Source organism: Hyperoodon ampullatus, assembly GCF_949752795.1.
Source record: "Hyperoodon ampullatus genome assembly, chromosome: 2".
Lineage (NCBI taxonomy): Eukaryota > Metazoa > Chordata > Mammalia > Artiodactyla > Ziphiidae > Hyperoodon > Hyperoodon ampullatus.
In genome coordinates this window covers 66,256,944-66,805,285 of record NC_136915.1, presented here as the reverse complement: position 1 = coordinate 66,805,285, position 548,342 = coordinate 66,256,944, and the positions used below count along the sequence as shown (strand labels likewise).

The 548,342-nt window shown below is 37.9% G+C and overlaps 3 protein-coding genes across 4 annotated transcripts in view; 1 reads left to right on the top strand and 2 right to left on the bottom strand.

Moving 5' to 3' along the window:
- Nucleotides 1-7,007: 7,007 nt before the first annotated feature.
- ACADM (acyl-CoA dehydrogenase medium chain) lies at nucleotides 7,008-56,259 on the bottom strand (the record flags this gene model as incomplete). The annotated part of the gene is given in 15 exon segments (XM_079727699.1): nucleotides 7,008-7,286; nucleotides 8,576-8,824; nucleotides 25,901-25,996; nucleotides 26,558-26,698; nucleotides 30,540-30,648; nucleotides 32,793-32,923; nucleotides 42,071-42,151; nucleotides 43,135-43,235; nucleotides 43,639-43,675; nucleotides 43,677-43,709; nucleotides 43,711-43,739; nucleotides 43,869-43,938; nucleotides 44,055-44,152; nucleotides 46,333-46,420; nucleotides 56,230-56,259. Coding segments are annotated over 15 exon segments (1,365 nt in total). The 3' UTR covers nucleotides 7,008-7,214.
- A 45,838-nt stretch (nucleotides 56,260-102,097) lies between these two features.
- On the top strand, nucleotides 102,098-476,026 carry SLC44A5 (solute carrier family 44 member 5; the record flags this gene model as incomplete). Its single annotated transcript, XM_079696573.1, has 22 exons — nucleotides 102,098-102,131; nucleotides 317,190-317,238; nucleotides 385,004-385,077; nucleotides 406,417-406,501; nucleotides 423,840-423,924; nucleotides 430,271-430,399; nucleotides 431,224-431,284; nucleotides 434,576-434,699; nucleotides 436,166-436,249; nucleotides 437,825-437,937; nucleotides 446,350-446,481; nucleotides 450,000-450,099; nucleotides 452,139-452,231; nucleotides 452,958-453,045; nucleotides 453,542-453,804; nucleotides 454,320-454,414; nucleotides 469,039-469,142; nucleotides 470,213-470,286; nucleotides 470,891-470,961; nucleotides 471,097-471,185; nucleotides 472,523-472,607; nucleotides 475,914-476,026. The coding sequence occupies 22 exons, from the start codon at nucleotides 102,098-102,100 to the stop codon at nucleotides 476,024-476,026; spliced, it is 2,145 nt and encodes a 714-aa protein (XP_079552699.1).
- Nucleotides 476,027-533,238: 57,212 nt separating this feature from the next.
- LHX8 (LIM homeobox 8) overlaps nucleotides 533,239-548,342 on the bottom strand; it is a gene marked incomplete at both ends in the record, with an annotated part of 26,223 nt that continues 11,119 nt past the window's right edge. Inside the window, 3 exons of one of the 2 annotated variants that reach the window (XM_079697065.1) lie at nucleotides 533,239-533,315; nucleotides 538,530-538,713; nucleotides 545,205-545,300. In XM_079697065.1, the coding sequence (XP_079553191.1) occupies nucleotides 533,239-533,315; nucleotides 538,530-538,713; nucleotides 545,205-545,300 (357 nt within the window). The remainder of the gene's footprint in view (nucleotides 533,316-538,529; nucleotides 538,714-545,204; nucleotides 545,301-548,342) is intronic. The other variant, XM_079697066.1, reaches the window with a different exon arrangement.

The window sequence follows — 548,342 nt, the reverse complement described above, 5'->3', positions numbered from 1 at the left end:
AATCCCCAGTGTGATGGTATTAGTAAGTGGGACCTTTAGGAGGTAATTAGGTCATAAGGGTACAGTCCTTATGAATGGGATTAGTGCCCTTATAAAAGGGACCCCAGAGAGCTCTCTCACCCTATTTCTGCCATGTTAGTGCAAAAGACGTTAGAAGTCTGCAACACAGAAGAGGGCAGGCATCTTGATCTTAGACTTCCTAGCCTCTAGAACCGTGAGAAATACATTGTTGTTTAAACCACTCAGTCTATGGTGTCAACTGAAAAAAAATGTACAACAGAAAAACTGTGAGTTGTGTTTATTCAGTGTCTTACTGAGGACTATAGCCCAGGAGACAGACTTTCAAATAGCTCTGAGAAACTGTTCTGAAGAGGTAACGGGGGAGGTCAGTATACATGTGGTTGTGGTGAAGGGGGTATATGCAACCCAGCACACATCTCTTTAGAAGGTTGCTGCTAGACATGAAGAACAGATATCTTAGTTAATGGTTTTAGTGCTTTTCTAAGTATGGGAAGATGCAAGAATCCAGGTTCATAAAAAATTTCTCCTGAAAGTACCTATTTTTCCTGAAGGTCTGTTCTGTCAGTTTTCCCAGAGCATAGAATGCCTCATTCTGCCCTGAATTCCTTTCAGGCTGTGTTGAAGGTCAGTGACTGCAGGGGCTAAGAGCTTAATTCTTAACAGAACTGGATGGTAAGTAATATTCTTTAGTTGGCAATGGTATTGTTGTAGCAGCCTAAACTAAAACGGTTATCTACAGATAGTTTCTCTTTTACTCTGATGCTAGCTTGAGGGCTCTGTCTATAGATGTACAGGCCAAAGTTTGTACATTCAGGAACGGACAGTCTCAGAGCCTCATGGGAAGAATCAGGTGCTTTGAACTGTCAATAGAGACATCAAAGAATAGTTTTGTGGGTACACATTTCCAAACTGACATAGCTTAGACAAATTTCACACCATACCAGTGGACTGAGTCAGGATTTCTAGAACTCTTTTGTCTAGAAGCAGACCTTTTTTTTTTTTGAATCAATTTTGATTCATCTTTTTATTATTTTATTTATTTACTTTTAAATTTTATTTAAATTTATTTTTTTTTGGCTGCGTTGGGTCTTTGTTGCTGTGCATGGGCTTCCTCTAGTTGCGGCCAGTGGGGGCTACTCTTCATTGCAGTGCGCGGGCTTCTCACTGCGGTAGCTTCTCTTGTTGTGGAGCACAGGCTCTAGGCACGTGGGCTTCAGTAGTTGTGGCATGCCGGCTCTAGAGCACAGGCTTAGTAGTTGTGGTGCATGGGCTTAGTTGCTCCATGGCATGTGGGATCTTCCCGGACCAGGGCTCGAACCTGTGTCCCTTGCATTGGCAGGCGGATTCTTAACCACTGGAAGCAGACAGCTTCTTGAAAGTAGTTTACTGATCCAAGATCCAATAGAGCAATTACAGAGAACTGAAGGGACCAATGAGGGAAATTTAATCATGGTTACTTGTTTAGAATACTGTTTATGCAGTTGTTATGTTCTATTTTTATGGGTATCTAAGGAAGCCCTTTTTAATTCTTAGGCTATCTCTAGTTTTCAATTTAGTAGATTCTGCTTTTGTAAACTGGAATTTTAAAATGGTATCTGATTCTGTGTCCCCAGAATTTAGAAACATTTACTGAGTCTCTTTACATTTCATGGCAATATCAAAAGGAATCTTTACTCCTGTTTACCAGGATATAATTGAACAAATTGATTGTGTAACCAAAGCCATACCTGGAGTGTCATAATTGAGACCAATTCACATTTACTCATGTATGACAAACCCATTATTAAAAAAACAAGTTGACTTTATATGTAGAGTCAATGCCTACAAAGCTGCCCCAGTAAAACTGGAATGGTACCTGGCTTACAAGTTCCCAGTCTTACAGATGGTAAGGAAGGTCCCTTCTCTAGTAAATTTTAGAGATGCTGAGGAAGAATTTTACCTAAAGTCTTAGGTAAATTTCTAGGTAAATTTCTTAGGTAAATTTCTTAGGTAAATTTCTACTGGAGAAATCTGGTAGATAGTTTCTTGAGCTTGGTTTCAGAGGCTTTTAGAAGTCCAATTTCAGTGGCCTTATGAAAACTTTCATACAGAGGTTAATCCTGCAGCTTTAATAATTGTTCAATATTGCACATCTCTGGATTTGCAAAGTAAATCTGAGGAGGCCTACAGAGTTAACACCCTTACTGTAGAAAGGTAATCAAGCCAAACCTAATGAAACCTGTCTTTTTGTATCAAGAGTAATCTTGGCAGATTATTTATGCTCACATGAAAAGAGACTGTCAAAACACATTGTCAAAGACCTGGAAATGTATAAAAGAAATTAATTGAGTGTCCTTTTAGTGGACTGCTAGATATTATCTCATGGATCCTCTGAAGAGGTATATACCTGTGATTGTCTACTGGCTGGGTAAACTGTTTTACAACTCTGTTAAAAGTTAAATTATAGAAAATGGAGAGCGATGAAAATGAGCCATGAACTACAAGTGGTTTCTCCTGTATAGAAAAGATGACCCCTGGGACTTCCCAGGCTGTCCAGTGGTTAAGACTCTGTGCTCCCAATGCAGAGGGCACGGGTTCGGTCCCTGGTCAGGGAAATAAGATCCTGCATGCCACACAGTGTGTCCTAAAAAAAAAAGAGAAGATGACCCCCTCTTTAGGTTTTTCGCCCTACCAGTTTTACATCTATTAGCAAATTCTTTTAAGCATTTCTAACTGCCGATATGTCTGTTCTTCAAATTCTCCCTTATACTAGTTTTAACATCTTGTTAGTTCTCTCATTCATTAATTAATTATATGAAACCTTTAAAAAAAAAAAAACCTGTTGCCTATAGAGTTCAATCTCCAAAGAACTTTTGTATTATCTGGTTACAGGGTATATATTCAAATCAATGGGTGTCATTCTAGAAGCCATGTAAACAGCCTTTTTTTTTTTTTTTTTTAATTCAGAGGAGTCTTGGAATAAACTCTTCTCCCTCTGTGCAAATTGATGACTCTGGTAGGTTCCTTAAACATTCAATAAATTTGCCATAAACATACCAGATCTTTTATAAAATTATGTATTTTCCAGGAACCATCAAGTCACAGATGTAGGCAACTAACAATCATGTTTGTAGTCTGACTCTACCTATCCTCCTGGCTGTAATGGCCCTCTCCAGTCAGCTTTTGTAAGTGGCAGGAAATCTAATATATAAGTATTAGGTCTTATTCTATCATGGGATCAAAGAAGCAGAGGAAGAAGCTATGCTATAGAACAAGAAAGAATGAAACATGACAGGGAAAGCAGAGTTGAGAGATAGAAATGTACTATTTCATGGGTTCCTAAAGACTATTTGGGTTCTAGATCCTTCCTAAAACTGACTCTGTTCCAGCCTTCAGATCCATGAGGCACTTCAATATACTTAAAATATATTTGTCCATATTTAGCTTAAGTAGCTTAAGTTCATTTGTGTTACTTGTGACTAAAAGCTCTTAATTGATAGTTATATAATTGCTTAATGCTTATCAAAGGTGCTTTAATATTCTCATTATGTGGCTTTGGAATACAGTTACATGTCTAGAAGCTTTATATTTACAATATGTAGGTGAATTTTTGAACTTGTGTAAATTCAAATTTGCATTTGGAATGTATGTATTCCTTTTAACTTGTAATTTCTATGTAATATCCAATTTATTTAGAAATCTTCTACCAATCTTGAGCTGTACCATTAAAACACAGTTTCATAATTGAGCATGAAAAAGCCATTTAAACTTTCTTGGTAAAAGATTAGATTTTTATTTTCATAATTTAGTGAGGTGTAAGAGGAAATGGATTTGGTTTTTGTCCCCAGTCCCTGGGTGAGCCTGTAAGTGAAAGTGGGGTCCAGCTGCTCGCCACTCAAAAGCTAATAAAGAGGCAAGGTTGGTGGAAAAGAAAGTTTGTTTTATTCTGGATGCCCGCAACGGGGGGCGGGGCCGGGGGAGGAAGGACAGATGCCTGTCCAAAGGCTGACTCCCCGTCAGCCTGACAGGAGGCAAGAGCTTTTATACAGAGGGAGGGGGCTACATGCAGAAATGGCATAGTCAGCTCTGACAGTCATCTTGAAATTGGTCATGTAGTGATCTGACCAGCATCATCCTGATTGTTTTAAGTACAGTTAATCTTCAGTTCCAGGGTCAGTTTGTTCCCATTTCCTTGAGGCCAGTTCTCAGAATTGTAGCAGCTTATGTCATGGCTAGTCTGGTCATAATGTAGTTAACTTCTTCCACCTGGTGGGGCTTTCAGTGTCTATAAGACAGCTCACACGATATGGCTCAGAATATTATCTATAGCCCTTGAGGAGGAGCTAAAGGTCCTTGACTTTGCTTCCTGACTAAACTATTATTGTTTTGTCCTGTTTGACTTTTCTTTGCTTCTGCATTTTCTCACTTCTCTGATTAAACTTATTCTTTGGCTAAAGTTTTTCCACAGACAAAAGGCAGGTGAAGGACATGGGGTTGGGGGAGAAGGACCGTAGGGTCCTGCTCCGTTTCACGCTCATCAAGTCCTTGGAATTTCCTGAGCAACAGGAGTATCTTTTATTATTTTTAAAAAATAAATTTTAGGGACTTCCCTAGTGGTGCAGTGGTTAAGAATCCACCTGCCAACGCAGGGGACACAGGTTCGAGCCCTGGTCCGGGAAGATCCCACATGCCGTGGAGCAACTAAGCCCATGCACCATAACTACTGAGCCTGCGCTCTAGAGCCTGCAAGCCACAACTACTGAGCCCATGCGCCACAACTGCTGAAGCCTGCGCACCTAGAAGCCCGTGCTCCACAACAAGACAGTACAATAAGAAGCCGGCACACCACAACAAAGAGTAGCCCCCGCTCGCCACAACGAGAGAAAGCCTGCACACAGCAACAAAGACCCAACACAGCCAAAAAATAAATGAATGAATGAATAAATAAATAAATTAATTAAAAAAAATTATTTACTTATTTGGCTGCACCAGGTCTTAGTTGCAGCACACAGGATCTTCATTGCAGCATGCACGATCTTTAGTTGCAGCATGCGGGATTTTTTTTGTGGCATGTGGGATCAAGTTCCCTGACCAGGGATCGAACCCAGGCCTGCACTGGGAGCGTGGAGTCTTAACTGCTGGACAACCAGGGAAGTCCCTCTTTTATTATTCATAATGAGCCCCTTTCAAAAGATCATAGTAGAGTTTGTGCTAATGAGGTGACTTAGGGTGGAGCCCCTAAAGAGGCTCAGGATGGGGCCAATCACCAGAAAGACCAAGTAATTAGAGGGTAGTGTTGTGGTCTAAACTGCCCCCCCCACCCTTGCCCCAAATTCATGTCGAAGCCCTAACCATTCCCATGTGACCATGTTTGAAGACAGGGACTTAAGTAATTGAATTAAATGAGGTCATAAGGGTATGGCTCTAATCTAATAAAACTGGTGTCTTCGTAAGAAGAAGAGACACCAGAGCTCACTCTCTCACTATGCATGTGCACAGACAAGAGGCCATGTGAGAACACAGTGAGAATGTAGCTGTCTAGGAGCCAGGATGAGAGGCCTCAACAGAAACCAACCCAGATGGTACCTTGATCTTGGACTTCTAGCCTCCAGAACTATGAAAAAATAAATTTCTGTTGTTTAAGCCACCCAGTTTGTGGCATTTTGTTATGGCAACCTTAGCCAACTAATGCAGGTGGGAACTTCAACCCCACGCTTGACATCTGGGGAGGAGAGGGAGACTGTAAATTCTCTACAGAAACTTGAACGATGAGATTCAGGAGTTTTCAGATTAGTGAACACACTGAGGTACTGGGAGGGTGGTACATTGGGAGAAGTTATGAAAGCTCGGTGTCTCTCCTTGTACCTTGCCCTTTGCATTTCCTCCTTTGTAATAAACCAGTAAATGTATTTTACCTGAGTTCTGTGACCCATTCTAGCAAATTATCAAACCCAAGGGCAAGGTCATGGGAATACCCGAATTTGTAGCCAAAGTGGTCAGAAGTGTGGGTAGCCTGGGGATCCAGGACTTATAGTGGTGTTTCTGAAGTGAGATACCACTTCAGATGGAGTGGGCGGAGCCCTTACACCTGTGGAGTCTGATGCTAACTATTCTGAGTTACTGTCAGAATAGGATTGAACTATGGATTCCCAGTTGGTATCAGAATTGAAAAATCATAAGTGATGTCAGAAGCACCATTTAGTATAACATATTTTAGCAGTATTTGATGTTTAGGATTACCAAGAAATAGTAAATTCACATTTGGTTCTTTCATTATTTCATACTGATATTTTCTGAAGTATCTAATAATGCAATCTAATGAACAAATGGACAGGTAACTATGCAGTTCAAAATCAAAACATGAATTTTTTTCTATCACAGTAAATAAATCAAGTACACACTATTGCATGAAGTAGTAAGACGTCTTGAAAAGAATACAGATACACAAATTGAACAGATACACAACACTGAACAATTTTAGTTAAGTTTATTTTTAGAATGTATATGCACGGAATGAGACTGTACAGTAGACCAAAGGTTAACCAGAGACCAATAGAGTCATATAAAAATAATTTAAGGGAAATTTTATTGATTTATTTTAAATAAGGCAAGTGAAGTGTGGGCTCAGAATTAAACAAGATTTTCAAGTAACTTTTAGTCATTGTATAAAGGGAGAATATGAACATCAAATTTTTGGTTATTACTGTACAAAATGGAAAACAAATGCTTTTCAAATTGCAGTAAAATTAACTCCTCTAACACAAATACCACTAAGTCTACAAAGTCACTGGCAAGTTATTTAAATCCTAGAATACTTTCTCAATGTAAATTCTGGAACATTCTGAATACTTTTATAAACCCTCCTTCCTGTCACTGGAAAAACACTGAAATTCCAAGAAATTTCTGTTACTTTAATTATAAGAGGTCAAAACAACAAGCCAAATGTATCTTTCTAGGTTAATGTGATTCAGGTACAGTGGAACTAAAGGACAACACATAATTTTAATAAAACCAAATTTATTATAGAAAAGGCAAGTCATAAAGCTAAACAAAAATAGAATACTATTAGCATCAGTTGCATAGGTTTAGTATAAGAGTACTTATTTTAAAATTTTTACTGGAAAAAACCTTAAAGCCCGCTCTTTCTCTTTCCTGGAGTTTTAAGTAGTAGATCATGTTCTAATTACTCAACAATTACTAACATGGTGATCTGGTTAATTTTTATACCTGCCAATGTGTTCACGGGCTATAATAATCCTTTGAATTTGTGCTGTACCTTCATAAATCTGCAAAAAATAAGAAAATACATGTAGGTTAAATATCTTCCGTATGTAAACACCCAGTATTTCGGACAGTACTCTAAGCTCCACTGCAATACCAAACTGAATCAAACCATATATAAGGTCTGTAGTCTACAGTGATTCTGAAACTTGATTTTCTGAAACCCAGGAAAATACATAAATTCTCTAAAGATCAGTTAAAATTATTATAAAAACTCATTTACCAAAATTTTGGAGGACAGTCTTAAAACATCAAAGAAAAGGATATTAACATTTCAAAAAGTGTTTGGGAAATCTAAAGTTCAATGTTGCTAAAATATTTAACCAACTTTTTTGAACTGTTTTTAGCTAGTTGTCGCCTTCAGTCATTTTCTGTTCTGCTCTTAAACCTGATTTTTATCTCTTGTTGCCTAAGGAACACAGTTGCTAAAGAAAAAGATGCTGGAAGGATTTGTTTTTGTTCATTTAGGTAGCCCTAGTAGCCAGCCCTCACTTCCAGTTTAAACTTCTAACCATTTATTAATTCAGATGGCAGAGAAAAGCTAAAACGTAATAATTACAAGCTCCAGGGAAGGGAGAGTATTGCCAGATAAACCCATAACTTTGGATAAGGCACAAATTCTGGTTCTCAGTTTTTTCAAGTCTAAATTGAGGGGCTGCACTGTCTAAATTTCTTTCTCTAACATTCTATGATTCTACCTCTGGATTTCAAATGACTGGATTTGTCAAATAATTTGCTGGGGGTTGAGGAAAGCAAGGGAAGAGATATTGAGAATCATGGCTTATAATTACTTAAACTACATGTGGACATGAGCATTTATTTCACTAAATTACTCCTATCTCTAAGTTTTTCTAACCATGAATTTAATTTATAAGACAGAGTCATCTATATCACTTTCTCCTCATGTTGTTTTTTTATCTCCCAAATATGACTTCAAGAGTTGTCAGGTGAGATTCAAAATAAAATAATTTAATTAATTTAAATGATACACATACTTTTAGGAGAGCAAAGAGTGGGTTACAATTAGCTGGGATGTTAAGAATCAAAGAAGGCTGATCCAGACATCCTGTACATGTCTGCACCATTTACTTTGTTAGCCTATTCTCTCTCAAGGAATACACTTCAATGTAACATTCTTCCTTGTGTTAATTAGTTCCAAAAATTTAGGCTCACAGCCATTTATTACAATGATTTATTATTACCTGTGACATAAAAATCTATAAACAATCAGAAATCTACTATGTCATTTATATTATGTTCCTTAAAAATCAATAAAAATCATTTTTAACATTACCTGATAGATCTTGGCATCCCTCATTAGTTTTTCTACAGGATATTCTGTATTATATCCGTTGCCTCCGAAAATCTGAACAGCATCAGTAGCTACCTGATTTGCAATATCTCCAGCAAATGCCTTTGCAATAGAAGCAAAATAGGTATTTCGGCGACCAGAATCAACCTCCCAAGCTGCTCTCTGGTAACTCAATCTAGCTAGTTCAACTTTCATTGCCATGTCAGCCAGCAAAAATGATATTCCTTGGTGCTAGAATTAAACAGAAAAAAGTTTAAGGATATTTATTGACTAAAAGTTTTTTCCCTGGAACTTTTTTTTTAACTTTTAAAACTAATTTTAGACTTAAAAAGTTACACTCTGCTTCCTCCAGTGGTAACATATTACAAAACCATAGTATAATAAACATTGGTAAAATGTTATCAGCTAAACTATATACTTTATTCAAATTTGGCCACGTTTTCCACCAATGTCCTTTTTCTGTTGAAAGATCCCATCCAGGATTACAACTGAATTAAGTTGCTATTTCTTCCTAGTCTTTCCTTCTCTTTCATGACCATGGTGCACTTTTGAATAATACTGATTGGTTATTTTTTTGTAGACTGTCCCTCAATTTGGGTTTGCCTGATGTTTTCTCAGGAGTGGAATGAGGTTATAATTTTTGACAAAAATACCACAAAAATTATATGGATCCTTCAGAGTATCTTCTGGGACTTTTAAAAGAAAATTGCCATAGGTAGTGAAAAATAATGTGGCACTGTATCAGGTGCTGATGGGAAAGTGACAAAGACAAATAAAAGATGTTTCTTATCCTTTACAGGTTCATAATTAAATAGGAGACTTAGACAAATACTTTCAAGAGGAGACAGTAAGTTTTCTATGAGTTATATGGCCAAGATATGTTATAAGATGGAAATATGTTCACCATTCCTTGATATGTGAAAATTTCAAAAATGTAGTATGCTTACAGTGTTGGAAAAATATATTCATGACCCCAAAAGAGCAGAACACACATTCTGTTAAACAGCACATGGAACATTCTGCAGGATAGATAACGTGAGGCCACAAAAGAAGTCTCAATAAATGTAACAGGGTTGAAATCATGTCAAACATCTTTTTTGACCACAATGGTAGAGACTATAAATCAACTACAAAAACAAAAAAAAATCCTGGAAAAAACACAAACGTGGAATCTAAACAACATGCTACTAAAAAACCCAATGGTTCACTGAAGAAATCAAAGAGGAAATTTAAAAATACCTGGAGACAAATGAAAATGGAAACACAATGTTCTAAAATCTATGGGACATAACAAAGGCAGTTCTAAGAAGTTTACAGCAATACAGGCCTTCCTCAAGAAACAAGAAAAATCTCAAATAGACAATTAACCTTACACATAAAGAGACTAGAAAAAGAAAAGCAAATAAGTCCAAAGTTAATAGAACAAAGGAAATAATACAGCTCAGAGTGGAAATAAATGAAATCAAGACAAAAAAATACAAAAGAGATCAATGAAACTAAGAGCTGATTCTTTGAAAAGATAAACAAAATTGATAAATCTTTAGCCAGACTCATCAAAAAAAGACAGGACCCAAACAAATAAAATCAGAAACAAAAGAGGACAAGATGCAACCAATATCACAGACACACAAAATATCATGAGATTACTACAAAAATTACATGCCAACAAATCAGACAACCTGGAAGAAATGGGTAAATTCATTTAGACATATAACCTAAGAAGACTAAATAAGGAAGAAAAATTTGAACAGACCAATTACTAGTAATGAAATTGAATCAGTAATGAAAAACTCCCAAGAAACCAAAGTCCAGGACCAGACAGCTTCACAGGTGAATTCTACCAGACATTTAACAAAGACTTAACACCTATCCTTCTCAAACTATTCCAAAAAATTGAGAAAGGAATGCTCCCAAACTCACTCTACAAAGACAGCATTACTCTGATACCAAAAGCAAATCACTACCAAAAACAAAAAGTAAAAATACATAAAAATTATAGGCCAATATCCCAGATGAACATAGATGCTAAAATCCTCAACAAATAATAGCAAACCAAATTCATTAATATCTTAAAAAGATCATATACCATGAGATCAAGAGGGATTTATTCCAGGGATGCAACAATGGTTCAATAGCCGCAAGTCAGTCAAAGTGATAAACCACGTTAACGAAATGAAGGATAAAAACCATATAAACATTTCAATAGATGCAGAAAAAGCTTTTGACAAAATTCAACACCCATTTATGATAAAAACACTCAACCAAGTGTGTGTAGAGGGAACATACCTCAACATAATTAAGGACATAAATGACAAAAACCACAGCTAACATCATACTCTGGCAAAAAGCTGAAAGCATTTCCTCTAAGATCAGGAACAAGACAAGGATGCCCACTCCCACCACTTTTATTCAACACAGAATTGGAAGTCCTATCCACAACAATCAGACAAGAAAAAGAGGTAAAAAGCATCCACACTAGAAAGAAAGGAGTAAAACTGTCACTGTTTGCAGATGATGATATAGAAAACCCTATAGACTCCACAAAAAAACTATTAGAATGCTGTAGCATTTTTATACACTAATAATGATCTGTCAGAAAGAGAAAAGAAAATGATTCCATTTACAATTGCATCAAAAAGAATAGCTAGGAATAAAAGTAATCAAGGAGGTAAAAGACCTGTACTCTGAAAACTGTGAGGCATTGATGAAAGAAACATAGATGATACAAATAGAAAGAGAGTCCATGCTAATGGATTGGAAGAATTAATATTGTTAAAATACCCATATTATCCAAAGCAATCTACAGATTCATAACAATATGAATATCAAAATACCAACAGAATTTTTCACAGAACTAGAATAATCCTATAATTTGTATGGAACCAAAAAGACCCTGAAAAACCAAAGCAATCTTGAGAAAGAACAAAGCTGGAGGTATCATGCTTCCTGATTTCAAATTATACTACAAAGCTATAGAAATCAAAACAGTATGACACTGGCACAAAAAGAGACACATAGATCAATGGAACAGAATAGAAAGCCCAGAAATAAATGAACACTTATATGATCAATTAATCTTCAACAAAGAAGGTAAGAATATACAATGGGGAAAAGACAGCCAGTTTAAAAAATGGTCAGCTACATGCAAAAAACAAAACTGGACCATTTCTTTACACCATATACAAAAATAAACTCAAAATGGATTAAAGAATTAAAAGTAAGACCAGAAACCATAGAACTCCTAGAAGAAAACAGAGGCAGTATGCTTTTTTACATTGGTCTTATCAATATTTTTTGGATCTGTCTCCTCAGGCTAGGGCAACAAAAGCAAAAATAAACAAATGGAAGTAGATAAAAGTAAAAACTAAAAAGCTTTTGTACAGTGAAGGAAATCATCAACAAAATGAAAAAGCAACCTACTGAATGGGAGAAGATATTTGCAAATGATATATTTGATAAGGGTTAATATCCAAATTACATTAAAAATGCAACTTATCAAAAAAAGAAATCCAATAAAAAATGGGCAGAGGACCTGATTGGATATTTTTCCAAAAACACAAAGAGGGCCAACAGACACATGAAAAGATGCTCAAAGTCACTAATCATCAGGAAAATGCAAATCAAAACCACAATGAAATATTGCCTCACACCTGTCAGAAAGGCTATTATCAAAAAGACAACCAATAACAAGTGTTGGCGACAATGTGGAGAAAATGAAACCCTCGTGTACGGCTGGTGGGAATGTAAATTGGTGCAGCCACTATGGAAAACAGTATATAGGTTCCTCAAAAAATTAAAAATAGTACTATCATATGATCCAGCAATTCCACTTCTGGGTTTACCTGAAGAAAAGAAAAACACTAATTCAAAAAGATATATGCACTCCCATGTTATATAAATAAATAAGTCATAGGGATGTTATATACAGCATAAGGAATATAGTCAATAATACTACAGTAATTTAGTATGTTGAAAGATGGTTACTAGACTTATAGTGGTGATCATTTCTTAATGTGTTTGCCTGTCAAATCACTATGTTGTACACCTGAAACCAATATAATATTGTATGTCAACTATACATCAATTAAGAAAACCACAAACACATGTACTATATATATATATATTTTTTTTTTTTTGGAAAAAGGGAATATAGAGCAAAATGAAAAAATTTACAGTAATTTTCTCTGGACAACGGGATTATGAATAACTTTTTTTACTTAATTTTACTTATATTGTATCACATAAATTATTCTACAATGGACATGGAATGGAACATATCCTTTAATATACATTCAAAGAAGTCCTAAAGGCATTCAGAAACAAGAATACTAAGATTATTAGAAAGGTGCTTTGTGTAGTATGCAACACCAAAATGGGTTTTGAAGACCAATAGGTTATAAAAAAGACCACACACATTCTATGACTGTGTACAAACTAATAGGAACTAAAGGTCACAGAAAATAAAACAAAAAACTGAGGTGTTCAATTTCATATATTTACTCTGTTTAGTACTTTAGAACATGACAAGTTGCTTGAGACCGGTGTGGTAATTAAGTCTTAGAGGAGGCATTATTAACCAATGTGAATAATTCCTATGTAGGATAAGGAAAGTAATATCTTCCCTTATTACTATCTGCCTGAATTGTGTCCATTCTTCTAAGTCAATGATTCTTTCAGTTTTTTGTTTTTGGTTTCATTTTTGAATAGGTAATACAACCACCAGTTGAAAGTTCAAATTTTCTTCCTACTTGTATCATCCCTGCCCTTCCCCACCCCATTTAATTCCCCCTCCTGGAGGTAATCAGGTTAACAGTTTGTTTTTCATTTTCTCAGAGATATTATATACACACGTAAGCAAATACATCTATTGTCTATCCCTCATTTTTTTCCCGCCCCCCCCATTGTCTCTCCCTTTTTTATACATATGGTAGCCTACCATTTTGATGGGTTTTCATTTTGCTTTTCTTACTTATCAATAAATCTAAGCACTCTATATATCAATACATAGAGAACTTCCTTATTCTTTTTTAGAACTGCAGGGTATTCCACTGTATTGATGATCAAAATCTTGGCTGTTTATAGTATTAGGCTGTTTCCACACAATGCTGAAATAAACAACCTATAAATATGTCATGTTGCACATAATGGGAGTATATCTGAAAGATAAATATTATATGAAATATAGCTGTAGGATAACCATTGCAATGTGGGCCTAAAGGTAGGTACTTTAGATATATATTGCCAAAATGTGGTTCATAAAAGTTACACCAATTTATATTCCCATTGGCATTAGGCAGAATCACTTATTTCACTACAGCCTCAGCAACCTGGTATAACATGCCCATGCTTCTCTTGAAAGATTTTGATTTAAAAATCTAGGGTGGTACCCAGTTTATGTTTTTAATTAATACTCCCAAAGAGTCTCATTCAGTTCCATTTCACCCCATGCTTTGAGAAACTCTTTTCTAAATCCAGCTCAGAATCCCTGTAACGCGTCTAGCCCAAGACAGTCTCTCTCCTTTTGGTTCTGTAACCCTGTATGTAGATCTCATTTGGGGACTTAATGTTATATTGCTCTATATTATTTCTTAATATTTCTTTTCTGATATGTATCTTATCTCCAAAGTCAATGGCTCCTGAAGGCAGAGGCTATATCAAACTTCTTTTATATCTCTGGAAATAGCACATGTAGAGTGTGCAAAGAGGACAGACTCTTTAATAAGTGACTACTTGGGTTCAAATCTTTTTTTCTTTTTTTAAATATTGTTATTGGAATATAATTGCTTCACAATGGTGTGTTAGTTTCTGCTTTATAACAAAGTGTGCCAGTTATACACATACATATGTCCCCATATCTCCTCCCTCTTGCATCTCCCTCCCCCCCACCCCCTAGGTGGTCAAAAAGCAACAAGCTGATCTCCCTGTGCTATGCAGCTGCTTCCCACTAGCTATCAATTTTACATTTGGTAGTATATATTAGTGATGCCACTCTCTCACTTCCTCCCAGCTCACCCTTCCCCCCATCCCGTGTCCTCAAGTCCATTCTCTACACCTGCGTCTTTATTCCTGTCCTGCCTCTAGGTTCTTCAAAACCATTATTTTTATATATTCCATATATATGTGTTAGCATACGGTATTTGTTTTTCTCTTTCTGATTTACTTCACTCTGCATGACAGACTCTAGGTCCATCCACCTCACCACGAATAACTCAAGTTCATTTCTTCTTAGGGATGAGTAATATTCCACTGTATATATGCGCCACATCTTCTTTATCCATTCATCTGTCGATGGACATTTAGGTTGCTTCCATGTCCTGCCTATTGTACATAAAGCTGCAATGAACATTGTGGTACATGACTCCTTTTGAATTATGGTTCTCTCAGTGTATATGCCCAGTAGTGGCATTGCTGGGTTGTATGGTAGTTCTATTTGTAGTTTTTTAAGGAACCTCCATACTGCTCTCCATAGTGGCTGTATCAATTTACATTCCCACCAACAGTGCAAGAGTGTTCCCTTTTCACCAAACGCTCTCCAGCATTTACTGTCTGTAGATTTTTTGATGAGGGCCATTCTGACTGGTGTGAGGTGACACCTCATTGTAGTTTTGATTTGCATTTCTCTAATGATTAGTGATGTTGAGCATCCTTTCAGGTGCTTGTTGGCAATCTGTATATTTTTTTTGGAGAAATATCTATTTAGATCTTCTGTCCATTTATGGATTGGGTTATTTACTTTTTTGATATTGAGCTGAATGAGCTGCTTGTATATTTTGGTGATTGATCCTTTGTCAGTTGCATCGATTGCAAATATTTTCTCCCATTCTGAGGGTTGTCTTTTCATCTTTTTTATGGTTTCCTTTGCTGTGCAAACGCATTTAAGTTCCATTAGGTCCCATTTGCTTATTTTTCTTTTTATTTCCATTTCTCTAGGAGGTGGGTAAAAAGGGATCTTGCTGTGATTTATGTCATAGAGTGTTCTGCCTGTGTTTTCCGCTAAGGGTTTTATAGTGTCTGGCTTTACATTTAGGTCTTTAACACATTTTGAGTTTATTGTTGTGTACGGTGTTAGGCAGTGTTCTAATTTCATTCTTTTACATGTAGCTGTACAGTTCACCCAGCACCACGTATTCAAACGGCTATCTTTTCTCCACTGTATATTCTTGCCTCCTTTATCAAAGATAACATGACCATATGTGCGTGGGTTTACCTCTGGGCATTCTATCCTGTTCCACTGATCTATATTTCCATTTTTGTGCCAGTATCACAGTGTCTTGATTACTGTAGCTTTGTAGTATAGTCTGAAGTCAGGGAGCCTGATTCGTCCAGCTTCGTTTTTCTTTCTCGAGATTGCTTTGGCCATTCGGGGTCTTTTGTGTCTCCATACAAATTTTAAGATGTTTTGTTCTAGTTCTGTAAAAAATGCCACTGGTACTTTGTTAGGGATTGAACTGAATCTGTAGATTGCTTTGCGTAGTAGAGTCATTTTCACAATGTTGATTCTTCCAATCCAAGAACATAGTATATCTCTCCATATGTTTGTATCATCTTTAATTTCTTTCATCAGTGTCTTATAATTTTCTGCATACAGGTCTTTTGTCTCCTTAGGTAGGTTTATTCCTGGGTATTTTATTCTTTTTGTTGCAATGGTAAATGGGAGTGTTTCCTTAATTTCTCTTTCACATTTTGCATCATTAGTGTATAAGAATACAAGAGATTTCTGTGCATTAATTTGTATCCCGCTACTTTACCAAATTCACTGATTAGCTCTAGTAGTTTTCTGGTAGCATCTTTACTATTCTCTATGTATAGTATCATGTCATCTGCAAACAGTGACAGCTTTACTTCTTCTTTTCCAATTTGGATTCCTTTTATTTCCTTTTCTTCTCTGACTGGTGTGGATATAACTTCCAATACTATATTGAATAATAGTGGTGAGAGTGAGCAACCTTGTCTTCTTCCTGATCTTAGTGGAAATTGTTTGTTTTTTACCATTGAGAACAATGTTGGCTGTGGGTTTGTCATATATGGCCTTTGTTATGTCGAGGTAATTTCCCTCTATGCCTACTTTCTGGAGGGTTTTTAACATAAATGGGTGTTGAATTTTGTCAAAAGCTTTTTCTGCATCTATTGAGATGATCATATACTTTTTCTCCTTCAATTTGTTAATATGGTGTATCACATTGATTGATTTGCATATATTGAAGAATCCTTGCATTCCTGGGTTAAACCCCACTTGATCATGGTGTATGATCCTTTTAGTTTGCTGTTGGATTCTGTTTGCTAGTATTTTGTTGAGGATTTTTGCACGTATGTTCATCAGTGATATTGGCCTGTAGTTTTCTTTCTTTGTGACATCTTTGTCTGGTTTTGGTATCAGGATGATGGTGGTCTCGTAGAATGGGTTTGGGAGTGTTCCTCCCTCTGCTATATTTTGGAAGAGTTTGAGAAGGATAGGTGTTAGCTCTTCTCTAAATGTTTGACAGAATTCGCCTGTGAATCCATCTGGTCCTGGGCTTTGGTTGTTGGAAGGTTTTTAATCACCGTTTCAATTTTACTGCTTGTGATTGGTCTGTTCATATTTCCTATTTCTTCCTGGTCAGGCTCAGAAGGTTGTGCTTTTCTAAGAATTTGTCCATTTCTTCCAGGTTGTCCATTTTATTGGCATATAGCTGTAGTAATCTCTCATGATCCTTTGTATTTCTGCAGTGTCAGTAGTTACTTCTCCTTTTTCATTTCTAATTCTATTGATTTGAGTCTTCCCCTTTTTTTTCTTGTTGATTCTAGCTAATGGCTTATCAATTTTGTTTATCTTCTCCAAGAACCAGCTTTTAGTTTTACTGATCTTTGCTACTGTTTCCTTCATTTATTTTTCATTTATTTCTGATCTGATCTTTATGAGTTCTTTCCTTCTACAAACTTAGGGGTTTTTTTATTCTTCTTTCTCTAATTGCTTTAGGTGTAAGGTTAGGTTGTTTATTTGCGATGTTTCTTGTTTCTTGAGGTTGGAGTGTATTGCTATAAACTTCCCTCTTAGAACTGCTTTTGCTGCTTCCCATAGGTTTTGGGTAGTCGTGTTTTATTGTCATCTGTCTCTAGGTATTTTTTGATTTCTTATTTGATTTCTTCACTTATCTCTTGGTTATTAATTAGTGTATTGTTTAGCCTCCATGTATTTGTATTTTTTACAGATTTTTTCCCATGATTGATATCTAGTCTCATAGCGTTGTGGTAGGAAAAGATACCTGATATGATTTCAATTTTGTTAAATTTACCAAGGCTTGATTTGTGACCCAGGATATGATCTATCCTGGAGAATGTTCCATGAGCACGTGAGAAGAAAGTGTATTCTGTTGTTTTTGGATGGAATGTCTTATAAATATCAGTTAAGTCCATCTTGTTAAATGTATCATTTAAAGCTTGTGTTTCCTTATTTATTTTCATTTTGGATGATCTGTCCATTGGTTAAAGTGGCGTGTTCAAGTCCCTTACTATTATTGTGTTACTGTCAATTTCCCCTTTTATGGCTGTTAGCATTTGCCTTATGTATTGAGATGCTTCTATGTTGGGTACATAAATATTTTCAATTGTTATATCTTCTTCTTGGATCGATTCCTTGATCATTATGTAGTGTCTTTCTTTGTCTCTTGTAATAGTCTTTATTTTAAAGTCTATTTGGTCTGATATGAGAATTGCTACTCCAGCTTTCTTTTGATTTCCATTTGCATGGAATATCTTTTTTCCATCCCCTCACTTTCAGTCCATATGTATCCCTAGGTCTGAATTGGGTCTCTTGTACACAGCATATATATGGGTCTTGTTTTTGTATCCATTCAGCCAGTCTGTGTCTTTTGGTTGGAGCATTTAATCCATTTACATTTAAGGTAATTATTGCTATGTATGTTCTTATTACCATTTTCTTAATTGTTTTGGGTTTGTTAGTGTAGGTCTTTTCCTTCTCTTGTGTTTCCTGCCTAGAGAAGTTCCTTTAGTATTTGTTGTAAAGCTTGTTTGGTGGTGCTGAATTCTCTTAGCTCTTGCTTATCTATAAAGTTTTTAATTTCTCCATCAAATCTGAATGAGATCCTTTCTGGGTAGAGTAATCTTGGTTGTAGGTTTTTCCCTTTCATCACTTTAAATATGTCCTGCCACTCCTTTCTGGCTTGCAGAGTTTCTGCTGAAAGATCAGCTGTTAACCTTATGGGGATTCCCTTGTATTTTATTTGTTGCTTTTCCCTTGTGGCTTTTAATATTTTTTCTTTGTATTTGATTTTTGATAGTTTGATTAATATGTGTCTTGGTGTGTTTCTCCTTGGATTTTCCTGTATGGGACTCTCTATGTTTCCTGAACTTGATTATCTTTCCTTTCCCATATTCGGGAAGTTTTCAAGTATAATCTCTTGAAATATTTTCTCAGTCCTGTTCTTTTTCTCTTCTTTTTCTGGGACCCCTATAATTCAAATGTTGGTGCATTTAATGTTGTCCCAGATGTCTCTAAGATGCTCCTCAATTCTTTTCATTCTTTTTTCTTTATTCTGCTCTGCAGTAGTTATTTCCACTATTTTATCTTCCAGGTCACTTATCCGTTCTTCTGCCTCAATTATTCTGCTCTTGATTCCTTCTAGAGAACTTTTAATTTCATTTATTGTGTTGTTCATCATTGTTTGTTTGCTCTTTAGTTCTTCTAAGTCCTTGTTAAACGTTTCTTGTATTTTCTCCATTCTATTTCCAAGATTTTGGATCATCTTTACTATTATTACTCTGAATTCTTTTTCAGGTAGACTGCCTATTTCCTCATTTGTTAGGTCTGGTGGGTTTTTACCTTGCTCCTTCATCTGCTGTGTGTTTCTCTGTCTTCTCATTTTGCTTAACTTACTCTGTTTGGGGTCTCCTTTTCGCAGGCTGCAGGTTTGTAGTTCCTGTTGTTTGTGGTGTCTCCCCCCAGTGGCTAAGTCTGGTTCAGTAGGTTGTGTAGGCTTCCTTGTGGAGGAGACTGGTGCCTGTGTTCTGGACGATGAGGCTGGATCTTGTCTTTCTGGTGGGCAGGACAGTGTCCAGTGTGTGTTTTGGGGTGTCTGTGACTTTATTATGATTTTAGGCAGCATCTCTGCTAATGGGTGGGGTTGTGTTCCTGTCTTGCTAGTTGTTTGGCATAGGGTGTCCAGCACTGCAGCTTGCTGGTTGTTGAGTGGAGCTGGGTTGTAGCGTTGAGATGGAGATCTCTGGGAGAGCTTTCACCATTTAACATTACGTGGAGCCGAGAGATCTCTGGTGAACCAATATCCTGAACTCGGCTCTCCCACCTCAGAGGCACAGTTCTGACACCCAGCCAGAGCACCAAGACCCTGTCAGCCACACGGCTCAGAATAAAAGGGGGAAAGAAAGAAAGAAAGAAAGAAAAGAATAAAATAAAGTTATTAAAATAAAAAATTATTTAAAATTAAAAAGTGAGGGCTTCCCTGGTGGCGCAGTGGTTGGGAGTCTGCCTGCCGATACAGAGAACGCGGGTTCGTGCCCCAGTCCGGGAAGATCCCACATGCCGCGGAGCGGCTGGGCCCGTGAGCCATGGCCGCTGAGCCTGCGCGTCCGGAGCCTGTGCTCCGCAACGGGAGAGGCCACAACAGTGAGAGGCCCACGTACCACAAAAAAAAAAAAGAAAAAAAGAAAAAAAGAAACGAGAGCAACCAAACCAAAAAACAAATCCACTAATGATAACAGGTGCTAAAAACTATACTTTAAAAAAAAAAACAAAAAACCAGACAGACAGAACCCTAGGACAAATGGTAAAAGCAAAGCTATACAGACAAAATCACACAAAGAAGCATACACATGCACACTCACAAAAAGAGAAAAAGTAAAAAAATATATAGCGTTGCTCCCAAAGTCTACCGCCTCAATTTTGGGATGATTCGTTGTCTATTCAGGTATTCCACAGATGCAGGGTACATCAAGTTGATTGTGGAGATTTAATCTGCTGCTCCAGAGGCTACTGGAAGAGATTTCCCTTTCTCTTCTTTGTTCACACAGCTCCTGGGGTTCAGCTTTGTATTTGGTCCCACCTCCGCATGTAGGTCACCTGAGCTCATCTGTTCTTCGCTCAGAAAGGAGGAGGTTAGAGTAGCAGCTGATTAGGGGGCTCTGGCTCACTCAGGCCGGGGGGGAGGGGTACAGAATGAGGGGCGAGCCTGCATTGACAGAAGCCAGCATGACATTGCAACAGCGTGAGGCATGCCATGTGTTCTCCTGGGGAAGTTGTCCCTGGATCACGGGACCCTGGCAGTGGCGGGCTGCACAGGCTCCCAGGAGGGGAGGTGTGAATACTGACCTGTGCTTGCACATAGGCTTCTTGGTGGCTGCAGCAGCAGTCTTAGCGTTTCATGCCCGTCTTGGTGTCTGCGCTAATAGCCGTGGCTCATGCCCATCTCTGTAGCTCATTTAAGCAGTGCTCTGAATGAATCCCCTCTCCTCGTGCAACCCGCAACAATGGTCTCTTGCTTCTTAGGCAGGTCCAGACTTTTGCCCGGACTCCCTCCTGGCTAGCTGTGGTGCACTAGCCCCCTTCAGGCTGTGTTCATGCAGCCGACCCCAGTCCTCTCCCTGGGATCCGACTGAAGCCCGAGCCTCAGCTCCCAGCCCCCGCCTGCCCCAGCGGGTGAGAAGACAAGCCTCTCTGGCTCGTGGGTGCTGGTCAGCACCGATCCTCTGTGCGGGAATCTCCCTGCTTTGTCCTCTGCACCCCTGTTGCTGCGCTCTCCTCCATGGCTCCGAAGCTTCCCCCCCACCCCGCCACTCCCGTCTCCACCAGTGAAGAGGCTTCCTAGTGTATGGAAACCTTTCCTCCTTCACAGCTCCCTCCCAGAGGTGCAGGTCCCATCCCTATTCTTTTGTCTCCGTTTTTTCTTTTTTCTTTTGCCCCACCCAGGTATGTGGAGAGTTTCTTGCCTTTTGGAAAGTCTGAGGTCTTCTGCAAGAATTCAGGAGGTGTTCTGCAGGAGTTGTTCCACATGTAGATGTATTTCTGATGTACATGTGGGGAGGAAGGCAATCTTCACGTCTCACTTCTCCACCATCTTGAAGGTCCTCCCTGGGTTCAAATCTTGATTTCATCATTTACTGATGTTCTTACATACAATAAATAAGACTACCAGTACTTACTCTATAGTATTTTGTGGGTTAAATGAACTAATACATGTAGAGCACTTAGGATAGTGCCTAGAACAAAGAAAGCAGCTATTTATTAATATTTTAATATAGTAGTAGTTCAATTACTACTATTTGTTGAGAAGCTCACTGCAAAACATATTGTAAGTGCTAGAAGTTTCCAAAACAGAAATTTACTACTTTTATGGATATTACATTCTAGTGAGGGAGTAAAGAAAGACAATAAACAAACACATACATGGTATAATGTTGGGCAGTGCTAAGACAAAGAAAAAAAGTGGGAATACTATATAGAATGTTGGAGGTGTTATTTTACACAGGGTAATCAAGGGTACATTCTTTAGTGAAATGAATGAGCAAGTGGATATCTAGGGGGAAGAGTATAGTTAAAAACAACAACAAAAGGTCACTGTGGCTGACAGATGACCATTTTAAGGACTCTGGATTTTAATCTGAGTGTGATGAGAAGATATGAAAGAATTTTGAGCATAAAATGGTTAAGTAACAAGGAGATATAAGTATATTTCTTTCTAAGTATATCTTATTTCAGTCTTAAGTCCCAAATAACATTTCCCCTCATCCATTTTCCCCTCAAGAAAAGTTACTGTTAACTAGCAATAATAATCAATACAAACGGAAGTTATTCTCAACAGATTTTTTCATATCATCCCAAACCACTCCAACTTCACCTGGATGGAGGGTTTTGACTAGACAAAGGAGTAGGCAGTTATTGCCATTAAGAGATTCTACCATCCCGTAATTTGTTATCAATGTTTCTAGTTGTACTCATTGGTTAAAAAAAGTACCATTCTCTGTTTTTGGCAGCTTTCTTTAGCCACATCAAGTTAAGCACTGTGAGGATAAATAGTGACATAGTGTTCTCTTAAAGAAAGAAGTGATAATAACAACAATAATAAACATGGTAGTGAATAGGAGAGCTGTGATTAGAGTACTACACTCCATAGTGTCTCTTGAAACAGAACCAAAAAAAATCTATTCTTTCTTTATGGAAATAACAGACCAAAGCTATATATAAATCAGCCCTTTAGTGTTACTTTTGTTTAGCCTAGAAAAGTAGTAAGCTAAAACAAAGACTTTTCTACACTTAACAGTAAGAGCCATGAGGAAAAAATATCAACTTCAGAGTCTGTAAGAGGCGGAACATAAAAGATTCCATATTGAGTTGAAAATAGCCAGAAGAGTTATCATCAGATACTTGGTGGGGAGGACCTGGAAAGTATGTTATCTGTTTACAATTAAACTAAACCAATATTTAGTAATAAATATACATTCCACTAATCTGTATACATATAGTTCTGGTAACATAAATGAGCTAATGTAGAGTCTCTTTTTGTTGACAAACACAAAGAAATACTTGATTTAAAAACAGCTCTTAGAATGCTGAAACCTCTGGACTACCTGATAAAAGTACAAAAACCAATTCCCCTGGATGTTTCCACAATGCACTGAAGGAAAATAATACCTGCTGCAGATAAACTTACAAGCAAAAATTAAGAGAGGAAATAACTTGTCATGACAGAGAGAACACATGCAACAGACCAAAAAAATAATCACCCTAATAACTTGAGATAACAGAAAAAAAATCAGAAAGTGACTATAACTTAAGTATTTTATAACTAAGGAGATAAAAGGAGAATGAGAAGCTATGTTAAAAAAAAACCATAAACAAGACCAAAAGACAACCCTCAGAATGGGAGAAAATATTTGCAAATGAAGCAACTGACAAAGGATTAATCTCCAACATTTATAAGCAGCTCATGCAGCTCAATAACAAAAAAACAACCCAATCCAAAAATGGGCAGAAGACCTAAATAGACATTTCTCCACAGAAGATATACAGACTGCCAACAAACACATGAAAGGATGCTCAACATCTTTACTCATTAGAGAAATGCAAATCAAAACTACAATGAGATATCATCTCACACCAGTCAGAATGGCCATCATCAAAAAATCTAGAAACAATAAATGCTGGAGAGGGTGTGGAAAAAAGGGAACACTCTTGCACTACTGGTGGGAATGTGAATTGGTACAGCCACTATGGAGAACGGTATGGAGGTTCCTTAAAAAACTACAAATAGGACTACCATATGACCCAGCAATCCCACTACTGGGCATATACCCTGAGAAAACCATAATTCAAAAAGAGACATGTACCAAAATGTTCATAGCAGCCCTATTTACAATAGCCCAGAGATGGAAACAACCTAAGTGTCCATCATCGGATGAATGGGTAAAGAAGATGTGGCACATATATACAATGGAATATTACTCAGCCATAAAAAGAAATGAAATTGAGCTATTTGTAATGAGGTGGATGGACCTAGAGTCTGTCATACAGAGTGAAGTAAGTCAGAAAGAGAAAGACAAATACTGTATGCTGACACATATATATGGAATTTAAGAAAAAAAAATGTCATGAAGAACACAGGCTTAAGACAGGAATAAAGACACAGACCTACTTGAGAATGGACTTGAGGATATGGGGAGGGGGAAGGGTAAGCTGTGACAAAGCAAAAGAGAGGCATGGACATATATACACTACCAAACGTAAGGTAGATAGATAGTGGGAAGCAGCCGCAGAGCACAGGGAGATCAGCTGGGTGCTTTGTGACTGCCTGGAGGGGTGGGATGGGGAGGGTGCGAGGGAGGGAGATGCATGAGGGAAGGGATGTGGGAACAGATGTATATGTATGACTGATTCACTTTGTTATAAAGCAGAAACTAATTAAAAAAAAAAACAAAAAAAAAACCAGGCTACCATAAAAGAAAGGGTGGAGATGAAAAAGAACCAAATATAAATTCTAGAAATGAAAAAAGTCATTAAATGGATTAAGTAGCAGATTAGACACAGGGTAAGAAAAACTGAAAAGCAAATCTGAGAAAATTATCTAGAATACAGCAAAGATAAATTACAAAATTGAGGTTAAGAGATACAGAGCAGTACTAATCCAAGTTTGATCTGTGGATAACCGCCAGTCCACAAATTGTTACTGGACTAGTTCATGATACAGAAAGTGAGAGTAAGCATTTGCAACAATTTGATATTATTGTGACATTCTTATATTTTACAAGAATAATGGTTCACAATTGATTGGAAATTAAAAACAATCTTTCACCACAGATAGTTTGAGAACCAGTGACACACAGAGGTAGAAACAGGGAGTGTTCACTGTACAACCTATAGTTAACAGGAGTTATAGGAGAGAATATAGACAATGGGGGAACATCAACATTTGAAAAAATAAGATTAAAAATTTCCTGGGAATTCCCTGACGGTCCAGTGGTTAGGACTCTGAGCTTTCACTGCCCCAAGGGCCCAAGTTCAATCCCTGGTTGGGGAACTAAGATCCTGTAGGCCGTGTGGTGCAGCCAAAAAAAAAAAAAAATAGAAAAATAATAAATAGTACTAAAATTACTTGATACTCAAGAAGACATGAGAAGTAACATGAATTAAGAGCATGAAATCGAATCCTGGACCGATGACTTCTAAATTGTGTATCCTTGGACAAATTATTTATTCTCTCTGAGTTGCAGTCTCCTGATCTTTAATGGAAATTATAGTACTACCAAAACAAGAGTGTAATGGAGGAAATACATAATATATTTTAAATGTGTAGCACAGTGTCAGGTACACCAAAGGCACTCAAATATTAGCTGTTCTTTTTCTTCTTAATTAACAGAATCCCCAAAGTGGACAATAGTTAGTAGCAGAGTCTAAAGAAAATCTATTCTTAAAACCCACCCTGGGGACTTCCCTGGTGGCACAGTGGTTAATACTCCATGCTCCCAATACAGGGGGCCTGGGTTGAATCCCTGGTCTGGGAACTGGATCCCACATGCACACCACAACTAAGAGTTCGCATGCCACAACTAAGGAGCCCACCTGCCGCGACTAAGGAGCCCGCCTGCCAGAATGAAGACCCTGCGCAGCCAAATAAATAAATAAATAAATATTTAAAATAAATAAACAAATAAATAAACTAAAACTCACCCTGACAGTTCACATTATCTTCTTACTACCAAAGCACAAATAAATTATTTTGTACTTAAAAGATAATTTTCAAATATTTAGATGAAAATGAATGTCTTTACATTTGAACAAAGCAAGTACAGTATTAAAATTACCTCTACAAGCAGCTTTCCAAAAGTTTTCCTCTCCAGGGCATACTTGGTAGCTTCATCCAAAGCTCTTTGTGCTAGTCCCACAGCACCAGCTGCTACCTAGTATTTTAACATTTTACAAAGCAAAAGTTCATGTTGTCTTTAAAACACATGTATAATGGCTATTTGCCTAAAATCTAAGTTAAGGATTACACAAAGAGAAGCTGACCTATACCTTAAGGCAATAAAGGGTGGGGGAGATAACAAGCATTTAAATTTATATTATTTATGAATTAAAGGTTAATGGAAGGCATTTGTAAGGCACAGGATCATAGCCTAGAGACAAGTCATTCTTTCTGTTTAACAAGGGAAAGCTTCTCGGGGGAAATACTCCTAATGAGTGAGGGAAGAGGAATGAGTACACATCAGCAGGAATGATTAAGTGTGAAATGCTTCTTTGTAAATCGAACAGCTATAGTAATTCTGTATTTACTAAAATAACTTCTGTAACAGCAAGAGTGTTGAAGAATTCTAAAACAAACAAAAAACAATATCCCTCCATCCTTATAAAAGAAGCAGATATTAAAAAAGAAATACAGACCAAGAATACAGTGTTAAAATAAAACTACTCAATGTAATAAATGAAAAATCCTATAAAGGTTATTAAGTCACATTACTTACTAGAGGTCTGGTTTTATCAAAAGCTCCCATTGCAATTTTGAAACCAGCTCCCTCACCAATTAAAACATTTTCCTTAGGTACTCTCACATCTTCAAAGACAATTCCTCTTGTATCTGAACATCGCTGGCCCATATTTAATTCCTAATAAGGAAAACAAGATATATTAAGGAACATTTTTTGAGCTAGCATGTATTCTTGCTTTAACCACTGTTTTATGACTTTTCTGCAATTGTCTGAAACAGAGGTGGACAAACTATGGCCTGCAATGCCTGTTTTGTAAAGATAACTTTATTGGACTACAGTTGTTACTGAGTCCAAGCTCACTCTGCTCACCACAAGACAGGCCAGTGAATCAAAGGCAAGATGTTGGTGGGAATGTAAATTGTTGCAGCCACTATAGAAAACAGTATGGAGGTTCCTCAAAAAACAAAAAATAGAGTTACCATATGATCCAGCAATTCCACTCCTGGGTATATACCCAGACAAAACTATAATTCGAAAAGATACATGCACCCCTATGTTAATAGCAGCACTATTCACAATAGCCAAGACATGGAAACAACCTAAATGTCCATTGACAGATGAACGGATAAAGATGTGTGTGTGTGTGTATTAATATATATATATGTATTATATATATATATATATAAAACACACACACACAATGGAATATTACTCAGCCATAAAAAGAATGAAATAATGCCATTTTCAGTAACATGGATGGACCTAGAGATTATCATACTAAGTGAAGTAAGTCAGAAACAGAAAGGCAAATACAATATGATATCACCTATATGTGGAATCTGAAATATATGACAAATGAACATATCTATGAAACAGAAACAGATTCACAGACATAGAGAACATACCTGTGGTTGCCAAGGAGGGGGTGGAGGTGTGGGAGGGAAGGATTGGGAGTTTGGGATTAGTAGATACAAACTCATATATATACATACATATATATATATATATGATGGATAAACAACAAGGTCCTACTGTATAGCACAGGGAACTATATTCAATATCCTGTGATAAAACATAATGGAAAAGAATATGAAAAAGAATATATATATGTATAACTGAATCACCTTTCTGTACAGCAGAAATTAACACATTATAAATCAACTACACTTCAATAAAATATATATATGAAAAAAGAAGTTGCCAAGGTAGCTATATCCCCTCAACATTTCATTAAAAAAAATTTTCAAACCAACAGAAGAACTGCAAGAGTAGTAAAATGAATACCTCATCTTTACCTAGAGTTGCCAATTTTGGCACATTTCCTTTATTTCTGTGTTTTGTGGGTGTGTATAACAATTAGCATTATTTGCTGAATTATTTGAGAGGAAGTTGCAGATATCATGACCCATCTTAACAATTTAATCTCATTTTTAATAAGCAGCGTGAGAAGCAGGGGCAATGGGAACATAGACCTGTAAACAAATTCTTTAATTTACTTGATTTAATACTAATAATCTGCTTCCAGGCTTGAAAAATAGTGACACTAACATATAGTTTGACTGAGAAAAAACCCAACATCTCTTTGTCTTTATAAGTTGATAAACTCTAGTACCTTTAGACCCTCACTCAGACATAATGAGAAAACACTGTTTACGAAAACAGTTTTACTCTATCCTGTTTCCCAGACTCATCCCAAACACCAGAACATTTAAAACCAAAATGCTTCCTGGACTCATCTCAAGTCATATAATTTCTAAAACACAAAACATTTTGAAAAACATCAGATTTCACAAATTTGTAAAATTCTGATAATTTCAAAAAAGACTTAAGGAGATTTAAATATATACAATATAACTATCTATCTCTCTCACTAGAAAATTAGATCCTCAAGGGCAGGATCTAATTTTTTCTGTTTTGATCCATACAGTATCCTCAATACCTTGAATAATGCCTAGCATACAGTATGAACTCAATAATAAATATTTATTGAATTAGAGATTTTTTTTAAAGTTAGAATATGGGAAAAAGGAAAGTGAGACTAGACATAGCAAGATAAAATCAGAAGTCGATTTACTAGGTAATAAAATATAATCTGTCAGGACCTTTACGTTTTCTAGAGACAGCCATAAATTTGGCCCTGAGTTTTCTAGCAACCATCCCTAAAAAGGAAAAATGAATAAAACATAAATAAAAACAAACCAATTGCTTGGAAGAAGCACAACCATTCTTAGTACTTCTATTTTGTTATATACAATAATCTCATTATAGTTTTATTTGTGAAGTGCAGTCTACCTTTAATATCTATCTTAAAAGAAAGTATAGAATAATACAGTGTAGGAAACTGCACTAGGCAAGTTTCTAGGACACGTTAGCACTGATCTCAACTCTGCCTCTTAAGTATGTAACCTTGAGTAAATCATTTCACTTGGATTTCAGTTTCAGTGTTCAGCAAACAGACCATAAAAAATGTGTAGGGTATCTTCCACTTTTAACATTCTACGGCCTAAAAGGGAAAGTACCCCTCTTACATACATTAGCAACATGCTTCCATTTTGAAGAGGCTTTGGTACAAAAGAGAGATTCTCATGGCTTTTAATAAAACATACAAATACATATGATTGGTTTAGAAGTTTGCATAACTTAGTCAACTCAAAGTAGCCTTTCCAGTTCAGGTTATGCCACCCTTAGTCTAATATCTGACAAGATAATCTGAACCTTTACCCATTTGGAAGAAAATTCATGTAACTCTTAATTAACTTCCATAATCCTTAGATATAGACATCATTTAGTCATTAATAGGTTTTAATAGGTTTTCTTTTTTACAAATTCACTTTAAAAAAAAGAGTTTTACATTTGTAAAACTGCATCTCCTCTTCCTTTTCTCAGAGTTATAATCTTAAATCATGCTTCCTTAGCTCTCACTAGGACTACTTTAATGACTTCATTTCTTTCCTTCTTTGATTTACTAAATTTTAAACTCTTTTCTCTTTAATCTACTTTAAATGCTACTGCTAAATTATATCCAAGCATTCAGATTACTGTGCTTTTGTTTCTTTTTTTTTAATATATTATTTTTATTTTTGGCTGTGTTGGGTCTTCATTGCTGCATGCAGACTTTCTCTAGTTGTAGCAAGCAGGGGCTACTCTTCGTTGCGGTGCATAGGCTTCTCATTGCAGTGGCTTCTCTTGTTGCACAGCACGGGCTCTAGGCACACCGGCTTCAGTAGGTGCAGCACATGGGTTCAGTAGTTGCGGCACGTGGGCCCTAGAGCATGTGGGCTCAGTAGTTCCAGCACGTGGGCTCTAGAGCGCAGGCTCAGTAGTTGTGGTACACGGGCTTAGCTGCTCCATGGCACATGGGATCTTCCCGGACCAGAGATCGAACCCGTGTCTCCTGCATTGGCAGGCGGATTCTTAAGCACTGCGCCACCAGGGAAGTTCCCCATATTACTATCCTTTTCAAATATGTTAAATTACCTTTTCTTGTTCAAATAAAATTTTTCTTGCCTTCCCACATTCAAGGCTCTTTGCCATTTCTACACTTTCTCAGGAACAGATTTTTCTCTTAGTGTTGTATGAACTTGGGTAATCAACTTATGTCACATTGTTTTAATCCATAAAATGGGCATAATGCCACTTATCCTACATGAAATGTTGCTGTGAGCAAAGAAAAAGAATGGGGAAGTGTTTTGAAATATCTAAAACTCTATTACTGGGCAGGCCATACAAATGATAGTTTGATTTCTGCTTCATTATCCCTCACAGCTGTTATTGGCATTCTCCATAGACTGGCACCAAGAATGGCTACTCTTTCAAATAATTACTTGACATGACTATTCTCAACTTAAAAATCTTTAGCAAGGACTATTTCACCCAATAATATCAAAAACAGATTTATTTTTATTGCAACTTAATACAACCAAAATGTTTTCAATAAAGGAAACTGAAATTAGTAATTTTGAAATTTATAGTTAAAATAATATTGGAGGCCTTAATCACTGATAAATACACACTTTACCTTTCTTCCAATCTGTACTCCTGGGGTGTCTGCTTCCACAATAAATCCAGTAAAGGCTTTACTAGCAGGAGCCTTAGGATCCAGATCAGAACGAGCCAATAAAAAATACCTAATACACATATACATACATGATGATAGATAATGGTATCAGCAGATAACATATGGTGACTCCCATCTCAGTTAATCCTCCCAACAATCCCAATTATTATTACCCCCATTTTATAGATGAAGAAATGAAGAATCAGAGAGGTTTAAAAGCTCACCCAGGTCACATACTTACAACATGGCAGAGCTAGTATTTCACCCCACATTTACTTCTTAACTAATATGATATCTAGCTTTTTTTTTTTTGTAGTTTGATTGACAAGTAAAAATTCCTTGTATCAAGATGACATAAAATAAAGTATGTGTGTGTTGGAACTGTCACTTTTTCTTTCCCAAAACTAGTTTAAGTATTTAAGGGACAAGTTATCTAGAAAAGGAGGGTAAATGGGGCTGCCTGTGAAAAGAAATGAGACAGTGACCCCTATGTTCTGACTACTGTCCTCTTCATGCAGCAAAATCAGAGTTTGTGTTACAGCTGAATTATTATGAATATCTCCTGGGTTTTCTCTCCAGAAGAATTCTTCCCAGGAAGATTTAAAAATAAAACATGAGGAAAAAAGGCAAAACATCCAAATATCCAGGTAACCCATGTTCTAAATAGCCTGGTATAGGAGAATTTTTTTTTTTTTCTTAAACAACTAATTTATTTTCTATGCTTAAAACTAATAAACTATCATCTACTCTACAGTTTTACTTAATAGTTTTAAAAATAGTAAAAATTGTTTTCTAGTTTCATATGTTACCAAATTTGTCTTACTACATGATGCGCTGTACTTAATCAATTCTCAAAATTGTGAAAGCTTCTACTTGCATTGTTGGATTTCCCTCAACTTGTTACATTTTAATCGTTTCTTCACTTTTTTATTACTTGCTGATATTATGATAACTTAATTAAAGATAATGATATAGCACCCCATATTACTGGACACTTATAAAGTGATTGACATATTTAAAATAAACAGTAAACTCACTCTCAGGAGTAATGCTTTTCTTGCCAAAAAATAGCACCAAAGAGCACACATATATAGTGAATCAGAATTTTTGCAGACAAGGAAAGATAACCCATTTTTAGTTCATTATACCAATCACCAGAAGGTCCTTCTTCTATAAGTTTCTATTTATATACTTGTAGTGATGAGTAAATACATTTTTCCCATGACCACTTAACACACACTAGATAGAACTGTTGTTGAAATTCTTGCCTTTATGTTGAGCTATACTCTACATTTTTCTCACTTTCACACATTTATTCTAAACTGACTTTCTGAAGCAAACATACAAGCCTACTCTTCCATGTACGAGACATTATTTAAAATTTTTAAAAATTCTTCCTACACAACCAAATCTAATTCCTTTACTCTTCATAGGACATGTTTTCTGTGCTCACCCTAATGAAGGACATTTACTTGCTTCTGAATTTATTTCATTTTGTCAATGCATGTCTTAAAAGTGTTGCCCAGAACTGTTACCATTTTTTTTCCTGCTTGTTTGATGCTATACTTCTATTACTTCAGCAGAAAATTACATTCGCTTCTTAAAGGCAGATACATCACACTGTTGATTCCTATAGAACTTTCTTCATCTTTTTTCCACAAATAATGCTATCAAATATGTTTTCCTTCAACATTTTATATTAATACAAGGGATTTTATGACCCTTTGTTGAACTTCATGTCGTTATTTTTGGACCTATATATTTGGACCTTTTAGATTTTATTAAAGTAAAAGTCTGTCCTCTCTAAACTTATTGCTCAGAAGCAGAGAAATGTGCTATACAAATGGCTTTCCTTTTTCCTCAGAGTCTTGGGGGAATGGTTCCAAGGAGGTCCCGGTAGGGGCTAGGGAGAGTGAGGATAGTAAGCCAAGTAGAGGGAACTCTAGCTTTCCTAATCAGATTCAACCAGAGCAGGTATTTTTGTTTTATTTTATTTTACAAATTAAACTTCTGATACAATTTGAAGAAATAGTTCAGGACTTAAGAATAGTTTGTGAAAATCACTGAACTATTTATAATCCTTTATGGACCCTCCAGTTCCATGAATAAAACTTGTCTTAACTGTGGTGGTTTAATAATAAAGGAAGGAGAGAGGGGGAGATTCTGAATATAAAGCATTTAAGAATCAATATAGAGAGGTTTTAAACAATATACCAATTAGCTTTTCCTCCATTGGTTATCCACATCTTCTGACCATTAATAATATACTCATCTCCTTTTTTTTCTGCTTTGGTCTTTATAGCAGCTACATCAGAGCCTGCTCCAGGTTCTGTTACACAGTAGGCCTTGAATATATGGAAACAAGAGAAAATAATTATATGTTAATTATTAAATTATGAACATTTAGAACCAGGAGGGTATTTTTTTAAGTCAGTATTTTAAATACTTTAAAATACTTAACAATAAAATGTTCTTACAGAATCAAACTGCTCAAATGTAAAAACATTTAATATGTAATTTAAAACTAGATGTAGGATACCAATAAACCATATCAAAAATTACAATGTTAGGTATCTTCAACCAAGTTAAATAAATTTCACACGAACTCATTCATCCAAACATTTATTGAGTAGTATCTACCATTTACCAGGTTATGAAGGAGGAGATGGAAAAGCCAGAGATGAAAGACATCCTGTCTTCAAGATTTTTACAATGTAGCAGTGGAGATGAATATTATATTGTAATTATATATCTAAGTATTAAAGTCACACACAATGGGCTTAAGAAACTATCTTAGCTTTAGAGTGTCAGAAAGCTTCCCAGAGGTGATGCTTAAATTAAGTCTCAAAAAGGAAAAGGAATTCTTAGGGGGTAAGGAAAAGGGGGAATGTGTATTCCAGGAAATAATACATATGCAATGATACCGAGATAAGAAGCAGGGTTACCCAGTGTTTGTGATATAAAAGTACCAGATTCTATAACATCTATACTCTGTGCATGTAAGGGAATGGTAGAAATTAGTCTGGAAAGAAAAGAAGGGAACAGATGACAAAGAACACTTTATACTACACTAAGAAGTTAAAATTTTATCTGGTGGGAAAAAGGGAGCCTCTTAAGGCTCTTCAACAGATGTGTGACAAGATGTAAGCAGAATGGATAAAGGGAGTGGTGGAAGGCAAGCAACAGGTAGCTGAAGTTCATTCAAGTTTACTGAGTGACAGGTACTGGGAATACAAGGCCTAAAGACACAAGTTCCTTACCCTTAAGGTACTTATAGTCCAAAGAGAGAAACCTTAACAGTTAATTTTAATTCAAAGTAGTAAGGGTACATAGGGACATTAGAAATGACTACTTAGACCTGTAGGGGGTGGGAGGTGGAGTGGTAAGGAAGATGAAAAGAAGAATAAGTAATACTCGTTGAAGGAGATAGGTCCTGAATGACAAATAAGTGAGGCAAGCTGATCTAGGCATGGAAGAATGAAACAGCAGTTGTACAAGGCAAAGTACTAGCAGTTCAGTACTGGAATGTAAAGTATGAAACTGAAAGCCATGAAAACAGGCTAAAAAGGCAGGCAGGGACCTGGTCCTGGAGGCTGAGGTGTATGCCATGCTAAGGAGAGCAGACTTTTATGCATTCAACAAAAGTTTATCAAACACTTGCTATTGTGCCACAGAACCTGGGCTTCAGGGAAATCCAGAGCAGCCTAGTGTGCAAAAGTGAGGAATATACATGCATTTTTCTGAGGATGTCAGATTCTAAAACGGGTTCACAAACTAAAAAAAATATATTAGATACCACTGCTATTGATGAAATGGAAACACAATGTTTTTGTAAATGCAGGAAAGTGACAGATTTACATTTTAGATAGTTTATTATTACAGAAGTATAAAGGACAGATTTAAGGGGAGATAATAATAATAACTTTTTACTATCATCCAGGTGCTGTTCTAAGTACTTGACTTATTTAAACCTCACAATAATCCTTATGACACAGGTACTAGGTATCTACATTTTATAAATAAGGAAACTGAGACAGTGAGGTTAAGTAATTTTCCCAAGTTCACAGATCTAGTAAGTGGCATAAATACCTACATAAGACTGGAGTTAGGGACACAAATTATGCAAGAAAGAAAGCTTAAACTAAGAAGCAAGATAAGGCAAGAAGATAAGATGAAGTTTAGAATTGTGGTGTGAAATCCACAGGACACAATGACTGAATAGGATGTTGGGGAGCTAAAGAGGATGTTATGATGACTCAATTTTTTAGTTTAGGAAGCTTCCAATTAGGGATAATCTCGAAGAGAAGCAGTACTATAGAGTGGGAAGAAAATAATTTGGTTTGGGACACATTTCGCTTAAGATATTTGAGTCTAGGTCTTCCCTGGTGGCTCAGTGATTGAGAATCTGCCTGCCAATGCAGGGGACGCGGGTTCGAGCCCTGGTCTGGGAAGATCCCACATGCCGCGGAGCAACTAGGCCTGTGAGCCACACTACTGAGCCTGCGCGTCTGGAGCTTGTGCTCCGCAACAAGAGAGGCCACGACAGTGAGAGGCCCGCGCACCGCGATGAAGAGTGGCCCCCACTCACCACAACTAGAGAAAGCCCTCGCATAGAAACGAAGACCCAACACAGCCAAAAATAAATAAATAAAATAAATAAATAAAAATACAATTTGGAAAAAAAAGAGATATTTGAGTCTAGCTAGGAAGAAATGTCTAATAGGTAAGTTCATATAGGAGGGTAAAGGTCAGGGGAGAGATAAGGCCTGGAACTGGAGACTTAATAGACTACTCAGTGAATATACCAAAACTTAACACGAGACAGGGAGACTGATTTGACAACTTAAGTCAAGAGTAAGCTTTATGTAAATCAGCAGTGCTAATGCTATAAGCTATATTTACAAAAGAATAGTATCTACCTCTTCCTATCTTTGTGCTCTTTACACAATTCTTAGATGACACCTTTGGTCCAGAAGACCTTAATTAAGAAGAAAATACAGATTTATGGGAAAGAGACCTGGAAAATCTCAGAGACACATCTTTATTGCAACCCTCTGGATCTGTGAGAGAGAACAGTGCCCAGAAGGATCAGCTCTGGACTTGCTCCAACTCGAGGCTTTCAGTAACTCCCTTCTCTTCAAGCTCCCCACTCAGCTCAACATTTTAATCTTTCAGTCTTTCTCCCTCCTTCATCGTCCTCTGTTTATTCACCTTTTCCATTCCCTTGTCTCATTTTCTCATTCTTTCTGATTGCCCTGCTCTCTCACACTCACATCCGCTCACAGATCATCTTTCTGTTGGAGACTATACTGATGGCCTATTTCCAAGAGCAGCAGGTTTGAATCAGCTCCAGTTTAAAATGAAGGTGGGGGGTGGGGGCAAGGCCAGGAGGGGATATTAAAAAAAAAATAAAAGTATCTAAAATAAGAGTGATGGAACCATGCTACTCTGTACTCATCAGACCATACTAGAGTACTATATTTAGCTCTATAATAATATTTTTGAGTCAGTGATTACTAAGAAGGCGGTGGGACTTTACTGTGTTGTATGAAGAAAAGATGAAAAAATTGCGGCTAATTTGCTTAGAAAAAAGTAAGATCCACAGGACAGCCATATTAAAATACCTGAAGGGCTATACAGCCAAGGGAGAGGATTTGAATTGATAGGAGAAAACTAGTGTGAAATTATTCAAATTTATTGAACACCTATTATGGTATCAGGTGGTGACATTACAAAAGGAAATGACACAATCCTTTCCCTCAGGAGCATGCAATCTAGAAGAGCTTTCTAACAGTCAGGGACACTCCCAAATGGAGCTGCTTCAGGAAGTTGAGACTCCTAGACATGAAAACATGAGCTAGATGGCCTTTTCACAGGTGAGCTATAGAGGAGATTCAGGTGTCATGTAGGTTAACTGCATTACTCTTCTACCTAGATGTTCAAATCTGTTTTCAACATCACAACAAAGAAGTGTTATACAAATGAACTCTCCAGAAAAGATAACTCTTTCAAATACCAAAATTTTATTTTAAGTAACTTTGGGAATTTCTTTTCCTCTGAAATATGCTATTTGACATTCCTCTACTTTATAATAAGGCATAGTTTTTATTTTTTAAAACTTTTTCATAAATTTCTTTTATTCTTACTTATTTTTGGCTGTATTGTATCTTTGTTGCTGCACGCGGGCTTTCTCTAGTTGTGGCAGGCGGGGGCTACTCTTCGATGCAGTGCACGGGCTTCTCATTGCGGTGGCTTTTCTTGTTGCGGAGAATGGGCTCTAGGCACAAGGGCTTCAGTAGTTGTGGCTCGCAGGCTCGAGAGCGCAGGCTCATTAGTTGCGGCACACAGGCTTAATTGTTCCACGGCATGTGGGATCTTCCCAGACCACGGCTCAAACTCCGGTCCCCTGCGTTGGCAGGTGGATTCTTAACCAATGTGCCACCAGTGAAGCCCAAGGCATAGTTTTTAGAACTTATGAAGTGTATGAGTTTGTGTGTTTCTATGCAAAATGGCTGGTTCTTCAGAGTTGTTCTTGTCTTATTTGATTGTTTCCTAGTAAGTAAAATTAATTTTATAATGCTCTTTCAGCAGAAGCCATTTTTGTTTCCAGTGCAACTTGTTCTCTTAAGTCAAGCAAATTAGTAACATTCTTTTATGCATAATTATTTATTTATGAAGAATTTATTATTTACTTAATTTGCATAATTCTATGAATTCTATAATACTATGAATACATTTTGGGTAAGGATCTAAGGGTCTACCAGATTGTTAACTTATGAGCCGGAACCCAGTTTTGGTGGGGTTTTTATTTATTTATTTTTGGGGGGGGGGCTGCTTTGGGTCTTCACTGCTGTGCACGGGCTTTCTCCAGTTGCGGCGAGCGGGGGCTACTCTTTGTTGCAGTGGGCGGGCTTCTCATTGCAGTGGCTTCTCTTTCTTGTGGAGCACAGGCCCTAGGCACATGGGCTGCAGTAGTTGTGTCATGCGGGCTCAGTAGTTGTGGCTCGCCGGCTCTAGAGCGCAGGCTCAGTAGTTGTGGCACACAGGCTTAGCTGCTCCGCAGCATGCGGGAGCTTCCCGGACCAGGGCTCGAACCTGTGTCCCCTGCATTGGCAGGGGTATTCTTAACCACTGTGCTACCAGGGAAGTCCCAAGAGCCCAGTTTTATTCACTGTTTTATTCCAAGTCCACTTGGTACACAGTATTCAAATATTTAAAAGAATGAGTAGAACATTATACTTTTCTTTATTAGTGATGATACCACCAACTTATCTTTGTATAGTTTACTAAACAATTTTGCATTCATTCTCTACTAATTTTTTCTTTTTTGCCTTACACTCTAAAGTGACTGGAGGTTGTTCATATAATGCATGCTTTTTAAAAAATCAGGAATGAAGTGAAAATAAAGATAAACCGGAAAGAATAATATACTACAACACATGCTTCGAGGTTCAAATAATTACTAATGGAGGACTATAAAATTGCCTCTGTGCTTCCTACTTACCAAAACAAAAAATATACTATACTGTAGTTACAAGTGTAAACTGCCTATAAGCTGAAGTCTGGCATATAGCCGGGAATTCAGATATTGAGTAAATGAATGGCAGTTAAAGAAAAACAAAGTATCCCCTGGCCATTAGGTATGAAAGAAATTACTATATTTTTGCAAAAGGGACACTATGTGAAGATATTCTTATAAAAACATAAGCATTTTGTTTTATCTTTACTATATCCTTTTTAGATGTTATACAACCAAAATAGGTGTGTATAACAATACAGAAGAAAATACAGAAGAGACTTTGAAGCTAAGTATCTATATAAGATCATATTGCTATTATATGGCTTGAAGCCAGGTCTTGGGACCCCAAGTTCAGTGTTCAGTTACATTTCAGCTACTTCTCAGTTCCACTGGAAATGCATGGTTTTATGACAAGAGTTTTCTTTACCACTGTTATGCTTTTTCAAACACTTGTGAGTTCTTAGACCATGTTTGGACAAGTAAGTTTACTGAATGTCTTGCCAATAACAAGCTTGTCCTAGTAGTCTAATACTTGTTTCCAGTTGTCTAATACTGCATATATTTTAGGTATATACTTTTTAAAACATATACTATATTTTAGGTATATACTTTTTAAAAGATTAATCCAATCTTTGAAAAAGAAATATGGTTTCTAACTTATTATTGATATTTTAATACTATATATGTAATATATATGCAATAATACAATTAGTTTTGATTTTTAGAAAATGTTTTTACACTAAGTGGTATTAAAAAATAATTATAGTATCACCCTGATTTATTTCTGTACTCACTTTCCTCGGCAAGAGTATAACTGATCACATGATCTGGTAAGAGATTAAGTCTTACGAACATGCATTAACACTGTAACTGTAAATTAAATCCAAAAACTTATCTTTTTCTGTATCAGTTTTTACCATGACATTATTATTATTATTATTATTTTTTTATTGGCTGCTTCAGGTCTTAGTTGTGGTATGTGGGATCTTCGTTGAGGCATGCAGGATCTTTCATTATGGCACACGGGCTTCTCTCTTGTGGCGTGCAGGTTTTCTCTTCTCTAGTTGTGGAGCACAGGCCCCAGGATGTCTGGGCTCTGTCATTGAGGCATGTGGGTTCCAGAGCACATGGGCTCTGTAGTTTGCAGCACGCAGGCTCTCTAGTTGAGGCACACGAGCTCAGTAGTTATGTCGCACGGGCTCAGTTGCCCTGCAGCACGTGGGATCTTAGTTCCCTGACAGGGGATCAAACCCACGTCCCCTGCTTTATAAGATAGATTCTTTATCACTGGACCACCAGGGAAGTCCCCTACCATGACATTATTATTTTTTTTTAAATAAATTTATTTATTTATTTTTGGCTGCATTGGGTCTTCATTGCTACATGTGGGCTTTTCTCTAGTTGCGTCAAGGAGGGGCTACTCTCCATTGCGGTGCATGGGCTTCTCATCGCAGTGGCTTCTCTTGCTGAGAAGCACGGGCTCTAGGCACATGGGCTTCAGCAGTTGTGGTGCACGGGCTTAGTAGTTGGCTCATGGACTCTAGAGCACAGGTTCAGTAGTTGTGGCACATGGGCTTAGTTGTACTGCGGCATGTGGAATTTTCCTGGACCAGGGCTCGAACCCATGTCCCCTGCATTGGCAGGTGGATTCCTAACCACTGCACCACCAGGGAGGTCCAACATTATTATTATTTTTTTTTCTTCCGGTACGCGGGCCTCTCACTGTTGTGGCCTCTCCCTTTGCGGAGCACAGGCTACAGATGTACAGGCTCAGCAGCCATGGCTCACAGGCCCAGCCACTGCACGGCATGTGGGATCTTCCCAGACCGGGGCACGAACCCGTGTCCCCTGCATCAGCAGGCGCACTCTCAATCACTGTGCCACCAGGGAAGCCCCTGACATTATCTTTAAAAGCAAAAATCTAAGGAATTTAAATATTCAACAATAGGGAATAGTGAAATAATTTATAGTACATCAATTAGATAGCATATTATGTAGTCATAAATATCACAGTATTTAAAAAGAAGTAGAGCATAAGAAAATGCTCGTTATGTTAAAAAGGATGTAATACTGCATATATAATATGACCTTGATTGTGAAAAATACATCTATATGTATTAAAAAATCTAATAGAGTATACAGTAAGACAGTTATACCAGTTAACTTCATATCTGAGGGATTACAGATGTTTTTGTTCTTCTTCATACCTTTCTAAATCTTCTATACTATTTTTACAACCTGAAAGTTTTTTAAATATTAATTCTAAAAAGTTTAAATAAAACACATTATATGTAGTATAATTTTATAAATATTATTAAGAGTTAACTGACTCTCAGTAGAAATTAATCAATATTTTTCATTAATATACCTATTGACTATTTTCATTTTCACCCTTGGCTTCATATTTTGAGTATATAAATTGCACTAGATACATATTTGAATAATATTATGCACTAGAAGGGGGAAAATGTACAGTAAACCTTTATTAATTCAGAAGTTAGAATAATTTAGGGACTAGAGTGAATGTATTTTTACATATACTGAAGATATTAATAACAAAACTGCCAAAGAAATGTTTAAAATACTTGAACTACTTTTAAAGACTCTAATATTTTAGAAATACCTATTTATAAACAGTAAGATAATTACAAATATTCATATCAGTGTATAAGTTAGGTTCTCCAAAGCATCTCTATGCTACAATTTTTTAGCCTGTTTCTAATATTATATACATTACAAGAAAAGAATCTGGATGTTTCACACAATTCTTAGACAATATTGAGAATTAGCCTACTAGGTAACTCTCACCTGTTGAAACAAATTGACAACTAAGTAGGAAATACATATAAATGTCTTCATAAGTATACCTGAAATTTAGGTACCTAAAATAAATAAAAAACATTTATTTTCTTTTTTTTTTTTTTTTTTTTTTTGCGGTACGCGGGCCTCTCACTGTTGTGGCCTCTCCAGTTGCGGAGCACAGGCTCCAGACGCGGAGGCTCAGTGGCCATGGCTCACAGGCCCAGCCGCTCCACGGCATGTGGGATTTTCCCCGACCGGGGCACGAACCCGCGTGCCCTGCATCGGCAGGCGGACTCTCAACCACTGTGCCACCAGGGAAGCCCAAAACATTTATTTTCAAATACTACTTTCTACTCTTTCAGACCAATTCTCACAGTTAGCTCAAAATGATAGCAATTTACTATATTTTGGTATCACAATCACACCCTAGACTGAAATCTGTTTGACTAATAACCAAAAGAAAGAAATATCCTATGTAAAGTCACTTGCAGAATAGAACTGCAGCATGCATGTGTGTAAAATGCATAAGAATATCTTTCATAAAAAAGCCAATTTAGGGACTTCCCTGGTAGTCCAGTGGTTAAGACTCTGCGCTTCCACTGCAAGGGGCACAGATTTGATCCCTGGTTGGGGAACTAAGATCCCGCATGCTGCACGGCACGGCCAAAATAAATTCCAATTTAAAAATTTGTTGAGTAGTTCTCAGAAAATTAAATAAAACCTATAAATATCCTCCTGAAGTCACTCAGTCATTCAACAAACAAACTGTTATCTTTTCAGTCATATTAATTTCTTATTAGTTCAAAAAACTACTAGTTCAAACACCTACTGTCATGTATTCCATCTGAAATTCCTGACACAAACGCTCAGTTCTAGAGCTCTAGAGTGCTCCATTAAGTAGCTATTACTCTCCTGGAAATAAGCTAGAGGATTGTTATGATACTTTTCTGGCATCCCAGAAACATTATAAGTAGGTATCTTTCTTCTGGAAATAAGCAAGAGGATTATTTTATGACACTTTCTGGCACCCCAGAAACATCATTGTACCTAAATATGTTGCTTTTGCCTTAATGTGCTGTAGCCCAGTGTATACATACAGACTGAAAAGGAAGAAGAGCACACTTATTCACTTCTTTAAATATGAAATAAAGCAGCAGCTACACATACTCACACACATCAGTGGCTCCTCAGTCAGTCTCCCCAAATATTTCTTTTGTTGTTCATCATTTCCAGCAATAATAACAGGCATTTGCTATCAACCAAAGAAAAGTGATATTAAGAAAGCAAGATATTTTAAAATTAGGTATGTAAATTGAAATACTTAATTCAAAACATGAGAACTATTTTCCCCCAAGGGTAAGTCCAAAGAATTGGCCTTTATTCTGCCTCTAAGTTAGAGAGCTAAAGCCATGAGGATATAAATCTATTAATCCAAGTATTTTCATAAAACAAAGTTATATAGGACTTGATGGTAATATAATATATAAAAATCTACTGTAGTAAGATGCACAAGTAGAGAATTAAATTTACGGACTTCCCTGGTGGCACAGTGGTTAAGAATCTGCCTGCCAATGCAGGGGACACAGGTTCGAGCCCTGGTCCGGGAAGATCCGACATGCCACAGAGCAACTAAGCCCATGTGCCACAACTACTGACCCTGTGCTCTAGAGCCTGCGAGTCACAACTACTGAGCCCGTGCACCACAACTACTGAAGCCCACGTGCCTAGAGCCCGTGCTCCGCAACAAGAGAAGCCACGCAATGAGAAGCCTGCGCACTGCAATGAAGAGTAGCCCCCACTCGCCGCAACTAGAGAAAGCCTGCACGCAGCAACGAAGACCCAATGCAGCCAAAAATAAACAAACAAACAAAAAAGAATTAAATTTACAATAAATGACATGGTATATATGATCAGGTGTCCTAAGAATTACTCACTAAATTTCAGCATTGCCAGCAGTGGCAGCAAGCCATCCCAATCCTTCTCCTCAATGCCCTTACCTAAGAATTGCCACTGAAGCCACAGCCAAAGTGTACAGTTTCCCACAGAGACAGCTAGGACTCCGAGTACTAAAGACAACAGCCAGAATGATCAACTCATGGAAAAGAACTCCAGGCTTCACTACAGAATCTTGTGTTCCTTTTTAAAGAAAACTGTGTTCCACCAGCTAACCTAACTTAGCAGTGCTGTTTCATTAACAACAGCTCAGTTAAGCAATTCATTTTCTAGGTAACTTACCCCCAGAGAATTTCCTTCAATAGCAGTCTGAACCCCTGTACATCCATAAGCCATTTCTTCAGTAATTAGACAGCTATCAAAAGTTCCAAGTCCAAGACCTCCTACAGTATCAAAATGTTTTAAGAGCCCATTATAATATATAGCATACCTCAACAGAAATAAGGGTGAACTATTTAAATTACTTCCGATATAACCTAATTGATTTTAATAGCAAATTTGCAAATACAGTATCTATAACACTAGAAACTAAAAGTTTTCTGGCTAGTACAGTAACAAAGTATACTTCTCTAAAATAAGTTTTAAAATTTCAAAAAATTCTCTTACTATTTGTAATCTGGACCTGTCTTCCTGTTTCAGCTTGATTTTGTAAAAACTTGATTCAACTCTGCTAAAATTTTAACCTTTTGACTGACGAAAGGAGTGAAAGGAAAGTCTCAATAAAATGTAAAATCAAAGGTAGAATTAAAATGCAACAAATCAACTAACTGTAGAGAGAGAAGTTACCAAGGATAAGGATCAAGTTAACATCAGAACCAGTTATAAAGAAGGAAGAATGCCTCTAAGTGTTGAGTACAAGGCTTCTAAAAGCTGACAAATACTGAAGTCTGAACACAGGGGCACAAAAGTAGAAAGCCATTTAATGGCAACAAATATCTGAAAGAATGACTGAATAGAATTTCAAAATTCTTCTTGTACATAGGCATTCTAGAATTAAAAATGTAAAGAAAGCTTACCACAACTTTCTGGAATGTGTGTATTCAATAAACCAAGTTCCCAGGCTCTTTTAATTAGTGGGACAGGGTACTGAAAGAAAAAAATAATAATAAAGATAAAAGCCAGTTATATTTAAAATCTATTTATATTTAAAATCTTGTAAAATATGTCAAAGACTTTTCTCTCCTTAAAATGCATAAACCTACCTCGCCAGTCTTATCATATTCTGCAGCAACTGGGATTATTTCCTCCCTGGCAAATTTACGAGCAGTAGCTTGAAATTCTTTCTGCTGTTCAGTGAACGCTAAAGGAAAGTTATTTAGAAAACATTAAAATAGGACAATGAGTTGAGGGAAATGAAGTATGTGGAAATATATATTTATAATGGAGACTTTAAACCTTGATAACAAGAAAGTCAGACTACAGTGTGCCTTCAGACTAATCAAGATTTCACTGTGCTATATGAATAAATCTATATCAATACTCATGCCAAAAACCTAGGTAAGATTTCTAGCTTTTACAAATAAATAACAGATATAAACTTGAGTTTTCCTCTTCCAAGTGTTAAGGTAAAAACAATTTTTCTTACTTATTATTAGTTCCAAAGCAGACTCATCAAACTTTGACTAACACTGAAATAAAACTAATACATATGACAATGCCCTGATCTCAAGAATCAATCTAATTAGGGAGATAAGACATGACCAGTGACCATAAACCAATAAAACTTGTTCCAAAATATCATATAATACTAATATAATTTCAATTTTACTCCTCCTTTAAACTCAGATAATTTAAGTTTATAAATTAGCACAAAGCAACTGGCAAAAGTGGTGGGAAAGCTTCTCAAATTAATGAAGTGAATAGGGTGACTGGACCAAGGACAGAAGCCAATTACCACCATACTTTTTAAAATCCATACTATCAAAGGATAGGTAAAGTTTTTAAAAGATATAGGGTATTTCAGGCAAGAAGAATGAGAAAAAAGGCAGAAAGGCAAGAATAAGCAAGAATGTTTAGGAGTATAGTAATCATTTCTATAGGGATTATGAAATAAAATGTAAAAGACATTAGAAATTCGGTGTTGAATCTCTCATTGTATAAGTAAGGAAACAAAAGCCCAGACTGAGGAAACGATAGCCCCAGAGTCTTACAATGAATTAGCAATAAAAGTATACTTAGCGTTTCAGTCTAGTGTTCTCTACATCACAACTTTACTTCTAAAACTGGGGCCAAGTCGTATCAAAATTGTGAGTGGTTAAAGGGGAGGGAAGGCAAGGATCTATTATGTATTATTTGAGAATCTACTTTGATCCAGTTACTATGTGCTAGGACTTCACATATGTCATATAATTTAATCTTCAAATAAATCCTGTGTTGTAGATATTATCCCCATTTTATAGCTAAACAACCAGGTGCAACTGGTCATAGGTGTTATCCCTATTCCTTTTCTTGAGCTCCACAATCTCCCTCCTAAACACTTATATCTATCTCATCTTCTGTCAGTCAGCGAACCACCATAGATTTCTCCTGCTAGTCTCTTACTATTGAGTATGAATCTGTACCTGACAAACTGAAACTAAAGAGCAACCATACCAAACCTATGCTAACATCTCAATAAGAAAATAAGATCCAGTCTCCCAAACTGCTATCCTCATGCTGTTTCAAAATTTTCACTTAATTCTGTTAAAAAAAAAAAAACTTTTAAAGATGCTAACAATCTTAAAAAATAAAATAAAAACCAAAAATGATAACCCTAGGGAGTTTTGAGTTTGTTATTTCTACCTCGGTGTGAGTTAATTATCTCAGCTGCCTTTTAACTATTTTCTGAGACCAAGTGAACTGAAAAAATGGGTTTTCAACTAGAGGAAAGGTAATAATTTTGAAGCAAGAAGCACTTTAGGGGGCAAAGGATGCTGAAGAAAGGGATTATTTTTCAAATTTTTTGCCTTGGTGGGGCTCTTCATTTTAGAGAGAAAAGGGAAGCAAAATCTTATTCCTTTGCCCTCTGACACCACATGGCTCCCTGATCCCAAAACTGAGAACCATATGTACTAGCACCAAACTGCAGTTCAGATATAGTATGGAAAAACCAGGCTCTGGCTTATTAGCAGGCACCTAGCACTTTGTAACTAATAAGTGTTTAAGAAGTATTTGTTGCATTCATTTCTAAGTTGAAGACTAGTCATATATAGCAGTGAATTTGTTATTTATTTGGGGATATATACTTAAGAAAAATGGCAGAAATATATATGTATGCTGCTAATACAGATTTATGTATAGGGTATTATGATGGAGAAGAAAAAAAGATCAGGAAGAATGGGTATGGCTAACTGTGAACAATCTGTGGATGGCGATTGGTTCCATTCACTTACAGACATTACTAAGTTTGTTTACAACCATGTTCCTAATAAATACATATAAAAAGCTGCATACATACCACAAACAAAAGATTAAAATCAAAACACAGAACAAAGCATATACCAAAACTAAATCCTGATCCAGGTTCACGGTGTTGGGCAGCTTTCGTATGTTGTGATCTCCAGTCAAAGTGAGAAAGACTTCTCAGTACCTGCAAAGAACAATTTTATTACAATAAATTTGATAAACTAAACATGAGTCAAATAGAATACTGACAACACAAGTGAGTAGAACAGCTTCTTTGACCATATTCAAGAAAACAGTTTAAGTCAGTATTTAAATGCCCTCAACCACAATTTGACTTCTGTATTAAGCCAATTATCAGATATTTGAACACCTATCATAAAGGAAATTCTTTTTAAAAAAAATGCAATGTGGAGAGATTGGTTCAAGATGGCAGAGTAGAAGGATGTGTGCTTACTCCCTCTTGTGAGAGCACCAGAATCACAACTGCTGAACAATCATCAACAGGAAGACACTGGAACTCACCAAAAAAGATACTCCACTACCAAAGACAAAGGAGAAGCCACAAAAAGATGGGACGAGGGGTGCAAGCACAATAAAATCAAATCCCATAACCACTGGGTGGGTGACTCACAAACTGGAGAACAATTATACCACAGAAGTCCACCCACTGGAGTGAAGGTTTTGAGCCCCACGTCAGGCTTCTCAACCTGGGGGTCCAGCAACAAGAGGAGGAATTCCCAGAGAATCAGACTTTGAAGCCTAGTGGGATTTGATTGCAGGATTTCAACAGGACTGGGTGAAACAGAGACTCCACTCTTGGAGGGCACAAAGTAGTGTGCACATCAGGACCCGGTGAAGGAGCAGTGACCCTGTAGAAGACTGAACCAGACCTACCTGCTAGTGTTGGAGGGTCTCCTGCAGAGGTGGGGGGTGGCTGTGGTTCACCACGGGGACAAGGACACTGGCAGCAGTTCTGGGAAGTACACCTTGGTGTCAGCCCTCCTGGAGTCGCCATTAGCCCCACCAAAGAGCCAGGGAGGTGCAAGTGCTGAGTCGCCTCAGGCCAAACACCCAACAGGAAGGGAACTCGGCCAAACCCATCAGCAGACAAGTGGATTACAGTTTTACTGAGCTCTGCGCACCAGAGCAACAGCCAGCTCTACCCACCACCAGTCCCTCCCATCAGAAAGCTGGCACAAGCCTCTTAGATAGCCTCATCCACCAGAAGGCAGAGAGCAGAAGCAAGAAAAACTACAATTCTGTAGCCTGTAGAACGAAAACCACATTCGCAGAAAGACAGACAAAATGAAAAGGCAGAAGACTATGTACCAGATGAAGGAAGAAGGCAAAACCCCAGAAAAACAACTAAATGAAGTGGAGATAGGCAACGTTCCAGAAAAAGAATTCAGAATAATGATAGTGAAGATGATCTAGGACCTCAGAAAAAGAATGGCAGCAAAGATAAAGAAGATGCAAGAAATGTTTAACAAAGACCTAGAAGAATAAAGAACAAAGACCTAGAAGAATTAAAGAACAAACAAACAGAGATGAACAATACAATAACTGAAATGAAAACTACACTAGAAGGAATCAATATTAGAATAACTGAGACAGAAGAACGGATAAGTGACCTGGAAGACAGAATGGTGGAATTCACTGCAGTGGAAAGAATTTAAAAAAAGAATGAAAAGAAGTGAAGACAGCCTTAGAGACCTCTGGGACAATATTAAATGCAACAACATTCACATATAGGGATCCCAGAAGAAGAGAGAGAGAAAGGACCTGAGAAAATATGTGAATAGATTATAGTCGAAAACTTCCCTAACATGGGAAAGGAAATAGCCACCCAAGTCCAAGAAGCCACCCAAGTCCAGGAAATAGCCACCCAAGTCCAGGAAGCACCCAAGTCCCAGGCAGGATAAACCAAAGGAGAAACACGCCAAGACACACAGTAATCAAACTGACAAAAATTAAAGACAAAGAAAAATTATTAAAAGGAGTAAGGGAAAAATGACAAACAATATACAAGGGAACTCCCATAAGCTTAACAGCTGATTTCTTAGCAGAAACTCTACAAGCCAAAAGGGAGTGGCATGATATATTTAAAGTGATGAAAGGGAAGCACCTATAACAAAGATTACTCTACCCAGCAAGGATCTCATTCAGATTCAACAGAGAAATCAAAAGCTTTACAGACAAGCAAAAGCTAACAGAATTCAGCAGCACCAAACCAGCTCTAAAACAAATGCTAAAGGAACTTCTCTAAGTGGGAAACACAGAAAAGAAAAGGTCCTAAAAAACAAACTCAAAACAATTAAGAAAATGGTAATAGGAACATACATTTCAATAATCACCTTAAATGTGAATGGATTTAATGCTCCAACCAAAAGACACAGGCTTGTTGAATGGATACAAAAACAAGGCCCACGTATATGCTGTCTGCAAGAGACCCAGTTCAGAACTAGGGATGCACACAGACTGAAAGTGAGGGGATGGAAGAAGATATCCCATGCAAATGGAAATCAAAAGAAAGCTGGAGTAGCAATACTCATATCAAATAAAATAGACTTTAAAACAAAGAACGCTACAAGAGACAAGGAAGGACACTACATAATGATCAAGGGATCAATCCAAGAAGAAGATATAACAATTATAAATATATATGCACCCAACATAGGAGCACCTCGACACACAAGGTAAATGCTAACAGCTATAAAAGCGGAAATCCACAGTAACACAATAATAGTGGGGGACTTTAACACCTCACTTACACCAATGGACAGATCATCCAGAAAATTAATAAGGAAACACAAGATTTAAAAGACACAATAGACCAGATAGATTTAATTGATAATTATAGGACCATCTGAAAAGAGCAGATTACATTTCATTCTCAAGTGCACATGGAACATTTTCCAGGACAGATCACATCTTGGATCACAAATCAAGTCTCGGTAAATTTAAGAAAACTGAAATCATATCAAGCATCTTTTCCGACCACAACGCTATGAGATTAGAAATAAATTACAGGGAAAAAAAAGTAAAAAACACAAACACATGGAGGCTAAACAACACATTACTAAATAACCAAGAGATCACTGAAGAAATCAAACAGGAAATCAAAAAATACCTAGGGACAAATGACAATGAACACATGATGAACCAAAACCTATGGGATGCAGCAAAAGCAGTTCTAAGAGGGAAGTAATCCTACCTCAAGAAACAAGAAAAATTTCAAATAAACAATCTAACCTTACACCTAAAGAAACTAGAGAAGAACAAACAAAACCCAAAGTTAGTAGAAGGAAAGAAATCATAAAGATCAGAGCAGAAATAAATGAAATAGAAACAAAGAAAACAATACCAAAGATCAATAAAACTAAAAGCTGGTTCTTTGAGAAGATAAACAAAATTGATAGACCTTTAGCCAGACTCATCAAGAAAAAGAGCGAGAGGACTCAAATCAATAAAATTAGAAATGAAAAAGGAGAAGTTAAAACAGACACAGCAGAAATACAAAGCAACATAAGAGACTACTACAAGAAACTCTATGCCAATAAAATGGACAACCTGGAAGAAATGGACAAATTGTTAGAAAGGAACACTCCCAAACTCATTCTACGAGGCCACCATCACCCTGATACCAAAACCAGACAAAGATACTACAAAAAAAGAAAATTGCAGACCAATATCACTGATGAATATAGATGCAAAAATCCTCAACAAAATACTAGCAAACAGAGTCCAAAAACACATTAAAAGAGTCATACACCATGATCAAGTGGGATTTTTCCCAGAGATGCAAAGATTCTTCAATATATGCAAATCAATCAATGTGATACACCATATTAACAAACTGAAGAATAAAAACCATATGATCATCTCCATAGACACAGAACAGGCTTTTGAGGGCTTCCCTGGCGGCGCAGTGGTTGAGAGTCCACCTGCCAATGCAGGGGACATGGCTTCGTGCCCCAATCTGGGAGGATCCCACATGCCGTGGAGCGGCTGGACCCACAGGTCCAGCCATGGCTGCTGAGCCTGCGCATCTGGAGCCTGTGCTCCGCAATGGGAGAGGCCACAACAGTGAGAGGCCCGCGTACGGCAAAAAAAAAAAAAAAAAAAAAGCTTTTGACAAAATTCAACACACATTTATGACAAAAACTCTCCAGAAAGTGGGCACAGAGGGAAAGTACCTCAACATAATAAAGGCCATATATGACAAACCCACAGCAAAAATCATTCTCAATGGTGAAAAACTGAAAGCATTTCCTTTAAGATCAGGAACAAGACAAGGATGTCCACTCTCTCCACTCTTTTTTTTTTTTTTTTTTTTTTGCGGTACGCGGGCCTCTCACTGTTGCGGCCTCTCCCGTTGCGGAGCACAGGCTCCGGACACGCAGGCTCAGCGGCCATGGCTCACGGGCCCAGCCGCTCCGCGGCATGTGGGATCTTCCCAGACCGGAGCACGAACCCGTGTCCCCTGCATCGGCAGGCGGACTCTCAACCACTGCGCCACCAGGGAAGCCCTCTCCACTCTTATTCAACATAGTTTTGGAAGTCCTAGCCACAGCAATCAGAGGAGAAAAAGAAATAAAAGGAATACAAATCAGAAAAGAAGAAGTAAAACTGTCACTGTTTGCAGATGACATGATACTATAAATAGATAATCCTAAAAATGCCACCAGAAAACTACTAGAGCTAATCAATGAATTCAGTAAAGTTGCAAAATTAATGCACAGAAATCTCTTGTGTTCCTATATACTAACAACGAAAGATCAGAAAGAGAAATTAAGGAAAGAATCCCATTAAACATGGCAACAAAAAGAATAAAATACCTAAGAATAAACCTACCTAAGAAGGCAAAAGACCTGTACTTGGAAAACTACAAGACACTGATGAAAGAAATCAAAGATGACACAAACAGATGGAGAGATATACCATGTTCTTAGATTAGAAGAATCAATATTGCGAAAATAACTCTAATACCCAAAGGAATCTACAGATTCAATGCAATCCCTATCAAATTGCCAATGGCATTTTTTACTAGAACTAGAACAAAAATCTTAAAATTTGTATGGAGAAACAAAAGTCCCCAAATAGCCAAAGTATATTTTTTCTTGAGGGAAAAAAAAATGGAGCTGGAGGAATCAGACTCCCTGACTTTAGACTATACTACAAAGCTCCAGTAATCAAGACAATATGGTACTGGCACAAAAACAGAAATACAGATCAATGGAACAGGATAGAAAGCCCAGAGATAGACACACAAATATGGTCAACTAATCTATGACAATGGAGGCAAGGATATACAATGGAGAAAAGACAGTCTCTTCAGTAAGTGGTGCTGGGAAAACTGGACAGCTACATGTAACAGAATGAAATTAGAACAGTCCCTAACACCATACATAAAAATAAACTCAAAATGGATTAAAGACCTAAATGTAAGACCGGACACTATAAAACTCTTAGAGGAAAACATAGGAAGAACACTCTGACATAAATCACAGCAAGATGTTTTTTGACCCTCCTCCTAGAGTAATGGAAATAAAAACAAAAATCAACAAATGGGACCTAATGAAACTTAAAAGCTTTTGCACAGCAAAGGAAACTATAAACAAGACAAAAAGACAACCCTCAGAATGGGAGAAAATATTTGCAAATGAATCAATAGGCAAAGGATTAATCTCCAAAATATATAAACAGCTCATACAGCTCAATATTAAAAAAACCAACAACCCAATCCAAAAATGGGCAGAAGACCTAAATAGACATCTCTCCAAAGAAGACATACAGATGGCCAAGAAGCACATGAAAAGCAGCTCAACATCACTAATTATTAGAGAAATGCAAATCAAAACTACAATGAGGTATCACCTCACACCCGTTAGAATGGGCATCATTAGAAAATCTACAAACAACAAATGCTGGAGAGGGTGTGGAGAAAAGGGAACCCTCTTGCACTGCTGGTGGGAATGCAAATTGATACAGCCACTATGGACAGCAGTATGGAGGTTCCTTAAAAAAACTAAAAATAGGGCTTCCCTGGTGGCGCAGTGGTTGAGAGTCCACTTGCCGATGCAGCGGACACGGGTTCGTGTCCAGGAGGATCCCACATGCCACGGAGCAGCTAGGCCCGTGAGCCATGGCCGCTGAGCTTGTGCGTCCGGAGCCTGTGCTCTGCAACGGGAGAGGCCACGACAGTGAGAGGCCCGTGTACCGCAAAAAAAAACCCCAAAAACTAAAAATAGATTTACCATATGACCCAGCAATCCCACTGCTGGGCACACAGCCAGAGAAAACAGTAATTCAAAAAGACACATGCACCCCAATGTTCACTGCAGCACTATTTACAATAGCCAGGTCATGGAAGCAACCTAAATGCTCACTGACAGACGAATGGATAAAGAAGATGTGGTACATATATACAATGGAATATTACTCGGCCATAAAAAGGAACAAAATTGGGTCATTTGTAGAGACATGGATGGACCTAGAGACTGTCATACAGAGTGAAGTAAGTCAGAAAGAGAAAAACAAATATAGTATATTAACACATATATGGAGAACTTAGAATAATGGTACAGATGAACCGTTTGCAAGGCAGAAATAGAGACACAGACATAGAGAACAAACGTATGGACACCAAGGGGGGAACGTTGTGGGGGGGGATGAATTGGGAGATTGCGATTGACATGTATACAATAATATGTATGAAATAGATAACTAATAAGAACCTGCTGTATAAAAAATAAATAAATTTTTTAGAAAATGCAATGCAACTAAAACTGATCAGTGGTATTTGCACTACTAACATGGAGTGTTTCCAAGACAAATACCAATCAGGGGTATTGGTAGACTTAGAACCACTATTCGAGAAATCTCACCTACAAGTTCTAGAACATTTGTGATTGGGGAGTTGGAACGGGGCGGGGGGGCAACAATAGGATGGTACCATATATTCAAGCGTTGCCTAGTCCATCAACTTTGATACCCTGTCTCTGGAGAGCCTCCCAGGAATGCCTCTGGGAATCTTCCCCTTGGAGGATCCCATTTTCTACGATACCTCACTTTATTTAACAAAACAAATTAGCCTAAAACAATTTTCTATATTTTCTGCTGTTGTCTGTAAGTATTCTTAGAATATTCTAAGCCAAGGGTAAGTACACTATGGTACCCACCAGTTTTGTAAATAAAATTCTGTTGGAACACAGCCATACCATATTGTCTATTGCTGCTTTCACAGCAGAGTTGTGAAACCATATGGTCCACAAAGCCAAAAATATTTACTGTCTCTTTACAGTTTGTCAACCCTATTCTAAACCATTAATATACTACTTGTCTTAATACCTGAAATACATGCATATTTCTTCAGAAAGATATATAAAAAATATAGGCAGATATTATTCCTTTGCAATCCATTTTTATACTCACAACAGTTCAATGTACACAAAAAGTAAACACTCGCATTTATTAAAGTTATCAAACTGGAAATCATACTGGAACTCCTAAGTAAATGTTTAAGGACAGCCAAAATTACACAATTTACACTTCAAGGAATTTGATGGAACTAAATTCTAGTAAGCTAGATATTGAAAGAAAAGAGAAACTCAACAATATACTAAAAGATCAAGAACTGAACTTGCTTATGTTTTTCAAAATCTGTGAAAAGAAAGTATCCACTTTGTAGATGACAACTTGAACTTGTAAACAGAATTATCTACATTTAAAGTGACAATGAAGACTGTCAAATATCTTAATTTAAATAACCCTTTCAAAGTGATAACACACTTTATACTACAATTTTGAAAAAAATAGGGTACAAAAATTCACATCTGTTTTGCAATTTTCATTAATTTTATTTTGGAAGTAAAACATGGTTTCTCTGATACTCATTGTCCAGTCATCATAGACCAAACGTATTCTTCTTTAGTCACATTCCAAGTATTAATGCACTGAATCTTTCGGTCAACCCTAAGATTAAGGAACTATTTTTATTCTTATTTTGCATATGTAGAAACTGAGGCTCAGAAAAGTCAAGTAAAATTGGCCAAAGTCATTCTACTTGCTATTAGGAACCAGGATTATTATTCTAACATTTACTATCATGAACTCATGCCATCAACCACCTTGCTATACTGCTCTTTCAATTTAAGTATCCTAATTGGTTATTAGATTCCATTAAAAAAAAAAAAAAACACCCCACAAAAATCAGACCAAAAAACTTGACCCTTCTAAATGTGTGTTTTGACAGCATTGCACAAAATTAGACCTCACAATACAGGTAAAATGGTCTGCTGAGAGACTTTAAATAGGGAATTATTAATGTATCTAAAATAATTTACAAAAAGTTTACATACGATTTTTCAGGAAAACATGTTGTGTAAAACAAAGTACAAAGGTAGCTACAGCCAGGGAACAATGTCCAAAGCCCTGTTAATTAACTTTTCAAACCTGGAAAATGAGGCTAATCTTACTGGGTAATTGCGGAGATGATTAAAATAAGATAATATCTTGGAAGCGTAATGCTATATAAATATTGGTTACTACTTTGAGCTCTCTGATCAGAACAATGGAATTCCAAACCTCCAAAAGGCAGCAACTTTAATCAAGCATTAACTCTGCAATAACAGCACAAATATAATTAAAGACTTTTGCATATTTCTTAGGAATTAGTCTTAGTTTTATGGGAGTGTCAAAGAAGAGATACTATAGGGGTATAAGTTTTCTGGATCAGGTTTTTCTATTTCCTTTTTTTGCGAGATTGAGAAATCCCTCTTTTTTTCTGGTGTCAGAGTTTAAAATCATTTTTTAAATCCCCCAATCTCTGCCTTCAGAGTCCATTAACCTGCATAACAATGACAAATATTGGGCAAAAATCCATCAGAATTACCCTAAATTCTAAATCAGCTACTATTTTGGTACAGGGCATAACGTTCTTAATTATAAATGATATTTAAATGGCAGTCTTGTGTGACTATATAAATAATAAAGCTAGCAAAATATATCTAGTGACTGAGACAATTTAAAATCTGTGAGACAACACTAGAATATACAAACAAGCTTCAAAGAAAAGTGTGCCGTATGATTTACTTTCCTCTTTTTTTTTTACGTACACAACGTGGAGGCGTCTCCCTCCATATTACGAAACCAAAAGCATATTAAACTTATTATCCTAATGAGCAGCGGCTCCGTTTTCCTTTTCCCCCTAACTTGGCAGGCTGCACTTTGTAGTACAGGGGTCCCCAACCCCCGGGGCCGCAGGATACCGGGCCGCGGCCTGTTAGGAACCAGGACGCACAACAGGAGGTGCGTGGTGGGCTAGCGAGCGAATCTTCACCTGGGCTCCGCATCGCTCGCATTACCGCCTGAACCATCCCCCCACCCCCATGGAAAAAATTCGTCTTCCATGAAACCGGTCCCTTGTGCAAAAAAAGGTTGGGGACCGCTGTTGTAGTATACATCAATTGCAGAATGAAATTTACTTTATGACCTTCTTAGGCTGGGGATAGAAAGCCAGTAGAGACTTTCCCCAAGACATACTAGTTCAGCAAAAACTAGTTAGTTAGTTAGTTCAGGGTTGTAATTCTGAGGCACCGGCCAATTCAGAGATGGGTTTACTTCGAGATAGGATGGGATTCCTCCGGAAAACCTCTGGAAGGGTCTCGGGCCAGAGAAAGAAAAGCGATATTCTGAAAAGTGGACGCCGCCTATATCGGGGGCAGCTGCCGAGGGGATAGAGGAAAGTGAAAACGCAGGAAGCATTCCGTCCCACAACGAGAGGAGGGTGTGGGCGTGAAAGTCAGGGCCCGGAATCCAGGCTATTGCCAGAGGTGGGGTAAGGAGGGCTAAGGCGCCCCGAAGCGGACTCCTTCCTTATCACCGCTTCCCACACCGCCCCCCCCGGCCACACCAATTTCCGGTCTAGGTCCCCCTCGCCAACCACCACAAGCTCCATTTCCCACCCGCGCCGAGCCCTGCTCTTCCTCTCACCCGGCAGCTTCGCCTAAACAGCGCTGCCATGTTGACTCTCCGTCCGGCTACTCAGTCTCTAACCTAGCAGCTTGTGCCAAGAACGCTGACGCGGTTCTGGCCCCGCCCATGTTCTGGCACCGACCACCCTCCAGGGTGTGGGCGGGGCCCAGGGGGCTGGGCCTCCGAAGTAGGGCACTGGAAGTGAAATGAAAGGCGGAAGCGGGGCTCCTTGTGCGGAAAGCTCGCTCGCTAGGTGACCTCGCCTGCGCCTTCTGCGCCATCTTGGCGGCCTTGGTGCCTGAAGAGTCGCGAGGGGTGGTCCCTGAAAAGGCTTCGCTTCCCGCTGGTCCTTTGAGTTTAGACGATGCGCCCTCTTGGGGGGAAGCTAAGGCTGACAGCGGTGCGGAGAAGGAACCGGGAGGGCGGCAACGGCGAGGGAGGCAGGAACTGGGCGGGCTGCTGGCGCCAAGCGGGGAACTGGCGGGGCACCGGGCTGGCGGAGAATCTGGGTGAGAGGGCGCGGTGAGGAGCCTGGCGAAAAGACGTCTCCCTGGCTTTCGACCTTGACTTTTAACCCGGAGAAACCTATCAAACCCAAATCATTTCTGCCTTGACGATTCAAAGTATACTTTACTCTCAAACGCTGGACACAAAGCTAAAGGATGTTCTGTGTTGAAGAAAATTTAAACAAAGGGAATTTAATCAACGAAGTAAATTTGATCTTCCTGCGTATTCCCAAGGCTACTTATTACTGTACACGTGTGTAGAAATAAGGGTGCAAGGTGAGCCTGTCTAAAGCTTCTGGCTCAGCGAATGAATGTTGGAAGTCAATGTCTGCCTGAAGAATTATATTTAAAGTCACCCTTCCCAGTTAGACCCTGAGTTCTGAGATAACTGTGGTGTTTCAAAGCCGGGGGATTTGTAAAGCTGTCGAGGTTTGGTGGCTCTTTGTGAAAGCTAGTAAAATCCCAGTTCAAGTCGGGAGTATAAATGTTTCCCGTAATTCCCAGGACTTTTCATTTTTATTGTACCATCCTAATTTAGGCCCTCAGCACTCACCCCTAAATCTTGTTACTAGCTTAACTTTTCTTGCCTGGTAGAGGCTGACCATAATCTAATTCTAAGTCAATTGTTTACCTTCTATATCCTGTTATTGTACTCCCCTACAAGAACCTTCCACTTTGTCTTCTGGAAATTTATGATGTATTTATTGCAGACTGAGTACAAGACAGAACGTTAATTAAGAGCTAAATTAAAAGTACCAGGGAGGGCTTCCCTGGTGGCGCAGTGGTTGAGAGTCTGCCTGCCGATGCAGGGGACGCGGGTTTGTGCCCCGGTCTGGGAAGATCCCACATGCCGCGGAGTGACTAGGCCTGTGAGCCATGGCCTGTGAGCCATGGCCGCTGAGCCTGCGCGTCCCGAGCCTGTGTTCCGCAACGGGAGAGGCCACAACAGTGGGAGGCCCGCGTACCGAAAAAAAAAAAAAAGTAGCAGGAAAATTCAGTAAAGGCAGAACGCAGTTTGTCCTGGAATCAGCAAGGAAGCTCTTGAAGAGGTAGGTAAAACACAAAATGGACTGTTAAAGATGGGTAGGATTTGACTTCTTTTTTCCAATTTCTTATTGTGAGCATTTTAAACACAGAAAAGATGAACAAAAAATACAAAATCACACATATGCCCATCACTAAATTTTAAAATTGTTACTATATGTCACGTTTTATTTATATGTTTGTATGTACATATATGTGTGTGTGTGTTTGTGTTTGCTGGTTGTTTTTGTTTTTGTGAGAACCATAAGCTGTTGACATTAAGGCACTTCACCTCTGAATATTTTTGCTATATATCTCCTATGAGGACATTGTCCTACATAACTACAAAACTTTATCACGTGGAAGAAAATTAATGGTTATTCTCTAAGTTAATATCCAGTTAATATTTAGATTTCCCTGGTTGTCTGCAAAATGACTCTTGTATGCTGTTCGGTTTTGAACTAAGATCATATCAATGATTGCCTGTTGCAGTTAGGTTTTAACTTTCTTTGATTTCTTTTAACCAAAAACTTGTAATCCAGTAATTTTGATTTTTTCCTTAAGAAACCAACCAGTTGTCTTGAAGAATGGTCTAATTCTGAGTTGTCTGATTGTATTTATTTTTGCTTCTAGACCTTGTATTTCCTATAAACTGCTAGTTATGAGAGGCTCGAGTAGTTAAGATTAAACATATTTGGTAAGGATACTTTTTGTCATACTGTGTAATTCATGTTGTATCACATTAGGAGGTGTTTAATGTCAGGTTTGTCCCATTATTTGTGATGGTAAGTTTGATTGATTAACGTGCTTACCAATTAAGGTCATTTCTTTCAATGGTAAAGGTATATTTTTCCCTTTGTAATTAAGAAGCAATCTATAGGGTGATGTTATTGAACCCAAGTTCATGTGCCCAAGACACAGTGAGGCCAAACAAACCAAAATGTCATCATAGTTTGGAACAGAGAAATGTTCATTGCAGGGCTGAGCAAGGAAAATGGGTGGCTTGTGCTCAAAAGGCCTGAACTCCCCAATGGTTTTTGGGGAAGAGTTTTTATAGGCAAAGTTTGAGGGGAGGTCTGCACTATGTGTGATCTTCCTCTGATTGGTTGGTGGTGAGGTAACAGGGTGGTGTTCCGGGAATCTCAATCATCAGCCTTTTGGTTTCAGCCAGTCTGGGTTCCATGTGCTTGTGCTAAGCATGAGGTTACCATCTTCCACCTGGGCAAGGGCACTTAGTTCCCCTAGAAGAATTCAGAGTTTGTATCAGATTGCTATGTATATCCCTTGAGCAGGAACCAGGACCCTGCTCCATCTCTGCAGTGTTTCTTGACTGATTTTCTTTTGTTTCTGCATTCTCTCACTCTTCTAATTAGTAACTGTTTGAATCTGCCCTTTGGAATACAGGGAAGGGCTAGGAGCTGAAACCTTTTTCCTTACAGACAAGAAATGGGGGACATGGAAAGGCTTTTGTATCAGAGTCCTGCTCAGTTTCAGTGATACGTGGCATTATGCTAAACAATCTTTCTACTAAATTTTGCCCCTTGGTAGACGTGGAATTGAAACAGGAGGGAAAGGGCAGGGCACAACCTTTAAAAGAATGGCATAGCCCGAGGACATGACATAAACTGATTAGAACCAAATAGGTCCAAGATGGCAGACTAGTCAACTTCCACTAGACCTTGAGCCTCAGTATAACACATCAGCAAGCTAAATGACACACCCACAGGCACCATGAGAGTTCCAAGGCCAACTATAAAAGTCAAAAAGTGGACAGTGGCCCAGTTCCTGGAAATCCCCACCCCTTCCCCAAAATAGCTGGAATACTCCTCCCACTCATTAGCCTATGAAACTACCCACCCCTATAAAAACTGACAACCCCATACCCTGAGGCCCACTCTCGCCTTCTGAGATGGCCAACACTCTGTGGAGTGTGGTTCTCTAGATAAATCCACTTCTTGCTTATCACTTTGTCTGTCACTGAATTCCTCTCTGTGATGAGACATCAAGAACCTGAGCTTCGGGCTTCCCTGGTGGCACAGTGGTTGAGAGTCTGCCTGCCGATGCAGGGGACACGGGTTCGTGCCCCGGTCTGGGAAGATCCCACATGCCGTGGAGTGGCTGGGCCCGTGAGCCAGCACGTCTGTAGCCTGTGCTCTGCAATGGGAGAGGCCACAACAGTGAGAGGCCCGCGTACGGCAAAAAAAAAAAAAAAGAGAACCTGAGCTTCATTAAGTCCTGAGACCACATGTGTGATCTCAAAGAAAAGACTGTGGGTTCAAGTCCCAATCTGGGTTTTGGCTGGGTTTAAGTCCTGGCACATGGGTTCAAGTCCCATTCTGGGTTTTGGCTGGGTTCGAGTCGCAGCACGTGGGTTCAAGTCCCAATCTGGGTTGCATGGTTCCAGAATCAGCTCTTAATAAATACCTTTATATTAATTGGGCACCGTTCCACAAACCTTTTACTACATTTTTACATACAACAGTTCAAATATCTCTCCCCAATGTTCTTTTGTTCCCTGCCATCCCCCTAACTCATGGGAATATGACATAAATGACAGGCCATTCTTTAGGTTAGTGGTTCTTAACCTGGGGCCCTTGAATAAGCTGAATGTAGACCGGAAATTCCTTTGGAGTTGAGGGAAAAATTTTTATATTCCTTCATACGTTTCTGAGGAAAAGATACACAGGTAAGAAAGTAAGAGTATGTAAGTTCAGGTGCTGATAATTTGGTAGATGTGATGGAGGGAACAGTTGGAGATTTTCTGCTGATTGTTTCTATTTCCCAATGAAATGGGAAGTAAGATTATTAACAGAGAGTGAGGGAATATTGGAAATTTGAGAAAAGAATGAAAAATTATTTTGTAAGTATGTTACCCCAAAACTGCGTTCGCCTTTTGGTAGGTGTTGAGCCAAAAGACACAACCAAGCCAAAGCTCAGGAGAAGGAAGGATTTATTACCTGCAGCAAGTAAGGGAACACCAGCGATCTTTCCCAAAGCAGTGTCTCCCCAAACAGCAATATTGGGGAATTTTTAAGCTAAGAGTACATGCATATACATGAAGGGGATTGGGTGGTCGACAGAGTCCAAGCTCTTATTGGTTAAAGTCACAGGAGTCAGAAAAGGTCAACATCATCATCCCTTAGGTTCCAGTTGATCTGTTGTTGAGCTCTTCAGGCTAATCTTTACCACTGAAACAGAACTGGGAGTCTTTACAACTGATATATTATCTTTTCTGTGGTTACTCCTCTTGCCCAATAAGTCATTTGCTTCTGCATTCTTTTGTTCCCTTAAGATCATTAATTACTGAGATCTGTTCAAGGATAAGTATTGTAATCAGGCTTAGGTCACAAAATGGCTTAGGCCAAAAATGGCTTCTCTTATGTCAAGAAAGCCATGCCTGGTTCTCTTTCTCCAGGGATCCCCTACCCTATCTCTTACAAGTATAGACTATTTTCTTTCTTTCCTTCTTTTTTAATATTTGTTTATTTATTTGGTCTTAGTTGCGGCAGGCAGGCTCCTTAGTTGTGGCATGCGAACTCTTAGTTGTGACATGCATGTGGGATCTAGTTCCCTGACCAGGGATCGAACCCAGGCCCCCTGTGTTGGGAGCATGGAGTCTTAACCACTGTTCCACCAGGGAAGAACCTAGACTATTTTCTTTTTTCTCAAACGTCCTGGGAGTGAGATTGTGAGGGTATGAGGGACCCTGCAGAGGTACTAGTTCCAATGTGTTGGCATATCTAGTGAGTTTGAAAAATTAATGGAACTAGAATATTGGAAAGAATGAGCCAAAAAGAGAGTAGTAGTCAGGTGGAAGAATGCAGGAAAATAAAGACAACCTCTAGGGCACCATTGTGGGAATAAGCACTTGAAGCAGAGTGGAGAACAATATTATTGTGGGGAAGGAAGTCAAAGACTGAGAGGCCAGGTTAATGGAAGGATCATTTCTGTGGATATTGAAGTTACTAAGAATCATGACCATAGTTTGAGATAAAGTGACTTTGAGTCAAGTTCAAAACTCTTGGTAGCATCCATATTTTCCTCTCAGTTAAATAGGGGGAAAAATGATGATAGAATTGTAATTATAAGCTGATAAGTTTGGTACAAAACAACAACATTAACCTTTTTGGTACCTGATTTTCTTTTTCTTCCTTTTTCAAATAGTACTCTAGTTCTGTCTTCTCTAGCATTAGTAATAGAGCCAGGAATGCTACATTACATTATTATGAAAAATGATTCATAGAAAATGAATTTATGAAACCTAAATTTACACCTCAAGGGGAGGGAAAAAGAACAAATGAAGCCCAAAATCAATAGAAGGAAGGAAATAACAAAAATGAGTGGAGAAATAAATGAAAGGAAGACTAAAAAGACAACAGAAGAGGTCAGTAAAACTCAGAACTGGTTATCTGAAAAGATAAACAAGATTGGCACATCTTTAGCTAGACTTACCAAGAAAAAAACAGGACTCAACTAAATAAAATCATAAATGAAAGAACCATAAACAAGACGAAAAGACAGCCCTCAGAATGGGAGAAAATATTTGCAAATGAAGCAACTGACAAAGGATTAATCTCCAAAATATACAAGCAGCTCATTCAGCTCAAAATCAAAAAAACAACCCAATTCAAAAACGGGCAGAAGACCTAAATAGACATTTCTCCAAAGAAGATATACAGATTGCCAACAAACACATGAAAAATGCTCAACATCACTAATCATTAGAGAAATGCAAATCAAAACTGCAATGAGGTATCACCTCATACCAGTCAGAATAGCCATCATCAAAAAATCTACAAACAGTCCCACTACTGGGCATATACCCTGAGAAAACCATAATTCAAAAAAGAGTCATGTACCGCAATGTTCATTGCAGCACTATTTACAATAGCCAGGACATGGAAGCAACCTAAGTGTCGATCAACAGATGAATAGATCTTAAAGAAGATGTGGCACATATATACAATGGAATATTACTCGGCCATAAAGAGGAACGAAATTGAGTTATTTGTAGTGAGGTGGATGGACCTAGAGTCTGTCATACAGAGTGAAGTAAGTCAGAGAAAAGCAAATACCATATGCTAACACATATGTATGGAATCTAAAAAAAGGTTCCGAAGAACCTAGGTGCAGGACAGGAATAAAGACACAGACGTAGAGAATGGACTTGCAGACATGGGGAGGGGGAAGGGTAAGCTGAGACGAAGTGAGAGAGTGGCATTGATGTTTATACACTACCAAATGTAAAATAGATAGCTAGTGGGAAGCAGCCACATAGCTCAGGGAGATCAGCTCCGTGCTTTGTGACCACCTAGAAGGGTGGATACGGAGGGTGGGAGGGAGACACAAGAGGGAGGGGATATGGGGATATATGTATACGTATAGCTGATTCACGTTGTTATACATCAGAAGCTAACACAACACTGTAAAGCAATTATACTCCCATAAAGATGTTAAAAAAAAATAAGACCACACTATATGCTGCCTACAAGGGGCTCACTTCAGCTTTAAGGACACATGTACATTGAAAGTGAAGGGATGGAATAAGATATTCTATGCAAATGGAACCAAAAGAAAGCAGGGATAGCTATACATACATCAGACAAAATAATTTTAAACCAAAGACTGTAATGAGACAAATAAGGTCATTGTATAATGATAAAGTGGTCAATTCATCAAGAGGATATATCATTTGTAAATATTTATGCGTAAGACATAGGAGCACCCAAAGATATAAAGCAAATAAAACTTCTGAATGGAGAAATAGACAGCAATGTAATAATAGCTGGATAATTCAATACTCCACTTTCAACAATGGGTAGATCATCCAGGCAGAAAATCAGTAAGAAAGCATTCAACTTAAACTACATGTTAGATCAGATGGAATTAACAGACTTAATAGACTTTTACAGAACATTACATACAACAGCAAGAATATACATTCTTCTCAAGTGCGCATGGTACATTCTCCAGGGTTGATCACATACTGGGCCGCAAAAGTATTGATAAATTTAAGAAAATTAAAATATCAAGCATCTTTTCCAACTATTACAATGGTATAAAACTAGAAATTAATCACAAGAAGAAAACTGGAAAGTTCACAAATATGTGGATATTAAATAGCATGCTACTGAACAACCAATGGGTCAAAGAAGAAATCAAAAGTGAAAAAAATATCTTGATATAAATGACAATGGAAACACAACATACCAAAACTTATGGAATGCAACATAAGCAGTTGTAAGAGGGAAGTTCCGAGCAATAAATATCTACATTAAGAAAAAATGAAGATCTCAACCTGACTTTACACCTCAAGGGAAAGAAAATGAAAAACCTAAGCCTGAAGTCAGAAAAGGAAAGAAAAAAACCAAGACCAGAGTGAAAATAAATGAAATATATACTAAAAAGACAATTTTCAAAACTGAGAGAGAGGACTCAAATAAAATTATAAATGAAAGAAGAGATATTACAACCAATACCACAGAAATTCATGGGATCATAGGAAATAACTGTGAACAATTATTTGCCAATAATTTGGACAACCTAGAAGAAATGGGTACTTTTCTAGAAACGTGCAACCTGCAAGACTGAATCATGAAGACATAGAAAATCTGAACATGCCAATTACTTGTAAGGAGACTGCATCAGTATCAAAAGCCTCCTAAAAAAATTCCAAGACCAGATGGCTTCACTGGTGAATTCTAAAAAACATTTAAAAGAGAATTAATACCTATTTTTCTCAAACTCTCCCAAAAGATAAAGAGGAGGGGACACTTCCATGATCATTTTACAAATCCAGCATTACCTTGATACCAAAACCAGGCAAGGAGTCTGCAAGAAGAGAAAATTACAGGCCAATATCCCTGATTAACATAGGTGCAAAAATCCTTAACAAAATATTAGCAAACTGAATTCGACAGTATGCTAAAAGGCTCATGTACTGTGATCAAGCAGGATTTATCCCTGATATGTATGAATGGTTCACCATCTGTAAATCAATCAATGTAATATACCACATAGCAAAACGAAAGATAAAAATCGTGATTATTTCAATAGGTGCAGAAAACGCATTTGACTAAATTCAACATCCTTTCATGATAAAATCTCTCAGCAAACTGTATAGAGAGAATGTACCTCATCATAAAGGCCTTGTTTACCTTTCTAAAATGAAAATCTGATTATATCTCATTTTAACACATTCCCTGGCTTGTTATTTATAGGATAAAGTTAAAACTTCATTGCATAATAGAAAAGAACTTTTACTTCCTTGCCCCGTGCAATTTCTCCACCTCATTTCCCTCATATTTTTCTGCTATGCTATGCTTTTTCACATGAACTGATCCCTTAGCACATAATACCCTGCATCTTGGATCTCCATCTGATTTTTATTTGTCCTATGAGAGGCAGCTCAAATGTCACCTTTGGTGAAATTCCTGAAGCTATCTGTCAAATCAAGTAATTTCTCTTGTGTGTTCTTTGTACAAACCTCTTTTATAATATAATGTTAATAAAGGGTTAGGCCCTACATGGCCCAATCTCTACAGAGTTGTATACACATAGTATAAAAATAAAAGTATGAAATAAAAGGAATTGTAATCTTTTACTATCCCTCCAGGGAAACTGTAGACATTCAGTTTATAATCCATGGTTGTGGTCTATTAAATCCCTTTCTCTTTGTTCTATTGATTTATTATCTTCCATTCCAAAACCATAACCAAATCTCTCTCTATCCCTTCCTTTATTCTTCATTTCTTATTGAGGAGAAAACCCACAACAGCAGCTCTTGCTTTTCTCATTTTTTCATCTTCTTTCCTCTCCTCTTTTCGACACTACCTTCCTCTCTTCCATTCCCTTTCTTCCCCTATGCTTCTCTCTCTCTCTTTTTTTTTTCTTTGTGGCTTCACTGAGATATAATTCATACACGTTAAAATTCACACTTTTAAAGTGCACAGTGTAATGGTTTTCTAGTATACTTAGAGGATTATGTGACGGTCACAACCACCTAATGTTAAAGCATTTCAACATCCCCGAAAGAAACCCCATACCCATTAGCAGTCATTCCACATTCCCACCTTCTCCCATTTACTTTCTGTTTCCAAAGATTTCCCTGATCTAGAGATTTCATATAAATGGAATCAGGGAATACGTGGTCTTTTGTGACTGGTTTCTTTCACTTAGCATCATGTTTTCAAGGTTTATCCACATTGCATGTGTCAGTACTTCATTGCTCTTTACGGCTGAATAATATTCCATTGTGTGGATGTATATCACATTTTACTTATGCATTCATCAGTTGATGGACATTTGGGTTTTTTCCACTTTTTTGGCTATTAGGAATAATGCTGCTATGAACATTTATGTACACATTTATGTACATGTGGATGTATGTGTTTATTTCTCTTGGGTATATACCTAGGAGTGGAATTGTTGGATCATATGGTAACTATGTTTAGCATCTGAGGAGCTGTCAAACTGTTGTCCAAAGAAGCTGCATCATTTTACATTCCCACCAGCAACATATGAAGGTTCCAATTTCTTTATATCATCCTCAACATTTATTATCTGTCCTTTTGATTACAGCCATTCTAGGGGATGTGAAATGGTATTTCACTGTGGTTTTGATTTGCATTTCCCCAGTGACTAAGGTTATCCACCACCTGTTCATGTGCTTACTGATCATTTGTATATCTTCTTTGGAGAAATGGCAACTCAAATCCTTTGCTCAGTTTAAAATGTGGTTATCTTTTTATTATTGATCTGAAAGAATTTCTTTATATATAAGTCCCACATTAGATATATTATTTACAAATATTTTCTCCCATTCTGTGGGCTATTTTTTCTCTTTTTTGATGGGGGTCTTTTTTTGTGTGTATGTGTGTGTTACGTGGGCCTCTCACTGTTGTGGCCTCTCCCACTGCGGAGCACAGGCTCCAGACATGCAGGCTCAGCGGCCATGGCTCACGGGCCCAGCCGCTCCACAGCATGTGGGATCCTTCCGGACCGGGACACGAACCCGTGTCCCCTGCATCGGCAGGTGGACTCTCAACCACTGGACCACCAGGGAAGCCCAGATGGGTGTCTTTTGAATAAAAATGTTTTTAATTTTGGTGAAGTCCAACTTCTCTGTTTTTCTTTTGTCACTTGTGTTTTTGTTATATCTAAGAAGATTTTGCCTAACCCAAGGTCATGAAAGTTTAATCTAATGTTTTCTTCTAAGAGTTTTATAGTTTCATTTCTCACATTTAGGTCTATGACCCATTTTGAGTTAATTTTTGTGTACAGTGTGGAATAGGAGTCCAACTTCATTCTTTTGCATGTGGATTTCCAGTTGTAACTGTCTCATATTGCATATCTAATCTAAAGCCAAGGAAAAGTGTTTGCAATTTTTAAACATTTGAATCTATGGTATTTGATATTGTTTGAAAGGTCTTGCATTTTGGAAACAGTTGTTTGGTGGCTTAATTGAAGATCTTTTACTTTTTCTGACATTTCATTTTCATTTTTAGTCTTTTTCTCAAAACTTTCCAATTTCCATGACTAAAATAATTATTCTTTTATCATCTCTCCACATAAATTTTATTTGCGTATGAGCAAAAATCCAAGCTAATTTATGACCAGCCAAAGTTACAAGCTCAGATCCTGTTATAAATCTTTAAAACCATATTTGTTGCACACTTGATTCTAAGTAGTTGATTTCATAGATTTTTTTTCTTGAGAGGAAATTTTTTTTCCAAATTCTTTATGTAATTACTGAAATTATGCCCTAAAATGGTCTACTTTATTATTTATAGATTTTCTTATACAAAGAACAGCTTTTAAATTTTGCTCTGCTGCAGCAAATTTCAATTGCCAGTTATGGTGATATTTGCAATATACCTTCTTCCAGTCTGTTTTTTCTTTACCATTCCAGTAATATTACTAGTTTCTTTATCTCTATTTGATTCTACATTGTATTATGCCTTCGTACAAAATTTAAAATATTTCCATTCTTATGTTTTTAAATTATAAAGTAACTTAATTACAGTATAATTTCAAAATTATAAGTATTTCAATTATTTACCAATTATGATTTATTTAGGTATCACTATAACTTGTGCTGTCTGCATAATATAATCAGATAGACACATTATGGTGTTATGTTGGCACCTAGAAAAAACTTATTGAACCAAATCAATCCATTGATACTGACTAAATGGGTAGTCTATGTATATTATATATATATTATATATATATATTATATATATATAATATATATATCTCATAAATATGGAGAGAGGGAGAGAGACTGATTCAGTCTGAGGAATTGGCTCATTTGATTATGGAGGCTGTTAAGTACCAAGATCTGCAGTTTGCAAGCTGGAGACCCAGGAGAGCTGATGGTATAGTTCCAGTCCAAGTTGAAAGCCCTGAGAACCAGGAGAGTTGATGGTGTAAATTCCAATCTAAGTCTGAGGCCAATGTCCCAGCTTAAACAGTCAGGTAAAAGGAATTTTATTCAACCTTTTTGATCTAGTCAGGTTTTTAGTGGGTTGGATAAAGCCCACATTCAGGAGGGCAATCTGTTTTACTTAATTTACCAATTCAAATGTTATTCTCATCTAGAAACCCTCACAGACATAACCAGAATAATGTTTCACCAAATGTTTGGTCCATGGCCCACTCAAGTTGATACATAAAATTAACCATCACAATTGGTGATATATTTATATATGAAACTGAGCAGAACCCTATGGGGCTCCTGGGCACAAGAGCTTTTCTGTATCCCCTTCCCTGAGTTCCAAAGGGCAGGTTCAAACAGTTACTAGTCAGGGAAGGGAGGGGATGTGGAAACAAAGGAGGAACAGTCAAGAAGCAATAGTGTGGCCTTGGGGCAGGGTCCTGGTTCCTCCTCAAGAGTTATACATAATATCTTTGAGCTCTTCTGCGAACTAAAACCCCCACCAAATGGAAGGTGATCCAGAAAGAAGGTCACAGTTCAATAACCTCAAGAGCCACAGATCATGGGACCACCTGACACTAGAAGATCTCTAGATTGAAGGAATGCAGGCCCTGCACACACACTGATCCTTATCAGCAACCCACCCCTGGACGATAAGACTCTTCACAGGGTTCCCTGGGTTAGGACATACAGTTTTGAGGGCATTAGCCCTCTGTGGCCCCTTTGCCTGGCAAAGCAATAAAGCTGTTCTTTTATACTTCACCCAAAACTCTGTCTTTGAGATTTAATTCAGTGTTGGGGTACAGAGGCCAGATTCGGCATCATGTATAATACTAGAAATTATACATGTGCTTGGTCCACATACTATCATACAGCAATAACATCATACACAATGTAGCAAAAACTGGATTTTGGATTTTGCAGAATCCAAACCCCCTTGAGCACTCAACCACCAGACTAAATAGTGACTAAGAAAAGATGATTTTGACCTTGGCTCACCCTCGTGACTTCTGTTCACTAGAGCCTGCCAATGTTTGCCCCAATTGTATGCTGAATTCTCCTTTGCATAAGCTCCTTCACATGCACCCTTAGCTTAAAACTTCCCCAATTTTGCTGTTCCTGGAGACACGGCTTTGGGAACTATCCCTGGTGTTCTCCTTACTTGTTGCAAGTGATGCTGACAACTCGGGCAGTGTGCACCAGTGCCGAATTGAATCTCAGAGACAGAGTTTTGGGTAAAGTAGAAAAAGAATAGCTTTATTGCTTTGCCAGGCAAAGCGGGACACAACAGGCTAATGCCTCTCAAAACTGTGTGTCCCAACCAGGGAGGATTTGGTGAAGGGTTTTATAGCAATGGTTCAAGGGCAGAGTTGCTGATAAGGATCAGAGTGTGTGCAGGGCCTGCACTCCTTTAATCTGGCTTCAGGTGGTCTCCTAATGAGCTTCTCTGGTTCCTTTGATCTTGCCTTAAGTGGTCTCCTCATGAGTTTCTCGAGGTTATCAAACTGTGACCTCCGGAATGAAGAACGCTAACATCTTCCATTTGGTGTGGGTTTTAGTTCTGCAGAAGAGCTTAAAGATATAGTTATGTGTATCCCTTCAGGTGGAACTAAAGCAGGAGGTAGATGGGCCCCCACAGGGTAAGCAATTAGAAATTCATTCCCTGTAGACAGATACTCCAAGATGAGAATAGCAGGACAATTGAGAGAGGAGGCTGGGCCCTGCCCAGATAGAGTATAAGAGACCACATATTTCTCATTCTCAAAGTCAAGGAGACCTTCCCAACTAGAAAGCTCCTTGGAAGTCAAAAGGGGAGTGATGCCAAGCTACCCATAGGCCTCTTTGTTGGAATCCATCTTGACTGAGAGATATGTGCACACACATGGGAGGATCCTGAGATATACCAAATATGGACTCTGAACCAGTCAAATCTAAATGATTGGCCAAAGGAAACCCAGAAGAAATGCCCCATATAAGTGATTTAAACTACTATGAGGGCACAACTCTCTCTCTGAGTCCACCTGTGTGCCTAGCCATACATACTGTACTCTTTTTCCTCCTAATAAACACTTTACTTGTTTCACTACTCTCTGTCTTTGTGGGAATTCTTTTCTGCAAAGCTGAAGGGCCAGAGCCTTGTCACTGACCACTGGTCTAGTGGCTAGGATTTGGTGCTCTCACTGCCATGACCCAACCTCAATCTCTAGCTGGGAACCGAAATCCTGCTTCAAGCCACTGCAGGCCAAGGCCACCGTAGATCAGAACCAGGACCCTGCCCCAAGGCTGCACTATTGTTTCTTTTTTCTTCTTAATTTTTTTTTTTTTTTTTTTTTTTTGCAGTACGCGGGCCCCTCACTGTTGTGGCCTCTCCCGTTGTGGAGCACAGGCTCTGGATGCACAGGCTCAGCAGCCATGGCTCACGGGTCCAGCCACTCCGCAGCATGTGGGATCTTCCTGGACCGGAGCACGAACCCATGTCCCCTGCATCGGCAGGCGGACTCTCAACCACTGCGCCACCAGGGAAGCCCTTTCTTCTTAATTTAAAAAAAAAAATTTATTTGTTTTTTTATTTTTGGCTATGTTGGGTCTTCGCTGCTGCACGCAGGCTTTCTCTAGTTGCAGCGAGCAGGGGCTACTCTTCATTGTGGTGCTCAGGCTTCTCATTGCAGTGAGTTCTATTGTTGTGGAGCACAGGCTCTAGGCTCACATGCTCAGTAGTTGTGGTGTGCAGGCTCAGTAGCTGTGGCTCATGGGCTCTAGAGTGCAGGCTCAGTAGTTGTAGTGCACAGGCTTAGTTGCTCCACAGCACGTGGGATCTTCCCAGACCAGGGCTCGAACCCGTGTCCCCTGCATTGGCAGGTGGTTTCTTAACTACTGTGCCACCAGGGAAGCCTGCACTATTGTTTCTTGACTGCTCCTCCCTAGTCTTTGTATCCCCTTCCTTCCCCAATTAGCAACTGTTTGAATCTGCCCTTTGGAACTCAAGGAAGGTCATGGAGGCTGGGGTCTATTCCCTACAAACAAGAAATGGGGGACACACAGAAAGACTTCTGTGCCCAGGAGCCCCACAGGGTCCTGCTAGGTTTCACAAGTAATAAATCCTTCCTTCTCCTGATCTTTGGCTTGGTTGTGTCTTTGGCTCAACACCCACCAACAGGCAAACCCAGTTTTCGGGTGACACGACCAATTGTGCTTCTCTCTACTGCTTAAATAAGCCTTGTGTTTACTGCTGTTGTGCTTTTGTTCACCTTTCCTTGTGTGATAATTCTTTTTGCCTTGAGTATCCACCTATTTCCTATTTTTTCCTTATGGAAATTTTATTTTCTTAGGCAGGAAGAAATTTTCCTCTATGCTTTTAGGTTCTTCTGACTAGTCTAAGAACCAAATTCACATGAGGCAGATTAACAGGAGAAAATCAAATGAAGCTTAATAACATGTATACATGAAGACTTTCCTGGTGGCACAGTGGTTAAGAATCTGCCTGCCAATGCTCAAACCTCAACACAGGTTTGAGCCCTGGTCTGGGAAGATCCCACATGCCACAGAGCAACTAAGCCAGTGCGCCACAACTACTGAGCCTGCGCTCTAGAGCCCATGTGCCACAACTACTGAGCCCATGTGCCACAACTACTGAGTTCATGTGCCACAGCTACTGAAGCCCACATGCCTACAGCCTGTGCTCCACAGCAAGAGAAGCCACCACAATGAGAAGCTCGTGCACCGCAACGAAGAGTAGCCCCCTCTTGCCGCAACTAGAGAAAGCCCGCGTGCAGAAATGAAGACCCAACTCAGCCAAAAATAAATAAATAAATAAAAATTAAAAAGTATACATGAGAGAGACCCAGAAAACTAATTCACTCTCCAAAATGTCTGATGTCCTCACCTTAAATACCATCCTCAGCACAAGACAAAAGAGGATGCTGAGTGAGGGGTTAGTCAGTTTTGGGAGATTACCAGGGAAAGCACAGTAAACAAGGATGATTGTGATGCAGAGTTACATCCTTGCCTTCTCCACTGATACAAGTTTCTAGAGATTTGGCCATCCTCCTCTTACAGGTACTGGGAGGGAGATACCCTTACAAATGGAGATTTCCTTTGCAAATGTAAGTGTTTCTTACAAAAAGGCAACTCCTACTTGGTTTTCAGGTTCCTTCCCCTGTCTGCTGTTACTCAGAAAATAACCAGCTTAAAACAGTTAATATGCCAAAGAGACATATTTTAGGGTGGCAAATTCTGCTCCCCTACAATCTCTTTCAGGAAATTTTATTGCTGTAGCCCACATTGATCTCTTCTACTCAAATCATCAAAGCATTTGTTACCAAACCAAACTTCAGTCTGCTCGCCTGCCAATCAGAAAAGCCAATTTACTGACACTGGGTTGTGATGAAGGAAATTACGGCATTTATTGAAGGGCCCAGCAAGGAGTACAGTACAACTCATGCTCAGAAGACTTGAACTCCCAGATGGTTGGTTGGTGGTGATATAACAAGGTGGTCTTCCAGGAATCTTGTGCTCAGCCTGAAGTTAGCAACTTCCACCTGTGTGGGGCCTTAGTTCCTATAGAAGAACTCAAAGATACATTGTTGTGTATCTCCCTTGAGGAGTAACTAGGACTCTGCTTTACTGCTGCACTATCCTTTCTTGACTGCTTTTTCTGTTTCTGCATCCCCTCCCTTCCTTGATTAGTAATTATTTGAATCTGCCTTTTGGAATTCAGGAAAGGTCTAGGAGGTTGAAGACTTTCTCTACAAATAGAAACAGGGGACAAGGAAGGGCTTTTGTACCCAGCAGGGCTCTGGAGGGCCCTGCTTGCTTTCACGTTTGTTAACTTTTAATTTCTACTACATTTACTTTGCATATAGTTATTTAAATATACATACTTCTTAGTTTCTTATCTAGATTTTAAATTCCTTAGTGTCAAAGATATTAATAATAGAAACAAGAACTATATCAGCAAAAGAAAGCAAGCCATTTATTATATGATTTCAATGCCTCAGGCACAGTGTAAGTCATTTTACCCACTCCATTTCATTTAATCCTTACAACCAACCTAGGAAAGGAGGTAATATCTGAATTCTAGATCAGGACATAGGCCTTAGAAGCTAAGTAATGTGTTCAAGACCATATTTCTAATGAATCAGAATTCAAAGTCGGGTCTGTCAAATGCTCTTACGTGTCTGCTTATATTACTTTATGAACAAAACTGTCGACTAAAAAAAAAAGCACAACCTAACAATGAGAATTATGTTTTATTCAGGGCGTTACTGAGGATTATAGCCCGGAAACAGCCTCACAGCTCTGAGGAACTGTTTCGAAGAGGTAAAGGAAGAGCCAGGATATACAGGAGTTTTTGCACAAAAAACAAACAAACAAAACAACAGGTGGGCTTCCCTGGTGGCGCAGTGGTTAAGAATCTGCCTGCTAATTCAGGGAAGACGGGTTTGAGCCCTGGTCTGGGAGGATCCCACATGCCGCGGAGCAACTAGGCCCATGAGCCACAACTACTGAGCCTGCATGTCTGGAGCCTGTGCTCTGCAACAAGAGAGGCTGCGATAGTGAGAGGCCCACGCACCATGATGAAGAGTGGCTCCCACTTGGCACAACTAGAGAAAGCCCTCGCACAGAAACGAAGACACAACACAGCAAAAATAAATTAATTAATTAATAAACTCCTACCCCCAACATCTTAAACCCCCCCCCAAAAAAAACCAAAAAAAACCCACAAAAAAACACAACAGGTAGTTGAATATCAAAAGATTACTGCTAATTACAGAAAAAAAAAACAACCCAGACATCTCAAGTTAATGACTTTTGTGCTTTTCTATGTATGGGAAGATGAAAGAGTCTGGGCTTATTGAAATGATTCCTTTGATATGCACTTTAACTTTCTAGGACCAATATGGTGTTTTTCCATCCTGAATCTCCTCAGGGTGCACCAGGAGGGCTGCAGTGCCTGGCAGCTTTATGACTGCAACATTCTTTGGTTACTGAAATGGCAGGTGACATTCTTTGTGCACATTACTTTGGGAAACCTTTACAAATAGTATTATCTAACATTTATGGATTATTTACAGTGTGTCAGAGCTTAACGTGTTTTCCGTGAATACAATAATTTAATTCTTGCAACCGTCTTATGAAGAAGGAGCTGTAATCACCATCATTTTGTGTATGTGATAATAGTACAGAAAGTTAAGTCTCAACTGGCAGAGCTAGAATTTGAACTCAAGTAGTCTGAGTCCAAATGATCTCGAGTGACCTCGGCCTGCAGCAGCTTGAAGCAGGATTTCAGTTCCTGGCCAGAGATTGAGGTTGGGTCGTGGCAGTGAGAGCACCAAATCCTAGCCACCAGACCAATGGTCAGTGACAAGGCCCTGGCCCTTTGGCTTTGCAGAAAAGAATTCGCACAAAGACGGAAAGTAGTGAAACAAGTGAAGTGTTTATTAGGAGAAAAATAATAATATGTGTGGCTAGACACACAGGGGAACTCAGAGAGAGAGAGTCGTGCCCTCATGGTAGTTTAAATCACTTATATGAGGCATTTCTTCCAGGTTTGCTTTGGCCAATCATTTTGATTTGCCTGGTTCAGAGTCTGTATTTGGTATATCTCAGGATCCTCCTGTGTGTGCACATGCATCTCTCAGCCAAGGTGGATTCCACCGAAGAGGCCTAAGGGTAGTTGGCATCACTTACTATGGGGTGGCGCCCCTTCCCTTTTTGACCTCCAAGGAGCTGATAGTCGGGAAGTTCTCCTTGACTTTGAGAATGACTAATATGTGGTCTCTTATCTTCTATCTGGGCAGGACCCAGCCTCCTCTCTCAATTGTCCTGCTATTCTTGTCTTGGAATATCAGTCCACAGGGAACGAATCTCCAATCGCTTACTCTGTGGGGGGGAGGGGCTCATCTACCTCCTGCCTCACAAAGCCTGTATTCTTAATATTCATATTATTTATACATTGCATTTAACAAACATTTGCTGAGTGATTACTATGTGCCAAGAATAGTGCTAGGGATTTAAAGATAGAGAAGTGTGTGTGTCTTTTTTAGGAACTCAGTGTACTAGAATAAACAAATAAGAAACTTTTGTCTTTGGCATGAAAGTTATTAAACACAACTACCACCACTACAAAACAATAAGAATAATGAGAACTTGTTTTTTCCCAGGTATTGTTCTAAGTATTTTGCTGGCATTAATTCGCTTAGCCTCACAACAATCTTGCAAGGTTATTCTTCTTCTTCTCATTTATTTATTTATTTACTTATTTAATTTTTGGCTGCATTGAGTCTTCATTGCTGCGTGTGGGCTTTCTCTAGTTGCAGTGAGTGGGGGCTACTCTTTGTTGCAGTGCACAGGCTTTTCATTGCGGTGGCTTCTCTTGTTGTGGAGCACGGGCTCTAGGCACGAGGGTTTCAGTAGTTGTGGCTCGTGGGCTCTAGAGCTCAGGCTCAGTAGTTGTGGCGCACTGGCTTAGTTGCTCCATGACATGTGGGATCTTCCTGGACGAGGGCTGGAACCCATGTCCCCTGCACTGGCAGGAGGATTCTTAACCACTGTGCCACCAGGGATGTTCTCTTCTCATTTTTTTAGATCAGGAAACTGGGACCAGAGATTTTAGGATGTTAAATCCAATCAATGAAGTGGAAGAACTGACTTATGAACACAGGCAATCTGGCTCCAGAACTGAAGTGACTAAATGAATATTCCCTATGAGTAATAGAATTTCAATTTTTCTGGAGTATAAACAAGTGGCATTATATATAGTAGAATTAAAAACTGGCTTTAGACAATTTCAGGAACTTAGAGAAATGACGGTTAGTCTGAAATGAGATTCAGGAAAGTGCAGTTACTAGAATGGTCAGCAGAGGGGGAAGGGAGGCAGCTTCTGTAATGTACTGTTACATTACAACAGGGTACACTGTGCAGAACTGGGACTCTGAAGTCCCTCTTGCTCTAACATTCTCTGATGATACTTGTCTGAATTTCATTAGATCAGTGCAATGTAAAACACAAGCAAAAAAAGGAGTGGTCTCTTCTCAAATATATGTAGGGAAGATGATATTTATCTGATTTAACATGGTATTTATTTGAATATTTGTTAAGTGTTAGTTAAGACCTTCTCTAAAGAAATAAGTGTCAGATGATCCATATCCTTGAGGAGCTCAGGGTATCACTGAAGAAGTAAGATAAACAAAAATTTGAATGGTGATATCAAACATCATATTAACAAAGTTTTAGAGGAGTTCAGAGACAAGGAGAAATTAATGGGACTGAAATGGAACTGAACTACTTCATGGAAAAAGTAGTCTTGTTCCTGTACTGAAAGGTGATTTGTATGTGCATAGGTAGAAAGGAGGAAGGGAGAAATTTTTTAATTCCTTAAAATTAAATTCAATCTCTCAAGCATTTATGAGCTGTCTTCAGTGAGCGAGACACCATTCCTAGGCACTGCAGAGAAAGTAAGAATGGGTGATACAGTCTCTGTCTGAAGGAAATCACGAATACACCATCAGTAATAATGTAAGTCAGGATAATGTAGACAAATAACAGGCTGTGGTAGACAAATAACAAGATGCTCTATTGGAGGCCCCCAAAGCTGACAACAAAATGATATATGCCTCTCATTTTAAAGATAGGCACCAGACCATTCATGTAGAACATTCTAAGTGTATGGTCCTAAACTAGTTCTGCCAGTTTTAGCTGTTTACTCACCTCCAGCCTATGTATAAAGCTGAGGTTGTATAACAGGGAAGAACAAAATCTGACTCCATGTTGGATCTGTTACTTTTACTTTAAACTTTGCTCTCTCTTGCTTTTTATTACTATAATCACTAAAACAATGTTGTCTATAGCTATTGGCATACATAATGGCCTCCCTTGGGGAACCCTGCCCCTCTGCCTAAATGTTATACTAAAATGCCTTTGTTCAGCTCACAGGGAAACATTCTGACCCTGCCCACCTGTGAATGGCTGCAAGAAAGAAGAAATTAACACAACCCCTCCCTGAGGCTGGCCAAACCAGGAGATGTTTTGCAAGACTTATGGCCTTTGTACTTTACTTCCTCACCTCCTTCCCCCTCTGTCCTATAAAAGAAACTAGCATCCAGACCCCTATAAGATGGTACTCTAGGATGCTAGTCTGCCATCTTCTTGGATGCCTGGCTTCCCCAATAAAGTCACTATTCCTTGCCTCAACACCTCATCTCCCGATTTATTGGCCTGTTGTGCAGCAAGCAGAGAGATCTTGGACTCGGTAACAGCTGAAGAGAAAGAGATTTCTTTGGAGAGGAGGTGACAGAGTACTTTGCATTTCACTCACCTTACTACTCTCTTCTGAAGGGGAAGGAGAAGAATGTGTTCCTCTAAGGTAGAAATCCCCTAAATAGACACAAATGGAAACTTCTAGGCACTGCAGAGCTTGCTCAGAGAAGAGGAGTTTGCCCAGCACTGGTACAGCAAGAATTTCAGAGCCTGGAGGATATGGCTGCCTGCACAGCAGAGTTATTGCCTTCTGTTGGTGTTCTAAGTTGTTTCTGGGTGTTAATGTAGCTGGTATGAAGTCCATATCCTTCTCTGACCTGGAAAATTGGCAGGCTGCCACTTCCAATGAACTGTGGAATGGCTTCTGTGGAATGTACTTAAAGCATGGGGAGCTGTATCCACTGACCTCTTCTTATTTTTTTTTTCTATGTTTTTATCCTTTTATTTCCATATTGAACATATATTTTTATTATTATTTTTATATTTACTTTTACACAAAATCAGAGCCACTACCAGCCTAAAAGAGGTATTGTAAATATAAAGTAAGTATCAACTATAGGCAAAAACACATTTTAATACATGTACCATATGACTTGGTATAATAGAATTTAGAGATGAAGAAATCCCAAGGGATTTTTTGACCCAACCATTTATTTCATTATAAAATTTCCTCTGCTTAGAACACTATTCCTGATGGATGATCACTTTCCCATTGCATGAATAATTCTAATGAATTATTTTCTTGTAAGGCAGCTCTTTCTACCTCTAAAGAGCACTGTTTGAAAGTCTTTCCTAACATAAACTTAGATCTACTTCATCGTAATTTCTAGTGACTAGTTCCTGCAACTTCTTCCCCATGAGCTTCTCCTAATAATTTGAATTTCTTGATCACATAATCACCCTTCAAGTATTTAAGGATAATTCACATTCCTAGATAAAGCAAAGGAATTATCATGAAATGAAACAAGGAGGTATTTTATTAATTGGTGGAAAGAGACAAAGGCACGAATTGACTGAACCAAAGGAAAAGAAGGGAATGAGACTCAGAGCAAGAATAAAGGCAGGCAGAAGTTACCCTAATGCACTGGAACCAAAGAATACGTGAGAGTCCTTAAATTCAGAGAATGACACTTGACCTTCAGGAAGAGAAGCAGTATGAAGCTCTGCAGACCTAATTGGGATGTCTAAGGGAAAGCAAAATCATTCTTGGTGGTGGTGGTGACCAGGGAAGAATGACCATATACAGGGTGAGAGGCTTTGTCAATGAAAGGTAGATTTGTCCAACAGGAAGAGGTATGCCATGATTCTTTCGCTTTGTCACAGCTTACCCTTCCCCCTCCCCATATCCTGAAGTCCATTCTCTAGTAGGTCTGTGTCTTTATTCCTGTCTTACCCCTATGTTCTTCATGACAATTTTTTTTCTTAAATTCCATATATATGTGTCAGCATACAGTATTTGTCTTTCTCTTTCTGACTTACTTCACTCTGTATGACAGACTCTAGGTCCATCCACCTCATTACAAATAGCTCAATTTCATTTCTTTTTATGGCTGAGTAATATTCCATTGTATATATGTGCCACATCTTCTTTACCCATTCATCCGATGATGGACACTTAGGTTGTTTCCATCTCCGGGCTATTGTAAATAGGGCTGCTATGAACATTTTGGTACATGTCTCTTTTTGAATTATGGTTTTCTCAGGGTATATGCCCAGTAGTGGGATTGCTGGGTCATATGGTAGTCCTATTTGTAGTTTTTTAAGAAACCTCCATACCGTTCTCCATAGTGGCTGTACCAATTCACATTCCCACCAGCAGTGCAAGAGCGTTCCCTTTTTTCCACACCCTCTCCAGCATTTATCGTTTCTAGATTTTTTGATGATGGCCATTCTGACTGGTGTGAGATGATATCTCATTGTAGTTTTGATTTGCATTTCTCTAATGAGTAAAGATGTTGAGCATCCTTTCATGTGTTTGTTGGCAGTCTGTATATCTTCTGTGGAGAAATGTCTATTTAGGTCTTCTGCCCATTTTTGGATTGGGTTGTTTGTTTTTTTGTTATTTAGCTGCATGAGCTGCTTATAAATGTTGGAGATTAATCCTTTGTCAGTTGCTTCATTTGCAAATATTTTCTCCCATTCTGAGGGTTGTCTGTTGGTCTTGTTTATGGTTTCCTTTGCTGTGCAAAAGCTTTTAAGTTTCATTAGGTCCCATGTGTTTATTTTTGTCTTTATTTCCATTTCTCTAGGAGGTGGGTCAAAAAGGATCTTGCTGTGATTTATGTCATAGTGTTCTGCCTATGTTTTCCTCTAAGAGTTTGATAGTGTCTGGCCTTACATTTAGGTCTTTAATCCATTTTGAGCTTATTTTTGTGTATGGTGTTAGGGAGTGATCTAATCTCATACTTTTACATGTCCCTATCCAGTTTTCCCAGCACCACTTATTGAAGAGACTGTCCTTTCTCCACTGTACATTCCTGCCTCCTTTATCAAAGATAAGGTGACCATATGTCCGTGGGTTTATCTCTGGGCTTTCTATCCTGTTCCATTGATCTATCTTTCTGCTTTTGTGCCAGTACCATACTGTCTTGATTACTGTAGCTTTGTAGTATAGTCTGAAGTCAGGGAGACTGATTCCTCCAGCTCCATTTTTCGTTCTCAAGATTGCTTTGGCTATTCGGGGTCTTTTGTGTTTCCATACAAATTGTGAAATTTTTTGCTCTAGTTCTGTGAAAAATGCCAGTGGTAGTTTGATAGGGATTGCATTGAATCTGTAGATTGCTTTGGGTAGTAGAGTCATTTTCACAATGTTGATTCTTCCAATCCAAGAACATGGTACATCTCTCCATCTATTTGTATCATCTTTAATTTCTTTCATCACTGTCTTATAATTTTCTGCATACAGGTCTTTTGTCTCCTTAGGTAGGTTTATTCCTAGATATTTTGTTCTTTTTGTTGCAATGGTAAATGGGAGTGTTTCCTTGATTTCACTTTCAGATTTTTCATCATTAGTATATAGGAATGCCAGAGATTTCTGTGCATTAATTTTGTATCCTGCTACTTTACCAAATTCATTGATTAGCTCTAGTAGTTTTCTGGTAGCATCTTTAGGATTCTCTATGTATAGTATCATGTCATCTGCAAACAGTGACAGCTTTACTTCTTCTTTTCCGATTTGGATTCCTTTTATTTCCTTTTCTTCTCTGAATGCTGTGGCTAAAACTTCCAAAACTAGGTTGAATAAGAGTCGTGAGAGTGGGCAACCTTGTCTTGTTCCTGATCTTAGTGGAAATGGTTTCAGTTTTTCACCATTGAGGACGATGCTGGCTGTGGGTTTGTCATATATGGCCTTTATTATGTTGAGGAAAGTTCCCTCTATGCCTACTTTCTGCAGGGTTTTTATCATAAATGGGTGTTGAATTTTGTCGAAAGCTTTCTCTGCATCTACTGAGATGATCATATGGTTTTTCTCCTTCAATTTGTTAATATGGTGTATCACGTTGATTGATTTGCATATATTGAAGAATCCTTGCATTCCTGGAATAAACCCCACTTGATCATGATGTATGATCTTTTTAATGTGCTGTTGGATTCTGTTTGCTAGTATTTTGTTGAGGATTTTTGCATCTATGTTCATCAGTGATATTGGCCTGTAGTTTTCTTTCTTTGTGACATCCTTGTCTGGTTTTGGTATCAAGGTGATGGTGGCCTCGTAGAATGAGTTTGGGAGTGTTCCTCCCTCTGCTATATTTTGGAAGAGTTTGAGAAGGATGGGTGTTAGCTCTTCTCTAAATGTTTGATAGAATTCGCCTGTGAAGCCATCTGGTCCTGGGCTTTTGTTTGTTGGAAGATTTTTTATCACAGTTTCAATTTCAGTGCTTGTGATTGGTCTGTTCATATTTTCTATTTCTTCCTGATTCTGTCTGGGCAGGTTGTGCATTTCTAAGAATTTGTCCATTTCTTCCAGGTTGTCCATTTTATTGCCATAGAGTTGCTTATAGTAATCTCTCATGATCTTTTGTATTTCTGCAGTGTCAGTTGTTACTTCTCCTTTTTCATTTCTAATTCTATTGATTTGAGTCTTCTCCCTTTTTTTCTTGATGAGTCTGGCTAATGGTTTGTCAATTTTGTTTATCTTCTCAAAGAACCAGCTTTTAGTTTTATTGATCTTTGCTATCGTTTCCTTCATTTCTTTTTCATTTATTTCTGATCTGATTTTTATGATTTCTTTCCTTCTGCTAACTTTGGGATGTTTTTGTTCTTCTTTCTCTAATTGCTTTAGGTGCAAGGTTAGGTTGTTTATTCGAGATGTTTCCTGTTTCTTAAGGTGGGATTGTATTGCTATAAACTTCCCCCTTAGAACTGCTTTTGCTGCATCCCATAGGTTTTGGGTCGTCGTGTCTCCATTGCATTTGTTTCTAGGTATTTTTTAATTTCCTCTTTGATTTCTTCAGTGATCACTTCGTTATTAAGTAGTGTATTGTTTAGCCTCCATGTGTTTGTGTTTTTTACAGCTCTTTTCCTGTAATTGATATCTAGTCTCATAGCATTGTGGTCGGAAAAGATACTTGATACAATTTCAATTTTCTTAAATTTACCAAGGCTTGATTTGTGACCCAAGATATGATCTATCCTGGAGAATGTTCCATGAGCACTTGAGAAAAATGTGTATTATGTTGTTTTTGGATGGAATGTCCTATAAATATCAATTAAGTCCATCTTGTTTAATGTATCATTTAAAGCTTGTGTTTCCTTATTTATTTTCATTTTGGATGATCTGTCCATTGGTGAAAGTGGGGTGTTAAAGTCCCCTACTATGATTGTGTTACTGTCGATTTCCCCTTTTATGGCTGTTAGTATTCGCCTTATGTATTGAGGTGCTCCTATGTTTGGTGCATAAATATTTACAATTGTTATATCTTCTTCTTGGATCGATCCCTTGATCATTATGTAGTGTCCTTCTTTGTCTCTTCTAGTAGTCTTTATTTTAAAGTCTATTTTGTCTGATATGAGAATTGCTACTCCAGCTTTCTTTTGGTTTCCATTTGCATGGAATATCTTTTTCCATCCCCTTACTTTCAGTCTGTATGTGTCTCTAGGTCTGAAGTGGGTCTCCTGTAGACAGCATATTTATGGGTCTTGTTTTTGTATCCATTCAGCCAATCTGTGTCTTTTGGTGGGAGCATTTAGTCCATTTACATTTAAGGTAATTATTGATATGTATGTTCCTATTCCCATTTTCTTAATTGTTTTGGGTTTGTTATTGTAGGTCTTTTCCTTCTGTTGTGTTTCTTGCCTAGAGAAGTTCCTTTAGCATTTGTTGTAAAGCTGGTTTGGTGGTGCTGAACTCTCTCAGCTTTTGCTTGTCTGTAAACGTTTTAATTTCTCCATCAAATCTGAATGAGATCCTTGCTGGGTAGAGTAATCTTGCTTGCAGGTTTTTCTCCTTCATCACTTCAATTATGTCCTGCCACTCCCTTCTGGCTTGTAGAGTTTCTGCTGAGAGATCAGCTGTTATCCTGATGGGGATTCCCTTGTGTGTTATTTGTTGTTTTTGCCTTGCTGCTTTTAATATGATTTCTTTGTGTTTAATTTTTGACAGTTTGATTAATATGTGTCTTGGCGTATTTCTCCTTGGATTGATTCTGTATGGGACTCTCTGTGCCTCCTGGACTTGATTAACTATTTCCTTTCCCATATTAGGGAAGTTTTCAACTATAATCTCTTCAAATATTTTCTCAGTCCCTTTCTTTTTCTCTTCTTCTTCTGGAACCCCTATAATTCGAATGTTGGTGCGTTTAATGTTGTCCCAGAGGTCTCTGAGACTGTCCTCTGTTCTTTTCATTCTTTTTTCTTTATTTTGCTCTGCAGCAGTTATTTCCTCTATTTTATCTTCCACCTCACTTATCCGTTCTTCTGCCTCAGTTATTCTGCTATTGATCCCATCTAGAGTATTTTTTATTTCATTTATTGTGTTTTTAATCGATGCTTGATTCATCTTTAGTTCTTCTAGGTCCTTGTTAACTGTTTCTTGCATTTTGTCTATTCTATTTCCAAGATTTTGGATCTTGGAAATAGAATCTTGGATCATCTTTACCATCATTATTCTGAATTCTTTTTCAGGTAGACTGCCTATTCCTCTTCATTTGTTAGGTCTGGTGGGTTTTTATCTTGCTCCTTCTCCTGCTGTGTGTTTTTCTGTCTTCTCATTTTGCTTATGTTACTGTGTTTGGGGTCTCCTGTTTGCAGGCTGCAGATTCGTAGTTCCCGTTGTTTCTGGTGTCTGTCCCCAGTGGCTAAGGTTGGTTTAGTGGGTTGTGTAGGCTTCCTGGTGGAGGGGACTAGTGCCTGTCTTCTGGTGGATGAGGCTGGATCTTGTCTTTCTGTTGGGCAGGTCCACGTGTGGTGGTGTGTTTTGGGGTGTCTGCGGACTTTTTATGATTTTAGGCCACCTCTCTGCTAATGGGTGGCGTTGTGTTCCTGTCTTGCTAGTTGTTTGGCATAGGGTGTCCAGCACTGTAGCTTGCTGGTCGTTGAGTGAAGCTGGGTGCTGGTGTTGAGATGGAGATCTCTGCAAGATTTTCGCCGTTTGATATTATGTGGAGCTGGGAGGTCTCTTGTGGACCAGTGTCCTGAACTTGGCTCTCCCACCTCAGAGGCACAGCACTGACTCCTGGCTCCTCAATTTGGGATGATTTGTTGTCTATTCATGTATTCCACAGATGCAGGGTACATCAAGTTGATTGTGGAGCTTTAATCCGCTGCTTCTGAGGCTGCTGGGAGAGGTTTCCCTTTCTCTTCTTTGTTCTCACAGCTCCTGGGTCTCAGCTTTGGATTTGGCCCCGCCTCTGCGTGTAGGTCGCCGGAGGGCGTCTGTTCTTCACTCAGACAGGACAGGGTTAAAGGAGCAGCCTCGTCGGGGGCTCTGGCTCACTCAGGCTGGGCCGGAGGGAGGGGCACGGAGTGCGGGGCGAGCCTGCAGCCGCAGAGGTCGGCGTGACGTTACACCAGCCCGAGGCGCGCCGTGCGTTCTCCCAGGGAAGCCGCCCCTGGATCCCGGGACCCCGGCAGTGGTGGGCTGCACAGGCTCTCGGAAGGGCGGTGTGGACAGTGACCTGCGCTCACACACAGGCCTCTTGGCGGCGGCAGCAGCAGCCCCAGCGTCCCACGCCCGTTACTGGGCTCCGCGCTTTCAGTCGTGACTCGCGCCCGTCTGTGGAGCCCCTTTAAGCAGCGCTCTTAATCCCCTCTCCTCGCGCACCAGGGAACCAAGAGGGAAGAAAAAGTCTCTTGCCTCTTCGGCAGCTCCAGAGTTTTCCCGGACTCCCTCCCGGCTAGCTGTGGCACATAAGTCCCCTTCAGGCTGAGTTCTCGCCGCCAGCCCCGGTCCTCTCCCTGCGCTCTGACCGAAGCCCGAGCCTCAGCTTCCAGCACCGCCCGCCCCGGCGGGCGAGTAGACAAGCCTCTCGGGCTGGTGAGTGCCGCTCGGCACCGATCCTCTGTGCGGGAATCTCTCCGCTTTGCCCTACCCAGGTATGTGGGGAGTTTCTTGCCTTTTGGGAGGTCTGGGGTCTTCTGCCAGCGTTCGGTAGGTGTTCTGTAAGAATTGTTCCACGTGTAGCTGTATTTCTGGTGTATCCGTGGGGAGGAAGGTGATCTCCGCGTCTTACTCTTCCGCCATCTTACCCGGAACCAAGACCTCTTCTTATTTTTATCAACGGCAGTGTATTTACTGCTTTGGGAGTAAACAGAAGTAAAAGAAACCTTTAATAACAAAAAAGAAAGAAACCTTGAATAGAGGTCAAGCTGTCTTTTCACCTGTCCTTGAACTTGGACCCGACAAACTGCCCAGTATGATTGCTGCTGCTGTTGCTGCTACTACTACTACTATTAAAAGGTATAGAATAGGGGCTTCCCTGGTGACGCAGTGGTTGGGAGTCCGCCTGCCGACGCAGGGGACACAGGTTCGTGCCCCGGTCCGGGAGGATCCCACATGCCGCAGAGCGGCTGGGCCCGTGAGTCATGGCCGCTGGGCCTGTGCATCTGGAGCCTGTGCTCCACAATGGGAGAGGCCACGACCGTGAGAGGCCCACGTGCTGCAAAAAAAAAAAAAAACCCAAAAAGGTACAGAATATGATAGTACCTCCTCTTCTCAAGTCAAGGTGAGGTTTCTCCTGGGGGCTACTTGGAGAGCTTTATGCATGTCTCTAGGAACATGAGGGTCTTACCAATGACTATTCTAAAAGTGAGATGCTGTGGCTGGAACTGCCCCATCTGGTGGCTGAACACACATGTGGCTACTTTGAGACTGGGCTGTCCTTCCTCCTATGCCAGGGTAAAGGTGCATGTTTTTGAGGCTTGATAAGGACCCTGTGGAAATAATCTTAACCAGATGTGCTGCCTGAGGAGCAGATACAGAGGGTGGATCCCAGAAATCCAGGAGCCAGACAGAAAAAATGCAGACCAGCCAACCATGGTATTCATGAGGAACCCACGGAGGTACCCCATAAAGTCAGCAATTGACTACTGCCACCTAGAGGGCCCTGCCGGTGGATTACAACTGTACCTGCCACAAAAACTGTACCCCACTTGCCTAATACCTACCCTCCTACCCTCCAGATATTAGAAACAGTGACTAGCAAATTGGGGAGATGGAGCCAGGAAAGAAGATAAGCTAATTTTGGCCCCCTACTCCACATAGGTTAGAGGATAGAAGGAATTTAAATTAGAATGGTTTTGGAGTTAGAAATTACATTCAATAGAGCTATTTCTATGCTTTCTAATTTTTTAGTTCTAAAATAGTGTTGTATGGTTCTCAGAATGAAAAAGAGAGAAGAAAGCCTGCGTAATCTATGGGACATCACTAAATGTACAAATGTACATTTGTACATAAATGTACAAATATTAGAATAATTAAAGTTCCAGTTGGAGAAGAGAGGAGAAAGGGGCAGAAAGTCTATTTAAAGAAAAAAATAGCTGAGAATTTCCCAAGCCTGGGGAGAGACTTAGACATACAAGTTCACAAAGCGAATAGATTACTCCATTATCTCAATGCAAAAAGACCTTCTCCAGGACACATTATAAAGAAACTGTCAAAAATCAAACACAAGTAGAATCCTAAAAGCAGCAAGACAAAAAATTATTGTAACCTCCAAAGGAACCCCCATTAGGCTATCAGTGAATTTCCCAGCAGAAACCCTATAGGCCAGGAGAAAGTGGAGTGATATATTCAAAGTTTTAAAAGAAAAAAAAATGACAGCCAAGAATACTTTATCCAGCAAAGATATCCTTCAGACATGAAAGAGAAAAATAACTTTTCCAGACAAAAAAATGCTGAGAGAATTTATCATCATTAGACCTGCCTTGCAAGAAATTCTGAAAGGAGTTCTTCAAGCAGAAATGAAAAGATTTTAATTAGTAACATGAAAACATACAAAAATACATAGCATACTGGTGCATAAGTATACAGTCAGATTTAGAAGACTAATTCTGTAATATGAGGGTGTGTTAACCACTTAACTATAGTATAAATGTTAAACACAAGTATTAAAAATAACTATAGTGGGCTTCCCTGGTGGCGCAGTTGTTGAGAGTCCGCCTGCCAATGCAGGGGACAAGGGTTCGTGCCCCGGTCCGGGAAGATCCCACATGCCGCAGAGCAGCTGGGTCCGTGAGCCATGGCCGCTGGGCCTGCGCTCCGCAACGGGAGAGGCCACAACAGTGAGAGGCCCGCGTACCGCAAAAAAAAAATAAATAAATAAAATAACTATAGCAACTGTAACTTAACAAATACACAATATAAAAAGAGGTAAGTTGTGACATCAAAATCATAAAAGTGAGGAAGTAAAAGAGTGGAGTTTCTCTATGCAATCAAAGTTAAGTTGCTCTTAGGTTAAAAATGGTTTGTTTTATCTATAGAATGTTTTGGGTAAGCCGCATGGTAAACAAAAGGGAAAAACCTATAGTAAATTCATACAAGATAGAGAGAGGAGAATTAGACATACCGCCATGGAAAATCACCAAATCACAAAGGTAGGGAGAAAAAAAAAAAGAGGAAATACAAAATAGTCAGAAAGTGGCCTCTTGCCTTCTGAGATGGCCCACACTCTGTCTGTGGAGTGTGTTTCTCCCAGGGCTGATCTCATTTTCTGAGATGGACCTCATTCTGTCTATGGAATGTGTATCTCTCTGAATAAACCCGCCTTCACTTTACTGTGGCTCACTCTTGAATTCTTTCCTGCGTGAAGCCAAGAACCCACACTCGGTGGCCTTCCCAGGGACTCGCCTGAGACCTGGGATATGAACATCCTCTCACACCCCACTCTTTTCTGCAACACTTCCATCTGTTTTTCTGTTTGTTTGTTTGTTTGTAACTTCCTTTCTTATCTCTGGAGCCTTTAACTTAAAGATTTATGTTCACTCCAGCTAAAGCTGGGGGTTAACAGGTTTTGATCAAAGACCTGGAGCAGCACTGGCAACACATGCTTTGTCCTTAGCATCTCACCTCCCTGGTACAACACAATGTTTGTGGGGTTGTGAATGAAAAATGTTGCTGCTTTATCAGTAAACAGGGGATGTTGTGGCCATCCAGCCACTGCAGCCACCCAGAAGGTAAGGCCTGAGGGGACCCAGGATGGAGACAAATGGGCTGCAGCCACCCACAACAGTGCACCCAGAGGGGGACTCAGGATGAGAAAATACAGGATACTGGCCCCAGATAGCTGAGGTGCATATCAAAGGAATGATTTCAGTGAGTTCAGACTCTTACATTTTCCCATACATAGAAAAGCGCTAAATTCCTTAACTTGAGATGTCTGGTTTTCTTTAACTGACAGTAAACTTTTGATGTTCCTACTGCCTGGTTTTTGTTGCAAAAACTCCTATATATCCTGGCTCCTACCTTACCTCTTAGGAGCAGTCTCTCAGAGCTATCTGAGAGGCTGTGTCCTGGGCTTGAGCCCTTAGCAAGTCTGCCCTGTAAAACATAATTCTCAGTCCATTTATCTCCATCCTGAGTTCCCTCAGGGCTCACTGTAGGGGCATAGGGGAGGCTTTAGTGGTTGGATGGCTGTAACATCCTTTGAAAAAAAAAAACAAAAAACAAAAACGAAGAAACAAAATAGTGAGAAAGCAATTAATAAGACAATATGAGTGAGTCCTTAAATATCAATAATTACTCTAAAAGTAAATGGATTGAACTCACCAATCAAAAAGCACAGACCAGGGACGTCCCTAGTGGTCCAGTGGCTAAGACTCCATGCTCCTGATGTAGGGGGCCCAGGTTCGATCCCTGGTCAGGGAGCTGGATCCCACACGCTGTAACTAAGAGTTTGCATGCTGCAACTAAAGATTCCGCATGCTGCAACAAGGGTCCCATGTGCCGCAATGAAGACCTGGTACAGCTAAATAAATAAATATATTAAAAAAAAAAAAAAAGCACAGAGTGGCTGGATGCTAAAAAAACCCCAAGACCCAAATATATGCTGCCTACAAGAGATTCACTTAAGCTTTAAGGACAGACATGGGCTCAAAGTAGAGGGATGCAAAAAGATTCTCCAGGTAAGTGGAAACCAAAAAAAGGTGAGAGTAGCTATACTTATATCACACAAAATAGACTTTAAGCCAAAAATGGTAATAAGAGACAAAGAAGATCATTGTGTAATGGTAAAGGGGTCAATTCATCAAGAAGATGTAACAATCATAAATATATACACATCTAACCTATTTGCAGGGCAGGAATAGAGATGCAGACATAGAGAACAGATGTGTGGACATGGGGGGGTGAGGGGGGTGGGATGAATTGGGAGATTAGGATTGACATATATGCACTACCATGTGTAAAACAGATAGCTAGTGGGAACCTGCTGTACAGCGCAGGGAGCTCAGTTCAGTGCTCTGTGGTGACCTAGATGGGTGGGATGGGGGGTGGGTGGGAGGAAGGTCCAAGGGGGAGGGGATATATGTGTACATACCACTGATTCATTTCGTTGTACAGCAGAAATTAACACATTTTAAAGCAACTATACCCCAATAAAAATATATATACTTACACGTCTTACATTTGTGCACCTATATTGCTAGATATATTAAGCAAATACTAACACATCTGAAGGGAGAAATAGATAACAATACAACAATAATAGGGGACTTCAATATGGATAGATCATCCAGTAAGAAAATAAACAATGAAACGTTGGACTTGAACCATACCTTAACAAGTGGACCTAGCAGACATATACTGGACATTCTGTTGAACAGCAGTGGAATACACATTCTCCTCAAGTGCACATAGAATATTCTCCAGGGTAGATCATATGAAAGCCCACAAGATAAGTCTCATCAAATTTAAGAAGATTGAAGTCATATCAAGTATCTTTTCCAACCACAATTAGTATGAAACTAAAAACAAGAGGAAAGCTGGAAAATCTACAATCAGGCAGAAATTACACACACTCCCAAAAAACCAGTGGGTCAAAAAAGAATCAAAAGGGAAATAAAAAATCTTGATATATAAAAATGGAAACAACACATCAAAACCTATGAGACACTGCAAAAGTATTTGTGAGAAAGAAGTTCATAGTAATAATTGAGTATGTTAACAAAATATATCTCAAATAAACAACATAATTTTACACCTCAAGGAACTAGAAAAAACCAATCTAAACCTAAAGTTAACAGAAGGAAGGAAACAACAAAGATCAGAGTGGAAATAAATGAAATAGAGATCATTAAAAAAATAGAAAAGGTCAAAAAGAGTAAGAGCTGGGTTTTTTTTTGAAAAGATAAAGAAAATTGACAAATCATTAGCTAAACTAAGAAAAAAAGTGAAGAATCAAAATCAGAAATGAAAAAGGAGACATTACAACTGATACCACACAGGTACACAGGATCGTAAGAGACTACTAGAAAATTATAAGCCAACAAATTAGATAACCTAGAATAAATGGATAAATTCCTAGAAACATAAAACCTACTAAGACTGAATCATGAAGAAACAGAAAATCTGAACAGAACAATTAGTAGTAAGGAGATTGAATCAATAATCAAAAACCTCCCAATACAGAATACCCAGGACCAGAAGGCTTCACTGGTGAATTCTACCAAACATATAAACAAGGCTTAATACCAACTCTTCTCAAACTCTTCCAAAATACTGAATAGGAGGGAACACTCCCAAACTCATTTTATGATGCCAGCATTACCCTGATACCAAAGCCAGATAAGGACACTACAAGAAAAGAAAACTATAGACCAATATCCCTGATGAAATTCTCAACAAAATAGTAGCAATCCAAATTCGGCAACACATTGAAATCATCATACAACATGATCAAGTGGGATTTATCCCTGGGCTGCATAGATGGTTCAACATGTGCAAATCAGTGAATCACATTAATAAAATGAAAGATAAAAATCATATAATCTCCTAAATAGATGGAGGAGATTAAAAAACCACTTGACAAAGTACAACATTGTTTCATGAAAAAAACCCTCAACAGATTTGGTATAGAAGGAACATACCTCAACATAATAAAGGCCATATATGACAAACCCACAGTTAACATCATACTCAATGGTCAAAGGCTGAAAGCTTTTCCTCTAAGATCAGGAACAAGACAAGTTTGCTCACTCTCACCACTCTTTTTCAACATAGTAGACACTCAAGAAAAATTGAATGAATGAATGATATTCTAAAGAATAAATGAAAACTTTCCTTTTCTGTGCAAATGGGAAAACCTGATAGAATCTGTCAAATGAAAAGGAAGTTAGGTGGGTTATTAACAATCCTTCAATTAAAAAGCATTTATTAAATGTCTATTATATGCTAATGTCCTTTCTTCTTCATAAGTGTCTTCAGGGTCTCCCTATTCTAGTTCCAAAGTACCCTGTCTTGCAGTCTTATCCTTTACTGCTCTAGCCAAGGAGTTACTTATCAATAGACTAGGAGCTAAGCTCCCATTACAACAGCTAAGACAAAAGTCTCCACCCTAAGGGACCATCCAGTTTAATGGAGAGACAGACATCTGCACAGTTTACCAAGATATAAGGAAAATAAAATTAATATTAATGATAAGGCACAAAAAACATGCTATGTAATGCACAAAAGGAACAGTTACTTCTCAGCAGGAGATTGGACTGAATACCATACATGCTAGGCCTTAAGGGATAAATAGGACTTTAAAAGGTGAAAATGGGAAGTAAAGAAGAGTATTCAATGTAGAAGAAACAGTGTGAGCAAAAATATGAACATACATGACATATTTAAGGAATTGTGAAAAGGGCAGTTTGACTACAACATAAAGTGTTGAGGGCAAAGTGTAGAAGAGAGGGGGCTGGAAAGGTAAGCTGAGGCCATATACTAGAGAATTTTGCATGACCTAGGGAGCTTGTACTTTATTATATAAGCTTTTGGAGTAGAAGAATAATATGCTTTGCTCTGTGTAAGAGGAAGATAACCAAGGCATTTGTGAATGTGCAGATGAATTAGAGAGATGAGAGAATGGAGGCAGAGAGACCAATTAAGCTTCGAGAAGAAGAAAAGAAAAGAAGAAAAATTAGCTCTGTTGTTAGTAACAGAGAAAAAGGGCCTGGTTAATGAAAAATAAGCTTACAGAAGCCAAAAAGATTTGACTATAAAGCCAGGCAGGGAGGATGCACATGGGAAAGGGGATAAAATTCATTGAAAAGTATACACTTGGATTACTTTCTTCTGGCCCACTTTGTGTAGGGCTTCAGTGTAGAGAGCAAAGGGAAGAGCGACACCAGAGGAGGCTGGAAATGGTCATGGGTCAGATCATTCCCATGTAGGCATGTTGAGGATTTGGGATGTTTTTCTATAAGCAGTGGAAGCCCATTGCAAGGATTTTAGCAGGAGAGTCAGATGACCAGCCTCCTCCCTTCATCCTATCCATCGCTATTCTGGCTAGATTCCATAATACATTACTTTCTCTTCAACTTGTTATCCTTCTCTCAAATCCTTCCTACAAAGCTTACACTATCTGGTCCTATGCACTGACTGAGTAAAATAAAGTAATTACCAGCTTGATTCTCCTATAAATCCATTGTCTTCAACACCACCTTGCTGTAACAATGCTCAGGATTCTTTCAGTGTTTTCTTTGTTGTCTCTTTCTCTTATTCTCCACAATGCGTATGTCAAATTATTCTGTTCTTCTCAGATGTTCTTCCTCACAATTTACTCCTTCAAACTAAGCAGATAACTTTATCTCTTACTTCAAAGAGAAAAATAGAAGCCGTTAGACAGAAACTTTCTCAACTTTCTGCCACCACTATCTATAAACTTACCTGCACCCACACCAACTTGTATCAGTTAAGAAACTGCAAATGCCAGAAAGCACAGCAGCAGTTTAAACTATAAGAGTTTGTATTTTCTCACATAAAAAGCTTGGGGCCAGAGACTAGAGGTGAATAATGAGGATTCAGTATAGTAATTGGGAGGCTGGGACAGGAGTACAAAAAATAAATAAATAAAAGCTTCACTGGCCATCATAACAGGAGCTCAGTAGTTGCTGCTGCTATTATTATTATTATTATTATTTTATCATCGGAGTAGTCCAGAGTCATAAAGTATCAGTAAACAAGTTGTGACTAGAACTCAGATTTCCTGATCTAATATGCTTTGACAACCCTAATGAGGATAATGTTTTTGGCTTAGGAAACCAGTGAATATTTAATTCCTCATAAACCATTTTCCCTGTGGCTCCTTGCACATTGAATCAGTGGCAATCATTGCTTCTGGGAAGGCATAATCGACCTAGAGAAAAGGATCTTCGCTCAGTTTGGAATCTCATAGTGAACTTTCTTGAGTCCCTTGTAAGACGATTGTCTTGAAATTCAGGCTTTTTGAAAGGGAAAGGAGTAATCTAAATGTCAAAAGTGGGGACTTCCCTGGTGGTCCAATGCAGGAGAGGCAGGTTCCATCCCTGGTCAGGGAATGGACAATGCCCAATGCCCTGGTCAGGCATCCTACATGCCACGGGGCAGCTAATCCTGCATGCCACAACTACTGAGCTTGCGTGCCTCAACTAGAGCCCACGTGCTGCAAACTACAGAACCCACGCGCCCTGGAGCCTGTGCACCACAACTAGAGAGAGAAAATCCTCATGCCACAGCTAGAGAGAAGCCCGTGCACCACAACAAAGAGCCCACCCGCTGCAATGAGAGATCCCGCGTGCCAAAACTAACACCCGACACAGACAAAAAAAAAAAAAAAAAATCTTAAAAAAAAAGTTTCAAAAGTGTCCCTTTATAAACCAAGGGGAAATTTTAGTTATTTGAAAATAAAGTTAATCCTCTATTTAAAAAGGAACATAATGGAGAAAGGATGGAGGATATGATCCAAGAGAAGTCCCATTGTATGAAAAGTAGAAAGTGCTGGGGAAAGAGTTGAGGGGTATGTGTGAGAGACAAGTGAGCAAGAGATGAGACAGTGTCATTTACTCACAGCGCAACTCTGTGGCTTGATAGTTTGGGAGAAATTTGGGAACTTCACTGGCCAAGAGGTTGAAAGCCTCTGAGAAAAACCCTGTGCTAACAGGGGGTGGCCACAGAAGCATAAAAATTGTGTCATGGTGTTTTAGGCAGAATAGTAGCTTGTGCATATGGCAGAAGAGATATAGAAGTTCCTGAGCAACTCTGAGGAGATGAAAGGGTAATTTGGAGATAAGCATTAATATATTGATACTTGCCAGGAAGTCACAGTGGAGGAGATCTCAGTAGAGCTCTCTGTTCAAAGGAACATAATAGTGGTAGCTGTGAGTGGGCAACTCCAAGTCAAGATCCAAATGGAGGATATTGCTAAAGTTCAGAGGATTTGCAGCATCAGTGAAAATCAGTGTAGGTAGCCTGGTCAGCAGAAGGAGATGGCTGAGCTTCTTGAGAGCCATCAGCCTGCATTGCCCGTGCCAAGAGATCAGACAAAAAATACCAGTTTTAGCAGTGATCACAGTAAACATATGGACCAATGTCCAGTGCTCAGGTGAGGCAAGCTATGAGTCAACCACACATTATATGGGTGCCAGAAAAGAAGGACAATGTGTAGACCAGACGATACCCCCACTGTGCTATTGCTGAGATATTATATAAACTTCTGTGCCCAGATCTCGAAAGATGAGAGGGGAAGAGAAAGAATAAGAGGAGAAAAACCTTGAAAAATTGAGCGTTAATCTCCCAAGAGACTGGGTTTATCTTAAACTGTTTTACCATTAATTGGGAAAACCTGAGTTTTTCACTTCCCCTCCCTTTTTCTATTTTGTATTTTGAAAAATCTCAAACCAGCAAAGAGGTTGAAAAATTTTTACAATGAATATTCCTATTCTTTCACCAACATTCATCAATTTTTAACATTTTGTCTTAATTGATTGATCTAACTATGTACCTACATACTTATCTATTATGTATTAATTTTTTTGCCTAAGCATTTGAAAGCAAGTTGCACACATCATGGTGTTCATATCTAAATATTAGGTTTAACCTTATGAAATTCCTAATACTTAGTCATTTTTGTATTTTCAACTTAATACTTCAGTATGCATCTCCTAAGAATAAGGACGTTCTCCTATATAACAACACTACCAACACACATAAGCAAATCACATTAATGCAGTAATATGTAATATACAGTCCATATTTAGCTTTTTTAGTTGTCCAAAATGTCTATTATAGGTGATTCACTTTCCCCACCCTGATCCATGATCCAGTTGCATTTGGTATTTATGCCTCTTTAGTCCCCTTGTCTTTTCATGACATTGACTTTTATATTAAAAAAAAAAAAAGTCCAGGATAGTGTCTTATAGAATTGCACATTTTGGTTTTATCTGACTTGTTTCCTTATGATTAGATTTAGGTTAAACATTTTTTACAAGAAAACTACATAGGTGATGTTGTGTACTTCTTATTGAGTCCCATCAGGAGGCACATGACACATAATTCAACTATGTGATGCTAAGTTTGATTATTTCGTTGATTAATGTGGTGACCACACAAACTCTCCATTATAAAGATACATTTTCCCCTTTTCAATCAATAACTAATATACAGGATAATATATAAGAATATCATGTTCCCAACAAACTTTTATCCAAAGGCTTTAGCATCCATCGATGATCCTTAGTTATTATATGGGAAGTTTGCCAAATGATGATTTTCTAATTCTATCATTTCTTCTACACTCACTAGGTCAATTCTTCTGGAAAAAAAAAAAGCTAAAATTCTCTCTCTTTTGGATATCACTATGGATTCCTAAATTTTATTCTATTTCATTCAATGTATTATAATCCATTATCATCCTTATATATATATATTTTGAAGCTCAAATTTTCACGTATTTAAGTAGTAGGCAACCACTTCAAGCTGGCTCATTTGTCCTTTTGTCATGACCTCACTGGTCTTTGAGCACTTCCTTGCTTTCTGGCACATCAAGATGTTCCAGGTTCACCTAGTACTTTGTCTGCTACAGACCTGGAGTTGCTTCTCCAAAGATCTCTGTCTCTGTCTTGTGGACAATGGTATTTAGAAACCAAGATCTGGGTGACAATTGTGTTCATTGCTATAGAGTGCACTGCTTCTAGGCCCCATAAGGAGTTCCAGAGGAGTTCCAGATCATGTCTGAGTGTTGGTGTGAAAATTTAACTTTCACCCAACCCAATAGCCATATAATTAACTTATTAGCCTTATTCCAATTACCCACACAGGAATAAGAGTGTTACTTTAAAAGGTAAATTAGATCATATTTTCCCTGGCTTAAATTAATCTTCCTTTAGTTCCTCTAATGCAGTAGTGTCTGGAGGTGATCAAGATGGGCCATTTTCAAAAATCTTACCCTTTAAAACAAAATTTTGTGTATATTTTATAATGTATATATGTATTATTACAATAGTACACACAATGTAAATATAGTCCAATAAATATGGTTGGAGGTGGGTGAGCAATTTTTTTTTAAATCAATAATTGATGAGATGCCTATCAGTTTGGAATTTGGGAACCACTGCTGTAATCCAGAATTTCCTACTGGCATCTTTGGATGTGCTATTTCCATGAGGAATTTACAGGTTAATTCTGCCTCCTCTGTAAAACTGTAAATACCATGAATGCATGGAACATGGAATGCATGTTGTTTTATTTCTCCATTGTATACCCAATCACCTAGAACATGACTGGCACATAATATTACTCAATACATATACAAATGTCAGAGAGAATAAACAGAAATAGAAAAGAATGGAAAATACAATTTGGTTCATTGTCAAAAATCTCTCTAAAATATTTATTTATTTTGTATGCCATTTATTTTGCATGCAAACTGCTCACTTGGAATCCGTTGGTTGACTGGTAGACTCAGTAAAGGAAAAATGTTATAAACAGAATTATAATGGAGGGGGTTACTGCAGACAACTTGAGAACATTTTTGGGGTAAAGTGATTACTTGGAAGCTAGCAGAGGTCAAACTGAACATTCTGTCCTTGAACAGACCAACTGGAGTATCAAAGAAAACAATTTTAGTTGTTTATATATATTCCATAAAATCTTGAGAGTTTGAGTGTGGATCATACATAGTAGACTATCTCTATGTCATGTCTGACTATCCTGCCATCCATGCACTGCTTTACTCAGGCCAGGTCTGTGCCATTTCCCCCAGAGGAACTTCTGGGTAATTTGGGCAGAGACCTAGCTTTAGGATTTCTTAGCCTTCCCAAATGCCTTCTTTTGTTTCTTGTTTTCTGTGGGGTTGAACTCTCTTAAGTGTACACTTCATTGTGGGTACAATAAAGCTCCCTGTTAATTAACTCCCTTTCAGAAGGACATAGTTCTAGAGGTTAGGTGACAACTGGGAAATTGAACTTAGCAAAATTAAATTTTCTTCTGCATAGATATAGCATGATATCTTCAATTGCTAGTAGTGACAACAGTATCATGGGTAAGGCAGGTATCTCTGTCGGACAGGTTTGGTCTGAAAGTAGTAAAGTGTTAAGGGATCTTTTTGAGAAGGTTTTGTCTGAGAAGCCTAGAATTTACATTTAAGTGCCTAAATGATGTCTCTGAGTTTCATGCCTTTATGTGCAATTCAAACATGCATAAGTGAAATCACATTTCTTAAGGTCAGGGTCATCAGCGGAAGAATTAGAATGAGGTAAAGGGACAAAGATTCTATAAACTCTCACTCCAGGACTCTCCATCTAAATTCAGGTGAAATTTTATTTAATGAATATCTATATATCTATTATATATATAGTGAATATCATATATATCTATTATAATGAACAGAGAGAAAGGGAAGAAGTGTTATTTAATGCCTCACGTATCCATAATGGTGTGTGAGATGGGGTAGGAAGCCAGCCTCAGTTTTCCCACTCCTTCACATGTTGATTTTGAGTATATAAGCGCTATAGGAATTGTTTTTAGTGCACCAGTTGGACTATCCCCCTCTCTTCCCACCATCTTTTCTCTTTTTACCTTTCTTTAGCTCTAGTCACGTAATGGCAGTTTCCCTTAAAACCTCAGCTGAGGTGAGTATTATGATTCTTTTTTGGTATGTAAAATTTTAAAATACTAGTTTTTTTTTTCAATAATGGGGCGAGTTTGGATTCTTTTGATATTCTTTGGCGTTAACATGATTAAAACCCATGGGGCTTTTGTTTCTCCTTTTCATTTTCCCTAAACTACAGTAGTTAATTTATGGATAGGCATTCAGTATAAAATATTTCAGCCAAAAATACTCTTCTGAGGGTTATAATTTCAACCTTTTTACTGCAATTGCAGTAACACACAATTAATGACAATCATACTTTTGTAGTATGAATTATATTTTCACTTTGGTCTTTAGTATAATTTGTATGACAAGTTCATTTTCCCTGTTGAGCTCACTTGATACTTCCACACAAGGAACATGTATTCCTTGCCTCCATTCTGATTATCTTATGCTATTAGCAGTCTAGACAGGGCTGGAACAATCTAAGAAGAATGATTATACTACATATAACTAAAGTTACCATTTTAGCACCATGACTAATTTTTGAAAGGATTCATTCAAAACCTTCCTATAAAGGGAAATAGAGTTTAGGCCAGTTTTGTCCTTGTCACCATCATCATCATCAATACTTTGTCATCATCATCAAATAAAATGTATAAATTTCCTCATGCCCAGCAGAATCACATGTGACTTAAAAATTATTTGATTTGCTGTGGTCATTCTCATTGATGGCTCTAAGGACAGCCAGAAATTTAGAAACACCAATCTCTGCAATCTATCTTTAGAAATCATGATTAAGTGGACGAAAAGCCTTGATAACCTCTAATTCTAAGGGTATGTAGACACCAACAGAATCAGATTAGATCCAAGGATTCGGTTTAGTACCTGTTCTTTGGTGATATAAGTCAGTTGATGGGATGTGAAAACAGATACACAGCCCATAAGCTGTATATTACTGGCAGTTTTGTTCTGTTAAGCCTGCCTTGTTTTGCTTTGTTTTATGTTAACCAATATCAAAAAGGATATTTTACCTGGGAATATGGATTCCTGACTCCTCTTAAAAAAATCAGAATCCTTATAACCTGAGGTTTCCATTCCCACAAGGCAACCTGCAGCTCTCATGTGCTCTCAACTCCCTGAAGTCCCTACCCCTCACTCAATAAAGCCTACATATTTATACTGCTTGTGTGATGTATTTTGTCTTACTGATCCCTACAGGCATTCTATTTGAACCCTTAAACAAAAGCATGCACTGTGGGCTAACCAGGGCCTGAGTAGTTGTGACTGCAGTGTCTCTGGGTCTGTTTCCTCATCTGTTCCGTTGGGCTCAATAAATCTCTTTTGACGGTCTTCTGTGATAGTTGTGACCTTCAATTAAGAAAATGCACATAAAAATACTTTGAAGTTCTACAAGTTAATCATATCCATGTACAAAAAATAGACATAGTTTGTCAACTAAAATTTTGAGTTCCCTCTGCTGAGAATAGCATTGGCATCATGGAAGGAATAAATAGAAGAAAGGAAACTATCTCTGGTCTGAGGCAGAAATATTCTATTTCATAGGCAGCTGGTGTCATGGGATGAGGCTGGTGTTGAGTTAGAAGAGCTGCACAGAAGTCCTAGAAGCTGTGCACAAATAATTGCACCTCCAGGAACCTCATGTCCCCATCTATAAAACGTGGAAGACAGGACCTGCCCTCTGAAATCACAGGTTTGTGGTCAGGATCAAATGAAATAAAGTATGTGAAAGTAATGAATAAACTGTAAGACATTATCTTAATATAGGCAATAATTAGTACTTAGTGATAAAATATGAACGCATAAAATAAACTAAGAATGTTTACAAGCCTACTATTTACACATCTTACGAGTTTGAAAAGGTTTTGAATTAAATCAGAGACAGCTTTTCAGAAGAGGAAATTTTGATTGAGTCTTATTTCTAGCTATGCAACTGAGAATGGGCCTATTTTGCTAATTAAAATAAGTTTGCTACTTGCACACCTTTGTTGTAAGAGGAATTGGGTATTTCACATTTTCTTCAGATTACTTACTTCAATATAATACATTGTATAAAGTTAAATTTAGAAAGAGTGCAAAAAATAACGTGATGATTTTGTGACTAAAAAATCTCAGGATATTTATTAAAGCTGGAAGGAATCTTTGAGATGATATTTTACAAATCAGGAAGCAGACGAACAGAGGGATTAAATGACTTGTGTAAGTTCTCAGAGCTATGAAGATGCAGGGCTAGAACTCAAACCCAGGGGTTTGGACTCCAGTGTGCTTACTGGGGCACCGCATCAACGTGGGGGTAATTTCTGGCTAATGGTACTGAATTGAATCACTGGATGTTTAGATAATCAGATTAGGCTGGGAACGTAGGAGGAGGAAAGGAGACATGTTGATAAGATCACTGTGAATTAGAAAGCGGGTTTTGGGGAAACCTCAGCTCCTGTAAAGAAAAAAATCAATTGGCACCTTCCCGCATACATACTGGTAACCTCCTCCCCACACTACCCCTTCCGCCATTCTTTTAAAGCCCGGTTACTACCTTTACACTCTCAGACGGTCAAACTTTTGCATGACCTTGCTGTCCCGGGACACTGGTGAGATTCCTTCTCTGATCAGCACGCTAGAGGAGGACAGCTCCTCCCGGATACTGAAAACTTTCCAAACTCACAATCAGAGCGAGAAAGAACGCGGCCACTGGAACAAACGTTTCTACTGGAGGCCAAGAAATCACTCCTCCCCCTCCTCATTCCTCCGACTTGAACTTTCTTTCCTGTTTTTCCACAGCCCCAAGGGACCTGTCCTGAGTCTTCTCTATTAAGAGGTTTAGGGCCTGGGACTTCCCTGGTGCACAGTGGTTAAGAGTCCGCCTGCCAGTGCAGGGGACACGCGTTCGATCCCTAGTCTGGGAGGATCCCACATGCCACGGAGCAACTAAGCCCCAGCGCCACAGCTTACTGAGCCTGCGCTCTGGAGCCCGCGAGCCACAACTACTGAAGCCCTCGCGCCCTAGGGCCTGTGCTTGACAACAAGAGAAGCCACCGCAATGGGAAGCGCGAGCACCGCAGCCAAGAGTGCCCCCCCCCCCCAATCGCCACAACCAGAGAAAGCCCACGTGCAGCAACCAAGACCCAATTGCAGCCACAAATAAATTAAGTAAATAAATAAACAAATAAAAAAGAGGTTTAGGGCCTGAACTAGGTCATTCTTCCAGGTGACTATCGCTGGGCTGCCTGTGGAACTTAATTTCTCTCCTCTCTACCAGTATCCAGTTTCCCTCTTCCCTTCTCGGTTCCGGAGGGGTAGAGGCATCGGCGCGTCCCTGGGCTTATCGCCCGCTTGGAATTCGGGCTCGGTGCCCGAGACCGGCTTTGAGAGGAGGACGGCGCTGGGGCCGGGTCGCGAGTCCGGGCGCCGGCACTCCTGCAGTTGGCCTGAGTTCTTGTTGGCTTATGGAGACCGGTGTCTTTCGCTGGCCCACTCCGCCGCCCACAGCGCGCCCTGCAGCCTGAGGTGGAGGTGGGGGTGGGGGTGGGGGCGGGGGCGGGGGCGGGGGCTTCAGAGGCCTGGAGGCAGGCAGAATGCGGGCGCCGTTAGAGTCGGGCTGCCTGGCTTTCTCCTCCCGGACCGCAGATGGCTGCGGGCCCCCCACTTCCTCCAGCAGCCCCCCGCAGCCGCCACCGCCGCCTTCCCCAGCGGCTGCCGGATGACAGCGCCGTCACTGGTTGGATTGGAGCTGGCGGCTCAGACGGGACACCCGGGGTAGGGAGTGGGGGAGGGAGGGTGCAGGAAAGAGGGAGGTCGGCGCTGGGCGGGCACTCGGGGAGCCCAGCGCTGCCCCCCTCCAGCAGCAGGAGCAGCACAGCAGCATCCACAGCCGCCGCCGCCGCCGCCACAGCGGACCCAGCAGCGCGAGCGCGAGCCTCGCAGCGCGGCGCGGCAGAGAGCAGAGGGGCGGCGGCGCTGGCCCCAGCCGAGCCGAGCCGAGCCGAGAGCGCAGCCGGGCCGCCGCCGCCGCCGCCGCCGCCTCGCAGATGCCATCACAGCAACAAAGAGCTTGCTGAGCTGAGAGCCGCGGCGAGAGCTCGCCTGGAAGCCACGGCGCCGGCTCCCGGAGCTGGGCGGCAGCGGGAGGAAACGCTCCGGGGGAGGGGAGGGGGCAGAAGATGGCCAAGAAGAGAAAGCCCCCCAGCATCAAGGGTGAGTTCTGCTCCATCCTCGCCTCGCCCCATCCCACCTCCCACCCGAGGTCCGCTCCTCTGGCTGGCCTGTTTACACTCGGGCTCGGCCAAGTGAAAAGCTGCCTGCTGGGGAAGAGTTTTCCTTCTCCGGGAGGTGGGGAGACCGCAACACTGCTGCACCTCCCTTTGCCTCCGGGGAGACTCCGATAGGAGTTTGCCCCCTTTCTGTAACCCGGGGAAACCTGAAGACTCTCTCACCCCACTGCTTTCCTACTCCACAAGCTTGGGTATCTGTTGCACCTTACTCCCTCAGGGCAGTGGGGAGAGAGGCGACTCTCGGCTCCTAGGGTCTTAACCTTTTCGGAATCTGGCCGTGTGTGTGTGTGTGTGTGTGTGTGTGTGTGTGTGTGTGTGTGTATAGAGAGAGAGTTAGTTTTTCATGGTCTCTGCTATTCCTTCCTTCCAACCTCCCTCCTCCCTCCGTCCTTTCATCCCAGGGTGACAAGTTCTGCATCCATTTTCCCAACCTCCATCCTCAGGAGGAGAGAGGAGCTGTCTGGCTCTCCTTTTCCCCGATGGTCAAGGGGACTCGCTACGGGCCGGTTCCCCGCAGGCTATTTCCCCCTTCCCGACCTGTCGAGGCGGGCAGTGACTCATGCTGAGCAGGTCCCCTGTTGCTCCTTTGGAACCAGGGCTTCTAAAGTTGGAAAGTTCCTGGGTGGGGGGGGGGGGGCGGGAGAGGCGCTGGCAGGGAGAACGAGGAAGAGCTTGTTGCTGGGGTGACTTAAGGCATCGCGGCGTTGTCGGGAGCTGGACTCGGGAGGGAGCCTCTTGGGCGGCGTCGGGCGGGGGGCGGGGGGTGCTGCTGTCCCCAGGACTCGCATAGCGCAGCGCGGCGCGCGGGGAGCAGGTGCAGCGGCCGCCGGCGGTCGCAGCGCGGACTCGCAGAGGTCGACGCTCGCCGGCTTCCTAGCGCTTCGGCTCTCCAGCTGGGGAGCCAGCAGTGGCCGAGAGGCTGTTTGCAGCACTGCAGAGAGGTGGAAGCCAGCTCGACACCATGCACGGTGAGAAAGGCTGTGCCGGGGAACTGGACCTGAGCTTGGTGGGGAGGAGGAATGAGCGGCGTTTGAAGTTGGATTTCGACCCAATGGGCCTCATGGCCCAGAGGCGGAGATTTATTGCGCCTTGGGGTTATATAAAATAGGACCACACTCTGAGATGCGAGGGGGTGTACTATTGAAAATATCGTCTTGGTTTACAGAGCGCGCCAGGCTTTGGCTTGCTTCTTGCTTTTTTCCCGAAGTCTTGCTTGTGGGAGCTTAGCTCCACTCTAGAGGTCACTAGGGGGACACAACTTTATCTTGGTGCTTCAGCTTGCTTTTTAATTGCCCCGGAGTACTCAGATCACTTATTGGAAAGGGTTTCAAACCATGATCCTCAATCTTTTGGAAGATGTTACTACGAAACACCCGGGATTTTCTGCTAGAAACTATATGTATAATAATTTTATTACAGTGTATTTCCTTAAAAATAATACATCTCCTGTAAAATAGAAGAGGCCTCAAACCTGATTTTTTTCTCTCCCAATGAATTAGTACATGTTTATAGTGGTAAACGATTAAAGAAAGAATGAGAGAATATATTCATCTACCAACAGTTTCCTTATCATAATATCAAAGAATTAGTGTGAATCCAGATTGACAGGGTGCATTAGCTGCACTTTTGGTTCGCTCCTTTTTTATGGAACCATATGGCACCATGAATGAAACAGGGGGATTGGTTTTCAGCACTGCTGATGTGGCTGTCCATTGGCAGAAATACATTACATACCCACCCCAAACCTTGCAGATTGTAAATGGTCCGTGAAGAGTGGAAAAAATTTTCCAGTTTTACAGTACATGCTACCTGAGACAATCTTACCCTGAGATTAATCTTGGTAGAAGTGCAAAAAGATACAAACGAGACCAAATTAATGAGACGTGAACTAATATAACAGTTTGATGAAACATATCTTATTACTAACCACACCACCCCCCCAAAAAAAACACTAAGAAGTTTTTGATTTGTAAGCTAAGACAGGATTGTGTGTATTTTCTTAAACTTAACTTGACAGTGAAATAATTGAAGAACAGCAATTAATAGAGTTTTGTCATTTAAGTGTTAAGAGTTCTTCTGGAGGAGTTAATAACCAAGCTTTCCTAGGAAATGGGGTCTTGAGAAATTTTATTGTAGTTCTTTAAAAATAAAGTTTTCTCATACTACGTGTTTTACTTAAAAGTAATGTTATTTGGTTCTTATTGACTTATGTTTTTTTCTCTCTCGACTAATGTTGAGTTTCTTTCTTTTTTTAACCAGATTACTTAATATTTCTTAGACGGAAAGATACCTTTAAAAAAATCCTTGGAGTTTCCCTTTAGCAAAGCACAATTAACTGTGATATTTTATAGATAACAAAAGCAAGCCCAGGAAGTTGGAAGCCATTAACTTGTCTCAATTTTACCTTTTAAGAGGAGAGCTCTGCAAAAGCATCCAACTGCAGCCTTGCTGAACTGCTCTCAGATGCCTGCTTCTAAGCTACAACCAACTAATCTGGGGCTGCCTGGTAGAAAACAAAATTGCTAAATGTTTGGGGTTTTTTGTTTGTTTGTTTTGTTTTTCTTTGGCGGGCTGGGGTGAACTTTGCTCTATAATAAACTATAGGTTTAGCAACATTCCAGCCTGTGTTGGCTATCCTTTTATGAGAGCTGTTTCTCTGCTTAGCTACATTGCATGCGGAGAGAGATCATTTGTTAGACCCCGTGACAGGCAAGTTGCTCATTGGCTTCTGAAATCCTAACAATAGATCCTACATATCTAGAACAGCTAGAAATTGGCCAAAGGGAAATGCAGTTTCTTAACATTGAAAGAAGAATAAGATGAGTTGGCAGTATTTCTCAAGGGATACTAGCTTTCATTTGTGACACCTCATTAAAGGACAGCTTTTCAAAAAGGCAAATAGAATATTTATCAATCCAATATTTATAATGTTTTAATGAAACGAAATGCTGTAGTCCATTATCAATAAATGTCATGGAAACACAAGTTAGTTACATTGGTTATAGTGCTATTAACAGCCACCCTCCTGACTTCCAGTATTAGTCCAACAAGGATCTCTCACTCAATTACTTAAGTTTAAAGGTTAAGTTATGCTTGGATTCATCTATTCATGCATTCATTCAGCAATATTTATTGGCCACTGAATATGTACTAGGTTCTGTGCAAAACATTAGGGATGCAGTGATGAACATGATAGACAATGAAGGGTACATTGAAAGAGGGGGCTGGAAAGACCAGGTAAACAAATACATAAATAAGAAAATTTCACAGTGCTTAATGTCATGAGTAAAATAAAACAGGATGATATGCTAGAAAGTGTGAAGTTACTTTAGGTTGTCTGAAGAGATGACATTTTAGTTGGGATCCAAATGATGAAGAGTAATTTGCATGCCAAGAACTGGAAGATAGCACTGCAGGCCTTAAGGCAGGAATGAGATTGCAGCTTGGCATGTTCAAATACAGAAGGATGGCCAGTTAGTCTGGAGTGTAGTGGGTGAGGTAGAGACGGGTAGGGAGAGGCCGGGGTTTTTTCTGACCCTAAACAGGAGTGTAGATTTTAAGTTCAGTGAGAAGCCAATTGGATACTCATTAGATGTTTAGGGTTACATTCCTATCCCTGAGGGTGATTTCAGGGAGAGCAGCTTTCCTATATCAACACCCTAGACCAAGTAAAGCTACCTAATGGACTTCATTTTTCTAAAAGGTCTAGTTATACTGAAGCATTCCCTCATATTATTCACCAAAATGCCTACAATATTTTGGGCTGGGATGTTGATAGCATTTCTAGGAATCTCCGCTTAAGAAAACAATTCTAAAGAGAATGAGGACTAATTCAATATTTTAGTAAAGATTATTAGGGTAGTCATCCTCCCCATTCCCCCTGCCAGCAAGCCTCTCAAAGCAAGCAAATCTTGGGAAAAACATATTGTAATGGTAGAAGGGAGGAGTATAAAGAGTCTGGAACTTTACTGTGCAGTAGGCGGAATGTGGAAGGCAGCATGAGGGGCTCCTAGGTAACGGAAAGGGGTCCATGAAAGAGGAGTGATGCTGGGAAAGGGGATGTGAGAAAGGCTCTAAGACAACATCAGCCAATTCATGATTTTGCCAAGAGAGGCGGAAGCCTGATGTGAGAGTGTTCTAAGAGAAACACTCTCATTCAAACACAAAGGAAGTTCAAGTCAGGGTACCTTTATGCTTTTGACTGATTTTTACTTGTGAAGCATTTATAACAATAAAAGCACACAGGCTTTTAAAAGATCTCTTTGATTTTACTTATTCATTATTAAGTTGTTCTTATGGATTATAAACCTCACAGATGAAAACACATGAAAAAAATTAATGATAAAAACTGCCATTTGTTGGAGGTAGCTGCTTGACATCTAGTTAGCAGGCAAATTACACTCTTGAGTTTCTACCTTGCTGTGGAGATGTTGGGAGGGGGCGAAATGGGGTCTGTGGGTTGATTTTCTGCCCCCTAAGCATTTGTGCCTAGAAGGTGCCATGATATTTAGGGGAGATGTAAATAATAATTTTAAAGCCCTCCACTGCCTCTCCCACCTCCAAACTGTCTACTTCTTTGCCAGTGATTAATAATTAAAAATATATTAAGAAGTTTTGTAGCTTCAGGACTTTGTGTAGTACCCTCTCCCTCTTTCTTTGTACTCCAAGGGACTCTGTTGAGCCTAGCAAGAATGGTAGTACTTCAGGGATTATGTGACTAAAAATGGTTCTGGTCCTTAGTGATACTGTAACACAATGTGTTTATGACATCAGAGTTTTTTCATAGCACTGAGAGTCATAGTATGTTAGAAGGAAGGCTCAATGTTTATAGAGTTTGTGGAGCAATGCTATAGGAAGAGGTGAGTGATGCTGTGAAATATGAATAGTCTATATCTAAGGAATTTGGTCAAGTTTATTATTTGTAAATATATATTATACATAAGTCAAGATATGTCTATATATATATAGACATATATGTAGAGAGAGACATGTATATAGACATATCTTGATATATATTTAAACTAGAGCTCAGTTCCCAATTTATATTCAGATTTCACTATACATGTGAGTGTGATCATATTCACATCTTACATATAAGGAAACTGAGACACAAAGACATTAGGTACTTTCTTGAGGTCTAAGAATAAATTATGTACTGTGGATAAAGGCATAACCAAGCCCCATGACTGTCTCCCCTTTGCCTACATTCAGCATTTTAATATCTGTTCACTTTCCTCAAGGTCTATGAAGTCTAACGTGGAAAGGTAGATAAACTTTTTTTTCCTGCTGAATCAAGAGGATGAAATACTTTCCTCAGAAGTGTCACAACTTTATTGTTTGTGATCCACTTTTAAAATTAGAAATACGTTGCTAACAAAAAGTAGGCTAGCTGCTCACAGATGCTAAGGTGATATTGTACAGAGGTTTTAGGGCTCTCTAGAGATGGGGAGGCAAGACAAGGTGAGCAAATGTTCTCATTTTTTGAAGTGGGAAAAGATGCATCTGGGTCACCTCTGAGGTAGATTCAAATTATTTTGCCGTTCACATGGTAAGCCATTTGACTGCTGTGGTAGCCTGCCTTTAAGATGGCTTCAATGTCCTTTGCCTACTCGTGTTCACACCCTTACATACTCCCCTCCCACACTGAACTGGGGCTGACCTGTGTGACCTGTAGAGTATGGTGGAAGGCTATGTTGTATGTAAAGGCATTGTGGCTTCTGCCTTGCTCTTGTATATCTGGTGCTCTCCTATATTGCTTACTTTTGGGAAAACACTCAAGCGTTCCCATGGAGAGGCCCATGTGGGAAGGAACTGAGGCCTCCCGCTAAGAGCCAGCTCCAGCTTGCCAGCCTTGTGTGTGATCTACCTTAGAAACAGACCTCTAGCCCAGCTAAGCCTTCAGGTTGCTGAAGACCTTGACAAGGGCAGTTGGAATAGTTTAAAGAGAGAATGGGAGGAGGAGAATTAGAGACAGCAGAGTCAACTCTTTTGAGGGTTTTTTTTCCAAAGGGAGCAAAGTGATGGTGCTGTGGCTGCAAGCAGGTGTAGTCATTGAAAAAAAAAGTTTTTTTTAAGATGGGAAAAATAATGGCAGTTTTTGTTCCTTGTTTTTGGTCACCATTTGTTTCGTGAGGTGGTCTTTAACCTCTCTTTCACTCTTTTAGATTTTGGCTGCTTTCTAGAACAGTTTCCTGGGGAGGTAAGGAGAAATTAGTGTACAATGATTTTATGTCACTTAGTTATAAGGATGTTTCTTTTTTGTCTTTATTTTATTTCTCTAAATATATTCTCTTTAATGGATTTCCTGACAAAATATTTAATAAAATATACCACAATAGGAGAAAGTTCCCACGAGAGGAAATTTTGCCAGTCATCATGTTGCTGACTATAGCAGTCCATTCTGTCAGCTAGAAAGCTCGGAAGGGACTAAAGAAAAGTTTAAAATATTTTGTGTAGGGGCTGGCCTAGTGGTTCTTGACCAGAGGCAATTTTGCAGTGTCTGAAGACATTTTTGATTGTCATTACTGGGGTGATGCTATTGGTTTCTAGAGGGTGCTGCTAAACATTCTATAGTGTCCAGGATGGCCCACACAACAAAGAATTATCTGGTTCAAATTGTCAGTAGTGCCAAGGTTGAAAAATTCTGGGCTAGCCCCATCATTTTTTTATTCTTCCAGAGAGAAGCTAGGAAGCTACTTCTGAAAAAGGAACCCAAAAGAGGCTGCTTATCTATCCCATTGTTCTATGTTTAGATGAGGCACGCTTTCTAACAAATAATTAGGGTTCAAAATAAAGACAGTTCATTTGCCTTTGCTTTCTCTCCCCACTCCCTTTTCCTCCCTTCTATTGGTTCCCATCGTATGTTCCTGTGTTTATAAACTTGGGTTGTTTCCCATGAGGGCAACATGACATTAGAGGGACATTAAAGTCATGGTAAAAAATCCCTAGTTCAATTGGAGAACCACAATGTCACTTTGCTGATTCCTATTCTGCATCTGTCTGACAATTTTGTGAAAGAAAAGACCAAGAATAGGATGATTTGTTATGCTCTAGCTCTTTAATGAGAAAGGATGGGTGGTCTCCCAGCCATCTTTGCTGTGGCTTCTCTTGGCCATTAGGACTTCAGAGCAGAGCTGCACACTTAATAGCTCTACTGTCAAGGTGTGTGTTACCTGACAAGGAAGACTCCGAACAAAGTCAGGAATGGTCCTAAGTACTTGTTGAGTGACAATTTTTCTGTAGGGTGAAAAATTTTAAATCCAGTTTTATAAAAAGCAACTCAAAATTTATGTATTTAAAAAACTTGAAGGACAGGTTCTTTATGTACATTTTGTAGTTCACTGGATTGTGTTTCACTGTCCAAATCCAGAGACAAAAATAAGATTTTTAAATTGACATTAAAATTTTATAAAAAATGTATTATCACTCTAGGTTTGCCTTACAAAAAAATTCAAAAGTCATTTTCAAATTAGCCTATGATAATATACATTTTGTAAGTATTGGTTTAAAAATATCGAGTTATAGAATGAGAAAAAACTGCAAAGGCTACTCAATAGACATTCATACTTAACAAATTCTGGTATTAACAGTATCTTTCACTTTGAGTTAAGCTCTTTTTTTCTTTTTAGCCACTGTTCTCATCCTCTTATTCACACTTATTTTGTTTGGCTGCACAAAAATGTCATCACATTCTTTTCCCATGGCAGTGACGTTGATTCTGCTGATTTAACACCTTTACTGTAGTGAAAGGATATCTGTGACTCAACAAGAACCATTATGTTGTTTAAAAGAATCTTTGGTCATAAATAAATGTGTCCAGGGATATCTTAGCTATGTGAGGTAGGACAGACTTGAAGTTATAAAGAATAGCATTGGAATCCATCCCTTCCCTTATTCTTGTTAACCATTAAGAAAGTCTTACATTAAAAGGTATACTTTGTAAAACTTTATGGTAATTCTGCATTGAATAATTATCACACTTCTCACACATAAACTTTATTTAGTAATCTATAGAAACAACACAAAGACAAAAAGACAGGCTTCACATGCCTAATTCTAAGGTCAAGACTGGTTATTTTTTTTTTTTTTTTTTTTTTTTTTGGGGGGGGGGTGCGTACGCGGGCCTCTCACTGTTGTGGCCTCTCACTGTTGTGGCCTCTCCCGTTGCAGAGCACAGGCTCCGGATGCGCAGGCTCAGCGGCCATGGCTCACGGGCCCAGCCGCTCCACAGCATGTGGGATCTTCCCGGACCGGGGCACGAACCCGCGTCCCCTGCATCGGCAGGCGGACTCTCAACCACTGCGCCACCAGGGAAGCCCAAAATTTTATTTATTTATTTGGTTGCGCCGGGTCTTAGTTACAGCTTGCAGGCTCCCTAGTTGTGGCATGCATGTGGGATCTGGTTCCATGACCAGGGATAGAACCCAGGTCCTCTGCATTGGGAGCACGGAGTCTTTTCCACTGCGCCACCAGGAAAGTCCCTAAGACTGGTTATGTTTTAACCTCTGTAAATTCTCACTGCCTGATTCTGAATCAATGCCTTAAATATCATGAAGAATAAGCAAATTAATAGATTATACATAAGTTTATATGGGTCAAGAGAGGCATGTAACCTATTTAAACTATTTGGTAAACAAACCATTTTCAAGTTTTTGGCAGCATTAAATGGTAGAAAAGTATATTAATTAGAAATAACTTACTAAAACAAGCCTTTGAGGAATTCTAATGGTAATATTTTTAGCTCATTGCTTATATTGTATTAAAGGACTGGAATATCTTTTGAATATTTAGAACATTCATGAATCTAGACTTCCTTTCATTCAGTTGGTCCTATTTAGTGTTGTTTTAGACTGCATCTTGTATCTCTGAAAACTGGGTTTTTGTCTGTATTGAGGCTGAAGAACCTTGAGAACTGCCACTGGCAAACCCGCGGCTCAGTAATCATCAAGAAGACCATTGGGGTGGGAAGGAGGTTAGATTGTGTCCTTGAGTAACTTTAGGGGGGGTGCTCTTTATGAGGGATTTCCTGAATAAACACATAGTCTTTTCATTCCTTTAGATATGCTAGAATTTTTCTTATAATCAAGAAAAAGCTATCTTGAGATAGCTCTTTATCTATGTCGTTATTTTGGCCACATAGAAGTGCTTTTGCTGATTTGTGTTTGGCTGTCTAACGCTGACTGGCATTGAGAAACTTGACATCATATTAAGTTCAAGGTTGTTATTTCTCATGCTGATCACTATTTTATGACGTATCTGCATTATGAGTACCTGATGAAGATGTTTCTCTGAAATGTCACTAGCTAACAATAGACAAAGTAAGTCATGAAATTCATTGAGTTTCCCATATGGGTAGACAGTTAGGAAGCTAAAAATTGGAATGAGCCCACTTCTTGCATAAGACTATGGGATCATAAATTATGCATCTGTGGATTAAATTTGTTTTTCATATCCTTATTCTTCTTTCCTCTCATTGTCTCTATACACTTTGTTTTGTTGAATTGTATGTAGTTTTATAAACTACTTTAAATCTTCTTTGAAACAAGATGAATTGTAAACAAATTAGTATTGTCTAAGACTAAATTTATAGAAATTAAATAATCTACTCAAAGTTATAAACTAGTAATTTGCAGAGCGTGCATTTAAACCTAGATGTAGCCCCAATCGTTCTTTTTTTTTTTTAACGTACAATAGAACATTGAAGCAAAGGATCCTATTTTCCTAACCCAGCTTCTCATTTGCAGGTTACCACTAGTTTTTGTTCATATATAATTTTCCATAGTTGAGATTTTATTTAACATCATCTTTATCCACCTGTTGCACAAGTGGAGAATCTGGAGTTATCCTTGACTCTCTTTTATAGGCCTTTGCTCAACCCTGAATAAGTCGGTCATTACTATTGATCCTAATCTTTACCTCCACTGCCACAGATATAATTCAGTGCTCATCATGTCTAGTATGGATTAGAACCACCTATACACTAAAGGGTCTCTTTGCATTAGGCCTAAATCACCTCTAATTTATTTTTCACACTGTTGCAAATATGATACTCTCGACAGGCAAATCTGATCATTTCACAATCCTAAAATAAAGTAATGGCTCTCCATGAACTCTACCCAAGATAAAACTGAAAATTCCATAGCAAGGTATACCAGACTCTCTAGGATCTGACCCATGGTTACCCTTCCTGCTTTATCTCTCACCCCTTCTCACATCCATCCTAAACTTAATGACCCTACCATTCTGATACTGGGGACCACACACATTCTTTTATGCTCCTCTGCCTTTCTGATGCTGTGTGTGTGTGTGTGTGTGTGTGTGTGTAGTGCTGAAAATTCCTTTTTATCCTTCAAATCTCAGCACAAATGTCCCTACTTTCTTTTTCAAACTTTCATCACCATCTTCCCCTCTGACACTCCCTACGAGCACAGTTAAGTTCTTCCTCTTTGATGCTCCCGTTACATCTTCCACATACATCTATTAGTGCCCCTATGTTGATTTAAAATGTTGAGTTTACTTGTCCATCTAGTTTCTCAGTCCTCCTGTGGGTCTTAGTCCTACCACCGCCCTGAAGCAAAAGGAGCGAAAAGCCTGACAGGAAATCAGTCAGTGGCTTAACATCCCAGGGTCAAAGTATCACTGTAGTTTACTCCGCCTCCCATTGTTCTGGTGAATTATAGTTCAGCTTTAGGACAGCCAGTCTATGCTTCTTGCCTGAGAGAACGGTGCCCTATGCCCAAGTCAGTCTGCTAGAAACTTTCTGTTTTTTCCTAGGACTGCTTCCAATCTTTCTGCATCCTGGATTAATTTTCCTGGATCAAACCTGGCTCTGTGTAGGTTGTCATGTGTCTGGAGTTGGACCTGAGTTTTATGGGATTGAGGCAAGAGGGGGTTTGCCATGTGCCTATTTGTTGTCCTCTCCTGTAGGTCTCTTCATAGATACCTACCACTAGGCTATGAGCGCCTTAAGGGTCCTGATTGTGTGAATATTTATCCTTTAATCCAAAATGTCTAGTATAAATGAATATATTATTGAATGAATCAAGCATATATATTTCTCTATATTTTTATTCATTCTCTATAATTTTAATGTTTGATAATATTTAATTGCATTGCTTTAATATAACTAGAATAATTGACTGAATTTTCTAGGTTTTCTTTGCAAATATAATGGTCTAATGAGCATTTGTGTGTATATGTTTACTGTGTTGAACTATCTATGTTAAAGAGCCTCAGTAGCATCTGAGTCTAAAAGTTAAGTGTGGCCCATGAAAGAGAAAGTAAATTTGTTATTAGTATATCCAGGGACTTGTACTGATTGGATATTAGAAGATTTGAGGTTAGCTCTAACTCAAAATAGTACTGTCTTGTAATAATATTATAAATTCTCAGAAAGTTAGCTATAAAGTTAAATCTCGGGTCAGATATGTAATAATTGCTCGAGTTCTAAGAAAACAGGTACCGAAGTGATACTAAATTATCTTCCCTTAACTGGAAATCCTAAGGTCTATATTTCAAGTATTCATTTTTCTGTTCTATTCTTTTTTATTGATGGTACATTTTCACATGAATATGAAATTAAGCTGTAAACATCTTGAAAGTAGAGACTACTAAATCTTTCTCTTGGTGCCTAGCACTTAGTAATTGTTCAATAATAATTTGTCGAATGAATATATGGGTGAAATTTAAGATGCAGTTCTTCTAAAATTATGCACATGAGTAGAAGAGAGTACTGGTGCGCCCCCCTGAACTGAAACCCATAAACCCATAGATACAGCTTAGAGCAGGTATTGCTTCTTCCTGTAGTAGGAAGAATTCCCAGACCATATCTTAGTAATCTATAACATGAATATATTTCTGGATAATCAGGAATTGACTATTACTGTTTGTCTTACTTCAAAATTTCAAGTAGGGAAAGGCTCAACTCATTGAATGTTTTTTATTATAGAAAAAAGTTGGTTCCATGATCCACAGGGAATAAGTAACTTATGGGTCAGAGCCTTTGAGATGCTTTTGAAATATTGACATCTGGTATGCTTGGACAGGAAAATTCTGATTGAAAAATATAGACAATGGGATGGATGGTGAATAAAGTTTGAAAGGCTGCCCTTAGGCAGGGTCTTTTCCAGAGGATACATCACTTTCACCTAGAAATAGTCTTCAGTTAGTTCCTAATAAATGACTTTTCTACATTCAGAATCTTTAGATCTCATTACTCTAGAATTATATACCTGGAAAGATATTTTCTCTTTCCTCCCTCCCTTCTTCCCTCCCTCCCTTCCTTCCTTTGTTATAAGTGTTTTCTGATTTTGGGTGAGTCTTGTTTAACAAAAAGTAATTTATTAAAGATGATTTTATTAAAAACTGCTGATATTTAATATCAAATATAATTGTAAGGATTGGCAAATGAATTTATATATTTGTGTTCACTTTATATGTTTCACTGAAATTTGGGGCAAAATATTATACCTTGAAAAACCAACTTGTTAGGTTATTATTAAAATTGTGAGTTTAATAATCTTTTTTACTAAAATGATTTAAAAGAAAAAGGTACCATAGTCCCTCTACCTGTTTCTGTTGCATTACAACTTTCATCCAAGGTATAAAACCTTTATACTTGTTAACTCAGTAATCTTCAAGAGGTAGGGAGGGTTTGCAGATGTAATTTTTCTCATTTCTAAAGATGAGGAAGCATAGAGTCTTTGTTGCTTACTGTCAATTTACATATCACTTGATCATTTCATTATAATTTTTTGGCTGCGCTGAGCAGCTTGCGGGATCTCAGTTCCCCCACCAGGGATTGAACCCAGACCAGGGCAGTAAAAGTGCCGGATCCTAACCACTAGGCCACCAGGGAACTCCCATTTCATTATAATTTTGAATGTCATGTTACATTTGACATATGGACACTTTTAAAAGATTGACCTGTGAATGAAATACTATTAAGACTGAAATTCAGCTTTTCTAACCTTTAGTCCTATTATTTTTCTACCCTGGGCAGTCAGGTATTATGCTACAAGATGAGAAAAATTCTATCTTTTAACATTTCTTTTTGTTTGGAGACACTAATGACATTTGGATATGGTTTAGAAGACTCTAATGCTGTATTTAAACATGTTCTTTTTTTCCCCTTTTGGAACTTTATTTTATTTCAATTTCTCAAAAGCTGATATATTTCCATCTATGATGTCAGTTTTTCTTACCTTTCACATTGATTGTGAAATTTGTGCAACTGGGGTTCAGTTTAAAAAAATAATAATGTAACTTGAAATAGTCATCCTTATAAAAGTCTAAAATGATGAGATATTGAATAGTTTCCAACTAATTTCTGATTAGCAAGCTGTGATATGTAGTTAGAAGTCATTAGAATTAAAACTATGAGTTAAAGCTCTATGTTATATATGTTAAAAGTGGGAGAGACTTTAGAAATGGTTTAGCTTAATTCCTTTTGCAGATGAGTAAACTTAGGCTCAGGGAGGTTAAATTACTTTTCCACAGTTACACAGCCAGAAATTGGGCAAGCTTGGATTGAAATTCGGATCTGGCTTTTAGTCCGATGTTGCTTTTCAACACATGCTCTGAAATTGGCTCTATTGTCTACAGATGGCATGGCAGATGGAGCAACAGAGGTCTTCCATTTATGACCTGGAATTAGAGTATTGTTTTGAGTGTGAGTGGTGTATGTGTGTGCGCACATGTGCAGTTCCTTCAAACTTAGTGTTAATAGAAGAAAGTGCTTTAATTTTTCTTACTTATGCTTTGAGTCTCAACTTGAAACTGTGTCTGACAGTCCTCCTTGTCAGTACTTACATGTTCTTATACCTCCTTGGGGTTTCACTTGTTATAGCATTTATCAAACTATATTTTAATTGCACGTATATTTGTCTTTCTTCCCCACTAGACAGTAAATATCATGCCTTGTTCACAGGTGTACCTTTGATGGCGATTAGCACAGTGCCTTGCTCGCAGTTAGTGCTCCACAATTATTTGTTGAGGAAGTTAATGAATAAATATTTTTAAAAAAGGAAACATTATGGAGTAGGTATAGGGATTGGATATCCTACTGTAGAAAGTACAACCTCATATCTCAATTCAGTTTCCTATCATACCTGGTCACATGCCTGGTCATTTTTCTACCCCCTTTCTTTTTTTCTGGACTTTGAGGCCAGAAATCTGTGTTCAAATCCCAGCTCTGTGATCTTGGGCAGGTTACTTAACCTTTTTGAACTTCACTTTCCTTATCTGAAAAACAGAGACAATATCTTACCTTATAAGTAAGTACCTTACAGGACTACTCTGAGGATTAAATAACATAACAAATGGCAAAGTATATAGCATCATGTTTGTGTAGTAGTTATTGAATAAATGCTCATTTCATTCCCCATTTCCTTTTCCTTCTTCACACTCTCCTTCCTTCTTCTCTCCCTCCTTCCCTCCGTCCCTTCCTTCTTTCTCCTACTTCCCCTTTTCTGGAAATGAGAACTATAGAAAGTTAGAAGCATAGTCAAAGCTACCTTTTTCTTACAGCAAAGGTGCTCTACCCAGTAAATTACCCTCAGCCTCAAGCTTGCCTCCAGGTCAGTCTCTGTTTTCTCATGCTTCTTTTTCTCTGCCGCATTTGTACCTACAGCTGACCAGGTTTACCTTCTGTTTCCCACGTTGGCATGCCCGAAATCAATTATTCTGCCATATTGGTCAACATGCATTTGGTAGCAAGGTAGCAGAAAAGAGAGTGGGTGTGGACAGGCAAATCTGGGAGTGCCTGAGGCAATAAAAACACCAAGAGTTTGTGCTGATTGCAGATGGTTGTTCCAGGAGCAGAGTCTTTGGAATGACATTCAGGTCTCGTTTAAAAAGAAGGGCAAGGTCACAGCTGTTTGTTTTTCTTGCTCCTGTTAAGGATGCTGCTTCATTATCTTCCCATCAGGTTATTCTGCAAAATATTTCTAACCAAGATTAGAATTAATATTTAAACAGGCCTAGTCTGAAAAAGAAGAGCTGAGCCACATAACTGAATGAAGGAAAATGATAAAAATAAGTTAAATTATTATAAAAACAATATCTGAAGGAAAGAGTTCTCCTGACACAGGCAATCTTGTGTCGGCACAGAAAGTGAGTTATCAGGAGCAATCAGTGGTTGAATAGCTACTGGTGAGGTTCAGATTAGATAATGGATCAGCTGGCCCAGAGTCAAGAAGGTCTTCAAGAGTGTTTGGTTCAGAGTGAGACTGTATGTTATTTCTAATCTCACTAAGTAGCTGAGTGACCTTGAACCCTAGGTTGCAAAATGCTGTCTGTAAAACAGTTATCTCCTTGTAAATTGTTGCTATGGATATTCTTTCTTTGGTTTAAGGCCAAACTTTTGTTGAGGAGCATGGTGGGAGAATTTAGGACCCCTGCTTAATCAGCTTACTTGGATTTCTCTAATGCTGAGTTTCTCAATGTAGTCACTTTTGACATTTTGGGCTGGATAATTCTTTGTTATGGAGGCTGTCCTGAGCACTGTAGGATGTTTAGCAGCATCCTGAACCCTACCCACTGAAGGATAGTAGGATCTTCTCCAGTTGTGATAGACAAAAATGTCTCCTAACATAGCCAAATGTCTTCTGGAGGTACTTCCTCCCCCTTTTTGAGAACCACTGCTCTGATGAAAGAGAGGTGAAAAGGAGATGGTTGTCTATATACCTCTAGACTTTCCCATGAAAGTCCATGGAATTACCATGAGAGTTAAAAAAAATAAATAAAATTTATTCCAAACTGAGTTTTTGACCATTTTGTTGAATGTCTGCCAGCACTGTGCTAGGCTCTGTGGGTACATAGATAAGTAAGACTTGATCTCTAACTTCGTGGAGCTTGCTTTCTACTAAAGGGAGGAAGTAATGCCTTACCAGTTCATTTCCATACAAAACTGTTAAAGTGCAGTGAGATACATCTCAACTGGATATAAGGTGCAATGGGACTATACCTTCCCATCCCCCCTGCCACCCTCCTCCCAGGGGAAAGTTGTCAGTTAAGGCTTCATTGAGAAAGTAGTAACCATATGAGACTATATTTCAAGTCATCCAACAAAATCAATCTCACTGACATCTAAACTATAAAATTTTGACACTGTATTTTCTGCCTATTGTTTCTTTTTATTTTATATGTACATCATTCTTAAGATATGATTAATGTTTCTCTAATGCCGTGTTTCCTGGAGTTTTATCCTTGGACCAGCATCATCAGCATCACCTAGGAATTTGCTAGAAATGCAAATTCTTGGGCTCTGCCTCAGACCTACTGAATCAGAAATTCTGGGGATAGGGCCCGACGATCTGTTTTTACAAGTTTTCCACCCCTCATTAAAATCATGCTGAAGTTTGAGAACCACCACTTTAATGATTCACTGATTATTATTATTGTTATTTTTTTGGCTGCGCCATGTGGCTTGCGGAATCATAGTTCTCTGACCAGGGATTGAACCTGGGGCCCGGTAGTGAAAGTGCCAAGTCCTAAACACTGGCCTGCCAGGGAATTCCCCATTGATTATTTCTTAAACGTGTCTTATAAAATAACTTTTATAAATATATATAAGATAATATTTTAAACAAGCAGGATATAATCTACATACTTATATGAATTAAGCATGTACTCAGTACCTTTATACATGATCTCATTTAATCCCAATAACAGCCCTAAGAGGGAGCTTAGTATATAGTTCTCAGACCTGGGGTAGTTTCCAAATACCTGTGAAGCTTAAATGCATTTGTTCAGGTCTTGTCTCAGACCTACTGAATCAGAAATTACTGTACAGGGTTTCTAATATGTACTGCGATTGAGAAGCACTGAAGTATTTGTATATTTTACATACATGACTGGGGGTTCTGACGTAGGAAGAGGCTGAACAAATATTTCATTATTTGCTCAGCAAATACATATTGACATTTAATGATTTCTGAGACTGTCTGACTTCAAGGACTGTGCTCCTAATCATTCAGGTAAATTCTATTTATGGGATCTATCAGAAAAAAATGCTTTTTTAAAGAGAGAGAAAGCTAATATTTGCAAGGTGACTTACAGTTCTTTTATTAAGCATACAACTTTGCTATGTTATTATCATTGCTGTTCTACAAATTAGGAAACAAAGGCTGAGTAAGATTAAGCGATTTGCCAAAAATTACTCAGCCAGCAAGACCTAGGGCCAAGAGTGTGGATCTAGGTTTTTCGACTCTGAACGTTAACTTTTCTCATGATTACTTAACTGTATATTTATGAATAGAATTAGAAAATGGAAGCTAGTTATGTGACATTGTAGGATTAATTACCTTACTGATAATTAAATTTACTTAGAAATTGTAAAAAAAAAAACAAAGCTAACATAGTATCTATGGTTGGATCTCATTTTCCTAAAACTTAAAGGAAGTGTCAATGAATTATCCATCTTCTAAATATGAGGACTCTAGCTTTTCTAATTAATAGATATACTGATAGTGTCCTAATTCATTCCTAATTCAGAATACATTTACCAATTTTACTATGATATGGGTTTTATATTCTAGTGTAATCTGGTACCTGGACTAGTTTGCTAGCGTGGCAACTGAAGCAGATAGATTTATTTAGACCAGGAAGAATGCAATTAGGATAATATGCTGCTCTTGCTGTCATAACCCTTTTAATTACCTTTGCTTATGCCCTTTCCACCTAGGCTGGACCACAGGTGAAGCTCAGTAAGAGAACAGTTTCATTCTAAGGGAACAGAGCCATTAGGGTGAGGGCCTTCGGCTCTTTATTTTGGATTTCTCCTTTGGGGTAGTTGGATGGCAATACAGAAAGACAAATTCTCATTAAAAGAGCTTTATTCAAAAGTCACCTTACATCTGTAACAACATATGGAATGGAAGATGTCCTGTTGTCTTAAAATCTGAGACCTCAAAGCTTAGGACATTAGGTGACAATTACTTCTACACTTCAAAGAGAGGTGCTAGACACAGCCCCACAGGAATTACTGAAAAGTTGGTCAGATCACCAGTACTGTCCTCTGCCTCTGGTCTATTTAGGGGAGGTGAGATTCGATTAAGATTCTTTGAAAGGAATTCATAGGGGTAGAAAGCAATGTGGCATTTCTTTGTCTTCTTTTACAGGGAAGGAAGAGAGATGCTTCTCTCACCCTTAACTCAATTGTTGGGGAGCCCACAAGTACTGCTTATAAAAGTTAGAGTTGTCTATGAAATGGTGAATTTGCATCTCAGCCACGGGCCAGTTGGTTTTGCAAAATGTCAGAATCTAGCAGGCTTTTCCCATGCCTCTCCGGAAGCAGAGTGTAAGCATTTTCTTGAGAGAACCTGATGTGTGGACCCCCATAATTTGGAGCAAAGTGTGATAAGAACCCGTCCCCTCTGCTCCTCTGGGGAAGATAAAAAAGAAGAAGCTAAGTGGAGCTGCCCTTGACAGCAGGGCAAGGAGGAAGGGGTCAGCAGTTTGTCAAGCTGCACTTCCATTGTAATTCCTGGGAACCACGTGGACCCTATGAAAAAGGGCTGCCTACTAGAGCCTGAGAGCCAGTAATGATGATTACGCCTGGTTAGTTGAAGCATTTACTGTCTATTGCAGGAAACACGTAGGTCATAGGACTTTGCTGAAGGGCTCCCCCAGATCCACAGATATGTCTTGTGAGGTCCAATATTTGGAAGCCCACCATGCAGAGTGCATTTAATAGTCAAATGAGAATTATAAAGAAGACTTCCTCTTTTTTTTATTTGTGGTACGCAGGCCTCTCACTGTTGGGGCCCCTCCCGTTGCGGAGCACAGGCTCCGGACGCGCAGGCCCAGCGGCCATGGCTCACAGGCCCAGCCGCTCCGCAACATGTGGGATCTTCCCGGACCAGGGCACGAACCCGTGTCCCCTGCATCGGCAGGCGGACTCTCAACCACTGCGCCACCAGGGAAGCCCAAGACTTCCGTTTTTTGATCCCTGCCATTTCCCAGGATCCAGAAATGCGAAGGGCAAATGTGGGGGTGGGGAGGGAAGAAAGGAGCATAAAAGAACAAAGCAGAGCCCTCCTCTGTATCTTGCTATTGCTTCTCCTCTTCCCACACACAAGGAGTCATTCCTGAACTGGCGGGGCTGGGTGGGGGGAGCTCTAAATCGAATGTAAGATTTATGCTTTGATTTAGACGAGACTGAACGTTTTAATACCTGATGGCAAAACTGTTTTGAGAAGAAATCTGAAAGAGATGCTGTCAATGATAGAGGAGGGGAGACCTGACAGAATTTTTAATGAAGTGATAGGAGAAAAATGAAGCTCTTTCCTGATTGTCACTGAGTCCAGTTCAAGCAATAATGAATAATAAAGGTTCCAGTTTCTTTTAACAGATAAATTGTGAGGAAAAGTAAAAGATGGAAGCAGATTCTGCTTTCTGAATTATAAACGATTTAGAATACTGTACAGGAATGCTTTTTTATATAAACAAGGCTAAATTATATCATTTTTATGATACCTTCAAACTTTAAAAATCTATACCTTTTGGGGGGGTTGTGTGCCTTTTTAGTAAGCTGTGGCCAAGAATAATTTGTCAGCTCTCAATATGCTTTTGTACATAACTGGGGCTCAAATATTATTTTTGGAATACTGTCTAAATTTCCCACACCACCATATCCATATATATCATTTTTATGAGTTTATGATAGGAGAGTTTTCATTATAATTCTGAAATTACAGTCTTCACTGCTGACAGTGCAGCTTTTAAATCGTTGGTCCTAATAGTGGTATTAACTAGCTGGCATTTTTATTATTTTATGCCAGTAGATCAAGCCTTTTGAATGTAGGCCAGTTCAGTTAGCTAGCTCCATCATTTCTTTAAAGCCAAGATACAATGTGGAACAATTTTAACAGGTAGACTCCATGATCAGTTTTTAGACATTGAGCTTTAGTTTTTTATAAAGCTTGATTATATATTGTAATATAAGTGCTAGATCTTCCACCTTTTCTATTTATTTATAAAAATTTTAATTTTTTATTGGAGTATAGTTGATTTACAATGTTGTATTAGTTTCAGGTGTACAGCAAAGTGATTTCTCCCGCCATTTAAAAAAAGCCTTTGTCTACTAAGGCTAATGGTCCTTGACTCTCTATAGGTAATGAAAGAATTATATCACTGGAGTCATTATGTGATGAATTTGGCTGTTTTCATCAGCCTTCAGGGGCTGGCCTGTATGCGTTTTTTAAAGATTTTTTTTCAAAATTTTATTTATTTATTTATTTATTTTTGGCTGCGTTGCATCTTCATTGCCGCGCGTGGGCTTTCTCTAGTTGCGGCGAGCGGGGGCTACTCTTTGTTGCAGTGCGTGGGCTTCTCATTGCGGTGGTTCTTCTTGTTGTGGAGCACGGGCTCTAGGCGTGCGGGCTTCAGTAGTTGTGGCACGCGGGGTCAGTAGTTGTGGCTCGTGGGCTCTAGAGCACAGGCTCAGTAGTTATGGCGCGCAGGCTTAGTTGCTCTGCAGCACGTGAGATCTTCCCAGACCAGGACTCGAACCTGTGTCCCCTACATCAGCAGGCAGATTCTCAACCACTGTGCCACCAGGGAAGCCACTGGCCTGTATGGGTTTTAAATGGACAAAATTGAATAATGCCATTTGTTTAAAAAACTTTCATTGCCTTAGGCTATTTCTAACTTTTTGACAAGTACTTGGGCATGATGGACATCATGGATAGTAGGTATCTAAGAAAGATTCTTTCCTCTCCACAGGCACTAATCCTATCTTGCAGGTTTTGATTTAAAAAAATTCTTTGTGCAATATTCTAAATGTGCTGGTCCTAACTCATTATTCTCTCTAGGTCCTACAAACCCTTTAGCAGAACTAACTTTAGTGTCATGGCCCTTTCTGATTATAAGCCTGGTTATCTAGTGCTTAGTCTATTTCCTCTTCATGAACAAAAGACTATGCACCGTGTGGTTGAGACAACATAAGAAAACACAAATATTTGCATATGACCCTCAAATCACAAGTTTTAGAGCTAATCATAAGAGAAGCTCACCCTTTCTGTTTTAGAGGGTGGCAATTCACTATTCAGGATGCTGCAAATTTTGCTTCTTACTGCCTAGGCTCATAGATCCTACAACTGTCCGTAAATATTCTTCAAAGCTTAACTTAGGATTTCACCTTTTTATTTTATTTTTTGCTTCTTATAATATTTGTAGCTGGGGCATAGATTTGCATCTTTTGACCCTAGAAATGTTGTCTTTTTTTTTTTTTTTTTTTTTTGCGGTACGCGGGCCTCTCACTGTCATGGCCTCTCCCATTGCGGAGCACAGGCTCCGGACGCGCAGGCCCAGCGGCCATGGCTCACAGGCACAGCCGCTCCGCGGCATGTGGGATCCTCCCGGACCAGTGCACAAACCCATATCCCCTGCATCGGCAGGCTGACTCTCAACCACTGCGCCACCAGGGAAGCCCGAAATGTTGTCTTTTTACTTCATGCTATAGATGGTTTTGTTTGTTTGTTTGTTTGTTTTGGGAAGTGTCTGAATAAGAGACTCGCTGCTTTTAATGTTTTACTGATAGATGCTTACATAATGTGAGTACAACCATAGAGACATGCTCAATAGATTGTTTTCAATGTTCAACAAATAAAAAATTGTTTTGTTTTTTAAAATTTTTTTAATATTTATTTTTTATTCAAAAGTTCAATGGTAATATAAGAAAAAGTAAAGATTTTGGGAAATATATTCCACCTGGCTATGTTTGGCAGTAGAGTATTGTTTATCTACTATTTTTTTTAATTGAAGTATAGTTGATTTGCATTGTTTTAGGTGTACAGCAAAGTGATTCAGTTATATATATACATATATAATTATATTACATATGTATACATATTCTTTTTCAGATTCTTTTACATTATAGTTCAACCAATATAGACATGCAAAAATATACATGCTATACTCACCCCTTACAGGGTGAAATATTAAAACATATTGTACAGGGGGCTTCCCTAGTGGTGCAGTGGTTAAGAATCCACCTGCCAATGCAGGGCACACGGGTTCGAGCCCTGGTCTGGGAAGATCCCACATGCCACGGAGCAACTGGGCCCGTGCGCCGCAACTATTGAGCCTGCGCTCTAGAGCCCGCATGCCACAACTACTGAAGCCTGCGCGCCTAGAGCCCGTGCTCCGCAACAAGAGAAGCCACCGCAATGAGAAGCCCGGGCACTGCAACAAAGAGTAGCCCCTGCTCACTGCAACTAGAGAAAGCCTGCTAGCAGCAACAAAGACCCAAAGCAGCCAAAAATAAATGAATAAAAAAACCATATTGTAGAAAAGCTTGAGCTGAGATCTTAAAAGCTAGCCTTTTGTGTAATCTCCCTGAATTCCTCCCTTTTTTTCCCCTATTGGTTGGCAGATTGAGATAGATTGACTACTCTGTTTTTTTTTTTTAGTGTAGGTAATTGAATTTTGGCTTTTCAAAATTTTCTTTCTTTGTTAAAGGAAAGTCTATAGAGTCAATTCAGATTTTTTCCTCATATATTCTGCCTCCACCAAACGCTATCTACTGAGAAAACTATTTTCATCTTGTCATTTCAAAAGTATTTCTAGGTCTTAACCCGCTATTTATGACTCTTGACAAGAAGTGTAATTAGTAGGAAACATCTCTTAAATGTGTTGGGTCAATGAAAAAAGGGTATCTATTTAGAATTCATGATGAAGAGGAATATATTAGTGTAGGGAAGTGAGTGAAGGAGATTCTTTTAAAAGTTTTGTTTAGGGACCTAGAATTTATTCTTATCCTATAGCCTCTGACTTAAATTTATGTATTCTGGCCAAATCCAGCTGATTATTCGAGGCATTTTCCTTTATTCCGATTTGGCTTCAGTAGTCATCTAAATGTTTAACACTTTCCTGATTACAACCAACTGGTAAATTAATGGTCATAATTCAGAGTCCGTTTCATTTCCTGACTGAAACCCCTGCCTTCAGGAAATTTAACTGGGTGTTTTAATTCTTTGGTTTATAATGAACATTTGAAGCCCAAAGATCCCAGTTTTTAATCAATACTACTATTATCGGTTAGAATATTTATAATAATATGTACCATTTTAGTTCATATGATAGATTTTGTATGCTAATATTTTTATATTTTAAATGCTGAAATTTGGCAGCATAGATGATTTTCTTTTTCTTGGAAACCTAAAGTACTGTACAAAAACATGTGTGGCACAATATACCTACATTATTGGTTAGGTAGAAGAATGAGGCATTTGGTAAATAAAATATTTGTGTTAATTGAAGATTATTACATATACATTGTAAATTAATAACTGATTTAGCAAAGATTATAATACAATAAGATGCCTACAACTCTAAAACTATGCAAAACAATTAAGGCTTTCTAACAGTAAGTCAGAATAATTACTATGAACATTTGTTATCATTGTGCCATAGATATAGAGAAGTGCTAATTAAGAAGAGCCCTACTTGTGTTGGATTCCAGAGAGCCACCTGAGTACTGCTCATTTTTTTGACTTATGATCCGATTATGTGTGGAATTTAAAAAGAGGTAAAGAGAATGGTAGAGGAAACTCATGGTATGTTAGACTTTTTTCTTTGCCATTTGAGTAATTTATTAGATTGAGTAAAATTGTTTTAATTAATTGTTTAAACTCATTTAGCTTTATAACCTTTAAGAAATCATAGAAAATGAATAGATAAATATATACAAATTATATATCACTAGGAATTTTATAATTCTCCTCACTTAAAATGCACTTAGGGAAAATGTATTAGGGACTCTTTAAAGAGTATAAAAATATGTATTTAAAGGCTATTGAAAACTAGTTTTTAACAGATCATCCTTGTAGAGAATGTCTTTGGAGCTTTATGATCATGAGTTTTTAATGTTAGATTTACTGAATATTGAAGACAAAACAAAGGCAAAAAATTAAGAAACTATGAACTATTTTGAAGCTAATATGATCTATGATCAAAGACTGAGAAGACTTAAAAACTAGAAGTGACTACATAGGCTAATACCCTGAGTAAACAATAGTTAACACTTATTGTACACTTAGTATGTGTCAGACACATTTTAAAATGTTTTATATTTACTAAAATGTTTTATATTTATTGAATTCAATTACTTAATAAATATTTATTGTGTACCTAGTCAGTGACAGGTATTAGTTTAGGCTCTGTGGGATATATAACTGGACAATAAACAGAAAAAACCTCTGCCCTTAGGCAATTTATATTCTAGTGGGAGAACACCCATGATAATCAAAATTAATGAGTAAAACATAGTGTGTTTGGGCTTCCCTGGTGGCGCAGTGGTTGAGCGTCCGCCTGCCGATGCAGGGGATGCGGGTTCGTGCCCCGGTCTGGGAGGATCCCACATGCCGCGGAGCGGCTGGGCCCGTGAGCCATGGCCGCTGAGCCTGCGCGTCCGGAGCCTGTGCTCCGCAACGGGAGGGGCCACAACACTGAGAGGCCCATGTACCGCAAAAAAAAAAAAAAAAAAAAAAAAATAGTGTGTTTTATGGTGGTAAGTTTTATGATGAAAAATAAAGGAGCAAAGGAAGTAAGGGTGTGTGGGGTTCTTTTTTTCTTTTTTTTTTTTTTTTTGCGGTACGCAGGCCTCTCACTGTTGTGACCTCTCCCGTTGCGGAGCACAGGCTCTGGACACGCAGGCTCAGCGGCCATGGCTCACGGGCCCAGCCGCTCCGTGGCATGTGGGATCTTGCCAGACCAGGGCACGAACCCGTGTGCCCTGCATCGGTTGGCAGACTCTCAACCACTGCGTCACCAGGGAAGCCCAATGTGGGGTTCTTTAATTTCAAAATGGTTAGTCAGGGAAGCCCTCATTAAGACTGTGACATTCGAGCAAAGACCTGAAGTAGATGCTAAAGACATCTGGACATCTAGAAGAAGAAAGCCCCAGAAAGGGGCAACATGTGCAAAGGCCCTGAGGTGGGAGCAACTGCACACCATTCTAGGTGCGACAGAGAAGCCCATGCGGTAGGAACCAGCAAGTGAGGAGGAGAATAGCAGGAGAAGATGAGGTCAAGGAGGTGATGAGGGACCTGATCATGTAGGCCTGGGCTTTTATTCTGAGGCAATGCAAAGCCAATGAAGGGTTTGAGCAGAGAATTGACACAATCAGACTTACATTCTAACAGGATTCTTTGAACTGCTCTTCTGAGAATAGACTGGGGGGTGGGGTGGGGGCAAGGATTGGAAGAGGAGATCAATCAGGAAGCTACTGGAATAGTCCAAGCAGAGACTATGGTTCTTGCAGCAGGGTTGTGTAGTGGTGGAGCGTAGTGAGAAGTGGTTGCATTCTGTTTGTGTTTGGAACGTATGACCAATAGGTAGAGGAAGAGCAGAATCAATTATGACTCAAGGCTTTTGCCCTGGGCAATGGAAAGAGGAAATTACGATGGAGGTGTGAAGACCGTGAAAAGAATAGGTTTGGAAGGGGAAGATCAGCAATTCGGTTTTGGACATTTTGCACTTGAGATGCTTGTTAGGTAGTAGAGATGAATCCTCGCTACAACTCTCTGAGGTAGTTACTATTATTGTCCCTCTTGAGCAGACAAAGTATGAGTAGAGAAAGGTTAATTTCTCTTTATTCACTCAGGAAGTAACAGAGGCAAGATTCAAACCCAGGCACTCTGACACCACAGCTTCTGATTTTAGATACTGAGGGGTCTACATCTAAGGAATTTAGAAATGAGCGTGGTCATATTGAGTCATGTAGAATTATAACATGGAAAAGTCCTACCAACTGTAAGATCTAGGACACCTGGCAGCTTAGTTTAAAATGGCTCTTTTAAAAGGACCATATATAAAAATTTAAGTGGTTAGCACTATGTCCATGTCCATCATTATCTCTGTGTCTGTTTCTCTCCCTCCTCACCTTTACCCTAGAGACCTACTTCTCCATACCTGCCTGGCTGGAGTGGGAAAGAGTTTTCCATACTACATTGCTCTATGTAGCTGTGGAAACAGTTCCTTTTTTTTTTTTTTTTTTTTTCGGTACGCGGGCCTCTCACTGTTGTGGCCTCTCCCGTTGTGGAGCACAGGCTCCGGATGCGCAGGCTCAGCGGCCATGGCTCACGGGCCCAGCCGCTCCGTGGCATGTGGGATCTTCCTGGACTGGGACACGAACCCGTGTCCCCTGCATCAGCCGGCGGACTCTCAACCACTGCGCCACCAGGGAAGCCCCAGTTCCTGTTTTGATCACTACAAATTTCTGCCACTGTTAGTCTCAAGTGCTCCAGTATCTTAGGTTCAAAGAAGCTCTTGTGCTTCCTGATTACTTCCTGAATGTTGGACCAACATCCTTGTTTCCTAGGAATCCATAGGTTATGGCACTCTTCAGGGTTAGTATATCTTTACAGTTCCATTTGGCTCAGTGTACTTATAATTTAACTTACCACATGGCAGCTGTTTAGGTGTTCTTTGTCAATTAATCTCCACATAGAAGCCCAGCCCAGATAACTTGTGTTGCATTGTACAGTATATAACTTAGCAAAACAAATTATTGCAATTTAAATATACACTATCTGTATTAGGTAGGATAGCATTAATGTGGACTCCTTTATATAGTTCATCCAAACAGTTGTGGAGTTAAAAAATTTATTTTTTAAAGAATTACTTATGATCTGAGCTAAGTTTCCTACTAGTTCATAGAAAATGTTTTATATCTTGGCATGACATCCCTAGAAATATGTATTTGTAAATGAATGGCTGACATACCATTAACTATTCAGCAATACATTCACCAAATCAATACAAATGTAGTGCACTGTCAATAATATGATTCATTTGTCAGTTGGTGGTTGTTCCCATCAGAGTAAGTACGATATTATAAAAGCTAAATTTTTTCCTTCCTATATTGTATGCTGTGTTGCTGCATGATTAAACCAAATTGTTAAAGTCTGAACTCATTATATTTCATACTTACAAATAATAATACAGGTGGCTGGAAGCAATTAGTGAAAGAATATAATTTGTTGAGGGAATTTAATCTTAGGGCGCATTGAAACAATGAATGACTTGGAGTTAAGAAGCTTGATTAACTATTCAAAATGTGGAGGATGTAGAAATTAAGTACTTTTAGGAAAAGAAAATGATTTTTGGATTTCTACTTGTGTAAACTTTAATAAGCATTTTAATGTGTTATAAGTGTTCTTTGGAAAATAGGAGTGATAATACCCCTCTTCCCTGGACTATGCTTTTCGGAGTACCTGTCCCTAAGACTTCCTCATTCTTCATTGTCCTTTTTTATGACCCTGAAGGAATGTGTAGAGCTACCATTCACTTAAAGACCCAACAGGCTCTCTTGTGTTGACTCCTATTAGTTCTTAAGCATGTGGCATATAACTATTCATAAATGCATAATCAAATTTTTTCCTTTTGTGTCTTTCATTGTTTAAATAATTTTCATGCATTACTTATTCCTCCAGTATGGGCTTACGGCTTCTACTAATGACTGAACCTAGGAGAGAACAGAGCCACATCTAGGAGGGCTGTGCTTTGTAAGGTAAATAGCATTGCACTGATCTTGAAGGGTGCAGGTGTTGGATTATGGGGTGCTTACTGTAGGAGTGAAGCTCCAATAGAGGTGGGTCACTGAAGGTTACTTGCTCCACAGTTTTGCCTAAGAGCCAGGTCTGCTTCTGCTCTTACATTATTAAGCAATTTGCTTTATCAGCACTGCTGGGTTACAGTTTAGTACCAGGAATATTTATTATTTTAAATAGTTCATCAAGATTTATCTGTTATTTAAAACTGCAAAAATTTCAGCTGACACAGAAGAAGAAAAGGTCTCAAGCTTAGTGACAGATAATAATTTACTATTAGGGTATTCTTGCTTAAGTCAGATAGACTGAAGCCAAGTAGCACTATTTAGATCATTTACTAAACAATATCAATGTATATTTTCTGGGCAGACTTCCTTGAGATTAGATTGCTGCAATGTAGTCTATATGGAAAAACTTTTGAAAATGCAACTTAGAAAATGAGAGAGGCCTGATAAACCACAGGGAGAACATTTTTTTTTTGTCCTCTAGTTCCACAGTTTACTCCCAGGTGCAATTCAAGGTATTGGCTTTGATGTATTCTGCTTTCTTGGCATGTTCTCTTTTTCCAAATGCTTCTCATGAAGCTTATTCAGCTGAGACTGAAATGAGTTGAAACTTTTGCTGACAGTCTCTAGCCATATTTGCTGATGAACTGGGTGTACCAGTGCATGGGGTGCATAATTATCTTTACCATAAATATTAGAACTAGGTAGAAGATGCAAGCCCTATATTTGAACCTCAGTATGATGAAAACATTGTACGTATTTCTCAAAGCAGCAAACACTCTCATAGGAAGAGGAAGGAAACATTTTTTCTGGCTTCATTACTTGAATTATACTCCATTTAATTCTTGTACTTATTTACATGATATTTATTAGAGCAGCTTCTATTTGTTTCATAAAATAAACCTACATCATTTTTGGTGGCAGCAGGGCCTATTTGGGGTGGAGTCACTTCACTTATGTATGATCACTGCCACCTTTACGAGTCAGAATCACATTCAGCAACATTTAAGCACATTCATTTCACATTACCTGTGATGGGGACACGCTAAGAAATATTTTCATTTATCCATGCATTGATGAACATTAAATTTTATTGAAATAATAAATTCACTGGTTAAAAAAGTCTAGCAATACAGAACAATTTATAATAAAAGCTACTATGTCTTAGAGATACAGCAGTAACTAATAGAAGAATCAAAACAGAAACTGTTAAAAGTTGGCCACCTCTGGGGGTAGGAAAGGGTGTGGCTGGATGTTGTGCCTATATATACACATACCACTATACCTTGATTTATTTAATTTTTAAAAGTTTAATTTTCTTCTTGATATGTTAGATTAGGACTGAATTTATTTGCACCACTGTTCATGTTCCCATTCCCCTTTATCTACATATAATTAATTGTATCAGTACAGTCTGCCCTCTGTATCCACAGTTTCCAAATCTGCAGATTCAGAGGGCAGACTGTACTACACCATTGTCCATAAGGGACTTGAGTATCCGTGGATGTTGGTATCCAGGGAGTCCTGGGACCAATCCCCTGTGGATACCGAGGGACAACTGTAGTCTGTTTCCATACAGATTACCTTTGGTACTTGAAAAACATAATTAAATCTTCATTTCTTATTCCATTAACCATGGACAGTACTCTTAACTACCCACTTTGTAAGATGAACACATTATAACTCTAATTATTTCTTCCATTTCTTTTCATCTTCTACTTCCCAATCTTCCAAGTCAATAAAACAACATTTACATTAATATTTACTGCAAAGCCATATATAGTGTGTTGGTATTACACTTCCTTCTCTATGGATCTAATGTTAGGACTTCTCTGTTACTCAGTAGAGAATGTTCCTAGCATCAAATTGCAATGGATTATCTATTTAAACATTCCACCAATAGCCTTTATCATATCCTTACCTCTTTCAGAGTTCTCAATCCATTCAGTCACCCTGCCGCCTTTTCCTCCTGGGGACCTCCCTCCTGGGGCACTGCATCCCCTGAGTCCAGTCTGTAGTGGCTCCTCTCTAGGGCCTTTCCAAAGCTGTCCTCCTGAGACTTAACTTTCGCTCTCTTGAACAGCACTCTCTGTTTTTTGGATCTTATGTTCTTTTCTAGCTTACATCCTCAAGTTAACTTCCTAAGGAAGGATGCACAGGAGGAAAACATCTTGTAAACCAGAAATGTCTTTATTCTCCTTTCATGCTTAATTGCCCTGTTCATTTAGCTGGAAATAGAATCCTTGGTTGAAAATCATTTGCTTTCAGAACTTTGAAGGTATTGCTTCACTGTTTTCTAGCACTTTGTTTTGTGGATGAAAAAAAATCTGATGTCAGACTAATATTATTTGTTGATTTCCTGTTTTTTTCTCTCTGGAATTTTTTAGGACCTTTTCTTTATCCTTTGTGTTTCAATCAAACAATTTATATATGTATGTATTTACTTTAGCTTTAAGATATTTTCTTATATTATTTCTTTGATAACCTTCTCCCTTCTATGTACTGTCTCCCTTTTTCTCCAAAATTTATTAGTGGGTATTGAATATTCTGGATTTATCCTCTTTTTTTCTTTATTCCATATTTTGTGTTTCTTTGTCCTACTGTTCTATGTCCTGGGAGATTTCCCTGGTTTTATCTTCTAATACTTCTCTTGAATTATATTATTCATCTAAAGCACTTTTCTTGTTTACTTTTTAAAATAGTATCTTCTTCCTGTTTGTTTTCTGGAATCTGAGAATAATATTTTGACGTTTTAAAAAGTTGTCTTAGGGCTTCCCTGGTGGCGCAGTGGTTGAGAGTCCGCCTGCCGATGCAGGGGACGCGGGTTCGTGCCCCGGTCCGCGAGGATCCCACGTGCCGCGAAGCTGCTGGGCCCGTGAGCCACGGCCGCTGGGCCTGCGCGTCCGGAGCCTGTGCTCCGCAACGGGAGGGGCCACAACAGTGAAAGGCCCGCGTACTGCAAAAAAAAAAAAAAAAGTTCTCTTAAATCCCCTGGATTATCATTGCTTCTCGTAGGGTCATTTTTTCCTCTTTACCTTTCTTCTTCTTTTTTTTTTTTTTTCCAGTACGCGGGCCTTTCACTGCTGTGGCCTCTCCCATTGGAGAGCACAGGCTCTAGACGCGCAGGCTCCGTGGCCATGGCTCACGTGCGCTCCGCGATATTGTGGGATCTTCCCGGGCCGGGGCACGAACCCGCGTCCCCTGCATCGGCAGGCGGACTCTCAACCACTGCACCACCAGGGAAGCCCTATTTTTCTTCTTTAACATTACAGGCTTTACTCAAATGTCTGGTGATTTTGGTGGACTGTTTATATGGAAGAATGAAACTGACTGGGGGCTCTGGGTACATGAGATGGTTTTCTGACTGGCATCCTCTGCTTTTTGGTTCGTGGCTGGGGTACCAGCCATTAAGCTTGGGAATCCCTAATGACCAGGCCAAGGGGAAGGCTTTACTCAGCCCTCTAACACTTAGACTTGCTGCCTTACTTCTTAGTATGATCAGAGAAGATAGCTCAGATCTTTGTGCTGGGTTACCTGCCTGGCCTCGGGCAGTCTTACTTCCTGGGATGTGGGAGGGGCTTTCCTGGGATGGGGAGGGGCTTGTACAGCTTAACTCTTCTCTAAACCAAGGATCAGTAAATGTTTTCTGTAAAGGGGCGATACTAGTATTTAGGATTTGTGGGCCACATACAGTTTCTGTCTTTTTAAAACAATGCTTTAAAATGTAAAAGCCATCTTTAGCTAACTGGCTGTAAAAAATAGGTGGTGGCCTGCAGTTTGCCAACTCTTGCAAAACAGACCTGCTGTTAATCCCTGTTTTCTGCCCTATGTTTCACTCTCAATTTCTGAGTCTCAATCCTGTCTGGGACTGGGATTTTATAAAGCAGTTTGAGCTCTCCTGCATCCCGCCCCCTCCCACCCACCTCCTGATCTTCAGCCTTTCTCCCTTTGCATTCTGGGCTGTTTCTTTCTTCTCTGATTTCTTGGTCAGTAGCCTTCCATTTACTTTCTATCTTCCAAGAATCTGTTGAAAATTCGTGTCCACTAATGGCTCCCTCCCTGTTGTGTTTTGCTATTGTGGTAGATGCAGTTGGTACCTGTATCCTCTCACCACCTCCAGTTTCCCAGTACCCATCCCATCTTTCAGTTACCAGCACCTGCAGCTCTTAGCGTGAGGGTGCCATCTGGCTGTAGGAGCTTGCTCTGCCTGCCCGTGCAGGCCGGCTAGAAGAGCCAGGGTATGTCCCCTCCCACCAGCCCTCAACCAATGGCTTTCAGGAATTGGTGGGTAAATACCCCAGCTTCCTTGCTCCTCTGTTGGAGTATCTCTGAGGTGTGAGTTCGCCACAGGCTCCAGAGATGCTGAACAGGATTGAGCCCCAGGTGCTTACAGTATCTTGTTTGATAATGAACCCTTTATTGGCTCTCCCTTGTTCCGTGACTCACGTGACTCACGCTCTCCCTCCTCTACTGAAGGTTCCTGGATTCCTTCTCACATAAATTGGTTGAATTCGAATGCTTATCAAGAGCCTGCTGCTGAGGAACCAAAAGGGAGATATCATAGGTTAGTTTTTTTTTCCCCTTTATTATAATTTTAATTAAATCTCAGGTAGAGGGAACAGATACTTTGAGTACTTTTATTATACTGAATCTGAATCTGATTAATCAATATTATATTGAGTATTTACCATGGGCCAGGCATTATCTGTGGGGGATAGACTCATGAATTAGCCTTGAATTCTAACCTGCAAGGAGCTTGTGTTCTACAGGGTAGATAATCCACGCAGTAGAATGTTTGAAGTGTTCTTAAGAGAGGCTGAGATGTATGTGTCGTGGGGCTTAGCAGGCATGAGAAGTTATTTGCAGATGGGTGATCAGGGATGGCTTCAGGAGGGGAGTGAGATGAGAGCTGGGTAAAGGAGAAATGAATTTGAAAACAGAATGATGGGGCTGGGCATTCCTAGGGGAGAAAATGGAATGAACACAAACCTTCCTCAAGAGGCATGTGAGGAGCACTGGTTGACTCGAGAGAAGCCTTCTATTCCTGAGAGAGGACAAAATGCTATAAAACAAGCATGAGTACATATAAATACACAGATGTGTGTGTGTGTGTGTTCATTAATTCAAACTGTAAGGAGATGTTCACATGAATAGTGATGGAGGTTGCTGATAACTGATTTATATAATTAGGAGTTTGGATTTGATGTGGGAAACAAACGGGAGCCATCAGATTCCTCTGAATCCTGAAGGGAAATTAAAAACTTATTTAAGGGAGAATGTTGTGACTTAGGATGTTTTATTTTTGTGAGGGATAGATGGAATGGAGATGAGGAAGAAGCTGTTGCAGGTGAGTGTGATTTTTCAGTCTGCATCATTGTGGGAGACTGTGGGATTAGGAGTCTAAGGGCTAATTTGAAAAATATGGAGGAAAAAGCTGAACTGCTAAAGGAGGAAAAAGCAGATAGAAGTATGGAGAAGGGGGAAGCAAGGAAAAATTCTAAGAAAGAGGTCAAGCTCTTAGGAATCTCTCCAAGTAGGAAAGATACTAGAGAGAGTAAAAAGGAGAAAGGCCTGCATCTGGACCAGTTAGAATTGAGAAGGTGAGCTAGATAGGTTATTGGGAAGAACTCTGCCTTATCATCTACTTATCTGTCACTATTTCTGATCATTTGTGTTCTTCAGAAGAGTTGGTGAGGAACTGTGTAAACCTATTGAAGGTTAAGCTTTGGGTTCATTTTGGAAAAAAAAAAGTTTTTTTTTTTTTTGGTTCTAGTCCTTAAAGAGGTTTCAATGGGAATAATTTAAAAAAATAGAAAGTAATACACCCTTCATTGATAATAAAGTCTTGAGTTTAAGTGAGACTCTTAGAGCTTTCAAATTGTACATTAGAATTTCTATTTAAACTGATTTACTGCTGTAGCCACAACAGTTGATCTGCTGACTTCCTTGTGAAGGCTTCCTGTATGGAGAAAAAGTATGAAACAGAATTTAATCGTTTCCCACAATGTCAATTTCTTAGCTACCAAGCCACAGATTAGCATTATTAGTGGGGAAGGGCACCCTGTGTCTAGCTAGGTGTATTTAACTATATGCTGAAGAGACTGTGCTCATTACTGCAACTGTAAGGTAGCTGTAGCCACACATTAATAAGTTATGAGCTACTATCTCAGAGAAATTACTCTACCAATAGTAAGTAGCCTATGTTCTATTTTTCTTCTCCCTTGGATATCTGTATGGAATAAAATTAATTCAGAAAACAACAATCTTCGAGAAGTGGGAAAGCTTCAATTACTTCATAACTGGCCTTTGCCTCCCTTCCCCACCCTTATTAAACAGCATTTATTGATAGAATTATTCTAGCATGTTAGTTGCTCTTTCAGACCCTAAATCTTAAGCCTTTTTTTTTAATTTCACACATCCCTTCAAGGTCACCTCCCACTGTCTTTTCTGTTAGCAACTGCTATAAATGGTATCACATTATTCTAGTTTTCTACATTTTTACCTATTACTCATTTACCCTGAAGATTCTTTTCCTTTCTTTTGACATCCAACAATATGGAAGCAGGCTACTCTGTAGGAATTCTGCTCTCTTAGGATTTTGGAGCAAACAATTCCTCAAAAGCCCCCAGGTATCTTAAGAACACCATTTTTTCGGATCTCACCCATTCTTTTTAAAAAATACATCATTGCGTATAATCTACAATAATATTATTAGAATATTGCTGCTTGGTTACTGTCAGATATTTCTGCTTAGCAAATTATATGGAAAGTTCTAATGCCAGGACAGGGGGTACATCTTCTGGGGGGAACTTCTGAGGTTATTATATATGGGGTAGAGCTGAACTTAAGAAGGTAGCACATTTTCCTTCCACATCTAGCTTTGGAAAAAAGTGCAGCATCCTGAAGAAACCAGTGATACCTGAATACCTGCAGAAATTGTATGACTTTGTCTAAATTTATCCACTTCCGAGATCATATAATCATTAGGCTTAGGAGCCTGAAAGAGACTGTAGAGATTGAGTATCCACCTTTGCATCCATTCAACATTCCCATCCAGTACTTGACCAGTAAAAATATGAGGTAGAAATGGAGTAACTTAACATAGTAGCTAAAAGTGTGGGCTGTGGAGTCAGACATTGAAATCTAGACTTTCCACTTATAATTATGAATTGTAATCCAATTTTGGATAGGTTAATTAACTTCTTTTGCTTTACTCCTCTCAACAGTAAACTAGGGGTATTAATACCTATACCATGGAATCACTGCGATTAAGTTATGTCCTGGACTATCTTAAATATTAAATAAATGTAAGCTGTTGTTATTTGTTACTTTCAGAATATGTAAGGACCATTTCTTTAAGTTTGTGCTAAAATCTTTTATTGACTCTAGTCAAAGAAATGCATTGTCTGTCCAGCTTTTTGAATGAAATCTTTTCTGTTGTATTCTGCATTGCATCAAACTAAATTAGTAACATAGTTTACACATCATTCACATCTATACACATGTTTAAGTTATTTAAAAAATCTAGCTACAATTTCAGAAGGTTTTAATAAAAAAGGTTGTTAGAGATCATAAAAATATTTACCTTTTAGCAGGATGGTTTATTTTCATGCTGATGTTGGAGCTTTGGGACAGTGCTATTTTGCATGACTGTTTAAAATTACAATAAGAAAGACAACATATTCTGCTTTAACTGTAGCTGGAATTGACTTTTTTTTTTTTTTTTTTAAATAGACTCAGTCTCAGACCTTTGAAAAATAAAGGCATTTTTATTGCTAATTTGATTCTATCAAAATGACTTCTGAATCTTATAGAAGAATTTGTTGTTACAAGTAGACTTGAGGTGACAATTACATGTATTTTTATCATAATAGAACAGTACTGGGATAAACTTCTGCCACTTTTAATTTTATATGAATTGGTACTCTAATTATCGGGCACTGAGTCTCAATAACTTCTGGTGCTGTGGCATTCTGTTTTCTCCCAGTTCTCACAGGCTTCAAACACTGACTTCAGAAGTGCCTCATTACTGCATAATGTTCCTGGTTCATTGTCATGAACAGATAGCCTGAAGTAGAATGTATGCTATTTAAAGACAGCAAAGTTTTTTTCTTTTTAGTTTTTTTTTTTTTTTACATTTGAATAATACATTAGTGTGAAAAATAGCACCTTCAATATTAAGTTTTGGAAGCCAAATTGAAGTGCACAAAATTTCAAAAGTTTGTGTCTCAAATGTTACTTTACTACTTATAAAACTCTATCTATACCAGATGGGGAGAGCATCTCATATTTATTTAGTAGCTTTCCAGTACCAGGCACTTCAGATACATTGTATCTGTAATTTAAATTCTCGTAATTGTTCCTAGAGGTAGGAATTATTACCCTCATTTTATAGAGGAGGAAACTGAGAGTCAAAGAAGTAAAATGATTTGCAAAACTAATAAGTGCAAAGCAAGGACTTACTTGAATTTGGACCTGACACTAAAGACTGTCTGCCTTTCCACTCTACTGCCTGGAGCGAAGGAGAAAGGAATATGTGTAGTGAAGTATGGAAATGAATAGCGCCATCTGGAAGGGCAGTTCTGCCAAGTTCTAATATGAAGAGTGCTGGACCTCATTATAGCAAACATTAACGTAAAGTTGAATCCCTTTACTGAATGATCCCACTCTTACAAAACACTCTGAAATACATTTTAGTTCTGAGTTTCCATCCATGAGGGTACAGCATCGGCCATAATTGCTGCTGCTGTAACTTTGTACATTAATGGCAATTTTGTGAAGCTAGGTGAATTTTCCTATTTAAGCTAGAGCTTGATTGTTCTCTCTAGACTTCCCTTAATTTCCTGCTGAGATCTTATTAAACATTTTGAGGATGAACTAATCAGTGTTTTGCATCCTTTTAATAATGTGAATGCTTTTTCTTCAGTTTAATTTAATGTGAGACTATTCAGATGGAAATAGATCGAAAGACTCCCTCACCAGTCACGGTCTCTGAAAATGGGCTCGCTTAGTGATGCTGATGGGTAGGCAACCTCATTAAGGTTTAATATGAGGTAGAAACTTCAGATAAACGTTTGTAAATGGGCAAAAATTTATAAATAACTTTTAGTCATTTATTCTTTCATTCTCAAAATTAATGGTTCCAGGTCACTTGTACATACTGAAATTCCTTCTGGGGGTATTATGAGAGGAAGGTGATCCATTCAAATCTTCATAGCCAAATTGATAAGCTTTTGATGCTTATGCTTTAATGCCTATTGATTGATGCTCAAAAATCAAATTTGCTCTTCCCTCACCCTAGTGGATCACTTCAGCATAAAATTAGAATGCTTAATTTGAAACAAATTCTCCCAAAAGGAGAAACAGCTCTAATTTTCCTGTAGATGCTATCAGTACTGCTTCTTTGGGTTTAGTGTTAGATTACATTAGTCCTTGGGTCAAGATAGTTCATTGGCATATTATAACTTTTAACAAGAAGCCAGAGTATATTGGGTAGTATGCTGTTGTATGAGGTGAAAATATGTTTTGATGACTTTGATGGCAAGAATCTTTTAATATAGTTTCACATCATTTAAGTGTGTAGAGACATGGGAAATAAACCAGTCTTTTTTTTTTTTTTTTCTGTATGCTACAGGGTACAGATTTTAAATTTTAGCAGCAGAATTCAGATTTTTGCCTTATGTACTGTATTACTAATCTGAATATTTTCCAGTCAAACTTTTTGAAGAAAGTTCTTGTGATTTGGTTTGAAGCAGAGTTGGAAATCATAAGCTGCTTGTGTAATTTTCAGACACCTTTATGAAAACTGAAACAGTCAAATGCTTCCATATCTAATGTAATGGAACAATTGTGTTATTTTCAGTTATTATATGGTTTAGGATGATGAGCTCACACAAATATAACCATTTCTCTTACATTTCATACCAAGACCATGACCCTGGCTTGTCTTATGGAGAATGAAAGCATATTTTAAGTTATTTGTATATATATATGTATATATATGGTTTATCTTACAGTATTGGTTCAACTAATCCTTTTGGCTATCATTTATTATATAAAAATAATTTTTTCCAAATACCACTAAAGAACGTATCTGAGTGGGATGATAAGATAGAAAATTTCAAGATTCTGGAGTTCAGAGTAGGTACAATAGATAAACTACTTTTACAGAATGGTTTCTGAATAAGGCCCTTTCTTATTCAGGTGTGCCATTAAAATACACATGAGTATTTAAAAAATACTCACGCAACGCTTATCATCATCTTATACTTTTCTTCAGTGTTAGTGACTTGGTAAGGAAATTGGTCATAAACTGTTAACCTCAACAATTGCTTAACTTAGTTTTACATCTCCCACAAAAACTATCCCTGAGATTTTACTGTGAAACTCTACTTACATCCAAAATCCTTTTATTTCCCCACCAAAGCAGGGACTCTTTTATTTGCATACTTTTTTCTTCCAGTTGTACTGAGGTATAATTGACGTACAGCACTGTGTAAGTTTAAGGTATACAGCATAATGATTTTACTTACGTACACTGTGAAATGATGACCACAGTTCTAGTGAATATCCATCATCTCATAGAGATCCAAAAGGAAGGAAAAGAAAAAGAAATTTTTCCTTGATGAGAACTCTTAGGATTTACTCTTAACAACTTTCATATATAACATACAGCAGTGTTAATTACATTTTTTTAAATAAATAAATAAATAAATAAATAAATAAATAAATAAATTTATTTTTGGCTGTGTTGGGTCTTTGTTGCTGCGCATAGGCTTTCTCTAGTTGGAGCGAGAGGGGGCTACTCTTCGTTGTGGTGCATGGGCTTCTCATTGCGGTGGCTTCTCTGGTGGCTTCTCTTCTTGCGCAGCATGGGCTCTAGGTGTGTGGGCTTCAGGAGCTGAGGCTCGCAGGCTCTAGGGCGCAGGCTCAGTAGTTGTGGCGTATGGGCTTAGTTGCTCCGCAGCATGTGGGATCTTCCTGGACCAGGGCTTGAACCCGTGTCCTCTGCATTGGCAGGCGGATTCTTAACCACTGCGCCACCAGAGAAGCCTATTAATTACGTTATTATTGACTGTATTCCCTACACTGTACATTTCATCCCCCGACTTACTTATTTTGTAACTGGAAGTTTATACCCTTAATTTCCCTCATCTGTTTCACTCATTCTCCCACCCTCTGCCCCTCTGGCAATCACCTGTTCGTTCTCTGTATCTATGACTGTTTCTGTTTTGTTATATTTATTTTTTATTTTTTAGATTCTACATATGAATGAAATCATATGGTATTTGTCCTTGTTTGACTTATTTCACTTAACATAATACCTCTAGGTCCATCCACGTTGTTGTAAATGGCAAGATTTCATTCTTTTTAATGGCTGTGTAATGTTCGTGTGTGTGTGTATGTGTGTGTACCTGCCACATCTTCTTTATCTATTTATCCATCGATGAGCACTTAGATTGCTTCCATATCTTGCTATTGTGAATAATGATATTTTCATACTTTTATGTAATGGTCTTGTATAAAACTATATTATGTTTAACTATACTATCTTAATGATATTAATATATGTGTAACCTATATTTAAAATTCCACAGAATCTAATTATTGTCTGTCAAAGAGAAAAAAATAACATATAGAAGTTTCAGTAGTTGAAAGGAACTCTAAACAATCTCAAAGCAGACAAAATTTTTGAAATATAATATACAAATATATCTGGATAAACTTCACATGTTTTCCTGTGAGCTGTTTCTTGAGTTGTTTCACATATTGAGGCTTACTGTGGTGTCATGATAGTTAGAAGAAATCGTAGGAGCAAAAAATCTTAGCTAAGAAAAGTGGGTGATGTCACTCATTTGATAGAGAAAGAGATTGTGGGAGGATATAGATTCTGAGCTGGCTGAAGGTAAAGATTAAGGGAAATTTTCATAAGGATGAGAAAAATAAAAGTTACAGTATTATCTTAGCAATTACTTTCAAATACTGTCATAAAATAATAAAGAAAATTATGTGAGAATGGTGATACAATTTTTGGAATTATTTCTAAAAAAGATGTTTAAGGGTGATGATGGGGGTGGGGCAAAGGAGAAAGAAAACGTTAATAATAAAAAATGGGAAATATTAGAACCTAACATGACTATCTACTAGGAGAGTATTTATCAAAATTTTATTGAAAGATCCTAACGTTGTATTTGTTATAATGAAAAATATTACATTAACATGGCTCTTGATAAGATGTAACCCGTATCTCCAAATAAAATTTTCACATTTCCCTTATTCCAGTGCAAATCAGATTATAGCCATCACTTCATGGTAAATTATAAAAATAATCAATAAATTAAAAGTAACCATAATATGACAGTAAATGATAACCTCAAACATTTTTGATCACTGTGTTTGTTGAAAATGTCAGATCTTCTGCCTGCAGTAGATCAGGGAACCTCAGGAAATTGGAGGGATTTTGTGATATAAAATAGTTAAAATTTAAAGCATTTGATTTTCTGTTTTTAATTTTATTCAGCCAAGGATTATAAGACTCTCTCAATGCCTCCTAAGTGACAAATTCATTAAGTATTTATTGATCATTTATAATATTGGAATATTAAGCCCTGCAGTATTAGATGTTATGGGTACTAGAGATATGTAGTGAAAAATACCAAGGTCAGTGTTCTCATAGCATTCACATTCTCTGGGAGAAGAAGGACAATAAAAAGAAATGACAAATGCATGTAAAGTATACCAATTTGCATTAACTACTATCAGGAAAAAATTAAGAATGGTAAGAGTAATTTTTTTTTAGGGTAAGAGTAATTTTTTTTAGGGTAAGAGTAATTTGAAAAAATTACCCTAGCCTAGCTTCATTGTAATAAAATATTTCTATTCTTGTCCTTTCTATTGTCAAGGAATTTGCTAATAATAAACTCTGATAGTACAGTGAGAAGCCATGACTAATTACACATAACTGGTTTCTTCACTTTTTCACATATTACAGAGAGCAGATTATGATTCCAGTAAATTTGGATCATGCATAGAAAAGATTTCAGGTAAAAGTGATCCATGGAAATAGACACTGACATCTTGTTTGCTGCCAGAAGCCACAAATAAATGGCTAGCAGAGTGTAGAATTAGCCCATGGACAGATGTATGGGAGTCTTGGAGCAAAATAGTTTTAATCAGGGGTGATTTTTACATTAGATGTATCTAAATTGGATTGAGTACCTAATTTATTATCAACCTGGTTTAGGTTTTGGTCACTGAAAGCATACATCTAAAATGTAACTGTTAGAAATCTCAGTAAGGTGTAAGCCCATTTGTCAGTAGAGTAGGTGATTCATAGTAGGTGATAAATAAATATTTTTTGAGGGACTAGCTTGTTCTGAGGAACTGAGCAGAAACTGAGGTTACTGCATCCCTGAAGGCTTTTGCTCAATCTTAGGGCACAGGAAGGTAGAGGACCCAATCCACTATAGAAAAAACTTTTTTGGGAAAAATATAAACCTGCCAAAATTTTTAAAACTTCTTGTGAAATATTCTTTTTCAAGATTTAATTCACATACCAGACCATTTACCCATTTAAAGTGTCCAGATTTTTTTGTATATTTACAGGATGTGCAACCATCATCACAATCCAACATTAGAACATTTTGTCCCCCATTAAAGAAACTCCAATCCCATTAGCAGTCACTCCTCATTCATCCAAACCCCTCAAATCCTAGGCAGCCACTTACTTAGATTCCATATCTATAGATTTGCCTATCCTGGACATTTCATTCAGATTTGTTATGGCTAAATAAAATTCAATTGTTTAGAAATGTTTGCCATATTTTGTTTATCCATTCATCAGTTGATGGACATTTGAGTTTCCACTTTCTGACTATTATGAATAATGCTTCTATAAGCATATGTGTACAAGTTTATCCGTGGAACTGTATTTTTATTTTTCTTGGGAATATACCTAGGAGTGGAATTGCTGGGTCATATGGTAACTCCGCATTTACTTTCTTAAGGAACTGTCAAACTTTTCCAAAATGGCTGTACCATTTTACATTCCTATCAGCAATTTATAAGGGTTCTAATTTTTCCATATTATCACCAACACTTGTTATTGTCTTTTTATCATAGCTATCCCTGTGGACTTGAAGTGGTATCTCATTATGGTTTTGATTTGCATTTCCCTAATGACTAAGGATGTCAAACATCTTTTAATGTGCTTATTGGTCATATGTATATCTTATTTAGAGAAATATCTCTTCAGATCTCTTTGTCCATTTTTTTTTTTTTTTTTTTTTTTTTCGCGGTACGCGGGCCTCTCACTGACGTGGCCTCTCCCGTTGCGGAGCACAGGCTCCGGACGCGCAGGCTCAGCGGGCATGGCTCACGGGCTCAGCCACTCCGCAGCATGTGGGATCTTCCCAGACCGGGGCACGAACCCGTCTCCCCTGCATCGGCAGGCGGACTCTCAACAACTGCGCCACCAGGGAAGCCCTGTCCATTTTTTAATTGGGCTATATGTCATTTCACTGTAGAGTTGTAAAATCCTTTATATTTTCTAGATACAAGTCCTTTATCAGATATATGGTTTGCAAATATTTTCTCCCATTCTGTGAGTCCAGGGATTGGCAACTTTTCTGAAGTTACATCATAAACCATCATGAATAATTTCATTATATTTGAGAGGATGTTTTGTGGTAAAGGGATAAATGTTCATGAAACTACTGTAATTTTAAGGACCCTGATCAAGACACTCAGAAGTATGGATGGAAATGCAATGAGGTAGTATTTTTTAGAAGGACTAGGAAGATTTCCTTCCTCTTCTTCCCACCCACCACTTAAACTCATAAAGAGTTTTTTGGTTTTTAAAAAATGAGAACTTCTCTGTAAGGGTGTGAGGGTGAGGTTTAACACTGGCCCTGGATGTGCCATTCAATCATTTATGTGTCATAAATTCCTTCATTTAGTTTTCATAAGATCCCACTTGAACTCCCATCAACTCTTCCAATTCCTCACTCCTGTGAATGTTTCCTCTACCATTTCCCTGCTGTTTCAGAAAACTGATTCTTCCAAAGAACCCTTTCCCATGGAGCCTCCTGGAGTGGGTGCTGCTCACTCTCTCTTGCTCTGTGTATCATAGATCTCCCAAATCTCATGTGTGTTGCATGCTATCTGGAAATCATCCCTATCCCTTCTCTTTACTGTAATTCACTGACATCTTGGCCACTCTCTCACATCCATCAAGGCTTTAGTATCTTTCCCCTCAAACTTGAGGCTTATTATTATTTATTATTATGCACTATTTATTATTATTCTAGGTGTCTTCATCCGTGTATTGACTGCTCATTTCTTCTTTACTACATCCAATAATTCCCTACTGTCCACTAGATCAGATTCAGACTTTTCAAAGTAGTACTCAGCGCCTCTAACTTAATTGTCCAACATTTTCATACCCAGTGCTTGATGCTAACTGACCATGAAAACCAGAGCTGTCCTTTTTGTGACCCAGCCAACTCCTACAACCTGTGTGTGTTTCTAGCTCTGTGCTTTTGCCTCTGTGATTCCTAGTATTTAGACTGTGCTTTTGCCTGCGTGATTCCTAGTATTTAGACTCTGCTTTTCTTATTCATATTCTGTCCATCATTTAAAACCCTATTTCAGTTCTGCTTTCTTTTCCCTGACTGCTCATCATGATTTCCTATTACACTTGTTTGAGCCAGACAGTGATTACTTATTAAGAACTGGTTATTTACTACAGTTTCTGTACAGTTCAATTTAACACTTTAAGAGCACTCTGATTTTTCATGGTTTTGTGCTTGTAAGAATTTTCTTATCAATTGATAATAGACTTCTTGTGAGCAAGTAAATGTCTGCACATCTACCACAGTGCCTGAAAAGTGGCACATGGTCAGTAAGCACTGGTGTTTGTACACTGACTCCCTGATACCTTTGGGAATTCTTCAGTCGCTATCATTGAGATTATCTGAGTTTTGTTTAATAATAATAATAACCTATTATGTTATGTTGATTTGGGGGGGAAATGTGTGACTGAGATCACTCTGCACTTTCCTTCTCCTTGGTTGAGTCTGATTCCACATGAATGTGTTTTTTACACATTCATGATTAGACAGTGTTGGTTTTAGGACAGTGCCTCAATGTTGAGGTCTCAGGGCCTACATCAAAATACCGCAAAATCATTGATGATAGGAGAAAAGTATACACAGTTCATGTCCTGTAGTTCTACATGAAAGCTTGGGGATTCTCTGAATATGATCTTTAAATTTTTTTCTTTTTAAAAAGCAGCTAACCAACACTATTAAGGCACTATTTATATTTGAGTGTTTCCTTTTCTCTGAGTGGAACAGCAAATCAACAGTGTGCAGCCTTCATGCTCATAGATAACAGAGGGCAGTTAATTGTGCTTACTTTGAATAACCACTTCTGTTGGTTTTAGTACAATGCAATATCTGTGCTAATTTCTAGGCAGCAGTCTGAAATCTGCAACAGAAAATAACTGATATGTCTGCATAAGCAACACACTTAATCTTTGGTAAAGTAATTTGAAAATTTGTGTTACATTTTATCAAGTGATAAAAAATTTTAGATAGTATGTTTCTAAAACCTCTCAGGTGTAAAGTCTACAGTGCTCTTGCTATTACTTGAACATCTTGCTCAACTATCTTGCTGTTATTTCTAAAGAAATAATAAAAATGAAAAATGTGAAGGAAACAAATCAGAATTGGAGGGACATTTGTGGTGCCAATTATATACATTTACCATAGCACTTATCAAATTGTCATCATTAGATTTTTTTTTTTTTTAAGGGCAGAGGCTATGCTTTATTTCACTTCTGAACCTAGCACAATGCATGGTTCATAGGTGCTCAATAGATGGCTGCTGAATTTATGTTTTTGGAGTGGGCTAATATATAATGAAGCTTTAATAATTTAGACTGAAAAAGTAGATTCTTAATGTTTGACTCACTGACCACAAATTATATATTAATATATTCATAAATAACAATTAATACTCATATCATATTTAATACTTGAAAAAATGCTTTTTCACAACTACTGAATTCTTGAGCAAGTGAATGACATCCAGTCCAATTGACCAGGATACTTGCACATACTATGTACATAATGTGTATGGGCTTGATCTCATAGCTGGAAGTTACGAATAGAGTGTGGTTTGGATTTTAGTCATTGTGGAAACATTTAAGCCTTATAAATGTGAACCATGTCCTTTTTCTTTCCTTGTTTTAAAATTCTATTTTCCTAGAGATGATATTCTGCCTATCTTGCCTCTTCTTCACAGTCAGGTAATACTTGTCAAATGTGAAAATTGTCTTGACAGAACACCAGAGAACTTTCTAGATATGAGATACTCAGAAACCGGTGTTAAATCACAGGGTACTACAAGAGGTAAAGCTGATGATTAGATAGAAAAAATGCAAAGTTAAGCTATAGGTCACCATGTCCCACTCCTCCCTTCCACATATTCCTTCCACTTTAAGGAAAAGCAGAAAAGCTTTTTCCTTAATTATGCTTGCTCTCTCAAAGTATAAGAAACTAATGTGTCTCTTACCAAATACCTACATGCTTCCTGTATTCCATACTCTGTCAAGTCCATGTTCCTCAGGATGTTTTTCTGAGGGGGATGAGTCTGGCTTCTTTTACCCAACATAATTATTTGGAGATTCATCTATGTTTTTGCATGTTCAATAGTTTGGTTCTTTTTCTTGTTGAAATAGTATGCTATGGTATGGATATACAAACATTTGTTTTTACCAATTGATGAGGAATTTTGAGTATTTTAAATTATTTTAATTTAATTATTTAATTTAATTTAATTATTTTAATAATTGTTAATTATTTTGAGTATTTTTAATTATTATAAGTATCTCTCTCCCAGAACACTTTGTTCATAACTCTAATGGAACATTTCTCATAGTATGTTAAACTAGGTTGTTTTCATACGTCCTCCATTAGACTATCCTGACACTTCAAGATAGGGGAACTGTATCTTTTTCATCCTTGCTCTCCCAGCCCCTAGCATACTGCTGTAGTTTCGAATTGGTACTCCATGTAAACAACCCTCTTAGGTGAAGCCAAAACTTTTTCTTGATCCTGTACTGTCTCCATCATCACCACTTATTGATTCATTCAAATCAGAGACTTGAGAGATGTTTGTTTGCTTTTTTTTGAAAATCTACCTTGTTTAGGTATAATTCATACACAATAAAAGTTACACATTCTTTTTTTCTAAATTTAAAAATTTTAATACAATTTCTAAAGATTATACTCCATATCTACCTATATTGGCTATATTCTCTGTGTTGTGTAATACATCCTTGTAGCCTATCTTACATACAGTAATTTGTACCTCCCATTCCCTCACCCCTGTCCTGCCTCCCCACCCCACCCCCGCCACCGGTAACCACTAGTTTGTTCTCTGTCTGTGAGTCTGCTTCTTTTTCTTATGGTGACTAGTTTGTTGTATTTTTTAGATTCCACATATAAGTGATATCATAGAGTATTTGTCTTTCTCTGTCTGACTTATTTCATTTAGCATCATGCCCTCCAAGTCCACCTGTGTTGCTGCAAATGGCAAAATTTCATTCTCTTTTATGGCTGAGTAGTATGCCATCATGTATGTATGATATATGTGTGTGTGTGTGTGTATATATATACATATATATATGTATAGTGTGTGTATAAATATATATATAAATATGTAAAAATACAAATAAATATATATATATGCATGCCACATCCTCCTTATCCATTCATCTGTTAATGGACACTTAAGTTGCTTCCTTATCTTGGTGATTGTAAATAATGCTGCTATGAACATTGGGGTGCATGTATCATTTCAAATTAGTGTTTTTGTTTTTCTCAGATATATACCAGGAGTGGAATTGCTGGATCATGTGGTAATTCTATTTTTAGTTTTCTGAGAATCCTCCATACTGTTTTCCACAGTGGCTGTATCAATTTACATTCCCACCGTCAGTATATGAAGGTTCCCTTTTCTCCACATCCTTGCCAATGTTTGTTATTTGTGTTCTTTTTGATGATAGCCATTCTGACAGGTGTGAGATGATATCTCACTGTGATTTTGATTTACATTTCCCTGATGATTATCGATGTTGGGCATCTTTTCATGTGCCTTTTGGCTATCTGCTTTCCTCTTTGGAAAAATGTTTATTCAGTTCTTCTGTCCCCCTTTTTTTTTTTTTTGCCATGTGACATAGCTTGTGGGATCTTAGTTCCCTGACCAGGGATTGAACCTGGACCCCAGCAGTGAAAGTGCCGAGTCCTAACCACTGGACCACAAGGGAATTCCCTGCCTATATTTTAATTTTTTTTTATGTTCAGTTGTATGAACTGTTTATGTATGTTGAATATTAATCCCTTATTGGTCATATCATTTGCAAATATTTTCTCCCATTTAGTAGGTTGTCTTTTTGTTTTGTTTATGGTTTCCTTTGCTGTGTAAAAGGCATTTGTTTAATTAGGTCCCATTTGTTTATTTTTTCCTTTATTTCCTTTACTTTAGGAGATGGATCCATAAAATATTGCTGCAATTTATGTCAAAGAGCATTCTGCCTATGTTTTCCTCTAGAAGTTTTATACTACAAAGCTACAGTAATCAAAACAGTATGGTACTGGCACAAAAACAGACACATAGATCAATGGACAGGATAGAGAGCCCAGTAATAAACCCACACATTTATGATCAATTAATCTACAATAAAGGAGGCAAGAATAGACAATGGGGAAAAGACAGTCTCTTCAGTAAGTGGTGTGGGAAAACTTGATAGCTATGTTAAAAGAATGAAATTAGAACATTCTCTAGCACCATCTACAAAAATAAACTCAAAATGGATTAAAGACCTAAATGTAAGACCAGATACTATAAAACTCACACATTCTAAGTAGCTAGATCAATGACTTTGAAAAGTGTATAGAGCTGTATAAACCATCAAACCAATTAAGATATAGAACATTTTAATCTCTCACCAAATTTCACTCTTGTACCTTGACAGTTTCAAACTGTCAGTCTCTTGCAACCCTCTGTCCCAGGCAATTACTCATCTGATTTCTATCAATATAAAGGGGTTTTGTCTGACTTAAAATTTCATATAAATTAAATTATTCAGTATGTACTCTTTTTTATTTCCAGTTTCTTTCAATTTGCATAATATCTGTAAGGTTCAACCATATTGCATTGATTTGTCCTTTTAATCCATTTACATTTAGTATAATCATTGAAATATCTGGGTTTAAGTGTACCATCTACTTTTTTTTTTCCATTTTGTCACCTCTACTTTTTCATCTGTTGCTCATTTGTTGACTTCTTTTAGGTTTATTGAATTTTTTTTTGCATGTGTGTTTCATTTTATTTCCTCTGTTGACTCCTTAGCTATACCCTTTATTATTATTTTTAGTGGTTACTCTAGGGCTTACAATATATATCCTAACATAGCATAGTCTACGTAAAAGTAACACTCTACCTTTTCATGTTTCCTACATCCTTTACAAACATCCCACTTCTCATTTCACAAATATAATAATGTTAATCAGTATTATTCCATTTACACCTTTTCTCAAATTCACTTTTTCATTTAAAATCACTCAAATGACTTTCCCTTTTTTTCTGGTACTAAGTTAACTCCTAACATGGCTTATAAAATTCATTATGTTTTGAGTCTTGTCCGCATCTCTAACTTTATCTGCTACTGCTTCAATTCCAGGAATACTGATTTTCTTACAATTCTTCAAATACATCTGGTTGTTTCAAACCTCTGTGTCTTATATAAATTGTTTCTCTGTCTGGAATACCCATTCTCTTTTGCCTTTTTTCTGAGGGATTATATGTCTGTGAAACTTTTCCTGACTCTTCTCCCTCCAGGCAGAGTTAATTATTCTCTACTCTGTTCTGCTTCTGTGCCTTCTGTATACTTGTATCAGATACTTCTTGCACCATTTCAAATTTACTTGGCCTTACCTCTTATTCCAGCTACAACTGCGTTGACCATTTCTGTGAAGATGCTGTCCATCTTCATGCAGATACAACTTGACAGTGCCCTGCCTCAGTTTAACCTCTCACTCCCCCACTCTAACCTTCATGGATTCTTTATTTGATGGTGAAATAGCATGGGACATCCCTGGGATTTTGCCCAGCACTCAAGCATGTGCAGCACAAGAAATGATGGGGAGTTATTGCCCAGGGGGACACCCTTGACCAATGAAGAGCAGAGTGATGAGTAAATGCTTCCTGCTTTCTTCCCCTGGGAGGTTATTAGGTGTCCTATAAGGCTGAGTATCCAACCATCTGTAGGGGTGGCCAGTCAATTCAATAACAAATCATTTTTTTGACTTTCCTTCCTTCCCGCCTTTGCTCCATCTTCCCTAAATCTGGTTCCCTGAATCATACTTCTTTGTCTTAGGCTCTGTGTTCTGAGGAAACCAGGCTGAGAAAATACAATTATTACCTGTACAACATTGTCTTTAAATGTGTTGCTTCCTCCAGACCAGTGATTTTTCAAACCTCTTAAACCAGTAATATGTTAAGCCCCAAAATATACAACTGGTAAAAGTAGAGCAATTCTGATTGGAATGAGAATGAAGCCAGAGGTTTTGTAAAACAAAAACCAATATACTAATTAAGCTATGAACTTCATGAGAGTTAGAATATATGTCTTATTAACCTTTGACTCCTAAGAACCTGGTATAATGGCTGGCTCCCAGCAGGTAGTCAGTAAGATTTATTAAACTGAACTAAATTTAATTGAGGGAAACTAAAGGGTATAAAATATAAATAATTTCATTTAGTCTACAGTGATTATGGATAAAAGAAGAAACAAAACAAATATAGTCCTAATACTTTTTCTGGAAGCATGAGGTTTGTTAGAAAAGGCAATAAAACTTTTTCTGTAAGCTCCAGTTTTTCTATTCTTGACTTTGTATATTAATTTTCAGATGGTTGTCCAGGCTTCTGCTTTATGTCATCAGTAATAAATTGAAATTGAATTTTTAAAAATCCCCCACATTTTTGAAATTGTTTATTAATAAAGGTGAAAAGGGTGGGAAAGTTATTATTTACAATTATTTTATGGTCATCAATGTGGAATGGGTGACATAAAAAGCTAAAGATAACATCTAGAAAATAAATATGCCACTACAGAATCAAAGAGCCACAAATGGAAGCTCCTCTTATGTACTGTAATGATAGTCAGTATTAAAGGGTGTCATCATTCCTTTTTCTTTTTCTTTTTTTTTGTCGAAATTTCTTAAACATGACAAAAACTCCAGAGGGATAGACTTCTTGAATTAGTTATTGTGAACAAGGTTTTCTGAGCATTCAGAAGTGGGGAAAACAATGAAAAAAAAAAACTGGCTTGGAAATTTATGCTCTTAAAAAATTTATCAGGGTATATTTTGGTATGAATAAGGTATTTTATCAGTTGGTCCATCAATTCACCTACTCACTCACCCACCCATTATAATGGTGTTAAGATTGGCATTTAAAAAAGCCTACGTGAGAATCTGTTCTTTACCATCAGTCAATGAATTTTTTTCAATCATGTTTCTTTAAATAAGAACTTTAAACTTTTATGGATAGCAAGTTAATGACTGATTTCCATTTTCTTTATTGTAAAAATTGGGCTTGTTTATGAGAGTTGTGAGAAAAATATAGTCTTAAAATACATCTATCCAGTCATTCAACATATATGTCAATAACACATACTTTGTGCTGAGTGCTAGGATTCAGTGGTGAATATAGTTAGTAGATTTTAGAGATGGAAGGAACACCATGATATGTTATAGGATGGGCTGGCAAGGCATAGTTACTGACTAATGAGGCACAGACATGGAGAACTGTTGTGACTTGCCCAACATCAGAGCTTGTAAATTATTCCTCAGAATATATGTTTATTTTTAGATATCATTTTGATTTGCATTAATCTTCTAAGCATTACTGAATGATAAACTACAAAGATAGCCAATGGTAAAATGTCATTGCACAAATGAGAAACCATTAAAAAGGAAACTCTTTAGAAGAGGGAGGGTTAGGGATAGATTAGGATGGAGTGGGGGAAAAAATTTAGGATCATTTCAGTTCATCTGGAAATTTTTCAAACTTGAGTCTTTTCCCCTGTTGATTTGCATATGGCTTAAAGAGTTGAAAAATAAACTAATGTTTATTGAGAATCTAATATATGCTAGGCACTTTAATGTATATTAACTCATTTAATATTCACAACGACTCTGTAAATTATTGTATTGTTAAGTCTGAATGGCAGTTTCAGCTTAGTGTTAGTGTGTGTGTGTCGTTCCTTAACGGTTGTCATTGTCCAGAGTCTGACACACAACTCTCGTATTCAGTAACTGGACTATTATGTGGTCAACCAGGGGTTAACGGGCCCAGGCAAATTGGTCCCTTCTAACCAAACTCATAAGAGTCTGGTTATAAATCAGAGCATCAATTTACAAGTCTCTATGAGGAAATTAACTGCCAAGTAGACCAAATATTCATGTCAGCTTGTCAGAACATTTTCTTCCCTGAGGAGAAGAACGCTTGGGAAATAAAGGACAGGAGAATGCCAAGGAAGTATAAAATTAGAAGAAAGTAAGTTGAATGCTCTTAATTAGGAGAGTGTCATGCAGTTACTGGAGCCCCATGTGCCTTCTCCACATAGGAATATATCTGCCTGGCTAAGGGATCTGAATACTATTTTTACCGAGTCAGGTCCCTCTGTCAATATTGTTTAAGATCATGGCCAGTTGTGGACTCAGCTGCAGTAAGAGAGAATAGATTGGGAGAGTCTGAAACTTTGTTCAAAACAAGTCCTCTAGTTTGGGCCAAGCATCTGCAGATGCTAGAAGAAGGAACAGAGAGGCAGTTTATGGAATCAATATAGTAATCGGGTTAGAGATTATGACAATAATCATCTCTAACAGTGACTCAAGATTTATTATGTGTTAGAAATTGTGCTAAGAACTTTACATCAGTTACCTAACTTAATTTGCACAGCAACCATCTCTGATAAACGCTGTTAATATTCCTATTTTATAGATGAGAAAACTGAAGTTTAGAAAAGTTGAAGAAATATACTGGAAAGTGGAATATTAACATAGGATAGTCCAAACTGGATTGGGGGCATCTCAAGGTTACTGTGTGCAAAGTTGAACTCTTCATTTCTTCTTAAAACACACTCCTCCTCCAGGTCTGAAGCCTCTGGGTACTAGATCACTCCTTCTCTCCCTCCCTCCTTCCTTCCTTCTCTCTCTCCCTACTTCTATCCTTCCTTCCTTCCCTGCTTCACTCCCTCCACTCTCAGTTCCTGACATCAGAAAATCCAGTAAAATTTACCTCCAAAATACATAGTGGATCTTTCCCCTTTTCTCCAGCTCTGCAGTCACCACTCTAGCCCAGTTATGGACCACCTCCTGCAGCTGTTAAACCCCCTCCCCTACAAACCAATCACTGTCCAAAGAGTGGTATTTTTCTTTATTGAGGTAAAAGTCATGTAACATAAAATTAGTCATTTTAATCATTTAAAAAGTATACAATTGAGTAGTTTTTAGTACATTCACAATGTTTTGCAACCATCACTACTATCTAATTCTAGGACATTTTCAAAAAGAACCCCTCATCTGTTAAGCACTTTCCATTCTTCTTCCCCTGGAAACCATTAATCTACTTTGTGCCTTCATGAATTTTCCTGTTCTGGACATTTCATGTAAATGCAATCATACATTTGTGGCCTTTTGTGTCTGACTTCTTTCATGAGAAATAATGTTTTCAAGGTTCATCCATGATGGAACATGTATCAGTACTTAATTCCTTTTTATGGCTGAATAATATTTTATTATATTGATATATCATATTTTGTTTATCCATTCATCAGTTGATAGACATTTGGGTTGTTTCCACTTTTTGGCTATTATGAATAATGCTGCTGTGGACATGTTTTTGTTTCTGATTTTTAAAATTTTTATTTTTTTATTGGAATATAATTGCTTTAGAGTGTTGTGTTAGTTTCTGCTGTACAGTGAAGCGAATCAGCTATATGTATACATATATCCCCTCCCTCTTGGACCTCCCCCCACCCCTCATCCCACCCATCTAGGTCATCACAGAGCACTGAGCTGAGCTTTCTGTGCTTTGTAGCAGGTTCCCACTAGCTATCTATTTTACACATGGTGGTGTATATATGTCAATCCTAATCTCCCAATTCATCCCAGCCTCCCCTTCCCCCTCTGTGTCCCCATGTCCATTCTCTATGTCTGTGTCTCTATTCCTGCCCTGGAAATAGGTTCATCTGTATCATTTTTCTAGATTCCACATATATACATTAATATAGGATATTTGTTTTTCTCTTTCTGACTTATTTCAGTTTGTATGACAGACTCTAGGTCCATCCACATCTCTACAAATGACCCAAGTTTGTTCTTTTTTATGGCTGAGTAATATTTCATTGTATATATGTACCACATCTTCTTTATCCACACATCTGTTGTTGGACATTTAGTTTGTTTCCATGTCCTGGCACTATAAAACTTAGTGGAAAGCATAGGAAAAACACTCTGACATAAACCACAGCAAGATCTTTTTTGACCCACCTCCTAGAGAAATGGAAATAAAAACAAAAATAAACAAATGGGATGTAATTAAACTTAAAAGCTTTTTTTTTTTTTTTTTTTTTTTTGCGGTATGCGGGCCTCTCACTGTTGTGGCCTCTCCCGTTGTGGAGCACAAGCTCCAGACACGCAGGCTCCAGACACGCAGGCTCAGCGGCCATGGCTCACGGACCCAGCCGCTCCGCGGCATGTGGGATCTTCCCGGACCGGGGCACGAACCTGTGTCCCCTGCATCGGCAGGCAGACTCTCAACCACTGCGCCACCAGGGAAGCCCCAAACTTAAAAGCTTTTGCATAACAAAGGAAATCATAAACAAAACAAAAAGACAACCCTCAGTATGGGAGAAAATATTTGCAAATGAAGCAACTGACAAAGGATTAATCTCCAAAATATACAAACAGCTCATGGAGATAAATATCAAAAACAAAACAAAACAAAACAACCCAACTGAAAAATGGGCTAAAGACCTAAATAGACATCTCTCCAAAGAAGACATACAGACAGCCAACAGGAACATGAAAAGATGCTCAACATCACTAATTATTAGAGAAATGCAAATCAAAGCTACAATCAGGTATCATCTCACACTGGTCAGAATGGCCATCATCAAAAAATCTACAAACAACAAATTCTGGAGAGGTTTTAGATAAAAGGGAACCCTCTTGCACTGTTGGTGGGAATGTAAACGGATACAGCCACTGTGGAGAACAGTATGGAGGTTTCTTAGAAAACTAAAAATAGAACTACCATATGACCTAGCAATACCACACCTGGGCATATGCCCTGAAAAAACCATAATTCAAAAGGACACATGTACCCCATGTTTTTGTTTTAACACCTATTTTCAACTCACTAGTGTAATCTTTTAAAAATGAAAGTGATGTGGTTTCCCTATTTAAAAGCCTTCAATGTCTTCTCATTACAATCATATTATAATCCAGATACCTTCCTTTGCCCCATAAGGGTTTGCATGCTCTGCCTCTCCTTTCTCATTTAAGCATCTTTCCTCTTCCCTCAATATGTTCCAGCCACACTTGCCTCCATTTAGTTCCTCCAACTTCCCAAGCCTTTTTAAGAGTATGTACACCTGCTGTTTTCTGGCCTGAAATGCTCTTTCCATTACTTCACGTGGCTAGTTCATTTCATCCTTCAAATCTTCATCCTTAATGTTACCTTCCCTGAGAGGTTTTTCCCCGACTACGTTATTTCCTATTTCCTTCCTAATACTTTTCCCACCTTGTAATTACATGGTTGTTTCTACTGTCTGTCACCCTCACAAGAATGTAAGTTCCTTAAGGTCAGGAATTAAAGTATACCCTTTTTCATCATTACTATCTGCACCTGTGCTTAGCACAATACTTGCCATAGAAGAGTTATTCCATAAGTGTTTGTTGAATAAATAAATAAATGAGAAAGATCACAGGTGTTGGATGTGAGATGGAGTAATTCAACATGTAGTTACAGAGGTATACTAACAAAAAGGAAGAACAAGACAGTGGGGAATCTTCAGTTATGCTAACATTTGAAAATCTAGGCAGGTGAGTGGTCAACAGAACAAGTCAGTCATTGGTTCAAGATGGGAGTTTGGTCAAGGAGTCAGAGCAAAACCTCTGCATATAAAGTCAGAGCTATGGAAAAAAGAGCATGGTTAATTTGATGTCAGCTCCAGAGAAGCTGGCTAAATTTTCTTAAATATCACCTTTCTAAAATGAGGATTGCATCTAGAAACCAGGCTGGGACTAAGGTTACAGCCATAGCTTTTGGGAGAGGAAGGACACAAAAGATGAGGAACTAGGCAGGGATGACAAACCCAGAACTGTGTTAAAGAAACACTAATAGACTTATGCCCTTCAGATCATCAGTCTCCTTTTCACATTTTTAATTAACACTTCATCCTTATCTACTTGATGTGAGTAGATTGTGGCCAAATCACATAATGTTCCCTTGCCTCCTGGATAATGACCGCCGAGGTCCTTTCTAGCTCTGAAAATCTGTGATCCTCCATGCCACAGTTTCCAAGTTTCAAATGATATTTCACCGAACAAAATTGATCTTGGCTCTTTCTTGATGATTTCATTGGTAAACAGTCTTCATGGACATAAGAAGCATTATATGTGTCTGTGGGTCCTTGTGGGTCCTTTCAGACAGAGTGGCACTTCTAGACTTGACTGCTTGACTCAGAAAAACAGCATATTTTGGAACCCGTAGCCCTTAATCTACTGACTAGAGATAGAACTTCACAAATAAAGAATTTGAGTAATATTTAGTAGCAAAATTGCCTAAATTATTGCTTAATATAGTGGTTGATTAATGGTAAACACATATGTTTAAAAAATCATTAAATTTTAGAAAGTTAACATCCAAAGTATTTTTTTCACTGAAGTTATTGGATCAGTCCTTTCTCTGAGGATTTCATTTTGATTCTTTCTGAACACAAAATTAAACTAGTAGAATAGAATGTTACTGGTACCTAAATTACAGGATTAGACTAAATCTTTCTTATTCTTCACTGTGCAATGAAACATGATAAAAATGAGAATTAGTCTGTACAAACCAGAGATGTGTTAACAACATTCTTAGACAAGTGTTACACATTTTCCATGACTGATTAGGTAGCACTGTAATGAGACAGAGCTAGTCTTGGATTACAACTAGAAGTTTGAAGCAAGACTTTGAAGTTTTAAACAAATTTTATGGAGTACAAAAATGGTTAAGTGGCGCAATATGAAATGTCAGCTCTGGGCTTCTTAACAAGTAGCACTGAAAATGTAAAGTTAAAGAAAAATGTGATAACATTTAAAGATAAATCTAAAAGTAACTTTTGAAAAAGTCTTGAATTTGGACTTACTTATAAGGAATAAAAACACGAATCAAGGAGAAGATATTTAAGGAAAAGAATGGTTACATAAGCAAATGTAGAAGGACTAATGGAAGTAGAAAATCACCATTTTGCAACCACTATGGAAACAGTGGATTCAGAAGAATAATCAGTAGATGCCAAAAGTTTGAGGAGGAATGGGATATTTATGTGTTATCAGAGTATCTCCTTAGAGATTATTTATTAATTACAAAGCGAGAAATGGTAACTTTACAGTGGGGAAACTTGACTGCCACTACTTTACTGAGTGATCAAAGTTAACATCACCAGTGATGGGATAAACTAAGATTTGATTCCTAACGTGATACACTGAGAAAGTCACAACATCGTTTCTGTAGTATTCCTGCCAAAATTGCATAAGTCAAATCTAATCATGTGGAAACATCAGACAGACCCAAAAAGACATTCTTCAAAAGTACCTTGGTACTTTTGAAAAATTTCAATGTCATGAAAAAAGTGTGAAGAACTGTTTCCAGTAAAGGAGACTGACAAGACATGCCAAAAACATGTGATTTGTGATCTTTGATCTGTATCAGAGAAAAAAAAATTCTGTAAAGGACATTATTGAGACAATTGGAGAAAAAGAAATAAAGACCATAAATTAGGTAAAGGTGTTATATAAATGTTATATTCCTGGATTTGATATATGTGCTGTGGTCACATAAGAGAATAACCTTGTTTTAGGAAATGAAGAATATCCTTGTACTTAGGGATAAAAAGACATGATTCTTCAAATAACTCTCAAATGGTTCAGGAAGAATATTTTGTGGTGTGTGTATGTGTTTGTGTGTGTGGGTAGAAAGGAGAAATATGGACAAGTGGTAACAGTTGGTGAATTTGGTTGAAGGGTATACAGTGGTTCTTTGTTCTATTCTTCAAACTCTTCTGTAAGTTTCAAATTATTTCAACATAAAAAGTTAAAGAAAAAAATGAGTCATTTTTAATCATTTACCTGAGGAAAGGTGTTCTTTTCTGCTTGAGTCACTGTCACTGAATAGAAAACATTTGACAGTGCCAAACTGAAAGTGTGGGCCCCATGAGGCAGAACTGATAGCAGAGTTGGTAGATGAACTTGCAGTATTATTTATCAGTATAATTCAGAAAACAAGCTCGAGTTTCTTATAACTCTCTCTCTGAAGATTGTTACCTTATGTGGATAATTCAGTTCATTTTATAAATATTAAAAGGGCTCCTATTATATGTCAAAAACTTTGCTAGGCACTGGGGCTACAGTAATGACTGAGTCCCTTGTTCTCAGGTTATTGACAGTTGGGGAGGGGGGGACAGCTATAAAACTAAATTTAATATGAGATAGTAAAAGTAAACATAGAAAACCAGACCCAATAATTAAGATGGTATCGGAGAGGAGGGTTTGGTGTGGTTGAGGGGAATGACAGGGAGGCCCAGGAGTTTTCCATTTGGTAGGGGTGGAGGGATGGAGTAGTAGTGATTCCTGGCAAAGGGAGCAGTAAGGGCAGAGGCAGGAGATGTAAGAAAGCTTGGATTGTTTTGGGGGACTTTTAGCAATTTGGTATTGTTGAAGTGTAACATAGCTTTCTGATTTTCAGTTTGTAATAATAAAAAATTAGTTTTTAGTTTAGTTATAGTTATGAATATTGATAAGACACTAAAATAGTATAAAATAATTAACACTAGAGAACTTACAATACAAACTGATCCTTTCATAAGCTGTTCTTATTTTGTATAATGTGGCATTTAAAAAAATAACTTGGGACTCCTCCTATTTGACCTTTGTACCTTTTGCAGCTTTTGTCAAATTTGAATAATATATGGACTCTTTTTTTTAAGGAAAGAAATTACCATAATTCTCAACAGGTACATCTTCAGATGCTTAGTGGCTGGCGGATCTCAGTTTGAGAGTAAAAATGCCTTTTAATTACAAATTACTACTATAAAAGAGATATTTTGTTTTCAATTGGCAAAAGTGTTTTGGATTATCAAAATGAAAATAAAACAAATAAAACACAATCATCAAACAATGAAAAATATTTACAGTCCTTGAGTCAAAAGCTTAATATTCATATGCAAGCTTTACACAAATCTGTAAATAATACATTCAGACACCCATAAGTACATGGGCAAACAACCTGATAAATAATTTACAAAAGATGAAATAAAAATGACTAGTAAGCATTTAAAATGTCCACCTTCATAATAATTTAAAAAGTAATTTATAATGAGAGACCATTTTTGACCTGTAAAATTAGTAGATAGTTTTAAAAAGCATAACTTGGGTTGATGAGAATTTTTTTTTTTTTTTGCGATACGCGGGCCTCTCACTGTTGTGACCTCTCCCGTTGCGGAGCACAGGCTCTGGACGCGCAGGCTCAGTGGCCATGGCTCATGGGCCCAGCCGCTCCGCGCGGCATGTGGGATCTTCCCGGACCGGGGCACGAACCCGTGTCCCTTGCATCGGCAAGCGGACTCTCAACCACTGCGCCACCAGGGAAGCGCCGAGAATTTTTAATAATAGAAAGAAATTGCAAGCAATCTAGTCATCCAACAGTGTGGAAATAGTTAAATATGCATTGATGATATTACCTGGACATTAAAATGTTGGTTTTGAAAATTTTAAAATAGAAATGCCTATGCTTCTTATAAATTAAATGTAAGAAGCAGTGAACAAAAAGTGTGATTTCCCCTTGTCAAAATTTACATAGAGGATTTTGATAAGTATACTATGGTAATAGAAGATGTTATCAGTAGGAGAAACTGGGTGAAGAGTATACAGGAACTCTCAGTACTATTTTTGTAGCTTCTCTAAGTCTAAAATTATTTCAAAATAAAAAGTTAAAAAACATACATAGAAAAAGGACCAATAGGAAAAACAACCAAATCTTAGTAGTAATTTCTACGTGGTAAAATCAAGTAGTTTTCCCCTTTCATTTAAAAGATGCTTTTCTGTAACAAATTTTTACAAGTTATATATTGTATCATCATCATCACATTCATATACAACTCCTCTCCCTAAAATTAGAACAACAACAAAAAAAGCTAAACTTGAAAGAAATATGCCATCTACCACAATCAGTTCGTTGATCAGTGTGGCAGCTAAATATAAAAACATGAATGTGATTGCTGAAAAAGCGTCCATATGGGTGGAGGATAATACAGAGATATCAACTGTGTAGGGATGCATTTTACAGGTGGATGTGAAGTGTGAGAGTAGATAATAAAAATAAGGCCAGAGATAGATTTAGGAGACTGTGGCACTGAGAATTTTAGTAAAGAAGAACAGGAAGTTGTCTCAAAAGAGAGTAGATACCTGCAGTATTTTATGTTAGAAGAGAATTAAGCTAATTCTCTGGGTTTCTAGGGAGCGTAAATCATAGTAGATTGTGGGAGTATTCCCCAAAGGTTTGTTTTTAATAAGTTAAAATTATTTCCTTTAAATAACTATCTTCAAACTTGTTTTTATCACAGACTCCTTTCTAAGCAGCTCAACTCTGCAGTGGTTCAGGTCTTCTAAAGAGACAGCCTCTTAATGAGTGACAAAGGTAATCATCTACTCGAATTAAGTCCTTCTTGATGTAGACTTTTGTGTAAAATATTACTTGTTCAATATTAAATAAGGACAAATAGAAAAATGAATATATACTATGATGTCACTAGGAGCCATACTTGAAAAACTGCAGGATATTAAACACTGTGTTTCTCAGTCTTTTCTTATCTCAAGACCTCTGAGATGCATGGCATTCTCCCTTCTATGCCTGGGGGCTCCCTATAGCAGCGATTCTGGGGAAGGTGTCGTGAACAGGGGCTATGTGGTTTGTAAAAGCACATCACCATGCATACTCAAGTCAATTCTGAAACTGCTCCCTTTCTCCTGCATTGCCCCCTCCACCTTAAGAGTTATTGCTAAAATAAATAAATAAATAAAAAGAGTTATTGCTAGAATCAGAATTCTTCACATTTTTCTTAAAGGATTATTATTTTCAGCCCCCTTTCTCATTTTTCTCATTGGGAAGCCAGAGCTTGCTCTTCAGTGAAGCAAAATGGTATCAGAAGTTGTTCCTTCGAGAGGGACCTAGAGGCTCCACTTTAAATTCTGACCCTGATTCCTACTGTCTTCATAATTAGGTTTTAAGCCCCTGGCAGGGAAAGATCAGGTCTTAACCACCTTTTTACTTTCTTCAGTGTTAACCTTTAACTTTCTTTTTTTAATTTTTAATTTTTTTGAATTTTATTTTTTTTACACAGCAGGTTCTTATTAGTTATCTATTTTATACATATTAGTGTATACATGTCAACCCCAGTCTCCCAATTCAGCACACCACCACCCCCCATCCCCGCTGCTTTCCCCCCTTGGTGTCCATACATTTGTTCTCTACATCTGTGTCTCTATTTCTGCCTTGCAAACCGGTTCATCTGTACCATTTTTCTAGATTCCACATATATGCGTTAATATCCTTTAACTTTCAAAAAGGTAGTTACGTAGTAAATGTTTACTGAAAATGAATACTATTTTCCTTAAGGGCAAACTTTATTCCTTCATGAAGGAAAATCTATTCCTTGCTGTGAAAAAAACAGTAAATGTTGCATAAGTACAAATTAAAATGGAAGATACAGAGTGTGTAGCTTAAAGCTGAGCAGCAGCTTTGATCTTTGGCTGAGTATTTTAAAAAGATTATAAGGGTTATTAAAAATAGGATCTAAAGGTCTAACAAGACTTTAGAAAGGGCCCAAGAATGTGTCTAAATCTGCATAGGCTCCTGAAGGCTGCAAGCACATTGCAGTATTTTGATCATCACTGACAGGGACCTCTGCTCCAATGAATGTGTTACAGGGGAATCTGTGTCCAGAGCCTCTGCCCTCTGAGTGTGGATTGCAATTTTTCCTCAAGTATGAAAACTGGGGAATAACAGATTTAAAAGACATTTTATTTTATGCAAATATACAGTATTATTAACATTCTCATGCCTGGGGCAGATTACTTCAGTTGTTTAGGCCTGTGTGCTCCTTTGTAAAAGAGAGTAAAAATAATCACCTCATAGACCAAGGTAAGGATCAGATTGGCACAATGTCTGAGGAATAGTATGGATATGATGAATAAACAGTGGTTTTTATTTTATTCACAAATTGAAATTCAGAAGTATGTTACAAATGTTTAATTATATTTGAAATAGAATTACTGGGGTCATATTATACCTCAGCTCCATTGTAGTTTAGATTGGCTTATGTGAACAGAGAGCAGGGCATTGCTACCATGTCTAACAATGCTTTAAGGGAAGACAGTTTCTCAAAACCACATAACTGGCATGCTTCCAGAGTTGTGGAACCATGATGCACTCGTAGGTTGAGTGGTACCCAGCTCTTTTCCCTGTTGCTCATTTGATATTTATCTCTCTTTCCTGAATATTGGCTATTAGATAATCTAGAAGAGATATCACAACTTTCACCATAAGAAAAAAACCATTTCTTTCACAGGTAATATCTACTTTTAAAACTTCTACTAATGGATGCTTCTCTTGGCCTTCATTTAAGGTCAAGTAGCTTGCAGGCCTCTGACCTTAAATTAATGAATGACTTTCTCTTTGCCATTTTTAAGTTAGACTCCTTGGGCATGAGTCATTACTCAACTCACTTTGTAAGGACACTTACTTTTCTTTTTTTAAAAAATTTATTAATTTATTATTTTTGGCTGCATTGGGTCTTCCTTGCTATGCACAGGCTTTCTGTAGTTGCGGCGAGTAGGGGCTACTCTTCATTGTGGTGCACGGGCTTTTCAATGTGGTGGCTTCTCTTGTTGAGGAGCATGGGCTCTAGGCACATGGGCTTCAGTAGTTGTGGCATGCAGGCTCAGAAGTGGTGGCACACGGGCTCTAGAGTGAAGGCTCAGTAGTTGTGGCGCATGGGCTTAGTTGCTCCGCGGCATGTGGGATCTTCCCGGACCAGGGCTCGAACCCATATCCATTGCATTGGCAGGCAGATTCTTAACCACTGCGCCACGAGGGAAGTCCACTTTTCATTTTTTAATCAATTTTTTTTGCAATTTTTTCATGTGCAATAGATGAAAAACTATGATGATTAGAAAAATCATAGAAAAGAGTATAGATCTTGGCAAAAACTTGACCATCTGTAGGACAACACTTGTATACTTGTTAGAGTGGAACACAGAAGCTGCAGCATCACCAGTGCTACCACTATCAATAGAAAATATTCAGTAAACATAAAATTACCTGTGAAGTTGTGCTAGGTGTCATAATAAGAGAATCACATTGAGAACAGTGACCAGGAATTACTTATATAAAATTGACAGATGGACAGAATAAAAACAGTAAGCAGATATCTATGTATGGTCACTGTGGTTTTCATCACATATAAGTTACAACCTAAATTTTGGCATGTGGATAAGGTTGATTATGTGACTGAAATAGCAATTAGAAATAAAGTTTAGGACTTTCATGTCTTGTCAAACTGATGCATATAATAGTAACGTGAACAGGAGCTCTTGAGTTTGTCAGGGGTTAAGGCATTTCAGTTTTGGCAGCTACCAGTGCAGGACAGCAGGACAGTGGCAGGGAGAGTGATGGCTGTTATTCTTTGGAGTGCCTTCTTCAAGACTGACCTAGACTCTGGTTGGGCCTGGTGCTAGTGCCTGAGGCAAGATAATGGCTAGTGCTACTTTTCAGAACGTGCCATTGGCTCCCATGACTGTGGGAGGGGTCAGAGAGGGGAACACCAGTATTTTTATGCATGTAGCTCCAGGGCAATGTATGGTTTCAGGGACAAGAAAGAGGAACACCAGTGCTAGAGAGATAACCAAGATGAGACTTGGGGAAATGATTTAGCACCGAAAATTGCCTCAGAGATGAATAATGAACTTAATCTGAAACTTGTAAATTTTGTTTCCAAGTGCACATGTGAGCAACAAAGCCAGTAGACATTTAAATGGGATTTTCAAGCTGACAGTTTATCCACACTTTAGCCTTTAGCTTAAATGGGAGTGCTGCAAGTCACTTCTTACTCATTTCTGCAATTGAAAGGGAGCCTTTATAGTAAATTCTTAAAGCCACTGAGGATTTATTTGTATTAACATCTTAATTTTGCTAAATGCCAATAAAGGCTATGCCTTATATTCACTTTTCTGTTAGGCAATTGCCTGAAAGAAAAATATGTCATTGTAAAATTTAAGAAATATGTCATAACTAGTATTTCCAGAAGCCAAGAAACTATTTCTATATCTATATATCTGTATCTATACCTACATCCATATCTGTATTGTCCAATGGTTATACTCTCAAACATACTGATATTATAGAAAATAGAAACTGATATGTTTAGATAGTGTTCATAAGATTAAAAATCATATAAAAATTAAACACACACCTATACTTAAAAAAAAAAGACTGTAAGAAATGAAGGTAAAGGCAATAATACTTCTCTTACGTCGTAAGATAAACATCATTGATCAAGACCCGTCTGTTCAGTCTTAGATTTTCTATTCTACTTCTGTGGTCAGCCTCACTCCTGTGGCACATATAACAACACTAAAATACTGCAAAGAAGATTAGTATAGCCCCCCTGTGCGAAGATGACTTACAAATTTGTAAAGTTGCCATATTTTTGCATAGTTAATGATTTCTTTCTTTGGGTTCTCATGGCACATTGTATATACATTAGCTGTCATCTTACTGTATTATAATTATTTGTTTACTTCTCTGTCCATCAAGAGAATTACTAAAAAAAATGAAATTATTCTTTGTATCCATAGTGGCTTACACATTGCCTGGCTTCTAAAAAGCACCCAGAAAATGTTTAATGAATGAATAAAAGCTTTATAGTCTATGAGTAAGAAACCTGCAGCAACTCTTTGTATATATCCTGCTAACCCAGAAATTGATTCAGAAACAGTTAATCCTTTTCTTACCTTCTCACCTTGTCTTACGGATGACAGAATTTCTATTTTAGTGTGATGCCCACATGGCCACCTCCTGTTGATAACTAGTGGGCACAACTCAGTTTGATGACGGACAGATGGACAAGCCTGCTGTTGTTCTTGGCCGTAAGACTGTTCCTGTATATTCTCTTATTTGCATCAAACGTGCCTTCCTTCCCCTCTTTTTTTGCCAGACTGTACATATTTGTTCCTTACACTGTCTTGCAGTATTAAAGGCTATAAGCAGGCTTTGGAAGACAGATAAGAAGAATTATTTTGAGAGATGCATGGTATCTAACACAAAAGAAAAGGACTTGATGGAAAAAAGGCCATAAAATATTGCTATTATTCAACTGAAGAGGTGTTGGTTTTCTCTCTTTTCTACCATAGTGGGATTGAAATAAAGCTGCAATATATTTCTGGTAAAAGAGATTCAGATTATGGTACCAGTTATAATTAATTCAAATTTTATGTATAATCACATACGTAAATAGTAGTTGCTTCAAATTAGCAATATAAACTAGAGTTACATAGATAAGACATTGACATGTTAATTATTTAAACAACATGCAACATTCAAAACATTTTAATACATATATTTTCTTTACTAGAAAAAAGGAAAGGGGGGAAGGAAATGAATATTTATTTAGTTTCTATCATGGGTCAGGCATTTTTGTGCTTTTTCCTATATTTTTCATGTAATCCTCAGAACTACATTGTAAAATAAATTTTATTGTGATTATTTTATAAAAGAGAAAACTTGAGCTTAAAGGCAATAAGTAATTTGCTCATGGTCACAGATCTAGGAAGTGACAATACTGATTCCAAATCGAGTCTTTCCAACTCTTGAATGTATTCTCTACCTACTATGTTTGATTAGCTGGCATACAGTCAGTTTTTAAGGAATTTGGGTTTTTATTATAAATAGTAGTGTTTTAAAGGATTTTCCATAATTGTGAACGGTGTCTTGAATGCCACCTAATGTTTCTGCTACATTAGATGGAATTCTTTTTTTAAAATTAATTAATTAATTAATTAATTAATTATTTTGGCTGTGCTGGGTCTTGGTTGCTGCACGCGGGCTTTCTCTAGTTGCGGCGAGTGGGGGCTACTCTTCGTTACGGTGCGTGGGCTTCTCATTGTGGTGGCTTCTCTTGTGGAGCACAGGCTCTAGGTGTGCGGGCTTCAGTAGTTGGGGCACGCAGGCTCAGTAGTTGTGGCTCGCGGGCTCTAGAGCTCAGGCTCGGTAATTGTGGTGCATGGCCTTAGTTGCTCTATGGCATGTGGGATCTTCCTGGACCAGGGCTCGAACCCATGTCCCCTGCACTGGCAGGTGGATTCTTAACCAGTGCGTCACCAGGGAAGTCTGAGATGGGATTCTTGTCCCCTTTTCTAGATGAGTAAGTGGGTTGATTGAAAAATGATTCAATAATGTGGTACAGGGAAGGTGATCTCTGAATTTTTGGAATGACTAGGCTGGAAGCAGAGTGCTCAGTGTTTCACAAACATTCTTAAGGAACTCCTGGTTCATTGTTAGATGTCAGGATTTGCCTTGGCTGTCCTTTTTGCCTAAAGGGTCTGTGCTGGGCTACGATGATGGGGTCTGACCTCAGCTCTTGGTTTCATTCTTGTTTTTGACCTGATTCATGAAGCACCAGTGTCTTGACTGATAAAGGGGGTTGAGGGAAGAATCACTCCAGCCTTCTGGGGCTCTCTTAGCAAGCATCAGTTTGTGGCTAGATTTTTTTTCTGAGGCCCATTGAGATTGTTCCTGTGTATATCCAGACCCTAGGAGAACCCTTGAACTGATTGCATTATTTTTTGTGGAGCAGGGGCCATGCAGATCCTGAACTTCCTCTGGCTGTTTTAGCACCACTGCTACTACCTCCCTCCGCTTTGGCATGGTAGCAGAGGGCTTACTAAAGACAAGAGATTCTGTGTGTTTGCTACTTTCCTCATCCTACCCTGAAACAAGTTAGGCTCACCTTCTTCCTGTGAAAGGACAGGTTATAGGACCAACTGCTGGTGCCTTGTAACCAAGTAACATAGTTGCTAAATGGGATTAACTCTGTGAAGTAACAGACCTGCCAGCTGTCATCCTGGTTTCCTTTAGTAATGCAGACAGTGCCAGAGGCAATTTCTAACTGTGTTAATGATGATTACCTGCCCCCACCCCCAACAAACAGCCTTCAATTATAGTATGTCTAAAAATGAGAGTTAATCAAGACAGAATGATCAATTGGCTAGGTAAAATTTAACAAGTGAGTTTCATTCCAACTGAGTTACAAAGGTGATTGTAATGTTTGGAAACTCTTTTAGAGAGAGGCTCTGGAAAAATTATAATTCTGAAATGCTGGCATAATTTCCATGGTGAGGAAATGGTCATTATGTTAAAATACATGTCTCTCTCCCTCATCTCTTTTTCATATTTCTTTAAAGATATGTGTTTTCCTATAATGTAAATTTAATGATTAAACTATATTTAAACTAATGCTTTGCCATTAATGAGAGAAAGGTCACCTTTAAAAAGTTGATTCAGTAGTGTAAGTTATTTCAGGACTGGAGTTGAGCCCAGTTCCTCTTAATGAAGACTATTTCCCTTTTCTTTTTCTAGGAGAGTGGAATTAAAATAATCAGTTCTGTCTCTTTCCAGTCATGATGCATTCTAGGCTTAGGTAAATAAACCCAACTGAAAAATAACAGACTAGCCAGCCCTGTCTGTCACTCGGCTCGAAGCTGTCATTTTTCGTTTCAACGTTATATTCATGAGCATTAATATGAAAAGCCTCTGTCAAACGTTTGCTTCATGTGTTTTGATTGCTTTAGAATGGAAATTTAAATACTGAATTTCAGAAATGAATTAGGAGGGGAGTGGAGAGAGAGCCCTGCATAAAGTCAGGCAGCTGGTTCTGGTCTTGCTCTGCTACCATGTATGTGCCTGGATAAATCACTTTAAATTTCTCAGCATGCTTCCTTTGCTTTTAGAACCAAGATGGTTCGACTAGGTTGGAATGGCACATAGGTGTCCGCTTGTCTGCCAGCTCTGATCAGTTGGTCATACCTGCCTACGGGGCTGCACTGGGGATGAAGGTGAGCCTTTTCCAGGTGACAGGAACACTGGGAGCGAGAGAGCCACTTATTTGCCAATACCCGAACTCAGCTATCAATACTTCTTGGGTCATTTTCTGCTTCTATTATGACTTTCATGATTTTTTTTTTTTGACCGAGCCACATGACTTGTAGGGTCTTAGTTCCCTAACTAGGGATTGAACATGTGCTCTCAGCACTGAAAGCATGGAGTCCTAACCACTGGACCGCCAGGGAATTCCCACGACTTTCATGATTTATTCTTAATTTTTAACCACAAGAAATGTTCTCTCTATCCTTGAAGGTAATTTGAAAATTTAAGAGCAAGGAGAGATAGTCTTTGAGATCATCTAGTCAAAACTAGGCTGATGTGTATAAAAACGCTTTGTAAAATGTTGAGCACTATTTTAGATATTTGAGGACAGCATGGCTAACTAATGGTAAGCTTTCCCATTGTTTTTTGGGGGGACCCCCTTCCTCCCTAATTTTTGTGAAACGCTTGCTAGAGAAATGATGCAGGCTTTTAAAAGTGAATTTCTTAGAAGTTATTCCACTGCCATTAAATTAAGAAAATTAAGTGTTAAGTTGTACCATATAGGCTGTAAACACTGTAGATATTCCAAGAACTAGAGAGCTAGAGTCATCAGGGGATATTGAAAGAAGAGGTAGAACTTGAACAAGACCTAAAATGGGCAGATGTTAGAAGGGCATTTTTAAGTACGGGACAGAATTTGGATAAAGCATGGAATAAGAACAAAGCACAATTTGGGACAATAAACAGGAAGTATAAACTGTTAGGTTTCAATAAGGAAAAATTTCAATTGCTAATAATATTAATATTGATAGTTAACATTTATTCATTCATCTTCCCACCAATATTTTTTGAGTCTTTCCAATGTGTCAGACCCTGTTCTAGATACTGGGGGGTATAGTTTTAGTAAAATAGACAGAAATCATTGATTTTTAGAGCTTACATCCTAGTGGGAGAAGACAGATAATAAACAAAGCAATACGTGAAATATGTAATATGTTAGAGAGTAATAACTACAAAGGAGAAAAATAAACCAGGGGAGGAGACAATGGAATGGTAGGGGTGAACTGCAGTTTTAGATACAGTGGCCAGGGAAATACTCAATAGGTGGGTAATGAATACCACATTTTAGGCACTCTGCTAAGTGAGTTATAGATACGAAATCATTTAATTTTCATAGCAACTTTGTGAGAGTAGGTACTATTATTATTCTCATTTTATAGATGAGGACCTGAAACACAGACAACCAAAGTCATCAAGAGTGCACAGCAATTAACTGTAAGAGCTGGGATTTAAATCCAGGAAGTCTAGTTCCAGAGCTTATAATTTTACTCTGCAAATCTGGATAATAAAAGTCCTTGAAAAGGCTGTCAGAGGTCACAGTATTGATAGCATTTTAGAGCTAGAGGGAAATTTACTTATTTTCTAATCCAGTGGTTTTCAAAATGTATTAGAGCCACCTGCAGAGCTGGTTAAAACCTAGATTTCTGGATCCTGTCCCCAATTTTTTGATCCAGTAGGTCTGGGGTGAGGTCTGGGAATTTGCATTCTAACAGGTTTCCAGGTGATGCTGGTGTTGATGGTTTGGGCAGCATTTGGGAATCACTGGTTAGTCTAGTGGTTGGCAAACTCGGCTGCACATTAGAATCACCTGGGGAGCTTGTAAGACCAGCCCATGCCTTAATGCAGGAGGTACTGAGTACGCATAATTGGCCTGGGCTGAGACTCTGGTGGTATTAGTGACTACAGTGAACACGGGATTAAATACCACTGGTCTAGCTTAACCTTCATTTTACAGATGAGGAAACTGAGGTCTGAAGAAATACCTATTACCTTCTTGTTTTGGCTCCTAGCATTCTGCACATTGTTTCTTGCTCACCCACTCAGTTCTTGATTGTATAAGGTCAGGGGCTCTGTTAATCTATTTGCCACACAGTAAAAGTTCAATAAACCTCTGTTGTTGAGTTATGAATGTAGCTGGGAATAGGGAACCACTGAAAGTTTCTGACCAGCAAAGTGACATAAGGGAAGTATTTTAGGAGGATTCATTATTAGAAAGGGTAGGGTAAAGAAATTAGAGCTGTGATGATCTTCCTTTTGCAATGTTCCTGTAGAGTCTTGCTACTCAAAATGTGACAGAGACCACCAGCAGCAGTAGTATCACCTGGAGCTTTGTTAGACATGCAACTCTCAGGCCCCACGTCAGACCTACTGAATTAGAACCTACATTTTACAATATTCCCAGTGATTTGTATGCACATGGAAGTTTAAGAAACACTGCCTAAAACATCATATGACCAATACCTGGGCTTATAGGGTTGCCCTAGAGGAGATTGAGAAGCAGCAGCGGGCTTCCCTGGTGGTGCAGTGGTTGAGAGTCCACCTGCCGATGTAGGGGACACGGGTTCGTGCCCCGGTCCGGGAAGATCCCACATGCCGTGGAGCGGCTGGGCCCGTGAGCCATGGCCACTGAGCCTGCGCATCCAGAGCCTGTGCTCCGCAGCGGGAGAGGCCACAACAGTGAGAGGCCCGCGTACCGCAAAAAAAAAAAAAAAAAAAAAGCAACAGCAAACATAAATGGCTGAGCAGGTAGGTCAGCTTTTCCTTAAGGCTATTCCTTGATATCTTTCTTTCCTCCTCCAGGATCTTAATAGGTATTCAGTGGTCAGAAAGGTTTGGCAAATACCAGGTTAAACAAAGTTAACATGTTTCTTTATGACCAGACTTTTTATCTTTTAATATGCTAATGCACTTTCTGAATCTCTAAGATAAAAGTCAAAGCAGCTACACAGTAGTTTTTATTGATCATGGAAGTTAGTCTGGGAGGCATCTTCACATATTACTATTTTGTGGAGCACATCTTGGTAAAGATGTAATAGGCCCTTTGTGATTATTAAGGTTCCAGACTTGTAAGATATTCTAGCCCCTGGTTATCTTAGACTTCCTACATTTAATATCCGTTACTTATCTGTCCAAGTGCCCAGCCTTTCCATCACTGGTTCAGGTATATGACTTTACTTCTGACTTACTTTCATTGGCTGAGCCCTATTTGGAAAGAATCATAGGATAGGTCTGTGGGTTCTGTCAGTGCTGGTCTGGGAAAAACATTCAAGAGTTAGTTGCTGGTTATGGTGTCTGATGAAAATGAGGAGGAGATATTGGAGAATGTTAGGGTCACTGGTAATGTACCAAAGTTTAGATTGTGGTAGGAATAAAATCAGGAGGTATGACTGAGAGCAATTACTGAGCATATAGAGAAAAAACATGGAAGTTTGATTGACTATTATGAGACACAACATCTGTCAGCAAATTTATAGTCAAAAATAAAAAGCGAATGAACAGATACATTGGGGAACTAGGGTAGGGTGGTCCAAAATGGCTTTTCTGCAGTTTATTTCCATTGATGGCCTTTTTGAAAAATCATGGCCCATTTTATCCTTGACGGGTTGATTTATCCCATATTCTATGACTCAGAACATATTTGATTTTAAATTATGTTCTCCAATAAATTACCAATATTTTGGATATAATTCATATTACGGACATAAAGTTTTTACTTTATTTTTGGTAGCAGAATACCTACTCTACTCTTAGCCCTAAGAGGAATGAAAATACTTGCTCAATAATACCCTTACTTTGGGCAGTAAGCATATCATTTTTAATTTTTATCTTTTCTGTTAATAAACCAATGGAAAGTATTTTTGATTTAGACCTGTCCCTCAAATGCTCAAAGGCTTTATTTTTTATCCCCTTTCCTGGCACTTAAAAAATGTCATTTCTTGAAAAATCAAGGGAGTACTGTTCTTTCTATCTATGGCATCAATATAACTTTTCTTAGGAATTTTTCTCTTGAAAAATGTAATATTACTTTACTGGGTAAACTTGGATACATAAATGTTTCAAATCTGATTCAATTTGTTTCACTTAACTGGACCCTTAGTTAACAGAATTTCTTGTACCTTCAGGAGAAATTTTGAAGAGAAGGGAAAAAAATTTAAAAATCAAGAATGTATTGAATTAAATAGTCTTTGATTTCAGAAACTTCTGGAGGGGATTAGTGAAGTTTAAACCCACTTTTCTCCATCTCTAAAAATCTACAGTTCTCAGAACACTATGACTAGAATGATGATCCAGAGATCTTATAAGCTGCTAAGTCAACCCAAAGAAATTCAATTTTTCTTATTTTACTAGATAAGGCAGAAAAGTAGACTGATTGTTTACACAATATATAGAGGATGGCAGTCTCTAGAAGGAGTGCTAAGATGCTTGTTGTGTCCTATTGTCAGGCTAAAAATGGTGGGACATGCAGTTTAGTAGGAAATGCTGACTCTTCAGTGGAGGGGGGGGCATGGGAGATTGTGGTAGCTGAGTGACTACCTCTGAACAGGCAAAGAGGACTAGGTGGGTGCTATGAGCATCAGCTGCTGAATTTGCACAGCGCGGGTAGCTTGTGCCAATTCTACAGCTTATGGTCATAGGGAAGGGATAATAGAGGCAGGAATTGTCCCACATGCCAAAGGTAAATTACTAATGAGCCTTACATACATGCTACGGGTTGCCACTATTCTAGAAAGATTTTCAACAAGGAAATTCAAATTAAGCCTTGGGTTACTAGACAGTACCATCAGCTAAATACTTGTACAACATCCATCCAACAAAGTTTTTATCAAACATCATCAGGTGCCAGGTTCTGTGCTGGCTGCTGGAGTACCAGGGCAAAAAAGGTAAACATTGTCATTGCCATTGTATTGCTTGCCAACTAGAATGGGATACACATAAGTAAACAAAATAGTATAACATAGTATATTATGTGCTATGATAGGAGAAATACAGTGAACCATGGTAACATAGAGAAGAGGGGTGCTTAACTTTTAGTTAATGAGTCAGGTAAGAAAGGCATCTACAGGAAGGATGAATAAGCATTGAAAGGACTGAGAGGAGCTGGGGCAGGAAAGAGAATTCTGGGCAAGGGCCAAAAAAGCATGTACAAATGGCTGGAGAAAGAGGATAAAGTATGTTCTGTTTAGAACATGCAGATCTTGGGAAGAAGGAGAAGTGGCTAGAAATGAGGCTAGAAAAGTAAACACAGTCTAGACATGGGGTTTTGTAAACTTTTAGGTTTATTCTAGATGAAAGGGAGAGCCATTGAAAAGTTTTCTAGCAGAGAAATGATTAAGCATGTGTTTTAAGATAACGACTCTGGCAGCATTCTGGAGTCTGAGGTGGAGGGAGATAGTACTGGAGACAGTGAGACCAGTGGGGACACTGTTGCAGAAGTTTACATAAGAGAAGATGGTAGCCTGTATTTGACAAAAGATTTCATTCTTAATGGCTGGTATTTTTGTATCTGGCACACTAGACATTAAAGTGATTTACTCTTACAAGATTCAAGTTTTTATGTCATTCTTTAACTTAATATTCCCCATTTTATAATTCTTCAAGAAACCATTCTTATTTCCTCGCTCTCGTATCTTTGTAAATGATAATGTTTTTGTTGCTTCCTGAATATTCTCTTGCCAATGTCTTTTTTGCTCTTGACACATATCTCTTTTCCACCTTTTGTCATTGTGGTTTCTTTTTCAAACTTGAGTAAGGAGAATTAATGTTGAGAGAGAAATAATTATGATTCTAGTGAATAGGTCTCAGTTGTCACAATTATGGAGAAGCTGAGGTTTCCTGGAAAGGACTAGTAGAAAAAAATTCAGTGGTTCTCAGCATTGGAAGGAAAGAAGATAGTTTAAAGACAGACAGTGCTTGTAGAGGAAAGGCTTGCTGTACAGCAATCAATATACTAGGATTAGGAAAGACCAACATGGATCAACCCCAAAGTGGGAAAAGTAATTAAGGGCACAAAAGGCACATAATGCATGTCAAGTTCAAAGGAGAAGCTGAAAAATTACACAGTGGAGTTCAGAGTTTAAAAATGACAGAAAGAGCAAAGGCAGAAAATGACAAAAGCATTTCATGTAAGACTAACTAAAAGTGCTGAGATATTACAGTGATAGTACATGGGACACAAAAGGTCAGTGAACAGCCTGGAAAGGTGTCTAATGGATGGAAAGGGTAATCCATTGATTGAGGGGGGCTTGTAGACATTGATTTAAAAAAAGTAGAATTAAATGAATTCTTTGCCTCAGTGCTCTCAAAAAACACAATCTTGCTAAAAAGAGAAATCAGTTTAAAATGAAAGAAATAAAATTGTTCCTTGGAAATGTTACCAATCAATAGGTGGTAAAGAAATTTAGAAATTTGAATTCTCAAATAGAACTAGATATGCTTTCTTCCAGAATTAGTGGTGTCAAAAGCCAATACGTCATTCTTAGGTTTAGAAACCCTTTTAAAAATGTATTATGTCACTTTTGTGTATTTTGTTCCCAAGTCACTCAATGTAGGCCATTTTTATTTTTTATTCTTTTTTACATCTTTATTGGAGTATAATTGCTTTACAATATTTTACTTTCTGCTGTATAACAAAGTGAGTCAGGTATATGCATATGTATATCCCCATATCCCCTCCCTCTTGTGTCTCCCTCCCACCCTCCCTATCCCCTCCCCTCTAGGTGGTCACAAAGCACCGAGCTGATCTCCCTGTGCTATGCGGCTGCTTCCCACTAGCTATCGATTTTACATTTGGTAGTATATATATGTCAATGCTGTTCTCTCACTTCATCCCAGCTTACCCTTCCCCCTCCTCCGTCCTCAAGTCCATTCTCTACGTCTGTGTCTTCATTCCTTTCCGGCCTCTAGGTTCTTCAGAACCATTTTTTTCTTTGAGATTCTATATATATGTGTTAACATACGGTATTTATTTTTCTCTTTCTGACTTACTTCACTCTGTATAACAGACTCTAGGTCCATCCACCTGACTACAAATAACTCAATTTCATTTGTTTTTATGGCTGAGTAATATTCCATTGTATATATGTGCCACGTCTTCTTTACCCATTCATCTGTTGATGCACACTTAGGTTGCTTCCAGGTCCTGGCTATTGTAGATAGTGCTGCAGTACACATTGTGGTACATAACTCTTTTTGAATATGGTTGTCTCAGGTGTCTCAGGGTATATGCCCAGTAGTGGGATTGCTGTGTCATATGGTAGTTCTATTTGTAGTTTTTTAAGGAACCTCCATACTGTTGTCCATAGTGGCTGTATCAATTTACATTCCCACCAACAGAGCAAGAGGGTTCCTTGTTCTCCACACCCTCTCCAGCATTTATTGTTTGTAGATTTTTTGATGATGGCCATTCTGACCGGTGTGAGGTGATACCTCATTGTAGTTTGGGTTTGCATTTCTCTAATAATTAATGATGTTGAGCATCCTTTCATGTGTTTGTTGGCAATCTGTATATTTTCTTTGTAGAAATGTGTATTTAGGTCGTCTGCCCATTTCTGGATTGGGTTGTTTGTTTTTTTGATATTGAGCTGCATGAGCTGCTTGTAAATTTTGGAGATTAATCCTTTGTCAGTTGCTTCATTTGCAAATATTTCTCCCATTCTGAGGGTTGTCTTTTCATCTTGTTTATGATTTCCATTGCTGCGCAAAAGTTTTAAGTTCCATTAAGTCCCATTTGTTTATTTTTGTTTTTATTTCTATTTCTCTAGGAGGTGGGTCAAAAAGAATCTTGATGTGATTTATATCATAGAGTGTTCTGCCTATGTTTTCCTCTAAGAGTTTTATAGTGTCTGGCCTTACATTTAGGTCTTTAATCCATTTTGAGTTTATTTTTGTGTTAGGGAGTGTTCTAATTTCATTCTTTTACATGTAGCTGTCCAGTTTTCCCAGCACTACTTATTGAAGGGGCTGTCTTTTCTCCATTGTATATTCCTGCATCCTTTATCAAAGATAAGTTGACCATATGTGCATGGGTTTATCTCTGGGTTTTCTATCCTGTTCCATTGATCTATATTTCTGTTTTTGTGCCAGTACCATACTGTGTTGATTAGTGTAGCTTTGTAGTATAGTCTGAAGTCAGGGAGCCTGCTTCCTCCAGCTCCATTTTTCTTTCTCAAGATTGCTTTAGCTATTCAGGGTCACTTGTGTTTCCATACAAATTGTGAAATTTTTTGTTCTACTTCTGTGAAAAATGTCATTGGTTGTTTGATAGGGATTGCATTGAATCTTAGATTGCTTTGGGTAGTGTACTCATTTTCACAATGTTGATTCTTCCAATCCAAAAACATGGTATATATCTCCATCTGTTTGTATCATCTTTAATTTCTTTCATCAGTGTCTTATAATTTTCTGCATACAGGTCTTTTGTCCCTTTAGGTAGGTTTATCCCTACGTATTTTATTTTTTTGTTGCAGTGGTAAATGGGAGTGTTTCCTTAATTTCTCTTTGAGGTTTTTCATCTTTAGTGTATAGGAATGCAAGAGATTTCTGTGCATTAATTTTGTATCCTGCTACTCTACCAAATTCATTGATTAGCTCTAGTAGTTTTCTGTTAGCATCTTTAGGATTCTCTATGTATAGTATCATGTCATCTGCAAACAGTGACACCTTTACTTCTTCTTTTCCGATTTGTATTCCTTTTATTTCTTTTTCTTCTCTGATTTCTGTGGCTAAAACTTCCATGTTGAATAATAGTGGTGAGAGTGGGCCACCTTGTCTTGTTCCAGATCTTAGTGGAAATGGTTTCAGTTTTTCACCATTGTGAATGATGTTGGTTGTGAGTTTGTCATATATTGCCTTTATTATGTTGAGGAAAGTTCCCTCTATGCCTACTTCCTGGAGGGTTTTTATCATAAATGGGTGTTGAATTTTGTCAAAAGCTTTCTCTGCACCTATTGAGATGATCATATGGTTTTTCCCCTTCAGTTTGTTAATATGGTCTATCACGTTGGTTGATTTACATATATTGAAGAAGTCTTGCATTCCTGGGATAAACCCCACTTGATCACAGTGTATGATCCTTTTAATGTGCTGTTGGATTCTATTTGCTAGTATTTTTTGAGGATTTTTGCATCTATGTTCATCAGTGATATTGTCCTGTAGTTTTCTTTCTCTGTGACATCTTTGTCTGGTTTTGGTATCAGGGTAACAGTGGCCTGGTAGAATAAGTTTGGGAGTGTTCCTCCCTCTGCTGTATTTTGGAAGATTTTGAGAAGGATAGGTGTTAGCTCTTCTCTAAATGTTTGAAAGAATTTGCCTGCGAAGCCATCTGGTCCTGGCTTTTGTTGTTGGAAGACTTTTAATCACATTTTCAATTTCAGTGCTTCTGATTGGTTTGTTTTTATTTTCTATTTCTTTCTGGTTCAGTCTCAGGTTTGTTTTTCTAAGAATTTGTCCATTTCCTCCAGGTAGTCCATTTTATTGGCATATAGTTGCTTGTAGCAATGTCTCATGATCCTTTGTATTTCTTCAGTGTCAGTTGTTACTGCTCCTTTTCATTTCTGATTCTGTTGATTTGAGTCTTCTCCTTTTTTTTCTTGATGAGTCTGGCTAATGGTTTATCAATTTTGTTTATCTTCTCAAAGAACCATCTTTTACTTTTATTGATCTTTGCTATTGTTTCCTTCATTTCTTTTTATTTCTTCTTTTTTTTTTTAAAGATGATGTTGGGGGTAGGAGTTTATTAATTAATTAATTAATTTTTGCTGTGTTGTGTCTTCATTTCTACGTGAGGGTTTTCTCTAGTTGTGGCAAGCGGGGGCCACTCTTCATCATGGTGTGCGGGCCTCTCACTATCGCGGCCTCTCTTGTTGTGGAGCACAGGCTCCAGACACACAGGCTCCATAGTTGTGGCTCACGGGCCTGGTTGCTCCGCAGCATGTGGGATCCTCCCAAACCAGGGCTCGAACCTGTGTCCCCTGCACTAGCAGGCAGATTCTCAACCACTGAATCACCAGGGAAGCCCATGTTTTTATTTATTTCTTATCTGATCTTTATGATTTCTTTCCTTCTGCTAACTTTGAGTTTTTTTGTTCTTCTTTCTCTAATTGCTTTAGGTGTAAGGCTATGTTGTTTATTTGAGATTTTTCTTCTTTCTTGAGGTAGGATTGTATTGCTGTAAAATTCCCTCTTAGAACTGCTTTTTCTGCATCCCATAGGTTTTGGGTCATTGTGTTTTCATTGTCATTTGTTTCTAGGTATTTTTTTTTGTTTCTTCTTTGATTTCTTCAGTGATCTCTTGGTTATTTTGTAGCGTATTGTTTAGCCTCCATGTGTTTGTATTTTTTACAATTTTTCCTGTAATTGACATCTAGTATTATAGTGTTGTGGTCGGAAAAGATGCTTGATACAATTTCAGTTTTCTTAAATTTACCAAGGCTTGATTTATGACCCAAGATATGGTCTATCCTGGAGAATGTTCCATGAGCACTTGAGAGTAAGTGTATTCTGTTGGTTTTGGATGGAATGTCCTATAAATATCAATTAAGTCCATCTTGTTTAATGTGTCATTTAAAGCTTGTGTTTCCTTATTTATTTTCTGTCTGGATCATCTGTCTCTTAGTGTAAGTGGGGTGTTAAAGTCCCCTACTATTATTGTGTTACTGTTGATTTCCCCTCTTATGGCTGTTAGCATTTGCCTTATGTATTGAGGTGCTCCTATGTTGGGTGCATAACTATTTATAATTGTTATGTTTTCTTCTTGGATTGATCCCTTGATCATAATGTAGTGTCCCTCCTTATCTCTTGTACCAGTCTTTATTTTAAAGTCTATTTTGTCTGATATGAGAATTGCTAGTCCAGCTTTCTTTTGATTTCCATTTGCATGGAGTATCTTTTTCCATCCCCTTACTTTCAGTCTGTATGTGTCCCTAGGTCTGAAGTGGGTCTCTTGTTGACAGCATATGTATGTATCTTGTTTTTGTACCCATTCAGTCAGTCTGTGTCTTTTGGTTGGAGCACTTAATCGATTTACATTTAAGGTAATTATCAATATGTATGTTCCTATTACCATTTTCTTAATTGTTTTGGGGGTTTTTTGTAGGTCTTTTCCTTCTGTTGTGTTTCTTGCATAGAGAATTTCCTTTAGCATTTGTTGTAAAGTTGTTTTGGTGGTGTTGAATTCTCTTAGCTTTTGCTTGTCTGTAAAGGTTTTAATTTCTCCTTCAAATCTGAATGGGATCCTTGGGTAGAGTATATTTTTATTTAGTTTTAAATTTTTATTTCCTTTTTTTTTTTTTTTTACCATCTTAACCATTTATTTCAGTAGTATTAAGTATATTTACATTGCTGTGCAAACTCCAGAACCGTTCTCATCTTGTAAAACCCTGTCTCTTTACGCATTAAAGAATATGTCCCCATGTCTCCCTTCCCCCAGCTTATTTTTTTATTGTTAAAAATCTATGTATTTATTTATTTTTGGATGCATCGGGTCCTCGTTGCTGCAAGTAGGCTTTCTCTAGTTGCGGTGATCAGGGGCTGCTGTTCATTGCAGTGCGCGCTTCTCATTGCAGTGGTTTCTCTTGTTGTGGAGCACGGGCTCTTGGCACGTGGGCTTCAGTAGTTGTGGTACACAGGCTCAGTAATTGCAGCTCGCAGTCTCTTGAGTGCAGCCTCAGTGGTTGTGGTGCACGAGCTTAGTTGCTCCGCAATACATGGGGTCTTCCTGGACCAGGGCTCGAACCCGTGTCCCTTGCATTGGCAGGCGGATTCTTAAACACTGCACCACCAGGCAAGTCCCTATAGGCCATTTTCAATGTTTTCTTCCCTTTCTGTCTATGTTTTAGAGTATGACACATACCCTTATCTGGTGAAGCGAAAGAAAACATCAAGAGCCTGTGTAGATGTCCCAGTAGAAGAACTTCCCAACCTAATAAACTTTTTGTGTTTGTTTGTTTGTTTTTGTTGTATTTTGTTTTTTGAGGAAATGTGCTTGTTGTTCTGTAGCGATTTGGAAGAATGGGTATTGCTCAGTGTGGAAATCCTTGTCTTAATTGGTTTGGGGAGCTGTAACAAAAATACCATCTAGTTGAGGAACAAACATTTATTGCTCACAGTTCTGGAGGCTGGGAAGTCCGAGAGTGGACAGCATACTGTTTCCTGCCTTCTTGTGGATATCTGCCTTCTATTTGTAAGAGAGAGAGGAAGAGAGAGGGAGAGAGAAGGAGAGAGAGAGAAGCTGAGACTAATCTCATCATGTGGCCTCCACTTTTAATCTCATTACCTCTCAAAGTCTCCATCTCCAAATATCATCACATTGGGGGTTAGAGTTTCCACATGAATTTTGGGGGATACAACATATGGTCCATAAGATCTTTAGTGATACAGATTTTCCAAAATGACAACAGTTGCTCTTTCTTAATTGCATGATAAAGACAGGATTGGAAGGATGGGTATGCCTGATGCAAAAACAGTGTTTTCCTGTTACCCTCTCAGAAAGGATTCAGAAACAATTGCATATGAAAGTGTTTTCTAAGTCAGAAACAACTGAATATTGGCAAGTTCATATAGTTCAACCTAATATACATAGATGAGGGACCACTAGATTAAAATTGGTATCATGTTTCTACATTTGTTCAATTTTCTCATTTTCCCAAGCCTGTTTCTCCACTGTAATTAGAAATTAACCCCAAAACAGACAAATGATAAAAGATTTTCCTTGTGCATATTTTCAAGGACAGAAAAACAAAGGGAGCCTCAGTCACCTTGAGTGCATAATGGTAATTATCACTAGGAGGAGAAAGTTGGCTGTGGGTCTGGCCGCAGCTGCAAGGAAACAAGGGCAAGTCTGGGCCTGAAAAATGGTACCCTGAGACTCTGCTTAAAGGGAGCAGATGGGGTTCCCCAGTTCCCTATATTTTCCTGAGAATAATTAACCATGGGAGGTAGCATAGGTTAGTTGTTAAGAGCTTGGCCTCTAGAATCAGATAAGCACTCAGTGTGGGTCCTGCCCCAGTAAGGAAGTGAGTTGATGTTTGATCTATGCTCTACTCCCATTATGCTTGGGGAGACAAGGACCACAAAAGATGGAGTAGGTAGAGAAGGTAGCAGTCCCTGAGGGTGGACCAGAGGGCAATTGAAATACATCACAGGAACTGAGGGAATCAATGGAAGTGGGCCACGAAGAGCTGGTCTGAAGCAATGTGGAGGATTCTAAACCCTCAGGAGGCTTTTGTGGGTTCTCCAATTCCACATAACTTGTTATTATATCTGGTCCTGGTGCATTGTCTTTACAGTGATCAATCTGGGATTACTAATTATGTTACGTTAAATGTAATTATGTTACTTCAAATATAATTATATTACCTCAAATATAACCTGTTTTTTCCTTCACTTTATATTTAAATATTTTTCAAATATACAGAAAAGTTGAAAGAATAATACAATATAAACACTTTATACTCATTACCTTGATTCATCAGTTGTTCATATTTTGCCATAGTTGATGTAATTATGTACACTTTTTCTGAATGCCTTGAAAATAAGTTGTAGATATCATGATATTCACTATAAATACCTTAACATTTTTTAATTAAAAATTTTTGAGGGACTTCCCTGGTAGTGGTTTTAAGTGGCATAGTGGTTTTAAGAATCGCCTGCCAATGCAGGGGACATGGGTTCGAGCCCTGGTCCGGGAAGATCCCACATGCCGCGGAGCAACTAAGCCCGTACGCCACAACTACTGAGCCTGAGCTCTATAGCCTGCGAGTCACAACTACTGAAGCCTGCACACGTAGAGTCAGGGCTCCATAACAAGAGAAGCCACTGCAATGAGAAGGCCGTGCACCCCAACGAAGAGTAACCCCTGCTCACCACAACTAGAGAGGGCCCACGCGCAGCCGTGAGGACCCAATGCAGCCAAAAATAAATAAATAAATTTATTAAAAATAAACCTTATGTCATTCCTATAGCAACTATGATGTAAAACAGAAATATTAAAAAAGAAGTTTAATTGAGGTAACATTGGTTTATAACATTATATAAGTTCTATGTGTAAAACATTTTATTTCTACTTCTATATACACTATGGTGTGCTCACCACCTAAATTTAGTTTCCATCCCTCCCCTCATCATACAGTTGATCCCCTTTACCAATTTTGTCCTTCCCCCCACCCCTTCCCCTCTGTATTAGTCACTGTAAATATTTTGTATAACCACAATACCATCATCACATCTAAGACAATTAAATATCCTAATAAATTTTCCTAACTGGGACTTAACTGTATTTCTCCCTAAAGAAGTGGATACATTCATAATTTTTAAAATTACTATAGCAATTTTGAATATAGAGAAAAACATAAACATCAGCTGTAATCTTAATAGCCAGGAAATTAATGTTAAAAATTTAGTATATTTCTTTCCATTCATCTTTTAAAGCCTATAGGATATATATTACAAAGTTTGATACAAAAAAAATTTTACATCCAGCCTTATACAGTTAATATATCATTATCACTTTACTGTGTTAAATGTTTAAAATGTTTTTGTTGACTATGTACCATTTCATAAGGATCTGGCGTACTTTATTTCCCTATTCCCTTATAACTGGGAGACCATGCATTCTGGTTTGTCCAGGGCAGTCCTTTTGTATGACTGTTGTCCTGGCAGAATTATTAAAACACCCCCCTTTACTCCCAGAATTATCCCAGTTTGGAAGCAAACTATATAGTTACCTTTCCTGTAAACACCCTACCAACAACTGACCATTTGCAATTTTTAATTTTCTAATCTATTTACTCTTACATAAATTTTTTGGTACATTTCCTATTATATCATGAAGGTATATTCCTAAAAGTAAAGTGACTAGATCAAAGAGTATGAACATTTTTAAGGTTTTGTCTACATATTGCCCTGCTTGTATTTCTGTTAAATATGCAAAATTCGGTACTGTTAAAGTGGACTCACAAAATTTATCTGCTTTCAACTATGAAAATTTTATACCCTTGAGGAGGGTTTCTCAATACCTGCACAATTAACATTTTGGCCCAGATAATCCTTTTTGTAGAGGACCATAGTATGCGCATTGTAGTATGATTTAGCAGCACCCCTGGCCTTTACCTCCTAGATGCCAGTAGCATCCCTACCCCAGTCATAACAATCAACATTGTCTTCAGATATTGCCAGATGTCCCCTGGGGGCAAAATAACCCTCAGTTGAGAGTCACTGGCTCAGGAAAATGTATAGGAATAATAACAGCAGCATCTTCCTTATCTAGCTCATTTGTCTCTCTTTTTTTTTTTTTTTTTTTTTTTTGCGGTACGCGGGCCTCTCACTGCTGTGGTTTCTCCCGTTGCGGAGCACAGGCTCCGGACGCGCAGGCTCAGCGGCCATGGCTCATGGGCCCAGCTGCTCCACGGCATGTGGGATCCTCCCGGACCAGAGCATGAACTCGTGTCCCCTGCATCGGCAGGCGGACTCTCAACCACTGCGCCACCAGAGAAGCCCCTTTCTCATTTTTTTGTCTCATTTGTTTTTGATAAAAGAAATGCTGATTTAGCATACTGGAAATGGTAGAAGTTACTTGTTCAAGATTACATGACCCAAAGTGGCCAAGTAGGAATTTGAACCCAGGTCTGTCTGTCTTCAAAGTCTTATCCATGAGTCCGGCTGCCTGAAGGGCTCATGTAAGTATTGCTGTCATGCACTCACCATTGCTGAACAGCAAACAATGGGAAAAGAAATATTTTCTCTCCAGTGAATTTCTGGCAATAATTTGGGATCTGTTTGATTGTTACCAAGGTAGTTCTTACTTATTTTTATTATCTGTACATGGGATTGGCTGTGTGAATAGAAGGTGCCCAATATGTACTAGTTTCCACTTATACTTGCATAGGGTTATCATAACCATCTGCTAATGAGTCTGCAGGAGTTAAAGGGGAAACCAAATGAAAGGGGACTGATTACCTTTTCCTCTTTTGGCCTTTAAAAGCTGTTCTCTCTGCTTTCCTCAGTGTTGATGACTTGTACATTGAAGAAGGGAACAGGAGACAAACAGACTCCAGGTCATTGACAGATGAAGGGAGTACAGTGTAAGTCCCAGAAAGAAATGTTGATCCTTCTTTTTATCTTCTGTCTTCAAAGCTGTTCAGAATAAGAAAGCCATCTTCAATCTCTGAAAGTAAAACCTTGCATATGTAGTTTAGTTCCAGATTGTTTGGGGACAGGTTCTAAGACATAAATGTAGGACTGGTGAGCGGAGAGAGGATCAGACTGGAGAGACCATTTTGGGTACATTTTTGTGGTAAAGTCAGTCCACCAGTACTGCCAGTGAATGCCTGAGTGGTGATGGGGTGGTAGGAGGAATTTGGTGGGTATCCTAACATTGGAGGAGGATGTTTGGCTTAAGTTTAGCAGCTAAACTCAATTTAGAACTTTAAATATGGTAATCTCAGGAAGCATGGCTGGACTAAAACTAGTTTTATCTAGGTTTTTCTCAATCTAAATAGTGGACATTGCTGATTGTAGAGGCTCTTGAAAGGAAAAGCAGAGAAGTATGACAGAATCGCCTTTCCCCTAGAAGATACTAGGTCAGGAGAGAAAAAAGAGACCTGGATCTGAAATACAGGGAGTTCTCTTTTATTCTTGAACTATTCTTAACTTCAAAATATGCCACTTTATGTTTTGTAGTACTCTGTGGTTTTTAAAACATTTTCACAAATGTTAGATCTTTGACCACCTTAAGAGGCAAGTCAGGCAAACATCCACATTTCAGAAGAAGAAATGAAACATGGAGAAGTTGTATTTTTTTCCAGCTTTATAGAATTAGGAGTGACAGAGTATCCTTGATGCCTGTACATCAGTGTTGTCTGTAGTCTACACCAATGCTTATGTAGTTCCAGAGGTTACACAATTTCTCTGTTCTTAGACTTTTTGTTGTTTTGTTGGAATTTTAAACTAGTCCATCTGTGAATAGTATTTAAAATAATGATTATTATGTGGTTGCCTTCCCCCAAATTCAACACAAGACTTCAGAGTATGCCCACTGTGTTCTCTGAAATTTGACTGCTACCCCTACTCTCTTGTTTTTATGTTTTCCTCTTTTCTGTCCTTGTGTAAGGCTGAGCAGAGTTTATTGCTGTACATATATCACATTTTGAGTTTATGGTAGCTTTTCTGTTAGTGGGTTGGATATTATTGTGTTTGAACCCCTGTGACCCTGTGTCAGGACAACTCGGCTCTGGGATATATTGTTGAGTCGTAATTTAAAAACCCTTAGCTCTTCTCCCTGTCAAGCAACCTTCAACATATAACAGTGTTGTCTTAAATAGGACAGAATTAGGATTTATTTTTTGGTAAATGATGGATATTTGAAAAACAGTGTCTGCTTAAAATAGCTCTCTCTTTGTCTCTTCTCTACTGTCTTTAGATTCTTGCTCACAATGTGTTAAAGCATAATATAAGGTGGTAAAACTATCTTCCCCACTTTATCATGGGGCTATTTTAACTTATACCTTTCAACTACTTCATTTTATGAGTCTTTTTGACCCAAATTATTTTCTGTCCTGAACAGCTTTCTTGTAGCTGATCATTGCCAGTTGAAATTCTCAGTATTTTCTCTTTTCTCTCCATCCTTGCCTCCTTTTTCTCACTCCCCCTTTCTGTTATTTTCTATCCTTCATCCACCCACTGATCAATTCACCCATTCATCCATCCATTTCTATCTCTTAGTAATAGGAAGCTCATATTTAGCCTGCATAGTAGCCAAAGCTGTACAATTTCAGAATTTAAAGTTCGAAAGTATTCTTAAATTGGGCAAGTTTAAAGTGAATTTGGAATTGATCTGCCCACCCCATTTTTGAGAGTGTTTTATAATATTATTATGTTTTAAGTATGATTATATAACCAAGTGCTCATAATTTATGGACTTTATGTGGCATAAAAACTAAGAAGTCTTTCCTTAAGAGATTGAAATTTAAAGTCAATTTAGGGTATAGATAAAAATGGCTTTCTGTGTCTATCCAGGTATATTTCAGTAATTGATCTTTATGATTTCAGTGGCTGTGCTGTTTCAGTATCTCCCCCCTCAACTTCTCCCCCCCAAGGATGGAGCCAGCCCTGCTAGCATTATAACCCTCAATCTTTGGTACTCTCATCAACTGCCTCAAGATTATCTCACATTCTAGTCTCTGAAGGAATATGACAGGTGGCCAGGGAACTTTCTTTTAGCAATTCAGTCTGACTTCCTAAGAGAAAACTCTACCTCCCCATTTCCATCTTACAAAAGGCATCATGGAATTTAGAAAACTCAGAGCTGAGTGACTGGTGAGTTACTGCATAATAAAGATATATTATTTAGGAGATGATGGTCAGAGACATGTAAACTAAATGAAGAAGGAAGAAATAATAGCTTCAGTCTCTATTTTTTGTGGAATAGTGCATATTTTCCAATATGTAGTAGGTTTTCCTGTTTTTTAGTATTGAGAATTTTGTGTGTGTATTGGGGGAGGGTACAAATAATAATGTAGTAAATCCAGAAGGATTTCGACTTAAAGTAACCTAGTTTATGAGCCAAGAAATGTATCTTATGTGGGTGGTCTCACACTTTGTGCTAAATTTGTCTTTATTGTCTTTGTTGAAATGTTATGAGAAAAGAAAAAAAAATTAGGGATATGTATATCCAGAGCTACAACCCTGAAGGCTTGTTTATGGGTTCAAATTTTTTAAAAAAGCTTGTAATGAAATAATTTTTACTAATATTCAAAATATCTAAAATATCTTAAACAGCTTTATTGAGATATACTTTAAATTTAATATAATTCTCTTTAAAGTGTGCAGTTCAGTGGTTTTTAGCATATTTGTGATGTTGTGTGACCATTACTATAATCTAATTTTAGAACATTTTTACCATGCCAACAAGGAATCTCTTTAGCGTTCACTCCCTGCCCCCCAGCCCTAGACAACCATTAATCTGTCTTTTCTATTGACTTGCCTATTTTGGACGTCTCATATAAATGGAAACATACAATATGTGCTCTTTGGAGATTGACCTTTACTAATAACCTTTGGTGATTATACAAGAAAATTGTTTTAGAATTACTTAACATAAAATTTTTTTTTTTTTTTTTTTTAGAGCATGACGTTTTCCTCTTAATTGCTTATTCCTACGTTCTGTTGATGTAACAAAATCACAAATGAGCTTGTCAAGCAAAAACTAGTCAGCAACATAGGGAACCTATATGATGAGTTGATCAAGAAGCCCATATTGGGCTAAATTTTCAAAAGATATGTACCAGAAGATATCAAAGACAAGTGAAAAGAAAGGATTTAAACTAAATTATGTGTGGATGAACTCAGAAAAATATGGGAGTTAGAAAAGACAAAGAAGTAAATGAACAAAACAGGCTCAAAACACTGTATTATTTCATTATTTGAGCTTAGACCTAGGAAAACCACTTAATTTATCTCCTGCTTCATTCCTTACTGTTAAGAAATACTATATTCAAACTAGGAAAGGTAGAATAAGATGAAACATCTATAATAAAAATAATAATAATTTTAAAAAACATGTTAAGAAGGAATAAAATAGGTTAAAATCACAGTTAACTGCTTACAATTAGTTCAAGATTCCAGATACAAATTAGTGACATTTCAGTGCACTGAAAATAATTGCAGATAACACCTTACTCATTTGTGCCTGGAATCTTGAACTATTTTGAGTGGTTAGGTGGTACATTTTTTTTTAAATTTTTCTTTATTTTTTATTTTTATTTTTGCTTTATAACAAATTTAATCAGTTATACATATACATATGTTCCCATATCCCCTCCCTTTTGCGTCTCCCTCCCACCCTCCCTATCCCACCCCTCCAGGCGGTCACAAAGCACGGAGCTGATCTCCCTGTGCTATGCGGCTGCTTCCCACTAGCTATCTACCTTACGTTTGGTAGTGTATATATGTCCATGCCGCTCTTTCACTTTGTCACAGCTTACCCTTCCCCCTCCCCATATCCTCAAGTCCATTCTCTAGTAGGTCTGTGTCTTTATTCCTGTCTTACCCCTATGTTCTTCATGACATTTTTTTCCCTTAAATTCCATATATATGTGTCAGCATACAGTATTTGTCTTTCTCTTTCTGACTTACTTCACTCTGTATGACAGACTCTAGGTCCATCCACCTCATTACAAATAGCTCAATTTCGTTTCTTTTTATGGCTGAGTAATATTCCATTGTATATATGTGCCACATCTTCTTTACCCATTCATCCGATGATGGACACTTAGGTTGTTTCCATCTCCGCGCTATTGTAAATAGGGCTGCTATGAACATTTTGGTACATGACTCTTTTTGAATTATGGTTTTCTCAGAGTATATGCCCAGTAGTGGGATTGCTGGGTCATATGGTAGTTCTATTTGTAGTTTTTTAAGGAACCTCCATACCGTTCTCCATAGTGGCTGTACCAATTCACATTCCCACCAGCAGTGCAAGAGTGTTCCCTTTTTTCCACACCCTCTCCAGCATTTATTGTTTCTAGATTTTTTGATGATGGCCATTCTGACTGGTGTGAGATGATATCTCATTGTAGTTTTGATTTGCATTTCTCTAATGAGTAAAGATGTTGAGCATCTCTTCATGTGTTTGTTGGCAGTCTGTATATCTTCTGTGGAGAAATGTCTATTTAGGTCTTCTGCCCATTTTTGGATTGGGTTGTTTGTTTTTTTGTTATTGAGCTGCATGAGCTGCTTATAAACTTTGGAGATTAATCCTTTGTCAGTTGCTTCATTTGCAAATATTTTCTCCCATTCTGAGGGTTGTCTTTTGGTCTTGTTTATGGTTTCCTTTGCTGTGCAAAAGCTTTTAAGTTTCATTAGGTCCCATGTGTTTATTTTTGTCTTTATTTCCATTTCTCTAGGAAGTGGGTCCAAAAGGATCTTGCTGTGATTTATGTCATAGAGCGTTCTGCCTATGTTTTCCTCTAAGAGTTTGATAGTGTCTGGCCTTACATTTAGGTCTTTAATCCATTTTGAGCTTATTTTTGTGTATGGTGTTAGGGAGTGATCTAATCTCATACTTTTACATGTCCCTATCCAGTTTTCCCAGCAGCACTTATTGAAGAGACTGTCCTTTCTCCACTGTACATTCCTGCCTCCTTTATCAAAGATAAGGTGACCATATGTCCATGGGTTTATCTCTGGGCTTTCTATCCTGTTCCATCGATCTATCTTTCTGTTTCTGTGCCAATACCATACTGTCTTGATTACTGTAGCTTTGTAGTATAGTCTGAAGTCAGGGAGCCTAATTCCTCCAGTTCCATTTTTCGTTCTCAAGATTGCTTTGGCTATTCGGGGTCTTTTGTGTTTCCATACAAATTGTGAAATTTTTTGTTCTAGTTCTGTGAAAAATGCCAGTGGTAGTTTGATAGGGATTGCATTGAATCTGTAGATTGCTTTGGGTAGTAGAGTCATTTTCACAATGTTGATTCTTCCAATCCAAGAACATGGTACATCTCTCCATCTATTTGTATCATCTTTAATTTCTTTCATCACTGTCTTATAATTTTCTGCATACAGGTCTTTTGTCTCCTTAGGTAGGTTTATTCCTAGATATTTTGTTCTTTTTGTTACAATGGTAAATGGGAGTGTTTCCTTGATTTCACTTTCAGATTTTTCATCATTAGTATATAGGAATGCCAGAGATTTCTGTGCATTAATTTTGTATCCTGCAACTTTACCAGATTCATTGATTAGCTCTAGTAGTTTTCTGGTAGCATCTTTAGGATTCTCTATGTATAGTATCATGTCATCTGCAAACAGTGACAGCTTTACTTCTTCTTTTCCGATTTGGATTCCTTTTATTTCTTTTTCTTCTCTGACTGCTGTAGCTAAAACTTCCATGTTGAATGCAAGTGGTGAGAGTGGGCAACCTTGTCTTGTTCCTGATCTCAGTGGAAATGGTTTCAGTTTTTCACCATTGAGGACGATGCTGGCTGTGGGTTTGTCATATATGGCCTTTATTATGTTGAGGAAAGTTCCCTCTATGCCTACTTCCTGGAGAGTTTTTATCGTAAATGGGTGTTGAATTTTATGGAAAGCTTTCTCTGCATCTATTGAGATGATCATATTGTTTTTCTTCTTCAGTTTGTTAATATGGTGTATCACATTGATTGATTTGCATATATTGAAGAAGTCTTGCATTCCTGGGGTAAACCCCACTTTATCACGGTGTATGATCCTTTTAATGTGCTGTTGGATCCTGTTTGCTAGTATTTTGTTGAGGATTTTTGTAACTATGTTCATCAGTGTTATTGGCCGGTAGTTTTCTTTCTTTGTGACATCTTTGTCTGGTTTTGGCATCAGGGTGATCGTGGCCTCGAAGAATGTGTTTGGGAGTGTTCTTCCTTCTGCCAAATTTTGGAAGAATTTGAGAAGGATAGGTGTTAACTCTTCTCTAAATGTTTGATAGAATTCACCTGTGAAGCCATCTGGTTCTGGCTTTTGTTTGTTGGAAGGTTATATAAGTATTTTAAATAATTTGGATCATATGACACACAAAGTTTAGTAGCTCTTTTTCTTAAAAATTTGTAATGAATAACTTCCTATTTCTTTAAATATTCTTTGAGAATGCTATTTTCAATGACTTCATAATATTCTACTGGATGAATATATCAACTTCATTGGAAATTTGAACATTGCCTGGAATTTAAACTCACAGTGGCATTCATCTGAGGTTTAAAGTGACAGAAACTTATGTGTGAATGCATATGAATTTCTAAGACCTGCCAGTTAATTCCTTTTAATGTATGTCTGCCCTGTACCTTTTGCTTCAAGATCCTTCTAGAGTCAGGAGTTAGGATTTATGGCTCCTGGAGATAAAAAGGTGGTTACAGCACCTTTTGCTTTAATAGACACTCTCACTGTCACTGCTATAAGATATTTGGGAAATCTCAGAGAAATCCAGTGTAAAAGGTCGCAAAAAAACCTGCTAAGCTTTCATGGGATCCTCTGGACTCCAAGTTGAGAGTTCTTTCTGGGCTTACTTTAGATTCTAGGATGATTGTTGGGAAGTTAGGGGCAGGAAAAGATATTGTTGAAAATCAACTTTTAAAAGAAATGGTGACTCTACAATCATTGATTTTTGGGAAGTACTCTCTTTTTTATTTATGAGTTTATTTGCTTTTTATTTTTCCTTTTTCATTTTGGTTTCTCCTCATTTTAGTCTGTTTTTGTGTGCTCCCACCTTGTTTATTTATTTTATTTATTTATTTTTGGCTGCATTGGGTCTTTGTTGTTGTGTGTGGGCTTTCTCTAGTTGTGGCAAGTGGGGGTTATACTCTTCGTTACAGTGTGTGGGCTTCTCATTGCGGTGGCTTTTTGTATTGTGGAGCGCGGGCTCTAGGTGTGCAGGCTTCAGTAATTGTAGCACACAGGCTCAGTAGTTGTGGTGCACGGACTTAGTTGCTCCGTGACACATGGGATCTTCCTGGACCAGGGCTCGAACCTGTGTCCTCTGCATTGGCAGGCGGATTCTTGATCACTGTGCCACCAGGGAAGTCCCTGCCACCGTGTTTAAATGTGCCCTCTATTTATCTCTATTTTTTTCCTGTGCACATCAGACATATTGTCAGCTACTTCTCTGGGGTCAAAGTCATCTGTAAATCCTCTTCTGTTGGTCTCTTGCTTTTCTTCCACCCCTGCGTGTTGCCATTTTCTTCCCCACTTTTGTGTTCCATTTTGTTTTCTTGGGCTGTTAGCTCTACTCGTATTCTTTCTTGGGGGGTTATAAGGTCCTTTTTTCATTTAGCGGTATAACTTCTCCTCTTCATTCTGTTGTGCTTTGGTATCTGTGATGCTTCTCTCTCTCTTTATTAATATGTGTTTCACCTTGGCTCTGTTCATTTCTGTTCCTGAATTTCTTCAGTAGCTTCTCACACATCCTATGTAGACTCATAGAGGGTAGAGAAATTGGAAGGAAAGGGAAAGGACAGCTGTTGTAGTCACTGATGGAACAGCAGCTCCTAATGTAGATTTACTTAGAAATGGGACTAACTGAAAAATGGAATTTCCCTGACATGCTGCTCCTATTAAGAAGTTTCCTGGCTTAAGTCCAGAGATTCATTGTTGTTTTTAAAGAAGACCCTTAAAAATAGGCTGGTCCTCCAAGTATGATTATTTATAGAGCCACAGCCGATTCTCCCCATGAGCACAATTGACTGTTTTAGAGGCTTGTAATAGGGGAGATATTCTAGGAGGCAGCTGCCTAGAGTCACTTTGAAATAGGTTTTAAAAATTTCACACACAGGATGTGCTTCAGTACTCCATATGACAGAAATGGTTGTTTAAGAGCTCTTACCCCAGCTTGCAAGAAGAGAGGGTCAAAGAGTCAATTTGACAAAACTTATTGTAGGGCTGCTATGTGCCGTATACTGAGCTGGATGCTGGGAAGTTATAGGTGAGTGGGTGTAGATAGTACCTACCCTGGTCATAGTCTAACAAGGAACTTGCCTTCATCCATCAGTTCATTCATTTATTTATGCAACATGAATGAACAAACTCTTAGACCTTGAACTCAAGTAGTTCACAGCCAAACTGTTGCTTACTGTTCATGGGAAGTCATGTTTTAGAAAAGGGGTTGGGGAACTAACACTTTACATACAGAAAGAATGGTATGTAAAACCATTTCATACCATGGTATGTAAGATATCAGTTTGATAAATTTTAGATTTCAAATTGATACAAAATTTCTGAAATAACCAAGAGCTTTTCATAGTGGTCCTAATTAATATAATTGGAAAGTTGGAATGGATGATTTCTAAGGCCGTTTTCAATTATTAAAAAAGATTGTTTTCTAATTTTATTCATGTCTATTTTATCAATTGCTCTCTATCCATAAGAGTCATATACCTGAAAGACATTTACCTAACTCACAGAGATAAAATTTTAATTTCTGTAGCCAAACATCACATTTTATTTTCGTTTATAACAGGTGCCCCCGGATAGTACTGGACATATGGTCTGGGTTTGTCCTAATAGATCAGTGTAATTTTTTGACCCTGAGTAATTATATCAAAATAACTTACCTTTATTCATAATTGGATATTTAGATCAGAAGCCTGTCATTACCCTTGCATAGTCTGAAATAAACTGCTTCGTTGGTGCAATCAGTATGTTTTCTGGTGATGTGTAAATGTTTGAAAATACTAATTACCTAACTAAGTACCAAAAAATAACCCTGTTCCAAATCAAATTTATGTTGGTAAAGGAGAGAGATTAAAATGATTATCTCAGATTAAAGGGGAAGGAGTTTGAAAAGAAAAGAAGCTCCTTTAGTCAGTGTCTGTGTCTCATTTTTTACTTGGACACCAGTCAGCATTTCCTTCACAGGAAGAGTATCTGAGTACTTCACATGATGGCTATGCTGACTTACCTGGAAATATAATGCATTTGTGCAATTGCTGTCACCCCAGAATCTTTGAGTACCAGACGAAAGTTGGCTGAAAGGCAAGTGTGGAAAAATGTGGACCAGATTTGAATAGTTCCCAGGTTAGACTAAAAGAAGTATAGAGCTATCATCAAGTTTTAGCTAGTGATATTTGGGTCTAGTAAATGTAGCAGAAGAGATAGTAAACAAGAGCCATCCAGGATAAATAGATTTTTCTATGTTAATAGTGATAAGGTATAATTTAAATAGGAAATGATAGTCTAGTGGTCCCTTCTATGGTATTGATTTAAAAATTAGAGCAGATTCAGTATACTCATCATGCAATAAAGAGAAGAGGCAATAAGAAAAGTATAATTTTCCCTTCAAAGTCTCTCTTTTGTATGTTGGATTGGAACTCCTCCTGTATCTCTAGTTATGTACTGATCAGTATTGTTGAATAGTATCCATTTTCAAGAGAGTAGTTGGCAATTTTTAACTAGGAACTTAAATATAATTACAATTGTTTTAGATGTGTATAAGAAAACATATATTTTTGCTAGTATATGCCATTTAAAATAAGCTTTAAATTTACTATTGCACTCTTATGTTTCTTTTATAAATGCAGCATATTTTATTTTAAGCTTCTATGATATGGAGTGGTTTATGTCATCTATTATCTAGTAAAAATAAAGTTCTGGACAAAGATACACTGTACAACATCCTTAGACTATGAGCTCTATGAGTAGAAAATCTAACAATAATTTGAATTTGAGAAGCCAAATGATTGGATTCTGATAAACACTATTCCTCTATGAAAATCAGATATATTGGCAATTGCATTTGGGAAATATGTTATGCCAATTCATCTAATTCAGGCATCAAGATTAGTTTTGCATCAAAATGATAAATATTGGCCACCTACATAGTTGCAATATAGAACTGCCTCTGTTTAATGTTTACTGTGTAGTTCAGATCTGAGCCTCTCTCTAATAGCACCTGACTTGGAGCCAGAAGATCTAGGTTCCAATTCTGGCTTCCTCACTGACCCTGTGACATAGAGCAAGATGAAACTCAGGCTCAAGCTTCTCCTATGTGAAATGAGCCTAACAGTATCATCGTACCAAATTGATATTTGTGGTGAGGATCAAATAGCATTAGATAAGAGAATGGAAAAAAAAAAGCTCTGAATACTGTAATCACCCCAAGTAGGTTAATAATAAATATAAGGTAGCAATGTTGTCAAATGCATTTTCATAGAAAAATTTCTTTATTTTTCCAACAACACAAAGTGAAATTACTGGCATAAAGTACATGTGGCAAACATAACTATGGAATATGAGCTTGTAGGTGTTCATTTTCTTCCTTACCTACTTTGCTTAGGGAGCCTTACCTCAGTCTTGCTCAGGAGCATCTTAGCTGAAGGCTTCCTCCTCCCCTCCTACCCCATTACAATGGGTAATTATGTGCCACCTCCCTTATACAATCTAGTGCTTGCTAGCATTCCTCTATGTAGCTCATGTCACCCTTTGTAATGGTTACTTGTGTGCATATTTGATTGTCTCTCTCGTTAAGTTCTGAACTCCATGAGGGTAGGCTCTTGTTTGTTTTGCTTACATACCTGATCACCAACACAACATGTAGCACCAAATCATCACTGAATGATTGATTGTTAGGTAAAAGTTTCAGCTGTTAGTATGTTTATCTAAATCAATTTGAGTCACTAACCAAAAATTGGATTCTGGACTGCTCAAAAACTCAACACTGTAATCCACAGAGATGAAGGAATAGTCAGTCATTCGACTTGAACTCGGATTAATTATGTTTGCTCTAAACGCAGGTGCAAATTGCCACCTTTGGGGCCCTAGGTTCAAAGTAGATTCAATGCTTTTAATATTACATGAAAAGGATTTCTGGTTTTAGTACTGTTTACTGCAGTCAGTCGTCTCGGATGTTGCAAACCTTCTGGGTGTAAATAAATTTTGAGTCAATTTTTCATTATTCATTTATAAAATAGTTCCTTAAAGTAAGATTATATTTTCAGAGAGAAATCCATATCTTAAGGCTTTTACTTTTTTTACTTGAGCTGTGCTTATTTACCTGAGCACATTCTCAGATTTATTGAGGCCAAACCATCATAGCACGTCAACAAGATTGCACAGGACCCAGAGGCTTATGAGTTCCTGTCACAGCTCTGCACATAACTTCTCTGTGGCCTTGTGCCAGTCATTAAGCACTTATGGACTTTAATGTCCCAGTCATGTAATTGGGATTATAATGTGTGTTTCTTCCCTGCCTCACTTGAATTGTGAGAGGATTAATGAAGAGACTGACTTGACCCTACCAGTGAGAAAGGAATAAATCACTTGCTTTTTAAGAGTTTCATTAACTGTTTGAGGCTAGTAGCTATTTAGTGCTTGGAAAAGATAATTTACTAAATGACCCCAGGTTAGCCTCAAAGATGTAATGCACCTCCCCAAAGTGAGAAATTGTTCACTTCTTACTGGCAAGAGCAGGCATTCAACCTTGTGTACCACTTTGCAGGAGTAGGTTTCATACACTTGCATATTAGTCACATCACTCTGTTAATACCTTGTAAAAATAATGCTGGTGAGACTGTATTGAGAATATATTCAAATGGATTTTACAGTTAATATTTGTTCAAATAAGAAACATTCTGCTGTACTTGATATTTATGTTATTTTGCATCCTAATTATTTTGGGGGAAAAATGTTCAAGCAAGTTCTAGAAACACATTTGCTTTTATCATAGCAGTGTTGGTGTAGTCATGTCCCCCCACAAGCTTTATGTCTTTTTTAAATTAACTGATATAGCTACCATGTAAATGTCTGTAAAACATGTTTTACGATAAAAAAAGAAGTCCCCATACCTGAAAAGTTTAGAAAAAACTGTCCAGTAACAAATCAGACTATATTTAGAGTACAAATCTGGGTATATTTAGCATTTCTGTTCCTGACTATATAACAAGATCTAAGACACCATTTTGGATTTTCCCCGTTGTTTCTACCACTTCTGTCTCACTGACTAATTTTCTGATCTTTGTTGTTGATCACAATTGGGTTCAGAAAGCATGTACCTTTATTCTTCCTTCTAACTTATCAAACAGGGGCTGTTATCATGCACACCAAGAATTTATCAGATATACTGATTTTATCAAATAGGCTTCTTTGAGATGCCTAACAATTTGAAGTCTGCCATAATTACATATCTTGAGACAGTGTATGTGAATGTGTTTAGCACAGTGTCTAGTAGGTACACAGTAGATGTTCAGTAAATCTAAGTCTTTTTGCCTTTAAAATGGCTGCATCAGGAATGTGACATTTACATCCTTCAATTGGCCAAAGGGCCTGTGGTATATGCCCTGAATGGTCTCAGGTCTCTTTCTTTCTCCTTTTATCCTCTTCCAAGTTTTCTACCAACCACACTGCTCTTTCTCCAACCTGGACTTCTTTTCATTGAACTAATACATTTTCATCACTGAAATCTAGTTGCAAAGTTATACTATCAAGTTTGGGAAATACATTACAGTCGCCCCTAGGTATTCATGGGCGGCTGGTTCCAAGACCCCTGCAGATACCAAAATCTGCAGGTGCTTAAGTCTCTTTAATACAATGGTATAGTATTTGCATATAATCTATGCACATCCTCCCATATACTTTAGAACATCTCTAGATTATTTATAATACCGAATAAAATGTAAATGCTATGTAAATAGCTGCTGATTTTGTTTTTTGGAACTTTCTGGAATTTTTTTGGAATATTTTTGATCTGTAGTAGGTTGAATCTGTGTGTGCAGAACCTGTGGATACAAAGGGCCAACTGCACTGTCTTTGCTTAGAACACCCCTGCTCTTTCTGCTCTTTTGGACTCTGTTTAAGAACCACCTACTCTAGCAAGCTTTCCCTACCCTCTGGTTTGAGTTAGATGTCCCTCATCTCTTATTTCATAGAAATCCATATGTATCTCTATTAGTATTTAAAATACGATAACTGTTAGTCCACTAAGCCACCTCACCCACTAGATTGTAGGTCGCAGCCACTGAGGTTCTCAGGCACTGTATTTCATCGCCGTATGTACATAATCAGCATTCAGTAAATATTTACTGATCTGATAAATAAAATTGTATTTATTTCCTTGTGTTAGTATCTCAAATTTATTAGGCATTATGCTTTGGAGTGTAGACATCTCAGATCATAACTCTTTTATTTCTGTCTCTCCTTTACAAGTGGGTTTCTCATGTAAATTATTGAGCATCTCCTCCATTGTGAGTTTTCTTCCAATATCATTTATGTCCTCCAAAGTAACCATTCTATTTTTATAGTTTTACCTGAGCATTTTCACCACACCACTTTCATTTCCCATTTAAAGACTTTCTGATCAAAGCTGTAAATTTCTGAGCAAACATATTGAGTCTTCCATTTCTTGCAAGATGAGTGTTTTGTCCCAACTAATTTTCATCATTTTGATCTTTTTTAAAACTTTTCATTTTATATGGAAGTATAGTTGGTTAATAATGTTGTTAATTTCAGGTGTACAGCAAAGTGATTCAGTTATACATATACATGTATCTATTCTTTTTCAAATTCTTTTCCCATTTAGGTTGTTACATAATATTGACCAGAGTTCTCTGTGCCACACAGTAGGTCCTTGTTGCTTATCCTTTTTTTTTTTTTTTTTATCCATTTGAAATATAGCAGTGTGTACATGTCAATCCCAAACTCCCTAACTTTCCCTCTCCCCAACCCTTGCCCCCTGGTAACCATAAGTTCATTCTCTAAGTCTGTGAGTCTATTTTGTAAATGAGTTCATTTGTATCAATTTTTTTTAGATTTCGCATATAAGCAATATCATACGACATTTCTCTTTCTCTGTCTGACTTACTTCCCTCAGTATGACAATCTCTAGGTCCATGCATGTTGCTGCAACTGGCATTATTTTATTCTTTCTAATGGCTGAGTAATATTCCATTGTATATATGTACCACATCTTCTTTATCCATTCCTCTGTCAACATTTTGATATCTTAAACAATCTTAGAAGTCCAAATCACATTCTGTATTCTCATAACCATCCATTGCTTCTACTCTCTTCTCTTTCCCAAATCAAACTTTTCAGTTTGAGTTAAAAATACATCCCGGAGGGGCTTCCGTGGTGGCGCAGTGGTTGAGAGTCCACCTGCCGATGCAGGGGACACGGGTTCGTGCTCCGGTCCAGGAAGATCCCACATGCCGCGGAGCGGCTAGGCCCGTGAGCCATGGCCGCTGAGCCTGCGCGTCCGAAGCCTGTGCTCCGCAACGGGAGAGGCCACAACAGTGAGAGGCCCGCGTACCGCAAAAAAAAAAAAAAAAAAAAAAAAAAAATCCCTGGTTCCCAAAGTCTCAAGTTTCCTCTTGGCATAGATACTTTCTAGATTTGTCTACAGTGTTTTTCATCTCACTATGAAACACCAGGAGTGAGACATTTTGTTGTTGTGTCCCAGAAAAATCAACAGCTTCTGAGTGTCTGTGTCAGTCGATCCAAGTCACTTCTATACCCCATACCAAATACTACCCCACCACTCCCTCCAGCCCCCAGCTTTGTCATTGAGATTATGGCATATATTTCCTTCTAATTCTTCAAGGATGATTTAGTTAGGCTTCTTCAAAGTATCCAGAAAAACCCACTGTGGGTCCAAATCTCAAAGGTGTGGCATAGCTCAAGTGCTTTAGCATTTTTTCCCCTTCTTGCCTAATTCTTTTTATTTTTTTAATGTGTTCCGTAGTTTTCTTAAAAAATATTTATTTATTTATTTATTTGGCTGTGTTGGGTCTACGTGGCGGTATGCGGGCTCTTTGTTGTGGCACGCGGGCTTCTCTCTAGTTGTGGTGTGCACGTTTTCTCTTCTGTAGTTGTGGCGCGGGTTCCAGAGCTCGTGGGATCTGTAGTTTGCCGCACATGGGCTCTCTAGTTGAGGCACGCAAGCTCAGTAGCCGTAGCGTGTGGGCTTAGTTGCCCCGCGGCATGTGGGATCTTAGTTCCTCGGCCAGGGATCAAACTCGCATCCCCTGCATTGGGAGGCAGATTCTTTACCAGTGGAGCACCAGGGAAGTCCCTAATTCTTTTTATTAACCCTCTCTCAACAATGATTATGATTCTCAGAATACTTTATTTCCTTCCTATTTGTAGTCTTTTCTTTATCTGAAGAAGAAAGTAATCATTTTCTCTGACAAGCTGGGTGATATGGAGGTATTTTTCTATAGAAAATTTATGTGTATTTCTATATGAGGCAGGGAAGATAATGCTTTAGCACTAACATAGAACCTTTATAACCAGTTTCCACATTGATTTTACAGGTACTGATTTCAAATTAGTTTACAGTATTGATATACTTTACTTTGTGCCTTATATAAAAGATTTTGTGGTTTTTTTTGTTTGTTTTCCGTTTGTTTTTTTGTTTTTTAGTCAAAACAAAAAGAAAACATATACTTCTGTGGCTTCTACATTTTATGTATAAAACTTTGGAGGGCTTCCCTGGTGGTGCAGTGGTTGAGAGTCTGCCTGCCGATGCAGGGGACACGGGTTCGTGCCCCTGTCTGGGAAGGTCCCACATGCCGCGGAGTGGCTGGGCCCGTGAGCCATGGTTGCTGAGCCTGTGCGTCTGGAGCCTGTGCTCCGCAACAGAAGAGGCCACAGCAGTGAGAGGCACACATACTGCAAAAAAAAAAAACAAAAAACAAAACTTTGGAAATGTTATAGATATGCAGTTAGGATAGTGATTGCATAACCAATTTTCAGTATTGCTATGTTCTGTGCTATTTATTTTATTTATTTATTTAAAAAAATTTTATTGGAGTATAGTTGATTTACAGTGTTGTGTTAGTTTCTGCTGTACAACAGAGTGAATCAGTTTCACATATAAAAATATCCACTCTTTTTTAGATTATTTTCCCATATAGGCCATTACAGTATATTGAGCATTCCCTGTGCTATACAGTTGGTCCTTATTAGTTATCTATTTTACATACAGTAGTGTGTATATATCAATCCCAATCTCCCAATTATCCCTCCCCCCTTACCCCCTGGTAACCATAAGTTTCTTTTCTACATGTGTAACTCTATTTCTGTTTTGTAGGTAAGTTCATTTGTACCCTTTTAAAAAATTATTTTATTTATTTTTTTAAGATTTTTTTGATTTGGACCATTTTCATAGTCTTTATTAAATTTGTTATAACACTGCTTCTGTTTCACGTCTTGGATTTTTTTTGGCCACAAGGCATGTGGGATCCTAGCTCCCCAACCAGGGATCGAACCCGTACCCTGTGCACTGGAAGGTGAAGTCCCAACCACTGGACCACCAGGGAAGTCCCTGTACCCTTTTTTTAGATTCCACATATAAGCGATATCGTATGATATTTGTCTTCTCTGCCTGACTTACTTCACTCAGTATGACGATCTCTAGGTCCATCCATGTTGATGCACATGGCATTATTTTGTTCTTTTTTATGACTGAGTAATATTCCATGGTTTATATGTACCACATCTTCTTTATCCATTCCTCTGTTGATGGACATTTAGGTTGCTTCCATGTCCTGGCTCTTGTAAATAGTGCTACAGTGAACATTGGGGTGCATGTATCTTTTCGAATTATGGCTTTCTCAGGGTATATGCCCAGGTGTGGGATTGCTGAGTCATATGGTAGCTCTATTTTTAGTTTTTTAAGGAACTCCATACTGTTCTCCATAGTGGCTGTACCAGTTTACATTCCCACCAACAGTGAAGGAGGGCTCCCTGTTCTCCACATTGTCTCCAGCATTTATTATTTGTAGATTTTTTTAATGATGGCCATTCTGACCCATATGAGGTGGTACCTCACTGTAGTTTTGATTTTCATTTCTCTAATAATTAGTGATGTTGAGCATCTTTTCATGTGCTTTTTAGCCATCTTTTTTCACATCTGCAGCCTAGTCATGTGGACATATTAGAGATCCTTTTCAGCTCTTAACTTTGGTGACTCAGGGTGCTGCTCTTGGTGGATTAGCCTGGCAGAACAATATTGTTGGAGTAGTTCTATGGCTATTCATGTAGACAGTCTTTCTCTTTCACTTCAACCTAAATATTATGGCAGGCCAATTGTTGTGTCAACATGTGAGAACTTGTTTTTACAAATGAAGTTTCAACAGAACATTTATTACTTCAGAGGTTTATAAGGTTAATACATTTTTGAAAAGAATGTGATTCAAGTATGATATTTTGACAAATATAAATTATTAATATATATTAACATTATTAAGGAGAAGAATTAATTGACCTTACTTGAGAGGAGATGTTGAGAAAGGGTTGAGATGCCCATATGTTTTTGTAACTATTCCTGTAGCTGTGAGTGTTGTGGGAATCAAACATAGTGGCAGTGATACCTTTCGTTCACGTCACACTTCTAACTTTAACATAGTACTTTAATCTCATTTAATTCCCAGAATAACCATGTAAGATAGGCAAGAAGGGTATGAGCCAGATAAGAAAGTTAGGGCTCAGGAGAGGTTGAGTGATTTGAGGACCAGCTAAGCCAAGACTGGAGCTCTCCTCCTGAGCTCCCAGTGCCAGGCTTGTTCCATCACAGTGCTCGGACTTGTTCAAAGAACATGCTAAAGTTCCATTTGAGCCACTTTTGAAATAGTAATTCTTTCCAAGTCCGAGTATACAGGCCAAAACAAATTAAATTTCTATTTTAAAAAGTAGGGATCTTAACATTTATCTTTGTCGTCTTCATGCACTAATATTAACTGAGGGTCCACAGGGTGGTTGGCACTGTAATTGACTAATTTCATGTGAGTTCAGGCTTCCCATAAGGCAATGATAAAGCAAAATGCTGCTGGCTAAAAACATGCTGTCAGATACACAGGCAAAAATATTTTTCTGTCCTTTGATCAGTGTTGTTTAGTGTTATTAAGCTAAATTTTTACCTCCCTCTGAAGCCAAGCAAAACATAGCAGATGCAGAGGTACCACTGATTTTTGAAAAAAGCTCTGTACTCAGAGAAGCTGCAGGGGTGTGTGTTTGTGTGTATGTCTGTGGGTGTAATAATGGCATTTTTCCATTTAGTGGTGCATCAAAATTGCTGCCTTTCCTCTGCTGCTTTTGTTAGTGCAAACTATTGTTGGCACTTCACTGGGTACCATATGCTGATTTTCACCCTTGCTTTTAGGACTTGAATCTATCTTATGCATTGTTTCATCACAACGGACTTTAGTAATTTTATTCTCATTGTATCTGAATGATCAACTTTGTATGTATGACTTCGGCTTGTTATATCCATTTTTAGCACATGTGTGCCTAGAGAAAAAGCAGGTTTTAAAAAAGAGAACAATAGAAGTTAATTATTTTGCTGTATAATGCTGTTTTATTAAGCATTTGGCTTTGGCATTATTCATTGGCATCTGTCATTTCTCTATGCCTGAGGCTTTTAACTCAGATAACAATTCATCAGAGAAGCACAATTATTCAACAAAAATCCTCTGTGTAAGAACCTGAAGTGTAAACTATTTCAGCTGTCTTTTTTGGGGGTGATGTGGCAGCTTACTGACGACTATCAATACCACCATAATGTCTCCTTGGCTCATGAAATTCATGACTGGAAGGTTTTCCTTCTTGTAAGTATTACTTGATCATGTTCCTTTCATTATAATGAGAAAATGGATGTGAAAGTGCTTTGAACTTTATTGAATGCTTAGCAAACATTAAAGTATCGTTATTATCATCAGTTATGCCTACCAGAATGCTCAACTTAATAATGTGAGATTAGCTTGAAAAGGGAGCAAGATCTGGTATCTTTAGTTTTGTGCAAGTTGAGGGAATGTAGGAATAAAATCTCAGCTGACAAAGAAATATCTGATCCATTATCTATTTTGTTACTGCCTTACAGGATTTCAGTGCTTGGCAAAGAAGGATGAGATTAAGGAGGGGCAGAGGGATGGAGAGTTAAGAGGGAAATAATTTCTCAAGAGACTTTCACTAAGATGTGGTGGGAAGACTGGCTCTTTGTCTCTCCCTCACCCTATTAATTTGTACTTGTGTTTTTTAGTTTTCATTAGAGTCAGTGATTGACGGTTTTCACTAAAATTAAGTTTTCTTGAGAGTTACCTTATATAACAATACAATTTTCTAAGTTTCCTAAATACCCTGAAATTACTATAGGATAAGGAGAGAGAATCAATTTGGCACTTTACTTAATGTCTAACTTTGCCTAAAGCATGCTGTATGTGTTATAACGTTGTTATAACAACCCTATGAAATAGAGTAGGTTTTTTCCATTTTATATGTGAGAACAAGGAGGGTCCAAGATGATAAATCTATATGTTCAAGGCTATACAACTAGTAAATGGTAGAGCTGGAATTCAAGACTAGGTTTCTCAGAACCCTGTGCCAGGGCTTTTAACCTTGTACCCAGCGTACTGACTTTAAAATGACATGCTTATGCATTTGATATTTTCAAGGTTCTTTCACGAAGGTAATTTTCTCTGACTTTACCAAGAATTGTGGTGATGAGCAGAAATGATTTGCTTCATTTTTACAAATGGGCTTCAGAGTGTTTTATCAGTTAAGGTATCTGCTGTAACACAAAGTCTAAAAATGTGCAATGTTCTAATATGGTACAAGTTTATTTCTCTTCCATATAAAGTAAAAAACCCCCCAAAACCCTCATGTTTATAATTGGTGGAGTTGGCTGTTTTCCAAGTAGTAACTCAGACACCTAGTTGCCATCCATTTGGTGGAGCCTTCATCTTAAACATATGGTTTACAAGATTATACTGGTAGAAAGAACATGAAGAGGGAGAAAGTGATGGCAAAGATCATGTCTCTTCCTGTTCTAGGGAGAGCTAGCTACCCCATGACCCTACTTAATTGCAAGAGGGACTGGGAAGTGTAGTCTCTGGCTGGGCAGAGCTGAAGGTTCAGTGGGCACATGACTGATCTTGTGAGTTTTTGCAGGTGATAGTTTTACCAAATGTTTTGCCACTGTGTACCAAGATCCTCCATCTTTCTAGTCTCTGGCATTAATTCCTTATTATCCACTGCCTGGCCACAAAGCCAATCATGTATATTTTAGGTTTTTCTTACAGCAGTACCCCATTTTAAGGAATGATTTTTTTTTTTGATATTGATTGCAACAGACTAACTGCTGTACCAAATAAACCTTAGAATTGTCATGGTTTACCACAGTAGAAGTTTATTTCTTGCTCACATCATAGCAATGTGGGTCCACAATGGTATACTTGTGTGTTGGGGGTGGGAGAAATCAGGGTTAGGGGAACTATGATCTATACAGTTTTTTGCACATCTTGATGTCCACTTTGTCACCTTTAACAGGTGGCTTCCAAGATCACATGGGCATCGACACCTTGATAGTGAATGGGAGTGTTTTATGGGTGGGTCTAATAGTGGTGTCTATCACTTCTGCTCACATTCCATTAGTCAGAAGTAGGTCATATGGCCACACCTAACTGCAAGGGAGGCTGGGAAGTGTTGTATAGCTATGTGCTTAGGAAGAAGGGGCAATGGTTTGGTGAATAGCTAGCTATTGTGTTCCATAAGGAATAATGATTTTCTAAGCAGATTTACATTGGCCACATCTATACATTTGACAAGGACTGCATATGTTCACATGACTTAAAAAATATTCCTGCCATTATATAAGCAGAAAGAGAGGTGGAACAGCAAAAAGCTACCTAGCTGCAGCTGAAAGCTCCTGTTTCACATTTGAGTATATAAAATATACTGACAAATATGCAAAGCACTAGGCAAACCTGTTTTGATTATATTTGCTGATAGTAAAAATTTGACTTTCAGTGTACTGTATACAATTTTGTCATATGAGAGAGGAAGTATATTTCTAGACCTATGAATGAGTTCTCTCATCTTGAAAATAATCCATATTGGTAACTAGATTAAATTCATTTTATGGAAAATTTATATTCTTGCTGATTTAAAGAGTGTGATTTTGATAATATGTACTTTCTAACACTAAGCGTGTCTGACTTTAATTGCTTTGTGTAACAAAACATAGACTGATTACATAGCTTTCATTGTATTATTAAAATAAAATAAAATATTATAAATAAAATATTTTTGAAGACTAAAGTAAAAATAACTGTATTGGCATGCAAATGTTAGCATCAAACCTGAAAATTGCTATTATTTTAAGGAAAACAGATTTAAAATGAATGAATAGAATAGAATGAATGCTATATTTTCTTATGCCTATCTTAAAAATACAATGTAAGGTTCAAATTTATAAAGAGGAAATTATGATTAAATTAACTGAAACAACATCAGATTTTAGGAATATGGTGCTGCTATTCCAGTGGTTTTATTATGAGAATTTATTGTTGGTTTCTTGGCTTAGACATGTGGAAAAGGGAAGGTTCACACTGAGCATGTGCAATGTACATGGTTGATTATATCTGACCAATTGAAAACATGGGCCAAAAATTAGCTTTTAAGAAATATTTGTTGAATGAATAGATGGCATATTTTTGGGTTATTTGGTCCAGCATATTGTCAGAAATAGAAATCTTAATTTATACATAATCTTGATTTTTTTCTAACAGTTTAAAAGTTTAGATTGTATTCTTTTTTTTTTTTTGTGGTACATGGGCCTCTCACTGTTGTGGCCTCTCCCGTTGCGGAGCACAGGCTCCAGATGCTCAGGCTCAGTGGCCATGGCTCACGGGCCCAGCCGCTCCGCGGCATGTGGGATCTTCCCGGACTGGAGCACAAACCCGTGTCCCCTGCATCGGCAGGCTGACTCTCAACTACTGTGCCACCAGGGAAGCCCTAGATTGTATTCTTATCCAACCTCCCAAACATGACAAGAACCTTACCTGCTTTACATACCCATTAACATCCTTCTTCTCATGCTTCTCTCTTGTTTTTATTGTCCAGAATTTTAGTTTTTCATTCATATAAAATAAGTTACTTTTTTGGTAGTCATTAATTAAATATAGTAATAGCCAAAAAAATAAATTTCTGTGGTTATCATTGTTTCTTGTGAACCCCACCTTTCCTCTGGGTTTACTTTTCTTCTAGATAAAGTATATTCTCAAATAATTATTTTACTTATGGATGGTTTGCTTTATAGTCTGTTAGTCATTATCTATCTGAAAATGTCAGTATTTTATCTTTATTCATAGATGGCAGTTTAGCTTGGTATAAATTTTTGGATTAAAAACTGTTTCCCTCAGGATTTTGAAGATGCTATTACATTGTTTTTTGTTTGTTTGGTTTTCTTTTTTTTGGTCTCTCTTGTGGCTGATGATTCTGTTGTAAGTCTAATTTCTCTTGTGGTTAATGTGTGTTTATTCTCTGATAGCTTTTCTCTTTGTTGCTGATTTATCATTTATTCTTACAATTCTGCCAATTGTTACATAATGTATTTTGAGGCTATGTTGTTAGGTGCATATTTGTTGATAGTGCATACAGGCTAATTGGTATATAATTATACCTTTGTCCATTTTGACAGCTGGTTTGGATGCGTAAAGATTAAATGCCATCCAGGTTTAATTCTGGGGGAAAATATTATCAGACACAGCCAAGGGCTTGATATCCTCTGGTATTGTCTATGTATTATTCTTTCAGTTTCAAAAATTGGAAATCTAATGCAAAGTAGCTTAAACAAAAAAAGGGACTTCATTAGCTCAAGTAATTGTAAGGGGCAAGGTTGAAGCTGAATGTGTATAGAATCAGGAACCTAAATGCTTCCATAACACTTCTTCCATTTCTCGCACTTTGTCTTTATATGCTAGGGTCATGATCTTTGGCACCTTGGGGCTTATATATGAAGAACATTACAACCATATAATAAAGGATACTACTTTGCCAGCTCCAGGTAGAAAAGCCCTAGGGAAGGGTTTTGATCTTTCCAACTCTGTTCGTTTGCCCATCCCTTGTCCAATCAACTGTGCCCAGATGGATGGGTGGCATGAATGACCTGTTCTGTTTAATATGCTGATACTGTGGTCAGGAAAGGTGGAGGTGGGAATTGTTACCAAAAGCAGGAATAGGTGCTGAGTAGATAAAAACAATAGTTACTGCACCTTTTTCCCCCTACTTTCCCAGATTAGGAACATGACCCTTCCTTAATTCTAATCCTGTTCTAACAATATATCTCTATTATTGCCTTTATGACTGAGCCTTCCTTAGCCTTAGCTATGTGCATTTAATAACTTATTTATATGCTTTCTTAGCATTTGTATTTCCTTTGCAGAATTTATCACATCACCTTATAGTTACATCTCTGTGTGTCTCCCTTATTAGACTGTAATCTATGATAAGGGGCTGTTTCCTTTTTGTTTTTATAGTCTTCATTTATTCATTCATTCATTCAACTTTTATTTATTGAGTGTCTTTGTGCCAGATACTGTGATAGATCCTGGGAAAATAGTGAACACTCAATAAATGCCTTTGGGAATAAAGCTTCCTGTACATTCTGAGAAAATATTTGTTATGCTATTAAGATTTTCACAGGCTAGATTCTTTCATTTCATTTTCCTGTTGTTGTAATTTAAAAGCCTAGACATTCTAGAGAATGACCTTTGAAATGTTACACATGATGGGCATTTCAAGGGAAAGTTTGGCTTGGCACACTGACCTTCTTACTGTGTTTTGAATTGTGATACCTCAGGGAGGAGAGCAAAGAGGCCAAAAATATTCACGGAGAGATGAGCTGCAGGGCCTTGTGTATTCCTGTTTTCACTAAAACAGGTAACATACCCATGGGTTTAGTCAGTTACAGGCTATCTCAAGATTCTTTTAAACACTCTGAAGTACTAAAATAAACTTCAGTCCTTCTCAGGGTAGAACCAAATAAAACAAAGGGTAGAATAAAATGGAAGAAATGGAAAAAAAAAACCCCACATTCTACCTTCTGACTACCACTTGTCGTAATCATAAAAAACATAGTAGAGCTGCTTCAGTTTCTAAGACAAATCACTTTTTAAAGAAATAAGCAGCTGATATTCCCACACAGCCTATTTTCCGCAGACCCTATAATGTTACCAAAAATTGAATTAATATCGTGTGTGTTTATGCACACACGTGTATGTATTTGTTAAACTCTTTGACACATCTGAAACTGTACACATATTCTAATGACAGTTATGTATGATTTGGGGGATAATAAAGCATTGTAGAGTCAAGAAGTTCCTTAAAGAGAAAACGTACTTATTCATCCAGTTTTATCCAATAGAGGTGTTCTTTCTCACTTTTTTGACTTTGCACATCTTGTTTCTTATAACTGTATTGTTCCTCTCCTTCCATGTATCAAATTCATACTAATCCTGCAATTGCAAGTAACAGGAATCTTCCAACTCACATGATTTAATAAGAAAATGTATTAGGGAACCTGGAGTTTCCCAGGTTGGTTAATTAAAATCTCATTGACATCATTGAGAACCCAGGTTCTTGCCATTTTAAAACTCTTTGATCCTTAGTGTATCCTTTTTGACCTCAGGCTAATTTATTTTGTGGTTGCAAAATAGCAACACAACCAGTGCAACAATGTCCTGCTGAAAAAGATACATCTTTTCCCATGTGTCTTTTTCAGAGTGTGGAAATCTTCTCCTTAAGCCCCAGCAGACTTCCCCTCACAGCTCACTTGCCAGCATTGAGCCACATGACCCTGACTAAACCCACCCCAGGAAGAATGGGATTACTCTGTTTGCCTTGGATTAACAGTATTTGCTTCTGAGGAATAAGGGGGGAAGCTTAGATACTGGACAAAATCAGACAAAATCAGGGTAGATACTGGACAAAATCAAGGAAGAAAGGGGAATTGGATACCAGGTAGATTACCCTTGGTGTTGTCTATGCTCACCTAGAGTGTGGCTCTCTGACCACTCCAGGTAGAACTAATCTTTCTTCTCTCTGCTCCCAGCACAAACTTGAAGGGGCATTTTGCTTCTGTTATTTGCACTTAGAAGAAATAACTGTTAATGTTTCATTTTTGTTTAAAACAATTGCATTGTAATTCGTTATAGATACACTCTGTGTCAATAACAAATACTTTCTTTGTTGTTTTTGAAAATACACCTCTTAAGATCTCAAGATTAGACGTTATTCCATCCTGTCTCTCTGGCCTCTGCCTTCTGCCTGTTGTGAACACATACTAGAATAATAGAGTGGACATGCTCAGGAGTGTTGAAGGGCGGGTAGAAAATCATGGAAACTGAGAGGGAGAAAAGGTTGTATCTAACATGTGGGAACACATAGCTTAGTTCTGGGAGAGAACAAAACCCTAACATTTTAAAGCGGCTCTTACAAATAGTTCTCTCTTCAATGAGCAATAGTGGTAAGATTAGATAGAAAACGACAGTGTGAATGAAGCAGGATTTGAGTAACTAGGCTGAATAATTATCCTTCAGATGTTGACCTGCAGTACAACATGAAACAGTTTGGAGAAAAATGCTCTTTTCAATAGGTAGTAAACATTATTTCTATAAAGAGAGCAGTCCTATTGACAGAAAAAAATGCCTCTATCTCAATGTGTTTTTTATCGAAAGCCCAGAAAAAATGAAGTCATTTGTAGACAAAGAACACAAGTAACCATGTAATTCACAAAGATACCCCAAATGCCTTCACTAAAGACTTAACTCATTTTAAATGAACAAACACATTAATATCAGTGGTTAAATGTAACATTCTGTTTACTTAAGTCAGTAATTACTATAAATGATAATGATTCCTCATATTCTTAGATAGCTAATACATTATTCATTCCTCCTTTGGCAGATAATATGAGAAAAATCAGAGTGATTATAGGTTTTTATGTAGTGATTTATAGAAAAAATAGATTATTCATTAAGATAATAGATGAATATTAAATGGAGGCATTGTTGCCTCACTGTTTACTTTTCCAGATGGTTTATTAATTTTCTTTACTGTTCTTAAAAAAAAACACTTTACAACTTAATGTCTTCATGCAGAGTTGAGGGTCTAATGAGTATGAATTTTAGTATCCTTAATGGATATCAAATACCCTAAGTGGGGATTCAGCACATAATTTATGTGACCTCTTGTTCTTTTCTTAACTTTTCATATGGGTTAGTGCATAATGAAGCTAAGTAAAGAATTAATATTCCTTCTTTAGAAGTTACAAATGTTTTGCTTATTAAAATTGAGTAAGTCTACTGTTAAAAAATTTGGAGACTTAAGTTACTGGTTCCTAAATATCTTTCCTTGAATATGTTTTTTATATAAATTTATTTATTTATTTATTTTGGCTACATTGGGTCTTCGTTGCTGCATGCGGGCTTTTCTCTAGTTGCAGCAAGAGGGGCCTACCTTTCATTGTGGTGCGTGGTCCTCTCATTGCAGTGGCTTCTCTTGTTGCGGAGCATGGGCTCTAGGCACTCGGGCTTCAGTAGTTGTGGCGCATGGGCTTAGTTGTTCTGTGGCATGTGGGATCTTCCCGGACCAGGGATTGAACCCGTGTCCCCTGCACAGGCAGGTAGATTCTTAACCACTGTGCTACCAGGGAAGTCCCCTTTCCTTGAATATTAAAATCTACTTATTTTATGTCAGCTTCTTTGACAAATGTTTTCTGTTATCTTTTGTTTTCTTGACTTGCCAGTGAGCTCCATTCATTCATTCACTCAGTCCACCACAAAAGGATGTGTGATCAAGACTATTAACACAGATAAACCATTCAGTTTGAAGCTTCTACCTGCCAAAACATAAAGGACCCTCTAATGCTGCTTCAGATATTTCAGGGGCTTAAACCCGAAGAAGCCTTGTCTTTAAAACAAACAAACAAACAAACAACCTAGCTGTAGATACTGTATTCTATAGTCTACGGACATGTAGTGTGTACAAATGATGACAGAGCATCTGGTTGCTGGCTGGCTGTTTCTCTTTTCCATCCAACCGTTTTGGTTGTAAACACATTTTAGTCAGTAAGGCAAAAGTTATGAAGCAGAAATCTTTAGACTCTTTACTTTCAGGCCACTAAAGCTCTCTGACCTTTCTCCTCCTCAAACACATGACTTTATTGTCTGTTATGCCTACTCTCCGAATTCACAGAATAAATTCCAGGCTTGTTTTCAATGATGAAGGCTACTTTAATTTTGGGTTGGAGAATAGCTATCATACCTTTAGAGTTGGTCTCAGTCAGCTATCATAGACATTCAACTTAATTATACACATTTTAAAAAAGTTGTATATATGTCGTCAGATCATTTCACCACAGAACATAAATTAGTGCTGTAATTACAGGGAAATGTCACATACATCTCATTATAACATAGTAGTATTTGCCTTAGAGAAATAACTAATTTCATTTAAAGAAAAGAATAAAAGTTCAAGTATTTCTGGGTATTGCCAATACCTTAATGAATAATTGAATAAGAATGAATCTGGAGGATTAAATATGAGAGATGAGAGTGATTTTTAAAAAATAGATTACTTGAACAGTCCTTTCCAAATTCAGATGGAAATTTCTCAGCACTTTGTTACTTTTATTCAGACTTGGCCCCAAATCAGTAGTGTACCTTACCCTGAGGACCTCATAGAAGTATCACAGTCCAGTGAGATCTGAATCGACTCAGCAGAGAGCTCATGTGGATTATTTCTTGAGGCCTTGGATAAATGTATTAGTCTCAGACAAGACATTCCTTTCTATGCAGTATGTGTGATTGACACTTTTCTTCTTCAAATTCTTCGCGAGTGCCCAAATTCCATCTTGCCTTATGGCCACTGCACATGTGTTTTCTCCTGCCTGGAGCTGTTTTTCTTGCCCTATTTGCATGGCTGATTCCATTCTCATACTTCAAGTTTCAGCCAAGTATCATCGCTTCTAAAGGGCCATTTTTGGACCACTCCATCAAAATCCCTTTTACTGTTATGTACTCTTATTATGCACTATCTTTTCATTCATTTTACTTTTATAGTTTATAGTTGTGGATTTATTTGGTCTTTATCTTTTCCCTAGCCCCACTTCTTGGGGACTGAGGACTCCATAGGTACAGGGGCACATAGTAGGTGTTTATTAAAATTTGCTGACTGACGAATGATCCTGGTATTAGGGCTGGAATCGAATCCTAGATCTCCAGAATACTACTGTTGTTGTACTTTAGCCATTGCATGCTTTTACCATACAATATATTGAATTATTTTCTGTCTTCTCTCCATATATAAAATAAGTCTCCACATGGCCTAATTCAAGCAATGACTTATTTCCATGTTATATTTGGGGGGCATAAAAGAAGCAAGTAATTACGGCCTCCCTAGGTATAGTATTGATTGTAATACAAAATCAAGAATAGTAGGATTCTGAACAGAAAATGACAGTTTCTTTTGACAGTTAAAAGGCTTTTGCTTTTCAAAAAGACTGATTGACTCTCAGGTCAAAAACTACTTTCTTCAAAGATAAATTGTTTATTTGTGTTTCTTTCCTCTGAATTTCAGTAAATTAATAAGAAAAGGTAAAAATAGGGTTTCTTTCTATGGAATTAAGCCTTGTTAAGCTTTACATCCATTAAAAACTCTAAACACTGATTATTCCATATCACACCTTCTACACGTGAGCATGCATACACAGACACACATACAGCCTCATTCTGCATTTTTTTTCAAGCACAAATTATCTTGGAGACTTACTTGATTGACTTAGGTGTGAAATAATTTTCTTGTCCAAATCAGGGACAGATATGTCAAACCTTCTCAGATTCTCTTAGCAGCAGGCTTTCATTTGCTGGCTTGTGTAGAGCCTTTTAAAGTTTTCTTTGTGGAGAAAATACCGTATTTGAAGATGTACCAGCATTTTCATATTACTATTTTATTACTAGAAGCAATTTATATGATTTTAGAATTAGGAGGTTCCTTAGAGATAATCTAGTCCAGTAATATCATTTCTTAGTTATTATTTTTTATGGTAACAAAATTAACTTGTATTTACATAATGCTTTTTTTGAAATGTATTTGAAGTAAAAGATTGTAAGTAAGAACCTTTAAATAAAGAATAATTTTTAATTTTCTTTCCTCATAAAAAAGAGAGGGGGAATCTAGTCCCCTGAATGTTTTAGCAACTTTTTGATTCTAAGACCTTATTTTTATCCCCTTTTGGATGTTTCTTATCATAATTTATAGATCTTGGCTAGAATATTTTTGTTTCATCTTGTTTCAGTTTATAAGGACTTTTAAATAAATTATCCTATGTGCTATTAGATAATTTGTGAGTTTAGGGAACAAGGTATCGTTAAGCTTCTTTTGAGGTTTAGGATGTTGATAATAATAATAGTAGTGGTAGTTATAAATGATATATTGATTTTGGGACCAAAGCTTACTCGTTTTTAAAATTACACCCAAGGACCCTCTTTTACCTCATAATTTCAGATTGATTAATCTCCCTCTGAAGTAGCACTACTCTTTTCCTCAGGCTCTCTGGCCAATGCAGTTTTCCCTCTGTCCTGAGGTGACAAGCCATTCATCTCATCCTTCCTTTCCCTTCTTCTAACTGTTTATATTAAAGACTTTTCTAATTTATTTTTATGCCCAGCAAATAGTAGATACTCAGTAAATATTTGTTGACTATGAATAAAAATATAATTTATTATATTTACACCATATGTTATTTATTCAGTTTTCAAATTTATCTAGCTGGTAAATTTAACACATTCATGTGACTTAATATTATTTCATAATATATCATATCATTTATTCTATAAATGGATTTTCCTGAAAATCTGATCAATTAATATAGGAAGAAAAGAATATATATCTCAGGGAAAAATTGAAATTTATCTTTACTCTTTAAAACAAAAGATTTTATGATTCTTAAGGGCAGAGACTATGCCATGTGTTTGTTTTATGGTTTTCCATGTCCAACAAGTTAAAGAGTAGATTGCTACTAAAGTCTTAGAGTTTTTAAAAAAGGATTTGTATTAGACTTAAACTCTTGATGTTTTAGAACTAGGAGGAATTTTAGAGATGATCAAATCTAATCTTTTCATTTTTCAGACAAGGAAATGGAAACACGAGAGATTGTTGCCATTAACATAGTATATGTACATATATAGGGACCAATAATAATAGCCAACATGTATTCAATGGTTGGGCTACTGGGTGTGATTCTAAACGCTTTTCATGTATTACCTTGTTAATCCTGATATCCCCCTTCTGAGCTATGTATTAATTTTATCCCCATTTTGTCCATGAGAAAAAGAAGGCCAGACAGGTTAAAATAACTCCTCATCCTCACAAAGCTAGTAGGTGGTAAAGTTGGGATTTGGATCCACATATTTCACCTCTCTAAGCTCTCACTCTTAATTCATAAGCTATATTGCCTCTCTGATTAGAGCCAAGATGTTCTGAGCCCTGATTCCTAATCCTCTGTTTCCATATGTCTACTCTGAAAAGCTTAGAGATGGCTGAGTGTTCTAAGTGAGAAATAGATATTAGGGTGGCAATGAAGATAGTAATGCAGTGAAGCTGGTGAGATGAGAATAAGATTCAGGGGATATCTTAGGAGAAGAAATGGTGTTGTGGAACTCTGGATGGACAAGTAATCCTAAAATATTGGAAGAAAATAGATCTTTCTGAGTAGCCCATGAAATGATATTTGTTCAGAGGAGTTTAAACTAATCAGGGGTGGTCCTTCCCAAAGGAGTAGCAAAGCAAGAGGTAATTTCAGAGCTCATCTACAGAAATCTCTATTAGACCTTCCTCTTTGTGGCTTTCCCTCTTCTGAAATAAGTTTGCTATTGTGATTGTTATTTGTCTTTTGAAAGGATCCCTCAAATGACACTGGAAGGACACCTAGACAGAGGACATAAGTCCACTTTCTTCTTTTGGCTTCTTGCTGAGGTGTGAATCTTTATGAGGTGTAAAATCCTCATTATTGATGTTATTTTGCCTTATGAGGACTTCTTTCATAAATGACACAGAGGGCAAGTAGGAAAGGACACAGAACTCAGTCTCCTTATTTAGTTTCCTGCTGATGTGTGAATAATTCAGGGGTGATGCACAGCGTTTTAATTTTATGCCATTTGGCATTTCATGCAGGCAGTTGAATTGCTGGACATCTCTTACGAGAAGTCTTAGTAGGACCATCTTAGCAGAGTGGCACTTTGGAAGAATTCAGAATTATCTGAAAATTCCAGTTACTAAGGGGTGTTTTACAAGCCAAGGAGCAGTTATATTGTTTACCACAAGGTTAGTGCAAAGCAGAAGTTTCTGAACTTTTTTTAAAAAGGAAGCCCAGAAAGATCATGGATTAAACATGTATTTAAATAAGAGAAATGCAGGGTATAACATTCTACTGATTATGGCTCTCTCGTATTGACATTTTGAAAATGTCCTTGAGCCACATAATCCTAGGTCCCAGGAAGCAAACTTACTACATGAACTTGGTCTACCAAATGGCAATAACAAAATAAAACATTCTAGTCGAATGTTATACATAAATGTCTTACTATCAAGATTAGCCAATGGCCTATATCTTAATTTTATGAATGGCAGTAAATCCAGTTTGCTAATTATCAATCCAGGAAGTGTTAAGACTGTTAGTATTTAGGCATCTATTTGCAAAGATTAGAATTATAAGATTGAAAATAATGTGTTCCTATAAGTGAATGTAAATATACATAAAGATAATTATCCTGGGACACATTTAATTTAGCAGTGTTAAATGAATTATTTAATAATAAAGCACAAAATGAATCTAGTAGGCCTAGGTTGGACAAATTTACTATCGACAATAAGTGCCTAGGAAATGGTGGAAAATGGAGAATATATGATAATGAAATTTTAAAAATGTTGTTAGTGGCTTTGTCTTTTCTAGTCATCAGATTGTTGCCATTTTCCTCCCTCTGGATTTTAGAATAAAATCTGCTATTGACAGTGAACTGATTTAATGAAGGAGTGTTAAATATTCAGTGAAGCAGCAAATCTGTTCATGTTTTTATTAGCATATAGTTTTGAAGAAACAAGGCAAGTCCAAGGAAAGACTTAGAGTCTAAGATACAGGCGTTAAAACAAAGTCATGTCTATAAGTCATGTATATACTGAATCAGGATGAAAATATTTGGCCTCTCTGATTTTCTGTGACAGAACCACATTGCAGAGCCATTGAGCTTGTATTTAAAAGACTGGTTACATTACTCAGTACAAAATATTCCGCTGACAGCTGGGCTAGCCATATTGCCATTGGACAAAGTCTAAAAAGCCTACTGCCTTCCAGAGGGAAAGGTCTTCTTATTAAAAAGGAAGGTAATTTATAAAACTATGGGAAGCACATAAGAAAAAAATAAGGCTAGGACCAAGAGAAAGAGCTTATAAAATAGGATGTTGATTACGTGCTAGAATCAGAGAAGCTGAATAGAATGGCAAAAGTCATCTGTAAAATTATTGTCTTTTGAAAGTAAGCATAGAGATGTTTCTAAACCAAGGCAGAGAGGATAATGAAACATCTCTGAGTGAATGGATTCTAATTGAGGCATATAGGTAAGTCTTTTTAGCAAAGAACAGCACAAAACAAGCCCTCCTCACTCAATAAATAAGCAAAACCCCATTCTCCTTTCTACCTTACTCAAAACTGTCTGACACAGTCTAAATCCATGTCATCCATTTAGGAATTTTGCTTTGGAAGTCAGCCAGTGAAACTGAATTGTATCTTTAGATATTATCTTTTCCTCTTTGGAAAACTACAAATACATTTTTATTTTATGAGCTGTTTGTTTTAATTGCTTTTCAAATTCTTTTTAAAAAAATTTAATTTTTTATTGAAGTACAGTTGATTTACAATGTTGTGTTAAATTCTGCTGTACAGTAAAGTGATTTAGTTATAGATAGATGTATACGTATGTGTGTGTGTGTGTGTGTGTGTGTGTGTATACACATTCTTTTTAAAAATATTCTTTTCCATTGTGGTTATCACAGGATATTGAATATGGTTCCCTGTGCTATACAGTAGGACATTGTCTGTTAATTTTTAACCACCATTAAACAGTTGTATCTACTTCGTGGCTTTTGAACGTCCCTGAAGAAGTTTTTGAAGGATTATACAAAGTGTTGCTCCCCTTTGGAGCTTCCCTGTAGGCCCTGGAGATGTTGGGAAGTACTTGTGAGTAATTTTCATGCAGAAAAAAGGACACCCAGCAGAATTCACTAGACTGTAATTCAGTCAGGAAGATCTGGTGGCATTCTAAAACTGGAAGGTACAGTTTGAATGCTTTATGAATAATACCACATTGCCAACATTGAATTACAGCTAGTATTTTTACTCGAGGACTAAGAATACTAGGAACATAAAACAATTTTATAGCCAGTTACCTTTGAGGTTGAGGGAGATGACAATTCATCACACCAGAGGTCTTTAGTGCATGCCACAAAGAAAGATTATAAGGCTTGCCACTTGTTAGTCTATGAGGAGAAGGATTTGAATATAGAGGACATAGTGGTCTGTGAAGCATTACAGGACTTGTGATATGAGGACAGGATTACAATGCTTTTGAGGACACCCAGGTTGCCAGGGACACGAAACCTAGTCCTCATACATACCACATTTATACTTTAATGGGAAAAATTCTATCGAGACTAACCTTTCAGCAAGGGAATATTATCTAGACAGAACACAGTCCTTTTGACAGATGAAAAACTTACACTTCATGAGCCTAGAAAGAAGTGAGTTGAATGTTATCGTAAGATAACACATGGTCTGGGGGCACTCTGGGGTGCTGATATCTCTCATCCCAGCACAGGCTCAAAAACCCTTAGCCTGCTTGATAATTGTCAGAGATATTTTAATTTGAGCCATGACCAATTATTTATGTAAAAATATACTGTAAAGATGGTAGCTGGAGAGCAAGAACATGAAAATGTATATTTTTTCAGACTTGTGGAGATTAATGAACCCTCAAAATGTTATTAACTGCAGAATGAGTGCCAAGTCTAAACAACTCTGCATTTAAAAATGCCTTGACTTTCTTCTTCGAAGAATGAATGAAGTTGATACACATGGCTGGGTCAGAAATGTGCTACAGACAGGTGCTCTGCACGCTTCTCCCTGCATGGTTCACCCTAAAGATACCTTAATTTTGCCATGAAGACTTTTTATTCTAGTTCTGCTCCTTTGTCTTGTTTGAGAGCTCTGTTCCCAGAGGCATAGGAGCAGGAAGAATCAATGCCCAGCGAGCCTCATTATTCAGTTCCCTTTGGCATCATGTTGTTTCACTGTTTTTTTAAACTCAGGGATAGTTGTTCTCCCCATTATCCCAAAGAGCCAGAGCCCTACTAGAATATGGTGTCTAATCTTCCCCAATCCTGCTTTGTGGGTATATGAAGAACCTGAGTGGACTTACCAGGACATGCCACAAAAGAGATTCAGGGCTGGAAACTAAGAATGATTAGGAAATGGCATTACAAATACAAAACAGGGAAGAAAAGGCTTAGTGACGCCTTGGCTATGGTTCTTAGGACTGTGCAGAATTTATGGACAGAGGGTGTTAACTAGCTTTTTTGGATCTTTCCTGAGGATAGAATAAGAGTAAATGGACTTAAGCAATGATGCGAAGAGTTTAGAGACTGAGCTGAGCAGAAGCTGCCAGTCTAAGACAGTAAGCAGAAGAAAATTAATAAGACATAAAGGGTACTGGAACAAATTAGAAAAGAAATCAAACCAAACCAACCGAACAAACAAACAGAAGACCAGTATCTGAAAGAGAGGCATTAGCTATGTCTGCAGCCTCTCAAGAGGATGACTGATTGAGGGATTATACTCTCCTGGCCCTCAGTGGGAGACAAAGGATTTGGTGAGAATGATTCTGAGAGCTGCCTATGCCATTTCTCCAGCCCTTCCTTTTGCCCTTTATTCATGTGTGTGTATGTGTGCACATAGTAGCTGGAGAGAGGGGTCTGAAACAACATTCGCTCGTTGAAAGGAAGGCCTCAAATAGAACAATATTCCGTATCTCAGAAAGATTTCTATCCTGGGGATCCCCTTTAAGGCAGGGATTCAAGCAATGATGAGAAAGGTGCCCTAGACTTGCCCTGTAATGAGATGTTACAAGCCATTAATTTTATGAAACTCTAAAGAAACCGCAGCCAGGCCATAAAAAAAGGAAGAAAATAGATCTAGGAATCACTGAGAAAATACTAGCTTTCCAGGTTCAGGGAATGAATTTGAGCCTTTTTTTGTTCCCTTTTTCTATTGTATTTGAAGCTATGGTGCTTAATTAGTTGTTGGTGCTTTTCCCCTGAAGCCCTTGTAGAATGCTTTAGTTCTAGGGTTTTCAAGGAATTAGAGAGCTAGAAAGCCTCGAAAGGTGGGAGGTCAAAGCAAAAGCAGTCACTCAGAAGCTCTCCATCTCTGTGAAGATCAAGTTCACACTCCTTAGTTTACAAGAGGCTGCAGGATTACATCCCTTACTCACTCGCCAGTCTCTTGTCTCCACCTGGCTTCCTTATTTCTCTCGGTTCTTTTTTTCTTTTTTTTTTTTTTTTAACATCTTTATTGGAGTATAATTGCTTTACAATGGTGTGTTAGTTTCTGCTTTATAACAAAGTGAATCAGTTATACGTATACATGTCCCCATACCTCTTCCCTCTTGCATCTCCCTCCCTCCCGCCTCCCCATCCCACAAATCTAGGTGGTCACAAAGCACCGAGCTGATCTCCCTGTGCTATGCGGCTGCTTCCCACTAGTTATCTATTTTACGTTTGGTAGTATATATATGTGCATGCAAATCTCTCACTTTGTCCCAGCTTACCCTTCCCCCTCCCTGTATCTTCAAGTCCATTCTCTAGTAGGTCTGCATCTTTATTCCTGTCTTGCCCCTAGGTTCTTCATGACCATTTTTTAATTTTTTTAGATTCCATATATATGTGTTAGCATACGGTATTTGTTTTTCTCTTTCTGACTTACTTCACTCTGTATGACAGTCTCTAGGTCCATCCACCTCACTACAAGTAACTCAGTTTCGTTTCTTTTTATGGCTGAATAATATTCCATTGTATACATGTGCCACATCTTCTTTATCCATTCATCTGTTGATGGACACTTTGGTTGCTTCCATGTCCTAGCTATTGTAAATAGAGCTGCAATGAACATTGTGGTACATGACTCTTTTTGAATGATGGTTTTCTCAGGGTATATGCCCAGTAGTGGGATTGCTGGGTCGTATGGTAGTTCTATTTTTAGACTTTTAAGAAACCTCCATACTGTTCTCCATAGTGGCTGTATCAATTTACATTCCCACTAACAGAGCAAGAGGGTTCCCTTTTCTCCACACCGTCTCCAGCATTTATTGTTTGTAGATTTTTTGATGATGGCCATTCTGACCAGTGTGCGATGATATCTCATTGTAGTTTTGATTTGCATTTCTCTAATGATTAATGATGTTGAGCATTCTTTCATGTGTATGTTGGCAATCTGTATATCTTCTTTGGAGAAATGTCTATTTAGGTCTTCTGCCAATTTTTGGATTGGGTTTTTTGCTTTTTTAATATGGAGCTGCATGAGCTGCTTGTAAATTTTGGAGATTAATCCTTTGTTAGTTGCTTTGTTTGCAAATATTTTCTCCCATTCTGAATATTGTCTTTTCATGTCATTTATGGATTCCTTTGCTGTGCAAAACCTTTAAGCTTCATTAGGTCCCATTTGTTTATTTTTATTTCCATTTCTCTAGGAGGTGGGTCCAAAAGGATCTTGCTGTGATTTATGTCATAGAGTGTTCTGCCTATGTTTTCCTCTAAGAGTTTGATGGTGTCTGGCCTTACATTTAGGTCTTTAATCCATTTTGAGTTTATTTTTGTGTATGTTGTTAGGGAGTGTTCTAATTTCATTCTTTTACATGTAGCTGTGCAGTTTCCCCGGCACCACTTATTGAAGAGGCTGTCTTTTCTCCACTGTATATTCTTGCCTCCTTTATCAAAGATAAGGTGACCATATGTGCATGGGCTTAACTCTGCGCTTTCTATCCTGTTCCACTGATCTATATTTTTGTTTCTATGCCAGTACCATACTCTCTTGATTACTATAGCTTTGTAGTATAGTCTGAAGTCAGGCAGCCTGCTTCCTCCAGCTCCGTTTTTCTTTCTCAAGATTGCTTTGGCTATTCGGGGTCTTTTGTGTTTCCATACAAATTGTGAAATTTTTTGTTCTAGTTCTGTGAAAAATGCCAGTGGTAGTGATAGGGATTGCATTGAATCTGTAGATTGCTTTGGGTAGTAGAGTCATTTTCACAATGTTGATTCTTCCAATCCAGGAGCATGGTATATCTCTCCATCTATTTGTATCATCTTTAATTTCTTTCATCAGTGTCTTATAATTTTCTGCATACAGGTCTTTTGTCTCCTTAGGTAGGTTTATTCCTAGATATTTTATTCTTTTTGTTGCAATGGTAAATGGGAATGTTTCCATAATTTCACTTTCAGATTTTTCATCATTAGTGTATAGGAATGCAAGAGATTTCTGTGCATTAATTTTGTATCTTGCTACTTTACCAAATTCATTGATTAGCTCTAGTAGTTTTCTGGTAGCATCTTTAGGATTCTCTATGTATAGTATCATGTCATCTGCAAACAGTGACAGCTTTACTTCTTCTTTTCCAATTTGGATTCATTTTATTTCTTTTTCTTCTCTGATTCCTGTGGCTAAAACTTCCAAAACTATGTTGAATAACAGTGGTGAGAGTGGGCAACCTTGTCTTGTTCCTGATCTTAGTGGAAATGGTTTCAGTTTTTCACCATTGAGGATTCTGTTGACTGTGGGTTTATCATACATGGCTTTCATTATGTTGAGGAAAGTTCCCTCTATGCCTACTTTCTGCAGGGTTTTTTATCATAAATAGGTGTTGAATTTTGTCAAAAGCTTTCTCTGCATCTATTGAGATGATCGTATGGTTTTTCTCCTTCATTTTGTTGATATGGTGTATCATGTGGAGTGATTTGCATATATTGAAGAAGTCTTGCATTCCTGGGATAAACCCCACTTGATCATAGTGTATGATCCTTTTAATGTGCTGTTGGATTCTGTTTGCTAGTATTTTGTTGAGGATTTTTGCATCTATGTTCATTAGTGATATTGGCCTGTAGTTTTCTTTCTTGGTGTTATCTTTGTCTGGTTTTGGTGTCAGAGTGATGGTGGCCTCGTAGAAGGAGTTTGGGAGTGTTCCTCCCTCTGCTATATTTCGGAAGAGTTTGAGAAGGATAGGTGTTAGCTCTTCTCTAAATGTTTGATAGAATTCGCCTGTGAAGCCATCTGGTCTGGGCTTTTGTTTGTTGGAAGATTTTTAATCACAGTTTCAATTTCAGTACTTCTGATTGGTCTGTTCATATTTTCTATTTCTTCCTGGTTCAGTCTCGGAAGGTTGTGCATTTCTAAGAATTTGTCCATTTTTTCCAAGGTGTCCATTTCATTGGCATATAGTTGCTTGTAGTAATCTCTTATGATCCTTGTATTTCTTCAGTGTCAGTTGTTACTTCTCCTTTTCATTTCTAATTCTTATTGAGTCTTCAGAATTGATGATTCTGATTAGAGTCTTCTCCCTTTTTTTCTTGGTAAGTCTGGCTAATGGTTTATCAATTTTGTTTATCTTGTCAAAGAACTAGCTTTTAGTTTTATTGATCTTTGCTATCATTTCCTTCATTTCTTTTTCATTTGTTTCTGATCTGATCTTCATTTCTTTCCTTCTACTAACTTTGTGGTTTTCTTGTTCTTCTTTCTCTAATTGCTTTAGGTGTAAGGGTTGGTTGTTTATTTGAGATGTTTCTTGTTTCTTAAGATAGGATTGTATTGCTGTAAACTTCCCTCTTAGAACTGCTTTTGCTTCATCCCGTAGGTTTTGGGTCATTGTGTTTTCACTGTCATTTGTTTTTAGTTTTTTTTTATATTCCTCTTTGATTTCTTCAGTGATCTCTTGGTTATTAAGTAATGTGTTGTTTAGCCTCCGTGTGTTTGTATTTCTTACAGATTTTTTCCTGTAATTGATCTCTAGTCTCATAGCGTTGTGGTCAGAAAAGATAATTGATATGATTTCAGTTTTCTTAAATTTACCAAGGCTTGATTTGTGACCCAAGATATGATCCATCCTGGAGGATGTTCCATGAGCACTTGAGAAAAATGTGTATTCTGTTGTTTTTGGATGGAATGTCCTATAAATATCAGTTAAGTCCATCTTTTTTAATGTATCTTTTAAAGCTTGTGTTTCCTTATTTATTTTCATTTTGGATGATCTGTCCATTGGTGAAAGTGGGGTGTTAAAGTCACCTACTATTATTGGGTTACTGTCGATTTCCCTTTTTATGGCTGTTAGTATTTGCCTTATGTATTGAGGTGCTCCTATGTTGGTGCATAAATATTTACAATTGTTATGTCTTCTTCTTGGATTGATCCCTTGATCATTATGTAGTGTCCTTCTTTGTCTCTTGTAATAGTCTTTATTTTAAAGTCTATTTTGTCTGATATGAGAATTGCTACTCCAGCTTTCTTTTGATTTCCATTTGCATGGAATATCTTTTTCCACCCCCTCACTTTCAGTCTGTATGTGTCCGTAGGTCTGAAGTGGGTCTTTTGTAGACAGCATATATACAGGTCTTGTTTTTGTATCCATTAAGCCAATCTGTGTCTTTTGTTTGGAGCATTTAGTCCATTTACATTTAAATAGTTATTGATATGTATGTTCCTATTACCATTTTCTTAATTGTTTTGGGTTTATTATTGTAGGTCTTTTCCTTCTCTTGTGTTTCCTGCCTCGAGAAGTTCCTTTAGCATTTGTTGTAAAGCTGGTTTGGTGGTGCTGAATTCTCTTAGCTTTTGCTTGTCTATAAAGGTCTTAATTTCTCCATCAAAGCTGAATGAGATCCTTGCTATGTAGAGCAATCTTGGTTGTATGTTTTTCTCCTTTATCACTTTAAATATGTCCTGCCACTCCCTTCTGGCTTGCAGACTTTCTGCTGAAAGATCAGCTTTTAACCTTATGGGGATTCCCTTATGTGTTATTTGTTGTTTTTCCCATGTGGCTTTTAATATTTGTTGTTTGTATTTAATTTTTGATAGTTTGATTAATATGTGTCTTGGCGTGTTTCTCGTAGGATTTATCCTGTATGGGACTCTCTGTGCTTCCTGGACTTAACTATTTACTTTCCCATATTAGGGACGTTTTCAACTATAATCTCTTCAAATATTTTCTCAATCCCTTCCTTTTTCTCTTCTTCTGAGAACCCTATAATTCGAATGTTGGTGCCTTTAATGTTGTCCCAGAGGTCTCTGAGACTGTCCTCAATCCTTTTCATTTTTTTTCTTTATTCTGCTCTGCAGTAGTTATTTCCACTATTTTATCTGCCAGGTCACTTATCCATTCTTCTGCCTCAGTTTTTCTGCTATTGATCCCTTCTAGAGAATTTTTAATTTCATTAATTTTGTTGTTCATCACTGTTTGTTTGCTCCTTAGTTCTTCTAGGTCCTTGTGAAATGTTTCTTGTATTTTCTCCATTCTATTTCCAAGATTTTGGATCATCTTTACTATCATTATTCTGAATTCTTTTTCAGGTAGACTGCCTATTTCCTGTTCATTTGTTAGGTCTGGTGCGTTTTTGCCTTGCTCCTTCATCTGCTGTGTGTTTCTCTGTCTTCTCATTTTGCTTAACTTACTGTGTTTGGTTTCTCCTTTTCACAGGCTGCAGGTTCGTAGTTCCCGTTGTTTTTGGTGTCTGTCCCCAGTGGGTAAGGATGGTTCAGTGGGTTGTGTAGGCTTCTTGGTGGAGGGGACTACTGCCTGTGTTCTGGTGGATGAGGCTGGATCTTGTCTTTCTGGTGGGCAGGTCCACATCTGGTGGTGTGTTTTGGGGTGTCTGTGGCCTTATTATGATTTTAGGCAGCTTCTCTGCTAATGGATTGGGTTGTGTTCCCATCTTGCTAGTAGTTTGGCATAAGGTGCTCAGCATAGTAGTTTGGCATAAGGTGCTCAGCACTGTAGCTTGCTGGTCGTTGAGTGGAGCTGGATCTTGGCGTTGAGATGGAGATCTCTTGGAGATTTTCGCCATTTGGTATTATGAGGAGCTGGGAGGTCTCTTGTTAACCAGGGTCCTGAACTTGGCTCTCCCACCTCAGAGGCACAGCCCTGACCGCTGGGTGGAGCACCAAGAGCCTGTCCTCCACATGGCTCAGAATAAAAGGGTGGAAAAAATGAAAGAAAGAAAGAAGAAGATAAAATAAATAAAATAAAGTAAAGTAAAATAAAATAGTTATTAAAATAAAGAATAATTATTAACATAAAAAATTTTTAAGTAAGAAAAAAAAAAAACAAAACCAAAAAAGGACAGACAGAACCCAAGGACAAATGGTAAAAGCAAAGCTATACAGACTAAATCACACACAGAAGCATACACATACACACTCACAAAAAGAGAAAAAGGGAAAAAAATATATACATATCGTTGCTACCAAAGTTCACCTCCTCAGTTTGGGATGATTCGTTGCCTATTCAGGTATTCCACAGATGCAGGGTACATCAAGTTGATTGTGGAGATTTAATCCGCTTCTCCTGAGGCTGCTGGGAGAGATTTCCCTTTCTCTTCTTTGTTCGCACAGCCCTCGGGGTTCAGCTTTGGACTTGGCCCCACCTCTGTGTGTAGGTCGCCTGAGGGCATCTGTTCTTTGCTCAGACAGGAGGGGGTTAAAGGAGCCGCTGATTCGGGGGCTCTGGCTCACTCAGGCCGTGGGGAGGGAGGGGTACGGATGCGGGGCGAGCCTGCGGCGGCAGAGGCCAGCATGACGTTGCACCAGTCTGAGGTGCGCCGTGCGCTCTCCCGGGGAAGTTGTCCCTGGATCACTGGACCCTAGCAGTGGCGGGCTGCAGAGGCTCCCGGGAGGGCAGGTGTGGATAGTGACCTGTGCTTGCTCACAGGCTTTTTGGTGGCTGCAGCAGCAGCCTTAGCGTCTCATGCCCGTCTCTGGGGTCCGCGCTGATAGCCGCGGCTTGCGCACGTCTCTGGAGCTCCTTTAAGCAGCGCTGTGAATCCCCTCTCCTCGCGCACCAGGAAACAAAGAGGCAAGAAAACGTCTCTTGCCTCTTCAGCAAGTTAAGACTTTCTCCTGGACTCCCTCCCGGCTAGCCATGACGCACTGGCCCCCTTCAGGCTGAGTTCACCCCGCCAGTCCTCTCCCTGCGCTCCGACCGAAGCCCGAGCCTCAGCTCCCAGCCCCGCCTGGCCCGGCGGGTGAGCAGACAAGAATCTCGGGCTGGTGAGTGCTGGTTGGCTCCGATCCTCTGTGTAGGAGTCTCTCTGCTTTGCCTTCTGCACCCTCTTGCTGTGCTCTCCTCTGTGGCTCCTAAGCTCCCCACCTCCGGCACCTGCAGTCTCCGCCCGCGAAGGGCCTTCTAGTTTGTGGAAACCTTTCCTCCTTCACAGCTCCCTCCCACCGGTGCAGGTCCCGCCCCTATTCTTTTGTCTCTGTTTTTTCTTTTTTCTTTTGCCCTACCCAGGTACGTGGGGAGTTTCTTGCCTTTTGGGAGGTGTGAGGTCTTCTGCCAACGTTCAGTAGGTGTTCTGTAGGAGTTGTTCCACATGTAGATGTATTTCTGATGTATTTGTGGGGAGGAAGGTGATCTCTGCGTCTTACTCTTCTGCCATCTTGAAGCTCCTCTCTTCTCTCTGTTCTTTGACATGCCATGTTTCTCCCACCCCTGGACTTGGAACATTCTGTTTCCTCTGCTTCAAACACCTTTCACCAGGCTAATACCTACCCATGGAATAGGTTTAGTTCGGGCTTTACTTTTTCCAGGAAGCTGATCGCAATCACACACCCTCCCCAACATGTCTGGGTGATGGCCCCACCTATGTGTTTCCACCACACCTCCCCTATTTTGGCAGTCATCACACTATATAATAATTTAGATGCCAACTTACTTGGTCATCGTTGTTCGCAGTAGGTCATAAATTCCATTTCATGTTCCAGAAGAGTTCTTAAACAACATGAACTAGCTTTTGCAGAAGGATTACCTCAAACTTGGAGGCCTAATTTTAGCTGTGGTAGTGGGTGAGGAACATTTATAAGGGGGCAAAACTCTACATTTGCTTTCTCTTGTGTGCCCGTTCTCTTCCATCTTTGGGTATTAAAAAAAAATGTTGTTGTAAAGTATAACCCTGGGATTTTTGAAAAAGATTTTGTTTCACCCATGGACCTCATTCACTTTTCTTTAGAAGTCTTGTCCTGAGGATTGATTTGTAAGCTTGGTTATTATCAAAAGCCCTTATCTTTCCAGGGTCATTCCTTAGTTGCTCTTGCAGAAACAGCTAAACTGTGGGAACCCCTTTAACGTGATGTGAAATGATGTGGTGGTGATAAATACCTGCCTCTAAAGAACGTTTTTGGTGCTTAGGAAATATGCAAGTCATCCTTGAAGGCCCCCTCCCTTTGAACTGCGATGTTTCATTGTGATAGACTGGATACACTGACTACTTTTTATTTGTCTCATAACCAGGACATGCTACCCCAATGGCATAACATTTTTATTCCATTGTAGTCCATAACATTTTTTAGTTTTTTCACTAAGTTACACACATATTGGTTTCAGAATAATATCACAAAAAGAAAATGGAAAATATCATTATGCTTTCAGTTGGGAATGGTAATAAAATCTACTTTTGAATTACATAAATGATATTATTGTCTTAAATGGCACATAGTGTTACAGATTAATGCTTATTATGTTGCAATATACCTTACACAAGTATTTTCAACATTCTGTCATCAATCACTCAGTCTTCAGCTGTGCTGTCCAAGACGGAAGCTCCTAGCCATGTGTGGCTACTGAGCACCTCAAATGTGGTGAATCTGAATTGAGATGAGCTATAAATGTAAAACACAGGGTAGACTTCAAAGACTTAGTAAAAAAATAGACTTAAAAGTATTTCATTAGTAATTTTAATATTGATTACAACTTGAAATTATGATATTTGGGACATACCAGGTTAAATTGAAGATATTAAAATCAATTTCATCTATTTCTTTTTACTTTTTTAATGCATTTACTAGAAAACTTAAAATTACATACATGGCTTTCATGTGTGCCATGCACTATATTTCAATTGGACAGTGCTGATCTAGAATTTCCTTTTGCTAGAAAAGGAGGTATTTAGTCAGTGTAGCAAGTAGTACTTTGTGACTGGTTGACTTGTAGCAGTGGGATCCTTAAAGGGCAATTAAATATACCTAATGTCTCAGGGTAAACCACTCATAATAATATTAATAATAATAACTACCCTAGTGAGCTAATAATATTATTTACCTTTTTGGATTTTTAAAGGATTCAATAAAATAATATGCGTGAAGGAGCTTACCTAAATAGTATTGTCTCATGGATAGAAGGGTGCAGGTGCAAACTGTCAGAGATGAAAACTATCAGGGAACAATTTAAAAACTGTTTTCAAACATGATATATAGTAGTGATGTACTCTATTCTCTGTGGATTCAATTAAAACCCCAGAGAATGGACTTTTTTTGGTTTATGTGAAGACTTGTTATACCAGCAGCATTTTTCATGTAGCTATATAATCTGTGTAACTATGTTTCTAAATGGTGCGTGATATTGTATTTAATCAATATATCAGCCTTTATGTAATCATTCCCTTATTCTTGGGCTGCTTCTAGTTTTTTTCTCTATTATTGATGTTGTGTTGATAAATATCTGTAAAACTTTTCCCATATTTTACGTAATTTTCCAAGGATGTCAGACTGATTTTAAAGGAGATAATGAGGTATGTAAGGATGGAAAAATCATTCAAATTCCTGGCTGATACTGAACGAGTTATCCAACAAGGAGAGAGTTGAATACAAGCTGTTTCTTCACCTGTCTTACATTTCTAGGGTAGGAAAGTGAAGTGGGTCAAAGATTTACTAAATGTTGACATGAGGTTGCTCCTATTGTAAGAACATTGGCAATAAAAGAAAAAAGTAATAAAACTAACAGATTTTAGATATTTCTATTTCAGTATCTAGACCTTGTTATAACTGAAATCTTGAATGCAGAGTTTTAGTCCCATTGAAAAATTGTGTCTAAAGCAGTCCAAAGGACTCTGAGTGCCCTGCAACTGTATACAGACTCAGATAATTAACCAATAGCACATGTGAATTAGCTTAAATCTGCACGTTGTGTTTGGGAAGAGACCACTATTTGTATTTCTGACCTTTCAGTTCCATAAAAAAAAGTCTTGGAAGAAAGGTTTCATTTTGCCCACGACTGTGTGTTTGTAAAAGTTTTATTTTCAGAGCAGATGTTTAAAGCCCCAAAGGCTGCGTTTACATTTTGTGAATATATTTATTGTCTTAATCACATAGAGCTTCTGTTACTGGTCGTAGGTTAGAAATTGCAACTCATTCCAAATAAAGTTGGGCGGAAATAGGAAGGCAACTCCAAATTAAGGCAGAGCACTTTAATAATGATCTCTTTTAAAATACGGCTTCTCATTATCATAACGTTACAAACCCTGTTTGTAGCTAGCATTCCAGAGTTTAAGAGCACATGTTCAGAGCTGCTGCTGCAGTGCTCATTCAAATGGAGAGAAGAGCTCAGAGAATTTATATTTGGTAAGGCCGATTTGTATAGTTTATGTTCTGTGCATATAGAGCTGTTAATTTTAATACAGCTACCCTTACTCTCAATAACACCTGCTACCTGAACAATCCAGTTATAAAATCAACTCTCCCAAGAATTATTTCGTACTTATATGGCTTGGGTTTAAGACTAATGCTCGAGCACTACTTGTGTATAAGAAGAATGTTTTAAAGTTACAATAACTGTGATATTGGTTGAACATTTAAAAGGTTCTAGGCACCTTAAAGACCATGACTGTTGCCCCTGCATTGTGCATTGAAAGTTCTAATGATAGTGTGGTGATATTCTGGAATAACAATAGCAACAACAATAATAATAGTAATGGAAAGGTATTCCATTTATAATCAAAGCACCTGGGCTATGTTACTTCGGTGCTGGCTGCTATGTCACTTGGGCAAGTCACATAACTTCTGAAAACTGCTGAATTTCCTGGTTGAGAAAGTGAATGCAGAGTGGATGGTCCTTACAATTCTTGGATCTTGATTTGCATGATTTGTTCACCTTTCCTTATCCTTGGGTCAAATAAAATGAAGCTTTTATTTAAGTGAACCCCCCAGGGGACTATCCTTTGCCAATATCTCCTCTCACTTTGTAAGCTCATCCATTCCCACAGGTTCACCTATTCAGATGACATCTAATTTTCTATCTTTCTCTTGGGCCTCTTTCCTGAGCTCTAAACCTACATTATTTTCAACTGGAAATTTCTACTTGGAAATTTCACAGATATCTTCAAGATCATTATGTTCAATACCAAACTCATCATTTCCACCAGCCCTTTGCTTTTTCTCATTAATTCCACATATATTTTTTGAGTGCATACTTTATGCAGGCATTGGCCTAGGCACTGGAAATGCAGTGGTAAATAACATAGTCCCTTTCTTCACTATGATTACAGACTATTATAAGTAAATATAATTTAAACAAGTTCAACATGTAATAGGCATTTCCTTCCTTAATTTTTGGAAAACTAGTTGTCATCCTTGATTTCTTTTCCCTCATATTTTCATATTTCTAATCAATAAACTCTTCTTATTTCACCTCCCCATCTGTTAAGTTTATTTCCATCTCTCTATCCATCTATAATGTAACTACCTTAGTTCAAGCCCTCAGAACCTCTTTATTGGACTACTGCAATAGCTTTCTTATTGTTCTCCAAGCCTCTGGACTCCCTTAAATCCTTTATCAATGCTATAAATTATATATCAATGCTATAATTATAGGCTGATCACTCTGATAATCAGAGTGATCAGCCTATAATTGTATGTTTCTCCCAGATCAAAACTCTTCAGTAGTTCTGTGTCACCTATAGCATAAAGCTTAAGGTTCTTAGCAGGACATTAATTCCTCTTTCTTTTCCCTCCAGTCTCAAGGCTAAACGTTTGTTTCATGGTTTGTGCCCCAGAAACACTGAACTACTTATGTTTGCTTGGCATCCTACACAACATGACATTTATCACCCCAAGCCTGCACTTATTTTTTCTTCTGCCAGAAATACTTTTTCTTTTTCTAACTCCTATGGCACCATTCTTTGGTTATCTCTTTCCCATTTTTTTAAGACTTGGCTAAGGTGAGTATTTTCTTAACTCTCCTAGGGTGAGTTAAGTGCCCTTCTCTATGATTTCACTTATCACATAATGTTGAAATTCCCTGTTTATGTGTTGGATTTCATTCACCAGATTATAAACTTATTGAGAGTAGGGACTGTATCTTAGTCTTTGTATTTTCAGTGCTCAGTACATGGTAGGTGCTCAATAAATGTTTGTTGAATTGAATCAAAGGAAATTGTCCCTGATTCTTCTCCAACTTCATTTCGTGCCGTTTTCTTCCCACTCTGTTGTGCCATCTCACTGAACTTAGAGTTCTTTGAATATTCCGTGGTCTAGTCTCTAGGCTGTTTATAGGAATGTTGCTGTTCCGTTCCTGGGAATACTTTAGCTCCTGATTCTCTGTGTGGTTTGTAACTATTTGTTCTGTAAGTCTGACAGTATGACTTGGGCATCTCCTGCTCTAGGAAGCCCCCATTCCTCCTCCTTGACCTTCCCATTTTATGACAGATTAGAAGGTCTACTTTTGTTTTCTTAAAGCATCCTCTGCTATCACAGTACTGTTTGTACTGATTGTCCTTTTGGGTTTACTGGTCTTTCTTCCCCACTAGACTGGGACCTCTGGTATCTCTCACCATGCCTAGCATTTGGTGGGTACTTAATAAAGCTTTCTTTACAAACTTTTTTTTCCTTCTTGAATGAAAAGGAGAAGAAAAAATTAACATTTTGAGAACCTAATATGTGCCTGTCACGATGCCAGGTGTTTATACAGTTTTTGGAGAAAAGCAATTGGAGGCAAGAGCCTTGGTAAACAGGCAGCATTCACAGTTCCATAATCTTAGGCCTGTGCTTATTCATAGGCTTGAGGATCTATATTGTTTCCCCCATGTGTGCTCTAAAAGGTGGTTTCTCTCATTAGAAAATGTGTGTGCCTATTGGTGAAGCCACAGATAATTAGTGTATTTTGTGATATTCTCTACTTTGTTGGGGAGAAATTCTTTTTTAATAGCCTGTAAGGTGCTTCTTAAACTAGGACAAGCATTCTCCTGGAGTATGAAGCCACAGAATAAACAGACACATCTTCCACATGTTAACATTTACTCATAGCTACAGACACTTCTACTTAAAGATGGTGGAGTAAAGCCATTTGAATGCTACTTTCCTCCCTGAAACTCATAAAAACAATAAAACAAACTAACCCTCCTCTAAATCCCCAAAGAATAAAAATCAGGGAAGAAAATACTATGATCAAGTGAAAATAAGAAAGATAAACAATTATGAAGAATATCAGCCAAATATAGTGAAATTTAGATCAAATATGAGAAAAAGAGTCAAATATGTGGGACTTTAGAGTTCTTGTTAATGATTCCTAAGAGCAATGGGAAGCAATTGAAAGATTTTAATCATAGTTATGACATGATTAAATTTGCATTTTAAAATGATCCCTTGGACTGTAATGAAGACAATTGATTTGGGAGCAAAGGTTAGTGTGAATGCAGGGAGACCAGTTAAGAGGCTATTGCAGTAAAACAGGTGAGATGTGATGATATCTCAGACAAGGGCTGTGGCAGTAAAGATGGAGATAAATGGGCAAATGGGTGTTTTTGTGAAATATATAGGAGGCAAACAGACTTAATTTGATGACAGATTGCATTTTGGGGCGTGCAAGGCAGAAACCATTCATTGTTCCCTGTATCCATTTTCCCTTCATTCCTTCTAGATATGGTACCACCCATCCCACCCTGAGTTTGAGCCATACACATGACAACCCAGCTAGAGTCTTTGTCAGGCTCTCTTTCAGTTACATGTGACCATGGACTAAATTTGGGCCAACAACCAAGTCCCTTCCTAAAAGTCAAGGCTGCTTGCCCTGGACTCTAAGCCCTGTTCATGGGCTGGAACATAGATGTGGTACTGATGATCCAGTTTCCATCCATGGAGACTTGAGCATCAACTTAAGGGCTGGCAGAAGAAACCCAGGTTCTTGAACGACCTTGAGGAGCAGAGCCTTCCCACTGGCTTTATTCTACTCACTTTTGCATTTTTATGCATTATGAAGATCATTTCCTATCTTCGTTGAGCCACTGTGCTTTAGGATGGATTTGTTTCAGCAATTTAGCTTAACTATTCCAGGTGATGAGAGGGGACTGAATTGGATGAACGGTGATGTCCTTCACTAGATGAGAAACATTTATTATCTCTTTCAGCTTTGAATCGTTTACATATTTGATTAAATATTATTGTTATATCTTAACTTGAATAATTAATTAAAATGTTTCAAAACTATTTCCCTCTCCCTGAGTTATCACAGATTTATTCTTTTTATGAGATTAAACTTTGCCAGTTATAATTTTATCTAATTGTGCTATCACCCAGCTCATATTTCTGAAACTATTAAGGTATAATGAAAAGCAAAACTGACTTGCTGAACCCTAGGTATATTTATTTCCGTAGCCTTGAGCTGACTTATCCATCTGCTTAGACAACAAAGAACAAACAGATAAAGAGGAGGAGAGAAAAGAAAGAAAATGAGGTTAACTTAGAATGAGTTTAGGGACTTCCCTGGTGGTGCAGTGGATAAGACTCCAAGCTCCCAATGCAGAGGGCCTAGGTTCAATCCCTGGTCAGGGAAATAGATCCCACATGCATGCTGCAACCAAGAGTTCATATGCCACAACTAAGGAGCCTGCCTGCCGCAACTAAGACCTAGAGGAACCAAATAAATAAATATATATTTTTTAAAGATATCTTTAAAAAAAAAAAACAAAAGAATGAGTTTATTTTTTAGTTTACCTATGAGGGTCTCTAGAAATCATCACTTTCATTTTTAAGAAGGGTTTATATGCTCTGCACTTAATAATCCACTTAATAATTTTGTTTGGAATATAAACTATACTCAATATTCAGAAACCATCCTCTTTCCTTTTGAAAATCGGGGCAGCCACCCACATGCAGATTTTAGCATCTCTTATTTTCTATGCTGCCTCAAAGATAACTAAAAGATATTTCTGTCAATACACTTCCTATATTATTTATACAGAGACATAATTATTTTCAAAATAGTAGAAGCTAAAACTAGGTAAAAAAGTGGTTTATTGCTATGAGAATTATTCCTACCTTACAAAATCTATATTAAACTCACTTGGAATTTTATGAACTTTTCCTATAAACTCAAAAAGATAGAAATCAACAAAGGATCTCAATAATTTCTGTAATAATCTTGATAAAAAGAATATTTTACAGCTTCTATTTCAACAATTCTACTCCTTCATGCTTATCCGTAGAAAATTCTTTGGAAGTATATTAGGGCATATCTGTTCCTACTTAACAGATGAGGCAATGGAATTAAGCAACAGAAGCTTTTCTAGGTTTATATACTAATCAGGGACTAAATAAGCTGTCTACTCTGAATGTTTTAATTTCTAGTCCAGGGTACCTTTCACAGAACTATGCTTTCTTATGGTAAATGGAAGTTCATTATCAAATAAGGTAGTACTATAATCTATTTGAAATGATGGCAATGAATGAGCTAATTGCATCTAAATGGTGATTTCTGTAGGTACTTTACTTCCAAATCTTTCAGTGAGTGTTATTTTACACATTGGAAAGTCAATTTAAGAAATGATTATTCTTCTACTAGAAGCAAGCTGACCTTAGAGTGTGCAACAATCCATAAATCCATAAACTTGATGCAAACAAAATTACTTAAAAGATAGGTTTACCAATTAGAAAGAGAATTTAATTGTGATTTCCAAAGCTATTTGAAATGAGCTTGAACTTATTCAACCAACAAAATGTTTTTGCTGGCCACTATTCACAGTTAACAATGGCAAACAAGGCAGTCTCTGCCTTCATAGAACTTTAGTTCTAGTGGGAGAGACACACAAAAAGTATATAAAACAGAATGTCATTCATGCAATCTAGAAAAAATAAAGGAGATTAAAGAGATGAAGAGGGTAGGGCTCTTTTGGATTAAAAAAAACAGCTTCAAGAGGTGATATTTAACTGGGATTCTAATTAAAAGAATGAATAACCTAAACATTTCTGAGGCACCACTGAAAGTTGATGCAAAGACCCTGAAGTAGAGATGAACTTGACACCTGCTAGAAATGCTAAGAGCTCTGATGTGGCTGAAGCAAAGTTAGAGGTGGGGGAGTGATGGAGAGATGTAGTTAAGGAGCTAGCCAAGACCAGATCATGTAGGGCCAGCTAAACAGAGTGAGGACTTTGGATTTTGTACTGAATGCAATAGATAACCTGGGAAGATTTAAGCATGAGGGTATGTGATCTGATTTATGCTTTTACTATTTTTTAAATTTTTATTGGAGTATAGGTGATTTACAATGTGTTAGTTTCTGCTGTACAGCAAAATGAATCAGTTATACATATACATATACATATATCCACTCTTTTTAAAATTCTTTTCCCATGTAGGTCATTACAGAGTACTGAGTAGAGTTCCCTGTGCTGTACAGTAGGTCATTTTTAGTTATCTATTTTATATACAGTAGTGTGTATATGTCAATCCCAATCTCCCAACTTATCCCTCCCCCACTGTAACCATAAGTTTTTACATCTGTGACTCTATTTCTGTTTTGTAAATAAGTTCATTTGTACCATTTTTTTTAGATTCCACACATAAGCAATATCACATGATATTTGTCTTTCTCTTTCTGACTTGCTTCACTCAGTATGACAATCTCTAGGTCCATCCATGTTGCTGCAAATGGCATTACTTCATTCTTTTTTATGGTTGAGTAATAGTCCATTGTCCATATGTACCACATGTCCTTTATCCATTCTTCTGTTGATAGACATTTAGATTGATTTATGCTTTTAAAAGATCACTCTGGCTGCATGTGGAAAATGGACTGAGGGTGGGAGTAGAGCTACTTTCGAGGCAGGGAAGCTATTGCAATGATGTGGAGAAGAGATGATAGTGCCTTACAGCAGGGTAGTAGTGGTGAGAAGGATTAGATTTGGGATTTGAGAAGGATTATATTTTATAGGTAGAACTACTATAAGTTGCTGATGGATTGGGTGTGAGGTATGAGAAGAAGATAAATCAAGGAAAAAACTAGGTTTCTGCTCTGGTCAACTAGATGAGTAGTTGGTACCATCTACTGAGCTGTAGAAGAATGAGTAGAAAGAGGAATGGGCAGAAAAATAAAAACTTTGTTTTGGACATGTTGAACATGCCTTTTGGACATCCAAGTGTAAACATCACATGAGCAGTTGGATATACAAGTCTGGAGCTCCTGGAAGAGCTTAGGAGCTGCAGATAGCAATTTGTGAGTCTTTAGCATGTGGATGATATTTAAAGCCATGGGACTAGGTGAGCTCACATAGAAACATAGTGGAGAGAATGTATCTGAGGACTGAGCTCAGGCACTCCAATATTTAGAGGTCAGGAAGAGGATAAAAATCTAGCAAAAGAGAATGATAAGGAGTGCTCAGTGAGGTAGGGGAAAATCAATAGAATGTGCATCAAGGAGGAGGATGTCCCATTACATTTCCTTGTTCAATTTGCTCTCCTTCTCTTAAAGTTAATTTCTCATCTTCTGTCTTCTCAAAACTCCAGTGCTCCCTGCTTCACTCCACCCCAATCACTATCAGAATAACTGTGCTGCATATTTTACAGAGAAAATAGAACTACTCAGAAGAGAACTTCATCATCTTTCCATCAACAGGTATATTAACTGTATCTACTCTGCCTTCCCATCTATTAAAACAAGTGAACTTTCTCTGCTGTATTGTAAGATGGACCCCTCCACTTACGTGCTGGATCAGATTTCCTTTTTCCTATCCAAGGACTCTGCTCTTGTAATTATCCTCTTTTTCTCTTTTGCATCATCAGTCATTCCCATGTTGCTTGTATCATTTCTACTCATTGCTGTATTTTCTCCCATATTAAAAAATAAAACCAAAAAGTTGAATTCTTTCTTATTCCCATGTCCCCTTCTGCCTTTAACCCTTTCAGTTCTTCTCTTTATAGTAAAACTCTAGGTAAGATGTCTGCATTTGCTATTTGCCTGTTCTCACCTCCTTTTCTCTCTCTTTTAAAAATATCTTTATAATGTAATATTTGATATATACAAAAGATTGTTTTAACATATGTAAGACATAAATCATGATATAAACAACTGAGCAACTAGAACCCAATTTAAGAACTAAAATGGAGGGGGTGGAGTCAAGATGGCAGACTGGGAGGATGCAGGACTCACATCTCCACACAACTAGGACACCTACCAGGCACCAATGGGAGACCACAGACACCTAAGGGGATAGGAGGAACCCCCAGCGACCGGTTGTTTCAATTATATTTTTATTTTTCCTAATATATTTTTTATCCTTCTAATTTTATTTTATTTTTTATTCTTTGTTATTGTACTGCTCCTTTTTTTCTTTTCTTTTGCCACACCACACGGCTTGTGGGATCTTGGTTCCCAGGCCAGGTGTTGGGCCTGAGGTCTTGTGGTCGCAGCTCTGAGTCCAAACCGCTGGACTAACAGAGAACCTCAGACCCCAGGGAATATTAATTGGAGTGAAGCCTCCCAGAGGTCCTCATCTCAGCACCAAGACCTGGCTCTACCCAACTGCCTGCAAACTCCAGTGCTGGATGCCTCAAAAAAATATGTTACAGATGAAGGAGCAAGGTAAAAACCTACAAGACCAAATAAATGAAGACAAAATAGTCAACCTACCTGAAAAATAATTCAGAGTAATGGTTGTAAAGATGAGCCAAAATCTCAGAAACGGAATGGAAAAAATACAAGAAACGTTTAAAAAAGAGCTAGAAGAACTAAAGAGCAAACAAACAGTGATGAACAACACAATAACTGAAATTAAAAATACTCTAGAAGGAATCAATAGCAGAATAACAGATAAGTGATCTGGAAGATAAAATGGTGGAAGTAACTGCCGGGGAGCAGAATAAAGAAAAAAGAATGAAAAGAATTGAGGACAGACTCAGAGACATCTGGGACACCACTAAATGCACAAACGTTCGAATTATAAGGGTCCCAGAAGACCAAGAGAAAGAGAAAGGGTCTGAGAAAATATTTGAAGAGATTATAGTTGAAAACTTCACTAACATGGGAAGGGAAACAGCCACTCAAGTTCAGGAAGCACAGAGAGTCCCATACAGGATAAACCCTAGGAGAAAGACAACAAGACACATATTAATCAAACTAACAAAAATTAAATTCAAAGAAAAAATATTAAAATCAGCAAGAGAAGAGCAAAAAATAACATACAGGGGAATCCCCATACAGGCCAGAAGGGAGAGGGAGGATATATTTAAAGTGATGAAAGGGAATAACCTACAAACAAGATTACTCTACCCAGTAAGGATCTTATTCAGATCTGACAGAGAAATCAAAAGCTTTACAGACAAGCAAAAGCTATGAAAATTTAGCAACACCAAACCAGCTTTACAACAAATGCTACAGGAACTTCTCTAAGCGGGAAACACAAGAGAAGAAAAAGATCCACAAAAACAAACCTAAATCAAGAAAATGGTAATAGGAACATACATGTCAATAATCACCTTGAATGTAAATGGATTAAATCCTCCAACCAAAAGACACAGACTTGCTGAATGGATACAAAAAACAAGACCCTTATATATGCTGTCTACAAGAAACCCACTTCAGACCTAGGGACACATACAGACGTAAAGTGAGGGGATGGAAAAAGATATTCCATGCAAATGGAAATCCCAAGAAAGATGGAGTAGCAATACTCATATCAGATAAAATAGACTTTAAAATAAAGACTGTTACAGAGATAAGGAGGGACACTACATGATGATCAAGGGATCAATCCAAAAAAAACATAACAATTATAAATAGTCATGCACCCAACATAGGAGCACCTCAATACATAAGGCAAATGCTAACAGCTATAAAAGGGGAAATCAACAGTAACACAATAATAGTGGGGGACTTTAACACCCCATTTGCACCAATAGATCATCCAGACAGAAAATAAGGAAACAGAAGCTTTGAATGACACAATAGACCAGATAGACTTAATTGATATTTTTATGAAATTCCATGCAAAAGCGGAAGAATACACTTTCTGCTCAAGTGCACACAGAACGTTCTCCAGAATAGGTCACATCTTGGGTCACAAATCAAGCCTTGGAAAATTTAAGAAAATTGAAATCATATCAAGCATCTTTTCCAACCACAATGCTATGAAATTATAAATCTATTAGAGGAAAAAAACTGTAAAAAACACAAATACCTGGAGGCTAAACAGTCCTCTGCTAAATAACCAAGAGATCACTGAAGAAATCAAAGAAGGAATAAAAAAAATACTTAGAAACAAATGACAATGAAAACACGATGACCAAAACCTATGGGATGCAGCAAAAGCAATTCTAAGAGGGAAGTTTGTAGCAATTCAAGCTCAACTCAAGAAACAAGAAAAATCTCAAATGATCTAACCTTACACCAAAAGCAACTAGAAAAAGAAGAACAAAGAAAAGCTAAAGTTAGTAGAAGGAAAGAAATCATAAAGATCAGACCAGAAATAAATGAAATAGAAATGAAAAAAACAATAGCAAAGATCAATAAAACTAAAAGTTGGTTCTTTGAGAAGTTAAACAAAATTGATAAACCTTTAGCCAGACTCATCAAGAAAAAAAGGGAGAGGACTCAAATCAATAAAATTAGAAATGAAAAAGGAGAGATTACAACCGACACCGCAGAAATACAAAAGATCATAAGAGACAAGCAACTATATATCCAATAAAATGGACAACCTGGAAGAAATGGACAACTTCTTGGAAAGGTACAACTTTCTAAGATCGAACCAGGAAGAATTAGAAAATATAAACAGAACAAACACAGGCAATGAAATTGAAACTTTAATTAAAATTCTTCCAACAAACAAAAGTCCAGGACAAGATGGCTTCACAGGCAAATTCTATCAAACATTTAGAGAAGAGTTAACTCCTATCCTTCTCAAACTCTCCCAAAAAATTGTAGAGAGAGGAACACTCCCAAACTCATTCTACAAGGCCACTATCACCATGAGAGCAAAACCAGACAAAGATACCACACAGAAAAGAAAATTACAGACCAATATCACTGATGAACATAGATGCAAAAGTCCTCAACAAAGTACTAGCAAACAGAATCCAACAGCACATTAAAAGGACCATACACCATGATCAAGTGGGGTTTATCTCAGGAATGAAAGGATTTTTCAGTACACGCAAAACAATCAACGTGATACACCATATTAACAAATTAAAAATAAAAACCATATGATCATCTCAATAGATGCATAAAAAGCTTTTGACAAAATTCTACCCCCTTTTATGATAAAAACTCTCCATAGAGGGAACCTACCTCAACATAATAAAGGCCATATATGACAAACCCACAGCAAACATCATTCTCAATGGTGAAAAATTGAAAGCATTTCCTCTAAGATCAGGAACAAATCAAGGATGTCCACTCTCGCCACTATTATTCACCATAGTATTGGAAGTCCTAGCCACGGCAATCAGAGAAGAAAAGAAATAAAAGGAATACAAATTGGAAAAGAAGAAGTGAAACTATCACTCTTTGCCAATGACATGATACTATACATGGATAATCCTAAAGATGCCACCAGAAAACTATTAGAGTTAATCAATGAATTTGGTAAGGCTGCAGGATACAAAATTAATTCACAGGAGTCTCTTGCATTCCTATACACTAACAACAAAAAATCAGAAAGAGAAATTAAGGAAACACTCCCATTTACCACTGCAACGAAATGAATAGAATACCTAGGAATAAACCTACCTAAGGAGGTAAAAACCTGTACTCAGAAAACTACAAGACACTGATGAAAGAAATCAAAGATGATATAAACAGATGGAGAGATATACCATGTTCCTGGATTGGAAGAATCAACATTGTGAAAATGACTATACTACCCAAAGCAATCTGCAGATTGAATGCAATTCCTATCAAACTACCAATGGCATTTTTCACAGAACTAGAACAAGAAATTTTACAATTTGTATGGAAACACAAAAGACCGTTAATAGCCAAAGTAATCTTGAGAAAGAAAAACGGAGCTGGAGGAAGCAGGCTCCCTGACTTCAGACTATACTACGAAGCTACAGTAATCAAGACAGTATGGTACTGGCAAAAAACAGAAATATAGATCAGTGGAACAGGATAGAAAGCCCAGAGATAAACCCACGCACATATGATCATCTTATCTCTGACAAAGGAGGCAAGAATATGCAATGGAGAAAAGGCAGCCCCTTCAGTAAGTGGTGCTGGGAAAACTGGACAGCTACATGTAAAAGAATGAAATTAGAACACTCCCTAACACCATACACAAAAATAAACTCAAAATAGATTAAAGACCTAAATGTAAGGCCAGACACTATCAAACTCTTAGAGGAAAACATAGGCAGAACACTCTATGACATAAATCACAGCAAGATCCTTTTTGGCCCACCTCCTAGAGAAATGGAAATAAAAACAAAAATAAAGAAATGGGACCTCATGAAACTTAAAAGCTTTTGCACAGGAAAGGAAACCATAAACAAGACGAAAAGACAACCCTCAGAATGGGAGAAAATATTTGCAAATGAAGCAACTGACAAAGGATTAATCTGCAAAATATACAAGCAGTTCATGCTGATCAGTATCAGTTAGTGATACTGAGCATCTTTTCATGGGCTTTCTGGCCATCTGTATGTCTTAAAGTAATTTAAGATCTTAAAACCCTCCTTAACAATTCAAGGATCCTAGAGCATTAACTCTAATTAACTTTCTTGTGTCATATGTGCTCTTGTCCAGAATTTTAGTTCTGCTGTTTTAAATTTTGAACTCCAGATACTATGCATTATTATCATTATTTTATACTTGTTTACAGTAAAATTTCCGAGTATCATCACTTGCCGTTCCTTCTTAAATCTCAGTGTTTCCTTAAGAGATTATTTCTTTGCTCCCTGAAATTCCTTTAATGAAGGACTATTTCTGATAAATTCAAGTTGCCCATTATCTGAAAATGTCTTTGTTTGTTCCTAATCCTTGAAAGATAGTTTTCCTTAAAGCAACTTCTTTAACTTGCTTTCAGGAAACCATATTCTCCTTATTTTCCTCCTGCCTAACCCACTGCTCTAACACAATCTCCAATGTTTATGGTTGTGGATCCCTCTAACCTCTTAATGTTGGAGTGTCCTAGGGTTTTGTCTTTGAATCTTGTCTAATTTCATGACTTTCTATACTATTAACTTACTTCTGACTCCCAAATTTATGTCTCCATTCCAAACCTTATGAATGAACTCCAAACTCCTGTATCCACTCTGATATCTCCATGTGAGTAATACATATTTCAAACTTAGCATGTTTTAAACTGACCTCCTGATCTTCCCTCCAAGCTTGTTCTACTCAGTTTGGCTCTTTAGAGTGAATAGCAACTGCATCCTTCCAGTTATCCATCTAAAACTCCCCTATGTTATAAATCATTTTTAAACTGCACCAAATCCTTTTGACTCGCCTTCAAATCTGACCACTGCTCACCATCTGCCTTGCTACTACCTTTGTACATGCCACCATGCTCTTTCACCTAGATCACTGCTGTAGCTTCCCAACTTGGTTTTCTGGATTTTCCCCTTGCCTTCCTATAATCTTTTCTCATTCAAGTCCCCCTTTAAAAATGTAAATCAGATCATGAGATGACTATGCTCAGAACTCTCTAATAGCTTTCTGTTTGATTTGGAGTAAAGGCCCAAGTTCTAACAGTCAATCTGGAAGGTTCCAGGTGATATGCCTTCCCCTAGCTCTATCTCTCCAACCTCATTTCTTGGCATTCTATCTCTCCCATTGCTGTAGCCACATTGGCATCCTTGCTGTTCTTTAAACATGTCTTTGAGCTACTACATGGCCTTTCAACTTGCCATCTCTCCCTGTAATGCTTTCTTCATAGCTATCTATTTAGCTCCTCCACCCCAGCCCTGACCTTACTCTTCTCAGGTCTTTGCTCAAATATCACTTTTTCAGTGAAACCTTCCCAACACTTCATATTAAAAATTGCAAATTCTTCCTTCCCTGCTACCACCATCCCCTTTCCTGCTTTATTTTTCTTCATAACAATTGACATATTTAATTATATCACTTATATCTGTCCCCACTACTATAATGTAAGTTCCATGAAGGCAGTGTTTTTTGTCTGTTCCTGACACATAGTAGCTGCTAAACAAATATGAATAAATGAATGGGTTCATAATTCTTTGTTGACTTTTTTTTCCGGCGTTTTTTTTTTCTTGCATGTGTGATCTTAGTTCCCCGACCAGGGATTGAACCTGCGCCCCCTGCAGTGGAAGCACGGAGTCTTAACCACTGGGCCGCAAGAGAAGTCCCTTTTCAGTGCTTTTTTGAATACATTTCCCCCCTCTCTCCTTGGCTTCAGTTTTTCTGATCAGAAGCTTGTTGTCAAGCCTCAGGTAACATCTTTGTTCTTTTGGACTGCCCTAAGATTATCTCCTTGTTTTCACTTTTTCAATTTCCACTAGTATAGTGTATCTTAGTATGGACGTTTTTCTTTTGTCCTGCTTGGTTGACGTTCTGCTTCCTGTACCTGTGGATTCAAGTGTTTTATCAGTTTTGGAATATTCTCTGTCATTACTCTAATACCAGTATTGCTTTTTCTTTATTTTCTCATTCTTTCCTTCTGGACTTTAGAGGATTATTAGCTCTTTTTACTCCATGTTTTATTTCTTTTATATCTTTCTTTAATATTATACATCTTGCTTTTCTGTGCTGCATTCTGGATAATCTATTCATTTTTGTCTTCTAGTCACTGATTCTCTCCAACTTTGCTGTTACCCTATCCACTGAATTTCTAATATCAACAATAATGTTTTTAATTTCTGAAAGTTGTGTTAGTTATTCTTCCAATCTGCTTTGTCTTTTTTTTTTTTTTTTTTTTTTTGCAGTACACGGGCCTCTCACTGCTGTGGCCTCTCCCGTTGCGGAGCACAGGCTCTGGACGCGCAGGCTCAGCGGCCATGGCTCACGGGCCTAGCCGCTCCGCGGCACGTGGGATCCTTCCAGATTGGGGCACGAACCCACGTCCCCTGCATCGGCAGGCGGACTCCCAACCACTGCACCACCAGGGAAGCCCTGCTTTGTCATTTTTATGACCTCTTACTGCCTGTTTATTTTATGCTTTTATCTATTATGTCTTTGTTTTTTTATATAGTCTTTTCCCTATTTTTTAACTACTGATTTCAATATCTGAGATCTTTGAAGAGTCTGAATCTAATATTTATTGTTTTTGTTGGTTCTTGCTCTTGGTGTTTGATAATATTTAAATTTTTATTTAATTGTAAGCTCATATTTGTTTGATCTTAATTTGTGGGTGTACTGTGAGCATAAATTGGGGGTGCTCTTTTCCAGAAAGGATTAGTATTTGCTTCTGCTCAGAGCCCAGGGTACTCTTCACCTGGGACCACTTTAGTCCCTTCGAGATGTTTGGGTTGATGTTCAGGTCTGAAGCTAGGCTGCTATGTCTTGCAGTTGGCCCAAGGCTTGGTCTTAGTTAGTTGGTATCTGCATTTGTTTACCTTCAACATAACCCATTCCCTCTTTTTATTTGGTATTGCACAGTGCTGCCTACTTAAGTTTCAGCTCTTGGAGTTTTTTCATTTTGTTTTATTTTATGTTTTGGTTACTCTGGTAGAGACGCTTGGATTTTTTTTTTTAGTTTCTGCAAACCCAGCAGTTCTTTAAAACACTATGTATTATTCATGATCTACTTGGTTTGTAGCAAAATTGCTCTTTTAGAAAATCTGGTTTACTATTATTTGGAAGCCATCATTTTGTCTTGAAGCCACTCCAATCAGGCTTTCTTCCCCGTTATTTCAGTAAAACTACACAGTCAAGATCACAGTGACTTCCGGATTGCTGAATCCAATGATGAGTTCTTATTTCTTTCTATCTCTTAGCAGCACACTTGAACGACAACTTAAATGTTTTTTTTTAACATAACCTGTTGAACAGCTTGGCTTTGAATTGCTTGATTTTCTGAGATACTTCTTTTGTATTAGAGTGAATAAAAAGATGGCTAAATAGATCTTCAGTAGTGGCCCATCCTGGGGGCTAATCTTACTCAGGATCACTGCAGCATACAGCTCAGAAATTCAAAGGAACAAATATAGTACCAACAGTAAATCAGAAGAAACATGCATTAATAAAAAGCCGTTACACGCATACACAGTTCATCTTTCCTCTTAGTGAGCACAGTCTTTTGACAAGGACTATGATGCTCTTTTGACAGTCTTCCCTCAGAAGTACTGGAGTCAAAGAAAAAAAAATTATTGCTCCTTCGCAGTGGTTCTGGTAAAATTTCAGAACCTAACAGAAGTATTGCCCACCTATCAATACTAGCAGATGGTAATGGAAGCTAATTGTTCTGGTGTTTTTGTACCACCCTACTTTATCATTGCTATGATTCCCAAGAGGCCCTTTGGCACCTTGGACCCTATTACATCATTGATAGAGACTGAAGCCACCTTGATGAAACTTTACAGTTCTCAGCAAAGACAAGCTCTTTCAGTAAATATTATCAAAGACTGATGTGTACAGAATTCAGAATAAAAATTTGCTTGTCCTGTCAATCCACTATGGATGGATGCAGATTTCGAGATTAGATCGTGTCCTTGGCTCATTCATTGTATGAGAGGTGGGGAATTACATATATTTGTGTACCTCTTAGTTTCTGATGCTATTTATCAAATTTGTTTAAATTAGCCACATCACTTTTTTATCCCATAAATGAAATGATGTAATATCAAGCCCCAAACCTGATTGCTTTATAAATAGATTATTTCAGTTCTCAAGTAGTAGTCTTGTGTGCCTACTGTAGGTTTGGAACTTGCTAGGATCTGAAGATACAAATGTGAATGAGAGTATCCAGATGATTCACTCTCTCATAGATCCAACTTTATTCCTTAATACAAATTGAAAAGAAACAAAGGTCCTATTTCTTTGAGCCAATATCAAATTCAAATATCCACTATAATAAAAAAGCTTTTGGAGCTTGCATGTATCTGAGTGAATTATTTGGTTTGGATTGGAAAAATCTGTAGCACAGCTGATTAAGGTTCTTTCGGGAGGAAGAAAACTTTAAGTAATCAGTGACAGAAAAAGAGTACGATAATGGTGACATGTTAGAAGCTGTGAAAACTAAAATAGCTCATGTGTAATACAGAAGGCAGCCACATTTGTTTCATCACTTATAGTCCTTGTGCGAATTAATATCACCCGTCACGCTCTTTCAACTAAGCAAACTGAGAGGTTTTTATAATTAGATGATTCTTTATGGCAAAGATGGATACGTTTACATGTTAAAAAAGCCCAACTTACAACTTACCATTTTATCATGATAATTAGATATTTTATAGTCAGAAAATAAGAAATTTGTTAACGCTCAGTGTCATGTTCAAATATAATTTTCTAAACTGTAGTGTAACTCTGTTTATGTTTTTTAATTCCTCTAAGATTATGATGCAAAGTAAGAACTAATGTAGGATGAATTGGGAGATTGGGATTGACATATATACACTAATATGCGTAAAATAGATAACTAATAAGAACTTGCTGTATTAAAAAATAAATAAATAAATGATAAAAAATTTTTAATGTAGGAAATTCACACTTTACTTCTTATAGAACACAAATAATAGATAACCTAAAGATGCTATAATGCATTTAATTTTAAAAGGCAACTCTTATTTGTGATTATAATTTTGCATTTAACCTCCTTGCATTTAAAAGGTGAAATTCTTTGAGGTTAAGCCCAAATCAGGTTGTAGTAGTTCTATAAGAGAGAGAGAGAGAGAGAGGGAGAGAGAGAGGGAGACAGGGAGGAAGGGAGGGAGAGAGAGGGAGAGAGGGAGAGAGAGTGTTTGTGTGTGTGTGTGGGGTGGGTTGAGAGGGAAAGAGAAAATGTGTTTTAAAGGCCTCTTTGAAAGAATGCTGAGTAACATTGCTAATTACTTTGTCATATTTTGTCAGTGTTATAGAATCCAGTTATTCCAGTGTTGGGTTTGAGACTTAAGTTTTCATAAACCAGTGAAGGGAAATCACCTGTGATTTTACTCCGACAGGAATGAGCCACCTTTACCGGACATAGAGGAGTGAAAGAGGTCTATTTTTCTACAGCTCCATGTGGGGATGTGAAGCCTAACATAGTTTGTAGGGCAAATCTACAATGCAGATGAGTCACCTCGAGTTGTGGCCTATCTTACTTATCCACAGGTCCCCTTTGGGGTGAGACTATAGGTATTGTAGTTAGGTACTGATATAGAGATAAGCAGATATACACTACCAAATGTAAAATAGATAGCTAGTGGGAAGCAGCGCATAGCACAGAGAGATCAGCTTGGTGCTTTGTGACCACCTAGAGGGGTGGAATAGGGAGGGTGGGAGGGAGGGAGATGCAAGAGGAAAGAGATATGAGGACATATGTATATGTATAACTGATTCACTTGTTATAAAGCAGAAACTGACACACCATTGTAAAGCAATTATACTCTAATAAAGATGTTTAAAAAAAAAAGATAAGCAGAGATGAAAGAGTAGAATTTAGAGAGCATAGTTTCCCAATTTTCTTGCTTAGCAAACACTCTTTGTTGTACATAGAGAAGTCATTAAAGAAGTGTCAACAGCCACTACTGTGGTATCCTTTTAGTGTATCTGGAATCAGGGATCATGGCAGGGACCTTGGAATGTGTGACCTTAGAAAAGGAGGCTGCTTTTCTTTCCAAAGGCCAGAGTGATGCTGATGTAAAAGACTAATGCTTCAAAAACAGATTTCTTGACAAGATTATTAATTTCCATGTTAAAACCACATACGTGTCATTCGCTTTACATAGATATTTTAATTAATATATTAAAATATTTTCATTAATTGACATATGTATTTCAGTGAACTAAAACCCTAGCACCTTGTACTAGCAGTGCTTTTTTGGGATGGAGTTAGCATAAGGTAGATGAGATACATTTAAATATTTTGGACCAAATGTGTCAGTAGCAGGGAGGATAGTACTAAAATTATTAAACTGGGCTCTTGTAAAATGAAGTGATGCAAGAGTTACTGAGTCACTTCAGTAATCCTTTTATTGAATCCTTTCTATTGTGAGGCAGTGGCATAAGCATATAGTGGGGGATTCATCCTGTCCTTGAGCAGCTTGCTTTAGTCTAGTTGAGGAAACCTTCATGTCCACACCTGTAATGCAGGGTACAGAACACTGTGTGCAATAAGGAGGTATAAACTGCTAGGGTACACAGAGGGGGAAGCAGTTCTTCCTTACAGGAAGAATTGGAGAAAACTTCATTGAGGAGGTGGAATTTTATTTTGACCTTAAAAGTTAAATAGGATTTCAGTAGGCAGAGATATAAAACAGACATCCCAAACCATGGATGTAAGTAATACAGAGTGGATTCTAGAAATATAGGTAGAAAGAGTAAATAGTGTGTGTGTCTGGAGTGGTAAGTAGATGGTGGGAGATCAGACGTAGTCACAGGTTCAGAGCAGTCCACAGAGGACTCTGAATGTCATGCTAACGAGTTTTTTCTCTTATTCTGTGGTAAGAGTCACTGAAGATTTGGGGCCAGTGAATTTACAGGATCAGACGTCTGTTTTAGGAAGATAATTGCTGGCAGTGGGAGTTCAGTTCCACAAATATGTATTGAGTGATGGCGCAGGGGAATACAAAGTTGACAAAGACATTCCTACTCCAGAGGATTTAGTCTGTTGGTATGAAAAAAAATGGATTGGAGAAGGGTGAAGTTGGCAGCACAGAGATCAATTAATAGGCTTTTGTCATGGTCTCATTAAGAGACTATAAAAATTTAAACTAGGACAGTAGCAAGGGGAATAGAAAGTATGGGGCAGAATCAAGAGACATTTCAGAAACAGTATCAACAGGGCTTGATGCTGAGTGGAAGTTGCAGGTAAGGGGGATGCTCACCTCAAAAAGCACTTTAAAATTTCTAACTACGGGACCCGGAGGATGGTGCTGCTATTCATTAAGGTGGGGACACAGAGGAAGAAAGGCAGACTTAGGGATGGAGGGAGGGAAGATTGAGTCTATTTTAGTTCTACTGAGTTTGAGGTGCCAACATGACATCTATGAGGAGAGGTTCAAAGGGCATTTAGAAGGGCAAGTCTGAGAGGTCGAAGAAAAATGAGAACTAGAATTATGTTTGGATGATGCTGACAGAGAAGGTATTTGAAACTGTGTCAGTGGTTGAGATCTCCTATTGGAAGAGTATAGAGGAAAAAAGAGGAGAGGGTTAGAAAACGTGTTATCAACGAGTTTTGGGAGGATTGGCCATATCAGAGGAGCCTTAGTATATTGCAAGGAAACTTGAGAGAAAGTATTAATAATAAGGGCCGGTTAGCAATGTCAGGTGCTGTGTAGAGGTCAAGTAGAATGAAGGGGAAGGAGAACTCATGGATTTTTTTAAATTAGAAAGTTACTGGCCACCTCTGGAGACCAGTTTTAGTAGAGGAGTGGGCTGAGTAGTTTCATTAGTTTGCAGTGGAATGAGGAATACATGTGAGATGAAGCAATAGGGAAATAGATTTCTTTTCACCCATTTAATCCATAAATATTTATTGAACATTTGCCTCTCATTTGTGAAGTGAGGGCAAGAGGAGAGGTGGGATAGTTATTTAAAGGGGAAATCAGGGTCAGAGAGAGATTATTTTTGGATGGGAAAGCAGTGCAGAGGGAGAGATTGAGGCTAAAAGAAGAAATAATAGAACGAAGAGCCCAGGGAAGGAGTGCAAGCTCATAAGCCCAGGTGGAGAGGTTTACTTTGGCCTAACAGTGTTCACGTGGGTGGGGAAAAGGGTGAGGCTGAACCAGAGCTCCACACACAGAGCTCTTTAAATTCACACTAACAATTGCTTTCTTTATCACGTTACTGTTTGTGACGATGTTTGCAAAATGGCATAATAGTACTTTTGGTGTGGGAGGGGTGGATCTTCACATTTTTCAGGTGAACAGAGCTCTCTGAACACCATTTGGAATATTAATGTGGGTGCAGTGTTGTCAGGAGTCCACCTAGTCATTTAAGACAACATTACGAAGTGGAGTTGGGATAATCCCAGTAGTGCAGTCACACAGAAATGGCGTCTCCCAAGCACGAATTTCACCTGCTTGCAGAGAATAATGGCTGTTCTCTGGAAGTGACTCCTCTTGGAGTCAATTGGTGATCATGTGAAGTAATAGCAATGTCTGCTTGTGGATGCGTAATACAAGGTATGTGACATTTAAACATTTTGGAGAGCTGAAGGAGCTATGTTTTTATTCATATACAAGAGAGAGTGTGAATCAGCTGATTCAACAAAGTGAGCCAGCTATACATATACATATATTCCCATATCTCCTCCCTCTTGCGTCTCCCTTCCACCCTCCCTATCCCACCCCTCTAGGTGGTCACAAAGCACTGAGCTGATCTCCCTGTGCTGTGCGGCTTTTTCCCACTAGCTATCTTACGCTTAGTAGTGTATATATGTCAATGCCACTCTCTCACTTTGTCCCAGCTTACCCTTACCCTTCCCTGTGTCCTCAAGTCCATTCTCTACGTCTGCATCTTTATTCCTGTCCTGCCCCTAGGTTCTTCAGAACCTTTTTTTTTTTTAAGATTCCATATATATGTGTTAGCATATGATATTTGTTTTTCTCTTTCTGACTTACTTCACTCTGTGTGACAGACTCTAGGTCCATCCACCTCACTACAAATAACTCAATTTTGTTTCTTTTTACGGCTGAGTAATATTTCATTGTATATATGTGCCACATCTTCCTTATCCATTCATCTGTCGATGGACACTTAGGTTGCTTCCATGTCCTGGCTATTGTAAATAGAGCTGCAGTGAACATTGTGGTGCATGACTCTTTTTGAATTATGGTTTTCTCAGGTTATATGCCCAGTAGTGGGATTGCTGGGTCGTATGGTAGTTCTATTTTTAGTTTTTTTTTTTTTTTTTTTTTTTTGCGGTACGCGGGCTTATCACTGTTGTGACCTCTCCCGTTGCAGAGCACAGGCTCCGGACACGCAGGCTCAGCGGCCATGGCTCACAGGCCCAGCCGCTCCGTGGCATGTGGGATCTTCCCAGACCAGGGCACGAACCCGTGTCCCCTGCATCGGCAGGCGGACTGTCAACCACTGCACCACGAGGGAAGCCCTATTTTTAGTTTTTTTAAGGAACCTCCATACTGTTCTCCATAGTGGCTGTGTCAATTTACATTCCCACCCACAGTGCAATAGGGTTCCCTTTTCTCCACACCCTCTCCAGAAGCTGGGTTTATTATAAAGAATATTCTCACTGCCATAACATTTGTATTGAAACAGCTTTTGCTGCTAAGATGTTTAATAAAGCATCATTTCAGGAAGGTTCACCAAACAGTATGGGAAAGGGATTCCTGAAAGGGTTTAGAGCAACTGAGGGAAGATCAGAATTGACAAGAAAACTTAACCTTGATTTAATGCTTTATAAAAATTGCTCACTAAAATGAATGGGGAGGGGTCAAGAGGGAATTCTATTTTTATTATTGACAAGAACTGGCTTGATATTCACATACCCTAAATGGCATTGTCTACACTTAGGCAGGAATAAAATGAAGGCAGGAATGCTCTAAAAATTCTATGTTGTGAAATAATTTTCCAAAAAAAGGAATGAAATTTGAAACAGAGACATTCCTCTTTGACTAATAGGAAATAAACAAGCTATACTTTTTTTTTTTTTTTTTTTTTTTTTGTGGTATGCGGGCCTCCCACTGCTGTGGCCTCTCCCGCCGCGGAGCACAGGCTCCGGACGCGCAGGCTCAGCAGTCACGGCCCACGGGCCCAGCCACTCCGTGGAATGTGGGATTTTCCCAGACCGGGGCACGAACCCGTGTCCCCTGCATCGGCAGGCGGACTCTCAACCACTGCGCCACCAGGGAAGCCCCTAAACAAGCTATACTTTTGACCATTTACTTGAATTATATGTTTTCACCTAAAGGTCTGACCTATTCCTCCCCTTTCCTTCAGATGATTGTCTTTAGTTTTTGCTACATCATCAAAAATCTTGTATATTTCTCATTGGACATGAATTAATACTGCTTTACCTGCAACACAAAGAACTATTAAAGTGATAAAAAAGACAATGAGTGTATTTTAGCTCTCCAATAAAAAATAAACATCTACTCATTTTCTTCCCCACTAGACTATTAAATGCTGAAAAATCCACAGCCTTTCTGCAAAGAGGGTCACCTTACACATCTTTTAGATAAATAAGTTAATTAAACCTTGACATTATAAAACAATTCTGAAACGTTCTAATTAATTTTTAAGCAATATTGAAATAATGACTTGGTACCTCACATTAAAAAAAAAATATTGTAACCCAATCAATTCCACCTACAGTATGCCACAGTAGACTGCTGATTTTCTAATGGTTAGGAACACAGTTCATTGGTCTGAATAGTAATCAAGATCGCTTGGGGAAGAAAACCACTGAGGGTTTATAGAAGCGACCAGAATTTTTAATGGCTTTATTGAGTCTCCAAGTATTTGTTTTGTTTCTTCCTTGATAGTATGATAAGGCACAGAAACTATTGTATTCAACTGAAATCTTTTAATTTAAGTCAGTGTTTACCTAAGGTTGTTGGATTGACTCTTTTCACTGGAGAGATTTTCCAACCCAATAAAATAGGTCTGGATTTTTTCCCATGGAATTCTCCAATTATGCTCCAGTCCCCCTGTGACTTGACTGCAGTGTAGACAAAACCACTTCTTAATCACTGGAGGATTCATCTAATTTCTTTGTTGTTTTTTTTCCTGCTGCTGCTGCTGTTGGCATGAGTTCTGGGTGTTTGAAGGGAATGCTGGACTTGAGCAAGAGTTATAGGGGAGTTGGTGGGGAATGGTAGAGAGGGAGCTGAATCTGGCTGGAGCCCCGAGGCCTGAGCTCAGGACCTGTGATCTTTCTGAAATGTGTAGCTGCTCTTGAGACTATCTTGCTTCATCGGCAGCAGAGTTTCTCACCACCTGTTTGAGATTTCCTGACATGATTGTTAAAAAGCCATCTCCAAGGGCTCCATTCCAGCCTACTGAATCAGATTCTCTGGGGATGGTGTCTGAAAATTTGCATTTTTAACAAGCTTTAGGACTTCATACTTTAAAGTCTGAGAACCTGACCTATGAGATAAAGTTTAAGTTTCTTGGCATACACAGCAAAGATTGTCCTCCCTGAGATGCTGTCTCACTATTCATTCCCAGACACTACAGTTATCAGTGGGGAAATGCATGCATTTCTGTTCATATCATGCTGTTTCAGGATCCCCTGTCTTTGTATATGGCTTGGCCCAGAATTGCTCACCTGACAATTTCTATAGATCCCTTTATATCAGAGAGTTCTGCAGACAATAAGCTCTATGAGGGCCATGACCCTGTGTGTTTTCACAGTTATATCCTTAGTGCCTTGTACAGTGCCAGCACATAGTAGGTGCTCAATAAATACTTTGAAAGCATCAGTGCTTAGACATCATATCCCTCCTTTGCCCAGGAAAGATGTAATCATCTCTGCTCTTACTTTTGGTCATAGTTTTGATATAAAGCCAGTTCATGATTGTCAGGACCCAGGTCTACTGACCCTGGAGTCTGTTCCTTAATTTCTTAGAATATGTTTCTCTAACGAGAACCCTTGCTAACAACAACAAAAATTCTGGATATTCTTTTAGAAGCAGTTATTTTTGAAATATTAGAAATGATTATTGCTGAAATTGACAGGGAATCCAGCTGCACCAAACCCAAGCTCCACTATTAGAATCCCTAAGGATGAGGTCCAGTCATGCGTCCTCTTTAAAAGCTACAGGATTCTGACATTCAGCCAGAGTTGAATCACTGCTTATGCTGCATGTGGATAATGTCTTTACTGACCAACTATTTAAGTATGTGTTCTGTAAACTATTTGGTACCATGGGAAGACTGGAAAGCTGAGTCTTACCTCTGGCACTAACTAGCTTTGTGCTTGAGGCCAGTTACTTATTGCTCCTGGGCCTCAGTTATGCTGTCTTTAAAATGGGGTATTAGGTAGCTAATCTCTCAGATACTTGACAACCCTACTCTTCTATACTCTTCTGATTGTAAGCCAAAGTAAAATCAGACACTGGAATGGCAGAGTTGCACAGGTGGTATATATATCTTGTGGCAGCCGTCATTTATTTTTTCCTAAGTAAATCATTCTAAATTGGTGCTTGCACTGGGAATGCCTGTCAGGTTTAGTTTATTATGCTAAATAGTACCCTCTTAGATAAAGCTAATTTCGCTTCCAAAGTCACATTGACTAGCAACTTCCATGATGAGAACATCTGATCAGACCACATTTTGCACTCTGAAGTTTAATTTGGGTTAGCAAACATTTCTTGAGTTCCAACTGGTATATCATACACTGTGCTAAATTCTGAGATACAAAGATTAATAAGATATAGTCCCTGTCCTTGAGTTGCTAACAAGGATAATGCACAAATAGGGAAGTTTAAGCAGGGTGATTGCCCATAATGGAAAACTGATGAGGTCACTGTATTTCTAGGCCTTTCCTCCAGCTACAGCCAGATCTTACCATAATCCAGGGTTAAGAGTCTGAAGAATAGAGACCACATAGGTCAGCTTGTTTATCAAGGAATATTAGACATTGAGAGAGTGGCTATAACTAGAAGTGGGTTTTAAAGTAAAAAAAGAAAAGAAAGATTTCAAAGCATATGCATTTCATTTCATCTTATGGTTTGGAATCATAGAGATGTAGGTACTAGGACACCTGAGAGGGTATTCAGGAAACAAGATTGGAAGGAGCTTTCTGAAGTATGTGTTGACACAGTTTATGCAGAATGGATAACAGTACGTTTTCTAGACTCATCAAAAACGTGTTAAGGTACTCCTCTGCCCAGCTCAAGTCCAATCCTCAATTTTCAGAGAAGAGTATGAGGTTAACTAGACAGAAGGTTTAAAGATCTAGCAACTGCTTAGGCAAGCGACTGATATTTTAACTTGGCATTCCAACAGAATTATAAAATGCCTGGAAACTTGCTCGCCTTGACTTGGAAGATCATCCATGATGAATTTTCACACAGTTTTAGAAGCAGCGCAACCAGTGCTTTTTTGGGGTCCTCTGGCAAAAAGGCCCCATTAGAGCTGAAAATGAGATGATGAGAATCATGACAGCGCCTAACACTTAGTGTGGGCCTGCTTTTGCTAGGCCCTGGGCTAAGCACCTGACATTCATTGTTTTACTTATTTCTAACAGTGACTCCTTTTATAACTTTACACAGAAGAAACCTAAGGCACAAAGATGTTAGCTCTTGCCCAAATTCAAATAGCTAGAAAGTAGTGGGTCTAGGAATCAAGCACATAGGTTAGTTAGGACCCTCCTGATGGTAAGTAAAAGAAATATACCTAAGCCCACTTAAACAAAAGAAAGGATATAGGGCTCTATGATGTAACCCATTGATAAAGATGCAGTTCGACCTTTGGAAGGGATTGATTCTCCACCTTTCTGGTCTTCATTTCGTCTCCTTTCTTTATGTCTGCTTTGTTGCCTCTTTCTCTTCAACCATTCTTGACCCCTTGCCTTCAAACTGACAAAGTAACAGCAGGGTATAGTGGTTAAAGTCCTGCTACGGGAGTCAGACAGGAACTTTGCAATGACTTATCCAGTGGCCTCGAGCATGTCATTGAGGCTGTATGTACAGTAGTTCCTGTAGTTGGCTGGGTCGGTCTTAATATAAAGTGAGCATGGATCTCAGATAATTATTTCCATAATTAAACAGCCTCCATGATTTCCCCCGTACACATAATTCTCTTCTGAATTATAAATCAGGAAGACTTTCCAAGTTTATCTTCCAACACAACTCTCATGCTGCCCTGATTCTTCCTGGAAATGGATTGGATAAACACATTCACTTGAATGTATAAAGATTTGCTGATTTATGTATCACTTATCCCAGGGTTTTATGCCTTATTTAAAGGGACAACTTGAGAGTGCTTTCCAAAAATCTTCAGAATGAAATGTCAGACCCCAAAGAAAAGGCTGAGACAAGGCAGATATTTGGGGACATCACGGACCTGGGCAGCATTCTTCAAATTACTCTTTATTGGTATTATTCCACTCTAGATATTCCTGAGGATGTCATTCACTTGAATATAAAATGATATTTCATTGAAATATCCAGATAATTGCCTCGCTTTCTGCATTACTCAGGATAGTCAAGGTTATGCTTTGGAACAAGCAATCCCCAAAATGCCAGTGGCTTGAAACTACAAAGGCTTATCTTTTGCTCATGTGACATATCCATCTCAGAGCAGCAAAGAGGCTCTGTTTGTTTTAATTACCCTAGTCCTCCAGGCTCCACCATATCAAACACTCCTAGTTGCCATGCCAGAGGGAAAAGATGCTCTGAAGAATCTCATACTCCCATTTAAATACTCTAATTCACTTGACTTGTTCATTGGCCAGATAGAAACATGGCCCCACCCAACCACAAGGGAGGTAGGGGGTACCATATGCTAGAAGGAATGAAGATTTTATTTGATTAGTAGCACAAATAACTGTCCTGCATTCTAATAATTTTCCTCTATAGGACGTTACCAGAATATAATAAAAGCAGACATTTCAGTGGTATTTACTAAGAGCCAGGTACTATTATAACCATTTTATGTGTATCATATCTCATTTAATCTTCATGAAAACCCTTTTATTATTCCCATTTTAAAGATAAGAAAACTGAGGCATAAGGGATTTAACAGTAGTTTGTCTAAGATCTCACAGCAGCCTGGGATTTGATGCCAGGCATTGGAATCAATGCTTTTAACCATAAAACCATGTCCTATATCTGGATTATTTATAAATAATGATGGTTTTCTTGAGACATGATTAATTATTGACACATTTGCTAGGGAAATTCTGAGTTTATAGGCATATCAGAGGTGTAAAATCTAACTGTTGCTACAAAAATAGAAGTAGCCCAATTTTGAGAGCATTTATTACAGGAGGCATTTTTCTATTTTGGTATGTTTTGGAATTTCAGTGCATGACTGGTATCCCAGTGGCAAGCTCTAATTTAGACTGATTTGTTTGGGAGAAATAAATGATAACTTATTTATAGAGATTAACTTGCAATCTGACTTTATAACATGTTTACCTAAAAATTAATGAAGGTAGCATGTAGGGCTATTAACTTTTAATGATGAGAAATAATGAGGATGCACACACAGCTGAGAAAATCTTGCTGTGGTGGAGGAGGGTCCCCCACCAATGTTGCAAGCCTGCTGCATCAGTCCAGGGTGAGGGGTGATGAGCAGCAGGACCTGACCCTGGTTGACTTAAGCAGGAGATGGATTTATTGACTGGCATCTGTGCAGCTGACAGAGCTGCTGGAAATGCTGGAGAACCTGCCCCAGAAAAGAGGCAGAACAAAGTGTAGATGGGCTCCAAGAAATTCAGCCAGTATCATGAGCACCAGTCCTGTGAGGGCATCACGGCCACCAATGTTGAGCATTGGATGCTGCGGCTTGTCCTGCTGGCACTGATGCCACTTCTACATCTGGAAACTATGCATCGCTGCTACCGTCAGAGCCACCAGAATGGATTCTCCTCTCTCTCTGCTTCTTTGTGCCACTAGTAACTCATTCTAAGCCCCAAGTGGCTTCAGCTGTTTGGCCATATCGAGGTCAGGTGCCATGTTCTAGTTGCCAGAGAGACTGGGAAAGTGTGTCCCCTTTAAGTTTTATAGGGGGCGGTGGGTTCTTTCTTCTTCATATGTGAGGCATTTTCCAAACATAGGAAGGGAGTGCTGAGCAGCCAGTAGAAAAAAAAAAAAAGACAAATGTCCTCTATAACTGGTTGGGTATTGTTTAAATGATTAATCAGGAAAATGTATCTTTGTTTCTTTGTCTATTTTGTTGTTTTCTTTCACAGAGATTTGTATCCAAAAGACTTTTACTTTATTCATTTATTTATTTAGCTAAAAATAATTTCCTATAACATGTGAAACCTTATTCTAGGTGCTGAGAGAGTTACAAAAACAAAAAAGATACAGACCTACGTTTCCATTGCTCAGGTTGAGTTGGGGAGGGGTAAGGAAGTGAAATGTAATTCAGAAGATGGAGAGAGAGTTCATAGAAGCAGACAAGGAAAGACTTCGAGGGCAAAGGGCATTTAAGCTGAAAATCAGACATGCAGAGGTGGGAGGATAAACATTTCACATGGAGGAAAAGATAAGAAAAGAGATAGTGTGGCTATATTTGGGGAACAATAAGTTATTTGACTGCTGGTCTTAGAGGTAAGGCGGGAAAGGTAAATCAGGTCTCGATCATGGATGTTTTTGAATGATTGGCTAGGGATTTTGAGTTTTAGTTCATAAGTACTAGGGAGGTATTAAGTGATTTTGAGCAGAGTGACAGAAATCTAACTGTGATTTAGGAAAATCAACTATCAATAATATATAGGATAGACCATAAAGGAAACCAGAGTCAGAGAAGTTATTTAAGAAATTGAATAACCCAGGACAAAGATATGAAGGCCCTAAAAGAAGATGATAGCATTGAGAATAAAGAGAAGGGAATGGATGTAAGAAATATTACACATATTGTAGTTAAGGAAATGATTTTTTTATATGTAGTCACTGTAATGAGAAAGAGATTCCTATTAAAGACCAATCACAGCCAGTCAGAGGGAGAGAGGAGAGAGAGGGGGAGGGAGAGGGAGAGGAGGAGAGGGGGAGAGGGGGAGGAGCAAACTGGACCAAGCCTTTCCTGAGCACCACTCTAGGATGCTACCATCACCTTTTTGGACCTTGCTATCCTGGCCTTACTATAAAAGTGGCTTGTTTCGTTAGTTCTTCTGAAGTAAGATTGGGATTCATTTTTTTAAAAAAAACGTTAACACACTCTACCATTTTTGACAGTCGATCATATGCCAAACATTTTTCATGCTTCATTCCCAATCTTCATCACAACCTTAAGAGGCAAGTACTGGTATCACTTTAAGTATGAATAAACTGGGGATTAAAGAAGTAATCGGGGCTTCCCTGGTGGCGCAGTGGTGGAGAGTCCGCCTGCGGATGCAGGGGACACGGGTTCATGCCCCGGTCTGGGAAGATCCCACATGCCGCGGAGCGGCTGGGCCCGTGAGCCATGGCCGCTGAGCCTGCACGTCCGGAGCCTGTGCTCCGCAGCGGGAGAGGCCGCAACGGTGAGAGGCCTGCGTACCGCCAAAAAAAAAAAAAAAAAAAAGAAGTAATCGGCAGAACTAACATTCAAACTCAAGTCTTCTCACCAATGGCCTATGATTTTTCTGCTCTCTCTTTTTTTTTTTTTTTTGGCTGTGCAAGAAGTGACTGAAGTTTATATATATATATTTCTTTTTTTTTTCCTTTTTTTTTTTGCAGTACGCGGGCCTCTCACTGCTGTGGCCTCTCCCGTTGCGGAGCACAGGCTCCGGACACGCAGGCTCAGCGGCCATGGCTCACGGGCCCAGCCGCTCCGCAGCATGTGGGATCTTCCCGGACCGGGGCACGAACTCGTGTCCCCTGCATCAGCAGGTGGACTCTCAACCACTGTGCCACCAGCGAAGCCCTCAAGTTTATATTTTTATCTTAAAGTTCTCTACAACTGAGTAATCCTGTTCTTTTTTCCTGCTCTTTATGCTGCCTTTCAATGAACTTAAAAAAGAAAAAAATAAATATATAAGAGAAAAACTTAGGAGAAAAGGAAGCAAAATAAGAAACGCACACATAGATGACTTTCAGAATCCAGATTTGTCCACCCTAAATTAACAAAACTCTGCTACAGTTTAGCTTAGCTGCTAAATGAGCTTATCAGAAAGAACTTACCTTATTACTCTCCTCCTCAGTGTAACCATGTCTAGACCACCTGATTCTTACAATCATTCATTGTTCTTCTTTGAACATTCCTCCTTTCTGGCAAGGTGTGGTCAGTAGGAAATTCAGTATATTGACCGTCCCTGGCCAATAAACCAGTGAAACCTCAGACACCTTCCCTTGGGAACAGTCAAGGGACATTTCTTAGAGACTAATAAAATCAAATGGAGGTAAAAGCATGAGAAAACCCCCCTGAAGGAAACAGAGAAGGGACACTGAAATGGGGGTGGAGTGGGGGAATGGGGGCTGATGCTGGCTGGGTCTTTAGAGATCTAGCAGTGAGACCTGTCCTAGAGCCTTCTTGCCCTAATAGTTTCTGTCCAAGGTGCTGCTGCTAATGTAGGTAGTATCGATACACTGTAGTACAGTGTGGGTAGAACCATGAGATCCGAGACAGGAGGACAGTAGTGAGCGTGGCATGTTCAGATCATTCAGGATATAGCACTGTTAGTACTGGTGGGATCCATGCAGGGGCTGCTACTACCATGGTCTTTACTCTCCAGGAGAGTGGCTAGGAGAGACTTTGCAGATCTAAAACAAGTTTCTTAATTAAGTTTGTCTATTTGACAGCCTTTGGGTTCCTGAGAAGATAATCATCTGTGCCGCTTCTGTCTCTTCTACTAGGTCTCAGCCCCTTGGTTGCTGACAGTGTGCAAGTTTACAGACTTCAGGGCTCCACAACTTTACCCACCATCTGCCACTTTCACACAATTAGTTTTGCCCTTTCTCTCTGATTTTAATCATTCCAGTTTACAAAGTTCTTTACTACTCATGCCTTTTATTATTCAATCAACCAACCACCAAATGCTTACTAACGTTCCTAGTGTGCCTAACACAGTGTGCTGGACGCCTGCAGGGAACATGCAAAAAACCCACGGTGGCTCTTTTCCAGGTTAGGCTGCCCTTTGCCTCCTTTTTGCCATGGCTTTCTTGTCACCTTCCACCTGGTTAGTACATTTAGAGTTACTATCTTGTCTCAACTTTTGGACAAGTTGTGTTTAAAGTGTTACAGGATAATAAAGATAAAAGTTTTAACAACTTGGAAAGGAAGCTAAAATGGAAAAAAATGAACTGAACAGCTGGAACAGTGCTGTTATTTTTAATGCTTCCTACCATTGAATGGCTTCTTTTGTTGAGAAATGTATTAAGTATTTCTTGGGTTGCTTGTACTTTTCACGTGAATCATTTATGTTTTTTTTTGCTGAGTTGAGGGGTACAGTTGGCTTACTAAATTCTTCATGTTGCATCTTCTTTACAAGAAAGAAACTATACTGAGATACTGTAACTTAAAATCACATTCCCTGCAATTTGATGCAGAGAATGCATTATTTGAAATGAAATGAAACAAAATTCCAATTTTTTGACATCTTAATATTTCATGTTTCTTCTTAGATGTTCAAACCCAAAGTAAACCTTACAAAACCAGAAACCTTTTTTCTACTGACTTGTCATTTTCACTATCAATAGAACTAGAGTCTTATTATTACAGAGGACTTTGCTATTAAAAAGTATGATGATGTATCAAATATTTAACACTACCTTAGGGAAAATTTCAAAAACACAGAGTGGGGGTCTCTTTGTTAATCTATTAATGTAGAGCTATAGACTACAGTCAGTATTATAATCTTTAGAAACAAAACAAGCCCCTGCATAGCAGAGAGCAAAGTAAATTATTCAGAATCTTTACACAACGAGGTGTGTTAAAAATCCTTCTGTATTCTGGGAGGTGGTCCTAAACATTTGCAATGCCTGATTACTTCCAGAAGTGGAAAGAAAGTGACACACACCAAAACTAAGTTCAAATTCTCCAGGGACATATGGGCTTCCAGCAAAGCAATACCTTTTCTAACCACTTTATGGTGTCTTTGTGGCTTATACCCTGAGCAACAAACCATAGGAAACTAATGGTGTTTTAAATGGAAAACAGCAGTTCATTAGGACTGGTTAATAGGTTCTTGGCAAAATTTCAACTTGATGGGTATGCAAGTGTATCTGTGTGTGCTCAGCAAGGCCTGTCCGGAGCTTTCTAATGGTGTCACTCAGTACTATAAATTTACTTTGACAGCTAGTAAACAGATAAGTGTGTCCTGGGAACAGGGAATGTGGAGCCTGCAGCAGTTTCCAAAAGAGGCAGGGCAAATAGAACCAGGCACATACTAACACAGCAAACACTGATCTTTTCTGCTTCTCCATTCTTTAATGGAATGTTAGTAACATAGCAAAACATGATGCAAACCCTTCATTTTTAAAAATCCTTAACTGATAGACTCTAGTTAGGAATTTAGGATTAGAACTAAATTATTAAAATGTACATTTCAAGGGAAATAACCAATGGCCAAGCAATATTTCAAGGATATTAGCTTCGTTGCTCTGTGTTAGATCAATATTTCTGTTGGCTACAGCTGACTTGGTAGAAGATCCATATAACAAGCAGACAACCATCTAATTTAATTCTACCAGCCTTAGGAAACTGCAGTAGGAGATGTTTGTATTTCATTGTTTGCTGAGGAAGCTTGACCTTACTAAGCAAATTGCTAAGTATTGTTTTATGGTGTGTTTATGAAATTGCTGTACATGTGGGAAATTACTATAGGTGTTTATCCCATAGAGAATACTGTAGCTTTCTGCTTTCTTTTGGGCAGTCAGAATAATATGGCTCACACCAGAGAATATTTTTTTTTCTAATCCTTGCAAAAGGTGCATTTGAAGAAAGAACCAGGTTTTAATGTCAATGAGTGGAAGTAGCTTGAGCCTTGAAAATCTTTGGAGCAGAGAAAATGGAAGGAAGTTTTTATTTTTTAGTTAGAAACATTTTTTAATTAATTAATTTATTTTTAGCACAGAAAAGCAGCAGGAAGGGAAGAGAGTTGGTTTCTGTTTAGTCCAAGTCTATAGCAGAAAGCTCTTTCCAATGGAAAGAGCACTAGACCTAGAGTCAAAATGTAGGACCAAGTTCCAGTTTGGTCGTTTGATCATCTTGCTTCATGGTGAGATCCATATCACCCTTGCCAGCAAATGGAGCAAATAAGGCCTCCCTCACATGCTCAAGGTGGTATACAACTGCTAAGTGTTCTAATAGCTTCATAACATATAAAACTTGCTGCACACTCAAAATCTCTGTTTCCAACTCTCCTATTTCTGTTACTGACATCAACATCCATCCCCCTCCATCTCCTGCCCCAAAGCAGCTCTAATCACTACTGCTGTGTGTAGTATCAGTTGATTTGGGATACTGATTCTTTGACTAAACTAAAGTTTCCTTTCTAAGTTTTTATCTACACAAATATTTTGACATGAAACAAAGTGAGCTTTTCAAAAGGTAACTTGTTCACTTGTTTGTTGCACACCTATTCAGTAAAGACCTACTAAGTGCAAAACAATGTGCTCTGCACTCTGGGCAGCTGACTGGGGACATGAATAAGGCTCTCTTCTGGCCCTCAGTGAGCTGACAGCCTAGTGAACGTTCAGATGTGTCCATACCTAACCCTGATACAAAGCATAGCTCTTAGAACCGTTGGGTCACTCTAACATGGAAACAACTTATAGCAGTATCCTCCAGAAAGGGCATTCACTTTGCCACTTGTTGAAATTTTACATCACATCACTCTGGGTAAAGAGCCCAGCCCCCTATTTAACACACACACACACACACGTTAAATTCTTTTTTGCCAAATATTTCTTGAGGTTAGTATTTTTATTGAATACCTGAGAAGGTCATAGAATATGACCATGCTGTACAGTCACATCTTCTTGATCATATCTTCTTGAATAAGCAGTTCCGTGACAATCCTTAATGTATGCACCCCACTTCAAATGGCCCACCAAAATGCTTTTTTTTTCCCCCAAAACAAATAACACTGTTCTTCTGAAGAGGAATTCTGGCACATAAAATTTTCGCCTTCTTACCCCACAAGATTTTATGAGTTGTAGACAAAGTTTGCCTAACAAAAGCTTTTTCATACCTATACATTTTTCTTTTCCCTATTATGTTTTGACCACTCTTAGCAAGGCAGCAATGAACTAATGACATATATGAAATGAATAGCCAGCAATTGGCCCTTCAAAAGCTATATGCAAAATGATGATCTTAATGAAAGTAGAGGAAGGCCTTAGTAAATTTCTCAGACCACTAGGGCACCATTGAGAACAATAGTGAAACATTGTCTCTGTGCAGTGAGCAAAATGAACCACAGCACACTACAGTGCTGTGGCTTCCTGTTGAAAGAAAAATTAAAATGAGAGAAATGACTGGGCTGTCATCTGTTAATCTTTTGCACATATGGCTAATGGCCTACATTAAAATCTCTAACCAATCTGTATACTTCTATATATAAAGAAGCAGCTCCTTTACTTCCTCCTCAAGTTTGCTCTCCGTGGGCCAAATAAGATATCTTAAAGATGATGGTGGATGCGTTAAGCACCTATAGGGTCATTAGTCCTAAATTGGCTGTACATATTATTCTGTCTGTGCTAATTAAAATGATATAGAATGATTTTGTAATACATAGGTATATTTTTATACTAATAGCATATGGTTTCCATTTTAAAACTATTTCATGGTAAGTAATTGCTGTGTTTGGAAAGGATGATATTTGAAGTGCACCATACTATATTTGAAAACAGTCCTGCAAGTAAAATAAAACAGTTTCCCTTCTAAAACAGTAAAATTCTATTAAGTTCCAAAGAGATCATTTCCCAGATGTCCAAATGCTTGCTCATCTCATTTTTGTGAAATCCACAAATTTAATCTGTAGCCATTATCAAGTATGGCTTACAATATGCAAGTGTCGGGTAAGAAACTCCTAAGGCTATGGTGTTTGGATACTCCAACTATGGGCTGAGTCTTCCACTTCACAGAGCGTGATAAATGAAAGCAAAGCATGAGAATAGAAATGTTAACCTTGAATATGCTTGCATTTTGTAGATTCCTTTATAAACTGTACAATTATCAAGATATAGTTATTATTGAGAAAACAATGTGTTTAATTTATCAAAAAAAAGTATTTCCTTTGATTGAGTGAAGAAAACTGTACACACCTCAATAATCTGAAAACCTAGAAGCTCTAATCAGAGCACTCAAAGTCTAAGAAGTTGAGGAACCTATAGTGAAAAACTAGTCAATCCCAGGATTTATATTTCTGTGGACAGCAGGTAGTTGTCTTGTGCTTTCTTATTTATCTAACACGACAATTTCTTTCAATAGAGTTGCTGTTCATTTTTATTTGTGTCATCTGTTCTGTGTTCCATTTTCTTTTTTTCCTTCTCTCTTTTTCTTTATTTTTAATTTTTAAATTGAAATATAGTTGATTTACAATGTGTAAGTTTCAGGTGTACAGCAAAGTGATTTGTAAATAAGTTCTTTTGTATCATTTTTTTAGGTTCCACATATAAGTGGTATCATGTATTTGTCTTTCTCTGTCTGACTTACTTCACTTAGTATGATAATCTCCAAGTCCATTCATATTGCTGCAAATGGCATTATTTCATTCTCTTTTATGGCTGAGTAATATTCCATTGTATATATATATACTACATCTTCTTTATTCATCTGTCAATGGACATTTAGGTTGCTTCCATGTCTTGGCTATTGTAAATAGTGTTTCTATGAACATTGGGATGCATATATCTGTTTGAATTAGAGTTTTCATCTTTTCCAGCTATATGCCTAGGCGTGGGATTGCTGGATCATATGGTAACTCTTTTTTAGTTTTTTAAGGAACCTCCATGCTGTTCTCCATAGTGGCTGCACCAATTTACATTCCCACCAACAGTGTAGGAGGGTTCCCTTTTCTCCACACCCTCTCCAGCATTTATTATTTGTAGACTTTTTAATGATGACCATTCTGACTGGTGTGAGGTGATACTTCACTGTAGTTTTGATTTGCATTTCTCTAATAATTAGTGATGTTGATCATTTTTTAATGTGCCTGTTGGTCATCTGTATGTCTTCTTTGGAGAAGTGTCTATTTAGGTCTTCTGCCCATTTTTGATTGGGTTGTGTGTTTTTTTGTTGTTGAGCTATGGAAGCTGTTTGTATATTTTGGAAATTAAGCCCCTGTTGGTCGCATCATTTGCAAATATTTTCTCCCATTCCGTAGGTTGTTTTTTTGTTTTGTTTATGGTTTCCTTTGTTGTGCAAAAGCTTTTAAGTTTAATTAGTTCCCATTTGTGTATTTTTGCTTTTATTTCCATTACTCTAGGAGACAGATTCAAAAAAATATTGCTGCAATTTATATCAAAGAGTGTTCTGCCTATGTTTTCCTCTAGGAGTTTTATAGTATCTAATCTTACACTTACGTCTTTGATCCATTTTGAGTTTATTTTTGTATACGGTGTTAGAGAATGTTCTAATTTCATTCTTTTACATGTAGCTGTCCAGTTTTTTCAACACCACTTATTGAAGAGTCTTTCCTTCTTTTGACTGAGTATTTTTTTGTTATCCCATTTCATCTCTACCAATGATTTAACACCCCTGATGTCTGCACCTTCTCCCCTCCCATGCCCTGTTGTGGGCCAGCACTCTAGTATATTTGCTATAGGTCCTCAAATACACACGTGTGCAACCTTGTAAATGAGTTTTGCATGCTTGTATTTTTACATTATGCAAATGACATGCTATAAAAATATTTTAATATGTTATATACTTTAATATACTTAAAGTATATTTTTAAATACTTTAATATACTTAAGGTATATTTTTAAATACTTTAATATACTCCATTGTTTTATTTTTTAGTGGTTGTGCTAGCGTTTACAGTATACTTATGACAGTGTACCTTGAAATAATATTATACCACTTCCTGTATGATATAAGAATCTTATAGCAGTATGCTTCCATCACTCTCCTCCTGTCATTGGTATAATTATTGTCACTAATTTAAATTCCTTATGTGTTATAAATCTCACAATACACTGCTGTTATTTTTGCTTTAAAAAGTCTATGATCAGCTGAAAAGATTAAAAATGATAAAAATATTTGTATATTTACCTATATATACACATTTCTGTTGCTGTTCATTTCTTTGTGTAGATTCATCTTTTTATCTGACATAATTTTACTTCTGCCTTCTCTAGAACTTCCTCTAACATAACACACAGATCTGATAATGAACTCTTTCACCTTTTCCTTGTCTGAAACAAGTATTTCAGCCTCATTTTGAAAGCTTTTCTTCTGGATCTATAATTTCATGTTAACAGTACTGTTTTCCCCTTCAGCACTTTAAAGATGCCATTCATTGTCTTAGATCTCTGATGAAAAGTCTACTGCCATTCATTCTCATCTTTCTTCCTGTGTACATATATTATCTTTCTCTGGCTGCTTTTAAGATTTTATTTTCTATTTTGTTGTTTCTCATCAATTTGATTATGATATTCCCTGGTGTGGTTTTCTTCATGTTTATTCTGCTTGTGGTTTGTTGAGATTCTGGCTCCGTGGGTTTATAATTTTCATCAAATTTGGAAAAATTTCATCCATTATCTCTTTAAGTATTTTTCTGTTCCTTTCCACCTTTATGGAACTCTAATTATGTATGTATCAGACTGCTTGATATTTTGATATTTTTAATATTCTGCCCACAAATGTTAGGCCTCTCTGCCTTTTCACACTCTGATCTCAGTGAAATCACTGGGCTCTGTTTAGGTGTCCTTCTCTGAGCTGTGGCCTGAACCTGCTTCCAGGTGGTAATCAGGGGCAACCAAAAGCCTCACCTCGTTTATTTCCCCTCCCTCAGAGATCACAGTCCCATACTCTGAAAACTGTTGTTTTATGACTTTTTGTTTTGTTTTCCTACTTATATATGGCACAAAGGCGATTCACACAGCAGTTAATCCTTCACGAGCAAAAGTTCCCCCGCTTTACTTTTAATCAATTCATAAAATTCTTTTAAATAACTGATCTTTTCATAATATGAATTAGAATATATGAATATCATGAAAATATGTATTGCATTTAGGATCAAATCCTGAATGCTTTCTCTGGCTTAGAGGCCTTGCAGGCTCTGGCCCCTTTTTTCCATTGTAGGTACTGCTCTTACTACTCTTTCCTCCATTCAAACCCTCCAGTGATACTGGTTAAATTCTTTTATTCCTCAGATCTACCATGCATGCTCTTGTCTCTGCCTGGCAGGCTTCTCCCAATCATTTCTTGAGTACCTTTTTGTCATCTTTTATGCGTAGGTTTGAATGCCACTTACGATTCTTTACCCAATCCCTCATCACCCATGAGGGTGAAAAAATTAGGTTTTCTTGTTATATTGTGTCATAGCATCTTCTTGTTTTCCTTCACAGCACTGAACATAATTTGTAGTTATATTTTTATTTGTATGCTTATTTTTAATTGTCTATCTGCATGGTAGACTGTAAGCTCCAAGAGGGCAATGACTGGCTATTTTGTACACCCTGGATCCTAGGCTCTGGGATATAGTAGGTTCTCAAAAAATACTTCTTAACTGGCTGTTGTGCAACATGTACAGTGAATTCTGCACCTTTTAGGCCATGGGATGATGAATAGGCATCATTGTTGGGAAAATGTCACTTCCAAGAAGGTACTTAAATGTCACAGCTCCACTACTTTACTGTTATTTTAGTGTCAAGAAAATGGGTGTGAGGGGTTAAAGCAAAGGGAAATGTCACTTTTTGGTATTTCTGTGCTTTTGTATTTATCATTATTAGTTGCTGTAATCCTATGGTTTTAAAAGTATAGCACAGAAAATCTGCCATGAATATTCTGAAACACTTTCTCTCTTTCAAATAATGACTATTGCTTTTAGTTATTATAAGACATTCTAATTTTAGAAAATTTGGAGAGTAAAGAAAAGTTTCTATCAGTTTCCTTGTTATCTCTTAGTCTCCTTTATTGGCTTATCACCCTCTTCCCATCCTTTTTGGTGTAGGCTGAAGGTTTTAGCCTTGGCTTTCTTCCCTTCTCATTGGGATTCTTTCCTTAGCCCTTATTATCCTTGCATGTAGCTTCTCTTTCAAATGTATATATATATATTTTTTTTTTGGATTTATTTTATTTTATTTATTTATTTTTGTCTGCATTGGGTCTTCGTTGCTGCACATGGGCTTTCTCTAGTGGCGGCGAGCGGGGGCTACTCTTCGTTGCGGTGTGCGGGCTTCTCATCGCAGTGGCTTCTCTTGTTGCGGAGCACGGGCTCTAGGCACGAGGGCTTCAGTAGTTGTGGCACACAGGCTTAGTAGTTGTGGCTCGTGGGCTCCAGAGCACAGGCTCAGCAGTTGTGGCGCACAGGCTTAGTTGCTCCACGGCATGTGGGATCTTCCCGCCCCAGGGCTCAAACCTGTGTCCCCTGCATTGGCAGGTGGATTCTTAACCACTGCACCACCAGGGAAGTCCCTCAAATGTATATTTTTAATCCCAGTGTTTGTTCTGGGCTCCAGCCCCATGTATCCAATGCCAACATGACACCTCCATTTAGAGATCTGACCCATGTCCAGAAACAAATGCATCATCAGTCTTCTAGACTCATTCCATGTCTATCCTAGTGTCTGGTACAACCATCTACCTAGCTGTCCAATCCAGAAACCTGTACATTATCATGAGCTCCTCTTTCCCCTTCCTTATAACCCTGATCAAATTCTATCACTTTAACCAATCAAATGATTTTGTGTCAGTCTATTTCTCTCCATCTCCAATGGCATTTTTTTTTATGCGGTATGCGGGCCTCTCACTGTTGTGGCCTCTCCTGTTGCGGAGCACAGGCTCCGGACGCGCAGGCTCAGCAGCCATGGCTCATGGGCCCAGCCGCTCTGTGGCATGTGGGATCTTCCCGTACCAGGGCATGAACCCGTGTCCCCTGCATCGGCAGGCGGACTCTCAACCACTGTGCCACCAGGGAAGCCCCACTGGCATTTTTTAGACTGAGCTATAGCTCTCTCTCACCTAGAATACTACTCCAGTCTCCTGACTGGTCTCCTTCATCATTCTTATTTCCTTCCTTTCATTCTGCACACTGCAGCCAGACTAATCTTTGAAAAATACACATTTTCCCCTGCCTAGATCTCTTCAATGGTTTCCCACTGATGTCACAGTAAATATAAAAAATCCTAGTCTGCTAGGCCCTACATAAAGCCTTCCACCTATTGCTCCCATGTTTTCTCTTTTGCTCTTTTTCTTCTTTGCAATTATGCTAGACTTTTTAAAAATTAATTCTTATTGGAGTGTATTTGATTTACAGTGTTGTGTTAGTTTCTGCTGTACAGTACAGTGAATCAGTTATACATATACATATATCCACTCTTTTTTAGATTCTGTTCCCATATAGGTCATTACAGCATATTGAGTAGAGTTCCCTGTGCTATACAGTAGGTCCTCATTAGTTATCTATTTTATATATAGTAGTGTGTATATGTCAATCCCAATCTCCCAATTATCCCTCCCACCCCCTTTCTCCCTTGGTAACTATAAGTTTGCTTTCTACATCTGTGACTCTGTTTCTGTTTTGTAAATAGGTTCATCTGTACCACATTTTTAGATTCCACATACAAGAGATATCATATGATATTTGTCTTTCTCTGTCTGACTTACTTCACTCAGTATGACAATCTCTAGGTCCATCCATGGTGCTGCAAATGGCATTATTTCATTCCTTTTTATGGCTGAGTAATATTCCATTGTATGTATGTACCACATCTTCTTTATCCATTCCTCCATCAATGTACATTTAGGTTGCTACCATGTCCTGGGTATTATAAATAGTGTTGCAGTGAACATTGGGGCACATGTATCTAGACTTTTATCAGGTCTTATAATGTGCGTGCTCTCTCTTTCCTTATAGGCTTTGTATGTGCTGTTCCCTCAGCCTTAAACACTCATCCTCCTAAACTTTGGTCTATTTAATTCCTGCCTATATTTTAACACTTAACACAAGGCTTCCTTGACTCTCAAACAGGTTTCCTTGTTTTGTGCTTTTATATCACCTCATACCTCTTTTTTATGGCACCTCAACACAATTGTAAATTGATTATTAATTTTAAGTTAGTTGGTTATGTCCTTCTCTTACTAGAACGTGAGCTTCCTGAGAGCAAGGCTTGTGCCTATCTTATTCTTTGTTAGCTCTGGTGCCTAACACAGTGTTCCGAACAAAGTAGGTACTCGGTAAATAGTTTTGGATGGAAAGATCCTTTGAAAAAATTGCTGACGAAAGAATCAGGGTTCCCTTCTGATCGCTGGGCTCTGTTATCCATATTTAAAATGGATGGCAATAGAGATTGAGCACAAAGGATACACTAAACAACAGACAAGGGAAGAAAAGCAAGACTGGCCACATACAGTAGAAAGTTTAGGAGAGTATAACTTTCAGGTTAGGTAGGATGTCTGGGATTCTGTTTATCCCTAGCCATGTATGGCTTTTTGGCATGGGGTAACAGAGTATTCCCTGAATAAACCTGCCAACTTGATAATGGAAAAGAAATTAATAAAAAAATACCACTGGACATGAGTCACATTAACCCAGAGACCTGGCTAAGAGTAAAATTTGTAATTTGTGAGCAGTAGATTTTATTGTGGGCTATTCTGCAGGGTTCAGGACAGGAAGAAACTGTCCCAGATAACCCACGCTTTGCAGGTTAAGTGTCTACAGTAGGGAGAAAGGAAGTTGAAGGACCTGAAAATTTTATAACCCAGTTGATCAATAAATACTTGTTGAATATCTTATATGTGCCAGGTACTAGTGATTCCATGGTGATCTAGACAGACATTAAATAAATATACAAGATCTTGGATAACAGAAAAATTGATGTCAAATTTTATAACTATTATAATAGCCTAAGTACCAAATTAATTTTACTTATAATAAGAATATCAACAAAAGCTGTCTTGTGCTGCATCTCTGGTCTGCTCAAGATTTATGGATGTACATAATATTATAAAAGGGGAAGAAGAAGACAGAATAATGTACTCTAAAACGTATATGTTTGTGGATATGATGATTATCAGAATTGTTCATTTCTATGTTGATACCAGAGGAGAAACTCTGAAAAAACATTTCCTGCTTATAGCTTGCCTGATGGAAACTTCTATTTCAGGGATAGGAATAGATTTCACTCTAAATGCCAACTTTGATAATAGACTGTAGCTGCCTGGAATCCTGTGCTGAGAAGGATTCTGAGGCTGTGTCTAGGCTTAAGATGTAGAACCCTGTGATTGGAATCTTTGACATAAGCTGAAGGTATAGTTATGGAAGCTCTCATGTCATAAATTGGTTCTCCTTTTTCCCATATGGTAGCAGAACTTACCTTTTTTCTCCTCAGTAATTGAAATTGATTATTTATTCAACAGACATTTGTTGAATGCTTAGATATGCGTGGCACTGTGCTACGGACTGGAACTACACGGATAAAAGGACATAACCCTTGCACTTAGAAGAACTTACAGTCAAATAAAACAAAATTACAATGTTATTACATTAAAAAATGTCATGTCTCTACGTTTGAGCAGTATTGTGAAGTGCTACATTTTCTATTTTTTTCCTCCTCAAATCCTACTGAATAAAATCTGCTCAATTTATTTAAATACTGAAGGTAGGCTGAAAACTGTCATTCTCAACTCATTTGGAGTTCAAGATGAGAAATCTTGCACAATTCACAAATCACAGTCAATTGTCATCCAACAGAGAATATTTTCATCAAAGGATATAGGCTGCCCTGAACTAACAGTTGTATTTTGGCACAAATTCTAAACCTCCATGGCAACAACAACAAGAATAAAGTATATCATTGTGGTGTGGCAGCTGTTCAGAATAAATATGGAAAAATATCACAGAAAAAAAGTCCTATTATAGTGTATCTGTGCATATATAATAACCTCTCTCTACTTCTTTGTCTTTAGTTTCCTTTTCCTCTCCTTCCCCCCCATTGTCGTCCCTGCTAGGTCATACCTAAGTTTTCTTGTTTTTCATTGAGGATCATCATTCTTTTCCCTTTGTATGTGGTGATTGGATTCTGTTATGGGTCAATGACTGTGAAAGAGACAAGCCCTCACGTTCTCCTTTTGTGACAGTTTAATTGTTTTCTTATAATCAATCATCACATACTTCGTAGCTCATGCTTATTCAACTTGCACCCCTTTTCTTCGCTTTGTCCACTACTTGCACTGAAGTACTGCAATTGTCTTGCTTCTGACCTTTTTGGGGGGCGGGGGGTGGATATAATTGCACAGTCTCCAAAGGCAGATGAATCTATGTGAAGTGATCTTTAGACTAACCTTCAAATGTCTCTTGAAGGTTGGGAAATTGACTAGTATCATGGCACCAGAAGCATTTTCCTAACCTACTTTATGAGCCATATTTAACTCTAACTGCTTCATTACACTTGAGATCCCCTTCCTCTTCAACTCTTTCTAATAAAGATGCTTAAGGTAATGGAATGGAATGAGTTAGGATTGTTGAACACCATTTCTTTATCTAATTTGCTGTCTTGTCTCATGGACCTGGGTAAAACTCTGACATTGACTATCCTTCTGGCTTTCAAAAATGGGATACACCATTATGCTAGTAGTCCAGTTTGGATCCCCAAAGTTGCTAACTTCTGTACTCTGTACTTCAAACATCTCACTTCCCCATGTCTTTTTATTTTTAATTTAATTAAAAAAATTTTTTATTTTTGGCTACGTTGGGTCTTCTTTGCTGTGCGCGGGCTTTCTCTAGCTGCAGTGAGCAGGAGCTACTCTTTGTTGCGGTGCGTGGGCTTCTCATCGCGGTGACTTCTCTTGTTGCAGAGCGTAGGCTCTAGGTGCACGGCCTTCAGTAGTTGTAGCACACGGGCTCAGTAGCTGCAGTGCGTGGGCTCTAGGGCACACAGGCTTCAGTAGTTGTGGTGCACGGGCTCAGTAGTTGTGGTGCACGGGCTTAGTTACTCCGTGGCATGTGGGATCCTCCCAGACTAGGGATCGAACCCGTGTCCGCTACATTGGCAGGTGGACTCTTAACCACTGCACCACCAGGGAAGTCCCCCCATGTCTTATAATGGTAACACCCTCATGTCCTGTCACTGCCTCAAGAATATGGTAAAATTCTCATTCTTGCTGGACTGCAAACTATTCAGGGGGTGGAGAAAGGGCCTTGCTATTTCTTTGTGACAGTAATGACACACTACTAGCACAGAGCAGGTGCTCAAGAAATTTTGATTGAATGAATAAAAACAATACAAAGCTATTTTAATTTAAAATAGTATAAATGTAACAAGCAACATTTCTACAACCTCCCTCTCCCAAAACACAGTGCAGAAATTTGCAAAATCCATGCTGTTTCTCAAGTTTGTGAGAATCATTTTCAAGTTTGTGATTCTACATGCTGTTGTTAGATTCTGTCTTCTACCCAATTTCTACTTTTCCTTCTCTTACCTGCCCCATCACACAGCATTATGACATGTTATACAGGCTGATATGAAAAGAGATTGCACCTTTCCTCATTCAAAGGATAGTGCTGATCTGGACGAAGGAGGTGAATCCTAGAAACGTGGATTTACTTAGGATGACATTGCTTGAGATGATATCACATAGATCTTTTTCATTCAATGAACCCTTGTTTTTTCGGGGTGGGGCACAAAGGGCTTTTTTTTTTTTTAAATTACAGATGAAAAGAGACAATAGCATAAGTTGGGAAACATGACTTGCCTTGTAAATAGGCAATTAATTGCATAAAGAATTCAGAAATGGCATCATTACTGCCAAACCTATTCTTTTATTTACCTCCCCTTGTCTGTGTGCATCACCTGGATGCCACAATTTCTGCAAGGAACTTGTGCTTTATGTTTCTCTTTTTGGGGATTTCTTTTAAAATGTAGTTAGTATAAATATGGGTAGGGCTTCCCTGGTGGCGCAGTGGTTGAGAGTCCGCCTGCCGATGCAGGGGACACCGTTTTGTGCCCTGGTCCGGGAAGATCCCACAAGCCGCGGAGCGGCTGGGCCCGTGGGCCATGGCCGCTGAGCCTGCGCGTCTGGAGCCTGTGCTCTGCAATGGGAGAGTCCACAGCAGTGAGAGGCCTGCGTACCGCAAAAAAAAAAAAAAAAAAAAAAAAAAAGTAAATATGGGTAGATCACCCAGTTTCTTTCTAAGACATGTAGCATAACACTAATTCATGCTACAGCATTAAAGACATCTGTTAAGAGAGGGTTTTAAAGTGGGACACATTATATCTGAATATCTGGAATAAGGATGGGTTAATTGAGAGCACTGAGAGAGAGGAACAGGTGGAAAAAAATGAGTTCAAGAGTCCTGGAAAATGTCTGCATGTATTTATATGGAGAAGGATGTTCATCATAGTGGCAAAAGCTGGGAGAGAATCAAGTGGGTAAACACTGAAACAGCCTTGGGCCAAAGCTGTCTGGAGAATGATTATTAAAGGAGTGTTTGGAGACTCCTGCTATACATGAATATCAGTGATCTTCTATTGTGCTCTTGGGGATTGGGAAGGGATACCAGTGGGTATATTCTGAGGTGCACATATTTTCCTCATAGTTCATGCTATTTCAAAAAATACCAGTGATTTAAAAATTAATCTTTTCTTTATCAGTTGTCTCTTCTTTTCATCCACCTATTTTATTTTCATGTGGCAGCATCTGTCAGAGCTCCTGTGTTCTAGGAGGAAGGGTGTGAACATTCATTCACCGAGTATCTATTATATGACAGACACTGTGGTGAGCATTTTAGTATCATGTCACCTACTCCTGGCAACAACCCTGTGATGGAGCTCCCTCCCATTTTACAGATAAAGCAGACACAGCATACTTGCCCCATGACATAGAGGAAGTGGGGGGCAGTGCCGGGCCAGGTCTCTCTTGACCCCATCGTGCCATGCAGAAAGCAGAACTTGATCTCATCTGTTTAAAATGTATTTTTGGGGGGGCTATGAATTTGCAAACCTTCTACATTCCATAAAAACACCATTTCTAATTTCTAAAATGTAGTGTTCATCTTTCTATTCCCTTGCAACCATTCTGTAGCCTTTGATTTCATAGACTTGGGTCATCTCTCTTTCATCTTTTTTTCTCTCTGTGTGAAGCTTTTTATGTATGGACCACATTTTCTGGCCTTTTTTTTTTTTTTTTTTTACTTTCTCTGGGCTTTCCCTAACTCCATTACGTTTTTCTCTAAATTATGGCTACTAGAACTGTAAAAAAAAGGTTACTGGTGTATGGGATGATGATTTTTGTTTTGTTCCAGTACCTGACCTTGATGCCCAGAATACTGTTACCTTTTTGGACTCAGCAGCAGTTCTTCCTCTGAAAAACATAAAAGGTTACAGATGATACCCAGCAACCTCAGGTCCATCTCAGACCTCAGTTGCTTGAGCATATATTTCTACAAAGCCCTCTAGGTGGGGAACAGTCACGTGTGTCCATTTGCCCTCCCTTACTGCTTGTCCAGCCCCAGCTCCTATCACTCAGCTCCTCACCCAGTGTCCTCCAGCCATGCTGGCCTTGTTTTAGTTCCTCACAGTTGCCAAGTTCCTGCCTATCATAGGCTCTTTGCCCACGCTGTGCCCTTTGCCAAGACTGCCAACCATCATGCCAGCTTACTCATCTTTTAAATTTTCAATTAGATATTGTTCTCACACCTTGTACTTCTCCTTCATAACATCTCTGATATCACATTTGCAAGTAAATAATTATTGGTGGGTTTATTTGGTTAAGGTCTATCATCCTGAAGCATTATTCACAACTCTAAGGGGGCAGGGATTCCCTTGGTCACCTATGTAGCCTCAGTGCCCAGTATAGTATTTGATACCCAGTAAGAGGTCAATAAATGCTTGCTAGTAAATGAATGAATTAAGGAAGGAAGAAATTAATAAGCCTGTGGATGTAGTTGTGCCCAGACCTTGGGTCCTGTTCTCTCCTTCAGCAAGGAGTTTATAACCAGCCTCTTTTTCAGATGATGTAGGCTTAGCATCACATCTGGGGCTTGCAGACTGCCAGGTCTTTATAGCAGGGTTCAGTGAAGGCAGGAGAGAATGAAATTGGCTACAGAGGCTGGCTCCACCTGGGCAGCTGCCTGTTCCCTTGCAGTATACCGGGCGTGCTATGCTCAGGCACCGTTTGGGTGAGCAATAGCAGCCAGAGCATGTCCAATTTGGCAGGCAGGGCACAGCAGTGGCAATTCCAGCCACCAGAAGCTGTTGGAATTTCAGATAAATGGCAGCATTGTGGCTCTGAGTGTTCCCTCTGTTCAGACATATCCAAGCCGGGGAGTTGGAGTACTGTGAACAAGATTCAGTCTTTGGGGCTGGCAGGAGTGAAGCAGGGCCTCAGGGTCAAAGCCAGGAGGTGAGCTCAAGAAACAAAATGGAGCTCTGGGCAAAGCAACTAAGGCAGAAGCCCGGGCTTTCCCACTGATGGGCCCATCATGGTGGGCGAGCACAGGCAGCTAACAGGAATGCTAACACAGATCAAAGGTTTCATGAGTGCTGGGACTCATCCCTGGCACCTGGAGCCCAAGGGGTGGACAGACGTTAGGTTCCTACTGAAAAATGTCAACCATTGTGTTTAATTCCTGAGTATTCTACTAACGAGTTGTGTATTATGGGTACTGAAAAATGGGCTTTGTGGGAAGGACCATGCACTTCTATTTCAATAGCTCACTCTTTTAATTAAAATAATTTTTATTACTATAAAAACAGTTTTATTCACATTGTAGAAAGTTTAGAAAATACATCAAAGTAAAATTTAACTACATAAAGCACCATATTCTAATCACCATATTGTAATCACAAACTTTATCATGTGTCCTTCCAGATCTGTACTTTTTTACAAGAGTGAGATTTTGCTTTATATGCTTTTTGCTACCTGCTTTTTTCAATTAACAATTTTCACTTTTTCAGTTCAACAAATGTTAATTTTATCTAGTATTCATTCTACATTCAGATTTCCCCAGCTATTCCCCCCCAAAACGTCTTTACAGCATTCTGTCCAAATCAGGATCTAATCCAGGGCCAGGCCTTGCATCTGGTGGTTTATGTCCCTCAAGTCTCTTCTAATTGACACAGTTCCCTTTTCTCCTAATACTGACCTGTTGTCCTGCGGAATATCTCACTTTCTGGATTTGTTTGGCTCCTTCCCAAGAATATAACTTACATTGTTTCTTTATCTCCTGTATTTCCCATAAAGTATAGGTTAGGTTAAATCTAAATGATTGGTGGATTCCTATTAAACATTTTTGGGCTAGAATACATCCTAGGTATTCTGCATCACATCAGGAGAAACATAATATCTGGTTGACCCACCATTAGCGATGCTGAGCTTGAGTCTGGGATTAGGGTCCTGGTTCTTTTTAATAAGAGTCTAGCAAGAACATGACTCTCTCACCAGTTTCCAACCTGGCTCCACTCATTGCTCCTCCCTCCTCCACCCCTGTCTCCAACCAATCCTCATCCCCCTAAACACCTTTCAAGCAAGAAAGACAAAAGTGAATAAAGGTAGTAAAAGGCACAGCAACCAGACTAGAAAGTAGAGTCCACTGGCTCCTGTCTCCAACCTCATACTGATCCTACTGCACTGGATACAAGTCGGCAGGCTGCATATCTGGGTGATTATCTCACTCTAGATGCCAGTCTTCCCAGCTGTTGCCAGGGTCAGAATAACTTGGCTTCGGTGTCTATACACACCACAAGGCAATCTGCATAAGATATGAATGTTCACACAAACAGCTTTTGAAAAAGACATAAGCTCGCACAGAAAGCTGGCTCAACCATCTTGTAAATTGATCACACCAAAAGAAGAACTTGGATTTTTTTACTCATTGTGCAAAATCTGGGAAGAAGGAGTCAAAATTATATTGTACAATATTCAGACTAGGAAATAGGAGACCTGCTTTATTTGTTTATTTTGTTTTTTTTAAACAATAAGACTATGCAAACTTGGTCAAGTACTTTTAACGCTCTGAGTTGCCATATTCCTCATCTCTAAAATGCAGATAATAACACTTATAGTGTATAGTTGTGAGGATTTAACTATGTCTATAAGAGCACCCATATTACAGTGAGTACCCAGTTTCCTCCACCGCATCTGCTAGGGCTGAGATTGCTGATCTGCTTCCTGCCATGCCCAGCTGTGATCCTGGAGGGGCCTGGGCCTGCAGGTGGAGTTCATGAGTCATATTAGTATATTAGTCCATTAGGTGGGAGAGCTGGGGAAGATCAGAGTAGAAGACTCAAGGCATGGGCTGACCACTGTTATTGTATGAGCTAGCATTTGATTAGAATGGTACACTGGTGAGCTTTTCAGAAAAACCATTGTGACATGTGATTTTTTTAATCAAACCTCAAATTTTGTCGCTTTTTAGTATATTGGGGTATTAAAGATTAGTCTTGTCACTTAGGGCCTAGGAACAGGAATGAAGCAGCTAGTATTGGATCTTGACATCTTATTCTCTCTCTCATGCACTAAGCCTTGCACATATATGCTATAGTCTAATAAAACCAGTGGGAGATGGCCATTCTCATGATATTTGGAAGCTTTATTTGGTTTTACAAATGGTAAATCTGAAACCTATATGTCGAATGAAAAAGCTGGGAAGTCAGATAATGCTTATCATCCTGATGAATGAGGTCCAGCATTGCTATTTTTGAAGTGGGAACGGGGAGAGGAATGTCATAAAAAAATTTTATGAATAATCTTTAATCTTGTGGTAAATTTGATAGTACTAGAGGCTAGTAGTTGTGCTGGTTATGAGTGGATTCTGGAGCCACACAGACCTAAGTTTGAATTCCAGATCCCCCACTTGCTAGCTGTGTGACTCTAAGCAAAGATTAGACCCTAAGGTTCACATTGCCTCTGGGAGCCTCAACTTTTCATTTTTTCAGAAGCGAACTGGTTATTGTGACTATAGCAAGGGTTCTTGTGAGTCTTAAATTAGGTAATGTTCATGAAGCATGGCTTCGTGCCTAGTAAGTACTCAAAAATCGGTTGCTATTTTAATTATCCTTGTTATTATCTTTTCCAAGTGAACACAGTTTGTACATATTCACTTTCCCTGGACTCTTTATCACAACTCTGACTCTCAATGATTTATTATTGTTAGTCAAAGCTTAGACCAAGTGTTTTTATTTCTGCCCATCATGCCTATAGTGGGAATGTTTTTCAATAGCTTTCACTAATGGGTGGCAAGTCTGATAAAGCACCAGAGAATGGGGTATTCATAGAAAGTATTAATATTTTTGTTGAACATATGTATGGATTATTTGAACCTTAAAGCCTTAGGGTGCTATCATTGTTCACTATGGAGCTTGCTTCCTTTATTTTCTTTCCTCCAAGTAACCCTGAATTTTACCTTCCAAATTGAATGGGCTGTGCTAATAGCTATCATGTGGAGCTTCTGTTAAAGCAAAAGGCCACACATAATGTGGTTAAAGTGTGGCTGCTGAATTTGAATTACATCTCTTTTCTCTAGTCTACAATGGCTATTCTGCATGTAGTTAAAGGTATTTAATGCATATTAAGTTTCTCGAGACCAATGTGCCTTCTGAGGTCTAAGTAGTAACATAAAGTGAAAGTAAACAAAGTGCCTCATTTTTTGATGCCGAATTTTGCAAGACTGTGCATATATCATCTATTACATTGTACAAGGCATGGACAAAAATGGAAGAGTTAACTACTTTATTCCCCTACCCCCAAACTCTTACCTCCAGCATTTTCGTACAGTCTTTAAACAAAATTTTTTATTGAAATATAGATTTACAATGTTGTGTTAGTTTCAGGTGTACAGAAAAGTGATTCTGTTAAATATATATATGTATATATCTATATTGTATATATATATGTTCTTCAGATTCTTTTCCATTATAGGTTATTATAAGCATGCAGGTTTTTTTTTTTACATTCAAATGTTACCATTTATGATGCTTTATAGTAATGATTTTAAATTATTACCTATTTTATTTTATATCTAGTAGTTTGTACCTCTTAATTCCCTTCCTGCTACCCCTATCACCTCTGGTAACTGCTAGTATGTTCTCTGTATCTGTGAGTCTGTTTCTGTTTTGTCATATTCATTTGTTTTGTTTTTTGTGAAAACATACAGTATGTATCTTTCTCTGCATGCAGTTTTTTATTTTTAATTTAAGATTAAGTGTTCATTATCAGTGAATTCAGGTATTCACCAGTCCAACTGACTTTGTTATTCTGTGCATTAAAGTTTAAGGACTAGGATTTTTAGGGCAGGGAGAAATGGGTATTGAGCTCCAGAGTCACCAACTCCTACAAATAAAGATTTGTTTGCCCTTTGTGCTTTTTCCTATGAGAACTACCAGCCACTGACTTAGAGAGCAAGAACTATAGTAAGTCATAGTCTGAGCGTTAAGTACTAAGTTAGTCTAAGAATGCTTTATGACAGTCTATTGATAACAAATACACGATTCTTTCAAGCTCTAGGAACACCTAAGTATTTGGTTGATAAAGACTAATTGCTGATGAAGACTTTTTGGGTTCTTTCAAGTGGCTGATTTCTACCTCCTGAAGAGGTTCCCTTTCTTTAGAGTTCTAAAAGAATCCCCCAGGAAGAACATCATATAGCTACTGACGTTTCATGACCCCACTTCATCGTATACATGTTGTTTTCTTCTGGTCCTTCCATCCCAGTTTGTGACTGACACATGTGTCTTCTTTAAATCTCTTTTTCTGATAAAGATCTCCACCATCAGGCTTCTTGGATGTTTCGTGACACTCTGAATATCTTACTCAGTCCTCTTTGTTTGGTGTCACCTGCCTTGCTCCTCAGTTAGCCCCTGATAGTTGAGTCTTGCTACTCCAAGTGTGGTCTGTGGACCAGCAGCCTAGGTATCACCTGGGAGCTTGCTAGAAATGCAGACTCTCAGGCCCTGCCCCAGACTTACTGAACTAGAATCTGCATTTTCACAAGATTCCCAAGTGATTCAGGCAAATGAAAGTTTGAGCAACATTGGCTTCAAGAACTGTTCTTCCTTTATACATTCTCATTGCCCCTGAGATCTACAAATAAGTACTTTTCTGCTGTGACTTCCTACATTACTTGGGTTCCAAATCCTCAACTAAAAAAATTATCATGTATGTACTTTCCTACCTCTGTTCTCAAAGCCACATTTTGGACTCTTATGTACTTTAATTTTACCTATGTAGATTCTATTGTTTATTACACTTACATAGCATTTTATAGTTTTCAAAGTTCCTTCACACAGATTTTGTTAGTTGATCACATATGATCCTATAAAGATGAAAGGTAGGTAATATAACCTTTTGAAGAGGCTATTTTATAAATTTCCAGTTGTGATTTTTTTTTTAACCTTAGGGGTGAAAAATGTATCAGCAGATTTTTTTTTTTCTCCTACCTTAACAAAAAAGCAGAAGCCAAGCCTTTTGGGGCTATCAGAAGTCAGTGAGTTGTTCTCATTCAAAATGTATCATGATTCAAAACCATGTTTTACTGCTCAGTATGATGAAAGTTATATTTTCATTCATAAGTCTTGCCTTCTTAATTAGGATAAAGTAATTAGGTCTATAATAAAATCTTCATCTTTCTGATAAGAATTTTGAGATAAATGAGCCAATGAAGAATAAGCCCTCCACTTCTGGTATCATAGCCTAAGGTGAGAGGGACCACTGAGTACTGCTTCTCCTTGAATGGACACGAGTCAAAGAAAAGGAAAAAGTCCAGCATAAGATATTGAGACCTTGAGACCCTATGCAACTTTCATTCTCCCAGAGAAAATATATATGGGGGAACTCCCTGCTGAATCATGGCCTGGGAAGAACTATTGGGTTTACATCTCCTGAAAGTGCATCTATACTGGGGGAAACACTCCCAGATCCTAAGAGTGTTACACCCAGAAGTTAGGGGTGAATGGGTAAATAGGCATTGCAAGCAGATTAGGCAAGTGGTGCCATTTTTGTTTTTTCTCTTTTGTCCATTCACTCAACATGTACACTCATTCCTAACCTTATGTTTAAGAAAGTGTAACTGTGATTGACAATGTGAGTGAGCTTGGAAGAATTGGAGTGTTGTTGAGGTTAGCCCATAGAAAATATTCTTCAACAGCATCCTGTTTCAAAGAAATTGAGACCTAGAGAAACCCATGACTTGCGCCCATGTGCTCCATCCCCTCTGCTGTTAAAAAGAAGGGACATCTTCACCCTCTCTGAGGTTAGTCCCTCCTCAAGGACCTTGCTATGAAATCCTCCCAGCTCCCTTCTGCACCATTCCCATCTAGAAACAAACATGCCTTAATATCGGCCACCTGAAGTTTTAAAAAAGCCTCCACTGACCCCCCTCATCATCTTCCAACTACCTCCCCATTTCTTTGCTTTCCCTCACAGAAAGCTCCTCAAAAGCATTGGCTAGAGGCACTGACTCCACTTTCCTCCCTCCGAGCCTCTCATTAACCTTCACCAACTGGAATTATCTCTACACTACTTCATAAAACAGCTTTTTACCCAAGTTTCCAAAAACTGCTATCTTGTTCCTCTAATGAAAAATTATCCTTTCTCACCTTATTCTCCTTTAGCAGCATTTAACACATGCAGCTACTCTCTCTCTCTCTTTTTTTTTTTTTTAAAGAAGATGTTAATAAAAAAATAAATAAATAAATAAAGAAGATGTTGGGGGTAGGAGTTTTTATTAATTAATTTATTTATTTTTGCTGTGTTGCATCTTCGTTTCTGTGCGAGGGCTTTCTCTAGTTGTGGCAAGCGGGGGCCACTCTTCATCACAGTGCGCGGGCCTCTCACTATCGCGGCCTCTCTTGTTGTGGAGCACAGGCTCCAGACGCGCAGGCTCAGTAGTCGTGGCTCACGGGTCTAGTAGCTCCGCGGCATGTGGGATCCTCCCAGACCAGGGCTCGAACCCGTGTCCCCCGCATTAGCAGGCAGATTCTCAACCACTGCGCCACCAGGGAAGCCCCTACTCTCTCTTTTGAAATACTTTCTTCTTCTTCCATGATGCCACACTCTCCTGATTCCTCCTGTCCCCTGATATCTCCTCCTCCTCTGCCCATTTACTATCTGTTTATTGGAGGGCCCCCAGGACACATTTTTCTTTCTGTACTCTCCTAGGTGAGTTCATTGGGTCCCATAGTTCTAAAGCCCATGAATATGCTGTTAACTCCTACATTTTTATCTCTGATCCTGAATGCTTTGTCTTGCTCCAGACTTGTTGGTTCAACTTTACATCCCACCAAACCTGCTCTTGTCTCCCTATCTTCCCATCTCTAAGAAGGGCTGTAAACTCACCATCTCCAGTGCATCACTTCATTCAAGCCACTGTCTGTTATTTACATACTTACAATAGCCTCCCAACTAGTTTTTAAGCCATTGCCCTACTCTTGTCCATTCTCCACCGAAGAATATAACTACAATTTCTGTTCCTAGAATCGAGTAGTGAACTGAGCAAATAACCAACTGCTATTTAAAATTTCAAAGCACAAATGCTGATGATTTAATATTACTTTTCTCTAAAAGGTTAATTTTTGCAGTTTTAAGGGTTACTAACAATATTTGATTCTTCAACCCATTTTTTAATTAAAAAGGAAAAGGGAAAAAAACCCTTTACTATATATAGATATATCTATATCTGTATGTATATCTCTATCTATCTATATACATACATATATATAATATATCTTTAGCATTGTTAGTTTTATTTTTCCTGATAATTTCTACCTAATCTAATTTTACTTGGGTCAATTTGTATTTTCTGTTAAATGTCCACAGTGTCAAAATGCCTGGGTTAAAATATTCTGCTGTACTTTTAATTGCTTCTTATTATTTTCTCAGTCAGGATATCAATGTTAGCTAGAGCTGTAGCAATGGAAAATTATTGCTAAAACAGGTCTGACTTCAAATAGAAATTCCAGAAAGCCTAGAGACATCTTGGGGGGAACAAATGTAAATTTAAGGGAAAAGGACACATTTCTTCTTCAGGCAAAACATGTTATATAAAGGTGACTTCTGATTCCCTGGGAAAGAGCTCTTCCTTACCTTGGAACTTTTATTTCCCCTGGCAATCCAAGCTGGCTTCCTCTCTCTCCATAGCACTGAGTGCCTCTTGGCACAAACTATTGCCATCAAGTATTCCACATCTATGTGAACAAGAGCCTTTGGAAGCAGGAACTGATTAAAATATATAATTTCCTTACAGTATTAAATACGACACCCTTTATTATAGTTTTTGATACTTTGGTTTAAGTAATTGCAATGTATATATCTCTCATTATTAATTTTTGAAATGGTTTGGACTTTGCCTGCCTACTCTTCCAAATTACATAGATAAAGTTGGCTTTTCTAGAATGACGTTCATTTTATTTCCCAAATGTTTTTCTATTTTTGGATTTTCTTGAGGATCAGGAAGGTCAAATGCTATGCACTGTTGAAAGCTATCTGAGTCTTTGGGGGTGTTGATGTGACAACAACAGCAATAAAATATTTTCATAGCACAGTAAGTGTGTGTTGGACACTATTCTAATCGCTTTACGTATGGGAATTTACTTAATCTACCCAACTACTCTTTGAGGTTGGTTTTATTTTCCCCATTTTAAAGGTGAGAAAACTGAAGCATAGAGAGGATAAGTAACTTGCATAAACACGCACAGTAAAGATCTGACACAAACTGCATAAAGTTTTCTATTTTAAAAAAGACTTTGTATCTTGCTTTTAACTAAAAACAAACTTTTGATTTCCCCACCTTAGGAAATGAAGTGAGCCTGTAATTTCCCACTGACTTATCCTTGCATAGAGAATGAAGTCTGAAATATTTGCTAATAGTGGATTGATTCCTCCACTTGTTTGGTAGCTACCAAATCCAACAGAAAACTGAAGTGATTTCTCCACATCAGACTGAGACCACAGTTCTGATTCTCTTTCCTGACAGACTTCTTAGTTTAGGTCTTCCCTGTAGCACATGCATGTTATTCCTATAACCAACAAAACTGGTCATTATTATCAAGGAGTTTGTGAGGACAAAGTGCATTCAGTCGAGATTTATTAAATGCTCAATCTCTTATTACTTAAACAGGAAAGTTACATTTTCCCTCCCATTCCTGCTTTTCTCTGTCTGACAGCACTGATTCCTCTCAATAGTCTCCCTCATTCCCACCCAGATCCCACATCAAAGATTCTCTTTTGGGTGGTGCTCAGCTTCCTGTATCATTGCTGCAGAAAACCAACATTCTGAATTTTGGTTGAATGTTCTGTGTACAACCTGTATATCATAATCCCTAGTAGGCTTGCCCTGGTTTGAATTTTATTCCTTCTGTTCCCTCTCTGCAGTTTATGAGACTGACTCTGGTTTCCTGGTGCTTCTCCATTCTCTCCACTTTGAACCAAAGCAGTCTGGGTAGGCTGTATTCTGTACTTTCTATCTCTTGATTTTTGGCGGTTGTAGGCATTTTTATTCAACAAGCATTTATTCAGGATCTATCATATGCCAGGTGTTTAGAGCCTGAAGGAACCTTGAGGATCATCTTCAATCCCTTCCTTTTATAGGTGAAGGGTTGAAGTTCAGAGGTTTTAAAGTAGTTGCCCCAGATAGTTAGTGCTGGCCCAGTATTAGACCCAGATCTTAGAATCTGTGCTCTTTCAACACCATGCTTTTCTGCCCTTACACTTTTTAAAAATGTTTGTTTGCTTGTTTGTTTGTTTGTTTATTTATTTATTTATTGCTGCATTGGGTCTTCGTAGCTGCTCACGAGCTTCCTCTACTTGTGGCGAGCGGGGGCTACTGTTTGTTGTGATGCGTGGGCTTCTCATCGCAGTGGCTTCTCTTGTTGTGGAACACGGGCTCTAGGTGCGTGGGCTCAGCAGTTGTGGCTTGCAGGCTCTAGAGCACAGGCTTAGTAGTTGTGGCACACGGGCTTAGTTGCTCTGCGGCATATGGAGTCTTCCCAGACCAGGGCTCGAACCCGTGTCCCCTGCATTGGGAGGCGGATTCTTAACCACTGCACCACCAGGGAAGTCCTGCTCTTACACTTTTAATTGGAGGATTTTGATTGTATGTAGACTTCCATAATATTCTTAAATTTCCCCTAAAAACTTAAAAATGTTAACAAGTGTCCCCTAGCTTTTGTAACCAGAGAGCAAGTATGCCTTATTATGCAAAATGGGTCCAGATTCCTACCTTATGTTTCCAGAGATTCATAATACATGTTTGCATATTAACAAGAGTTCCCACCTATTTATTTCTCTACTTCTGTAGATACATATTTGCATTTTATCCCAGTTTGATTTACTCTTGTAAGATAAGGTGAGAGCAGAGCACTTTAGCACAGGGACAAGAGGTAAGGAGTACTTACTCTGTATAAATTGCATGGTCAGGGCATCTTTAGGCATTTGTAAGGACATACCCTTGACCATTTTTTGTAATGCTTGAGAATATTCTGACAAATATGCTACCTGAGCCTGAGTCAGTTCCAGTAGCTGGAGAGATGAAAGGAGTTATAAAAGAATGGAACTATTTTAAGTGCAAGAAATTCCAATCAACAAATCCTTAAAGTTATACTCTTCTTTCTAAAATAATAGTTTCAGCTGTAGATAGGTATAAGTATATATTATAGCCTAGGAATACAAAGAGCCCAGAAATTCCTTCTTTCCTCCTGCAACTAAAGGAAATCCTATAATGTTAATTTTTGAGCTTGACATTCTTTTCCAGGTAACCAGGCCTGTCTTAATGCCAGAGGGTGGAACATTGAGGAATATAATTTTTCTCTTCATTGAAGAAAGCTCTTCAGTTAGAGCCACCCTTAGCAGAAAAAAAGCTAAGCCACTCAATTTTACTTTTAAACATAGATAAATAGTAGCTTAGCAGCTCAGAACGTGCTGAGAAAACTGGATTGCTTAAATGGGAAAGTGCAGTTGGGGTTTGAGAGCATGAGCTGGAAGCAGGGACATGAGTAAGCAACTGGAAAACTTCAGCTGGAAACCTGGTAATTGGTTAACGCGGTTCACCTTTATTTTTCATTCTTTTGGTGAACCTTTACTTTTCCTTTCTTTACAGACTTAGCTAACTTCTTCAGTTATTGAAAAAGACAGCTGTTTGTTTTTTTATACTGATGAAACAGCAGAACTACATTTAATTGGAAATGTGAAAAAAGAAAGAATAAATTCTTATTTTTATTTTAAATAATAATTGTGTGCCGAAATTATTATTATGAAATTAAAAATCAACCTCTGATTTAAAGAGACCAATTTAAATTGTTTTCAAAAATGAAATAATAATATACCTTCAAAATAGAAAGTTCTATCATGGCAGATTTGTTCTATGAATCAATGTTATCATCTCAATTTTAATCATTGCATGGAAAAGAACAAGTAATTATTTCATACCAGTTCTTTCCTTTCCTTATCTCAGGAACTCCTGAAAGTTTTGATCATCCTTAAAGCCAAAAATACAAAAAATAGTATTATTTTAAAATATTTCTGATGTAATACTTAGCAGGTTATTTATTCTATACCAAAATATACAAGTAGTAAGAAGAAAAGAATCACTCTTGCTTTCTTTGGATGTCTTCCATAAAACCATAAGAATAAGAGAGATGTGTGCCTGCAAGGAAAATTTCCATTGGACTGTAGTTTAGCACTGCTGACAAATTTTAATGTGCATTTAACTGGTTGGTATACTTAATGTTCCATACATAAACGTCCAGTGTTCTAGGATAGATTGTGGCAGAGTGTGGAAACAGTAAACATAGGGAACGTTCTCATAGTTACATATCCCTCAGGAAGCAGAATTCCTTTTAACAATAATAGACATTAATAAACAATAATAATGAATTTCTTGGAATACATTTTCAGGATGTTTGATTTTGAGCATTCAAAATACTAATTTGTCCTGAATTTGTGGGTGTCCCGTGTGTGTGTGCGTGCATGTGAGAGAGGGGGAGCCAAAGTCCATTTTGTTATGATATCAAGGTACGCACTTAAAGTAGATTTTACAGACACATTTTCCAGAAAAACTGAGTTGATGCTGCCAAAGTCAGAGCTCCTTGGGATCTACAGAACAAATAATTACTCAAGTCAGTGATTGTGATAAGAACCTTGACCTGATTGGTCAGATGGTCTGTTAAATGTGATACTTAGCAGGGAACTTTTTCTTTTTCTTGGTTACTCTGTCAAATAATTCTGGCTAAAGCAACATGTCCTGATAATATTGACATTTTACTCCAATACCTGACTTAGTGATATACCAGCCTAAATAAATATTCACAAAAAATTGTTAGTTATTTGTTAGACTGTTATAAACCTAGTTAAATGCTCTTCTGCAAATATACAAACCAATGTATTCCTTAAGCATAGGGAACATGATGTAAAAGTGCAATACAAAAAAATTGGCTTTTTATGTAATGAACATATGAGACTGAGTCATTGGCATAACAATATCGATACTTTAAATATACTAAATATGGCATGCATGCTTATGAAACTTCTGTAACTCATACCAGTTTCCCCGTGCTTCATATATTCACTGCATCTTTTCGGGGGGCTTTAAAAAATTATTTTATTGAAGTATAGTTGATTTACAATGTGATGTTGATTTCTGCTGTACAGCAAAGTGATTCCGTTATATACGTATATATACATTCTTCTTCATATTCTTGTCCATTATGGTTTGTCACAGAATACTGAATATAGTTCCCTGTGTTATACAGTAGGACCTTGTTGTTTATCCATCCTCTATATACTAGTTTGCGTCTGCTAACTCCAGCCTCCCACTCTATCGCTCCCTTAACCCCTTCCCCTTGGCAACCACAAGTCTGTTCTCTATTTCTATGTTCACTGCATCTTGATTTACATCATTTCAAGCATTTTTCCTCCTAAAGAATCTGCTGGAGAACCTTGACTGTGCAAACTCTTATCTGTTTTCTGTTCTATTCTTTTTGTATGTTTACTAAGTACTTAAACTATGAAACAGGTATAGTTTCTAGTATGAAATAAAGTAGCTCACAGAATAAAAAGCTTTCCTAAGCAATAGTCTAGAATTGTGTGTGTGCATGTGTGTATGTGTGTGAGTGTTTAAGAAGCACAGAACTAAAAACAGATTAGGGTAAAAGCCATATTAAATTTTAAAGGCAACTTGTTTTCAAAAATTTCTGAAGTTCTGGAGTAGGTTTTCTGGAAGCAATGTGCAACATTACTTATTGAATCATATTTGTTGTTTTCTAATGAGATTTGAGAACAGGGTTAAATTCAAATTAGTAAGAAAGATAAAACTAGCTGATCTGAATAAGACTTTAAGCTAGCTCTGACCGTATTTACACATCTTCTTCCTGTGTGATTCACTATTTTCTTGACACACTGAATTTCTCCATCTCAGGTTTTCCTTTCTTTACCCACTGGGCCCAGGCTCTCACCAAGTCTAGCTCATATGATACCTCCTTAGTTTGAAGGCTTTCTTGGTGTCTTCAACTGAATGTGAACTGTCCTTCCATCACATTACCTGAGGTCTTTGTACTCTCCTTCGAGAACTCTTGGAGTTCTTGCTGAGTTACAGCATTGGTGTGTTCCCACTTCTACACTGCAATTTCCTTCTCAAGAGGAGCACTGTTTCTTATTTGTCTTGAGCCTCACAGTGTAAGTGCTCAGTGAAATAAAATCAATTCTGTTCAGTATTCAGAGAAAACTGTTCAGAAGTCGAAATCAACTTAAAGGGAAGTTTTCGGTCAGGACATGTATTTTAAGGTCTCTTTGTCAGTATTCCAGGTTGCCTGAGCCTCTAAGTTCAGGAACTCTTGGAGGTGAGATTTGTCAAGGCACTTTTGGTCATTTTGGTGGCTGGAAAGGCACCAGAAGCTAAAGACGAGAGGATGATGTAAAGGTGATCCTTTCCTTTCTCTAAATTCTCACTGGTAAGATAAAGGAAGACAGAGTGAGTGGCATGGGTGTGGGAATTAAAATTGAACTGCGTTTTTAGGAAATCAGTAGGGAAGGAGAAGGGAAGTTTTTTATTGAGGACCTGTGATGTGTCAGACATTTTACATATGATATTTAAAGTAAAACTGTAATAATCATAATGATAATACTTTCTCATGTTCATGGAAATATCTCATAATCTCATACTTTTTTTTTTTTTGGTGGTACGCGGGCCTCTCACTGTTGTGGCCTCTCCCGTTGTGGAGCACAGGCTCCGGACGCGCAGGCTCAGCGGCCATGGCTCACGGACCCAGCCGCTCCGCGGCATGTGGGATCTTCCCGTACCAGGGCACTAACCTGCGTCCCTGCATCGGCAGGCGGACTCCCAACCACTGTGCCACCAGGGAAGCCCTCATACTTTTTATAAATGATTTCACATCATGATCTCATTTGATTTTTCAAGCCGTGACTTAGGTGGTGTATCGATTATATCCTTCAACAGAAACTAAGATATAAAAAGGCAAAATTTATTCAGAGTTACATATTGAGTCAAAGACATAAGACTTGAATATAAACTTTCTGTTTCTTGTTTAACTCTCTTTCTACTACATCTTTATATGTTATAAAACCCAACAATGTAGTTTATGAGTGTTTTATACAGTTGTCTTTTAAATCAGTTAAGGGACTTTTATTTTTTCATGTGCATCAACACTGGTTTTCTTTTGGGAAATATTTTATTGTGGGAAATTTTTGTTTATTAAACATAGAGAATACTGTAATTTAAAAGTTTTGACTAAATATATATTGCTAAATAAATAGACACATCTTACTAACCTCTCACTTCTGACTCTAACTGATAACAGAGTGGGGAAAAATGGACATTAGGAAGTAGATATACTTGTAATAACCTATAATGGAAAAGACTCTGAAAAAGAATATATATGTATATATATATGTATATATGTGTGTGTGTATGTGTGTGTGTGTGTGTGTGTGTGTGTGTGTATATATATATATATATAAAACTGAATCACTTTGCTGTACACCTGAAACTAATACAACATTGTAAATCAACTATACTTCAATAAAAAAAGAAGTAGGTATAGATTTCAGAGGTAATGGGGAAATGTTTCTCAGTCATCTGCTGATTTAAGTGTTGGCCTAAGTGGAGGATGGTAGCAAACTGTCCTTGGATTGGTGTCATCTTGGCATAGAAAAGATGTTCCAAACTCCATTTTACTTGAGTACACAGGGTTACCTAATAGACCTGAATCAAAAATAAATGTCTTAGAAATTCTGAAGAGTTCCTAGAAGAAAGAGAAGACCTAGGAGGTTTTAGTTAAGAGCTCGAGTTGGTTGGACCACTGGCTGATCATTGGATTTTGAAAGCTCTTCTAGCTACCTTAAATCAGGTATCATCCCATTCATCAGGAAACCTTGGGAATGATTAGGTTGGGGCTGTAACCTGAGTTATCTTCAAAATGCCTAAAGTACCCACCTGTGCACAGCTGTGTAGACATCTGCATAAAGCTGCTCTAAAGGATGCTATCTCCATCCTCTAAGAGCCTTTTCCTGTCGCCCTGGGATGATCAGGGGAATTTATGGCCAAAGTAACAGACAGCTGTAGTGATTCTACAGGTAGAATCTATATGTGTTCTTTAGAGGTAGAAACTGCTCTAAAATCCCTCTAAAATATTTCACTTATTTACAAAAAACAGTAGTGGGAGGAAACATCATATTTTAATTTACAGGCCTTTGGGGTGAATAAAATGTGAAGGAAGAATCATCCTTAGAAAAGTGTAGCAAATCTTGCTGTATATTATTTCTTCTTTATGAACATAAGGCTAGAGGTGGCACCCATCCTTGGCTGTCTCAGCAGTAGGAAACGACTATTGGCAGGATCATCACTGAAATAACCCAAGTGACTAGGAAGCGCTTGAGAAGTGTACACATTCCTTCTGGCTGTGACTTCATCTTCATTGTCTCCTTTGCGGAAAGCAGGTTTGACATCTGGCATTGAAATCTGGCGGGCAGTCAGGCTTTTAAAATGTGAAAGCAATCCCAGCCTCCCAATTCCTCCCACCCGACCCCTTTCCCCTTGGGATTGACACATATACATTACTGATACTATGTATAAAATAGCCAACTGATGGGAACATATTGTATAGCACAGGGAACTCTGCCTAATGCACTGTGATAACCTAAATGGGAGGGAAGTTCAAAAGGGAGGGGATATCTATATGTGTATGGCTGATTCATTTTGTTGTGCAGTGGAGGCTAACACAACATTGTAAAGCAACCAATTAAAATTAATTTTAAAAAATGTGCAAGCAGGGCACTTAAGTCAATTTTATGATGCGTTCTGGCCAATAGTTGCCTGTGCAGCATTATGAAAAGCCTAACTGGCATCAGTCTGTGTTAGAGAGTGAATAAAAAGTAGCAGCACAAATAACTTTTAAAAGACAGATCTAGGAGACAATCCATTATTTGTTCATAACAAATATTTAATCAGCAGCTACTGTGACTCAGAACCACTGTTCAGAGTGGTGGGGCATACAGCAGTGGACAAAACAAAGCCCCTGCCTCCTTAGAGCTTATATTTTAATGGAGAAGACAGACAGCAAATAAAATAACTGTATGATGACTAATGTAGTCAAAATATTACTATATTTTGAGTCAGAGAAGTGACTTGCTGAGATAACACAGATTTTGCAGCTGTAATCAAGGTCATAGCTGGTTTCTTGGTTTATTCACTAAATGGACTATTTGAGTCTTTGGATTTGAACTACTAGAGTCTCTGAAGTAATATGGGTATCCTCTGTGGAACTTTTTCTTTGGAAAAAGTAGAATTTTATTTTCCATGTTTGTGAGTTTGGGTGTGTGCCTGAGAAAGAGCATATGTACAGCTGTATGGATTTCATAAACATAATGATAAGGGGAAAAGACAACCCCCCCTCCCATTCCATTTATGTAAAGCCAAAAATAACCAAAACTAAATTATATTATTTAGGAATACATAAGAGATGATAAACTACAAGAAAAACAAGGAAATGATTATCATAAAACTAAGGACAATGATCACCTCTAGCAAGGAGGTAACTGCTTAGTATTTCATGTATGACTACCGTAATTTATTTATCTTCTCTACTTTTGATGGACGTTGAGTTGTCTTAAATTTTTGGCTATTAGAGATGTTGCTGCCATGAATATTATTGTACATGTATCTTTATACATACAGGCAGTAGTTTGGGATATCTATACTTAGGAGTAAAATTGCTTGGTCATAGGGTCAGATCATGCCAAACTTTTCCAAAAGTGGCTCTACCAATGTTCATTCTCACTGACAGTGTATGAGATCCTATTACTCTACATCTTTGTCAACATCATCGTATCAAGCTTTTTACTTTTTGCAAGTGTTTTGGGGTTATATAGTTATTTCTTTTTTGTGGTTTTCATTTATATTTGCTTAATTATTAACAAGATGGAATATTACTTTATTATTTATTGGCCATTTGGATTTCCTCCTCTGAAGTTCCTACCCAAGTCCTTTGCTCACTTTTCCATTAAGCTTTCAGCTGGTCTTTTTCTCTTTAACAGTAGGAGTTCATTATATACTCTGGGTATTAGTAATTCAATGTTATAGGTGTGATTAGTACCCTCTGTGAATGTCTTATCCCTCTTTTTAGTGAGTCTTTTGATAAACAGAATTTCTTATTTTTGTTGCAGTTAAATTTATCATTTATTTCCTTTATGACTAGTACTTTTTGTGCTATTGCTTAGTAAATCCTCTCTCTGAGGCTTTATGATTTTATCTTTCACTTTAAGTTTTTCTGGAATCAATTTTTGTGTCTGATGTGAGGTAGGGGTTCAAGTTTATTATTTTTTTCTTTGTGCATATCCATTGTCCTATCATATTTACTGAAAAAAAACGTACACAGAAAAGGGTTTTTTTTGCTCTGTTTTATCATAGTATTTGAAATACTGAGAAACTATGTCAAAATCTTCTACTATGATTGTGGATTTGTCTATTTTTCCTTGCAATTCTACACATGTACACTTAAAATTTTATTAATTGCCTGTATTACATCTTCCTGGTTAATTGGGCCTTTTATCATTATGAAGTGACCCTTTTTATTGCTAGTAATGCTTTTTACTATAATCTCTGTTTTCAGAGATTACGTACAACTCCTTTCTTTTGGTTATTATTTATATGCTGTATCTTTTTCCATCTTTTTGCCTCAACTTTTTTCTATCCTTATTTTTTGGATATACATATCGCACATAGTTGGATTTTTAAAATCTAGTATGATAATTTTTATTTCTCACAGGCACATCTAGTCCATTTATATTTAATGTAATTGTCATTATATTTGAGTTTATGTATGTCTTAGTCTGCTACAACAAAATACCATAGACTGGGTGGCTTAAACAACAGATATTTATTTCTCACAATTCTGGTGGCTGGGAAGTCCAAGATCAAGGTGCTGGCTGATTTGGTTACTGGTGAGAGCCCTCTTTCTGGCTTGAAGATGTCTGCCTTCTCACTATGTCCTCACATGGCAGAGAGAGCTGGCTCTGGTCTCCCTTCCTCTTCTTATAAGGACACTAATACCATTGTGGGGGTCCCACCCTCATGACCTCATCTAAACCTAATTATCTCCCAAAGACCCTTCCTCCAAATGCCATCGTATTCAGTGTTGGGACTTCAACATATGAGTTTGGGGAGGACACAAACATTCAGTCCATAACAATATACATCACTTTATATACGTACGTATCCCCTTCTTTTCAAAAGTTCACTTCACGTCACTTTGTTTTTATGAAAGACCTAAAACAGGTACTAAAACATTAGTACCTGTTTTCATTAACTGAAAGAAATTGGAAGAGGATTTTCACTTTTACAAAAATGGTGAAAAGTGAAAATAGCATTCAGCATTTGTTTTGCAGCGCAGCCTGTGTAGAGGCAGCACACATTCCAGGGGGCAAGTGTGGCACTGCCAAGCTCCTTCCCCAGGAACTATACTCAGTCTCAGCATCAAGCTGCCATAGCTTTGTATCTGTAACCATCTGTGCTTCATCTCAATTTATTTTGTGCATCTGTTAGCAAGATGTGTCCTAAAGTGATTGCTTCTTTGCTTTACCCCATTTTGGCTTATGGAAGGTTTCATAGAAATGCTCTGCTTTTGGATAGTGGGGGAAACCTGTATTGTGCTTTCTCATTGCCCTGTCCTTTTTTTTTTTTTTTTAATAAATTTATTTATTTACTTGTTTATTTTTTTGGCTGTGTTAGGTCTTCATTGCCTCATGTGGGCTTTTCTAGTTGCAGCAAGCAGGGGCTTCTCATTGTGGTGGCTTCTCTTGTTGTAGAGCATGGGCTCTATCTAGGTGCATGGGCTTCATTAGCTGTGGCACGTGTGCTCAGTTCCTCCATGGCATGTGGGATCTTCCCGGACCAGGGTTCGAACCCGTGTCCCCTGCACTGGCAAGTGGATTCTTAACCACTGCGCCACCAGGGAAGCCCGCCCTGTCTGATCTATAATGATTTTTTTCTCTTTCTTATCTGATTTTGGATTGGCTAATTTTTCTTATCCTGTTTTCTTCCTATACTATTTTCAAAGTAATATATACTGATTCTGTTTTTTAAAAATTATAGCATGCATACATATTAAAGTTTAAAATTCATTAATATTTTACCTGCTATTTATACAAGAAGCTTACAATACTTCAACTCTTGGATTACATTCTATTATTGTTGTAATTTTCTTTTGTTTTATTTAACCCCACAGACTTTATTATCATTGCTTTCTATAACCACTGATTGTTCTCTTCCTTCCTTCATAGGTCTTCACACTACATTTCTTCTTTCATCAAAGACCTTCCCTCTGGCTCACTGTTACTTCTCTCAGAAATACATAATATATTTTAGTGAGATGCTGCTGATGGCAAACTTTCTTGTTTTGTTTTTTTTTTTTTTCCTAAAAGTCTCTCTATTTCACTTTTTTTGGGGGAACATGTTTTCTCTAGATATAGGGATACTAGATATTGAATTCTATGTTAGCAATTATTTTCTTTCATTGCCCCTCTCCATCATCTCTATTCTCTCTTTCTGGAAATCTGATTTGACATATATTAAAACTTCTCACTCTGTACTTAGTGTATCAACTATTCTTTAATATTTTTCATTCTTAGTTTCTCTGTGCTGCATTCTGAATAATTTATTTTGATTTACTTTCTAGTTTGCCAATTGCCTCTTCAGCTATGTCTAACCTGATGTCAAACTTATTCACTAAGTTTTACATTTCATTTACTGTATTTTTCACTTCCAGATTCAATTTGATTCATTTTCAAATCTGCTGGGTAATTTTGCATTTTGTATTTCTAGCACGGCAGATTAGGCAAATCCTTGTCCTGAGTGCTAGTTTTTCACTAGCACTTCCCTAGTTTTTCACTCCCTCCTCTAAATCTGCACAGAATGTATAAGAAATAAGCCCCCAAACTTGTCTTTTGACATTGAGCTCACAATATGTTCAGTCTCTTTGTGAAAAATCCATTTTGTGAGCAAAAAAAATTGATGAGCATTTCTGTCTCACATACACTCCATAGAATTTACAAGTATAAAACCCGGGCTATTTTATCTTTGACTTGATTCAAGGAGACAGGACTCCAGGAAGGAGTGAGATAAGCCCCCAGGCATCCATTCCAAGTGATTATCTTGTTCTGTAACACACCCCCACCGACTACACTGAGAAAGAAGAAAGAATATCAATCTCTCTTTTGTTCTCTCTCTGAATAGAGGTAACAGTTTAGAATGGGTCATGAAGTAGGTTGTATACCCCTGCTGTCTGCTATTCCCCTGATGGTCATTATAAGTGACTAGTTTGACTGAATGGTGAAAGACCATAGTTTACCACAATTTTCCCTCAATTATCCTATAAGTAGAGGCATCCACATGATACAGATTCTAATAGTGTACTCCACCTGCAGTTTTTATTAGTTGGATTGTGATGCCTTGTGGGTAGAAAAAAACAGGTTTTCTTTCCTACATTTCAGGCCCACGAATAGGGATGTTTTTCTAGTGATTATGATCTTCCATCTTCTTGAGTTGTGGCAAAAGTCAGAGTTGATAAGCAGTTTAATTTTGTTCTCATCAATAACCTGTGGACGATACGAGAAAGTAGGAGAGATGTTATCACCAGCTACCAAACTGCTTTATGCAATTGTGATAAATTGACCACTTCTTGCTATTTTCTTTAGTGTTTATTCTTAAGTTCAATAGAAAGTCTTGTACTCAACTATAACTTTAAAGATAATTTTCTCCTTTTTTTTTTTAACAAAAGTTAATGTTTGTATTTATATAATGATGAAAACTATCATTTTCCCTAACCTTTATTCATTTACTGTGTTATTGCCTGAACTCTGTAGATGGAAAGGCAAGATGAAGTCATTTATTTTTATTTTTAGGGTGAGTAAATATGCTCTTCATTTCCTATCTCTGGTTGTGAAATTGTTCTTATAATTTTTAGGAGGTAGAGGAATAGGGACTGGCATGATAATGAAATGTATAACCTATGAAACTGGAAGAAAATAAGGAGTTGCTTCAGTGTAATTAGAGTATGTCATGGGTCTTTTTTTTTTTTTTTTGAGTGCCACATGTTGAGCAATAAAATACAAATATGGCTAGAAAGAAATATTAGAAAACCCAAGCTGAATAACCTCCAAACTCAATTCATGTTCTTGTTTGCTTCCAGACTCTTTTTAAATCAATATTGATTCAGAATTTTATTTATTCTGAGAAGATGTGTGATTATCCAATAATTCATGGCTGTTCTATAGCACAAATTCACTGCTTTGTCACAGTAGTCAAGAAAAATCATTTTTTCAGAAGTGCATTTCCAATGCCCCCAGACGTGCATCTTTCAGCACTGCCTATAAAATCAGTCTATTAAGATGCAGCCTGAGTGCTTTATGTATGTTTTCTTTTACCTGCTCAGTGGAAATGAGGTTGCTTCTTTTAGGTATTACTTCTAAGGTTGACATTCTAACTAAATGTTAACAGTTTGTGTTCATATAGGGCAGACTGTTTCAAATGATGATGCAAACTATTTAGAAACCAGCACTGTGATTAGAAAAACCTTTCTTAATGTAGGAGATTTGACATTCTGGTGTAACATAGGGTGATTTATCATCCATATGTTTAGGAGGTTACTCAGACTGGGAGAAAAACCACCATTATAAGGTCATGATACCATGGTATTGTTTGGTTTGAATCAGTGCTGAAAGAGTCTCATTTCCATTTCCATTAATCTTGCCATGTCCAGTGTGGGGTCATGTTTCTGCTCAAGATAAGTTTCTGGAATGCACATCATTTTCTGCATGAAACATTGCCATCACTATGTGATGAAGCATGGTACCATGCCCTTTCTTTCACCCCCACCAAATGCATTCCTCTGCAGTGCTTCTGGAATTGCCACATCCTCTCTCACTGCTACAGCCTCAGTCAGACATCTACCATCTTATGTCTGAAATATGATAGCAATCTTCATGTTGGTGCCTCTGCCTTAACTTTTCTATTTCCTCTGCATCTAACAGAAACAAAAACACATGACGGTTGTGTTACTTTCTCAGGAGACTTGAGGGGCTTTGTACATCCTCCTCCAACTCCCGATGATATACATCATTCCCCTAACTGTTCTCCTCCCCCAGACATAGCTCTTTGCTATGGCTCAGTATGTGCTGTTACCCAGCTTTCCCATGTGCCACAAAATTCTGTCCTTTAAGCAGGCTCAAAATTCCTCTCCTCCAAAAAGTGATTCCGTAAATGTCACACCCATCTTAGTCATTGAAACCATTTTGAATTATTGGTGTCACTTATAGCCAATGTGACAATTCAGCCAAAGTTGAGTTGCATCGATTCTGCGCAGATCAACTTTGGTTATAAAGGTGATTTACATATCCTTTACTATTTTCCAGTTAGATGGTCACCCCGAAGGCAGAAATTGTTTCCTTCTTTTTTCATTTTTTACTTTTTGCTACTATTATTCTATAAATGACAAAATGGAAGTTCAGAGAGAAAAAAGCAATTCTCTCAAGATCATACAGCTTGTAGGTAGCAGAGATGACATTTGATACCAGGTAATTTGATACCAATTTAAAAAAAATCTCATTAATAGGTTTTTAATATGATTTTTAAAAATTAATTTATTTTATTTATTTTTGGCTGCGTTGGGTCTTCCTTGCTGCGTGTGTGCTTTCTCTAGTCGCGGAGAGCGGGGGCTACTCTTTGTTGCAGTGTGTGGCCTTCTCATTGCGGTGGCTTCGCTTGTTGCGGATCACGGGCTCTAGGCATGCGGGCTTCTGTAGTTGTGGCTCATGGGCTCCAGAGCGCAGGCTCAGTAGTTGTGGCGCATGGGCTTCATTGCTCCGCGGCGTGTGGGAACTTCAGGACCAGGGCTTTAACCCTTGTCCCCTGCATTGGCAGGCAGATTCTTAACCATGCGCCACCAGGGAAGCCCAGATACCAATTTTTATTCACCGGTATGAGAATCTGTCTCCCTTATTTCCTTTGTTAACTCCTACTGATCTTGACATTACAAATTGTATGGTAAATTAGTGTTAGTGATAGAGGGAGTAATTTTTTTTACATAAGTGCATTTTAAGGAGTCTATTAACTTGCTTTTAATCCAAGTTGAAATCTATCTAAAATAATTAGCTGATGATTGTCAATATTGATCTCCTATTTGTATTTTTATAACCTAAATTAAGGATATGAGAGTTCAAAATTACATTGACATTCTTTTTAAACTTACTCTATAAACATTTATTGAGTGCCTGTTATGTATATATTGATACCAGGCACCAAAGTAGGTAATAGCAATAGAGCAATAACCAAGGTCTAGTTTCTGCCCTGCAGGAGCTATCAATCCAACAGGAGGATAGTCATGTGTATTAGCTTCCTCTGCTGCTGTAATGAATTACCACAAATGAGGTGGCTTAAAAATCACACAAATGTATCTTATAATTCTGGAGATCAGAAGTCCAAAATAGGTCGCAGTGGGCTAAAATCAGGGTGTCGGCAGGACTGCTTTTTTTTCTAGAGACTCTATGGGAGAAGCAGTCTTCTTACATTTCCAGCTTCTAGAAGTTGCCACATTCTTTGGCTCATCACCCGCTTCTGTCATCAAAGCCAGCAATGTCCAGTCAAGTTTTTCTCACCTTGCATCACTCTGACCTTGTTTCCATTGTTGCATCTCCTTCTTTGACTCTTCTTTCTCCCTTTCCCCACTTAAGGACTCTTATGATTATATTGGGCTCACCTAGATTATCCAGGATAATCTCCACATCTCATGGTTCTCAACTTAATTAAATCTGCAAAGTCCCTTTTGCCATGTAAGGTAACATTCACAAATTTTGGAATTAGGACGTGGGCATCTGTCTACCACTGCATGTAAACAAACACCTGTTGGTACAGTGTATCAAGGGCAACAATGCAAATAATAGAAGTATGTATGTCTCAGAGATGGATGGAATTAGTTACCGTGGGGTGGGGTTATATGAAAGTTTTCAACATTGGTCTCCAGTCAAAGTGAGCTCCACTTCCTGGCACAGTGGCTAGTAGAATGTCTTTAGTCCTTGTTCTCCTTGACAATGAGTGGGAAGTTTGTAAGGGGAACTTTAGGCTTCCTTTAACCATTGCCAAGGGAACAAATAGGGGAAAGTCATATTATTCAAAGGGCAGTATGCAAAATACCTGATTTTGGAGGGGAACCATAGCAGTACAGATTGGCTAAAAGATCAAGTTAAAGTGAAGAGTGGTAGGAGATGAGGCTGGTGAGATGGGCCAGGTGGAGAAAGGCCAGATGTGCTGGGCTGAGAAGTCAGAACATCATCTTGTAAGAAATAGCAAAGAACATGGCTCCTTATCCTTTGTTGAGACTTAGAGGAAAGAGAACCCTTTCCTTGTAAGAAATGACAGGCCCTTATTTACGGACACAGCATCTTAAATATGTTTGAAAAATAAAGTAAAACAAGTATTTAATTATTCACAATTTTCAACTGAATGTTGTTGAATATTAAAGCAAGACAATTTTGTACAACGCTATTTTCCCATGCTTGTTGGAAAGTTATCTGATGTGCTTGCTCATAATAGTTCTAAGTTCTAGGATACTTGTTTACCCCACCTTAGTTCTCCCTTCGCTAAGTCACATTAGATCCTCTGAAGGAGACTACCTGAAGGAATAAAACTAAATGTCTCAGAATTTTGCTTTTAATAACTGATCAATGGTAGTTATATTGTAATTTAAACAGATTGCATTTAAGAAAGAAAATAGTCTTTCTAAGCATGACTGGCTGCTTTATCTTGACATTTTCATTCGACAGAGTCACGTGCAATCAGCACCCATGAACTGAATTAATTACCTGGACTGTTTTTCATAATATTCATGAATTATTTCTAGTAAGAAAGAATTGCATTGTATGCATGAAGTATAAACTGTTAGCTACAATAACAAATGTGCAACTGTCTGTAATGAATATTTTTTAGTGATTGTATTGTCATAATACTTTTGGTGATCAGAGAGTCATAAGAACTGAAAAAGCTTTTAAAATGATCACCTAATCTTAATTTCTTTTTCTTTAAGTGAGAAATATGAATTGCATTTAATTAGCTAAGCTATGTGATAGTGAAGCATTGTAGCTCTTTTTACTTAGCTGGCCCCTCAGTCTATTTATTCCAGAGATGCAATTAGAGCACATGAGAGCCTCAAAAAAAGCTATGCTCTGTATAGATTCCAGGAAATAAAAATTTGCATGACAATACAAATTCTGTCAGCACATGGGGCAGGCTGAAGTCATCACTTTCCAGCTGCCATTACTATATGAAATCAGCTAAATCTTATCATTTGACTGTGGTCTTAGTGTATTTGCAGCTGAAATATAAGGCAGCCAGAATTTACAATCAAAAAGTGTCAGCTTTTCAGATTTGACAATAGCATTTCATTTATACTACAATCCACTTTTTCACTTTGTGAGGTGCAAACCACACCAAAATTAGAAGCCAGACTAGACACTTTTAAACCAATTTTCCCCATTTTTATGTAAAAAGCAAATAATTACAGGATCAATTTAAGTTTTTAACCTCTTTCAATATATCTCCTCTCTCCACTCATCTATAGAATTTCTCTAAGATCACTATTGAGAAATTCACTGCCAGGTAGCTCAACACAGGCTTTGGGATCAGACCATCTGCCTTTGAATGCCATCTCCATCTCTTATTAGCTGAGTGAGCTAGGGCAAATTAGCTTATCCTCTGTGACTCAACTTCCTCATCTATAAAATTGAAGGATAACGATGGCATACATCACAGAATTATTGGTAGCATTAAATGATATAATAAATATACCAGTGCTATTGTATTGCACAGCTCAAGGGGGTACAATTCACACTGTGTTCTATGTGGAACTGTGAAAATGACATATCTCTGTGTAAATCATTTAAAAGCAGCTCCTGGTACAAATAAGCATTCATTTAATAATCATTTTTCTGTGGAATTTATAATCCTTCTTTCTTGAAATTCTTGAGCTTTCTTGAATATGAATTTTCTGCTTCTCTTTCTATAACTCTTATCTCTTACCCTTAATTGTGGTGTTTCCCAAAGCTCATACACATGAGACGACCTACTTTTTCTTACTCCATCAGGTTTGGTCTGTTATGTACATCTAGAATTAAGGACTGTGCATGAACGGAGACAGAGGTTAAGAATGAAATTCAGAATAAAATCAAGTGGCCTAGTGGTCTCCAAATCTGATTGTGCATCAGAATTATCTGATGGGACATTAAAAATTACACATTCTAGGTCCACCCCAGACCTACAGAATTGTAGTACTTTGTGTGGAGGGGCTGGAAATTGTACCACACACCCCCCAAAGTTTTTGAGATATTTTAGCTGTTCAGCCAGTTTGGGGATGGAAATCTGGAACCAGCAAGAATATTGGCACTAGTGTTCCACATCAGAGTGGAAGATCCAAGTCAAAAAGCACAGGGGCCAGAGAGCTGGTGAGAAGTAGAGCCCAAGTTCAGAGTCAGTCAAGAGCAGGAGAGACCTATCCATTCATGACCCCCTCTGCGCTCCACAGCACCCTCTGCATGTCTCTATCATGGCTCTTAACACCAGTGTTGATATTATAGTCTTGAGCTTATATTTCTTACTCAACTGTGAGATTTGTGAAAGCAGACTTAGTCTCCAGAATTCATCCTTGAATCCACACCACATTTTTATTGCAACGATATAATAATGTTGTTAAAATGAGTTATTGAAACCCTAAGTCAGGTCAAGAGAGTGAGTGTATTAGTGCGACTCCTTGGTTGCCTCCACCTAGCACAAAGCAAGAAAAAGGACTTCAGTATAAGGATACAATGTATCTCACGAAACTCAACCCCAGGTCTCAGGTAGGGACTGGAACAGGAAGCTGAAGTCTATCAGGATTTCCATCTTTGCTTCTCCTTGTACATCTGCTTCAGTAATTTCTTTCTGAAAGCTCGCTTTCTCTGCTTCTCTGGTCTTCAAGCTTTATATTTTGCAGTTCTGATCTCCTGATGACTAACTCACTGTCTATTCTAATTCTAATTCCTGGGATAGAGTGGCCAGAAATGACTGGCCTAGTTTGGGTCTAGTGTCCAAACCAGATCTAGTCACTGATTGCCAAGGAGCAGGCACATGGGAGAAACTTGGCAGCCAGCGACCATGCCTGTGGATTACAGAGGAAGTCAGTTCCCAGAGAAGGGGTGACTAGATACCCTGAAATGTATTTGTCGCCATGAGGCAGAGCCAGACAAGCAGTCAGAAAGGAAGCTGACAGTGTGTCAGAGAACTGAAGGATATACAGACTGTCTCAAACAGGAAGCATTTTACTCACTTCCCCCAGAGTAGGAACCGATGCTGGCTTTGCAGGGTATGACCAACAGGGGTCTGTTCTGCTGCAACGAGACAGGGACGAGTGTGGCTCCCAGGTGCATTACTTACCACCTGGGTGATGGTGGGTACAGTCCTTAGCCTCTCTATGCCTGTTTTTTTGCATATGTAAAGTGAGGCTAATAATGGTTTCCAGTCTACCTACTCAATAAGGTTATTTTTTCAAAGTAAACAAAATAATGCATAAAAGCACTTAGTACAGTGCTGAAAACGTATTAAACACTTAATGCTAAAAACATATTAAATGTTACTGTTATTGTCATTATAACAAGAGATCCTGATATTCTTTATGGAAAATTTATCACTTTTCATGTGGTAACGTTATGACTTCCAAATATTTACCTCAATATTTCACCCAAGACTTCAGTTTCTTTTTAAAAATTTTTAAAATTGAAACAGAGTTGATTTACAATGTTGTGCCAGTGTCTGCTGTACAGCAAGGTGACTCAGTTATACACATATACACATTCTTTTTTAAATTAATTTAACATCTTTATTGGAGTATAATTGCTTTACAATGGTGTGTTAGTTTCTGCTGTACAACAGAGTGAATCAACTATACATATACATATATTGCCATATCTCCTCCCTGTTGGGTCTCCCTCCCACTCTACCTATCCCGCCACTCTAGGTGGACACAAAGCACCAAGCTGATCTCCCTGTGCTATGCGGCAGCTTCCCACTAGCTATCTATTTTATGTTTGGTAGTGTATATATGTCAATGCTACTCTCTCACTTCATCCCAGCTTACCCTTCCCCCTCCCCATGTCCTCGAGTCCATTCTCTACATCTGCAACTTTATTCCTGTCCTGCCCCTAGGTTCACCAGAACGATTTCTTTTAGCTTCCATATATGTGTTAGCATATGGTATTTGTTTTTCTCTTCCTGACTTACTTCACTCTGTATGACAGACTCTAGGTCCATCCACCTTACTAAAAATAACTTAATTTCATTTCTTTTATGGCTGAGTAATATTCCATTATATATATCTGCCACATCTTCTTTATCAACTCATCTGTCGATGGACACTTAGGTTGCTTCCATGTCCTGGCTATTGTAAATAGAGCTGCAGTGAACATTGGGATACATGACTCTTTTTGAATTATGGTTTTCTCAGGTTATATGCCCAGCAGTGGGATTGCTGGGTCGTATGGTAGTTCTATTTTTAGTTTTTTAAGGAATCTCCATACTGTTCTCCAGAGTGGCTGTATCAATTTACATTCCTACCAACAGTGCCAGAGGGTTTCCTTTTCTCCACACCCTCTCCAGCATTTGTTGTTCATAGATTTTTTGATGATGGCCATTCTGACTGGTGTGAGATGATATCTCATTATAGTTTTGATTTGCATTTCTCTAATGATTAATGATGTTGAGCATTCTTTCATGTGTTTGTTGGCAATCTGTATATCTTCTTTGGAGAAATGTCTGTTAGGGTCTTCTGCCCATTTTTGGATTGGGTTGTTTGTTTTTTTGATATTGAACTGCATGAGCTGCTTGTAAATTTTGGAGATTAATCCTTTGTCAGTTGCTTCATTTGCAAATATTTTCTCCCATCTGAGTGCTTTCTTAATGTCTTGTTTATTGTTTCCTTTGCTGTGCAAAAGCTTTTAAGTTTCATTAGGTCCCAGTTGTTTATTTTTGTTTTTATTTCCATTTGTCTAGGAGGTGGGTCCAAAAGGATCTTGCTGTGATTTATGTCACAGAGTGTTCTGCCTATGTTTTCCTCTAAGAGTTTGATAGTGTCTGGCCTTACATTTAGGTCTTTAATCCATTTTGAGTTTATTTTTGTGTATGGTGTTAGGGAGTGTTCTAATTTCATTCTTTTAGATGTAGCTGTGCAGTTTCCCTGTCACCATTTATTGAAGAGGCTGTCTTTTCTCCATTGTATATTCTTTCCTCCTTTATCAAAGATAAGTTGACCATATGTGTGTGGGTTTATCTCTGGGCTTTCTATCCTGTTCTATTGTTCTATATTTCTGTTTTTGTGCCAGTGCCATACTGTCTTGATTACTGTAGCTTTGTAGTATAGTCTGGATTCTGAGAACCTGATTTCTCCAGCTCCATTTTTCTTTCTCAAGATTGCTTTGGCTATTCGGGGTCTTTTGTGTTTCCATACAAATTTTGAAATTTTTTGTTCTAGTTCTGTGAAAAATGCCAGTGGTAGTTTGATAGGGATTGCATTGAATTTGTAGATTGCTTTGGTTAGTATAGTCGTTTTCACAATGTTGATTCTTCCAACTCAAGGACATGGTATATCTCTCCATCTATTTGTATCATCTTTAATTTCTTTCATCAGTGTCTTATAATTTTCCACATACCGGTTTTTTGTTTCCTTAGGTAGTTTTATTCCTAGGTATTTTATTCTTTTTGTTACAATGGTAAATGGGAGTGTTTTCTTAATTTCACTTTCAGATTTTTCATTATTAGTATATAGGAATGTAAGAGATTTCTGAGCATTAATTTTGTGTCCTGCTACTTTACCAAATTCATTGATTAGCTCTAGTAGTTTTCTGGTAGCATCTTTAGGATTCTCTATGTATAGTGTCATGTCATCTGCAAACAGTGACAGCTTTACTTCTTCTTTTCTGGTTTGGATTCCTTTTATTTCTTTTTCTTCTCTGATTGTTGTAGCTAAAACCTTCCTGTTGAATAATAGCGGTGAGAGTGGGCAACCTTGTCTTGTTCGTGATTTTAGTGGAAATGGTTTCAGTTCTTCACCATTGATGACGATGTTGGCTGTGGGTTAGTCATATATGGCCTTTATTATGTTGAGGAAAGTTCCCTCTATGCCTACTTTCTGCAGGGTTTTTATCATAAATGGGTGTTGAATTTTATTGAAAGCTTTCTCTGCATCTATTGAGATGATCATATGGTTTTTCTCCTTCTGTTTGTTAATATGGTGTATCATATTTATTGATTTGCATATATTGAAGAATCCTTGCATTCTTGGGATAAACCCCACTTGATCATGGTGTATGATCCTTTTAATGTGTTGTTGGATTCTGTTTGCTAGTATTTTGTTGAGGATTTTTGCATATATGTTCATCAGTGATATTGGCCTGTAGTTTTCTTTCATTGTGACTTCTTTGTCTGGTTTTGGTATCAGGATGATGGTGGCCTCGTAGAATGAGTTTGGGCGTGTTCGTCCTTCTGCTATGTTTTGGAAGAGTTTGAGACAGATAGGTGTGAGCTCTTCTCTAAATCTTTGATAGAATTCGCCTGTGAAGCCATCTGGTCCTGGGCTTTTGTTTGTTGGAGATTTTTAATCACAGTTTCAATTTCAGTGCTTGTGATTGGTCTGTTCATATTTTCTATTTCTTTCTGGTTCAGTTTTTGAAGGTTGTGTATTTCTAAGAATTTGTCCATTTTTTCCAATTTGTCCATTTCATTGGCATAGAGTTGCTTGTAGTAATCTCTCATGATCCTTTGTATTTCTTCAGTGTCAGTTGTTACTTCTCCTTTTCATTTCTAATTCTATTGAGTTGAGTCTTCTCCCTTTTTTTCTTGATGAGTCTGGCTAATGGTTTATCAATTTTGTTTATCTTCTCAAAGAACCAGCTTTTAGTTTTATTGATTTTTGCTATCATTTACTTCTTTTTCATTTATTTCTGATCTAATCTTTATGATTTCTTTCCTTCTGCTAACTTTGGGGTTTTCTTGTTCTTCTTTCTCTAATTGCTTTAGGTGTAAGGGTAGGTTGTTTATTTGAGATGTTTCTTGTTTCTTAAGGTATGATTGTATTGCTGTAAACTTCCCCCTTAGAACTGCTTTTGCTGCATCCCGTAGGTTTTGGGTTGCCGTGTTTTCATTGACATTTGTTTCTAGGTGTTTTTTGATTTCCTCTTTGATTTCTTCAGTGATCTCTTGGTTATTTAGTAGTGTATTGTTTAGCCTCCATGTGTTTGTATTTCTTACAGATTTTTTCCTCTAATTGATATCTAGTCTCATAGCATTGTGGTCGGAAAAGATACTTGATACAAGTTCAGTTTTCTTAAATTTGCCAAGGCTTGATTTGTCACCCAAGATATGATCTATCCTGGAGAATGTTCCATGAGCGCTTGAGAAGAAAGTATATTCTGTTGTTTTTGGATGTAATCACTTATAAATATCAATTAAGTCCATCTTGTTTAATGTATCATTTAAAGCTTGTGTTTCCTTATTTATTTTCATTTTGGATGATCTGTCCATTGGTGAAAGTTGGGTGTTTAAATCCCCTACACTGATTGTGTTACTGTCAGTTTCCCCTTTTATGGCTATTAGTATTTTCCTTATGTACTGAGGTGCTCCTATGTTGGGTGCATAAACATTTACAATTGTTATATCTTCTTCCTGGATTGTTCCCTTGATCATTATGTAGTGTCCTCCTTTGACTCTTGTAATAGTCTTTATTTTAAAGTCTATTTTGTCTGATATGAGAATTGCTATGCCAGCTTTCTTTTTATTTCCATTTGCATGGAATATCTTTTTCCATCCCCTCATTTTCAGTCTGCATTTGTCCCTAGATCTGAAGTCGGTCTCTTGTAGACAGCATATATACAGGTCTTGTTTTTTTTTATCCATTCAGCCAGTCTATGGCTTTTGGTGGGAGCATTTATTCTATTTACATGTAAGGTAATTATCGATATGTATGTTTCTATTACCATATTCTTAATTGTTTTACATTTGTTATTGTAGGTCTTTTCCTTCTCATGTGTTTCCTGCCCAGAGAAGTTCCTTTAGCATTTGTTGTAAAGCTGGTTTGGTGGTGCTGAATTCTCTTAGCTTTTGCTTGTCTATAAAGGTCTTAATTTCTCCATCAAATCTGAATGAGATCTTTGCTGGGTAATCTTGGTTGTAGGTTTTTCTCTTTTATCACTGTAAATATGTCCTGCCACTCCCTTCTGGCTTGCACAGTTTCTGCTGAAAGGGCAGTTGTTAACCTTATGGGGATTCCCTTGTATGTTATTTGTTGTTTTTCTCTTGCTGCTTTTAATATCTTTTCTTTGTATTGAATTTTTGATAGTTTGATTAATATGTGTCTTGGCGTGTTTCTCCCTGGATTTTTTCCTCTATGGGACTCTGTGCTTCCTAGACTTGATTAACTGTTTCCTTTCCCATATCAGGGAAGTTTTGCACTATAATCTCTTCAAATATTCTCTCAGTCCGTTTCTTTTTCTCTTCTTCTTCTGGGACCCCTATAATTTGAATGCTGGTTCATTTGATGTTGTCCCAGAGGTCTCTGAGACTGTCCTCAATGCTTTTCATCTTTTTTCTTTATTCTGCTCTGCCATAGTTATTTCCACTATTTTATCTTCTCGGTCACTTATCTGTTGTTCTGCCTCAGCCATTCTGCTATTGATCCCTTCTAGAGAATTTTTAATTTCATTTATTGTGTTGTTCAGCATTGTTTGTTTGCTCTTTAGTTCTTCTAGGTCCTTGTTAAACGTTTCTTGTTTTTTCTCCATTCTATTTCCAAGATTTTGGATCATCTTTACTATCATTATTCTGAATTCCTTTTCAGGTAGACTGCCTATTTCCTCTTCATTTGTTAGGTCTGGTGGGTTTTTACCTTGCTCCTTCATCTGCTGTGTGTTTCTCTGTCTTCTCATTTTGCTTAACTTACTGTGTTTGGGGTCTCCTTTTTGCAGGCTGCAGGTTCGTAGTTCCTGTTGTTTTTGGTGTCTGCCCTCAGTGGGTAAGGTTGGTTCAGTGGGTTGTGTAGGCTTCCTGGTGGAGGGCACTAGTGCCTGTGTTCTGGTGGATGAGGCTAGATCTTGTCCTTCAGCTGGGCAGGTCCACGTCTGGTGGTGTGTTTTGGGGTGTCTATGACCTTATTATGATTTTAGGCAGCCTCTCTGCTAATGGGTGGGGTTATGTTCCTGTTTTGCTAGTAGTTTGGCATAGGGTGCCCAGCACTGTAGCTTGCTGGTCATTGAGTGGAGCTGGGCCTTGGCATTGAGATGGAGATCTCTGGGAGATTTTCACCATTTGATATTACATGGAGCTGGGAGGTCTCTTGTGGACCAGTGTCCTGAAGTTGGCTCTCCCACCTCAGAGGCACAGCCCTGACCCCTGGGTGGAGCACCAAGAGCCTGTTGTCCATACGGCTCAGAATAAAAGGGAGAAAAAATGAAAGAAAGAATGAAAAAGATAAAGTAAAATAAAATAAAATAATTTGAAATGAAATAAAATGAAATACAATAAAGTTATTAAAATAAAAAATAATTGTTAAAAAATTTTTAAGGTAATAAAAAGAAAAGGAAAGAAAGAAAGAAGAGAGTAACCAAACCAAAAAACAAATCCACCAATGATAACAAGAGCTAAAAACTGTACTAAAAAAAAGAGAAAAACAAACAAACAAACAAAAAAACGGACAGAGAGAACCCTAGGACAAATGGTAAAAGTAAAGCTATACAGACAAATTCACACACAGAAGCATACACATACACACCCACAAAAAGAGAAGAAGGGGAAAAATATACATATCGTTGCTCCCAAAGTCCACGTCCTCAATTTGGGATGATTCGTTATCTATTCAGGTATTCCACAGATGCAGGGTACATCATGTTGATTGTGGGATTTAATCCACTGCTCCTGAGGCTGCTGGGAGAGATTTCCCTTTCTCTTCTTTGTTCGCACAGCTCCCGGGGTTCAGCTTTGGATATGGCCCCGCCTCTGAATGTAGGTCGCCTGAGGGCGTCTGTTTTTCACTCAGACACGACGGGGTTAAAGGAGCAGCTGATTCGGGGGCTCTGGCTCACTCAGGCCCGGGGGAGGGAGGGGTACGGAATGAGGGGTTGAGCCTGTGTTGGGAGAGGCCGGTGTGATGTTTCAACCGCCTGAGGCGCCGTTTGTTCTCCCGGGGAAGTTGTCCCTGGATCAGGAGACCCTGGCAGTGGCGCGCTGCACAGGCTCCCGGGAGGGCAGGTGTGGACAGTGACCTGTGCTTGCACACAGGCTTCTTGGTGGCGGCAGCAGCAGCAGCCTTAGCGTCTTATGCCCGTCTCTGGGGTCTGCACTGATAGCTGCGGCTCGTGCCCGGCTCTGGAGCTCCTTTAAGCTGCTCTTTTAATCCCCTCTCCTCGTGCACCAGGATACAAAGAGGCAAGAAAAAGTCTCTTGCCTCTTTGGCAGCTCCAGACTTTTCCCAGACTCCCTCCTGGCTATCTGTGGCGCACTAGCCCCCTTCAGGCTGTGTTTACGCCGCCAACCCCAGTCCTCTCCCTGCGCTCCGACCGAAGCCCGAGCCTCAGCTCCCAGCCCCGCCCGACCCGGCGGGTGAGCAGACAAGCCTCTCGGGCTGGTGAGTGCCGCTCGGCACCGATCCTCTATCCTGGAGTCTCTCTGCTTTGCCCTCCGCACCTCTGTTGCTGCGCTCTCCTCCGTGGCTCCGAAGCTCCCCCCTCTGCCACCCGCAGTCTCCGCCTGCGAAGGGCCTTCCTAGTGTGTGGAAACCTTTCCTCCTTCACAGCTCCCTGTCAGAGGTGCAGGTCCCGTCCCTATTCTTTGGTCTCTGTTTTTTCTTTTTTCTTTTGCCCTAACCAGGTATGTGGGGAGTTTCTTGCCTTTTGGGAGGTCTGAGGTCTTCTGCCAGCGTTCAGTAGGTGTTCTGTAGGAGTTGTTCCACATGTAGATGTATTTCTGGTGTATCTGTGGGGAGGAAAGTGATCTCCACGTCTTACTCTTCAGCCATCTTGAAGCTCCTCCCCTAGACATTCTTTTTTTTTTTTTAATATTCTTTTCCATTATTGTTTATCCCGGGAGATTAGATATAGTTCCCTGTGCTATACAGTAGGGTATTGGTGTTTATCCATTCTAAATGTAATAGTTTACATCTACCAATCCCAAATTCACAGTCCATCCCTCTCCCTCCCCACAAGACTTCAGTTTCTGAACTCCAGTTGAACACTGGACTTTCAATTAGCTGTCACTTCAGATTCAAAAAGAGCCACATCAACCTCATGCTCTTTTTCTTATAACAACTGTATAACCTCTTCCACCTGCTAACATTCCCATCTGTTTTAATAGCATCAACATTTCCTTAAACTGAGATAAAGACCAGAAGTGACTGAGAATCACAATTTCTAGGTCTGAAATCTCTTTGTTTGGCACCTTTTTTGACTTCTCTCTTTTACACCCTAAGTCTTACCATTCATCAAGTGCTTTTTATCTTTTTCATGTAATTCTATGACTAAGAATGAACATTCATTGGGGGCTTACTAAGTGCCAGCCACTGTTTTAAGCACTTTTACAGGTATGTATTCATGTAATCCTCATAATATCTTTCTGGCTTAGGTACTATTATCATCCCCATATACAAATATGGAAACTGAGACTCAGAGAAGTGATATGATCTGTCTAGGGTCACTGCTAGTAAGTGATAGAGAGCAGGCAGTCTGACTCCAGAGCCATTGCTCCTAACCCGTAAGCCACACGACTGCTCTGTGATGAACCTTGAATCTCTCTTTCCGTTACTTCTACCACCATTTGGGTCGTGGCTCACATGACTTTACCTCTATTACTGCAATAGACTCCTGGTTGGTCCCCTTGACTTTCCACTTTGTGATACAACTTATAAATGGCCACCAGATTGCTCTTCCTTAATTAAGCCCTGCTTCTACCTTGTCCTTCCTTTGTTCCAGATCCTTCTATGACTCCCTGTGGTCTAGGATATATAAAAAAACTTCCATCCCTGGGTTTTTTGGCTTTCTGTAGTCTGGTTCCACAGTATCTATTCAGCTTTATGTTTTCTTCCTTCTGTTCCATTATCTGTGACTCCAATCAGGCTGATCTTTTCACCATTCCTGCAAACATGCTGTTCTTTCCTAACTCTGTGACTTCATACATCTCTAAATTTTCTTTGTCTATCTCAAGATATTCTGGCTCTAGGAAACCTTCCTTACTAATCTCAACTGAATGTGACCTTTCCTTCCTTAGAACGTTCCTAACGCTTTCCTTGTACCCCCTCTTACGATATTACATTCTGCCTTATTTGATAGCGACTTGTGTTCTTTTCTTATTTCTCTCCCTGCTTCACCACTTTGTTAGCCTGTTGAAGGCAGAGACTGTGTTTCACTAAATCTTGTGTCCGCTGCAGTGCTTCTTCTAATGCAGAGCACATAACAGGCAATCAATACATAGTTACTGAATTTAACAGAATTCTAGTTTCACTCACTCAGAATGTTTCTCTTTTCCCTTTTGTTTTGTTCCAGTCTTTCACAAAAATCTCACTTCTTGAATGAAACCCCCTTGACTGCTCTAGTCCTTGATGGAACCTACTTTCTCAGAACTCTTGTAACACTTCAGGCTGATACATATAATTTAGTACTTGATTAATCATTTTATATGGTATATTCATTGTTCATGTATTACAACACAGGGCCTGATATATAAAGATTCTCAACAAATATTTGTTGAATGAATCAATATGTCGATCTTGCCCCACCGACCGTAAGGTCTCGAAGACAGGGACCATGCTTTATAGATCTTCCGTATCCCCCCAGAGCTCTCAGCATGTAATAGGTGCTTTTTTTGCTGACTGACTGGCTCTTGTATTTCTGTTGCAAGTCTGTCCTTACCTTCCCGTCGTTCTGCCCTCAGCCTGTGATTACACTGAAGAGGTTTCTGAGTCCTCAGGTCTGATTTCCCCACTGAGAACAGGCTGAGTCAGGTTGCTGACACACAGGCCTCTTTTTGCCGGTACCTTTTTTTTTTTTTTTGCGGTACACAGGCCTCTCACTCTCCTGCTGCGGAGCACAGGCTCCAGACACGCAGGCCCAGCGGCCATGGCTCACGGGCCCAGCCGCTCCGCGGCACGCGGGATCCTCCTGGACTGGGGCATGAACCCATGTCCCCCACATCGGCAGGCGGACCCCCAACCACTGCGCTACCAGGGAAGGCCTGCCAGTACCTTTTGGTTCTGTCTTTAAATCAGAACTAGGCCTTCTTACAGGGACAAATCCCTAGAGGAAGAGAGCAGGAGTCCTTAGGCTGGGGAAGAAGAGTCAGGGATTGAGAATTGCAAAGCATAAACCTTTGGCCAGAAGTAATTCTACAGAACTTGTTACTGGGCCTACCCAGTACATGTGAGGGAAAGACCATTCTGTGTCTACTTTATACTGTTTAAAGACAAGGGAAGTATATGGCAATCATGATGCAAGAGTAAATGACTAGGGCCCATCTTCAGATGGCATGAAGTCTGCCAGTAGATCTAAAAAAAACAAAAACAAAAATAACATTTGTATAATATAATAATGATTTGTATATACCATATAGCCAATGCGGCAGAGACAAACAGTGACTAGTATTCCAACTTCTCAAAGGAAAGTCTCATCTACTGAGAGGAAAGGGAGAACTGGGATAAGCAGACATCTCTATTATACTGTGCACCTCACAAATACACAGCAATACTTGGGAATGGCAGATGGTAGAATGTGCTTTTGCAGACTGGAAAGGCTTCAAGTTTTGCTGTCCTGGCTGCAATCTATAATGTTGCTGCTCAGAACTGTGGGAGATATGTACACAGTGTGTATAAGAATTATGGTCCTTAACAACTCTTCCCAGACTTGCTTCTAGCTGGAGAGAGGGAAAGTGATTGACAGCTGTATCCAAGGCATACTGATGTTTCACTGGACCAAAGAATGAGTTCAACACTGCACTGAGCAGTGGACTAGCTAAGATATAAATTTTTCCTTTATTAATATTTTATATGTATTTATTTGCCATTTCATTGGCTTATATGCTTAGCAAGTTCTTTGTTTTAAATGCAGGTGATCCAAGGATACATGACCCACATTTCAAGGGGCCCATTGTCAACAGGTAAGCAATTATTTTCTCTGGAATGTATTTTTTAACAAACACAGAAAGCTTATTTTTTGGTATCATTTTCCAGTCAATGGAGAATTGTGTCTACTGTGAGGGGGAAATGACTTATTTTTAGCCTAAATGTCACCTTATTTATACAGGATACAGGTAATATATCTTTCCATGAGTCATAAATATCCTCTCCTGTTTAGCAAATGAACTGCTTCAATTTATGACTGAAGAGTTTGTATTTCTGATAAAGAGAAGCCAAAAATGCTTTATAAGATTTAACCCCTTTGTGGAGAAGTAAACACATTCCAGTAGCTGTCTTACGCACCCGTTTACTCTGATTCACCACTGCAAGTGTAGAGTTGCTATGCCAACTTCTTCCACACAGGGTATTTGTGCTAGTCAGCCTCCCAAAGCAGAGAGCTTTCTGAGAGACAAACATACACCAATGCATCATGTATGCTTTAGGATATTTTAAAATGCTCTAGGTAAGTGTGTACTTGTCTTAACTGGTGCTTCTCCTGCAAGGTTGCATAGCGTTTAAAAATTATCCAATAATTCATAGGCCTCTTCTATTATTATATTTTACCCTCTATTCCCAGACTTCCTGCTAATCAAAAAGGGGGTTTGCAGGGTAGAATGGCTAAAAATGAGGAGAAGATTATGCTGTGCATAGCTGTTTTTCCACTTAGCGTTTACTTTAATTTCTGGCAGTTGCATGTCATAATAAACTGTGATGTGAAATAATGATCGACATGCTTATTTGCACTTGCCAGCCATCAGCATGTATATTAGCATTACTGTTATGTCTCTACACTATCCCAGCTTTAAACAAATGTGTATCTAGTTTATTCTAATTCTGTAAGAAGCCAAGTCATTTGTTTGGGTTACTCTTTCAAAGGTGTACCTATGCCCTCTTTAGAGTAAGTCTGAAGTCTCTCTCATTCTCTCCATGGTAACACCATGAATACATTTTGTTGTCCAGTGTACAAATAGCCTCATCTGATATGGAGGTTACTTTTATTGTACTTGCATTCATTTTATAATAACTAATTTGTATGAATGGAATCTAGGTTATTGGCCTCAAGGGACCTCTAGATATAACCTGGATTCAATAGTAGTAACAACAACAATGATAATAAGTGAACTGCCACATTTGGACAGATGAAATATAGATTACAGATATGCCTTTTCTAGCCATAGAGAAGAAAGCAGAGCTCAGTCTGGCTGGCTGTAGGTGTGGGCAGGGAGGTGAAATCTCTTGTCTTCAGTTATTTAGAATTTAGTGATGGAACCACGCAGTCCAGGCAAAGTCTAAACAACTGTGATAAAGAGAATAATTTATTTTTACTAAGGACCTTTTGTGATGTCCTAGGTACCACAAAGGCCTTCAAGGGTGAAATGGTCATTGTGTATACATACCCCTCCCCGCCAAATCTTCAATCCAAGAATGGAGAGAAGTATTGTAAAACCACAGGGGCTTAACTATAAGAAGACACAGTTTGGCCCATTGGTAACTTCTCAGGCTGCAGGGGTCTATAATGCCTTTCCTGGGAAAATAATTGGGGTGTTTAAGGAGCAAGTAAGAAACCCCACCTTCTTCACATTACCTCTTGCTTACTATAACATTTTTTGCTTACATAATGTCACTTTGCTTTTGAGAGATCCAAAGTCTTATCAGATATTCAGGCACACCCTCACAGCACTGTCTGCTCATCATCCACCATGTTCTGTACACCTCTCTCAGTTTACAAGGACATCGTTTTGTGCCTAGTGATCACCCAACTGCAGTTCTTTCCAGGAGAGGTGAAGGAATGATGGTAATGCCACAGGAGAGATTTACTCCGTTTCTCATTTGTCCCCATCTACTAAGATAAGAATTGGACGTATGGAAGCTATTGCCCCGTAGTGTTGACCACAAATAAACAAACAAACAGCGATTTTTTTTTTTTCGGTATGCGGGTCTCTCACTGTTGTGGCCCCTCCCATTGTGGAGCACAGGCTCCGGACGCGCAGGTTCAGCGGCCATGGCTCACGGGCCCAGCCGCTCCGCGGCATGTGGGATCTTCCCGGACCAGGGCACGAACCCGTGTCCCCTGCATCGGCAGGCGGACTCTCAACCACTGTGCCACCAGGGAAGCCCCAAACAGCGATTTTGATAGCCCCTTTTGAAAGAGCAGTTATCCAGTGCCTATGCTTTGTCCCCTATATTCAACAGAATTTTAGCGTTGGATTGACGTGAGATTTGTAAAAGTTTAGCACTGTTCTTGGCGGTACATTAGAGGGCAAAAATGAATGCACATAGAAAACTAAAAAATAAATCTATTTTACAAGGTTCTACATGAGAAATTCTCTTATAATTTTAGAACTAAGAAAAATTTTCATTTAATGGAGAGTTAATATACTTTCTCCTGTTAGACAAGGAGAACTGAAATCCACTGTTTCTCCTTTTGTTTTGACTTGTAGAAAGCCCACTGATACATTTAATTTTAATGCCAGCAACTACATTAGCCTTTGAGTTAAGCATTTCTTTTCAGGACTTTGAATTTCTATTTCTATTTTATAATGCTATTGCATCCAGTTTTAAGTCATTTCATTTATATTCATTCTGAAAAGAGGCAGCATATAGGTAGACAGGTAAATGAAAACCTTGGATGTTCCATAATTGACTTTTTTCCCTTCTCTACACACAAAGTAGGTGAAGGACATATGACTCAGACTAATCAAATTGGTAGGTTTCACAATGCTGAAAACAACTATTATTATAGAAGGTGGAAAATCTGTCTGGAATGTAATAAGATGCATTTATTTTTACCTGAGGCATCAGGGAGAGGTTAAACTCACTATCATGAAGGGATTCAAGAAGAGAATGAAGAGGTGTTATCAGGGATGTTGTAGAGGGGATTCATTCATATAAAGGAGTTAGACTAAATGAGCTCTGAGTTCTTTCCAATCCTGAAATTCTATGACTCTGTGATTCAGCATTTTTTATTGTTATAATTAACATACAATATTATATTACTTTCAGGTATACAACATAGTGATTTGATATTTTTTATTCATTATGAAATGGTCACAGTAAGTCTAGTTACCATCCATCACCATACAAAGTTAAAATATTATTAACTATATTCCCTATGTATATATTTATATCCCTGTGACTTTTTTATAACCTGAGGTTTGTGCCCCATAATGCCCATCACCTATTTTGTTCTGTCCTCCCACGCCCCTCCCCTCTGGCAACTATCAGTTTGTTCTCTGTATTTATGAGTCTGTTTCTGTTTTGTTTGTTCCTTTGTTTCTTAGATTCCACATATAAGTGAAATCATATGGTATTTGTTTTTCTCTGTCTAACTTATTTCACTTAGCATAGTACGTTCTAGGTCTATCAATATTGCCACAAATGGCAAGATTTCACTCTTTTATGGCGGACTAATATTCCATTACACACACAGACACCACACCACACCACATCTTCTTTATCCATTCATATATTGAGGGACATTTAGGTTGCTTCTGTGTTTTGGCTATTGTAAATAGTGCTGCAAAGAACATAGGGGTGGATATCTTTTTGAATTAGTGTTTTCATTTTCCTCAGTTAAATACCTTGAAGTGGAATTGCTGGATCATATGGTAGTTCTATTTTTAGTTTTTAAAGGAACCTCCATACTGTTTTCCATAGTGGCTGCACTAATTTACAGTTCCACCAATAATTCACCAGGGTTCCCTTTTCTCCACATCCTTGCCAACACTTGTTTCTTGTCTTTTTGATCATAGCCATTCTGACAGGTGTGAGGTGGTATCTCACTGAGGTTTTGATTTGCATTTTCCTGTTGATTAGTGATGTTGAATACCTTTTCATGTGCTTGTTGGCCATCTGTCTTCTTTGGAGAAACGTCTATTCAGGTTTTCTGCCCATTTTTAAGTCAGGTTGTTTATTTTTTTGATATTGAATTGTATGAGTTGTTTATATATTTATATATCAACCCCTTATCACAAGTATTGTTTGCAAATATCTTCTCCAATTTAGTAGGTTGCATTTTCATTTTGTTGGTGGTTTCCTTCACTGTGCAAAAACTTTTTAGTTTGTTTTAGTCGCATTAATTTATTTTTGCTTTTGTTGCCATTGGATATTTGGAGACGTATCCAAAAAGATATTGCTAAGACCAATGTCAGAGAGCTTACTGCTTATGTTTTCTTCTAGGAGTTTTATGGTTTCAGATCTTTCATTTAACTTTTTAATCCATTTTGATGTTATTTTGTATATGGTATGAAAAAGTTGTCTAGTTGGATTCTTTCACAATTAGCTGTCCAGTTTTCCCAACATCATTTATTGAAGAGACTGCTTCTCTTCATTGTACATACTTGCACCCTTTATTGTAGATTAACTGACCATATAAGAGTGGGTTTACTTCTGAGCTCTCTATTCTGTTCCATTCATCTATATGTCTGCTTTTGTGCTGGTATCATGCTGTTCTAATTACTGTAGCTTTGTAGTATAGTTTGAAATCAGGTAACATGATACTTCCAGCTTGGTTCTTCTTTCTCAAGATTGCTTTGGCTATTTGGGGTCTTTTGTGGTTCCATACAAATTTTAGAATTATTTGTTCTAGTTCTGTGGAAAATGCCATAGGTAATTTGAAAGAGGTTGTATTGAATCTGTGGATTGCTTTGGGTAATATGGACATTTTAACGGTATTAATCCTTACAATCCATGAGCACAGAGTATCTTTCTGTTTATTTGTGTCATCTTCAATTTCTTTTATCAATGTCTTATAGTTTTCAGAGTAAAGGTCTTTTACTTCCTTTGTTAAATTTATTCCTAGATATTTTATTTGTTGAAGTAACAGTAAGTGGGATTGTTTTCTTCATTTCTAATGGTTCATTATTAGTGTATAGAAAAGAAACAGATTTCTGTTTATTAAATTTGTATCCTGCAACTTTACTGAACTCTTTTATTAGTTTCAATAGTGTTTTGGTGAAGTCTTTAGGGTGTTCTATATGTAGTTATGTTGTCTGCAGATAATAACAGTTTTATTTCTTCCCTTACAGTTTGAACACCTTTTATTCCTTTTTCTTGTCTGGTTACCATGACTAGGACTTCCAATACCATGTTGATTAAAAGTGGTAAGCGTGGGCATCCTTGTCTTGTTCTTAATCTTAGAGGAAAATCTTTCACCTTTTTACTGTTGAGTACAGCGTTGGATGTGGATTTGTCATATATGGCCTCTATTATGTTGAGGTATGTTCCCTCTATACCCACTTTGTTGAGACTGTGTATCATAAAGGGATGTTGAATTTTGTCAAATGCTTTTTTTCTGCATCTACTGAGATGATCATATGATTTCTTACATTTGTTTCATTAATGTGATGTATCACATTGATTGATTTGCAGCTACTGAACCATCCTTCAATCCCTGGAATAAATAAATCCCACTTGATCATGGTATATGATCATTTTAATGTATTGTTTTATTCAGTTTGCTGATTTTTTTTGAAGATTTTTGCATCTATGTTCATCAGAGATATTGGCCTGTAATTTTCTGTGTGTGTGTGTGTGTGTGTGTGTCTTTGTCTGGTTTTGGTATCAGGGTAATGCGGGCCTCATAGAATGAGTTTAGAAGTACTACCTCCTGTTCAATTTTCTGGGATAGCTTGAGAAGAATTGATAACTCTTCTTCAAATGTTTCATAGAATTCCCCTGTGAAGCCATCTGGTCCTAGAATTTTGTTTGTTGAGAGTTTTTTTTTTTATTATTAATGTTTCAATATCATTACTAGTGATTCATCTGTTCAGATTTTCTATTTCTCCCTGAAAATAGAGTCTTGGAAGTCTTGGAAGGTTGTATGTTTCTAGGAATGTATCCATTTCTTCTAGGTTGTCCAATTTGATGGCATATAACTGTTCATAGTGTTTCCCTATTGATTTTCTGTCTGGATGATTTATCTATTGATGTAAATAGGGTATATAACTCCCCTACTGTTATTGTATTACTATGTCTTTCTTTATGTCTGTTTATATTTTGCTTTACATATTCAGGTGCTCCTTTGTTGGGTGCATAAATGCCATGATATGTTATATTCTCTTGTACTGACCCCTTTATCATTATGTAAGGCCCTTCTTTGTCTTTAGTTACAATCTTTTTTAAAAGTCTGTTTCGTCTGATATGAGTATGGCTACCCCAGCTTTCTTTCTGTTTCCATTTGCATGGAATATCTTTTTCAATCCCTTCACTTTCACTCTATGTGTGTCTTTAGAGCTGAGGTGAGTCCCCTGTAGCAACATATTAGGTGGGTCTTTTTTTTTTTTTAAGCTGCCCTATGTCTTTTGATTGAAGAATTTAATCCATTTGCATTTAAAGTGATTATTGATAGGTATGTACTTATTGCCATTTTATTAATTGTTTTCTGGTTGTTTTTGTAGTTCTTCTCTGTTCTTGTCTTCTTCTGTTGGTTACTTCTCTATGGTTTGATGGATTCCTTTAGTGTTATGTCTGGATTCCTTTCTCTTTATTTTTTTTTGTGTATCTATTTTAAGTTTTTGGTTTGGTCATGAGGTTCATATACACCAACCTGTATACATGGCCATGTATTTTAAACTGATAGTCTTAAGTTTGAAGGCATCTAAAAGCACTGCATTTTTACTCCCCCCTCACATTTTATATTTTTGAGATCATTATTTTACATCTTTTTATTTTGTGTATCTTTTAACTACTCATTGTGGTTATAGTTGACTGTACTACTCTTGTCTTTTAACTTTCAGGCTAGCTTTTTAAGTAGCTGATCTAACACATTTACTATATATTTGCCTTTACCAGTGAGGTTTTTTTCTTTTATGTATTTTAAAATTTCTATTCTGAAATAGAATAGAAATTTTCTATTCTGTTCTATTCTTTTCTTTTCCACTTAAAGAAGATCCTTTAAGATTTCTTGTAAGGTGGGTTTAGTGGTGATGAACTCCTTTATTTCAGCTTGTCTGGGAAACTCTTTAACTCTTTTAATTCTGAATTCTATAACCTTGCCAGATAGATTATTCTGGGTTGTAATTCTTTTTCTTTCAACACTTTAAATATATCCTGCCACTCTCTCTGGCCTTGTAAAGTTTCTGCTGGAAAATCAGCTGATAGCCTTATGGGGTTTTCCTTTTATGGGATTAGTTGTTTTTCTCTTGCTGCCTTTGAGATTCTCTCTTTAACTGTTGCCACTTTAATTATAATATATCTTGTGTTGATTACTTTGGGTTCATCTTGTTTGGGACTCTCTAGGCTTCCTGTACCTGGATGTTGTTTTCCTTCCCCAGGACAGGGAAGTTTTCACCCATTATGTCTTCAAATAAGTTTTCTGTTCCTTTCTCTCTCTCTTCTTTTTCTGGGACCCCTATAATGCAAATGTTAGTATGCTTGATGTTTCCCTAGAAGTCCCTTAAACTCTCTTCATTTAAAGAAATTCTTTCTTCTCTTTGCTGTTCTGTTTGGGTGATTTCCACTACTCTTTCTCCAGATAGCTGATCTACTGTTTTATATTATATAATCTGCTACTGATTCCCTCTTTCAGTTATTGTATTCTTCAGCTCTGATTGGCTCTGTCTTATATTTTCTATGTCTTTGTTGAAGATCTCACTGTATTTCTCCATTCTTCTCCTAAGTATAGTGAGCATCCTTCTGACCATCTCTATGTACTCTATGTCAGGTAAATTACTTATCTCAGTTTCATTAGGATTTTTCCTAGGGTTTTACTTTGTTCTTTCATTTAGAACATATTCCTCTGTCTCCTCATTTTGTTTGACTCTTGGTGTGTGTTTCTATGAATTAGGCAGAACAGCTACCTCTCCTAGTCCTGAAGGAGTACCCTTGTGTGGGACTGTCTACTCTGTAGACTATTTGTAGCTGGTAGCTTTGGCAGGCTAACTGGAGCTGGAGCAGGTTTGAGTTGGGTGAAGTCTCAGGGTGCATTGTGCCAAGGCTGCCTTGGCAGGTTGACAGGAGTTAGAGTGGGCATGGGTTGGGGACAGTCCTGAAGCCACCTTGGTGGGGCCACTAGAACAGGAGCAGTCTCTGGCTCAGGGCAGTCCCTGGGTGTGCCATGTTGAGGCCACCTTGGTGGGATGGCTGGAGCTGGGGTGGGTGTGGACCAGAGGGAGTTCTGGGGTGATTCAAACAATGGCACTTGCCAGTGCCCCTTACATCAAAGAGAGTTCCTGCAATTCTCTGCCAGTTTGGCAGAGGCTCTAAGGTTAGTAAATGGATTTCTTTTCCACATAATCTAGGTGCCTTTAAACTAGTGTGTTTTTTGGTTTGTTTGGGTTTTGTTTTTTGCTGTGTCTCAGGATGGGTGAGTCTGTGCTCAAGTCCCTCAGTAATGTCTGTCCCTGTTGCAGGTTGTGGGGTCAAGGGTGAGGTTTCTGTGGATATTGTTTCTCTGTCTTTCCTACAAATTTCTACGTGGTCTTTCCATTTGTAGAGCTGTTCAATCAGCCCTCATGAGGAATTGCTCTCTAGGTAGGTATAGATTCGGTGTGTTCGTGGGAGGAGGTGATTTGAGCATCTCTCTATCACACCATCTGGAATCTCTTTCTGTCTCTGTGATTCAACTTTTAATGCCAAGGCAGAGAAGGAAGAGTTCAGCTTCTGCCTATGTGATGCACACATACAGCTCTATATTGATGCTCACCACAAAATTTTGTAATTTCTAAAGTGCCATTATTAAGTAGACATCTCAAATTATTATGACAACATTATGCTGTCTCCTAAATTTATGCAGTTCTCATGAACTTTTTGTTCATTTTGAAATAATTGGTATGCTTCTTGTCACTGTAGATGGAACTGGAATGTCTAAAGGTGGGGTCCATCATCATGGAAAAATGTGAGGAAAAGTTTATTGAAAAAAGTACACAAAGGTTAATAAAAAAATGTAGATCCCATGTTGTAAAAATGTCTGGAAGAGGTTAAAAATCATTTTGACTTGTAAAATAGTTTGAAATAAAAGGCCTATATCCATAATGCTCCTTCGAAAACTTTTAAATAATCTCAAAATGTGGAAGGAAATAAAAATAAATAATTTCCCTGAACGGCTAATTCTTCACAATGCAAATGTGAGTTGAAGATGTGCTCTAAACCTGACATTTATTTGCCTCATTCTGAATGGAGCAAATGGCTTAATGTGATCAATTATTTATCAGTGTGACTCTTTACTACAGGAAGATGTGGACTAACACATGTCTTTAAAATTCATAGCCTATCCCTTGTATTCCTCAGTATGTGAGCTTGTTCTTTTTTTATGTTTTTGCACTTTAAAGAGTCACCACCTACAAATTATTCCTAATGATGAAAATAATCGACCTAAACATACTGTTAAACATTGCAAGCACCTTTAAATCAAAAGATTTAAGGAACGTATTCATTAACTATGTGCTTGTTATGCATCTGGCAATGTGCTAGGTGCTAGAAATACAAAGATGAACTGAGCAATGTTCCTGTTCAACAGAGCTTGCAGTGTAGTAGGAAGAGCAGATGATAAAATGATTAATGTGGTAAGTACAAAAACAGAGTTATTTACATGGGCTCTGGAAGCAAAGAAGAGTGTGCATTAGGAGTAAGGGAAAGGGGAATCTGGAAAAACCTCAGAGTAGAGGTGACCCTTGAGCTGGTTCTTGAAAACATTCCAAGCAAAGCCAGCAGCACACATCAAAGTACAGAAGACTGAGAAAAATTGTCCTAGAAATGGTTTGGTGTACACCCAGCGTGTGCATGTATGGGTGGTGGAGGCATGAAGGTCAGGTTGAGGTGGAGAGCAAGGATGCTGAAGAGGTAACAATGAGCAAAATCACCAAGGACTTATTCAACATACCAGAGTGTTTGGCATTTTATTCTATAGACTCAGAGGAGACATTGAAGAATTTTAAGTAAAAAATCGACAGAATGCAATTTGCACTGTAGAAGCTTTTGTTTAGCAAGGACTTGAGAACACTACTCTGTACAAGATCTCTGGTGAGCACTGGGGACACACACCTCCTAGAAATGATCCCAAGCTTCACAATTTGTCTTTGTTCTGTTGTGTGTGTTTGTGTTAGAGAAGTGGGGGAGAGGAGTGCTGTGGTCAAATCGAAAACTGCAATGTAGTGAGGTAAACACTACGTAGAGGTGCAGGTTGCAACAGAAGCCCTAGGGAGAGAGCAAATCATGTGGCGGGAGTGGCACTGCTTGCCTGATGTGGTCATTCCTGAGGGGGATTGAAGGACCTGTAAAGGTTTTGCTTCATGTAGGGAAGAGCAAGGTGTAACTCAGAGAGAGCCAGATGTGTGAAGGAAGAGACCTTGCATGATTCATGTTAGAGTGTTGTAAGTACTTACAGTAGTAGGAGGGAGAGTATGGTTGGGAGATTAAGTTGCATAGGTAGCAAGAGCCCAGATAGCGAAGGGCATTGTATATCCTAAGGCAAGGAATTTGAACTTTATTCTAAAGTGCATGAGATGAATAGCAAGCCTCTTATTGCTCTTAATCAGTGGCGTTGCAAGGTTAAATTTGCTTTAGTTGTCTCTACTTGGCATTTCTCCTTTCTCCCCTTCTCTCCAGTAGAGATTTACTCCCCACTCTCCTCAAACTGATTTTGAAAATGTCACCAGTGACTTTCATCTTGCCAAGTGTAGTGGGGCGACGTCTTTTATTTTAACTTCACAGCAGCATTTGACAAAGGTGACCACTCTCTCCTTTTTGAAACACTTTTCTCTTGGCTTCTGTGACATCATACTCACCTGATGCTTCCTCCACCTCATTGGCACCTCCTTTATAGTCTTCTTCTCTGGCTCCTCAACCCCTGCTTGATCTCCAAACGTGGGAGTGCCTTGGTCCTCATCCTTCACTCTTCTCTTTCTCTAGTCTACTTTTAGACTAAGCCAGTGACTTTAAATACTATCTATATGTCGATGACACACAAGCTTTATATCTCTAGCAATTAATCTTCCATTGACCTCCATATTTCTTTATTCAACTGCCTTCTTGACTTCTCTATTTGAATTCATAGTATTCACACTTAATTTGACCAAACAGAACTCTTGCTTCCTGTTCCCACTCCAAAGCTCTAAAACCTCCTCCCCCAGTCTTTTCCATTTCAGAAAATGACACATATCCCCACCCTGTTTTACTCAAATTATAGGTCCTTGGCTTCCTCTTTTTCTCCCCTCATCTCTCACATTCAATTCTTCAGCAAGTCTTATTGGCTTTAGCTCCAAAATACTTGTATATCCCCAAGCCACCTACTTCTCCATCTTTCCTACTTTCACCCTCATCCGTGGCACTGTATATCCTGTCTATACTTTAGCACTGGACTATAGAATGGTCTTCCTTCTCTCCTTGTTTTTCTATAATCCATTCTACATGCAAAACTCTGAGTGAGTTTTCAAATCATGAACTAATCATAGCTCTTCTCCTTAATACATTTTCAATAGCTTTCCATACCATTTAAATTAAACTCAAACTCGTGTCCTACATGAGTGCCCTCTGTGTGACTCACATCATCCCCTACCACTGTCTCTTATCCTCTTATTTTAGCCATGCTTGCCTTCTTCTCATTTCTTGAAGATTTTAAACTTGCATGCATCCTGGGGGCTTTGTATTTGTTATTCCTCTGCCTGAAATACTTGGACCCCAGACCTTTGCATGACTGGCTCTCTCTTGTCATCTAGCTCTTAACTGCCATTGACTGAGAGCCCTTCCTGACAACCCAGTCTTCCGATCACTATCTACCACATCATTTAATTGTATTTTCTTTATAATATTTATCACTATTGAAAGTTTCTTTACTCATTTTTTTCTTACACAATTAATATCCTGTCTAAAATATCAGGTCTGTGAGAAGCAAGAACCTTGTCTGTTTCATTCATCAGTGTGTCCCATGGGGTTAGAAAAGCCCCTGACACATAATATATACCTGTTGAATGACTAAATGAACTACTATCCTAGCTTTAAAACCAAGGATATCCTGCAGAGTATAGAAACTAGTTGAAATGAAGGCAGGACACCATTTAGAAGATTATTTCAGTAATCTAGCTGACAAGTGATTAAAACCTAGACTAAGGCAGTGGCTCTAAGAGAGGAGAAATCTAAGACGTAATAAGAAGGCAGAAATCTACAAGGCTTTAGGACTGATTGTATTCAATATGCTGGGGGTGAAAGAGAGAATCTAGCGAATCTAGCATGACTGTGCCTAATAACTAGCTGGATTGCAGTTACATTCACCAAGGTAGGGAACACACGAGGAGGAGCAGGAATGGTTATGAAGGGCAGAGAAAATCATGAGTTTAGGTTTGAAATGTTGAGTTTGAAATGCCTATGGACTATCCAGGGAAGAATATATATATATTTTTATTATAACTTTATTTTTTTTATTAGTTTCTGCTTTATAACAAAGTGAATCAGTCATACATATACATCTGTTCCCACATCCCTTCCCTCATGCATCTCCCTCCCTCCCACCCTCCCCATCCCACACGTCCAGGCGGTCACAAAGCACCGAGCTGATCTCCCTGTGCTCTGCGGCTGCTTCCCACTATCTATCTACCTTATGTTTGGTAGTGTATATATGTCCATGCCTCACTTTCGCTTTGTCACAGCTTACCCTTCCCCCTCCCCATATCCTCAAGTCCATTCACAAGTAGGTCTGTGTCTTTATTCCCGTTTTACCCCTAGGTTCTTCATGACATTTTTTTTTTAAATTCCATATATATGTGTTAGCATACAGTATTTGTCTTTCTCTTTCTGACTTACTTCACTCTGTATGACAGACTCTAGGTCTATCCACTTCACTACAAATAGCTCAGTTTCGTTTCTTTTTATGGCTGAGTAATATTCCATTGTATATATGTGCCACATCTTCTTTTTTTTTTTTTTATTTGTTTCTGCTTTATAACAAAGTGAATCAGTCATACATATACATCCGTTCCCACATCCCTTCCCTCATGCATCTCCCTCCCTCCCACCCTCCCATCCCACCCCTCCAGGCGGTCACAAAGCACCGAGCTGATCTCCCTGTGCTCTGCGGCTGCTTCTCACTATCTATCTACCTTACGTTTGGTAGTGTATATATGTCCATGCCTCTCTTTCGCTTTGTCACAGCTTACCCTTCTCCCTCCCCATATCCTCAAGTAGGTCTGTGTCTTTATTACAGTTTTACCCCTAGGTTCTTCATGACATTTTTTTTTTAAATTCCATATATATGTGTTAGCATATGGTATTTGTCTTTCTCTTTCTGACTTACTTCACTCTGTATGACAGACTCTAGGTTTATCCACCTCATTACAAATAGCTCAGTTTCGTTTCCTTTTATGGCTGAGTAATATTCCATTGTATATATGTGCCACATCTTCTTTATCCATTCATCCGATGATGGACACTTAGGTTGTTTCCAGCTCTGGGCTATTGTGAATAGAGCTGCAATGAACATTTTGGTACATGTATTTTTGAATTATGGTTTTCTCAGGGTATATGCCTAGCAGTGGGATTGCTGGGTCATATGGTAGTTCTATTTTTAGTTTTTTAAGGAACCTCCATACTGTTCTCCATAGTGGCTGTACCAATTCACATTCCCACCAGCAGTGCAAGAGTGTTCCCTTTTCTCCACACCATCTCCAGCATTTATTGTTTCTAGATTTCTTGATGATGGCCATTCTGACTGGTGTGAGATGATATCTCATTGTAGTTTTGATTTGCATTTCTCTAATGATTAATGATGTTGAGCATTCTTTCATGTGTTTGTTGGCAGTCTGTATATCTTCTTTGAAGAAATGCCTATTTAAGTCTTCTGCCCATTTTTGGATGGGGTTGTTTGTTTTTTTGCTATTGAGCTGCATGAGCTGTTTATAAATTTTGGAGATTAATCCTTTGTCAGTTGCTTCATTTGAAAATATTTTCTCCCATTCTGAGGGTTGTCTTTTCATCTTGTTTATGGTTTCCTTTGCTGTGCAAAAGCTTTGAAGTTTCATTAGGTCCCATTTGTTTATCTTTGTTTTTATTTCCATTTCTCTAGGAGGTGGGTCCAAAAGGATCTTGCTGTGATTTATGTCATAGAGTGTTCTGCCTATGTTTTCCTCTAAGAGTTTGATAGTTTCTGGCCTTACATTTAGGTCTTTAATCCATTTTGAGCTTATTTTTGTGTATGGTGTTAGGGAATGATCTAATCTCATACTTTTACATGTCCCTGTCCCGTTTCCCCAGCACCACTTATTGAAGAGGCTGGCCTTTCTCCACTGTACATTCCTGCCTCCTTTATCAAAGATAAGTTGACCATATGTGCGTGGGTTTATCTCTGGGCTTTCTATCCTGTTCCATTGATCTATCTTTCTGTTTTTGTGCCAGTACCACACTGTCTTGATTACTGTAGCTTTGTAGTATAGTCTGAAGTCAGGGAGCCTGATTCCTCCAGCTCCGTTTTTCGTTCTCAAGATTGCTTTGGCTATTCGGTGTCTTGTGTGTTTCCAAACAAATTTTGAAATTTTTTGTTCTAGTTCTGTGAAAAATGCCAGTGGTAGTTTGATAGGGATTGCATTGAATCTGTAGATTGCTTTGGGTAGTAGAGTCATTTTCACAATATTGATTCTTCCAATCCAGGAGCATGGTACATCTCTCCATCTATTTGTATCATCTTTAATTTCTTTCATCAGTGTCTTATAATTTTCTGCATACAGGTCTTTTGTCTCCTTAGGTAGGTTTATTCCTAGATATTTTATTCTTTTGTTGCAATGGTAAATGGGAGTGTTTTCTTGATTTCATTTTCAGATTTTTCATCATTAGTGTACAGAAATGCCAGAGATTTCTGTGCATTAATTTTGTATCCTGCTACTTTACCAAATTCATTGATTAGCTCGAGTAGTTTTCTGGTAGCATCTTTAGGATTCTCTATGTATAGTATCATGTCATCTGCAAACAGTGACAGCTTTACTTCTTCTTTTCCAATTTGGATTCCTTTTATTTCCTTTTCTTCTCTGATTGCTGTGGCTAAAACTTCCAAAACTAAGTTGAATAAGAGTGGTGAGAGTGGGCAGCCTTGTCTTGTGCCTGATCTTAGTGGAAATGGTTTCAGTTTTTCACCATTGAGGACAATGTTGGCTGTGGGTTTGTCATATATGGCCTTTATTATGTTGAGGAAAGTTCCCTCTATGCCTACTTTCTGCAGGGTTTTTATCATAAATGGGTGTTGAATTTTGTCGAAAGCTTTCTCTGCATCTATTGAGATGATCATATGGTTTTTCTCCTTCAACTTGTTAATATAGTGTATCACATTGATTGATTTGCGTATATTGAAGAATCCTTGCATTCCTGGAATAAACCCCACTTGATCATGGTGTATGATCGTTTTAATGTGCTGTTGGATTCTGTTTGCTAGTATTTTGTTGAGGATTTTTGCATCTATTTTCATCAGTGATATTGGCCTGTAGTTTTCTTTCTTTGTGACATCCTTGCCTGGTTTTGGTATCAAGGTGATGGTGGCCTCATAGAATGAGTTTGGGAGTGTTCCTTCCTCTGAAATTGTTTGGAAGAGTTTGAGAAGGATGGGTGTTAGCTCTTCTCTAAATGTTTGATAGAATTCGCCCGTGAAGCCATCTGGTCCTGGGCTTTTGTTTGTTGGAAGATTTTTAATCACAGTTTCAATTTCAGTGATTGTGATTGGTCTATTCATATTTTCTATTTCTTCCTGATTCAGTCTTGGCAGGTTGTGCATTTCTAAGAATTTGTCCATTTCTTCCAGGTTGTCCATTTTATTGGCACAGAGTTGCTTGTAGTAATCTCTCATGATCTTTTGTATTTCTGCAGTGTCAGTTGTTACTTCTCCTTTTCATTCCTAATTCTATTGAGTTGAGTCTTCTCCCTTTTTTCCTTGATGAGTCTGCCTAATGGTTTGTCTATTTTGTTTATCTTCTCAAAGAAGCAGCTTTTAGTTTTATTGATCTTTGCTATCGTTTCCTTCATTTCTTTTTCATTTATTTCTGATCTGATCTTTATGATTTCTTTCCTTCTGTTAGCTTTGGGGGTTTTTTGTTCTTCTTTTTCCAATTGCTTTAGGTGCAGGGTCAGGTTGTTTGCTCGAGATGTTTCCTGTTTCTTAAGGTGGGATTGTATTGCTATAAACTTTCCCCTTAGAACTGCTTTTGCTGCGTCCCATAGGTTTTGGGTCGTCGTGTGTCCATTGTCATTTGTTTCTAGGTATTTTTAAATTTCCTCTTTGATTTCTTCAGTGATCACTTCGTTATTAGGTAGTGTATTGTTTAGCCTCCATGTGTTTGTATTTTTTACAGATCTTTTCCTGTAATTGATGTCTAGTCTCATAGCATTGTGGTCGGAAAAGATACTTGATACAATTTCAGTTTTCTTAAATTTACCAAGGCTTGATTTGTGACCCAAGATATGATCTATCCTGGAGAATATTCCATGAGCACTTGAGAAAAATGTGTCTTCTGTTGTTTTTGGATGGAATGTCCTATAAATATCAATTAAGTCCATCTTGTTTAATGTATCATTTAAAGCTTGTGTTTCCTTATTTATTTTCATTTTGGATGATCTGTCCATTGGTGAAAGTGGGGTGTTAAAGTCCCCTACTATGATTGTGTTACTGTCGATTTCCCCTTTTATGGCTGTTAGTATTTGCCTTATATATTGAGGTGCTCCTATGTTGGGTGCATAAATATTTACAATTGTTATATCTTCTTCTTGGATCGATCCCTTGATCATTATGTAGTGTCCTTCTTTGTCTCTTCTAATAGTCTTTATTTTAAAGTCTATTTTATCTGATATGAGTATTGCTAGTGCAGCTTTCTTTTGATTTCCATTTGCATGGAATATCTTTTTCCATCCCCTTACTTTCAATCTGTATGTGTCTCTAGGTCTGAAGTGGGTCTCTTGTAGACAGCAAATATATGGGTCTTATTTTTGTATCCATTCAGCCAATCTGTGTCTTTTGGTGGGAGCATTTAGTCCATTTACATTTAAGGTAATTATTGATATGTATGTTCCTATTCCCATTTCCTTAATTGCTTTGGGTTCGTTATTGTAGGTATATTCCTTCTGTTGTGTTTCTTGCCTAGAGAAGTTCCTTTAGCATTTGTTGTAAAGCTGGTTTGGTGGTGCTGAACTCTCTCAGCTTTTGCTTGTCTGTAAAGGTTTTAATTTCTCCATCAAATCTGAATGAGATCCTTGCTGGGTAGAGTAATCTTGGTTGCAGGTTTCTCTCCTTCATCACTTTAATTATGTCCTGCCACTCCCTTCTGGCTTGTAGAGTTTCTGCTGAGAGATCAGCTGTTAACCTGATGGGGATTCCCTTGTGTGTTATTTGTTTTTTTTTCCCTTGCTGCTTTTAATATGATTTCTTTGTGTTTAATTTTTGACAGTTTGATTAATATGTGTCTTGGCATATTTCTCCTTGGATTTATTCTGTATGGGACTCTCTGTGCCTCCTGGACTTGATTAACTATTTCCTTTCCCATATTAGGGAAGTTTTCAACTATAATCTCTTCAAATATTTTCTCAGTCCCTTTCTTTTTCTCTTCATCTTCTCGAACCCCTACAATTCGAATGTTGGTGCATTTAATGTTGTGCCAGAGGTCTCTGAGACTGTCCTCTGTTCTTTTCATTCTTTTTTCTTTATTTTGCTCTGCCTCAGTTATTTCCACTATTTTATCTTCCACCTAACTTATCCGTTCTTCTGCCTCAGTTATTCTGCTATTGATCCCATCTAGAGTATTTTTCATTTCATTTATTGTGTTTTTAATCGATGCTTGATTCATCTTTAGTTCTTCTAGGTCCTTGTTAACTGCTTCTTGCATTTTGTCTATTCTATTTCCAAGATTATGGATCTTGGCAATAGAATCTTGGATCAGCTTTACTATCATTATTCTGAATTCTTTTTCAGGTAGACTGCCTATTACCTCTTCATTTGTTAGGTCTGGTAGGTTTTTATCTTGCTCCTTCACCTGCTGTGTGTTTTTCTGTCTTCTCATTTTGCTTATGTTACTCTGTTTGGGGTCTCCTTTTTGCAGGCTGCAGATTCGTAGTTCCCGTTGTTTTTGGTGTCTGTCCCCAGTGGCTAAGGTTGTTTCAGTAGGTTGTTTAGGCTTCCTGGTCGGGGGTGACTAGAGCCTGTGTTCTGGTGGTTGAGGCTCGATCTTGTCTTTCTGGTGGACAGGTCCACGTCTGGTGGTGTGTTTTGGGGTGCCTGTGGCCTTATTATGTTTTTAGGCAGCCTCTCTGTTAATGGGTGGCGTTGTGTTCCTGTCTTGCTAGTTGCTTGGCATAGGGTGACCAGCACTGTAGTTTGCTGGTCGTTGACTGAAGCTGGGTGCTGGTGTTGAGATGGAGATCTCTCGGAGATTTTCGCTGCTTGATATTATGTGGGGCTGGGAGGTCTCTTGTGGACCCGCGTCCTGAAGTTGGCTCTCCCACTTCAGAGGCACAGCACTGACTCCTGGCTGCAGCACCAAGAGCCTTTCATCTACCCGGCTCAGAATAAAAGGGAGAAAAAGTAGAAAGAAAGAATTAGTGGAAGAAAGAAAGAGAGAGAGAAAGAAAGGAAGGAAGGAAGAAAGAAAGAAAGGAGGGAGGGAGGGAGGAATGAAAGGAAAAGGAAGAGTGAATTGAAGAAGGGAGGGAGGGAGGAAGGAAAGAAAGAGAGAAAGACGGGAGGGAGGGAGGGAGGAAGGAAAGAAAAAGAAAGTGAAAGGAAGAGGGGTGGGAGGGAGGGAGGAAGGAAAGAAAGACAGGAGGGAGGGAGGGAGGAAGGAAAGGAAAAGAAAGAGTGAAAGGAAGAAGGGAGGGATGGAGGGAGGAAGGAAAGAAAGAGAAAGAAGGAAAGGAGGGGCGGAGGGAGGGAGGGAGGAAGGGAAGGTAGGAAAAAAAGAAAGACCAGGTAAAGTAAAATAGAATAAATTATGAAATATAGTAGCGTTATTAAAATTAAAAAGTAACTATTGAAAAAAAAAAAAAAAGGACCGATAGTACCCTGGGACATATGGTGGAAGCAAAGCTATACAGAGAGAATCTTACACAGAAGAATACACATACACATTCACAAAAAGAAAGCGGGGGGAAAATCAAAAATCTTGCTCTCCAAGTCCACCTCCTCAATTTGGGATACTTCGTTGTAAAAGGAGGAAAAGGGCGAGAAGTCTGAAATCTTGCTAAGTCCACCTGCTTAATTTGGGATAATTCGTTGTAAAAAGAGGAAAAGGGGGGAAAGACTTAAATCTTGTCCTCAAAGTCCACTTCCTCAATTTGGGATGATTCGCTGTCTATTCATGCACTCCACAGACGCAGGGCACATCAAGTGGACCGTGGAGCTTTAATCCGCTGCCTCCGAGGCTGCACAGAGAGATTTCCCTGTCTCTTCTCTGCTCTCACAGCTCCCCGGTCTCAGACTTGGACCTGGCCCCGCCTCTGCGCGTAGGTCGCCGGAGGGTGTCCGTTCTTCGCTCAGACAGGACGGGTTTAAAGGAGCCGCTGATGCGGGGGCTCTGGCTCACTCAGGCAGAGGGGAGGGAGGGGCGCGCAGAGTGGGGCGGGCCTGCTGCGGCAGAGTCCGGCGTGACGTTGCACCAGACCGAGGCGCTCCGTGCGCTTTCCCGGGAAAGCCGTCCCCGGGTTCCGGGACCCCGGCAGTGGCGGGGTGCACAGGCCCCCCGGAAGGCGGGGCGGACAGTGACCCGCGCTCGCACACAGGCCCCACGGCGGCGGCAGCAGCAGCAGCCCCAGCGTCCCACGCCCGTCTCCGGGGTCCGCGCCTTTAGCCGCGGCTCGCGCCCGTCTCCGGCGCTTCAGGGAAGAATATTTAGTAGAGAGTCAGAAATATACTTATGAATCTCTTTGAAATATTGATATATTTCTTTTAACTAAAATAAGTATCTAAATAAAAGGGAAAATTTGAAAGAATGTTAAAATCTAATGGAAAAATGTGTAAGTTTTCTCTTCTGAGAAATGCTTCCTGATCATCCCTAGACTGAACTTCAGTACCTTCCTTGGTGCTCTCAGAGTACTCCGTGTGCTTATAATACTGTGTTGTAATTAGTTATTTGCTTGGATGGATGGGATGGGGGGTCGTGGGAAGGATGTCCAAGAGGGAAGGGATATATATATACATATAGCTGATTCACTTCATTGTACAACAGAAACTAGCACAACATTGTACAGCAGCTTTCCCCCAATTAAAAAAACACAAAAACATGAGTTCTCCCAAGTAGAGCTGCACATAACAGACTTGTAAATAACAGTTTCGATCATGTTATACCCCCTATTCAAATTTCATCAATGAGTTCCTGCTGCCTAAAAGTTAACTCCAAATGCTTTAACATGACATTAAAATCGCAACACAAATTTGTCTTAACATATCTGCCTAAACTACACTCTCTGGGGTTTCTAAACCCTTGAGCTCCCTGTTGAGCCAAACCAGTTGTGTTCATTTCTGCAAGGTCTGAAAATTGATTTTGTCCGTGTCCTAGAATTACTCTAATTCAGGTATGATGACTGGCACTAACAAAGCTCACAGGAGACTGATATATAAAGCCAGAATGTTAATGCAGTCATTTACATTGAGAAATTTAATTGCTGAGAAGACCTGATGTTCCTTTTGGCCTGACCAGCACATTGTTCCCTTTAGGCAAACTATACAAGAAACCTAATTATCAAAATGTTGCTGGCTGAATGTATAGTCAGAACAAGGAAATTACATGAGTGGAATGGCTAATGACATCAGGCTCTGCTAGCCTGTGCTGTCTATCAGCAGAGCAGGATCATTCTCACATTGGATCCTCATATCAATCCTTCATAACCTGGAGGGTACTCAGATGGGCAGAGCTGTTTGGTCATCATTTGCACTTCTCTTTAGATTTGTTAATAAATTCAAGAAGTTTGAAATCAAGCCTTGCTGGACTGGGAGGCTTAGTCTCATTGAGGTGACTGTGTACATTAATTATATGTTGAGTCATAGTTTAACTCTCAAAAGCAGTATTATTTTCTATACTCTCACATTTTGGGGAAGCATCTTATTGTCACCTCAACTGATAGTCTTCCTTGCTCCATGGCCCTGCTCAGGATCCACCTCCTCCGCCCCCAGCTTCAGAGTGCCTTCCCTCCAATGAAATCCTGCAGCTTTTGCTGTTGATGATATACAGCACATAATATTTGTGATTGCTCTTTAGCTTTTGGTATTCATGTATTGTCTTGTCATCTGCTTTGTAATTCCCTTGGAGGACAGAGATCATCATGCAGTGTGTGTGTAAGTAATTATTGATGAGCCTGTCTTTTTTTTTCTCTTCTCAATGTAGCACTAGTTAGAGCACCTACTCCTTGGATGGCATTCTGTTGTAAGGAACGGGGTTATTTCTCCCATGGCTGTGCTTAAAAATGTCAAGATTCTTTTCATTTGCATCCTCTTTCAGATGAGTTTTCTGTTAAAAAAATAAACAAACAAATCCGATCTCCATGTCCTGAGAAGACAGGGCATGACCTTTATTACAGGGTGCCAATTGTAGCAGTTTGGACTTTATTTTTCCAGACTCGGATCACAGGTGAAGCAAGTGGTCATAACATTTTAATGAATTTTCTCTGACACAAAAAGAATGAGATAAACAGAATAAGCTGACTTTTTGCATTGGCACCTGTAAATCTTTGACCTGTTTTGACACAGCATATTCAAATCCACACTGTGTACAATGTCATGACCTCTGTGGATGCTTCATAAAAACTAATTGAATTGAAAAATAGTCTGAGGTGTATTTCATAAGTTCTAGTAACGCAAATAGCTCAGAGAACTCTGACACTACTTTTCTATTACCTGATCATCTCATTTAGGAATTCGAACTCCCATATCATACCAGTGTCATCTGAAAATTGTGTAGGATTTGGATAGCTTCTAATAGGCAAGAGTGTTAATAATGACTTTAAAGTCTTGAAATTCAAATCTATAAGCGAAGCTTCACTTATATGTGATGACTGTTTTGCCTCTAATGTGACTGTGCTATGGTCATTATCCAGCTTCTTTTGAGGGTTGCCTTTGTATTCATCCATAGGTTCTATGTCACACTGCTTCCTCCCTAACCTTGTTTTCTTTCATTCCTTAAACAAATAGTTGTAGTACATCTTACTCTATGATAATAATTATGCTAGTTGCTAATAATACAAAGATAGGATGTCCTTGTCCTCAAGGAATTAGTAAATAGTAGAAGAGGTAGGCAATGGAAAAGACTTTACCGTTCAACGTGGGAAGTACCGCTGTGGAAGAGAGAACAAAGGACGTGGCTCTCGGTGGTAGATGCCTTATATGGCTGCTATTCCAAAGATTAATATTCATTTATTCTCACTCAACAAATATTTACTGATCATCTATTATGTGCCCTGTCTCCTCTAGGCATTAGAGATAGTGATGAGCAAGATAGGCAAAGAGCCTGTTCTCCTGGAAGAGGGAAGAGCCGGGGCAGATAACATCTGAGAAATGAACATGACAGTTTCATAAGATGATAAATATGAAAAAGAAAATAAAACAGGGTGATGTGATAGTACCTAGCTGGGGTGTGTGTGGGAGCATTAATTTAGATTTGGTGATCAAGGAAGACCTCTCTATGGAGGTGACAACTGAAATGAGACTTGAATGATAAGGAGCAGCCAGCCATGCAAAGATTAAGAACAGTGCATTTCAGGTAGAGCAAAAACAAAATGTAAAATCCCTAAGGCAGGGATTTTAAGCTTCATGTGCTCAAGGAGCCAAAAAAGGCCGGTGTAAGGGCAGGATGGCGGATGGGGGCAGGGGAGTGGGGAATGGGTTGGTAGGAGATCCCTGAAAGCACATTCTAGTAAGTGCAATGGAAAAGCCATTGGAGAAGGTTTTAGTAGGAGAGTAAGTTAATCTAATATATTTTAAAAACTTATTCTGACTGCTGTGTGGAGGATGGATTTTAAGAGTCCAAATGCAGGAGCAGGGAGATCAATAGGAAGCTTTTGCAGTCATCTAAGTGAAGGAGTCATTGACTTGGCATAGGGTGGCAGTAGTGAAGATGGAGGGACGTGAATAGATTCAAGATATGTTCTGGTGTCAGTGCTTATTGATATGAAAGGTGAGGGAAAGAAAGAAGTCAAGGATAACTGCTAGATTTGTGAAATGAGCAATTAGGGGTATGACGATCCCCTATCATAAGAATGGAAAGATTAGGGGAAGTGCAGGTGTGCTGATTCAGAAATCAAGACTTCTGTTTGGCTGTATTAAGTTTGAGAGGCAGAGTAGATATCCATGTGATGATGCTTTATGTGAGCCTGGAGGTCAGTGGAGAATAAAGCAATGGAAGGAGGTTGAGAGTTGAGGGTCACTGGCATTTAGATAATATTTAAAGCCAAGGATCTGGGTGAGATCACTTAGGAGGGTAGAGAAGAGGCCCAAGGATAAAACTCCAGATTTGACAACATTTGGAGGTCAAGCAGAGGTGGAGGAGCCAGCAAAGGAGCCCTCAGTGAGTTAGGAAAAGCCAAAAGAATGCAATGTTGTAGAAACTAAAAGAAGCGTCATAAGAAGAGTTTGGTTTTTATTTGTTTATTTGTAAAGTTGCCAACTGTGTTGACAGCTTTGAGAAGTCAAGCAAGATGAAGACTGAGAAGTGACCACTGGATTTGGTACCATGAAAGTCATCGGTGACCTCATCACAAATAGGGCTACTAGAGACAACTCTTTCAATAAGGTTTATTGGAGGATGAGGGGAATCTGGGATCAAAGTAGAGTTTTATGGAAGATGGAAGATACTAGAACATGATAGTGTTTGGTGCTGGAGATGATCCAGGACACTGATGATACAAGGGAAAGGGGAACTATGGACATGAAGTACAGAAGATAGACTCCAAAACACAATTGGAGAGTCTGGCCTTTGGTAGGAACAGGGATTTCTAGTCCATAGTGTAAGATGGTAATCAGGGAATAGATGAGAGATATTGAGTGTCAGTAGTTTTGGTGATGAAAAGAAGAGAGATTCTTACTGCTTGCTTTTGACTTCTCAATGAACTATGGGGTAAGGTTATCAGGCAGGGATGGGCTGGTGGTGGTGGCAGCGGCAGGCCCAGGTGTATGAGGATTGAGAGGAGAAAGGATGAGCAATCATTTTGGAGAGTGGGGCAATAAACATACATATATGATTAATGTAGAGTATATACATATATACTGCATTTCCCATACAGAGAATATTATTCTAGTCTTAGACTTAACCTAAAAGTTGACCACTGTTCTGATGGAACGTAAAAAGTTTTAGACACATATTAGATACCAGAGGATCCTGAAGTAGCTGGACTTGAGAGACAGTATCCTGGGGTGCTTCACAAAGAAGGAGGGTCTGGGAGAATATTTTGAAGGAACATGCTATCAGAGGAGACTGGAAAAGGATGTACCATGCAAAGCAGATTTGCTTAGCTAGATTGGAAAGCAGAAGCTAATATAACATATAGCTGAGAAAAAGAGGGGGCCGGGCCTATGTATGAAATATTGTTAGGATTTCATTTCAGTTATAATAGAGAAGGGAAAAAAGAAGAGGTTTAGGCATATTCCAGATCATACATTAATTTATGCCTTCATTCATAACTCTTATCTGTTATGCACTGTGGGGCATACAGAAATGAATGACACAGACTATGCTCTCAGTAAACTTGAAATTTAAACTCTTAGCTTTAATATAAAAAACTAATGACCTGCTCAATAGAGGTATAAGCACAATTCAGGGGGACAAAGTAAAATGGGTAACATGAATAATTATTCCTGATTGGAAGGATCAAGAAATGTTTCTTGAGGGTATGATTTAAGCTGGACCTTGCAGGAAGAGAATCAGATAGAGAATGAAGGAGAATCAGACTCATGGAGGCATGTGTTGCAGATTGGGTTCTCGACAAGCAGATGCTGAGATGGAGTTTGGGGTGCAAGCTCTCTGATAAGGATCAACACCTGTGAAAAGAAGGGGAAGGAAGTGGGATTACACAGAGGGAAATATCAGCCTGTTACCAGATCCCACAAAACCTCAGCCCACATTTCAGGGAGCTCTGGACTACTGCCCTGCCCAGGGATCTGGAGTAACTTTGAAATGGCTGCATCTTTATGAGCCCACCTGACTCAGTCCCTGATTTGTCAGCTTCCCTGGAGGGGTGAAGTGGTGGAAGTGGACCCTGAAGATGCTGGAAGCTAGAAGCTGTCTGCAGCCACACCCACCATAGCCAGGCAGCAAGTTCTTCCTTGAAAGGGAGCCTGGGTGGCACGCATCTTGGTGTGGACTGTAGAGTGTGAGTGCATGGCATGTCCCATTATTCTCCAGAGGGATTGGAACAGAGACTAGGGCAAAAGACACTTGGGGAATAAAACTGGACAGATCGTTTGGGATTATGGTTTGAAAAGCATGTATGAGGATTGGGACTTTTTTTTTCCCTATGGGGATCTTAAGGGAATTAAAAAGGGCTACATAATGATCGAGTGCTCTGCTTTCAGGAAAGAACCCCAGGTAATGAACCTAGGGCAGCAGAGCCTCTTAGAAATAATAGTTGCCATAGAACACAGCTGCCTCATGAATTTGGTAGTGGGGGCAAAGGGCGGGGAAGACCACACACTGTGTCCACTGTCATTTGGATCCCTTGTTCTTGGATAACGGTGTCCTTGATGGTTCATTCAGAACAGACATCTAACCCTTCACCTTTACTCTGATCACAACTAAAATGTTTCTAGGGGACCCATATTCCCTCTTTTTGGAGAAGCTAATTTATTACCATATATAATACTTGTATCAGAAAAACATACCTGTGTCAGAAGCATATATTAGCATATATTCTTCGAATATCGTTGCGCCTAGGCTGTTTTGCCATTGAATGGATTTGTTTTCCATTTGCTCTTAGTCCATCATTATATATATTTTAAAATGTGAATTCTTTTGGCAGGGGGAATGGGAAGAGAGACCATTTTTCTATTTAAAAATTAGAGGTAGTTTGTGTCCAGCCAGAGCAGGAGACCAGTGAATGGACACAGTCGGGAAGCCAGCAGGGGTGGGAAGCAGCAGGCAGCTTGCAAGGGCTTGGGCCCTGGGGTGTGGCGCCCACTTGTGACTGGGCTGTAGAATGTGAAATGAGGGCCCTTGAGGCAATGCTAGTAGCAGCATCCCATTATTGAATTTCTAAGTCATTCAGAAACCAGCAGTGTGGAACAAGGTTACCAAGTCAAAATAGAAGCACAGAGGACTCGAGAGTATAAAGATAATATCAGGAAGCAGAAAGGCCAGGCCTGCAAGAATTCCCTTCATTCACTAGCATGCCACTTTAATTGCATCTTAATGTAATGACCGTGCAGGGCTTCGCAGCCAAGGTTATTTTCTAGTTAGACCTGTGAGGAAAAATTACTGAAGAAATAATATCAAATTTTATCTGGGTATTGGTATTTAATTTAAATCTTTTCCAAATTATGTATTAGTTTTCAAATGATTATTTTGCTTGGTTAGTTAAATAAGGAGTTATATAAATAGTGTATGCAACTATCAGTTAAATGTTGCTTGAGTTGCTTTCCTAATTTGGTCATGAAGCCATCACTCAGGCACGACCCTTCACTCAATATGAGCTTGCCCAAATTCCACATATAGTGTCTGACAGAAAAGGAAGGAACAACTTTTTTTTTTTTAGGAATAACTTTTTATTATTAGCCTTATAAATCCAAATGAATAAAGTGACAACAAACCTCACAGTACATTTTTAAAGTATGGGCATGATAAAACTTCCTAACACATATCATTCTGTCATTTAGTTTTCATTTATTTGTTAAAAATTTATCCAAGATGTCATTGTGTTTCATGACTTTTGATCATAGACATCACTTTTCATGCTTTGGACTTTTGAATTCGGATCATCATGAGTTTATTTCAAACTAGAAGTCAATTTATTTGGTGAATGTCTTTAAGAACCAATTTCTTCATGTTGGAAAAGTTGTGGCCCTGCAAATTATAATTTATCTTATGTTTTGGTAATTTGATGTCTATTCTTCACAGGATGCTTTCTGTCAGACATAGTAAAAAAAAATAAAGCTGAAAATCAATGCTAAAAATTAAAAGAAAATAAGTAATATTTGCTAAAAATTTAAGCAAAAATAATCTACACCAGAGTTGATGGTCTCTATGTGTTATATTTCTTAATGTTTCCTTCCTGAAAGCACTCTATTGTAATGTGCATTAACATTTTATAGGTCCCTCTTACATAGAAGGGAAAGTTTGCTGCCTGCAATAAGTGGCGAATGTACTGTTATTTTACAGTTGTGCTTTTGGTACCACAATTTGTTTTTCCAAATTTCAGGTTTCACAGTTACAACCACATAAACCATCTCCATATGCATTATCCATAATTTAATTTTGTCCTGTTCAATAAAAAAGGGACTGAAACTCTGTCTCCCCCTTCCTGCAGAAGGTTTGATTCCCTATCCCACTGCCATCCATTCCTTCCTAAAACCCTCATTTTGATGTTTGTATATAACATTTGTACTGAGTTTATGAATTTATTCAATGCTCTTGGTTTCCCTAAACTAGCTATGATAGTGTTGATATACTGTTTATTGATTCTGTGATCTATTTTGGGTTAGTAAACTGTGTTTAAACTTCTATGCCATCTGTATCATTTGCTATTCAATTGGGGAGTTAATACTAACACACATAAACTTTAGAGAGTTGTTTAGTGCTTAACCATGATGGTGATTGTAAGACCAATGAGATCTCCAGTTATAGAAGAGAAAGCTCAGTCAAATGCTAAAAATCAGATTTAATGTGGGAGAGAGCTTTTGAAGTGAGCCGGGAAAGATGGGTAAGATGAGAATTTTTAAAGAAAAGGGCAAAGTATTCCAAGTTAAGAAATATCCAGAATAAAGGCAAGGAGTCTTCATTCAGCATGTGGAATACTGTCCTAAGCACAGGGCTTCAGCTCATCTAACTTTCCTGAATGAATACATATCTATCTATCTGGATATATATATATATATATATATATATATATATATATATATATATATATATATATATATATATATATATATATATATATAATATATGAATATATATGCATGTTTGAGTTCAATTTGCATTAGAAGCTGGCCCAAGTATTGATGAAACAACTTGTTTGACTGAGTTTGTACCCCTTTTGAACTGGCCTAGTTCTTTCATTGGATTGATCATATTGAATAATTGTCTTGATATTGAGTAGATATAGTCTCAGCATCCTTAATGAGGAACACAGTAATTTTCTCTCACTATTCCTGATTAACTTTTGTTGCCCGAGTGTGCCAAAATGAGAGAAGTCCTTTGGCCACAATCCTTGGTCTGAGACTTACTTTTTAATTCCCTTAAAAATCAGAAGCCAGTATGACATATGCTGAATGGTTTTTACATCACTGGGAATGTTTGGAGTAAAATAAAAATATGTTATTTACTAGTTAGAATAGCCATAGAAAGTGTTTTGTTTTAACAGATTTATTCATTTATTTATTATACATGGGGTGTGGGTAAATGATTCAAACAGCCCAGAAAAGGTGTAGATTCCCTAGTACCTCAGAATCCTGCCTCAGAGATGGCAAGCATTATCAATGCCTTGTGTATCCTTTCAAATAAATGTATGCATTTAAAAGTATATATTTGTGTCTATATACATACATACATATATATATATATATGTATCTGTATATCCCTTTCTTTATATAAGTAAAAGCATGCTATAATAGCATTCTATGCACACAATATATTTGGGAAATCAATTCATCAGTATATACAGAGCAGTCATAGGAATTTGAAGAGAGGTCTTGAAGAAAATATTTGACTCTTAAAATTTTATTATTATTCATACAATTCAAAGAAATATGTCTTCAATACCTGTCTCTGTCTTCTACTCACATATAAAGGTCAAGTCCACACGTTCCCTTTCTAACTCTTAGCCCTAGTTGTTCTCTGGCAGAATCCATTGCTCTCTTGTCTGTGTTCTCTAAATAATTTATATATGATACATACTCTGTTTGTGACCCTGATCATACTGAAGATTTTTTGTTTTCTTGTTTATCTGTTTTTATCCATGCATAGATTGTGAGTTCCCTTAAACTTTTCTTTCTCTGGATCCTCATTCCCTAGTACAGAGTCTGGTATATAATAGGTACTCAATAAATATTTGCCTGATTTAAAAAAAAAGTGTGAGGTCCTTACCTTTCACTGCTCATAGAATCCATATTTTTTCCTCGTTGTTGTTATTCTTTGGTATTTGACTTGAATACTTATCTCCCCAGTGATAACTTTTTTAAACCATGGAGAAGGAAAAGAATTAAGGTGAAAAATAAAACAAATATGTCACCTGGAAATATTTATGCAATGCAACTTTTATGAACTTATATGAGGAAAATAAATGATCCTTTCCATTTGTGTTAAGAATTGCTGAAGAAAGGCTGATAATGGCCAAAATAAATCTGCAACCTTCAGCCTTGAGCAATTGCCTGTAGATGTGTTTGCATATACACTTCTTGAACCTACTGCATGATGTATGCACGCATTTGTGTAATGCTCACAAAGATGCTTCATGTCATTACTTCTAAAATCTTCATGTTTGGTTTAGTCAAGCAGACTTCTCTGATAGCATCATGGATTTTGTTGCCATGCTATAAGACTACAGTGCTATATTTTCATCTGTCTATGCTCTGTTCATTTATATCATCTTCCCTTGCTTGCAATATTTAATAGACCTTTTGGTGTAAATGCTAATAGTTGAAAGAATTATTTTTTATTTGTTCATATTACAGAGCTTGTGGTTCTGTTTTAAACATCCTTACCCAAAGCATGAGCATTTTTCTTCATTTTGCTTTGAAGATCATTTAAGACATCTTTAAACTGCCTCATTATGTCTTTCAGAAATACAGTTCTCGTATAACAACTAATCAGGAAATTCAAAGTTTTTGAAATATGTTAGGAAAAACAGATGTTTGCTATTTAAAGTACTGCAGATGATTATTTCTTTTTCTAGTCAAAAGACGTTCATATCCACTAAATAAATGTATTGTCTTTAAGTGTGCACCCTTCTGTGTCACAGTGGTGGGAAGTCTTTACTGCTAGAGTTAGAAATGAAACTGTTCTGCTAATGTTCTGCTTAGCTTTTCATTTTGCACAGTAGGAAAGCTTGGGTTGGGAAAACATCAGTGAATTTCACTCTTCTCAGCCTAACATGAAAAATAAACAATGGAAATAGCAGTTGTTGGCTCGTTGCTATGAAATATTAGCATACTGAATGAGTTCAATAGCTTTTTCTTTTTTTAAACCCAAAATAAGCTTAGCTGATTTTGTAGAAAACTAAACCTTACAGATAAATGTAGATGTTAACAGTTAAGCAACTGAGCTAATGAAGCCAAATCTAAGGAAGTAGAAGTAGGAAGAATTGTTCAAACATGTATTATAATTATGCATTGAATTCAACTACAGAATTTAAAAGGTTTAGTATCATTTAATACTTTCGTTGAAACAATCATAATAATTTCCCATTTACCTTTAAAAGAACTTTAGAGTTTATTTGGTTCAGCATTCTGTTTTGGGATTGCAGGCCTGGATAGGTGGAAAAGCTTAACCAAGATTACCTGATGACTCAGTGGCAAAGCTGGGGTTTGAATCTGGGTCTCCAGGTTATGAGTCTAGGGTTCTCCTGTATTTCTTCAACATACAGGAAATATGCCACTTTTAATTTCTTGGCAGTATTTTGTTTTTCTTTTTGGCGGGTGGGGAAGCAAGCTGAGAGTGAGAGGAAAACCATATTTATGCAATGGACGGAGGAAGAAGATAAAAGGTGAGACTGGTTAGAAGATGAGAGGAACTTTGGGAGCACAAAAATATCCATTAGAGAATATACTCGTGCTTCTGGCATATGGTGTACAGTGCGTGTCCTCTTCTCTGCCTCCCCCATGAACACGTCAGCAAACATTTGTTCCTCAACTCCATTGTAGAGTTGGATCACTTTTGATGGACATGACTAAAATGCTGAGGATAACCTCTGAGTGGATGGGGTCAAGAGCCCAGACTGTCATGTGAAAGACTGTCACATGTATTTATTTGTGGGATTATTTGAATAAGTCTCTTCTCTAAACTATGAGCTCTACAAGAATAAGCCATGGGTCTCATGTTCACCATTGTATCTTTAATACCGTGTATATTGCCTGGCATGTAATATATGCATAATACATTTTTTGAAATCTGTTAGGACACAAATATAAGATGACTACTTCTTTGCAAAGGATATGTATCAGGCACTTGATCTTCAGGGTGGTTTAATCTCAGGACAACTCTACAAGGTGTTTATTTCTAACTGCCAATATAGATTAGGGAGCTGAAACTTGGGGATAGCAAATCACTATACAAGGGCACACACCTCATTAATGGCAAAGCTGGTATACAGAAAGAATGCTAGGGCTATGTGACTTCATATGTCATAGCCGGGGGACAGTTCAAAATGACAGCATAGGAAGACCCTGAGGTCACTCCTCCCATAGAAACACTGAATCTGCACCTACATATAGAGCAGTTCCTCCTGAAGAAGAACTGAGGACTGATTGAACAGCTTCTGTACAACAATAGAGGGACCACATAGAGATGGATAGGAAAGACAGAGACGTGGTATTGACAGGAACCCCACCCCTGATTCAGTGATCTGCAGTAGAGAAGGGTAACACTGAAGGGCTCATGTTCAGACTTATGCACTCTGGGGCATAGTGAAAAAACAATGATTTAAAGGGCACCTAGACCATACATGAAGGAAATCCATTTACTAAACCTAGACTGTCTGCCAACTGGGCAGGGAATGGCATGAACTCTCTCCAGGGCTGGAAATCCTGGAAAGTGGCATTTTTTTGTGTTCTTCCTCCACCTTGATGATAGGACCGGAACATAGTCTAGGCTCTCTGGCTACCTGCCAAAACTGCCCTAGCATGCATTAGGCCCCTAGCCCACATCAGCTCCAGCCCCCCCGCCAGGTGTCCCCTGCCTCATGCTTGTTCTTGCCCCAGCTCTAACCTTCCTGCTAGAGCAGCCCTGGTGTAGAGCACCCTGAAACAGCCCCAGCCTGTACCTACTCTAGCTCCAGCCAGCCTGCCAAAGCTGACTGGCACATCCAGTCTACACAGCAGATGCCTTTACACAAGACCACACCATTAAAACCAGGAGAGGTTCCTGTTTTGCCTAAATCATAGAAACAATCACTGAGAGTCAAACAACATGAGGAGTCAGAGGAATATGTTCTAAACAAAAGAACTAGAAAAAACCTAAGGAAAGAGAGACAAGTAATTTACCTGATAAAGAGTTCAAAGTAGTAGTCTTAAAATGCTCATCGAACTCAGGAGAATGGAGGAACACAGTGAGACCTTCAACAGAGAGATGGAAAATGTAAGAAAGAGCTGAAGAATAAAATAAAAACTACACTAGATGGAATCAACAGCAGATTAGATGACACAGAAGAGTGGATCAGCAATCTAGAGGACACAACAGTGGAAATCACCCAATCAGGACAGCAAAAAGAAAAAAGAATTTTAAGATGAGGATAGTTTAAGGGACTTCTGTGACAACATCAAGCATACTAACATTCACATGAATGGGGTCCCAGAAGAAGAAGAAGAAGAAGAGAGAAAGGGACAGAAAACTTATTTGGAGAAATAATGGCTTAAAACTTCCCTAATCTGGGGAAGGAAACAGATATCCAAGTCCAGGAAGCACAGAGTCCAAAACAAGATGAACCCAAAGAGATCCAGAACAAGACATATCATAATTAAAATGTGAAAACTTAAAGAGAGAATTTTAAAGATGACAAAAGAAAAACAACCAATTACATCAGCTGATATTTCAGGAGAAATTCTATGGGCCCAAAAGACAGTGGTATAATATATTCAAGGTGCTGAGAGGAAAAAACTTGCAACCTAGAATACTCTATCCAGCAAGGCTATTATTTAGAATTGAAAGAGAGATAAAGAGTTTCCCAGACAAGCAAAATTTAAGAGTCTGTCACCACTAAAGAGGACTTACAAGAAATGTTGAAGGTTCTTATTTAACTGGAGAAGGCCATAACCAGAAATAAGCAAATATATGAAAGAAAAAAATGTCTATGGTAAAGGCAATGTATATAGTTAAGGCAGTGGATCAGCAACTTATAAAGCTATTATGAAGGTTAAAAGGCAGAAGTAGTACAACCAATTATAGCTACAATAAGTAGTTAAGGGATACACAAAATAAAATGTAATTATGATGTAAAAAACATAAAATGTGTGAGGGGTTAGTAAAAATGTAGTGCTTTAAGAATTTATTCAAAATTCAGTGACTATAGGCTTAAAATAAACTGCTGTATATAAGTCAATGTGTAGTAACCTCATGGTAACTACAAACCAAAAATATACAATAGATACACAGAAAAATAAAGAGAAAGAAACCCAAACATAACCTTAAGGAAAATAATCAAACTACAGGGAAAGAGATGAAGAGAAGAAGAAAGTAATAGAGAAGAACTATCAAAAAAAATCCAGAAAACAACGCACAAAATGACAATATATACATACCTATCAATAATCACTTTAAATGTAAATGGATTAAATTCTCCAATCAAAAGACATAGGGTGGCTGAATGGATAAAAAACAAGACCCACCCCTATGCTGCCTACAACGGACTCGCCTCAGTTCTAAAGGTACAAATAGAGTGAAAGTGAAGGGATAGAAAAAGATACTCCATGCAAATGGAAACAAAAAGAAAGCTGGGGTAGCAATACTCATATTAGACAAAATAGACTTTTTAAAAAGACTGTAACTAAAGACAAAGAAGGGCATTACATAATGATAAAGGGGTTGGTACAACAAGAGAATATAACATGTAATGGCATTTATACACTCAACAAAGGAGCACGTGAATATGTAAAGCAAAATAAAAACAAACAAAGAAAGACATAGGCAGCAATACGATGACAGTAGGGGAATTAAATACCCTACTTACATCAATGGATAAATCATCCAGATAGAAAATCAATAGGGAAATACTATGAACATTTATATGTCATCAAATTGGATAACCTAGAAGAAATGGTATATTCCTAGAAACATACAGTCTTCCAAGTCTTCTGAAACTCTATGTCCAGGAAGAAATAGAAAATCTGAACAGACCAATCACTAGTAATAATATTGAATCAGTAATAAAAACAACAACAACAAAACTCCCAACAAACAAAAGTCCCAGGACCAGATGGCTTCATAGGGAAATTCTATGAAATACTTGAAGAAGAGTTAATATCTATTCTTTTCAAACTATTCCAGAATATTGAAGAGGAGGGGACAATTCTAAACTCATTCTACATGGCCAGCATTACCTCGATACCAGAACCAGACAAAGACACACACACACACACATACACATAAAAAGAAAATTACAGGCCAATATCCCTCATGAACACAGATGCAAAAATCCTCAAAAAATATTAGAAAAGTGAATACAACAGTACATTAAAAGATCATACATTATGAAGTGGAATTTATTACAGAGATTCAAGGATGGTTCAATAGCCACAGATCAATCAGTATGATAAACCACATTAACAAAACAAATGATAAAAATCATATGATCATCTCAATAGATGCAGAAAAAAAGCATTTGACAAAATTCAACATCCGTTTGTGATAAACACTCTCAACAAAGTGAGTGCAGAGGGAACATACCTCAACACAATAAAGGCCATATATGACAAATCCACATCCAACATTATACTCAATAGTGAAAAAATGAAATTTTCCTCTAAGATCAAGAACAAGACAAGGACACTCACTCTCACCACTTTTATCAACATGGTATTGAAAGTTCTAGCCATGGTAGCCAGACTAGAAAAAGGAATAAAAGGCATTCAGATTGGAAGGGAAGAAGTAAGACTGTTACTGTTTGCAAAAAACATGACTATATCCAGAATGCCCTAAAGATTCCACCAAAACACTATCAACACTAATAAAAGAGTTCAGTAAAGTTGCAGGATATAAAATTAATGTACAGAAATCCTTTGCATTTCTACACAGTAATAGTGAACTATTAGAAATGAAAAAAAACAATGCCATTTACTATTGTGTCAACAAATAAAATATCTAGGAACAAATTTAATGAAAGAGGTAAAAGACCTGTACTCTGAAAACTGTAAGACATTAAAAAAAGTAGTTGAAGATGACACAGATAAGTGGAAAGATACTCTGCTCATAGATTGTAAGAATTAAAATTGTTAAAATATCCATATCACCCAAAGCAATCCTCAGATTCAGTGCAGTGCCTTTCAGTATACCCAAGCCATTTTCCACAGAACTAGAACAAATAATTCTAAAATTTGTATGGAACTACAAAAAACCTCAAATAGCCAAAGCAATCTTGAGAAAGAAGAACCAACCTGGGGGATCATGCTCCCTGATTTCAAACTATACTACAAAATTAGAGTAATCAAACAGTATGGTACTGGCACAAAAACAGACACATAGATTGGTGGAACAGGATAGAAATCCCAGAAATAAACTCAACTTTATATGGTCAATCAATCTATGACAAAGACTGCCAGAATATACAATGGAGAAAGACATCTCTTCAATAAATGGTGCCTGGAAAACTGCACAGCTACATGCAAAAGAATAAAACTAGACAACTTTATCACACCATATACAAAAGAAAACTCAAAACTGAGTAAATACTTGAATATAAGACCTGAAACCATAAAACTCTTAGAAGAAAACATAGGGAAAACAGTAATCTTAGCAATATTTTTTTGGAGCTCTCTCAATGAAAAAATGGATAGGACCTGAACAGACATTTCTGCAGAGGAGACAAACAGATCACCAAAATGTACCTGAAAAGGTGCTCAACATGACTAATCATCAGGGTAATGCAAATCAAAATGACAAGATATCATCTCATATCTGCCAGAATGGCTGTTGTCAAAAAGACAATAAATAAGTGTTAGCAAAGGTTTGGAGAAAAGGGAACCCTCATGTTCTGTTGGTGGGACTATAAATTGGTGCAGCCACTATGGAAAACAGTGTGAAGGTTCCCCCAAAGATTAAATTAGAACTACCATGCAATCTAGCAATTCCATAGCTGGGTATTTATCCAAAGAAAACAAAAACACTAACTCAAAAAGATATATACACCCCATTACTCACTGCAGTATTATTTACAATAGACAAGGTATGAAATCAACCTGAATGCCCACTAATAGATGATAAAGAAGATGAAGGGTGAGTGTATACATTTTTATATATATATATATATATATATATATATATATATATATATATATATATATATATATGTGTGTGTGTGTGTGTAGTGGATATTAACCATAAAAAGAATGAAACCTTGCCATCTGCGATAATATGTATGGACCTAGAGGGTGTTATGCTAAATGAATAAGTCATACAGAGAAAGATAAATACTGTATGATTTCATTTATATGTGGAATCTAAAAAATAAAACAAATGAGCAAATGTAACAAAACAGAAACAAAGTCATAGATATAGAAAACAAACTGATGGTTGCCAGAGGTGAGAAGGGTGGGGGAATGGGTGAAATAGGTGAAGGGGATTAAAAGCTACAAACTTCCAGTTACAAAATAAGTAAGTCTTGGGGAGGTAATACACAGTATAGAGAATATAGTCAATAATATTGTAACAACTTTGTTTGGTGACACATGGTAACTAGACTTATAGTGATGATCATTTTGTAAAGTATAAAAATATCTAATCACTATGTTGTGCACCTGGAACTAATATAAATTGTAAGTCAATTATACTTCAATAAAAAATAATTTTTTTCATGAAATTTAAAAGAAAAAATCACTAATTCCAAATAAATATATCATTTATATTTATATAACATGATTTTACAAATGCATGTGTAAATAAACATATAAGTCAAATATATAAGTAGATCTTTGATTATTCAATCCAGTTAAATATATCTTGCTTGAACCCTGCTCCACCCCGCCCCCTTTTTTAATCTTCTCACTGGGGAGATAGGAACTTGTCATACATCTGGGGTTGTAATGCTAGGTATATAATATTGTTTCTGGCTTTTTCCCTTTAAATAATCCAATTATCAAATTAATATGTGTAGAAAGATAAGATTTGTTAGTTCTCAAGATGATGAAATGGAAAAGGGTAAACGTTTAGAATGGAGTATGTATTCACTAGAAAGGAAATGCCAATAAATAAAGGCAAGTGAACTTTCTCTGTTAAAACTGAGTATCTGTAATTATTTATAAAGATTTTTGAGAAATAAATGCTTTATTTAATATCATAAAGGTATACATAAGCATCTTTTTATGATACTGAGTTCTAATTTTCATTTTCTCCTATATATTTATGATAAATATATTCATATTTCTTTGTCTTTTGCCTTACTGTAGCAATCCAACAATGATAAATAAGCATACTTGCTTAGAATTCCAGCCTGATTTTCTGAAACAAGGTCATGTTTCACTAGCTTATTTGTGCTGCCCCAACCTTTTACTAGAAGACTCTTATGGGGTTTGTGAATTAAATCTTTGAGTGCATTTGAAAAGCTTGCCTGGTAATTGGACAGAAAGAGACCCTTAAGTACAAGGTCACCTAACCAAAACCATTATTTAGGTCACATACCTCTTTAATATTAAGCAGTTAGGAAGACACACATATAATTAAATGATCCATAGTATCTAATGAATATCTATTTGTCATTCAAAATACTGTTCCCATTAGGGAAAGGTGACAACTATTAGTAAACAGCCCTTTGAGCTATAACTTAAAGGTGAACTTTTATCCTTAGGCACATAGAATGGTTTTGACCTTCCTCAGCTTACAAGAAAAAATATGTACATATCTTTGGCTTTTTCTTTGGTTATGTTGTCTTTCGGAGCACAGAACGTGGTTATTTCTTTCCATACAAATTAATGTCATTGTATTCAGTCTCTAAAGACTTATCACAGAATTTTGATATTTGCTACAGGGCAAATGAATTATAAAATCATGTTTTTAAAATACCTTTCATTTCTAGGTTTTGCGTGAAGAATTCCCTTGTCATTTATCATTCATTTTTCTTTCTATGAATTTCTTGATTGCTCTTATGGATTTTATTTTGCTAGTCAGATACAGCTTGATAGCATTCTCTTATTATTTTTTTCAAGAATCATTTCTTTTTGAGGCTGCTAGTGGATAGCTTTTACTAAATTTAAATATAAGCTTCTATATAAACCCTATTACACTTGAGACTTAGATGCCATACATTCTTGACTTTCCAGCATATTTGAATTCCAAATAGTGAATTTTTGTTTTCTTTTTATAAGTAATGATCTCTTCCTTAGTCTAGAAGGGTCTAAAACTTTTGAAAAAGATCAGAGAAAAAAATGGTAGAGGGGAGGGGATTTGGGAAGTGGAGGAGAATAGGTTTTCCAACCCAGGTGCAAAAGCCAAGTAAGTAAGTATTTAACACAGTTACTAGGAAGATGAAATGAGAAAACTTCAAAGTTTTTTCTACATTTAAGTAATTTATTTTATCTTCTGCTTCCTTTATTTAAAGACAATATTCTTTCTTTTTTTAAGATACATTATTATTTTGCCTGTTATATTTTGAAGCCTTCCTCTGAGCTTCTCATGATTTGTAATCATTATACCTTCTGTTCCCTGTGACCCATTCTAATATAAGAAAGTTAGGACATGCATGATCCATGACAGTTCCAGACTGAACCCTTTATTAAATACACACACCTTTGTCTCTCTTTGCCAGAAGGATGAGAGCAGGGAGGCAGGAGTACACTGGCGGCTTACTTCTATTGGGGTCTATAGAATCAATCCAGAAGAATAAAGGGTCGATTTTAGGCCTTGAGCCTAAGATCCTTTTCTTTCATTGCTTTAAGAAGAATTGGTAATGATTTAAATAAATCAATAATAAAAATATTTTAATAAAGTTAAGAATTTTCTTTACCTCTTAGTATCACGTCTGAGAAAGTAGATAGGTATTATTGAAGTCCATGCTGCAAATAAAATCAAACTAAAAAAGTTTAATAACAAATTTTAAGAACCTGATGAGTCTGGGATGGTGTTTATAAATTTTTCTCATTTGAGTTGATATGCCATCTAGGACAAATGCTATTTCCTGTCTGCTGCTTATATATTCAGAGAGGATGTATTTGCCTAAGGATTGGGGGTAGAGAGGGGAAGGAAATATTACATTCTGTTTCGTACAAATATTAATGCATCCCAAAGCACATAGAAGTCTCTATGGAATCATGTGGAGCTAAATAAAAATCAACATAATGCACTGTTTACCAACCTAGCATCTAAATGTCAGCCTGGCTGGATTTTTATGGGGCCCTTCTTATTTGATAGTCTCGATGTGCTTTTGTTCAACTAAGCACACATCTCTGAAGATTTTCAGATCCAGAAAGGCCTTGAAAATATGGGACGGAGAGATGTGTGTTGGGGGTTGAGATTTGGACTGGATATTTGGAATGAATAATGCTAAACCAACTTTGGATACTGGAGCTGGAGAATAAGAAGCAGGCTTTTGTCCTTTACTTTATTCTGGTGTTCACCTCTCCATCTAAGACAGCTGCCAAGAATACCAAGGAGACAGTGCAACAGGGGAGCCACAAAGACTGATGCTGGCCAAAAAAACCCCTCTGGACCAAAAATGAAGCTTAGAGTAGAATATTCAAGAGGTAGCCAAGGGTGATACTTCTGCATCGAAATCTAGAGGACAGTGTAGTTAACCTGGCATTTGTGTCTGGCATTCTTTTGTCTCTTCCAGGGTTTTATTTATCTTGAGATCCAAGGACATGAAGCCTCAGGTCACTATATGAAACCCATATGTGCCTGTCATAGAACCCCATTTTGGTCTGACTTGTTTATCTGTGCTTTTGGATAAAACAAACCAGATCATCTTGCTTCAAATTAAATATATACTCACAAAAGTCAAATGTTTAAGCATATATTTTACTTTTAGTCTATGTGGCAGATTTAAATGACTTCCATCAGCTATGTTTTTAGAAAGAGGTTTATGTATAAAAAGGGCTACCGCACCCAAACTGGAATAGGTTCTATCCTGGCACTGCACTATGAGAAATGCCACTTACCTGATGTTATGGACTGAACATTTGTGTTCCCCCGACATGCATATGATGAGCACAACCTCCACAGTGATATTTGGAGATGTGGAGCCTTTGCAGGTAATCAGGTTCAGAGGAGGTTATTAGGGTAGATTCCTCATAATGTAATTAGTGCCCATATAAGAAGAGAACAGACCCCTCTCTCTCTGCCATGTGAGCATACAGCAAGAAGGCAGCTATCCGCAAGTCAGGAAGAGATCACCAGAACCTGACCATGCCGGAAGTATGATCTCAGGTTTTCCAACCTCCAGAATGAGAAATAAATGCCTGTTGCTTAAGTCACCTTGTCTATGTTATTTTGTTACAGCATCCCAAGCTGACTAAGACACCTGGGATGCTCACTTTGTCCACCAGGATAACATTTTTAAATGATGGATGCCTCTCCCTTGTTTAAGACTCTATTCTTAATCGTGTGTGAAAGGCATTTTATGACAACTACAGAAATATTGAGAATAAGTGATTGAACACAACTATGTGTGTTACTTAGTGTATAATTTTCCAACAACTTTTGATCAGTTGCAGCAACCAGTAATATTTAGGCATCAAGCACTATGATTCTGGTATTAATTCACAGTTGGTTTTGCTAATAGGTGGGGGAAATGGTTTGGTGAAGAGTCTGTCCTAGTTCTGGTTTGAGTCCTTCCAATGTCTAAGCCCTGCTGTGGTCTTGGTCCTTCCTGGGTCTCTCAGTGATCTGCTTGTGATATGCATATCCTGTCTGTGCCTAGATTAATCCAAGCTAAGTAGACATCTTCCTGTTATCAGAGATGATTGAAAAATTGGAGCGTGCACAGTCTCTCAGTCTAAAATCATACTTTTTGAATATCTAATATTCTAGTCATATATAAAATCCAGCCTTTAAAATAACAGGCTTCATCTCTTCTATTTCTATTGCTCTTGGGATTTTCTTAATCACTAACTCTGCAAATTTATAAAATTCTGGAACTGCAGCTTCTTTCAACATAAATAAGCTCTGCAAAAATATCTGCTATAAAATGCCTCCTGTACATTTTGCAGTTTCTATGAATGTCCTCCATGCATTTTCAGGGAGGGGTTTTGTTGATCCCCACGTTTATTGGTGGGTAGAAAAAATTTTGGTTTTAATGTTACCAGAAACCATCTTAGGATTTGCTTAGGAAATCTTTACCTTGTGGCTGATACCTGTCTGCTTGCCGCCTCCTGGAGGTTTGCTGATTGGACGTTACATGTGGGTTACATGTGCATAGCAGAGCTCATGGTGACCATATGCTCTGGTAGCATATAATCATATCTTTCATAGCTGTATTAAATCCATCTGGTGTGGAGAAAAGGGAACCCTTCTGCATTGCTGGTGGGAATGTAAATTGATACAGCCACTATGGAGAACAGTATGGAGGTTCCTTAAAAAGCTAAAAGTAGAACTACCATACGACCCAGCAATCCCACTACTGTGCATATACCCTGAGAAAACCATAATTCAAAAGGAGTCATGTACCACAATGTTCATTGGAGCTCTATTTACAATAGCCAGGACATGGAAGCAACCTAAGTGTCCACTGACAGATGAATGGATAAAGAAGATGTGGCATGGGCTTCCCTAGTGGCACAGTGGTTGAGAGTCTGCCTGTCGATGCAGGGGACACGGGTTTGTGCCCCGGTCCAGGAAGATCCCACATGCCGCGGAGCGGCTGGGCCCGTGAGCCATGGCCGCTGAGCCTGCGTGTCCGGAGCCTGTGCTCTGCAATGGGAGAGGCCACAACAGTGAGAGGCACGCGTACCTAAAAAAAAACACAAAAAAAAAAAAAAAAAAAAGAAGAGTGGCACGTATATACAATGGAATATTACTCAGCCATAAAGAGAAACGAAATTGAGTTATTTGTAGTGAGGTGGATGGACCTACAGTCTGTCGTACAGAGTGAAGTAAGTCAGAAAGAGAAAAACAAATACTGTATGTTAACACTTATATATGGAATCTAAAAAAAAAAAAAAAAGGTTCTGGTGAACCTAGGAGCAGGACAGGAATAAAGATGCAGGCGTAGAGAATGGATTTGAGGACACGGGGGGAAGGGGAGGCTGGGATAAAGTGAGAGAGTGGCATGGACATATATATACTACCAAATGTAAAACAGCTAGTGGGAAGCAGCTGCATAGCACAGGGAGATCAGCTTGGTGCTTTATGACCACCTAGAGGGGTGGGATAGGGAGCGTGAGAGGGAGACACAAGAGGGAGGGGATATGGAAATATATGTATACATATAGCTGATTCACTTTGTTATACAGCAGCACCTAACACAACAGCGTAAAGCAATTATTCCTCAATAAAGATGTTAAAAAAAAAAACAAAACAAATACATAGCTAGTAAGAAGCAAAAGGGGGAAGGTGATATAAAAAGATGAAAGATACAGTGATACAGTGTATTAAAGCATAATACTAACCCACCTCTCATTTTTAACCAAAAAATATATCAGCTCCTTTGTATAGCAAGTTCAGAAGGAAATTTAATCTTTCATTCAACAAATATTTATTAACTCCTAGTTAGACATTGTACTAGAAGTAAAGATACAGAGGTAATTACGTCCTTCGTTCTACCTACCCTCAAGTTTCCTGTATTCCAGTGGCAGAGACAAGTATGTACAAATAATGAAAACACAGTGCTGTGACAGAGATATGACAAAGTGGCTAGGGAGCACAGAGGAGGGACCAGTTCTTTAGCCTAGTGTGGTCAGTGATTACTTCCCAAAGGAGGCAACAGTTAAGATGAGTCTTGATGTTTTGACAGGTAGTAAGAGTGAAAGAGCATTCTAGCCAGAGACAAAAGGCATTATTAGTTGAGCCATACGAAATCGCCATTTTTATGTCAAAATCATTTAAATATCAGCAATTTCATATGGTTCAGCCAAATATAAAGCCACTAAGATTTGAGAGAGCAGGGGTTATTTGTGAGAGTGGATAGAGGATGGAAAGTAATTTTGAGCAGCTTAGTAGGGGCCAGATTAAGGAGTCTAGATTTTATTTTGTAAGCAATTGAGAATCTTAAAAGGTTTTGCCGTTGGATTTATATGTCAAGTTCTGTATTTTATAAAGTGTGGTTGATGGGTCCGCGAGAGCAAGATGCTGTTTGGAGACTGTGGTATCAGTCCAGATAAGAGATAATGAGGCTTCCGCATAGACAGTGGCAGTGAGATTGGAGAGAAAGAAACAGAATATTGTAGGATGGAGAATTTTAGGACTTGTCAATCAAGCAGATGTGGAGGATGAGAGAGGAGTTGAGAATGGCAGGATTTGTAGTTTGAGTGAAAGAGTGGGTGATAGATAGAAATAGATAAGGAAAAGAGCAAATACTTAGACCTCTGGGAGCAATAGATAGTAAATTCAATTTTGGACATTTGAATTTAAAAATAAGGGGCTAGCACTCAGGAGAAAGGTTAAGGCTCTTCATGGCTGAAGCCTTGCAAACGATGATACAGATGAGATCCCCTTAGATAAGCAAATAGAATTGAAAGATGAGCTGGATCACAAGAGAACACTGAGATTATGCCAACACTAAGATGAAGGCAGACAAAGAAGAGACCATGAAGAAGACTGAGAAGGAGCAGAAGAGTTGAAAGAGGTATGCATGTGAAAGAGTTTTTCTGGAAGACCAAGTGAGAGAGGATTTTAAGGATGGAGCCATTAATAATTATGGTTTCCTGGGAATTTCATGTTTGGGGGTACACTGAAAGTATATCATGTATTGTAGTGTTCTGCTTAGTAAAATGAGAACCAATATTAAATATTATTGGGAGAGTTCAGACTCTAGATACTAGGAAAACGAAGATATTTTAGACTGGTATAAACTCTTTCCAGTCCCAAGCCTTATTTTTTTTTTTAATTTAAGTTCTGCATATGGATTTATATATAATGGTGGTAATAATTTATAGTTCATTTATGTCAAAGTTCCAGTGTTCTGCTTCTCCTTGTGCCTTTCTAAACATACATTGACAGAACACACTCCAAACTCACCCTTTTCTATGGGGAGTTCTACATGCTTTACAAATGTTGCATAGAGACTTCGCTGGTGGTCCACTGGTTAAGACTCTGTGTTTCCATTGCAGGGGGCACAGGTTCCATCCCTGGTCAGGGAACTAAGAGCCCATATGCTGTGTGGCGTGGCCAAAAACCCCTACAAATCCTCTAACAAATGTTGCATAATTCATCTTCTACACTCAGTGCTGTGTTGTGGATAGAAATAATAACTTTGTGCTGGAAACTAAGTTAAAGGGGTTGTTAAGAGTCTTGCCAGATAGACAACTTTAGATAGAACCTAAATTCCCAGACTGTGATTCTGTTTGCAGCATGATGAAGCAGGGAAGAATGACTAAAAGCTGCAGTTCAGCTACTTTATTCTTCTAGAAAAGCTCTTTGTGAACACAAACTAAGATGAAGCAATAATAGTAATTTGCTGTCTAAATTTAAGATCAATTTGATGGATCAAAATTCAGAAAAGCTACCATTGAGCTCAACAGAAGTGATGATCAGGAATCCGGGATGGTTCAGAGTTACTTGATGATTGCTAAGACAGTCTTAGGATTCCCAGTTATCGTCCCAAATATTTGCATTAGTTTAGGTAAAGTCAAGCCTTTTTTGTCCCCAGCATATTTCATTTTGGCCTTCGTAAGTCTTTAGGGAGTATCTCAGCTGCTGTTATTGCTGCCACTGCAACCCTAGAGTGGATTAAAATCTAAAGACAGGCTGCTTCTCCACACACTCTGGCACATGTATCCAGGAACTAAAAGATAAAGTAAGGGTGAAAGTCTGAAAATCTTCCAGCCTTTGAAACAAAGAACTACTGAACACACACAGCTTTCCCAGAGAAGTATCAACGATAATGCTGGCATGTTTCCTGTTATCCAGTGTTAATTAGCATTAGATTGGAGGTTGTCCTAACTGTGACCCTTCTGGGACTAGCCTGCACAGACATGAAGTTTTGGTAGGCTTGCCAAGTGTATTAATAAGAGAGACAGAAAGAAACATATTAGGTTTGTTGAGTGGCTTGTAGGTAACTGACAGATAATAGTTGTATTAGAAAGGAATTATCTATAAGTGTTTAAAAAGGAGGAGAACAATAGATACAAAGAACAAATGTCCTTAAACTTTTCTCTGGTGTACAACCTTTATTATTTGACTGTTAGAATTACTTAAACTAAAAAGTAAAAGTAGAGAAATTAAATTTCAGGTTATTTAATAACCATCACCCACCTCATTACCTCCTTTCACAGAATATGAAATACTAATTTTATAATTGGATGTGTGTATCTGCTTTTAGATTTTCTTCAAACTCAAACAGATTTCAGTAAACTTTCTCATGTATGACCTTTGTATACTTTCTTTTCCTTTTCTTATACCATAACGGTTCTTTCTCTACATTTTTCTTGATCCTGTTTCTCTGATTTTTTTCTCTTTTGCCTTTTTCCTTTTCAACCTTTACCTTGATTCTTCTGATTTTAATCAGGAGCCTACTCCTTCCTCTCATTTTTTTCTTCCTTAAATCTCTTTCCAGCTTATTTTTCTCTTGGTTTTTTCTTGCCTTCAGTTGTCACTTTTCTCTTTGCATCCTTGTCCTTTACCCTGTCTTTGCCCGCTTACATGCAATTGACAAGAGCTAGAGACAACACAGTTCAATAACTTGTCACATAGGTTGTTAATAATGGACATCCACACCTAGGAGTGTTCAAGGCCAGCTCTCTTTTGATGTGGCCCTTGGGGATTAAAACCAACAATAGAGCAACCCTTTATGTCTGTTACAGAAAAGACAGATGTTACCTAACCACATTCACAGTAGAAAACTGAAAAATAAGATCTTTGATCTCCCATAGCTCAGAGAAAATATACTTTTATCAAGTTGATATAATAAAAAAGTGGAACAGAGTGCTTTGAAGACCATAGGAGAGATAAATATAAGATTTGTTGCTCAAAGATTTGTGAGCATCCCTTCCTCCTTCTGTGTTAGAAACCATTAGGGAGAAATTCATTCACATCTTTTCCAGTCTATGAAGAGTCTTTGTGGAGTCCTAAACTCTCTCCATGCTGTGGCATTTATCTTCACAGTATCCTGGTGACCCAGGAAAACATGTTCGTGGGAGACCAGTGATACTGATGAAGCAGAACTGGCCCTATTTCATTCTCTCCTGTCTTGCCACCATCCTATTTCAGCCCTCATTTCCCTAACTCATCCTTCTGCACTTACCACATACTTCATTCCAATTTGTTCTCCATTATGATGCCAAATATATCTAGCTAAAATACTGCTTTTGGTATATTACTACTCTATTTAAGAACTTTCAGTAGAAAATAAACTGAAATTGTAGTCAGTAGTTACCTAATTTGTAAAATGATGTGTCAGTAACAGCTCTGTGTCGACTTTATAGAGTTGTTGTAACAATCCAAATGAGATAATATACGTCAAAATGAGTCATGAACTGTCAAGTCCTTAAACATATAAAATACTGTAACTGTGGATTCCCTTGATGAACAAGTTCAAACTGAGGACTAGTCAGTCATTCTGCTGTACCACCCTCCTCTTGTACTGCTATCTCCCTTTCTCCTGTTTTTTTTTTATTTTAATAGCTTTATTGGAATATAATTGCTTTACAATGTTAGTTTCTGCTGTATAACAAAGTGAATCAGCTATACGTATATATATCCCCTTATCCCCTCCCTCTTGCGTCTCCCTCCCACCCTCCCTATCCCACCCCTCTAGGTGGACACAATCTCCTCTATGTTTTGTTCATATTGACCATCTGTCAGTTCCCAGGGCAATCCTGGTCTCACCTGCCCTCAGGGCCTTTGCATTTGTTGTTTCTTCTGCCTAAAACACAACACCCACCACCTCTTTATTTTTTCAATCCAGCTTTATTGAGATATAATTGGGGCCTTCCCTGGTGGTGCAGTGGTTAGGAATCTGCCCACCAATTCAGGGGATGTGGGTTCGAGCCCTGGTCCAGGAAGATCCCACATGCCACGGAGCAACTAAGCCCGTGAGCCACAACTACTGAGCCTGCATGCTGCAGCTACTGAAGTCCGCGCTCCTGGACCCCCGTGTTTTGCAGCAGGGGAGGCCACGGCGATGGGAGGCCTGTGCGCTGCAGTGAAGAGTGACCCCTGCTCGCTGCAGCTGGAGAAGGCTCGTGCACAGCAAGGAGGACCCAACACAGCCAAAAATAAAAAACAAGCAATTAAATAAATTTATTAAAGAAAAAAGAGATATAATTGATATATGACATTGTATAAGTCTAATATATTGATTTGATACACTTAAATGTTGTAAAATGATTACCACTGAAGTGTTAGCTAATACCTCCATCCCATCACACAATTACTGTTTCTTTCTTCTAATAAGAACATTTAAGGCTAGTCTCTTAGGAACTTTGAAGTATATAATGCAGTATTGTTGACTATAATCACTATGCTATACACTAGATCTCCAGAACTTTTTCATTTTCTAACTGCAAGTTGTACTTTTTGGCCAACATCTCACCATTCCCCACACCCACAGCCCTCAGTAACTTCCATTCTACTTGGTTTCCAAGAGTTCAGCTTCTTTAAATTACATATGCAAATGATATCATACAGTATTTGTCTTACTCTATCTGATTTAATCTCACTTAGCATCATGTCCTCAAGCTCCAACCATGTTGGAACAAATGGCAGGTTTTCCTTCTTTCTGATGGCTGAATAATATTCTGTTGTATAGAATTATACCATATCTTTATCCATTAATTCAACTGACAGGTTGTTTCCATGTCTTGGCTAGTATGAATGATACTACAATGAACATGAGAGTGCAGATATCTCTTCAAGATCCTGTCTCATTTCCTTTGGATACATACCCAAAAGTGAGATTGCTGAATCATATGATAGTTCTTTTTTAAATATTTTGAAGGACCTCCATACTGTTTTCCATAGTGGCTGCACCAATTTACATCCCCACAAACAGTGCACAAGCGGTCCCTTTTCTTCAAATCCTTGGAAACACTTATCTCTTGCCTTTTTGATGTTAGCCATTCTAATAAGTATGAGGTGATAATTCACTGTGATTTTGGTTTGCATTTCCTTGATGATTAGTGATGTTGAACACATTTTCACATAGGTGTTGGCCACCTGTATGTCTTCTTTGGAAAAATGTCTACTTAGATCCTCTCTGCTCGTTTTTAATTGGATTGTTTGGACTTGCTTTTGAACTGTATGAGTTCTTTATATTTTTTGGATGTTAATCCCGTATCAAATATATGATTTTCAAATATTTTCTCATATTCTGTAGGTTTCCTTTTCATCTTGTGATGGTTTCATTTGCTGGGGGGAAGGTTTTCAGTATGATGTAGTCCCACTTATTTTTGCCTTTGTTTCTTGTGCTTTTGATGTTATATCTAAAAAATTGTTGCTAAGACCAGTGTCAAGGAGCTATTTTCCTTATGTTTTCTTTTAGGAGTTCTACAGTTTCAGGTCCTAAATTTAAGTTTTTAATCCACTTTGAGTTAATTTTTGTGAGTGGTGTAAGATAGGGATCGAATTTCACTTTTTTGTATATGGTTATTTCATTTTCCCAACACCATTCATTGAAGAGGCTCTCCTTTCCTCACTGAGTAGTATTGGCTCCCTTGTCAAATATTTGTTGACCATTGATTTGGGGGGTTATTTCTGGGCTCTCGGTTCTGCTCCATTTATGTATATGTCTGTTTTTATGCCAATACCATACTGTTTTGATTACTATAGCTTGGTAATGGTATAGTTTGAAATCAGGAAGTATAATTCCTCCAGCTTTGTTCTTCTTTCTCAAGATTGCTTTGGCCATTCAAGGTCTTTTGTGGTTCCATATGAATTTTAATCAAAAAAGTATGGTACCCACCACCTTTTTAGAGTCCTTCCCTACTCTTTCATAGTGTCCTTATTATACCCTTTCATAGTATCATGTTTGTTTCCTTCCTAGCACTTCTGTCACTACCACACAATCTGTCATTATTTTATGTGTTGACGTTTACTTATTTATTGCTAGCTTCCCACACTAAATTGTGAGCTTCATGAGAGAAGGCACCTTATCTGTCTGGCTCACTACTGTATTTATAGTATGTACTACAGTACCTGGTACAGAATAGGTACCAAATAAATATTATGAAAATAAAAAAACGGGTTAATTTTTTTGGCTCTGTAATACTAATCTGGTCTGTTTTATAATTTGTACTGAATAAGGATTCTAGTTAGCCTGGTCTCTTTCTCATCCCCATCAGCCATACTTAGTTTTGCACCTTTGTTCTTATACTTCTTTTTTTGCCTAGAATGGACCTCTCTCCCCAGCCAGTCATAATCTTCTCCATAATTCAAAAGTTTAACCCATCCCTTGTAATTAAAGTGCTCACATATTCTAGCTCACACTGAGCTTTTTCTACTCTAACCATCTAGATCCTTCCTACTTGTAGTACTTATTTTTACCTCTACATTTTAAACTGTATTTTTTAACATTAATCTTTTAGATGTGTTTATCTTTTTTTCCCCCTTAAATCATGAAATGAGTCTTTGAGGGCTAGGATCATATTCTTTTTTTTTTTTTAATATCTCCTTCCTCCCCCTAACAGTCTTGGTTTACCACTGCTCCATCCTGCCCCCGACCCCCCATACATATATCTCACCATAGTAGCAAATAGTAGACACTTAACAAATAGCCATTGAAAAAATTTCTGGGGAGGTTTTGTGAAACCCTGAGGAGGAAGGACTTACATCTGGGGGTATTATGGGTCTTCCATGAACTTTTATCTCAGAATGGAAGGAAAGAGGACAGTAGTAGGAACTGACAGCCATTATGTATGCTGCATTGTAATACTTTGTTATAAAAAATAAACAGGGAATATTCCTGGACAGAATTGCCTAATACCTCCCAGACTTACTATTAACATGCTGTTCTGAGTATCTCATATTGAAATGAAAGACACTTACTGGTATAGTTTGTGATACATTCCATGTCTAATGATTTTTAAAATATATACATTATTTGTTTTTTTCTTTCTGACTTACTTCACTCTGTATGACAGTCTCTAGGTCCATCCACCTGACTACAAATAACTCAGTTTCGTTCCTGTTTATGGCTGAGTAATATTCCATTGTATACATGTGCCACACCTTCTTTATCCATTCATCTCTTGATGGACACTTAGGTTGCTTCCATGTCCTGGCTGTTGTAAATAGTGCTGCACTGAACACTGGGGTACATGTCTCTTTTTGAATTATGGTATTCTCAGGGTATATGCCCAGTAGTGGGATTGTTGGGTCATATGGTAGTTCTATTTTTAGTTTTTTAAGGAACCTCCATACTGTTCTCCACAGTGGCTGTATCAATTTACATTCCCACCAACAGTGCTGGAGGGTTCCCTTTTCTCCACACCCTCTCCAGCATTTATTGTTTGTAGATATTTTGATGATAACCATTCTGACCAGTGTGAGATGATATCTCACTGTAGTTTTGATTTGCATTTCTCTAACGATTAATGAGGTTGAGCATTCTTTCATGTGTTTGTTAACAATCTGTATATCTTCTTTGGAGAAATGTCTAATTAGGTCTTCTGCCCATTTTTGGATTGGGTTGTTTGTTTTTTTTGATATTGAGCTGTATGAGATTCTTGTATATTTTGGAGATTAATCCTTTGTCAGTTGCTTCATTTGCAAATATTTTCTCCCATTCTGAGGGTTGTCTTTTCATCTTGTTTATGGTTTCCTTTGCTGTGCAAAAGCTTTTAAGTTTCATTAGGTCCCATTTGTTTATTTTTGTTTTTATTTCCATTTCTCTAGGAGGTGGGTCAAAAAGGATCTTGCTGTGATTTATGTCATAGAGTGTTCTGCCTATGTTTTCCTCTAAGAGTTTGATGGTGTCTGGCCTTACATTTAGGTCCTTAATCCATTTTGAGTTTATTTTTGTGTATGGTGTTAGGGAGTGTTCTAATTTCATTCTTTTACATGTAGCTGTCCAGTTTTTCCAGCACCACTTATTGAAGAGGCTGTCTTTTCTCCACTGTATATTCCTGCTTCCTTTATCAAAGATAAGGTGACCATATGTGTGTGGGTTTATCTCTGGGCTTTCTATCCTGTTCCATTGATCTGTATTTCTGGTTTTGTGCCAGTACCATACTGTCTTGACTACTGTAGCTTTGTAGTATAGTCTGAAGTCCGGGACCCTGATTCCTCCAGCTCCGTTTTTCAAATACCATATGCTAACACATATATATGGAATCTGAAAAAAAAAAAAAAAAGAGAGAGAGAGAAAATGGTCAGAAGAGCCTAGGCGCAGGATGGGAATAAAGATGCAGACCTACTAGAGAATGGACTTGAGGATATGGGTAGGGGGAAGGGTAAGCTGGGACAAAGTGAGAGAGTGGCATGAACATATGTACAGTACCAAACGTAAAACAGATAGCTAGTGGGAAGCAGCCTCATAGCACAGGGAGATCTGCTCAGTGCTTTGTGACCACATAGAGGGGTGGGATAAGGAGGGTGGGAGGGAGGGAGATGCAAGAGGGAAGAGATATAGGGACATATGTATATGTATAACTGATTCACTTTGTTATAAAGCAGAAACTGACACACCATTGTAAAGCAATTATACTCTAATAAAGATGTTTTTAAATTAATTAATTAATTAATTAATATTTTAGCCCATATAAAATGTGTATGTAAAGAAAAAGGAATAAATATTAGCTCCCAAACAAATACTGGATCCCAAACTAAAATAATAATTTCAAGATATTCTATGGAATTATATTGTATAGGCAATATAAAATATATATATATATATATATATATATATATATATATATATATATATATATATACACATTAACTTGGAAATTTGTATTTCAATATTCAGCTTAGGAAAACTGCAACTGCATATGTTTACTATGGCTGGATTTAAATTTCAGACTCCCTTCCATTGAACATGGATGTCAAGAATTATTTAATTGATTGAATATGAAATGGAAAATTAGCCACAGATAAGGTGTTATAACTTCCTATTTTGCTGTTACTGATATCAGCTCTAGAATGTGCTTTGCTGGGAAATGAATCTCAGTTTCACTTCTTGAATTCTGTGAGAATATTCAATATTCAGTTTTCCTATGTTAATCTTACAGAATATGTTTAATATTTAATAAGTGTCCATCAACAGACAAATGGATAAAGAAGATGTGGCACATATATACAATGGAATATTATTCAGCCATAAAAAGAAACAAAACTGAGTTATTTGTAGTGAGGTGGATGGAACCAGAGTGTGTCATACAGAGTGAAGTAAGGCAGAAAGAGAAAAACAAGTACCGTATGCTAACACAAATATATGGAATCTAAAAAAAAGTGGTTATGAAGAACCTAGGGGCAGGACAGGAATAAAGACGCAGACTTTCTAGAGAATGGACTTGAAGACACAGGGAGGGGGAAGGGTAAGCTGGGACAAAGTGAGAGAGTGGCATTGACATATGTACAGTACCAAATGTAAAATAGATAGCTAGTGGGAAGCAGCCGCATAGCACAGGGAGATCAGCTGGGTGCTTGGTGACCACCTAGAGGGGTGGGGTTGGGAGGTTGGGAGGGAGATGCAAGAGGGAGGAGATATGGGGATATATGTATATGTATAGCTGATTCCCTTTGTTATAAAGCAGAAACTAACACACCATTTTAAGGCAATTATACTCTAATAAAGATGCTAAATATATATATATATATATATATATATATATATATATATCCTTCAGGGAAAAAAAAGTAGTCTCAGAGAAAAACGCACATTCTTTGGTATAATCCATTTGGGTTGACTAAAATTATCAGAACAAATAATATTATTTTTTATGATTGTTTAAATCTCACTGGTAACTGTGGTATATTCTGTAATTTGTCTCCCTGAATATCCATTCCAAACCATCTTCTCCCTTGCCTCTTCTACTATAGAAGGTGAAAAATCAAGCATTCAATTTTGCTAACCACCTTCCAGGCAGGGTTGGCCATGAGACACAGTTCAAGCCAATGAACTTAAGGGCAAGTCTTCTAGAAGGGACCTTCTTTTCTGAATAAAAAGACAAAGCTTTATTGAAGTGATTCAGGTGTCTTGAGTGCAGCAGTCAACTTGTGATATGAGGTACAAGCATGAACATAAATGTCTACAAGCTAAGGATGAAGGGGGCAGAAAGAGGAAATGAGTTAGGTCCCTAATGGCATCACTGAATGACATACCACGCTAGCCCTGGACTGCCAACCGCAGGACTTCTTGTATGAAACAAGTTCTTTGGAATTTAAGCCACTGTTTCTAACATAAATTTTCTGGTATTTGCAACTGAACACGTTTTTAACTGATACAGTTAGGTTCAGATTTAAACTGGATTACACAGAGACTGTATTTAGTAAGTGCAAAGCAATAAACATTTAGAAAACATTTAGTTTTACCTTAAAAACCCTAAAAAGTTTAATTAAGTCCCCTTTAAAGTTAATAACAATGACCCTATTCTTACTAGTAATGCTTTATTATAGAACAAACAGCTTGTAGAATAAAATGTATTAGCAAATATTTACAGAAAAGAATGAGCAATCATATACTACTTCAGGCTCTAGCCAAATGGTTGGAATTTCCCATTTTGCTGAATAATTTAAAAACAGAGGGACACAGCATTTTTATACATTTTTAAAATGTCTACAGTATTTTAATGTCTAATGTTCAAGTAACACTTTCATTCATTCAGTAGGCACGTGTTGAATGCCTATGCTTCTTTGCTTTGAACAAATGAAAACATACCATCCCTTATTATACCATCTCACAAATTGTTAAATTTTCCCCTAAAATCAACAAAGACCTCTCATTTCATAGTAAAGATTTACCAACAACATACTAGTGCTGTAATGCTAGATATTACTTAAGCCCAATGTCATGTTGCGTTTGTTGTTTTCCTCTAAAAACTGAAATTATTGCCAAAACAAATTCTAAGTAAAAAAAAGTTATGATGGAGAAATCTTGTTTTCTACATGTATGATTTAAATCAGTGTTTTAAATCCTTATAAATAAATTCTTGCTTCTTCTATACATATTTCCATGCTATAAATTACTAGAAGAAGAATTATTAGAGCAAAGGGCATGTAATTTTCTAAAGTGCCCATCATTTGTAGGTAATTTTTTTATTATTAAAATTTTGGGTGACAAATAGCAATCTTTTCATTTTAATGTGCAGGCCTTTGATTACTAAAAATATTCACTATTGATATTTATCATATGATTTTAAGAAGCATGATTTAAAAAAATTTTTAACAGCAGAATTTTTGTAGCTATACAAGTCATGAGAATTTTCAGAAGTTCATTGTTTAAACAAATATTTTTGAGCACCTACTACTCTGTGTTTCTATGCAGAGGGATGCTAACCTATTCCAAGAAGATTAACGAGCCTTTTGAACTGATATGGATTCCCTGTACATTTATGGACTAATTCCCAAGGCTGTTCTCAGCTGGTTCTCCTAGCATCTCTCTGATGGTACCTTTGGTCCACAATGCCAGCTGTAATATGGGTAATAACTATGATTCAGTTCTGATTTTACTAGCAATTTTCTGAGTGGTTTCCTCCCACTGACAGATTCTTGGATACTATGCAAGTTTTACAAAGATGATGAATAACATAGTAAGATCAATTTTTGTCTGACCTTGTCATTTTAAACAAAAGAGACGTTTATATAGACATCACTTAAACTTCTCTATATAAAAATGAGGTTTTATTTCCAGTTTACAAATAGAAAATATAAATTACAACCAGTTAAAGCTACTCTCTCAAGACAATGGAAACAGAAGTACAAACAGTATAGAAGAAAAGATTAACCATAGAGAATAGGGAAGCTTTTAAGATCCAGTTATCCAAAAGAACTAAGTAAAGCAGGTACAATACTGAAATATCATCTTAAATGTTCTAATCAATTCGAAAGACATTATCAATATCATTCTATAATTTCTTAGGGTATTATGTTATTTGGTATGTTTCATTTTCAGCAACAGTTTAAAATGTGCTAAAAAAGAATAATCCCATAAAACTCACACTCTTTTCTCAATGATTGGATGTCAAAATTATCTTTTAAGGTAAATGTAACCTTAAAGTCATCCTTAATTTTTTTAAGAGACTTAAAACACTTGTATTTATATTGAACACCTGAAAATACTAGTTCACGTGATTAAAAGCTCATTGTGCCTTCCTATTAAGTTTTTCATTCCGTAACAATATAATTCTTCAAGATAATCTTTAACTTTTTATTATGCTTGTAGAAACCTCAGCTTTCTCTCTCTCTCTCTTGCACACACACACACACACACACACACAAATGGTACATGGTATAATCTAAAGCTGTGGGAACAGAACAGTAGAGAACTTTTAGACAATGTGTCTAGGGAAAAGAGAAGCTGGAAGCAAGGGGAAAAGTTACAATTAACTCCTTCAAACACAACGCTTAGAGAATGCTCCTCACAAATCACCAGATTCTCCATTAATAGTGAAGAACGGAGGAATAGAGGTATTTTTTAACTTACACAGAACTCTACCCTCAAATAGCCCCAAATGTTTTGAGTCTGCTGACTAAGCATTAACTCAGATGATCTAATTCCAAGCCACATCCTGCAGTTTGCCAAGTGCATCTCGGTGAAGCTTGGAGGAGGGCCCCAGAATGTACTGTCCTTTAGTAAAGCCTCTGGGAAGTGAAGCAGCCATTCTATTTTCTGGAACAGACTTCTGCAAAAAGAAACTAAGAGGTAACAGATGACTTAATGGCATCACGCAGGTGCCAGCAGAACCACAGAGGAGCAATGCTTCTAGACTGTGGGTTATAAATGCAGCTATGTAGCGAACAGATGTACCCAGGTGACACCAAGAACTTTCAAATGAGAGGTGATCATCAGACTGGAATCATGGCAGTGGACAGTCCCTAAACTGACTCAATAGGCACAAATGGATGATCTGTCAGAGAATAATGACGTATAAGACTTCCATTCTTGCTCTAATGCTTGATATTAATGACCTTTCAGAATGGTTGATATCATTGGATTTCAGCTGCCACAAAGAAAGAAAACTATTAAATGAATCAGTTTCTGAATGAAGGTAGAAAGCTGTCCCTGAAAAGGAGTCAGAATGACAGTTGTAGGAAAAGAAGAACTAGTGTAGAACTGAAATATGAACTTAAGAAACAAAACTCTCATATTACCTCTGAATCTAATGGGTTTTCTTCTATGATTTATTTTATTGGAGACAGCAATATCTAGGTGGCAGGCTTAAGCTTAACCAAAAAATTAAATCCTTAGACAACACATTCACCAAATTGTCCTCCCCCTACACCACGCCACCCAAAAAAGAGATGTGAAATTTGAAATACAGCACTCTGATTTTCACCAGAGTCTGCTTATGATGTATTAGCCTGTCAGAGGTGTCTTACTGATCATTCATGGGACATAGATTGCCGTATGTCTGCAGCATGCAACACTCTATGCTAAATGCTGCCACAGAGGGCATTACAGCCTAGATCAGAGGTCAGCAAACTTTTTCTATAAAAGTCCAGGTAGTTAATTTTAGGCTGTGCAGGCCAGATGGTTTCTATTGTGACTACTCAACTCAGCCACTGAGGCACAAAAGTAGCCATAGACAATACATACATAAATCAGTATAGCTATCTTCCAAAAATCTGTATTTGTGGACACTGAGATTTGAATTTTGTGTAATTCTTATATCACAAAATATTACTCTTTTGATTTCTAAAAGTATTTTTAAAAAGTGAAAACCATTCTTACTTCACAAAAAGCTGTACAAAAGTAGGCAGCAAGCCAGATTTGGCCCATGGCCTGCAGTTTGCCACCCCCCGTCTAGATTATAATAGGTGGAAGATAATTGCCTTACAGATGTACAAACACAGCTTCTGTAAGTCTACAGAGATGTGAGGGATCTCTTTTAGTTGAAAACTGCATGAAGGAGGTGACATTTGAGCTTATTTGAAAGTTGGGATTATAATTTTTTTTTTTACAATTCAGAGGCATTTATTTTTATTTTTTAATCATTTTTATGGGGGATTTGCTTTCTTTCTTTCTTTCTTTATTTTTAACATCTTTATTGGAGTTTAATTGCTTTACAGTGGTCTGTTAGTTCCTGCTACGTAACAAAGTGAATCAGCTATACATATACATATACATATATTCCCACTTCTCCTCCCTCTTGCATGTCCCTCCCAACCTCCATATCCTACCCCTGTAGGTGGTCACAAAGCACCAAGCTGATCTCCCTGTGCCGTGCAGCTGCTTCCCACTAGCTATCTATTTTACATTTGGTAGTGTATATATGTCCATGCCACACTCTCACTTCATCCCAGATTACCCTTCCCCTTCCCTGTGTCCTCAAGTCCATTCTCTACATCTGGATCTTTATTCTTTTCCTGCATCTAGTTCATCAGAACCAATTTTTTTTTTTTTTTAGATTCCATATATATGTGTTAGGGAATGGTATTTGTTTTTCTCTTTCTGACTTACTTTGCTCTGTATAACAGTCTCTAGGTCCATCCACCTGACTACAAATAACTCAGTTTTGTTTCCTTTTTATGGCTGAGTAATATTCCATTGTATATATGTGCCACATCTTCTTTATCCATTCATCTGTTGATGGACACTTAGGTTGCTTCCATGTCCTGGCTGTTGTAAATAGTGCTGCACTGAACACTGGGGTACATGTCTCTTTTTGAATTATGGTATTCTCAGGGTATATGCCCAGTAGTGGGATTGTTGGGTCATATGGTAGTTCTATTTTTAGTTTTTTAAGGAACCTCCATACTGTTCTCCACAGTGGCTGTATCAATTTACATTCCCACCAACAGTGCTGGAGGGTTCCCTTTTCTCCACACCCTCTCCAGCATTTATTGTTTGTAGATTTTTTGATGATGGCCATTCTGACTGGTGTGAGGTGATATACCTCATTGTAGTTATGATTTGCATTTCTCTAATGATTAGTGATGTTTCATGTGTTTGTTGGCCATCTGTATACCTTCTTTAGAGAACTGTCTGTTTAGGTATTCTGCCCATTTTTGGATTGGGTTGTTTGCTTTTTTGATATTGAGCTGTATGAGATTCTTGTATATTTTGGAGATTAATCCTTTGTCAGTTGCTTCATTTGCAAATATTTTCTCTCATTCTGAGGGTTGTCTTTTCATCTGGTTTGTGGTTCCCTTTGCTGTGCAAAAGCTTTTAAGTTTCATTAGGTCCCATTTGTTTATTTTTGTTTTTATTTCCATTTCTCTAGGAGGTGGGTCAAAAAGGATCTTGCTGTGATTTATGTCATAGAGTGTTCTGCCTATGTTTTCCTCTTAGTGTTTAGTAGTGTCTGGCCTTACATTTAGGTCTTTAATCCATTTTGAGTTTACTTTTGTGTATGGTGTTACAGAGTGTTCTAATTTCATTCTTTTACATGTAGCTGTCCAGTTTTCCCAGCACCACTTATTGAAGAGGCTGTCTTTTCTCCATTGTATATTCTTGCCTCCTTTTTCAAAGATAAGGTGACCATATGTGCGTGGGTTTATCTCTGGGCTTTCTATCCTGTTCCATTGATCTGTATTTCTGTTTTTATGCCAGTACCATAGTGTCTTGATTGCTGTAGCATTGTAATATAGTCTGAAGTCCAGGAGCCTGATTCCTCCTGCTTCGTTTTTCTTTCTCAAGATTGCTTTGGCTCTTTAGGGTCTTTTGTGTTTCCATACATATTGTGAATTTTTTTCTTCTAGTTCTGTGAAAAATGCCATTGGTTGTTTGATAGGGATTGCATTGAACCTGTAGATTGCTTTGGGTAGTAGAGTCATTTTCACAATGTTGATTCTTTCAAACCAAGAACATGGTATATCTCTCCATGTGTTTGTATCATCTTTAATTTCTTTCATCAGTGTCTTATAGTTTTCTGCATACAGGTGTTTTGTCTCCTTAGGTGGGTTTATTCCTAGGTATTTTATTCTTTTTGTTGCAATGGTAAATAGGAGTGTTCCCTTAATTTTTTTTTCAGATTTTTCATCGTTACTGCATAGGAATGCAAGAGATTTCTGTGCATTAAGTTTATATCCTGCTACTTTACCAAATTCATTGATTAGCTCTAGTAGTTTTCTGTTAGCATCTTTAGGATTCTCTATGTATAGTATCATGTCATCTGCAAACAGTGACAGTTTTACTTCTTCTTTTCCAATTTGTATTCCTTTTTTTTTCTTTTTCTTCTCTGATTGCTGTGGGTAAAACTTCCAAAACTATGTAGAAGAATAGTGGTGAGAGTGGGCAACCTTGTCTTGTTCCTGATCTTAGTGGAAATGGTTTCAGTTTTTCACCATTGAGAACAATATTTGCTGTGGGTTTCTCATATATGGCCTTTATTATGTTGAGGGAAGTTCCCTCTATGCCTCCTTTCTGAAAGGTTTTTTATCAAAAGTTGGAGTTGAATTTTGTCAAAAGAGTGTCCTGCATCCATTGAGATGATCATATTTTTCAATATGGTGTATCACATTGATTGATTTGCGTATATTGAAGATTACTTGTATTCCTGAGATAAAACCCACTTGATCATGGTATATGATCCCTTTAATGTGCTGTTGGATTCTGATTGCTAGTATTTTGTTGAGGATTTTTTCGTCTATGTTCATCAGTGATGTTGGCCTGTAGTTTTCTTTTTTTGTGTGTGACTTCTTTGTCTGGTTTTGGTATCAGGGTAATGGTGGCCTTGTAGAATGAGTTTAGGAGTGTTCTTCCCTTTGCTATAATTTGGAAGAGTTTGAGAAGGATAGGTGTTAGATCTTCACTAAATGTTTGATAGAATTCGCCTGTGAAGCCATCTGGTCCTGGACTTTTGTTTGTTGGAAGATTTTCAATCACAGTTTCAATTTCAGTGCTCGTGACTGGTCTGTTCATATTTTCTATTTCTTCCTGGTTCAGGAACAGAAGGTTGTGCTTTTCTAAGAATTGTCCATTTCTTCCAGGTTGTCAATTTTATTGGCATATAATTGCTTGCAGTAATGTCTCATGATCCTTTGTATTTCTGCAGTGTCAGTTGTTAGTTCTCCTTTTTCATTTCTAATTCTGTTGATTTGAATCTTCTCCCTTTTTTACTTGATGAGTCTGGCTAATGGTCTATCAATTTTGTTTATCTTCTCAAAGAAACAACTTTTAGTTTTATTGATCTTTGCTATTGTCTGCTTCATTTGTTTTTCTTTTCTGATGTGATCTTTATGATTTCTTTCCTTCTGCTAACTTTGGGGTTTTTTGGTTCTTCTTTCTGTAATTGCTTTAGGGGTTAGGTTAGATTGTTTATTTGAGATGTTTCTTGTTTCTTGAGGTAGGATTGTATTGCTATAAACTTCCCTCTTAGAACTGCTTTTGCTGCATCCCATAAGTTTTGGGTCATCATGTTTTCATTGTCATTTGTTTCTAGGTATTTTTTATTTCCTCTTTGATTTCTTCAGTGATCTCTTGGTTATTTAGTAGTGTATTGTTTAGCCTCCATGTGTTTGTAGTTTTTACAGATTTTTTCCTGTAATTGATATCTAGTCTCATAGCATTGTGGTCGGAAAGGATACTTGATATGATTTCAGTTCTCTTAAATTTACCAAGGCTTGATTTGTCACCCAAGATATGGTCTATCCTGGAGAATGTTCCATGAGCAGTTGAGAAGAAAGTGTATTCTGTTGTTTTTGGATGGAATGTCCTATAAATATCAATTAAGTCCATCTTATTTAATGTATCATTTAAAGCTTGTGTTTCCTTATTTATTTTCATTTTGGATGATCTGTCTATTGGTGAAGTTGGGGTGTTTAAGTCCCCCAGTATGATTGTGTTACTGTCTATTTTGCCTTCTATGGCTGTTAGTATTTGCCTTATGTATTGAGGTGCTCCTATATTGGGTACATAAATATTTACAATTGTTATATCTTCTTCTTAGATTGATCCCTTGATCATTCTGTAGTGTCCTTCTTTGTCTCTTGTAATAGTTATTATTTTAAAGACTATTTTGTCTGATATAAGAATTGTTATGCCAGCTTTCTTTTGGTTTCCATTTGCATGGAATATCTTTTACCATCCCCTCACATTCAGTCTGTATGTGTCCCTCGGTCTGAAGTGGGTCTCTTGTAGAAAGCATATGTGTGGGTCTTGTTTTTGTATCCATTCATCCAGTCTGTGTCTTTTGGTTGGAGCATTTAATCCACTTACATTTAAGGTAATTATTGATATGTATGTTCCTATTACCATTTTCTTAATTGTTTTGGGTTTGTTATTGTCAGTCTTTTCCTTCTCTTGTGTTTCCTGCCTAGAGAAGTTCCTTTACCATTTGTTGTAAAGCCGGTTTGGTGGTGCTGAATTCTCTTAGCTTTTGCTTGTCTGTAAAGGTTTTAATTTCTCCATCAAATCTGAATGAGATCCTTGCTGGGTAGAGTAATCTTGGTTGTAGGTTTTTCCCTTTCATCCCTTTAAATATGTCCTGCCACTCCCTTCTGGCTTGCAGAGTTTCTGCTGAAAGATCAGCTGTTAACCTTCTGAGGATTCCCTTGTATGTTATTTGTTGCTTTTCCCTTGCTGCTTTTAATATTTTTTCTTTGTATTTAATTTTTTTCAATTTGATTACTATGTGTCTTGTTGTGTTTATCCTTGGATTTAACCTATATGGGACTTTCTGCCCTTCCTGTACTTGACTGACTATTTCCTTTCCCATATTAGGGAAGTTTTCAACTATAATCTCTTCAAATATTTTCTCAGTCCCTTTTTTTTCTCTTCTTCTTTTGGGACCCCTATAATTCGAATGTTGGTGCATTTAATGTCCCAGATGTCTCTGAGACTGTCCTCAATTCTTTTCATTCTTTTTTCTTTATTCTCCTCTGCAGTAGTTATTTCCACTATTTTATCTTCCAGGTTACCTATCTGTTCTTCTGCCTCAGTTATTCTGCTATTGATTCCTTCTAGAGAACTTTTAATTTCATTTGTTGTGTTGTTAATCATTGTTTGTTTGCTCTTTAGTTCTTCTCGGTCCTTGTTAAACCTTTCTTGTATTTTCTCTACTCTATTTCCAAGATTTTTGATCATCTTTACTATCATTACTCTGAATTCTTTTTCAGGTAGACTGCCTATTTCCTCTTCATTTGTTTGGTCTGGTGGGTTTTTACCTTGCTCCTTCATCTGCTGCGTATTTCTCTGTCTTCTCATTTTGCTTAACTTACTGTGTTTGGTGTCTCCTTTTCCCAGGCTGCAGGTTCGTAGTTTCCAGTGTTTTTGTTGTCTGCCCCCAGTGGGTAAGGGTGGTTCAGTGGGTTGTGTAGGCTTCCTGGTGGAGGGGACTGATGCCTGTTTTCTGGTGGATGAGGCTAGGTCTTGTCTTTCTGGTGGGCAGGAGTGTGTCCGATGGTGTGTTTTGGAGTGTCTGTGAACTTAGTATGATTTTAGACAGGCTTTCTGCTAATGGGTGGGGTTGTGTTGCTGTCTTGCTAGTTGTTTGGCATGGGGTGTCCAGCACTGGAGCTTGCTGGTCTTTCAGTGGAGCTGGGTCTTAGCATTGAGACAGAGATCTCTGGCAGAGCTCACACTGATGGATATTATGTGGGACCAGGAGGTCTGGTGGTCCAGTGTCCTGAACTCGGCTCTCCCACCTCAGAGGCTCAGGCCTGACACCCAGCCAGAGCACCAAGATCCTGTCAGCCACACAGCCATGTATGTGGGGAGTTTCTTTCCTTTTGGGAAGTCTGAGGTCTTTTGCCAGTGTTTAGCAGGTGTTCTGTAGGAGTTCTTCCACATGTAGATTTATTTTTGATGTGTTTGTGGTGAGGAAGATGATCTCCACGTCTTAGTCCTCCGCCATCTTGCAGGTCCCCCCTTTAATTTTTTTAAGTTAAAAAAATTTTACATTTGCAATCACGTATTTAATACCTGTATTATGCTTACTCATAGCAAAATTTTAAATGCAAATAACTTATGAACTTGAACAAATATATTCCTGTATATTGCAGCCTTGCTGTGGTTATCATGTCTTCCATGCTATGTGTTTTTTTTTAAAATTGTGGTAAGAACACTTAATGTGAGATCTCCCCTCTTAACAAATTTTTCAGTGCCCACACAGTAATGTTAAACATATAGGCACAATGTTGTACCACAGATCTCTGGAACTTATTCATCTTGCATACTTGGAACTTATTGCCATTGTATAAGTAACTCCCCATTTGCCCCTCTCTCCTGCCCCTGGCAACCACCATTCTACTTTCTGTTTCTATGAGTTTGACTATTTTAGATATCTCAAATTTGTAGAATCCTGTAGTTATTTGTCTTTCTGTGATTGGCTTACTTCACTTAGCATAAGTTCCTCTAGGTTTATCCACATTGTCCAAAAGAATTGAAATCAGAATCTCAAAGACATATCTGCACTCCCATGTTCACTGCAGCACTATTCACAATAGCTAAGATGTGGAAACAACCTAAATGTTCATTGACAAATGAACGGGTTAAAAAATATGGCATATACATACAATGGAATGTTATTCAGCCCTAAAAGAGGAAGCGAATCTGACTATATGAAGAATGGGATTTTAGTAGATGGGGTTGAGATCCACACTGGGGCACTTTTCATAGTAAAAGGGAACATTGCTAATTGTTACTCCAGGATAATAGGTGTAAACTCTGGCTGTTTCATACAAATTGGGACATATGATATCCCAGGAGGATGAGTCTTAAAGGACCATGAGCAGAGAGCCCTGAGTGTGGTCAAGGGAGATTTCATGGTGTATTCAATAAGTGAAAAAGTCCAAGTTAGTTGAAGCACATTGAGATGAATAGAGGCAGAAAAGCTAGAATGGTAGTCTGGGGCTTGAACTAGGATTAAATCTGTAGGTTCTTAAACATAAAGCTAAGACATTTGGAAATTATTGGACAGGTGGTGGAGAAGCACTGCAATTTTTAAAATAATAAAGTGACATTGTCCCCTATCAGTGATATCAGTGATGTGCAGAATGATTTGGATCAGGCAGAGACTACATGCAGGAGCCCAATTAAGGGACCACAGTAATAGTTTGAAGAGAGGTTGAGAGAATGTGGACCAAGTCCAGGCAGCAGGAATAGAAAGGAAGGGGTGGATGAAAGACACATCAGAGAGAAGGAATCAAGAGAACTTATCAACTGAATATGAAAGATAAGCAACGAAAAAGGGAAAGTCAAAGGAAACTCCCAAGACTTCAAATTGAGGTGACTGCAGGCATTCTGTACTTGTGGGTTAGAGATGGGAAGGAAAGGGAAATCTGCAAATGATTGTATAATTGGGATCTTATTCTTATTGCAATTTTGAAAAATAGATATAAGATAGCAATGGTACTTCTAGTTTAACTTTTGAAAATATTTTTACGCCAAGACAGCTTAATCTGAATAAAAATTTGAATAACTTTCTTATAACGTGAGTGTAAGCATCTTGTTTTGAAAAAATTGGACTTTGATTTGGAGGGAGGGTTCAGGTAAATTTAATCTTCTTTCTAGAACTCAGTGGCATGCAACCCATTTTTAGGTTAGTACAGTGGTTCTTATAGTGATTCTTACTATAAAAGTAAAAATGGACCCAACTGAGGAAAATGTACAGCTATGACAGGCCTCTAGCTAGAACATGATTCAGAATGATTTTAAACCATGAGCTTGTATCACCCAGTTACCTCAATAGCTATCTTAAGAGTATTCAAAATTATCCAAATTAAGTACTTGGTTTTTAAAAAATAACTCATTTTCTACAGAATACTTGGGATTGTAAAGATACCTTGAAATCAAAGAAAGAAACAGTGATGATGTGCTATAACTTCTAAAATTTGAATTAAGCTTCTGCTATGTTCCTGACTCCCAAAATGGTGCCCAAGCTATATTTTATATTTTCTTCATATTCAATTTCCCAATAATTTTCTAAGCAGTGATTTTTTTCCAGTAGGGAATATATCTGAGGAAGTGGAGAGAAAGAGATGAGTTACTGGGGGAAAAAATGACAGATAACTGTAATTATCTGAAAGCACACACACACACACACACACACACCTATTTTTAAAAGAAAAATTTTTAAACAGCAAAGGGAATCATATCACTCTAGGAAAAATTTCAGAAATAAGAATGTTTCATCTAGAAAAGCTTTCCTACGTTTTGAAACTCTTGAATTCTCCATAATTTTCACTTTGTTCAACATTTTTCCATGCTTAAATAAAATGAAATTAACCAGTCTGGCCATGGGGTATTGGCTGCTATTCCTCTAAAGCAGAGTTCCAGAAAAGCAAAGTGGACTTGATTTCTTATCCTGCCTAGTCCCAGAATAGAATCCCCAAACATCTCAAGGTGTGAATTACTGAGAAATGCTGTCCCACTGTGGTGAGAGACTGCTGGGGGAAGGGGTAGAGAGAGGTTGTGTGGGTACACAGTAGCCCCTGGGGCTGTAGTGTATCCTTGGCACCAAAAAGAAAGAGAAATCATAATGTAAAACCCCACACGGAACCAAACCCTGACTGATGCCATTCATTAGGGCCAGTAGCCGAGGAGTGTGGGTTTTACTTTTTAGAAATTTAGGGGGGCTGTGTTTCTACTTCTTTCCTTGTGCTCTGATTTCAAGTTTCTTTTATTCATCTTTCTAGTATGTTTACTTCTCTCTGTGCTTACTACATAATATGAAAACATTATAATACTATATGATATTGTCATTATAAATATGCATTATAGTATGTATGATATACAATGTAACTATGTAGATATAAACATATTATAGATATAATATTACAGGATGCTGGCCAGCCTGGCTGGGGCTTCTGGTTACATCCCTGTCTCCTTGGTAGTTACCATTACACACAGGACTTTGACAGCTTCAAGATTTCTAGTAAAAACATACCACTGTTCTAGTTTTCTCTCCTTTAGTTCCTCACCTGCAGGCATTCATTATTAGGTATCAGGCTATTTAGCAACTGCCCTGACAGGATGAGAACCTGATCTTGAGTAGGATGTGTCAAAATGCACAGGAGCCAGATCCTCTCCTCACCCCCATCAGGTTTTGCCTTCAGTGGTTGTTAACCAAAGAAAACTAGAGTGCCTATTTTCTTCTCTTTTTATTATTCTCATAATTCTTCAGTCCCAATGAAATTTAAAATTCCTGGGTTGAAATTAGACTTAAACAAGTGATAGTTTGTTTCTGAATTGACTGTGATTAACTTTCCCTATGATGTATCCATTTCCTATTGTGAGGTAGAGTAATAAGGATATGTGTGGAGTTTTAGATACGGCTAATTGGAGTCTTTCTAGAAAGTTGTAATCATATTAGAATAACCACTAAATGAAAAAGGTTAGGCAGTGGAGATGTAGGTATTTGTCTGTCTCTGTAACTACCTCTCTCTCACGGACCTTACATAAGTCAGCTTACCTCACTACCCCTAAAAACCAAAGTTATGTATGTGAGAGCAGTAAAGGTATAACAGGGATTTATCAATGTGTAAAGTATTACTGTGTCTGTTACTGTACAATTATCATTCGTTATTATTATTACTACCACCACTAAAAATAGAATGTAACTTCCACCTGCCTGTGCTAAAAGACTGGAACATATCCATATGCCCTCTAGAACAAGAAGTTTTTGCTATGAAAATTCTCATGCGTATCTTTTAATCCTGTCAAATAGGTCCATCTTTTTCTTTACTAATAGGTTCTTCATTAAGTTTCACGTAAAGAATGATTGTATTGTTTCATACTTTCAAGACATAGTTTTGACCTTCTAGACCACTTACGAGCTGAACAAAATTTAATATTAGAAATAGGAAATACTTTAGTTGAAAACCTGAGTATCCCTACTGGATACTGGTTTGACTTGTGATCCCTTAGAAAATAACCAAGTCTCTATGAGCTAAATTTTCTCTAAACCTCATTTCACAATATCCAGCTTTCAGAATAGCTGGAAAATTACCGTTTAGATGCATTTCATTTTTTAATGCATTATAGACATTGTTGTTCAAATAGTTGCAACTCTATTCCTCATAGAAAGCTTATGCAGTTAATCCTTTATTTAATAATAGTACCCTTTAAATGTGCATGTAGAAAGATAATGGAGAGAGAGAGGAATAGAAATGACTAAATTTTTTTATTATACCATGTATTTGGAAGCATGAAGAAAATCAAATAGCTTAAATTACAATTTCAATTAAAAAATAGTTTCTTGATGTTGGTGTACTCTAACCTCTAAAAACATTTTACAAATAAAGAATCAAGAAAATAAATACTAACAGCTCTGTGGAAACTTCTTTAATCATGGAACTATAACTACTCCCTGCTGCTAAAGTCTTTGATTGCAGAAATGCATCTAATTTACCTTTCAGAATTATTAGGTATAAAATGGCATATCACTGTTGTTATTGTCTTTTTCTCCCTTATATTTTTTTGCAGTGAACAGTAAGTTATTTTGTACCCCTTTTAATTCTCCCCCCCCCACACCTTCTAATACCATCACCTTGGGGGTTAGGTTTCAACATAGGGAATTGGGGGAGACACATTAAGTCCATAAGAGGGAGGAAAACGGATGCTATGTGAATCTTCTCAGGACGCTTTTAATTCTTTGTTCCTTTTTGTCTTTAGGAGTTGTACAGATGTGCTGTGCTGCATGATCTTCATACTGTTCATTATTGCCTACATTCTTTTAGGACTTGTGGGTGAGTAAATACAGGTATAGAAGATATTTAACATTTGCTATTTAAATAACTTAAGTCAATAAATAAAGCAATGTCACATTTTTAACATTAATCATTTTCTTCCGAAATCCTTCTTATTATCGATTATTATATTTTCTGGAGGGAATGTACCCCACCAGGACTCATTGGGTAGCAGATGCAATGAAAAGTAAACACAAAGCAGTTTATCCAAAGGCAAGCCTAAATTACTTAGGTAAATACAATTATACAGAAGAACGAAAAAACCTTATGGTTGCTTTTTAATCATTTTTACTTTTGAAATTTTATTAAGCAGCTAATAAAGTTCATGTTGCTATTTACTAATAAGAACTAGAGCCTAGATAAGTTTAAGTAATACATAACCTTTTCTTTTTATAAGTAAATTAAAAAGAAGGAACAATTATTAAGAATTTCACCAAATAGTTCATTGACATATAGGAAATCCTATTGTCTTTGCCTACCAGAAAGAGATATCCTGTTGTTCATTGTTAGATTAAAGATTTTTCTATGGAAGTGAAAATAAAGAGGGCAAATATAGATGGTCTTTATTTGGGTTGTTTTAAAAACTACCAAAGGGGATCAATCAAGATGGCAGAGTAAGAGGACATGGAACTCACCTCCCTCCACAAACACATCAAAAATACATCTACATGTGGAACAACTCTCAGTGAAAACTAACTGGAAACTGGCAGAAAGACTCCAAGGCTGTAAGAATGATACACACATAATTGGGTAGGAAGGAAAAAAAAAACAATCAGATCAGGATCTGTGCTCCTGGGAGGGAACTTCAGAGGGCAAGAAAGATCACACAGTTGGACACTCACCCTGGGGAGTAAGCAGTGAGAACCACAGATTGGGTGCCCCAGTCCTGGGGTCCTATACAGAGGAAACGAGCTCCCTTAGCTGGTTGGAGGACTGCTGGGCCTAACAGGAGGGCTGTGGGAAGCCTGGACTCCAATTGTGAGGAACACTCATGTGCTGTCTTGCCTTGAGGCAGGGTGGAGAGTGGTCTGCTCTAGTGGCTGCTGGGTTTCCCATAACTGCCTTGTATGCACCCAAGCCAAGCAAAGGCTCTGCTCCTGCTCATTCCATGTTGCAGAGCAGCACTGGATCTGGGGCAGCCATGACTGGGGAGAAGACTTGACTGTGGGATACAGAGATGAGCTAGTCCCTGGGCATGGCCTGGGTGGGATGGTGGCAGCCACTACTGAGCTCACTCAAGCAGTGCATCTGAAGTAGCCCCGACCTCTGACAGCAGCTGCTCCACCACAGCTTACCCCCGATCACATGCCAAGTGTCCACATAGGCCTGCCCAGTGATATGGCTCAACAACAGGGCGGGGGTGGTGGAGACTGAGGACAGTGATCCACTGTGAGGAACAAAGGGGACTTGCACCTGAGTCTGTGTCTGAGCAGAACAAGGAAAACGGTTGTGCGTGCCTGCACAGGCAGTGCATTAGAGACAGCTTGGACCTCTGTCTGCAGACAACATGAGCAGAGAGCCCTCACAAGCCCCACTTGCTTCAGCACTCCCCCACTCTGGGGCAAAAGTGCCAGTTCAGAGACAGGGGAAAACACACACTTAAGGGGAACAGAGCCAGCCTGAGCCTGACCCTCAGGGCTTCTGCTCCAGCACCTTGGGCTTAGACCCCACCCCTGATAGGGCAGTGACAGCCACTGAGCAGAAAGGAAGCCCTGCCTCATACTAGGCTCCAGCTCTAGCCTCTCCATCTCTAGCCCCACCCCCTACCAAGGTGATAGCTGCCAGCAAACCCTGAGGAAAGATGTGACTTGGATCCATATCAAATCCAGCTCTCCCACCAAAGGCAGTGGGCACACTGCACCTGTACAGGAATGGCCCCGCATAAGAACAACTCTTCAAGCAACAATAGGTAACTGTTTCATTGAAATTCATAGAGGCAGAGAAAGTTAAGCAAAATGAAAAAGCAGAGGAACTGCTGTCAATTAAAAGAGCAAAAGAAACACTCTGAAAAAAAATAGTGAAATAGAAATAATCAATTTACCAGGTAAAGAATTCAAAGCATTAATAATTAAAATGTTTACTGAATTAGGAAAAAGAATAGATGTACACAGTAAAAATTTTAACAAGGAACTATAAAATATAAAAAAGACCCAATCAGGAATGAAGAATTCAATAGCTGAAATAAACACACTAGAAGGAATGAATAGCAGACTGAATGATCCAGAAGAGTGTATATGTGATCTGAAAGATAGAATAATGGGAATCACTGAATCAGAACAGCAAAATAAACAAAAACTTGAAACAGTTTAAGAGATCTCTGAGACAGCATTAAGCATATGAACCTTCACATTATAGGAGTTCCAGAAGAAGAGAGAGAGAAGGGGATTGAAAATGTATTTGATGAAATTATGGTTGAAAACTTCCCAAACCTGAAGAAGGAAATAGACATCCAGGTACAGGAAGCACAGAGAGTCCCAAACATGATGAACCCAAAAAATACCTACAGCAAGGCATACATAATTAAAATGGCAAAACTCAAAGCTAAAGAGAATTCTAGAGGCAGCAAGAGAAAACAAGGAGTCATATACAAGGGAATCCCTGCAAGGCTATCAGCTGATTTCTCTGCAGAAAGTTTTCAGGCCAGAAGAGAGTGGCATGATATATTCAAAGTGCTGAAGGGAAAACCCTGCAACCTATAATACCCTACCCAGCAAGATTATCATTTTGAATAGAGGAAATGTTAAAGGGTCTTATCTAAGTGGAAAAGAAGTAAGAACCTAAAAGGGAAAATCTCACTAGGAAGTGCAAATATATAATAAGGACTGATGATCAACCACTTAAAGACTAAAAGACAGAAAATTCTAAAGCAACTATAACTATAATAAACAGTTACACGTGTTCCTTAAGAAATAAGAAAAATCTCAAATAAACAGCCTAAACTGCAACCTAAAGAAATTAGAAAAAGAAGAACAAACAAAACCCAGAGTCAGCAGAAGGAAGGAAATATTAAAGAACAGAGAGGAAATAAATAAAATAGAGATTTGTAAATCAGCTATACTTCAATTTAAGAAAAAACTACCAAAGGAACTGGTGTGAATATTTTCTGTAAAAAGATTTCACCATTGCATATGAATGTATCACATTATCCCCAGAGACTTAAGTCCTATCCCTTAGATGCTGACTTAGGAAACTTTATTATTATTGTGGGGGGGCGGAGGCTGTAAAAGTCAGATAATAGCTTCTAGTAACAATAATTAATGCCTAGAGTTAATGTGGATAGATTGTATCAGCAGAAAGAAGGCAGTGTCTACCTAGAGAACAATAGAAAATACTTTTCTCTGGTCTTCAGTTTTATCGTCCAGTAAAGAGAAATACTTTGAGAACAGCAATTGAAAGTAATTTCCAAAATATCATCTGAGTAATACCAGGTGAGAACTACACATAAATGGAGAATTCAAAAAAGTAAGGCAGGAAGATAGGGAAGGAGAGAAGAATAAAGGAGTATAAACCACAAAACCAAATAATGTGCTCTTAGGTCTTCAGAAGATTCCTTTGTTATTTCTTCAGTGTATTTGAACTTCTAAACATTAATGCATTAGTAGCACAATACATAAATATATAAATTAAATATTATAATACAGTGAATTTTCTTATTATACAACTAATAGAATTTTAGCTTCTCCAACTTTGGGACACATGTCTGTCTCTGTAATTGTTTTGTTTTTACTTTTTGTCATCGAGTGGAAATATGTTGCATGAGAGAAAAAAAGATTTGGAGTCAAGCAGATCTAGGGTTTCCCCATATTACTTGGTGGACTTGAGCTACTTTCTAAATCTCAGTAGTTTTCTCACCTGTAAAAATATGGAAACACTACCTACTTTGCAGGGCTGTTATGAGGAGTAAATGAAATAATATCTAGCTACGCCAGTAATGCTACATAAGAGTAAGAGGCAGTACTTCATTTGCTACCATTGTATAATCTAGCTGTTCTGAATTTTAATAAATTGCTTTTAAATGTAATTTACTATATTGTTTCTATAGCAACCCATAATTTTGGTTATTAAAGTTTGAATGCACACAGGGACTTCATAAGGATCTCTTATTGGGCCCCAAATCTTTCCCTTAGGAGGCCTTATGGCATAATTGAGTAAGTCTCTCCTCTGTATCTCAGAGCCAGTCTCTTGTAATCCGTAGAGAAATGCCTTCTGTCCTTATCTAGAGCTGGGAAAGCCACTGCCACTCTCTCCCTTGTCAGCACGGTAGAAGGAACGGGAGTGTGTACTGTCATTCCTTCTGGAGCAAGATGAGAAATTTGCCTTTTTGTTCATGATCTCCAGATTCAGTTTGTAAATGCCTTAATTCACATAAGGAAATTGGAAGATTAAGATTCCTCAATGAAAAACTGTGTGCAATATTGGATTAATTTAGTGTTTCCTCTAAATTAATTCTTATGCCACTGATTAAAATGAACGACTCACAAAATTTAATATATGTATATTTCTCATCCCTGAACTACAAATAGCCATACTTGCCTGTTTCTAAGATAAATTTAACTCTTACAATGCTGGACTAAAAGAAGAAATGAAGGAAAACACTTGGCAGAGGTTAGTAGGAGTGTTAAGAATTTTTTTAACATGAAAGAATGTGTACCTTCACCTGAGGAAAGATGAAGCTAAGTCAGTTTTACTGATGTGTTGTAAGTGGTTTTGCATCTTTTGCCATTTTGTTAGATCAGGACCTTCTTAGGGTTACTTTCATCCATGTTCTTTTCATAAGAAGTGCTCCCATGAAAGAACCATGTTTCTTACAAATTCTTCCAAGAAAAAAACGGTTCTTTGCCCTTTATGTAGAATATGGCCAGCTAGGGTAACACTTGGATGCAACAAAGGCACTTGACATTCGACTGATGAAAGGCAGAACCTCCGTTCAAGTGGGTGAAGTGGAGTCTCGGTAGAAGGTATCAAGTCTCCTTGAAAGATCAAACATTTATGGTAATAGCCCTCTTTTGTCCTACTTCACTGATGGGTGCTATTCAATTGTGCTAACTAGAAAAAAAGAATAGGAATATTTATTATGCAAATTGTTCTTGCTGTCCTTGTGCTAACATTATGTATACAATAGCGCAATTTTAACATTCAATAATTTTTTCTTTCTTTTTTTTTTCAAATGGATTTCCAGTTGAGAGAGTTAGTTATTTCATTGTTGTATTTACACAGGAAGCACTTACAGTTAGGGTCTAAAGTTTGTTTTTGGTTTTGTTTTTTAATCTTCCTCCGGAATAATTATTCCTGTTAGTTGAGAAGATAGGAAGTTAACAAGAAAGTAAATTTATGCAAAGAAGCCTAGAACTCTGTCACTATCCTGTGAGAAACCCAAGCAACATGGAGAAGCCCCGTATAGGGGTCCTAGTCAATAGGCTGGGCTGAGCTCCCAGGGATAGACGGTGTTTACTGTCAGCCCTGAGGGTTTTCAGATGATTGAAGCTCCACTCAACATCTGGCTGTGTGAGAGAGCCCCAAGGGGCTCAGCTAAGCCTTCCCCAAATTCCTAACTCCCAAAGTCATGAGCAAAATAAAATGGTTGTATTAAGCCAGTGGGTTTGGGGGTGCAATAATAGATAAGCAGGACAAAACTTGATATCCAGAAGTGGGATGCTGGCTTAACAAAACCTAAAATATGGGCATTGGTTTTGGAGACCAGGTGGTGTTCAGAAGCCAGGTGGATTTTGAAGGGGTTGTTGGCCAGAGTTTGAAGGAAAGGGAGGAAATGTAATTGGAAGCAGGAGGGAAGGGCACTTTGTTATGCGGTGGTGAAGGTTTGGCAACACTGTTGCGAATGGTAATTAGGAAATATACCTAATGAATTCAATGATCTAGCTAAAGACACCATTCTTACAAGAGGAACCAGCCCTGAAGAGCTTCATCAACTCCTGGACCTGACTTAGGTGATGAGATTCAGACCTTTAGCTTGAGCCTGATGCCGTCATTGGATAAGGCTTCTGGGGATCCTGGGAGAGTAAAAGCATATTTGATCGTGGAGGGAATGTAAAAAGTTTGCAGCCACAGGCTGAACTATAGTAGTTTTAACACATGGCTGCAAACTCTTCGCCATTCCTTTCATCAAGAGGTGGGGTCTGCGTACCTGTTTCTTGAATTTAGTGAGGAGAGGTATTGCTTCTCTAATAGAGAATGAACCAAGGCAAAACATACCAGTAAAGGGCCTTGATGTGCAAGTAATTTATAGATCAGTGCAAAGGATTAAAGGAGGGCCATCATGGGTCTACTGGAAACAGCGGAACTGAAAGTACCAAGTACAGAAAGGAGGAGGTTTACATAATTCAGTCTTAAATCCTTCATGGAGTGAGGTGGAGAATAAAGAAAATAGCTGAATTAATAATCAAATGTAGGGCTTCCCTGGTGGCGCAGTGGTTGAGAGTCCGCCTGCCGATGCAGGGGACACAGGTTCGTGATCCGGTCCGGGAAGATCCCACATGGCACGGAGCGGCTGGGCCCGTGAGCCATGGCCACTGAACCTGAGCGTCCGGAGCCTGTGCTCCGCAACGGGAGAGGCCACAGCAGTGAGAGGCCTGCGTACCGCAACAAAACAAAACAAAACAAAATCAAATGTAGTCCAGCTTGACCACATCATTTCTGGTGTTAAAGTACATGTTCATTGTCTGGGGGTAGCAATACAGTCACACATCTACTTTTCCATTCATTGCGTTCATAGCAAGAATGATACGCATCCAGCATATCATTCTTTACCCTGACCTGGACTGCCCCAAAATGTCAAGGGAGGGGGCAGTCTTATTTCCAGTTTCTCACTGGAGAGCAAGACCTTGTAGTCTACTGGAGCTCTGATGTTTTGGTTGGTGCCATTTGGTATCATTTCTTAGTGAATTGCTTGTCTGGATCCTTCCACTCTTGTAGTGGTTTCCTACACTAGGATCCAAGACTATAGCTTTTTAAGTCTTTATACCATGCTCAGCCATTTCTCCTCAAAGCATGGCTAGTATCAGAATGCAGCCCCTACTCTTAGACCCTTCTGTTAAGCCTAGGACAACAGTCCAGTCTCTGCCTTCAAGGTATTTGTATTCCTTTTGGCCTATAGACCTAGTTCAGGGTCAGTCTGTTCTGTCCTAAATTAAAATCTCAAGGAGAAAAATTTAGTTCTTGTCCCTTCCTTCTCTCTCTCTCTTTTTTCTTTTTTTTTTATGGTATGCGGGCCTCTCACTGTCGCGGCCTCTCCCGTTGCGGAGCACAGGCTCCGGACGCACAGGCTCAGCAGCCATGGCTCACGGGCCCAGCCGCTCCGCGGCATGTGGGATCTTCCCGGACCGGGGCACGAACCCGTGTCCCCTGCATCGGCAGGCAGACTCTCAACCACTGCGCCACCAGGAAAGCCCCCTTCCTTCTCTTAAAGCTAATTAGTCTTCCCATCCCAAGGGATATGAGGAAGGGAGAGCACCATATTTTAATAACTGAGAGGTCCTTCAAGTGACTTTTTGAAGAACAAAGATAATTCCAAGATGACTTTTTGATACTGTCTATACAGAGAAGCAGTGGACAGTCTCTCTTACTAATAAATATAATTTTAAAAATTATGTTATGCCTCACCAGGCATCCCTTTGTATTGAGCTTAAAGGTATGATCCTAATATTCATTGTAAGTGGACACTGGTGATGGAGAATGAATGTGACAGGAAGTCACACTGTGCCTTTAGTCTACTTCAGATCTAAAATGAGCCTGCCTATCAGGCCACAGCTTGGAAACACTGTTTTAGCAAAAAAAAATTTTTTTCAGTAAAAAGGTAAGAAATTTAAACGACTCCAGTTCCATTATTTTTTAAATTGTTCTCGTAAACTTTTCTTAATGAAAAATTTATTGTATTTATAAATAACCGGAACCAGTATTAAATGTCCTTTTGCATTCTTGACAAATATATAAATGTTTACAAATAAAACTACATACTTATACGTTACTATGGAAGCCTTCATTTTAAAAGGAAAACATTTAGTTTTGACTGTTACTGGAACAGATTTTTTTTAATGCTGAGTGAGATTTTTACTGTTTGTTGTGTTTTGATGAATGCACAAATTCTAGAGGATTTCAAGTAGAATATTGTTAGCATGAGAGAGACTGATTTGTGCTCAAGGACACGACCCTAAACTCACCATTGGGTGGAAGAGGCCACCTGTGAAATGAGAAACAACGTTTTTCTTATCCAGGCAACCGGACACAGGGCTGCTTCCAAAAATGTTTCTACAGCAGCAGTGTCATCAGCACAGATTTTCAAGTTCGGTATCATGTGTCCTATTATCTGCTTCATTGCATTTGTAAATTGCTTGTGTTAAAAAGCCATAAGCACAATTTGGCAGGCCTGTTCCTCACATATTAAAACAGTTAAAATGTATCTTTAAGGGATACAAAATAATGATTTGAAAGCCGACATTCCCAACCAGCAAGTGTTTAGGGAATGCCTTAGCTTCCCCAAACAGATTTGCAGTTAATTTTTAAGTGTCAGTGCAAGCAGTTGGTCTAATCACATTTTCTCCTTGACAGAGGGCTTTGTAATGGCTGCAACTTCTGACTCAACCCTAGAGCACAACAGGAACATACTTTGCAAATGTTTGGAAATAAGAGATAATACTAGGTAATAATACTTGCTCCTGCTATTTCAGTAACAGGATATGAGTGAAAAGATGATTTGCCTGAATAAGGTTTTCACCCATTGCTTATCAATCTTTGCTAATCTGCTATGAATTACCCAAATAGGAGTGTTTCACAAATAATTTCTCTTCTTACCTTTCTCTTCTCCCTGTCTCTCTCTGTCTCTCTCTCTCTCTCTCACACACACACATGCATCAGCTACACTTAAAGTAGTCTTTTGTAGTTATTTCTAAAATAGTGAGAAAATTAAGGGAAAAAGATGATTGATCCTGATTTGTACTGATTGCTGTGTAACTTTGTCATTGGTTTTATTCACCAGTATAATCCAGGCAGTTTTATTCTAGAGCCGCTGCTCTTAATCACCATGCCATACTGCCTTTTATTTAATAAAGAAGATGAATGAGGATTCTTTAAGTAATAAAGGATACTGAGAGAGGGGGCAGATCAGAACCCCATGATACTCTCTCCTAATGCTTTCTCTCCGTCCTTTGCCTCCATCGTCTAATTCCACGTAGAGTTGGACTTAAAACAGAGAGAACGGCACCAGAGGAGTGAGTGAAAAGCAGGTATTGTTTTGCAAGCAAAAATCATGAATAATTTGGTAGCTGCAGTCTTGCTCTGTGAGTACATGTTCACTTTGCTGCAGCGTCATTGTTTACATACAGTAACCGTTTGCAAAATTAGCCTCTATTATGTACACACTAAAGAGAGGACCATATTCTTTATGATAATCCACACCTATTAGTAGATTTTTTTTTTCCTTTCAGATAAGGCTTGTGCTATAGAGTAAATAAAATTATGTCAGACAGTATCTCATTCTTTGGGCTTTTTTGGCCAGGAAGACCTCAAAGGATTTCATAGATCTTTCTAAAAAGTGTATTTAGTAATAGATGTTAATAATGAAGATTACATGTAGCATTTTCAGATATAATAAATTGCATCAGGTTTTAGGAACAATGAAAGCTCTTCCTTGACATAAAGCAATGGTTGCCAATTATAGAACCACAATTAAGCAAGTAAACACCAAGATGAGTGATACTGAATGTGTGGTGACCTTGAGTTTTTCAAGGAAAATTTGATAGGAAGAGAAGGACCCACCTGAACGGAGCCTCTGCTATGGATTACACAACTGGCACTGACAATCTTGTGATGCTAAAACAATCTCCCTGTAGTTCATTGTATAAAATAACCTAAGATACTGCTTCTCCATCCAGATCTGGGACCATGCTCCAGCCCGCGTGTGCACCACACTGGCCTCCTTTCCATCCCAGTGCCCATCGTGCCCCTCCCCCTCACAGAGCCTTGTCCAGGTGTCCGTCGGGTGGAAGCCTCTTTGTGCCTCTCTTTATTTTTCAGATCTCAGCTCCTGCATACCTCTCAGGGACATCATCCCTGGCTTTCTTCATTTGATCATCTGCCTCTGTGAATCCCTCTCTCTGTACCACATATTGCTTCTTTGTCAAGTGCTTGTCAGAATTGAAATTTCACATCTGTGCAATTAATTCATTAAGATCGACTTCCCCCAGTAGACTGTAGACTCTAGGAGAGCAAAGACCTTTATATACCCAGAGTTTAGCATGGTGCTGACACATAGCAGGCACTCAAAAAACATCTGGAGAGTGAATGAAGGAAAGAATAAATAAATTTTTGTCTTCATTATTTCCAGCCACTTCAATGTGAATCAAAACCTTGAACAGGTTGTAAATAGTAGTAGACTGACATCTATTTAGATTAACTAGAAAAAGAAGCATATTAATGTAGCAAGCATAAAGTCAGACCTGCTAATACAGAAAAAAAACAAAGGTGTTGTGGAAAGCCTAATTTGATTTCTTAGTTATTGGGTGGTTTTTCCATTTTCTTTCAATTCTATGTATTATTTACAAATATGCTTTAAACATACTCTTTGTCCCATCTTTTACTTCCTATTCTCACCCCTTGCATTTTACAGACTCTGAAATTTAGAATGTGTGTCATTTTGCCCTTTTCTTTTGCTGTCCTATGTAGCAGTAAATTCTGACAAAAGAGTCTGAAAACATTGTACCTCTGGTAGTTTTTTGTTTGTCTTTAATGAAGTCCTGAATGTCTTGCTGAATATATCTAAAGTTTTCCCTGCGAGTAGGCTGGTCACTTGTTCAGAACATGGGCTGGGTATTTTTCTTTCTTTTTTTAAAAAGATTTTTTTGACGTGGACCATTTTTTAAAAATCTATATTGAATTTGTTACCATATTGCTTCTGCTTTATGTTTTGGGTTTTTTTTGGCCCTGAGGCATGTGGGATCTTAGCTCCCTGACCAGGGATTGAACCCAAACCCCTTGCATTGCAAGGCAAAGTCTGAACCACTGGACCACCAGGGAAGTCCCTGAGCTGGGTACTATTCATTTAACCACTTGGATCTCTTCTCTACCCCACTCTTCACCTTGCTCTGTCCCTAGAGAAGTTGGCTTTTATGATGACATCCACAGGCTGTCTTGTCCCCTGGCTTGCAATTTGGTCTGTGGGAGGTATCAACAGTAGATTGGAGTGTAAGAGAATGGTTTTATGGAGTTTATTCCTCTGATTCTCTTGCTGGTAGGTCACCGCAGGTTAGCTGCACCTCTCTACCTAAGGCCCCAAGTCCAGTCAGTCAACTCTTTCCATTTGGCTTCTCTCTCTGGATTTAGGGAACTCCTTCCTCCTTTGCCCCTTCAGGCCTAGTGGTAAAAATGACTCCGTGTTGTAGCTAGCCTCTGGGTTCTGAACCAACTATCCTTTTCCTTAACTCTGCCCATACCTTTGTAAATATTTCTTTATTAAACTCTCTGCAATTATCTTGTGTGACTATAACGTCTATTTCCTGCTAAAATCTTGCTGTATTCTAGAAAACACCAACCCAACCTTGAAAGGCTTGCTTCCTAGGTGGTGCTTTAACTGGATCTTGCATAGGGTATTTTGTTCCATAAAGCTGGCTATCCTGGGTGATTGAGTTCAGTGTTGGTTATCCACTGCTGACAGATTTGTCACATAAGCATTGTTGGGATCCAGGTCAGCCTTTGTGAATAAAAGTCCATGTGATCCAAAACCCATGCATAATTTTCATCCCTATTGTCATGATTACTTTTTCAGAAAATCATTGAACAATTACTTTTCCATTTGGTTATTGAAAGCTGTCTCTACAGAAGGGTCTTTACTAAGCAGCCACATGAGACATAAATATTTTCTTATTCTGGGTCCATTTGGAGGTCAGTACTTCTAATATTTCTTAAACTTCCTTGCCATTGGTTGTCTAATATTTTTTCTTTTCCAGTTTGTGATAACATGGCCAAGTCATTGGCCTCTGTCTATGAATAGATAAATGTTTCAGATTCAGTTCATCTCTTCTTTCAGTCAAAGTAGATAACCAGAAGAATGCCTCCTGATCTGTGCCAACAGATCCTCCACACCCACCTGTAAATCTGACTTGATTTTTTTGCTTCCTAGTCAAATAATCACAGGGCCATTTTCATGAGCCATAGGTATGTGTTAAAGCCACGCCTCAGGAGTCAACACCCTATTATTGTGAGCAATCTTCTTATGTAACTTTCGTGTGCCTTCATGACCTTCTCAAGCATTGTATGAATACACCACTTCTACTCAATAAGGGAGTGCTATTGGGCACAGCCAACTTAAGGCTTGATGGATCAGATAACATTCAGTTCACTGATGGGCTTCTCATGTCATTAGGTGATCATTCAACGTTCAGGAGCTACTTCTCAAAAGAAGAACATTTATTTGCTGAAAGGATATGGATTTTCTCCAAAGCCATAAGAACCTCTAATAGGCATTTGCCATATAGACCTAGTGGCAGACCTGCTAGTACAGTAACCTGGATTATCTGAAAAGCACTTTATTTCTTGGGGCAGCCATTAAATGCCGTGCCCCTTTTTTAATAACAGACAATGCAAGGTACGGCAACTTATCTTTCACTTTGGAGGAGATATCACTACCAGGCCCTCAGATCTTACTGGAAGACTCCTGTATTTTCATGAGGTTTATCTCCCGTCCATTAGCACACTATGTCTTTGTAAGACATCCAGCTTACGTGCTATCCAATATTCTCCAGATCTTATCAGCACGATGCCATCAGTGTAAGGAATCTGTGTGGTATCCTGTGAAGTAAGATATTATATTAAAATCTTGCAGACTAAATTGTGACAAAGAGCTAGGAGGTCATGTAACTTCAAGGGGAGATGGTGAGGATGCAGCACTATCCCTGCCAGGTGAAAGCAAATGTTTCCGGTGTTTTATACTTACTGGGAAAGGGGAAACCTTTTGTTAGATCAATTACTGCATGCAAGCTGGCAGAGGCTGCTTTGATTTGTTCCAGTAGAGAGACTACAACTTGAACAGCAGCTAAAATTAAGGCCGTGACTTGGTTAAGCTTAAGCGAATCCATTATCATTCTTCAGAAACCATCTTCCCTCTGCACTGGCCAATAGTAAGGCCCAATGAATGAATGAATGATTTAACTTAATAAGAATATGATGACTGACAATTCAGTATGAATGATTGAATGGGAGTTTGACTATATTCTAGACCCACACTTTAAGATAAAGTTTTCGTATTAACTTTTTTTTAAAGAAGTAAGGTAAATAGGTATCAGATAACGTGTAATCTAAGTCATATTTTAAATCAGGTTGCAGGCTCCATGTATTAAATCATATAATGAAACAACAAAAAATACTTAAATCCTAGGAATTGTAGCTATGAGTTTAAAACATGACAAGAGAAAATAAAAATAGAAATAGAAACCAAATAGAAAATAAAATTTAAGTATTGTGAATATTTAGGTTGAAGGAGAGAAAGATGATTTAACTGCTTCAAGTATATAAAAGATTTTTTAAAGCTAGATAGTAATTAGTTATCTATTGCTGCATAACAAATTACTCTCAAACTTGGCAATGTAAAGTAAGCAAACATTTCTTATCTCACAGTTTCTGTGGTCCGGAATTGGGAATAACTTAGTTGTGGCTCTGGCTCTGAGTTCTTTATGAAGTAGCAGTCAAGATATAAGCCAAGGCCACACTCAGCTGAAGGCTTGACTATGGTGAGGTATCAACCTTCTAGATGGCTCCCTTGCACGGATGTCAGCACGAGGCTTCAGTTCTTGCTGACTGCTGACAATCGTGGGCTTTTTCTATAGGACTGTCTGATTGTCCTCATGACATGTCAGATGGCTTCCCCTAGAGCTACAGATCTAAAATAGAGAGAGGGAGAGCAAAGAGGAAGCTGCACTGCCTTTTATGACCTATTCTTGGAAGTCACCAAATATTATTCTGTCACATTCTATTCATTAGAAGCAAGCCACTAAGTCTAGTCCACACTCAAAGGATAGGGAATTAGGCGCCACTATTTGAAGGAAAATTGTCAAATAATTTATGGACATATTTGAAAGCCGCCAAACATGCTGATCAGCTGAATAAAAGTAAATGGCATTATTCAGGTCTTTTGTCCATTTTTTAATCAGGTCGTTTGGTTTTTTGAGGTTGAGCTGTATGAGCTATTTATGTATTTTGGTTATTAACCTGTTATTGGTCATATCATTTGCAAATATTTTCTCCCATTTAGTTGGTTGTCTTTTCATTTTGTTGATGGTTACCTTTGCTGTGCAAAAGTTTTTAAGCTGATTAAGTCCCATTTGTTTATTTTTGCTTTTATTTTCTTTTGCCTTAGGAGATGGATCTAAAAAAATATTACTACAATTTATGTCAAAAGCTATTCAGCCTATGTTTTCTTCTAGGAGTTTTATGGTTCCCAGTCTTATTGGTTTGGCCAAAAGGTGCCTTCAGTTTTTAAGTAAAAATAAAAGACACATTTTTCATTTTCACCAAGAACTTTATCGAACAATGTGTTCGCCCTTTTGTTTCACTACCTTCTGCCATTTTTCAGGCACCTTCATAATTCCATCTTCCAAAACTTTTTATCTTTTTGAGCAAAGAATTGTTCCAGGTGCCTTTTACAGTCTTCCAGGGAATTGAAATTTTGTCCATTAAGAGAATTTTGTAAAGACAAAAATAAATGGAAATCTGAAGGTGCAATGTCTGATGAATACAGCAGATGAATCAGAACTTCCCAGCCAAGATGTACCAGTTTTTGTCTGGTCATCAAAGAAACATGCAGTCTTGCCTTATCCTGATGGAAGATTATGCGTTTTCTGTTGACTAATTCCAGATGCTTTTCATCGAGTGCCACTTTCAGTTGGTCTAATTGGGAGCAGTACTTGTTGGAATTAATCGTTTGGTTTTCCAGAAGGAGCTCGTCATAGAGGACTGACTCCCTTCCAATCCCACCATATACACAAGATCACCTTCTTTGGATGAAGACCGGCCTTTGGTGTGGTTGGTGGTTTATTTTGCTTGTCCCATGATCTCTTCCATTCCACATTGTTATACAGTATCCACTCATCATTGCCCATCACCAGTTGTTTTAAAAACAGAGTGATTTCACTACGTTTCAATAGAGAATCTCATGAGGAAATACGGTCAAGAAGATTTTTTTCACTTAACTTATGTGGAACCCAAACATCAAAGCGATGAACATAAACAAGATGGTGCAAATGATTTTCAACGCTTGATTTGGATGTTTTGAGTATGTCAGCTATCTCACGTATAACGTTGATTGTTCTAGTTAATGTCTCGATTTAATCGCTATCAACTTCAACTGGTCTACACGACCACGGAGCATCATCCAGTGAGAAATCTCCAGCATGAAACTTTGCAAACCACTTTCAACATGTTCCATCAGTCACAGCACCTTCTCCATACACAGCACAAGTCTTTTTTTTTTTTTGGCATTTCTGTTGTGTTTCTACCTTTTTTGAAATAATGAAGCATAATATGCCGAAAATGTTGCTTTTTTCTTCTATCTTCAATATTAACATGGCTACACAAAAATTCACCAATTTTGATAAGTCTTTTTTTAAGTGCATGCTGATATGACAGCTGTCACATGCAATCTAACAAAATGGTTTCCAATGAAAGACAACTAAGTGCTACTAGAGCCATCTTATGGAACAAAATGAACAAACCTTTTGGCAAACCCAATACATTCAGGTCTTTAATTCATTTTGATTTTATTTTTGTATATGGTATTAGAAAATGTTCGAATTTCATTGTTTTACATGTAGCTGTCCAGTCTTCCCAACACCACTTATTAAAGAGACTGTCTTTTCTCCATTGTATGTTCTTGCCTCCTTTGTTGTAAGTTAACCATAAGTTCATGGGCTTATCTCTGGGGTCTCTATTCTGTTCCATTGATCTATAATTCTGTTTTTGTACCAATACCATATTGTTACTATAGCTTTGTAGTATAATCTGAAGTCAGGGAGTGTGATTCTTTCTCAAGATTGTTTCGGCTATTTAGGGTATTTTGTGTTTCCATACAAATTTTAACATAGACATTTTTCCAAAGAATACAAATGACCAACAGGCATGTGAAAAGATGCTTAACGTTGCTAATCATCAGAGAAATGCAAATTAAAACCACAACTAGATATCACGTCATACCTGTAAGAATAACTATCATCAAAAATAACACAAATTACAAATGTTGGCAAAGATGTGGAGCAAAGGGAACTCTTGTACACTGTTGGTAGGAATGTAAATTGGTGTAACCACTGTGGAATACAGTATGGAGGTTTCTCAAAAAAAAAAAAAAAAAAGGGTGGCGCAGTGGATAAAACTCTGTGCTCCCAATGCAGGGGGCCCAGGTTCGATCTCTGGTCAGGGAACTAGATCCCACATGCATGCCACAACTAAGAGTTCGCATGCCACAACTAAGGAGCTCACAGGCCACAACTAAGGAGTCCATTGCTGCAACTGAGGAGCTGGTGAGCCACAACTAAGGATCCCTGGAGCCTCAACTAAGGAGCCTGCCTGCCACAACTAAGACCTGGTGCAACCTAAATAAATAAATAAATATTAAAAAGAAAATGCAGTACTTAAAAAAAAATAGAACTACCATATGACTCAGCATTTCCACTCTGGGATATACAGCCAAAAGAAACAAAAACACTAATTCAAAAAGATACATACACTGCAGTGTTCATAGCAGCATTATTTACAATTGCCAAGATATGGAAACAAATGTCCATCAGCAGATGTATGGATAAAGAAGATGCATATATACATACAATGGAATACTACTCAGCCATAAAAAAGAATGAAATTTTGCCATTTGCAACAGCATGGTTGTACTTGGAAGGCAATATGCTTAGTGAAATAACTCAAACAGAGAAAGACAAATACTGTATAATATCACTTATATGTAGAATCCAAAAGATAAAACTAGTGAATAAAAAAAGTATATGGGATTAAATTATAAGAAAGAGCTCCATGATAGCATATCCTCCAAAAAATCAGGGAGGAAAAGACTATGTGAAATCTATATATTTTGGAAATTTTTAAGAGTGTGAATAAACATCTACATCAGTGGCTCTCAACTGGAGCAGTACCACTGCATAGGGGGCTCTTCTGGAAAATTTGAGTTGACTTTTTGATTGTCACATGTTTTGAAGGTACTACTGTCTCTTAGTGGGTAGGTGGGAGCCAGGGAAGATAGATGCCTGGCAATATCTGGGACAGTTCTGCAAAACCAAGAATTGCCCCGCTTCTTGTCTAACTTTCCCATGTACCACTCATGTAGGTGACAATTTGCTTTTAAATATTTGAATCTAGAACTTCTGTTTTAAAATTACAAATTTTTATTTTTGCATGGTTTTAATAACTACCAAGAGAATTTGAGGAAAGATTGTACTTTTTTGGTTGGAATTTACTAAAATTTTTTCATTTAGGAAAATCATATCATTGACAACACCACTTACAGTATTTGAGTCTCCTACACAATACACCTGAATCCTCCTGCAATTATAACTGTTACATTCAGTGATTCTATCTATAGGTGCAAGTACCTATTTTACTGTGTCTTCTAGCTTGGTCACATGTGAGCATTTGCAATATTGATATGCATACTGTTTAATTAGAACTTATTTTCTTAGTTGTCATTTACATTACAGCTATTGTTTTTTTTTAAGAAATTGTGTGTGGGGGGAGATGAGTTATGTATAAATAGTACTTCAAGGTTTATATAAAAGCAACATTGTCAAATATTCATTATAAAAAGGATGTGCTGGGTATGATGGAGTTGAGGAGGACTGACATACAAACCATGATGCTACAGCACAATTAATCACCTTATATGAGAAGCCCTGACATTTGTGGGGAAATATTCTAGAACAGACCGAGCCAGAAGAAACATAAGTGAGTCAAATGCGTAATGTTAAATTTCCTAGTAGCTACAGTTAATGGAGTAAAAATAAACATGAAATTAACCATAACCAAATATTATCATTTCAAATATACTCAATATGAACAGTATTAATGAGATATTTACATTCTTTTTTTGTTGTTGTTCATACTCTCTTTAAAACCTGATGTGTATTTTGCAGTTACATTATGTCTCACTTCAGATAAGCCATATTTAAGTGCACAGTAGACATATGTTAGTGGCTACCATATTGGACAGCACAGTTCTAGAAGTTCCATGAATAGAGAAATTCCAAGAAAGAGAGTAAAATGTGAGAAGCCCCTTACTTTACTAATGGACAGAATGACTGCTACTGCATATTTCCTTTTCCTTCTCCTTTTTTCCCTGCCATATTCCTCCACTGGAGGTGTGGAGAGATGTGGACTTAATGGAGAAGATAAAGAAAACTAGGTACCCTTGACTGAGGTGACTTGGTTGAACTGGCCCTTGAAGCTTTCAGCTCAGACTTGATGTTCCAGCTCAAACACAGAGTATATGCAGCAAAACTTCTGTGCCAGAGGATACGTGGAGAAGTGTAGCAGCAGCTTAGGAAACAGCCACCTGCCATAATTCAAAATTACAAAATCAAGAAGGAGAGCTCTTCCCTTGACACTTCCATGTTCATCTTCCTCTCCTTTGTCTTGGGCATCAGATCCCTGTCAACCAGACTCTCTCCTTCTCCTGACAAGTACAAAGCTCTTCTTTACAGGTGGCAGAGGCTCCAAAATTACCTGTGTTATCTCCTTTCCTACCATATGTGTCTAACATACTGCTCATCCTCATTTAGCTGATATCTTTGTGATTTCCAGTGTTAACAAGATCATTCCTAATCTATCCTTTAGTAGTCAACAGTATAGTGACTATAGTCTAATGTTTAAAGCATGAGCCCTAGAGAGCAACACTCCTAAGTTCAAACCCTGTTTATGCCACTTAAAACCTGGGGTATCTTGAGAAGTAAATAAAACTCTGAGCTGCAAATAATATCAGAGGTGAAAATATCTACTTTATAGAGTTATTGTGAGACTCAAATGAGAAATGGATATAATATATTTAGCATAGTATTTGATACATGTAAGCAATTAGTAAATTGAAGCTCTTATTATTATACTGTTTCCTCAATCTATAATTCTTTCCCTACTCTTGTCACCTTCCAGATTCCTTCTCAAATCTTAGTACTTTTCTAGTCTTTTCCAGGTCCCACCTCTTCTCCAAGCCTTCTACAAATTTTATTCTCTCCTTTTCATGTGTTTGTTGAGAACTCTGTCATAAACTATACTGGTATTGACTTGTAGTACAGGACACAGAGCTGTCATTTAGTAAGATATTTAGCTGAATGATTGATCATGAAAAAAGAAAAAAAAAACTACAGCAAGTGTTGCTGATGCCCCACCCCATATCCCCTCAGTCCTTCCAAGTTTGCTTGCACCTATGGCAGGTAGTTTTATCATGCCCACTGATATGGCAACATGGGCAGATGTTCTCCATGGTTCCTCAGAAGGTCCCCAGCAGTGTGGAGTCACCTCTCCCAAAACAGTATCTCACTCGTTAACATGCACTTTATTGGCTTTGCTCCCTTCCCTGTCTCACTCTCTTCGCCCCCACTTAATCACTTCCCAAATTAACTACGTGTATCAAAGTCCTTGTCTCAGTGTATGGTTTCTGTGAAACCCAAATAAGACAGGAACTATCATTACTGAGTCCATATTGCACATCAAGCACCATATTAGGCATTCCACTTTCTTTATTTTCTTTCATATCCTCAACATTCTTTGGGGCTGGGTATTATTATACCCATTTTTTTAGTAACAAATTGGAAAGCCAAGACTAAAGCATTTAAGTGACTTGTTCAGGGTCATAAAAATATTACGTAGCAAATCTAGCAATCCAAATGTTTCTTCAGGTGCCCATTTTGAATTAATAATTGTATAGAAAATGAATAAACCATTTTGGAATAAAGTTAAAAGAAACATATTACAGAGTATAGAGTCAGGTAAAATTAGAGCTCTTAGGTATCTGACAAACTAAGATATAAAAAAAGAATTTAATAAAATAGTGCCTGGAGACATTATACATTGAACACTTAGATGTCATTTAAATGCCTTATTTCTAGTCCACTTTCTTTATCTTGGGAAATAAAGATGGGAGCATATGGCAGCAGAGAACTGTCCGAATGAGTCAGATTTTATAAGAAGGTATTAGAAGATGAAACTGTCAATGCCTCTATGACATTGGAAAAAGAATTAGACAAAGGAGACTTTTCTGGGTACTCGGATACTAAAAGGAAAGGCTTGGATGGATGAGAAAAATTATTGAGAAAAGTGTCTTTTCCATATTAAAATTCTCATTCAGAATTGATTTATTTTTATCTTCCCAAGTCACACAGGCCATGTACATAAGAGTGATTGAATTGTAACATGAACTGTCAAATCCATTAAATGTGGGTAAGGAGATAGCTGGAAATGTTAAAAGAAGCAAAGGACAAAGAGATATGTTTTCCATATGCAGAGGCAAGCATTAGGTGACCAATAAATTTCCCAGATTTTTAGGAAATGTATTAATCAAATTAGAGAAATTAGAAACATTTAGTTAGAATTAGGGAGTATTGCCCAATTTAGCTAATGTATATTGCTTTGTGTGGTTCTCTAGTCTAGCCGATAAGTATATAGGGGCGATGAGTTTGTATGAGGTAGAGCCCACCCAGCATCTTCAGAGAAAACAGAGCCAAATCTTTAATTTATGAAGTTTGAAAACACTTGATATTTATAGGCAGCTTTGAGATTATCAGACAAAGTGTGTGTACAGTGAATTTTTATTATGTGTTACTTCTGAAGTTGCTACTGTTCGCCTTTACAGTGTCATAAGAAATCATAAAGAAATCATAAATACCCAATTTGAATTGGGTATTATAGTTCCACTCCTTTGAATTTTTTGTAATGGTCTTCACTTATGTATAACCCAAAAGAATTGCATCATAATATGTACTGCAAATTTATTGGCTCTGCTATGAAGTCATTTAGTTTTGAGCCCTAGCAAAAGTGACTTCTTGCCACCCAAGAATTTGTAGTGTGCCCTCTAATTCACATTTTAATAAATGTCATTTTCTAAGTGCATTACCTCATGTTTTGGCTACAACCCAGATGAATCCTGAGAGAATAAGAAATGTGCTTTCTGACTGATTCATCCATATTTTATTTTACTTTTCATTAAGAAATTACTCTTTTAAGAAAATCAATAATCTTTTGTGATTGAGGGGAGAGGTTAGTGTGTTGCAATGGTGCATTCTAATTTCTCAAACCAGACTGCCTTCAGCCAGCTGTTGCTGATTTTTTTGTCTTTTCTTGTTCCTGCAGCCTGGGTCAATGGCGACCCCAGAAGAGTGGCCTATCCTACAGACAGCCAGGGCTACTTTTGTGGCCAAAAGGGCACCCCCAATGAGTGAGTATGGCCACTTTGCTTTGTCTGATTTTACTGTCTAAGCTGGAACCTAGAAATCACTTTCGCATTAATCCTACTCATAAGAGGATTAAAGTTCATAAAAAAGGACTTCCCTCCCCTTTTCCCCAGAGACAGTTTATAAGCAGGTGGGATGTTTCATACTATATGACTTAAGACAAGATGTCATTGTTCTGCAGCATTTTATTAGAACACATGAAGACTCTGCTTAGTAAAAATATAATTGTACTGGGTGAATTGGACCAGTGATTTTATCAGAAGCCATATTTTAAAATGCCTTATGAAATGGGCTATTGGAAGGCTGAGTTCGGAGGAGCTGCTAAAAAGCTAGACAGTGCAGTTTTTAGAATTGTTTTTGCCACAGTGTCTACTGATAAATCACTCCACCTTTCAAAGTGAGGGGCACACCTAGAAAGTCTTCAATGAGTGGCAGGCCAGCTTTTCAAGACAACTAGCCTGCTGCTGACAATGACCCTGAGTAGCTGAAACAAACAAGGGAGAATGTTCCATTAAATTCCTTTCTAATGTTAATTATAACAGAAGTTTTCACTTCTGAAAGCAAGTTTTCTTTCTTCATCATAAAGAAAAAACAAAACAGAAACATGGATTTCATATTTTTAGAAAGTTTTTTCTCCTTTCTCACTGGTCCATTTCTTTTCTGGTAATACCTGAGTTTTTACTCAGGTATTTTACTCAATACCCTGGTTCTTCAATTCAGTTTCTATAAAAGTTGGTATTGAAAGGGTAAGAAACCAAGGCAACAGCAGCGCTCTCTACCACCAAAAACAGCAAAAAGGAGTCTCAGAATATTTCTATTGTGTCCCCATGTTGCCCACCCATAACTTGGAGCTTACTGTTCCAAGAGAGAAACAGATTTAAAAAATAGGTTTAGGAAAAGGTTAACAACACACACGGAGTAGAATTATTATGGACAATCAAGAGAAACCAGAAATTTGGTCGAGATTGGGGGGTAAATCCTTAATCATGTCAGGTTGAGTTTATGGCAGGTAAACTGACATCTACAAAAAGTCCTCATTGCCTGTTAGAGACAACTAGACTAAATTCTGATCTAGGATGGTAATTCTTATCTTAACCTCAGTAACTCAAAAGCTCCTAGACATTGCCAACAAAACCTTCACACTATGAAGGACAAAGAAAGCACCAGGTGGTAAAAAGATCACACAAATCTCTAGTTCTTTAAAATAGGCTATTTTTAAAAGGGCCTCTGTAACAATGTTTCCCAGACCTAAGCCAATGACCCACTTATTTCCAACAAAAATGGGATACCACAAATTTCAGTACATAAAGATCATTCAAAGACAATCCTAGTGTAACAGACATGTTCTTTAAAGTATTATTTACAATAACAGTATATTGGAAACTATACAGATATCTAACAATATGTGGATGGTAGTAAATTATGGCCCATGTATTTAATAAAATATAATGGAGCCATTAAAAATGTATGTTTATATTTTTAAGAATTGATTATGTTAATTTTCTTTATAGTTTCTGGATTTTGTGTCATGGTTATAATTGCCTTCCTTCTCCTGAAAATAACATTTAGCTATATTTCTCTAGTACGTCTGTGGTTTATTAGAAGTTATAAATTTCTAATGCACTTGGGATTTATTTTTGTGTATGGAATGAAGAATCAAACTTTCTTTTTTTCCAATTGCAGTGCCAGTTGATCTCAGAATAGTTTGTTGAAAAATATACTCTTTTTCCTCTCTGATTTCTGATACCACAATTATCATTTGGTAAATTTATATACTTGTTTACAAACCACCTATTGTATTCTAAAATATATATATTTTAAGCCTCTCAATTGTTTTAATTCTTATATAAATGTGTATTAATTTGCAAACTTAAAAAGTTACTTTAAATGATTCTGAGAGTTTTTAGTAGTAAGTGAAAATATTTATGAAAATACCAGATTTCAATCCTTAAAACAGTGTGAAATTATCATAGAACTAGCAGAAAGAAATAAATACAATTACAAATACCAATTTTGAATGTGATAAAGATGGGATTCCAAGTCAGTAGCCAAAGAGTAGATTATTAAATAAGTGATATTGAGTTAACTGAAATGACATTCATGAATATAAAATAAAATTGGATATTTATCTCATACATTATACCAAAATGAATACTGCAACATGAATACTGAAATATTGTATATAAAATATACAACCAAAAAGTAATGGAAGAAAATGCATGGGCATGTTAATAGAATAATGGAGTAAAGAAGCTTTTTCTAAACGTGACCCCAAAGCCAGAAAATTTAACAAAAATTTTAAAGTATGACACAAAGTAATCCCACTTTAACCAACAAAGTGGTATACAAAGTTAAAAGATAAGTGGAAATTCAGGAAAAAGAAATTTTTTCAACATGTATACCTGACAGTGGGTCAGTAGCTTTATTATATGAACTACTTTTATAAAATCAAAGAAGAAAAAGATGATCATTCAGTGTAGAAGTTGGCAAAAGTAATAAACAAGAAATAACATGAAATAATAGCCAATAACAACAGAAAGTGCTGATCAACCACAGTTAAAAAAGAAATGCAAATTAATAAAGAGATATTACTTTAGCTTATTAAGTTGTCAAATAAATTTAAAAAATTAAAATTTCCAGGGTTGACCAGAATGAGGGGAAAAAAATACATCTTATTTTCTACTGGTGGTAGTGAAATATGATAATATTTATCACATTTTATCAAGTATTTATGAAATTTGTATGTTCTTTTTGATTCAGCAATTTTTCTCCTAGAACATATCTGATGGAAATTTGCATAAACATTCCTAATGTTATAGGTACTATGAAATAGTAATAATAAAATGGAAACAGCCTAAATATCTATCAATAGGAGATTGATTAAATGAACAGTCATATAATAAAATACTATTTAATCATTAAAAGTGATTGAGTAGAGATATACCTATTGACATGGAAATACGCCCATGATATTTTGTTAATTCAAGAAATCAGGTTACGCCATGATTTAGTATAATAATATAATTTAGTATAATAAATGCTATGTATATTATAATTCTGCCTTGTGATATATATAAATATCACATATAAAAAACACCTATATATGAACAGATATACACATTCCTACATTATTTCTGGGTAGTGGGATTATATTTTTATTTATGTGTTTACTGAGTCACTATTATGTTTCTGACAGTGTTCTAAAGGCTGAGGTTATAGTGCAAACAAATAGACAAGCTACCTGCACTCATGAAGCTTACATTCAGTTAGAGGGCAATTACAATAAAGATGTAAACAATCAAGATAATTTCAAATTGTATGATAAATGTTATAAAGGAAAAAACAAAACAGGTGGCCCCATAGAGAATGACTGGTATATAATGAGCTGCCTCGTGGTTGCATGGGGCAGGTTAGGACTTTCATGAGGAGGTAACTTTTAAATTGAAATATGAAGGCTAGGAAGAAGGCAGCCTTTCAAAAGCCTTGGTAAGAGCTTTAAAGCCAGAGACAAGGGCAAAGGTCCTGAGGCAGGAATGAGCCTATGATACTCCAGGAACAGAAAGAAGCCCAGGAGGCTGGAGTGTAGCAAAGAAAAAGGGGAGTGGGATGAGCAGATGTCTGAGAACCAGATAGGAGTCAGATTTTGTGGTTCTATGTGCCCTTTAAAAGTATTTGGATTTTATGTATAAGTGCAGGAAGGCCATGGAAGGGTGTTCATCAAGAGAGTGATACAATCCACTTTACATTTTAAAAGATCTTTCTTGTTGCTATTTATACCGTCTTGAACTGTTTCAATTGTTCACAGTGAGCATGTAGGCAGGAAAATATTAAACTTTTTTTATTTTGAAAAAGAATTAATGACAGATATTATAAAATAGAATTATGAGTAATTTTTATTTGCTTATTTATATATTAATATGCATTACATGTTTCTACCAAAAAATCTAATACTTTTATATTCCCTCCAAATTGTCCAAAACTAAAAGTCTTGAAAGTACATGAGCTGAGGCAATGAGTTACCTTACTTATCAAAGCCCTTTGAAAGAACAAGAGATAAAACATTTTGTTGAAAGAATATACTCTAGAGTCAAATCCTGACTTTACATCTTTCCATTGTTGACCTTTGGGCAATGGACGCAACCTACCTGGCCTTAATTTTCTGATAATAATGCAAAAAATTAAATGAAAGAACAGTAATTAGGGTGAAACTTACATGTGCTTTTTTTAACAAAGCACTTTCATATTCAATATTGTAATACATCATTCGTGAGGTTTCCAAAGGGCCAGTCACTATGCAAAAGGTTGGAATCACTCTAGGAAACAAGACAGAGTTTTCTCAAGGATCTCAGTCTTCAGGGATATAGACAAGAAATCCATGGATTTCAGAGAGTTCCAGTCCAAGACGGCAACACAGGAGGCTTCTAACTCACCTCCTCCCATGGACACACTGGATCTACAGCTACACACAGAGCAATTCCCTCTGAAAGAAATCCAGAAACTAGCTGAGTGACTCCTACGTATCAAGTGAACAAGGAAATACCCACATCAAAATGAGTAGGAAAGGCTGAGACACAGTTTTACCATAAACCCCACGCCTGGCTCAGTGCCATACAATTGGGAGGAAATGCCCAAATCCCAGCCTGTCCCTGAGGAATGAAAGGTTTGAACCCCACATCTAGTGCCCCAACTTTTAAGACTCTGACCCAAGGGGCAGGCCCTCAAAACACCTAGCTCTGAAAGCCAACAGGGCTTGCATCCATGAGACTCATAAGACTATTGTAAACAAAGAAGTTCTTGGGGCTTCCCTGGTGGCACAGTGGTTGGGAGTCCACCTGCCGATGAAGGGGACACGGGTTCGTGCCCCAGTCCAGGAAGATCCCACATGCTGCGGAGCGGCTGGGCCCGTGAGCCGTGGCCGCTAAGCCTGCGCATCCGGAGCCTGTGCTCCACAACGGGAGAGGCCACAACAGTGAGAGGCCCGTGTACCACACACAAAAAAATAAGTTCTTAACTCACTGTGGTTATTTCCCCCAGACTCATCTCAGAGGGAACAGACAGAAACACCCATCTCCCAGGGTTTTCCTGAAAGAAAGCTATTTGCATACTTCAATAGCTGCTGCATGAGGGTTAGACTTCTAATATGCACACATCTGGGGATGATTATAGTCTTCCCCAGAGCCTGGAGGAGGCCAGTGGGCACTGTCTCTGTGTTCTCCCTCTGGCAGCTCCAAGTTGTACTTACTACCTGGAAGGAACTTGTGCACACATCTAGTGCACAAGCTTTTGCAACTGCCACCCAGGGGACACACCCCTTGATCTGGCTCTGGTGGACCATGGGGCTTGCATTTCATTGGTCCCACAATGAAATGGGACAACTGTAGCAGACTAAAAAACACTTCTTAACTGGCTATCCCCTCAGCACTCAGTGCAGAGGGAGCAGACTGAAATGCTCATTTCCCAGTCTTTCCCTGAAAGGGATCTATTTATGTACTTTAAAAGCTGGTGTTGGGCTTCCCTGGTGGTGCAGTAGTTGAGAGTCCGCCTGCCGATGCAGGGGACAAGGGTTCGTGCCCCAGTCCGGGAAGATCCCACATGCTGTGGAGTGGCTGGGCCCGTGAGCCATGGCCAATCAGCCTGCATCTATCACTGACTGAGATCCTCCCCTTTGGGACACTGACAGGTCTTGGCACTACTCAACTACTAAGAGCCACTAAGAACAAGGAAAGCAACTTAGACATGCACAAAGGTTTGAGAGACAGTTAAGAGCTGGGGCTGGGGTGAATATTAAGGTTTATCTCCTACAAGAAACCAGACAGAGAGGCAGCTGTTTTATCTAATGCACAGAAACCAACACATAGAATCAAGGAAAATGAAGAAACAGAGGATTATGTTCCAAACAAAAGAACAGATAAATCTCTAGAAACAGATTTTAATGAAATGGAGATACATGATTTACCTGATATAATTCAAAATAAAGGTCATTAAGATGCTCACCAAAGTCAGGAGAACAATGCATAAGTATAATGAGAATTTCAACAGAGAGAGAGAAAGTATAGGTAAAGTATCAACAGAAATCACAGAGCTGAAGAATATAAAAATTGAACTGAAAAATTCATTAGAGGGGTTCAACAGCAGACTAGATAAGCAAAAGAAAGAATGAGCAAACTCAAAGATAGGGCAGTAGAATTCATCCAATCAGAGGAGCAAAATGAAAAAAGACTGAAAAAGAGCGTAGATAGCTTAAGGGACTTATGGGACACTATCAAGTCGATCAACATTTGCGTTATATGGATCCCAGAAGGAGAAGAAAGAGAGAAGGGACAGAAAGCTTCTTCAAAGAAATAATGGTTTAAAACTTCCCTAACCTGGGGAAGCAAGCAGACATCCAAATCCAGGAAGCACAGAAAGTTCCAAATAAGATGAACCCAAAGAAACTCATAGCAAGAAATATTATAATTAAACTGTCAAAAGTTAAAGACAAGGACAGAACCTTAAAAGCAGCAAGAGAAAAACAACTTGTTACATATAAGAGAAACCTCTGTAAGACCACAGGCAGATTTTTCAGTGAGACTTTCCAAGCCGGAAGGCAGTAGAATGATATATTCAATGATATATATATTGAAAGAATAAAAACTGCCAACCAAGAATACTCTATCCAGCAAAATTATCCTTCAGAATTGAAGGAGAGATAAAGAGTTTTCCAGACAAGCAAAAGCTGATAGAGTTCATACTGGTCTTATGAGAAATGTTAAAGGGACTTCCTCAAGCCAAAATGAAAGGATGCTAATTAGTAACAGGATAAACATATGAAAGTAAAAATATCACTGGTAAAAGAAAATACATAATTAAGCTCTATTTTAGAATAGTCTAAAATTATAATGGTGGTGGGTAAATCATTTATAAATCTAGTATGAAGGTTATAAGACAAAAGTAGTAAAAGTAACTATAACTACAGTAACTTATTAATGGATACACAAGGTGAAAAGATGCAAATTGTGACATCAAACACATGAAATGTTGGGGGGAGAATAAAAATGTAGAACTTTAGTATGCATCTGCATTAAGTTATCGGCTTAAAATAGACTGCTGTAATATGTTTTATGTAAGCCTTGTGGTAACCACAAAGCAAAAACCTATAGTAGATACACAAAAGGTAAAAAAAAAAAAAAAAAAGGAATCTAAGCATACTACTACAGAAGGTCATCAAATCACAAAGGAAGAGAGCAAGCGAAGAAAAGAACAAAAGAACTGCAAAACAGCCTGATAACAATGAATAAAATGGCAATAATAAGTCCCACCTATCAATTATTACTTTAAATGTAAATGGTAAAATGATGCAATCTGAAGATACAGAGTGGCTGAATGAATAATAAAACAAGACTCAACTATATACTGCCTACCAGAGATTTACTTAAGCTTTATGCACAGACATAGAATAAAAGCAAAGGGATGGAAAACATATTCCATGCAAATGGAAACCAAAAGAAAGCAGAGGTAGTTATATTTATAGCAGACAAAATAAACTTTAAGGCAAAGACTCTAATAAGTGACAAAGAAGATTATTATATAATTATAAAGGGGTCAATCCAACAAGAGGATATAACATTTATAAATATGTACCCAACTTAAAAGCACTGAAATGTATAAAGCAAATATTAACAGATCTGAAGGGAAAAATTAGGCAGCAATATAATAATAGTAGGGGACTTCAATACCCCACTTTCATCAATGGTTAGATCATCCAGACAGAAAATTAATAAGGAAGAATTGGTCTAAATTACATGTTAGACTAGATAGACTCAACAGACATTTACAGACCATTCCATCTAAAACCAACAGAATACACATTCTTCTCAAATACATGGAATATTCTTCAGGATAAATCATGTGTTGGGCCACAAAATAGGTTTTAATAAACGTAAAAAGTCTGGAATCATATCAAGCATCTTTTCCTGCCAAAATGGTATGAAACTAGAAATTAATTCAGAAAACTGGAAAATTAACAGATATGTAGAGATTAAACAACTTGTCACTAAGCAAATGGGTCAAAGAAAAAATCAAAAGGGAAATTAGAGAGTATCTTGAGAAAAATGAAATTGGAAATATAACATACGAAAGCATATGGCACACAGCAAAGCAGTTCTAAGAGGGAAATTCATAGCGATAAACAACTACATTAAGAAGCAAGAGATATCTCAAATAAACAACCTAATTTTGCACCTAAAGGAACTAGAAAAAGAAGAACAAAATAAGCCCAAAGTTAGTAGAACGAAGGAAATGACAAAGATCAGAGTGGAAATAAATGAAATAGAGATTAATCATTAGAGAAATGCAAATCAAAACTACAATGAGGTATCACCTCACACTGGTCAGAATGGCCATCACCAAAAAATCTACAGACAATAAATGCTGAAGAGGGTGTGGAGAAAAGGGAACCCTCTTGCACTGTTGGTGGGAATGTAAATTGATACAGCCACTCCAGAGAACAGTATGGAGGTTCCCTAAAAAACTAAAAATAGAGCTACCATATAACCCAACAATCCCACTACTGGGCATATACCCTGAGAATACCATAATTCAAAAAGACACATGTACCCCAGTGTTCAGTGCAGCACTATTTACAATAGCCAGCACATGGAAGCAACCTAAGTGTCCATCGACAGATGAATGGATAAAGAAGATGTGACACATATATGCAACGGAATATTACTCAACCATAAAAGGAAATGAAATTGAGTTATTTTTAGTGAGGTGGATGGACCTAGAGTCTGTCATACAGAGTGAAGTAAGTCGGAAAGAGAAAAACAAATACCATATCCTAACACATATATGTGGAATCTTAAAAAAAAAAAAAAAAAAAAGGTTCTGACAAACCTAGGGGCAGGACAGGAATAAATATGCAGATGTAGAGAAGGGACTTGAGAACATGGGGAGGGGCAAGGGTAAGCTGGGATGAAGTGAGAGAGTGACATTGACATATATACACTACCAACTGTAAAAGAGATAGCTAGTGGGAAGCAGCTGCACAGCACAGGGAGATCAGCTAGGTGCTCTGTGACCACCTAGAAGGGTGGGATAGGGAGGGTGAGAGGGAGGCGCAAGAGAGAGGGGATACACACACACACACACACACACACACACACACACACACACACACACACATATATATACATATAGCTGATTCACTTTGTTATACAGCAGAAACTAACACAACATTGTAAAGCAATTATACTTCAATAAAGATGTTTAAAAAAAGCAATAGGGAAGATAAATGAAACTACCAACTGTTTTTTTGAAAACATAAAATTGACAAACCTTTTGCTAGACTCATTGAGAAAAAAGGTGAGACTACTTAAATAAATTCAGAAATGAAACAGGAGACATCTGATACCACACAAACACAAAGGATCATAAGAGACTACTATGAACCATTATATACCAAGAAACTGGACAGCCTAGAAGAAATGGATAAATCCTAGAAACATACAACGTGCCAAGACTGAATCATGAAGAAACAGAAAATCTGAACAAGCCAATTACTAGTAAGAAGATTGAATCAGTAACCAGAAACCTCCCAACAAAGAAAAGTCCAGGACCAAATGACTTCACTGATAAACTCTACCAAACATTTAAAGAAGAATTAACAGTCCTTCTCAAACTCTTTCAAAAAATAGAAGAGAGAATTATGACACATTGTTCAATGGAACATATTAGAGAGCCCCAAAATAAAGCCACAGAAATATGGTCAATTACTTTATGACAAAGAAGCCAAGAATATACAATAAGGATATTCTCTTCAATAAACGGTGTTGGGAAAACTGGAATGCCACATGCAAAGCCACGAAACTGGACCACTTCCATCTTACACCATAAACAAAAATCAACTCAAGATGGATTAAAGACTTGAATTAGGACCTGAAACTGTAAAACTCCTAGTAAGCTCCCTGACATCGATCTTGGCAATAATCTTTTGGATCTGACACCAAAAGCAAAGGTAGGAAAAGGCAAAATAAACAAGTGGGACTACATCAAACTAAAAAGCTTCTGCACAGCAAAGGAAACCATCAACAAAATGAAAAGGAAGCCTATGGAATGGGAGAAAATATTTGTGAATCATACATCTGATAAGGGATTAATACCCCAAATTTATAAAGAACCCATGTAACTCAATAGTAAAAAACCAAACAATGAAACAAATGATTAAAAAATTGGCAGGGCATCTGAATAGACATTTTTCCAAAGAAGACATATAGATGGCCAACAGATATATGAAAAGGTGTTCAACATCACTAATCATCAGGAAAATGCAAATCAAAACCATATGAGTTATCACCTGATTAAAATGGCTATCATCAAAAAAGACAAGAGAAAACAAGTGTTGGCAAGGATGTGGAGAAATTATTGTGCATTACTGGTGGGAATGTAACTTGGTGCAGCCACTATAGAAAACAGTATGGAGATCCTAAAAAAGTTAAAAATAGAATTACCACATGATCCAGTAATTCCACTTCTGGGTATATATCCAAAAGAAATTAAATCATGATCTTGAACAGATATCTGCATCCCCATGTTCATTGCAACATTGCTTATGATAACCAAGTCCTAGAAACAACCTAAGTCTCACTGGATGGGTGTATGGGTGAAGAAAATGTGATTTTATACAAATAAATAAATTTAAATCAGCAGGAAAAAAGAAGGAAATCCTGCCATTTGTGACAATATGGATGGACCCTGAGGCTATTACGCTATGTGATATCTAAAAAAAAATGAACTCATAGAAACAGAACAGATTGGCGGTTGCCAGAAGTGGGAGGTGTGGGGTGTGGGAAAGGGGTTTAGGTGGTCAAAACGTACAAACTTCCAGTTATAAGTTTCTAGGGCTGGAAGGTACAGCATGGTGACTATAATTAACAATACTATATTGTATATTTGAAAGTTGCTGAGAGAATAGATCTTAAAAGTTCCCATCACAAGAAAAAAATTTGTAGCTATATGAAGTGATAGATGTTAACTAAACTTATTGTGGTAATTATTTCTCAATATATACATATATCAAATCATTATGCTGTATACCTTAAACTAATACAGTGTTACATGTCAAGTATATTCTCAATAAAAGTGGAAAAAATTAAACTAGGAACTGGACAAAAAAAAAGAGAAATCCATGGATTTCAATCTAGTGTGTTTCGCAGAATGTGCTATCTGAAGAATAATGCTTACAATCCCATCTGAAACATTACACTCACCCCCACTTTCTCTAGTTACTTTCTGGCACAAGACCCTGATTTATTGTCTTGGGTACTTATCACTACTTGAATTTATCCTGGTTATTAATTTCACTTTTTTATTTTCCTCTACTAGAGTCAAAGTTCTTTGAGATCAGGGACGTTCTCTGTTTTGCTGTTGTATCCTCAGCACTTCATTATAGTAGGTGCTCAGTAGATTCACTGTTAAATGAATCAGAATAAAGGGGTAGTACAGAAAAGACAGTGATTTGCTCCAGTTGGAGGTCAGTGTAAAGTTCTTATCAGATCCTCCTATTAGCACTGCTAAGTGGTGCCATTATTACTACTCTCATCTAGAAAATTAGGAAGCAAATTCAGATAGGTTAAAGTATGTACTCAGGGTCAGCTGACTACTAAATGGCAAAAGTAACATGTTCTAACCCCAAATTCTGTGTTCTTTAGGCTGCATATTGGTAGAGTTGCAGTGAAATTGGTTTTCCATGTTCCACGTTTAATCTAGTCCTTAAAACCTTGAACATAAACTGGTAAAAAGTACCATTAAATTAAAAAAAATTGTGTGTGTATATATTTTAATCTGTAAATGAAATGCATCTCTGTGAGAATGTGTAAAGCAGGTTAGGCACTACAAAACAACTGAGTCCAGGACATACTTGTTAGGCTGTAACAGTGTTTGTACTCATTAGTGTCATGATGTGCTTAGAGCAACCCTTTGATTCTCAACTCTAAAAAACATTCCTTAACTGAGCTTAAAATCCCATGCTTAGAGATGGTGTGATAGTGTTTAGGATAGAATTTGGTCAGTCTGTGCTTTGTCTATGCCTAACCAAAAGGACACTAGGGGAAACACTGAGAGTTTTCTGAAATGTCAAAGCAGATAAAACAGACTCAAAGGAAAATAGAGTGCTTTGTTGACATGTGTAACTTTCTCTGCGTTTTGAGTTGCAGGGAAGTTATTCATGATACTTGGGTATGATCCTTTTCTTTGGGATTTCTACTAAAAAGCAAGAACTCGATTGATTTTGATGCCACCTTTTGGCTACTACAAAAACTTCAGCTTATAAAGTTTGGGTTAAAACAACTTTGAACGTTGTCTGATGCAGCCCAATTGCCAGATTAGACAGACCAAAATACCCATCTTCCTAGTATGAGTTTCAGATAGGGAAACAGGAAAGATTAAGAGAACAAAGCTCTTCTATTTAAGTTTTGCATCAATTTGATGAAGCAATTAAGTGAAGCAATAATAACTTTGTCTTCAATTCACTGAAGAAACACTTATAAAATGGCAAGGAGGTCTCACAAATCTGTTTGACTGAACATACTACAAGCCCAGATCTATTACTTGGTTTAATTTTTAAAATCTATATCAAAATAATATATGCCTATGAAAATAAACCAAACAATAATGAAGAGCTTATAATAAAAGCAATAAAAACAATGGTCTCCTGTCTTAGGAGGTTTCTTTCCAGAAAGATAATCTCTCCTTCTCCTGGTTGTTTTAGTCAGTTCAGGCTGCTATAACAGAATACCATAGACTAGGTAGCTTGTAAACAACAAAAATTTATTTCCCACAATTCTTGGGACTAGAAGTCCAAGATTAGGTGCCTGCTTGGTCAGGTTCTTGGCGAGGGTCCATTCCCTGGTTTGCCATCTTTATTCTGTATCCTCAAATGGAGGAAGGGATGAGAGAGCTCTCTGAAGTCTCTTTTATAAGGGCACTAATTCCATTCACGAGGGCTATACCCTCCTGACCTAAGCACCTCCAAAGGCCCCACCTCCTAATACCATCACTTTGGGGGTTAGGATTTTAACATATGACTTTTGGGGGAACACATTCAGTCCATAACACTGCTCTTAGTTCTTCTGGCAGTTTTTTGCATAACTTTAAATCATATGTTTATTCTTTCATTTTGTACTTTATTAATTTTAGATAGTGTCCATTGATAGCCTGCTATGAAACATGAAGATTTAACTAATTTACATTATCTGTTTTCCTGTTCTCCCTCCTCGTTCCATGCTTAATGGTTAAAATATTGCCTTCAGATTTTCTTATAGTTTACTTTTATGACTTTAAATGGTATACTGAGCTTCGAATTCTTGTTCCACTAACTTTTGTCAGTATCTCAACTCCTCTTTATATAAGAGGAGGATATTATCCCCACTACCCTTCTCTCCATCTTTCCTTTCCATTCCACTTTCTATATTTACCCTTCACATGATCAAGTTTGTTATAAAGTTCAGTTCTGCAACTTCATCAGAATCTTTCATGTTCTGTTGGTAGGTTGATTCTAGAAGTTGGAAATAAGACTTTTACTTTGTAATAACTATGTGAAGTTTAGTCACTGTCTGGCCATTACATTTTCATTTCTACTGTGTCCCTGATATCAAAGCCAAATCTTACACTTTATTTGCAGCTTAGCATCATGCTACATTTTAGTTTATTTCAACATAGGGCAACGACATTCTTGTATAATGTTTTAGTTTATTTCAACATAGGGCAATGACATTCTTGTATAATGTTTTATTTGTCAGCCAAGTTTTTCTTGAATAGTCTTTATCAGGACCATAAGTTTGTCTACCATTCCAATCACACTATTTTTCAGAGGCTCCCTCTTCTCTGAACACCTGCCTTGTAGAACTTCTGTCCTTTTGTTCCACTCAGGACCAGGTAAATTTTAGGCCTACTGCATAGCCTTAATTCTGGGACTTATCTACCTCATTAGATTGGGTCCCACTTCTAGAGGTGCCAGATTTAGCAAATAAAAACACAGAATGCTCAGTTAATTTTCAATTTCAGATAAACAAGAAATATATATATTTTTTTAGTGTAAGCACGTCCCATGTACCATTTTCTATATCCTAACTTGTCTTTTTTCTTTGTCAACACCCTTGTTTTGAGGGAGAGCATTCTTGATTATCTTCCTAAGAAGAGAAAGCACAGGAAGTAAATTTGAGAAGTCCCTGGAAATGTTTTTCTTCTCCCTCTTTACAGTTGACTGATGGTCTAGCTTTAGAAGTGTAACTTGAAAGACAATTCCTGTCAGAAATTTGAAGATACTGTTCCATTGTTTTTAGCATCCAATGTGTCTAATGCTAGTCTGATTCACATACCTTGTGGTGACTTTTTTCCTCTGGGAAAACATTTAAAATCGTTTCTTTACTCTTGGTGTTCTGAAATCCCACAATTTGATGTAGGTCTTTCTTAAAAAATATGCTTTTTGTTCAGGCCTCAATGGGGGTCCTTTCATTCTAAAGAACTATGACTCTCATCAGCTCTGAAAATTTTTCTTCAGTTATTTCTTTGCTGTTTTCATTCTTTCCATTTTACTGGTTGTCTTCTGGGAACTCTGTTAGTCATACCTTGGACCTCCTGGATTAGTCTCCATACCTCTTTTTTTTTTTCCTTATATCTTCCATCTATGATTTTTTATTCTGTATTCTAGGAGATTTATAAAGTTTTTTCCAGCTCTGCTTTTGATTTTAAAATTTTGGTAATCATACTTTAAATCTCTTAAAGCCCTCTTGTTTCCTATTTATTCCTCTAATAACATAGTATTTTTATGTATGAATAATCTGCTTGAATTACTCTGAAAAAAATTTTAAGGTCCCTCCTGTACCCTGAATTATTTTTATTTCATCCAGCATCAGTTTTTGTTTGTTTACTTTAGTCTTTCTCTTTCCTATTCTGATTTCTCTTAAACTCCTGATGCTACTTGGTTATCCACTTTTACTAAAGAAAGAATTGGGTCGCTTGTGTGAATTTGCTCTGTTTCTGTGTTAGTAGCTCAGTTTTTCCAGGGAGGCCTCTGCCCCGTATGGGATAGGAATGTTGTATTAGCTGTTAGATTTCACTACAGCATGAACTGGTGGGAAGCTGACCGTCAGGCATGGGCTTTTACAATGCCAGAATATGAAGGGCTGTAGACTGGTGTACCCAATCCCACAAAAGCCCTTGCTATCATTCAACAAAAGAGGCCTCTGTTTTTGCCCATTTTTCCTGGATGCTAGAAGTCTTAAGTGTAGGTGTATGGGAGGAGCACAGAGACGCTGATTTGCACTGTAGACCTGTATATAAACCTTCATTAATCTTCTTACTTTTGGCCACATTTCTCACTCTCAGCTTTGAGTCCAGAATGTGTCATGATTTCTAACAGGCATATCATATCCCACCCTTTTTGTAGCTTTTCTATGGTGCATTCATCACTCAACACAGTCTCATATGCTCTCCATCTTCCAGAAATTGTTGAACTCTCTTGTGCAATTGTGTGCAGATCCCATCCTGCACATCCTTAGCTGGTATGGTGAGGTTTATTCCTTTTTGTACTTTTATTCTTTTATTTCCATGAGTCTCGGGAAAGAAGAGAGATGGGCTTAAGTGCATCTTACATCATCTCAAACTAGTAGCTTGTAGTTGCTTCTGTTTTGTTGTTTCATGGTGGGAATATAATTCAAGTTAAATAATGAGTTACTTCCTCAATCACTTCTGCAGAATTGTTCAGCTGCAACCATCGCCATCTACTTTGTACCTAAGGAATCTGAGGACCACTGATGTTTAAAGATATCAGACAGACTTTGATAGAATGACTATAGATTTGGGCAAAAAACTAAGGAAAATTCTAAGATATTGAAAAACTTATTCTGAAATTGATCTCATCTGTTCTACAACATCTGATGAGTGCCTAATATGGGCCAAGTACTCGGCTAAGTGTTGGCAAGGTAGGTGGGTATAAAGATGAATAAGGTACAAACTTTACCCTTGAGGATCACATAATCTGTTGAACAACTTGAGTTTATGTAACATTTTGCAGTTTATAAATCAGTTTTACCTGTAGGGGACTCTTGACACTTACTGATTTACCATTCAGAATTTTAACTACTCCTAAGGGACTCCAACGATCCATGACATGTAATAATTTATTAATTTACTTAGGTACAAATCTGAATCACATGCAGAAGATATAGTTGCTTGGGTGGTGAAAGAGCCAAGTTCACTCTTGTGGAATCGTGAAGTAGCCTTGTGCATATTGTGTATGAATTTATAGCCAGATTCTTGAGCCATCTGAACTAGATGGGATTACAAACATGAAATGGGTTTATTTTTCCCCTATTATTGCCTTTAACAATGTTCTTTCAAATTTCTTTCCTTCTTGTTTTGGCATCTTGGGTAGCTTCCTTCCATAGCTTTCTAAATACTTACTATTGTTAAAAAGTTCAGTGCAGTGCAATTTAAAATTTGAATCTTGTTTCTTCCAATTCCCCAGCTCAGGTTTGAACACTGCAAGGGAACTTAGAGTGGGAGAGAGGCCCTGTTCTGCTATTTCCCTTCTCTTCTCTCTCTCCTGGTCCTAGCTCTTTCTTTGTGTTGTGACAGATAGAAGGAAGAGTATCTGTTACTTTCCTGGCCACTGCCCTAGTCCCACATGGTTGTTGCTACTGCAGCTAAGATGTAACTGACTATCCATAAACTCTGTCTTTGGGGTAAGCATCCAAAGGCTGGCTCTCTCATGGTGCACAAGTGGAAATTCTCTGGGGAAGTCCTCACTGACTAGTTCTTTGATTTGAGAAATCAGCTTTGGCTTGCCCTCCACCAAACCCCTTTGGCTTTATCCCTGGTGATTCACCTCCAGTCTCTTGTCAGATGAGGTACCACCAGGAAGATGCAAGCCCATTTACTTGACTCCACGTTCTCCCATGACAGGCTGCTTCAGTGCTGCCCTCTTTCTACCCCATTGGTTTATTTCAACTCTCCTGTGATCTCTTTGGGTGTCACTTTTCCCTGCTAAAACATTAAACATTTTTTCAACATTATTTTCAATGGCAATATAGTCTTCTTTATGGATGTGGAATTCTTTATGTAACCAATCCCCTGTTGACGGACAATTTGATTATTTCAACTTTTTACTATGACCAAAAGGTGCTTTAAATGTTAGGCAGGTTAAAGGGGAGTTGAAGAATATTTTACAACTGTCTGGGGAAAATGAAGCTGATTTTTAAATGTGATGTTTTATTAAAGTATACAGGAGCTGAAATGATATGAAATATTTCCACAGTCACTAAAAATATTATGTTGTTCTCTTAGGAACAAGCCCATTTTGTTTTACTTTAACCTGCTCAGCTGTACCAGTCCCTCCGTGATGGTAAACCTACAGTGCCCTACCAGACAGGTAAGGCAAAAAAAAAAAAAAAAAAGCCTCGCTGGTGATGTCAGCGATTTTGAACATTCTTGGGTGAAAGAACTGAGAAACTACATTTGAGTTCTGGGTGTGTGTGATTAATGATGAATTTATGGAAGGTGGGAAGACAGAAGTATAAGCTCATGTTTGTTCATATACAATTAAAAAAAAGCAGGGATTAATCATTTTAGTATTACTAGGAACCTCAGTGATTATCTTGTCTAACCACCTATTTTTATAAATGAATAAACTGCAGCCCAGAGAAGTGGAGATATTTTTCTCAAGATCAGTATTAGGAAGAATAAAGCCAGCTACTGTAACTAATAAACCCCAGTTTTTCAGTGACTTAAAACAGTTTCTTTTTGGTCATATAAGAGTAAAAGGCGGTGTTTGTGGTCAATGGGCAACTCTCTTCCAGGCTCCTTTCATCTGGTGGCTCTGTTGTCCCTTAAGTCCTCAGCAGGAGAAGCAGCCAGTTGCCGGAAGAAGACAGAGAGGCTGAATAAAGCACCCCTGTTCTTAAAAGCCTTGGATCAGTAGGCTCACACAGTGCATTTCTACTTATATGCCATAGACTCATTAGTTTTATTTGTTCACACCGAGATGCAAGAAGGAGGGAATAAAGCAATGTAATTGTGGGCTGAGCAGCCTCTTGTGTACCATGAACAAATGAAACAATAGGGACAAACTTCATTGTTTCTTCCATAGTCTATCCCTCTTTCCTCCAGAACACCCTTCTTCCCAAGGGAGACAACCCAGAATCCCATGTGGTACTATCTTTAACCCATAGTCTAGGATCTATGGATTATGGATAGTCTCTCCATCAGGTCTTGACACTAAATGCACAATGGGGAACAGGGCTAGGAAAATTAGAATACAAGCTCCCATTCAGAAAGGTCTTCAGTGGTCTTTAGTGCATGGCACTGGAAAACAGTCTTTTATTTGACCTGGATCGTGTTCTCTGAAGGAAGTTCCTTATCCATCACATCCTATGATTCTTTGCTCAACCACCTGGAAGGTTATTTCCTGTCTGTCAGCCTCAGACCACACCATTGCTGAACATTGGAAATATACCCTCTTAGGGGCCGCATGGCTTTGAAACTTTCTTCCTATTGTGCGAGTTTAGAACCTCAAAGATTATATTAACAGTGAAAGGCCTTTTCAGGTTAGGTCATGAATTTGGCAGTACAACTACCTCAAAAACTTAGTAAGATTTTGACTTAGTTGCTATCTCTTTGTTCCACTTTGCTGTACGTCAGAAACTAACACAACATTGTAAATCAACTATACTTCAATAAAATTAAAAAATTAAAAAAAAATAACTCCCTTATATAAACCCTCAGTTCTTTTGCCCCTTCTCATTTACTTGTACTTCCCTGGCAAAACATCATTCATGGCTAAATGCAGCTTTCTGCCTACTCCATGCCTCAACCCAGGCAGCTGTGTGTTCTTGCAGAAAACACACACAACAGTCCATTAAATTAAGGACCACTAACCGCAAGGGGGCCCTTAATGCTGTCCCCAAATCACACAGGAGACACTTTGCCCATTCACTAGCTACTCTGCTAGAAAACAATTTTACACCTTTTCCTCTCACCTCAAACCTCCAAGACCTCCTTCCCAGTCTCCATGTCAGCCTCTGACTTAGCTTCCTATTTCACTGAGAAAGTATCAGCATTCAGAAAACAACTTTTACAAGCTACAACACTGACCTCCACTTGCCTACCTGTCATCATCTGTGTTCATGTATTTACTCTGCCTTCCCTGCTCTTACTGTGGAGGAACAGCCTGTGCGCCCAAGGCCAGCCCATCCTCTCGTGCATTAGATCTTATCCTCGCTCACAAAGTCCAGCACACAACTCCAGAAATCTTCTGGTTTTTTCTTTTTTTTTTGCGGTACGCGGGCCTCTCACTGTTGTGGCCTCTCCCATTGCGGAGCACAGGTTCCGGACGCGCAGGCTCAGCGGCCATGGCTCACGGGCCCAGCTGCTCCGTGGCATGTGGGATCTTCCTGGACTGGGGCATGAACCCACGTCCCCGCATCGGCAGGCGGACTCTCAACCACTGCGCCACCAGGGAAGCCCTGGTTTTTTCTTTTATTACCATTTTCCTTCTCTACTAAGTTATCCCCATCGGTAGACAAACATGCTGTTATTTCTTCCCTCTTAAATAATTCTCTCCTTGATCCCACATCCCCTTCCAGTTACTGCTTCATATCTCTGTGCCTCATTGTTGCCAAACTCCTCATAAGAATAGTTTATATTCAATGTGTCTAAATCCTCCCTTCTCATTTTCATTCAGGCTTTTACTCCTACTCCATTTTCTCCAAATGATATTGATACCATTGATCTCCATCTATTTAAACCAATGGTCAATTCTCAATCCGTATTTACTTGAGCTAAGAGCACTGTTTAATCAATCCCTCTTCCTTAATATACTTTCTTCACTTGCTCTCTAGGGCACAACATTGTGTTTCCTCCCAACTCTCTGGCTACTCCCTATCAGTCTTCTTTGATGGTTTCTCTTCATCTTTCCAGCGTCTTCTAAACACTGGAGTTTCCTCCTCTAGCAAGCTTAGTCCTCTTCAATACCTACATTTACTCCTTTTGGCGATTGCACCTAGTCTTGTGTTTTTAACACAATCTATATGCTGCACTTCCTAATTTATCTATCCAGATCAGTCTGCTCCCAGAACTCCAGATCTTTCTATCCAACCACCTATGCCATGTCTCTACAGGGATATGTAGTTAGCATCTCAAATTTAGCATGTCCAAACTCAATTCCTAGTCTCTGACTTTATCCTTAAAATTGTTCCCCACCCCCCATCGGTCTTTCCTATTACAGCTGTAAATGCCATCGAATCATCCTTGATCCCTCTTTTCTGTCACACTCATGTTTGAGCTGTGAGCTAATTCCTCTGGTCTCCATTCAAAATATACCCAGGACCAAACTCCTCCTTTTTTCACCATCTCCTCCTTTTTTCAAGGAACCAGCTAGATTAGTTCCATGACCTCCTGACTGGTCTCTTCTTGCCCCTGTCTCCAGCCCCTTAGACTCTCTTTTCCACCCAGCAGCCAGTGTGATCCTGTTAAATGTAAGTCACATTATGTCCCTCCTTTGCTCAAGCCCCCTCCCCTCAATAACTTCCCAAGTTACTTATATTAAAAGCCAAAGTCCTAACAATGGCCTACAAAGTCCTTCACTGTCTGCCCGACTCTGACCACATATGTTATGGCTCTCCCTCTGCTCACTACACTCAGGTCATACTGACCATCTGTTGTCTTCAAAGGATCCAGGAAAGTGCCGACTTCATAGCTCTAGACTTTGCTGATCTCCCTGCCTAGCCTGCTCTTTCTCCTGATGACTAGATCACTAGTCTTCTTCAAGTCTTCCTCAAGTCTTCCTCAAATATTACCTTTTGTTGAGGCCTCCCTTAACTACCTATTTAAAATTAGAATCCCACCCTGGTACCTTTCATCCTCTGGCCTTCTTTCTAGCCTTATTTTTCTCCATAACACCTGCTACCATCTCATAGCAAACAATTTTGTTTATTTGTTGTTAACCATCTCCCCTACTAGAAAGTAGGGAATTTTATCTGTTTTGTTCACTACTGTGTCCCCAGTGCCTACAGCAGGCTCAGAGCAGGTGATAAATAAATATTTGAATGAGTAAATGAATGAATGAGAGAATATCTTCCTATTCCCAGTCTAGAAAAATTTCCACTACACTATACAAATACATCATTCCCATGATGAAACAAAAAATCCTTGCACATTATGCTTTTTATTACATTTCATAAATTACTAGATTACATAAATTACTAGATTTACTAGATTATCCTTTCTTCGTTGCAAATTGTAGTGTTTTAACCTTCAGTGTAACTCTCTCTTCCACTCACCAAATCCTAATTTATATTAGAATGTTAACCCTATAGGAATGGAAGAAGTAAAAATAATGATGAAGAACTATATTCAGAATGCCCCTTTGTGGTTATACAAAGAATCAGAACTGAGTCAGAATATATATTAGCTGCCAATAATGCAGGATTGCTTTCAGTCTGCCAGGCAGTGGTGTGTCTACTGATCCAAGCCATAGTTTTACGCATGATGTTTTTTGTTAATGCAGCATGGTCCAGACATGTGTCGTAAGCATTTAAAGGACAGACCTTGATCAATTAGGATACCCAATCTCAATGTGACCTTCATTTTTGGCTAATTATATGTTGATTGCTACTAATCAGCACCCTATTTGAAGTGAACAAATTTGTCTGATTGAGAGAGTAAAGAACATTTGCCATATTGTTTTTTAACAGCTTATTTTTGCCTGGAATGAAATTTGATGTGATTCTCATTATCAAAACATTTTTTACCACTTAAATTACTTTCTTTTATATGTTGCATACACCGCACTTTTATATGTGTAGTATACATTGTATGTGTGTGTATTTATAAATACAGAAATCATCATAGCCTCAACTCAGTAGCTCCTACCATCATTGAAAGCCTATGAAAACATTAGTATATTCAGTATTCACTTTTATAAATCCATTTAAATGTATCCAACAAGGGGCTAGTTCAGTTATCTTTCAGAGTCATGTAAGTAAATTACCAAATTTACTTACATCAACATCTAAATGTCTGTGAGGTAGCTCCTAATATGTTAATGGTTTTTCAGCTTAGCTCCCATCAGAGTAAACTTTTGATGTTCACATTGACAATGACCTCAGTCTTCTTCCAAAAAATGTGAGCATGTTGGTTGGTTGCTGTGAATGTCCCTAAACAGTTCTTCAGTTTTCATAGAAAGATGCCTGTGAGACTTTCAATATTTCCTCTAGAGGTGTATGAATGTGTCTATGTGCTTGTGTGTGTATGTGTATATATGTGTAGGAGAGACTGAGAAAGAGAAAATGCATCTGGAGGTATGAATGTGGAGATGGGTTGTTTACCTTGTCAAAACTTCTAAAAGAAATTGGACTGCTGCTGCTATAAAACAATATTAACTGTGAGATTTTTGAGGTGCCCATTTAGTTATCTACCTACTACCTTAGCTGTGGGGTTGATACCAATTTTCCTCGTATAGCAGAGACATGACCCAAAAAAGGGGAAAGAGATGTCACCTCAGCAGCCGTGTTTTTACCTAACTACCAGTGGGGGTTGAGCTAGAATCTGGTCAGTGAGAATAGTTACCAAAGTACGGTAGGGAGATGGAGCAAGTCAGAGCTGAGAAGCCTTTTCTAAGGAGGAACTGAAGGTGGAGGAAGGGAATGTTCAAGGATTCACTACAACTCTCATGGCTTCCTATGATCTTTGTTTTTTTATTACAAACAAAAGCAAAACCAACAGAGTGCATCTTCCCTGATTCTGCTTTCTCTCTGTGGAGTTACTAATTGGATTGCAGTCACTCCATGGTGGCTCTGTGGACTAGCACGGCCATCCGGTTTGGCATTAATAGGCCCCCAAAGTTAATTAATGTAAGATAATTGCATCAGTGACCTCTCTGCCCATGTTTGACTGGTGCTGCTGAAAGACAATAATAATGATTGATTGCCACAAATAGCCCTAATTTTGTTAGTTTCTTATGGTAATAAAACCTCCAATTATGTTCTGAGAATTCATTGGCACTGATAGTTATTAGTGGCATAAGTTATCAATGTTTGGAGTGTTTTAAATTACCATTGTATTCACATAAAGGAAAGAAAACAAGATTCTACCCCTGAAAAAAATGTATAAACTACACAGGTGAAATTAATCTTGCATTAAGCTTTTATCTACTAATTCAGAAAATCATAAAAAAATATTTCATTAAAAGTTCATCACTGTCCTAAGGAAGATGTCACACAAATCTACAGATTATAAAATTGCATAGAACTGCACACACATACACACAAATGAATGCATGTAAAACTGGTGGAAACTGAATAAGGTTAGTGGATTGTAACAATATCAGTTTCCTGATTGTGATATTGTACTATAGTTATGCAAGTTATTACTATTGGCCAAAACTGGGTGAAAGGTATGTGGAATCTATTATTTTTCACAGCTGCATGTAGATCTACAATTATGTCAAATCAGAAGGTAAAAGTAAGCTTGTCATTGTACAGCATCTTATTGTTTCAACAGAACATCAACATCGAAGGGAAAGGAGTAGAGGTTGAATACTAGTACATGAAATTTTATTTTTTACAGTAAGTTTAGAGAATTGATTTAAGTTTCTTAGATGGAAAATGGTACTTTGCTTTTTTATAGTCTTGGGTAATTTAGAAGTTTAACCTTGTAGATAATTCCTTGGTTTGTTCAACTCAATTCAATTCCCACCATTGTGTTTCTTTATTTCACAGATCTGTGTCTCCAAGTGCCCAGAAAGATTTTTAACCTACATGGAAATACAATTTATGTACAGAAAAGACAGAAACTACTGGACATACTACAGCCAGTTCTGCAAGTCTGCTTTTCTTAAGCCTGCGAAAGTATGTGTGTTTAAGCTTAAAACTAGAAAGAATTTACCTTGTTTCAATCGCAAGTGTAACATGAGCATTTGTAACGGATCAATCTCCAAAATCTTCTTGGAAGTGATTACTAACGGTACCATTTCATTAAAACACAAATGCACATGTACATACAAACACACACACAATTTATACCATATCATTTTGTAGACTTGGGGTGTTATACAAGACTCTTAGGTCTGGTAAGTTAGCATCAACTATTCCCTGACACCAGCAAATTCTCTATTTGGATTTTTTGCTGTCTAGAGCTAAGAGCTAAATGTCACCTGCAGTCACCATTTCATTAATGTGGTGATAAAGCTCCATGGCTACTTAGTAATAAGAATTTTACTTCCAAACCTGGTTTGATAACTACTCATTTAAAAAGTCCCCAAACACTACCTAGATTTAAGATTTATAAGGGATTTCTAAAGCCTTATTGTGTTAATTAGTAGTAATGGCTTCTAAATTAGAGAAGATGCCATTTTTTAAGAAAAAAATTAAAGGATTAGAGACTAAGGATATAACTAAGACGAAGATACACACCTTCAAAGACATACCTTGGTTTCAGCAGGTCTGACTTTATTATTGTTGATTCAATTGAATTACAGTTAGGATATTTAAGAGTGATTGTCAAACAAGTATGTGTGTGTTATAATCTTACAATTACTCTTATTAGGGGTGTAATTTGGGATAAGGAGATTATTAGGGAATTGAATTTTTAAAGGACAAAATTTTTATATCAAGAGTAAAACTTGTCATCACATCATCTTTAAAATGTTAACATACTCTTCCTTCAATTTTAGACTCTCACACAAGTTTTACTGGATGATGATTGTCCAACAGCGATTTTTCCAAGCAAACCTTGTAAGTGGCTATTATTTTACCTTAGAAACACAGAATCTACCAAGAAGTTATTTAATTCAATTCCCTTATTTCACAGTTGACAAAACTGAGGCCGGGAATGGTCCTATGGCTGGCCCAGGGTCCCAGAGTTAATTAGGAAGAATAAAGCCCATTCTTCTGGCTCCAGCTGGGGATGTTCCACTGGAGCTTGGTGTGGTTTTAGGTTTGGCTGCTTAAACACACACAAAAAAGTTTGAAAATTGATTTTTAAAAGCCCATTTAGATTGATTCTTTGGTGCTCTAGGAACACACATAAGCACAGACATAGTCTAACACATCCACCCCTGAATTCAGCCAAAAAGTTTGTTGAGAAATTGCCTGGGGAGTGAGGGTGGGCTATATACTTGTATTTATAATTTGAAAGTTGAAATATTTATATGTCTCCTGAATACATCAACATTTTATTTCTTTAAAATTTATAAACTTTATTTTTTTTTTGCGGTACGCGGGCCTCTCACTGTTGTGGCCTCTCCCGTTGCGGAGCACAGGCTCCAGACGCGCAGGCTCAGCGGCCATGGCTCACGGGCCCAGCCGTTCCGTGTCATGTGGGATCTTCCCGGACAGGAGCACGAACCTGTGTCCCCTGCAACGGCAGGCGGACTCTCAACCACTGCGCTACCAGGGAAGCCCCTATAAACTTTATTTAACTGTTTAGAAGAAAATGAAATAATCACTCATTTTCCTTTCTTAAGGCTATAATTCTAAGAACAGAGAAAAAAATTAACATAAAGATGTCCATCACAGTGTTATTCCAAAAAGCACCCCCCAAAAAAAGAAAAGACAAAGAAAATTAAAAGGAAATACTCTACTATCCAAGAGCAAGGAAATGCTTAAATAAATTATGATATATTCATTAAGTGAAATATTTATAATTTTTACATATTAAGTATTGTGTATATGTTACAGTGTTACATAAAATGAAAAATACTATATGCATTATGACAAGCCTGTATAAATTAAAATAAACAACAACCAAAAAAAACTATTCAAAGAAAAAGATTGGAAAGAAATATGCCAAAATATTAAGTGATTGTTTTGGAGGTGGCAAAACTATGGCCATTTTCTCTCTTCTTTCTTCTTTTTTCTATATCTCTGTTTTTCCACAGTGAGTACATATTTCTTTTAAAATGGAAGAAAGACAACAGTCATCAGTTTGAGTAGAAAGTCAGGTACCATTGAAGTAGCTACCATCGAACATAATGTCTTATGTGCTCCCATCACTCTTCTCTGGATCATTAAAACCCTGCAGCAAAGATGTAGGCCTGGCAAGCAACTGCATTTAACCAGGAAGTCCTGGGCAACAGGTGTCTGTAGTCAAGAAGAATATTACAAATTTTTATGCAAAACGGTAAAAATGAATCATTAGTCACTGAAGATGTAATAAGTATAAAAGTATAACATATAGCCCTGCCCTTATAACTATAGTTTGGTTAAATCACACAATATGAAATGTACGTTGGGATACAAAAATGAATAAGGCACAGTCCTTCACAGTCTAGTGAAGGAAACATTAAGATAAATATTGAAATCACTTGTATTCCCCCAATAGATGATTAAGTATAGTACTTGAAACAATAGTATGCAGCTAATAAAATTCACTCATTAAAGTTTTTATAAATGGAAATAAGTAATATTATAAGAAAGTAACAAGGGACAACCTCTCATGTACTGTATAATTATAACTCAAAAAAAAATTTCTTATAGAAGAAAGACTGGAGGAAATGCACCAAAATTTTAATATAGTTCACTGTGGGTGGTAAAACTATGTACAGTTTTGTATCTTCTTTCATAAAATTTTCTCTACTTTCCAAACATATAATGAGCATATTTAGTAATTAAAGCTAACAGACTAGATGAGTTATTGCCCAGATATAATATGTAGAACAAGTTTCGGGGGTTCTGTATGTGGGAACAGTCATGTTGAGCAGAAAGAGAAAGAGTACACAGAAAGGAAGAAGGGAAGGCAGGAGAGAACCTGGGCCTGTGTTAAAAGGCAGGTGTTGTCTCCCATGTCAAAGACTCATTCAACAGAAAGTTAATTCATTCAACAGCAGATACTTACTGAGTTCCACTATGTACCAAGCACTGTGCTAGGTAATGGGTTCAAGCAGGATGAAGACTAAAAAAGATTTGGAGGTTTTGGCAACTAGGAGGTCACTGGGATCACTGGGAGGCTAATTTGCATGGAGAGGTGGAGGCAGAAATACAGTTGGATTGAGAGGGAATGGAAGCATCTGGTAGAGGCTACTATGTCAGATTTGCCAGGGAAGAGCAGGAGAGAGAGAGGGCACTGAAGCAGTCACCCTGATTATAAATGCTACGGAAGATGAAGGTGGGTAGATCAGACCATTTTAAGAGAGGAAAGTCAGGAAAAGCTTTACAAGGACATATTTCTTCTTTCTCTATATCAGCTGCTTTCATATTTTCAGGTTTATACTCCATACGAACCCATGCAAGTCTGTGATACTTCTTCTAAGAAAAAATATAAAAATTATCCATTTCTGATTGCTCCTCCCTCTTCATTTAAAATTGGGTTTTTAAAACATTTTTAGTAATAAAGATTTGTAAAGAGGCAAGGATTCAGTATAATTAAAAATAAGCACATAGAAGATTGAATGGTAAATTAACTCTTCTCAGAAATGCGAGTTTTCAAAGTGGGGGCCTTTTTTGATAGCTTTAGAATTCCCATTTCCAGCCCCTCTTAAAAAAAACTTGTAAATGAGCTGGAAGAGAGAAAAATTATTCAGACTTTGAAAATAAAAATTCAATTGTCTTAGTAACCTAAAATTTGCGCTGATTCTTATTTCCCAAGGAAGTGTTCACTAAACTCTGGTTTTCAAGGTTTCACTCAAGGAGTATCTAAGAATTTTGTAAACTAACAAAATAAATTCATCCAGTCATTCAAGTAAATATAGCCTTTTTATTAAAATGTGTTTACCATGAGAGAGAGGTTATCAGTATTACTCTTATAAAACCTGTGCTGTGTGTCCTTCTTATGGCTACTTGATGAATATACCATGTATAAAATAATCAGCAAGTTTAAATGTAACTTCAGATTATGATCGTATTTGCTTTCCATGTCAGTCTTAGAATCATCAGAAAATCTGATTATCAAGTAATGGGCAGTTATCTATATTCAGCAATTTATACATTGTCTAGTAAGAATTTGATTATAAATAACAGAAGGCTTAAGAAAGGGAGGACATCATGAAGGAAGAAAGTGATTATCATAATTTTAATTTATTTTTACAGATCTCCAGAGATGTTTCCCTGACTTTTCTACTAAAAATGGCACTTTAACAGTAGGAAATAAGACAGTGTTTGAAGATGGAAGTGGAAAGACAAGAAATGCTGTAGAACTCAGGGCAGCTGCAAAGTATGTTGTTTACACTCCCATTTTCAATTTTGATGCATCCCATTATTGTCCCCAAACTAAAACTTCCATTAGGTTAAGGGTTATGCAGGAAGAATTATGTATTATTCTGAAATATCCATGTCACTGTGGATTAGAGAACTCGGTATGTGTTCATTAAGAAAGCCAAGTAAAAGAGAAAGCAGAATGAATTTGAAAGAACAATTATGTTTTTCAAAATGGTTAAGTCTTTCATTATCAACAGGTATAGAAATGAGACATCAGGAAACAGATCGCAAGACCTTAGTATAATTTACTTTTGAATAAACATAATTTTAAAAACCCATGCTTTTTTAAAGCACCATTTAAAAAAAATGACTGAAGTAATAAAACTGCTAGATATTTTAAAGGGAAGGAGGCCTTAAGAAAGGTGAAACAACCATGATGCTGCTCTATCAGTACTGTGTCGATTTTCTATGGACTAACTACAGTGAAGTAAATTTTCTGTTTCCCTTGGCTGTATGCATCATGGTGTTCCACGTTATTGGGAAATACAATTCCCTGGGTGCACACAGACTTGTATGTGCACAAATATAAACACACAGAGTACCATTTCATAGCTTAGTTGTTGAATTTAAAGTAAAAAATAAAGGCATTGTAAAAAATTTATTGTTCTTTCTCAAAAGATTTTAGCAGTCCTAGTAGAATAGTGCAGTTCCTGTGTGTTTAGAATATGATAGCAACATGGATGAATTTCAGAAATATAAAGCTACGTGAAAGAAATCATAAAGTAATAGTACAGTTCCATTGATGCAAAATTTTAAAGTAAGCACAACTAAATTAAATGCATATATAAATGGTACAACTAAAAAGAAAACTAGGAAATTATTATCACAAAAGTCAGGATTATGGTTAACTTTAGGGGGAGGGGGGGAGGTGTTGTAATTGGGGCACATGGGGAAAAGAATGACTGTGCTGTAGTTACTAAGTATGTTCACTTTGATAATTCATCAGACTGGCTGCTAACGATTGGTGTACTTTTCTGTATGTGCCTCTTTGTGCCTTCCTGCTACAGGGCTGCCAGAAGATTAAGAAGGGGAATTAAATATCGTATTCATTCTTGGCTCTATGGATTTTATATTGGCTCTATGGATTTTATAAGTTAAAAGCTGATCTTACCATCTAAATTCATGTCTTATAGTGAGGCTTCTGCAACACTGAGGGTGTGTTGCATATGTTGGAGAGGGGTCTGTTTATCGCTCTTGGAAGCCACGTTCCCTCTGTGTGCAGCTGTAGCTGGCTACCTTTGCAGGCTTACCGAAGTGACACCTCATGTATTGTTGTGGCTAGGAAAAGAGTCACTAGTGATAAATGGTTTCTAAAAATATGCTTAGAACTGCAGCTTCCAAATCCCTTTTATCATAACAAGAACATTTCTGTTTAGCGGTAGTCAAAAAATAATTGATTTTTTTTTCCTTCTTTGAATTCAGTGGTATCAATAAAGTCCTTGATGCAAGGGCAATTGGAGTGAAAGTGTTTGAAGACTATGCAACAACGTGGTATTGGATTCTCATGTAAGTGAAAGCTTAGGTGTTTCTTCTCCAGCCCCATTCTCATTTTATCTTTGTAGAATTTCTTTCTTCAAATTCCCCATTCATAGTCATGAATAAAAGGTTGACTTGGATTTCAGTTCCTGCCACTTTCTTTTTCAGACAGAGTGAAGATGAGGCAAAGATATTTGGAAATCTGCCCAGTGATAGCAGAAAGTTATAAGAATGTAAATTTAATTTTATTAACTCACTAGTAAAAGTCCTCTTATAAACATATACTTCAAGTCACGCAGGGCCATATCTGTGGTATGTTTGCTTTTCATCACACGTTACAGTGGATGCAGTGTTATTTCTCTGGTACTCATTTGTCCTCCTCTTGACCTCCAAAGGATCATTCTTATTTTTTAACACAGCCCTTCCACATAATGTGTGTTATCATCATCATCAAAGTCACTGTACTTAAGAGAAGCTGAAAAAGACATTTGAAGGGAAGAGGAGATTTTAAATTTTCAGACATAAGATTTGCATTTCTGAAACATAAAGGAAAATGTAGGAATGGCTTCTGAAGTTAAAAGCATAGGCTCTGCAAGACTGCAAGCTGAGGAGGTGCTCTGATACATGCTGTCATCTATCCAGTGACAGTATTATTAATATTTTCTTTTTAAAGATAATATTTGAAGACAATAAACTCAATCCATGTGCCAAGCTCTGTCTGTTTGGAAACTTGCAGATATCACAAGTGGTGTCAGTTCTTAATAGAAGCATCAGCCAAATTTCCAATCTTAGTGAGTTCTCTTTGATGAAATTACCTAGAAGAATCCAATATGACTTTAACTTGGATATATGGGGGGCAGGGGGGTAAGAAGTACCTCTAGTAGCTCAATCAAACCCCAGGAAGAAATTGAAACAGAAGGGAAATATTCATGCTGTTGATTGGTTGATAAAGTTGCGTGGCCCAGGAGACACAGAAGCCTTATCACGGCTCCAAATAATGGCCCACAGATCACTGGGGACCCAAAATAAATGTCTAGTGAGGTTAGACATCACAAACGATTAGAGATAATTAGACCAGAATGATAATGACTGCAAAATCATGGATTCAGGAACTGTGTGGGGCAGTTATTTTGCTTGTCTTTCTGCCCTAAGTTTGTTCCCTTACTGCTAGAGTGTTATATTACATAAGGTTTTCATTAGTCACCAGGTAGATAGAACAAGAACAGTACAATTTCCTCATGGATATGCTTTACCCATGGTTTTTATACTTGGTGGGTAAGTGTGAAGGAAAAAAAATAGGACTGTGGCAGATAGGGACTGTGGCAGATAGGAACTGTGGTTTTTCCTGGAACAACTATTGATACTGAACTTCAGTTTACCTAGGCACAAAATTGATTCATGTGTAAAGTCCTTGATGGTCCTACTCTTTCACGTGAAAATCTTAACAGCAAAAATTATTTATACTTTTTAACATTATAAATGTTTCTATAGCCAGGTAAAATAATCAAGAATCTTTTTGAATAGAAAAAGTGTTGTCTTGCTGTGCTCATTCTGCTATGTTTAGCACACTGGCCCCCTGTGTTTGTTGTGCATTTTTTCCTCCAGTGGCCTGACTATCGCCATGCTCCTCAGTTGGATGTTTGTGATACTCCTGAGGTTCACGGCTGGCTTCCTCTTCTGGCTCTTCACCTTTGGTGTGATTGGGATTATAGCTTATGGTAGGTATCACCCTCTTAAAATCACCAAATATCAAAATAATCTTTTTCTTTTCAGTCCCCATTATCAATCACCAGAAAGCATTTTCCTTGCAGTGAGTTTAATTATTCCCCTCCAAAAGTTGTTAAATTGAGAACAATTATTTAATTTTGCATATATTGTCTCTATTATTTCTTCTTTATCTTGGAAAAAAAAAGTGCTATCAGAAAGTTCTACTGTTTTTCTCTACCAGCCTTTGGTCTCATGCCTCATGGGTATTAAGAAGGAGGTGAAAAGAATCCCTTTTAAGTTAATGAAAAATATTTCAGACGATTTCTTTGAGTCCTTTAACTTTTCTATCAGATCAAAGGCCAGGTCTGCATTGTTACAGAAGTGTGATTGATCTGTTTTCCTCTTTCAACTTAGAACTTTTAATCCACGTACTGTCACATATTTTAGTAATTGGCCAGTACTCCATAATGAGGCATCACCCTCTAGAGGCAAGTATTCTGAATTACACATTGGATGGAGAGTTACTTTATTTCAAGGTTGAGCTCTAATTTTTAACTCAATCCTGCCAAAAGCAGTACAGGTAAAATGCAATCACTAAAAAAGGAATTAAAGTCTCTCCTAACGAACAGTATAGCATTTATGGCAGCTTCTTCTCAGTCTTCTAATAAATGTATGGGCCAATATATGAACGTTTGAGAGGTTTCTATTCAAAATAATTATTTCTGCTACAACACCATTTAGATTGACAATGAGATTTTATGGTCACAGATACCAAAAATAACAATTTCCTATTTTTGTCACTCAAAGAAGAAGAGCTTTAAACATGTCAGCATTAGAAACCAGCAGAATCTGCAAAATCTGTAGCTAGCTTGGGTTCCAATCCCAGCTCCATAATGTAACTGGGAGACTTTGGAAAATTTTAATGATTATAAGCCTCAGTTTCCTTATCCATAACATCAGCACAGTAATGGTATCTCCATCTCACAAGACTGTGAGTGTAAAATGAGACAATGAATATAAAGATCTTAGAACAGTCCCTGGAATACAGCAAACACTGAGCATGTCTTGGGGTATTGTTATTATCCTGCTCGTTATCCTATATAAGTTTCTAGACAATTGTTCACGTCTTTCCAGGTATTATTCCTTATCTGCTCCTCCTGTGCAGCTGCCCGTGAAGAGGTGGGTCAGTCTGGTAGAGGAACGCAAGAATTGCTGTCCTCTAATCTGAAACTCCCAAGAAAGCTTTTTGTCTAAAAGTCATTTTCCTCCTTGGAGCTCAAAATATCCCCTTTCCTTTGCCATCTTAGAAGTTGAGCATGTGAACAATTCTCACTGACCAGAACAAATTAAGAGATATATAGGAGAGGCCATATAACACCATGGTTACAAATATGTATTTGGAGTTTGAAAAAAGGCACAGTTCTAGAATCACCACATATTAATTGTGTGATTCTCTGCAAGTACATAGTGTCTCTAATTCATAGTTTCCTCAACTGTATAATAGGAATCTGTGAGTGTTAATAAATAATGTATATAAAGCACTTAGAGAGCTGCCTAGCACATAGTAATTGTTCAGTAAAAGGTATCTATTATTTTGTTATTATGCAGGAATATTATTGAGGAAAGAGGACTTGAAGCCCAGGGAACATACTTTTAAAAACAAACAAACAAACAAACAAACAAACACTAGGACAGGAGTGAGAAGGCAATAGAAAAATAAATTGGAAAACACTGCTGAGATTTTCACATCCACCAGCATGGAAGAATTAATAATCTGAAGGGTCCTCTTGCTATGAAATAATGGCATAAAAGAGTATTGTATTGTTTTATGTAATGTATTTTTTTGATGAGCTTACCAGAAGTAAAGGAAATCTCCCCAAAAGGAAAACCATTTTAAACCCACAAGCTAAACTGTGGGGAACAGAGCAGGAAGCACATATGAAATTATGGGTGGACCATACCAGTGCTACAATCAGGACACTCAGAGCCAGCAGAAGAGTAGAGGGTCAGACCTGAAACTCCTGGAGTAGGTCTGGGATCCTGGAAAACGTATAAAGCGACCCCAGTTTGGTAGTACCCTTTGGTTGCCAACAAAAACAAATATAAATCCCCTCTAGATGAAAGCACCTTCAATTCAGATCACCAGGTTTCCACAGATTAAAATGAACAAAGTATGAGTTACAATCAAAGATTACCAAACATGCAAGGAAATGGTCTTTTGCAAGAAACAAAAGAGAGCTTCCCTAGTGGTGCAGTGGTTAAGAATCCATGACACGGGTTCGAGCCTTGGTCTGGGAAGATCCCACATGCCGCGGAGCAAATAATCCCGTGCGCCACAACTAGTAAGCCTGTGCTCTAGAGCCCACAAGCCACAACTACTGAAGCCTGTGCGCCTAGAGCCCATGCTCTGCAACAAGAGAAGCCACTGCAATGAGAAGCCCATGCACCACAACGAAGAGTAGTCCCTGCTCACCACAACTAGAGAAAGCCCGTGCACAGCAATGAAGACCCAACGCAGCCAAAAAATATATATAAGATAAATAAATTTATATAAAATAAAGAAACAAAAGAAACTATAAACATCAGATTGAGGCCTCCAAGAATTCAGATATGGATTGATACAGAACATGAGATAATCATGTATAAAATGTTTAAGAATTAAAAATACAATTAAAAAAAAAGTAATCATCAAAAATATCCAGGCATACATGAAGATGAACCAAATAGAACTTTTCAAAACAAATCAATATAGTGTTAGATTAGAAATTAAATTGATAAGTTAAATAGTAAAATAGAGAATTAATGAACTGAAAGATGAACCTCTGAAATAATTACTCAGAATACAGCAGAATGTGACAAGAGGACAAAATATGATTGTGTGGTTAAGAGAGAGAGAGAATAGATTGAGAAGGGCCTAAAATATATCAACATATTTGAAAGGTATTGGCTGAGAATTTTCTAGAACTGATGAAAGGTATAAATTCAAAGATACAGGAAGCTCTAATTATACCAAGGAGAGTAAGGGAAGTGACACCCATATCTAGTTGTACTTTCTTTTATTTGTTCAGTCAACAAATATTAGTTGAGCAGCTGCTGTGTAACAGGCACTATTCTAGCCTCTTGAGAAAGAACAGTAAACAAAAAGACAAACGTTCTTACTCTCCTGATACTTATAGCCTAAGCAAATTATCTATTGGAAGGTGATTCTTGCCATGAAAAAAAGAAAAAGTAGAATAGATAAAGGGGGATTGAGAGTATCATGGTAGGGCAAGGAGAGCAAATCGCAGTATTAGTAGGGTAGGCATTTTGGAGAAGAGGTCTGAGAAAACACTTGAAGGAGGCAATGGAGTTAGCCATTGGAGATAAAGGAAAAGTTCCAGACAGTTAGTACAGCTAGCACAAAGTCCTGAAGGTGGGAGCATGTTGAAGAAATAGCTAGAATGCTTGTATGGATGAGTGTACTGAGTAAAGGGGAGAATAGGAGATGAGGTCATAGAATTTATGGAGGGCCAGAGACTTACAGATTATTGTAAGATCTTGCTTTTACTCTGAGTGAAATGGGGAGGCAAGGTAGGGTTTTGAGTAGAGAAGGGATATGAAATGATGACAGCTTTAGTCCCTGTGTTGAGAAGAAACCATAGTGAGGCAAGAGAAGAAGCAATAAGATCAGTGAAGAGGTTACTGCAGCAATTCATGTGCCAAATGAGGGAAGCTCAGACCAAGGTGGTAGCAATAAGGATGGTCATATAGGTTTTTAATGTAGAACCAACGGAATTTCCTGATGGATTTAATGCAGTTCATAAGAGAGTGTCAGGAGTCAAGGATGACTTCTAAGGTTTTAATCCAAGCAACTGGAGAGATGGAGTTGACATCAACTGAGATAGGGAAGGTTTGAGTGGAGCAAGGTTCTAAACCTTTTGGTTTAGAAAGGGGATTGATCAGAAGTGTAATTTTGAACATGTTGAGTTTGAGGTGTTTATTAGGCATTAAAGTGGAGATGTCAAGTAGGCAGTTGAATATACAGTCTGGAGTTAGAAAGAGAGAGTTAGCCTAAAGAAATATAGTTAGGGGCTTCCCTGGTGGCGCAGTAGTTGAGAGTCCGCCTGCTGATGCAGGGGACGTGGGTTCGTGCCCTGGTCCAGGAAGATCCCACATGCCACGGAGCAGCTGGGCCCGTGAGCCATGGCCGCTGAGCCTGCGTGTCGGGAGCCTGTGCTCCACAACGGGAGAGGCCACAACACTGAGAGGCCTGCGTACTGCAAAAAAAACAAACCAAAAAAAAAAAAAAAAAAGAAATATACTTAGGAGTCAGGAGCACTAGAGCCATGAGACTGGCTGAGATTACCCCAAAAAATAGGTATACGTAGAGATGTTCAGAGATCCTCCAACATTAAGAGGTCAGGGAGAAAAGAAGGGACCAGCAAAGACAACTGAGTTAAAACAGGTTTTTTTGAAAACTAAAAGCAGGTGATGTTATAGAAGCCAAGTTAAAAAGCAGCAACAACAACAACAAACAACAAGAAAAGCAGAGAGAGTGATAAACCATGTCAAATGGGGCTGATAGGTCAAGAAAGATGAGAACTGAGAAACTGAGACTAGGCCTTGGATTTAGAAATGTGATGAAGTCACTGGTAATCTGATGAGGGCAGTTTTGGTAGAATAATGAGAAAGAAAAGTCTGGTTAGAGTAGATTGAAAGAGGATGGGAGGAGAGGAACTGCAGATAGACAATATAGATGGCTATTTTGTAGAGTTTTATTGCAGTGGGGAGTAATTGGGCAGTGGATTGGGGGAAGAGTGTCAAAAGTAGAATATCTTTTGTTTTATTCTTTAAGATGTGAGAAAGAACAACATGCTTGTATACTGTTTGCAATGACCCATTAGAGAGCAAGAAATTAATGATGTAAAAGAAAGAAATTGTTGTGAAACTTCAGAAGACCAAAGACAAAAGACTTTTAAAACAACTGGAGAGAAAAGACAGATCATATACAAAGGAAGAATTAAGCTGAAGAAGACTTTTTTTTAATTATAAATTTTTAAATTTCTTTTTATTTTTGGCTGCATTGAGTCTTTGTTGCTGCGTGTGGGCTTTCTCGAGTTGCGTCGAACGTGGGCTACTCTTTTTTTTTTTTTTTGTGGTATGCGGGTCTCTCACTGTTGTGGCCTCTCACATTGTGGAGCACAGGCTCCGGATGCGCAGGCTCAGCAGCCATGGCTCACGGGCCTAGCCGCTCTGCGGCATGTGGGATCTTCCCGGACCGGGGCACGAACCTGTGTCCCCTGCATCGGCAGGTGGACTCTCAACCACTGTGCCACCAGGGAAGCCCCCAGGCTACTCTTTATTGCAGTGTGCAGGCTTCTCATTGCGGTGGCTTCTCTTGTTTCGCAGCATGGGATCTAGGTGTGCAGGCTTCAGTAGTTGTGGCATGTGGGCTCAGTAGTTGTGGCTTGCAGGCTCTAGAGCACAGGCTCATAGTTGTGGTGCACGGGCTTATTTGCTCCATGGCATGTGGAATCTTCCCAGACCAGGGATCAAACCCGTGTCCCCTTCATTGGCAGGCGGATTCTTAACTACTGTGCCACCAGGGAAGTCCCTGAAGCGACTTTTTGACAGCAACAAAAGAAGTAGAATAATACCTTCAAAGAGCTAAGAAAAAATAACAGTCAACCTACAGCTGTACACCCAGAAAAACTATCTTTCAAGAATAAGAGTAACATAAAGATATTTTAAGATAAGTAAAAACCAGAGTTTAGGGGCTTCCCTGATGGCGCAGTGGTTGAGAGTCCACCTGCCGATGCAGGGGACACAGGTTTGTGCCCTGGTCCGGGAGGATCCCACATGCCGTGGAGTGGCTGGGCCCGTGAGCCATGGCTGCTGGGCCTGCGCGTCCGGAGCCTGTGCTCCACAATGGGAGAGGCCACAACGGTGAGAGGCCCGCATACCGCAAAAAACAAACAAACAAAAAACAGAGTTTACAAATAGACATATACTAAAGGAATGTCTACTTCAAGAAGGAAAATGATTCCACAAAAATGTATGAGGTGCAAGAAAGAATGACGAGCAAAGAAAATGAATTGGTAAATGTGTAGGTAGAGCGTAACAACCTTTGTATAAAATAATGATAATATCCAATTTTTTGAGGTCTAACTGTACATAAGTAAAATACAGAGGAATAATCAGACTGGGGTGATTATTGAGTAATCTAAGTTTCTTGTATTTCCTTGTGTTGACTTTAGACTTGGTTAGTAAGTACACATAGTCAGTTTTCAAGGGTAATTTATTCTAAAAACAGAGAAGACATCTCTGAACCAGTAGAGGGGAAAAATAGAATATAAGTAAACAAACAAAAACTGATCAATTTTTAAAGGACAAGAATTGGAAGAAAAGAAGTACAGATACAAAGTGGAACAGGAAAAGCAAAAAGTAAGAAGGTTGAAAAATAAATATAGCAATACATTAAATATAAATTTATTAAGCTCATCATGTAGAATACAGAGATTGTCAGGTCAGATTAAGATATAAATATACAAATTGGAGCTATGCTATTTACATAAGTTACACAAAACATAAGGAAATTGGAAGTTTCAAAGTGAAGGGATAGATAAAAATATACTAGCAATCATTAACCAAAAGAAAGCTGCCATAGCCATAATAATATCAGACAAAATAGATTTTGGAATGAAAAGCATTGCTAGAGATATAAAGGATACAATTTACTAAAAAGATATACTAATTCTAAACATGTATGCATCTAAAAATAGCCTGAAAGGTCATAGAACTATAAGAATTAATAATAAATCAATAAATAATAAATCTTTATGGGATATAAATACCCCTTAAGGAGATATTTCAATGTATCTTTCTGCTACAATAAGAGAATAGTAAGCACAGGATTCAGAATAATTGTTCTTTGGCAGGGAGACGTGGTAGGTATGATAGGATGAAAATCTCAGGTAGAAGAAAAATTTTTATTTTGTGTAATTAGAGCAAAATTAGGATGATAAAATCTTAAGATAGGTGATGCATTCATATGTGTTTATTTTACTGTATGCTTTAAAACCAACATCTGCATTACATATAATTTTGAATGTATCAAATATTCCATAAAGCATTTTTAAAGGAATTTTTAAAAATTCACAGGGAAAGCAGTGTCTAAAAGGAAGGGATTTATCTTATATTTCTTTGAGAAACAACTCTCCTTTCTAATTTAGTTTTTTGTATTTCCATGGGCCATACCCTCTCACCTTGTATCTAGGAAAAAAACTGGTTAGTTTACACTTAGAGGTTTTAAAAGCTATTTTCCTCATTATTGCTAGAACATATCCAACGGACCTAATCTAGACCCATGGGTCATTAAAGTAAATAGGCCTCTTAACTCTGTTTTTTACTCCAACTTTATCTAGACCATGTGAAAAGTCATATACAGTTTGAAACACAGAGTCTTAGGGAAAATACAGTAAGTCCATGTTTGCCTTGCCTGGACACAGTCTTTGATAAGAATATGCTTTTAGATAGTTCCATCAAGGCATTCCTTCACCATCGAAAAGATTTCACAAGGGCTTTTTTCAACTTAAATTATTTTTTAAATTTGCTTTTTAAATAGATTATATGTTAAAAGATAAAATGTTTATACAGTGAAAATTTTCCTTCTCATTCTACTCTTTAGTCACCAAGTTTCCCGCCCTGGAAGCAAAAAATATTGTATTTCTATGTATCCTCCCAGAGATACTTTACGTGTGTATAAGAAAATATATATAGTTCTTACTTCTTATATGAATTATAGCATATTTTATATCATTTTGTACTTCTCTTTTTTCCACTTAACAAAACATCTGGTGATCATTCACTAACACTAGACTTTCTCCTCTTTATATGGAAATGCAGTATTCTACTGTACAAATATACCATAATTTTTTTTTTTTTTTTTTTGCGGTACGCGGGCCTCTCACTGTTGTGGCCTCTCCCGTTGCAGAGCACAGGCTCCGGACGCACAGGCTCAGCGGCCATGGCTCACGGGCCCAGCTGCTCCACAGTATGTGGGATCTTCCCGGACCGGGGCACGAACTCGTGTCCCCTGCATCGGCAGGCGGACTCTCAACCACTGTGCCACCAGGGAAGCCCAATATACCATAATTTTTTTAACCAGTCGCTATTGATGGACATTAAAGTTGTTTCTAGTTAAAAGGTCATTTAAAGCCAGATGTTGCCACAGTCATCCAGACAAATACTGAAAACATTTATACTGAATACAGTAGCACATTTAGACTATTAGATGCACATAAAATATTTAATGTGAAATATGAATCTTGCCTTTGTAAAAATGACCATGCTGATCAATTTCATGTAGATATGTGTTATAAGTGTATAGCTTATATTTCAGAAAATAACATTTTATATTAGTCTACTTTTCTCTCCTTTTCAAGGAATATGGCACTGTTACCGGGAATACAGCAGTCTTCAGGGACAGCCAAATTCTCACTTAACTGTATTTCACATCGGGATTCAGACTGATATAAGCATGTACTTTCAACTGAAACAAACATGGTTCGCAATTAGTGAGTGGATTTTAAAAACTTGTTTGTTAAAATTGTAATAACAAGAAAGCATCTTTTTGTGTAAAGGAAAACTTGGGTTGGTATAACTTGTTAAAATATACTTATTGCTAATGTCATTAAAATAAGTGTGTCTATAATAATACTAGCTACAATAAATGGAAAAGTCATTGAGGAGAATTTATTATATAATCTAGGAAAATGTTACTTTACAATGACCTCAAGCTATTTGCCTTCAACTTAAAATGGGTTGGATATAGACATTTATAGCCATTAATCTGATATCCAAGAAAGGTATTTTAAAAAGAAAAAATGCTTGATTTTTCAAACTTGTTTTTAAAAACAGAAAAAGGAAAAAGAAAAATAAGAAACAACAAATTTTTCATAGCAAGACTTTTAAACAACTTGTTATAGAATTGGAATAATAAGTAACTGAAAAGAAATTTACATTTTTGAAATGTTTATTTAGATTGAGTTAGTTAAGGGTAATATTAACAAAAATTTTAAAAGCTAGATGATTTCAGAGATGGCTTCAACCCTATATTTCTAGAATTGTTTTATTATACTATTCCTTGCACTTTACAGAGATTCATGTTATTTATTCAAGATTTTAAAGATGATCTGTAATTACATGGTGCTTTAAAAATATTTCATCTTCATATATTGTTGAAGTTAGAGAGCCAGGGAAGACAAGTTTGAGGATGCCTGGTAAGGAGCCCAGAGGTAGCCTAAGAGGGGGGCAGTATCTTGGAGAGTATCATGATTCCAGCATGGATCCCATCACGATAAATCTGAAAACTAAATTTTGCCACTTCACCCAAAACTCATCAGGGACAGGCTCACAACATGTCACCAGAGTGCCTTTTTATTCGTTAAAACTATTAGGGTACTCTCTCTGTGACCAGAATACAGACATATATACCACCTAGGACACTGTTTTCCTGGGGTCAAGGCATATGGGGAATAAGATTACTAATGAGAAAGTTTTTTAGCAGAGACCCTTGGATAGTCTTGAGAGATGTTTTCTTCAGGCTCATGACAAGCTTGATGACCTAGCTCTGCTGCACAGAAGCCCCCACCAGATTCCTTTGTCTGCCAAATTCTGTTTTTCTCTGTTCCTTGGATAGTGCTAGATCAAAATGCCAAATTCTTGCTCTTTGGGTTCCCATTTCTAGCCCTCATGCAGCTAATTCCCTTCACATAACACATTATTTTTTCAAATATGTTTCAGAAGAACTTCATTGATAGCCATTTTTTTTAAACTATAAAAATCAGGTGTCTTAGAACTTACATTCTCATTACTTTTTCTGAATTTGAGTGATTCCATATCTCCTCAGCAGTCCACTTACTGTCATCTGTCTTATCTAAAGATGACAAATCTCATCCATTATGTATTGAAACCTCTAGTTTTACTCTCAGATGGATCTTAGTTACAGGTTCTATGGTCATCCTGCTGCTGTCTCTTAAGGACCTTCAACACAAAAATCATTGAGATGATCAGAATCTGCCATTGGAAAAGTTGATAGGTACTTTGAGGAGAAAACAGGACTTGCTTTTATTTTCAAGTCTAGCAATACTTATCTTTCCTCAAATGAATGTTAGCTTTCACAACTCATTTATCAGACATTAATTGATTACTTGCTCTGTGTTTGATGAAATCCTAGGCACCAGAGACAAGGGTATACGTATGAAATTATACTAATTGACAGAAACACAAAAAATATGCAGTTATACATGCAAAAATTATAATTTTTATGAGTCTTGGATTGTGTTAGGAGATGGTTCTATTCTCATTTCTATTAATTATCCCAGCCTCCTTGGTAAAGTTAGATTTATACCAGCTTCTCTATAGGGGCTCAAAAAATATGTTTCTATTGTTTGCTATTGCTCAAACAAAAGGCGGGAATATAATATATAAATTCAAAAGACAGTTAAATTTCTCTAATATAACCATTTAAAATATGTAATTTTGTAAAGGTACAAATTTAATATGCAATGTTCTTTTTCAATGCAATTTCAGAACATAAAGTGACAGATATATTTCATATTCTTAAGTTTGTCCAAAGAAGATAATGATTTTAGGTTAATATGGCTATACTCCACAATTTTGGACTCAGTTTAGTTTTAAAAGAATCAAATTTGCATAAAAACATAAATACATTGTTTAACTAAAAGAAGATGTAGTAGCTAGATGATATGTTACTAAGATCCTCCCACATCTCTGGGTTAACTGATTTCTACTTACTTGGAGATACTAACTGAAGTGTGATCTATCATCTGAATCTCAGTGGTATAACAATAGAATGAAATAATGAGTGCCCTATCACTGGAAGTGTTCAGACATGAGCGGAGTAACTATCTAGAAAGAACGTTAGAATGGATTCTTCCATGGGTAGGAATTTAACTTTCCATTAAGTTTCTTTTATAATTTCAGATTTTGTTATTAGCAGTACTATATTTCCTTAATTTAGGATCCATACCTTTTCACTTTTTAACATCTCTGAGGTCATGATGCATTTTATAATCAATGAATAGACATTTAATAAAGGATTTCTTTACTTTTCCTGAAAGGACATTACTAAATTGAAGGTATGTCTTAGAATTGAAGAAATATAGTAATTAGGACTGTTTGGCTTTAAGTAAAAAGAAACAAAGGAACAAGTTGGAGGCAAGGCAGGGGTATTTATTCTAAGAATATAGAAGTGTCTCACCAAACTCAAAGTAGCAGAAAAGCAGCTGGACTTTCAAGTGTATGTGGATCCAGGAAAAAAAAGCCAAAAAGGAGCCAAGATTTCTTCCACTTGCTCTCTTTCTTTGCAATATACATTTTATTCTTTCTTTGCAGGTTCACTTATTTCACATAAAGATGGTTTTTACACAGTTTATTAAATATGTATAACTCTTAGTTCAAGAGGTTTATAAACTTCAATTCAAAACCGAACTAGATTCCCTTAATTCTAATTCTGAGACTTTTATTACACAACTTGGGTTGGGTTTACACTCTGATTTCATCAATGGCAGCCATGATAGGTGGAGTGTGAAACTTAAAATGTGGCATCTCAGAACCCACCCCGTCCATCAGCAAGATCAATTAATTAAGAGGCACTGTGAGTGGGGAGGCAGTCCAGAAATTTTCTTCTGTAATGATTCTCTTACTCAAAGGAGTGAAAGTGAAAACATCTAAAATAGAGTTGCCTAAAGCAGCCCTTCCTTCCTTCCATGCCTATTTTCTCATTTCTACAAATGGTGTGAAATGTTTCCATAGATAAAATGAAGCCTGTCCAACTGAGTTGTTTAAACTCTAACTAAAAGTTTTAATCTAGATTTTTTTAGCGTTTCTGGGAGGTTTTGAAAGCTAATTTCTAAAACTGGCATTTTGGGAGAGGTATCACTGCTTAAATTATGAAGTGTCAGAATTGGTAGAAATAATCATGAAGATCAGTCCCAACTTTTACAGAGAAAGTTTGCTTTTTGGATTGATTTGCATTGCACACTATTTTTTTTTTTTCCCCTGTTTAAAGTGATAATACTCTGCATCCTTGAAGTGTTCATCATCCTCATCCTGATCTTCCTCAGGGACCGAATCCGCATCTCCATTGCCCTGCTGAAGGAGGGGAGCAAGTAAGGCCTTGATGGAGAAACTCATATACTGTATATCAATCAGTCATATCGGTCACTGCTTATTAGTAGATGCCCCAGACTATTTTCCCTTTAAGATGGCTTGTTAAATCTGCTTTCCATTCAAGAATACTTGTTCAAGTTCAGACTCTGCCACGTATTAAAATCTTCATGCTAACAAATCTTTCAAAATCCCCAAACCTCAATTATCATAGGGTAAAATAAAGCTAAAACCCGTGTATTCTATGCACTAGCACTTTTTTTTTAACACCAAATATATGTTAGGAGGATAACTTACGTGAAAGTAAGTGATAAAGTGTTATATAAAAGTTAGTTATATTATTCCCATACTGAGTCATATGTTAATATTAATGGTTGAGATCATTTGCAGAACTTTAAATCACCATAATTCTATAAAGTCAATTATGTGCTTTTGCTAGTTTTGTATAAGTAACAAAACTTGCCAGTAGACAGAATAATTGGTCCTAGTACTACCAGACTATACATTTTGTATCTACAGCTCTCAATTCAGGAACATTTTATACCCAGAGCCATTTTTATTTTAAAATGCTACAGAATAAATAATTTTTCATAAAATTCATATTGTGAGGTAATAACACCTACAGTTTCTAAACTATTCCAAAAGGTCACTTGAGGATAATACTTTAAACTTTTGAATAATGCATGGAAACAGCAAGGAAAGTGTTACTACAAAGCCAATAGGTCATGTTCTCTATTTAGAATGATGGAAACTGAGGTGTTAATGACCAAGGACCAAATTATTTTAAATAGTCTTTAAGGATTGTTTTAACAAAATCATCATCTATAATAATAATAGTGCCACCTAAATCCAGTGTTTGAAATAGTTAACAAGCAGTTTGTTAAACTCTCTCCTTCCCACAATAACTGAAGCCCTATCATTAGCCACTGAAAACTACTGACTTGCTGGGTTATTTCTTAAATAATATGATATTGTACAATTCACTTATCCCACTGCTATGCCTCTAAATGTGTGTGTGTGTGTGTGTGTGTGTGTGTGTGTGTGTGTGTGAAAGGGCAGTTACTACTGTGACTGGTTAATAATTTTTTTTCAAGGGAAAATAAGAGCTGGAATAAATGTGCATGAGAATACAGGGTAAACATAGGGATGCCCAATAATTCACTGAACAGCAGTGTCTGGGGAAAAGAGAGAATAGCATAGCCCAAATAGTGAGGTGGAGAAGGTAACAAATACAAAAATGAATCTAAAATGTGTCAATGCATTAGGAGTGGAAATAGTTCCATCATAGTTCTCAGTGGCTATATCAAACAGCATAGGGTTAATTCAGTATCATATGCTGAAAAGATTATAGGGCAACTAGGATATGAATATTTTAGAAACCATATCTTAGGAGGAAATATCAAAAGAATTATTACCCTAGAGAATAAAAGAATAATGAGTTGCTTGAAGGGTTGCTGTATGGAAAAGGTGGTCATTTCTTCTCCAGAAGGTAGTGGATGTGAATTACATGCAGGCAGATAAGGAAGAACTTTCTAATACTTTGGTTGTTAAGAAAATAGAATAAGCTGTGTCATATAAAAGTAAGTTCCTTTCACTCAATGAGATCACCAGAGACTAATGAACATGTTTTGAAGATAGTTCAGAAGGGATTCTTAAATTAGGGATGGATTCTCACATTTGATCAGATGACCTTCAAGGTCCTCTCTAATTTTAAAAGTCTAAGGAAAAGGGAGAAATACCATGATTATAATTCATCAAATATTTATGCATCAGTCAGAAATAACCAAAGAGGAGAAGGTTTGGGGAACTTTTGGCAGGAATCAAACATGAGCATTGAAAGAATGCCTCTAACTTACTAAACATGAATAAATAAAAATTTAAAACCAACTAAGTATACATCAGCAAAAAAGAGTTGATGGTTATTACCACTGTTCTTAGAATGAATTCAGTCAAAGGCTTATTTCTAGTTCTAACAGATAAAATTTTAATTGAGAAATTATAACTGGATCATTTTCAGTTTCAACTATTTGTTTTATTTTAGAGCCATTGGATACATCCCTACTACCTTAATTTATCCAGTTTTAACTTTCATTTTCCTCTCAATCTGCATTTCCTACTGGGCTGTGATAGCAGTGTATCCTTTGGTAATTGACCCCTTCAAACCTCAGGTACACACTACTATTCAGGAGCTAGGAGTTTGTGTCTGTTTCCATCTGGGAAAGACTAGGAACATCCTAAAGATATAATTGAGATGATGATGATGATGATGATGATGATGGTAATGATGGAGATTATGATTGCTAAGCTCTAAAAATGTTTCAGTGTACCAATTGAATTTCCCCTCAGATAGGTCACATGGTACATTTTGTTTTATTTTGTCTTCACAAAATACTCCTCCTTTGCAATATGTAAAAAAATCTTTTTATATTTCACTGTATTTTTTTGTTTTGTTTTGTGTTTTGTTTTTTGCGGTACACGGGCCTCTCACTGTTGTGGTCTCTCCCATTGCGGAGCACAGGCTCTGGATGCGCAGGCTCAGTAGCCATGGCTCACGGGCCTAGCTGCTCCGCGGCATGTGGGATCTTCCTGGACTGGGGCACGAACCCGTGTCCCCTGCATCGGCAGGTGGACTCTCAACCACTGCGCCACCAGGGAAGCCCATATTTCACTGTTTTTAAGGGGCCACTCAGTGCAGCTGACCCACGTTATATTACTCTGGGTCTGAGAATGAATGAATTATTAAAAGATTCGTTTTTTGTAATTAATCTTTCAGTGGACTTTTGAGTTATTTGCATTACTTTCTTGTCCATTTACATTCAATCTACCAGCAAATAATTTATCCTTAATAGAGTTCACTCAGTTACTTGGCTACATCAGGGGTACCTATATACAAAGTCATAGCCCCAGAGGGGCAATGTAAACATGAAAATAAAACCTGTAATCCAGAGGTAAGTAAAACAAACTCTTTTATTTACTTCAATACAGAACTCTACTGTATTTCATCTAGCAGTAGTGGTAGAAATCATCCTGAAATAGAGACCATGTGCATTGATGAGGATCACTGTAGAGAAGGGGAGGGTGGGTCAAGTGTTAGCAGGAGAGCACTGAAAATAGTAGGCAGAATAGAGAGAAAGCACTGTTATTTCCTGAGCTCACTTGTCCTGTCATACACCTAAGAAGCAGGCACAGTCAACAACAACACTAATAAATGTGAAATTATAGTGGATGCAGACTGATGAACATACGAAGGAAAAATGAGGTACTTTCCAGAGCTCATTAAAGAATTGTATAAAGTGATGTTATAGAAAATAGAAATAACAGCAGAAGCTAATAGGAAAAAAGAAAGAGCTGGGATTGGGGGCCACACAAGAGAAGGCAAGGAAGGTGTTATCTTGGAATAGCATTTAATATTATATTATTCGTGTTTTTTTTTCCTGAGTGCAGATTTTTAATACAACTGAAATTGCCAAAGCTTGCCCTGGGGCTCAGTGTCATTTTGCTTTCTATGGTGGAAAGAGCCTGTACCATCAATATATCACTACCTTCCAGATATTCAATCTATTTGTCTTTCTCTGGCTTATAAATTTTGTCATTGCATTGGGTCAGTGTGCCCTTGCTGGTGCCTTTGCTTCTTATTACTGGGCCTTGAAAAAACCTGATGACATCCCACCATATCCACTGTTTACTGCATTTGGACGAGCCATAAGGTAAGTTTCACACTGAAACCTACACCTATCTTCCCAGTTATGTTTAGTGTGCTTATAATTCAATCTTATAATTCAAGTGGCAAAGTACTTGAGGTCAAAGATATAATTCAGGATTCATAGATGTCCACTGGCTTTGTCTGGTTTTATAGCCACAGTTTTATAATCCCTACCCAGGCAATATCCTTCTAAAAGGTTACTGGAGAGAAGAGGTAGGGGAGGGCACCAAATTAAAGATTAAGGACTAACTTGTCTGTGCTTCCTCATTGCTCAGCTCAAACATAAAATCATCATAAGATGACAGGCTATTGGTATCATTTTCATAGATGAAGTGCAAAACGGATATATATGGTTTAAAATCCTCTATGGAGACCTTTGTCAATCTGAATAAGAGAGTATAAGAAGCTCTTTCCTATCAATCCTTCTGCAGATCCCTTTTACCAATAAAAATTAACTAACATCCTTTTAGTTAATAGTAAAAATATTTTAACTTTTATTCTCATTTTATCTTTGCCCAGATATCACACTGGATCCCTAGCATTTGGATCTTTAATTCTTGCAGTAGTACAAATGTTCAGATTAATCCTAGAATACTTGGACAAACGTCTTAAAGGTAAGATTCCAGAATTCATCTTTTCTCAGACTTCCTGACTTCTGTGAATAGAATAGATTGGGTCGGGGGTTGGGAGGGACATAATGACTGTAACTTGGACACAGTAATAAGGATGGATGTGGTCAGATTGGGGAGATGTTTGGAAGGAAAAGCCAATAGGACTTGAGGGATGGAATATGGTGGGGGGTGGGGAGGGGAGCAGTGGTAAAATAGAGTAAAAGTGTGTGGTGCTGTTTACTAAGATATGGGAACCAGTAGAAACAAATTTCAAAGAAGAGATTTAAAACTGTGTTTTTGACCTGTTAATATTGAGAAGCATGGTGGAGATGTCAGGCAGTTCCAAGTCCAGAGCTCAGGACACGTCAGGCTTAAAATATAAATGTGGCCATTGGCATAAATCTTCATACAGGACACATACAGTTTACAAACACATAAACTCTGCTTGGGTTGTACTTTAAAAGATTTTATTATTAATTATCAAAATAATCTTGAAACAGAGCAACCAAGTTGGAACACTTACATTTCCTGATTTCAAAACTTAATACAAAGCTACAGTAATCAAAACAGTGTGGCACTGGCATAAGGACAGACATGTAGACCTGGAAAAGAATAGAGAGCGCTAAAATAAATGCTCACATATAAGACTATTCAATAGGGGAAGGAGAGTTTTTTTCAGCTAATGTTACTAGGAAAACTGGATATCTACATTCAAAAGAATGAAGTTGGACCCTTACTTTACACCATATACATAAATTAATTCAAAATGGATCAAAGACTTAAACATAAAAGCTAAGACTATAAAAGCCTTAGAAGAAAGCATAGGAAGAAATCTTCTTGACATTGGATTTAATGATGATTTCATTATTTTAATGATCATTTTAATGATGATATGACACCAAAAATACAGGTGACAAAAGAAAAAACAGATAAATTAGAATTCATCAAAAAAAAAATGTCTGTGCATCAAAGGACACTATCAAGAGAGTGAAAAGACAACCCACAGAATGGGAGGAGATATTTGCAAGTCATATATTAGATAAGCAACTAATATTTATAATATATAAATAACTCCTACAATTCAACAATAAACAAACAACCTATTTCAACATGGGCAAAGGATTTTTTAAATTAAGTAAATTTTTTCAGCTTTATTGAGGTATAATTGACAAATAAAATTGTAATATTTTTAAAGTATACAACATGATGATTTAATACACATATACATTGTGAAAGGATTCCCACATTTAAGGTGGGACACATCTGTCCTCCTCATATATTTCTTTTTTTTTTTTTCCTTTTTTGGTGAGAATGCTTAAGTTCTACTCTCTTAGCAAATTTCAATTATACAATACAGTATACTCAACTATACTCACCATGTTCTACATTAGATCCTAATACCTTAGTCATCTTATAGCTGAAAGTTTGTACCCTTTTACCAGCCTCTACCAATTTCTCCCACTCCCAGCATATGGCAACCACCATTCTATTCTATTTACATGCATTCAACATTTTTTCCCCACGTATAAGCAATACCATGCATATTTGTTTTTGTGTGGCTTATTTCACTTAGCATAATGCCCTTCAGGTTCATCCATGTTATTGCAAAAGCAGGATTTCTTTCTTTTTAAGGCTGAATAATATTCCATTGTGTATATATAACGTAATTTATCTATAGATCCATTTAATGACACTTAAGTTGTTTCCATACATTAGATACTGTAAATAATGCTGCAGTGAACATTGAAGTACAAATATCTCTTCAAGATAGTGATTTTGTTTCCTCCAATTATATATACAGAATTAGAATCGCTGGATCATATAGTAGTTCTATTTTTAATTTCTTGAGTAACCTCCGTACTGTTTTCCACGATGGAGTAATCAATTCACATTCCTACCAATAGTGTACAAGGGTTCCCTTTTCTCTTCATCCTTACCAACACTTGTTACCTCTTGTCTTTTTGATAAGAGATATCCTAACAGCTATGAGGTGATATCTCACTGAGGTTTTGATTTGCATATCTCTGATAATAATGTTGAGCACTTTTCATGCACCTATTGGCCATTTTTATGTCTTCTTTGAAACAATGTCTATTCAGGTTCTTTGCCCATTTTTATTGGGTTATTTGTGTGTTTTTTGCTGTTGAGTGCTATAAATTCCTTGTATATTTTGGATATTAACTCCTTATTACATATGTGGTTTGCAAATATTTTCTCCCATTCAGTAGGTCGCCTTTTCATTTGTTGATGGTTTCCTTTGCTGTGCAGAAGCTTTTTAGTTTGATGTAGTCTCACTTCTTTATTTTTACTTTTGTTGCCTTTGCTTTTGGTGTGAAATCCAAAAAATTATTGCCAAGACCAATGTCAAGGAGCTTACAACTATAAAATCTTCTAGGTTTCGGGTTTTACTTTCAAGTCTTTAATCCATTTTGAGTTGATTATTGTGTGTGGTGTAAGATAAAGGTCCAATTTCACTCTTTTCCATGTAGATGCCTAGTTTTCCTAGCACCATTTATTAAAGAGACTATCCTTTCCCCATTATATATTCTTGACTCCTTTGTCAAAAATTAATTAACGATATTGCATGGGTTATTTCTGGGCTCTCTATTCTCTTCCATTCATCTATGTGTCTATTTTCATACTGATACCATACTGTTTTGATTACTATAGTTTGTAATAGAGGTTGAAATCAGGAAGTGTAATGCCTTTAGCTTTGTTATTCTTTCTTGATTGCTTTGGTTATTTGGATCTTTTGTGGTTTCGTACAAATTTTAGGATTGGTTTTTTTATTTCTGTGAAAAATGGCATTGAAATTTTGATAAGGATTGCATGGAATTTGTAGATCACTTTGGGTACTACGAACATTTTAACAATATTAATTCTTCCAATCCATGAACATGGAATATTTGCCACTTATTTGTTTCTTCAATTTCTTTTGTCTACAGCTCACAGTTTTCAATGCACAAATATTGGGTTGGCCAAAAAGTTCATTTGGGTTTTTCCATAACATGGCAAAACCAGAACAAACTTTTGGTCAACCCAATAATTCTCCTCCTTATTTAAATTTATTCCTAGGTATTTTATTGTTTTCATGCAATTGTAAATGAAATTTTACTCTTGATTTCTCTTTCCAATAGTTAGTTGTTGGTGTATAGAAAGGCAACTGATTTCTGTATATTGATTTTATTTCCTGAAACTTTACTGATTTCATGTATTAGCTCTAATATTTTTTTGGTGGACACTATAGGGTTTTCTATATATAATATTATGTGATCTGCAAACAGAGACAGTCTTACTTCTTGCTTTCTGATTAGGATACCTTTTATTTCTTTTATTTGTCTAATTGCTCTGGCTAGGACTTCCAAGTACCAAATTGAAAAAAAAGTGGCAAAAAAAAAAAAGAAAGAGAAAAGAAAAAGAAAAAAGTGGCAAGAGTAGGCATCCTTGTGTTGTTCCTAATCTTAGAGGAAAAGCTTTTGGCTTTTCACCAATGAGTATGATGTTAGCTGTGGGCTTATCACATATGGTCTTGATTATGATGAGGCCTTCTATAACCAGTTTATTGAGAGTTTTTATTACTAAAGGAGGTTGAATTTTGTCAAGTAGTTTTTCTGCATCTATTGAGATAATCATGATTTCCTCCTTCATTTTGTTAATGTGCAGCATCACATTTATTGATTTGCATATGTTAAATCATACTTGCATCCCTGGAATAAATCCTACTTCATCTTGGTATATGATTCTTTTAATCTAGTATTGAATTCAATTTACTAATATTTTGCTGCGGATTTTTGCATTTATATTCATCAGGGATATTGGCCTGTGATTTTCTTTTCTTGCAGTGTCCTTGTCTGGCTTTGGTATCAGGGTCATGCTGGCCTCATAAAATGTGTTTGGAAATGTTCTCTCCATTTCTATTGTTTGAAAGAGTTTGAGAAGAATTGGTAGTAATTCTTCTTCAAATGTTTGGTAGAATTTCACACGTGAAGCCATTTGATCCTGGACTTTTCTTCATTGGGAGGTTTTTGATTACTGATTCAAAATCTTTGCTAGTAATTGATCTGTTCAGATTCTCTATTTCTTCATGATTCAGTTTGGTAGGTTCTATGTTTCTAGGAATTCATCCATTTCTTCTAGGTAGTCCCATTTTTTGGTGTAACATTGTTCCTAGCAGTCTCTTATGATCCTTCGTATTTGTGTGGTATCAGTTGTAATGTCCCCTCTTTCATTTCTGAATTTAAGTCTTCTCTCCTTTTCTCTCAGTTAGTCTAATGAAAGGTTTGTCAATTTTATGTTTCAAAAAACCAGCTGGTAGTTTCACTTATCTTTCCTATTTTTAAGTCTCTATTTCATTTATTTCCACTCTGATCTTTACTATTTCCATCCTTCTATTATCTTTGTACATAGTTTCTTCTTTTTTTTTTTTTTCTTTCTAATTCCTTGAGGTGAAAAGTTAGGTTGTTTGAGATCTTTCTTTCTTCTTAACTTAGGTGTTTATTGCTATGGACTTCCCTCTTAGAACTGCTTTGCTACATTCCATACATTTTGGTATGTTGTGTTTGCATTTTCTTTAGTCTTAAGGTACTCTTTGATTTCCCTTTTGATTTTTTCTTTGACCTGTTGGTTGTTCAGTGGCATGTTGTTTAACCTCCACCTGTTGAATTTTCCAGTTTTCTTCTTGTAATTTATATCTAGTTTCATACCACTGTGTTTGAAAAGATGCTTGATATTATTTCACACTTCTTACATTTATTAAGACTTGTTTTGTGACCTAACATATGATCTATCCTGGAGAATGTCCCATGTGTACTTGAGAAGAATGTGTATTCTGCTGTGGTTGGATGGAATGTACTGTAAATGTCTGTTAAGTCCTTCTAGTCTAATGTGTAGTTAAGTCCAATGCTTTTCTGTCTGGATGATCTATCCATTGTTGAAAGTGAAATTTTGAAATTCCCTACTATTATTATATTGCTATTTATTTCTTCCTTCATATCTGTTTATATTTGCTTTACATATTTAGGTGCTCCAATGTTGGGTGCATAAATATTTATAATTTTTATATCCCTTTGATAAATAGACTCTTTTTTCATTGTATAATGACCTTTGTGTATTGTTTCAGCTTTTGGCTTAAAGTCTACTTTGACTAATATAAGCATAGGTGCACCTGATTTCTTTTGGTTTCCATTTGCCTGCAAAATCTTTTTCTAATCCTTCACTTTCAGTCTAAGTATGTCTTTAAAGGTGAAGTGAGACTCTTGTAGGCAGCATATATTTGAGTCTTTTTTTTAAATTTCATTCAGCCCCTCTATATCTTTTGATTGGATAATTTAGTCCATTTACAATTAATTGTAATTATTGATAGCTATGGACTTACTGTTTCTATCTTGTTAACTATTTTCTGGCTGTTTTATAGTTTTTGTTTCTCTCTTCCTCTCTTCTTTTGTGATTTGATGATTTTCTGTAGTGGTATGTTTTGATTCGTTTCTTATATGTACTATAGGTTTTTGCTTTGTGGTTATCATGAGGCTTACATAAAATATTTTACACTTATAACAATGTGTTTTAAGCTGATAACAACTTAACTACAAATGCATACAAAAGCTCTATGTTTTATACACACACACACACACATTTTATACTACAATGTTTTTGATGTCACAATTTACCTGTTTTTATATTGTGTATCCATTAACAAGTTATGTAGTTATAATTCTTTTTAATACTTTGTCTTTAACCTTTATACTGTAGTTCTAAGTTATTTACCTACCACCATTACAATTTTAGAGTATTTTGAATTTAAGTGTATATTTACCTTTACTGTGAGTTTTATACTTTCATATATTTTTATGTTACTAATAAGAATCCTTTTGTTTCAGCTTAAAGAAATCCCTTTAACATTTCTTGTAAGGCTGGTCTACTGGTGATAAACTTTTAGCTTCTGTTTGTCTAGAAAACTTTTACCTCTCCTTCAATTCTGAAGGACAACTTTGCCACATAGGTAGAGTTTCTTGGTCAGCAGATTTTTCTTTCAATACTTTTAACATATCATTCTACTTCACTCTGGCATGCAAATTTTCTGCTGAAAAATCTGCTTATAGTATTATGGGGATTCCCTTGTATAAAAGTAGTTGCTTTTCTCTTGCTGCATTTACCCACCTTTTAACTTTTGAAAATTAATTTTATGTGAGTCAGTATGGATCTCTTTACATTGATATTCTTTGGGCTTTCTGGATCTGGATGTCTCTGTTTTTCCAGGTTAGGAAAGTTTTCAATCATTATTTATTTGAATATATTTTCAGCCCCTTTTTCTTCTCCTGGGACCTCTGTAACATGTAAAAAGTACATTCTTTTTAATTTTTCTTCCTTTAATTGGATGAATCCCACTGCCTTGTCTTTGAATTCATCAATCCTTTCTTTCTTTCTTTCTTTTTGAATTTTCTTTTATTTGTTTTTTTATACAGCAGGATCTTATTAGTTATCCATTTTATACGTATTAGTGTATATATGTAAATCCCAATCTCCCAATTCATCACACCACCGCCCGCCCCCCCACCAGTTTCCTCACTTAGTGTCCATACGTTTGTTCTTTACATCTGTGTCTTAATTTCTGCCCTGCAAAGTGGTTCATCTGTAGCATTTTTCTAGGTTCCACATACATGCATTGACATACAATATTTGTTTTTCTGTTTCTGACTTACTTCACTCTGTATGACAGTCTCTAGATCCATCCATATCTCTAGAAATGACCCAATTTCATACTTTTTTATGGCTGAGTAATATTCCATTGTATATATATACTGCATCTTCTTTATCCATTCATCTGTTGATGGGCATTTAGATTGCTTCCATGTCCTGGCTATTGTAAATAGTGCTGCAATGAACATTGGGATGCATGTGTCTTTTTGAATTATGGTTTTCTCTGGGTATATGCCCAGTAGTGGGATTGCTGGGTCATATGGTAATTCTGTTTTTAGTTTTTTAAGGAACCTCCATACTGTTCTCCATACTGGCTGTATCAATTTACATTCCCACCAACAGTGAAAGAGGCTTCCCTTTTCTCCACACCTTCTCCAGCATTTGTTGTTTGTAGATTTTCAGATGATGCCCATTCTCACTGGTGTGAGGTGATACCTCATTGTAGTTTTGATTTGCATTTCTCTAATAATTAGTGATGTTGAGCAGCTTTTCATGTGCTTCCTGGCCATCTGTATGTCTTCTTTAGAGAAATGTCTTTAGGTCTCCTGCCCATTTTTGGATTGGGTTGTTTGTTTTTGTGATATTGAGCTGCATGAGCTCTTTATATATTTTGGAGATTAATCCTTTGTCTGTTGATTCACTTGCAAATACTTTCTCCCATTTTGAGGATTGTCTTTCCACCTTGTTTGTAGTTTCCTTTGCTATGCACAAGATTTTTAAGTTTCCTTAGGTCATATTTGTTTATTTTTGTTTATATTTCCATTACTCTAGGAGGTGGATCAAAAAAGATCTTGCTGTGATTTATGTCAGAGAGTGTTCTTCCTATGTTTTCCTCTAAGAATTTTATAGTGTCTGGTCTTACATTTAGGTCCCTAATCCATTTTGAGTTTATTTTTTTGTATGGTGTTAGGGAGTGTTCTAATTTCATTCTTTTACATGCAGCTGTCCAGTTTTCCTAGCACCACTTATTGAAGAGACGGTCTTTTCTCCATTGTGTATCCTTGCCTCCTTTGTCATAGATTAGTTGACCATAGGTGCATGGGTTTATCTCTGGGCTTTCTATCCTGTTCCATTGATCTGTATTTCTGTTTTTGTGCCAGTACCATATTGTCTTGATTACTGTAACTTTGTAGTGTAGTCTGAAGTCAGAGAGTCTGATTCCTCCAGCTCCATGTTTTTCCCTCAAGACCACTTTGGCTATTTGGGGTCTTTTGTGTCTCCATACAGATTTTAAGATTTTTTTGTTCTAGTTCTGTAAAAAATGCCATTGGTAATTTGATAGGGATTGTATTGAATCTGTAGATTGCTTTGGGTAGTATAGTCATTTTGACAGTATTGATTCTTTCAATTCAAAAACATGGTATATCTCTCCATCTGTTTGTATCATCTTTAATTTCTTTCATCATTGTCTTATAGTTTTCTGCATACAGGTCTTTTGTCTCCCTAGGTAGGTTTATTCCTAGGTATTTTATTCATTTTGTTGCAATGGTAAATGGGAGTGTTTCCTTAATTTCTCTTTCAGATTTTTTATCATTAGTGTATAGGAATGCAAGAGATTTCTGTGCATTAATTTTGTATCCTGCAACTTTACCAAATTCATTGATTAACTCTAATAGTTTTCTGGTGGCATCTTTAGGATTCTCTATGTATAGTATCATGTCATCTGCAAACAGTGACAGTTTTACTTCTTCTTTTCCAATTTGTATTCCTTTTATTTCTTTTTCTTCTCTGATTGCCATGGCTAGGACTTCCAAAACTATGTTGGAATAATATTGGTGAGAGTGGACATCCTTGTCTTGTTTCTGATCTTAGAGAAAATGCTTTCAGTTGTTCACCATTGAGAATGATGTTTGCTGTGGGTTTGTCATATATGGCTTTTATTATGTTGAGAAAGGTTCCCTCTATGCCCACTTTCTGGAGCATTTTTATCATGAATGGGTGTTGAATTTTGTCAAAAGCTTTTTCTGCATCTATTGAGATGATCATATGGTTTTTCTTCTTCAATTTGTTAATATGGTGTATCACATTAACTGGTTTGCATATACTGAAGGATCCTTGCCTCCCTGGGATAAATCCCACTTGATCATTGTGTATGATCCTTTTAATGTGCTGTTGGATTCTGTTTGCTAGTATTCTGTTGAGGATTTTTGCATCTACATTCATCAGTGATATTGGTCCGTAATTTTCTTTTTTTGTAGTATCTTTTTGTGGTTTTTGTATCAGGGTGATGGTGGCCTCATAGAATGAGTTTGGGAGTGTTCCTTTCTCTGCAGTTTTTTGGAAGAGTTTGAGAAGGATGGGTGTTAGCTCTTCTCTAAATGTTTGATAGAATTCACCTGTGAAGCCATCTGGTCCTGGGCTTTTGTTTGTTGGAAGATTTTTAATCACAGTTTCAATTTCATTACTTGTGATTGGTCTGTTCATATTTTCTATTTCTTCCTGGTTCAGTCTTGAAAGCTTATACCTTTCTAAGGATTTGTTCATTTCTTCCAGGTTGTCCATTTTATTGGCCTAGAGTTGCTTGTAGTAGTCTCTTAGGATGCTTTGTATTACTGCAGTGTCTGTTGTAACTTCTCCTTTTCCATTTCTAATTTTATTGATTTGAGTCCTCTCCCTCCTTTCCTTGATGAGTCTGGCTAATGGTTTATCAGTTTTGTTTATCTTCTCAAGGAACCAGCTTTTAGTTTTATTGATCTTTGCTATTGTTTTCTTTGTTTCTATTTCATTTATTTCTGCTCTGATCTTGATGATTTCTTTCCTTCTTCTATGGGTTTTGTTTGTTCTTCTTTCTCTAGTTCCTTTAGGTGTAAGGTTAGATTGTTTGAGATGTTTGTTCTTTCTTGAAGTAGGATTGTATTGCTATAAACTTCCCTCTTACAACTGCTTTTGCTGCATTCCATAGGTTTTGGATCATTGTGTTTTCATCGTCATTTGTCTCTAGGTATTTTTTGATTTCCTCTTTGATTTCTTCAGTGATCTCTTGGTTATTTAGTGATGTATTGTTTAGCCTCCATGTGTTCGTGTTTTTTACGTTTTTTTCCCTGTAATTGATTTCTAATCTCATAGTGTTGTGGTCAGAAAAGTTGCTTGATATGATTTCAATTTTCTTAAATTTACTGAGGCTTGATTTGTGACCCAAGATGTGATCTATCCTGGAGAATGTTCCATGGACACTTGAGAAGAAAGTGTAATCTGCTTTCTTGGATGGAATGTCCTATAGATACCATTTAAATCTATCTGGTCTATTGTGTCATTTAAAACTTGTTTCCTTATTAATTTTCTGTTTGGATGATCTGTCCATTCGTGTAAGTGAGGTGTTAAAGTTCCCCACTATTATTGTGTTACTGTCGATTTCCTCTTTTATAGCTGTTAGCAGTTGCCTTATGTATTGAGGTGCTCCTATGTTTGGTGCATATATATTTATAATTGTTATATCTTCTTCTTGGATTGATCCCTTGATCATTATGAAGTGTCCTTCCTTGTCTCTTGTAACATTCTTTATTTTAAAGTCTATTTTATCTGATATGAGTATTGCTACTCCAGCTTTCTTTTGATTTCCATTTGCATAGAATATATTTTTCCATCCCCTCATTTTCAGTCTTTATGTGTCCCTAGGTCTGAATTGGGTCTCTTGTAGACAGCATATATATGGGCCTTGTTTTTGTATCCATTCAGCAAGCCTGTGTCTTTTGGTTGGAGCATTTAATCCATTCACCTTTAAGGTAGTTATTTATATGTATGTTCCTATTACCATTTTCTTAATTGTTTTGGGTTTGTTTTTGTAGGTCCTTTTCTTTTCTTGTGTTTCCCACTTTGAGAAGTTCCTTTAGCATTTGTTGTAGAGCTGGTTTGGTGGAGCTGAATTCTCTTAGCTTTTGCTTTTCTGTAAAGCTTTTGATTTCTCCATCGAATCTGAATGAGATCCTTGCTGGGTAGAGTAATCTTGGTTGTAGGTTCTTCCCTTTCATCACTTTTAAATATGTCATGCCACTCCCTTCTGGCTTGTAGAGTTTCTGCTGAGAAATAAGCTGTTAACCTCATGGGAGTTCCCTTGTATGTTATTTGTCATTTTCCCTTCCTGCTTTCAATAATTTTTCTTTGTATTTAATTTTTTCCAGTTGGATTACTATGTGTCTTGGCGTGTTTCTCCTTGGGTTTATCTTGTATGGGACTCTCTGCGCTTCCTGGACTTGGGTGGCTATTTACTTTCCCATGTTAGGGAAGTTTTCAACTATAATCTCTTCAAATATTTTCTCGGGTCCTTTCTCTCTTCTCCTTCTGGGACCCCTATAATGCAAATGTTGGTGCATTTAATGTTGTCCTAGAGGTCTCTTAGGCTGTCTTCATTTCTTTTCATTCTTTTTTCTTTATTCTGTTCCACAGCAGTGAATTCCAGCATTCTGTCTTCCAGGTCACTTACCCATTCTTCTGCTTCAGTTATTCTGCTATTGATTCCTTCTAGTGTAGTTTTCATTTCAGTTATTGTATTGTTCCTCTCATTTGTTCTTTAATTCTTCTAGGTCTTTGTTTAACATTTCTTGCATCTTCTCAATCTTTGCCTCCATTCTTTTTCCAAGGTACTGGATCATCTTCACTATCATTATTCTGAATTCTTTTTCTGGAAGATTGCCTATCTCCACTTCATTTAGTTGTTTTTCTGGGGTTTTATCTTGTTCCTTTGTCTGGTACATAGTCCTCTGCCTTTTTGTCTTATCTTTCTGTGGATGTGGTTTTTGTTCTACAGGCTGCAGTATTGTAGTTCTTCTTGCTTCTGCTGTCTGCCCTCTGGTGGATGAGACTATCTAAGATGCTTGTGCAAGTTTCTTGATGGGAGGGACTGGTGGTGGGTAGAGCTGGCTGTTGCTGTGGTGGGCAGAGCTCAGTAAAACTTTAAACCACTTGTCTGCTGATGGGTGGGGCTGGTTCCCCCCCTGTTGGTTGTTTGGCCTGAGGTGACCCAACACTGGAGCCTACCCATGCTCTTTGGTGGGGCTAATGGCGGACTCTGCAAGCCAAGGAGTACTTCCCAGAACTTCTGCTGCCAGTGTCCTTGTCCCCATGGTGAGACACAGTCACCTTCCGCCTCTGCAGGAGACCGTCCACTGCTAGTAGGTAGGTCTGGTTCAGTCTCCTATGGGGTCACTCCTCCTTCCCCTGGGTCCCGATGCGCACACTACTTTGTGTGTGCCCTCCAAGAGTGGAGTCTCTGTTTCCCCCAGTCCTGTCAAAGTCCTGCAATCAAATCCTGCTAGCCTTCAAAGTCTGATTCTCTAGGAATTCCTCCTCCCATTGCCAGACCCCAGGTTTGGAAGCCTGACGTGGGGCTCAGAACCTTCACTCCAGTGGGTGGACTTCTGTGGTATAAGTGTTCTCCAGTTTGTGAGTCACCCACCCATCAGTTATGGGATTTGATTTCGTTGTGATTGTGCCCCTCCTACCATCTCACTGTGGCTTCTCCTTTTTCTTTGGATGTGGGGTATCTTTTTCGGTGAGTTCCAGTGTCTTCCTGTCAATGATTGTTCAGCAGTTAGTTGTGATTCTGGTGCTCTTGTAAGAGGGAGTCCATCAGTCCTTTCTTTCACTAGATCTAATCTGCTATGAATCCCTCTATTGAATTTTTCAGTTCAATTGTATTCTTCAGCTCTATAAATTCTGTTTGATTTTTTTTGATATTTTCTATCTCTTTATTGAGTTCTCATTTTGTTCATGCATTTCTCCCTGACCATTGTGAGCATCTTTATGACCATTATTTTGAATTCTTTACTGGTTAAATCACTTATCTCTGTTTCAGAAATATCAGTTTTTGGAAATATATTTTGTTTTTTTATTTGGAAAGTATTCCCTTGTTTCTCCTTCTCTTTTTCTTCTTGACTCTCTGTATTATTTTCTGTGCATTAGATAAAACAGCCATCTTTCCCAACTTGACAAAAGAGTCTCATGTAGGAGATGAGCTTCATTAATCAGCCCAGCCCAACCTTCTGGTTCTCTCAAATCTTTGTCATTGTCCTAGCCACCATAGTTAGTTTAGTGGCTCTTAGTAATTGAAGGTGTACCTAGAGCTGTCAGGGTCCCAAAGTGGAGGATCACAGTCAGAACCTAGATGCCCCCTGATTAGATGCTAAACCCTTAGGCAGCAGCTGGGTAAGTATGTAGATTCTCCTTTCAGGGAGAAACTAGGAGGTGGCTTTTGCCTGCACCCTCTGCACTGAGCCAGGATGTATAGCCATGGTAGTGGTGGTGGTGGTAGGGCATTCCTTTACCATTTAAAAATGGATTCTTTGTTTTCTACAGTCCTGTGAGACTCATTTGTGCAAGCCCTATTAGAGCCACACAAAGGGAGGACCATGACTCGGGCAGCAGCTGCAGAAACTGGGGCACCACACAGGTGTATAAGCTCCTTCCAAAGAGATGTTGGTGACCTGCTCCCCCTGGGTCCATGGAGGATCACAGCTAGCTCCAAGAGTGTGCAAACTAGAAGGCGGAATTTTAGTCACTAGGTTGTAAAGTACACAGTCAATCCCCTCCCAGGAAAAGACTGGAAAATGGGCGTTTTGCCTGCTCCCTCTTTGCTAAGTCTGGGGGTATAGTGATTGCTAGCATATGTGCCTGTTAAGAACTGCTTCTTTGTTTTTTATAGTCCTGTAGAACTTGTGGAAACAAGCCCCTTTGGCTGTCAGAGCTAAGTGTTTTGGGGGTCTGTCTCTAGGGTGGGAGCCTTAAAAGTTGGAATCCTTGATGTGCTGCCCAAACCCATCACTCCTCAGGGAGAAGCTGAGAGTTGGGGGTATTGTCCTGATTGCATGGTGTTGTACCAGGGGTAGAGTTTATGGTGAGTGTGTTTCAGCCTTTCCTACCATTTCAACGTGGGATTTTCATAGTTGCCTGATGTGTAGGAATCACTCAGCTTGTTTCTGGATTTCTCTCAGAGGAAATTGCTCCATGTGTAGCTGTACATTCAGTGCATCTGGGGGAGGAGGGAAGTTCAAGAGCCTCCTATGACACCATCTTTGTCCCTCCTGCAAAGGATCTCATATACATTGCTCTAAAGAACATATATAAACGGTAAATGAACACATGAAAAGATCTTCAATATTAGTCATTAGGGAAATGCAAATCAAAACCATAGTGAGGTACCAATTCATACCCATTAGAATGTCTAGTATCAAAAAATGAAAAATAACAAATTTTTGTAGGGTGAGGATAAATTGGAACACCTGTGCATTGCTGGTGGGAATGTAAAATCACCACTGATTTGCCACTGTGGAAAACAGTATGGTGATTCCTTTAAAAGTCAAAAATATGATTGCCATATGAGCCAGAAACTCCACTTCTGCATATATACTCAAAATAATTGAAAGCAGGGACTCAAATACTTGCACACCAGTGTTCATAGGAGCATTATTTGCAATAGCCAGAAGGTAGAAACAACCCAAATTTCCATTAACAGATAAAAGAATAAGCAAAATGTGACATATACATACAATGAAATGTTATTCAGCTCTAAAAATAAATGTAATAATGAATCTTGACAATTTAATGCTAAGTGAAATAAGCAAGACACAAAAGGACAAATATTGTATGATTCTACTTATATGAGGTATCTAGAAGAGGCAAATTCATACAGACAGAAGTATGACAGAGGTTACCAGGGACTGGGAGAAAGGGAGAATGAGGAGTTATTCTTTAATGGGTACAGAGTTTCTATATGAGATGATGAAAAGTTCTGGAAATTGATAGTGATGGTAATTTCACAAAATCGTGAATGTACTAAATGCTACTGAATTGTACACTTAAAAATGGTTAAAATAGTAAATCTATGTATATTTCACTGCAATTAAAAAAATTTAAGAGCACACTTAAAATTTTACTATATTTTTTTGATTCATAGAGTTTGCAAATCATTAATAGGTTTAAATATCTCCTTCTCATAGAGGCCCAGAACAACATTTCTAAATTCCTAAAATGCTGCCTGAGATGCTGTTTCTGGTGTTTAGAAAAAGCAGTAAAGTTTTTGAACAGAAATGCCTATGTTATGGTAAGTAACTTATTTTTATTTACTAAACTGCTTCTTTGCAAACCCAAACCCCATGTCTACATTTCCATCTCTAAAGCACTTGTGCATCAAGCAGTTGAATTTATCACCATGTTGTTATAAGAATTTGTGAATCCAATGCATCATTCAGGGCTATGTTTTCCTAGTTGAGACAGTAACTTAACTGTAGTTCATTATTACCTCCAATACCTTTTTGGAGAGGGAAAATATTATTTACCTGAGAAGTATAAAAATGTGCTAGATTGAAAATGATGTTGTTTGTCTTTGACATAGTTTAGTGGGAGGAAAGCTTACCTAGTCTATGTTTCACTGTGAAGAGAAAATATTCTTCTAATTCTGGGATTTACATATTTTTAAGGAAGGGTCTATTTCTTTTTATGATTCTTATTTTGAAATGCGTGGGAATTGATAATGCATAACTGAATTTGTTACTTATTTCCTATGGGAATATGGAGGCTTCTAAAGAGATTTTTTTTAAAATAGGGGATCCAAAAATATTATTCTAAAATTTAGCAGCTACAATCTTATAACACTTGCATATTATCACAGTGATATAGGGTCTGCATGGGTGATTCAAATAGTTATGGACATTCAAAGAGTCATTAATATACCTCCAGTGAGAATATTGTATTGAGCCTTTTAATCAATGAAGCAAGTGTATTGGAAGGCACTGGGTTTCCTGAGAGTAAATTTTAATGTGAACGCTACAACATTTAACCCATTCAGTAACAAACCATAGCCAAAACACTTCAAAGACAGAAGCTGTGTCCTGGGATTTGAGATGAAGACCTACCTCTGTTTGAAGCTGTCTAATCCCCATGGAGTTAAGGGCAAATAGCAACCAAAACGTACCTTATTGTCAATGACTCTAAGAGTTGTTCAGAATTGAGGACACACACTGCCCAAGCCTCCCATGAACCCAACTGTTGGAAAGACGAATGAGAATAACTGTGTGGGTGACAGAATTAATTCATGTTCCTGTCATTGGATTGTCTGTTGGTCTTGTTAAATTACGTTACTGACTCCAGAATAATATCAACTGTCTTCCTCAGATTGCAATATATGGCAAAAACTTCTGCAGGTCAGCGAGAGATGCTTTCAATCTGCTGATGAGAAATATTTTAAAGTAAGTAATCAGGTTGAGCATAGCAGTAGATGATTTAGCATCCATACTTCACATGTTGGTGGTCTTATTAGACATGAATCTTATCTTTTATTTTAATAGATTTAAATCTTCTCCTTCACACCATTAATTTCTTCATATGTTTTAGAATTATTGCTCCCATCATCCACCTATGTCTTTATACCCACTGGTACTTATTCATTTTTATTATCCCCTTTGCTCAAGAAATTCCCCACATGACCATTATCATCATGTTTCTGACTATTCCCCCCTCCCAAAATTGACAGAGTCTGAGTGAACAAAATCAGAGAACCAGTGCAGCCATCCTCAGGATTCAGGGTATCCATAGTCCTCGAATTAGAGAGAGAAATGCTGACACCACCAATAGCACCTGACAGCCTTATAATGCCATCTTCTGTTTACTCCATTATAAATAAGTCAGAAAATCATCCTGGGTTCTAACTTCATTTCTTGCATTTAACAAAGGCCAAATAAAATTTCAGCAAAGACACAGCAAAATGAACTCATGAATTATTTACTCTCATAAATTTCTGATAACAAATATAATTTAAACACAAAATTATACTTTCTTTTTTCTGATTCTCAGAGTTGCAGTTATGGATAGAGTGACAGACTTTGTACTAATCCTGGGGAAGATTCTAGTTGCTGGGTGTATAGGTAAGTAGTAGTAGTAGTAATAATAGTAGTAGTAGTAGTAATAAGTTTAACATGTGCTTAGAAAAACTTCTTTACTACAAAAAGCTATGTTCCTTTGCAAATGCACAATATACATGTTCTGCCTTTTCACTCTAGGTGTCCTGGCCTTTCTACTCTTCACAGAAAGACTCCCAATGATTATAGAAGGACCAACATCTTTAAATTACTACTGGGTACCTTTGCTGGTAAGAGCTGATGTTTTAGTAAGTTTGGGCTGCTACAACAAAAATACCATAGACTGGGTGGCTTAAACAACAGGGATTTATTCCGCACAGTTCTGAAGACTGAGAAGTCCAAGATCTAAGGTGCCCACAGATTCAGTTCCTGGTGAGAGCTTTCTTCCTAATTTGCAAAGGGACACTTTCTTGCTGTATCCTAACATGGTAGAGAGAGATTTCATCTCTGTTTTCTCTTATAAGGGTACTAATCCCATTCACAAGGGCTCCATCATTGTGACTTCATTACTTCCTGAAGGCCCCACCTTCAGATGCCATCACTTTGGGGATTAGGTTTCAACATATGAATTTTGAGGGGACACAATTCATTCCATAGCATCTGGGTAACATTGACTCTGATTTATGAGAAATGGCAAAATAAAAAACCAAAAAGGAATAGGAGAAATAATGATAGCTAACATGATTGGTCTTACTTTGAGGCCAAGCCTCATTCTGCTTTAGAGCTTGGGTCCCTTGGAAGCAACCCCTGAGACAGAGGATTGTGGGCAGAAGGCTTATTATGAAGTGCTATCCTGAGATACATTTGAAAGGAAGTGAGGACAGGCCCAGACAAAAGAAGAAGCTGACCCATGCTGCAATTATAGCTGAAGCCTCAGACATAATTACAGGAAGTTCTGACAAAGTGACTAGGCCTCTGTATACTGCATCAGGCAGCCATTGGCCAGGGGTTGCCCTCTGAATGATGACGTAACCTTGGGTGAGGCAGTTCCCTTCAAGAGCAATTGCTAGTGAGCAAAACAGCTGAGTCATCAGCAGCCTACATACATTCCCAACAACTAGGGGATAGATGTGGCAGCTGGAGAGGACCTGGGGGGAGCCCTGCGAGATCTATTACAGTATATTAACTCACTCAATCCATGTGCCATAAATACCATTATTACTCACATTCTCCCCTTCCCCACCAACAATCTTATTTATGTAGGAAGCACAGAGATGTTAGGTGACTTGTCGAGTGAGTGCCTGAGCTGTGATTAAACCTAGGCAGTGTATGCTCTTAACTCCTATGCTTTACTGCCTAAGTGTGCAGGATCCTAAATCTAGGATGGTTTTGGTAGGCATTGGGGATATTGATAAGAAAATTGGCAGGTAAACTAGTACATTTTGTTTAAATCCCAGTACAAAGGCACTCAAAAACTTTATCATTGAATTTTTTACATTCTTATATTGAAATCTTTTCCAACACAGAGTATTTCAAAGCGTCCTCATCATGATTTTATTTAAAGCTGCATTATTGTTCTTTTGGACAAGTTAATGGCATCTTCATTCTCTTCTCTGCTCATTTACAGACAGTCATTATTGGATCTTACCTAATTGCACATGGATTCTTCAGCGTCTATGCAATGTGTATTGAAACAATTTTCATCTGCTTCTGTAAGTTTTCAGTATATGTGTTTTCCCCCTTTGGTGGATAACCAAAAGATGAAAAGGTTAAGACCCAGTCTTTTAGCTGGCTTGTGGATTTGCTATGACATGGCTGAAATTGCAAAACAGTCTATTTGGAAAGAGACATTGTCTAGTAGATGCTTTGTAAACTTTAAAGGCTGAGAGATGGAGTTTGCAAAGCACAGGAGGGTCAGGCATCATGGCATGCTGTTAGCATGAAATTATTTTAATTTCTTAATGTTTTCAAATTTATAATAATGATTGGCTTCTGTTGTGCTTTATTAACAACTGAAGACATAACTGGGCTTTGAGGCTGGGCTTTGGGGACTCTGAGGACAGCCTTTATACCTTCTGATAAAGCCAAGCTGGCAATGGTTTCAAAGACACATAGGGCCAATTCACACTGGGTAACACGATGACAGATAGGATTCATAGAGAGGCGTGTTTAGGAAATGGCTAGATCAACTCTGATGCATAGTGTTAAAATACTTCAATAGAGCTTTCATCACTGACTTCTTCACTGTGCTTCTGTGTGGCATGTGCACCTCACGTATGCAGAATAGATATGTTTTCTATTAATACCTCATCTTTTTTTTTTTTTTTTTTGCGGTACGCAGGCCTCTCACTGTTGTGGCCTCTCCCGTTGTGGAGCACAGGCTCTGGACGCGCAGGCTCAGAGGCCATGGCTCATGGGCCTAGCCGCTCTGCGGCATGTGGGATCTTCCCAGACCGGGGCAAGAACCCGTGTCCCCTGCATCGGCAGGCGGACTCTCAACCACTGCGCCACCAGGGAAGCCCCAATACCTCATCTTAAAAGCCCTGGAGAACCTAGTGCCCATCAGGAGCTTGATCTGTCCTTACCTTCAACCTAGATAAAGTAGGGTCAACAAGTGAAAAAACAGACCTTGTTAGCCCTACAACTAATACCCTCTGAGAGATTATTTCTCTGGCGCATTGCTCTTAAGAGAAGCAGAGAAAATATTCTATGACAGGGCATTACTGAGTGATCTACTTGTATAAAATAAACAGTTTATTTTTTAGTGTAACTCACAGCACCAACTGCATGCTGGGGTCAGGAGAGGAGATATATATATCTCACTAAAGATAGTAACTTTAGGGAGATATATTGAAGGAAAAAACCTTCTAGAAAATGGTTTGATTTTTTTTTTTCTGAACATTTAACAAATCAATTTTCAATAACTGGACAAATTAATCAGGAGAACTTTGTGTACAAGTTAGCTCTTCCTCTGGCTATAAATGGAACTGGAATGTTTAATCTTTTCCTAGTGCTTCAGTGGTTTGTCAGGAAAAGCCATCTACAAAATACCACATGAACAAACTTCAGCTTAGGTATGAGGTGGAAGAAGGAGCATGGGAATAAGGTAGCTTAAGACACAGAAGAGACAGAGATCTTGAATGTTCAGAGGTCTCTCCTCTCATCTCAAATGCTAATCATGGGAAGAAAACTGGGAGAGCCCACTGGGGTCTTCCTGATTCTTGTAACTGAAAGGTTTTCTCAAAATGTATCCCGGGAAATGTTTAGAACCTATCAGTTTCCAATCTTTGGAAGCTTTGTCAAATCTTGTAGATTTTAAGTTTGACAGTGGATTTTAAATTTGAGCACTAAGAAATGTTTTCCACTCATCTATATTACTAACTGCCAACTTCTTGAAAAGCAGGTATAATTTCAGCCTTATTTAACACATTGTGTGTTGAATGTGAATAGTTTCATTCTGGATGTTCATGTCTTTGATAATAAAGAGCAAGAGAAGCCAAATTGTATTTTTCTTCTCTCTGCAGCTGTTACTATGGGCAACATCTAACTTTGGAAAATTTTCTTCTTAAATGATACTCTAAGGCAAATTATGATTGTGTGGAACTGTACCTTTTTAAAAAATATATACCTCTTTATACCTATTATCTTGACTGCCAGAAAACTGGTGATTTTAAAAATGCAAACTATTTGCAAACAAACGCTTCATTTATAGAGACATAGCATCCTTTCAACATTACAAGGCGATGAGAATTCTGGTCCCAGGATGGGAAAAAAACAATGGTTGTAGATGATTATTTTCATTATTATGTGATTGATACCACAGTTCCTACCAATCCCTCAAAAGTAATAATGGTATAAACATACAACATATGATATGTGATATAAGATATAGAAATATGATTAAGGAAAAAAGAACAAAAATGTTCAGCATCTATCATGTTCCCTTCTTAGCTTTTCATTTTGTATGTGGGGAAACTCACTGTGAAGTCTAATGTAAAAATCTAATAAACCAATAATCCAACCATTCCTAAGAGAGTATGATGAAAAATAACTTAGATTTATTCCATAAATCTGTGATTATGCTATATGGTTTTATATAATATTTCTTATCCTTTATTTCATAATAAATAAAGGCTAAAATAGCATAATATTTTTAATATACTAGTCAAAAGTTTCAAGTTGCATTTATATATTTATTGAGGTAGATATTATCAGCTGTGAATTATATGTATCTGCAGGAAATTTAATTCCATGCAAACTTCTCCTTGCTTCTCAGCATCATTCTCATGTTTTTCCCCAACCACCCCACAGATATGTGCTCAGTGAATACCCATCATTTTATTATTAGCCTAAGCAAAGCAGGAATATAAACTCATGTATTACAGAAGTCAGCAAACACTGTATTAGCTTTTGAATATAATCTGAGGTAAACTACAAGGATTTAGGACAGGACACCGTTTAAGTAGGATGAGAACTGAAGTAGGTGTCAAGAGACTGGGTCCTCACCTCATCCTGTTGCCCCAGAGCTTTCAAGTTCAGGAGAATCATTTTACATCCCTGGGTCTCAGTTTCTTCATCTGTAACATGAGGGTGTGAATTACCATTAAAAGAGACTTTGAACTCTGAAATTCAATTATTCTCTACATTTATCACACCGTACTTTTTATTCAGCTTCATCTCAGAGGATGTGGCAATTTACCTTTTTGAAATGAACAGTCATTAGAATTTAAAGATAACACATTTGAAAGGACATAAAAGATCTTATTAACCTTTAAACTATCAAAATAAACCTCTTTAGAGTGGGTGGGATTTAGGAAGTTTCAGTGCTTCCTGGCAGAGGTTGAAGCTTCTTACTTTGACCAGCATCAGCTACTTAACTGCACTAATTTGTCTTATATTTGACTTTCTAACACTGCTTTCTCTGATTTTTCCCTGTTCGACTCTCCAATTTATAAAAATGCATATAATTGTTCTGCCGCTGTTGCTGCTTTTGCCTGCTTTGGCTGCTGCATATACAGGTGAAGATCTGGAAAGAAATGATGGATCTACAGAAAAACCCTACTTCATAACCCCTACCCTGCACGGAATTCTGAACAAGAAGCAACTAGTTCCCCAGAAGCAGAAAGAGTAGAAAAGCTCCAAACAGTGCCATTCATTTTTAAGTAGAAGTTTTGTAAATTAGGTCATTTGTATTTGAAAATGATGCTTTTAAGTAATGTGAAACTTCAGTGCTTATTCCTAAAAAGCGAGAACTTGGTACCATCTGAGGTATCAGGCAATTGATGACAGTAGCCTCTGTGAAGTAGGATACTTTATAGTGGTCCCAGCTGAAGAGCAAGGTGTAAATGTCACACATTTTTTTAAACTCTATAGCCGAAAGTGTTTCCAAAACTTTTATGCTGTTTCCCATTGCAGCATTTTGATAGCCTTTCTTTTTATAAATGTATATTTGTAAAGGGTATTCAGGAAATTTTTGAAAGCACTATAAATGTGTAATCAATTAGCCATAAAAAGATTGATTTATAGTTAACCAGCATATGGTACTAAATTTGTAAATATGGTGCTATGGTTATATTTATACTGTTCAAGCTAGTGGACAACATTCTAAACTGTGATTAAACTTGTATTAATGGTTCCCTAGGAAGTATACTTCAGTAAGTGATTCGAGACCATAACAAACATATAGACGTTAATGTTATACAGGTTCCATAGACTGCATTACTAGGTAAAAATTACTGTGGAACCTTCATAAGCCATTTTGTTTTAGTGAAATTATATTTATAGTGAAGTTGAATCTGAGTTCTGGAATGTCATTTCCAATAATATGAACCTCTGGCCACCATGAAAATATTCTGAGCAGAACTGAGATGGCCACATAACTCATGCCATTTGTCTGTAACCCAAATAGAGATAAATCCCTATTTTCCTATGCCCATCATATAGAAAATGGGTATGCATCTGTTTCAAAAGAGTGATTATATCTGTTATGAGTTTCTAGATTAAAGAGATGATGTGGCTTTTTTTCTATAAAAAGTTTGATTTTAGCTTAACTTTCAGTGAAGAACGAGAAAAGATAAGAAAGACACTTCAGATTTTACCCTAAGGAAATATATTACCTAAGGAATTTTACCCTAAGGAAATATTACCCTAAGGAAATATTAGATGAGGTACTCCATAGGTACCTCATCTTGTACCTTTACAAGAGGCATACTGTGGGTTAGGAAATCTCTTCCTGAAGGGTTTAGGAGGAGAGTTACTTTCATACTCCACCCTTGCTGGCCAGAGCAACAAACCAGGCTCTGGCGTAGCAAAGCATGAATCAGACACTCACGTACTTTGCCTATCCACCTTCTGTGTGCAAGTGCGTATGACATGGCAAACAGTGTAAAAATGTACCCCAAAAGGAGCATTGAATCAATAGTATCCTTTTGGCTTTTACACTAAGTTTGTGTATAAGGATTATTTATGTCTTGACAGAAAGGAACATGTTGATCTAACATTTTGATCTGAATATTATCCATGTCTCCAAGAAGAGAGTCAGAAATGTATTATTGTTATAAATTAATATAAATAGTAATTTATTTAATGACCCTGAAGTGTGGGAACCTAGATTTAGACTGACTTCATAGCAGCTTAATAGCAAGAAGCTAATGAATAGGGGAGATTTTCAAAATATTGGTCCTTCTATGGCCACCATCTTGCTCTTGGCTTACTTTCTTGAGATTATTGTAAGCAAAAGTGCTATTTGGCTTCATACCTTGGCAAAGACTTTCTTCACTCTCATGCTCCTTGAAGTATAATTCAGAGAACAGTGATAACCTATCTTTCTAGATAGTTATTATTTTATTATTCAGTAATACAGGGTTCACAACAAAAATCTAGTAAAATGGTTACCTCTAACTTAAGTGCTGAAAAATTATAAGGAATAAGTCCCCTTTTAGGAGTAGTTGAAAAATTCATAATGATGAAACAATTTTAAATTTTTTGTATATGTATCAGAATCACTCTGAGAAATTGTTATAAATATTGATACCTGTGCTCCCCACCCCAAGAGATTCTGATATAAGTATTTGAGTGTGGGGCAGCTTGTGAATTATTATAAAGTTCTCTAGTGATTCTGATCCACATAAAAGTTGGAAAATCACTTGAATAAAATATAAATCAACATGTGTGAAATCATTTGCCTATTTTTTCCTTATAAGCCTGGCTGTTCTAGGAGTTAGAAAATTGAGAAAGACAAAGGAGATTAATTTGGAGAATTCTAACAATCATAACTTCTGTATTTTAGATTCTTGGTACTAGATGGGGGCCCATGTTTTAAATGCCTAACATTTAAATCTGCTGATTAGACCAGAAAATTCTCCACAGTAAAAGTATTCACTGAACTATATGGAGATAGATACATTCTAAACTTGGCTATATTTTAAGAATATAACCCTGGGTTGCAAAATCATAGGAAAAGGAATGTCGTTTGGTTCAATATTCTTAATAAATATTCTTTAAAAATCTCTAAGTATAGAAGTTTTAACTATATTATGTGCTTAATTCTAGTTAGAAAAATATTTTTCATTAATTACTTCTTTGTATAATTGAAATATAGAGAAAAATGAGTTATTGAGAAAAATTTAAAAGCCACTTTCTTATAAAGAAATTAAGGTAATAACTAAAAAAACAGAGCAATACTTCTCAAAATTTTGGGTTCAAAGATTTGAAATATACTGAAAATTTACAAATCTTTTAAAAAAATAAAACTGTACCACCTAAATTGTTGCTCGAAAAACAAAAGCAATTTTGAACTAATATGGTAACTTAGAAGGCAAGTTGAATACATCATACTTTTCAGGAATTTGAAGGTGAATTTAGAAATTCCTCATCTTTTGTTTTTTTGTGTAGTTACATTTGCTCTCTAAAAGAAGATAAAACTTACTTCCTTAATCATGCAGCTGAGAGGCACGTGCTATTGGCAGAATCAGACCTGGTACACAGAATGAGATAATATCTTATTGATATAATAACAAGGGCTGATTGTTTTCTCATAGTTATGTTTACAATAATGTTGATGCCAAACTATGCTGTTTTTTAGAATAACATTTTGAACTGCTGTAAAGCAAGTATGCAGCAGATGGCGATGTTACTTCTCTTACAGTTTTGCTTTGATATTTACCCTGTGCCATTCTTCCTCCTAGTGGAAGATTTAGAAAGAAACGATGGTTCTGCTGAAAGACCCTATTACATGAGTCAATCTCTGATGAAGATTTTGAACGAGCAAAATGCACAAACTAAGAAGCAGTAGAAGTGCAAACTCTGGTCATCCTGCAGCGGTGTTACCTTTCCCTCATCTGCTGTGTATGTGCTACACTTGTTTCATAAGTGCTTTGTGTATGGAACAATATATTCACGACCTTGTTGGCTTTTATTTGCATGTTTTATACCAAAGCTTATACTGTAATACGTGAAGCCATCAGAAGTTGCAAGGGAATTGTTAATAACACGGAACATTTTTTATACTAAGATCTTTTGTTTTGTAATTCATTTTTAAATAGAATGGCTAGGATGTTTTGAAAATGTTAGTGAATATGTTAATATTGTTTTAAATATTAGATGAAAAATGATACGTTATTTAAATTGGTAGCTCCTAATATATTTTTAAAATTACAACTAAAAGACTTCTGCAGGGAAAATTGGTAAACAAAGTAAAATAGAAGATTTTAAAGTTTTCCCCACTCCTGTTTGACAATAAATTGGTAAAAGGAGCGCCACACTCCGGATTTTGCTCTAAGTATAGACTGTTTCCTATTAAACAAATTGTCAATCATCCAGCCTTTACGACTTAGTCCTCTCTGACAAAGTGCCTTACTGGCTGTTTAATATTACCCAGCTTTTGTGGGCAAGTTTACACACATTGTTAAAAAAAAAGAATCCTGCAATGTTTAGTGATTAAAACAAGTATTCTTGCATTTGTTTTTTTCTTAGCTCACTGTTGAAAACCATTTGTCATTTCAGTATGTTTGATATCCTCACTATATAGACTACATTTTGCAGCATAAACAATTTCCCTTGCGCCTAGTGGACATTCATGAATGTGTACTACACGCAAGAAAAAAACCTGAAAGGACACTTGTTGGGTTTGTTTTTTTACTAAAAGTGAGTTTAAAATGTAATCTTTTCTATGATAGATATTTGAAAATACAATAGGTATAAGACTACATTTCTCAGTGTTTTACACAGATTGGAAAGGGAAACTTGAAGAAATTACAAAGGGAAACTTTATCCCTAGAAAGGGTGCTCACAGATGTCATGTACTGAATAGCTCCATTTTAAATGAGTGTTTATTATCATCAATGAGTGTTCTATGTATGTTATTTCCATTTTCTAACTTTTGATATGAAATAATCAGTTTACTCATGTTACTTTTTATTGTGCTAATATGAACAAGAACATAATTTCTAATTCAATTTTAAATAATTTTATTAGTACTAACTAACTTTAAAGAAAATGATTTCAGTTTGTTACTCAGTGTTACAGAAAGAGTCCATAAAATATTCACCCTAAGGGAATGTCAATCACACAATGATAATTTGTGAAAGCTTTGAGAATCTATAGTAAGTTACTAGCAGTTTATCTATTATATTTAAATGTGACTTTGGATATTCTTTTATGCCAAAAACGAACTCATATGAGCACAAGACAGTCTGAGCTCTATAATCAGTATGCTTCTGCTGTGCAGAAATATTAGGAACATATTGTCTAAATATCTTTGATAACTAAACTGTTTAATATTTAATGAAATTTGTTGTTACTCATTGTTTTAAATCTGTTTTTTCTTCTAATAAAGATTTAGATAAGAAAAAGCTCTTTGGCTTTTTTATTTCTTTAAGCTAGAAAAACCCATCTATCATCATGACAAAATCTCCTCTGTATCAAATATCTAGGGTTTTTTTAAAAATCTAGATTTATCTTTAAACTTGTTTTCCACTTTTTTTCTAGCTGTGCACTGATTGCCAAACCAAATAACTGAAGCTGATAATTTATACAAAGTAAATAAGTCAAAGCTAAATGGATAAGAAATGGAGTTTTTTTAAAACCCAAACAACAGCCTAAATTAGTTAGTTGGTCTTTGTTTTAATTTGCCAAAAGTTTGCTCAGTCCCACATTTGGTTTGGCCAACATTCATAAGAAGCAAATCTCATCATTTTAAAGGCAGGGGTAAGTTTACAGAATATAAAAAATGTGAGCACAAATTAATAATAGTTTCTAAGGCAAGATTAAATGTCCCTATCGCTGGTTTAGTTCAGGCTAAAAATTTTCTTATGTTCAGATATTCCTTAACAAATCCATGAGTCTATTTTAAAATTGAATTAATTGTATGTTAAATCTTCAAACTTAACTTTTCTTTAAAATTTAATAGGTTTCTTTAAATGAAAACATAAATTTTGCAGTTTTCAAGGTTGTTTTAAAATGTCTTATATTGGGAATTCCCTGGTGGCGCAGTGGTTAAGAATCCGCCTGCCAGTGCAGGAGACACAGGTTCCAGCCCTGGTCCGGGAAGATCCCACAGGTCCCACAGCTCCCAGAGCAACTAAGCCCGTGCGCCACAACTACTGAGCCTGCACTCTAGAGCCCGCAACAAGCCACAACTACGGAAGCCCACGTGCCTAGAGCCCGTGCTCCGCAAAAAGAGAAGCCACTGCAATGAGAAGCCCGCGTACCACAATGAAGAGTAGCCCCCGCTCACCACAACTAGAGAAAGCCTGCGTGCAGCAATGAAGACCCAATGCAGCCAAAAATTAATTAATTAATTTCAAAAAATAAATAAAATGTCCTGTATCTAATAAGATGTTTGTTAATATAGCTACTGGTTCTTTTCTTATTTAAAATAAAAATATCATTTGGTTTCCAGAAGAAATCCAAACCTGATTTATATATATATATATATATATATATATATATATATATATATATAATATATATATATATTATATATATATATATATATATATATATATAAAATATATATATATATTATATATATATATATATATATATATATATATAAAATATATATATAAATATAAAGTGGGATCTTCCTGGACTTGGGCACGAACCCATGTCCCCTGCATCGGCAGGCGGGCTCTCAACCACTGCGCCACCAGGGAAGCCTCCTGCTTTATATTTTAATAAGTCCCACTTTTAGATGATAAAGCACTGATCATATTTGTAAATAAATTGTTTCAAATTGGACTATGACTGATTTGATTTTTCTATGTGCCTAGAAAGTTTAAAAAAGAGTTTGTGAATCCACACAGTAAAATCACACTATTAAACGTTCTGTGGGATCATCAGGCATAATGTGGTTATTATTTAAAATGATATTGGAAAGCAGGCTGTATGCAACAATTCCTTATTTTTCTTTTACTATATAGTTGACCAGCACTCATTCCAATGTATGTTCTTTCACTTTTACAAGTGGTGCCTCAGGAAATTGCTCTTAAACTCTAACCAGGCATAGCAATTATCTTTAGTATTATCTGGTTCTGGATGCTTTATAAATCAGTCTTTGTTGGCATAAGATATGGGGACAAAATTGAACAAAAATCATTATTGCAGACCATGGATATGAAATGGTATTGACATTTTTTTCCAGTTTCTTGCAAATATTATCCTTAGATGTTTGCAAATGTTTGTATTTTAAAAACATAGCTATATGATTATAAGAATACAATTCAATAAATCATTGATGAAAAGAAATATCTTACCAATATAGCAGGAATAAATTACTTCTCCAAAATTACTTTCCATATACCATGTTTCTAGTCTTGGGGCTAAAATGGGTATTGACGATTTCTCTCAGGACCTAGCTTCATTGCTAGTGAATCAAAACCCAGAAAACAAAGCCAACCCCCATTAAAACAAATGTAAATTCATTTATTCATGAAAACTGAGTACCACTTTATGCAAGACTTGGACATCAGGATGATGTCACAGTCACGGACCCTCTTAAAATTTATCAGGCCAAACTGAACTGTTCTTTCCCCCATTTATGACTTTCCAATTGCTTAAAATGAAACAGCCAAAATAGTATAGAATCTGGCAATATCTTCTCTAATGGCTTCTGTGCTGGGATGAATGGGGACTGTTATGTGACACATTTAAAAGCAATCAATTCAATTTTACTATTTGAAGTCACTAGCTATTTTTTTTAACACTTGGCTCTTTTTTTTCCAGTCCTTTTTTCTGCTGTATGATTTAGAACAATTTAAGCAAATGGATAAAACAATCTTGTGAACAAAGTAAAATGCCCTTCTACCAATGACTCAAAAACATGGGCATCTTCATATTCTGGCCCTTTACATGGTACTAAGAACATCGTGTGTTAACAAAGGTGGGAGAAGCTTATCAAATGAAAAGATGTTTTCATTTTGCATATAAATTAAAGTGAGCCTGGACTTGATCATTGTTAGAGTAATCTTGAAATTTCCACATTCTTCCAGCCAAATGAATGTGTGCTGCTGCATATGTGTAAGCAGTGCACAGAAAGAAGAAAATGAAGGTAAGATGTTGGGAAAAGCACTGGTGTTCAAGGAGAGAACAGAAAAAGCTAAGGGTATATGAAAATATATTTCTAACAGGATCTAAGTGGGCAATGTTACAGAAAGCAGGGTGCCTTCTGAATGCAATTCATAAATCTATTGAAAAAAGGAACAATAACACATTTGAAGCCAGTAATTAAAAATATTTTTCAGTTTTCTGGTAAACAGCATTGAAGCAGACTATGTTACAGTAAAACTAATCACATAGATGTATTTAGCCCAAACAAACAAAAAAGAATGATGTCTCAACATGATTTATGATGAAGGGATTAAAAAACATTTGCATAGAGAAGATATCAAGATGGCAGAATAGAAGGATACAGAACTCACCTCCCCCACCATGAACACATCAAAAATACATCTAGAGGGGCCGGAGGAAGATGGCGGAAGAGTAAGACGCGGAGATCACCTTCCTCCCCACAGATACATCAGAAATTCATCTACACGTGGAACAACTCCAACAGAACACCTACTGAACGCTGACAGAAGACCTCAGACCCCCCAAAAGGCAAGAAACTCCCCACATACCTGGGTAGGTCAAAAGAAAAAAAGAATAAACAGAGACAATAGGATATGGACGGGACCTGCACCAGTGGGAGGGAGCCGTGAAGGAGGGAAGGTTTCTACACACTACAAGCCCCTTCGAGGGCGGAGACTGCAGGTGGCGGAGGGGGAGAGCTTCGGAGTAGCGGAGGAGAGCACAGCAACAGGGGTGTGGAGGGCAAAGCAGAGAGATTTTGGCACAGAGGATCGGTGCCCTCAGGCACACACCAGCCCGAGAGACTTGTCTGCTCGGCCGCCAGGGCGGGCGGAGCTGGGAGCTGAGGCTCGGGTATCGGCTTTCAGTCGGAGCGCAGGGAGAGGCCTGGGGCTGGCGGCAGGAAGAGACCCTGAAGGGGTTAGTGCTAGCCCGGAGGGAGTCCGGGGAAAGGGTCTGGAGCTACCGGAGAGGCAAGAGACTTTTTTCCCTTTTGTTACCTGGTGCGCGAGGAGAGGGCATTTCCCTCCCTCCCCTCTGCCTGAGTGAGCCAGAGCCCCCGAATCAGCGGCTCCTTTAAACCCGTCCTGTCTGAGCGAAGAACGGACGCCCTCCGGCGACCTACGCGCAGAGGCGGGGCCAGGTCCAAGGCTGAGACCCGGGAGCTGTGAGAGCAGAGACAGGGAAATCTCTCTGTGCAGCCTCCGAGGCAGCGGATTAAAGCTCCACGGTCCATTTGATGTGCCCTGCGTCTGTGGAGTGCATGAATGGACAGCGAATCATCCCAAATTGAGGAAGTGGACCTTGAGGACAAGATTTAAGACTTTCCCCCCCTTTTTTTTCCTCTTTTTACAACGAATTATCTCAAATTAAGGAGGTGGACTTAGCAAGATTTCAGACTTTTCGCCCTTTTCCTCTTTTTACAACGAATTATCCCAAATCGAGGAGGTGGACTTGGAGAGCAAGATTTTTGATTTTTCCCCCTGCTCTCTTTTTGTGAATGTGTATGTGTAATCTTCTGTGTAAGATTCTCTCTGTATAGCTTTGCTTCCACCATATGTCCCAGGGTTCTTTCGGTCCGTTTTTTTTTCAATAATTACTTTTTAATTTTAATAACGCTACTATATTTCATACTTTATTCTATTTTACTTTGCCTGCTCTTTCTTTTTTTCCTCCCTTCCCTTCCTCCCTCCCTCCCTCCGCTCCTCCTTTCCTTCTTTCTTTTTCTTTCCTCCATCCCTCCCTCCCTCCCACCCTTCTTCTTTCCACTTTCTTTTTCTTTCCTTCCTCCCTCCCTCCCTCCTGTCTTTCTTTCTTTCTTTCCTTCCTCCCTCCCACCCTCTCTTCTTCTATTCACTCTTCCTTTTGCTTTCATTCCTCCCTCCCTCCCTCCTTTCTTTCCTTTCTTTCTATCCTTCCCCCCTCCCTCCTTTCTTTCTTCCTTCCTTCCTTCCTTCCTTACTTCCCTTCTTCCTTTCTTTCAATCTCTCACTCTTTCTTCTACTAATTATTTCTTTCTACTTTTTCTCACTGTTATTCTGAGCCGGGTGGATGAAAGGCTCTTGGTGCTGCAGCCAGGAGTTAGTGCTGTGCCTCTGAAGTGGGAGAGCCAACTTCAGGACACGGGTCCACAAGAGACCTCCCAGCTCCACATAATATCAAGCAGCGAAAATCTCCCAGGGATCTCCATCTCAACACCAGCACCCAGCTTCAGTCAACGACCAGCAAGCTACAGTGCTGCTCACCCTATGCCAAGCAACTAGCAAGGCAGGAACACAACCCCACCCATTAGCAGAGAGGATACCTAAAAACATAATAAGGCCACAGGCACCCCAAAACACACCACCAGACGTGAACCTGTCCACCAGAAAGACAAGATCGAGCTTCAACCACCAGAACACAGGCATTAGTCCCCCCCACCAGGAAGCCTACACAACCTACTGAAACAACCTTAGCCACGGGGGACAGACACCAAAAACAACGGGAACTACGAATCTGCAGCCTGCAAAAAGGAGACCCCAAACACAGTAACATAAGCAAAATGAGAAAGCAGAAAAACACACAGCAGGTGAAGGAGCAAGATAAAAACCCACCAGACCTAACAAATGAAGAGGTAATAGGCAGTCTACCTGAAAAAGAATTCAGAATAATGATAGTAAAGCTGATCCAAGATTCTATTTCCCAGATCCAAAATCTTGGAAATAGAATAGACAATATGCAAGAAACAGTTAACAAGGACCTAGAAGAACTAAAGATTAATCAAGCATCGATTAAAAACACAATAAATGAAATGAAAAATACTCTAGATGGGATCAATAGCAGAATAACTGAGGCAGAAGAACGGATAAGTGAGGTGGAAGATAAAATAGTGGAAATAACTGATGCAGAGAAAAATAAAGAAAAAAGAATGAAAAGAACAGAGGACAGTCTCAGAGACCTCTGGGACAACATTAAACGCACCAACATTCGAATTATAGGGGTTCCAGAAGAAGAAGAGAAAAAGAAAGGGACTGAGAAAATATTTGAAGAGATTATAGTTGAAAACTTCCCTAATATGGGAAAGGAAATAGTTAATCAAGTCCAGGAGGCACAGAGAGTCCCATACAGAATCAATCCAAGGAGAAATACGCCAAGACACATATTAATCAAACTGTCAAAAATTAAACACAAAGAAATCATATTAAAAGCAGGAAGGGAAAAACAACAAATAACACACAAGGGAATCCCCATCAGGTTAGCAGCTGATCTCTCAGCAGAAACTCTACAAGCCAGAAGGGAGTGGCAGGACATAATTAAAGTGATGAAGGAGAGAAACCTGCAACCAAGATTACTCTACCCAGCAAGGATCTCATTCAGATTTGATGGAGAAATTAAAACCTTTACAGACAAGCAAAAGCTGAGAGAGTTCAGCACCACCAAACCAGCTTTACAACAAATGCTAAAGGAACTTCTCTAGGCAAGAAACACAACAGAAGGACTATACCTACAATAACGAACCCAAAGCCATTAAGGAAATGGGAATAGGAACATACATATCAATAATTACCTTAAATGTAAATGGACTAAATGCTCCCACCAAAAGACACAGAGTGGCTGAATGGATACAAAAACAAGACCCATATATATGCTGTCTACAAGAGACCCACTTCAGACCTAGAGACACATACAGATTGAAAGTAAGGGGATGGAAAAAGATATTCCATGCAAATGGAAATCAAAAGAAAGCTGGAGTAGCAATTCTTATATCAGACAAAATAGACTTTAAAATAAAGACTATTAGAAGAGACAAAGAAGGACACTACATAACGATAAAGGGATCGATCCAAGAAGAAGATATAACAATTGTAAATATTTATGCACCCAACATAGGAGCACCTCAATACATAAGGCAAATACTAACAGACATAAAAGGGGAAATCGACAGTAACACAATCATAGTAGGGGACTTTAACACCCCACTTTCACCAATGGACAGATCATCCAAAATGAAAATAAATAAGGAAACACAAGCTTTAAATGATACATTAAACAAGATGGACTTAATTGATATTTATAGGACATTCCACCCAAAAACAACAGAATACACATTTTTCTCAAGTGCTCATGGAACATTCTCCAGGATAGATCATATCTTGGGTCACAAATCAAGCCTTGGTAAATTTAAGAAAATTGAAATTGTATCAAGTATCTTTTCCGACCACAATGCTATGAGACTAGACATCAATTACAGGAAAAGATCTGTAAAAAATACAAACACATGGAGGCTAAACAATACACTACTCAATAACGAAGTGATCACTGAAGAAATCAAAGAGGAAATTAAGAAATACTTAGAAACAAATGACAATGGAGACACGACGACCCAAAACCTATGGGACGCAGCAAAAGCAGTTCTAAGGGGGAAGTTTATAGCAATACAATCCCACCTTAAGAAACAGGAAACATTTCGAGTAAACAACCTGACCCTGCACCTAAAGCAATTAGAGAAAGAAGAACAAAAAACCCCCAAAGTTAGCAGAAGGAAAGAAATCATAAAGATCAGATCAGAAATAAATGAAAAAGAAATGAAGGAAACGATAGCAAAGATCAACCAAACTAAAAGCTGGTTCTTTGAGAAGATAAACAAAATTGACAAACCATTAGCCAGACTCATCAAGAAAAGAAGGGAGAAGACTCAAATCAGTAGAATTAGAAATGAAAAAGGAGAAGTAACAACTGACACTGCAGAAATACAAAAGATCATGAGAGATTACTATAAGCAACTCTATGCCAATAAAATGGACAACCTGGAAGAAATGGACAAATTCTTAGAAATGCACAACCTACCAAGACTGACTCAGGAAGAAATAGAAAATATGAATAGACCAATCACAAGCACTGAAATTGAAACTGTGATTAAAAATCTTCCATCAAACAAAAGCCCAGGACCAGATGGCTTCACAGGCGAATTCTATCAAACATTTAGAGAAGAGCTAACACCTATCCTTCTCAAACTCTTCCAAACAATATCAGAGGAAGGAACACTCCCAAACTCATTCTACGAGGCCACCATCACCTTGATACCAAAACCAGGCAAGGATGTCACAAAGAAAGAAAACTACAGGCCAATATCACTGATGAACATAGATGCAAAAATCCTCAACAAAATACTAGCAAACAGAATCCAACAGCACATTAAAAGGATCATACACCATGATCAAGTGGGGTTTATTCCAGGAATGCAAGGATTCTTCAATATACGCAAATCAATCAATGTGATACACCATATTAACAAGTTGAAGGAGAAAAACCATATGATCATCTCAATAGATGCAGAGAAAGCTTTCGACAAAATTCAACACCCATTTATGATAAAAACCCTGCAGAAAGTAGGCATAGAGGGAACTTTCCTCAACATAATAAAGGCCATATATGACAAACCCACAGCCAACATTGTCCTCAATGGTGAAAAACTGAAACCATTTCCACTAAGATCAGGAACAAGACAAGGCTGCCCACTCTCACCACTCTTATTCAACATAGTTATGGAAGTTTTAGCCACAGCAATCAGAGAAGAAAAGGAAATAAAAGGAATCCAAATTGGAAAAGAAGAAGTAAAGCTGTCACTGTTTGCAGATGACATGATACTATACATAGAGAATCCTAAAGATGCTACCGAAAAACTACTAGAGCTAATCAATGAATTTGGTAAAGTAGCAGGATACAAAATTAATGCACAGAAATCTCTGGCATTCCTGTACACTAATGATGAAAAATCTGAAAATGAAATCAAGAAAACACTCCCATTTACCATTGCAACAAAAAGAATAAAATATCTAGGAATAAACCTACCTAAGGAGACAAAAGACCTGTATGCAGAAAATTATAAGACACGGATGAAAGAAATTAAAGATGATATAAATAGATGGAGAGATATACCATGCTCCTGGATTGGAAGAATCAATATTGTGAAAATGACTCTACTACCCAAAGCAATCTACAGATTCAATGCAATCCCTATCAAACTACCACTGGCATTTTTCACAGAAGTAGAACAAAAAATTTCAAAATTTGTTTGGAAAAACAAAAGACCCCGAATAGCCAAAGCAATCTTGAGAACGAAAAACGGAGCTGGAGGAATCAGGCTGCCTGACTTCAGACTATACTACAAAGCTACAGTAATTAAGACAGTGTGGTACTGGCATAAAAACAGAAAGATAGATCAGTGGATCAGGATAGAAAGCCCAGAGATAAACCCACGCACATATGGCCAACTTATCTTTGATAAAGGAGGCAGGAATGTACAGTGGAGAAAGGACAGCCTCTTCAATAAGTGGTGCTGGGAAAACTGGACAGGGACATGTAAAAGTATGAGATTAGATCATTCCCTAACACCATACACAAAAATAAGCTCAAAATGGATTAAAGACCTAAATGTAAGGCCAGACACTATCAAACTCTTAGAGGAAAACATAGGTAGAACACTCTATGACATAAATCACAGCAAGATCCTTTTGGACCCACCTCCTAGAGAAATGGAACTAAAAACAAAGATAAACAAATGGGACCTAATGAAACTTCAAAGCTTTTGCACAGCAAAGGAAACCATAAACAAGACCAAAAGACAACCCTCAGAATGGGAGAAAATATTTGCAAATGAAGCAACTGACAAAGGATTAATCTCCAAAATTTATAAACAGCTCATGCAGCTCAATAGCAAAAAAACAAACAACCCAATCCAAAAATGGGCAGAAGACTTAAATAGGCATTTCTCCAAAGAAGATATACAGACTGCCAACAAACACATGAAAGAATGCTCAACATCATTAATCATTAGAGAAATGCAAATCAAAACTACAATGAGATATCATCTCACACCAGTCAGAATGGCCATCATCAAGAAATCTAGAAACAATAAATGCTGGAGAGGGTGTGGAGAAAAGGGAACACTCTTGCACTGCTGGTGGGAATGTGAATTGGTACAGCCACTATGGAGAACAGTATGGAGGTTCCTTAAAAAACTAAAAATAGAACTACCATATGACCCAGCAATCCCACTACTAGGCATATACCCTGAGAAAACCATAATTCAAAAAGAGACATGTACCAAAATGTTCATTGCAGCTCTATTCACAATAGCCCAGAGCTGGAAACAACCTAAGTGTCCATCATCGGATGAATGGATAAAGAAGATGTGGCACATATATACAATGGAATATTACTCAGCCATAAAAAGAAACGAAACTGAGCTATTTGTAATGAGGTGGATAGACCTAGAGTCTGTCATACAGAGTGAAGTAAGTCAGAAAGAGAAAGACAAATACCGTATGCTAACACATATATATGGAATTAAAAAAAAAAATGTCATGAAGAACCTAGGGGTAAAACGGGAATAAAGACACAGACCTACTTGAGAATGGACTTGAGGATATGGGGAAGGGGAAGGGTAAGCTGTGACAAAGGGAAAGAGAGGCATGGACATATATACACTACCAAACGTAAGGTAGATAGATAGTGGGAAGCAGCCGCAGAGCACAGGGAGATCAGCTCGGTGCTTTGTGACCGCCTGGAGGGGTGGGATGGGGAGGGTGGGAGGGAGGGAGATGCATGAGGGAGGGGATGTGGGAACAGATGTATATGTATGACTGATTCACTTTGTTATAAAGCAGAAACTAATAAAAAAAATACATCTACATGTGGAGAAATTCTCACTGAAAACTAATTGTAAACTGGCAGAAAGAATCCTGAAAAACCAAGGCTGTAAGAAAGATCTATACGATATCAGGTAGGAAGTGGTAAGAGGTCAGATCAGGACGTGTGCCCCTGAGAGGGAACTCAGAAGATCAGGGAGATTACAGGGCAGAGATCCTCTCTGGGGAGTAAGTGGTTAAAGCCACATATTGGGCACCCAAGCCCTGGGGTCTGACACTGGGAAGACAAGTCCCCTTGGCTGGTTGGAGGACAGTGAGTGGGAGTAACAGGAAGGCTGTGGGAAGCCTGGACTCTACTCATGAAGAGTGCACACATGCTTGCTTACTCCCGAAACAGGGCAGAGAGGGCAGATTGAAACTGCAGGGGACACTGGCCAGTTTCCCCCAAGGCTGGTGTAAGCCCCAGCGTGAGCTGAGCACCAACTCTAGCCCCACTTGCTTCATGACACAGCTCCACCCTGGGGTGAGGGCTGTTGTGGCTGAGGTGAGATCTCTGCTGTGAGGCACAGAGGTGGCTCAGACCTGGAGCAGCATCTGAGTGGGGCAGTGGCAGCCATCACTGGTGCTTACACTGGCAGAGCATCAGAAGCAGTTCAGGTCTCCACCTAGGGCTGCCACAGCCCACACCCTGACCCATGCCAAGTGCCTGCACCAGCCCCACTTGATCTGCAGCACAGATCCACACTAGGGTGAGGGCTGTAGTGGCCAAGGGGAAAACTCAGTTGTGAGGGACAAAGGTAGGTCGGACCCAGAGAGGCATCCAAGTGGGGCAGGGGCAGCCATTACTGGTGCTTACACAGGCAGAGCATCAGAAGCAGTCTAGGTTGCTGACTGTAGCTAAGGCCAACATAGCTTGTGCCCAGACCCACAGTGAGTGCCTGGGCCAGCCCCTCTTGTTCCAGCACTGCTCCCCGTTGGGGCAAGGATGCGAGTGCTGGGAGTGGGGAAAGCAGACACTTAAAAGGAATGGAGACAGCTCAGACCTGAACCTCAGGTCTGCTTCTGCTCCAGCAACTTGGGACCTACCCCCACCCTCAATAGGGTGGTGCTGATCACTGAGCAGAGGAGAAGCCCTGACTCACACCCGGATCTTGCCTGAGCCCCTCCATCTCCAGCCTTCCCTCCTACCAAGATGACAGGTGCCAGCACACGCTGGGGGAAAACATGACTCATCCTCACATCAGATCCTGCTCTCCCACCAAAGCAACTGAGCACACACAGACTGTATAGGGAAACTCTCACACAAGGACACCCCTTCAAGACTGCAATAGGTAACTGTTTCACCTAATTTCATAGAGACAGAGGAAGTTAAGCAAAATGAGGAGACAGAGGAATTTGTTTTAATCGAAAGAACAAGAAAAAAACCCTGAAAAAATAATAAAAGAGAAATAAAAAATTTACCAGATAAAGAGTTCAAAGCATTACTAATGAAAATGCTGACTGAATTAGAGAGAAGAACAGATGAACACAGTGAGAATTTTTAACAAGGAACTAGAAAATATAAAAAAGAACCAGTCAGAACTGAAGAATACAATAACTGAAATGAAAAAGACACTAAAAGGAATTAACAGCAGATGAGGTGATACAAAAAAATGTACCAGAAGACAGAATTCTTCTATTCTGGAAGATAGAATAATGGAAATCACCCAATCAGAACAGCAAAGGGACTTCTAGGACAAAATCAAGTGTACCAACATAGGGCTCCTAGAAGTGAAAGAGAGATAAAAAGGGGTCAAAAAATGTATTTGATTAAATTATGGCAGAAAACAACCTGAACCTGAAAAGGGAAACAGATATCCAGGTACAGGAAGCATAGAGGGTCTGAAACAATATAAACCCAAACAGATGCATACCAAGATATACCATAATTAAAATGGCAAAAACTAAAGATAGAGAATTCTGAAGGCAGCAAGAGAAAACAAAGAGTCATATACAAGAGAACCCCTACAAGGCAATCAGCTGATTTTTCTGAATAAATTTTGCAGGCTAGAACGGAGTGGCATGATATATTCCAAGTGATGAAAAGGAAAAACTTGCAACCTAGGATACTCTACCTAGCAAGATTGTCATTGAAGGAGGTAGACAAAGAACTTCTCAGACAAGCAAAACTAAATGTGTTCATCAGTACTAAACCTACCCTAAAAGAAATATTAAAGGGTCTTCTCTAAGTGGAAAAGAAAAGGCTACAACAAGAAGTAAAAATCTATAAAAGAGGAAAAATCCCACAAGGAAAGGCAAATATATAAGAAAGGCTGATGAACCACTTAAATAAGCTAGTAAGAAGATTAAAAGACAAAAAATTTAAAAAGCAAATACAACTATAATAAACACGGAAGGGATAAACATGAAGATGTAAAATATGATATCAAAAACACAAAATGTGGGGGAGGGGAGTAAAAAATGTAGATATTTTAGAATGTGTCTGAACTTTAATGACTACTAGTTTAAAATGAGTAGATATAGTTATAAGTCAATATATATGAACCCCGTGGTAACCACAAATAAAAAACCTACAATAGATACACAAAAACTAGAAAGAAATGAACACAAGGATACTGCTAAAGAAAATCATCAAACCACAAGGGAAGAAACTAAAAGAAAAAATGAACAGAGAAGAACTATAAAACAACCAGAAAACTAGTAATAAAATGGCAGTAAGTACACACCTACCAATAATTACTTTAAATGTCAATGGACTAAATGCTCCAATTAAAAGACATTGAGTAGTTGATTGGTTAAAAAACAGGAACCATCTATCACCTCACACTGGTCAGAATGGCCATCATCAAAAAGTCTACAAATAATAAATGCTGGAGAGGGTGTGGGGGGGAAAGGAGCTCTCCTATACTGTTGGTGGGAATGTAAACTGGTACAGACATTATGGAGAACAGTATGGAGGTCCCTCAAAAATTAAAAATTGAGCTGCCATATGATCCAGGGATTCCACTCCTGGGCGTATATCTGGAGAAAACTATAATTCGAAAAGATATACCTGAACTCCAATGTTCATTGCAGTACTATTTATAATAGCCAAGACATGGAAGCAACCTAAATGGCCACTGACAGAGGAAAGGATAAAGAAGATGTGGTATATTTATATACAAAATAGAATATTAATCAGCCATAAAAATGAATGAAATAATGTCATTTTAAGCCACATAGATGGGCCTAGAGATTATCATGTTAAGTGAATAAGTCAGACAGAGAAAGACAAATATAATATTGCTTATATGTGGAATCTAAAAATATGATACAAATGAACTTAATTACAAAACAGAAATAGACTTACAGACATAGAAAACAAACTTATGGTTACCAAAGGGGAAGGGGGGAAGGATAAATTAGAGTCTGGGAGTAACATATACACACCACTATATATAAAATAGATAACCAACAAGGACCTAGCACAGGGAACTATACTCAACATTTTTAATAACCTATAAGGAAAAAGAATCTGAAACAGGATATATGTGTGTGTGTGTACATATATATATATATATATATATCTGTCACTCTGAAACTAACGCAATGCTGTAAATCAACTGTACTTCAATAAAAAAAGAACAAGAGGGGCTTCCCTGGTGGCGCAGTGGTTGAGAGTCCGCCTGCCGATGCAGGGGACACAGGTTCGTGCCTTGGTCCGAGAGGATCCCACATGCTGTGGAGCGGCTGGGCCCGTGAGCCATGGCTGCTGAGCCTGCACATCGGAGCCTGCGCTCTGCAATGGGAGAGGCCACAACAGTGAGAGGCCTGCGTACCGGAAAAAAAAAAAAAAAAGACATCTAGAGGACATTCCATCCAAAAACAGCAAAATACACATTATTTTAAAGTGCACATGGAATGTTCTCCAGGTTAGATCACATGCTTGGTCACAAAACAAGTCTCAACAAATTTAAGAGAATAGAAATTATATCAAATATTTTTTTCTAACCACAATGGTATGAAACTAGAAATCAACTATAGAAAGAAAAATGGGAAAAGAACAAACATATGGAGACGAAACAACATTCCACTAAAAAACCAACAGGTCAACAATATAATCAAAGAAATCAGAAAATATCTTGAGACAAATGAATATGAAAACACAACTATACAAAATCTATGGAATGCAGGAAAAGCATAAGAGGGAAGTTCACAGTGATACAGTCCTTCCTCAAGAAACAAGAAAAATCTCAAACAACTTAACCTACCACCTAAAAGAATTAGAAAAAGAAGAATAAACAAAGCCCAAAGTCAGAAGAAGGAAGGAAATAATAAAGATCAGAGAGGAAATAAATAAAATGAATATTAAAAAACAGTAGAAAAGATCAATAAAACCAAGAGCTGTTTTTTTGAGAAGATTAAAAAAAATTGAAAAACCTTTAGCAAGCCAAGAAGAAAAGAGAGAGGACCCAAATGAACAAAATAAGAATTGAAAGAGGAGAAATGACAACTGATATCACAGATAAAAAAAAATCATAAGAGAATACTATGAACAGGCCAGCCCCTCCTGCCCTGTTCTCTTTCTGGTTGGGTCAGACCTGGCTGGCACCATGAGTACCTGGCAGAGGCTGAGGGAGAAAGAAAGGGTGGGGGGGAGGAGGAGGATTCAAGAAGTAGGAGCTGAGCAGCCCTCCTGGGCCACAAACAAATACCCAGGAATGGAATTGCTGGACATTTGAAAATTTCCAGAGATTTGGTATAGATAGGAAAGCTATCAGAAAGATTACAGCACTATTGTACTGTATTTGCTGTTTTTCCTGCAGCTCAGCTGAGGAAGAACTGAGCTGACTTCTATTTCTGGATTATTTACTTCCTATTGGCTAACGAAGATTTGTATTTGGAGAACTCTGTTGTACAGAGCCTGAAGTCATCTATGACCCATAACAAGAGCATGCATTTTCAAGTGTCAGTTAGATTTGTGTATCAATAAAATTTTCCTGAAAGAAAATGTCTGAAGATTGGAGACAAAATGGCAGAGTAGAAGGGCTTGAGCTCACCTCCTCTCATGAAAACACCAAAATCACAACTAACTGCTCAACAACCATCGACAAAAAAAGACTGGAATCTACTAAAAAGATATTCTACATCCAAACACAAAGAAGAAGACACAATGAAACAGTAGGAGGGATGCTTTTGCAATATAATCAAATCCTATACCTGCTGGGTGGGTGACACATAAACTGGAAAATAATTCTATCACAGAGGTTCTCACACAGGAATGAAAGTTCTGAGCCCCATGTCAGGCTCTCCAGCCTGGGGGTCTGGCATCAGGAGGAGGAGCCCACAGAGCATTTGACTATGAAGGCTAGCAGTGCTTGAGTGCAGGAGCTGCACAGGACTGGGGGAAACAGAGACTCCACTCTTGGAGGGTACTCCCAAGGTTTCATAGGCACTGAAACCCAGGGCAAAGCAGTGACTCCATAGGAGCCTGGGTCAGATCTACCTGCAGGTCTTAGGGGTCTCCTGGGGAGGCAGGGGTCAGCTTTGGACCACTGCATGGGCAAGGACACTGATGGCAGAGGCCCTTAGGGAATATTCCACAGTGTGAGCTCTCCCAGAGGATGCCATTTTGGCACCAAGGCCTGGCCCAAACCAACAGCCTGCAGCCTCCAATGCTGGGATGCCTCAGGCCAAACAACAAACAGGGTGGGAACACAGCCCCACCCATCAACAGACAGGCTGCCTAAAGTCATCCTGAGCCCACAGCCACCTCTAGACATGCCCTTTGACATGGCCCTGTCCACCAGAGGGACAAGATTCAGCTCCATTCACCAGTGGGTAAGCACCAGTCGCCCCCACCAGGAAACCTGTCCAAGTGTCTGGACCGACCTCACCCACCAGGGGGCAGACACCAGAAGCAAGAAGAACTACAATCCTGCAGCCTGTGGAAATGAGCCCACAAACACAAAAAGTTAGACAAAATGAGACAGCAGAGAAATATGTTCCAGATGAAGGAACAAGATAAAACCCCAGAAGAACAACTAAGTGAAATGGAGATAGGCAATCTGCCTGAAAAAGAATTCAGAATAATAATAGTAAAGATGATGCAAGATCTCAGAAAAAGAATAGAGGCACAGACCAAGAAGATACAAGAACTGTTTAATAAAGAGCAAGAAGGTTTAATGAACAGAGATGAACAATACAATAACTGAAATGAAAAATACACTAGAAGGAATGAATAGCAGAAAGATGAAGTAGAAGAATGAATAAGTGAGCTGGAAGACAGAATGATGGAAATCACTGCTGTGGAACAGAATAAAGAAAAAAGAATGAAAAAAATGAGGACAGACTCAGAAACATCTGGGACAATATTAAATGCACCAATATTCACATTACAGGGGTCCCAGAAGGAAAGAGAGAGAAAGGGCTTGAGAAAATATTTGAAGAAATAATAAACAAAAAGTTCCCTAACATAGGAAAGGAAACACTCAGTAAAGTCCAGAAAGTGCAGAGAATCCCATACAGGTTAAACCCAAGGAGGAACACTGCAAGACACACATTAATCAAAATTGACAAAAATTAAAGACAAAGAACAAATATTAAAAGCAACAAGAGAAAAGCAACAAATAACATACAAGGGGATCCCCAAAAGGCTATCAGCTGATTTTTCAGCAGAAACTCTGCAGGCCAGAAGGGAGTGGCACAATATATTTAAAGTGATGAAAGGGAATAACCTACAACCAAGAATACTCTACCCAGCAAGGCTCTCATTCAGATTCAATGGAGAAATCAAAAGCCTTACAAACAAGCAAAAGCTAAGAGAATTTAGCACCACCACACCAGCTGTAAAACAAATGCTAAAGGAACTTCTCAAGGCAGAAAAGAAAAGCCCACAAGTAGAAACAAGAAAATGATAAATGGGAAAGTTCACCAGTAAAGGCAAACATAGAGTAAAGGTAGGAAATCATCCACACACAAATATGATACCAAAACCACCAATTGTGAGACAAGGAGAGTACAAATGCAGGATATTGAAAATGAATTTGAAATTAAAAGACCAACAACTAAAAACCATCTTGTATACATATAGACTGCTATATCAAAACCTCATGGTAACTACAAACCAAAAAACTACAAGAGATACACACACACAAAAGAAAAAGAAAACCACACAAAAGACTAAAGATAGTCACTAAATCACAGGAGAAGAGAACAAAAGAGGAAGGGAAGAAAAAACACCCACAAAAACAAATCCAAAACAATTAACAAAATGGCAATAAGAACATATATATCAATAATTACCTTAAATGTAAATGGATTAAATGCTCCAACCAAAAGACATAGACTAGATGAATGGATACAAAAACAAGACCCATATATATGCTGTCTACAAGAGACCCACTTCAGACCTAGGGACATATACATACTGAAAGTGAGGTGATGGAAAAAGATATTCCATGCAAATGGAAATCAAAAGAAAGCTGGAGTAGCAATACTCATATCAGATAAAACAGACTTTAAAATAAAGATTGTTACAAGAAAGTAAGGACACAACATAATGATCAAGGGATCAATACAAGAAGAAGATATAACAATTGTAAATATATATGTACCCAATATAGGAGCACCTCAATATATACGGCAAATGCTAACAGCCATAACAGGAGAAATTGACAGTAACAATAATAGTGGGGGAGTTTAATACCACACTTTCATCAATGGACAGATCACCCTGACAGAAAATCAATAAAGGACAGGCTTTAAATGAAACATTAGACCAGATGAAATTAATTGATATTTAGAGAACATTCCATCTGAAAGCAGATTACACATTCTCCTCAAGTGCACATGGAACATACTCCAGAACTGATCACGTGCTGGGCCACAAAGCGAGCTTTGGCAAATTTAAGAAAACTGAAATCATATCAAGCATCTTTTCCAACCACAATGCTATGAGATTAGAAATCAACTACAAGAAAAAAACTGCAAAACACAAACAAGTGGAGGCTAAACAATTTGTTACTGAACAACCAATGGATCACTGAAGAAATCAAAGAGGAAATCAAAAAATACCTAGAGACAAATGAAAATGAAAACATGGCAATCCAAAAACCCATGGGACACAGCAAAGAAGTTTTAAGAAGGAAGTTTATAGCAATACAATCTTACCTCAGGAAATAAGAAAAATCTTAAATAAATAACTAACTTTACACCTAAAGAAACTAGAGAAAGAAGAACACACAAAACCCAGAGTTAGTAGAAGGAAAGAAATCATAAAGATCAGAGCAGAAGTAAATGAAATAGAGACAAAGAAAACAATAGAAAAGATAAATGAAACTAAAAGTTGCTTCTTTGAGAAGATAAACAAAATTGATAAACCTTTAGCCAGACTCATCAAAGAAAAAAGGGAGAGAGCTCAAATCGATAAAATTAGAAATGAAAAAGAAGTTAAAATGGACACCACAGACATACAAAGGATCATAAAAGACTACTACAAGCAACATGTCAAAAAAATGGACAACCTAGAAGAAGTGAACAAATACAATCTTCCAAGACTGAACCAGGATGAAATACAAACATGAACAGACCAATCACAAGCACTGAAATTGAAACTGTGATTAGAAAACTCCCAACAAACAGAAGTCCAGGACCAGATGGCTTCACAGGCGAATTCTACCAAACATTTAAAGAAGAGTTGACAGTTCCTTCTGGAACTGTTCCAAAAAATTGCAGAGGAAGGAACACTCTCCAACTCATTCTATGAGGTCACCATCACCCTGATATCGAAACCAGACAAAGGTGTCACAAAAAAAGAAAATTACAGACCTGATGAACATAGATACAAAAATCATCAACAAAATACTAGCAAAATGAATCCAACAATACATTAAAAGGATCACACACCATGGTCAAGTGGGATTTATCTCAGAGATGCAAGGAGTTTTCAATATCCACAAATCAATCAGGGTCATACACCACATTAACAAACTGAAGGATAAAAACCATATGATCATCTCAATAGATGCAGGAAAAGCTTTTGATAAAATTCAACACCGATTTGTAACAAAAACTCTCCAGAAAGTGGGCACAGAGGGAACCTACCTCAATATAATAAAGGCCGTATATGACAAACCCACAGATAACATCATACTCAATGGTGAAAAGCTGAAAATATTTCCTCTAAGATGAGGAACAAGACAAGGATGTCCACTCTTGCCACTTTTATTCAACATAGTTTTGGAAGTCCTAGCCACAGCAATCAGAGAGAAATAGATAAATAAATAAAAGGAATCCAAATTGGAGAAGAAGTAAAACTGTCACTGTTTGTAGATGACATATACTATACATAGAAAATCCTAAAGATGCTACCAGAAAACTACTAGAGTTCACCAATGAATTTGGTAAAGTTGCAGGATACAAAATTAGTACACAGAAATCTGCTGCATTTCTATACACTAACAACAAAAGATCAGAAAGAGAAATTAAGGAAGCAATTCCATTTACCATTGCATATAAAGAATAAAATACCTAGGAATAAACCTACCTAGAGACAAAAGACCTGTACTTCGAAAACTATAAGATGCTGATGAAAGAATTAGAAGATGACACAAACAGATGGAAAGATGTACCATGTTCTTGGATTGGAGGAATCAATATTGTCAAAATGACTATACTATCCAAGGCAATCTATAAATTCAGTGCAATCCCTATCAAATTACCAATGGCATTTTTCACAGAACTACAACAAAAAATGTTTAAATTTGTATGGAAACACAAAAGACCTCAAATAGCCAAAGCAATCCCGAGAAAGAAAAACAGAGCTGGAAGAATCTGGCTCCCTGACTTCAGACTATACTACAAAGCCACAGTAATCAAAACAGTGTGGTACTGGTATAAAAATAGAAATACAGATCAATGGAACAGGATAGAAAGCCCAGATATAAACCCATGCACCTATGGCCAATTAATCTACAACAAAGGATGCAAGAATATACAGTGGAGAAAAGACAGTCTCTTCAATAAGTGGTGCTGGGAAAACTGGACAGCTACACGTAAACAAATTAAATTAGAACATTCTCTAACACCATACATAAAAATAAGCTCCAAATGGATTAAAGACCTAAATGTAAGACCTGATACTATAAAACTCTTAGAGGCAAACATAGGCAGAACACACTTTGACATAAATCACAGCAATATTCTTTTTGATTCACCTACTGGAGCAATGAAAATAAAAACAAAAACAAACAAATGAGACCTAATTAAACTTAAAAGCTTTTGCACAGCAAAGGAAACCATAAACAAAATGAAAAGACAACCCACAGAATGAGAGAAAATATTTGCAAATGATGCCACTGACAAGGGATTAATCTCCAAAATATTCAAACAGCTCGTGCAGCTCAATATCAAAAAAACTAACAACCCAATCAAAAAATGGGTAGAATATCTAAATAGACATTTCTCCAAAGAAGACATATAGATGGCCAAAAAGCACATGCATAGATGCTCAATATCCCTAATTATTAGAGAAACGCAAATCAAAACTACAATTAGTTATCCCCCGCACACTGGTCAGAATGGCCATCACCAAAAAGTCTACAAACATGGGACTTCCTTGGTGGTCCAGTGGTTAAGACTTTGCCTCCTGATGCAAGGGGTACAGGTTTGATCCATGGTCAAGGAGCTAAGATCCCACATGCTTTGCAGCCAAAAAACCAAAAACATAAAACAGAAGCAATATTGTACCAAACTCAATAAAACTTTAAAAATGGTCCACATCAAAAAAACTTTAAAAAAAAAAGTCTACAAACAATGCTGGAGAGGGTGTGGAGAAAAGGGAACCCTCCTACCCTTTTGGGGGGAATGTAAATTAGTACAACCACTATGGAGAACAGTATGGAGGTTCCTTAAAAAGCTAAAAATTGATTCAGCAATCCCACTCCTGGGCATATATTCAGAGAAAACCATAATTTGAAAAGATGCATGCACCCTATTGTTCACTGTAGCACTATTTACAATAGCCAAGATATAGAAGCAACCTAAATGTCCATCAACAGAGGAATGGATAAAGAAGATTTGGTACACATATACAATGGAATACTACTCAGTCATAAAAAAGAATGAAATAATGCCATCTGCAGCAACATGGATGGAACTAGAGATTATCATACTAAGTGAAGTAAGTCAGATATAGAAAGACAAATATCATATGATATCACTTATATATGGAATCTAAAAAAAATGATACAAATGAACTTATTTACAAAACAAAAACAGGCTCACAGACATAGAAAACAAACTTATGGTTACCAAAGGGGAAATGTGGGGAGGAGGGATAAATTAGGAGTTTGGGATTAACATAAACACACTACTATATATAAAATAGATGATCAACAAGGACCTACTGTATAGCACAGGGAACTCTACTCAATATTTTGTAGCAAGCTAAATGCGAAAATAATCTGAAAAAGAATGTGTATGTATGTGCATAACTTAATCACCTGAAACTAACACAACACTGTAAATCAACTATACTCCAATATAAATTAAAAATTAAAAAAAAGAATACTATGAACAGTTATATGCCAACAAATTGGACAACCTAGATGAAATGGACAAACTTCTAGAAACATACAGCCTGCCAAGACTGAGTCAAGAAGAAACAATTTGAGAAGACTGATCATTAGAAGTGAGATAAAATCTGTAAAAAAAAAAAAAAAAAACCGAAACAGCAACAACAACAACACCAAAAAACTCCCTGCAAACAAAAGTCCAAGACTGCGTGGCTTCACTGGGGAATTCTACCAAACATATAAAGAAGAACTTATACCTATCTCTCTCAAACTATTCCAAAAAAGTAAAGAAAAGGAAACCTCCCAAATTCATTCTATGAGAACACCATTACCCTGATAACAAAATGAGACAAAGATATACACAAAAAGAAACTTACAGTCCAATATCTCTGATGAATATATATTCAAAAATCCTCAACAAAATATTAGCTAACCAAATCCAACAAAACATCAAAAGGATCATACACCATGGTCAATTTGAATTATTTCCAGGGTCAGAAGGATGGTTCAACACATGCAAATCAATCAATGTGATACACCATATTAACAAAAGGAAAGACAAAAACCACATGATTATCTCAAGAGATGCAAAAAAAATCATTTGAGAAAATTCCACATCCATTAATGATTAAAAACTCTCATGAAAGTGGGTATAGAGGGGATGTATCTCAACATAATAAAAGCCATTTACAACAATCCCACAGCCAACATAACACCCAACAGTGAAATGCTAAAGCCTTCCCGCTACATACAGGAATGACGTAAGGAAGTTCTAGCCACAGGAATCAGACAAGAAAAAGAAATAAAAGGTATCCAAATTGTAAGGGAAGAGATATAATTTTCCCTGTTTGCAGATGACATTATATTATATAGAGAGAACTCTAAGGTCTCCACACAAAAACTATTAAAACTAATAAATGATTTCAGCAAGGTAGCAGGTTAATATACAGAAATTAATATACAGAAATCTGTTGTATTTCTATACACTAATAATGAAATAATTAGAAAGGGAAAGTTAAAAAAATCCCATTTAAAATCACATCAAAAAATAAAATAACTAGGAATAAACTTAACCAAGGAGGTGAAGACCTATATGTTGAAAACTATAAAACATCGATAAAGGGATTTGAAAATGATACAAAAAATGGAAAGATATCACATGTTCATGGACTGGAAGAATTAATACTATTAAAATAGCCATACTACCCAAAGCAATCTACAGATTTAAGGCAAACCCTATGAAAATACCCAGGACAATATTTTACAGAACTAGAACAAGTAATTTTAAAATTTATGTGGAACCACAAAACACCCCAAATTGCTCAAGTAATCCTGAGGAAAAAGAACAAAGCTGGAGGTATAACTCTTCAAAACTTCATATACTTCAAGCCTACAGTAATCAAAACAGCACTGTACTGGCACAAAAACAGACACATAGATCAGTGGAACAGAATAGAGAGCCCGTAACTAAACCCATGCACCTATGGTCAATTAATCTACAACAAAATTCACAAGAATATACAATAGAGAAAAGACAGTCTCTTCAACAAATGGTGCTTGGAAAGCTGGACAGCTACATGTACAGCAATAAAATTAGAACATTACCTTTCATCATATACAATAATAAACTCAAAATGATTTAAAAACCTAAATGTAAGACATGATACCATAAAATCCTAGAAGAGAACACAAGGGATTAATATGCAAAATATACAAACAGATCATACAACTCAGTGTCAAAAAACAATCGACCCAATAAAAAAATGGGCAGAAGACCTAAACAGACATTTTTCCAAAGAAGACATACAGATGGCCAACAGGCACATGAAAAGATACTCAGCATAACTAATTACTATAGAAATGCAAATCAAAACCAAAAAGGGGTATCACCTCACACTGATCAGAATGGCTATTATTTAAAAGTCTACAAATAATAAATGTTGGTGAGGATGTGGAGAAAATGAACACTTGTATGCTGTTGGTGGGAATGTAAATTGGTGAAGCCACTGTGGAAAACATTATGGAGGTTCCTCAAAAAACTAAAAATAGAACTACTATATAATCCAGCAATTCCACTTCTGGGTATATATCTGGAAAAATCTAAAACACTAATGAGTAAAGATACATGCACCCCAATGTTCTTAGCAGCACTATTTACAATAGCAAGCCATGGAAGCAACCTAAGTGTCAATTGACAGATTAATGGATAAAGAAGATATGGTATATATACAACGGATTACTCAACCATAAAAAAGAATGAAATTGTGCCATTTGTACCAACATGGATGGACCTGAAGGGTATTATGCTAAGTGAAATAAGTCAGAGAAAGACAAATATCATATGATATCACTTATACATGGAATCTAAAAAATAAAACAAATGAATATATATAGGAAAAAATAAACAGACTCACATATATAAAAGACAAACTAGTGGTTACCAGTGGGGAGAGGGAAGAAGGGAGGGACAAGACAGGGGTATGGGATTAAGAGATACAAACTACTGTGTATTAAATAGATAAGCAACAAGGATATATTGTACAGCACAGGGAAATACAGCCATTGTTTTTAATAAGTTTAAATGGAGTATAATCTATAAAATTATTGAATCACTATGCTGTACACCTGAAACTAACATAAATTGTAAATCTACCTCAATTAAAAAAAATTTTTTTAAGTAAGAAACATTTGCCTCTCTTGTAAGTGTTCTTGCATGTCAGTCAAAGCTTCGCTGTCATGATGAGCTGGTGTAATTCTTCCTTTTTCCTGTCAACCATTAAGATGTACTCACTTTTGAACTTTCTCACTTCCTTCACTGCATCTCAGTCTCACTTTTATCTCATTTTCCCTTGCTTATAAGAAATTGAGGCTCTAATAAGGTCTTTGGAAGGAAATGGAGATGCAAGAAGCAAAGGAAGAATGATAATGAAGACCCTAACTAAAACTTGGTTTGCGCTATGGAGTGGCAGGTTCAAAGTATGGGTTCTGAACAACACTAGGGCATCAGGAAAGCGATAGAACCCAGGAGTAGAGCAGAGTGGCATTAGGATGGGCTTTTGAACCAGACCAGGTAAGTTTTGATTTCAAGTCACCCTGTTACTATGTGACCATGGGCTAAGTATTTAACTGCTCTGAGGCTTTCTTTGCTGAAAATTGAAACTAACCCCCTCCTCACAGTGCTACCGGGAAGACGACATGAGAGCTTGTGCATCGTGCCTGTTTTTGAGGACTTGGTACATAGAGCCCTGGTAGCCATTAGCAGTGTATTCTCTTGACTGAGGACTTTCAGTGCCCTTGATGGTTTGACTTTACACCCCTGCTATGGAGTAGGCAGCTTCCGTGGGCCTCTCTGAGAAGCTAGTGAGGGGCATCCATCATAGCAGTGGGGACCCCCTCCCACAACTGCCCTGACACCAGGCCAGAGTCAATGTCTTCAGAACATGGGTGGCTCTGACTCCTTCCTTGTAGCTTCATTCCAAATCCTCCATAAGATTTCTTCAACAAAGCTGGAATTCTTGGGGCCACTGAGATTTCAGCTCTTCTGATTTATACTTACTATTACCTTTTTCTTTTATTTTAAATTCTGGCATTAGACCAATTGTGTGAAGTTGGCAAAATGGATGGCATTTCTACGGTCCCTTAAAACTTTGTTCTCTAAGTAATTCTGAAAACTGAATAACATTTGAACTTAATGTGGTAAAATTAAGGCCATGGATTTGCACTTTACATATCTGGGTGGTAGCTTTTCTCTGCAAACCCTGCTCTATGAGCCTGTATAGGTCTGTTGAAAGATTTCTTGCCTTCTGCTTCCCTATGCTGGGTTTCTAGGCAGGAAGCCTTGGATAAACTGCAGGTTTTAAGCCTTTCTTGAAGACTGTCTATTTCAGCCTCTAGGATGGTTCCTGTTTTCCTGAGGTGGAACAACATGGTTCCACCAATCTTAAATAAAATCAGCAGAGAGGAAACCATGCTTAAAGTAGCAAGAATCCCGTTTCTTTTGGTGGGTCCTAATTAGCTTTTGGTGGCTATAAAAAAGAGGGACTTCACTGGTGGCACAGTGGTTAAGGCTCTGCACTCCCAATGCAGGGGGCCTGGGTTCGATCCCTGGTCAAGGAATTAGATCCTGCTGCAACTAAGAGTTTGCATGCCACAACTAAGGAGCCCATCTACCGCAACTAAAGGAGCCCACATGCCTCAACTAAGGAGCCCATGAGCCGTAACTAAGCAGCCCACCTACTGCAACTAAGACCTGGTGCAACCAAATAAATAAATAAATAAATATTTTATAAAAAAAGAGAGAAAAGAAAGGAATGGCTAGAAATCATTTTATGCCATGTCATTTAAATAATTACAGTGTTTATTTCAACTCACCAGGTAAACTGATGAATAGGCAAATCATTCACCATCTATAACATGAAACCTGAAACATCAGTGTGTTTTTGGTAGGTGGGGTCAAGAGAAATCAAACAAGTAAAAGATTTTAGGAATTATACAGTTATGTTCTTTTTTATATGGTTTGCTTGGAGCATCAGGGTATTTTCAGATTGCTAACTTAGCATTTATGTGATAGAAAGAGATAGAGAATATCTGAGCACAAAATATGCTTCCCACCTTATACAAAAAGTAGATGTTAAGATAAAGAAACAAAAAACCTGGTACAAAATATATTAAACTTTAACAATGTTCCTGTGTTTTCCTAACTTATTATGTTTAAATTATTTCTTGAATTTTTAAAGTTAACCTTTTTTTGAAAAACAGAGTTATTTTATTTTTGCTGCTATTCAGAACTTAAAAAAATAATAATTTTGGTTTGCTCCTGACACAATTTGTTGTTCTTGTTGTTTTGCATATGTTAGTCTTGGGCATGTAAATTGCTCTTGAACTGTTTTTACCAAGTGTGGGCTATTATGAAAGAGTCACTCTCAAATGGTACTTAATGGAACTTAAAAGCAGAAAATAAACCACAAGTAGGGAGGACCCTTGATGGGCCTTGATTGCCTCAAAGCACTGTGCCTGCAGTGTGTGTGCCTGCATCAGTACAAGAGGTACAAATGCATGTGTGTTAGGAAGGTGGTATGGTGTGTGTGCCCGGCACACAGCAGGGTACACGAGTAGTGCTCATCTATTGCTACTATCTTAGGAATACAGAAACAATCTCTTTCTATCTCTTTATAAGACCCTTAGCCAGATACCGAAATTACCTTAATGTTAAGAACAGAAATAAGAACTGATCAAAAATGTTTCCCATTACGTTCTACTATACATTCCCAAACCACTGAACAGCCTCATTAGGTTTATAACATGGTGATATTGGAGGGAAGACCTCTACTGATGTAATCTTCAAAGGGAAGATTCACAACTATGACAGTGCAAGCTATTTGGCTGTCATTTGTCCCCCAGCCAGCTTTTAGCTGAATTTACATTAATGTGTGCCATGTGTATCTCATTCAAGCTCCAGAGAATTGGAATTCCTGCCAGTACCACCCAGTCAGCCCTTGAAGAAGTAGCTGCTTGAGCCAGGCTGTGCTTACATCTGTGCAGAACTGCTCGAAGAATTTTTCCCACCTGACTCCAACCATTTGACTATCAACCACCCATGAGGTGTCCCAGTCCTCCAAGACCCCAGAGTACTGGTAATGGTACTCACAGATGCAAAGGCATGCTAACAGATTCTGCCACCAGATCTTCTCTCAGATTGGAAAAAAAATCAACTTGATAGTTACTAAACTCTTTCTGGATGGGTGGCAATGTTAAAGATTTAAAAGTATAATAACTTGCCCCGGCCCTATACTTTCTCTTCAGCATGATCATTACAAATGCTCAGTTACTTACTTATACCCCCATTAGACTGTAAGCACCATGAGGACACAGACTCTGTCTCATTCTCTACTCTATCTGGGGCCTGTCATATAGTAGGTGCTCATTAAATGCTTCTTTAATAAGTGAATGAGATGAGGAAAGTCTTCACGGAGAGGGTAGGATTTATATTGTCTTTGGAAGGACACTGAAGGTAGGTATAAGATAGTAAAAAAATGAAAGATATTAAGGATATCAGGAAGAAAACGGGAATTACAAAAGGGAGGTGGAGAGAGAGAAACGAGTCCCATGTTTTGAACATCGGTTGGTGCACTGTTGGGGCAGGAGCAGCAGGCAGTTTTTGATGAGTGACTATAGCTGAGGCTTAAAATACAGCATAACAAGTGTCTGAGGCAGGGGAACAATGGAAGCCCCAGGAGTTGATACCATCTCAGAGAAAGGGTGTGAACCAGGAGGGAGGAGGGCTGCAGAAGGTTCTTGGTGTGGAGTCCTTAAGGACTGAGCAATAAGATTCAGAGATCAGAAGAGAGAGACAGAGACACACAGAGAAACGGAGACACACCAAAACGTGGAATAAGAATATCCTTATCATCTAAGGATAAAGACCATTTTCTTTTTCTCCCTCTCATTCCACCAGCTGGCAGGGCCCCTTGCTGTTCACCACCAGGTAAAGTCTTCCCTTGAGAAAGGGCTCAGTGGCATGGTGCATTATCCACACCCTTGCTGAGTGCTCCTGCTACTTCACCTCTCTAAAACTCACCTTTCTCATCTGTAAAATTGGGGTGACACTTGCCTCTTGCAGTTGGGTGATAATGTCAAAATTTAATGTGTTGTCATCTGAAGCACGAAACATACAGTACCTGACACATCACAGAGGAGATACATATATATATGTATATATATATATTTTTTCTTCCTCCCATTTAACACTTGGCCCTAGACTCAGAAGACTTAAGTTTAAGGCCTCACTCTGGAACTAAGCTAATGTGTGATCATGGACCTCAGTTTCCTCACTGAGGAAGACATGAAGGAATGGGCTGGTCAATCTCTAAACTACCTTCAAGTGCTAAAATTCTCTAATTCTCAGATTATAAAGAAGAATGTTTGGGAATCCCATATTTAATGATGTAATTTCTCATGAGAGGCAGAAGTCACGAACCAACTTGTCTTCATTTAGCTTCGTCAATTAGCTTTAAGGACTTCATGACAATGCTTTCTGATCTTCCTCCTCACACAGGCAACGGATGTGCCTGTGAGACTTAATTCTTAAAACAGTCACTCATGAGTGAATAGAGGGGTTTAAGTCCGTGAGAGAAACTCCCTGTTTTCCTTTGAGGCACTGTAAAGTTAAGTGTGACAGCCTCAGACAGAGACGCTGGAGTGAATAATGAAAGCACAGGTGGTGGCTATAAATGTTGGAAAGGGAGGCTATCAAATGCAGAGATGGAATTACATTGAAAGCACATTTCTAGACAAATCCTCATGGTGTTTGTTATTAAACTATGCTATCTCCAGAGCCATAGGCTTTCAGAACATAATAATTATGTCATGGACCAGACCCACAGCCCCTCTGGTCCCAGACTCTGCCTCAGGCAGGGACCCAAGCAACTGATGGTAGAAGCTCTCAGCAGCCACCCAGTGCCCGCACCCCGACCTCACTACCACCAGATGGCTAGGACCTTCAGGATACTGCTCTTATTCTTTGGATCCTGCCACAGCCCTCAACATGTGGTTTTACATAGAGGCAGCCCTCAGCAAATGCTGGATAAATGAATGAAAGGTGGGAGGTATCCCCCCAAAGTCCTCATCACTCTCAATAATGGCTAACAGATCAATGCTGTACCAAGCTATTCAACCCTTTTTTTGAATTTGTTTCATATTTTCAGCCTGTATGAGTTTGGATAATTAATGATGGAATGCTTCTGTTCATTTGTTCTCAACAGTTCTTTCCTGTTATGAGGCATTTCCCTAAAGGAGCCCTGGGTCAGATGCGAGAGGTGGCAGATGCATAAATATAAATTATAAAGCAGACTGTGAATCGACATAAAAAAAATAAACACAGCATCATGGACATTTAAAGGCGAGGATGACTTTCAGGGAAATAGAAATGTTTTGAGGACTGAGTGGTATTTGTGTCAGGTCTTTAAGGAGTTAGAAGATTGAGTAACAGAAAAAATGAAAAGGAGGAAGATGGCGAAGTATAAAGCCTGAGCAAGGCATGAAGGTAGGAAGCAAAATCACAACCCAAAAGCAACTAGTTAGATTAAATGTAAGCTAGTTAGATAAATTAGATTAAATGTAGGCTAGCGATCATAGGAGTTAAGGCAGAAACACAGGTTGAGGTTTTATTATGAAGAGTTTTATTTACTATTGAATTACATAAACCATAATATTTTAGCAGGTAAGACTAGGATGAAAGCCTAGGAATACTAATCTGAAAATTGAATTAAAAAGGAAAACATCTGGACTTCAGGGTTCTCACTAGAAGACTACATGCCTTGCTCTGGAAAGTGTGGTAGGGACCAGGAGCTTTGGAACCACCTGGGAGCTTGTTACAAATGTGGAATCTCTGGCTGTCCCGGACCTACAGAATCAAAATCTGCATGTGCATTAAAATGTAAAAGGAGAGCAGAGAAGAGCCTGAACATAGGTGGCTGCTCAAAGATGACAGGGAGGAGATAGAGAAGAGAGATGTAGAGAGGCAACGCACATCAGGGCATCCAATGCATCTGAAGCTTTGCACTGGGACCAAGAGAAATGGTGGTGTCATTCTCAGGAAAGTCAGGAGAGGAAGGATGTAGGGTGCATGGGATGACAGGTAAGGTGAAAATCTGCCTTCACATACAGAAGTCAAGGAGCCTGCAGGGAGCATCCAGGTAGAGATGCCCAGAAGACATTTGGAGAAACATATTAGATCACTTGCAAAGTCCTCAGTAACAAAAACATTCAAATGAAAAATGTAAAAACATCACCTAAAGTGCTGGAATCGAATAGGAAGATGCCACAACTCAAAGGAAACACAGACATTATCTAGTCCAACCCTTTCCTGTGATAGTAGGACTCTTAAGCCCAGGAAGGGAAAGTGACTTGACAGATGACTCAGAGAAAAGAAGTCAGCTAAATACTGGTCACCTGACTGACAACACAGGGTTATCCCACTTCATTGTTATTCTAACAATAGGGGCCTTGGGAACTAGGAATACTGGAATTGGGCTCAATGAGTTATGCTAGAAATCACAAAAGAATCAATGGAAGTCTTAGCAAATGGCTCAGCAAGTACACTTCAGGAATTTCAGGGTTGTTTCAGAATACACTTAGTATTGACATACCAATTCTAATCTGGAATGTTTTTTATATGACAACCATATTAACTAGCATTTTTATAGACTTACTGTGTGCCAGGAACTTTTCCAAGTGCCTTATATATATTAACTCACTTATTAAAACAACCAAATGAAAGAGGCACTAATGCAGTCCTCATTTTACACATGGAGAAACTGAGGCATAAATCCAGTAAATAACCCACCCGAGATCACACTGCTAGTAAGTGGTAGAGCTAGGATTCAAACATGCAATGGTTTTTTATTTTTGTATTAGAAGATTAGCCATATGTATTTTTCCTCCTTTTTATGTAAAGCTATAAATCTTCCTGTGAGAATCAGTTCTAACCCTGCAGGGACTGTTGAGCTAACAGAAGTGCTTGGCTTAGGGTAATGCATTAGTCTATATCCTCTTTGGCTAATCCTTGTGCAGTTTTGATCTAACACTGGCTTCTATCCAATGATGTTCATCCACTTCCATATCCTTTTTAATGCTTTTCAGTCTCATTATCTTTAGGTCATTTCCAATGAGCATCCTAATGTGTTTGCCTCTCAATGTGTTTCTGTAACAGGAGGCAAGAAAAGACACTGCTTCTATTGTTTTCAAAGGATGAAGCCTTCTTAGTGGGTTTTCCTTTGTTCAGCTTTGGGTCTGGGTTATTTGTTCAATGGAGTTGAGTTTCCTTAGATAGAAACCAAGGGCACTGGTTGAGGTTGGTTCCCTTTCTCCACCCAGAGGAAGATGCTTCCAGCATGCCACCTGCACCTCCTTGTAGCATTGCTTGGTAAAACGTGCTCTGACTGTGTTTCCCTTGGAAGATGCTGGCACAGCTCCTCTGAAATAAATCCTCCCAGCTGGAGAGAGCATGGGCTGAGGGCGGGGTACAGAGGCTGAGCTTGTCTTATGGGGACCTTCATTAATGGCCTGTGAGTTGTCTTGATTTTCCACATGTCTAACCAAGTCAACTTCCTGCCTTGGATGTCTTTCCTTCTTGTCAAATCCCAACTTTTCTGCTCTTCATTCTTGGCCTGGCTGTGTGGGTGACTGATTTTAATTTTTTTTTGCTTGAAATGTACCAAGTGTTTGCCTTCTGGAAAGAAGTCCAGAGCAGTGTCAGGGAAGCACTCAAAGTTTAATTTTCTCCAAATGATAAAACTGAAAGTCTGTTTTCTGCCCTTCATCCCTCTCATTTCTTTTCTTTTGTAAAAAGAATTTTTAATTTAATTTTTAAATTTTACATGCAATAAAATCAACCATTTAAATGTATGATTCTATGAATTTTAACAAATGTATCAAGTCATGTAACTGCCACCATAATCATTCTTTCCTTTTTTTTTAAACTCCAACTCTCTGGAGTTTAAGTATTAAGTAAACATGTTAATACTTTGTATAACGCAATAGAACTATTATTAGCACAAGACTTGGTGACTTTATTTTTCCTAAAGAGGACTGTGTTATTCATTAAGACATTGTAAACATTGCAGTGTTTTGTTTATCTCTAAAAGAAATTTCCAGTTCTTGAATATACAAATATAAATGAACAAGATCAACATTTTCATGGTCTAATCCATTGATTCTACCAAGTGTACCTTTAAATTTCTTTTTCCCTTTGGACTAGCATAAATAATGTTTGAATGGTTTGTTTTATAAAGAATCCTGATTTTATTACTTCATTTGAGCAGTATTTATTTAGGACAGGATAAATAAATGATATCTGGTTGAGAAATGATATTTACATCTCATAATGTGGAAAGCAATGTTGTGAAAACAAAATAAGCGGAGGCACACAAATGGAGTCAAGCTTGACTATCACTTAAAATCACAATTTCCAGATTTGGGGAAAAGTAATAATCATGTGAGAATGTGGCTAAAGGGAACAATCTGTCTGCAGCTTTGTATTCAAAGCCAAAAAGATAAGGAGAAAAAAAGAATCTAATTAATGGAGAATAATCTGTATGATCCTAAAAGGCAAAACAAAGCAAAAGCCCAAAAGTCAATTTAGATATCTTGACTTTTAAATTTTTGAGTAAAAAAATTTTTTTTCTTTATTTATTGAAGAGTCTTTTCATACACCATCCATTTCTCTGTCTGGCCTCTCATTCTTCAAGATCCAGCTAAAAGGAATCCTTCCCTGAAAAGTTTTTCTGATTCCCCATTCTCACCTGTGTTCAGCTAAACATCTCCTAGAGCACTGACATTTTATGTCACAAACATCTGTTGATAAGTCTGTCTTCCTCCTTGAGCTGTGAACTCCTTAAGGAAGGGCCCATGTCTATTCACCCTTATTTTGACAGAAGCCTAGCAAAGAGCCCAAATGTTAATGAATGAAAAGTAAATGGATAAGTATCACTGAGCAGTTGGTTAAATGGTCAATACCCATACCCATTCAGTTGTGTTAGCTAGGCACAGCAAGGTGCTGGAGATACAATCATGAACAAAATGGCCCTGGTTTTTGCCCTCAGAGAGCTTACAATCTGGTGAGGGAGAATAATAATAATAAATATCATCAATTTTAGAGAGAGTGTTTTTTTCTTAATTGATAGAATGCATTTTAAATTAAGTCATTAATATAGTCCCATTATTATTTTTTTATGACACTACTTATATTTGACATTACTCCAATGAGATTTTAGTTTCAGCAAAGGACTATTAACTATGACATCAACATAACTAGAAAATATATGAGTGTTTTTATTTCTTGGGTTTTCTTGTTTAAGTTACTAAAGTTATATAAATAGTTATATATACAGCTCTATATAATTTTATTTATATAGAGAGATATAATATTAGTGGAATCTAGTAAAGAGAGCAACTATTTGAATTCATAGATGATAGTTCTAACTCCAGATATGCCAATAAGCAACTCTGTATCCTTAAATGTTAACAGGTCTTTCTCTTCTCAGCATAAAGAGCTCTAAAAGGGACGTTGTGAGGCCTAGATAATAGCTGTAAAACCTAATAAATTTAAAAATACAATGATGTTATGAATTTTAGACACGTTACACAATTTCAGTAAAGGAGGATTTACTGAGTACTTCCTCTGTTAGACACACTGGTCCAATTAACATAAATATGGGATTGGGGAAGAAGAGCTACTTTGTAGAGAGGATAATGAGTTAGTTCTAGATTTTCTATCCATTATTACTTGTTTAACTGCAACTTATTTGGGAGAAAGAGAGGGGAGGGAAGGTCCAAATGACATTTAGTTTTCTACTTTATTCTTTGAATTTTTGTAGGAGAATTTTGAGATACCACTTGACATTATCCACAGCATCCACAGTTGAAGGGACTGCCCAATTAGAGTTAGGAATCTCCACCGCAGTTACATTTAGGGAAATTATAACTTATTCTTCAAGGTTTTAAGAAACTTTCATCTTGAGAACACATCATATAGAAAAGCTCTCAGCAAGAGTGGATAAATGAGGCCTTCAGGGGCTTCCCAGGTAGCGCAGTGGTTGAGAGTCTGCCTGCCGATGCAGGGGACACGGGTTCGTGCCCCAGTCTGGGAGGATCCCACATGCCACAGAGTGGCTGGGCCCGTGAGCTGTGGCCGCTGAGCCTGCGCGTCCGGAGCCTGTGCTCTGCAACGGGAGAGGCCACAGCAATGAGAGGCCCGCATACCGCAAAAAAAAAAATGAGGCCTTCAAACAGGTCATTTGGTGAAGAAGGTAGGCCTCTCAGGGGAGCCGCAGGAAGGAGAAAAAACAAACTTTAACTATCAGAGGGCCTTTAACTTGTATTTTTGTTACATACTGGAATTTAGCACTAAATTAAACTTACATGAAAATAATTTAAAAAATGAAACTACTACATCAACCTCATACCATTTACTCTACATATTCCGGTGAAATTTGAAAATCTCTGGAAGGTTGGAGTATGATGGCCTTGACAATGAACACTTGCCTTTGACACCCAATCCATAAATACATTGTACACACTAGCTGCATGTGCCACTTGTACTGAAATCAATAGAATGAGCTGCTAGTTCATGTCTCTTCACTTTAAGGCTTGAATTATATTTATGATGATATTTCTATAAATTAATGGTTTTCTTGGCTGCTCTAGTAACTTGCATTCAGATTATTCAAATTTTGATGGCACACTATCTCTTTAGAAAATGGTTTGATTAAATACAAGAAAACAAGGGGAAAGAAAAAGCATCATAATTTGTTTACTCATTGGTATTTTGTTTTCCTTCATCCCAAGAAAGAAGAAACCTGCTTATGTTTTGATAATGCCATTTATCTGTCAGATGGTGCAGGCAGGAGCCAGCTGTTTCCTATAAAGATATCTTGGGAAATAGGAATGGTGCTTTCTACAACGGCAGATGCTATTTGACACCATTTCTAGAGGATAGTTCCTGTTGAAATGTTGTGGGAGGGTTTTCTAAAGAACACACAAAGATGTCAAAAATGGTTAGTGCTGATACATGCCAAAGTCAATGCAAAATAAGTAGAGAGGAAAGTAAAATCCTCTTTGAAGGAGGAAGGAAAGGTTCAGAAGATAAGGCAATGTCCACAATGTGCTGAGAGGGGGATTGGTAAAACTGTCTGGTACCAGGGCTGAAAGTTGAAACCTGTGGCCACAGGCACTGGTACCCAGATCTTAGCCAATGTTTTCATAACAGAGGTTAGGGATCTGAGCTTGGTGAGGGAAGGAAGAGAAAGCAAAGTTCAGAAGTCCTCACACGCTTGGAGCTGGGTCATTTTACCTAGGTTGATCTTCCATTGGAGAACATTAAGAATTCTCCTCACTCTCAAAGAGAAATAAAACCTCCACATATGGAGTGCTGGACCTAGGCCTGGGCTCCACAGATGAGCGGCAAGTCAAATGGCAGCAGTTCCAGGGGAGGGGGCCCAGGGTGGAGGGAACTGGGAAGCTCTGGTCCATGAGAAATGATCATGGCGACAAGGAGTTCAGGGGACACAGGACAAGCCCCCATCAAACGTTTTAAGAGCTGTCATGTGGAGTCTTGGTCTGTGAGTTCCTGAAGGCTGGGCTAGAATACATAGGAAAAAGTCACAAAGTGTGTAGTTCATCTGAAGATAAGCAAAACCAATATGCTGGATAAGCAAAGTACGTGGGTATAAGCATAAACAAAGGTTGACTTTTTCTCACAGTCTCTTTAAACCTGCTCTTTGAGAGTAGTCTTTCCCTATCCTGGATGAAACCTTGGGCGAGCCCATGACTTTCTGTTCTCTTTTAGGTAAAAGAAAGTTTTACAGCTACTTAAAGTCAAAAACATAGCCTCAAATCAGTAATTAAAGGTGACAGGGAGGTCGAAGGGGATGGCCCTTCTCTGTTTCCCTGCCTCTTGTTGCTTCTCCTCCACCAGCTTGCTCACTGTAATTTCTGACCTTTCCGGGTAGAAGCAAAGGAAGGAAGAAGAGATAAGCTTTGGCGGTGGGGGGGGGGGGGGGGGCGCGGGACGGCCATACTTGGCTGCTCTGCTGTATGGTCTCATGTCCACAGTTCTCTCGACCTGGATGAATGTAATCTAGTCTGACAGTTGCTCCTTTCCCCTCTGACCCTAGAAATCTTCCTCCAGCTTCTCTTCTCCTGAGGCTTTAGTGCCCTTTGGGGGGGGCCACTCAACAAGATTTAAGAAACCCCCCACGATGGCTTGCTTTTACACATACATAACTTAGAAGTGCAGGCCCTGGCAAAGCAGTTGTTCAAGCAGTTCTTTCTCTCTTCATCCTCCCTTGGTTCTTGTGCCCACCAAGGAGAGGAGGTGAGTATCCAGCTTTCCACGTGGAGCCCCAAAGCCCCTTTCCATTGAATTGAGATGATCGTAAGGAAGGGACTCTCCAACCTTCCCCCACAGATCATTTCCAGTCTCCAACAGCTTGACTCTTTTATATCCTGTATGTTGCAGATAAGTCTTCTAACTATTTCTCAGCCATAGTGGTCTGTCTCTTAATCCAGTTTGGAATTTGGTGTTTATTGTCAACGGAAACCGCAATGAGAAGAGTTCCGTGTTAACACCTTATGATCCAAGGGAGGACTTTTTCACCTAAATAGTATACTATTTCTCATGCTAAGTTGGGGGCCGGAGTCAGTTGGCAGTTTCCAAATGTCCAAGACTTTGGACTTGTTTTACACTTTTATGGTGGTGCCTCAGGGGCCATAGGTGGAGACAAGAGGGACATCACGAGTGGTGCTCGGCCTCCTCCACCCTTCAAGCATCAGCTGCAGCAGCTTCACTACTATGTTCCTTACATGCTGAGTTTTTGTGTAAGATTCCATTGATTTCAGTCAAATAAAAGGTGGCTTACCCAGTAAAAACATCTTGACTGGTGACATTCACTCATTTGCCTACTCTAAGCAAGACACCAATCTAGGCAGGTTTATCCCGATCCTAGGCATCCAGAACTACTATCACGGTTAATCAGCAGCTTCCAATTCCAATTCCAGTGGAAAACACCTCTTTTTAGTTCAGCCATTTACTCATTGGAGGAACTTGGGGGAGTAACTGAAATTCTATGTATCTCAGTTTTCTCATCTGTTAAATACCTATCTGTTAGTAATGTTTTTAATCCTGTACGTCAAGTGCCTAATGTGATATTGCAATCATTGTTGGTACGCAGGAAATCACAGCTGTACAGCCTTTCAAAGCTTCCTTGGAAGATAATGTGCAATTTTCCCCCATAACCATCCTCTACTACGTCATCAATTTGAAGAACTTTGCTCTGTGCCAAAAGGACACGATGTCCTCTCAAACCATTTCCTTCTCCTACTCCCTAAGAAAAAGGTTTAAACCTCTCAGAGAGTTTCCTTGAAGCCTTTATTATGGGTACAGGCATAAAGAGCCCATCTGGGAAGCTGTACCTAAACAGAAACCTGAGCAAACCTCATTACTGGATAGCCCCATAAATGTCCTCCCCACCTTGAATGGAGACCCGCCACAAGGCACCGGAAAGAAGCTTTATAAAAATAAAAAAATGAATAACTGTTGTATAATTCTGCTTGGAACTTGCAGTCACCTCTAGTCTACTAACTTCCAACATCTCTCAGTGCCCACAGGGAGTAATTTTCAATATCATGATTTCCAGATGAAGAATGGATCCTGTGATGGTTAATTTTATGCATCAACTTGGCTAGGCTATGGGGCCCAGTTGTTTGGCTTAGGTGTTGCTGTGAAAGTATTTTTACATATGACTAATATTTAATCAGTAGACTTTGAGTAAAGCAGATAACCCTCCATAATGTGGTGGGTCTCACCCAATAAATTGAAGGCTTTATGAGCAAAAACTGAAGTTTCCTGCAAAAGAAGAAATTCAGTCTCAAGACTGCAACACAGAAACCCTGCCTCAGTTTCCAGCCTGCCTGCCCTGCCCTGCAGATTTCAGACTCCAGTCTGCAACATCAACTCTTATTTGAATTTCCAAACTGCTGGCCTCCCCTATAGGTTTCAGGCTTGCCAGCCCACACAATCATGTGTGCCAATTCCTTAAAATAAATCTCTCTATATATCTCTCTATATATCCCACTGGTTGTTTCTCTAAAGAACCCTGACTGATAAAGATCCCATCTTGGTACTCCTCTCAGTACCCTGCACAGTGTTGAAGTGAATTTTCTTGAATGGGGTTGGTTATTCCTTGAACATGAACTAGAGCATAAGTGGCCACAGATTGGGCTGTACTGGGAAAAGCACTACACTGGATTTGATTCTGCCCTGCCACCTACTACTGTACCAGGCTCATCTTCTGTACTCAGCCCTGCAACCTTCATGGCAACTCAGCCACATAAAGCCCAGGTCATTCCCTCTGACACCACCTGTGGTCTCTGCCTGCATTGAGCCCTTTGTGGTAGAAGTCACAATGACTGCAGCACTGAGCCCCAGCTGACGAGACCCATGAGACTCTGTCTTTTCCAAATGGTTGCCCAGAGGGAACAGGTGATAAACTGGAAGTACAGGAAAATTAATGCCACATGGGACAGATGTTGATAAAAAGAAAGGAGCCAGCAGATAAATGGTGTGCTCTCCCTCTCCATGATGGGATTTGGGATTCAGTGGTTCTGCATGGAAAGACCATGGGGTTTTTTCTCTCCAAAGAACCCCATGTGACCAATCAGAATGCTCTGAATAAAAGCCCACAGTAAAGCACCACTTTGAATTTGCTTTCCCTCTGTCCTTGCCTCATTTCTTCTTTTCCTACATTTACAATTCACTGGAATTGTACCCCACTCCCTAACAGTGTTGGCATGTAAGTTTTGTTTAAGTTTTGTTTTCTCAAGACCTGGGTGAAGACACTAGCTGTGTGACTTTGGTAAATCACTTGACCAATCTAAGCTCCAATCCCCTCATCTTAAATGTGGAAACAGGAAGAGTATTTTCTTCAAAGATGTTTTGAGGACTAGATGAGACAATGCACAGGTCTTGGGGACACTTTTGATAAATGACAACTATAGCTTTTGCTGCCTCTTGCAGTAAACGTACAGGAGCAGCCCCACATGGGGGAGGGCTAAAGCTTTCCAGTGATGCCTGTGACTGAGGGGACCAATCTGTCTAATTCTGGGGCCTATTACTAGGAAGCCTGTTGCTGTTGCACATATAACTCAAGTTCTCTAATGATAGCAGAGCAGAATGCCTGCTCCCTAAGGGCAGCTGGCTCCTAAGTGAAAACCATTCCCAGCACTCCTCCTAACATCATTCATCTAGCATCCCTATTTCTGTAGGGAGGAGTAAAGGGTGGGGCAATCGGTCAGAAGAATATAGAAAAAGTTCCTTCACATGAAAACCAGGAATGGTGAAAAAGAAAAAAGTAAGAAAGGAAGGGAGGGAGGGAGGGAGGAAGGAAGGAAAAGAAAACCAGGAATGGTGAAGACACATTCTATCTGCTGCCATGTACTGTAGCACTTTATCATGTCCCACCTTGAATAAGGAGTTGCTGGGGTAGAGTTGGGGGGATTTCTCTAGAGGAAATGTCATTTATCCTGAAACAAGAAATAGGATGGATTTTGAATCTGAGATTTCAGTGCAGAGTTACGGGAAGGAGCTGACTCTAGGCTCCAGGACGTTGCAGACATGTCTTGGGGAAAATGGCTATAGGGTATGTATATATATGTGTGTGTGTGTGTGTGTGTGTGTGTGTGTGTGCACGTGTAAAATAGAGAAGCTATTGAACCAGGCATATAAAATGATTTAGAACCTGGCTTTATGGGGGCAGGGAGATTCTATAACTGAGTACACCCAGAGTAGGGGTTCAGAAGAGAGGCATCCTCTTCTCCTCTATACTGGGAGAACCCCCAGCTGCACCAGGGACAGGAGCAGGGGCCTGATGTCACCACCCTTCTTCAGTGCACAGGGGTTGTGTGAGGCTCCAGGACTACCAGGCTGGGGGTGGGAGTTCAGGACCAAATCACTAGGCTTCAATGTTTCAGTGATGTCATGTGGCACAGCAGCCAAAAGAATGGGAGTTTTCAACAGAAGAAAAAGTGTTCTCTCTCCAGAACCATACTAATAGACAACTCCTTAGACTGAGGAAGTGTAAGTGAGATTCTAGAAGCTACCATGATAGGAAGGAAGAAGGACACACTTGTTGTATTTAGGATGAGGTATCAGAGTTATTTCATTTGGATACTTAAAAGATCAGATCCTTTTTTTAAGTTCCCTGAGTTGGTAACTTAGGGTGGTTTCTTATTTACACCTCAGTATTTTGGAGACAGGATAGCATAATGATTAAGAATATATATTCTGGAGCTAAACTGCCTGGATTTAAACCCTGGTTCTGTCACTTACAAGCATTGTGACTTGTGCTTCAGTCTCCTCAAATGTGAAATCAGGCTGGTAATAATGAACTCATGGGATGTAGGGAGGAGTGAAGAAAGCTAATGTATATAGTCCCTGACACATAATAAGTGCTCACTAAATGTCAGGTAGTAATATTGCCTTGTTTTTTTTTTTCCCTAGAGATCCTGCTTTCCCCAGTGGAAACGGAGGCTCCCAAAAGGTTCCCAGGACAGGCTTGAGTATGCTTATAATCAGCTCTTAATGATGGAGCCCTTTCTTCAAAAGAAAGAGACTGAGATGAAAAGAAACAGAATGCCAGAATTCAGAGTTTGATATTAGTGTTTCCAGCTGAGGGTTATTTTGAAGTACAAGCAGATAGTGTCACAAAGGCTTGGGAGCAGCTCAGTGATCTCACAGAGACATCACTGGCAAGCATATTATTTAGCAGAACCAGGCAGGGGCCCCAAGAGATCCAGGCGGGGGCCCCAAGCTAGATTATTTTTGTTTCCATTTCTAAGGTGAAGCTGGAAGGGAGGGGAACTTGGATTCAGAGTAAAATGAGGGCACTGGATGGAATGATCTCTAAAGACTGTTCCAGAATTCTGCAAGGCACTGAGTCTGCGATCATGACTAAAAGAAGGGAGGTTAAAAAATATTCAAGGCAGGAGAATTCAGGCAGATGCTCAGGAAAATATGTCCCTACCAAATTCCTGCTGAGCCTCAGAATACCCTTGTAAGGGAAATGATGGGACTTTCATACTCAGCGTTACGGAAAATAAAGTGAAGCACATAAAGTTGGGGGAAAAACTTACACTGGTAGAGATAAGATTTTTATCCAGCTAGTCTCTCCTCATTTCACCTTGGCTTAAAGTTATGTTCTATCAAAGGAAGCTTTAAAAGAATTTGGATGGACACGCTCAACAGTGGCTATAATCAAATTATTCCTATTGTCTTTTCAAATCCCCTGTTTGAGCGATAGCTATTAGGCCTAGATTTACAAGGGTAAAATAATTCATGAAATATATTCAAGTGTGACTGTCAGGAGATCTTAGGACTAATGTAATGGTCCCACATGTCTCTAAAAAGCAGTCCAAATAGTTGTGATATGCAGTATAGTTTGTGTGCTATAAGGTAATGAAATTAGACTGTAAAACTCCATTTGATGGATAAGGATATTAAAATGGAATTAAAGTATTGTTGCAAGAGAGGAATTCTTGTGCTTCAAGAGATGAAAGATGGGGGAAGCTTTGGCAAGTCCAGGGATGAGACAAGCAGCTGCTGTACAAATCTCTTCGCTATTACTCTATCAGAGCAACCCTCAAGTTTCCAGTTCAGGATCTCTTGCCCTACACAAACACCAATAATTCTGCCAAGATGTTGGCTCAACATTCAATGTAAGAGCTGAAGCCTCTCAATTCGGTCCCGCAGCAAAGCCTCAGATTCATCATGCTCCTTCTCTCTTAGCCATTCTGTGTCCCTAAGATGGTCTTTGTCACCCTGCTTATCATTCTTTCTGTGGAGGAAAGGAGGGAAAGGAAGAGAAATCTTATAAGGTATCAACTGAAATCTGAGATAAGATAGCAGTCTTTTCCTAGTGCTGGCTTTCTACTCACACCAGACTTCAGCATCTTAAAGCACAGCACAATTTTAAAAAGCAAAGTAAAATTGTTAATTGTTAAGCATTAATGTTATAACTCCAGCTTGGGCAATCTTGAGGCACAGAGGACATGCCTGTTAACACTGATTCCCTTTATCTCCAGCTATCAGCCTCTTTGGGAAAGGGATTCTCATGTGAGAATGACCTCTGACAAGACCAACTATACTGGTTCCTTACCATTTTGGAAGAAGTGGTTATACCCACGCAGGTTAGCACACCAGGTAGAGAAAATACACATTAAAAACAAAAATGGGCCCCACCTCTCAGTCACTTAGTGACTCAGATTTCCTACCTGAAAATTACAAAACTGGCACGAGCCAGTGTCTCTGACTCACCAAAATGTCTGAATATTTGAAAATATGTGGATGTGGGGTACCAAGTACACTCATCCAGAGGACTGACTCACATTTTTGGCAGCTGGGTAATGCCAAACAGCATCTCGGTCAAAGATTTCATGGAATTAAAAAAAAGTCAGCAAAAGTAATTTTTGGCATAAACAAAACAGACCCAATTGTTTGTTATAATTTTGTGAACCCCCGGGGCTGATTTAGCTCTGGGTGTGCCTTGGTTGGTTTGCTTCCAGGACACCTGCCTCACTTCCTCAACCTTTACTATAACATGTGTAGTAAAAAAAAAAAAAAAAAAAAATCTAAAAGCTGGGTTCAAATTCCAGCCTACTAGGAAAGATTTTTGGCCACGCTGAGCCTCAACTGTATCATCTGTAAAGTGGGAATGAGAATAACTTACCCTGTGGTATTGTTGTGAGGAGTAAACACACAACACAGCTTTCCCCCTCACAGCAGATCCTCAATAAATAAATAGTAGCTTAATGAGGGCAAACACAGTGTGAATTAGCACCTGCAGAGGCAGAATCAGTTATCAGGAACCTGCTGTTTAAAGTCCCTCCTACTGTCCCAGGGCTTGCCAAAAGTGTGATCCCTGACCATTTGCTGCAGAAACCCTCAGGGTGCGTATAAGAGAGACTTCCGGTCCCCATCCCAGATGTGGCAAATCAGAATCCCTGGGAATCACCATTTCTAATGTCTCCCTAGTCTTCAGATGATTGTTTAGTATCTTAAAATTTGAGAACCACTGAATTAGAGTGCTAGTTAAAATGTATTACTCCTTTTAGTCATTGGTTGGTAAAGAAATAGACGAGTTATAAGTTTCAATGATTTTAAAGCACTCTCCGCAGTTCCTGAGTCCTGAGGTCCACAGATCCTCTGAAAGATTAGATAATATGGTCAATTGAGGGATGTTAAAAGCTAGTCAAGGTAGTTCATAGGGAAGCTTTATATTTTTCCTTGACTTGCTGGTCAACTGAGTAATTCTGGGCTATTATTTAGGCCCAATTGACAGCACTTACCCAATTCCCCAGACTATTAACTACAGTTTTATATTATTTGCTCATTTAGCTTGCTTAATAAAACTCCAACTACTGTAGAAGATGCCTGGTCTAAAATCCACTTACTCTTAGACTCAATAGTCCTAAAGAAACTCTTGACCCAGGATCACTGAAGTCTTGAACTTACAGTTGAACAGAGAAAAATTATTTAGCAGCCATGAGACACTGGGCTAGTGCAGGTACATGTTAGCACAAAGGTGAGAGTCTGAACAGCAAACACTAGCCATTTGGTTGGCAATGGATAAGTGTGGCCCTGGAGTATCTGATGAAAAAGTAAAAATAGAGTTGGCAGAGCTGTCAGGCTACCACTATTCATCTAGCAGTGAAACCAGGGAAGCACCATGAAGCCTGAAAAGTGAGCCAGTTTCACTGGCAAAGACTAGGAGCTCCCCCTCAGCATTAGTGGAGCCTTTATTAAATGGGCCCCACAGCTGAGTAGTGATATGGAGAATTTGGAGAAGGGCCATGAAGAGCAATCAAGATCAATCAGGCATCAGAGGAATAAATTCTTTGAGGGTTTGTCTTCCTTTAGACCACAGTGAAGGAGTTGTGGGCTGGGAGGGTGAGTGTGAGGGGGAGATTAACAGTGCATTTAGATGGCTAAGTGGCAGTTAGGAGTGAAAATATTTCTACTAAGAAGATCAAAAGAAAAAGCTTGGGGTGGACTTCAGCAGAAATTGGGCCGAAAATTGAAGACCTGGTTGTGAGGGAGAGGGTTATTCTCTTTCAGTGTGTTAGGGAAAGCTCTAATGCCGCTTTCCCACTTCAGAGCACCCTCTCTCCTCCGCCTCCCTCTTGCCTCACTCCAGTAGCTGCCACCCATTCTTCATTTAGGGCCAACAATATGCCAAATATGGGGCTAACTGCCTTACATTTCCATCTCATTTAATCTTCACAGACACCCTGCAAGGAGGGGAGCGGAGTGCTCATTTATAGAAAACAGGTTCCATGAGATTAAGCAACTTTCTCAGAGTCATACAGTCAGAAAGTGGCAGACCCCGATGTGTCTTATTCCAAATCTCTAAGCACTTTTTTACCCTGTCCACTTGCCCATAGCCCAGAAGGCTAGTGTGGCTGGAAGCAAGAGAGTGAGGCAAGGGTTGGAAATGAGGACAGAAATATGATGGGGTGGGGGTGGCCACCTGATGGTAAGTGCCCTACAAGGCCATGGAGGATGCTGGATTTTCTTCTGAATATGAAAGGAAGCCACTGGAGGGTTTTGAGCAGAAAAACAGTAACCTAGGTTTTAAATAGATCTGTATTTTAGGGGAGAAGGGGCAAAAACCAAGAAAATAGTTGTGTGTATACTTTAATAGTCCAGATGTGAGAAGGTGGCTTGCACTAGGTGTGAGTGGTAAAGACGTAGGGAAGTGGGTGGATTCTGGAGACATTTCAAGAGTAAAAACAGCATGTGATGACTTGGTAAGTGATATGCCCAAGGTCACATAGGTAATAAGGCTGGACTAAGCTGGAGTTGGAACAAGGCTCTATCTGACACCAAACCCTGTGATCTTTCCCTAACTACAGTGAGCCATGCCACAGGTTCCTGAGAAAGGGATTTCCTGAACCTGAGGCCAAAATATAGTTTCTAGCATGTAAAACTTACAACTCAGTTGTGTGTGAGTGTCTGTGTATGTAACCTGTATGTCTATGGCCTCTTCTCCTCACATATCAAAAAAGAGGAGAGGTGACAGCAGATTATCCAGAACACAGATAAAGAAACAATTACCAACCCTCTATCCAAACATTTTAGCCCACTCTGATGACTACTAGAGCGAGGTCAGCTGACGCCTAGAATAGCTACCATGGGCATGGTGAAAGGTAAATGTTATGTTTTAAGCTGTACTAGGTAGAGGATGGGAGGAGCCACTTAACAGAAATGAAGAGACCCCGTGGCCACATTTACACAGCAAAAGCCAAGTGGAAGATTGAGCAATTACTCAGTAAGTGCAGGCTGGGGAGTCAGCCAATTTGGGTAACTCCGATAAAAGCATGTGCTTTGGATGCTTTCTCTTGCCTGAATTACTCAATAATGGTGCAACTGTCTATTTTGCTTAGTTGAAGAGAACAAGAAACAGGTCCATCTGAGTCAGAGACCTTCCGTGGACCATGGTGCAGCCCAGGCTGAGGAGCCAGTAGGGGAAGGCTGCCCACAGGAGCCCGCCTCCAAGCTGGGACAATGTAGTGAGCCTTGCTAAAGAGCTTGCCCTGTCAGTGTCCTCTGCTAGGTTCTACAGACCCTAAAACGAACAGCCTTTATTCTGATGTTTCTCAAAGTCTAGTCTTGAGACAAACTTGAGAAAGAATAATTGTAATAATGTGTGTGAAGTATAGAGGTAGTCTTTTAGGAAATGATAGGAACACAAAGGTGGCAACTGACTTGCACTGGGATGGGCTGGGGAACAGTTGGGAAGGCTCCCTGGAGGACATGATGCTGGGGAGGTGGGGGGGGGCGGGTCCTGCAAGATGAAGAGTTAGTAGCTAGGAAGAGAGAAATGGGAAGGGAGAGGGAAGGCTAATGTGAAAGCTGGTGGCATTTTTTCCTCTGGTGATAAGAGTTTACCCCAAAATAATATTCAACAGATAATATTCAGGCTTTACTATGCAGCAGACACCTTACTAAGCACTTTATAGGCATTGTCTTATTTCATCTTCACAATAACCATTTGGGAAGGGCACTGTTATAATCTTATTCTGTTTTGTGTATGAGAAAACTGAGGCACAGAACAGTTCAATAACTTGCCCACAGTCACACAAGTGGGGTGTAGCAAAACCAGGACTTCAGGCTATATGACTTCAGAGTCTTTGCAATGCTTGTCCCTGTCCTGGTTTTGTCTGTAACATGGCTTCTGTAGCCCTTGGTGCTGCCATGCAGTTTCCACACATGTCCATGACAGATCAGAATAAACTCATGCTTCACTGAGGCCAGAAGTCTGCTCTCAGGGTAGAACTCTAGCAGGCAAATGACACACAGAGGCAGCAACTTCGCCTTTGACCTGCCTGCTCAGCACCGCCTCAACTCTGCCCTCTTTGCTGCCTGGCACCTTGTCCCCTGCCTTATGTGAGCTCAGGATGCTCCTCAGCACCCATGAATTCCTGGCAGACTCAGGCTCTCTCCACTTAGTTTCACCACAGTCTCTTTCCTTCCATCCTAACAAGAATACAAGCCCATCGGAGGGTGGGATCTGCGTCTTGGTTAGAATTTTCCTGATTCCTCTCTCACCTTCCTTCCATTACTGATCTCCTACAAGTGCCATGCTCTGCTAAGGAGTCTGTGAAGCCAGCTTTGCCCACCAAGACTCCTGAGACATGTTTTTATCATTTTCATAAAAAGCACCAGACCATGTTCTGAAAGATAAATGATTAACTAAGAATTACACATGGTCTCACTTGGAGGAGTTTCAACCAAAGATGAAATTTTGTGGTTCAGAACCATGCTGGCAAAGTAACAGATTTACTCCAGTGCATCTCAAAGAAATGAGCTAATAACTAGTAGTGGTTCTCTAGAGACTTTACCCTTGTTCCAGGAAATACATATTCTGAAATTGAATTTGTAGCAATGATTTCCATTTTCACATGTAGCAACATCATTCCTTTAGATTTAAAAACTATTTTTGGAAACATTCACATCACCTCTGCAAGATAAGTTATATATAGATTTCATCTACCCAAATCACAGAAGGTGACATCTCTAGTTGCCTGAAAAGCTTTCTAAGATGAAGAAGGGATTCATGTGGACAATGAAAGATGTTTTCCATTTGTACTGAGGTTAAGAGGAAAACTTCATTTGAGAACATGGAACTCATTACCAGTATAGATGCTCCACCTCTGACATTATTTAAAGAAATGGATAGGGCACTGTCCTTCTGGGGTTGCTTGGGGTTGGGCAGTGCTTGCCAGACTTGTGGTGCTCTAATAGCCCATCCTCAGTTTGCCTGATCTCCTGCTACTAGCCCCACCCTACTAAATTAATAGATCATGTTTTTACCATGTCTTTTCCATTTATCATCTCACGTTAGTCTCATAAAAATCTTCCTTTTACTGTTGAGGAAACCGGCATCCAGGGAGGCTAAGTGTCCTTGTTCTACAGTTCACTGGTGTCAGAAGTTGCTAAAACCGGGTGTCCCACATCTTAAGCTAAATGGTGTAAAAAGAATATAAAATGCAAAAGGTATATAAAAAATATTTGCTGAAGGAAGAATATTTCGAGAATTTAAGAAGAGTTCTTTTGGAATTTGAAGTTATTCTAGGATGCTCAAGCATGAGTATTATGCTAATTATTTTCCTACCCACCTCATTCAATCAATGAATTCAGTGAATGTTTACTACATTACACTGTGAATGCAATGGGAAAGCAAGTCCCTCGCAGGACTCACTATCCCTTACTTCTTAACATGCTCCCTCCTTTTGTCCTGTGATATCCCCCACCACACACACACACACACACACACACACGGTCCACCCCTAAACTCTGCTCTTAGCCCCCACCAAGTACAGATCCTTGGTAGATCCTTAGTAAGTACTGTTGATACAATTAGAGAGGGAGAAGGGCATTTCCTGCAGGGGGCTTCACATCCTCTCAGCCTATGAAAGTCTATCTTCCTTGGAGCTGCTTATGAAACTCAAGCAATTGGGAACCACTTACAAATTTATTCTCCTGAGATCTCTACAGAGTTATAAAAACAATCTGATGCTCTGGAGAACTCTTGCATATTAAAACTAAAGGCCTAAATATGTTAATCAAAGTTCCCTAAATTTTAATTCCCTCGTCTGCTGAATGGGGACACAATGATGCACAGAAAAACATTTGAAAAGCATGAAGGGCTTTGTTAAAAAAAAAAAAGATACCAACAAAATCATCAACAAAGCTAATAGAATATGTTATAAAGAGTTCCAGGTGCTAAAGTGAAATATTTGATGTCAAGTAAACGATACCTCAGCTGAACAAATGCTAAAGAATGTTCACTTAGCCATGTATGCAGAACAACTGAAGGAAGAAAGGTCATAAAAGTGGTTGCTTGTGTTTAACTTTACCCCTTTTACAAGAAACTAGATCTCTGAAATGTAAATTAAAATTTCTTATCAAGTAATAAATAAGGCTTTAAAAATTATCTTTTTGACTATCATATTGGAAAAATAATCGATATTAATTCCACTGGTAGGCAAGATGGACAAGTGCTCTGGAAAACACCTCAAACACTGCTGGTGGAGATGTAAATTAGTATAGCATTCTGGAAACAATTAATGAATTTCAAGAGTCTTAAAACTATTCATGCACATCTATTCCACTTCTAAGAATTCATAGTGGGGAAATAAGAATATGAATAAAAGGGTGGCTATCGAATGCTCATCATGGTGTTACCTAATATATAGTGAATGCTTCAATTACAGAAGTTAAGAAGATGGTATCTGGAGTCACTCTGCAGCTAGATTCAAATCCTGGCTTTGTTACTTCTCACTGATATACTGGACGTACTACTTTTAATTTCCACAATCATAAAATAAGGGTTATAGTAACAAAAACTGTTTCATGAGATGGTTGTGAATATTGAACAAAATATATTTAAGGCTCTCAGGACAAACTGAAAGTGCTCACAATGTTAGATTATGTTCATTATAATGAAAAATTATAAACAATCTACATATATAATTGTTTTTTCCAAGCAATGTAGTGCTATGTATCAATTAAAATGATGTCGTAGATGAGTAGTTCACTTTGAAAGATGATTATTATATTAAAGGGGAAAAGCAGGCTATAATATAGTTTCTACTATGTGATTGAATCCAAGCAGATATTTATTAGACATTATCCAGTGTACTTGTTTTGAATTCAGGTCCATTTCGTCTCTAAAAATTTGGTTGTATTTCAAAAGAGCAAAATCAAATAGTGCTAATTTCAGTTCCTTTATCTCCTGGAATGGAGATCATTGAGAATTTTTCCTGGGCTAATATACTTTTGGTACTTAGTGTATTGTAATCCAAATGACTTCTGTTCTAAATAATAAAGTAGAATCACTTCTTTCACTAACAGGTAAAGTCCTTCATGCCACAACACAGTCCCAAGATCCCATTTAGTCTCATAAAGCTACTAGAGTAATTATATACATAATTTACCAAGTCAAGAAATACTACAGCTATAAGTTTTCAAATGCTCATAACAATTTTTAACAGCATGAACTATAATTCTAACAATATGTATTATGAGATATTCAAAACACATGTACTTTAAAGTAATGTGGAATTTAAGAATGACATTTGCATAATGTACAATTACTGCTAAATGTTAAAGCTACCCTGTCTTACTAAGAAGAATCACTTAAGGGTATTGACTTAGTGTGACTTCACTTTTAATGTCTGTATTGGTGAATTCAATTGATTGCAGAGCAAGAAAGTTATCTTTACCCTCTTACAGCTCATGAATCTCTGAATGCCTAAGAGATAACTTATTTGTTACCCAGGTCTTTGCTAGTCAAACAAAAAAAGTCTTCCTCCAAGCCTCACAATAGTCGTTTGATCACCCTCTAATTTCAAGCAAATAAGTACTGTGCCTACACGCTTACACTGAGTATTACTAATATATAAATAATTCAATTTTTCCCTAATTTAAAGTTATAAATTAGGACCTCTGACTTCCACTGACAGAAATGAAAACATAGCCATATATTTGTATCACATGCAAAATTTTTTTAGTATTTTCTTATCTATCATATTTTATTATTAACAACTTTATATGCTGGATATATAAGTCTCATTCATTTTGACAGCTTTGAACATTTCTGTTACGGAAAGTTTACTTCAACTTTGGGCATTCATCCTTGGAACTAAAAAGGGTAGTGATGTGGTTCGTAAAATTTCTCTGAACACTCAGAGGGTGGTGAGCATAGGAAAAACACAAAAGAGAGAAGAGGAGGAACACTCACAATCAAGAACCTCCCAAGCTAAATGGTGCCAATTATATGCAGCTGGAAAATGCTATAAGCTGCTAACAGTGCAGAGGTTGGCTAGACTACAAGTGCTTTCCTCCACATCTGGTAAAGGTAAAGCTGACCTCACCACTTTGTGCCTGGGACAGGTAAACAAAAACACAAGGAGATTAGCATCAATTTCACAAGATCGGATGGAGTGACTACTGGCCATGTTTTTTGTTTTTTGGCCAGAAGGATTCTAACTGGAGTAGAAAGTTTAAAAAAAACCAAAACACTTTTTTTCCTCCTTTCTCCCATAGTATAGTGAAACTTAGGATTGTTGCTTCTGGTTTGAGGTAGATAGTAAGTTACTGACATCCACGTGACTGCTTTCTGGTTGCTTTTATGATTACTAGAATAGAATTACAAATACTCCACTATTACTTCCAGTCCTCAGCCAGATGTGAATTCGCCAAGTTAAAGATGCAAACTTAAGATTCTTAAGATTTTTTTCTCACTACCTTTTTTTTCCCTGATTGGTATATAAAAGACAAGAAGTGAGTACTGATTAAATTCTTTAAACCCAAAAATTAGTGAGGGTGGCACTACTTACTTTTGTATTTCCGAGACAAGTGTCCACTGCTACATAGGATAAAGTCCTGAGGTTTAGATTTCAGCTCTCAGAATCACAATCCCTAAAGAGGGTTCACTAGGAAGAAAAAGTAAAGAGTCTCTGCTCTAGAAGCGTTGATCACAAACTCCAAATATTTCTAGTCCTCCTTTTTTAACCCTGAAGAAAAATATTCCTATGGCCCACATTTCATTTCTGATTTGGTACAGCCCAAAAGGTCATTTTGAAAAGTGCTCTGCCTTTTCTTTCACATTAATTTTATTAGATAGTTCAAAAGGGACAATCTGCCAAATTAGAGATTTTCATGTATTCTTTTGTTGAGTAAGTGCAATCATCTACAAATAAGTTTTCTATTAAAATGTACTCACAACACAGCTCAAAACAAAATGACTTTTTAAAATTAAGAATTGTTATATTTGAAAGAGGCTAAAGTCAACTTACTGCTGAAAACACACACACACACAAAGGATTAATTGGTTGAAACTTTCACAAGAATGGAAAATGTTTAATAAACTTAGAATGATGGGCTTATTAAACTATAGTGTTATTTACAGCCATAGTTCATCAACCACAAACACAATAATGTGTTTGCATGGCATGCTACAACAGAAGCTTTATTCAGTTCATTCAGAAAACATTGGCAAAATAAATTTCAGTTGCAAATTCACAGATACAAGCTTCAAAGTATAAAGCTGTATATAACAAAAAATACAGGTAATATTTATAACAATAACTTACAGATACAAACTAATGATACACTACAATTTCACAAAGGATTGTAAACATTTTGCACACTTGTCAGTCCTTTCTTTTAGGCAAAGTGCTCTTTTGATGACAAATAAATTAACAGATACACACTCGAGTGAACTATTTCCGTACAATACAAAAAAAAGTTTTGATTTGTTTTCTTCTTGTAAACATAAGTTTTACAAAAAAATGAAGAATCAATAAAAGTGTCTTGCAGGCCAACTAGAGATACATACCTGGGCAGCAAACTGATGTTGGAAATGCTTTGGATGTTAAATAAAAAATTAACATTAATATATTTTCAATGGTATTTTATACATAATAAATGACAAGTTTATATCCTTAATCATTTCTATCCCTGAAAAAAGGAATTAGGTATGACTTATTGGCAGTTGTGTCATTGAATGGGGTAACAAGGGCTGGAGTCCAAGGGTTGTTGGTGAATGAGCTACAAAATAGAAAGAAATTTGTGGATCAGTTTTGTAGGGTAAATAAAACTGATTTAAAAAACAAACAAAAAACAATCCAAGGCAATGTTCTCTCACTACTGATTTTATAGCTGAGGGCACTAAGCTACACTAATTCCACTGACCTCAGCAGGAGCATTAGCTTATTCAGCACACTGAGTATAGTATTAAATGAGAATCCAGGAATGGTTTACCCCAAAATCTTTATTTGGGGTCACAAGCTTTTGCCACTTTACTGTCCTCCATCCATACCCCATTCACTGCACTTTACCGTGCAGCTAGAAACACGTGAGCTTTGCCTGCATAGACGTTGCTAGCTTTCATACGAAGGTGCCTCTACAGGGTGACCCCTACCCCAAATTCTCATTTATGAATGCTGAGCTGCCTCTTCCCTAAACATACATCAAAACACATTTGACTTGGGCAACACTACAGTCATTCATGTGAACAGACACAACTTTAATCCTAGTATAGGTAAATGCATCAATGGTACAAGCTCTGCTTTTTTCTTTAATCAAACCTTAAAATGAACTTTCCACTCTCAGTATGAACTATGTTGCTTCAAACCAAATGTTCCTCTAAGAGCAATTAAGAAAGCTGGACAACATTTTTAGAAATCTATTTGAAGGCATCTGAAAGATACCCAGGTAGTGAGAACTTGCAAAGTCAAGTCCCAGAGAAGGAGAGAAATAAAATGAGGCTACATTTCCTCCACAAGTTTAGTGACAACTTTAAAAGAAAAGGAGTGTGAGAGGCTGAGACATTTAGCAAAGTTTTCAGGAGTTACACTTTGGGTGGTGGGGAATAAATATGAAAGATCAGGGACCACTGAAGAGAAGTCCTCCTTAAAAGTGACAGACACAAAACAAAACGTAAGCTTTTTTGGGGATCCCAAAAGGGTAGTTCCAAAGAGTAGTGACCCCGAAATACACCAGCCCTTGTGAGGACTGATGCCTGACTGGATATACAATGGAGAAAAGACAGTCTCTTCAATAAGTGGTGCTGGGAAAACTGGACAGCTACATGTAAAACAATGAAATTAGAACACTCCCTAACACCATACACAAAAATAAACTCAAAATGGATTCGAGACCTAAATGTAAGACTGGACACTATAAAACTCTTAGAGGAAAACATAGGAAGAACACTCTTTGACATAAATCACAGCGAGATCTTTTTTGATCCACTTCTTAGAGTATTGGGAATAAAAACAAAAATAAACAAATGGGACCTAATGAAACTTAAAAGCTTTTGCACAGCAAAGGAAACCATAAACAAGACGAAAAGACAACCCTCAGAATGGGAGAAAATATTTGCAAACGAATCAACAGACAAAGGATTAATCTCCAAAATATATAAACAGCTCATGCAGCTCAATATTAAAAAAACAAACAACCCAATCCAAAAATGGGCAGAAGGCCTAAATAGACATTTCTCCAAAGAAGACAAACAGATGGCCAAGAAGCACATGAAAAGCTGCTCAACAACACTAAGTATTAGAGAAATGCAAATCAAAACTACAATGAGGTATCACCTCACACCAGTTAGAATGGGGATCATCTGAAAATCTACAAACAATAAATGCTGGAGAGGGTGTGGAGAAAAGGGAACCCTCTTGCACTGTTGGTGGGAATGTAAACTGACACAGCCACTATGGAGAACAGTATGGAGGTTCCTTAAAAAACTAAAAAAAGAATTACCATATGATCCAGCAATCCCACTACTGGGCATATACCCAGAGAAAACCATAATTCAAAAAGACACGTGCACCCCAATGTTCACTGCAGCACTATTTACAATAGTCAGGTCATGCAAGCAACCTAAATGCCCACTGACAGATGAATGGATAAAGATGTGGTACATATATACAATGGAATACTACTCAGCCATCAAAAGGAATGAAATTGGGTCATTTCTAGAGATGTGGATGGATCTAGAGACTGTCATACAGAGTGAAGTAAGTCAGAAAGAGCAAGACAAATATCGCATATTAACACATATATGTGGAACCTAGAAAAACAATACAGATGACCGGTTTGCAGGGCAGAAATTGAGACACAGATGTAGAGAACAAACGTATGGACACCAAGGGGGGAAAGCAGCATGGGGAGGGGGTGGGGGTGTGATGAATTGGGAGATTGGGATTGACATGTATACACTGATGTGTATAAAATGGATGACTAATAAGAACCTGCTGTATAAAAAAAAAAATAAAATAAAATTCAAAAAAAAATGACAGACACAAAACAAAACAAAATGTAAGCTTTTCGGGGGGATCCCAAAAGGCTAGTTCCAAGGAGTAGTGACCCTGAAATACACCAGCCCTTGTGAGGACTGATGCCTGATTGGATTAAGTTGATCTTACTCTGACCTAACTGCCTGCCAAAGGCAAAACTAAATCCTCTCTGGTGGAAGATATTAACCAGAGCCTCAAATTATTTCTAGTTTTCATACCTAACATCTGAAGTGCAATAAAAAACAACAAGGCAAATAAGACATGACTTGAATGAAAACAAAGAGGAAAAAACAATAGAACAGACCCACAAAATACTGGAGTTGTCAGATATGTCCCTTAATGTAACTATAATTAATATAACAATTTTGTTAAGGAATAAAGTGATAAAATAGATAATTCTGGCACAGAAGTGGAAACTATATAAAAGAATGAAATGGAAATTCTAAAAATTGAAAACACAATAACTGAAATTAAGAACTCAGTGGATGAGTTTTACAGTATAGGCAGAGAGAGAATTAGTGAACTGGAAGATAGGTCAGAAGAATATCTAGACTGGAACATGGATGGTCAAAATGCTGGAAAATATGGACTTTTTCAATAAGAGTAGAAACCATAGTTGAAGAGACAAAATCTGATCCTTTTGCATAGTGAAATACATCAAACTACTTATTCAAGAAGCATATTTAGGCACACTATACTAAAACTGAAAACCAAACATAAAGAGAAAAGCTGGGGAAAAAAAGAGATTCACTTTTACAGGAGCAAGAATAAGACCAACAGCTGACTTCAACAATAAGTGGTATCAAGTTAATTAACTATCTATATTCCAAACAACAGAAACAATGGAAGCAAGAAGACAATGTAATTCATACTGCCGAAGTGTTGAAAGAAAACAACTGCCAACCTAGATTTCCACATACAGAGGAAAAACCATTTACAACTTCATCAAAACAAAAACTTATGAATAAACCTAACAAAAGATGTGCAAGATTACTAAACAGAAAACTCTAGAATATAAGAAAGCATTTGAAGATGACCTAAATAAATAGAAAGACAGACTAAGATCATGGTATGGAAGACAATATTATTAAGATAGCAGTTTCCTACAAACGGATCTAATAGATTATATCAAAATCTCAATTGTTTTCTCTTTTCTGGTGGAAAAATTTATGGCAATACAAATAAACAGCAAAGTAGGACAAGGTTGGACTACTGGATATCAAGAATATAGGCCTAGCATTATTAAAACAATTAGGTATTGATATAAAAATAAATAGACCAATAAAACAGAACAGAGGGTACAGAAATTGACACATAAATTATATGGACACTTGATTTATGAAAAGTGGGGCACAGCAAAGCAGCTGAGAAATTGGTACTTTCATAAGCATAACAAAAACTTTGCTCTTTATTTTACACCACATACAAAATTCAATTGTAGATGGACTGTAAGTCTAAATGTCAAAGGTAAAACAAATTTAACAAAATTTCTAGAAGATAACATAGGAGAAATATCTTCATTATCTTTGAGTAGGAACAATTTCTGAACAGGTCACAAGAAAAGCACTCCCCATGAAGGAAAAAAACTGATGAAATGAACTACATCAAAATTAGGAACTTGTGCTCAATTAAACATACTCTTAAGAGAGGAGAAAAAGCAAACCACAGAATAGAAGATATCTGCAACACATATAATCATCAAAAAACTTATTTATATTCAACATATAGCCAAAACTAGAACAAATCAAGGGAAAAACAAAACAGACAAGCCAATAGACTAACAAGCAAAAGACATGAATAAGCTCTTCACAAAAAGGATATACAAATGCCCAATGAAAAAATGCTCAGTCTCATCAGTGATGAGGGAAAAGCAAATGAAAATAATGAGATAACACTACACAACTAAATTGGCTAAATTAAGAAGTCACACCATACCAAGTGTTAGCGAGGATGTGGAGCACCTTGAACTCTCATGTGCTGTTGGTCTCAGTGTAAACTGGTTCAACCACTATTGGAAACTCTTTGGCAGAATCAACTAAAATTGAACATATGTGTAGCCAGGACCCTATGTTCTACTCCCAGGTATATACCAAATCAAACTGTGAATTAATGTGCACCAAAATGCATGTACAATAAGGTCCATAGCAGCATATACATAACTGGAAATAACGCAAATGTCTATCAACCCTAAAGTGGATTGTGGTATATTCCTACAGTGGAATTCTGTATAACAATGAAAACAAACATATCACTGATTCTTGCAACAATACAGATGAATCTCACAAACACTGTAGTTGAAGGAAGTGAGACACAAGAATACATTCTGCATGGTTCGATTCATATAAAGCTCAAAAACAGGCAAAACTAGAACATGATTTTAGAAGTCCACACAATATTACTTTGGAGGAAGAGGATAATGATCGGGAGGGGACATAAGAGAGGCTTCCAGGGTGCTAACTGCGTTTTAGTACTTCATCTGGGTAGTACTTACATGGATATGTTCATTTTATTAATTCATCAAGCTGAATACTTATGTGTGCACTTTTCTATATGCATGTTTTGCTTTAATAAAAAAGTTTCTTTAACAAAACTCAGTAAACCCCAATCTAAAAATCTGAGTGTGAATACTTTCTCTGACCATAGGAAAATAAATTATTTAAATATTTATCAGGTGAAAACAAAAAGAATATTTTTCCTAAGTTAAAATCAAGCACTATGAGTCATTATCAATATTTGTATTTTAGCCATAAGGTGAGTGTTAAACTTGTCCCTTAAAAGGCAGTCACAGAAATAAGAATGTTGGGTAGATCTTCTCCCTACTACACCCACCCCCGACAATATTTTTCAGCTACTACTGAGGTAATAGTTAAAAATGTGAATAGTATATCAATAATATACTATTAGAAGGTACCAGTAATTGATTGCTTGGGAGGCAGCTGTTAAATATTAGGATACCTACCATCCATATAACTATGCAGCGCAGTTAACATTGTCCCATCTTGGGGCACATAGGCAGAATAAGCCATTTCTTCTAACATGGGTGGAGACAGCCTGGAGGGCGGGACTGCTGTGACTGGGGCAGAGGAGGAGTGATTAGGACTGACGTGTTTCTTGTGGCGTGCTCTACAGTTCTGAAACCACACCTGAGGGAGGAGAAAAGCAATGTAGCTATGTCACATTATCAGTTGAGTACATTACCAGTTCAGTTTACCAAGGAATGCAACCTCATTCTACCATATAAGTGCAGCATAAATCTAAATAAGCTTTCTAAAAAAGAATTCTGTAGACACAAGAGAAACAATTTTGCACAGTTATCAATGGTCATTTTCTTTGCCCAAATAATAATTATTTGTTGATTTACTTAAAAACTGATTCTATACTGAGCCAGCATCTTCCAAAATAAAAATGGGGTAAGGGATTCAAAATTCCAGAGAAGTTTCCTTGGTTTTACTACTGGCATTTGGGACAAAAAAGGAAAACAGAAAAAGCCCTTTCATCAGAAAATTTTTAAAAATGCACTACTAAATGTATTCTCAGACACCTGCTGGACTTATTTTAAATCTTTTTTCAAATGACTAAAATCCCTACTGAGAGCTTAAAGCTTTCTACAAACCTCTTGATTCAGTTATTCCAGTCACACTGTAACCTGCTGAGTTCAATTTCTCTTAGTAAATACATAGGCTATTCTCTAAGAAACAGGTTAAGGTCAGGCTTATAATAAGAAACAACTAGTGATTTTTAAGCAGAAGAAAATAACAAACACATCCACTGGTGAAACAGTTCACCAAATGTAAAGAGCTAACCAGCCTGTCATCCACTTTATCACAGAAATAAAGGAAGCATATTCTGGGTAAGCAGAGTTTTACGTGCAGGTCAGGGTAAGTAAGGCTAGACTGCCCAGAATGCTTCTAGTATCTAAGCTACGTGCATTTGAACTCTCTGCTCTTAGATAAAACTTGCCTACAGAGTGTTTCTCTATTAAAATATTATAGCATTTATTTGCTATCACTCAGAACAATTCTGTCATAAGAAGCCAGAGAAGTGGAGGGATAAAAACTTTAAGGAAATTAGGGTAAGAACATTTGGGGATCAGGGGCGAAGGCTAGGGGCATAAGTCTCTACCTAGGGCTGGTAGGTAGGTACTTGACGGCACTAGGGAATCAGGGCTGAATAACATGGAACAGAAGGAAGCTACAAAAAAGATTTATGTGAAAAAGTTGCTCTGATATCAAAAGGCACACCTTGTCCTTGGGACTCACAAACAGAAGGCTGAAAAGTATAAACTCAAGGGGTTAAAACCAAAGGAACAAAACCCAATAATACAATGGCCTCTGAGCACGTGGCTGAGTGGTAGCACCTGAGGTATATTTCAGGAACAAGCTTAGGCATGTATCAAGGAAAAGGAGTGAGAAGTCACAGCCTTCTCTCCCATCTTCTGGAGCGTTAGTTAGACTCTTAGGTACCTATACAGAGACTTTACCCAAAGTCTTCAGTCACAGTTCCTCCACAGGCTCCTTAACAGGTGCCACTGCTGTCACCCACCCAGCCAAGAAGACACACTCACACATTCTCCAACTTGTAAGCAGGAACTGCTGTCACCTGCCTTTTCCCCTGACAGTGCCCAGAAGACAAGCACCCCAGAGGACTACATATAACCTAAAACACATGGTGCTATGATTCCCAGAGTTTCTTCAAAGTATCTTATGTCTCCAATAAATTATATATTGGATGGAAACTGTTCAGTTATTTTTAAAAATCTCAGACTTTGTAAATAAAGATGAAGAAAGCATGACATAAACAGTAGAATGACTACCTTAATGCTAATTCAAATAACTCCTTGGAAAGATCAACAGGTAATTAAGCAGAGAGAGATTTGAAAACACAAAGTGTCATGTAACTTGTACAGCAAAACACAGTTGAAGATTCCAGACATCAGAAAACAACTTCTGACAAGAGGACTACCTAGCTTCAGGAATAAAATACAGTCCTTTTGACTCTCCTCACTGACTTAAAATTTCCTCCTTCTGCTTTCAAACCTCTAACAAGGGTTACAATTTCTTATGAGCAACATACTCTTTTAAAAAATTTGAGTTCTAAATTGAAAAATACATAAGCTGAAAGCAGGCCATGTAGGCATTCTGCAAAAGAAAAGACTAATGCATAAGATGAATCTCTTAGAAAACCCAAAGAGTCAAATTTGAGAATTTAATGTATGAAAAAGATGGAATTTTAAATTACTGGGAAATCAGTATTGGCATAATATTGATTTAGAGGAAGCTGGCTAATAGTTTGGGAGAAAAGAAATAGAAAAATCCCTACTTTACAACGTGTAACCAAAAGTAAATTCCAGATAAATTAGGGTTTAGGTGTAAATAATTGTGACCGTAAATGTTTAAGGAAACAAAAGCCAATGTTGATATACTCTCTAGGTGGAGCCAAAGCTATGAGAAAAAAATATTAACAGATTTGAATACAAAACAACGTAAAATTTCTATGTGGAAAAAATAAGTGAAAGGGAAACTGATGAACTATGAAAGTTTAACTATGATAAACAATAAACACCAGTACAATAAAGAGAAAATAAATAACCCAATAGAAAAGAGCACTAAAAAATACAAATTTTATTTTCAAAATAAGCACACATGTTAAGGTTTACTGACAATAAAAGAAATATACATGAAAACAATGACATTTTCTGACTGCCAGATTGGAAAGGATGTAAAAGAATGACAGCTTTTAGGATTTACGTGCATTGGGGAAGGGGAAATTTCACACATAGGTCCTGGTAGAATACATTAGTTATGAACTTTCTGCAAGGCGATTTTTGTACTATCAGTCAAAGGCCCAAAAATGTTTTATCTTTTGACTCAACAATCCCACTTTTAGAAATTTATCCTACAGACACTACTGAACAAACGTGCAAGGTATACACACAGTGTTGTTCACTACAGCATTTTTATGATAGCAAAAAATTGGAAATAAACTAAATAAACTGTGCTATGCTCAATATGTGTAGCAATAAAAATGATGTAGATCTTAATATGGAAAGAGAACTTTGAGCACACTGACTGGAAGAAATAGCAATGTTTTATCATGTTTCTGTAAGATACACAATTCATAATTCACCTCTCTGAAAGGGTATGTGAACAGTGATTGTATCTGGATGCAGAGTGTGAAAAGCAAAATCATCCATCTTTATTCTGTGATTTCAGCTCAATGACGATCTGCTCTGTTATAATGTCTCACTATGCAGCCTTTAGCTAGTAAAGGTGAGACCTGTACTTACACCCTGTATAAGAACATTACTTCTACCTAATCTTTGGGTAGCCTAGTTTGTATATTAGAATCAAGGCCTAGTAATCAAATCTCTTTTCTTTAACTTTTCTGAAGTGTGCCCAATACTAGGAAGTAGGCTGGGCCAAGAGGTTATGACTACTATTTGAGATCACTGTAGTTAATCCTTCAAAAATACTGTGACGGACTATATATTTGAATTGCTAGTACTCCTTCCTTTGCCATCTTATCAAAAATATTTAAATTCAATCCTCACATATTAAAAGCCACCATCCAACAGCATATTCTCCAAGTTCTAGTGCTTGAAATGAAGTTAACTTGCTCATAATACTGGTGACCTAAATACCTGGAAATTACATGACAGATGTCTGTCTGCGGTATTTATTTCTTCAAATAATAAGAAAAGCTCTCAGAAAACCCTCCATTTTCCTTTCCTTCCAACTTCAAAATAATCTAAAACATAATAATCATGAATCTGACTTAGCTACAGCAGTCACTGTCATTGAATGTATAGAGTCTTAGATTACAAGGACACCTCAGACCATTAAGTTTGAACTACCTCAACAAAGGAAGCTTCACTTCCAGGTACAGGGACTCACTACCTCGATGGTAGCCTATGCCATTTTTGTAGCCTTACATACTGAGAAAATTCTTGATAGTGAGTGAAATCTGTTTCTTTCCTACATTCCCTTGCAGACACCTGATCCCACTGCCTGTGGGACAGCCTTTCACATACGTTTAAAGACACCTATTCTGTTTATACTATTCCTTCCCTTACCATCTCTGGATCTTTTTTCCAGATAAATATCCCTGTTGCTGTTAATACCAGCACATAATTTCTAGACTTTCATGACCTTAACCTTCCTGTAAAGGGAGCACTCTTTTCACATTGGTTCCCTGTTAGTCCCTTTCTAAAATTTGGCACTCTGAAACAAACACAATACCCTGGACATTTGAAAAATACTGAGGTCATGGGACTTGCCTCTTCAGAGAGCCCCATTACACTGCACTCAACCAAATCCACTGGGAATCTAGGTCTTTGGAGAAGATACAATATCATCAGGTCTTTCCCACTGACTTCTTGGTAGAAATGATTTTTTAATTATGAAATACTTCAGGCTTAATAAACTGAAGAATGAATACCTGTTTACCAATCACCCAATTTAAGAAGTAAAACATTATATGTGCAGTGTTGGACTTAACCTTTTTTCTCCCCACTGAACTTCATCTCGATAGTTATGGTCACTAGCATTATTAAACCTTTACACCTTTTTTAACCTTAAATATTATTTAAAATTATTTTCCACTTCCCTGATCTGAGGGAAGTAGAAAATCTTGACACAGTTGACCACTTCCATCTTGAACCCACCTAACTCCTTGGTCCTCCATGATGCTTCTATACCAGATTCATTCCTTGATTGACTATAATGGTCCAATTCAAACAGCTCTCTCCATAAAGTCCGTTCTTCCCTTTTTATTGTCCGTGATCTCTTTCTAAAGGATCTTACCCAATTTCATGGGACTGGATCTCTCTGTTTGAGTCCTGCTCATCCTTTAAAATACCTGTTTATATGCTCAACTGCTACCATCATTGTCTGATTATCACAGCTAGAAGGGAATTCAACTCCCTCCCAACTACCAAACCCGTTTTTAAAACAACCTATAATATTTCTGTCAATAGCACCATTCCCATGGATACTTTGACTTCAAATTTAAGAGTCATCTTTGATGTCTCTCTGCTTCCCCATTACAGTATCCAGGTCCTTTTCTTGTCTCTCTAGCATCCAGTACCTGGCATCAGTGTTCAGTCAATAAAATGTTTTCGGATGAATTCTAGGCCACTACCTCAGTTAAATCTCTTTTCAAAAAAAATCACTATTTTGCTGGGCATCACTCCTAATCTGTCAATCTCTATGCAGCCTCTCCCAACTCTAATTCTTCCCACGTACTGTCACCAGACCTTTCTTCCTAAACTCACGTAAAATCTCTTCCTAAAATCTCTTCCTGCTCAAAAGAGAACTCTACATGTACAGCCTCTCCAAGTTCAGCTCCAATAATTCCATCCCCCACAATCTGCAAACACAAATCTTATCTGTCAACAGATTTACTCTAACTCATCCTTCCCTAGTTTTGTTTACATCACTCCCTCTACCAGGATCTTTAACAAAGGCCAGAGATATCCCACCTCTTGCCGACCCCTCCCCCACTCACTCACATACAAAATAATAGAAAAGAAGAAAAAAATTCTGGCCTCAGAACCAGATCTAGCTTGGAACCACAGTTGTCTTTTTAGCCTGAGGATCCTTAGGGTTGCTCTGAGCAATGAATGAATGGTCAACAAATGGAAGCCTAGACCAAGCAGGCTAATTATCAGGTTTAAAAAAAATTGATTAGAGTGTGAAGAGACCTAAAATGGCAAGTTAATGCTTTGATGTTTCTTCACAAAACAAAACAAACAATGACAACAACAAAAAACTAAACAAAACTCCCCCCAACAATTTACACTTTTAAAGACCTACAATAACTGGATTGTTTGTTTTTTTGATATTGAGCTCCATGAGCTGTTTGTATATTTTGGAGATTAATCCTTTGTCTGTTGTTTCATTATGCTAATATGCATATATAGAATCTTAAAAAAAATATGGTACTGATAAACCTAGTTGCAGGGCAGGAATAAAGATGTAGACATAGAGAATGGACTTGAGGACATGGGGTGGCAGGGCAAAGCTGGGGTAAAGTGAGAGTAGCATTGACATACATACACTACCGAATGTAAAATAGTTGGCTGGTGGGAAGCAGCAGCATAGCACAGGGAGATCAGCTCGGTGCTTTACGATGACCTAGAGGGGTGGGATAGGGAGGATGGAAGGGAGGCTCAAGAGGGAGGGGATATGGGGACATGTGTATGCATATGGCTGATTTGCTTTGTTGTGCAACAGAAACTAACACAGTATTGTGAAGTAATTATACTCCAATAAAGATCTATTAAAAAAAAAAGCTAAACACAGAATTACCATATGATCCAGCAATTCCATTCCTAGGTATATATCTAAAGGAATTGAAAGCAAGCGTTCAAACAGATACTTGTGTGCTGATATGTACAGCAGCATTATTCATAATAGCCAAAAAGTGGAAATGACCCAAATATTCGTCCATGGACAAATAAAATGTGGTACATACATTGGAATATTATCCAACCATAAAAAGGAATGAAGTACTGATACATGTTACAACCTGGATGAACATTATGCTAAGTGAAATAAACAAGATACCAAAAGGGGGGGGAAAAAAAAAGACCTAGAACTTTTAACATCTCTTGATTAACCTTTAAAATAATCACCTGTATCACACGTCTGCTCAAGCCTGTCCTTTCTGCCAGTTTCTGGAGGGTCTGTGCATCTGGGTTGTTGTCCTGAGCAAATTGTGCTTGCATAACCTGTTTTTTAAAAAAGTGCAGGTAGTAAATAGCTAAAAATAAGAAGCTCAATCTTATGCATTTTGATGACAGGAGAGATAAGACATGCACAAGAAAATGGGATACTTGCATTTTATTACCTGAAAATCAATATGGGGAAGTATGTATAAAAAAAGAATGCATATTGTGTACATTTATGCACAAGTTGCTATGTTGAAATCTTTAAAAAAATCTATTTCAACATAAAAACTTGTCTCTCAACTATGCTGTTAAAAATAAGCTCATCTTTTCTTCCATTCTGACAACCCACAAATAAAATGCATAATAGTATAAGTCTCTTTACTATTTTTTCCATTTTGTTAAAAATTGCTAGCATTAAAAAACTTAAAAAATATTTTTTTTATCTTCAGCCTCTACTGAGCAAAACAGGTTCAAGGCCCCTACCACAATTTTTATCAGTGCAAAAGTAGACAGTGCAACAGATGGATTCCACTTAATTGTAATGACTCCATCATTAATTGTTTTGAGCACTTGCTTTATGCAAAGGAACATCTGGGATCTTAAAAAGAGACACCCATCAGCCCACTGAATAAGAATTTTCTGAGATCTAACATTTATAGATGGAAAAGCTCCCAAGTGATTCTGGTCTCAACTTCCTAGGAGAAGATATACCCATGCCAATAATTAGCAACAATACAAGCTAAAGTGAGAGGTGAGGAGTTGGGATGGGGGGAGGGAGGAGGAGTACCAGAATAAAAGCACACGCCAAGGGCTTTGGATTCTTTCAGAAAAGGAGATCACGGAAATCAAGTGGGATATTTGAATTTTATTACTTAAAAGTCAATAGAGGGAAGTATTATAAAATATAAAGAAAGTATTATAAGAATGAGAAAGGGCAGTCTGGCACCCAACATGATTGTGCATGTCTGTGGGCATGTGATGGGGGTAATCTACCTAATGACCTTAAGTCCTGCTGACCTTGACACCATTTCCAGGAGGTAAGATTAACTGCATTCTCCACTATGCTCCTCAAATAATGCTATCTTTTGCCACTGCACTTGTCACTGGGTAGCTAACTAATGTGTTAGCAAGTCGAGCTCTCCATAGCAGATAGTGAGTTTCTTGAGGGCAAAGGGACTGTCTTATTCTTCATATCCGCAGGAGTTAATCCCCCTTCCTGTCACACAGTGAAGACTTTGTGATGGGATGAACCTCGACAATGTGAGGAAAATCTGAAGATAGTGTGGAGAATAAGACCGATGTTGTTCCAGGAAACCTTATGAAGTTTACAAATTATATAATTTTTTTCAGTTAAGTTCTCGCTGACAGTGACTCTTCCAGAATAAGGTATTCCTGGCTTCCTATCCAACTACACTTGTCCACACACTCGCTGTAAACAGCACATGTATTTTTGCTTTAAAAAAAGTGGGCAGAATAAGCCTAAAAGTTTATAATCTCGCCCAGCTCACTTCTTTCTTCCTCTCCTACTCCAAACGTGTTAACTTTAATATCTTCATGTGCAAACAGAGTTGTGTTTATACGTAGTTGAACATGTAACATCCCAAAGAGAAAACAGAATGAACAAATTAATTATGTCTTTGTTTTTTAATTTTTCAAGCAGAAAAGCTGAACAGATATTTGAAGATTTGTTTGTAAGGCCATTATTGATAATTTATAAAACAAAAACAGCATGGTTTTCACAAATGCATTTCAAATTCACAAGTTTAATAATGGAAGTAAATTACATTTACTAAAGCAATTTCTCATTAAGGAATAAAGGAAAACTTAAATCAACACTGATGGTTTAAAGCTGGAATATGCTAAAGGAAAAGTAAGATGTGTTCATCAGTGTTTAGTCTCACAAAAGAACCCTTTTAATTTTAACTTGGTTTCATTACTCTCTGGTCACTAATGATGCCAAAACCCACCCTACTCCTTTTCTGAGCTCTTTTAACATGGTCAAGGAGCAAGCCTCTGTAGACACATCATTTTAAGGCCAGAATGTCTACCAGAAATGTGAGGAGTCTGCATAGTAGCAGCTGACCAACTTGATCTGAAAGTAGATTAAAGTAGGTGCTAACCCTGGCATGTTTAACATTAATAATCATTGAGCAAATACTTCCAATTACAATAAGCAAACCATAGTATTGCCGGAACTTTTAAAATACAATTTATACAAATGAGACAATATTTGAAATATTTTTGGTAACACAAAATAGTACTCTATTCTGAAAGTCAAACTATTTTTTCTTCCCATAAGCTTCTAAAGAAGAATTTGGGAAATTTGTTTGTTTCTCCCATTTTAAGTCTTATAAGTCCAAACCAGGTTGTCTATGAATAGTCTTGACTTACTGATCACCTATATTTTATTGTTTTGCTAAATTCAAGCACTACTTAAATATATTCAGCTGTCTGAAAAGTAGGACAATTTGACAATGAGGTACACTGCCTGATTTATTAGAGGTTCTGGCAGAATATAATGATTCAACTTATCCTAGATTCCTAAGCTACAAAGAACACTTGAGGACAAGGATTGTGTCTCATTTGTTTCAGCCATTCCTGGCACAGATAGATGCTAATAAATACTCAATAAATGAGAACATGCTTTGATAAAAACCTATGATTCTGATATAAAGTTTTAAAACATGATTCAGATACATTTTCATATAATAATGCATAGCTTAAATAGTTTATGCACATTTGCAATTTAAAACTATAAGGCTATCTACAAGATTCAGAATCTCACTCTTGCTTTAGCTGACACTGCCATTAAGTGGAGTTTTGTTAAGGCACGGTTCTACTCATGGTCTCCTGGGAGGCCAAGCAAAATGAAAAGACCAGAGGTTTGGGGAGCAGGGTCCAAATCTCTTCTCTGCCATTCCCTTGGTGGTCTGCCCTGGGGGAGTCCCTACACTTCTTGGATGAGGCTACCTATATCAACGAATTTTAAGAGATAAAAGAAGATAATGTAGAGAAAATGTCTGGCATAAGACTTGGTATACAAAGACCCCCACAAATATTATTCCCTTTCTATTTAATTAGTGCCTCTATCTTCCTATATGA